We start from the raw sequence: 576,716 nt of genomic DNA on the forward strand, positions 1-576,716 counted from the left end.
TTTTTTGTGTCTCTATTTCCTTCAGTTCTGCTCTGATTTTAGTTATTTCTTGCCTTCTGCTAGCTTTTGAATGTGTTTGCTCTTGCTTTTCTAGTTCTTTTAATTGTGATGTTAGGGTGTCAATTTTGGATCTTTCCTGCTTTCTCTTGTGGGCATTTAGTGCTATAAATTTCCCTCTACACACTGCTTTGAATGTGTCCCAGAGATTCTGGTATGTTGTGTCTTTGTTCTCGTTGGTTTCAAAGAACATCTTTATTTCTGCCTTCATTTCGTTATGTACCCAGTAGTCATTCAGGAGCAGGTTGTTCAGTTTCCATGTAGTTGAGCGGCTTTGAGTGAGATTCTTAATCCTGAGTTCTAGTTTGATTGCACTGTGGTCTGAGAGATAGTTTGTTATAATTTCTGTTCTTTTACATTTGCTGAGGAGAGCTTTACTTCCAAGTATGTGGTCAATTTTGGAATAGGTGTGGTGTGGTGCTGAAAAAAATGTATATTCTGTTGATTTGGGGTGGAGAGTTCTGTAGATGTCTATTAGGTCCGCTTGGTGCAGAGATGAGTTCAATTCCTGGGTATCCTTGTTGACTTTCTGTCTCGTTGATCTGTCTAATGTTGACAGTGGGGTGTTAAAGTCTCCCATTATTAATGTGTGGGAGTCTAAGTCTCTTTGTAGGTCACTCAGGACTTGCTTTATGAATCTGGGTGCTCCTGTATTGGGTGCATATATATTTAGGATAGTTAGCTCTTCTTGTTGAATTGATCCCTTTACCATTATGTAATGGCCTTCTTTGTCTCTTTTGATCTTTGTTGGTTTAAAGTCTGTTTTATCAGAGACTAGGATTGCAACCCCTGCCTTTTTTTGTTTTCCATTTGCTTGGTAGATCTTCCTCCATCCTTTTATTTTGAGCCTATGTGTGTCTCTGCACGTGAGATGGGTTTCCTGAATACAGCACACTGATGGGTCTTGACTCTTTATCCAATTTGCCAGTTTGTGTCTTTTAATTGGAGAATTTAGTCCATTTACATTTAAAGTTAATATTGTTATGTGTGAATTTGATCCTGTCATTATGATGTTAGCTGGTGATTTTGCTCGTTAGTTGATGCAGTTTCTTCCTAGTCTCGATGGTCTTTACATTTTGGCATGATTTTGCAGCGGCTGGTACCGGTTGTTCCTTTCCATGTTTAGCGCTTCCTTCAGGAGCTCTTTTAGGGCAGGCCTGGTGGTGACAAAATCTCTCAGCATTTGCTTGTCTATAAAGTATTTTATTTCTCCTTCACTAATGAAGCTTAGTTTGGCTGGATATGAAATTCTGGGTTGAAAATTCTTTTCTTTAAGAATGTTGAATATTGGCCCCCACTCTCTTCTGGCTTGTAGGGTTTCTGCCGAGAGATCAGCTGTTAGTCTGATGGGTTTCCCTTTGAGGGTAACCCGACCTTTCTCTCTGGTTGCTCTTAACATTTTTTCCTTCATTTCAACTTTGGTGAATCTGACAATTATGTGTCTTGGAGTTGCTCTTCTCGAGGAGTATCTTTGTGGCGTTCCCTGTATTTCCTGAATCTGAACATGGGCCTGCCTTGCTAGATTGGGGAAGTTCTCCTGGATAATATCCTGCAGAGTGTTTTCCAACCTGGTTCCATTCTCCCCATCACTTTCAGGTACACCAATCAGACGTAGATTTGGTCTTTTCACATAGTCCCATATTTCTTGGAGGCTTTGCTCATTTCTTTTTATTCTTTTTTCTCTAAACTTCCCTTCTCGCTTCATTTCATTCATTTCATCTTCCATTGCTGATACCCTTTCTTCCAGTTGATCGCATCGGCTCCTGAGGCTTCTGCATTCTTCACGTAGTTCTCGAGCCTTGGTTTTCAGCTCCATCAGCTCCTTTAAGCACTTCTCTGTATTGGTTATTCTAGTTATACATTCTTCTAAATGTTTTTCAAAGTTTTCAACTTCTTTGCCTTTGGTTTGAATGTCCTCCCGTAGCTCAGAGTAATTTGATCGTCTGAAGCCTTCTTCTCTCAGCTCGTCAAAGTCATTCTCCATCCAGCTGTGTTCTGTTGCTGGTGAGGAACTGCGTTCCTTTGGAGGAGGAGAGGCGCTCTGTGTTTTTGAGTTTCCAGTTTTTCTGTTCTGTTTTTTCCCCATCTTTGTGGTTTTATCTACTTTTGGTCTTTGATGATGGTGATGTACAGATGGGTTTTCGGTGTGGATGTCCTTTCTGTTTGTTAGTTTTCCTTCTAACAGACAGGACCCTCAGCTGCAGGTCTGTTGGAATACCCTGCCGTGTGAGGTGTCAGTGTGCCCCTGCTGGGGGGTGCCTCCCAGTTAGGCTGCTCGGGGGTCAGGGGTCAGGGACCCACTTGAGGAGGCAGTCTGCCCGTTCTCAGATCTCCAGCTGCGTGCTGGGAGAACCACTGCTCTCTTCAAAGCTGTCAGACAGGGACACTTAAGTCTGCAGAGGTTACTGCTGTCTTTTTGTTTGTCTGTGCCCTGCCCCCAGAGGTGGAGCCTACAGAGGCAGGCAGGCCTCCTTGAGCTGTGGTGGGCTCCACCCAGTTCGAGCTTCCTGGCTGCTTTGTTTACCTAAGCAAGCCTGGGCAATGGCGGGCGCGCCTCCCCCAGCCTCGCTGCCGCCTTGCAGTTTGAACTCAGACTGCCGTGCTAGCAATCAGCGAGATTCCGTGGGCGTAGGACCCTCCGAGCCAGGTGTGGGATATAGTCTCGTGGTGCGCCGTTTTTTAAGCCGGTCTGAAAAGCGCAATATTCGGGTGGGAGTGACCTGATTTTCCAGGTGCGTCCGTCACCCCTTTCTTTGACTCGGAAAGGGAACTCCCTGACCCCTTGCGCTTCCCAGGTGAGGCAATGCCTCGCCCTGCTTCGGCTCATGCACGGTGCGCGCACCCACTGGCCTGCGCCCACTGTCTGGCACTCCCTAGTGAGAGGAACCCGGTACCTCAGATGGAAATGCAGAAATCACCCGTCTTCTGCGTCGCTCACGCTGGTAGCTGTAGACCGGAGCTGTTCCTATTCGGCCATCTTGGCTCCTCCTTTCGTCATGATTGTATTTTGAAATATGAGAGGGATATGAGATTTGGAATGGCCAGGGGCAAAATGATATAGTTTGGGTGTGTATTCCCACCAAAATCTCATATTGAAATGTAACCCTCAATGTTGGAGGTGGGCTTAGTGGGGAGGTGATTGAATCATGAGGGCAGGATTTCCATGAACTGTTTGGTATCATTTCCTTTGGTGCTATCCTCACAATAGTAAGTTTTCATGAGATCTGGTCGTTTAAAAGTGTGTAGGACTCCCTACCCCCAGCCCTCTCACTTACCATGTGATGTGCAAGCACCAGATTTCTTTTGCCTTGATTGTCAGCTGTCAGAGGCTTCCCCAGAAGCAGAAGGCAGTGCTATGCTTTCTGTACAGCCTGTAGAACCATGAGCCAATAAAAACTCTTTTCTTTATAAATTACCCAGTCTCAGATTATTTCTTTATAACAATGTGACAATGGCCTAATATATCCACCAAAAAACTATTAGAACTAATAAATTGAGTAAATTTGCAGAATACAAAATCAACATATACAAATCAGTAGGATTTCTATCTGCCAACAGTCAACAAACTAAAAAAGAATTCAAAAAAGTAATCCTATTTGCAATAGCCACAAACAAAATGTGTGAGAATTAACCAAAGAAATGAAAGTTATCAACAATTAAAACCAAAAAACACTGAAAAAAGAAAGAGGATACAAAAAATGGAAAGATATTTCCATGTTCACAGATTGGAAGAATCACTATTTTTAAAATGTCCATACAATCCAAAGCAATCTATAGATTTCATGCCATCCCTATCAAAATAACAATGACATTCCTCACAGAAATAGAAAAAAGAATTCTGAAATTTATGTGGAACCACGAAACACCATAATAGTTAAAGCTATGCTGAGTAAATAAATCAAAACTGGAGGAATCCCATTACCTGGCTTCAAATTATACTACTGAGCTATAGTAATTAAAACATCATGACACTAGCATAAAAACGGACATAAAGACACATGGAATGGAATAGAGAACCCAGAAACAAACCCATACACCTACAGTAAACTTTTCAACAAAAATGCCAAGAACATACAGTGAAAAATAAGACAGTTTCTTCAATAAATAGGGCTGGGAAAACTGGCAAGCCATAGGCAGAAGAATGAAACTAGAACCCTATTTTTTGCCACATTAAAAAAATGAAATTAAAATAGATTAAAGACTTAAACCTAAGAACTCAAACTATCAAAGTTTTACAAGAAAACATTGGGGAAACTCTCTAGGGCATTGGTTTGGGCAAACGTTTCTTAAATAATGCCCCATAAAAACAGACAACCAAAGCAAACATGGACAAATGGGATTACAGCAAGTCAGAAAGCTTTTTTTTTTTTTTTAAACAGTGAAGGAAACAATCAACAGAGTGAAGAGAAAACCCACAAAATGGGAGAAAATATTTGTAAATTACCCATCTGAAAAGGGATTAATAGCTACATGATAGGGTTAGGCTTTGTGTCCCCACTCACATCTCATATTGACCCCTCTGGTTGGCTGACCTCTTACTGGGGAGAGATTTATTGACTCAGGTGACCAAGCCATGGTGACCTTCACAGATCATAAAGCAGAGAAAGTGTTACTTTTGTTCCTGACCCTTCAGGGGAAAAAACAAGTTAAGGATGAGCTGTCACATTTACCACCTGAGGTATTGTCTCAAGTAAATCCCGAGGTTTGGGCCACACCGGCTCTGGGAAACACACTAAACACCTCCCCCATTCAAATCCAACTTCAGCCTAGTGCTCCTCACCATCAGAAAAGACAGTACACTTTAAGGCAAGAAGCATGAGGGGAAATTCAACCCCTTATTGCCAAATTCTTGCCATATGACTTATTAAGGCCATGAGAGTCTCCTTATAGTACTCCCATGTTACCAGATCAAAAGCCTAATGGCAAGTACAGATTTCTCAGAAATCTTAGAGCATTAATAAATGCAGTTGTTGTCTTCATACACCTCATTGTCCCCAATCCTTATCCAAGTCCCAGGGGGTGCTGAGTAACTGAGTAAACTGGTTTACGTTCTTAGATCTGAAAGATGCATTTTTCTGCATCTCAATGCATCCAGATTCACAATATGTTTGCCTTTGAATGGACTGATCCAGATACTCATTCAGCCTCAAAACTCACCTGGACAGTCCTCTCTGAAGGGTTCTGGGATAGCCCCCACTTATTTGAAAATGCTCTAGCTAAGGACTTAAGAAATCTACAGTTGTAAAGGGGCACAATTATTCAGTATGTAGATGACTTGGTCATTGCTAGCCCAACTAAAGAAGATTCGGATAATAATACTGTTAAATTGATAAATTTCCTGGGAACTAGCAGATATAGGGTATCGCATACAGGGCTCAGATTTTGACTCAAAGACTCAAATACTTGCAATCTCTCTTAACCTCTGGAACTGATCAACATCCCTAGAAAGAAAAAAAACTCTTTTAGTCATCCAAGAGTCCCAGTCCAACAAATGACTGTGGGCCTTTCTAGGGGATGGCTGGGTATTGCTGCTTCTGCACACGTAGCCAAGCCTTTATATGATACACTAAAAGGGAAAGATTTAGAGATTCTTGAATGTAATTAGAACTGCAAGCAAATCTTCAATACTCTCAAAGAGAAATTGGGCTCTGCTGCAGCCTTGGGAGTCTCCAAGTTGGATGAACCATTTTTTCCTTATGTGGCCAAAAAGCAAGGCATAGGCCTTGGGTAATCTTATCACAAAACTGGGGAACATTCCAAGGCCAGTAGCCTCCTTTTCTAAGCAGATAGACCAGGTGGCCTCAGAGTGGCCTGGATGTCTTAGAGCTGTTGCTGCCATAACTTTTCTAGTAGGCAAAGCTAATAAACTAACATTAGAATAGCCCCTAAAGGTTTTTGACCCCACACCAAGGGAAGGTGGTCCTAGAAGCTAAAGGGCACCAGTGGATAATAGGGGAACATTTATTAAAGTATCAGGCCTTATTGCTAGACACTCCAGACATAACCCTTAAAGTCTGCCAAACCATAAACCCAGCTACTTATCTGCCAGAGTCCATAGGTGCTCCCAGCCTTTCTGGCATACAGGTTGTATTAGTCTGTTCTCATGTTGCTAATAAAGACATACCTAAGGCTGGGTAATTTATAAAGGAAAGAGGTTTAATTGACTCACAGTTCCACATGGCTGGGGAGGCCTCGAAATCATGGCAGAAGGCAAATGGGGAGCAAAGTCACATCTCTTACATGGCAGCAGGCAAAAGAGCTTGCGTAGGGAAACTCCCCTTTATAAAACCATCAGCTGTAATCCCAGCACTCTGGGAGGCCGAGGTGGGTGGATCACCTGAAGTTAGGAGTTTGAGACCAGCCTGACCAACATGGTGAAACCCTGTCTCCACTAAAAATACAAAAATTAGCTAGGCATGGTGGTGGGCGTCTGTAATCCCAGCTACTCAGGAGGCTGAGACAGGAGAATTGCTTGAACCCAGGAGACAGAGATTGCACTGAGCTGAGATTGTACCACTGCACTCCAGCCTGGGCAATAGAGCAAGACTGTGTCTCAAAAACAAACAAACAAACAAATAAACAAAACAAACCATCAGATCTCATGAGGCTTATTCACTGTCACGAGGCCAGTATGGGAAAGACCCACCCCCTGATTCAATTACCTCCCACTGGGTCCCTCCCATGACACATGGTGATTACGGGAGCTACAACTGAACATAAGATTTGACTGGGGATACAGCCAAACCATGTCACAGGTTATGAAACAAATTTATTTTAGCAGGCCAGACTGAAGAGAGATGAGCCCCTTCCCCATCCCAAGGAAGAGGGGTTAACAAATGCAAGTTGTTTTATGCATCAGGAAAACAGGAGGGCTAGATATGCTATTATTAGTCAGCACAAGAGAAGGCACAAGCCTTGCTGGCCTCAACCTCAGCTCAAAAAGCTGAGTTAACTGAACTTACTACAGCCCTGCAGTTGGGAAGGGATTTAAAAGTTAACATTTACACCGATTCCAAGTGTGATATTTTAGCGTTTCATACTTATGCTGCAATTTGGAATGGGTAGGGACTCCTGACCACCAAGGGCTTTTCTAGACAACATCACTCAGGTTTTGAGTTTGTTAGAATGCTGCTTTGCTGCCAAAAAAAAAAAAAAGTGACTATAATTCATTGTAGAGGACATCAAAAGAGAGACTGACCATGTAAAAGGAAATGCCCTCACAGATGCGGCAGCCAAGGCCACCGCACTGAAAGGGGCAATGAAGCTGATGGGCATGCTGGTCAGCATACATAGAGCTGGGTGAGAATTCTCTGAAGAACTAAAATGGGCCAGGGATTGCAGTTTAGTCCAGGGCCCCTCTGGCTGGCAGACTGATGGTAATAAATTACTAATGCCAAGTACCAATCACAGGAAAATAATTCAGCTCTTTCATGATTCGTTTCATCCTAGAAGGATTCTTTATTTCAGTTAATGTCTCATTCGTTTACGGGGATAAATCTTTTCAAGACACTACAACAGATGACTCAGCCCTGTAAGCTCTGTGGCTGAAATAACCAAACAGCCAGCAATTTTTTACTCCTCCAGTTAAACCTGTCCAACATTAAGGAACCTATCCAGGTGAGGACTGGCAACTCTAATTTACTCAGAAGCCTTTCTGCAGGGGATTCAAATATTTGCTAATGCTCACTGATACCTTCGCTGGTTAGATCGAGGCATTCCCCACCCTATCTGAAAAAGTGTTTACCAGAAGAAATAATTCCTCAGTTTGGGTCATCTAAAAGCCTGAAAAGTGACAGTGGCCCATCTTTCACAGCAGACGTATCCCAACACCTATCCTCAGCTTTAGGAATCCAATATCACCTTCACTCTGCATGGAGGCCACAGTCCTCTGGAAAGGTGAAAGGGCTAATCAAACTCTAAAGAAGACTCTAGCTAAGTCAGAGGCCTGACTATCCCTGACACCCACAGCTTACTGAGGGTTTGAACTGCTCCAAAGGAAAACTTATAATTAAGTCCTGTTGAGTCATATGGGAGGCCTTTCCTAACCACAGATCTCCTAATAGATGAAAGGACTCATCAATTACGAAAATATGTCATCAATCTAGGACAGGTGCAAAGGCAATCTGTGAATATGGAAACAAGAGGCTTCCCCTCCCACAGGGGAGGAAAATTCAGTTTCAGCTCAGCTAGGGATTTAGTCTTACTAAAGACGTGGGAGGAAGTTCTCCAGCTGACCAGCTTTCCCCAACGTGGAAAGGACCACGGCAAGGTCACCTGACCTCTCCAACAAACATTACACGCCAAGGGATTCACAGGTGGGTACACCTGTGTGGAAGTAAAGCTGTTGCTTATTCTGGGAGCCCAATCCGAGGCTGGGGGAGGTGGGCGCGGGGCTATTTCAGCGTTGGTGGAGCGCGGGCCCTGTCATTGCGCGTCTGTCTGCTCCTCCTTCTCGCTTTTCTCCTGCCACCCTAGTCCCGCCTTGGCCATGAGGGAGATTGTGCTCACGCAGACGGGGCAGTGCGGGAACCGGATCGGCGCCAAGGTTGGCGGTGGGGGGGCCCTTGAGGGTCCAGCGCGGACCTGCCGGGTGGCCGGGGAAGATGCTGGCAGTGGCGGGGGCGGCGCCCCTGCATTGCCGCCCCTGGGCTCCCTGCCCCGGACCCGGTGGAGCTGGGAGCCTGGCCAGGCGGCCAGGGCGGACCCTCAGGGACCCGGTGGCCTGGGGGTGGGGGTGGAGGTGGGAGAGGGGCTGGGGCGCCTCCTGCTCTCTGTGCTGACTCAGTCCTGGCTTTTCTGGCCCCTCTTGTCTCTCGCAGTTCTGGGAGGTGATCTCTGATGAACATGCCATCGACTCCGCTGGCACCTACCGCGGGGACAGGGACCTGCTGCTGAAGCGTATCAACGTATACTACAATGAGGCCAGCGGTGAGACCCCCGTCCTTCCCCCACTGCCCTCCTGGGCACAGCGGCCCTCCCCTCGCTGATGCCCTTCCGCCCCGCTCAGGTAGCAGGTATGTGCCCCGCGCTGTGCTAACTGATCTGGAGCCGGGCACCCTGGACTCTGTGCGCTCCGGGCCCTTCGGCCAGATCTTCAGGCCGGAGAACTTCATCTTGGGTGAGTTGTGGGTAAAGACTGGGGTGCGGCTCCTTAGCCAGGTAGCTCAAAGTCAAGGAGTGCCCCAAGGTCATGGCTGTGGGAACTGTGGAGCCAGGGCCCCTCAACACCCTCTTATCCTCTGAGTCGCTCTATCTCCCTCTCCTCAACGGGCTTTGGGAGGAGGGCCCAGCTGTCTGCCAGAGGAGAGCAGCTGCTGATGTAATCTCCCTGCAGGGAGCTGAGTGGGAACAGTGGCTGCTGCTTTCCTTGGGAATGGGCAGGAGCCACCTGCAGCGAGGTCTGTTGTTAGGCTGTCTCAGGTTTGGCTCCTGCCTTAATTTCTCTTTCTTTTTTTTTTTTAAATTATACTTTAAGTTCTGGGGAACATGTGCAGGTTTGTTACACTGGAATGCATGTGCCATGGTGGTTTGCTGCACCCATAAACCTGTCATCTACATTAGGTATTTCTCCTAATGCTATCCCTCCCCCCTTCCCCCCACCCCCCACAGGCCCCAGTGTGTGATGTTCCCCTTCCTGTGTCCATGTGTTCTCATTGTTCAACTCCCGCTTATGAGTGAGAACATGCAGTGTTTGGTTTTCCGTTCTTGTGTTAGTTTGCTGAGAATGATGGTTTCCAGCTTCATCCATGTCCCTGCAAAGGACATGAACTCATCCTTTTTTATGGTTGCATAGTATTCCATGGTGTATATGTGCCACATTCTTTACCCAGTCTATCACTGATGGGCATTTGGGTTGGTTCCAAGTCTTTGCTATTGTGAACAGTGCCACAATAAACATGCGTGTGCATGTGTTTATATAGAATGACTTATAATCTTTGGGTATATACCCAGTAATGGGATTGCTGGGTCAAATAGTATTTTCTGGCTCTAGATCCTTGAGGAATCGCCACACTGTCGTTCACAATGGTTGGACTGATTTACACTCCCACCAACGGTGTAAAAGTGTTCCTATTTCTCCACATCCTCTCCAGCATCTGTAGTTTCCTGACTTTTTAATGATTGCCATTCTAGCTGGCGTGAGATGACAGCTCATTGTGGTTTTGATTTGCATTTCTCTGACCAGTGATGAGCACTTTTTCATGTTTGTTGGCTGCATAAATGTCTTGAAGTGTCTATTCATATCCTTTATCCACTTTTTGACAGGGTTGTTTTTTTCTTGTAAACTTAAGTTCTTTGTAGATTCTGGATATTAGCCCTTTGTCAGAAGGATAGATTGTAAAAACCTTCTCCCATTCTGTAGGTTGTCTGCTCACTCTGACAGTTTCTTCTGCTGTGCAGCAGCTCTTTAGTTTAATTAGATCCCATTTGTCAATTTTGGCTTTTGTTGCTATTGCTTTTGGTGTTTTACTGACTTAATTTCTAACGGGAGGCTGCTGTCCTGTAACTTTGGGGGAGGGGGTCCACCTGCTCCACCTGTAGGGTGAATGGTGCTTTCTTGGCCCTTTTTGCAATGTGGCAGTGACCACTGATGACCGCATACCTGGCCATTGAGTGACCGGCTATACTGTCTTACAGGTCAGAGTGGGGCCGGGAACAACTGGGCCAAGGGGTACTACACAGAAGGCACGGAGCTGATGGAGTCAGTGATGGACACTGTGAGGCGGGAAGCTGAGAGCTGTGACTGCCTGCAGGGTTTCCAGCTGGCCCACTCCCTGGGTGGGGGGACTGGGTCTGGGATGGGTACCCTTCTACTCAGTAAGATCCAGGAGGAATACCCAGACAGGATCATAAACACATTCAGCGTCCTGCCCTCGCTCAAGGTGTCAGATGCCGTGGTGGAGCCCTATAATGCCATCCTCTCAATCCACCAGCTCATAGAAAATGCACATGAGACCTTTTGTATTGATAACGAAGCACTGTACAATATTTGTCCCAGAACCCTACAACTGCCCAGACTCACCTATGGTGATTTGAATCACCTGGTATCTGCTACTATGAGTGGGGTCACCACGTGCCTGCACTTCCCAGGCGGTTGAATGCTGACCTGCGGAAGCTGGCCATGAACATGGTCCCATTTCCCTGGCTGCACTTCTTCATGCCTAGCTTTGCTCCACTGACCAGCCAGGGCAGCCGGCAGTACCAGGCCCTGACGGTGGCTGAGCTTATCCAGGAGGTGTTTGATGCTAAGAATATGATGGCTGCCTGTGACCCCGTCATGGCTGCTACCTAATGGTGGCTGCCATTTTCAGAGGTCACATGTCCATGAAGGAGGTGGATGAGCAGATGCTCAATCTTCAAAAGAACAGTAGCCACTTTGCTCATCGGCTCCCTCACAATGTAAAAACAGCCACGTGTGACATCCCATCCAAGGGGCTAGAAATGTCGGCCACTGGAATCAGTAATAACACGGCCATCCAGGAGCTGTTCAAGCGCACTATGGAGCAGTTCACAGCCATGTTCAGGCACAAGGCCTTTCTCCACTGGTACACGGGTGAGGGCATGGATGAGATGGAATTTACCGAGGCCGAGAGCAGCCTGAAAAATCTTATGGCAGAGTACCAGGATGCCACGGCCAAGGCGGAGGAGTTTGAGGAGTCTGCTGAGGAGGAGGTGGCCTAGAAGTTTCCTTTTCTGGGTAAAGGGGGGATGGAGTGTGGATTCTTTAGTGTGTTCTGATAGCCAAGTGTCACTACGCAATTTTTCTTTATGTCTTTACATCTCTTCCTGTTGCACTTCAAAGCATTTTCATAGTATGTGATTTTACCTGATAAAGCATCCTAACAGCATCTGGTTTCACCTCCTACTTCTGTCAGCTCTCTGGGTGCTGCCAGATGGGCATAGTGGTCCTGCAAGGCTGCAGCTGTCTTGGGCTTATCTCATGCCCAGGAACAAGCATTCCAGTGGCTCCAGAAGGGGTCAGCATGGGCTGTGGACATGGCAGGAAGGCTTCACATGAACTTGAGGCTGCCCTGGGCTTTGGGCAGCTACGTGGTGGGAAACCTGTTCCTGAAGGCAAGCCTTGGCTTATCCTGTGTACCGAACTTCCAGGGGACCAGCTGGCCCTCTGTTGCTGGGACTTTAAAAGTGGCCAGTGAGCCCAGTGGACAATGTCCTCAACGTCCCACCTCAGGGTAGGAATGTGGCCAGACAGCTGGCCCTGAACCAGCAATGAAGGGTGAGCAAGTAGGGCCCCAGCTACTCCTCACCATGATGGCCTGGGTGTGTCCGTGTGGCCTCATTCTCCTAATGAGGTGAGCATGGGGTATCTGGCAGGTACTAGTGGGCAGGAATCAAGCCCACTGTGTACTCACATGCACTGAACCCCATGTAGAAGGGGATTAAGCCCTGGGGGCCATAGATGCGGTTGCTGGGGCTGTGTGTTTGGGGCAGTCTCTCTCCAAAGGCACAGGTGGGTTTTCTGAGCAGGACCTGAGGAGACAGGCAGGTGCTCACAAGTGCTGCTTCCCTCAAATGGCAACCAGTGAGGAGAAAAATGCCCAAGTTGGAGGTTTGACCTGCCCCAGTCTTGGAGGGCTGATGCTCTCTGGAAAGGTGGCTAATGCACACTGTCTCTTGTCTCCCTGTCCTGCACTCCAAAATCTCAGGGCAAAAATAATCCAAGACTGTCAGGATGAGACTGGTGAGGGTGGCACCTTTGGGGATAGGCCCTTTAGCCCAGCAAAATCTCCCCAGGCTTCTCAAGGAGCCTGGACTTCACGGCCTGCTCTGGGGAAGCTGTCAAGTAAGAGATGTGTGTGAGCTGGGTGCTGGGCGCCATCAGGACAGTGCTCTTCACCTGCCTCTTGTAGAACTCGTCCATGGCCTCTGTGATATTCTCTTGGTAATTCCCCCCACCCCCGTCACACAAAGATGAAGCCAGCATAGCCTGGGGATGGGCAGATGTGTAGGTTCTACCCCAGGAACCCTGAGCGATTCCATCTGCCTCTGATGTGTCGGGGACAGGTGAGGCTCCTTGCTTTTTGTTCTCTGAATATTTGCAACGGCCTATTGCGCCAAATGGGAACAGGCAGGCAGGAGAGTGCCTCATCTTGAAGTAGCTCCTGGAAGCAGCTGGGAGGTGGGAGAGGTTCCCCCCCTACTCCCCCAACCTGTTCTCAGAGCAGGAAAAGGGGGCTCTGTGACAGCCCTCCTCAGTGGCTGTCACCCTCTGAGGGGTGTCCTTGCCCAGCCCAGGTGTGCACCCACCTGAGATGGCATTGCATGGATCCAGTTGGGAAGGTTCACCTGCAGTAACTATTGGAACCTTCCCATGCCTGGTGTCTCCACTCTCACATGGGGTCCGATGCTCCTTCCTCCAGTGGTACAGCTGGAGTGGCAGAGGGGCAAGTCACTGCTGCAGTTCCCACCTGGGTTTGAGTGGGGGTCACGCTTGGTATCCATGTATTTCCCAATTGCCTGGTTCCATCTGGAGGCTTCATGGACAGTAGTGGTGTTCTTCTAGGCCTCTTCATATGCCAGCTGCAGGCCGGGGCTTCCCAAGTTTCTGGAGTCCCCCTTCCAGCCTGGCAAGCATGGCGGGTAGTGGGGGAAGGACACTAAGCCTGCAGGCAGCAGAACCTGTCTGGGTATGTTCTATACCCCTGGTGGCCCCTGGTTGTTTACCACCTTGGGTGAGAGTCAGCTTAGGATCTCAACATTCTTGTAGGACTTCAGAACTGTATAGACACAGGCCCAGGAGGGAGCAGGGGCTGGGACTGGCAGCTAACGAGTATAGTGGGGGTCATAGGGCTCAGTTTGGTCTCAGCAGGGAATTCAGGGAGGCTTGGATTTGCTGAAGGCCTTAGACGAGCTTGGGTTTGGATATAGGAACAACATGGAGCAGGGGCCCTTCTGCATGCTGGAGTTTGAGTAGTTGTGCCCTAGTGTATCCATAGGTGTTCCCCACCTGGAGTGCAGCTATGGGTAGAAGCTGGCATAGCTGTGGAGGGAACAGGAGGAGGTGGCAGGACGAGTCTCTAGGGCAGCCCCAGCAGCCAGGCAGGGCTTCTGCAAGTGAGATGCAGATCCAGCCTGTTGGCCACTTAGCAGCTGCTTGGCTATCTGCAGATCACCTGACCTCTGCTCATCAGTACATGGGGGTTGCAGTAGCACTTACCTTCTGGGACTTCTGCAGCTTGAAGAGGCAGCACACACCATGTGCTGAGAATGCACCTGACTCAGGCAAGCTTCTCCAACAGCGCCACATCAGATTAACATCCAACCTGTATAGGACACCATCAAATCTCCCCATCCCTCATTCCAACTGTAAGAAAAGGGAGTCTCTGTCCTAGGGGAGCAAGCACAGGCATGTTTATCCAGTGGGCACATGGCCCAGGTTGGGGAAAGGTCCTTGGATACATGCTGGTTTCACCAGGAATCTGTGGGGTGGGTTTGGCCTGGACCCCAGGAGGCCAGTAGCCCCCTGCATGGCACAGGACTGGGAGGGCTGAGCGTTGAAGGGAGTCATTAATTGGCCTCATGGGAAGTGGTGCAGGTGGTGGGTGGTGGTTCATTCTTGCAGGGCCTGTGTGATCACCCAAGGAGTGCAAATTGCCTTTTTTAAAAAAAAAAAAAATGCCAAAATTGATATAAGCTCATCAGTTAAAAAGGTGAGTAATGCTGACAGTAGGCTTCACCTGCTCCTTCCCCAGAAGTAACTGGTGTTCAGAGGTGGATCTGGTTCCTTCCCAGCCTTTCCCCTTTGCATGTAGCTGTGTGCATGTACTTAGGTGTGTAGGCACACATTCCCTGGAGGGGTAACTTTTTTTATTTGGGAGGATAACTAGTGAGGCAGCCTGCCATTTGTTTATTTTGTCTTTGAAGTGTGGAGCCCTGTATGGAGTGGGCATCCGGTACTTCCTAGCTGGCCTTTGCCAGCTGTTTGGCTGCCCCAGTTTCTGCCCTTCACAGACATGGCGGCCACCTGGTGTGATATTCAGTGGCCTTGTTCGCAGCTAGTATGATATGAGTGGATCAGGTACCTTATAAAATTGAAAAGCACACAACATGCACAGTGAAAGGATAAACAACCCTGTGTGTACTGCTCTGCTAAAGTCCACAGCACATGACTGAGATGACAAACCTTTTTTTCACCTAACATTTGGGCTCTGAGAAAGGGCATTTATGTTTTACTTTTTTTTTTTTTTTTGAGATGGAGTCTCGCTTTGTTGCTCAGTCTGGAGTGCAGGGGTGCGATCTCGGCTCACTGCAACCTCCACCTCCCGGGTTCAAGCGATTCTCCTGCCTCAGCCTCCCGAGTAGCTGGGACTACAGGCGTGTGCCACCACGCCCGGCTAATTTTTTGTATTTTTAGTCAAGACGGGGTTTCACCGTGTTAGCCAGGATGGTCTCAATCTCCTGACCTCATGATCCACCCGCCTCAGCCTCCCAAAGTGCTGGGATTACAGGCATGAGTCACCGCGCCTGGCCTTACTTTTTATTTATAACAGAGTTAAAAGAAATACTACTATGCTTTCTATTCCATTATCCCCAACTCCTACTGCACCCCCTCTAGTTTACCTACCTCAGATAGAAACAAGAACTTGCCTGGTTAATGACAGCCTGGAATTATTTGAGCCAGGTCACTGTGTAAAGGTAATACTGATTCTGTCCTCTTGTGGATCACTTGCTCAGCTCAGATATTTCATAGCTCCCTGTATACAGGAGGATGTGTTACCCTCCTAGCCTGCTTTCTTGGTTTGATATGTGCCTGAGAGCATGTGACAGCACTTAAGGTCTAGGCTCATGGGCGGACTGTTCTGCCCACCCCCATTTCATCTCTCCAGGTCAGTCTGCACGCATGCCTTCCTCCATCTGGTTCCAGAGTAGGGGATGGGAGGTCTCACACTGACCTCAAGTTGATGTGATGTTTTCCACCTCTGCTTTCCCAGACAGCCCCTGCTGCGGGGCTTGTAAGGTGCCATGGAGATTTGTGAAGTCCATATTTTCTTATGTGGGTGTTTTATAAATTAGAGCCCTGGAGGGTGAATAAATGTTAGAGACTCCAAACCCCTAATATATAAACATCTAAGCCTGGCCCTTTTTTGGTGGTAGAATATACGTATCATAAAACTTACCATTTTAACCATGTTTAAATGTACAGTTCAGCGGCATCTAGTATATTCAGTGTTGTGCAACCATTCCCTTTATCCATATCTACAACTTCTTTATCCTAAACTGAAACACCATACCCATGATGAAGTCATTGAATAGAAGACTGATGCATTTGACTCCATAAAAATGAAAACTTTCTATGAGAGAAAAATGCCTCAAAGTCAAAAGTCAACAGACTGGAGAAATAGATTTGCAACATACATGACAGACAAAAAGCTAATTTGGGTAATATATGTATAATATATAAAAATAATATATAATATATAAATAATTATATAATATATATCATATATAATAAATATATAATATATTGGGTAATATATATGCTGGGTAATATATAATATATGTATTTTTATATTATATATTTATTGTATATTACCCAATATAATATATATGATATATATATAAAGTTATCCTAAATTATTAAAAGGCCAGAAACCAAATTGAAAAATGGACAAAGAATGTAAAGAAACAGTTCAAAGAAAAATGTAGATTTAAAAATATCTGCTATTTTTTTACTGTGGTAAAATATGTGTAACAGAAAATTTACCATTTTGACCATTTTGAGGTATACAATTCAGTGGCATTAAGTACAAATACATTGTTTTGCAACCATCACCACTATCCATTTCCAAACCTGTTTTATCCCAAAGTGAAACTGTATCCACGGAACGATAGCTCCCCGTTTCCCATCCCCCCATTCCCTGGCAACCACTATCCTACCTTTTGTGTCGGTGAATTTAACTGCTCTAGCTACGTCATAAAAATGGAAGCATATGGTATTTGCTCTTTTTGTGTCTGGCTTATTGTACTTAGCATAATCTTTTCAGGGTTTATCTGTGTTGTAGCATGTATTAGAATTTCTTTTCTTTTTAAGGCTGAATAATATATCATTGTGGTATTGACCATATTTGCTTATCCATTCATCTGTAGATGGACATTTGGGCTTTTTCTACCCTTTGGCTATTGTGAATGCTGCTATAAACATGGCTATCTGTGCAAATTCCCACTTTCAATTCTTTTGGGTATATACCCAGAAGTGGAATTACTGGATTGTATGCTGATTACCGTTCTCCACAGTGGCTGTGCCATCTTACTTTCCCACCAGCAGCGTGCAAGAGTTCTGACTTCTCCACATCCAGCATTTGCTGTTTTCTGGGTGTTTGTTGTTTGTTTTGGTTTGTTGTTGTTGGTTTTTTTGATGGTAGCTATACTTATATGTGTCAGCTGGTATTGCATTGTGGTTTGCATTTGCATTTTTCTCATGATTAGTGATTCTGAGCACCTTATCCTGGGCTTACTGGTCATGTGTATATCTTCTGTAAAGGAATGTGTATTTTAAAAGCTTTGCTTATGTTTAAATTTGATTATTTTGTTGTTGTTGCTGAGGTCTTTATATAGCCTGGATATTAATTATTTATCAGATATATAATGTGTGGATATTTTCTCCCCCTCTGTGAATTGTATTTTCAATCTATTGATTGTATCCTCAGATACTTAAAAGTTTTTAACTTTGAAGTTCTTTTTATGTATTTTTGTTGTTTGTCATTGTCTGTGCTTTCAGTCATATCCAAGAAATTATTGCCAGATTCTATGTTTTGAAATTTTTCCCTAAATTTTCTTCTAAGGGTTTTATAGTTTTAGCTCTTACAATTAGATGTTTGGTCCATTTTGAATAAAGTTTTTTATATGGTGTAAAGTAAGGCTCCAACTTCATTCTTTTCCATGTAAATATCTATTTTTTTTTCTAACACCATTTAAAAAATACTATCCTTCCCCCCGTGAATAGTGTTGACTCCCTTGTTGAAAATCATGAACATATTTTTTGGTTCGTGTTGCATTGGGCTTTATGTCTGTCTCTATGCTGGTATGATACTGTTTTGGGTACTAAAGCATTGCAGTGAGTTTGAAACCAGGAGGTCTTAGTCCTCTAACTGTTCATTGTAAAGATTGACTTGGCTACTTGGGTTTTTTTGAGATTTCATCTGTATTTTAGAATAGGTTTTTCTATTTTTGCAAATATTGGGATTTTATTGAATCCGTAGATGACTATAGATAACAATGGCATCTTGGCAAGGTTTTGTCTTCCAGTCCATAAACACACGATGTCTTTTCATTTATTTGTGTCATCTTTAATATCCTTCTGCAATGTTTATAGTTTTCGCTGTACAGGTTTTTCATTTCCTTGGTCAAGTTGGTTTCTAAGTATTTTATTCTTTTGATGCTGTCATAAATGATACAGTTGTCTTTATTTCTTCTTCAGATAGTTTATAGAAATAAAACTAATTTTTGTATATTGATTTTTGTATCCCGCAGCTTTGCTGAATTTTATTTATTGCATCTGACAGTTTATTTCAGAGAAACTGCAAGTTTTTTTTTTTTGTTTGTTTGTTTGTTTTTTTTTTGAGATGGAGTCTTGCCCTGTTACCCAGGCTGGAGAGCAATGGTGTGATCTTGGCTTACTGTAACCTCCACTTCCCGGGTTCAAATGATTCTCTTGCCTCAGCCTCCCAAGTAGCTAGGATTATAGGTGACCATGCACAGCTATTTTTTGTATTTTCAGTAGAGACGGAGTTTCATCATGTTGGCCAGGCTGGTCTCAAATTCCTGACCTCATGATCTGCCCCCCTCGGCCTCCCAAAGTGCTGGGGTTACTGGTGTGAGCCACCACACCTGGCCAAGATTTTTAATATATAAGATTATGTCATCTGCAAACAGATAATTTTACTTTTTAAAAAATTGGAATATCTTTTATTCTTTTACTTGCCTTATCTTTATAACTAACTAGAACCTTCAGTACTATGTTAAATAGAAGTGGTAAAAGCAGGCATCCTTGTTTAAGCTCTTAGGGTAAAAGCTTTCAGTCTTTCACCATAATGTTAGCTGTCTTTTTTTTTTTTTTAATATAACGTATTATGTTAAGGTGTTTTCTTTCTTTTTATAGTTTATTAAGTGTCTTTTATCATGAACGTGGGCTAAATTTTGATAAGTGCTTTTTCTTCTTTAAGATGATCACAGGTTTTTTTTCTTCTTTATGTGAATGTGGTATTACACTGATTTTCATGTGTTGGAGTGTACTTTTATTTCAGGAGTCAATTATACTCATTCATGGTGTATAATCCTTTTAATATACTGCCAAATTTGAATTGCTGGTATCTTGTTGAGGATTTTTGCATCAGCATTTGTAAGGGATGTTTGTTTGTAGTTTTCTTATGGTGTCTTCGTCTGGCTTGGTGTCAGAGTACTGGCTTCATAGAATAAGTTAGAAAATGTTACCCCCTCTTCAACGTTTTGAAGGCGTTTGAGGAAAACTGGTGTTAATTCTGCTTTAAACATCAGGAAGAATTCAACAGTGAAGCCATCTGGTCCAGAGCTTTTCTTAGTTGCTGGGTTTTTGATTACTGATGCAATCTTCTTGCTGACTCTCCTTGCTCAATAGGTTTATTCAGCTTTTCTGATTCAGTCTTAGTAGGTGTTTTGTTTCTAGGAATCTGTTCATTTTTATTTAGGTTATTCATTTTTTTTTTGGTTTACAGTTCCTTATGGTACTCTTACATCCCTTTTTTAACTCTGTAAATTTAGTAGTAATGTACCCATTTTATTTTCGAGTTAGTAGTTTGAGTATCCTCTTTTTTTGTCAATCTAGTTAAAGGTTTGTCAGTTTTGTTGATCTTTTTCAGAGAACAAATTCGGTTTTGTTTTTTTTTTCATACTGTTTTTCTATTGTCTTATTTCACTTATTTCCACTGCTATCTTTATCATTTTTTTCTTGTGCTAGGTTTTAGTTGTTCTCTCTTTTCCCCTCTGTTTTTAGTTCCTTAGGTGTAAAGTTAAGTTACTGATTTGGTAGCTTATTTTTTAATCATTTATAGCTATAAATTTTTCTTATAGTACTGCTTTTGATGTATTGCTTAACTTTTGGTACTTCATATTTTTAATTTGTCTCTAGATATTTTCTATTTTCTCTTGTGATTTCTTTGATCTATCCTTGAGTGTTTAATACCTGTATTTTTAGACCTAAAATGTGTAGCCTACAGAATTTTCCTGATTTGTTACAATTTCATTCGTTGTAAGTTTTTATTTCAGAATTAAATGAGTATATCAACATTTGTTATGTTCTCATAAACTTTGTAATACATGGAGATTCCTGGTCCACATACGTAAGCCTCTATATAAATATTATTTTGAAGCATTTAACCTTTTAATATTCCAAATGTCTAAATGAAATTGAGATTTGGGTTTTTGAGATGAAATCGTGGTAGGTGACTGAGAAATGCTTAAAAATTAGCCAAAACTTAAGTTAAATTTTACCTTCAAGATTCAACCTGAATGAGTCGCCCTGTTTTGCTGGTAATAAAAAATAAGTCTTTAATGTTATAAAAGCAAACTTCAGAGAATGTTCCCCCTACCCCGCAGTTGACATCTCAATTAAATGCTGTGCAAAATTTTTATGGCCTTCAGCACTTTTTACTTTAGAATTCCAACTTTTTCTAGTTAAAATTTTTCTAAACAGAATCCTGTGTATTCGAAAGACAAATGAGTTTTTAGTTGAAATGCTTAAGCAGCTTTGAAGAAGTTAAAGCTCTTGTGCTTATTTTTGCTTTAAATAGTTTCTTTAATATAACGACATTTCAAGAGTTGATTCAATGTTAAGTTCCTCTAAACTTTGGTTAAGAAGCAGAAAGCATTACATGAGATTCTTGACATATGCTTTCAAGGAATCTCTTTTAAAAGTGTTAAAGGTGGAACTATTTAATTTAACATAAAATTGAATCTTTATGTGTTTGCATAATTTGAAAACTTATGTCTTATAGCTTTTCAAATGCCCAAGTATGGTACATATTTTCCCTTAGTAATATGAGGGTAATAATTGTAGTCACCATGGGCTAACTACATGCCACACGTCATGCTAAATTTTTTATGCATATTTATCTTCTAATCTTCAGAATTGTCTAAGTTTGGCAGTTTTATTGTCTTCATTTTCATAACCATTCTTGATTCATTCTATAGTCTCATCATTTTTCTGTTCTTGATTCTTTATGTATGTTTATGTTTGTTCATGTGCTTTTATTTCTAATAATGTAATAAACATTTAGAAATTAGAAAACTGAGATTTTATAGTGGAATAAATTGTCCATGGGACACTCAGCTATAAGACGTGGAGCCAGGATTAAAACTGGCGTCTGTCTGATTCTAAAACCTGCGATGGTAACTACTATAATTGCAGTAAAACTTCCCTGATTGTTCTACATGAATTAACTTATCTGTCTCTTTCTCCTCTCACTCTTCTTTATGTTTTTTTTCTTAGTACTCATTACTACCTGGTGTGTGTGTGTAGTTTTTTTTATAGAGATGGGGTCTTGCTGTGATAATCATAATGTATATTTTTAATTTGCTGTCTCTCTTGCTCTTTTGTTCACTGTTCTCCTAAAACAATTCCAGGCATTTGTATGTGGTTTGTAGGTATTGGTTGATACTTAAATGAATGAATGTAATTAGTGTATTCTGTACACTATCAGGGCATATATTATTAAAGATGTGATAAATTTCATGTTTTCCTCTGTTTATATTGTTATTCCTATATTGCAGCAGTCCCCAATCTTCTTGGCATCAGGGACTGGTTTCATGGAAGACAACTTTTCCATGGACTGGGCAGGGGGATGGTTTCAAGATGATTCGAGTACATTACATTTATTGCATACTTTATTATTATTGTATTGTAATATATAATGAAATAATTATACAACTCACTATAATGTAGAATCAGTTGGAGCCCTGAGCTTGTTTTCCTGCAAGTAGACAGTTCCATCAGGGGGTAATGGGAGACAGTGACACCCAAAATGTGGTGTTTATGTCCAGTCTACTCCCTAATCTTGTTTTGGTTGCTGTCACTGCAAAAAACCCTGTTTCACAAAGACAGGAGGTTGGAAATGGAAGCAGGTGTTTCAGTGATACTATTGACAAGGAAATGTCAGTGCTCCTGTGGAGAACAGAAATGGCTTCACTGTCCTTAAGTTTTACATAACATTTGCTATTATTGGTCCTTCTCTGTGTTCTTTTTTTTTTTTTCCTGATATCTCTTCTCTCTTCTTCCTCCTCTTAAATGTTACATATAATCCTGTTCTTTTATTTCTAAATTTTTGAATGCTTTTCAATGCCTGCAGGTCTTTACTGATACCTCTACAATCATTTAACTCCAGTTCTATTTCAGTGGCTTAGCTGCCCATCTGGTATTTCCATTGGTTATTATACTTATCACAAAGTTCATAAATCTGAAATTCAGTGCTATAGATAATTTTCTTGCAGTAGTTTAAAAATATGTTCAAAAATTATTTGAAACCTCAAAAAGTATGAGGGATCTTCACAAAGTACATGGGAAATGCATATTTTTGCATGGATTTCAAAAATATTTTGCACTTGTACTAACTTGTTCTGAACAGGATCTAATTTGAGGAATTATAATAAGAAAACTAAAACACCAATTTGAAAAGAGGTCCCATTAGAAGAACATGAATTCTGCTAAAATTAAAGCTAGAATAAACATCAAATTTATGGCGATTTGGGGTGAAAGAATAGTAAAATCACTGATTCTTTGTGACAAGTTTATGAGGATAATGCCCCCCAACATTTGCAAGTTTACAAATGAGTAACTCATCTGAAGAAGGGATAATAAGATGTTGAAGATAAAGCCTGCAGTGGCAGACAATTCACATTAATTCACCAGAAAAAAAAATTAATCTTGTTCATGCCCTGCTTTAGGAATGACAACAGCATAAACAGCCAACACCATCGCCATCTCAATTGGTTAAATTTACACAATTTTGAAAAATTTTGCACTCAATAGATTCGAAAACTCTTGTTCCCAGATCAGCTGCAGACAAGAGCAGAGCTTTCAACTGAAATTTTACATAAGTGAAATCAAGATCCTGAAGCATTGCTTCAAATAATTTTAAGAGGAGGTCAAACACACCTGTTCCAGTGAAATCTTCGAGACAAAACATAGTCAAAGCAAAAAGTGACTGCTCTAGAACAAAGCTCATAGCAACAGTGTCTTAGGATGCTCAAGGCATTTTGCTTGTTGACTTTCTAGAGGGCCAAAAACAAAAACCCAATAACATATGCTATTATGAGAGTATTTTGAGAAAGTTAGCCAAAGCTTTAGAAGAAAAACTTCCAGGAAACTTCACCAGAGAATTCTTCTCCACCACAACAATGTTCCTCCTCATTTCTCTCATAAAAAAAAAAAAAAAAAAGACAATTTTGGCCGGGCGCGGTGGCTCACGCCTGTAATCCCAGCACTTTGGGAGGCTGAGGCGGGTGGATCGTGAGGTCAGGAGATTGAGACCATCCTGGCTAACATGGTGAAACCCCATCTTGACTAAAACTACAAAAAATTAGCTGGGTGTGGTGGCAGGTGCCTGTAGTCCCAGCTACTTGGGAGGCTGAGGCAGGAGAATCGCTTGAACGAGGGACGTGGTGGAGGTTGCAGTGAGCTGAGATGGTGCCACTGCACTCCAGCCTGGAAGAGTGAGATTCTGTCTCAAAAAAAAAAAAAAAAAAAAAAAAGTTTTGCCAGAGTTTCAATGGGAAATTATTAGGCATCCACCTTTTAGCCCCGATTTGGCTGCCACTAACTTCTTCTTTTTCTTTCCTGATTTTTAAAAAACTTGAAAGGGCACCCATTTTTCTTCAGCTAATAATGTAAAAAAGACCGTTTTGACATGGTTAAATTCCCAGGACCTTAGTTTTTGTGGGGTCGGTATTATTGCTTATAAAAGTGTCTTGAACTTGATGAAGCTTATGTTGAGAAATAAAGTTTCTATATTTTTGTGTTTTATTTTCATATTTCACAAACTTACTTAAGTCCTTTCATAGACCCTAATTCTCTTCTTTTTGAAGGCATATCCAGCTTAATCATCCTTTCTGGTGAATAGAATGTGTTGGAAATGACCATGTATGATTTGTGAGTCTCAGTCATAAAAGATTTTGCCACTTCTGCTTTGTTTTTTCCTAAGCCACTCATTCTGGAAGAAACCAGCAACTATTTGGTGAGAACAGTCAACACAGGCATATTCATAGTGCACTACAACCTTCAACCCCTGGGCTCAAGTGACCCTCCAGCCTCAGCCTCCTGAGTAGTTGGGACTACAGGCACATGCCACCATGTTTGGCTCCATGCTTCTTAACTTAGACCCATTCTACCAATGCTTCTAGTATCCTAACGTTTGCTGGATCACACTTAAGTGGCCTATGAGGATTCGCATTCTTGGTTTTCCTGAGCCTTATTTGAGTTGGACAGAAGCGAGAGGGAAGGGCACAAAAGACAGCAAAGAGACCAGAGAGTCTCTTTTTCTCTGCTCATGTCCCTAGTCCCCCTACACCCCAATTTCATAGGAAAGAAAGGGGAGCAGGGCATGAAAAGGGGAAAAAGCGACCAGGATGGGAAATAAGGCAGTGTTTATGGAGGTTGCTCTGCAGTGACCATCAGCCTCCTGAGGGGAGGAGGACAGGAGCTGTCGCCACATTTCAAGCACTTGGATTGTAGATTTCAGGTGACCGATGACACCAGGGATTCTGTCAGTGATATGGCCCTGAAGGTTGGGAGAAGGCCTGTCCACAGCCCTTGCTACAGGAGCTGAGACTAACAACATGCCTTTATGTATGTTTGTGAAAATGATGTTCAAAACCCAATCTGTCTCCCAGTGAAGATCATACTTTTAGTCAATCAATTGGAGGCCAATGGGAAGTGAGTAGCAATTATTTGGAAATAAATTATCTGCTGGAAAAGAGAGTAGTAAAACTGATCACAGAATGTGTGACTATCCGTTTGTGGATGTCACCAAGACACTATTTATGAATAATTGTAAAGGTCTTGGCAGGCTGAGGCGGGAGGATAGCTTGAGGCCAGAAGCTTAGGACTGTGGTGAGCTATGATTGCTCCACCGCACTCCAGCCTGGGTGACAGAGTGAGACCCCATCTCGAAAAAAAATTAAAGAATAATCATGAAGGAAATTTAAGACTATTGCCATGCCGTCACGGTGACTGTAGTGTGTGGTCTAAGGGAGGCCTGGTTGCACCACACAAGCGACACTGTGTCCTAAGACCTTTCAGGTGCACGACTGAGGCTGGACAAAGTTAAGCCTCTGATGAATCTCCTATGATGCCTTTGTTTCAGGTGAAGAAAGAGAGGTTCTGAGAGATTAATATACCCAAGGTCACACAGCTAATAAGTGGCAGAACTAATACTCAAATCTGTATTTCTCTAATACCCTAGTTCTAGAATAGCTTTCACTATCATGGGCACTTTATTTATTTATTTATTTATTTTTTATTTATTTTTTGAGACGGAGTCTTGCTCTCTCGCCCAGGCTGGAGTGCAGTGGCGCAACCTCAACTCACTGCAAACTCCGTCTCCCGGGTTCACACCATTCTCCTGCCTCATCCTCCTGAGTAGCTGGGACTACAGGCGCCCACCACCACGCCTGGCTAATTTGTTGTATTTTTAGTAGAGACGGGGTTTCACCGTGTTAGCCAGGATGGTTTCGATCTCCTGACCTCGTGATCTGCCAGCCTTGGCCTCCCAAAGTGCTGGGATTACAGGTATGAGCCACCGCAATGGGCATATTTATTTATTAATTTATTTCACAATATTTATTGAGCTTTGGGCAAGCAGGGTTAAGACAGTGCTGCTTTCCAAGACCCCCCAGTCTGCTGGGGCCCTAAAGCACACCACTCATGATGTTGTAGTGAGCCAGGTGGTAAAGGTTAGGACTGCGGACTCCAGACCCAGCAGGAAGAATGTGGAAGGCAGTCAAGGCAGAGAAGAGTATGTCTGGGACAAGTTCTAAAGACAGGTAGGCATTGGCCAGCAGCCACAGTGAAAGGGGACTTCAGCTGAGGAAACAGCATGGAAATTTATGAAAGGGAGAAAGATCCAGGGAAGAACAAGTAGCTATAGAGGCCAGGGGTGTGTGCAGTATGGGAGGCTTCTGGAGAAGGGACAGGATGAGTGGGAGAGGAGCTGAGACTGGATCTGAACTCCTGATGTGTCAGGCTAAGGAAATGAGAATTTATCCTGCCAAAAATTGGGGCAGCAAAATTTGTTTAGAGCTGTCAGTCTGTGGTCAAATGAGTATGTTGGGAAGAGCTCTTGAGTTGTCTTGGATGCAGGCAATATCGGAGGCAAGAAGATTGTTTCAGAAACCAGAAGAAAAGATAGGCATGAGAGGTGCTACACAAAAGCACTGGGGGTGTACAGGATGAATATATTTGGAAATAATTTAGAGGGAGCAGTAAAAATTACTTGTTGCCTAATGGGTGATGGGGAGACAATGGTAACTCACAGGTTTCTGGTGTGGGTGATTAGCGGGTTGGAAGGGTGGTCCCACCATTGTGAAAGTAGGAACAAAGTAGTGGATGGAAGAGGTAGTTAAGGGGCGGTCGAACTAATTTACACTCCCACCAACAACCAGAAAAGCTGTTCCTATTCTCCACATCCTTGTCAGCCTCTGTTTTCTCCTATTTTTAATGATCGCCATTCTAACTGGCGTGAGATGGTATCCCACTGTGGTTTTGATTTGCATTTCTCTAATGACCAGTGATGGTCCTGGCACATTTTCAATCTTTATACTCAACCCAGGCCTAGGGGTTTACACCACGGGATTTAGAGAGGATATTATGGGAAAGAAGAAACAACATGTTCTGTACTCACTTTTCAGAGGAGACCTTGCTTTAGGTCAACACTCTGAAGCAACATCTTTTTTTACTTTAGAAACGGAGTCTCACTATTGTTGCCTGGGCTGGAGGGCAGTGTCATCACAGGCATATTCATAGTGCACTACAACCTTCAACTCCTGTGCTCAAGTGACCCTCCAGCCTCAGCGTCCTGAGTAGCTGGGACGACAGGTGCATGCCACCGCATTTGCCTACGTCCTTCTTAATTTAGCGGTTACAAAGGGGGGATGGAGGAGGAGGATTCTCTCTACACACCTTGATTTGAACTGCCTCAAGTTCAGAAAAATAGCCTCGCTCAACTCTATAACCAAAGTCCTACCTGGAAAAAGGCAGTGGAAATAAAAGAGAAGCCCAATGAGCAAGACCTTGTAAGCATATTTATGCCAACATTCAAGAGCAGGAAACAACTCCAGCCAGTCAGTAGGGTGCTTGGATTCCTTGGCAGGCATGTTCCTATGTCCGCATGACTCCCTTGACTTGGATTTCCACACTTACCAAGCAAGCTTATGATTCTTCCAGAATTTCCAGGTAGCCTTCCCTATGAAGAGAGAATACACAGATGGGCTGACGTCGGAAGTCGAATTTCTCATTGTAAATGAGTTGGTAGTTTAGCTTATACATTAATAACTTGAGTTTGGTTATTCTGGGTGAATCTTCCTTAAGCCCAATCACTGCAAGGTGTCCCGAAAAATGGGATCCAAACCTTGGTGTCAACCCAGATATGGCAGCCAGCTGGTCTTTCTAGTCCCTAAATTCAACTGGTTTCAACAACATCCACTGAGGCTAAGCCAGGAGAACCAGGAAACTCTGCAGGCATCACATGCTGCGGTAGAAACTGCCTGTGTCTCCTCAGGAGGTTTCATCTGGAAGAGTGTGTGCAGTGGCACAGCTTTGTGGTTTCAAACCTCAGCTGATCAGGAATCTGTAAAATCCTGCAAGGATCGGTCCTAGTGCACGTAAATGGGTTAGCCAAAACCATATCATGGCTGAAAGGGCAGCTTCATGTGTGGACAATTCATATATAAAGGCATGTCCTTTCCATTTGCACATCAGAAAATGGCCATAAGAGCAACACGTTAACTTCATTCATTCATTCATTAACTGTTGATGATATGCCTAGTACGAGCCCCCCATTGTGTTCAGTGATGGGGACACAGCAAGCTATGACTGTCTCTGTCTCTGTGGGGCCTCTCCCCATGGAGACACCACCCCCTACTCAGGATGGAAGGGAAGACAAGGAGGGTGATGTTGTGAGATGGTTACTGATTCCTCTAAAGACTCTTAATCAGGATCTATAGTTTTTCCAGAAAGGGATTTTTCCGTGTAAGTTCTAGAAACCAAATGCTGACACTCAAGATTTACCTTCTGGAACCAAGAAACATCTCACTGCTCTGTATATTCGTTTTCAAAAATGTCAACTCAAGTTCATGTTTTCTAAGTGCAGTCATGTCCGTGTAAGTGCCACTGTGAAACTTCACAGCTCGGCTACGTTATCAGGCAGGAGAAGGGATAACTGCTGGAGTGAAAATAATATTCCAAACCTGCTGTCTATATTGGAGGCTGATTTTTTGACTTAGGACTTTTTATTGTTGACTCTTACAAAAGAATAAAAAGAGTGACCCAGGTATGGTCAGTGTTTTTATTTAAAAACAAGCATATTCCTAAAGTCTATATAGCAAGAGAAAATAAATAAATGAATAAATAAAAATAAGTATAGCTTGGTTGAAAGCTAGCTTATAACTAAATGAAAAACATGTGGCCTGAGATTTGGCTCAGTCATCCCTACATCCATTTGTTTCACACCTTCTGCAGCTTGGATGGTCCTCACCCATTTTCTTTTCCAAAACACTCATATTTCATTTCTTGCATCTTAGCCACCCATGTATTCTTTACAATTCTGAGGTGCTAAAAAATTTTTTCAGGCCAAGCACGGTGGCTCATGCCTATAATCCCAGCACTTTGGGAGGCCGAGGTCGGGGGGGATCACTTGAGGTCAGGAGTTCAAAATCAGCCTGGCCAATATGGTGAAACCCTGTCTCTACTAAAAATACAAAAATTAGCTGAGAGTGGTGGCAGGCATCTGTAATCCCAGCTACTCATCTATTGTTTCCTGACTTTTTAATAATTGCCATTCTGACTGTTGTGAGATGATATCTCATTGTGGTTTTGATTTGCATTTCTCTAATGACCAGTGATGATGAGCTTTTTTTCATATGCTTGTTGGCCACATGAATGTCTTCTTTTGAGAAGTGTTGGTTCATGTCCTTTGCCTACTTTTTAATGGTGGTGGTTGTTTTTTTTCTTGTAAATTTAAGTTCCTTAAAGATGCTAGATATTAGACCTTTGTCAGATGCCGAGTTTGCAAAAATTTTCTTCCATTTTGTAGGTTGTATGTTCACTCTGATGATAGTTTCTTTTGCTGTGCAGATGTTTTTAGCTTAATTAGATCCCGTTTATCAATTTTGGGTTTTGTTGCAATTGCTTTTGGCATTTTTGTCATGAAATCCTTGTGCATGCCTATGTCCTGAATGGTATTGCCTAGATTTGTCTTCTAGGGTTTTTATAGTTTTGGGTTTTATAGTTTTATGTAAGTCTTCAATCCATCTTGAGTTAATTTTTGTATTAAATAGATTCTTTTCATTGAGTACCAACCAGTGTATTCAAAAAACATGGGGGATTATATAATCATTTGAATGTTATAGTCCCTCAGAAGATTTGTTTTCTTCTTGTAGATGGCTAAGCCCATGTCATCTTTTATTGTTTGTCACCCAGGCTGGAGTGCAGTGGTGTGTTCATAGCTCACTGCAGCCTCAAACTCCTGGGCTCAAGCGACCCTCCTGCTCCAGCCTCCCAAGTAGCTAGGACTACAGGTGTGTGCCACCACACCTACCCAGCCAATTTTTTAATTTTTATTTTTGTAGAGATGGGGTCTCACTATGTTGACCAGGCTGGTCTCAAACTCCTGGCCTCAAGCAATGCTCCCACCTTTGCCTACCGAAGTGTGGGGATTACAAGCATGAGCTACTGCACCTGGCCTTACCCCACATCATCTTAATTCAACAGGAGGTACAGATGATTTGAAGCTTTCTGATGGGGCTTCTCTATTTCTTAGTCATCTGTACTTCTCATGTATTATCCTTCAGAGTCCCAACCCAAAGCCTCGGGTCTTATAGAGACCCATCTCCCCTAGTGGTCTGATTTCCAATATTGTATTTCCAACCCCTTGCATCTGTTGAAAGCTCTGCTTAGCATTTGTGCTTCTGGAATCAGTAGATAGCTCTAAGGAAAAGTGGCTGCATTTTTTTTTTTTTTTAGCTCGAGATGGAGTCTTGCTCTGTCGCCCAGGCTGGAGTGCAATGGTGCGATCTCAGCTCACTGCAACCTCTGCCTCCTGGGTTCAAGCAATTCTCCTGCCTCAGACTCCTGAGTAGCTGGGATTACAGGCATGTGCCACAACACCTGACTCAATTTTTTTGTATTTTTAGTAGAGATGGGGTTTCACCATGTTGGCGAGGCTCATCTTGAACTCCTGACTCCATGATCTGCCCACCTCAGCCTCCCAAAGTGCTGGGATTACAGGCATGAGCCATTGTGCCAGGCCCTTGGCTGCAAATTTTTGACTCACTTCTCAACCTCTCAATGCACATCTCTCTGATCTTGACCATGCAATTTTCCTCCCTACCTTGGTGTATCTCTGATGCATTCAAACAAATGTAGGGTTAAAACATTCACCCAGCTTTCCTAGTTGTTTTCAGCAAATTGATTGACATTACCTACTTCATCATTGTAGGAAGGGAAATATTAGTTAAATTTTTAACACAGCATTCCACATTTTTCTTTCCTTTTTCCCTAAACTCTGAGGTCCCTGAGAGGAGGGGCTGTCTTCTTCATCTTGATGTGCCCAGGACTCAGCACAGAACTTGAAATACAATATATGATTATTAAATATTTGTTAAATCAGTGCATTCTTTTTCTTTTCTTTTCTTTCTTTCTTTTTTTTTTTTTTTGAGACAGAGTCTCTCTCTGTCTCCCAGGCTGCAGTGCAATGGCATGATCTCGGCTCACTACAACCTCCTTCTCCTGGGTTCAAGCAATTCTCTTGCCTCAGCCTCCCAAGTAGCTGGGATTTACAGGTACCCTCCACCATGCCTGGCTAATTTTTTTGTATTTTTAATAGAGTCAGGGTTTTGCCATGTTGGCCAGGCTGGTCTCGAACTCCTGACCTCTGGTGATCCACCTGCCTAGGCCTCCCAAAGTGCTGGGATTACAGGTGTGAGCCAGTACACCCAGCCTCTCCTTGGGATTTCTGGTAAATAATGTAATTGTTTTTCACCCTTTCCAGAAACTGAAAACTGTCACTTGAGCATGGTAGTATGCCAAGGGCAGGGCAATGAGAGTTGTCCTCTCTGTGTGTAGTCAATTGGTTAATACACAGACCAACAAAAATTTTTTCCCTGAGGGGTATTTTATCACTGACATTGTTTAGAACTGCTGGTAGATGGTGATAGTAAGAAGTGGGTGACTTTTAGTGATTTTACTGTTTTTAAAATTCTCACCATAAAATGTGCTCCTATTGCCTGCAGTCTAGGATGGACTGCTCCCACTACCTAACACTTGATACACACAGCTCATGACAATGGAGGCAAGTGAGATGCTTTTGGGGGACAACCCAGCTGGGTTCATAAAGAAGTGTGTGCCCCTGTAGTGAGTGGGCCAACTGGTTTTGACACATTGCATTATTCCTGACTGTCCCATCCTCTACTGGGTCTCTGGGGAAACATTTATCTGCACTAAATTGCTTTAAACCACACTTCTACTGATGAGATTGGTTAGGACACGGTGGCAGGCAAATGCTAGAATATTATTTACTCAAACTGCATAGTCATGTTCGGGTTTGCTTTTCATACTAGATGCCCCTTGAGGACAGGGGCAGGTCTCATTCATTATTGTCTGTTCCAAAGCAACAACTCCAGGATTGCACAGAATTGGAGTTCAATCAATGTTACATTGAATGGTTCTCCCCTGTATGTCATTTCACACATAAAACAAACACAATATTTTTTGTTATATGTTTGATTCTTAAAACCAGCATGCATGAAAGTGAAAGATAAGTTTTTTAGAGAATATATGACATCTTGTTAAAAAGCCCTTCTGCTTCCAGGGATATAATTTTAAGATAAATTGGTAATAAAGATTCATGACCAGGAAACCTATATAGTAAAGAGAAATACCATACATTAAAAGATGAGTTTATGAAAGTCAAAGGCAAACTGAGGTTCCTTGTGTAGAAAGACTTTCAATAAATCTACAAAGCTCAGTTGAGAACATTCCTCTTTGGTTATGCTCTTATTTATCTGTTATTTTAGAGGTTGATAGGCACCGAAGCCCACCTATCTAGATACCTGGAACCCAGGGCCACCTTAAAGAAAGTTATCTGAACTTATATTGGTGACTATTTTTGTACTTGCTCAAGCAGTAAGTCAGCTGGTTGACATCTCAGTAAATTTTCAGAACTTGGCATTTTTTTTTTTTAATGCTACTAACAACAAAGCTTAGGGAACTGTTACATTTATTCATTCTTCTTCAGTGAGTCACTTTGATCTTATAATTCTTATATTCCTAATCATTCTTAAACATTTCTTACTTTTAGTCCTCATGAATTTGTCTTTACTCTAAATGAGAAGCACATTGATAAGTTTGTGTTTTTGAAATTAACTCTGTTAGTCATTAATACTATACACTAAATATGTTGGTTTCTCCACCATTCCAGAAATGCTGGTGGGACTGTATTTCTTAACATCAGGCTAGGTAAAATGATGTGACTAGCTCTGGCCATTGTGTTGTAAACAGAAGTGACATGTATTCCTTCCTGATCAGAGAATTTAATAGTTCATGTAAGACCCTCCAGCAATCTCTTTTCCCTCTGGCATGGTGACCAGCAACATTTGCTCTGTCAACCTGGGTCTTTAAATGGCCAAGATGAGCTGAGCACCCCTGCTGACCCATGATGAATATGTAGTGTGAACAACAACAAAAAAATCCTTTGTGGTTTTAAACCACTAAGATTTGGGGATTATTTATTACTATTTGTATCAGAATTCTACCATAGAAATAGAACCAGTGTACACACACACACACACACAGAGAAATTGATTTATTGAAAGAATTTGCTTACGTGATTGTGGGGGTTGCTAGGCAAGTCCAAAATCCATTGGCAGCTCACCAGGAAGGGTAAGCTGGAACTCAGGCAGGAGCTGATGCTGTAGTCCACAAGTGTAATTTCTTCTTCAGGGAAGCCTCAGTTCTGCTCTTAAGACCTTTTGAGGCCCACTTAAGATTATCGAGGAAAATCTTTCTTAGTGAAAAAATCTGATTATAGACTTTAATGACATCCACAGAAAGCCTTCACAGCAACACCTGGCTTAGTTCGTGTGTTATTGAGTAACGGGGAACAGTAGCCTAGTCAATTTGACACACACAATTGACCATCACACTATGGCATAACATAACTAGGCTCCCCAAATTGCACGATCATAGGAACAGTTCAGCAATATGTCACTGTCTGCAGACCTTAGACTCCTTAAATGTCCTAGCTCTTGCATCCTTTTTATATAAATAACTACAAACTAACTGGCTGAGTGACAAACTCCAAAATACAGAATTTTGTTTTCAACCCATATGCTAAATGGTAGCTTATGGCATTCTTTTTCAATGAGTGTCCACCATAGGCTAAATGTGAAACAAAATATCTAACACACCACCACCAAAGTAAATAAATAATCTTAAAAATCATCTAACTCTAGACCTTCTGATATTATTAATCTCTACTTAAATTGAGCTGGGAGCCATGCAGGATAAATGTGTCTTGATACTACCCCCACTTCCTCCATTTCCTCCTATGACATTTCAATAGACCCACCTTCCTCCATCAGACCTCCTAGGAGTGATTTCACTTGTGTCTTCTACACATTTCTGTAAACTGCCTATTTACACCAAATATTTAGCATACTATTAGCAACTTCTGCATTTGTTAAGTCGATCATTAGACTGTGTATTTTAAAACATTATCTAAATTTATAACATCTGTCTCTACTTAACTCTGTGTATTCTACACCTCATTTTCCTCATATAGAAAAATAGTGGGTCTGGGCTTCAAGAGTTCTAATTCCGCTCCCCAGCTCTAACAGTCTCTATGTCTATCATGTAGTCATTTCCTAACTTTCCATGCTCAATGTTTCAAACACACTTTATGAGTCTAACACATTTGATTACTATTGATTTGATATTTAACCCTTATGGCATGGATCCACATGCTTCACCATGGAGATCTCCGACATGAGTCTCTATCCGACCCAACAAGGTATACTACAGTGTTTTCTTTTTTTCTCCTCTTTTCCTTCCAAGCTACTTAAAAACGAGGATAGCTTTCACTTTATCGTGTTAGGCCCTTCCAGGTTTCAAAGAACAGACACACAGGTTACTTCAGTTAATGTGAGTTTATTTATGTCAATACATAAGAAAGGAAGAAAAAAAAAAAGCAACCCAGGAACTACAAAGTCCAGACTCATTGTTCAGGAGTCAAGTATTTCTCCAGTAAGCTAAGAGCAGAATGGTGAATCAACAAGACCTCAAATTGTCTTGACTGCAGAAGTAACTGCTGTCACTGTTCTCAGAGTCACCATTACGGTGACTGTGTCTATTCTGGCTGTGCTTCCTATTCATCATTTACTTTCTGGTGTTCAAACTCCCTAAAAGAGGGCCGTGATTGGTGGGGCCAGGTACCATCAAACAAGAATACCACTGCTAGGTACACTTTCATTCCTTAGGCCGCCCTCTGGCCTGAAAATGAGTCTCTTTGGGTCGGGTACTGAACCTTGGTACAATCAGCTGTGGCCAGTGTAGAGAGCTCACATGGCAGAAAACATGGTTTTGCTCCTGCAGGAGCTGTGGAGGTAGGGTCTCTCCAAGACACCAGGAAAACTATAGATCCACCTATGAAATATGAATGAGAGATAGCTTTATCACTGGAGACAAATTGGCCTTTGTTTCTCAATGACATTTTCCTACAGAGGATTTTCAAAGTGCTTTATCAGTACCATAACTTTGCTGAAAATATGGTGTTGCCTTCTTGTTATTACATTTTCTAGGATGTTGCCTTTAATAACTCACCCCTTTTAAAGAAGCAGCTAATCTTCACTTTTAACTATTAAGTGAAATTGTAGATTACGCTCTGATTTGAATGTTATTGGATCATATTTTCTGAGTTGTCTTTAAAGATCTTCATCCTCTATTTATATTGGAAAGTAACATATAATTTCAACGTTTTTAATCCTGGGAATTGAGGTCATATTTCCAAGATTGGTTGTGCATTTGTGTGGGAAAACTCTAAATTAGAAACCATCTGTGTTTGTCTTGCAAGGGGCTCAGAATGTCTCATCTGCTTTTCAGAATTTTCCGCCCATGGGGAATAGGAGAGTCCATAAGGGAATTAATAATTTTTTAATGTCTGAGCCAAAAGGAATGGGTTTGAGAGCCAGATATCCACTTCATAAAAAGAGATCTTTTCTCCTTACTAATTTATCTCTCATATAAAAATAAATCACAAATAATCTTCACCCTTACTATGATTTAATTGGACTCCTTGTACATGACTGTCATCGCACTGTTAGCCCATTTTTTTAAAAAAAAACACGAAATTGTAGCATTCAGAAACTGCCAATAAAATCAGAATACTATTGACTATTGCAGACTCAAAGTTCACTTTTAAGCCTTTGCTAACCTCTCCAATGATAGTTTTTTTTTTAAAAGTATGCCTCTCAGATTGATTCTCTTTATGAAAACAGCACCCACCTTATTACATGCTGTGCATATCCTTTCAGAGATAAGACTGCCTCAAATCCAAATTACTTTAGTAAATCAACAAAATTTTATCCTGTGTGGGTCTTGAGAAAGGAACCATATAAAGCACTCCAAATTGTTTGGCTCAAGTAGGTTTTCAGCTTCTCACCTTGAGTCTGGAGCCTCAGACCACTCGGCCGTCCTGACACTCTAGGCTGTCAACTTCTATGCCCAAATGGGAAGGGAATTTACACGTTGGGTGAGCTGGTTGAGATGGCTGTTAAAGTATGCTCTACAGCTCAATATGGGTTTGCTGAGCAGACACTAGGTTCTCTAGTGGGGTCTCTATGATTGTTTCTTTTTCTCACTAAAAATTAATGTACTCAGAATGAACATTTATTGGAAAGGTTTTTTTTTTTTTTTTTTTTTTTTTTTTAGAGAAAGAGATAGGTATAGTGTTTCAAAGATGCCTCCTTGTGTGAATATACAAAACAGTGGGCCCATTGGACCAGTCGCATCTACCTTCTTCATAATTTACCACAGTACAGCTTGGTTACTGATGAGAGACTGATTTGTTTCTGAGATCAGCTTGAGGAGAAAAAGAAATGCCTCATCTCACAGTATGAAAAAGCCATCTAATATTTACTTCTGAAAAAACTGAGCATCTGGTTATACGAAAGGTTTGATAATTTTAATGATTCCCCCAAATTCAACCCTTTATCAAACCCATTTATTTAGGGATCTTAAGGTTAATAATATAGATATGTCCAGGTACAAGTTTATCCTATTTACATAAAGGAACATTAAAAATTCAAGATACCTTTTGTAACAGAATTAGAAGTTTAGTAGTTGAACATAGCAAAAGAAAATGTGTAATAGTCTATTAAATGTAACTTTTTTTTTTCAAATTGCCAAAAGAAGCGTTAATGACCAGTGAAGTTTTAGAACCTTGTAAATACAAGACTGCTAATGGGTCAAAAATAAGAAAATTTCATTTTTACATCTTCAAGAAACTTCTGAGGAATACCCATTGAGTCACTGTATAAAGCAGCATCTTCATAATTCAGCCAAAGATGGGAATTCTCTCAAATGAGAAAGACAGGCTGCGAACTGGGGTTGATGTCAGGGCTATTCAAAAGCCTCCGTCCATTTAAGTCAATAAGGTGAAAATGGTAAGCAGCTATTTTGTTAACAACATATAAAAGGAAAATGAAAGATGCTAATCCAAATCAAATTGGAAAATTTTTTACCTTGGGCCAAATGGAAGTTATATTAATTTTGCCTTTAAAAGGTGTATAATAAAGCACACCAGTTCATTGGGAACAAGTACAGAAAGATAAAAGAATGAAACATTTGTCCACAATATATGGGGCTGTTCGTAAGGACTGAGTTTGAATAAACAATAACAAAGTATCTTTCATTATAGGAAGTGGCTGTTCTATGCAAGTAATGGCAGCGTTTTACATTCCTAAAGTTAAAAATAATGAAATGAATTTTGGACACAGAAACACACACCAGTGGTCATACGTGTGGAAAAAAAAAAAAGTTAATTGTAGGATAGAATTCCTGAGACAGATAGACCCTGGATCTGATCTTATCAAGAAATTCTTATGGTCTTTTCTCCCCCCTTGGAATTTAGTTCAATAAAAGTTCCTAAAAACAAACAGAATGAATCAGAGTCACTGAGTATAGCCACAGGCTGGTGGGAAATGAGCTTCTATCCATCCCAGGTTCATCGAGGCACTTAAACCATTAACTGCATTTCAAAAAAAATCCCCCACATTTTTCAAAGGGTGAGATCAACCAAAAATGTGATCAGACCCCTCTCACCAAGAACCATTCAGACATGAGACAAACAGTAGCACAGAGAGGGCCCGAATGGTGCCCAGAGTTACACAGGTGCAAAGTGTATCCGCAGACCTTTTGTTTCTTTGTCTGCTTTGACTTGTTAAAGACGCTGGTTTTCATTCTCTGTGCCACAGGACCTAGGAAGTCTGCAAAGCATCTCTTTACAGCATTCTTTTAAGTCAGTGGGGACATTTTCAGCATTCCTTGTTTCTATCAGGTTCAGGTACCTAAAGCTTGTTGTTTACAAAGCATGGATGTCATCTCACTCTTCCACTTCCTCTCCAATGGTTGGACAAGCAGAGATTCAATTATTTGATAGGCTAGTGGCCAGTGACAATGCAGTGGAGGCCCACAGTATTGATCTTTGATGGTGTGTGCAATGATTTGATTTGGCGGGGGGGTGGATAAAGGTGATGGGGCTTGGGAAGAGAACAGGCAGCATAAAAACTGTCACTGCTCAAATGGAAGTTTTCAACTGGTAGGCCCATCGGAAGGTCATTTGAATTCCACAGGAGAGAGAAGTGTTCTCATAGAATAAGTCATTGTTTAAAATCAACACTTGAGGATACATAAGGCACTAAGTTAGTGTTAGTGGTACTGAAATCCAAGATATAGTCTCTAATTGTGTTTGTTTTCCTTTTTGCCTCTTGGGAAATAAATCCAGGAATGTTAATGGGGAGTAGTCACCCTGCTCCTCATAATTTCTGGCATGGACATCCACCAGAGGGTGTCAAATTAACCTGTTTTTGTTTTGCATTCTTTCCCTCCTGGAAAGTAATTCCTGGGATATTTAGGGGTGGGGGGGAATGGAGGTTGATAGTTTGTTTAGCACAGAAACAAGTCTAAAAGAAAGGAAAGCCGTCTCTAGAGGGATAGCTAAAGCATCCAAATGAAAGAAAGTTCTGCAGAATGAAATGTTCTCTTGGGAGACATGAACCCATTTCTGACACTCTTGGTATGGGGGTCACTTTTCTGGCTGCCACAGAAGGACAGTGTGGCCCCATGGAGTCACCACCGCTGCCCAGACTCCCCTGATTAGGGGCTTGCTGTGTCTGGTAGGCATCTGCTGCTGCTGCTTGGCAGAAAAGCCTGGGATGCGGCTCCTGGTGATAGCATTTTGCCAGGCCTCAAAAGGAAATGGCAATGATGGTCATTCCGTAATGGATGACATTCTCTTCTCGTAGCACATACAGCAGATAGTGACAGTGAAGGGGCCCCATGACACCAAGCCTATGAGTGTCCCATGGCTGTGGATGAATACTTCAGGGGACAACTTGAGAACTAACAAATTTTAGTTTATTTGGTTTTTTTTTCTCCCTTTAGATGTCCTTTTTAAAACCAACTCAGGTCGCTTTTGTTTGTCTGAGTGTGAACTTGGTAGGTTTGTCTCCACTCCTATTCTGATTCCTTCTTTCCTTTCTGTATTTATTTATTTTTAGAGGCAGGATCTTGCTATGCTACCCAGGCTGGTCTCAAACTCTTGGCCTCAAGCAATCCTCCTGCCTTGGCCTTCCAAAGCGCTGGGATGACAGGCGTGAGCCACCGCACCCAGGCTGCTTTCTTTTTAAAATCATCACCAAAGCCACGTTTACTTTATTGGGATAACTGGCAGAGTTATAACTCCCAACTCAAATATGGATTGTGTATATGGTAAATATTTAGAGTCTTAGGGACTGGCTATTATTGATGAAGAATTTCAGTGAGAATCTCCCAATTAGTCATAAAACCATGCTACCCTTAAAAATACAGCTTCCTTCCAGCTCTCTTGATCAACTGGTTAAATATCTAGTGAAGCAATACTTGCAAATAACAAGAAGGGAAGTAATGTGATCACTCACTGGATAACCAACATAGCCATTCTATATTAAGTAAATCCATTGGATAAGATTCACAGGCTCCTCGATCACTCTTTTGGCATTTAGAAATCAAGTCTCCAGAAATGAAAAAGAATAACTGAGTGTTTCCTTGCTCTGAAAATACATGTATATTATGGTCCTGAAGAACCAGCTCTAGCACGACGTCTAGTTTTGTGTTGATGTTATTCATGCCAAAGCAGCCCAACGCAATGTTCTATTGAAATGTTGACAATCCAGATCTCCACCAGGGTTTCTGTGGGGCTGTGCTCTTTTCATCCACATTTGCAACAGGAAGCTGTGAATTTGTTTTCCTTTGTGGATTCTGGGGGAGGACCTGGTGTTGATTCCATCAAGATATGACAAAGTTTATTTCAAGAAAAAGATTATATATTATAATGCTTAGCATTTATATAGGTTCTTTTGATTTCAAAACAAGTTATAAATATTTCCTACCGTGACAACATCCTTGCGAGGTAGGTGAGTTATTACCGTCTACATTACCAAGAGAAGCCCGAGGCCAAGCAGTGAGGGGCTCCGCTTTGAGTCACAGAGTCGGGAACAACATTGGAACTGGACATCCCGGCCACCTGCTGTGGGCTCTGAAGAGGCCATGCCTCTCCCTAGTGTAGCAATGGTCTCCATTAATACAGGGGTATATATTGTATAGATATAAAACAACAACACACAATTACGTTATAGAACAATAATTCAATATTTCTGCTTCTTAGTAAAATATGTTAAGCACAGTATTTAAATTGCATTTCTCTGAAAAGCATTTGGTATATTAAATAGCAGAAGGTATATTAAATAGCTCTAGAAACGTTTGCTGGCATACTCTTAACAGCATAATGATTCTAAAGAAATTAAAATCCACTGACGCATAGAGATTTTTTCCTTTATAATACCATAAACTGAACAAAAATGTGAAAAACTACTTTATTCCCAAAATGCAGACTTGATAGCTTGCTGGATATTAGCAGGTGGCTACATAATTTTTCTGAGCTTGAGAGAAAGGATACATATTGCTGACTGTGATTTTTTTTAAATACCAATTCGGTAGGGGAAAAAAGGATTCAGTTGAAAGGTGAAAATGAAAGACTGCTATTTCCACTTAGTATCCATTCTGAAAAATTTGTATGTTTTCAAAAGATGTTATCATAGTTAGAAGTAATGTTGAGGTGAATACAGAAAATGCTATATAATAGGAACATTTTGTGAGAAGAGAAAATGATACCAAATAAAACTTATGGTATAAGAAGAAAATGAGCAAGACAGAAAAGGATATTTTTCAAGGGTGTTGAAGGCTGGCATGAGATGTAAGCTATTCATGCTTAGCTGACTGTGTAGGTCTTGGAGACGATTTACAAGAATAAACACTTGGTTTTATCAGTCTCTTCTCCAAGGCAAAATCCTCACCTTCCTCTCTAAATCAACAGTTCTCAGAATGGTGTTAAAGAGCCCACCTCATGCTAAGCTTCCTAACAACTGACCGGGTAGGTCAGCAGAAAAAGTTCTAAAACTAGAAAGGAGCAGGAATGAAAGTCTTAAAATTTGTATGCAAACGTAAAAACTAACTTCTACGCCAGAATGACATTCTCTGTCAGAGGTAACAAATACAAAAGTCTTAATTTTAGTGTACACGACGCTAAGATATTGTTAGATAGGTATTATGTGTTGTTCAGAGAATATTTTTTATAAGTGTGCTTTTTCCCTAAAAAAAGAGACATATTAAAGTGTTTTTTCTCTCCTCAAGTCCTTTATGTATAAATATGAAATACAGAGCTGTCCTGTCAGTTTCTTCATCATGTTATACGTTCCGGGGATCCTTTCCGCCTGTGTCGTCTGTGGCAGTTTTGTTGGAGAGGGGTTTGAGTTTGAACAGGCTTGAGCAGTTCGGCTGTTTGGTTGGCTGTAAGGTTTTGGCATACGGTGAATACCAGTCCCTTTCAAACACATCTTTAAGTTGCTTAATGATGCTTCTGTTGTTCCTCACATCTGCCTGGTTGATAACAAGGCCCGTGCCAGCATTCTGAGTGAAATCATTCCCTACCCAATCAAAATTTCCTGCAAACAAACAAAGAAATAATGTTGAGGAGTTAGAGTCCACTGGGAACATACCCAATATAATGAAATTCAGAGTGGATTCTATTAAAAATCATCAACATCCAGGAATAACAACGGAGAGGCTGAATTGTGTTGACAGCTCCGAAAAAAAAATCCAAGAAGCCTTACATATGGCATATTAATATTTGCATATTATTTTGGCATTTTCTTCAGCTTTGCTCCGGTGGAAACTCAAAACAAGGAATCTGCTGTTCTTTCTTGTAAATGTTATTTCTTATTGACATTCACAAGCCACACTAAATACAGCAACATTTAAAATATATAGGGATTCATTTAAAAATCCTGTGAGTAATTACTACCTTCTCAAAGAGACAACATCTAATCCATGTGAACAAATGAGGGATTCTAATTATAAGTCCCTGAAGCTTTCACATCAAAGAAAACGCTGAAGCCAGAGGAGACTCAGTTCCTAACAAACACTCGATTGGACTAGAAATCATTTCCCAGACCCAGGATCCGGCCCCTTGGCCCCAGGAAGTGGGGCAGGTGCTATGAGAACAGCCTCTCAAGTATGACTGCCCGTGTTATGTGGTGTATTCGTGTTTTTAGGGCTGCCATAGCAAAGTTCCACAAATTGGGTGGCTGAAACTACAGAAATGTATTGTCTCACGGTTCTGGAGACAAAATCCAGGTGTTGGGAGGGTTGATTCCTTCTGAGAACTGTGGGGAGGGATCTGTTCCAGACCTTTATCCGTGGCTTGTAGATGGACATTTTCTATTTTCTTTTTATTTATGCTTTTTGGTTCCTTTTTTTAATTTTTAAATAGAGATGGGGTCTTGCTGTGTTGCTCAGGCTGGTCTTGAACTCCTGGGTTCAAGCGATCCCCCCACCTCAGCCTCCCAATATGCTAGGATTACAGGCACGAGCCACTGTGCCCGACATCTCTATGACATTTTCTGTCTCTTCATATTGTCTTCCCTCTATGCATGTCTCTGTCCAAATTTCCCCCCTTTTACAAGGACACCGGTCATATTAGATTAGGGGCCACACTAATGATCTCATTTTAACTTGACGATTTCTCTAAAGATCCTGTCTCTCAATAGAGTTACATTCTGAGGTACTGGGGGTTAGGACTTCAACATATGAATTTTGGAGGGACACGATTCAGCTCATGCAAAGGAGTAAGCCTGGGATCTGCCCTAGAAGAGACTAATCATGTGTATGCCACTCCCATGTAGTCCATCTTCAAGGTGTGGGGGAAGCAGCAGCCTTGGAGAGCTAGAGTAATGCCATTTTCAGTTCAGCTCCATCTTGAGACTAACAAGGCATGTTCCTTGCCAGTCACAACCATGGTCATAGATGTTTACAGTTGAGAAAACAGCCTAAAGATACCCCAAAGGATACAGTCCTACAGCAGTGGAAAGTCCAGATGTCCCAATACCCATAACAGTATGTGCTTTCGGGATAGCTATAGTTATGCTTCGATGTACTTTCACACTAGAATGTCATTACACCAAGAATGTTTTCTTTAAATCGATAGAATAATAAATTTTGTCATGCTGTCAGCTCACTCACACATAGACACAGCTTAGCTTAGCTTTTACATAGATAAGACTCCTATATAAGAAAAACACACCACATCCCTCCACTTGCTTTCTGTGGACGCCCTACTCTGTAGCTGAGTAGCTTTATTCTTCTTTTTCTTTTCTTTTCTTTTTTTCTTTTTTTTTTTTTTTGAGATAGTCTTGCTCTGTCGCCCAGGCTGGAATGCGGTGGTACAATCTTGGCTCACTGCAACCTCTGCCTCCTGGGTTCAAGCAATTCTCTGCTTCAGCCTCCTGAGTAACTGGGATTACAGGAGCCCACCACAATGCCCCACTAATTTTTTGTATTTTTAGTAGAGACGGGGTTTCACCATTTTGGCCAGGCTGGTCTCGAACTCCTGACCTCAAGTGATCCACCCATCTCGGCCTCCTAAAGTGCTGGGATTACAAGCGTGAGCCACTGTGCCGGGCCTGATTTATTTATTTTTAGAGGCAGGATCTCTCTCTGTTGCCCAGGCTAGAGTGCAGGGACCTGACCATAGCTCATTGTAGCCTTGAACTCTTGAGCTCAAGCGATTCTCCCACCTCAGCCTCCTAAGTAGCTGTGAGTACAGGTGCAACCACCGGAACCAGCTTCTACTTGGTATTTATATACATTATTTATATGGTTGGTGGGACTTACTTCCACTTTACAGCTGAGGAGTGGGAGGCTCAAAGGGGTGAATAAATTTGCCTAATCACATGGTTAATCACTGGTGCACCCAGGTCTGCCAGACTGTATGATAAACCAGGAATTATTCTCATTAAAAAATATTTAGCCATGTCAAGGTGGACAAAATTATCTTCGAAATTACCACTAGGCCAGGTCTGATCTAAGCTCCCAGTTTTGTTATCTTCTTTGGGTAAGAGCTGATTCCACAAAGGGAACTGGCAGGCTTTAGGTGGAGATATTGGCCTTCCGTCCCCTCTGCAGCAACTCAGGTTTCGCTGCAGAAATCACTAAGACGCTGAGATCATCTGTCTCCCTGGGCACCCCTGGCCCAAGGGCCCGCAGTCATCTGTGGGAGAAGCTGCTGGAAGAAAGCACATCTGGGAGACAGCCAGTTTCTGTTCCTTTGCAGCTTTTGTATTTTGGTCTCTGCTCTGTATTCTGGAGCCCTCGAACATACCGAGTCCCTTTTCCATTTGGCACCCCTGAGAACATCAGAAGGTGGTTTCTTGTCTCTCATTTTACTCCTAAAGTTTATTCCTCAGAGCCTAAGAACACCAAGTCCCTAAACCAAATATCAGCAGAGAGAGGGACCTGCCCCCTTTTGCTTTATCCTTCTCCCCTCATCCCAACCCATCATCTGCCCCCTCAATAAACAGCACAACGGTACTATCAGTGGCTTCATGATAGACATAGCTTTGGACGAATTTATTTCTGATATAAATTAGTGAACTGTCTTCCAAGTGGTACATAATACTGTGTTGGTGTCGCTGCCCAGAGACCCCCGTGGCCAAGGTGGCGTTCCTGATCGTGTGCTCTTAGACACGTGACTATGTGCAGAGGCTGCAGTTCTGTGCAAATGCTCAGTGCCAGGTAAATACAGGACTGGATCTCTAAACGGGATTAGTAGCTCCCGTGGGTTGAGTGTTGCTCAGGTGTCCCCTGCCAGGCAGTATCTTCTATTCATTCCGTAAGCAAAAGGCTCCTGTGGTCTTGCATGCCTTTTAAGGGCTTTTGGATATGACACTAAACTCTCATCCCCACAGCTGTTGCCAGGCACTGTAACAAGGGCAGTCAATATATCATCTCATTACATTATTTCTTCAATCTTCACTGCCGTCCTCTGAGGTGGTAATACAAACGCCATCGTATTGATGAGGAAATGAAGGCACAGAAGGGTTAAGTAATTTGTCCAAAGCGGGAATAGAAAAATATCAGAGCTGAGGTTCAAAGCCAGGTCTGACCCCGGGGTCCACCCTTTACTTGTACTCCATGTTGCCTCTGATCCTAAAGGCATCCTTTGTGCTAAGAATTGTGTGCTTCACCCTGGACTACAATGTCGACCCCCGAGGTCAGGAGCATCATAGCCACATTGAGAATTCTGCTACGTGCATGTGCAGACCACTCTCTCTGAAGGAAATATACATGGAAATATGCTTCGGGGGCAGCCTGGGGTGGGGGGAAAATGATGGAGAGAGGTGACAAGATTTTGAAGACTTATTCTATGAAATATAGCTTTTTTTTTCCTTCAAATTCAATGGATTGAGCCAAGATCCAGCATCTTTACTGATGCTCAAAAGCTTTAATTAGGCTCATCTCAGGAATCATGGCTCTGGAAAGCTTTCCACAGGCCGATAAAGGAATTCCTGCACCTTTGTGATCATGCTCTTCTACCTTTCACTTCCTGACCGTCTGGCTTGACTTCAAAATCACATATATGCTTCAGTGTTTTTTTAATTGGGATGCAATTTCATCCAGCTTTTTTTTTTTGAGACTACCACTGCAGCTTCCAAAAATGCATGCTGAGGCCCCAGTTGCCAGGAGAACTGTAGTGTCACCCAGAGGGACATGATGATGAGGTTGCAAGAGAGCTCGCTGGGAAGGTGCATGGGCCTTCAGGGGACTTTTGAGTGCCTTCCATCCACCCGCTACCCCCTTGTCAGTCCTCCAATCCTTCAAACCATCTTCTAGACAAGTTTGCAGAGCTTGACTCAAATGTACCCTGGAGATTTCAAAATTAGAGAGATGACACTGTTTGGGGATTCTTCTGTAAGTCTTGTGAAAACTTAGTGGAGCAGTGATTCCATGCAAGGTCCACTGTGGATTTTTCTCAACTCTGCGTTCTCAGCAAGTATCTCAGTGATGACTTAGGAGATCAGAACATGCTGATAATTATTTAAATTATTGATGGATTTTTTTTTCTTCTAGGGTTGAGTATTTTTATACTAGAACTGTGCTTCAGTCTAGGGAATTAACATTTTGCTAAAATATTATGTGTAAAATTCACTCATTTAAAAATGTATTATAGAGGGAAGAAGAAAGGAGAGAGCCAGGAATCAATATTGCCTAAAGATATGGATAGATCGGAGACAGTGTTAGGAGCTCTTCATACACTATCTTGTTTAAGCCTCATAGCACCACTGAAGGGTGGGTGCTATTATCCCCAGTTTACAGATTAGAAAATAGAGGCTTACAGAGATTATGTGACTTTCTACCATTTTTCAGCTTGTAAGTGTCAGTGCTGGAATTCAAATATAGGTTTGTCTCACTCTAAAATATATATTTATTATTTTTTAATATTTTATTTTATCAAGAACAGAGTCTCGCTCTGTTGCCCAGGCTGGAGTGCAGTGGCAATCTCGGCTCACTGCAACCTCCACCTCCCAGGTTCAAGCGATCCTCCTGCCTCAGCCTCCTGTGTACCTGGGACTACAGGTGCCCGCCACCACGCCTGGCTAATATTTTGTATTTTTAGTAGAGACGGGGTTTCACATTGTTACCAGGATGGTCTCTATCTCCTGACCTTGTGATCCACCCACCTCAGCTTCCCAAAGCGCTGGAATTATAGGCGTGAGCCATCGCGTCCGGCATATTTATTTATTTAGAGATGGAGTCTTACTCTGTCTTCCCCAGGCTGGAGTGCACTGATGGGATCTTGGCTTACTGCAGCCTCTGTCTCCCGGGTTCAAGCGATTCTCCTGTCTCAGCCTCCTGAGTAGCTGGGAGGACAGGCATGTGCCACGATACCCAGCTAATTTTGTATTTTTAGTACAGACAAGGTTTCACCATGTTGGCCAGGCTGGTCTCCAACTCCTGACCTCAGGTGATCCACCTGCCTCAGACTCCCAAAGTGCTGGGATTATAGGTGTGAGCCACCACGCCCGGCCTAAAACATTTAATTCATCAAAAGTACATTTTTTAAAAATTCCTGGTTTCAGGTATTTATTTTTTTAATTTTAATTTTTAAGCCCTCATCTCCTTTTTAAAAAACATTCCCACAAAAGAACATTTAGATACAGGTACAAGTCACTGCTGAATTGACACACAACATCTTACTTTAAGTAAACTCCACATGTAAAATATCCAGATTTGAGTCCCTCAATCCTGTCGTGCCTAAAACCTGAACCATCCCTGGGTTCCCTGATGATTAAGCCAAAAGTTCCCATTTTTATTAAATGATTTTGGGGTTGTTTTTAATCACTTGCAGCTGATTTCATATTACTCTCCATAAGTTGGTGCACATGAGAAAAATCAAAATAATCACGTTTTGGGTCACTGAGAGTGACAACAGGAATGAAATAATATTCTCTCTTTTTTTTTCTTTTTTTTGAGACAGAGGACTCTCACTCTGTCACCCAGGCTGGAGTGCAGTGGCACCATCTCGGCTCACTGCAAGCTCCGCCTCCCGAGTTCATGCCATTCTCCTGCCTCAGCCTCCCAAGTAGCTGGGAATACAGGTGCCCGCCACCACACCCAGCTAATTCTTTGTATTTTTAGTAGAGATGGGGTTTCACCGTGTTAGCCAGGATGGTCTCAATCTCTTGACTTCGTGATCCGCCTGCCTTGGCCTCCCAAAGTGCTGGGATTACAGGCGTGAGCCACTGCACCCAGTCAATATTCTCATATTGGAGCACCACCAGAAGGTCAGAAGTATCGATCGATCGAAAGATCGATCTCTCTCTCTCTCTTTCCCTTTCTCTTTTTCTTTCCCTCTTGAGATGGAGTCTTGCTCTGCCACCCAGGCTGGAGTGCAATGGCGCAATCTTGGTTCACCGCAACCTCTGCCTCCTGGACTCAAGCGATTCCCCTGCCTCAGCCTCCCTAGTAGCTGGGATTACAGGCATATGCCACCGTACCCAGCTAATTTTTGTATTTTTAGTAGAGACGGGGTTTCACCATGTTGCCCAGGCTGGTCTTGAACTCCTGGCCTCAGGTGATCCACCTGCCTCAACCTCCCAAAGTGCTGGGATTACAAGGGTGAGCCACCATACCCAGCCTATTTAGTTTTTTGGTTGTTTGTTTGTTTTAAGTCTTTTTTGTTTTTTTTTTTTTTTAGTCTGCTAAACTGAAAATATTTTACTGTCTGGACTTTTATTTTTTATTTTTATTTTTATTATATTTTAAGTTTTAGGGTACATGTGCACAACGTGCAGGTTTGTTACATATGTATACATGTGCCATGTTGGTGTGCTGCACCCATTAACTCATCATTTAACATTAGGTATATCTCCTAACGCTATCCCTCCTCCTTCCCCCTCCCCCTCCCCACAACAGCCCCCGGTGTGTGATGTTCCCCTTCCTGTGTCTGTGTGTTCTCATTTTTCAATTCCCACCTATGAGTGAGAACATGCGGTGTTTGGTTTTTTGTCCTTGTGATAGTTTGCTGAGAATGATGGTTTCCAGCTTCATCCATGTCCCTACAAAGGACATGAACTCATCATTTTTTATGGCTGCATAGCATTCCACGGTGTATATGTGCCACATTTTCTTAATCCAGTCTATCATTGTTGGACATTTGGGTTGGTTCCAAGTCTTTGCTATTGTGAATAGTGCCACAATAAACATACGTGTGCATGTGTCTTTATAGAAGCATGATTTATAATCCTTTGGGTATATACCCAGTAATAGGATGGCTGGGTCAAATGGTATTTCTAGTTCTAGATCCTTGAGGAATCGCCACACTGAGTTCCACAATGGTTGAACTAGTTTACAGTCCCACCAACAGTGTAAAAGTGTTCCTATTTCTCCACATCCTCTCCAGCACCTGTTGTTTCCTGACTTTTTAATGATTGCCATTCTAACTGGGGTGAGATGGTATCTCATTGTGGTTTTGATTTGCATTTCTCTGATGGCCAGTGAGGATGAGCATTTTTTCATGTGTCTTTTGGCTGCATAAACGTCTTCTTTTGAGAAGTGTCTGTTCATATCCTTTGCCCACTTGTTGATGGGGTTGTTTTTTTCTCGTAAATTTGTTTGAGTTCTTTGTAGATTCTGGATATTAGCCCTTTGTCAGATGAGTAGATTGCAAAAATTTTCTCCCATTCTGTAGGTTGCCTATTCACTCTGATGGTAGTTTCTTTTGCTGTGCAGAAGCTCTTTAGTTAAATTAGATCCCATTTGTCAATTTTGGCATTTGTTGCCATTGCTTTTGGTGTTTTAGACATGAAGTCCTTGCCCATGCCTATGTCCTGAATGGTATTGCCTAGGTTTTCTTCTAGGGTTTTTGTGGTTTTAGGTCTAACATTTAAATCTTTAATCCATCTTGAATTGATTTTTGTATAAGGTGTAAGGAAGGGATCCAGTTTCAGCTTTCTACATATGGCTAGCCAGTTTTCCCAGCACCATTTATTAAATAGGGAATCCTTTCCCCATTTCTTGTTTTTGTCAGGTTTGTCAAAGATCCTCTTCTCAAGGAGTATCTTTGTGGCATTCTCTGTATTTCCTGAATTTGAATGTTGGCCTGCCTTGCTAGATTGGGGAAGTTCTCCTGGATAATATCCTGCAGAGTGTTTTCCAACTTGGTTCCATTCTCCCCGTCACTTTCAGGTACACCAATCAGACGTAGATTTGGTCTTTTCACATAGTCCTGTATTTCTTGGAGGCTTTGTTCGTTTCTTTTTATTCTTTTTTCTCTAAACTTCTCTTCTCGCTTCATTTCATTCATCTGATCTTCCATCACTGATACCCTTCTTCCAGTTGATCGAATCGGCTACTGAGGCTTGTGCATTCGTCACGTAGTTCTCATGCCGTGGTTTTCAGCTCCATCAGATCCTTTAAGGACTTCTCTGCATCGGTTATTGTAGTTAGCCATTCATCTAATCTTTTTTCAAGGTTTTTAACTCCTTTGCCATGGGTTCGAACTTCCTACTTTAGCTTGGAGTAGTTTGATCGTCTGAAGCCTTCTTCTCTCAACTCGTCAAAGTCATTCTCCATCCAGCTTTGTTCCATTGCTGGTGAGGAGCTGCGTTCCTTTGGAGGAGGAGAGGTGCTCTGATTTTTAGAATTTTCAGTTTTTCTGCTCTGTTTTTTCCCCATCTTCATGGTTTTATCTACGTTTGGTCTTTGATGATGGTGACGTACAGATGGGGTTTTGGTGTGGATGTCCTTTCTGTTTGTTAGTTTTCCTTCTGCCAGTCAGGACCCTGAGCTGCAAGTCTGTTGGAGTTTGCTGGAGGTCCACTCCAGACCCTGTTTGCCTGGGTATCAGCAGTGGAGGCTGCAGAACAGCAGATATTGGTGAACAGCAAAGGTTGCTGCCTGATCGTTCCTCTGGAAGTTTTGTCTCAGAGGAGTACCCCACCGTGTGAGGTGTCAGTCTGCCCCTACTGGGGGGTGCCTCCCAGTTAGGCTACTTGGGGGTCAGGGACCCACTTGAGGAGGCAGTCTGTCCATTCTCAGATCTCAGTCTGTGTGCTGGGAGAACCACCACTCTCTTCAAAGCTGTCAGACAGGGACATTTTTTTGGCCTATTTAGTTTTTTATTTTTATTTTTTTTGAGGAGGAGTCCCACCTTGTCACCCTGGCTGGAGTGCAGTGGCATGATCTCGGCTCACTGCAACCTCTGCATTCCAGATTCAAGCAATTCTCCCTGCCTTGGCCTCCCATGTAGCTGGGATTACAGACACCCACCACCATGTCCAGCAAATTTTTTTGGTATTTTTTAGTAACGACAGGTTTTCACCATGTTGGCCAAGCTGGTCTTGAACTCCTGACCTCAGGTGATCCACCTGCCTCAGCCTCCCAAAGTGGCTGGGATTACCGTGTGAACCACTGCACCCAGCCAGATATATATCTTTAAAATATTCCAATACTCTCTTCTAATGTGATATTGAAAATGGAAAAAGAATACGTTTACACTGAGTCTGGGAGTTAGTGACTACCCACACGGCCAGTGGCAGTGTCTGCAGGGGCGGGAGGCAGTGGGTGAGATGACTGGGGGCCCTGGATGCCAGACCCGGCTCCTTCCCCCTAACATCTGTATTTCTCCAAGTCTTAGGGTCCAAGTTTCCTCATTTCTAAACTGCAGATGATAAAAGCTGCCCTCCCTATTGGTGATGTTGCGAAGAGAAATGAATCAAGTGCTTTACAAAGTTAAAAGGGTACATTTTTTACTCACTGAATTTGAAAAAAAGAAATTGATACAGATTTTCTATTTCTATATTCCATGAACATGTTTCTTTCTGCCTTAAGACTGCTGCTTCATCTGTACAATGTAATCACTACACTGCTGTTTTTGGATTTATGTACCTTCTGATAGATCGTTTTAACTGCCTGTGATGGTACTAGTTAAAAGGTTATCATGGACTCATATATATCATGGAAAACTAGAATAGGTTTGATGTATTAATAATTACACCAGTGTAGAATGATTCCAGCCCTTGGGTCTCTGTTTAACCTTAATAATAAAAATAGCTAGCATTAATTGGGTATTATCTATGTGCTAGGTACTTTGCACATTTTGTCTCTTCTACACTTCACCCAATGAAGTAGTTACTATTATTAACCCCATCTTACAGATGAGAAAACTGAGGTTTGAAGAGCTCAAGTTAAATTGTACAGAGTGGGACATTTGGAAGATAGCAGGGATGGGATAATTGGCTGGGAATTGGGAGTTTCGGCACTGAACCACTCCACTGCCTGCCTTCCCATCACTCATGTCAGGCTGGCTTGTGGTGCTGTGGGCAGGGGGATGACACTGCTCTTTCCTGTGCCAGGACTCACCTTTGATGAGCCATTCTCATCCTTGCCTGTACAATGAGGCAAATGGACCAGAAAATTTCTGGAAAACATTTATGGAAAGGCATCTTCTATGTCTTCTAGTACATAAATCAGGCCATGGAAGAGATATTTGAATGATGAGCTCCCTGTCCTTACCGTCCTGTTTCCTCATCTCCATTTCCCCTCATTCACCAGCAGTGGTTCCCAAGGCCTTGCTTCCTCACCAGGGGATACCGTGGAGCACAGCTGGACTACCACTCCCTGGGTGACCCCCACCCAAGGAGCTTCACAGCCCTGACACCTACCAATATAAGCTGCTCCATCTGTCACCATGTACTTGTTGCGATTTAACCTAGGAAAGGTGTGATTCTTTTGTTCTTTTGTAGCACAAGCATTCTCTCTTTCCAGATCAAAAAATTTCTGTAAGAAAAAAAAAAAGGGGGCAGGTAAATAAGAGGAACGTTTCTGGTCTTGTCCAAGAGCACAAAAGAATGCATTATCCAAATGTCAACAATAGACCTCAAGTTGGGTTATGAAAGCCATAATCTTATTACCTCATATAGATGAAGCTATTTTTGTTCTCAAATCTAAATAGGCAACAAGAGAAAATTAGCGTGCTCAACTAGGTATATAATTAACACTTTTAAGCTACAAAATGAACACAAAATTCGTTTTCTTTTTTCAGCAGGATAAGGGCCAGAAGGTTGTTTAATTCTCATTGTCTTATTCATCGGGGTGCCAGCTTTGAAGCATGCCTCAGGGTGCTTTCTGCCAAGCATGGCAATGAACCGAATGAGTATTCTTACATGTTGCATACATTATGTCAATGACTAGCTGATTAAACTGGGGATTTGCCAAGGTCAAAAGAGACTTTGCCATAGGAACATAGGAACAAATACTTTTCTGTCTGAACACCTAAGTCTAGGAGCTCTTTTGATAGACAACTCAAAAAAAAAAAATCACAACTTCAAACCGTGAATTCTGAATTTCAACTTTTATTGACTCAAAAGGTGACATTCCAGTTCACCCAAGGCCAGGAATGGGGCAGCTGAAAGAAGGGGGATGACTGCAGGAATGGCCAGGCCATGCCTTAGGGGTCTGTGAAATTGGCTAAATTTTCAGATGAGGCTTAAACTGTGGCTAAGCTCATGGAACTCCATGACTCAGCTCACTGGAAGACACTAGTCAAAGGTGAAAATATCAGGTATCCCCTATATGGGAAAATGTTGAGTATTTTCAGAACTGCGTGGAACCTTGTGGAATGTCTTACAGCTATAGAATCGTGTATTTAAAGGAAAGAAGAGGCAGGGAGGAAAATGGCATGATACCTAGAAAAGGAGATGTCATTTACAGTTTTAAAACTGTAAGTGTTCACATTTGGTTTGAGGAAATAATGAGAGTTGGACTTCCCCCTCCCCTAGCGTGGTAGAACGGTGATAAACTAGATGATCAGTAAGATCCCTTCTAGCCACAAAAGTTCTATTTTGATTTTTTGTAAAACCCTTGAGGTCCACAGAGCAGAGATCAAAATCTACTACTTAAAAACTGTCTATTCCACAACACAGGTAAACACATTATCTGTGTGGCTCTCAGGGCCCTATCACCACGGTTATAGACAATGATACCTGGTTCACCCAGTGTCCTCAGTTCCTGTCTTCTGTAAAATCTGCATTGGTTTCTGGACTCTTCAGACTGACTTAATAACCTGTGAATGTTCTTAAGTCACAGTTTTATGTTCATGAGGTCACATGAATGTTGAGGGCATCACCATCAATAACAGCCAGAAGTCACCTCGCTTGGACATAATATCACAACACGTGGCCACACGTGTGACTGTTTCCTTTTGGGAAAGATATTATTGTAGAATCAAGATGGATTTCAAAAAGAATAAAATATACATCTTGAGTTAAGTCAAGGATAGAGTCACAGCTTGAGGCTTTAGTAAAAACCCATTTGCTCTAGAAAGTCAAAGACGGCCCTTAAGAGGGGAAACAGCTTTCTCTGGAAGACTAAAATGACAGCAGAAATGAGGTTTTATTCACTGGTATTATTCGACACCTAATACACTGTGGGTGACAGCAAAGACATTTCAAAAGGGGTTTATTAATTTGTTAAAAAAAACTAAAAAATCAGCTGACTGGGAGAATTCTGTGCTTCACAGTCTTTTCTCTTTTCATGAGTCCCTCATGGAGATAAGCCCACATCAGGGCTGGAGGTGGTTGGAGGTGGGGGTGCCCACTCCTTTAAGGACAGAGATTCCCTACCTAGTTCCCAGGCCATGTGCTTTGTCAGTGCTCCCAGGCTCCTGGAGACATGCTCTATGCAAGATTCCAATCCTCACTTTTCTTGTAAGAGTTTATCACCCATCTGTGTTCTAGACATTAGGGCCATAAGCTTCTTGCCCATCTAGGCTTGTATTGATGCTTAGAAGTGTATGGCCTCTGTTTTATAAAATGGCTATATGTGAACTACTAATGTTTAGTTTATTAAAAAAAAAGTGACCATCTATGATCAAAAACATCAAAAAGATGAAGCTGATTAAGTACTGTAAAGGTTGCAATGATGGATGCTACTTTCCTTGTAATTTTTTGTAATTCTTAAATGAGAGCAGTTGACATTTCACGCCCTAGAAGTTTTGACTGCAGGTGCCCTAGTGGCAGGTGTGCTGTGGGGGTCAAGAAACAGTGGGTGGACATGGACCCGTGACTTGGCCAGAGGAGAATTTGGAAAAGGAGATTGGAGCAAATGTACCATATGGTATACCAAAAGTCCCAGACTGTCCTCTCTGTTCCTGCTAGACCTCACGAATAACAGGGGCTCCTCTGAGTGCGAGTGTACTGACCTCCAGAGTGCATGACTTCACTGGGCAGCCTCTTCACCCATGGTCACCCTTCCCCAGCGCACACCTGCAGAAAATGGCTAACCACACCTTGGACTCAGGCACTGTCCTGGGTTCTGCCCTGTCCCCTCACTGGCTTGCAGAATCTTTCTTATTACTCTGCCTTTATTAGCTCCCTTCTTTGACTTCATTTGTTCATGCATGCACTCATTCAACATGTATGTTTTGAAAACTCCACCAAGCGTCATGTGAGCCATTGGTGAACTAGACACCTGTTCTTTTTCTCACTTCCTTTTTGCTGGAGCTCCGTATGCCACTGTAATTATCTGGAAAATGCTGTTTCGGAGCTGAATCAATCCCAAGAGTTCTCTTGTCTGTGAAAAGGTATTGAACACAATTAGACTCCATTCTCCTGTGTCTCTGACTTCCTAGGACTGCACCTGCTTCTCCTCTGATACTGGGCACCTGACTCCAAACCCAGGTTGGTGCCCTGATCCAACTCCTGGTTGTTTCATTTATTTGAAAATCTGGCCTGGAAAACAGATCTGTGGTAGTAATCACAGTCATGTTTTTATTTCCAATACTTACACTGATTTGTGACTACACAGATATGTGCATGATTTCCTCAGTTTACAAAAACCAGTTAAGTAGAGATCAGAATTTCTATTATCCATCAATGTTACCAGACTATTCGGGAGATTAAGATGAAAACACAGGTGAGAAGCATTGTTTTTGGAAATTTACAGTAAATTCTAAATTTTTATGTATTTAAATTGTTAATAATTTCATGAAAAATAAAATTTAAAATATCTTAATGGCATGAATGAGTTACAAACATTTTATCTGATTCTTTTTTTGATCCTCAGGGATATAATTCGGATGTGTAGCTTCTCATATCTTTGAGCAGATGCAGTATATGATGTTTTTGTTTTTGCTTCGAGACAGTCTTGTTCTGTCCCCAGGCTGGAGTGCAGTGGCAATCATAGGTCACTGCAGCCTTGAACTCCTAGGCTAAAGTGATCCTCTTGCCTCTACCTCCTGAGTCCTGAGTCCCTAGGACTACAGATATGCACCACCACACCTGGCTAGTTTTTGCTTTTTTTTTTTTTTTTTGTAGAAATAGGGTCTTGCCATGTTGTCCAGGCTGGTCTTGAACTCTTGGCCTCAAGTGATCCACTTGTCTTGGCCTCCCAAAGTGTTGGGATTACAAGTGTGAGCCACTGCACCTTGGTGTATGTGATGTTTCTTAATATAGATAAGAAAGATTAAAAAGGACTTTGTAACTGCAAGGATCTCTTCTACATGCAGACGCCATGGAGACATGTTTAAGAGCTCAGGTTCTGGAGTTCAAAAGACTTGGGTTTGAGTCTTGCCCCATTACTCACTAGTGTCCTTGAGAGAGGTTATTTAATGTATGCTTCAGTTCCCATGTCTATAAAATAGGGAAAGTACCTGTTTCACTGGGTAATTGTAAATATTATTATCTCTTAAGTTTTTTTGTAGAGATGGGGGTCTCCCTACTTTGCCCAGGCAGGTCTTGAACTTGTGGCCTCAGATGAACTTCCTGCCTTGGACTCCCAAAACACTGGGACTACAGGCATAAGCCACATGTCTGGCTGTGTGGTTATGAATATTATATAATCTATAGAAGGCATTTAATTCAGTGCCTGGATAACTGTATATACTCATGAATATTCATGAATCTAACACATTCCTTCACTTATTTAAAAAGTATTAAGTACTTACTAAGTTCAGGCAATGTGAAGTGGTTCTGTCATAACAGCAACACAACAAAAACTTAATAAACGATGTAGCATTGGTTTACTCAATGGACAGCAGGCAGCAAGTAAATTGGTATTGTAGGGTGGAGAGATGAAAACTCATGTTATACAGTGACAAACTATTTGGTAAAAACATAGCCAGCATTTATTTGGAAGGAATACCAAGTACCACTGAACCTTTGGCTTATAGGGCTTCGGCTATAGGGACTGGGGAAATGAATTGTTTGTACTGTGTGTTGGTTTTTTTTTTTTTCCTTCAGAGACAGGGTCTTGCTCTGTCTCCCGGGCTGGAATGCAGTGGTGCAATCTCGGCTCACTGCAACCTCTGCCTCCCAGGTTCAGGTAATGCTTGTGCCTCAGCCTCCCAAGTAGCTAGGATTACAGGTGTGCACCACCACGCCCAGCTAATTTTTGTATTTTTACTAGAGATGGGGTTTCACCATGTTGTCCAGACTGGTCTTGAACTCCTGGCCTCAAGTGATTCACCTGCCTTGGCCTCCCAAAGTGCTGGGATTATAGGCGTGAGCCACTGTGCCTGGCCTGTTAGTTGTGCTTTTAAAAAGCTTATTAGAGGAGATAAATAGGCTCAGGGAAGGAAGGGCTAGTTTATAAATGATATAAATGATATAGAGAACAGATCACCCAGAAATTTGGTATTTCACAGGGTTGAAAAAGCTGATTGTACCTAAAGCTCAATAATAGAAAATAAGTATGAAAAATCCTTTAAGTGGCCAGTTAAGACTGAGCCCTGTAGAAAAGATGAAATAATTGGTGTAATAATAATAGGTGTAATCTTCCCACCTGTGTCTGATGGTTTTGCATAAACTCTATCATTAGAGAGAGAGAAGTCTATGAACTAGAAAGCATAATTCATCAAGTTAGGGAATTATGTACAACAAGAAACTCTGGACATGGCTATGGATACATGGAAATAACTAGAAACAAGTACATCAGAACCTATTACATTTCTGAGAAACTTGCATTGCCCAAGAAACCAACCAGCTCATGCTAGGACCCCAAACTCCTTTAACTGTTCATGCCTTAAAACAACCTTGGGTCCTTGGTTTGAACCAGCAGGAGTATGAGGACTTCACAGTACCTGCCCAGAAGAGTTTTATAATTGCTGTGGACCAGGAACTGCCATGGGCCTCCAAGCCTTCCCTTTCTAATGGCAGTTTTCCTTGTGCGTATCCTGTTTCTGTACTCAGGGAGGGAGGTAACATTAACCTGATGTTAGGTATTTTTTGGTGTGTGGTGGGGAATTGTTACGGTTTTATTTTAGTTTTTACATTGACAAACTATGATGTACCGCTTTCAGGCTTGATGTCCAGAAATGCACATCACTGGAAGACTCTGTGCAGTGACTGCATGAAACTTTGCATTTTCTCCCTTGTGGGAGGTGAGAATGAGGGTTCTCTATGAGGCAAGATGAGTGAAATGGATCCCGTGTACCAGGAACTTCAGACCATGATGATTCACAAACCTGTTCCTTTGTCACCCTGGAAACACAGCTGACTTTCTGACCATGGTCATAAGCCTCCCTGGCCATTAGGCATGGCCATGTGAAAGCTATCCAGGCAGTGGAATGAAGGCTAAAGGGATGTTCCCTACCTCCAGTCCCAATCCAAAATGCCTCTCACACAGCCCTCCAATTTCGCTCTTCTCCTGTCTGGCCTTGGGATATTCAGGGTCAGGGCGATCTTGGAAGCCATGTGTCAAAGTTAATTGCGGAGCCCTTGATACCCTGGGTCCCTAAATGCTGCAAGGAATGCAGCTTCGTTACCTAGAAGAGAGCCTGCCACAGGCCAGATTCTGTTGAATGGCTGCATGGGGGTTGAGAAAAGCTGAGGCCTAAAGGATCAGTGGTTATGAGGTGGGTAAACATGGAGAAGAAGAGTGTTGTAGGCAGAGGGAATAGCTTGCACCAAGTCTGGGGTGGAGGAAGAGGGCGACGAGGACTGGAGTAGAGTCAAACATGACCTAGAGAATTAACACATTTCAGGTATTGCTAATTCCCAATCTTACCTCCCTCAAGGTCTCCAGAGGGGGATTAGTACGTGGCCCAAGGGACCTGGGGCAAGCATGGGGACCCAGACGACGAGGCATCTGGGCGGGGGGTCTGTGTGCTGCTGCATGCTCCAGTGCTCTGTTGGTCACAGTCTTAGAAATAGGAGCAGTAGGTGAATGGGGTCGTTCAAGGAAGATGGAGAGGGCCGGGTGCGGTGGCTCATGTTGGTAGTCCCAGCACTTTGGAAGGCCAAGGTGGGCAGATTGCTTGAGCCCAGGAGCTCAGGACCAGCCTGGGCAACATGGTGAAGCCCCATCTCTACAAAAAATGCAAAATTAGCTGAGCCTGGGAGTCAAGGCTGCAGTGAGCCGGGATTGTGCTACTGCACTCCAGCCTGGGTGACAGAGCAAAACCCTATCTCAAGAAAAAAAAGAAAAAAGAAAATGGAAAGGATGCAACAGAAAGTGAGAAGAGGGCTGGACGGAGGAGGCATCAGGAAACATGAGCTCTACTCTTTTTTTCGTATGTGATTGTTTTGAAAAAATTACTTAACGTGCTTTTTGAAGATTGCCGTCCTGGTTCTTACTGGAACTTTACACATAGGCGTATGCTTGCAGCTTTCACACACATGCAGAGGGCATTCACTTTTTATTTAATAACACAGTCAACGTAATACTTACAACTTTCAAACTGCAGTTGGCTATTTCAGTGCAAATCGCTTTAAGAGATGAAATAAAGTTAAACGTAAGGGGATCAGTTTCCTTCCAGAAGCTTAAAAGGAGTCGAACTCTAACGCTTCGTAAAACTAATGCTTCTCTTATTTTTGCATCCAAGTCTGGCCAGTAAGTCCTGCAGAAATCATATCCAAATAGAAAAAATAAACTAAGTTAGTTTGGGAAAAGAAATTTACTAGACAGCATAGAACATTGATATTACTCAGATCATTACTTTATCCTGTAATATATATAAGCAACCTCATCGGAGAGGCTGAAAAACATACAAGCATCTTAGCTTAGGCACCAAGAAATGATGATTTGCTGGGACCTGCCCCTGCCTAAAAGGAGGTTTCCTACCACCAGGTCCTTGGGCTGTGTGGGCTGGGGTGAGGACAGGCTGACTGCCTCCACAGGCCACCCTTACTACATCTCTGACGCTACCTGGGCCTCAGTCCACTAAGAACTGATTATCCAATCGAATTCCAGTTAGGAACCCTGAGCACCCCCTCAGTCCCCAAATGCCACTAAAACCTCTCTTTGGTGATTGTCCCCGAAATGAACTTACGCTCTGGTCATCTGAGCTTCCCCACACTTCCTTTTCCCGACTGTCTTACCGTGGTGTCTCCTTACCAAGCCTCCCATGTCTCCCCTGCCTTCCACGTTTTCTGCAGGGTCTTTGGAATCTTCCAACAGGCAAAGTTTCCCCAACAGGCTTGGCCTTTTCTCTGAATCCTTAAGCCTTTGCCTTAACTTGATCCTGATTTCTTCCCTGAGGCCACAGCTTCTCCTGGATTTCTGCGTGCATTTTCTACCATGACCTGGCCACTTGGCTTATGATGTGGGGCAGACTCCCACTCTGCCTCTGCCGGCCCCCAACACACACTGTCACTTCCAGCACTGTCATTTAATTCTTATGTTAAAACAAAAAGCTTTCCTGTCTTAAGGACCAAGCCTTAAATCACTCTCCCTCCCCTCGGCCCTGACATTTGTAGACCTTTTGTTTACTCATCAAACTCTTGCCCTAATTCTGGGCCAATTCAGTATTTGAACTAATGATACATTATTTGAAACTGTAGCCTGCCAGTGTCATGATCATTGCACCTCTAAAGGCCTCCTGTCCTTATTCCCCACTCTCTTAATTGCTTTTTCATCACATGCAGGCTGCAGATTCATGATGCCTTCAATCTGCCCGGTCCATCAGCTCCTCCTGTCTCCCTTGCCTGCCCAGCCTCATCTCAGTTCTGATCACTTGAAAGATACTTGCCTCTGTACCTTCCTCTTGCTCTTGGCAAAAATCTAGATCCTGGATCCACGCTACAGTTTTCTTTGTCTGGTTTTATACCCATGAAGCTGAGGACTACAGGAAAGATCATCTCAGCCTTGTGCTCAAAATTGGTTTCTCTGCCTCCAGTCATGTACTTCATCGATGACCACCGCAGTGATCCATCTAAAGCAGACCTGGTGATGCTACTTCTTGAATTAAAACAGTGGGGCCGGCACGGTGGCTCACACCTGTCATTCCAGCACTTTGGAAGGCCAAGGCGGTGGATCACTTGAGGTCGGGAGTTTGAGACCAGCCTGGCCAACATGGTGAAACCCCGTCTCTAATAAAAATACAAAAATTAGCTGGACATGGTGGCATGCACCTGTAATCCCAGCTACTCGGGAGGCTGAGGCAGGAGAATCACTTGAACCCAGGAGGTGGAGGTTGCAGTGAGCCAAGATTGTGCCACTGCACTCCAGCCTGGGTGACAGAGCAAGACTCCATCTCAAAACAAAACAAAAAAATGCCACCCCCCACAAAAATCCATAAAGTGGAAGCTCCACAAAGTCACAAGACTCCCCCAGTGGTCAGGATCTCTGGTTCCTGGCCCTTGCCCCCTCTCCAGTTAGATCTCTCACCACCTTACCTTGAGCTCTTTTTCTCTACATGTGAAACTTGGCTCATGCTGTCCCTTCCACTGGGAAAATTTTTCACCCTTTTCTGACAAATTCCTCATTATTTTTTTTCAAGAAATTTTTGTGGGGAAACTGAATATTTTGAATTATAAGTCAGTGAGCATCTCCTCCAATGGGCTTCTTCTAACCCTGAAGCTGTGCCGCGGGGCTCTTTCACCTAGTGTCTGTAATATTCTGCACTCAGGAGGCTGAGGCAGGAACGGTGATCATTGCACCTCTAAAGGTGATATTCATCATGATTAAAGCATGAACAGCATACCATCTCAACCTCCATCTAACAAGACAGGAAGGAGACTATTAGAACACAGAGGTGTGAGTGGTACAATGAATGTACCTGAGGCTGAGGCAGGAGAATCACATTATATTATTATATTATTATATATAATATAGATATTATATTACTATATTATATATTATTATTATTATATTATTATATTATCATAAAGGCCATTAGAGACCTTTAGAGGTGCAATGATCATGACACTGGCAGGCTACAGTTTCAAATAGTGTATCATTAGTTCCAATACTGAACTGGCCCAGAATTAGGGCAAGAGTTTGATGAGTGAACAAAAGGTCTACAAATGTCAGGGCCAAGGGGAGGAAGAGTGATTTAAGGCTTGGTCCTTAAGACAGGAAAGCTTTTTGTTTTAACATAAGAATTAAATGACATTAATTCTCATTAAATGTACCTCAGGTACATTCAAGTGATTCTCCTGCCTCAGCCTCAGGTGCATTCATTGTACCATTCACACCTCTGTGTTCTAATAGTCTCCTTCCTGTCCTGTTAGATGGAGGTTGAGATCATATGCTGTTCATGCTTTAATCACTGGTACACAGTGCTCAATAAATATTTGTTGACTGAAGCCAGGCGCGGTGGCTCATACCTGTAATCCTAGTACTTTGGGAGGCTGAGGTGGGTGGATCACCTAAGGTCAGGAGTTCGAGACCAGCCTGGCCAACATGGTGAAACCCCATCTCTACTAAAAATACAAAAATTAGCTCTGTGTGGTGGCATGTGCCTGCAGGCCCAGATACTCAGGAGGCTGAGGCAGGAGAATGACCTGAACCTGGGAGGCAGAGGTTGCAGTGAGCCGAGATCTTGCCATGGCACTCAGCCTGGGCGACAAGAGCAAAACTCTGTCTCACACACACACACACACACACCAATGGTTGAATGAATACATAAATAAAAAGCATTAACACTTCAAAGGCTAATCAGGCTACATTTTTATTATTCCTTTACACATTTACTAATTTCCTTGTGAAAGATATATTTTATGTGACTGAAGAAATAAATAATGAACAACCCCAAACTGAGACCTAAATAATTGACTTGCTTAAGAAAGAGAGCTTGATTGCTAAATCAGGAAGAAGTGAAATAGGGCTTCTGAATTTTTTTTTTTTTTTTTAAACGGAGTTTCACTCTTGTTGCCCAGGCTGGCGTGCAATGGCGTGATCTTGGCTCACTGCAACCTTGGCTGTCGAGGTTCAAGCGATTCTCCTGTCTCAGCCTCCCGAGTAGCTGGGATTATAGGTGTCTGCCACCATGCCCAGCTAATTTTTGTACTTTTAGTAGAGATGGGTTTTCACCATGTTGGCCAGGCTGGTGTTGAACTCCTGACCTCAGGTGATCGGCCCACCTCGGCCTCCCAAAGTGCTGGGATTACAGACGTGAGCCACCGTGCCTGGCCGGCTTCTGAATTTTTCCTGTAGGATTTATTTAGTCACAGATCATTGTTCCATTCCCTTCCTACTACCTTGAAAACTAGAAGTTATTTCTAACACTATTGCTAAATAATAGTGTCTGTTTTTTTTTACACGCTGTTAATCATTTCTGATTTGGGAGTGTATGATTTTTTTTCTCTTTCATCTGGATGTTTGGCAATGTATAGACTAAAAGTTAAGTCTGAAAGATTAATTCCATTAACATACTGAAATTTGATAGTATTTACCTATTTATTAAAGTTGAATTCACTCCTGAAAAGCTTTTCTGGGACTAGATAAAGATGAGTAACCAGTCTGAATTTATACAAGTAATTAATTTATCTGATTGAGAAGAATTTAATTATAATCTTGATGCTTGGACGACTACTTATGTCTCTTTGATGACCTTTCAATTTAGAAAGTTAAAAGCATTTACAGGTTTAAAATTTTAAAAATACAATAAAAGAAGTTTCATTTAATAGCTGAAATGGTAGATTATAACCAAAATGCAAAATTTCAAGTGAGTCTCTGATTCTTTAACATTCATTTTGTTTTCTCTAGATTTTAGATTTCTAAAATATTTTAGATCCTCCGTGCTAATTATTTACCTCTTGACCAGGAAGAATCTCAATTTTGTTCATAGAACTTCATGGAACAAAGGTTTTGTCAATCCTGAGAAATCATTATGCCATCCTAACATATAACTCCCTGAACTTGACCTTACTCTCCTTCTCAATAACAGGAAAATCAGGCAAAACCCCTATTACGTTTTGAAACGTTCCCAAAGTAGAGGTAAAATCTAAAACCAAATCTAAAACCAAGTGAACAACAAAGGGAGGAAAAATAAAAAGGAGGGATAGAAAAGGTGTGGAAGTGTGCGGTGAAAAAAATCCATGAATGTCCAAAGGATGCACTGTGTGTGTGTGTGTGTGTGTGTGTGTGTGTGTGTGTGTGTATGTATGTATATGTGTATATATATATATAGATGGAGTCTCACTCTGTTGCCCAGGCTGGAGTACAGTGGTGTGATCTTGGCTCACTGCAACCTCTACCTCCTGGGCTCAGGCGATTCTCCTGCCTCAGCCACCTGAGTAGCTGGGATTACAGGCGTGCGCCACCACACCCAGCTAATTTTTGTAAAGATGCACAATATTTTAAAATAAAAGTATTTCAATAATATGAATCTTGCAGCTAAAAGTGCTTTTCTACTAGCTGTTATAAGAAATGATCATTTTCTGGGGGAAGGACTCTTTTTGTAATCCTATGGTTATTTGCGTAAAGAAGCTACCTACTATGCATTATGTAGGGTTGGTGATGTAAGAATTATTCAAGCAATAAAGGGCACACTTAATCATTTAGCCTCAGTAAATGCTTATTTTGAAACTGTAATATTCCAAATTAAAAAGGCCTGGGGTTGCACTCCCCAAAATATGCACTTTGAAAACATTTCCTGGATCAAACTAATTATTCAAGCACCTCTGCATTCCCAGCACGAAAGCAAAAGTGGGAATACCTAAGCATGGCCACGCATTTATGCATGCAATGATTTCCCAAAGAGTTTGTCATAAATTCCATCCCTGAATTTATTCCGTGTTTGCATGCTTAAGCAATGATGAATTATTGAAAAGCACTGCATTTTTAAACTGTTCTCTTTTCACAGAGAGGGATGGATTGACTGAGAACATAGATATTTGAAGTTTCTTTCTCTCTCTCTCTTTTTTTTTTTTTTTTTTTTTTTGAGATGGATTCTTGCTCTGTCGCCCAGGCTGGAGTGCAGTGGCGTGATCTTGGCTCACTGCAAACTCCGCCTCCCAGGTTGATGCCATTCTCCCGCCTCAGCCTCCCGAGTAGCTGGGACTACAGGCACCCGCCACCACACCTGGCTAATTTTGTTTTTGTATTTTTAGTGGAGACGGGGTTTCACCATGTTAGCCAGGATGGTCTCGATCTCCTGACCTCGTGATCCGCCCGCCTCGGCCTCCCAAAGTGCTGGGATTACAGGCGTGAGCCACCGCACATGGCCTCTTTCTCCTTTACACTGAGAAGATATTATGAGAATTTGGCATTAAATGAAGACTGCTGTGAATATAAAACAACAATGCTTCCTTTAAGGAAAGTCTGGCAAGACTACTCTGTTTCAATATGCCCTTTTCAGGTATATACTTGTTAATAATTTTCAAATGATAATTTTTTTCATATAATATTTTATCTTTTATCCTTTCAAATAATTTTCAAGTTGAGAGCAACCTAATTTTCTTTTGAAAGTTACTCTCATTTCCATAATGTAAACTACTGAGGTACTTCTGTAGGGTGAGACCATGAGCCTTCAAAATGGACCCACTTTGGGAAAAGCTCCGTAATGAGTAAATTGCCAATGCATGTTAAACAGCAATGAATGGTGTGCTCTTCCTAAGGCAACCTGATGGCATCTCCATTTCCAGGCTGGCTTCTCCTGTGGTGCCCAGTTTAGTGCCTGGTCTTAGGGACTGGGTTCTAACCAGAGGCTGGGCATTCACTGACCTTTTGGTGCTTGTGCTGGAGATAGGCAGGTAGTCCATGACAGCGATGTACACATACTGCTTGGCATCATCTATCACACTGTAGATGGCATCTATGTCAAAACTTCTGTTTTTAGGGCAAAAGAGTTTTGGAGAATTCTGTGAAGACACAAAAGCCAAACTTTTAGCGTACTAATTTTTGGCAGCTGGGGATTTATTTATTTCCTTTGTTTCCACGGACCTTGGCTTGTAACTATATTTTTGCAAACCTAATTTCTGCTTCATCAAATTAGACAAAGATATTTTCAATCTTATCAAAGTTGAATAAAGATCAAAGTGTGGTAGGATGGGTCTCAAGTCTGTTTTGGAAAGAATTCTTTTATTATCTGACACATTTTGATTTTCAATTTTTATGTATTAAAAAATTTAATTGATACATAATTGTATATATTTATGGGGCACATAGTGATGTGATTCATATAATGTATAGTGATGAGATTATGGTAATTAGCATATCTATCATCTCAAACTTTATCATTTCTTTGTATTGGAAACATTCAATATCTTCCTTCTAACTATTTGAAACTATCTAATATATTATTGTTAAGTATAGTCATAGTTAACTACGGTCCTATAGAACAAGGGTCCCTATTCCCCAGGCCAGGGACCAGTACTGGGCTGCAGAGCAGGTGAATGACAGGCAAGCAAAGCTTCATCTGTATTTACAGCCGCTCCCCCTTGCTCGCGTCACCGCCTGAGCTCCGCCTCCTGTCAGACGAGTGGGGGCATTAGATTCTCATAGGGGCGTGAGCCCTACTGTGAACTGCGCATGTAAGGGATCTAGGTTGTGTGATCGCCTTATGAGATTGTAATGCCTGATGATCTGTCACTGTCTCCCATCAGCCCCAGATGAGACCATCTAGTTGCACAAAAAGAAGCTCAGGGCTGTCACTAATTCAACAATACAGTGAGTTGTATAGTTATTTCATTATATATTACAATGTAATAATAATAGAAATAAAGTGACAGCCACGGATGGTAGCCCAAGCCTGTAATCCCAGCGCTTTGGGAGGCTGAGGTGGCCGGATCACCTGAGGTCAGGAGTTCAAGATCAGCCTGGCCAACATGGTGAAACCCCGTCTCTACTAAAAATACAAAAAATTAGCCAGGCGTGGTGGTGTGCACCTGTAATCCCAGCTACTCGGGAGGCTGAGGCAGGAGAATCGCTTGAACCCGGGAGGCAGAGGTTGCAGTGAGCCGAGATTGCATCACTGCACTCCAGCCTGGGTGACAGAGCAAGATGCTGTCTGAAAAGAAAAAAGAAAAAAAAGAAAAAAGAAAGTGCACAATAAATGTGATGCCCTTCAATCATCCTGAAAGCATCCCTGCTGACCCTGGTCCATGGAAAAACTGTCTTCCATGAAACCAGTCCATGGTGCCAAAAAGGTTGAGGACCACTGCTATAGAACAATGGAACTTATTCTTCCTATCTTGCTGTTATTTTTATATCCACTAACAAATCTTTCCCCACCCCCTCTTTCCCCAGCCTCTAGTATCTTCTGTTTTACTTTTTACTTAGGAGAGAATTCTTGCTTTCAGTGTACACACTTCTTTTCGGAGGAGCACTCCACCTCCAACCTTACACAATTCTGTCATACATAGCTAATAATTTTCTCAGGTGTTACTACACACGCACACACACTGCACATAGCAAGCCATTTACTCCAGCATTTTCATTTCATCTGAAATGTGATGATGTGGGCATAAAAATGTTTCAAACTCAAAATCTAAAAAAAAAAAAATCTTGGAGTTTTTTTCTTTTCTCCAAAATCTTTCATTGAGTTAGGAGAAGTGTTGATTGTTGAGAAAAGGTCATCGATAACAGTGAAGGAATATCTGAGGGAGCTATTAAGATGCCGAAATTCAGCAGGAGAGCCAGAGAAGAAGGATGTTCTGAAAGATTTAAGCAAAATGAAAAAAAGAGGCAAATTCTGCTTGAGGCATTTTTCTCCTGTTGCTTGAGGTGGTTTTCATCTTATAAAAATATGGTGTTTGTAGATGGAGTTGCTGTAGAAAGGGAAAGATGTGTTTGGTTTTCTCATTATTTTTCCACTGGACAGGACTGAAAATAGTGTTTCCCACAGTTGCTGTTTTACTTTGACAAGCGATACGCTGTGACAAGTATCACATAAATAATGCCAGGGCATTATAATGGGACATAAATAATGCCAGGATGTTTAGGACCAAAAGGCTGAATAAACAGATTTTTGGAACTGCCTGGAATGAATGGTAGTATTGGGCGGTCAGAGTTCCTCCTCACCAATTATGTCTGGAACAACTCCCTACACTGCACAGTAGGAGTCCCCACCCCAGCTTAGAGGTTTGTGAGATGGAGCTGTTGGACTGGACGCCCACCTTAGAAGGGGCATAGGGGCATAGGGATAAGGAAGGAGCATGCTGAGGATCACACACCTTCCAGGTTTCCTCACACAGAAAGTCCTCTTGGCAGGTGATCATGAGCAAGATGAGTCGGTTTTTTAAAAAAGAATTTCAACTTTTATTTTAGACTCAGGGGGTACAGGTGCAGGTTTGTTACATGGATATATATTATGTGATGCTGAGGTTTGAGGCACAACTGATCCCGTCACCCAGGTAGTGAGAATAGTACTCAATAGTTTATCCACCCATGTCCCCTTCCTTCCCCACATGCGCTAGTGGTCCTCAGTGTTTAGTGTTGCCATCTCTATGTCCATGAGTAACCAATGTTTACCTCCCACTTATAAGTGAGAACATGGTATTTGGTTTTCTGTTCCTGCAGTGATTTCCTTAGAATAATGGCCCCTAGCTGCACCCACATTGCTGCAAAAGACATGATTTTATTCTCGTTTATGGTTGCATAGTATTCCATGGTGCATATGTACCATATTTTCTTTACAGGATGAGTTTTTGATCATTTATTTTTTTCTTTTGGAATGAGGATGAACTTCAAGTCTGTTTTTTAAAGGTAGTCCTACACTCCTCTGTCATCAGCACACAGATATACAGATACTCCATCTGTCACCAAGATAGAAAGCGTGTGCCTCTGCAGGGTTTCCTGGGTCTGTCCCTCCTCTTACTCTTGATCACTCAGTAAGTTTCCCTCACTTGGGCACTAGTGCTGCTTTCAGGGATGTTCTAACATCTTTCTAACTCATTGCCTTATCTCTGAGATGTTTAAAAACAAATATACATCACTCCCAGGATGAACTGACTCCTGGTTTCTCAGAATCCAGCTTGAACTAATTGGGAGGGGTGTATCCATGGTCCTGTGTCTCTGCCTCCTTCATTTGCCAACTCCCATCCTGTCTGTGACCCCAAATGCAAGTAATTACCAGTCCACGGCTGTGCCCTCATCATGTCTGACTCTGGGCATCTCTGCTCATGCCGGCTTCTCTGGCTCATGTGTCTTTATTTTTGTCTATCAAAGTCCTACTAATTCTGTTCTCTGAATTCCAGCTCAAATGTGATCTCCTCCATGAATTTTTTTTTTTTTTAGATGGAGTCTTGCTCTGTTGCCCAGGCTGGACTGCAGTGGTGCAATCTCAGCTCACTGCAACCTCCACCTCCCAGATTCAAGTGATTCTCCTGCCTCAGCCTCCTGAGTAGCTGGGATTATAGGTGCCCGCCACTACACCTGGCTAATTTTTGTATTTTAGTAGAGACGGGGTTTCACCATCTTGGCCAGGCTGGTCTTGAACACCTGACCTCATGATCCACCTGCCTCGGCCTCCCAAAGTGCTGGGATTACAGGTATGAGCTACCACGCCTGGCAATGAAGTTGTTTTTAAATCTCCAATCAAAGGTTGCTTTTCCCAACCCTGTACTCCCATACTATTTATTTCTTTTGCTTTTTTCTTTTTTTACCATCATAACCATTTTTAAGTGTACAGTTCAGTGGATTTTAGGGATTGTATGTTACTCATTTTCCTATGCCATTAAAAATATTCAAATTATTTAATTCCCTTAGCATGTTGGCTCTGCTTTAAAGGTTCTTTGGTTAATGTGGAGAAGCTGAAGATCTTTGCTCCAGATGGGTTCTCAGAAGCCTGACTCTGAAATGTGTCCAAATGCTCACATTTGTTTCAGTTAGGAACTCCCTGAATTTCACTGCTTTTTCCAAAACCAGATTTTGGTTTTGGGGAGGAACAAATGTAGGCAGAGTTATCTGTGGTCTCTTTACATTTGCTGTTATCTTACAAGTATAGACACTGTGGCCATAATTTAGAGGAAAGAGCATGGGCTTTGGTGATACAGGCCAGACTCCAGCACTTAGAACCTGGGGCATCTTGGTGTGTCCCTTACACTTTTTGAGCCTCTGTTTCCTAATGGGGTTAATGAAAATAACACACCTTTCATACTGGTTTGCCTTGAAGCTCAAATAAATGAATGGCCTGTTTGCTGGCTGGGTTCCATGCCCCTCTTCTGTGCGTGCTTTCATTCAATCAGCAAATATTCCTAGGCTCTGGTCTAGGAAGGGGACATACATCAGTGACCAAGACAAGATCCCTTCTTTGTGGAACTTCATTCTAGCGCATGTTACATGGCATTGCATTCATCTGTCTATGTGTTTAGCCACTTGCTTGTGAGCTGCCTGGTTGTGTATCTCTGGCATCTTGTGCCATGCACATATTATATGCTCAATACATACTTATGGAACGAATGTGAAAGTGCTTCATAAATGCATAAATGTTGGAGGTTTGTCTGTTGGAGTCTGTTGCTTCAATCTGGGTATTTCCAAACCTGTGTCAACAGATGTTTATAAGCACTGACCTGCCTTATTGCTTCCTGTGTTCCCACTGCCTGACACAATGGCAGGTGCTCCAGCTCCATGTGTTTATGAAGGAAATGCATAATTATTTGTATCAGTCCCCTTGCACCTGGGGGCTGAGTGGTACTTTGCTATGTGTTCTAGAGTCTTCTACCTTTAAAAATAGTGCCTGGATAGACTAGTGGCTGTAAAATGTCTGCCCAGAATAGAAATGAATAAACAATAACACAAAAGAATGAGCTGGCAGAGGAAGTTAACTAGTTCCAACTGTTTAATTAAAGAGAGGGCTAAGTTTCCCTCTCATCACTTCTGAATTAATTTTCCGAGCCTTGTGCTGTGTACTTCTTTGTTCCATAGTAAAGTAGAAGAAGAGGGAAAATACAGATCCTCTTCAATATTCCAGCTCTGTGGCAATCTTTTACCAGTCAAGAGCTCTTGAGGGACCTGACTTCTAGGTTAATCTGGGTTTGTCTCTTAGATCAGTAGGCACCATATGAATGTAATTTATTTTGCATACTCATTAAATAATCACCTTGTACAGACCTTAGCAGGTTTTTAATTATTTCATTAACAGTTTCATGGTTTTAAAAAAGTATATACTCTATTTGTAGAATATATATGTTCAAATATAATTAAATATGAAAAGACAACCCATGGAATGAAAGAAATAAAATATTGGAAAATCATATATTTAAACCAGACACCTGAACCCAGGAATTTTAGGCCAGCCCCAATAACATAGTAAGACCTTGTCTCTATAAAAAATCATATTTCTGTTTAAGGGACTTGTATACAGACTGTATAAAGAACTCTTACAACACAAATTTTTTAAATAACTTAATTTAAATGGGCAAAAGATTTCATATTTGATAGATATTTTGTGTCTCTTCTTTAAAGAAGAGATACAAATGGCCGATAAGCACGTTAGAAGATTTAAATCAAAACAAAAATAAGATTACATTTTATACCCTCTAGTAGAGCTAAAATAAGACAGAAAATAACAAGTGTTGCCGAGGATGTGGAGAAATAAAAACTCTCATATATTGCTGGTGGGATTGTAAAATGGTGCTGCCAATTTGGAAAACAGTTTGGTAGTTTCTCAAAATGTCCAACATAGAGTTACCACATTATCCAGTAAATCCACTCCTATGTATAAACTCGAATTAAAAACAGCTATTCACATAAAAACCTGTACATGAATATTTATAGCAGCACTATTTACAATAGCCAAGAAATAGTAGTAGTACAAATGCCCATCTGTTGACAGACGGGTAAACAAAGTGTGGAATATCCATACAATGGAATTATTTAACCATAAAAAGAATAAAGGCAGTATTGGTCCATGCTACAATATGGATAAACCTTGAAGGCATTATGTTAGGTGAAAGCAGCAATCACAAAAAACTACATAGTATATGATTCCATTTATATAAAATATCCAGAAAAAGGCAGATTCATAAAGAAAAAGTAGACTGCTGGTTGCCAGGGACTGAGAGAAGGGAAAATAGTGACGGCTAATCAGTATGGGGTTTTTTCTTTGTGGTGAAAAAAAGTTCTAAAATCAGATTGTAGAAATGGTTGCAAAACTGCGACTATACTCAACCCCACTAAATTGTATGCTTTATTTTTTATTTTTTATTTTTATTTTTTGTATTTTTAGTACAGACGGGGTTTCACCATGTTGGCAAGGTTGGTCTTGAGCTGCTGACCTCAAGTGATCAGCCAGCTTTGGCCTCTCAAAGTGCAGGGATTACAGGAGTGAGCCACCATGCCCAGCCTGAATTGTATACTTTAAAAGGGTAAATTTTATGGTGTGTAAATTACGTCTCTGTAAGGCTGTTAAACTAATTTACAATATACGCAGAAGGTTCTAAAGAGGAATGTGATGCAGGATTTTTCCATAGCAGCATCAAGTTCTATTTAATGTCAGCCCTCACTCACTAAATACATCTCCATATACATGGCTGACAGGTGACTTAACTGAACAATAAACAAGAAATGAAATCTGTCTAACATCTAGATCAATAAAAACAGACCTTGAACTAGTCTTTTATCTTGGAAAGCAATTGCTTAAGCTTAAAGGCTCCAAAAAGAAACCTACAAGACAGAAACAGCCAACTATTGTTCCCATCCTCCAATTTCAATGGGAAATGCAAGAAAATGAGAATTATCTGGCCCAAGTTACTAGAAATCACACAGTTAAATCTAAGTGCCTATTTGTGTTCCATGAAAAAACTGGAAATAATCCATATTTGTATCATAAGTTAAAATTTATATCTAACTATGCTAAGTTATCAATTATCTAAAATCTAACTTTGAGAATGGTTATTAAGGTCTTCAAATACTCTTTATGTATGTGTTCAACTTAGTCTTGAGACAATCAGCTTATAAAAATATACTATTTTAAGATACAACAAATATATTGAATTAAATTCATCTTGGCATTTGTCTGGCATATATTACTGAGAAAACTGTATGCATTCTGGAGCTTTCTATTAATATTACTACTAATAAAACCTATCCAACATTCATTGCTGCTTTTAGCTAGCACTAAGTGAAGTATTGGGAATACCAATGATGAAGAGGATATATTAATAGTAGGTGATCTTCAGAGTCTAATAAAATGGTGGGAAAGATGATTATAAATAAATAGTTATAAAAGTTATAATAGAAGGGAGTTCAAGGAACTCTGTCTGAATGATATCAATTCCAGTTGCAGGGTTTTCTGACTGTTTTTGTACCTGTAGGATTTTATACCTCTCCAGAAATGGTGTTCAATCAATATCTGTTGAATTGAAATTCAAAGGCAGGCTTGATATTATTAAAAAATAGAAAATAAAACAGGAAGTTAAAATAAGTAAATAAAAAAAGAAAGTAAACTAGAAATATCATTTGACCCAGCCGTCCCATTGCTGGGTATATACCCAAAGGATTATAAATCATGCTGCTATAAAGACACATGCACACATATGTTTATTGCGGCGCTATTCACAATAGCAAAGACTTGGAACCAACCCAAATGTCCATCAATGATAGACTGGATTAAGAAAATGTGACAGATATACACCACGGAATACTATGCAGCCATAAAAAAGGATGAGTTCACATCCTTTGTAGGGACATGGATGAAGCTGGAAACCATCATTCTCAGCAAACTATCGCAAGGACAGAAAACCAAACACCGCATGTTCTTACTCATAGGTGGGAACTGAACAATGAGAACACATGGACACAGGGAGGGGAACATCACACACCAGGGCCTGTCATGGGGTGGGGGGAGGGGGGAGGGATAGCATTAGGAGATACACCTAATGTAAATATGAGTTAGTGGGTGCAGCACACCAACATGGCACATGTATACATAGGTAACAAACCTGCACGTTGTGCACATGTATCCTAGAACTTAAAGTATAATTTAAACAAAAGAAAAGGTATTACACAGTTTAAAAAACTACCCAAAGAAATGTCTCACAGCTCTTTTTGTGGTGAACTCTTTAAGAAAAAGCCACTTATGAATTTGCCCTAGAAAATAACAAAGGTATCGAATTGTAGTAGATTTTACTAAAGGCCTGAGACCACTCTCTCTGGGAAATACATTAGCTTTAAAATCAACAAAAAACTGACTCTTTCCCTGTTTAAGGGTTAGTATGTAAATGTATGCAACAACCATATTCACTTATCTCCAAGGTTGAAACTGTAAATTCAAAATCCAGTGATTATTCAAAATTTGTTCATTAATTCATCTATTTTTTGCTATTTCCAATTTGTTTTTCTACTGGATCTGATCAAGCGATCCACGCTTGGCATGTAGTGTCACCCTGTGGCCCTCTGGATTAAAGGTTCCTTGGCAAATTTTCTATTGCTGCTCATCCACAAATTAGGAATACTCCTTGGCCTCCTGGTCTTATAGGGTCATCTTGAGATGAATTGAAAATGTCTATATAATTTATATTTATATTTATTCGTAAAATGCCCTATAATATGCTACTTGCTACTCCATTCTTGACCTCCTCCATACAAAAATGTTATTTTACCTCCAGCTGATGAACATCCTTCATAGTCTATTTTCTGCTCTTCACATTTATGTGAATTTGTTATTTAAGACAACTTGAACTTTGTGTTTTCTTTCTATTGTTACACTTCTAAATTTTCTGCTGGTGTTTTCCTTTGAACAGGCAAAAAGGATACAATTCACTTTATCTTCAACAAAATGCTGTTTAGTGACAAAAAAGTTGTTGGCATAAAAGCACCAATATCAACCAAGGTTGAAATAGCAATATTAAATTGGGAGCATTACTTAGAGAAGTTGATCTGAACATCAGGATAATTTCAGAAGCTTGCTTCAAATAAAAATTCTAAGATCTCATCTCAGATCCAGTGGATAAGATCCTGGGTGGGGACAGGGGACACTATAAATCTGCACTTTAAGCATACTTCGTAGCCAATTCTTAAGTACAGTAAGTCCTCACTTAATGACGCCGACAGGTTCTTGAATACTATGACTTTAAGCAAACTGATGTATGATGAAAACAATGGTACCATAGGCTAATTGATATAAAGGAGAGTTAAGTTGCTATGGCTTATTTCTGGTCCCAAAAACAGCATCAAACTTCTAAAGACCAAAACACTTTGAATATTAAACATTGAAACAAATGTGAGCTATACATACATTTAAGAAAGACTAATAAAAACAAGTAAAATAATTATTTACCCTCTTACTCCAGTTCAGGGTCACAGGTGGCCAGAGCCCCTCGCAGCCGGGACCCCTGTGGACAGGAGGACATCCCATCGCAGAGCACACTCACACACACATTCACACTCGCTTACACTGGGACCACTCACACACACATTCACACTCGCTCACACTGGGACCACACAGATCTGCCAGTTCATTCCACTTGCACAGCTCTGAGATGTGGGAGGAAACAGCAGTACCCGGCAAAAGCCAACACAGACAGGTGGAGAACGTGCAAACTCCACACACACGGTGGCCCCAGCCGAAAATCAATTGTTTTTTTTCTTATCAACATGATAATGAATGGGCATTGAACAAAACGATGTTATTGAAGGATCTACTGTACTACAGTTTGAGGACTAGGACTGTAGGCCCAGATATTTACATTGCCCCTTTCCAGTAACATCTCTGGATAGCTGTGGCATGTGCCTAGCTGGGTGGTGGACTGGGAAGGTGAGGGTGGGTGGAGGGTGTGGCTAATGGTTCTTAGCAGAGTCAGAGGCCCGAAGCTGTGCAAGGAGCACTGTCCTGTTGTGTGGGCCTCTTGCCTGCTTGCCCCAACCAGGTACAGCAGCTCTGCTTTTGTCTGATCTATACACTGAGATTCCCTCAGATTTGTCTCATCAAAGGGTTCTGATAAAAACAAGTCTGAAAAATCAATGTAGGGCATTGAAAACAGGCTAACAGGCTCTGGTGTCAGAAGAGCTGGGTGCTGGCTCCGCTCTTAGCATGTCCCATCGGATGGGCTTTTTGCTAGTAGGTAAGGTCGATACCTTCATTTGCAAAATGGACACAACCCCATACCTAGCTTACAGGGTGATTGAGGGAATCAAATCAGATAACTCAAGGTATCTGACACAAGGAATGATGATCAAGATTTATTATATTTGAGGGTATGATTGCGTGTAAGGGTGGACGCATTTTAACTCTTCACGTCATGGGATAGAACCACTGTAATTCATTTTTGCCCAATACAAGATCACACTTAAACATTCCAACTTAATAAAGAGCCTTTGGAGGAAGAAGGAGAAGGGGAGGAGAAAGGGAAAACAACTCACCGATACAAATGCTTGAGATTTGGTTTCATTCAACTGAAGTTGCAATTTCTTTTCATTGTCATAGACTCCATAGAGTCTTTTGGACCAGGTTTGAGGCACTCTGCTTTTGAATTTTAATGAACTATATAGAGCAAATATCCTTTGTAAATCTAGGACCAGGCAGCTGCAGTTGTAGAAGATGACACCGAGTTCTTTCATCTGTGAAATTAAAATTGAAAGCATCAATGCCATGTGTGTCTTTTGGTGTTATTTTCAGAGAAAAAAGGAATGCATAAGAATGAGGTAGTTGTGACATCTTTTTTCTTGCATTTGAAGTAAGTAGATATAGTTACATTATGGTACATAGAGGTGATATGTTATAAAAATGCTAAATATTTAAGTAAAATTTTGCTGGTTTTTTGTATTAGGTCTCTAATTTTCTTATAGTCATCTATAATTTCTTATATTCATCTATACTTTTCACATCAGCTCTTCAGATTTGTTTCCTTAACACTTTTTTTGTATGACTCATTCAATCAGGTGGCAAGAAAAAGGTCAATTTTACTTGCAACATAACCGAATGGCTGGAATCATGGATTCTGGCTGGAATCATGGATTCTGGAGTCAGACTGCCTGGATTGAGGTTCTGTTAATAGCTCCACAACTTTCTAGCTGTGTGACTTTGAACAACATACTTAATTTCTGGGCCTCAGCTTCTTCTTCCGTAAAATAGAGATAATAGTATTTATTTCATATGTTGCTATGATAATTGAAATGGTTAATACATATAAGAAGTGTCTATCACATGGTAATCACTAGCAGTATGTTAGTAATTATTATTCTTATTAACGTTACACAAGCCTTAAGAGTAATAGACCAATAGCATCTTAAAAGACCACAGAGATCATTTTGTCCACCTCTCTCAAGGCATGGATGAGGAAAGTAAAGCTCACACAAATAAGTAAAAATACTAGCCCCAAGTTAGAGATTTAGTCAGTGGTAAATTAAGAATTGAGTGCAGGTTTTCTGACCCCTAATCAAATACACTCAGGAACATAGCTATACTGGCTTCAGTTGAGTCCAGTATCCCTTTGCAAAAATTACAGATGATTTTTAATTTAGTCAATGAAACTATACAATGTGAAATTTTGGTCATTAAAGAACAGCACACAAAAATACATGCTTTCTATGACTTGAACACCCAGTGAGGGGTTATTAGGGAAACCTTGGCTCTCTAAAGACCCAGGGCCCATTGATAGTAAACTCCCTTTTTATCCCTTCCTTAAGCCCTTCCCCAAGACTCTTTACTCAGGATGATAGGAGAGGTCATCTACCATGTATGAACCTGTCTCTCTTTGCTCCCAGGACTCCCCAGTACAACATGGCCTGGAGATCTTTCCATGTTCCTCTGTACAGATCTGTCATCGATTTCCAGCTTCATGGTAACCACAGGATAGATGGACACAAGTTGTTTAACCCACTGATAGACTTCATTCCTATACTTTCCCTAATGCAAAAATAAAACAATGAGCATCCTGATATATCTTTGTGCGCCTTTAATATAGATTCCTAGAGTGAGATGTACAGACACATTAAGGACTATTAGCGGTTAAGTGAAAGGAGATAGAGCAGGTAGGGCATATCAGGCATGTGCAAAAGGACTGAGGCTAACCAAGGAGGTGAAAGATCTCTACAAAACACTGCTGAAAGAATAGATGACACAAACAAATGGGAACACATCCCATGCTCATGGATGGGTAGAATCAATATTGTGAAAATGACCATACTGCCAAAAGTAATCTACAAATTCAATGCAATTCCCATCAAAATACCACCATCATTCTTCACAGAACTAGGAAAAACAATTCTAAAATTCATATGGGACGAAAAAGCCTGCATAGGCCAAAGCAAGACTAAGCGAAAAGAACAAATCTGGAGGCATCACATTACCTGATTTCAAACTATACTATAAGGCCACAGTCACCACAACAGCATGTTACTGGTATAAAAATAGGCGCATAGCCCAATGGAACAGAATAGAGAACCCAGAAATAAGCCCAAATACTTACAGCCAACTGATCTATGACAATGCAAACAAAAACATAAAGTGGGGAAAGGACACGCTATTCAACAAATGGTGCTGGGATAATTGGCAAGACACTGTAGGAGAATGAAACTGGATCCTTATCTCTCACCTTCTACAAAAATCAACTCAAGGTGGGTCAAGGGCTTAACTCTAAGACCTGAAACCACAAAGATTCTAGAACATAACACTGGAAAAACCCTTCTAGACATTGGCTTAGGCAAGGATTTCATGAACAAGTACCCAAAAGCAAATGCAATAAAAACAAAAATAAATAGCCGGGACTTAATTAAACTAAAGAGCTTTTGCATGGCAAAAGGAACAGTCAGCAGAATAAACAGACAACTCACAGAGTGGGGGAAAATCTTCACAATCTATACATCTGACAATGGACTAATATCAAGAATCTACAATGAACTCAAATTAGCAAGAAAAAAACAACCCCATAAAAAAGTAGGCTAAGGACATGGGTAGACAATTCTCAAAAGAAGATATACAAATGGCCAACAAACATATGAAAGAGTGCTCAACATCACTAATGATCAGGGAAATGCAAACCAAAGCCACAATGTGATACCACCTTACTCCTGCAAGAATGGCTATAATCAAAAAATAAAAAAATAATAGATGTTGGCGTGGATGTGATGAACAGGGAACGCTTCTACACCGCTGGAGGGAATGTAAACTAGTACAACCACTATGGAAAACAGTGTGGAGATTCCTTAAAGAATTAAAAGTAGAACTACCATTGGATCCAGCAATCCCACTACTGGTATCTACCCAGAGGAAAAGAAATCATTATACGAAAAAATACTTGCACATCCATGTTTATAGCAGCACAGTCTGCAACTGCAAAAATGTGGAGCCAACCCAAATGCCCATCAATCAACGAGTGGATAAAGAAACTGTGATATATATGCATATGTTGGAATACTACTCAGCCATAAAAAGGAATGAATTAATGGCATTCACAGCAACCTGGATGGGATTGGGGGCCTATTATTCTAAGTGGAGTAACTCAGGAATGGAAAACCAAACATCATATGTTCTCACTCATATGTGGGAGCCAAACTATGAGGATGCAAAGGCATAAGAATGATATGACAGACTTTGGGGACTTGGGAGACATGGGGGAAGGGAAGGGGGTGAGGGATAAAAGGCTACAAATTGGGTTCAATGTACACTGCTTGGGTGATGAGCGCACCAAAATCTCACAAATCACCACTAAAGAACTTGTGTAATCAAATACCACCAGTTGCTCAAAGACTTATGGAATATAAATAAATATAACGAAATCAATGCTATTCAAGCCTAGTAGAGCCAGAGATAGGCCTCCACGAAAGCAGATATCAAGGGAATCATTTGACTTTTGAGTCCAAAAGGCAAATTCAGTGGCCATAGTTCACTTTTACTATGTTCAGGTCTCTCTGATTTCCTTTGGTTTCTCCATGTCAGACCCGTGGTGTTTTCAGGTCATTTGCTCACACGTGGCAAACACTAATGCTTGGAAAACTGCTCAAAGCTTGCATGAGAATATGCTATTTAAAGTCAGGCATGGGAGGATTGTTTGTTCAAAAACAGTCTGGGCAATATCGTGAGACCATGTCTTTACAAAAAAATAAAAAATGAGCTTGGTGTGGAGGCACAAATCTGTAATCCCAGCCACTTGGTCAGCTGAGGTGGGAGGATCCCTTGAGCCCAGGAGTTCAAGGCTGCAGTGAACAGTGATTGCCCTACTGCACTCTAGCCTGGGCAACAGAGCAAGATCCTGTCTCAAGGAAAGAAAGAAAAAAAAAAAACCATGCTATTTCCCTATCCACCTTGTTTCTCAGAAGTATTTGTCTGCTAATCTTCATGTGGATGTTTGCCCTCTCTACTGAGGCTGGGGCAGATGAAAGGCAAAGGCAGTGGCCGTGGATCAAAGCAGCTGCCCCTGCCACACTCCCTGCTGACTCTCTCCTGATGTGTAGAATGATATTAAATGAAGTAGTCACAGCACGTTCAGGCTGCTGTTGAAGACGAAAATCAAGCAAACAAAAACAACTATTGCAAGCTCCACCAATCTGAAGAAAGACAACTGCTCTTCAATATGATAGGATGTGATTATTCTGGATAACTATTATTTTGAAAACTGACACCCAGAAGGGTACCAGGATGCCAACTCTGATAGCTCCTCCCTGCCCAGGGAGCACAGAAACTAGAGAGAGACCAATATGGCCTAGTTAGGATGTAGCAAGTCACCTATGGAGCAGGCTCTGGAGACAGACTAGCTCCACCACGGGCAAGGCACTTCAGCTCTTCACTTCCTCCATCCGAAGATTGGTATATTTCATAAGATTGCTGTGAAGAATAAATGAAAAGGCACAGGCAAATATTAGCTCAGTGCCTGGCTCAAACCGCATTAGCTAATGGAAAATTGGGAAGAGGAACATAAAAACGCTTCTGTAACGGCACCATCATTCTGAGTGATGTTTGTCCCTTTAGGCAGGATCAGATGGAGGGAAGAATATTTATGAACATTCTCAGCATGTATCTACCCCAAGACTCTCCTTATGAACCATTTATCACCATCAAGATGCAACTGGGCACCGTCTCCCTGGGTACTGTCTAGATTTTCTCCGATTTTTAATAACTCTATTCTAAACAAAGATTTAGTGTTCCATTTCCCCTGTCGCATAAACTAAGCTGCTGATTGCTGTGAGGTTTTATTTGCAACCTCTGACATCATTCCATTCTGTGGCTACATTACAGCTTTAGGACCTGGAGTCAAGGCAAGAAGCCAAGCACTGCCCTCTAGAGATGTAAAGAGAATTACATTTCCTCTGAATATCTTCCTCTACCCTAGAATGACTCAAGCCTATTTCTAGTTTTACGTATTAGTTCAGGCTGCTGTCGATGATGGAAAAAAAACCAACCAAACAAAATGGAACAAAACTGGCTTTTGTTTTGCAGCTTTTTCGCCCACAGCAAGAAATTCAGGACAGATTTATGACAAATTTTAAAATGCTGGCAATGGGAAAAATAATATAGAGATCTGGGTTGCTGATGAATTTCTATGTCTAGATTATTAAAGGGAAAAGAAGCTGAAGGTCTGACTGATTTGCTGACAAATTCTTAATTTTTAAAAATGAACTTAAGGAGTACAAGGCTGTTTTGTCACGTGGATATTTTGCTCAGTGGTGAAGTGGGGACTTTTATTGTAACCATCATCACCTGGATAGTATACATTGTACTCATTAATTTCTCATCCTTCATCCCGCTCCTATGCTCTCACCCTTCTGAATCTCCAATGTCAATTATTCTACTCTCTATGTCCATGTGTACACACTATTTAGCTTCCACTTATAAGTGATAATGTGTGGTGCTTGATTTTGCATTTCTGAGTTGTTTCACTTAAGATAGTGGCCTCCAGTTCCATCCATGTTGCTATAAAAGACATGATTTCATTCTTTTTTGTGGCTAAATAGTATTCCATTGTGTATATATACCACATTTTCTTTATCCAATCATCTGTTGATGAACATCTTTTTTTTTTTTTTTGAGATGGAGTCTCACTCTGTCGCCCAGGCTGGAGTGCAATGGAGCGATCTTGGCTCACTGCAACCTCTGCCTCCCAGGTTCAAGTGATTCTCCTGCCTCAGCCTCCCAAGTAGCTGTGATTACAGGCTCCCGCCACCACATGTAGCTGATTTTTGTATTTTGAGTAGAGACAGGGTTTCACCACGTTGGCCAGGCTGGTCTCAAACTCCTGACCTCAGGTGATCCACCCGCCTTGGCCTCCCAAAGTGCTGGGATTACATGCATAAGCCACCGCACCAGGCCTGTTGATGAATACTTTGATTCCACATCTTTGCTACTGTGAATTGTGCTATGATAAACATACAAAGGCACCTTTCTTTTTGATATAATGACTTCTTTTGCTATGCGTAGATACACAGTAGTGGGATTGCTGGATCGAATGGTAATTCTATTTTTAGTTCTTCGAGAAATCTCCACACTGTTTCCATAGAGGTTGTATTAACTTACATTCCCACCAACAGTGTATAAGGATTCCCTTTTCTCCATACCCTCACAAACATCTATTATTTTTTTAATTTTAAATAGTTATCTGAGGACTTGCCAAGGATCAGCCCTCTGCCTGGCGATAGGTTGCTCAGCCCTGTCCAGCCTCTGTGGCCGACCACACGCCACAGAGCATCCTGATGGGCTGCTCTGACTTCCTAGTTCAATCACACAGTTGATTTATGCAGTCAAAATTAAGTTAAATGATTGACTGAATGGTTCAACCGTTTGAAGAAAATCATCCTGAAAAAGCTGGATATTTATAGCTAATTATTCTTTGGAAGAGATCGATTTCTTTTTTTTTACAAAGTGGGCATATTGTTAGTGATGAACCCATGGAGCTGAGAGAGGCTTAATTAAGGTCTCAACAACTGTAGTCCACTGTCAAGAAGCTGTTATCAGGATAGTCATTTTATTGAAAACTCAAGTTATGGCCGGGCGCGGTGACTCACGCCTGTAATCCCAGCACTTTGGGAGGCCGAGGTGGGCGGATCACTAGATCAAGAGATGGAGACCATCCTGGCCAACATGGTGAAACCTCATCTCTACTAAAAATACAAAAAAATTAGCTGGGCATGGTGGCTTGTGCCTGTAATCCCAGCTACTTGGGAGGCTGAGGCAGGAGAATTGCTTGAACCTGGGAGGCAGAGGTTGCAGTGAACCGAGATTGTGCCACTGCACTTCAGCCTGGCAACAGAGTGAGACTCTGTCTCAAAAAAAACAACAGCAAAAAAACTCAAGTTATGTCAGTGGTTCCGTTCTCTCTCTTGCACTATGACATTTTGAAGTACGGGGGACTTTGGTGGGAGGGTTTGGGTTTCATACAATCCAAGGAGATGTTAGTTGTCCCTGTGTGGTCGATTGATAACAAGAGAAGCAATGCTAATTAATTATAGTGCTCGCTGTGCTCCAGGTACTGTTCTCAAGGCTTCATATGTCTACATGCATTTAAACCTCACGACAACCCATTTCACAGTAAGAAAACCGAGGTACAAAGAGATTAAGGGTCTTCAAGAAAGCTGATACAAGAATACTCAAAAATGAGTTTAATGTTTCATCTTCAGGAAGGATTATTTGCCAAGTGAAGCACTGGCAAGACTAGGCATTCCCTGTGGGTGGGGGCCAGGTCCTACTTGCCATGTGCTTGTCCTCCTCTTTCTGCCTAGGTGTTTTGGGTTTCAAAATAAAAATAAGAATTAGGAGAAGCACGTAATTACACCAGAAAAGTATTTTTCTTTCTTTCCTTTTTTTTTTTTTTTTTGAGATGGAGTCTCATTCTGTCACCCAGGCTGGAGTGCAGTAGCGCAATCTCGGCTCACTGCAACCTCTGCCTCCTGGGTTCAAGCAATTCTCCTGCCTCAGCCTCCCGAGTAGCTGGTACAGGAGCACGCCACTATGCCTGGCTAATTTTTTATTTTTAGTAGAGATAGAGTTTCACCATCTTGGCCAGGATGGTCTTGAACTCATGACCTCAGGTGATCTGCCCACCTCAGCCTCCTAAAGTGCTGTGATTACAGGCATGAGCCACCACGCCCAGACTTTTATTTCTTATTTTGTCAAAATTAGTGAAAGGTGGTCATCAAAGAGAATGCAGTGATTGCGGGGGGGGGGGGGGGCGGAATCATTTTTAGCTAGGTCATGAGAGGCAGCATAAAGAGAGACAGAGTTTGGTGGGTTTTATTAGTGATGCGGAAACCAGCGCGGGTGTCTGATGGATGCTGTTGTCATCAGAATGGAGAGAGGAGAGACATTAGCACCGTTCTTTGCTGTAATTCAGAATAATTAATATGAGTTAGCTCAAGAAAGCTCAATTTATCATTTACAGATGCCCAGTTTGTTGTTTCCATGATTTTATAGAAATGTGAACAAGTATTTCTTTAATTTTCTTGACAAAGACAAAAGAACCTGCAACTGGGAGCAGCTCACATGCATCCAGTTAGCTGCTGATTTATATTCTGAGTTGCTGCAGGAAATTTAATTACTAGGAGCTCTAAGTTGATTTTGTTTCTGCCCTCAAGGTGAAATTTTTGTTACGGGGGATAGAAAATCAAGAATTGAATCTTGGGAGCTGAAAGCAGCCTCCTGCTCAGAAATGTGCTTACTCTCCCGCCCCTTCATTCCCACAGTGGGTGGTTTATACCACTTAACTTCTTGATGTCTTATTTTCCATGTCTACCACATGGGAATCATAATGCCTGCCAGAAGGAACATGACTAATTGAAGAGACAGGGGAGGATGTTAGAATCTTAGAGAACAGTTAGTTCAACTTTATTTCAAAATTAAGGATACTGATGAGGCAGCAGAATAGGGTCTGGAGGAAGGGAACCTAAGACTGATTTGAATCAAAAGGAAAACCCCACCACTCCACACCCAAGTAACAAAAGGATCAGAGGCTATTCCCTTTGCAGCCACCCCTCCCACTCCCCCCTCTCTTCCCACCCCCGCACACCGCCCACACCCCACACCTTTTCTCTGCATCACACAAGAGAAATGGAAAGTACCTCTGACTGGTCCCCTCCCGCAACCAATCACGCTGGTCAGGGGCCTAGTCTTCATTTGCATAGGGGTATAACTTTGTGACTTCACTTCAGCCTCTGATTGGTCACCCTCCCCAACCAATCAGACATTTGCATAGGGTATAATTTTGTAACTTCACTTTAGCCTCTGACTGGTCACAGGAGGCAACCAATCAGACTGGTTGTGGGCCACTATTTCATTTATGTAGGGTGTAAACATATAACCAATGGGAAACCTCTAGAGGGTATTTACACCCCAGAAAATTCTGTAACCAGCACTCTTGAGCTGCTTGCTTGAGCCTGCTCCCACTTTGTGGAGTATACTTTTGTTTCAATAAATCTGTCATTTTTCTTTCATTGCTTTGTTTGCGCATTTTGTCCAATTCTTTGTTCAAAACACCAAGAACCTGGACACCCTCCACTGGTAACACTGAGATGACAAAAGGGGAAGTGACTTGCAAGATCACAGAATAATGTCCCTTCATTCTTCCTTTCCTTCTTTCTTCCTTCCCTCCCTCCTTTCCTTTCTTCCTCCCTTTCACTGTAGTCAATGCTTCATCTTTTATAAGGATCTAAAAACTCTCTAAGGGACAATTATTCATTTGGCATCTTTGAATTCTAGCTAGAAGGAATTCACACAACAATTCTTGGCTTTATCTAGGCAAAGGAAAATCAACAGATAAAACCTTGAGTAGAGTAACTGGAGAATATTAATGGGAGGAATCTTAAAGGAATGGGGCCTGAGAGTGAAATGAGATGAAACAAATTGGAAATGCATATCAGTTATTTCTTGCAGTACTTTAATTTCATCATACTTTTTTAAGACAGTTGAAAATTATGCCAAAATGCCATCGTGGCTCCTCCTGACCTTCCTGCTTTCTGTCGTCTTAGCTTCTTAATGAGCAGTGAGGAAGTTGAGGTCATTCCAGTTTCAGTGGGTTGTATTTGATTCCCTTTTCAAATCCCTCGAAGAATCTATTCTTTTGACAAAACACTGGGCAAGACCTGAGTGACTGTATTTCCCTTTCAGGTTTGTAAAATAAACATCCCACCCCACTTAGGCAGAGGATATTAACAGAAATGTGCATATTAGCCATTAAGCTTGTTTTTATTTAGGAAGAGATGAAATAATAGGTAGAACAAATATTTCCTAATGGAAAATTTGCCTACAGCCATACTATGCTGAACATGCCTTATCTCTGAAGCTAAGCAGGGTCAGGCCTGGTTAGCCCTTGGATAGGAAGCTGACTGGGGAAGACTGGGTGATGTAGCCTTCAGTTTTTTTTTTTTTTTAATAAATAATTAGAAAAAGAAAATTTTTAAAAGTATAAATCTCAGGCTACTTTCCTTTACAGCCAAGTCATCAAATAATGGGAGGCATGGACAAGTGGATGGAATTTAGTGGGTTTCCATTTGTAGATTATAATTCATAAAACACATTTAGTCTTCAGAGTCTAGGAGAAACCCTGAAGTAGAGAAACGCTGTAAAAATGTTCAGAAAAGGGGGATCTTCCTCTTGCCCCAGAGAAATGTTTTTACTTCTGTGTGTTGCTTCTGATTCATTCCTTTGTGATTTAGAGCATTGCTCGCTGGACTTCTCCTCCTCAACAATGCCCTCCCTAGCAGCACTGCTTTTCCCACACATACGCCACAGCAGTGGGAGCAACAAGGGCAAGTCTAGCTTTTTGAAAGGAAACCTGACATCTAGATTCCCAGCACCATTGGTTCTCATAGCTTCCCTGTCTGTGAAGTTCCAGAAACATTGCAGAATGATGAAAGAAGACAGTGTTTCTCCTCTGGTCTGGACGACCACTGGGCTAGCCTGCAACCCTGAGTGCAATCGCTGCCCATCCAGAAAGTTTTATGTGTCTTAGTGGATAGAGCAAGGACTCAGGATTGATTTCCAGCTCTCCAGCCTTCTTGACTTTAGACAAGTCCCTTAATCTTTTGTGTTTGTAACTGACAAATTCCTTAGCATTTCTGTAAAGTGGGGTAGTAATGAAATGCATACGGTTGTTGGGATAATTAAATAATTTATTGTTTGTGTGTGTATACAGACATATGTATATATATGCATACGTACATATACAGACATTTATATCTGCACATAAATATATATATATGTATAATCAGCTTAGGACAATATCTGCTATGTAGAGTAACAGCATTTGCAATTATTAACAGCAGCAATATTATAACTGACCAGACATCAGGAGTTATGCTGAGGCACAAGAGCTGGAGTGCACACTTCTGCCATACCTTCTGCCACACCTACACTCTCCAGGAAAAGGGTCACGGACATGCAGTGACCTGCTGCACCCTGCATATGAAAATTACAAATGCACTTGCCATTCTCTGCTGCTGCCTGACTCAAACAGATTTCCCTTCCTTCTCTTTCTAATTTCAAGAGGAAACTTGCCCATCTACCTGTTTTCCATTTTTCAGCATTGGATGCTAGGAAAACAAATGCAGAGAGGCCTCATAGGATTATTGATGGAAAGATACTGGAGGTATAAAGTTATCTTCACTTGTAATAGGATGGGCCATTGGCATGAAAATAGTTAACAAGGCTGTCCCAAATACAATCCAGGGTCATGATTGAATCTCAGTTCATATTGTAACTTGGTCCTCCTTATCTCCATCATGACTTTGAGATCCACCCTCTCACTCTCCCAGGGTTTCTACTTTGCCCAGGGCTTTGGCCCAAAGATTAAGTACTTCTACCCTTTTGGAAGCATTAAAAAACATAACTTCCTCCTCCTTTCTACTTCTCACTGACTTACGCCTCCTGTGGCAGGAAGATTGACCTCCCTAGCGAGACGAAGGAATGAATTTAGCATGCAGAGCATTGGCTCTCCTTCTTTAGAGCAGCCTGTTTCCCTGAACTTGTTCCTCGGGGTGGGAGGGCGAGGGAGGAAAGAGCAGCCTGGTCTTTGACTGTTTTGTCCCTACCCTCCGTGGGGACATACACAACCTGCAGATTTGCAGCTGTGACTCCTTTAACTTTGGCAAGTTCATTTCTGAAAATAGAAGTAGGAGGCACAACTTTGACCACACATCTAACCTGCATTTTCCATTCTGGCTTCATGAGTAACTAACTGATAGTTTGTTCACCATGTCGCTCAACCTCATTCTCCTATGGCTGTTCCCATGAATTTGAATCAGGTGTGAACACTCCAAGGCACTTCCATTCTGCCTTCCATAAGCAAAACATTCAGTTAGAATTTTATAAAGGTGACATCGACCTTTGTGCTGTATCGTAATATACTCTTGACTTACACCTGTTGCTTGTAGACTGGTCGTATTTTTCATTTTAGTATTCACCATACCCTCCCCATAGTGCTTTGAATGGAGCAGCTGCTCAAGGTGTTCCAACGTCGTTTGAGAAATTGATATTCTAACCTCACAGTATGGGCATGAATATGGAAATACAACCGAGATGAACTGAATCCTTGTCTAATCCTTTTGTTAATTTCTAGAGCTAAACTCCCACAAAACACCCAAAGCACTACTCTGCTGAGGCTATGGTACCAGGTGTGTGTTTCTGTAGTGCATCTGACTCCTTTCAATACACATCCAACCAACCTCTCTTTCAAACTTCACGTGGGAATGCTTTAGAAAGTGTCAATATTCAAAAACAGGGTAAGATGTGAAATCTGGGAACCTTATGTAACAATTTCCCATTAAAGGGATCAATGTACTTGCAAAGTGATTGTCTCAAATCAATGTTTCAGTTAATGGAAGGAAGTCATCTTAAGTATCCGGGATGGGAGACAGTCCAATAGCTGCTTGGCAAATGGCTGGTTGAAGGCTATAAAATACAGAACATTTCACTGGGCTTGAACAGGGATAGGTGTGTGGGGCTGAGAAAACTTATGCAAGTAGTTTACTATTGTTTCCCCATGAATATAACCTGTGGAGTCCTAATGAGGAAAAAGAAGTCAGTCTGGCAGCAGCAGGGGAAAACAGAAAGAAAAAGGAGATAAGCTACAAATCTGCCTTTCTTCATGGTCCAGGACACATAGCCCTCCTGGGCAAATAACTCACAATCTTCCTATACCCAGCTATCATCAGACACTCAGCTGATTGGAAAATGCAAGTTAGCTCACTGTAACTTTGGCATTATCATTACTGTACGAAGCCCTCTCCAGCACACAGCACAAGTACCATCCTATAAAATCCCCAGTAACCCTTTATCTCTTTGCGCTCAGCTCTTCTCTTGCTGGCCTGCCCACTGCTTCCTTGCAACATACTTTCCTACTTTCTCTAATAAATCTGCCTTTCTTTACCTAAAACCGTCTTGGTAAATTCTTTTTTCCTCCCATGCTACTAGCTCCAGATAGTCGCTACCTGTGGCACAACCAATATTGTCTTAAAAAACAGCCACAATAATAACACGTTTTAGGGATATCCTATTTGGAACCAGATTGGCAATCTGATGGGGTGGAAATGTTTCCAGCAATCTTGTAGGGGGAAATGTGTTGAAGATTTTCCATTAGCCAGCCCAGTGTGGTTCGAACTTGCAAGATTCTTTGGGGAGAACCATCCTATAAAGTACAGCCAAGTGTACCATGAGCAGCAGGGCAATAGGATCCCATTGATCATAAACCTGGGCTGAGAGCATCTTCAAACATGCATCAAAGCCACAGAGACACTAAATACCAATGGCAGAGAAAGCTGCTCCTTAAGTATCACCTGATGGGAGAAATGAAAGTAATGCCACTGAATGTGGGGGAAAAAGAAAAGAAAAGGCCAGATGCTTTGTTTGCCCATTTGAAAATTCTCATTTGGATTGAAAATGAAAGTTTAATTATTCAGTTCTTTCCACATGCTTATGGGTTACTAAGACATGGCTGTCATCAATAATTTAAATGAATTAGATGTCTGAGGGTAGTTATAGCACAGAAAGCAGTCTGGTAACCAAACATTACCAGAACAATGTGTGCATACCACGTATAATTATCAAATGATAATTTTGCCAATCTTACAAGCAATGCAATTTTTATAAAAAGGTGACGACTGCTTAGTTCGTAGACTGGTATCCCAGATTTATAAATAATTTAATCCAATAATTAAATACTGAGCATCTCTCACATACAAGGCACTGTATTAAGAAGCAGGATAAACAATGAGCATGTCCTGATCCCTGAAATATATGGGTGTGCATGGGTGGTTGGGGGATGCAAGAGTGATGGCAGTTGGGAAAGGAGATTAAAAAAACAAGCATAAAATGAGTTATAAAACAAAGCAGAATCTGATAAGCAGCTTAGGGGAAATAGCACCAACATTCTGTAGGATTCAAGTAAGGGAAATATTGCATTAGATTAGAAGGGATTTTTTTTTTCAGAGTCACATTCTTTATTAGAAATCCCCTCGAAGAACACTGGAAGAAAATATATGATACAAAATAGTTTTTCAGGTAGAATACTATCCATCACTGACTATAGTAATTGCAAGAGATTTTATAAAGGTCCAATGCGGAAATAAAGCACATATTTTTCTGTAAACATATCAGCAACAGTTAACAAATATGATCCAGCATGCAAATTATAAAATGAAACTTCTCTCAACTGGTGGTCTGGAGAAAGGCCAATCTGCTCACGTGGGGCTACATCCCATATCCTCCAACAATTACTCCATTGCTGGAATTACCATCTTTTTCTTGGGGATGGTGCTGTATGAGCATCTCTGGGGAAAGAGTCTTTACACACACTGAAGGACCACACACCTGTGCCTCTTACTCCTACCTGCCAGGATTAAACCTCTCAGGGGCCACAACTGTGTAAGAACTAAATGGTTTGATATTATGAGCAAAGTTTGGTCTCCCTATCTCAAATTTCCTACTTTTTCTATTTTTCATGCTAATAAATTTAGGGTAGGCAGTCTTAGGACCTACTGTCAAATCTGACTCAAGCATGCTGTCACTTTTTGCAGACCTGAATGCTGGAGAGGGACACTGAAAATCTCATTGTTTGATTCATGTGACAACACTGCAAGGGTTTTCAGGTTTTCATGCTTATTATGGACACTTTCAAAACTTGTCAGTAACCCCAGGTCTGCCTGCAAATACTACTGTGTTATTTCACAAAGCAGATTTTTCTAAGGTGAAAATATGGTCTCAATTTCTGCTTTTGTTTTCAGTTAGGTTTTTTTTTTAATTTTTCTTTTTCAATTAGTAGCCTGCCATGAATTGCAACTTGTTTCATTCTTGAGAAATGCTTATATTGTTCCAATTCAGAAAATAAATTTCTCCTCTGCTTTTCCTCCTTCCTGGTCACTGCAAAAGATTCTTAGATGTGCATTTCACACCCCATGGCAGCGTCTTCAACTTGCTTTTCCAAGGGTTCAATGTAGCTCTCGAACTGCTTCCTGTGCTTAGCTGCAGCTTGTTCAATGGGCATCGGGGGTGATCTCAGTGGTCGAGGGAGACCCTATACTGGTGACACAGTAGCTCAGGATCCTTCTCACAGAACAGGGCCACATCTGACTTCCTGCACACGGGCTCCTCTCCCTGCAGTTTCCTTTTGCGCCTTGCAGTGGTGAGAAGCTGCTTAGCAATATCGGTCATGTGGCATAACTGGAAGTTCCTCTTGAGGTTCTTGTCAGGACAGTGCTGGAGGCAGACAGGACAGGGAGAGATGTCCTGTAATTCTTACCAGCATTGGTGGATGCAGGCACCTCAGATGTAGTGCCTGCAATCAGTGGTCATTGGGTGTCTCAGGTAGTCCAGACAGATGGAGCATCTGGCCTCTGCTTGCCGCTTGGCCAGGGATGCTACAGAGGCCATTGGCAGGGAAGATTTCTGTCTGAAGAGACTCTTCTGTAGGTGTGATTCTCCTGCAACTTAGGATCTTAGGATCTCTTGCAACTAGGAAAAGTGGAAGCTGATGACTCCTGGGTCTTTTCTCGCCTTCCTGGCAAGCAGTACCTAGAGGTACAGCCCCTACGTGTGCTTCTGCATTGCAGGAAAACAACCTATTCCATGGCCAGCATGATGCCATCTTGAAGTAAAACCACCATGAGGACCAATGTTTGACTCCTGCACACCAACGTGTTCGGCACAAGGTCTTTTGCAGCAAGATCTTCAAACAATGCCCATATCATAGATAATCCTACATAGATAACCCCTCATAAAGATGCTTATCTAACCTCCACAGTGGTTACAAGTTTTTGCAAGAAAGTCTGAGAGTTCCTGCTGCTTTCAGCTGAACATATTATATCCCAAAACCTTGCTATGTAAGGGATACTTTCTGAGGCTGGGCACTGTGGCTCATGCCTGTAATCCCAATACTTGGGGAGGCTGAGGCAGGTGGATCACTTGAGTCCAGGAGTTCGAGACCAGCCTGGGTTTAGTAGCCTTCTCTACTAAAAATACAAAAATTAGCCAGGCATGGTGGCATGTACTTGTAGTCTCAGCTACTCAGGTGGCAGAAATGGGAGGATCGCTTTAGCCCAGGGGGTTGAGGTTGCAGTGGGCCAGGATCACACCACCGCACTCCAGCTTGAGTAAAAGAGCAAGAACCTGTGTCCAAAAATGAATAAATAAATCAATAAAAGATATTTTCTGGAAGGTGGTGCAAGGACCCGCCACCATGGGGCCAACTGAGACATAGTTTCTGTTGCTACATCGTTAAATTTTTTTTTTTTCAGAGAAACTGGGTTTGTCAGCCTTTTTCTTTAGCCTCTCAGCCCCCTTGGCCTTAGAGGATGGGCTGCATAGACCTGATCACTGGGGAACATGCTTCCTTCCTGTTAGTTCCAGAGGGAGCCTCCAAGAGGAGCCACAGCTCACAGGTGATGGCATCTTTTCCTGTCATCTTCTTTTCCTGTATTTAATGATCCACCAGAATTGAAGGTCAGCTGTGGAGCCCTTGTGGTCAGGAGAGAAGCACAATTCCAAGTCCCTCTGTGGTTTCTGTGAACATTCCACTAAGGCCTTGGCTCTGTGCTGGGTGAGGAGCTGCCCTGTGTCTCTGAGGCTTGGGTAGTGCTATCAGCACTGCCCACCCTGAACAGCTGGCTCCTTCCTTTCTCACAGAGATGACTTGTCTTTGTAGATCCAGATCTGAAGACGCAACACAGCCTAAGTTCTCCTTTCACTGCTATGGTCAGAACCTGCTTGGTTTGGAATTACAATCCTGCAGGGAGTTTCCTTTCAAGGTCCCATTGGACAGACTCCAAATGCAACCACCCGCTGTAAAATGCCAGGCTCCCGATGACATTTTCCATCTTCCTCTCCGACTGCATCTTCTGTAAGGGGCATCCAAAATTTGACTCCTTGTCCCTGGTTCTCCACTCCTCCTACTTTTCCACTGAAACTCCTCTATCATTGATCTGATTTCTGACTCCATTGAATACTTTGAAAAGTCCGCGTCTTGTCTTTCTTAATCAGATAGATGGGTGCTTTGGGGACTGGTCTTGACCTCCTCCTCTTCCTCAGGCAGTTTTAATTCCTTCTATTCCCTAAAGAGGATATTTTCAGAATGTGTTTTTACGTCTGTTTTGTGAGTTTGCAAACTTATCCTGTAGTTCTCAGCCTCCACAGGCTCACATGAAGCAAGCAAGCTCTCAGTAGCAACATCTCTCCTTCCTCTGACCTCATTCTGGAAGTGGGGCCTCTGCAGAAATTTTGGAGAAGGGAAGGGGAAAGCTATGACTGAGCAATGCCAAGGCAGGTACAGGAGCAGCCTCCCCTAGAATGAATCAGAATTCTGCTTTTAAGGAGGACTAGATATGTAGTTTACAGAAATCCACCTGCTGCCTCTGACATTTTGTGAGTTCCTCAATAATCTTGCATCTCCACTTCCAGATTTGATCTTTCTTAGGTTCTTTATATTAATATATATAACATCTATTTCACATCCCATTCATTGACAGCTCATCCACTCATATATTCATTCAACAAAGTCACTGAGTGCTCACTGTCCTCAAGTCTGACCAGAAGCCTGGATCACAAGGACAGCAGCATATTCCTTGCCAGCTGGGATCTATGACACAGAGGGGAGAGAGAGGAACAGCAGAAAGGTTTTGGCCTCCTCTTCATGAAGACTTCATCTCCTCAGAGGACAGCTTAAGGCTTTTTCTTTTGTGGGGAGCATAAATGCCACCTGTACTCCAGAACTATCTGCTGTAAAAGGTTTTGAAAAGTAAAATGATATGTGCTGTATAAAAGAGAAAAGCCTTCTATGGTAGGATGGTTAAGAGGTGACTTCTCTGTTTGCCTTTCTAAAAGAAATCCTTCTTAATGGCTTTTTGATGAACCTTCTCAAATAGTCTACATAGATAAGAGCAGACATTTATCTGACTTACATGTGGCCTGTACAAAATATTCCCCTTTGTATATTTCCAAATGGGAGCAACGTACATATTCTACAACTGCCTATTTTTCCACTTAATTTTGTCCTATATCAGCACATATACTTTATATATTCTAAGATGTGTTGCCAATGCTAAGAAAAGGACTGAATGGGAAATCGTTAAATAGGATGGCTGTTTTCTAAGAACCTATAGCTATCCACTTCTTTACACTAATGTTTCCCTAGAAAGGATTTTTAACCTCTGGATCATGCGTGGAGTACAAATGCTGTAAGGTGTAGAGCTGTGTCTTTCTCTCTCTCTCTCTCTCTCTCTCTCTCTCTGTCTCTATCTCTCTGTCTCTCTGTCTGACAGAGTCCCTCTATGTTACCCAGGCAGGAGTGTACCTCTGCCTCCCATGTTCAAGCGATTCTCCTGCCTCAGCCTCTCAAGTAGCTGGAATTGCAGGCACCCACCACCATGTTGGCTGATTTTTAGTAGAGATGGGGTTTCACCATGTTGGCCAGGCTGCTCTTGAACTCCTGACCTCAAGTGATCTGCCTGCCTCGGCCTCCCAAAGTATTGGGATTACAGGCATGAGCCACCGTGCCTGGCCTCTTTTTTTTTTTTCTCTCTCTCTTTTTGAGACAGAGTCTCCCTTGGTTGCCCAGGCTGGAGTACAGTGGTGCCATCTCCGCTCACTGCAACCTCCATCTCCTAGGTTCAAGCGATTCTCCTGCCTCAGCCTCACAAGTAGCTGGAACTACAGGCACCTGCCACGACGCCAGCTATGTTTTTTTCTTTTTTTCTTTTTTCTTTTTTTGTATTTTTAGTAAAGGTGGGATTTCACCATACTGGCCAGGCTGGTCTTGAACTCCTGACCTCAAATGATCCACCTACCTCAGCATCTCAAAGTGCTGGGATTACAGAGATGAGCCACTGCACCCTGCTAGAGCTGTGTGTTTCTAAGGAGAGAGTCCATAGATAGGCTTTTGCCAAGTATTCTGTGATTAAAATAGCTAATAGTTTGATTGGTGAATGACTGGTGAATTAAGTGGATATGAAATCACCTCATGGAAGTGGTAAAATTTCAAACAAATCTTGAAGGATCTTAAAACCGTATTTATAGTTTCAACTGGCAGAGTCAGGAGGACATTCCCAGCAGAAAAACAGCATAAATAAAGGTCGGGAGGTGAGAAATATCAGAAATATAAACCCCGAGGAGGGAAAGTCCTGGTGAGTGGTCAGCTCCAGATGGCAAGGACTAGTACATTAAGGAGTGGGTGATTGTCCTTTATCTTAGGACTCAGAAATGTAGCTGCCTCAGGGACCAGAACAAACATACAATGTAAACACATGACTAGAGGGGGCTGATACTGAACCAGGAAGCATATGCCCCAAATGACGACATTCAAATTTTATATTTTATTTCTTTCCTTTTTTTTTTCCTTTTTTTTTGAGTCAGAGTCTTGATCTGTTGCCCAGGCTGGAATGCAGTGGCACGATCTTGGCTCACTACAACCTCCCCTGCCAGGTTCAAGCGATTCTCATGCCTCAGCCTCTCAAGTAGCGATTCTCATGCCTCAGCCTCTCAAGTAGCTGAGACTACAGGCTCCCGCCACCACGCCTGGCTAATTTTTATATTTTTAGTAGAGATGGAGTTTTGCCGTGTTGACCAGGCTGGTCTTGATTCCTGGCCTTAAGTGATCTGCCCACCTTGGCCTCCCAAAATGTTGGGATTACAGGTATGAGCCACCACACCCAGCCTCAAATTTTATTTTTTTAAAAAATATTATTAAACAAACCAAAATTTCTGCAGGCTGGGAGCCACCACACCCAGCCTCAAATTTTATTTTTTTTTTAAAATATTATTAAACAAACCAAAATTTCTGCAGGCTGGGTTGGCCCTCACACCATAAGTCAGCTTGGGGTATTAAGTGAAATAACATTACTCAATTTCTCTGAAGCTGAATTAGAAAGAAAAGAAACTAGAAGCAGAGTGTGGAAGAGATAATGAAGTCCCAAACCACAGACACACGAGGTAATTGTGGTAGCACCTGGGGAATGAATGGGTATGTGGGGATAGAGAATGAAAACAGGTTAGGTGCGTGGCTCATGCCTGTAATCCCAGCACTTTGGGAGGCTGAGGCGGGAGGATCACTTGAGGTCAGGGGTTTGAGACCAACCTGGCCAACATGGTGAAACCCCATCTCTTCTAAAAATACAAAAATTAGCTGGGTGTGGTGGCACGTGCCTGTGGTCCCAGCTATTCAGGAGGCTGAGGCAGGAGGATCACTTGAACCTGGGAGGCAGAGGTTGAAGTGAGCTGAGATTGCGCCACTGTACTCCAGCCTGGGTGACAGAGTGAAACCCTGTCTCAAAAATAAATAAATAAATAAAGAGAATGGAAAGAGACAAAGCTGACTCCTGGGTTTCTTAAGTGGGTGGCTTGAGTGAACAATGGACATAGAGAATCTGATGCAGCCATGGTGAGTTGTAGTACATTTGGGAACTCTAAACAGTGATATGAATATTAATGATAGTAGAAAGAGTAAACAAGAATTTGGGCTCTTACTGTTTTATAAGTTTTCTATGTATTAACTCACTGAGCCCTCAGAACAACTATGTTAGGTAGATATTAAAACTATTATTAGCCCACAGCTAACACATGGTGCAACTGAGGCCCAGAGCAGTTAACACCAAATGCTTAGTAAAGGATGGTACTAGAATGTGAACACAGAGCAGCTCCAGGATCCACACCCTCAGCCGCTATGCTCTGTATCCCCCTGGGTGGGTTGGTGACTCTGATCTAGGAGTTCAAGGCAGGGATCAGAGATGGTGACATAAACTTGAGAACCATCTCACAGAAATAAAGGCTGTCACTTCAAGAGTAGACAGTTTCCTCAGGAAGAATAGGTAGGCTCTTCAGGATGTTATTAGCACATTTGTCTATTAATATATGTCCCTCATTGAGGACAATGACCTTGTTTGTCTTACTGACTGCTGTATTTCCAGTACCTAGTATGTCGTGGATGTTTGATAAATATATGTTGAATAAGGGAATGAAATCCCAGGGAACACCATTATCTGAGGGAAGAACTCAGTATTTAAGAACCCACAACAAGAGACAAAGAAGAACTAATGAAAAGGATAGGAGATGAATGCAAAGATTCAGTGTCATAGATGATAAGAACTTTTTTTTAATTTTTAAAAATGGAGGACAATTTCAAGAAGACAGCAACATGGCCCATCCAACAGGAAGTCTCATAAAAGGAGCATTGAAAAGTCCACTTTTCTGTCTCGCCCTGTTGCCCAGGTTGGAGTACAGTGGCATGATCTTGTGTCACTGCAACCTCCGCCTCCTGGGTTTAAGTGATTCTCTTGCCTCAGCCTCCTGAGTAGCTGGGATTATAGGCGCACACCAGCACCACACCCAGCTAATTTTTGTATTTTTAGTAGAGACAGGGTTTTGCCACATTGGCCAGGCTGGTCTCGAACTCCTGGCCTCAAGTGATCCACTCGCCTTGGCCTCCCAAAGTGTTGGGATTACAGGCGTGAGCCACCACACCCTGTCATTTGCCAATTTACTTAAAAGTACATAGGAAAGTTTTCTGTGTTTCTAAGAGACTGTTCTTAAAGTTGAGCAGGGGTCAGAGATGGAAAGTGGGGAGTCCCAGAGGAATTCATCAATCAAGCTGATTGATCATGATGTTATCATTATCAGTGTTGCTTACCAAGCTCAAGAGTAAAGGTGAAGCCAAGAAGGGAAAGTGAGTTTTTAAAGACTTCTTATTTGTGTGTTGTTACCCTTTGCTCACAGTTCGCTTTCTTTTCTTCTTCCTGGCATTAAACATTTCTCTTCACTCAGTTTTTAGCAATTCAGTAGACTTCACTTCCTGATTCCAAATGACCTTTTTAATTTGTAAATTAATAAAAAGATAATACAACCAGTAAGTAGCCTATGCCTGAACATTTAGATGAAAAGGTAGTGTGATTTTTCTATTGTTGATACATTATATTAGTACAAATACAGATAATGTAATAGTGAATACATCAAAGTCTATTTACCTAAAAAAACCCTACCTTAATTTTTATAAGAGAGATGGCTTCAATTTCCCCTTCTCAAATAATTTTAGGTTTTTTTCACAGCATGCCATACACTTGAAGAAATTTTTATAGAATGCCACAATTTTATAAGCACTAACAGGAACACTTCAGATGCTTTTTCTAGAGTTATTTTTATGACTCAGAAAAACAAAGATTCTATATATTAAAAAGTTCTTATATTAAAATGACAGCAAGAGCTGTGGAAGAAACATGGAGTAATTTATAAGAGCAGCTCGTCGATATTCACTGAGGTTACTCAAGCTTAGTGCAAGAGAATGCTAAAAACCAGCCACCTTTTGTCCTGTTACTGGTTTCATTTTCTCCATGGGAATCACGGACTCACAGGAAGCCTTTTCTAAAATTCTGTGCTGGGTAATTCAGAACCAACAGAGGCTCTGCATTGCTAAACAGTTCATGTATTCAAAACTAATGTTTAGGTGAGTGACAGTTTTTAAATCCATTACCATTAGAAAACCACAGGTTTTAAGAAAATTTTATTTTCCATTTATATTGAGGTACAATTGACATATAGTAAATTTCACCCTTTTAAGCACACAGTTCTTAGAATTTTGAAATACAGTTATGTAACCACCACCACAATCAAGATACACAACAGTGCCATCGGCCCCTAAAATTCCCCCATGCCTCTTTTGTAACCATCCCCTCTTCAAACCGCAGCCCTTGGCAACCACTAATCTGTTTTTCTTCCTGTAGTTTGGCTTTCTTAAGAATGTCGTATAAACTGAGTCATGGAGTAGGTAGCCCTTGGTATCCTGCTTCTTTCAGCTAGCATAATGCATGTGAGATCCATTCATGCTGTTGTGCAAAACAGTAGTTTGTTTCTTTTTATTGCTGAGTAAGGATTTTATTGTATGGAATGTACCAGTTTGTTTATCCATTCTCCAGTTGAGAAACATTTGGGTAGTTTTTAGTTCCTGGTGATGACAGATAAAGCTGCTGCAAACATTCATGTGCATATTTTCGTGAGGATGTAGTTTTCATTTCACTTGAGTAAATGCAAAGCAGTGAGATTGCTGGGTCATACAGTAAGTATATGTTTAACTTCTTAAGAATTTGCCAAACTTTTCCAGTGTGTCTGCACCATTTCCATTTCCACCAGCAGGTATATGTGAGTTTAAGTTGCTTTGTATACTTGCTGGAACTTGGTATTTTAATTTTTTTATGTTTTGAATATTTTAGTTATTCTAATAGCTGTGCATTGGTGCCACATTGTGGTTTTAATTTGCATTTCTTTAATGACTAATTTTGTTGAAGGTATTTATATACTGACTTGCTGTCTATGTGGGATGTGTCTGTTCACATATTTGGCACAGTTTTATTGGACTGTCTCTTTTCCTATTAAATTTTGAGAGTTTCATTGAGTTGGAGAATCTTACATATTCTGGATACAAACCCTTGACTAGAGATGTGATTTACAAATATTGCTGCTCAACCTTTGGCTTTTATTTTCATTTTCTCAGCAATTTATTCCAACAAACAGTACTTAATTTTGATAAAATTCAATGTATCCATCCTTTCCCTTATAGATCATGTTTTGAAAATTTTAAGCTAAGAAATCTTTGCCTAAGCCATGATCACAAATATTTTTCTCTTTGTTTTCTTCTGGAAATTATATAGTTTTAGTACTTATATTTAAGTCTATGGTCCATTTTGAATCGATTTTTGCATAAAGTATGAATCTAGATCATTTTCTTGCATATGTATATCCAATTGTTCTAGTAACACTTGTTGAAAATTAATCGGCTTTGCACCTTTGTTAAAAATCAATTGGCCATATATGTGTTGGTCTATTTCTGGACTCTATTTGCTTTCATTGGTCCATATGCCTATTCTTTCTATAGTATGACACTGTCTAAACTTAGTATAGTAGGTCAGAAAATCAGGTAGTATGAGTCCTCTGCCTTTCTTCTTCTATTTCAAAATTGTTGTAGCTGTTCTAATTCTTTGCCCTTTCTAAATAAATGTTAGAATCCATTTGTCAATTTTTGTGAAAGTCCTGAGGGGATTTTAGTTGGAATTGCATTGAACCTATTGCTCAGTTTGAGGGTAAGTAACATTATAACAATATAGCATTTTCTAAATGACAAATACAATATAATATCTCCATTTTAAAGTCTTTTTAAAATTCATTTGATGAGTGCTTTGTAGTTCTTTACATACTTTGTAAGATTCATACCTAAATATTTCATAGTTTTGATATTATTGTAAATAATACTGTCTTTTAAATTTCTAATTGCTCATGCTATTGGTTGGGAACATTGATTTTTGTCTATAGAAACACTGTATATAGAAAACATAACATTTCTACATACAGAAACATTAATTTTTGTATACTGATCTTATATCATAAAACTGTTCTAAACATACTTAGTTTTAGTAACTTTTTAATAGATTCTTTGGGAATTTTTACATAATCATGTCATCTGCAAATAGAGAGAGTTTTATTTCATCCTTTCCAAGTCTATGCCTTTTATTTCTTTTTCTTGCCTTACTACACTAGCTATGACTTCCAGTACAATGTGCAATAGGATTAGTGAGAACGTTGTTGCTGACCTTAAGGGGAAAGCATTTAGTCTTTTTCTATTAAATATAATGCTAGCTGTAGGTTTTACGCAGACGCTCTTTATCAGGTCAACAAAGATTCCTTTTAACTCTAGTTTTCTGAGAATACCAGAAATGAATGTTGAATTTTGCCAGAGTCTTTATTTGAACTCAATGTGATAATTTTACGGGTTTGCTTCTTTAGTCTTTTGATACAGTATTTTACACTGATTGTTCAATACTGAACTAGCCTTGCATTCCTGAGATAAACTCTACTTGATCATTTTTTATACATTGTTGCATTTAATTTGCTAGTATGTTATTGAGAACTTCCCATCCATGTTTATGACAGATACTCATCTTTCTTATAATGTGTTTGTCTCATTTTGGTATTTGGGAAATGCTGGCATCATAAGATGAGTTGGAAAGTGTTTTACTTTTTTTTTTTAATATTCTGGAAGAGTTTGTGGAGAATTGTTACTGTTTCTTCCTTAAATATTTAGAATTCATCAGTGAAACCATCTGAACCTGGAGTATTTTTTAATAGGAAGTATTTACTACATATTCAGTTCCTTCAGAAGACTTAAGTTTTATACACATACACACACACACACACACACACACACAGATTTAGTAGTTGATGTCTTTGAAAAAATTTATCTGTTTCATCTAAATCATCAAAGTTATGGCCATAGAGTTATTCATGGTTTCTCCTCTTATTTTTATAATGTCCTTAGGGTCTGTAGTGATGTCCCTTCTTGTATTCCTGATATTTATGATTTGTGTCTTCTCTCCTTTTTCTTTGGTCAGTCTGGCTATATGTTTGTCAACAGTGTTAATTTGTTCAAGAACTAGATTTTTATTTTATTATTGAGACCTTCATCCTAACATAAGCATCTTGTGTTATAAACTTCTTTCAAGGCACTGCTTTAGTTGCAACCAAAATTTTTGATATGCTCTATTTTTATCTTCACTCAAATCAAAATATTCAATTTCCCTAAGATTTCCTCTTCACACAATCAATATATGGGATATTGTCCAGATTTTTTTATTGATTTCTAGTTTTTTATTCATATATTCACAGATTGTATTCATTATAAGTACTTACTTTTTATAATTTCAATTTTTGAAATGTATAACATTTTATGACCAACAATATTGGCTCTCTTGAGATATGTTCCATATGTGCTTAAATATAATATCTGTTGTACTGTTTTGGGATACAGTGTTCTATAAACATTGGTTAGGTCAAGTTGTTGACAGTGTTTTCAAGTTTTCTATATCCTTACTGATTTTCTCTCTACTTGCTATCAATTACTATAAACTGAATGGTGAAGTCTTCAGTTATAATTGTGGGTTTGTTTATTTCTCCTTATACTATTATTTGTTTTTGCTTTATATATTTTAAAGCTCTCTTTTTAGATGCATATACATTTAGGATTATTATGGATTCTTGGAGAAATGACCCTTTTATCATCATGTAATGTTGCTCTTTATTTCTGGTAATAGTCTAGTCACTTTTCTGAAGTCTATTTTGATACTGTTATAGCTATTCCAACTTTCTTTCGACAAGTGGTAGCATAATAAATTTTTAGAATCTTTTCATTTTTAGCCTATTTATATTTAAAGTGGCTTTTTTGTGGACCATGCATAGTTGGGCCTCGCTTTTTTATCCAATCTGTCAATCTTTTTCTTTTATGTATGTTTACACCAATTATGTTTAATGTATTAATGACATGATTAGATTAAAATGTACTATTTTGAGGACTCTCTTCCATTTTTCCTCATCTATTTGTTGTTTCTTTTTAAGGTTTTTCTCCCTTCATTTAGATTTAGTATATTGTTCATTATTCCATTTCTGTCTCTATCCTCAGCTCATTCTTTATGCATTATTTAAAATTTTTAGTGGTTTGAGTTGTTGCCCTAGACTTTACAATATAGATTTTTAATTAATCAGAGTCCCTTCAAATAATACATACCACTTTATATATAATATAAGGACCTCACAACAATATACTTTCAATTCCTCCCTCCCATCCTTGGTATTATTGTCATATTTTACTTTTATGTATTCTAAAACATACAATATATTGTTATGTTTTCCTATAGACATCGGTTATCTTTTATAACAATTAAAATAAAAATATTTACTTTCATTTATTCTGTTTCCAGTGCTCTTCATTTTAACATTCAAGCTTCTTTCTGTGATCATATTCTTTATGCCTAAGGAACTTCCTTTAACATCTTATGTAGTGCAGCTCTGTTGGTAATACAGTTTCTTAATTTTTCTTAGAGAAAATTTTTGTTTTCTCCCTCATAACTTTTTTTCTAATTTTGGAAGAGTTTTTCACCAATTATAAAATTTGGGGTGGACACGGAGTTTTTTCCCCCAGCACTCTAAAGATATCATTTCATTGTTTTCTGGTTTGCAGAGCATCCCAAAAGTAGGCTCCTCTAACTCTTGTCAATATTCCTATATGTAATATATTTTTTCAGTTTTCCTGTTTGTCTTTGGATCTTTGGTTTTCCGCAGTTTGAATATGCCTAGTATTTGTTTCCTTACTTGTTTGCTTTGTGTATTCTAATGCTTGATGGTTTCTGAGCTTCTTGGATCTATGGTTTGCTGTCCATCATTAATTTTTGGAACATTCTAGGCTATTCAGACATTTCTTCTCAGTTACATAAATTACTCAAGTACATAAATTTTAATCCTTTTTACATTGTCTTTCAGCTTTGAATTCTGTTCTTGTATTTTTTTCTTTTTCTTTTCAAATTAAATGTTTTATTTTGAGATAATTTTAGACTCACAGGAAGCTGTAAGAAACAGCACAGAGAGATTCCTTGTACTTTTTACCCAGTTTCTCCCAGTGGTAACAACTTGAAAATCTATAGTATAAAATCCACACCTAGAATATTGACATTCACACATTCAATATGTAGAACTTTTTTTTTTTTCAGTGCTGCAAAGGTACAAAAATTTATTATCATGCAGTTTGTGGTTCAAAAGTTCAAGACTCATCTCCCTGGGATAAAATCAAGGTGTCAGCAGAATGGAACTCATTTCTGGAGGCTCTAGGGGATAATCCGTTTTCTTGCCGTTTCTGGGTTCTAGAGGCTGCTCACCTTCCCTGTCGCATGGCCTCTTCCTCCATCTTCAAAGTCAGCAGTAGTGGGTTCAGTTCTCATGCTGCCATTTCTCTGGTCCTTTTTGTCTAATTCCCTCTCCCAGTTTTAAGAACCCCTGTGGTTCCATTGGACCCATCTGTATAATTAGGATAATGTCCCTATTTTTTTTCTTATTACACTTTAAGTTCTGGGATACATGTACAGAATGTGCAGTATTGTTACATAGGTATACATGTGCCATGGTGGTTTGGTGCACCCATCAACCTGACACCTACATTAGGTATTTCTCCTAATGCTATCCCTCCCCTAGCCCCCTACCCCCTAACAGGCCCCAGTGTGTGATGTTTCCCTCCTTGTGTCCATGTGTTCTCATTGTTCAACTCCAAGTTATGAGTGAGAACATGTGATGTTTGGTTTTCTGTTCTTGTGTTAGTTTGTTGAGAATGATGGTTTCCAGCTTCATCCATGTGCCTGCAAAGGACATGAACTCATCCTTTTTTTGTGGCTGCGTAGTATTCCATGGTGTATATGTGTCACATTTTCTTTAACCAGTCTATCACTGATGGACATTTGGGTTGGTTCCAAGTCTTTGTTATGGTGAATAGTGCCACAATAAACATACGTGTGCATGTGTCTTTATAGTGGAATGATTTATAATCCTTTGGGTATATATCCAGTAATGGGATTGCTGGGTTAAATGGTATTTCTTGTTCTAGATCCTTGAGGAATCGCCACACTGTCTTCCACAATGGTTGAACTAATTTACACTCCCACCAACAGTGTAAAAGTGTTCCTATTTCTCCACATCCTCTCCAGCATCTGTTGTTTCCTGACTTTTTAATGATTACCATTCTAACTGGTGTGAGATGGTATCTCATTGTGGTTTTGATTTGTATTTCTCTAATGACCAGTGATGATGAGCATTTATTCATATGTTTGTTGTCTGCATAGATGTATTCTTTTGAGAAGTGTCTGTTCATATCCTTTGTCTACTTTTTGATGGTTTTTTTTTCTTGTAAATTTGTGGAAATTCTTTGTAGATTCTGGATATTAGCCCTTTGTCAGATGGATAGATTGCAAAAATTTTCTCCCATTCTGTAGGCTGCCTGTTCACTCTGATGATAGTTTCTTTTGCTGTGCAGGAGCTCTTTAGTTTAATTAGATCCCATTTGTCAATTTTGGCTTTTGTTTCCATTGCTTTTGGTGTTTTAGACATGAAGTCTTTGCCCATGCCTATGTCCTGAATGGTATCGCCTAGGTTTTCTTCTAGGGTTTTTATGGTTTTAGGTCTTATGTTTAACTCTTTAATCCATCTGGAGTTAATATTTGTATAAGGTGTAAGGAAGGGGTCCAGTTTCAGTTTTCTACATATATGGCTAGCCAGTTTTCCCAGCACCATTTATTAAATAGGGAATCCTTTCCCCATTGCTTGTTTGTGTCAGGTTTGTCACAGATCAGAGGGTTGTAGATGTGTGGTATTATTTCTGAGGCCTCTGTTCTGTTCCATTGGTCTATATCTCTGTTTTGGTACCAGTACCATGCTGTTTTGGTTACTGTAGCCTTGTAGTATAGTTTGAAGTCAGGTAGCCTGATGCCTCCAGCTTTATTCTTTTTGCTTAGGGTTATCTTGGCTATGTGGGCTCTTTTTTGGTTCCATATGAAGTTTAAAGTAGTTTTTTCCAATTTGGTGAAGAAAGTCAAGATTGATGGGGATAGCATTGAATCTATAAATTACTTTGGGCAGTATGGCCATTTTCATGATATTGATTCTTCCTATCCATGAGCATGGGATGTTTTTCCATTTGTTTGTGTCCTCTCTTATTTCCTTGAGCAGTGGTTTGTAGTTCTCCTTGAAGAGGTCCTTTACATCCCTTGTAAGTTGTATTCCCAGGTATTTAATTCTCTTTGAAGCAATTGTGAATGGGAGTTCACTCATGATTTGGCTGTTTGTCTGTTATTGGTGTATAAGAATTCTTGTGATTTTTGCACATTAATTTTGTATCCTGAGACTTTGCAGAAGTTGCTTATCAGCTTAAGGAGATTTTGGGCTGAGAAGATGGGGTTTTCCAAAGATACAATCATGTCATCTGTAAACAGAGACAATTGGACTTCCTCTCTTCCTATTTGAATACCCTTATTTCTTTTCTTGCCTGATTGCCCTGGCCAGGACTTCCAATACTATGTTGAATAGGAGTGGTGAGTGAGGGCATTCTTGTATTATGCCAGTTTTCAAAGGGAATGCTTCCAGTTTTTGCCCATTCAGAATGATATTGGCTGTGGGTTTGTCATAAATAGCTCTTATTATTTTGAGATACTTTCCGTCAATACCCAGTTTATTAACAGTTTTTTAGCACGAAGGGGTGTTGAATTTTGTCAAAGGCTTTTTCTGCATCTATTGAGATAATCATGTGGTTTCTGTCATTGGTTCTGTTTATGTAATGGATTACATTTATTGATTTGTGTATGTTGAACCAGTCTTGCATCTCAGGGATGAAGCTCACTTGGTCATGGTGGATAAGCTTTTTGATGTGCTGCTGGATTCGGTTTGCCAGTATTCTATTGAGGATTTTCACCTCGATGTTCATCAGTAATATTGGCCTGAAATTTTCATTTTTTTGTTTTGTCTCTGTCAGGTTTTGGTATAAGGATGATACTGGCCTCATAAAATGAGTTACGGAGGATTCCCTCTTTTTCTACTGTTTGGAATAGTTTCAGAAGGAATGGTACCAGCTCCTCTTTTTACCTCTGGTAGAATTCACTTGTGAATCCATCTGGTCCTGGACATTTTTTGGTGGGTAGGCTATTAATTATTGCCTCAATTTCAGAACTTGTTATTGATCTATTCAGGGATTTGGCTTCTTCCTAGTTTAGACTTGGGAGGGTGTATGTGTCCAGCAATTTATCCATTTCTTCTAGATTTTCTACTTTATTATTTGCGTAGAGCTGTTTATAGTATTCTCTGATGGTAACTTATATTTCTTTGAGATCCGTGGTGATATCCCCTGTATAATTTTTTTTGTGTGTCTATTTGATTCTTCTCTTTTCTGCTTTATTAGTCTGGCTAGTAGTTTATCTATTTTGCTGATCTTTTCAAAAAAACCAGATCCTGGATTCATTGATTTATTTGAAGAGTTTTTCGTGTCTCTATCTCCTTCAGTTCTGCTTTGATCATAGTTATTTCTTGTCTTCTGCTAGCTTTTGAATTTGTTTGCTCTTGCTTCTCTAGTTCTTTTAATTGTGATGTTAGGGTGTCAATTTTAGATCTTTCCTGCTTTCTCTTGTGGGCATTTAGTGCTATAAATTTCCCTCTCCACACTGCTTTCAATTTGTCCCAGAGATTCTGGTACATTGTGTCTTTGTTCTCATTGGTTTCCAAGACCATCTTTATTTCTGCCTTCATTTCATTATTTACCCAGTAGTCACTCAGGAGCAGGTTATTCAGTTTCTATGTAATTGTGTGGTTTTGAGTAAGTTTCTTAATCCTGAGTCCTAATTTGATTGCAGTGTTGTCTGAGAGACTGTTTATTAGGATTTCCATTCTTTTGCATTTGCTGAGGAGTGTTTTCATTCCATTTATGTGGTCAATTTTAGAATAAGTGCGATGAGGTGCTGAGAAGCATGTATATTCTGTTGATTTGGGTGGAGAGTTCTGTAGATGTCTAATTAGGTCTGCTTGGTCCAGAGCTGAGTTCAAGTCCTGAATATCCTTGTTAATTTTCTGTCTCATTGATCTGTCTAATTTTGACAGTTGGATGTTAAAGTTTCCCACTATTATTGTGTGGGAGTCTAAGTCTCTTTGTAGGTTTCTAAGAACTTGCTTTATGCATCTGGGTGTTCCTGTATTGGGTGCATATACGTTTAGGACAGTTAGCTCTTCTTGTTGCATTGATCCCTTTACCATTATGTAATGCCCCTCTTTGTCTCTTTTGATCTTTGTTGGTTTAAAGTCTGTTTTATTAGAGATTAGGATTGCAACTCCTGCTCTTTTTTTGCTTTCCATTTACTTGGTAAATATTCCTCCATCCCTTTATTTTGAGCCTATGTGTGTCTTTGTATGTGAGATGGGTCTCCTGAATACAGCAGACTGATAGGTCTTGACTCTTTATCCAATTTGCCAGTCTGTGTCTTTTAATTGGGGCATTTAGCCCATTTACATTTAAAGTTAATATTGTTATGTGTGAATTTGATCCTGTCATTATGATGCTAGCTGGTTAGTTTGCCCATTAGTTGATGCAATGTCTTCATAGTGTCAATGGTCTTTACAATTTGGTATGTTTTTGCAGTGGCTGGTACTGGGTGTTCCTTTCCTTGTTTAGTGCTTCTTGCAGGAGCTCCTGTAAGGCAGGCCTGGTGGTGATAAAATCTCTCAGCATTTGCTTGTCTGTAAAGGATTTTATTTCTCCCTTGCTTATGAAGCTTAGTTTGGCTGGATATGAAATTCTGGGTTGAAAATTATTTTCTTTAAGAATGTAGAATATTAGCCCCTACTCTCTTCTGGCTTGTAGGGTTTCTGCAGAGAGATATGCTGTTAGTCTGATGGGCTTCCCTTTGTGGGTAACCCAACTTTTCTCTCTGGCTGCCCTTAACATTTTTTACTTCACTTCAACCTTGGTTGAATGTGACAATTATGTGTCTTGTGTTTGCTCTGCTTGAGGAGTATCTTTGTGGTGGTCTCTGCATTTCCTGAATTTGAATGTTGGCCTGTCTTGCTAGGCTGGGGAAGTTCTCCTGGATGATAACCTGAAGAGTGTTTTCCAACTTGGTTCCATTCTCCCCGTCACTTTCAGGCACACCAATCAAACGTAGATTTGGTCTTTTCACATAGTTCCATATTTCTTGGAGGCTTTGTTCATTCCCTTTCATTCTTTTTTCTGTAATATTGTCTTCTAGCTTTATTTCATTAAGTTGATCTTCAATCTCTGATATCTTTACTTCCAATTGATCAATTCGGCTATTGATACTGTGTATGCTTCACAAAGTTCTCGTGCTATGTTTTTCAGCTCCATCAGGTCATCTATGTTCTTCTCTAAACTGGATATTCTAGTTAGCAATTCGTCTAACCTTTTCTCAAGGTTCTTAGCTTCCTTGCATTGGGTTAGAACATGCTCCTTTAGCTCGGAGAAGTTTGTTATTACCCACCTTCTGAAGCCTACTTATGTCAGTTCATCAAGCTCATTCTCTGTCCAGTTTTGCTCCCTTGCTGTTTAGGAGTTGTGTTCCTTTGGAGGAGAAGAGGTGTTCTGGTTTTTGGAATTCTCAGCCTTTTTGGACTGGTTTCTTCCAAACTTGGTGGATTTATCTAACTTTGGTCTTTGATGTTGGTGACCTTTGGATGGGGTCTCTGAGTGGACATGCTATTCCTTTCTGTTGGTTAGTTTTACTTCTAACAGGCCCCTCTGCTGCAGGTCTGCTGGAGTTTGCTGGAGGTCCACTCCAGACCCTGTTTGCCTGGGTATCACCAGCAGAGGCTGCAGAACAGCAAAGATTGCTGCCTGTTCTTTCCTCTGGAAGCTTCGTCTCTAAAGGCCACCTGCCAGTTGGAGCTCTCCTGGATGAGGTGTCTGGGAGGTGTCTCCCAGTCAGGATACATGGCGGTCAGGGACCTACTTGAGGAGGCAGTCTGACCCTTAGCAAAGCTCCAACGCTGTGCTGGGGGATCTGCTGCTCTCTTCAGAGCTGTCAGGCAGGGATGTTTAAGTCTGCTGAAGCTGTGCCCACAGCTGTCCCTTCCCCCAGGTGCCCTGTCCCAGGGGAGTTTTATCTATAAGTTCCTGACTGGGACTGTTGCCTTTTTTTCAGAGATGCCCTTCCCAGAGGAGAAATCTGGCAGTCTGGCCACAGCGGCCTTCCTGAGCTCTGGTGGGCTCCGCCCAGTTCAAACTTCTGGACAGCTTTGTTTGTTTACACCATGAGGGTAAAACCACCTAATCAAGCCTCAGCAATGGCAGACGCCCCTTCCCCCACCAAGCTCAAGCATCCCAGGTGGATCTGAGCCTCCTGGTATGCTGGCAGTGAGAATTTCAAGGCATTAGATCTTAGTTTGCTGGGTTTTGTTGGTGTGGGACCCGCTGAACCAGACCACTTGGCTCCCTGGCTTCAGCCTCCTTTCCAGGGGAGTCAAGAGTTCTGTCTCGCTGGCCTCCCAGGCACCACTGGGGTATAGAAAAAAAGTCTCCTGCAGCTGGTTCAGTGTCTGCTGGAATGGCTACCCAGGTTTCTGCTTGAAACCCAGGGCCCTGGTGGGGTAGGCACCAGAGGGAATCTCCTGGTCTGCGGGTTGCGAAGACCATGCATGGGAAAACCACAGTATCTGGGCCAGAGTGCATGGTTCCTCAGGCTCAGTCCCCCACAGCTTACCTTCGGTAGGGGAGAAAATTCCCCAACCTCTTGCACTTCCCGGGTGAGGCAATGCCCCACCCTGCTTCAGCTCACCCTCCATGGGCTGCACCCACTGTCCAACCAATCCCAGTGAGATGAAACAGGTAACTCAGTTGGAAATGCAGAAATCACCCGCTTTCTGTGTCAATCTCACTGGGAGCTGCAGACTGCAGCTGTTCCTATTCAGCCGTCTTGCCATCAGTCTCCTATTTTTTCTTTGTCCTTTCAGTTTGAGTCATTTCTATTGACCTACCTTCAAGTTTTTTGATTCTTCCCTCAACTGTGCCCACTCTACTGACGAACCTATTGAGAGAAAATCTTTATTTTCTTTTCCATTTGTTGCATTTCCATTTAATCCTTTCTCATATGTTTTAAATCTCTACTAAAATTAAGCATCAGTTTTAGCATGTTATCCACCTCTGCTATTAAAATCTTTTAATATATTGTAGTTTAAGTTTCTTGGATGCTAGTTTCAATATCTGTTTCATATTTGAGTCTAGTTGTGCTAATTGCTTTGTGTTTTTCTTAATATATTGATACGCCCCATGACTTTAAGGAAAGATGGACATCTTGTATAAGACAGTATAGACGAACGCAAATTTTTTTATGCTTGATAATAAGAATATATTTCTTTCTTCTAGGTGTTGGATATAGAAAGGTAAAAGTCATCTAGTTAAGATTTCAGTTGGGTTTGGGATTTGTTGCTGCTGTGATTACCTTTAGTGAATCAAGGATTTCAAATAACCCTAGTGTTGACCTTGTGTTTAGGGTGAGACACGGTTTGCAAGGTGTGTGTTGTCAGTGTCTGCTCCACCCTCAGGTTAGGTCTCTCCTTTGCACTGCACCTCAATGGTGGTCTAGTAATGTGTTTGCTCCTTTTCTGGCAAGAAAATGCTATGAATTTGTTATAGAAAAATCTTTGTTTTTCTGATTAAGCTTTACTGTTAGGCAGCCACTGTGTTTATGGTTCTCCGAGGTGGGGTACGGTTCTCCGAGGTGGGGCTTTCTCCGTGATCCCGCCCCAGACCTCCACCCATAGGTCTGTAATCACTGGGTATATCTGTCCCTACCCTCCAGGGTTGGAGGGCTTTCCGTGTCCTTCCCCCAGCTTCAATGGGTTTCTACCAGTAGCTTAATGTCAACAGACTTTGTTCTTTCTCTAGTAGTTTACCGTGAAGAAAGCTCCAGGTAGGATTTCATGCCTTTTCTGCAGCAGCTGCTATTCTTCAACCCCAAGTTTATGCAATGGAGATGGCTTTTATAGAAATTTTGCCAATTATTTTTGTGACAACTTGGTGAGGTCCATGGAGAAAACTCTAAGATTGGGTGCTATTTCTCCTTGTGTCTATATTCCAGAGAGGCTGCATATTCTTTTGGTAGACAACACTTGCTTTTAGCAATTCATTAAAAATATTAGCTGAATTCTTTTTTTTTCCCTTTTATTTTTTTTTGAGATAGATAGGGTCTTGCTTTGTCACCCAGGCTGAAATGCAGTGACACAGTCATGGTTCACTGCAGCCTCAACCTCTTGGGCTCAAGCAATACTCTTGCCTCAGCCTCCCAAGTAGCCAGAACCACAGGCATGTGCCACCACATCTGGCTAATTAATTTTTGTCTATTTTCTTTTTAGAGAGAGGGGACTCATTATGTTGCCTAGGCTGGTCTCAAACTCCTGGGCTCAAGTGACTTTCCCACCTCAGCCTCTCAAAGCATTGGGATTCTAGGCAGATGGCCCACAGGCTTTTAGAATCAGAAGTTAATATTTAGAAATAACTATTTGAAATCTCTCATATTAAAGGAGAAGTCAAGACCTAGAGAGATCACACCCCTAACTCAACCATCACTGAGTTGTTCAACATAACATTCCTGAGATAACAGGTGCATGTTAGAAGGGCAGAAAATTGGAAACAAACTAAATGGCCCCTAGGATGTGGTTAAATAAATGACAATATGTCCATGTAAGTGAATATGTTATTGAGCCTTTCATGATTTTATAGATAACTTTATTGACACTGGAAAATGTGTATTTTGGCCGAGTGTGGTGGCTCTCGCCTGTAATCCCAGCACTTTGGGAGCCTGAGGCAGGTGGATCATGAGGTCAGGAGTTTGAGACCAGCCTGGCCAACATGGTGAAACACCACCTCTACTAAAAATACAAAAACTAGCCGGGTGTGGTTGCACACGCCTGTAGTCCCAGCTACTCTGGAGGCTGAGGCAGGAGAATTGCTTGAATCCGGGAGATGGAGGTTGCAGTGAGCTTTGATCGAGCCACTGCACTCCAGCCTGAGCAACAGAGTGAGAATCCATCTCAAAAAATAATAATTAAAAAAAGTTTATTTCATGACTAAAGTGTAAACAGGAGATTATAAGATACTAGATACAATATGATTGCTTTTTAAGACAAAAGTAAACAATGGCAGCATATGGGGACTTATATTATCTTTTTTTATCAGTATTTTTAAGTTGGTACAATAATATTTACTGCATTGTAAATCATAAAATATTTTAATAGATAATTTTGTGCATTCTAGGTATAATCTATTAGTCTGTTCTTACGCTGCTAATAAAGACATACCTGAGACTAGGTAATTTATAAAGAAAAAGGCATTTAATGGACTCATAGTTGCACATGGCTGGGGATTCCACACAATCATGGCACAAGGCAGAGGAGGAGAAAGGCATGTCTTACATGGCAGCAGGCAAGAGCATGTGCAGGGGAACTCCCCTTTATAAAACCATCAGATCTCGTGAGACTTATTCACTACCATGAGAACAGCATGGGAAAGACCCGCCCTCCCACGAATTATGGGAGCTACAATATGAGATTTGGGTGGGGACACAAACCATATCATCTATTTACAGCTATATAGAAGTATATGTACCTGTGGGAACAGAAAAAAAAAATAGTATTAAAGTGGTTGAATTTGCAATGTATGTTTCTCTTTAAGTTTCCTATATTATAAAAATTAACATAATGTTTTGAGGAAAATATTCATTGTGAATATTTAAGTTTTGTCCAGAGGTCCTGAGTTGGATATGTGAAGTGAGATGCTCGTGAACACTGCAGATAAATTGATGCACACACAGTCACAGCAGTTGATTCTGACTTAGGAACATTTCACTCTCCTTTCCTTTGCTCATTTTGGTGGTGAAGATCTCGTCCAGAAGTAATATACGTCAAGAAAGAAGAGATTATAAATGTCTAGCAGGGACTGTTAGAAATATATTTGGTGCCCTTGATGATTTCTCAATCAAGACAGGGAACACTGAGGTACAACCACATAGAGCATCGGAGCTGCTACGGTAAAGGGGAAGGAGAGATTCCTACTCTGGTTGATGACACTGGATCCTTGCAAGCTGGACATCTCGGAACAACAGACACAGCTGTTCAACCTCAGAGGTGGGGCAAACACTGTAATCCTCTGCATGTTTCAAAGGCTAGTTATTGCCTATTTGGTAGGCAACAAAATAAATATTTGGCATACGTTTTTTTAAAGTATAAAATGAATTGAGTCAAGAAGTTGACATTTATTCAATTAACAAGTTGGGGTTGGAAGCTAAATTCTCCTTTAAATCTTACACAAAATGAAACTTCCAATTAAAATGTCAAAAGATTGACATCACAGAACGAAAGAACCAGGAACACTGGAAGCAGGAACCTTTGTTGTTTTTATTCAATAGGAAGGAACATTTCTTTCTCCTCCAGATAAACTGGAAGCTCTTTGCTGAGCATTGTCACTGCTAAAGTGCTTTTTCATTGTTACACTCCATCAGTCGTTTCTCCTTGGCAGGGTACTAATTTATCAGTTGAAAAGCCACTAGGCAATGACTACAACCATTACAGGAAGCAGGTCAATATGATTATTGTCAGTCACTCTGTAACCGAGAAACCTAAAATGCAAAGAAAATTGTGTAGCCCAAATCCCCAGGAAGCCAGTGTCTGCATTTATTGCCTAGATTTAGCTATTTTATTTTCTCAGTCCTGCAGACAACCTTAATGTATTAAAAAAAATTGCCCAGGGTTGAGATCTTAGTGATTGTCTACGCAGAATGTTACTGTATGTGTGGTTGAGTATTTCTAACAAACATTGAGTTCTAGCTTCTGCTTCTCTTTCACGATCAAAGCCGTGATGCTAAAAAGCTACGAGAAGTTTTTCCCTGGCTCAGTTATAATTTTAAAAATTTTGCAAAATGGTTCTCTGCTAAATTAGAATAGACAGACAGCTCCAGCCATGCCAGAATCACAAAGCATGTGCATTATTCTTAGGTTAGAAATATTTGGGGTGGAGGGTAGATGGTAGCATGGCAGCAGAATATTCTCTAACCCACCAAGATGGCGAATGTAAAAAAGAATATTAGCAATAATCAATACCATTCTTCACAAAAATAGTAGGCAGAAATCCTGCAGCTTTCATACCCAGTTCATACTAATATCTACAGGTGTTTATTAGTTTGTTCTGGTTCTGAATGTTATAAACATCTCAGGACTAGGTAAAGAATCAATTCATGGAAATGTCTGTGAAGAAAAAGAGGGAAAATACTTCCCTCAAGTCTTTTATTTTCTTTTCTTTTCTTTCTTTTCTTGAGACGACGGAGTCTCACTCTGTCACCCAGGCTGGAGTGCAGTGGCGCGATCTCGGCTCACTGCAAGCTCCGCCTCCCGGGTTCATGCCATTCTCCTGCCTCAGCCTCCCGAGTAGCTGGGACTACAGGCGCCCGCCACCACGCCCGGCTAATTTTTTGTATTTTTAGCACAGACGGGGTTTCACTGTGTTAGCCAGGATGGTCTCCATCTCCTGACCTCGTGATCCAGCTGCCTCGGCCTCCCAAAGTGCTGGGATTACAGGCGTGAGCCACTGCACCCAGCTTCCCTCAAGTCTTAATTGCTGTCATTGAGAAGAGAGAAATCCTGTGTGGATTTTATTGTAATTGAATTAGAATTCAAAGAACAAGAGAGGGACGGAAGGAAAGAGAAAGAGGTGGAAAGGATGTTTAATCATCATGTCAGAAAATAAATTCTTTCTAATAAATGTGAAATAGGACAATGATGTCACTGCTGTCCATTCATTCTATCTCCCAGCATTTTCCCTGTCTTTTTGTGTCTCAAGAATTTGGGCTGGGTTGACTAGGAATTCTCTACCATTCAGCAAAGTAAGGAGAGAAAGAAAAAGGTGAAAGGAGATGGAAAAGGAAATGGAAAGGAAGAAAGGAGAAGAGAAGATGATCAAAGAGCAGGATGAGCAGGGAGAGACGGGTAACAAGGGTCAGTCTCTTCACTGGAGAAAGGAAACAGTATCCTTTATTTCTTTTGGGTCTCCTAAAGAGAGAGTTATAAAATGTGTGTGTGTGTATATATATACATTCCAGCAGATGTGAATAAGCCTCCAGCTGTCTATAAGTGATTTCATCCTTCAATTCCTTAATTTTGGCAAAGTTAGTTTGAGGCTTTTTAGGGAGTCAATTTTGAAGACCATGTATGTGCAAAGGATAAGTGACTATCTGTGAAAGTCATTATCGTTATTTTTAAAGAGGCATTTGGGTAAAGGAAGTCAAACTCCTAATACCCAGCCATTGGTCATGCATCTGAATGCAGAAAAAAAAAAAAGAAATTCATGCAGTTGCATGCAATTATGGAAAGTGCAGAAAAACCATCTGTTCTTGGAAATAAAATCTTCCTCAACCCCACTGGATGTCAGAAGCCCAAGTGAATGTGGGGGAAGTGACTGTTAAAACTAATTTTGTATGTGAAAAGTATCTATGCTTTATCCAAACGAAACTGTACACCCCTGGAAGGTTCTATTAAATTTTTCCAGTGAATTGACAAATATTAAAAAAAAAAAAATCTCCAGTATTGTTCTTGAAGCATGACCAGTCTCCAGATTCACTGACGGGCCATGTTAATCATCAGTACATGGACATGTTATTTGCAAATGGAATTCAGGTCAAGAGCAAGACACTATAAGCAAAAAAGGAAAGGTTTTGAAATGCAATAATGTTATTTATCTGTTTTAACATGTAGAAGCAGAGCAAGCATCCAGTGAGTGAACAAATCTGACAGATGCAATGGGTTGACAACAGGTGTGGACAGAAAGGCTCCTCCCACGTCTACATTACCCCAGGAGTCTTCACTTTCACAACCTTCATTACACTACTTTTGGGAAACACTGCCTAAGTTATCTCACTTGAGCCTCCAATTATGTCTACAACTTAGTATACAGTTGCTTAGCACTTCTATACTTGATTTGTATGTGATTAATTTCCAAGTATTTACATGTTACTTGTAAATCTCTGAAGGTGCTTTTCTTTTATGAGTTTCCTGCTGCTCTGCCTAAAATGCAAATTGTTCATAACCTTCCACCCTTCCACAGACCACATGACTGTTTTCCCACCTGCCAGTATCTACCTGGCTTTAACAGAAAATTGATTATCTTACAAAAGCTTTTCCCTAAGGTGGAATAAAAACTCCACAGGGGATGATATAGTGGGGGTGAGAGGTCTCTCTCAGATGAAATAGCTTCCCACCTCTCCCCTTTTCACTTACATTCCTTTCACAGAAGAAAATTGTTCTTTTCTGAGAGGGAGCAAGAACAGGGCTTGATATTTTACTTAAGAAAAAAAAAAACTCAAGTGATCAAGGTTTGAACTGTGGTTACCATTATGCAGCCATATTTCTAGAACAAGCTACTTTTACCATCTTGAGATTTCAATGACCTTTTGCAAGAAAGCATCTTCTCCAGTGCAAGTTATAACTTTTATTTATGGGAAATTTAAAAAAGACTGTTCACATCCTTAGTCTGATAACTTTCATTTATGGGAAATTTAAAAAAGACTGTTCACATCCTTAGTCTGATAAATAGGTTGTGTGTGGCTTTAAAGGGAAAAAAAAAAAAAAACCTGCCAGCAACCAGTGGGATGTAAAATATAGACTATGAAAAAAAGCATGTCTCAAACCTTCACAATGGTAAACACTTGGAAACCAATGAACAACCCTTAGATTCTATTCTGACTGATAGGTGTGATTAAGGAAAAGATAAAAGCTGATGCTATTCTAAAATACAGTAAATTCTTATAATTTTATGTTGCCTTGGCATCCATTTTAAATGTAGGTTTAACTTTCTCATACCAAAAGCAGGGCTCGGTCATCCTTGATGCAATTTCCAGTGCTATACCACACCCAAATGGCTCATGCTGGTGGCCAGAGATGATGAGAACTCAGAAGCATCTCTGCCACCTACCTGACTGGGTTCCTCGTTTTCCCAGTGTGTCCTTTAAATGGACCATTCAGGCATTTACCTGGGAACTTAAAGTGACACACACCCTATTCCCTTGTACAAACTACTAGCTGCCATGCATTCTCCATCTCTGCCTGACTGTTCAGTCCTTCCTTGCATAACCCAGGGACGAAGCGCTGCCCCGCACCACACCCTGACCCATTATGCTGTCCTTGCTCAGGATCCGTAAGTAAAAATCTTTGAACTTGCTTCCTGTTGTGGTGGTGTATTGAATTTGCACCATCTGAAGAACCAGGGGCTATCCCAGGCTGGGTTTTCCCTGGGACACTGGGGAGAACACAAGGCTGGGCTCCCAGTGCCAGAGCTATGGTCAGGCAGGCATAAACTGGACATGGGTCAGACAAGAGCCACAAGGGCATCTGCCAGCATAAACAAGCTCCCTATATGAGAGACCCTCCTGGTCACAGGTGGGACAACTGGGCATTAGGCTGTCCTCCAGCCAAAAGAAGCGTTCCATAAAAGGCATACAGCAAACATCCACGTTCAGCTCCCCTTCATTTCCTGTTTAGGACAGGGTGGCTAGCCACTCTGGTGCTGAAACCCCAAGTTAGCTGGGCCCTCTCAAAACAACACTTGCCTCTATTTACCCATGTTCATGCACATGTGTGCATGTACACACATACACCCTGATGGGAGCACTGCATACCTCCAGGCTTTTCTCTTTGGCACAGATGCATCATTCGACTCCGAAACCCGAAACAAATCCCAAGATTATTAAAAGTGAATATGTCAAGGAAGACACTGATTTTATTCAGCAAGTGATTTTTCCACCTCTTTAGTTACTGACTCATTATACTCTCCTCGCATATCACTAATAGTTATGGAACCTTTAATAACTGCCTGACAAAGTTCTAACTAATTCACATATGTGATATCTCCTACATTTTACTTGAAGTTACTGACCAAATAGATGCTGACTGATAACATAGTTTTTCAGGAAGGAAGTTAACTTAGGGAAAATGGAGAAATTCATCCTTCTTTAAAATTCACAGACTAGTGATATATTTTATGAGCCACTGTAGTTAGTGGTATGATATGCTTCAATGTCCATTGAATTGAGCTGTACATGTAATTCTGTTACTGATAAAATGAAAGTTCCAAAGAATGAAGCCTAATTTGCCTTTATAAATTAGATTTACCATTATTCCTACTATAAAGTCATAGTCACTTGCTTTCTGGTAGCCTTTTGAGAGTGAGAGACAATAATAATAGTAATAATAATAATAATAATAATAATAATAATAATAATAAATAGTAGCCATGTTGGCTAGTTGGCTATAACAGGGTCCTGGATGGACACAGTGACTGTGATAGCAGCATTCACAGTGACAACTATAATAACTAACTTATTAGTTTGTTCTCATGCTGCTAATAAAGACATATCCAAGACTGGGTCATTTATAAAGAAAAAGAAGTTTAATGGACTAACAGTTCCACATGGCTGGGGAGGCCTCACAATCATGGCAGGGAGTGAAGGAGGAGCAAACGCACATCTTACATGGCAGCAGCCAAGAGAGAGCATGTGCGGGGGAACTGCCCTTTATGAAACCGTCAGATCTCATGAGACTTATTCATTATCATGAGAACAGCATGGGAAAAACCCATCTCTGTGATTCAATTACCTCCCACCAGGTCCCTTCCATGACATGTGGGGATTATGGGAGCTACAATTCAAGATGAGATTTGGGTGGGGACACAGCCAAACCATATCACTAACATTTATGGAACCTTTAATAACTGCCTGATAAAGTTCTAACTATTTCACATACATGATATTGTTAAGTCCTCACAAAAACACTGAGTATCAGGCTTTCATCCCCATTTTACAGAAGAGGCAATAAGGCACAGAGAGGTACAGAAACTTATCCAAAATCACACATCCAGTAAATACATCCATAGATGTGGATTGCCTACGTGAAAACAATGTGTGTCGTGCATCACGGCAGATGTAAAAACAAAATAATTTGGCATATATTAGACACCCTTTTGTGCAGAGATTTAGGTGGGCAATTTGCTCATTCACATGTGTTTACATTGCTGCATATAAATGATGAATGTTTGCTGGAGGAGGAAGTGGTTCCTCACCAGAGTGCACAACAAAATATACTGAGCAAGTATTTTCAAAATGCACATGCTGAGGTGCCACTGCAAATCAATGGAACCAGAATCTCCAGCATTTACAAAAACAAACACCTAGTGAGAATGATGCATCTTGATTAGGAACAGCTGGTCTTTTAATAATCTTATAGATGTTTGTTTATCCATGTCATCATAATGGTTAACAATCGCCTTTAAAGAAAGCCTTTAATTGAACACAAATAATACATTAATTGGACTAACAAATCAAACATGTATGTCTTTATACTACCAGGGTAATATGAACGTGTCAACAATGAAATTGTTTTCATTTAATGAATACTTTTTTGATTATTTAGTCTGGTAACTGTCAGCATATCAAAGAAGATGTGAAAAGAAGCACTTTGAAGCTACAAGAACTCCACTGCAGCCTAGGCAGTGGTGAGATGACAAAAATGTTTGGCCAAAATAGTTTTGGCAATAAGAGCTTTTCTTAAGTCCAAGTTTATAGTAATAAGTAAGAATATATATAATAATTCCTTATTAAACAGCACAAATTTAAGATTACAGTAATTTGGGGTTACAGAATACATTTCCACTATTTATGAAGTAAGAGGCTCTTAAAGGTTTTGGGGCATTCATCTTTAACTCAGTTAAAGGTACCAATATATTTTGAGTACCACTGATGATATGCAAACCAAGCTTGTTGGGAATGAGTTATTGGCTCATTAAAACAACAATCCGCTGCAAAACATCTGTTTGACAATTGGATCTGAGGCTGCTTTGATGTGGTATATGAAGTATGCGTTTTAAAATAGTAAAATAGCAGTTGTTTAAAGGTATTCTGTATGTCACACTTCACTCATTCACACAGCTTATCCATGACAGTTTTTAATTAATGAAGTTTTTTTTTTTTTTTTTTTTACCACCCCCCATGATTCCATTACTGAATGTTCAGAATGAACTTCAGGACCTCTGCTACTTATAAAGACAAAGAAAAGGGAGAAGAGAGAAGGCCCTAATAAATTTATGCCCACAACATACGTAATTAAGAATTTCAAATGACTCCATGGGGCTGGGAGTGCTTTAATTCCCCCATAAACAATGTATATTAACACTGAAAGGTCTTTCTTAATACACATGAAGCCTACCTTTCTCAGGCAACCATTAGTATCCCCCAAAACATGAAAAAAGGGTATGGCTGGAAAGATGGTCAAATAGGAACAGCTCTAGTCTGCAGCTCCCAGCAAGATCAACAAAGAAGGCAGGTGATTTCTGCATTTCCAACTGAGGTACCAGGTTCATCTCACTGGGAATGGTTGGACAGTGAGTGCAGCCCATGGAGGGTGAGCCAAAGTAGGGTGGGGTGTCACCTCACCTGGGAAGTGCAAGGGGTCGGGGAATTTTCTCCCCTACCCAAGGGAAGCCATGAGGGACTGAATCTGAGGAACCATGCACTCCAGCCCTGACACTGCACTTTTCCCATGGTCTTCAAAACCCGTAGACCAGGAGATACCCTCCAGTGCCTACCCCACAAGGGCCCTGGGTTTCTGGGTGACCATTCATGCAGACACTGAACTAGCTGCAAGATTTTTTTTTCCATACCCCAGTGGTGCCTGGAATGCCAGCGAGACAGAACTATTCACCCCCCTGCAAAGGAGGCTGAAGCCAGGGAGCCAAGTGGTCTGGTTCAGTGGGTCCTAACCCCATGGAGCCCAGCAAACTAACATCCACTGGCTTGAAATTGTTGCTGCCAGCACAGCAGCAGTCTGAGATCAACCTGGGATACTCCAGCTTCGTTGTGGGAGGGGAGTCCACCATTGCTGAGGCTTGAGTAGGTGGTATTACCCTCACGGTGTAAACAAAGCAGCCAGGAAGTTCGAACTGGGTGGAGCCCACCGCAGCTCAGCTAGGCTGCTATGGCCAGACTGCCTTTCTAGATATCTCCTCTCTGGGAAGGGCATCTCTGAAAAAAAGGCAGCAGCCCCAGTCAGGGACTTATAGATAAAACCCTCATCTCTCTGGGACAGAGCACCAGGGGGAAGGGGTGGCTGTGGGCACAGCTTCAACAGACTTAAACGCCCCTGCCCAATGGCTCTGAAGAGAGCAACAGACCTCTCAGCACAGGTTTGAGCTTTGCTAAAGGTCAGGCTGCCTCTTCAAGTTAGTCCTTGACTCTCATGTATTCTGACTGGAAGACAACTCCCAGGTGGGGCCAACAGACACCTCATGCATTAGAGCTCCAACTGGCATCTGGCATGTGCCCCTCTGGGATGAAGATTCAAGAAAAAAGAACAGGCAGCAATCTTTGCTGTTCTGCAGCCTCCGCTAGTGATAACCTAGGCAAACAGGGTCTGGAGTGGACCGCTAACAAACTCCAGCAGACCCACAGCAGAGGGGCCTGTTAGAAGGAAAACTAACAAAAAGGAATAGCATATCCACTCAAAACCCCATCAGAAGATCACCACCAACAAAAACCAAAGGTAGATAAATCCATGAAGATGGGGAGAAACCAGTGCAAAAATACTAAGTATTCCAAATCCCAGAACACCTCTTCTCCAAAGGATCACAACTCCTCAACAGCAAGGGAACAAAATGGGATGGAGAATGAGTTTGATGAATTGACATAAGTAGGCTTCAGAAGGTGGGTAATAACAAACTCCTCTGAGCTAAAGGAGCATGTTCTAACCCAATGCAAGGAAGCTAAGAATCTTGAAAAAAGGTTAGACAAATTGGTAACTAGAATAACCAGTTTAGAGAAGAATGTAAATGACCCGATGGAGCTGAAAAACACAGCGTGAGAACTTCGTGAAGCATACATGAGTATTAGTAGCCAAATCGATCAAGGGGAATAAAGGATATGAGAGATTAAAGATCAACTTAATGAAATAAAGCGAGAAAAAAGAATGAAAAGGAATGAAAAAGGCCTGCAGGAAATCCAGGACTATGTGAAAAGACCAAATCTACACTTGATTGGTGTACCTGAAAGTGACAGGGAGAATGGAACCAAGCTGGAAAACTCTTTAGGATATTATCCAGGAGAACTTCCCAACCTAGCAAGACAGGCCAACATTCAAATTTAGGAAATACAGAGAACACCACAAAGATACTCCTCGAGCAGAGCAACCCCAAGACACATAATCGTCAGATACAACAGGGTTGAAATGAGGGAAAAAATGTTAAGGGCAGCCAGAGAGAAAGGTCATGTTATCCACAAAGGGAAGCTCATCAGACTAACAGTAGATCTCTCTGCAGAAAGCCTACAAGCCAGAAGAGAGTGGGGGCCAATATTCAACATTCTTAAAAGAATTTTAAACTCAGAATTTCATATCCAGCCAAACAGAGCTTCATAACTGAAGGAGAAATAAAATCCTTTACAGACAAGCAAATGCTGAGAGATTTTGTCACCACCAGGCCTGCCTTACAGGAGCTCTTGAAGGAAGCACTAAACATGGAAAGGAACACCTGGTACTAGCTGGGTGTTTTGCAAAAACATACCAAATTGTAAAGACCATCGACACTAGGAAGAAACTGCATCTACTAATGGGCAAAATAATCAGCTAGCATCACAATGACAGGATCAAATTCATGCATAACAATATTAACCTTAAATGTAAACAGGCTAAAGACCCCAATTAAAAGATACAGACTGGAAAACTGGACAAAGAGTCAAGACCCATCAGTGTGCTGTATTCAGGAGACCCATCTCACATGGAAAAAACCACATAGGCTCAAAATAAAGAGAGGGAGGAATATTTACCAAGCAAATGGAAAGAAAAAAAAAAAGAGCAGGAGTTGCAATCCTAATCTCTAATAAAACAGACTTTAAACCAACAAAGATCAAAAAAGACAAAGAAGGGCATTACATAGTGGTAAAGGGATCAGTGCAACAAGAAGAGCTTATCATCATAAATATATATGCACCCAATACAGGAGCACCTAGATTCATAAAGCAAGTTCTAAGAGACCTACAAAGAGACAAAGACTCCCACACAATAATAGTGGGAGACTTGAACACCCCACTGTCAATATTAGACCAATGAGACAGAAAATCAACGAAGATATTCAGGACTTTAACTCCAAGCGGACCTAATAGACATCTACAGAACTCTCCACCCCAAATCAACAGAACATACATGCTTTGCAGCACCTCATTGCACTTATTCTAAAATTGACCACGTAATTGAAGGAAAACACTCCTCAGCAAATGCAAAAGAATGGAAATCATAACAGTCTCTCAGACCACAGTGCAATCAAATTAGAACTCAGAATTAAGAAATTCACTCAAAACTGCACAACTACATGGAAACTGAACAACCTGCTCCTGAATGACTACTGGGTAAATAACGAAATGAAGGCAGAAATAAAGATGTTCTTTGAAACCAATGAGAACAAAGACACAATGTACCAGAATCTCTGGGACACACTGAAAGTGGTGTGTAGAGGGAAACTGATAGCACTAAATGCCCATAAGAGAAAGCAGGGAAGATCTAAAATCGACACCCTAACATCACAATTAAAAGAACTAGAGAAGCAAGAGCAAACAAATTCAAAAGCTAGCAGAAGACAAGAAATAACTAAGATCAGAGTAGAAGTGAAGGCGATAGAGACACAAAAAACCCTTCAAAAAAATCAATGAATCCAGGAGCTGGATTTTTGAAAAGATCAACAAAATAGATAGACTTCTAGCCAAACAAATAAACAAGAAAATAGAGAAGAATCAAATAGACACAAGAAAAATGATAAAGGGGATATTACCACAGATCCCACAGAAATACAAACTACCATCAGAGAATACAATAAACACCTCTACGCATATAGACCAGAAAATCTAGAAGAAATGGATAAATTCCTGGACACATACACCCTCCCAAGTCTAAACCAGGAAGAAGTCAAATCCCTGAATAGACCAGTAACAAGTTCTGAATTGAGGCACTAATTAACAGCCTATCAAACAAAAAAAAAAGTCCAGGACCAGAGGGATTCACAGCCAAATTCTACCAGAGGTACAAAGAGGAGCTGGTACCATTCCTTCTGAAATTATTCCAAACAAGACAGGGATGCCCTCTCTCACCACTCCTATTCAACATAGTGTTGGAAGTTCTGGCCAGGGCAATCAGGCAGGAGAAAGAAATAAAGGGTATTCAATTAGGAAAAGAGGAAGTCAAATTGTCCCTGTTTGCAGATGACATGATTGTATATCTAGAAAACCCCATCGTCTCAGCCCAAAATCTCCTTAAGCTGATAAGCAACTTCAGTAAAGTCTCAGGATACAAAATCAAGGTGCAAAAATCACAAGCATTCCTCTATACCAATAACAGACAGAGAGCCAAATCATGAGTAAACTCCCATTCACAATTGCTTCAAAGAGAATAAAATACCTAGGAATCCAACTTACAAGGGATGTGAAGGACCTCTTCAAGGAGAACTACAAACCACTGTTCAACGAAATAAAAGAGGATACAAACAAATGGAAGAACATTCCATGCTCATGGATAGGAAGAATCAATATCGTGAAAATGGCCATACTGCCCAAGGTAATTTATAGATTCAATGCCATCCCCATCAAGCTACCAATGACTTTCTTCACAGAATTGGAAAAAATTAAAGTTCATATGGAACCAAAAAAGAGCCTGCATTGCCAAGACAATCCTAAGCCAAAAGTACAAAGCTGGAGGCATCATGCTACCTGACTTCAAACTATACTACAAGACTACAGTAACCAAAAATCAGCATGGTACTGGTACCAAAACAGAGATATAGACCAATGGAATAGAACAGAGCCCTCAGAAATAATACCACACATCTACAACCATCTGATCTTTGACAAACCTGACAAAAACAAGAAATGGGGAAAGGATTCCCTATTTAATAAATGGTGCTGGGAAAACTGGCTAGCCATATGTAGAAAGCTGAAACTGGATCCCTTCCTTACACCTTTTACAAAAGTTAATTCAAGATGGATTAAAGACTTAAATGTTAGATCTAAAACCATAAAAACCCTAGAAGAAAACCTAGGTAATACCATTCGGGACATAGGCATGGGCAAGAACTTCATGTCTAAAACACCAAAAGCAATGGCAACAAAAGCCAAAATGGACAAATGGGATCTAATTAAACTAAAGAGCTTCTGCACAGCAAAAGAAACTACCATCAGAGTGAACAGGCAACCTACAGAATGGGAGAAAATTTTTGCAATCTACTCATCTGACAAAGGGCTAATATCCAGAATCTACAAAGAACTCAGACAAATTTACAAGAAAAAAACAAACAACCCCATCAAAAAGTGGGTGAAGGATATGAACAGACACTTCTCAAAAGAAGACATTTATGCAGCCAACAGACACATGAAAAAATGCTCATCATCACTGGCCATCAGAGAATTGCAAATCAAAACCACAATGGGATACCACCTCACACCAGTTAGAATGGCGATCATTAAAAAGTCAGGAAACAACAGGTGCTGGAGAGGATGTGGAGAAATAGGAACACTTTTACACTGTTGGTGGGACTGTAAACTAGTTCAACCATTGTGGAAGTCAGTGTGGCGATTCCTCAGGGATCTAGAACTAGAAATACCATTTGACCCAGCCATCCCATTACTGGGTATGTACCCAAAGGATTATAAATCATGCTACTATAAAGACACATGCGCATGTATGTTTACTGTGGCACCATTCACAATAGCAAAGACTTGGAACCAACCCAAATGTCCATCAATGATAGATTGGATTAAGAAAACATGGCACATATACACCATGGAATACTATGCAGCCATAAAAAATGATGAGTTCATGTCCTTTGTAGGGACATGGATGAAGCTGGAAACCATCATTCTCAGCAAACTATCACAAGGACAAAAAACCAAACACCGCATGTTCTCACTCATAGGTGGGAACTGAACAATGAGAACACCTGGACATAGGAAGGGGAACGTCACACACCGGGGCCGGTCATGAGGTGGGGGGAGGGATAGCATTAGGAGATATACCTAATGTAAATGATGAGTTATTGGGTGCAGCATACCAACATGGCACATGTATACATATGTAACAAACCTGCACGTTGTGCACATGTACCCTAGAACTTAAAGTATAATAATAAAAAAAAACTATTCCAAACAATAGAAAAAGAGGGAATCCTCCCTAACTCATTTTATGAGGCCAGCATCATCCTGATACCAAAACCAGGCAGAGACACAGCAAAAAAAGAAAATTTCAGGCCAATATCCCTGATGAACATGGATGTGAAAATCCTCAATAAAATACTGACAAACCAAATCCAGCAGCATATGAAAAAGCGTATCCACCACGATCAAGTTGGCTTTGTCCCTAGGATGCATGGCTGGTTCAACATATGCAAATCAATAAATGTAATCCATCACATAAACAGAACCAATGACAAAAATCACGATTATCTCAATAGATGCAGAAAAGGCCTTCAACAAAATTCAACACCCCTTCATACTAAAAACTCTCAACAGACTAGGTATCAATAGAATGTATCTCAAAATAATAAGAGCTATTTATGATAAACCCACATCAATATCATCTGGAATGGGCAAAAACTGGAAGCATTCCCTTTGAAAACCAGCATAAGACAAGGATGCCTTCTCTCACTACTCCTATTCAGTATAGTATTGGAAGTTCTGGCCAGGACAATCAGGCAAGAGAAAGAAATAAAGCGTATTCAAATAGGAAGAGAGGAAATCAAATTGTCTCTGTTTGCAGATGACATGATTGTATATTTAGAAAATACCACTGTCTCAGTGCAAAATCTCCTTAAGCTGATAAGCAACTTCAGCAAAGTCTCAGGATACAAAATCAATGTGCAAATATCACAGGCATTCCTATACACCAATAATAGACAAACAGAGAGCCAAATCATGAGTGAACTCCCATTTGCAATTGCTACTAATGGAATAGAACTTACCAAGGGGTGTAAAGGACCTCTTCAAGGAGAACTACAAACCACTGCTCAAGGAAATAAGAGAGGACACAAACAAATGGAAAAACATCCCATGCTCATGGATGGGAAGAATCAATATCATGAAAATGGCCATACTGCCCAAAGTAATTTATAGATTCAATGTTATCCCCATCAAGCTACCATTGACTTTCTTCATAGAATCAGAAAAAACTGCTTTAAAGTTCATATGGAACCAAAAAAGAGCCCGCATAGCCAAGACAATCCTAAATAAAAAGAATAAAGCTGGAGGCATCATGCTACCTGACTTCAAACTATACTACAAAGCTACAGTAACAAAAACAGCATGGTACTGGTACCAAAACAGACATATAGAACAATGGAACAGAACAGAGCCCTCAGAAATAACACCACACATCTACAACCACCTGATCTTTGACAAATCTGACCCAAAGAAGCAATGGGGAAAGGATTCCCTATTTAATAAATGGTGTTGGGGAAACTGGCTAGCCATATGCAGAAAACTGACGCTGTACCCCTTCCTTATAGTTTATACAAAAATTAACTCAAGATGGATTAAAGACTTAAATGTAAGATGGAAAACCATAAAAATCCTAGAAGAAAACCTAGGCAATACCATTCAGGACATAGGTATGGGCAAAGACTTCATGTCTAAAGCACCAAAAACAATGGAAACAAAGCCAAATTTGACAAATGGGACTTAATTACACTAAAGAGCTTCTGCACAGCAAAATAAACTATCATCAGTGAACAGGCAACCTACAGAATGAGAGAAAATTTTTGCAATCTATCCATCTGACAAAGGGCTAATATCCAGCATCTACAAAGAACTTAAACAAATTTACAAGAAGAAAAACCATCAGAAAGTGTCCAAAGGATATGAACAGACACCTCTCAAAATAAGGCATTTCTGCAGCCAACAAACATATGAAAAAAGTTTATCATCACTGGTCATCAAATAAATGCAAATCAAAACCACAATGAGATACCATCTCATACCAGTTAGTATGGGGATAATTTAAAAGTCAGGAAACAACAGATGCTGGAGAGGATGTGGACAAATAGGAAAGCTTGCACACTGTTGGTGGGAGTGTAAATTAGTTCAATCATTGTGGAAGACAGTGTGGCAATTCCTCAAGGATCTAGAACCAGAAATACCATTTAACCCAACAATCCCATTACTGGATATATACCCAAAGGATTATAAATCATTCTACTATAAAGACACATGTACACATATGTTTATTGCAGCACTGTTCACAGTAGCAACCCAAATGTCCATCAGTGATTGATAGACTGGATAAAGAAAATGTGGCACATATATACCATGGAATACTATGGAGCCATAAAAAATGATGAGTTCATGTTCTTTGCAGGCACATGGATGAAGCTGGAAACCACCATTCTCATCAAACTAACACAGGAACAGAAAACCAAACACCACATGTTCTCACTCATAAGTGAGAGTTGAACAATGAGAACAGACAGACACAGGGAGGGGAACAACACACACCGGGGCCTGTTGGGTGGTAGGGGGCTATGGGAGGGATAGCATTAGGAGAAATACCTAATGTAGGTGACGGGTTGATGGGTGCAGCAAACCACCATGGCACGTGTGTACCTATGTAACAAAACTGCACGTTTTGTACATGTACCCTAGAACTTATAAAAATAAAAAAAATTTGCACTGAAGAGCAAACAAAAACCACAACAATTCCAGGTAAATGCTTTTAAATTAGAGCAGGTCAACCTAATTGTTTTTTGCTTTTCAGACTGGCAACTCTTGAGAATCTCATAATTTTCCATAAAATCTATAAATAAGTATTCCTCTTTCAAAAGGAGTACAGGGCCCCCTCTGCTGGGATCCAGGAACAAGCTAGCAAGGCCTCCAGACAGGGGATTTCCACTGATCCTTTGTCACTACTGAGCCCAAAAGTGCACGGGCAGCAAGTTACCAAATCGCCTTCCACAAGGTCTACAAACCCATCTGGGACACATGGCAGGGACCAACACGGTGAGTCCGGTGCAAAGATTCAGGCTCTGACACTGGGGGCCCAGGCTGGATGCGAATTACTGGTCTTTTACCATTGGGCTGGTGCCCACTTCTTGAAATAGGTGAAATAAGTGCTAATCAACTGTCTGCATTTAGATAAAATGGCTTAATTGATAACAAATGTACACATTCCCTGAGCTATCCTTTGTGCTGACCAATGATTTCTAACAACCTACCAGGTTAAAGCTTATCCAGCATCTAGAACTATAATATCTTCACCCAGTCTCTATGTGCTGAAATGCTATTGTGATCGCCCATATATACACTTGCCATTTATATGTTCATTATAAACCTTTAGCTATTCCATCTTTCTGCATGTATTATTGGTGCTCTAACCTATCTTGTGTTCCAGCTTCTAGACTTCCCATGTTCCAAGTCCACTTCTGCCGGCAGAATAGAAACCTCGTCAGTTATCACAACTCAGTAAGTCCCAGCACAATGCACTTGCATTGCTCTCATCTATGGGGTCCCTCACTGTGTCCTGGAGAGAAATGAAGCTTTTATCATGAGAATTTTTCTTCACAAATCCATCATAAGGCTGTATTTTTCTTCCTAGGTGCTTTCCAATGACTACTCTGGTGCTGACTTTCCCAGGCTATTTTCAAAGCATAGGTTTTCAGGAAGACAAGATGGTGTTGTTGCAATGATTCTGTCGAGAGAGAAGGATGTTTGTATTATGCTGCCAGCTACAAATGCGTTAATTAACACTCAAATCACAATGTAGTCTCCACAGAATCCCAAGCTGCTGCCATGTTGCAGAATCTGTGTTATTATAGAATGAAACAAAAATGATGATTGACTTTAGAAAATAAGTACTACATTTCACCCTATCAAGAAGCCACTGATCCCTCCATATGTCTAGAAAGGACATAAACATGTTATATTTCAGGAAAATGGCTGGCTTTGTGTCTTTACATTCTACTCCAGTGCAAAGATACTTTGCTGTGGGACGGAAAACAATTTGAAGCTAATTATCAGAGTCCTCTTCAACACTGCAGTGTATCCAGAAATTACCCAGGGAACACGTAGACGGTTGCCAAGGGGGAGCTGAATATTCAGGGAACCCTGAAGAGAATATTTGAATTGTTATATCCAGTTGTTCATCTACTTGTTTTATGTAATTGCATGAGCAATCACTTGCAGGTGAGCCACTCATGCAGAGCAATGTGGGAGGTGATAGAGTGGCATGAGTGGGGCAATTACCTTCTCTCCTGGAGACTTTTATGGTGTAGATTTCTTGTGCCCCCAATCAAAACATTCCAAACCCTAGGGAAGCATCAGGACAGACCCTTAGCAAAATATCCCGTTATTTTCAACAAGGCAGTGAAATAATGAGGGCAAGGGGAGCAGACGGAGCATTCTGTTCTAGGGCAATCAAAGGAGGCCTTGTCTGCAGGGAATTTAAAAATAAATTCCAAAAGCTCTGTTGGTTTATCTGGTACCAGCAATTCTAAACAATGTCAGTGATTAAAGACTCTTTTGATAGGCAGAGGACTCGATTTCTTCCCACCCCTATTCTCTCAGTCCCTCACTGTCAGCCACTGCTGTGCTGCTGTGAAGATATTCAATGCTGTGTTACCCTTGTCTTCTTTGGATTTATCTGAGCCTGTGCTGCCCTGGGCTGTGGTTTCTAACCAGAGATCATTGTAGGTAGTATAGGTAGAATTGAGTGTGTATAGGCCAGGCACAGTGGCTCACGTCTGTAATCCCAGCATTTTGGGAGGCCGAGGCGGGCAGATCACTTGAGGTCAAAAGTTTGAGACCATCCTGGCCAGCAAGGTGAAACCCCATCTCTACTAAAAATACAAAAATTAGCCGGGCATGGTGGTGCATGGCAGTGGTCCCAGCTACTCGGGAGGCTGAGGTAGGAGAATTGCTTGAAGCCAGGAGGCGGAGGTTGCAGTGAGCTGAGATTTTGCCACTGCACTCCAGCCTAGGTGACAGAGTGAGACTCTGTCTCAAAACAAAACCAAAATTGAGTGTGTGTGTGTGTGTGTGTGTGTGTAGGGAGGACAGTTGATGGTTAACCTGTGAGCTATTTTCAGTGTTTCAAATATCATCACACTTTCAGTGCACACTCACTAAAATCTCGAGTGCTTTTGCTTTTAGTTTATTTAAACATAGCAGGGTAATGCTTATGCAGGGTAGTGAGTGGTACACACAGGCGTTGGGATCAGGCTGACCAAGGTGGGGTCCTGGCTGTGTCACCGACCAGATGTAAGCCCTGGGAAACTAGGGCACTCATTGTGAGATGTGGATATTCCTATATTTCAGCCTACCTTACAAAGAGCTAGAAGAGGGCTAGAGAAAATATGTGTAAAATATCAATATAGGGCTGAAGACACAGGAAATGCTCAATACATTGTAGCTTTTATTACATACTGACCAGAAATTATTATTGAAACTTATTTCAATAGTTGTATATATATGCATATATATCAATATATGTTTAATAATAGAATATCCTAGTAGGTTTCCATTTCCCTCCCTGTGGTATCAATGAAGAGAGGTGTGTTGAGTAATGATAGTGCCAAGCTATATTAGTTCCTTAAAAAATTGAATTAGAAAAAAAAATCAAAATATAAGGTCCATAGGGAAGATAACAATATTTTTGCTAGAGAAAGATGTTCTAAAATAGTGGTTCTCAAACTTGAATGTCCATAGGAATCACCTGGACGGCTTGTTAGAACTAAATTTCTGGCTCCAGAGTTTCTATTTAATAGGTCTGTGTTGGAACTCAAGGATTTGCCAGGTGGGGATGGGCGTGGTGGCTCATGCCTGTAATCCCAGCACTTTGGGAGACCAAGGCAGGAGGATCGCTTGAGCTCAGGAGTTTGAGATCAACCTGGGCAACATAGGGAGACCCTGTCTCTACAAATAATTTTGAAAAATTAACCAGGTGTTATGGTACATATCTATGTTCCCAGCTACTTGGGAAGCTGAGGCAGGAGGGTCACCTGAGCCCAGGAGGTCAAGGCTGCAGTGAGCTGAGATCATGCCACTGCACTCCAGCCTGGGTGACAGAGGAAGACTAGGTCTCAAAAAACAAACAAACAAACAAACAAACAAAAAAACACAAAAAACCCCACAAATTTCCCAGGTGGTAAAGCAGCTGCTGTCCCTGGTCTAAGGATCATGCTGAGAACCACTGTGCTAGAAGTCAGTGCTTCTAGACTTTAACATGCACACAAATCACCTGGGGTGATTTGAATTATTAAAATTTATCCTCTCATTCAATAGGTCGGAGGTAGGGCATGAGAATTCTGCATTTCTAACAAGCTCTCAAATGATGCCAATACTGCTGGTCTGCAGATCACACTTGCAGTAGCAAGGCGATGGGCCTGCTCTGTCTGATACAGTAGTGAAAAGCCACATGTAGCTATTGAACACTTAAAATGTGGCTAGACCCAATGGACAAATGTTTATATGTGTAAAATATACACTGGATTTAGGAGACTTAGTATCAATAATGTAAAATATATCGATAATTTTTAATATTGATGTGTTGGGTTAAATATTTTTTGGCTTTAAATTTTTTTTAACATGCAGAAGACTTAGCATAACATACATGGTCTCATTATATTTCTGTTGGATAGCACTGCTGTAGAGAACATTAAACATCCTCTGCCTCCTGAGCCCAACACTATTCTCGAAGCAGCTCCAATGAAGGGCTTTAAAGTACCACTGACTGCTTGTAAAAATGTCTCTTCAATGGTTTTTTTTTGTTTTGTTTTGTTTTGAGACAGAGTCTCACTCTGTCACCAGGCTGTAGTGCAGTGGCGAGATCTCGGCTCACTGCAACCACCTCCATCTCCCAGGTTCAAGTGATTTCTGGGACTCCAGGCACTCACCACCATGCCTAGCTAATTTTTGTATTTTTAGTAGAGATGGGGTTTCACCATGTTGGCCAGGACGGTCTCGATCTCTTGACCTCATGATCCACCTGCCCTGACCTCCCAAAGTGCTGGGAAAATACTTCTTTCATTAAATCAAAAATCTTCAGTGGTCCTTCACTGTAGAAAAGATAAACCTCAAACTTTTAAATTTAGCATCCCAGGCCACCCACAGTCTATACAATCTTCTTTGCCAATGTACATATAGTTGCTTCCCTAAAGACAGAGCTTGAAAGTATTTGCTGTTTGATTAATGATGATTCTGATCCATATTTTAAAGGGAGAACTCAGTTGGCCTTGCCTGACATCTGCCTCTCCTCTCACGCAGTTGTTCCCTGTAGATCTGGAAGCCCTGCAGCTCTGGGAGCTAGTGAATCCTCTCCCAGTGGCAAATAACTCACAACTGCTCTGTCATTCAGGTTAAACTCAACAAGTAAAACTTTCTGATACTTGGCCATGGGTATCCCTAAGACACCAAAGAAATTTTTTTTTAGTTTCTCCAGAGGCATTCGCCAAATTGGTGTGAGTTTTAAGTGGTTTTGAAAAAACTATTCTGAAATTATTTATACCTACCTCTATCTCTGTCTCTATCTGTATCATGTCCAGGGCTTATTCCCTACCTTTCCTTGCACCCCTTGATTACATGTCATCTTCACTTTGTGATGGTCTTTGTTCCCAAATTCCCAAATACAATCAAGGGCAAATAGAAAACCAGCTATAGCACTGGCAGGGCGCAGTGGCTCACGCTTGTAATTCCAGCACTTTGGGAGGCCGAGGCAGGTGGATCACTTGAGATCAGGAGTTCAAGATCAGCCTGGCCAACATGGCGAAAAACCATCTCTACTAAAAATACAAAAATTAGCCGGGCATGGTGGCACACGCCCGAAATCCCAGCTACTTGGGAGGCTGAGGCACAGGAATCTCTTGAACCCAGGAGACGGAGGTTGCAGTGAGGCAAGATCGCGCCACTGCACTCCAGCCTGGGCAACAGAGTGAGACTCTGTCTCAAAAAAATAAAACGAATAAATAAATAAAAATAAAAAAGCCAATCATAGTACCATCTAAAGAAAAGGAATGGTGGAGGTTTGAGTTCATGTTACTGTAACTTAGGTAAGAAACAACAGCAAAAGGAAAGTGGAATATTGATATAATTTCCACTAACTCCATCCCTAACTCAAGTATTCATTTCAAAACATCATTTGTAATCTCAACAAAGCTCTTACTCAAAATTATGAGCCTAGTAACATGTTATGTGTGTGTTTGGGTTATCTTAATCTTGCTTTATTAAAAGTATGATTTCTCCCACAGGCTTCTGAGGATGAGTTCAGACCCACCAGTTCTAGAGCAAATATATATCTTTTAAAATTTTAATAAGTATTGCTGGTGATAAATGGTAGCATGCTTTGCTTTACTATAGTTTGAGTATCTTATTAAGACATCATTCCTTGTTAAATATTTGTAATGTTATCCAATGACTGTCAAATATTATCAAGTGGGCTGTCTCTCAACTGGCCCTGTATAATCAAATCATCCCAGCCCCACATGGCTACCATAATGTATAATGCTTTATTTGTCAAATGCAATGAGAACCCACCGCCGGTCATGGTGCTTCCAAAAAGAGGAAATAAAGAGAGTAAGGGGAAAAGCAATTATTAGTACATCAGACTAGTTGGACTAGCTGAACTCGAAGGCAGAGGTTCTCAAATTTTCTTGGATCACAGTACCCTTCGTGTCTCAATTATTGTTTCATGACATCCCTAAGCCAAAACAAACACCTAGGCCGGGCGCGGTGGCTCACGCCTGTAATCCCAGCACTTTGGGAGGCCGAGGCAGGTGGATCATGAGGTCAGGAGATCCAGACCATCTTGGCTAACACGGTGAAACCCGTCTCTACTAAAAATACAAAAAATTAGGCAGGCGTGGTGGCGGGCCCCTGTAGTCCCAGCTACTGGGGAGGTCTGAGGCAGTAGAATGGCGTGAACCCGGGAGGCGGAGCTCGCAGTGAGCAGAGATCGCGCCACTGCACTCCAGCCTGGGCGACAGAGCGAGACTCCGTCTCAAAATAAATAAATAAATAAAAATAAATAAAAGAAACACCTAAGTTTGATTGTTTATGTAGTTAGGTCCAAATGACTTCATATTTATTTATATCCTAACAACTTTGTAGCTGTTTGAAAAAAGTTGTACGCATTAATTTTTCATTCCCACAGTTACGCACTAATGGGATGTGTGGACCTGTTCAGCACTGCACAGCTTTTCAAACCTTGGAATCGATTGCAAAGTGCTTCATTTCTTGTTCTACAAAGAGTTTTGCCTAACCCCTGCTTTCTGTTACAGCAAACACCAAAATCCTAGTTTCGCCATGAACACTGAAATTATGAACTACTTCAAAATAATAGCTTCCGTGGTGACCAGAGCAACAAATTTTACTAGGTTTGCCTTGAAGATTTGAAATATCCACAGCACCTACGTGAATTTGCTGTGGTGCCCCAGGCTCTACCTCACTGCACAGTTTGGAAACCACAGCTTTCAGTTGTCTTCTTTTTTTAAAATTATTTTTATTTTTTGAGATGGAGTCTTGCTCTGTCAACCAGGCTGGAGTGCAGTGGCGCGATCTCCACCTGCTGGGTTCAAGCAATTCTTGTGCCTCAGCCTTCCAAGTAGCTGGGGTTACAGGAGCCCACCGCAACGCCTGGTTAATTTTTGTATTTTTAGTAGAGACTGGGTTTTGCCCTGTCGGCCAGGCTAGTCTCGAACTCCTGTCCTCAAGTGATCCACCCACCTCAGCCTCCCAAAGTGCTGGGATTACAATGTGAGCTACCGTGCCCAGCCTCAGTTGTCTTCTGACTCTGAGAAGTTAAGATTCAACTGATTTTTAAACTTGAGGTTTGAAATTCCTTACTATCCACTTTTGGGACCCACTGCACTATCAGAGAAAAGCAAGAGTATCAGAAACACAGGTGACTGTGGATGGAAGAGCAGTAAGCAGTTGAAGTACTTTGCTGTTTTTCCCGTAGGGGAGGACAAATGGATTCCTGAGGTGCAGGGCAATCAACAGATGAGATCCAAGAGTCAGAACCCTGGAATGGACCACCAGAACTTTCCCATGGAGCCCCAGGACTTCTTCCCCCAATTCCTGCTGTTTCTCCTCCTCCCTGTAGCAGGCTTCTTAAAGCAGGTAGTTTGACCTGCTGAGCATCACATTGCATAAAACAATGCCGGAAGACTTGAGCAATGGTGACTTACCAAGACAGCTGGCTGCCTATGTTTATGGCATTTGGAATCCACCGGGAACACATACATTTGTCACAGTGTGTTCCCGAAATAAATGAGGCTGTCTCCCAACTGGCCCCATATAATCAACGCAGCCCAGCCCCACATAGCTACTCCAATGAATAATGCTTTGTTTGCCAAATGCAATGGGAACCTACCACAGGCCAGGGTGCTTCCAACAACAACAACAACAAGAAACTAAAGACAGTAAGGGAGAAAGAGTGGGTATAAGCACTTATCAATACATCAGACTGGAAACTCCTAGAATGGAATTATTAGATGCATGTATTATTTGGGAGCATTATGACCAGGAATATTAATAAAACTGTGAATAGTATGTATTCTTTTCATAATTTTGACTTAGGGAAGAGGGCAAAAAAATAACTGTAGCTAGTTTTAGACATCCATAAACAAAATTCTGTATTACTTTCAGGTAAGACAAGAGCAATGACAACACAGCACCACAAGCCTTGCCTGGGGTAGAGAGATATTATACAAGGGAAACTGTTTATTTGTTAGAGAATCATACTCATAATTCCCTTAAGAGTCTCTTAATTAATTCCCCTAATTAGAACTTTAATGGGTCTCCCTTTTCATTTTCTAACATCTTACACTGGCTACATCATTGAAATAGAATGAAAAGAATAAACCTCTCTGCTATTTTTTTTTAAGGTTGGCATTTTAAATTTGACATGAGAGTCTTTTACTATATTTTTTTTCTTGGACAGGATGAAAAAGCCTCACAGCTTGCGGTGTTGACAGTATTCTAGAAGACCCTACACCCCTGTGGCTTCTCGATGACTAATGTGGAGCCAGCATCTGTCAGCACAAACTCAGAGTGATTACCCAGAAATAGGTGCTTGGCAACAATCCCAATTCATTACCCATGTCCTAGCCCAGAGTGTGGAGGAAAAGTGATACCATCAATTTCTTGGCAATTATCCCATGACGGATCATTCAAGTATTTTAAATAAAATATCAATTCAATTTTAATATATTGGTTGCTCATATACTACAGGCTATAGGCACTATTCTGAATTCTGTAAGGAATGAAGAGAGATATATATATATATACTTTTTTTTTTCTTTTTTGAGATGGAGTCTCACTCTGTCACCCAGGCTGGAGTGCAGTGGTATAATCTCAGCTCACTGCAACCTCCACCTCCCGGGTTCAAGCGAACCTCCTGCCTCAGCCTCCCGAGTAGCTGGGATTGCAAGTGTCTGCCACCATGCCCAGTTAATTTTTGTACTTTTAGTAGAGATGGGGTTTCACCATGTTGGTCAGGCTGGTCTTGAACTCCTCACCTCAAGTGATCCACCCGCCTTGGCTTCCCCAAGTGCTGGGATTATAGGCATGAGCCACCATACCTGGCCTGGGCTGTAAGGAATATATTTTTTTTAAAGTTTCTTTAAAAAAAGGTATAGTCACTGGCCTTCCCAAAAAATGTTGAGAAATGAGAAACTATGCAGTTAAAACAAAGAGCAAAAGAGAGGTAAATGAGAGATACTGTATTTCAAGAATTTTCAAGAGAAAAAAAACAACTAGTGATTGACAAGCTATTAGTCTCTTCTATATTTTCTCATTCAATTTAATGTAATCTTCACAAAAGCCCCATAAGACAGTATAGTATAATCAACATTTTGCAGATGAAGAAACTAGGCTTTCAAAGATTATGCAGTTTAGTCATGGACGCAAAGGAATCTGAACTCATGGTTTTCTGATTCTAAAATCTATCCTATGTCCACATATACCTGAGGCAAATAAGCAAACAAACACCTCATCCACTTATTAAAATGAAGGCTTTAAGGAGGAGATAACATTCATCGTGAGATAGGTAGCTTCTTAAATTTTCAATTTTTCACTGATATAAAAGTAATACATGCATATTATCCTAGCATCAAAGGAGATTAAAATCAAATCTGAAATTAATCTTACAGGCATATCCACTATGGCAAACTCTGCCTATTGGTTGATCCAGCATCTGGCCACAACCCCTTCTCTCTAGCCAGAGACGGTCAGGTGGCAGCCAGTGAAATGTAAGAGAAGTGCCTAGGGGACCCCCATTCCTCAATAGAGTCAAAGTCTCAGCAGGAAAAATTGCTGTGTCTTCTCCCTCTTGTATCATTATCCTTCTCACTGCCTGCTACCTGGAACACAGATGAGAGACCTATGGGGTTTTCAGCCCCCTTTTGACCATGAGGCAACCAACATGAGGATAAAGGCAGAAAGACCCAGGGTCCTTGGTCGTTTCCTTGAGTCATCATAGCAGTCCTGAGCTGTTTACCCACTTCCTGTTGCATAAAACAACCAAACTGATATAATTAAGCCATTGTTCATTTTTGTTGTGTGCACTTGTGCATATTCATAACTGATATATGCACTATGAATATGCATATATTAATATACAAATATATAAATAAAAATCTATATGCAGATAGAATTTTGGAACTTGCATTTTTCATTAAATATTTCTGGAAGGCATATTTAATGCCTGCATCATGTTTCATTAAGTGCACGTAGAATAATTTTACCATTCTATTGTTAGATTCACAGGCTGTTCCCTTTTCTTTCCTTTTTAGCCATTATAAATAAATCTCCAGACATATGTCACTGTTTAAATCTCTGAGCACGTAATGGGTAGAAATGTCACCAGGCAGTATGAGAGGGGAAAGAATTCCATGTAAAGAGAGGAGTATGTGCAAAGACGTAAGAGATGAAATATGAATCTTGCCCAGAAAATAGGTAGAAATGTTATTTTGCTGGTGTACGGGGCCACAAAAGTTACAGTTAGAAATACAGATAGGAGTGAAACTGAGGAGAGCTTTGAATGTCACGCTGAAGAGTCACTAGAGGTTTCTGAGTGCTAGAGGGGTATGAGAAATTGAGGAACCTGAATGTGTGTGTGGAGTTCATGATTAACAAGGAGGGACTAGAAGCAGACAGACGTCATTAGGGGTGAATCAGTCCCAGAGTAGAGCACTGGGGGCACTCCCTAGGACACATATAAGTGGAAAGAGGACTAGAATTATGGGATGCAAAGTGAAGACTAAATATTCATCAGTTAGAAATCAACTGGATCACAGAGCGGCAAGAGGGAGGGCGGGAGAGAGAAGTTAAAGAGTTTTGAGATGAAGTGGCTGAAGAACAGAGTCAACTAACATCAATAGTAAATTAGGGAAGAAGCTATGAGGATAGGGGAAAGGGAGAAATTGCAGCCATGTTATTTTTAAGACAGAGATAAGGTTTCCCCATGAGTGTGCAGAAGGTAGAAGTTTGTGTCTGCAAATCAAATATCGAGTTGGGAAAGAACTTGGGCAAAGAGATAATGGATAAGACATCATTGGCACAGAGATAAGATTTGAAGTGGAGGCACTGGTGTGATGGTCCACATAAAATCGAAAGGAAAGAGAAGACTGTGACACAGAACCTAGAAAGCAGCTGCAGTTAGGAGGACTCCTGTACACTGTGGGCCACAGCTGGGTGGTCTCCGAGGATGACGAGTGATGGAAACCTGCAGAATGCAATCGCTTAAAGGCAACTATGGTTCACCGTGTAAATAGTATTTAGCTATTTTGAGAACTTGTTTGGAGTTTCTAGTAGGGGAGTGCAGCTACTCATACACCCTTGAATGAAGAACGGTCCTTCTCCGTTGCAGAAGGTTGTCCTCTTCAATTGAGTGTATATTAGCTATCTTGATATGGTGTTGCAGAAGTACTTCGTAATTCACACAGATTGAAGGTGCCAATTTCAATTATGAAAAGTTGCAAACTAACTACACTTTTGCGACTCTCAAGCACACAGACACACAGAAACTGGTTGTAGAGTATTTCCAAATAGACATCTTGGCTAGGGACCTAGAATTATATGCTTTAAACAAACAAACAAACAAAAAGAGATACTGGTTAGATTGTCATATGAAAAGAGAAGTGTCCTTTAAAATCAAAAGCATGAATTTGCAACAATAAAAAGAGAAGGGAGCATAACTGGTTTGACATAGTCTGTGGTAAGCAGGCAGCAAAGGACAGAGCATGTGGCTTTAGAATTTCAAGGCTCTGGGCCAGGTGTGGTGGCTCACGCCTGTAATCCCAGCACTTTGGGAGGCCAAGGCAGGTGAATCACAGGGTCAGGAGTTTGAGACCAGCCTGGCCAACATGGTGAAACCTCGTCTCTACTAAAAATACAAAAAATTAGCTGGGCGTAGTGGCGGGCACCTGTAATCCCAGTTATTGGGGAGGCTGAGGCAGGAGAATTGCTTGAACCCAGAAGGCAGAGGTTGCAGTGAGCTGAGATCATGCCACTGCACTCCAGCCTGGGTGACAGAGTGAGACTCCATCTCAAAAAAAAAAAAAAAAAAAAAAAGGATTTTAGAGCTCTGTCCACACTGGGCTGGGGTGTTCATCTGTCAGTCAGCAAGTATTTATTGAGAATCTTCCATGCGTCACTGTTCTAGACACATAGGGCCATACTATTGAACAAGAAAGAGAAAATCACTATCTTCAAGGAATTTAATTCTGGAAGAGAAAGACAAGCGATAAACAACTGCATCAGCTAACTTCAGGCACAGACACATGCTGAGAGGATAAAATTAGGTAATATGGCAGAGAGTGACTGGGTGGACAAGCTGGGGAGGTCAGTGCAGGCTGCTCTGAGGGGGCAGCACTGAGCACAGGCTAAATGATGGAACATATGGGAGAAGAACTATGCCAGCAGGAGGAATGGCCAATGCCAGGCCCCAAGAAGGGGGGCAAGCTTGGCATGTTCAAGGACCAGAAAGAAGGTCAGTGCCTCAGGAACACCATGAATGAGGGGGAATGTGGAAGAGGCTGAGGTCAAAGAGACAGCTCGGGAGCAGAGCTGCAGGAATGGAGTATATTGTGAAGATTCAATTGAAACTCAAATGTCACCCCTCTGCAGAGCTCTCCGTGGTCTCCCCAGGCAGCCTCGGCATCTCCTCCTTTACTTAGTGAAGGACCTTCACTAAGGTCCTTCACTCCCTCGGACCTTATCTGTATTTTCCTGACAGGACTCCTTTTTTTTTTTTTTTTTTTTTTTTTGAGACGGAGTCTCGCTCTGTCGCCCAGGCTGGAGTGCAGTGGCAGGATCTCTGCTCACCGCAAGCTCTGCCTCCTGGGTTCACGCCATTCTCCTATCTCAGCCTCCCAAGTAGCCGGGACTACAGGCACCTGCCACCACGCCCGGCTAATTTTTTTGTACTTTTAGTAGAGACGGGGTTTCACCATGTTAGCCAGGATGGTCTCGATCTCCTGACCGCGTGATCCGCCCACCTCGGCCTCCCAAAGTGCTGGGATTACAGGCGTGAGCCACCGCGCCCGGCCCATTGCAGGACTCCTTATGGACGAGGTGCTCCTCAGGGATGTGACTATCGTGTATTCTTCATGCTAGCACAAAGCAGAGTCCTCCGCATCACAAACACTCATTCAACATATGGGCCCTCGATGGAAACTTCCAGTTATCCATTTAAAAAATTAAGGCCAGGTGCAGTGGCTCACAGCTGTAACATCAGCACTTTGGGGGGCCGAGGTAGGGGGATCGCTTGAGCCCAGGAGTTGGAGATCAGGCTGGGCAACATGGCAAAACCTCATCTCTTAAAAAAATTAAAACAAACAAACAAAAAAAAAATAGAAAAATCCCATACAAGATGGCTATGTCTATTGTTACAGAATCCAGAGGAAGCTTTAGTCCAAGGAAGTTAAACGTCAATTGTGTTAGTAGCTTAGAAACAAGACAATCATGCACTGCTGGATTTTCAGAGGTTGATCAGAGGCAGCTCTGAGAAATGCTTTGGATCTGGTTTCACTTGTAATCTGTGATATGCCAGAGGAGATGAAAAGGGGACAAGTGACACAACCAATGGGGAAATACAGGGACAACACGTTGGTATAGAATGTACCAGCAATAATGAAATTAACACCCAAATGCAAGAGGAGGCTCCTTCTGAAAGGCTTTAATCAGTCATGGATCCCTGGAAAATCCCCAAGCCCAAATAAACTATGGAGTTTTTTTTTTTTTTTTTCCTTTGAGGATCTGTAAACATTCCACATACCTGCTTTTTTCAGTTAGGAGTAGGAAAACAAAATATAGTTTTAGAAACTACATTGTGTTATTTAGAAACTATAGTTTTGAGAAAGTTAAGAGAGTTTATTTAAAAGAAGGTATTTAAAAGAAGGAAAGAGGGCCAGGCACGGTGGCTCATGCCTATAATCCCAGCAGTTTAGAAGGCCATGGCAGGTGGATCACTTGAGGTCAGGAGTTTGAGACTAGCCTGGCCAACATGGTGAAACCCCATCTCTACTATAAACACAAAAGTTAGCCAGGTGTGGTGGTGCATGCCTGTAATCCCAGCTACTCGGGAGGCTGAGGCAGGAAAATCGCTTGAACCCAGGACGGGGAAGTTGCAGTGAGCCAAGACTGCGCCACTGCACTCCAGCCTGGGCAATGGAGCAAGAAGCTGTCTCGAGAAAAAAGAAAGAAAAACGAAGGAAAGAGGAAAAAACTCTGCAGAAAAAGGAACAAACCCAGATATGAGTAGAAGGAAAAGAAGTGAGAAAAGGTGGAAGGCAGATTAGGACAGATAGAATGCTAGACGTAAGAATGTAACCAAAATCAACAGACAGGAGAAAATGCAGACAGGACTTCAAGAAAGAAGAGGGAGAAAGAGTAACTGAGAGGGAAACAGAGGTACAGAGAGAATGAGGAGGGAAGGAGGGGGTACAGACTGGGGCGAAATAGGAGGGTGGTTGTGAGGTCTTGGGTGATAGAGCCAGTGGTGAAAGAAAGAAGAAAGAGTGAGACAGAAAAGAAAGACTCACTCTCTCCAGCACCTTCCCAGAAACAACTGACTGGCTTGGGCACTGCCAAACAGGCAGACAGCAGATGCGTAACCAGTATGGCTGTGCTAGGGTTAGGCAGCTGTCTACCTCCCTGAATAAGTCTCAGATTTATAAGCTAACAGAGGTCTCACCTCTGAGCTTCAAGCCTGTGTATATAACTGCCTAGTTGACGTTGCCTCTTAAATTTCTTGTAGGTATCCTTCTAATTAAAATATCTGACCATGTCCCCATCAGCCACTTGCCTCATTTGGGACACCACCAACCATCCTGCACGGCTGCCCATGTTTCTGTTTCTCCAGCCCAAGCATGCAGTTTCAGTAGGTCCTTCAGAGGCTGCCTGAAAGGTAGGTTGCAAACCCCTCCTCTTTTCTCACATCCACTTGTCACCATGCTGGCGAGAGTCTCCTTTCTGGTCACCCCTCATTCCCCTTCTTGTCCCCTTCTGCATATAGAGGCCAGAGTGACCTTACCTCTGTGCTTAGATATTTCTTAACTCTAATTTAAACCCTTCATTGCACTTCCAATAAAAGCTCCAAGAAGGATGGCTTCAGGGAGAAAAATAAAATAAATCCCTGCTGTGTCTTATCACAGCATGTTTGGGAAAAAAAACATTTTCCTCCAAAACACTTTTCCTCAAAAAAGTAGGAAAAGGTTCCTAAGAAACTAGACAAATGAGAAAGGATGGTAGTTTTAACTCTAGATCATGTAACACGGACAGAAGAGTTAGCGGAAGAGAAAACATGATTAGGTGGGTTTCCTGAAGTATTGAAGATGTTGAAGTTCTCGGGCAGGAAGAAGCGGGTGGGATGCAGACCACACAATTGCAAGGAGGTAAAATAATTTAGAAGAGGGAATGCTTGGGGTCTCTCTTCCTGCCCCTTCGGCCTACTGTATTGGTCTTAGTAACATTGGTGTTTTCTGGGGTAAGCCATGCTGGAAAAGCTCTCCGGGCCTTCTGCAAGCCACGTATTCTTCTTGGAATTCTCTCTCTGCCCCCACCCCAATACCCCTCTTCTCTCATAACTGAGCCTTGTCATGTTTAGGTCCCAGTACCACATCCTCAGAGAGATCTCCAACCACTGCAGTTGAAATTGATCCCTACCTCCTTTATCACAACACCCTGTTTATTCTATTCTATTTAGTCCATCTGTCACTGGACTTATTTTATTTCCTTGTTTTTCTTGTAGCCTGACTCTCCCTTAATACTGTAAGTTCACTCAAGGCAGGAGCTATATTTTATTATTGGTCTAGTTTGCTCTCCAATGTCTGGCATGCTATAGATAAAATGAGTAAGTCACTGAAGATAACGTAGAGAAAAGTAAAAATTTTTCACTGCTTCTCTTTTCTGGAAATTCTCATAAAATATCACATTGTTTAGGGAGAGACTGAGAATTCAGGGAGGATTTTCTTTGGCCGGGTTCTTGGAGTGGTGAGAGAAAAGGTGAAGATTTAGGGTGGCTTCAGAGAGTGCAATAAAGTCCCGTGGAGGAGGGTGGCCATGCACAGAGAGACTTCTCCACGGAGGGGTTCCCCTTGCCAAGGGCACACAGCTGGGGGCTGCTACTTCACAGTTTGACTACTTCTGGCATTGAGACAAAAGGAGGCATTTGTCTTGTTGTTCACTCCTTGTAGACCATGTTTGATCATCAGAACAACAGGTCATTATTCTCAGGGCCATTCATTAGGGTGTCATCTGTGTGAGGAATATCAGGTTCATTCTCCATAGACTGGAGCAGTTGCCTTGGTTTAGCCACATCTTAGCACATGTCCTTGGGCTGGCCATTCAGTGTTCCTGGATCTCAGCCCCAAATCTGTGACCCCAGGAGTCATAATGGCCCCTGTTTCCTTCAAGGGCTATGGGAGGATCAGATAAATTAATGCAAAAGTAAATGTTTTATAAACTAAGTGGAGACAATTGACAGGGATGATTATCCTTCCAAAGTCTTCACTGTCAGAATACATGCTGTAAAACTATTTCACCTACATTTTATCTTCCAAGGGGCTAACAAGCTGTGGAGCTACTTAGAAAAAACAAAATACATCTCTTGAATATTTAACCAAAAATAGCTCCTTGACCCATCCGCAGTGAGTTCTGGCCTTGGAGGTATAAGGCCACTGTCCCCATGGGCATTCTAGGTATGGCAGGAACAGGGGGAAACGCAAGCTCCCCTACCTGTCTGGTGTCACCAACCAAAAAGGTTGCCCTGGGAATGCCTCGTCCCAGACATCAGGCTTCTCATATTTCTGTTTTCTGATGGGATGGGCATCAGATACTCACAAGTTTTTAGGTATCTATTGCCATTATTTTGCTAGGGCCTATAAGTATGTGTGTTCTAGGGAATACCTCTACATTGCTGGTGGGAATGTAAACTAGTACAACCACTATGGAAAACAGTGTGGAGATTCCTTAAAGAACTAAAAGTAGAACTGCCATTTGATCCAGCAACTGCACTGCTGGGTATCTACCCAGAGGAAAAGAAGTCACTGTACGAAAAAGATACTCACACATACATGTTTACAGCAGCACCATTCACAATTGCAAAATCGTGGAACCAACCCTTCAATGCCCATCAATCAACAAGTGGATAAACTGTGAGCTATCTCTATATCTATCTATCTATCTATCTATCTATCTATCTATCTATGTATCTATCTATGTATCTATCTATCTATCTATCTATCTATCTATCTATCTATCTATCTATCTACCTATCTATGATAGAATACTACTCAGCCATAAAAAAGAATGAATTAATGCCATTCACAGCAAACTGGATGGGACTGGAGATTATTATTCTAAGTGAAGTAACTCAGGAATGGAAAACCAAACATCAGGCATTCTCACTCATAAGTGGGAGCCAAACTATGAGGATGCAAAGGCATAACAATGACAATAGAATTTGGGGACTCAGGAGGAAAGGGAGGGAAGCGGGTAAGGGATAAGAGACTACAAATTGGGTTCAGTGTATACTGCTCGGGAGATGGGTGCAGCAAAATCTCACGAATCATCACTAAAGAATTTACTCATGTAACCAAACACCACCTGTTCCCCAAAAACCTATGGAAATTAAAAATAAAAATAAAAAACAGAGATAACAAGGAAAAAAAGTATCTGTGTTCTAGAACTTGGATCAACAATGGAAGGGTTGGAGGCAGATTTGGGATCAATGTTGAGAAAGACTTTTCTAACAAAAAGAGAAACTCAGCAATATGCTTTTTAGGCAGAAGCGAGCCGCCGTCACCTAAATGTCCTGCAGGGGCTGGCCGTGGTACAGGACACTGTCCTGGAGAGTTCCGCATCTGGAGCGCTTTTGCTGCTGTCCTTTACCACCTCTGAGAAGTCTATGTGGGGTTTCTTGTCTCAGAGGGTAAAGAGAGCAGAGCTCCCCAAAATGCATCTCTTTCCCTCAGAAAATGTCCCAAGACCTTACCTACCTGCTCTTTTGTTTCTTCTACTTTGATGCTTATATTTTAACTGATGAAACATTCTTCTCTTTAACAATCTCGCTGTTTCTCTTAGGGCTAGATGTAAATGCCAAGTGACACAGAGAGCCTGACAATACTGACTAAAAATAACTTGAAAATAAAAACACTTAAGGCTGCCTTAAACATGGCATTTTCCATCTGTTTTGGATGCAGTGTCTGGCAGGCAATTTCAGAGTGAGAGCAGGATCAAAGGCCAGCTCCTCGGCCACTGCCATGGCTGTGTGTCTCTCTACATTTCAGGGAGGCTTGCATCTGGGGACCTCTACCCCATAGGGCAGTAACAGGAATTCAGGAAAATCTGCCTTCATCTCTCTCTCCAAGAAAAATGCCTCTGAGATCATGAATGTGAAATAAAGGGAGGAAGAGTTATCATCTTGTAAATCCTACCCTTTGTTCAAGGATTTAAGTTTAGAAATGGATAAATAAGGATTCAAAGGTAAGAGTTAACTCATGTAAACTCAAAGATGATTGAAATCCAAGTGACCGAGGTGAGGGGCTGAAGAGAAGAGGGGTCATGAACATTTGTCTTATGTAAGGGGGATGGACGGAAATAAATTAAATGAGAACCAGGCAGGCTTTGAGGTGGAGAATAAGATACTATAGGTTGTGAAAATGATCTGAACTATTTTTGTCGATATTGGTTTGGTTTGGGGTGAGGATTGGTAAAAGGCAAAAATGTTACCTAGACAGATGCAAGTGAATTAAAATGAATTTGACTTTCATATTTAAAAACAACAGCTAGAAGGTAAATAAAACCTTTGAATTTTCATTAACAAAACTGAAAATGTAGTGTCTGTGTTTACACATGGTGAAAGTATGCAGGAATTCCTGTGGAATCTTGCCCTCACGCGCTGTCGGTACATTATGGTGGGTCGGGAGTAGTGCCCTGTGGGGAAGGTGGAATCATCCCAACTCCATTTTACAACCGATACCCTGCAGGTGCAGGCTCGGATCGGCATTACTGTGGCACTTACTATTTAGGGGCTCAAGACATCAGAAAGGTATTTGATGATGGGCCCTCTATCTACATGATCAGGCCCTAAATATTTCTCATTGCAAGTATAGTTCTATCATGGTGTCTTACACACACACACAAAATGTATATACACACATATATAAATGCATACACATGTACATATACATGTACACACACATATATACTAAATGCTTCTGCTATTCACAATATATTGATTACAATTAAGTGACTCTTCAAATATAGCTATATTTAAATATATGTGCACACTGTACACTAACAAAGAAATACATTTAAGCAATGTGATGCCTCTAGAATAGAAATAGGAAGCCCTCCTTTGCCCTAACTCTGCTCCCTCTTCCACAGGTGATCACTGTGAACACACTGTGTTTGGTGTGTATCTTTCCAGACTCTTTTCCACCCACATCTGTATACACGCACATCTGTGTGCTCCTACATATTTGGGGACTTTCTTTGTTTACAGAAATGGGATGATGTATACCCCTTCAAGTATTATTATTATTTTTTAGAGACAGGGACTCACACTTTTCCCAGGCTGGACTCGAACTCCTGGGCTCAAGTGACCCTCCCACCTCAGCCTCCTGAGTAAATGCCCCCTCTCAAGTAGGAGGCATGCGGGCTGATGCTCACCCCTTGACTCAGTCTTGGGCTTCTTTCAGAGGATACGGGACAACGAGGAACCCAGGCCGAGGCCAGGTAATGAGCCAGCCTGGGGCAGCTCAGCCAGCCCAGGAGGGACCCTGCCTTCCTCCCCTTCCTTACTGCCACTGGACTTAGTTCAAGAACTCACCCTCACCCTGACCTATTTCTGCAGGACTTCCTAAATGGTTCCCTTATTCCAGTCTCAGCCTTTTCCAATCCATTTCCTGACAGCTGTCTCCTTTCTGACTAAAACCTTTCAAAGGTTTTCCATGAACTTGAAGGCTAAGTCCATGCTTCTCTGCATGACACCCAAGCCCCACAATGTCTCTGTCTTCTGTCTCCACTCATAGTTGGCATTGTATGTTCCAGCCACACAGGTGACTGACTGCCTTTTCTCTGAACCACAAACCACTTCACCTCTGTGCAAAGGAAAACCTTTCTCCCCTTTCTCCAACCAGTTCCTCTCCATGAATCCTTCCAGCTTCAGCTCAGATATCACCTCCTCTAAGAGACCACTTGTGACTTTCCCCTGATCTGAATTAATTGCACACTTTTTTTTTTTTTTTTTCTGAGACGGAGCCTTGCTCTGTCCCCCAGGCTGGAATGCAATGATGCGATCTCAGCTCACTGCAACCTCCGCCTCTCGGGTTCAAGCAATTCTCCCGCCTCAGCCTCCCAAGTATCTGGGATTACAGGTACCTGCCATTATGCCCGGCTAATTTTTGTATTTTTGCAAAGACGGGGTTTCGCCATGTTGGCCAGGCTGGTCTCGAACTCCTGACCTCATGTGATCTGCCCACCTCGGTCTCCCAAAGTGCTGGGATTACAGGTAATTACACACTTATTAAATTGTATTCTATATATACTCTTTACCTGCTTATGTTCTTAGTATAATGTGAGCTCTTGAAGGAAAACACCCTCGGCCTCACTGTAGCCCTACTGCTGCCAGTGGAGCCTGGTACAGAGCAGAGACTAAACAAATCCTTGCTGAATGAATGAATGAATGAATGAATGAATGAATAAATGAACCAATGGAAATAATAGGGAAATGATACTTGTAGCAGGGAAATGACACTAGTTTGCGGCAGGCCAAGTGTATTTTAGAGATGTTCCCTGCGGAAATCTCTTGGCAGATAAAGATTATAAGTGTTTGACTTCTGAGAATAACATCAGGATCATTTTATAAGAAGGCAGAGTCTAGTCTTTAAATTTGGAAGTAAAAATAAGCAATTTACATCAGTAGTGTGTGTTAAATGGCACGAAATGCTTTTGCAGCTTTCAAAGTCCTGAAACTCTTGCAGAACCAGAGACAACGTGACTTCTGCGGTAGAAGCAACTCCCCAGTGACCAGTCCTTCCAACTGAAATTGTTTTTTTTTATTTGCTATAAAAACTGCTGATCAGAGTAAAAACTTTAGCTCTTTGGGTTTGTGTATTAAATTAGAACAAAACAAAAAATATTCTGCTTTCTAATTAGAGAGAGAGGGACTCTCCCCAGACCTGTGCTAACAAGACTGCCACTAGTCACAGGTCACTACTGAGTCCTTGAAATGTTGGCATGTCTAAACTGAGATGTGCTGTGGGTGTCAAGTTACCACTGGATTCTGAAAAGTCCTTAGCAAAAAAAAAAAAAAAAAAAAAAAGTAAAATATCTCATTATTATTATTATTTTGAGATGGAGTTTCACTCGTTGCCCAGGCTGGAGTGCAGTGGCGCAGTCTCAGCTCACCGCAACCTCCACCTCCCGGGTTCAAGCGATTCTCCTGCCACAGCCTCCTGAGTAGCTGGGATTACAGGCATGTGCCACCACGCCCAGCTAATTTTGTATTTTTAGTACAGACGGGGTTTCTCCATGTTGGTCAGGCTGGTCTCGGACTCCCGATCTCAGGTGATCTGCCCGCCTCAGCTTCCCAAAGTGTTGGGATTATAGGCATGAGCCACTGTGCCCTGCCTCATTATTGTTTTGTATTGATGATATGTTAAAATGGTATTCAGGATATACTAAATTACAGAAAATATTGTGAAAATTAATTTTCCCTGTTTCTTTTTGCAATTTTATGTGGCGGTTGGAAAATTTTAGATTATATATGTGGCTCACATTCATGGCCTGGGCATATTCCTATCAGACAGCACTGCTTTATTTTTTTAAATGTTATTATTTTTAAAATTTGTATATATTTATGGGGTTTTTGAGACAGAATCTTGCTCTGTCACCTAGGCTGGAGTGCAGTGGCGCAATCTTGGCTCACTGCAATCTCTGCCTCCCAGGTTCAAGTGATTCTTCTGCCTCAGCCTCTTGAGTAGCTGGGATTACAGGCGCCCGCCACCACGCCCAGCTAATTTTTGTATTTTTAGAAGAGATGGTGTTTCACAATGTTGGCCAGGCTGTTCTTGAACTCCTGGCCTCAAGTGATCTGCCTGCCTCGGCCTCCCAAAGGTCTGGGATTACAGGGGTGAGCCATGGTGCCCAGCCAGTACAAGTACAATTTTGCTACACTGATTTATTGCACTGTGGTGAAATCACGGCCTTCAGTGTATCCACTGAAGGAACATGCAATGTACCCACCAAACAACTACCCACTATCCACCTCCCACCCCTCGAAGTCCCCACTGTCCATCATTCCACACTCCGCCTCCATGTGTACACATTATTTGCCTCCCACTTATGAGTGAGAACATGCGGTGTTTGTCTATCTGTGTCTGAGTTGTTTCACTTAAGATAATGGCTTCTGGCTCCATCCATGTTGCTGCAAAAGACATGATTTCATTCTTTTTTTTCACAGATGAATAGTATTTCATCACGTATAAATACACCACATTTTCTTTATCCAGTCCTTCACTGATGGACACTTAAGCAGATTCCATATTCTGGCTATTATGAATACTGCTTGAGTGCTGCCTTAGAGATGCAAATTGCCCAGAGCTAAGAGTTTACTGCTCTGCAGAGGAAACCTTTAGGCCGTTTTGATGAACCATTCTCTAAAATGTTTAAGCACATTTCTTTTGTCCTGAATTGGAAGCAGTGAGTAAATGGACTTTTCCTTTTTCCTAAAGGGAAAGCCATAGTCATGCTGAAGGCCGGGGGCCTCTGGAGCTTGCTGCGAGGCACGAGGGGCTGGCTTATACTTGTTGGTACAGGAATACCTGAATTCCAAAATGCCTGCGTTGATTTCAATGGTCAGTGTGTTTATTCCTGCCTTGTGGACAGCTCTCACTTGTCTGGGCATGTTTTTCTCTCTGACTTGTGACTTCTTATCAGCCATGAGCTTGGAAATTAATTCAACCTGTGGTGAGTCTAAGACTAAAAAGATCTTCAATAAGGCCCTAGGAGTCTGCTCCGATGAGTAAAAGGCAGTAGCTTTGAGACGTCTTGGATGTGCTAGGTCTTTCTGCATACTTTTTGGTTCTTGGTTGAATTCCAGTTAAAGAAGGCTCTCAGCTATGGAAGCTCTAGATTTCTGGGGTACTGCTGTATATGTGGGATGTTACTATACATCTGTATCACTGATTCAGCCAATTATTAAGTACGAGAAACAGTGTGGCACAGGCAAAAAAAAAAAATGTGTTGCATAAACCCGAAGTTTGAGTACAAGTCCTAACTGTGGTGTTAACTGATGGAATAATTCCAGGACATTCTTCAATTAGCCTCTTGGAGACAGTCTCCTGATCTGTGAAATGAGGCTTCTGAAGCCTGTCCTGCATCTCACGCAGGGGTGCAAGTGAAGATTAAATGAATCAGGCTTCATGGAAAATTTCTAAAAAATACAAAGCTCTTACTAAAAATTATGAGTTTATTAACATGTTATGCGTGTGTTTGGTTATCTTAATCTTGCTTTATTATGAAATATGATTTCTCCCACAGGCTTCTGAGGATGAATTCAGAGCCACCAGTTCTAGAACAAATGTATCTAACACCTCAGGCAATTCAGAAGTGGATGAGTATTTTCAGGCAGTTCTTGCAGTCCAAATGTGGTACATTTAACTTTGACTAAACAACATAGAAATAATTTAGCAGTTGGTGGGTGGGGGTTAAGAAGGCCATGTTAAAACGGGGCAAGCAATGGGGCTAAATTTCCATATACAGTTTGCGGAGGGAATTAAAGCTCCAGAAGAGGTTTTTAAAAATATGACAGAATTGGTGTTGGTGAATTCAACAATAAAGGACTGAAGTGACAGCTAATTACAATAATAGATGCTTGAGCTGCAACACTTGACATATGCAGAATGATTTATGGGCATAAAAGTAATATTCCTGCAAGTCATTGTAAGACATACATTCCAATTTTTTCCAATTAAAAATATGAAAGCCAAGAAGTAACAAAAACAGGGCAATAAAATCAGCTAAGTGAATCTTTGTTAATATAGTTGTTAAAATAAATGCATTTCCTAGGTCTGATGGAGACTCAGAGGGATCCAGTGAAACATTTTATTTATTTGTGTATCATTTATTTATTTATTTAGATGGGGTCTCACTCTGTCACCCAGGCTAGAGTGCCATGGTGCCATCAAAACCCACTGCGGCCTTAAACTTCCGGGTTCAAGTGATCCTCTTACCTCAGCCTCCTGAATAGCAGTGAAACATTTTTAATAATAAAAATTTAATAATTTTTAATAATTTTAATAACAAAATCTGTATATGTATGCAACAAGTTTTGCCAATTAGAATTTTACCTCAATATTATTTTGAAAACTTCCATGGTTTAAAGTGGTATTTTGTTACATTATTTTCATAAGTAGTAAATTCTCCACCATTTTGAAGACAATGTCAGAAATGGTACCAAATTGATGGAGGCCAGATTTTGTGGGAGCTCACTGGTCTATCACTATGCCCAACATAAAAAGTGTGTGTGTGGCCAGGCGCAGTGGCTCACGCCTGTAATCCCAGCACTTTGGGAGGCCAAGGCAGGTGGATCATTTGATGTCAGGAGTTCAAGACCAGCCTGGCCAACATGGTGAAACCCCATCTCTACTAAAAATACAAAAATTAGCCAGGCATGTAGCACACACCTGTAATCCCAGGTACTCAGGAGGCTGAGGCAGGAGAATCACTCGAACCCAGCAGGTGGAGGTTCAGTGAGCTGAGATGGTGCCATTGCACTCCAGCCTGGGTGACAGAGTAAGACTCTGTATCCAAAAAACAAAAACAAAAACAAAACAAACAAACAAACAAAAAATATGGTGTGTGGCCAGGTCCTTGGGTGTGTGGTCCCTAAGTGGGGAAGTAGAGGGGTCCTCATTCCTCCCTGACATGTGCTGAGGGTTACTAATAATAATAATCATGGTGATGATGATGTTAGCTCACATTTATTGAGCTTACAATGTGTAAGCTTTGATGAAGAAACCACAGCTACTTTAACTCTTGCCATCTTTCCTGCCCTCAAACATACAGCCTTGTCATGCCAGACCACTTTCAGCCCTAAAACTGTTCCTCCACTGAATCCCTGGGAAGGGACCATCCAGCCCATGCCTGTGACAGGGAGCTAACTCGAGAGAGGCTGGATGGCTGTCCATCACTGGACAGCTTTAGGGTCAGAAAATTCTTGCTTACACTGATGTAAATCCTTTCTCCTGTAATTTCCATTATTTGATTCCAGTTTTATGATACATCTTTAAGATTTATATGGCTACTGAACACACTCTACTTTGTGCATTCATGCATTCATTTAATAAAAATTTTTAAAGCATCTAGTAAATGTGAGGCACTGAATTAGCTGTGGGGATTTCATGTAATTAACCCGCAGTCAGGTGACACCCTATCCTGGCTCTTAATACAGGCCTCCGACACCAAGCAGAGATTCTGAAACCAGCCTGTGGGGATGCAGGCGGGGATGCCAGGTGTGAGAGGGGGTCTTTGTTTACCCGAGAGACCGAATATACAAATGGAAAATTAGCTGGATCGTATATAAAAACAGAACTTTGACCCACAACTTGCAGCAACTAGCTCAGAAAGCCAACCAACTATCTGCAGCAATGATTCCAGAAAGCCAAACAACCACCCTTACAGCAACTGGTCCCAAATGAGCAGGACTTGATTAACGATGGCCAGCTTGCTTCATCTTTGCCTACCCGCCCCCGCCACCTATGACCCGCTTCCAATTTAGGACTAATTAGAGAAAGCCAAATATGCTCCCATAACCAATCACATAGGATTCCTCACTTCTGGTTAGCCCACCTACGGCTTCCCCATCCCACAGCCTCCAATGAGGGCGCACCTGAAACCTTCCTTCCCTTTTTTCCGCCATGAAGCTTTCCCATTCCTGTCCCTGCCTGTGAGTCTCTGCCAAACTCAAGCAACAGCAGCTGACTGCCTTGCTAGAGCAAGCTCTGGATATATAGCTGATGTAATCTGGGTGTTTGTTCCCTCCAGATCTCATGTTGAAATGTAATCCCCAGTGTTGGAGGAGGGGCCTCGTGGGAGGTGTTAGGGTCCTGGAGGTGGATCCCTCATGAGCGGCTTAGCACTATCCCCTCGGTGAAGACTGAGTTTTCAGTTCATGCGAGATCTGATTGTTTAAAAGAGTGCAGCACTTCCTCCACCTTGCTCCCTCTCTTGCCACTGATGTGCCTGCTTCCCCTTCACCTTCTGCCTGGATTGTAAGCTCCCTGAGAACCTCACCAGAAGCAGATGCCAGCACCACGCTTCCTATACAGCCTGCCAAAATGTGAGCCAATTAAACCTCTTTTCTTTATAAATTACCCAGTCTTGGGTCCTTTAAAGCAACGCACAAATTAACTAACACAATTGCCTTTACTTATTCTCCCGTAAGTGGTCTTCATTTATTTTCACACTTCCATTCAGTTTCTTTTTGCAATCATAGGTCTGTTTAACTCATGAAATCTCTTTAAGTCTTCTTTCTAAAATACAAAGTCTTAGGCCGGTTGCGGTGGCTCACGCCTGTAATCCCAGCACTTTGGGAGGCTGAGGCAGGTGGGTCATGAGGTCAGGAGATCAAGGACATCCTGGCCAACATGGTGAAACCCCATCTCTACTAAAAATACAGAAAAAAAAAAAAAACTTAGGTGTGGTGGCGGGCGCCTGTAGTCCCAGCTACTCAGGAGGCTGAGGCAGGTGAATGGCGTGAACCCAGGAGGCGAAGCTTGCAGTGAGCTGAGATCATGCCACTGCACTCCAGTCTGGGCGACAGAGCGAGACTCTTGTCTCAAAAAAAAAAAAAAATTTTAGGCACTATCTTCCAGATTTATTCCATTTATACATTTAGTCAATTGCCTTCCAGGTATTACCATTGATAATAACCTTGAGCAGCAAGGTTTAGATGTAGAATAAAGCTCTATAGCATTCAAGACCTTCCTTCAAGGGATACGGCCACTAGTCCATGCCCCTTGACCGGGACAGTAACCAAGGCGTTGCTGCCCACCTTGCTGTACTGCTGACCAGGTCATATGTTTGTGGACAAACTTAGGGAGATTTATGAAATCTTTGCCATGGACAATAAATAAGCAGTAGTGCCTCTGGCATTCCCCTGATCTAGTGACCTAAACAACTCACTAAGAAAGGAAGAAGGTTTCCTAGTCATCAACTCAAATGGCTATAATTTACTGAGCAGTAACCATGCTGCAGTGATGGCACTAGGTCTGTTTTAGCCTCCCATTTGGCCCCCCTAACAATTGCAGGGGGTCGGTATTATTAGCTCAGTTGTAGAGATGAGCGAATGGAATTTAGGGATGTGAAATAACTTGCCCTGGGTCATATAACGATTAAGGAGTAGGGAAAAAATCAATTTCGGTTCTATCTGACTGCAACCACTATGTTATACTGCCAAACAAAGAGCTTAGTAACAGCCAAAAAAAAGAATAAGGCTGGCAAAACAGCAAATCTAGATTTAGCTTCTGTTTTCAGATGTATAGTGCGTATGTTACTGAAAGCCAAAGTCCACAATGGGCAGGCTGCTTATTAAGTATCATATTTGAATTTGGGGGGCTTTAAGAGGAACTTTAATGGAATGGACTGTATCTATGAAAAAAGCTGTGACCGGGATAGAGATTTTGAGACATGTCATATAAGCAAGTCTCAGACTATCATGCCATTTAGAACATATTCAGGAAGCAGGGGTTGGAGGGACAAATCCAGGAAAACTTCAGAAGTAAATAAGTTTCACTTGGGAATGACCTCCTGATGAAAACCTCATGTTAGGAAACACAAATAGGAGAGGTTAAGTGATGCTCTTATTTCTTCAAGTAATTATATAATTTGAGACTGCCACAGACAATAAAATGGTTTTGGGAGAGTAAAAAAGAGGATTTTCTATTTATGCTTCTTTTGAATAACACTTGCCAAATTGTCCCTTTAAAAATTGTAGAAAATACGCATGATTTTGTTATTCAAAATGCAGTCTGCTAATCCATATATTTTGTAAAAGATAAGAGACTTCCACCCCTCATTTGTTTTAAGATGCACATGCAAACAAAAATGACCTTTCTAAACAGCCCAGGTAACCTTCTATATCAACACAGAGAGAATTAATCATTTGTTTTCCCTCATTTCATGTTTCCTAAGGAATATTAATTATTCTCTGTTGTATTTGAAGTTGAATTGCTTTTTACTTTGCTCCATTTTCATTTTGGTTCTGGTATCCAGTTACCTGCATTACCAATGAAATACTTTCCTAGGAGGTAAAACATATCTTTCAAAACTCGTAAATCCTGAGAAAAATATCAGCTCAGTACCAGCACTGAGCAGGGATGGCAGATGGACTATACAACAGTGACCTCCTCCTGCCCACTGCCACATACACTGGGTCTTTGAAACTTCCTCAGTCCTTTGTTCTTTTAATTGAAAGAAAAAGGGACAAGAGGAGAAAATCAAAGGTGCTTTAAGCACTAGCACCCTTTCTCCTTGTTAATGTCAGGCTATGACCTCAACTGCAGGAAGACCTGAAAGAAATGACTGGGCTTGGCGAGGCAGAGGGAGTGTGACTCTCATCGGCGTCCCATGAAATAGTTATTGTCAGAAATAGCAGCTATGATGAAATCAGTAGCTTTAGGTTCAGCAAAGAACTATCACTACTCAAGTGCTTGAGCTATTAGATTAAAAGTATCCATATCAGTCAATCTCTTTGCTGTTTCTCCAGCTGTCCACTGAACCTCAGAACTACCCCTTCTTCCTGACATCCTTTGTTTCTGTTGACAATATGGCTCTTCTCTCAGTTGGCCCAGCACCAGAGGCGGAAAGTGCTGCCGCCTACTCCCTCTGGCTGAGTTCTTACAGCCCATCAGTCACTATGATGCAGCTCTTGCCAGGTCTTTTCCATGTCATGTTACTTCCAGATCTCATAGTCATCATCTGTATTAGTCAGGGTTCTCCAGAGAAGCAGAACCAACAGGATATGAATACATATGTACAGTGGATCCTTGAACGATGTGAGGGTTAGAGGCACTGATCCTTATACAGTCAAAAATCTGTGTATAGCTTTGGGATCCCCAGAAACTTAACTACTAATAGCCTACTGTTGACCAGAATAGTCAATTAACACATATTTTGCATGTACTGTGTATTAGATATTTCTCTAGCTTATAATAAAGTAAGCTAGAGAAAAGAGAATGGTATTAAGAAAATCATAAGGGAAAATATATTTACTATTCATTAAGTGGAAGTGGATCATCATAAAGATCTTCATCCTCATTGTCTTCACATTGAATAAGCTCAGGAGGAGGAGGAAGAGGATGGGTTGGCATTCCTGCCTCAGGAATGGCAGAGGTAGAAGAGGTGGAGGAAGGAGAAGCAGGCATATTCAGTGTAATTTTTATTGAAAAAAAGTGCATATAAGCAGATCCATGCAGAGAAAGAGAGATTTATGAGATTTATCTTAAGGAATTGGCACATATGATTGTGGGGGCTGTAAGTTCAAAATCTGCAGGGCAGAGCAGGCAGGGTGGAAACTAAGGCAGGGTTTCTATATGTTGCAGTCTTGAGGAGAATTCCTTCTTCTTTGGGAAACCCCACTCTTGTTTGGGAAACTCCACTTCAATTGATTGGATGAAGCCTACACACAATATGGAGCAGAGCCTACTTTACTCAAAACCTACTGATGTCAATGTGAATCACATCTAGAAAATACCTCCCCAACAACATCTAGACTCATGATTGACCAAACAACTGGGCACCGGAGCCCAGCCAAGTTGACTCATTAAATTAACCTTCACACCCTCATAATTCAGCCCTGCCACTCCCTCCTTAATCATGGCCATCAGCCCGCTCCCCGCTTTCCCCACTGCTCACCTGGGCACTTTCTCTAGCTTTGTTCCAGTGCTGTCAGGTCCTGGCTCTGATTACAGGTCTTCGGTAGTTCCCCCTTGGCCTGTAGGTCTGACTCCACATCCTACCCTGGGCATCTGCATTGGTCCCAAGCTTATTCTTGCCTTTTCCAGTTCTATGTTCTAAGGCTTTACAACTGGGATGCTTTGCTCCTGCAAGAAGCTGCTCACAGATCTTCCAACACCCCATGCTTCTTTCTGACTCTGTATCTTTGTTCACTCTGTTCCTTCTACTTAGAATACTTTTCTTTTTTTCCCACTCTATTCAACATAACTTATTTGAGATTCATCCATCAACACCTTGTCTTTTTTCATTGGTAAGTAGTTTGCAATTGTATGGACATGCCACAATTTCTTCATCCATCTTTTATGGAAATCGATGTTTTATATATATTTATATATATTTATATTTATATATATTTATATATATTTATATTTATATATATTTATATATATTTATATTTATATATTTATATATATTTATATATTTATATATATTTATATATTTATATATTTATATATATTTATATATTTATATATATTTATATATTTATATATATTTATATATTTATATATATTTATATATTTATATATATTTATTTATATATATTTATATATATTTTTATATATATATTTATACACACACACACACACACACACACACACACACATACATATATGTATTTGAGACAGAGTCTTGCTCTGTCACCCAGGCTGGTGTGCAGTGGTGTAATCATGGCTTCCTGAAGCCTTGACCTCCTGGGCTCAAGAGATCCTCCTGCCTCAACTTCTCAAGTAGCTAAGATTATAGGCACACACCACCACACCCAGCTAATAAGCAGGATCTCTTTCTTTCTTCAGCATGCCTGCACAGGTGAGCTCACCCCGCTCACTCATCATTTAAGGTGCAGCTCAAATTCCATCTTCTCTCTGTGACCCTCACTTGTTGGTCTGCAGAGATTTTCCTCCTCCCAAGTCCCAGAATACTTATAGCTGACACCACTCATTTAGCACCAGGGCTGGCTTCACATTAGCATACACAGGCTCTGAGAAATTCCATGACGAAGAAACCCATTTAAATTAAACCCATAGGGTCTCTGTCTTAGGCAGTGCAGCCTCCCTTTCTCAGGTAATGACCATAACGATCTCACTGAAACAGCATTTCATAACACACACCTTGGAAAATACTATGCTGGTTATTCTCTGATATAATTTCTAGTTCCGAGATTAGATGCATCAGTGATTCCAGATAACAAGCAGATCTTGGGCTGGCTGGTCAGTTTGTTCTCCCTGTCCAAGTTACAGGAGAAGGTCTGGGGAGGTTGCTAAGCTACAGGGTCACTATCTGACTTGATCACCAGCATCATACCACCCCTGTGCTCCTGTACCCCAAGAGATGGCCTGTTTTCATCTAACCCTATCAACCTGTGCCCCAAGAGATGGCCTGTTTTCATAGAAACCTTTTAATTCTTTCACAATAAAGACAGACCAAGATTAAAATACACACTGATGAAGTTTAAATAGGGCTATTCCTGTTTGTTCTAATTATGCTAAAATGCACAATTTGAACAACAGTCCTCCCCAGAGATGCCAGATTCTTGTGACCAATAAACCTATTGAACCCACCTTCAACTTCAGGCTAATAGTTCATTTAAGAGGATTCGTTTGAAAAGTATAAATGTGACTTTTTCTAAAAACATGGTTTTCACATTTTCCTTCCTGGCTTCTCCTATTTCAGCATCCCGCCTCCAGAGCCCTGTGGGTTGAAGACCGCTGTGCTCTTTTCTTTCGGCTTCACACGCTGGTTAGTCTTCTGTTTGCTTTGTCAGCACGGTACTTTTCATTTCCTTCGTGGTGTTTTTAGGAGCTCCTGAATTTCACAGACAAATCCAGACCCCTGTGTGGAAAGCCTGCGGTGGTGTTCTCCGTCTTCCCACAGGACTCCCTGCAGCCAGGAATTCTAGGGGAGCACCTGACGCGAGGTGAGGAACATACAGGCATACCTTGTGTTCGTGCACTGTGCCTTATTGCATTTTTTACAAATTGAAGATCTGTGGCAACTCTGCCTCAAACAAGTCTATTGGCTCCATTAGTCCAACAGCATGTGCTCACTTCATGTTTCCATGCCACATTTTGGTAATTCTCACAATATTTCAAACATTTTCATTAGTACTATATCTGTTATGGTGATCTGTGATCAGTTATCTTTGATGTTACTATGGCAACAGCACAACCTGCACCCGTCTAAGTTGGAGAACTTAATCCATAAATGTTGCATGTGTTCTGACTGCTCTGTAGACCAGCTGTTCCCCTGTCTCTCTCTCCTTGGGCCGCCTATTTCCTAAGACAACAACATTGAAATCAGGACAGTTGATAAACCTACCATTGGTCTCTAAGTTTCAAGTTAAAGGAAGAGTGGTACATCTCTCAGTTTTGTGGGTTGTTTGTTGTTCATCTTTGAGATGGAGTCTCACTCTGTCGCCCAGGCTGGACTGCAGTGGTGCAATCTTGGCTCACTGCAACCTCTGCCTCCCAGGTTCAAGCAAGTCTCCTGCCTCAATCTCCTGAGTAGCTGGGATTACAGGCACCCAACACTACATCCAGCTAATTTTTGTATTTTTAGTAGAGATGGGGTTTTACCATGTTGGACAGGCTGGTCTTGAACTCCTGACCTCAGGTGATCTGCCCGCCTCGGCCTCCCAAAGTCCTGGGATTACTGGCATGAGCTACCATGCCCCACTGCATCTCTCAGTTTAAATCAAAAGCTCTTAATGATGAACCTCAGTGAGAAAGGCATGTAGAAAGCCAAGATAAGCCAAACAGTTTGCCAAGTTGTGAATACAAAGGAAAAGTTCTTGAAGAAAATTAAAAGTGCCACTCCAGTGAATACACAAATGTTAAGAAAGCAAAACAGCCTTCTTGCTGACATGAGAAAGTTTGAGCGGTCTAGATAGATCTAACCACTGTCAGGCCTCTGAGCCCAAGCCAAGCCATCGCATCCCCTGTGACTTGCAGGTATACGCCCAGATGGCCTGAAGTAACTGAAGAATCACAAAAGAAGTGAAAATGTCCTGCCCCGCCTTAACTGATGACATTCCACCACAAAGGAAGTGTCAATGGCTGGTCCTTGCCTTAACTGATGACATTCCACCGCAAAAGAAGTGAAAATGGCCGGTCCTTGCCTTAACTGATGACATTACACCACAAAAGAAGTGAAAATGGCCGGTCCTTGCCTTAAGTGATGGCATTACCTTGTGAAAGTCCTTTTCCTGGCTCATTCTGGCTCAAAATCACCCCCACTGAGCACCTTGTGACCCCCACTCCTGCCCGCCAGGGAACAATCCCCCTTTGACTGTAATTTTCCTTTACCTACCCAAATCTTATAAAATGGCCCCACCCCTATCTCCCTTTGCTGACTCTCTTTTTGGACTCAGCCTGCCTGCATCCAGGTGATTAAAAGCTTTTATTGCTCACACAAAGCCTGTTTGGTGGTCTTTTCATACGGATGTGCGTGAAAACCACAATATTCCTGTAAGCCAAAGTCTAACTCAGAGCGAGGCCCTTACCCTCTTATACTCTGTGAAGGCTGAGAGAGGTGAAAAAGTTGCAAAAGAGACATTGGAAGCTAGCTGAGGTTGGTTCATGAAGTTTAAGGTACGAAACCGTTCTGTAACATAGAAGTGCCAGGTGAAGCAGAAAGTGATGATAGAGAAGCTGCAGTAGTTATCCAGGAGACCTAGCTGGGATCATCGATGAAGCTGGATACACTAAACAACAGATTTTCAATGTAGACAAAACAACCTTCTATTAGAAGAAGATGCCATCTAGGACTTTTGTGGGAGTTCAGTCAGGCTCGTGGGAAAAATTTTAAGATGAAGTTATAGGATATACACACAAACCTTCTTGGAAGGCCGGAAGGTTTTGCAAAAGTTTCAGGATAGGGTTATGGCTAAAAGCAGCCTAATCCTTACCTTGAGTTAGTAGCTTGGGACGCAGATACAAAGGAATGTAAAGTATTTTATCTAAATAGCTTGTTTACTCATGTGGTCCTAAGACCAACCTTTGATCATTTGTGGGCAGGATGGCCCTCTCCAGGGTGGGGGCAGCCAGGTTAATTACCCACAGTGGTTGACTCAAAGCCTTTGTCAATTAAATCTGTACTAACTAAATACAAGCATTGCCAGCTTGGAGGAGCTGCAAAACTCTCTTCGGCTGCTGGTGCCGGCCGCCCCCTGGCCTGCTCTTTCACTGAGTATCAGTGTCTGAGTACCTGTCTCATCCGTCATGCAGCTGAGGTCTGTAGGACAGACCCCCACAAGTGGCGCCCTGCATGAGGAACGCTACAAAAGGATCACGATGGACCCCCCGAAAATGAAGGTGAAAAAGGAACTGCACAGTCAGTAAGTCATTGGTGCCTGCTCAGGATTTCCAAGTTCACAGGGGATTATTCAGGCTAGGGTTTCATCACAGGACAACAGTTATCAGCTTAACAGAAACAGTATATAGAAGTATTGAAACAGCTGCTTAAAGCTAGTGGAGCCTATGTTTGGCAGGCTCAATTAAGGGACCTAATGCAAACTGTTGTATCCCAAAACCCATGGTTCCCTGAAGAAGGCATGCTAGACGTAAAGCTCTGGAACAAGTGGGGAGAAATCTTAAACATTGCATGCAAGGGCAAGGTCCCAGTATCATCTTTAATGCTATGGGCCTTAGTTAGGGCAGCCCTGGCTCCATTATACACAGAAGAGCCTAAAAAGGAGAAGGAGGAAGAACCATCACCTGCTTTACCACCTCCTCTTCCCTCAGCCCCGATATCACCAGGCCAAAATAAAAAAGGGGAAACGGAGGTTTTGCCTAAGCCCCCTCCTCCAGTAGATAGGAAAAAGGACAGGGGATATGCTACAGCGAAGAGACCCTGTCTTAAGCAAGCAGCATTAAAAGGGGAGCTCTTTGCCTGCCCAGTAATGCAAGATCAACAAGGCAATCAGATGTATAAACCCATTTCTTTTAACGCTTATTTAAAAATACGAAAAAACATTAAAGACCAGAGCTGCGCGACCATGCGAGCGGTGGGCAGAAGGAAAGGCTCAGCAGCAGGGAGGCTTGCAGACCTGGAGCCAACAGATGCTCCCAGGAACTCGACCTGCATAGTAGCAACGCAATGAGGAGCCAGGCCCAGCATGCAGAAGCTAGCCTGCTGGGGATGGGCAGGAGGCACATGCAGGAAGGTTTGTGCAGCAGGCAGCAGCCGCCAGGCAGCGGGGTGGAGGAAGGAGCAGTACAGAAAGAAGCAGCACAGACAAAGCACAGCGCCTAAGCAGGTGCAAAGTGGCTGCCGCCCTGGGGCCTGCCTGCTCAGCTCTCCAGCTCTCCGGCCTGTGGCAAAATTTTGTGTGCTCCTTATGTACAAGCGACATCCCAGATTGTAATTCTATGCTAAGATTTGAGTAAAATTTAAAAATTTAAAAAACCTCTTTCTGATAATGGCCACCGTTATCTCTCTCCTACCCCTGACGTGGCTCTTTCAAGATCTGATTTGGGTAGAACAGTTGCCTTTGAAGGGAGAGAAATTACAGAAAGCCCATGAATTAGATAAAGAGCAATTAAAAGCTGGACATGTAGAACCATCAAATAGTCCTTGGAATTCGCCCATTTTTGTCATTCCCAAAAAGTCTGGTAAATGGAGACTTTTGCATGACTTACATGCTATTAATGCCAATTTGCAACCTATGAAACCCCTTCAGCAGGGGCTCCCTTCCCCCGTGGTGATTCCTCACAATTGGCCTATAATTGTTATTGACTTAAAAGACTGTTTTTATATGATTCCCCTAGCAGAACAGGACAGAAAAAAATTTGCGTTTACAATAATGAAAGGCCAGCTTGTCGATTTCATTGGAAAGTGCTTCCTCAAGGAATGCTAAACAGTCCTACCATGTGTCAGTATCATGTAAATCAAGCTTTGCTCCCCAGTAGAAAAGAATTTCCTGATTGTAAGGTTATTCATTTTATGGATGATATTTTACTAGCAGCCCCAACAGAACTAATGCTTTTAAATCGACATACCTCTGTCATAAAGAATACAGCTAAAAGGTTTAATTATTGCACCTGAAAAAGCACAAATGTCCTCTCTTTGGAAATATCTTGGGTACATACTAACGTCCCGGTCAGTAAGACCTCAAAAGGTTAAATACTAGCAACTTACACACTTTAAATATTATCAGAAATTACCAGGCATATCAACTGGCTCTGCCCCACTTTAGGCATTCCGACTTATAAGCTGCAAAACCTGTTGTCTATCTTAAAGGGCAATACAGTCCTGGATTCTCCCAGAGAGTTAACCCCCGCAGCAAAAAGGGAAATTGAGAAAATAGAACAAGCCACCTCTCAGAGGCAACTAGATTGCACAGACACCCATTATTCCATCCAGTTATTTATTTTTCCCACCAAACACTCCCCTGGAGGGTTAGTAGGACAGATGACCCCCCAGCACTGTGCTTTCTAGAATGGGTTTTTTTTTTTTGCTCACATACCGGGACTAAAACACTCTCTCCCTATATCCAGTTACTTAGTAAAGTCATCCATTCAGGTTGCAGACAATGTTGTCAGTTGCTAGGTTATGATCCTGATATTTTCAGGATTCCTTTAAGTAAAAAGCAATTCAAAGCAGTATTGCCAGCATCTATTGATCTGCAAATAGCTCTCTCTGATTATACAGGACAAATAGCGCATGTCCTTCCTGCTGATAAACTCCTTCATTTCTTATCTCGTACTCCTGGGATCTTGCCTACAAAAATAGTTCACTCTCCCATACCTAATGCTTTAACACTGTTTACTGATGGTTCAGGTAAATTTGGAAAAGCAGCAGTTTGGTGGAGACCACATAATTCCATCACTCTATCTGGGCTTACTAGCACTCAGAGAACTGAGAATGGGGCACTGATACTGGCTGTGGAGAATTTTTCCACTTAGCCCATCAATATAGTTAGTGATTCTGCTTACTCTGTTGATTTATTTCAGAACCTTGAGAGAGCCCTAATTAAGTCCACTCTGGAGCCCACCCTGTGTGCTCTTTTTCTTCAACTTCAGCAATTGCTAGATCAACGTACACATCCTGTTTTTATTACACACAGTCAAGCCCACAGCTCACTGCCTGGCCCATTGGCTTATGGCAATAATCAAGCAGACCTTCAGGTTATGATATCACTGCTTGACTAAGCCATGCAATTGCATCAATTTTTCCACCAACACTGGAGAAACTTATCTAAACAATTTCAACTTACCCAGAGACTGGCTAAACAAATTATCCTACAATGCCCAGATTGCCAGCTCACAGGCACGTCCCCTCCTTCAACAGGTGTTAACCCTAGAGGATTAGAACCTAATTAGTTATGGCAAACAGATGTTACATCCCTGAATTTGGAAAACTAAGATGTGTACATTTAGCCATTGATACCAACACTCATCTAATTAGTGCACATGCTCTTCCTTGAGAGTCCACTCGATATGTCATTAAACACCTTTTTTTTTTTTTTTTTTTTTTTGAGATGGAGTCTTGCTCTGTTGCCCGGGCTGGAGTGCAGTGGCGAGACCCTGGCTCACCACAAGCTCTGCCTCCCGGGTTCACGCCATTCTCCTGACTCAGCCTCCAGAGTAGCTGGGACTACTTGTGCCTGCCACCGTGCCTGGCCAATTTTTTTTTTTTTTTTTTGTATTTTTAGTAGAGACGGGGTTTCACCGTGTTAACCAGAATGGTCTTGATCTCCTGACCTTGTGATCTGCCCACCTCAGCCTCCCAAAGTGCTGGGATTACAGGTGTGAGCCACCGTGCCCAGCCTATACATCTTCTTTTAACTTTTGCATTTATATGATGGCCCACAAAAATTAAAACTGATAATGGTTCAGCTTATGCCAATTCACAATTCCAACAATTTTGTCACATGTGGAATATCCAACATTCCACAGGCATCCCGTATAACCCCCAAGGACAAGCCATAGTAAAACATGCCCGTTCAACTCTTAAAAATATGCTCAAAAAACAAAAAGGGGGGAATATGGGTAAAGACCCGGCAACACTATTGGCACAAACCTTATTTACCCTTAATTTTTAAAATTTAGATGACACATTTCGATCAGCTGTAGATATGCACTTTGCTAAAACCTCTCAAGACATAAAACCTGCAGTTTTATGGAAAGATGTGAACAGTAATGTATGGTGTGGTCCAAATGAATTATTAACATGGGGAAGAAGGTATGCTTCCACACCCCCTCGGGTCCTCTTTGGATTCTAGCACAACGCATCAAACCATAGCATGGCATGGCTAGGACCTAACCCGGTACCAGAAATGAAGAAAATAACCCTACAGGACCCACAGCCCCAGACAATGCACCTTCCTTGGACAACACAGGCCCTGGACAGAATGCTGAAGAAGACAAGTCAGAAGACTGAGCGAATCCTGCTCTGGACACAGACACCATTCACTCCAGATAATTGTTCCTTACTATGTTTTATTAATCTTTTTAAATTCTCTCACTTTACCTGCTACCTGTACCTGCTACACTCTATTAAGCTTATCTTCTAAATCTGCCTTTTTTCAGATTTATCTGAAAATCTGCCCTGTTATCTGGGCAGACACTCCCTTCCCCGCTTCTAACAACATGACTGCTTGGCTGGAAGGGGTTAACATACCCCCAGCGGGGTTCCTTAGTAACAGCACACATCAAACTGAAGTGCCAAGTAATGCTGCAGGTCACTCCTTGATTGGAAAAGAATGTTGCTAATTATACTCATGATTGTCTTATGTTATTTGCTAATTCTAGGATGCAAAGTCAGAATAACAGCAATGACCGCCTTGCCCGACAGACCTGTTGCTGCACACAGCTGTATGCTTCAGTCAACAGAACCCAATGCAAAAAACAGAAAAGGGGGAGATGTGGGAGTTCAGTCAGGCTGGTGGGAAAAATTTTAAGATGAAGTTATAGAATAGAGACACAAACCTTGGAAGGCTGGAAGGTTTTGCAAAAGTTTCAGGATAGGGTTATGGCTAAAAGCAGCCTAATCCTTAACTTGAGTTAATAGCTTGGGGCACAGATACAAAGGAATGTAGATTATTTTATCTAAATGGCTTGTTTACTCATGTGGTCCTAAGACCAACCTTTGATCAACCTCAGGTGCATAATTGCTCTCTACTTGGGAAATCAGCAATGTCAATTACCCTCTAGTGTTGTTTACTCAAGACCTTTGTCATTTAATCTATACTGAATAAATGCAAGCTTCGCTGACTGTTCAGGGCCACGACTCTTTACAGCACCTTCTTTACAGCACCTTCCTCGGTGTCTGTGAGTGGCCTGGACCCTCAGCCAAACTGACAGGCAAAATATCTATGTCAGCGTATGTCTCTCATCCATCACTGAGTTAGGGTCTGTGGGTCAGACCCCCACACACTTTCATAGCTAGAAAGGAGATAATTCAATGCTTAGCTTCAAAGTTTCATAGGACATGCTGACTCTGTTAGGTGCTGATGAGGCTGGTGATTTTAAGTTGAAGCCAATACACATCTACCATCATAAAAATTGTGGGACCCTTAAGAATTATGCTAAATCAACTCTGCCTGTGCTCTATAAATGGAACAAAGCTGGGATGATAGTACTGCTGAATACAGCATGGCTTACTGAATATTTTAAGCCTGCTGTTGAGACCTACTGCTCAGAAAGAAAGATTCCTTTCAAAATATTACTGCTCATTGACAATGTACCTGGTCACCCAATAGCTCTGACGAAGATGGGCAAGGAGATGAATGTTGTCTACATGTCTGATAACACAACATTCATTCTGCAGCCCAGGGATCAAGGAGTAATTTCTACTTTCAAGTCTTTTGGAAGGCTATATAGCTACCATAGACAGTTATTCCTCTGATAGATCTGGGCAAATTAAATTGAAAATCTTCTGGGAAGGCTTCACCATTCTAGGTACCATTAAGAACATTTGTTGGCCAGGCACGGTGGCTCACACTTGTAATCCCAGCACTTTGGGAGGCCGAAGTGGGTGAATCACCAAAAGTCAGGAGTTTGAGACCAGCCTGGACAACATGGTGAAACCCCATCTCTACTAAAAAATACAAAAATTAGCTGGGCGTGGTGGTACATGCCTGTAATCCCAGCTACTTGGGAGGCTGAGGCAGGAGAATCACTTGAACCTGGGAGGTGGAGGTTGCAGTGAGCTGCCACTGCACTCTAGCCTGGGCGACAAGAGCAGAACTCCAAAACTCCATCTCAAAAAAAGAACATTTGGGATTTACGGGAGAAGGTCAACATATCAACATTAACGGGAGTTTGGAAGGAGTAGATTCTAACCCTCATGGATGACTCTGAGGGGTTTAAGACTTCAGTGCAGGAAGTCACTGCAGATGTGATGGAAATAACAAGAGAACTAGAATTAGAAGGGGAGCCTAAAGATGTGGCTGAATTGCTGCAATCTCAGGATAAAACTTGAATGTATGAGGAGTTGCTTCTTATGAATGAGCAAGGGAAAGTGGTTGAGATGAAATCTATTCCTAGTGAATATGCTGTGAACATTGTTGAAATAAAAAGGATTTAGAATATTACATAAACTTAGTTGATAAAGCAGTGGAAGGGATTGAGAGGACTGACTCCAATTTTGAAAGAAGTTTTATTGTGGATAAAATGCTTTTAAACAGCACCACATGCTACAGAGACATCTTTCATGAAAGGAAGTCAATTGATGTGGCCAACTCCATTGCTGTCTTATTTTAAGAGATTGCTATAGCCACCCTAGCCTTTAGCAATCACCACCCTGATCAGTAAGCAGCCATCAACATTGAGGCAAAACCCTCCACCAGCAAAAATCTTACATCTGCATCTGAAGGCTCAGATGATTGTTATTTTCTAGCAATAAAGTATTCTTAAATTAAGGTATGCACATTTGTTTTTACATAGTGCTACTGCACACTTAGACTACAGTATAGTGTAAAGGTAACTTTTATATGCACTGGGAATCCAAAAAAATTGTGTGACTTGCTTTATTGCAGTGGTCTGGAACTAAAGATGAAATATCTTTGCTGTATGTCTATAGAAGCAAACACATACTGACTTCCTAGTTTTCCTAGTTCAATCCAGAGATTAGTGAGTTTGCAGAGCTCAAGTATTGAGCAAGAGTAGTTGGCATCCTATGACCACCATATCATTATGGATTTGCAATTGGAAAGATTCCAGTGAGTAAAAAGTTTCTTGATTAATTGCATTGTTAGATTTTGTTAAAGAAAAGGGTGACAGAGAAAATCTGTAACTTAGCACCCCAGAAAGATAAAGAAAATAATTTTTTCCTAAATGTATTTATTTTAAAAGATTAGTGAAATAAGAGTGAGGTGTTTAGAGCTATATGGCTTGGGTTTGAGTTCCAGCTTTGCCACTTCCTGAAAAGTGTCCTTGGGTAAGTTACTTACCTATGTCTCAGCTTCTTCCTTTGCAAGATAAAATTATAAGAGGAGTATTTCCAAGAAAGAATTACTGTGAAAATGGAATGAGGTTATACTCTTTACATGCGTAGAAAAATGCCCAGCATAGAGAAAGCCTCAATTCATTGAAACTGTTATTGTTGTTAATTATTTCTTCCACTTACCATAAATGTAAGGTAATGATTGATAACAATAATCATTGATTTCACTGGACAACTTCACAAACTATAAAGCTGATAACATAGGTTTAACTCTTGGAAAATGTATAATTCTTCTTGTAATTGTTAGCCTCAACTTTGGTAAATTAAAATCTGTTCTAATGCATAGGTCCTGCTAAGCAATGCTTTATGTCACACTGAGGTAGACCAAGAAAAATTCCACATAGTTGAGCATAATAGAAAGGAACACTAATTTAAGATAGATGATTAAGTATAATAGCGTGATCCCAAATTTTGAGAGCTGTGGGGAAATAATGGGCCGGGGAGGAGACAATATCTGTGTGTAGGTGTGGAGAGGAAGAGGAGGGGAGTATGCTGGAGTGTTGATTTAAAAAGATGTTCTGAGAAGGTTGGCTAGTCTTCCTAAGCATCCAATGACTAGGAACCTCCTGTCGCTGGATGACTAATGGAAAGATGGTGATTTTGTAATCCTCTGTGGATTGCCTCTGACACAAATAAATGCATAAAAATCCTAAGTGTGTGAAAATGTATTTTCAACATATTTGAAGTTAATCATTTGTTAAGAGAAAGATAACATCTTCATCTTGAGATTAAAGAAATAACCCAAATGATTACTATCCTAAGACATATTACTCTCTACTGAATTTTTGTGTTTCCCCCTGTCTCATAGATGATGTAATATCATCCTGAAAATATAGGTCTGGGTGATGTCAATTACATAGCAACCTGCTCTCAGGAATCTGGGAGCAGCCTATGAATTACAAAAGCATTGAAGCAATAACAGTTTTTACTTTTTTTTGTAAGATGATCCTGACAAGCAAAGGTTTATCCTTTCACATAAAAGGAAGATGAGCCTCTTAAAACTACAGTTAAGAATAATAAATGCTGTAGGTTTTAGGATCCTTATCTGCAGTAGCGTGCTTTATGAAGGTGGTCGCTTTGAGGGTGACAGAACATTGAGTTTACATAACGTAGAAAGCTTACCTGTCCCAGGGATTGCCAGTCCAAACCGGCACTGCCGATATACACGTGCTGTTTGTCCACGATCCAGAAGGAGGACTGCAGCCGGCCCTTGTTGTAAGCGGTCATGTTCATGTACGTCACCTCGGCTCCTAGGAGTTCAAGGACAGTCTGGTCAGCCTCTGCGTCAAGGCCCTGCCTGGGCTGTCAGTCACCTACCAGTGGAAATATTCATGGTTCACCATTTGTCCCAATTGACATTTAGGAAAGCTAAATATTTATGTTAGTTTGGTGGAGAGAAGGTCCCCAAGGTATTATTTTGTTCCCTAAAACAAAGAAAACTAAAAGAAAAGAAAAGAAAAGAAAAGAAAAAGCCAGGGGAAATGCCTTTTCCTATGCATATGGCAGAGGAGGTTTTGCATATAGTGACAAGACCACGGCTTCTCAACTCAGATCTGTACTGAAATCCCGGCTGCACCACTTACCATCTGGACGGTGAGATAGGTACACCATATGCAGTTTTCTTTTCTGAGTAATTTTAATACAGTTTGCAATCAATATAAGGGTCAGTCTTGTTCAGTATCACAGCTCTCCTCAATAAGACGTTGGCCTCATTATGCTTTCTATACATTTTTCATCCTGTGAACCTTTCACTTGCTTTTACTTCTTCATTCCTTCCCTTTATTATTTAATCTGGGTTTGGTCTCTTCTTCATCTTTATCTGATAGTATTTTTTTTAATTTATATTTTATTTTATTTTATTTTATTTTATTTTATTTTATTTTATTTTTGAGACAGAGTCTCACTCTGTTGTCCAGGCTAGAGTACAGTGGTGTAATCTCAGCTCACAGCAACCTCCACCTCCCAGGTTTAAGTGATTCCCTTGCCTCAGCCTCCTGAGTAGCTGGGATTACAGGCATGTGCCACTATGCCCGGCTAATTTTTGTACTTTTAGTAGAGAGGGGTTTTTACTATGTTGGCCAGGCTGGTCTCGAATTCCTGACCTCAAGTGATCCACTCGCCTCGGCCTTCCAAAGTGCTGAGCTTACAGGTATCTGACAGTTCTTAATTTAAGCAATGATTATTCAAGCTTTACTGAAATGCAACCTTGAATGGTTAACTAAATCACTCAGACTATTGTTAATGCCAAAAATATATTTGAAGAGCTGAATGTGACCAATTGTTTTAGGCTTCATGTGGTAGGATCCAGTGTCAAGCCTTTATGCATTACTGCTTCAAATGCATTTACAAACCTCTCAAAAGGAGCATACAGTCCATTCAATGCAAGGGTATTTAAATAAATTTCTGCTAAAGGTCTATTCCCTTTAAAATAACAGACCTATATGCATATATTTAATGAACTAAGCTATTGTGTCTTCAGGTATTTATTATTAACGAAGACGATGTATTCCAGGGGCACACTTCATTGTCAGAGTCTTCATTACCACAGGCACACATAAGACTGTATGCAGAAGGATACATTTCAGCATATCAGAAAGGAAGGAGAGTAATTTACACTATGAACTTAATGCTTAACTCTTAGGAAAATGTAAACAATGCATCTAGCTTCCTTGTGGCAGGAGGATGAAAAGAGATGTTATGAGGTTGGGAGAGAATCTCTGAGGGGAAGACAGCACCCAGGCAGATTTTCTCTGAGGGTAGAGCAGTTTCTTTGTCTTCCAAGTGGCGGGCACATGTTTCTCTGCCTCCAGCCATCCTGGAATAGTAACATCCAAAAAAGAGTTGCAGATCCCAGAGGAGGAACTTGGGTATGGCAGAATCTGAATATCTAAAATGGGTAGTTACCCTGGCAGGTATGGAGAGACCCAAATCTGCATGGAGGTGTGGCCGGCCCCACAGACACAGCAGACAGTGTTCCTCAGTAGATAAACAGAGCATTTGTCCTTAGATACGGGATTAGTTCCCTAGGTCTGCTATAACAAAGTACCCTAATCTGGATGACTTAAAACAGCAGAAACTTATCCTCCGTTCTGGAGGTTAGAAGTCCAAAACCAAGGTGTCAGCAGGGCCAAACTTCCTCTGGGACATGCAGGGAAGCATCCTTCCTTGCCTCTTCTGGTGGTGCCCATTCATCTCTGAGGTTTCTCGGCTTGTAACTGCAGCACTCTCATCTCTGCCTCTGTTGTCCCATGGCATCTTCTCCCTACACCTCTATTTTCTCTTCTTATCAGGACACTACTCAAGTTGGATGAAGGTCCCGCCCCCCACTACAGTATGATCTTAACTAATTACATCTGTAAAATCCCCATTTTCAAGTAAGGTCACAGTCTGCAGTTCTGGGGATTACATCTTCTACATATCTTTCTGGGGGATGCAATTCAACCCATAACAGAGACCCAGGTCACTTTACCTGGCCATGCTTTCCAATAGCAATCAACTGGTCAGCACTGAGGGAAGCACCTTCTCTTGTCTCTGGGAGGAACAGAATGAAGGTGACCGTGGTGCTGGCCTCAGATTCCACGTCAGCATGCACCTTGTCAAGCCTTCCCCTGCTCTCTTATTCTGCCTAGAAACTCCTCGAACCCTCTGTGACACTGACTGGCCCTCATCTCCTGGCGTGGGACACTGTGTCTGAAACTCGGCCCCGTGGCCAGTTGCCATTTGCATCAGACTGTTTATGAGTTCTTGGAGTCCTCATCTGTTGTCACACAGGTCCCCTGCAGCCCCAGCCCCAAGGCAGCACTGAGTCAATCTGAAGAGTCCACTGGGGACGACCTCTTTGTACCTCTCCATCCCACACCCCATCTACACTGCTCTAAAAGTACCATGTTATTTTGCAATTTAGCTTAGAAAGTTTGACTTCAGAGATGATGGTCGTGTGTAACCCTCCAGCCAGAGCCTCTGCAGCTACTTAATGATGCCTAAAATTATTTTACAAAGGAAAAGTATCATTCCTTTGACAAAGCTTTACTGAATATCTAATATATACCAGATGCTGTGCTATGTAAAATTAGGGATAAAAGACCTCAAGTGACTGATTCAAATTCAGGCATACTAAAATACTGTCTTAGTCCATTTGGGCTGCTATCACAAAACACCATACACAACAGAAATGTATCCCTCAGAGTTCTGGAGGCTGTGAAGTCCAAGATCAAGGCATTGGCAGATTCGGTGTCTAGTGAAGGTCGACTTTCTGGTTCACAGAGGGTGCCTCCTCACTGTGTCCTCATGTGGTGGAAAACATGAGGATCTCTCTCTGACTTCTTCTTCTAAGGGGACTAATCCCATTCATGAGGGTTTTGCTGCTTTCCTAACCCAGTCACTGCCAAATCTCTCACCTCCTAATACCATCACCCTGGGGGTTAGGATTTCAACACATAAATTTGGGGGTACACAAACATTTGGAGCACAGTAGTGTCATCTTTAAAATGATCAGGATCTGCTCCAGTCCTGCTGCTCAGACAGAAGGGGCACCAAAGAGCTGAGAGATCAGAAAGTGGAGTCCTTACTGCTGTATCAGGGAACCCCAAGTGAAGGCCGGAGAGCAGGAAAGATAGTAAATGGCTTCACAGTCTGCCCAGGGCCCCAGCAGAGCTGTGTGTAGAGATCAAGCAATATGTAATGCTAGTAATTCCCATTTATTGAATACCTGTGTGCCCAGTGCCAAGATAGCTATGTTACAACAGTCTTACATGGCATGCTTCATTTTCTCTATTTTAGGACACGATAAATTCCTGTATGTGGTATAAGAAAATCCACTGAAAATATTTATGATACATCTGAAAAAATATATATTTTTGTATATGGTTCATGGACTATCACTTCCCCATTGCAAATTACCTGTTTTTCTATCTAAATATTGATGCTCCATCTATCTCTGAAGACATATGCTTTTATCTTTATTAATAGCTGTAGATATATATAAATAGAGAGAGAGAGAGAGAGAGAGAGAGAGAGAGTCATGTCTAACATGTCCCTCAGTTTATTCAATATTTTACTTAAGAGAATTTATATTTATGTGCACTTTTAGAATATATCTGTTTGTTGGTTATAGAAATAATTTTCATCCTATTGGGTCTTTATGTAATACGTATTAGGAAGCGATGGTTAAAATATAATGCTGTCTGACTACAAAACATATTTAATGATTAAAAAGTATATAATATGTCACTTACTGCATTTATGTGCATAACCTAAATTTGAGTTTATTTCATATTGTTGTGTTAGAATTGCAATTAGCAAAGACATGCAATACAGGCCTCAACATTTAGATAAAAGGGCAGAGTAATTTTTCATGCATTACACTTATGCAAATACAGACAATATATAATAAATAAATCAAATTCTTTCCATTTACATTAAAAATTTGACAAATTTTTATAGAAGAGATGACTTTAATTTCTACTTCTAAAATAATTTTAGGCCTTTTTTTTACAATGTCACATATTTTTTAAAAATATATAGAATGCCACAATTTTATGAGCACTAACAGAAACACTTCAGATTTTTTTTCTATAGTTATTTTTATGACCCAGAAAACAGGGATCCTATATATTAAAGAGTTATTATGTTAAAATGACAGCAAGAGCTATGCATAAGAAACATGGAGTAATTTATGAGAGCCGCTCGTCAATATTCACGGGGGTTATTCAAGCTTAGTATCCACATGCAAAAGAATGCTGAAAACCAGCCCCTTTGTCCTGTTACTGGTTTCCTTTTCTCCATGGGAATCAGCAGCTCACAGGAAGCCTTTTCTAAAATTCTGTGCTAGACTATTCAGAGCCAACAAAGGCTTCACATTACCAAATAGTTAATATGTTCAAAACTAATATGTAGGTTAGTGACAGTTTTTAAATCCAATTACCATTAGAAAACCACAGGTTTTAAGAAAATTATTTTCCATTTATATTAAGGTACAATTTACTTGTAGTAAAATTCACCCTTTTGAGCATATAAGGGTTTTGAAAGAGAGTCGTGTGACCATCACCGCAATCAGAATGCAAAACAGTGTCATCGTCCCCAGGCTTCTTTTGCAGTATCTTCCTCTTCAAACCCCAGCCCTTGGCAACTACGCAGCAGGATTTTTTGCGTGTGTGCCTATAGTTTTCCTTTTGTAAGAATGTCATACAAATTGAGTCATAGAGTATGCAGCCCTCTGAATCCTGCCTCTCACTTAGCATAATGCACGTGAGACCCATTCATGCTGTCATGTGGAACAGTGGTTTCTCTTTGCTGTTGAGTGATGTTCCATGGTATGGAATGCATCACAAATAGCGCATGTGAGACCCATTCATGCTATTGTGTAGAACAGTGGTTTGTTTCCCTTTGCTGCTCAGTGATATTTCATGGTATGGAATGCACCACACATAACGCATGTAAGACCCATGCATGCTGTCGTGTGGAACAGTGGTTTGTTTCTCTTTGCTGTTGAGTGATATTTCATGGTATGGAATGCACCACACATAACGCACGTGAGACCCATTCATGCTGTTATGTGGAACAGTGGTTTCCCTTTGCTGTTGAGTGATATTTCATGGTATGGAATGCACCACACATAACGCATGTGAGACCCATTCATGCTGTCATGTGGAACAGTGGTTTCTCTTTGCTGTTGAGTGATATTTCATGGTATGGAATGCACCACACATAACGCATGTGAGACCCATTCATGCTGTCATGTGGAACAGTGGTTTCTCCTTGCTGTTGAGTGATATTTCATGGTATGGAATGCACCACACATAACGCACGTGAGACACATTCGTGCTGTAGTGTGGAACAGTGGTTTGTTTCTCTTTGCTGTTAAGTGATATTTCATTGTATGGAAGGCACCACAGTTTGCTTATCCATTCTCCAGTTGAGAAACATTTGGGTAGTTTCCACTTACTGGTGATGACAAATAAAGCTGCCGCAAACACTCATGCATACATTTTTGCAAGAATGTAGTTTTCATTTCACTTGGGTAAATACCTAGGAGTGAGACTGCTGAGTCATATGGTAAATATATGTTTAACTTTATAAGAAACTGCCAAACTGTTTACCCAAAGCGTCTGTACCAGTTTGCATTCCCACCAGCAATATCTGTTAGTCTAAGTCATTCTGTATCCTTGCCAGAACCTGGTACTACATTTATATAAAGTTTTTCCTTTAAATATTATAGACTTCTGAGATCAGAAAATATCTTTAAATCTGGCTTCATTTAATTAAATATATTTTTAAGACAGCTTTGAAAGTATATTAAGTATGATTAACCATTTTTTGCTTTTATAGATTTCTTTTCTAACAGGAAAAAAAATATGTGTCAGTTTCTCTGTGTGCAGCCCCTGACCCATTGCCCAGAGATCTCCGGATGTCAACCGAGAGATGCATACATCACAATGTGACGCGTCAGGACCATGGCCTAGTGGCTGCGCACAGCTGCTGGTGATGAGTCCAGATCTCTGCAGATCCTCCTACTTTCGGCCCCGCAGTCTACTTGTTTAACTGATGATTCATAGGCATTATTAGTAACTCAAAATAATCTTTTTTGATGCCAAAACCAAAAAGTGATAAATCAAGAGTATATCCTTTCTATTGTTGCTTTATAAAATACTTTCATGCTATCCAGGCAGTCCTAATTAAATCTTAAACAACAAACAAGGCTAAGGTTCAGAACTAGAAATGTTAAGCTACAAATATGCTAACTGATGATGTGAAAATCAGGTCCCAGTTGGTCGTACTAATCAAGATAAAGTGATGCGGCTAACCTCCAGGTTTTACCCGCTTCTTGGGAAGTCAAATGTTAAAAATCAGGAAACTCCAAATTACTCATTATAACTCCTTTGAGCTTTAACAGAGACGCTTCATTGAAATTTAATAGAGAATGTCCCTGGTTTTGGAGGGGTTCTGTTTCTTTACTAAACTGTTCTTAGGATAGTAACCAAAATATCGTACTTTATTTTGTGCTTACGTATTTCAATGGAAATAATTCTGTGTTAAAATTTAAGAGAGAAAATGAAAATATTAACTAAAAGGTTATTAAAATTTTTTTAAAGAAAAAAGTATAATGCCATGATGAATTGAAAATTAATGTTACTACTTTGAAGAATCAAGTTGATTGTATGTACACACATTTTAAAAGGAGTATATTCTTGAGAGCCTTCCTCTACCAAGACTTTCTAGCATTAAACTTGTTTATCATAGATCTGTTCCAAATCCCATGTGGTAGAGTTAGTAACTATCTCATCTATAGATTATTCTTTTTGAGGACACTAATGTTTGCTTTATAGTCAGATTTCAGAGTCCCTCACCATTTTGATTTTTATTTTTTTTTAAGAGATGGTCTCCCTATATTGCTCAGGCTGGCCTTGAACTCCTGGGTTAAAGCGATCCTCCAGCCATAGCCTCATAAGTAGCTGGGACTATAGGCATAAGCACCACACCTGGCCTCAACACTGCTCTGTTTGTTTGTTTTGTTTTGGAGACAGAGTGTCTCGCTCTGTCACCCAGGCTGGGGTGCAGTGGTGCGATCTTGGCTCATTGCAACCTCTGCCTCATGAGTTCAAGCAATTCTCATGCCTCAGCCTCCCAAGTAGCTGGGACTACAGGCACACACCGCCACATCCTGCTAATTTTTATATTTTAGTAGAGATGGGGTTTCACTGTGTTGCTCAGGCTGGTCTCGAACTCCTGAGTTCAGGCAATCTGCCTGCCTCGGCCTCCCAAAGTGTTGGGATTACAGGCATAAGCCACCGTGCCCAGCCCTCTTCACTGTTCTTTATGTGTGGATGATATTACATGGGTAGGGCTAAATGTCACCACCAATTTCCTACAGTACAGATCTGTGGGGACCATCCTTTGATGTGCGTCTGTTACATGCTTTTTAGGACATGACTGTGTTTGTGATTCTACTCCTTTATGATCAACTTAAAAATTCCCAGACTCATATTTTGATTAGAAACAATTCACAGATAATATCAGATACTTGTTGAGTAGGAGTAGTTAATGCATCATCCCAGGATACCCATTCCCATGTAAAATTGCTAAAGAATTATTTATTATCACTTCCGTTCCGAATCTTCTCCAGAAGCTTATTGTTATCTCTAGGTTAAACACTAGTTTCTAGGTTAAAACTAGTTTCATAACTAGTGTTATCAAAATGGAATATTAGATTCTGAAGAGGTTTAACAATGGCGTGTTCACATTTACACATTACACTTGCACACGAGGAAGATGGGAGGAAATGAGCAACTTTAAGGAGACAACTAGTTGAAGAATTTAATTCCAGTGAAGATAAGGAAAGTTTAATTCTACCTACTCTTGAATTGATATAAACTAGATCTATCTTCCATATATCTAGCAGTTCTCTGTCTCCCTCGTAAAGAGGAAACAAAATCTTCACAGGGTATTTGTGAGTTGATGTTATGTGCAGCGTATACATGCATCATTTCTTCCCTGACGACACGTCCTTTTAATAGTACCCGAGGCACCCGCAGGACACAGAATGGGAAAGCCTAGGTCCCATGTGAAAACATGTAGTCTCTATTTGGTCACAGCTGATTGGACCAAATGTGGGCACTAACCTAAGCTGAGCCATCCAAATTTCTTCTTTTGGGAATTCAAAATTGAGCCACAAAGTAAGTTACTTAAAAGCAGCTGTGTTGGGAAGTCATACACATACAGAGGTTGGCATGACTGTCCAAGTCCACATAATAGAAAGATAAGAGAAGTCAAGCTTCAGAGAATGAGGGAGGGAGGGAAGGAGGGAGAGGGAGAGAGAGGAAGGTAGGGAGGGAGGGAAGGAAGGAGAGAGAGAGAGGAAGAGGAGAGGAAGAGGAAGAGGAGCACCAGGAGAGAGCAAACCATAGTGAAAAAGACACTGTCCTCGTCCTCGCAACAGAGAGAAATGATGAATGAGAAAATGGCGGGGGAGTCCACCACTGTCCCACTCAAACCAGTTTCATGACTTTCTGTGAGTTCCTCTAAATCTTTGGCATAAATTACTTGTCATTTAAGCTTGTTTCAGAAGGATTTTCCTTCTTTCCTAAGCTATTCTTACGGTATTAACCAGATAATGTTGTACTTTATTTTCTGCATACATAATTTTTGAAGTCCCTCAACTTTTATATGTGTGCTTTTAATATTAGACTAAAATTGTTTAGTTGTGGCCTAAAAACTCAAGCAATTTTTAGCAAAGAGCCTGTTGCACAGGTTGCATGAGTAAATGACTCAAAGGCTGAAGATTCAAAATAAACATCCTGTCAAAATACTCATCAAAATGGCACAAAAGAAAACATGCTAGTACACTGTGGTTAAAAAATGGAAAATAAAGTTCCACATTCCCCATGAATCCCCATGATGAAATCAAACAGAATTTATCTCCAAGTTCATTTCCAGTAAGCCTCGTTTTAAACGCATATTACCAGCAGCTTTAATATGTTTGATGATAAAACACGTATACCTTCAAGAGAATGTATGTAACTTATAAGTAGATTATAAAGCATAATAAAATGGATACTTGTGAATCTTCCACCCTAAAAACTAGAACCTCACCAAAATGTACTACTATTAAAGCTGTGTTTCTCCATACAGATACATATATGCATATCCTGTTGAAATTGAGTTGGATCTATAGATCAATTTGGGAAGAATTGACATATGTATGTGGCATATATATTCATTTATTTGTTGATCTTCTCTAAGCATTTTGTTATTGTTTGTATGACTTTTGACATTATCATGAATGGAACAGCTTTTTTATTTTTATTTTCATTTGTTTGCTGCGAGTGAAGAGAAATATAATTGACTTTTGTTTAGGAGTCTCATACACTGTAACTTTCCTAAGCCCGCTATTACTTCTTGTATTTGCTTTCTAGATTCCTTGGGATTCTTTTTTTCCTAGAATATCATTGCCTCTACAAACTGAAGCAATTTTATTTCTTCTATTCCAAAATGTATTTGTTTTCCTTGCCCTATGTCACTGGTAAGACCTCTAAAAAAATATTGATAAAAAAAAAAAAAAGCTGTGTTTCTCAATTAGGGTCCATTCAGTTCCCCAAGCTACCCACTGCCCCATCCCCAGGGGATGTGCAGCAATGCCTGGAGACATTTCTGCTTGTCGCAACTGTCAGGGGGATGCTATTAGTATTTAGTCGGTAGAGGCCAGAGATGCTGCTAAACATCCTGCATTGCACAGGATAGCCCCCAAACAGCAAAGAATTATTCAGCTCACAATGTTGACAGCTTCAAGGGTGAGAAGCCCTGCATTAAAGCTGCGTGTTTATGCCTAATCCCATATGTCTACCACTTTCCTGTAATGCAACCACTATTTTAATTCAGTATTTAACATTATCTTATTTCTAAAATATAATTTATCCCATACATATGCATCCCTAATAGCATTATAAAATTAATCACTAGCTTTTGAAAAGAATGCTAATGAGCCTCAAGCATATATCAAAGGGAAACATAACACTATGAATAATTATAGATTTCTGGAAAGGTTTTCACCTATTTCCTGAAAGCAAGGTTTGCAGCAGAAATTTATCTTATCCATCAATCTCTTCTTCTGAAAATATTAATTTGTGTGAACAATGAAAAAAATCATAGTTCGCCTGTTCTTGGGGGCTTTAATTCTTATTAACCAGTACAGTTCAATCAATTTAATTACCAACATTTTAGAATTCATTGGCTAGAAGACTAACGGGGAAACATGAAAGGGTGAAAATCTTCTGTCATGACACATCGTTGCTTTCAAATAATTCAGTAAATGAGAGTAAGGGAACTTTTAAGATAATCAATTATGTATTCCAGCTGTAAAAATAAAAAGAATCTTAGCACAATGCATTTTTAATTTTAACATATCTATTCAAATACTGTGAAAACTATGTTGTAGAATCTCTCACAGGTTGCTTTGATGCTTCATTTTTAGTCTACAGGTTTGGACCTACAAGGGTGGTTTCTAAGAGTTGTCTCTTCCCTGTCATATATTTGTCTTATGACTAGGATATTCTGCTTCTTGGGAAATACTGTGCTTTGATTATATATAACCTTCTAGTCCAACAGTTAAGCTATCTATAGGAATGTTTGCTTTCAGAAACAATTAGGCTTAAAAATAAAGACTGTGCTCAAAAATAATAAACTTACTTAAAAATAACATTTACTTGAGTAATATTGCCTCAATTATGCATAAAATTTAAACATTCTACACTTAAAACGGATCAGCAAGAACACTGTCTACAGTGGCTCATTAGTTCTATTAAAAAATAATAAGGTCTAGGAGGTTGGTAGCTGCCGGGGCACGTGCTACGGCTTCCTCCCTCTTCCTCCTCCCTCTTCCTCCTCCCTGTTGAGGTCACACAGCTATCTGTATGGCCACGAAGGAGGACAGTGGGGAATGATGAGTACTTCCGAGGCATCCGTTTTGGTGCCAGTGCTCACGGAGAGAAGGCAGCCTCTTAGAGCCCAGCACAGTTGCAGTGCCAGGGAGGATGGAGATCCAGTAGCTTTGGAGGAGCTTTGCTTTCTTGGAAAAGCCAACATCGTTCTCTTTACCTTACCATTTGCTGTCCAATAATGCCAGAAGATTCCACAGCCCAATCTGCTGTGATTCTGAGATGACAAACCTACTCATATTGTTACATGACACCTCATCTAATACATCAACAGCTTAGAGGAGGCTCACCAACTAGAGAAAACATATGGCTACCATTGAGTTAGGTAAAATGGAAGAGACAAGAATTCTTCGGGACATTTACAAAGATGTTTCGAGAGAATAATCTAAGGATAAGGCAATGAGCTTAGAAATTTTTAAAAATCCAAAACAATAATTCAATAGAGGAGATCTAATATAGGATTGGCAGCACTGAATGCTGAAATAATAACCTGGATGTTTAAAAGGAATAATTTACTTATAAGACAGAGTGAACACAAAGAAATTGAAATGACTAAAAAACTAATGCAAGAAGGATGTATCCTATCCAGGGGCAGTAATATCTCAAAGTCTCAGAGGGAGTAAAAGGGATCTCTTTTAAAATAAGGAAAAAAAAAAAAAGAAAGAAAAAGAAAAAAAGATGACCAATGTAAGCAAAAATGACGAGACAGCTTAACTAAGATATTCAAAATCTAATTGCGGTAGTTCTAGAAATACTCAAAATCAGAGGAGAAGAAATTATAAATAATAGTAAAATTCCCAAGGACTGAAAGACCTACGTTTTAAAATTTTAAAGCCCACCAATCCCTGGCAAAAGTTTAAAAAGGCCCACACACATATCATAATATAATTTCAGAATATTGGAAATGAAAAGAGATTTTAAACACTTTCAGAGAGGAAATGAACAAATAAAAATAACATACGAAGATTAACTTGAATTACACCAGATATTTTAATAGTAACAGAAAACTGGAAAATAGTCTGAAGAAAAAAATTTGTATATCTAGCAAATACTGAAGATAAAAGTATTTTGCTTTCTCATTGAAAGTACAAATTCTTCCAGAAAATGGTCAAATTTTTAAACAGTATTCACAAATAAGGGAGAGTATATATTTATGTAATTTGGGGGGATATGTACCTTATTTAGGAAAGTATTAATTTAGAACATAAAATATGTGCTGCATTTTTTTTTTCTCTTTGAGTATATATAATTGAAGGAAAAAAATCATCAAGTCTTAGTACTTTAAAAGGCTTATTCATAAGCCAGGTGTGGTGCTCAGATGGGCAGATCACTTGAGGTCAGGAGTTCGAGACTAGCCTGGCCAACATGATGAAACCCCATCTCTACTAGAAATACAAAAATGAGATGGGCAAGGTGGTGGGTGCCTGCAATCCCAGCTATCCAGGAAGCTGAGGTAGGAGACTTACTTGAACCCAAGAGGCGGAGGCTGCAGTGAGCTAAGATCATGCCACTGCACTCCAGCCTGCATGACAGAGTGAGACTCCATCTAAAATAAAATAAACTAAGAAATAAAAGGTTTGGCTGGGTGCGGTGGCTCACACCTGTAATCCCAGCACTTTGAGAGGTCCAGACAGGTGGATCACCTGAGGTCAGAAGTTCGAGACCAGCCTGGCCAATATGGCAAAACCCCGTCTCTACAAAAAATAAAAAATTAGCCAGGCGTGGTGGCAGGAGCCTGTAATCCCAGCTACTTGGGAGGCTGAGGCAGAAGAATCGCTTGAACCCGGGAGGCCAAGGTTGCAGTGAGCTGAGATTGTGCCACTGCACTCCAGTCTGGGTGACAGAGCAAGATTCTGACTCAAATGAATGAATGAATGAATGAATGAATGAATGAATGAAATAAAAGGCTTATTCATGTTAATTTGAGCTTGGTCACTGAAAGAAAATTAGGTCATTCTTTGGTCAGGTATCTGTGACAGGTATAAGGGACTGAGTCTCAGGGGAAGGGAATGACTTGCCTGTTGCCCACAGCTACCAAGTAAGGTGAGACCCAGGGTTTTAAGTTCAAATTCAGGATTCTCCTGGCCTCTGGCTCAGAATCACACAACAATCTGAATGACTCTGATGCCCTAGAGAGATGTTCCTCTTACAAGTGGGAACGCTTAAAATAAATCACTATTAGAAGAGACTGATTTCTAATGAGTCCCCTATTCAATATTGTTCCTTAAGAAAGGCTAAAGGAAGAGAGAGAGAGAGGAGTTGGAGGTAGTGAGGGCGGCAGGGAGGGAGGGAGGGCTGGCGGCAGGCATGCAGGCAGAAAAGAAGCAAGCAAGGAAGCAAGCAAGCTAGCTAAGTGGTCCTTCAGAGGTTTGGCTTTGTTCATTATCTCCAGCAAGTAGCATAGTGCTGGCCATGTTTTTGGGTCCAATACACATGAAAAATAAGACTGACTAAGTGAATGAGTGAATGAATCAATGTTTGCAAACAGCCCCCCTCTAGCTGTGTGTGTCCCTCTCTGTCTCCTCCTACACTCTCTGTCTCGGAATAACTGAGTGAAAGAAATCAGTCGTGGCCTCCAACAAAGTCAGACTAAATGTACTGGGGCGGAAAAGGAGCCAGCATTGTGAAGGAAATATGCTAGAAGAACAATCCTTTCTACATGGGAGATGTGGTTAAATTAAACTGTAAAGATGGTTCCATTCCAAGCCAAATTAATAACAAAAGGAAAAATTAGGCAGCAAGACAGGACTAACATGACTTAAACAAAACTCCCAAATGTTAACGCATTTGTTCCTTCCTTTGAGAACCAATAGTTTCAATATTTATTCTTCTTCCAGAAAAAAAAATTACAATGTGTCTTCCATTCCAAATGAGATACAAATTCATTTCTTTACTTCTCAAGTTATCACAGAACTCAAAGGAGGTGAAGGAGGGAGGGTTTCTTTGTAACCCTCTCTGAAGGCTCTGAAGAAAAATCCAGCCAACCGTGCATTGAATGCCTCTAAGACTTCTAAGTTCTCCTTAGCACTGCTCCAGTCTTAAGGAGCCCCACATCTTATGAACTTAATGGCCATCAGATCTCAACACTCTTGCCAAACCCCTGCTGCAGGACAAAGACAGTGGCATTGAACTTTTTTTTCAGAAAAAGAAATGGGTAAGAGTTAAACCATATATGAGACCAGGACAAGGTGAAGAGGCAATGCCAGGTGTCAGCAGGAATCATGGAGCTGGTGGAACAGTAGAGTGAACTCCAGGGACTGGGGAGGCAGACGATGGAGCAGAAAATGGGGACCTAGGGAGAGGGTTTGGGTGGTCCAACTTAACACCTGGAGATGCCACCTGCTGGGAATTTATTGACCCACTTCGGTTTTCTTGCTTCTTGGTGGTACAAGAGTGGCACGTGCTCACCTCCCTGGACGTGTGGGCACCAGACATGCTCTGATCTTTCCTCTGGTTTCTTCCTTTCTCAGTCCCTGATTCTGCCAATAAGCCTAACTGGGGATGGGATGGGAAGGCAGAGTGCAGTAGGAGGGAGGGAGGTGAGAGAAAGGCTCTGAAGAAAAGTCCTGTGGATGGCATCTCTAGTTAGTTCCTGGTGTAGACTTGAGGGCCCTGACATCCGACTTCCTAGTTCGAATGTTGCTTATGCCACTTAGCAGCTAAGTGTCCCTGTACAAACCTGTGCCTTGGTTTTCTTCTCTATAAAATGGGGATGAAATAAGAGAGGAAGTATGTTATAGAGTTTCGTGAGCTCTAAATGAGTTAATAGATTGAAGCACCTGCGTGACAAAAGTGCTCTGAAACGTGGATCTCTGTGCAGTTCCCTTTTGTAACCGCTCATCACAAGAGTCATTTCTTATTTAGCATTTGTCTTCCTTGCTAGGTTATAAGCCTCATGAGGGTAATAACAGGGTTCTGATTTGGCCACATCCAGAGGCATTCAACAGATATCTGCTGAATGAATGAATGAACCACCTTTAGATCACCTTTAGTATTCCCTTCATAAGTCACCAAGAAATAACACAATTCATTTAATAGGCCTGTGGCCATTCAATTAGGTGATAGAACTAGGGATGAATGTTCAACTTTTAAAATTAAATTCTTCCTGATTAACGTCGGTTCACTGTACCCAGCAGAAAGCTCAGTGTATATCCTAAAAAGGTCCCTAAGTCTTCATTCAGTCTGAGAAACTCAGAAATTTCAAATGGGAAATGCTCCTGGGCCATGGAAAGGAAGGGAATGGTAAGAAGAATATGAGAGTATCAGGATTTGGGGGAGAAGGAGGGAAAGCATGTGTCTGTATGTTATAAAGGAGAGTGGAGACACTTTAGAAGAATCAGGTTCTCTAATTAACAAGAGAAGAAGCTTCAGGCAATGATCACATCGCAAGCTGGAGTAGGAACCTGCTGTGCTCCTTGCCGTTCTTGAAGCTGTTGGTGTCCAACTTCCTTTCAAGGAAGGGCTATGCTGGCCCAGAGATCCTCATCACACACCTCACAGAGAGGCATGTTGTTAACAGAAGGCTTTGCCTGGAACATTATTTTAGTGTAGTTCTCGTGTCTTCCAGTGCAGAGAGTGGGGAAAAGTCCTTCAGAAAAAGCCTCCTGCATCCCTGTTAATTCATTTGCCTGGAAGAAAGTATTAAATCAAGCTTCGATTTTCTGTAATCATGACTTTCAGTGGCACATTTCTCAAGCACATGCACAAGTGACTGTGATATTAGGTGCCACGGTCTGAACATGTGATTCGTGAAGGGGGCAGAGCCTTCTTGGATAGGATTAGCACTCTTACAGAAGAGGCCCCAGAGAGACCCCCAATTCCTTCCACCACACAAGGACACAGTGAGAAGATGGCTGTCTATGAACAAGGAAGTGGGTCTTCACCAGACATGGAATCTGCCAGCACCTTGACCCTGGACTTTCCAGCCTCCTGAACTGTGAGATATATATTTCTATTGCTTATAAGCTATCCAGTCTATGGTATTTTGCTATAGCAGCCTGAACAGACTGACAGTGGGTTAAAAGAAATGCTTCCAAGGGCTCCCAATCTAATGCAAGAACTCCCAGAAACTATGACCTATCCTGAAAAACAGACAGAATTTTATGTCTATTTTCACAAGTTTTTCATTTAGCCTAAAGTTTTACATAGCTTTTTTTATATCAAGCTCTGTCTAGTGTCTAGCGAGTCAAGAATATAAGCAATTTCTCCCATCTCCAGAATGAATTACTTTTGCTTTTGAAAAAAATAATAAAAACAACAAAAAAAAACTCACAAGCATCATAATTAGAAGCCAATAAAATTTAAATACTATTAAGAGATTTAAAGGGAGGTTTGCACCATGGGAAATCTTTTATTCTACAACAAAACAGAATTTCTGAATAGAGTTTTCATAAACTGTTTTATCACAAAGATACAATACCCTGGGGGAAAATCACCTGCTTCTAAAAATATGGGTTCACCATTTGTAGGGAGAGGAAGAAAGCCTGGCTAAGCTAACCCATACATGTGTTCCAGTAGCCATTCCTTTTTCAACTTCAGAATTCCTCCATTTCTAAACCTCTCCTTAGAAAAATGTAATCACTGTTTGAACTATCTTCCAGGTTGAAGCCTGCCAAGGAAGAATTGGGCTCACAACTGATTGAAATTAGAACTTGACAGCTTTAATTCCCCAATTAAAAATAAAAAAGAATCCAGGATACTGAAAAATTGTTCTTTTCACACAGACAAGCAATGTGTCAGTGACTGTCTTCCCACCATTAACCATGGAACAGAAAGCATGTGTGATTGTGTTTTATGAGACTGCAGCTCAGGGGAATTCTCTTAAATTTCTTTCTCCCTTTTTTTTTCTTTAAAAATCACCAAAGGAAAAAACAAACAGCTTTGGTAGATAAGTTACCAAATTCCATGATTCTCTATAAATATCAGAGCTGGTATCATGTGTCATTCACTCTGCAGAGATTGTGTAAGATTAACATGAGTTAATATTTTATATGAAAGGAAGATGACCTTATAAAATGAGTTAAGAAAAAAAAAACACTTTGTGCAGTTGGTAGAGGAAAGAATAAGGCTTCAGGTGCCAGTTCTCAACGTCTTGCATCTCAGCTCCAAATCTGTCCTTCAATACCTGCTTTGTGATAAGGGAGGGGTTTCCTTTCAGCTTTTCTCCTGCACAGACAGCATGAGGTAGAGCTTTCTTAGTAGGGGTGCTAGAGGGACAGTGCAGGAGCAAGGGGGCTCTCCTGCTGTTTTCAACTGGTGCATGGTGGGCCACTGGTGTGGGTGTGAAGAGATCTGGTGATGCTCAGTAACAGCCACGTGCCTAAAAGATATAGTCCCTCAGTGCCCTTGCAGCCCTGGCCTGGGCTGGTGGTAACATTCTTATGGCTTTCTCCACATGGATGCCATGTAGGCCAGACCCCCTATTCCCTCTGCTTCCTTGCATGCCTGGCCACCTGCTATGGCTCACCTGTGCCTTACTTGCATCCTAGAGGCAGGATTGCCAGATTTATTAAAACAAAACAAGATTCTCGTTAAATTTGAATTTCAGATAAATAACCATAATTCCTTAACATAAGTATATCCCATAAAACATTTGGGCCACACTTAGACTATAGGCAGACCAGCCAACTTTGGAATCCAGAGGGCTGCAATCACACATTCTCCGATGTGTCTGAACCCTACCTAGCTTTGCATACACCCCTCATCCCTCCTGTAACATAAATACTTTTCTTAACAGTTTTGAACCAGAGATAAGTAATTCTTTATATTACATTTCCCTTAGTTTAAGTTACTATGTGGTTTCTGTCTTCTGATTGGACACAGACTGATATACTTCATATTCAGAAAGAAACAGAGAAGAGGGTGGTGAAGAACTTTGTGAGGTAATTTGCAAGTGAGAAAATACTAGGCATGTCCAGGTATGCTTTTAAAAGCAATTCTGATCAAGACAATGCAGAGTCCTGAAAACAATAAAACACCTAATGCCAGAAGCCATCTGAATTTAGGGTTTCGGGATCTGTGGCATGAAACACCTGCTACCCTCTTCCTGCACTTCATGGATACTCTGCATCCATTGCCCCGTCAGCCCAGCTGCCCTATTGTTGGCTGCAGGAGCATCTTGCAGATAGACTGGGGGCTGATGATGCCCCTTGCTAGCAGGCGGTCTAGCAGTCCTCCTTAGAGAGTGACAAACACACCTATAAGGTGCAATGGAGAGTCATTCAAGACATGCTACTATTGAGCTGAGGAGTTTCCACGGTCTAAGTAAAAGAATGAGAAGCTTTGAAAAAAGAGATGAACTTTGCAGGGAAACTTAATTACTGGAAGTATTTTGTGTGTAAGAAACTAACATCTGAGGAATTCTCTTTGAGAGTTCTCTGGGGGAAATGAAACTTTGTGAAGTCATAGAACGCTTATACTAAAAAAATCAATTTCTGAGACATGAGCAAGTGTAGAAGTTCAATGATATGGCTATTTGAGGTTATGGGGCCATCTGAGTGAGCAGAGCCTTTGGATGACTCTGGGGCCTAGCAGGGACCTCAGGGAGAGTGGTGGGAGCCATAGCAGGCTTTCGTTAAAGCTCACAGAAGGATTGTGAAGGTTCTGCCCTGGTATCCTCTGTCTGGGTACTTAACTCACTGGAAGGCTTGTAGCATATCCCAGTTCAAGTGGGATACCTGGAGCTGCCTCAGGCCAGAGATCTGTTTGCCTAATCTGTTTGGGTTCTATATTATGTCATGAAGTAAAAGGTGATCATTCAAAATTTATAACATTTTGAGGAACAACAATCTCATCTTTCTTTGTACTGTAGTCACTCAGGGGTCTTGCATTTCTCCCGTTGGGTTATAAACTAGAAAATTGGAACTTGTATTTTATTCATTTGAAATCCCCCATTGTCTGGCACATGCTGTAGAATCTCTGTGCTCCTCAGAGAAACAATAGGAGTGGGCACAGTATCACATCTTTGTCCCATAGTCTCTGCATGTGCTCAGGAAGAAACACAGTCCTTGTTGGTGGAATGAATGATTGGAAGCCTATAATTCTAAAAAGAGAAAGCTTATGTTGTATTGACTTGTACTTGGTTCACTTTTTGAGTTACCTTGCATAATTCAATTGTTTTAAAGCCCGTTAACACTAAGTGCTTTATTTTATAACCATCGGAATTATCAAAGACAGCTGAGGAGGTCTTTGAAGATCTTTCCTTTATGTGTGTGGCTGAGGAAATGTATTGTATTTACTTATATGTACTCTGATTAACATGATTACACAAGACCAAATACAAGTGTGTAAAGAAGTCCTTCTTCCTGTCTCTCTTAGAATCTAGATCTACCAACAAGCAGCGGGAGGTGCCTGACTGCACAGCAGGTTCTGATGAAATGGAGGGTTTTTAAAACCAGACAGTCTGCACATCCACCGCTTAACCAACTTGTCCCCTCGGGCAAGTCGTTTAATCTCTCAGAGCCCCACGTAAAAAAGGAAACAATAATAGAACAGTTTTTTTAAAGCTGCTGAGAAAATTAAAAGAGGTAATCATGGGCATCTAATACTCAATAAATATTTGTTATTACTATTATTACTATTTGTGTCAGAGTTGGGGAATTGAAAACTGTACTTGGGCAAATTTGTTTAACGAAGGGCTGCCAAAAGTTAGCTGCATGCAGCTTCTCCTGGTGTTTTGTTCGTGGCTACAGAAAGGGATGCAGAAAAGAAAATTTTTTTCTGAGTGGCCCTTAGATTTTCTACCAGGAACAAACATCTACTTCACTGTTCTTAACTGTCAACCTCTTCAAGACCTCCCGAGTTGGCTGTCAAGACTTTATTTTACACTGCACATGGCAAGTGGCCAGCACTCTTACATCTATAGAAATGTTTCTTCCCTAACTCACAGGTCTTTCCATGGCCTCCACTGGCTTGGCAGCTCCATTTACTCCCCAGACACGCATTACCTTGGAATATCGATCTTCTCTTGGCATAGAGTCAGCCTCCAAATCCCATTGCTTCATCCTGCTCAGTGTCACTACTGTTTGATTTAATTATCCATCTCCACTGCTCTCCCCCAACATTCTTTTCCTTTAATATGGTTAATGATTTATAGTATTTAGTTCCTTCAACAGCTGTGCTTGAAAGACACAGTCTGGGCAGTTAATGACCTGTGAATTATTTAATAGCGAATGTAATGACCTCAGAATTGAATTGATGCTTTATTAGTAATTTTGATGGTCTTCTTTCTAGGTTTGGTGAGGTGGGCCTGAGGGAGTTTTTTTCCCTTTGAAGATACATGGTTCTGCAAAAATTGAAGGTAAATATGTAAGAAACATCAGGGAGTTTTAGGCCAAAGGCAGAGAAAGTGAAAATTTTCAGGCTTAAGGACAGCGGGAAAATGTAGTGCAAAAAAAACAAAAAATATTTTCAAGGTGAGGGTGGAGGCAGCAGGACGTACAGAGCTGGTTGATGGAGACAAGGATGTGGAGAATTCAGGGATGAAAAATAGTCGTATGTGACAAAGGAAGAAAATCAGTTAATATGGCTCTACCCTCTTTCTTCATCCTGTATGTTGACTCTTTCTTCCTGGAGCACCTCATGGACTCTATAAAGTTCTAGCTCAGCTTAATAAAAGAACATGAATCATTCTGGGAAGAGAACTGGGTGGCTGTAAAAGGTGTAACTACAACAAGGTAAATGCTGGGCAGAACAGAAATTTAGATAAACATGATTGGCAGAGATATTATTTTAATAATTAATTTGCGTTGGCCTCATTAAAAAAGGAAATAGCGTTTGAGGAACACTACGTTAGACGAGCCAAGAATCAGAGAGGAGACTCACAAAATGTAAAATTGTACTAAACCGTTCTACAGAAAGGTATGGGTTTTCTTCTGAAGTTGTTGGTCAGACCCACAAGCACTGCCTGTAGTACTGATATGATGTCAGGAAAGCTCCCCATGAAAACATCACCCGCTAGACAAAGATTGTGTAGGGTAGAAAACCCTGAGGTTACATGAGTTTTTATCATATTGAAAAAGCCCTGCTGATTATCTTTTCATGGTCCCAGAAGTTATGAGATCTTAAAAAGCCCCCTAATTTCTATTCAATTCAAATACCTAAAAATTAAGGAGCCCTAGCAAAACCTCTGAACACTATGTTCTTTTCTTATACCAACTGTCATTTCCAACTGACAATCCTTTTCAAATCTCATTAAAGGGAAGCTTATTAGCTAACTTCCTAGACTCGACAGCATGGTTAGTAGTTCTGGGTAGTGCTGAAAAATGACAAATAAGGTGGTATGCCAAAATCTGCCACTGTGTTGACCATGGTAAGCAAACTGTGTGGAATCAAACTTTCTGAGAAAAATAATTCAGAGGCCTGGAAACTTCTACAGGCCACTTGGTTATAAATGTGCGCAGGTTGGTGAGGTACAGGCTTCTCCATCTGCACTGTGGAGAAGCCAGCCCACTAATTTATTCATATGTATATTCCTATAGGCCACAAAATTTACTTATTTCTATTTGCCTCTAGGACCTCTACCAGCATTAAAAATATTGAAGAAGGCTTTGAAGAAGAAAGAACTTGCTTTACTTACTATATATATATATATATATATATATATATATATATATATATACTTACTGTATATATATATACGCTTATATATATATACTACTTATATATATGCTTACTTAAATATATACTATATATACTTACTATATATATATATATATATAGACACACACACACACACACACACACACACACACATATGGTTGATGGAGAGAAGGATGTGGAGAATTGACAAAATGATCATTAAAAAATCCAAATCAGATCAAGTCATTTCCGTCAGTACCTCAACAGCGTCTGGCACATTGTAAGAATGCAATAAACATTTGTTAAAAGAGTGAACGAGTTAGTTGATGAATGAGTAACTTGCGCGAGGTCCTAGAGCTAGAATTGTAATCTGAGTCTGTCTCATTTCATCATGATATACACCTGCGCCTGCAATCCAGGGGCAGTGCCCTGGATTCTCCAGCCTGTCCCCCTATTTTCCAGCCTGTCTTGCTGAGAGCAAACAGCCACGCTTTACCAAATTTCAAAATATGTATCATAAAATGGCTTCACTGTACACATAGTAAAGCCATAAACAGATTTCTTAGGCATTTTTAAATGTAATTTAAAGGTTGCTAAGCAGAAGAGGGTGGATGTTTTTGTCATTTTTCTAAGGTTTTGCTAAAGATCCAATAACATTGGCTAAAATCACACGCATGGGGCACTCTGTCAAGAATTAACACAACAGGTATCTTTCACCACCCATTAATCACGGATCGTAGACACATAATTCCACTTTTCTGTGTCTCAGTTTTCTGATCTGTGAAGTGAAAATAATAGCATCTTCCTTTCTGGGATGCCTGAGGGTTAAATAAGAATATAGGTAAAGCACATAGAATAACACCTATTAGTTGGAACTATCACTAACTATAATCATATTGCACATATACCAAAGATCTGTGGGGTTTTTTGGTGAGTGTTTTAGAAAGTGAAAGAACTTTTGGTAAATCATATTATTATCCTCTAATTTGGAAATGTTATAGCAAGTTGACAGTTGAATGTGTATTCCACCTCCCGGTGATTACAGGCAGGTTTTTATTACTAGAGAGTCTGTGCCTCACCTCTCTCTCCTTAGCCTCTGAAAAACTCATTCCCCATATCTTTCCTTCCAGTAAGGAATCGACATAAATGTGACAAAATGGCTTCTCAGGCAATTTCATCTGAGGAACTAAACAGAGTCCTAAAACAGTAAAAATAAGGAAAGGAGGCATCTGGGGCTGCCAAACAGACAGCTTGCTGTGCCACAAATGGGGGATTGGCACACACTTAACACATATGCCAGGGCCTGCTGTGTCTTACGCGAGCGTAAAGGCTGAGCTGACGAGGGGAGGAGGGGTAGGTTTGAGTGGAAAAAGGCAGTTTAAAGAGAGTCCGGCCAAACTGGTTTCTGAAGAAGAGATCTAGAGTGTGTACAACTCCTTCTTGGAACTCAGAGGTGAATATGACATTCTCAGTTTCTTCTGAAGAACAAATTAAATGAGGAGGGTTATAATTGCAGCTATGGAGACATAGGGTATATCCTGGGAAGAGCTTAGAACTGAACCAGAGGGCAAAGAAAGATCTGTACATAATTCAGGAAGAGATATTTACTACCAGAGGAGACCATTCTCAGCTTAGGAGAGATGGAATCCCATCTTGCCTGGAAACTCAAGCCAGGAAATATTTATTGAGCACTGGTAGTTCTATGTACATGGCAGGAATTCAATTCAGTCAACACAGTGCCTTCTAGTTTAGGGCCCTTTGGAAGGGACAATAGAAGAGGAACAAGGAGTTTGGGAAACTCTTCCTAGGCCAGATCCTGTCCAACTTGGCTCTACTATAGACAGAAGCCTCTCTGCTGCCCATGAAATCAAAAGTGAAAGCTCTCAGGGCTCCTCTCTCTGTGTGAGGCATCTCTAGCTAGCAGAGTGATTTAACACTATTCTGCTGAAAATTCAGTAGAGCTTCTGCTTTTTAATTGGAAACACGGTAATATCAGGTCTTTTCACATTCCATGTACTTTTTAGATTGTAAAACTAATATATAAGTTCCTCAAAAACACGGTAGTTTTGAATAGCAGCTGGTATTCCCATTTCTGGATCAAAATGATTTAGAAGGCATAAGAGCAATTTTTCTCTGTTCCTGAAAGCTCCCAAATTGTCTGGACCTTTTTCAAGTCTCATAACAAATTCAGAATAAATATGCCTTCCATTTAATGACATATATGCACGTATTACCTGATAGAGTGTGTTGGCCTATGGTTGGGCAGGGAATATCTTGGGATACAGAAAATATTCACAAAAGTCATTCTTTGTGATAGCATGGGAAATCAGAGGATTCATTTCATTTGCCTCCACCTAACCTGCAGTTAAATACGATGATGTATTCTTGCAGAGGAGCCTCACCGGCAGGCACATAAGCTGCTCCAAAGTACTCATGATGAGGAAGAGGTGATCCAGGAAGACTTGGTCCCTGTTCATGGGACAAATAGGAGATACACATGGGGACAAAGAGGAGACAACACAAAGTAGTATCTAATTGAGTAATAGATACGTAAGGCCGATTAGATACTGAAAGGAATTTATCCTTGGGAAAACCTCAGTGGGTACTTGAGCTGAGAAAAACAGATTCACATTCACTTGGCCAAGTATTGGCTTTAAATGAGTGGATACAAATACGTCTCCTGCAGAGGCATGGGTTTAGAAACAATGGAGAGGATGGATATGTGTAACCAGGGTGTCATTTCCAACGGCTACTAGGAAGTAAGGTGTTGGAAGAGAGTGTTGCTTCCTTACGGAGAATGCACTGCAAAAAATTCAGCAGAGCTCACCATTGTTCTGAGATTTCAGGGGTCAAGACCTCAACTTCTCATGATGCCTTCATAGGTGGTCAACAACTGTCTGTTGAATGTGTATAAACTTCTGAATCATGAGCAGACTTGGACAAAGCTATCTTTTTCTAAGCAAGACTCAGTAACAACCAATCAGAAAATAAAGTTCTACCTAAGTTTCCAAATTAGAATAAGATGGATGCCAAACTCAGAAACTCAAATAGAACTCAGAGACCTAATTAGCCACTTATGACTTCCGAAATGTTATTGAGTTATTTTACAATCTTAAACTAAATCATTTAAAACTCCACTCAGCTTATGAGTAAGTTTTGTCAATACTGATTATGCTGGGAGCCTCAGGCATGTGCCAAGTACATTACCATGCTGTTGTTTTTCCAGTATTATATAAAACCTTCAAGTTTTTCAGACTTGAACCACTGTAATACTGACTTCTGTGGGTTAGGAAAAGAAAAAAAAGGAGCCTTTTAGAGAAGGTTAATTTAAAAGATAAGCACAATTTACATGTAAGGAAACATCAAACCAGAGTAAAGGTGCTACTCTTTCAATAATGCCTTCCCAAACTGAAGCATGAACAATCTTGACTGAGGCATAATTATAGGAAATTTGCTTAAGGGAACACAGAAGCATAGACTTCATTTTCAAAAGCTGGCATTTGCCTTCTCATCAGCTTTGCTTCGTGCATAATTAGATTCATTCATCAGCCTCTTTGTTCACTGTAACAGCCTCAAATCAAGCGCTTGCCTGTTCAGCACAGCGTGTGGGGATGCAGCGGCGTAGGCTCCTTGGAGAAAGCAGAAGTTTGGCTTCAGGAGGAAGCACAGACCCATTCTCAAGCCTGTCAGAGTGAGTTAGGTCCTATCTCTGCACACCTCCTCCTCAAAACTACATGAAAGATTTAGTATCCATTGGTAGTTTTGAGTCATTCACATTCAACATTCATAAGTTGGCATTTTCAGCTGAGAAGCCCTTTAGGATATAAATGAGGAAATTTCCCTGGGAGAATCGGGGGTGGGAATGGGAATTTGTTCTTTAGGCTGCATATTCCAAGCACAGATTTGCTGAGCAAGAAAGACTGTTCTGGTGTTAGTGGGGCCCAGTACTGTGGCTTCTCACCAGGTAGACCCACCACTGGTTTGCATCTTAAGGCAGCACTTACAAAGTGAACTCACAGCCCCCCTTCTTCCTTCCTTCACAGCATTTCCCTCCTTATACCATACGCCCAAGTTTCTTTGAAAAATGTTTTAAAGTACCTATCACGTGCCAGGTACTATGTTAAATACTTTATTATCTCATTAATCTTCAGAATAACCCTAGGCAGTAGCTACTATTATTAGTCCATTGTAGAAATCAGGAGACTGAAGTTTCAAGAGGTTAAATAACTCACAGAAATGTAATTCCAGTGCTTTGGGAGACTGAGTCAGGAGGATCACTTGGGGCCAGGAGTTCAAGACCAGCCTGGCAACACAGTGAGACCCCCATCTCTACCAAAAAAAATACTTAGCCAAGCATGATGGCATGTGCCTGCAGTCCCAGCTACTCAGGAGGCTAAGGCAGGAGGATCTGTTGAACCCAGGAATTCACGGCTGCAGTGGGCTAGGACTGTATAACTGCACTGCAGCCCGGGCAACAGAGCCAGACCCTGTCTCCAATAAATAAATAAATAACTCACAGAGGTCACACAAGTGACAAAGCCAAGTACATATTCCCACTCCAGAATCTGAGTTTTCAGCCCCCACCCTATACTTGCATAGAAAAGACAACACACACACACACACACACACACACACACACACACACAAAAGCAAAATCAGCTATAATCTCATCACTCAAAGGTAACCCTTATTAACACTTTACAGATGTTTTCACATGTGTAAAACTAGATTATCTTTGAATAAAAATGAAATAACACAATAGCTTCTGTTTTGTAGACTACTGCTTTTCACTTAGCAACATAATCTAAAGATTTTCCCCTTGTTGGTGGTGTTCACAGGAAAAAATCAAACTCGGTAAAGTATTTTACAGAGGTTTATTCTGAGCCAATCTGAGTGACCATAGCCTGGGGAACACAGTCTCAAGACGTCCTGAGAAAGCGTGCTTGCAGTGGTCAGGTTACGCTTTGGTTTTATACATTTTAGGGAGACAGGAATTGTGGTGAAATCACAGATCAATACATGGAAGGCATACATTGGCTCAGTGTGAAAAAGTGAGACCCTTGAAGTGGAAGCTTATGAGTCATAGGTGGGTTTTAGGGATTCTTTTTTTTTTTTTTTTTTTTTTTTTTTGAGACGGAGTTTCGCTCTGTCGCCCAGGCTGGAGTGCAGTGGCGCGATCTCGACTCACTGCAAGCTCCGCCTCCCGGGTTCACGCCATTCTCCTGCCTCAGCCTCCCGTGTAGCTGGGACTACAGGCGCCCGCCACCATGCCCGGCTAATTTTTGTATTTTTAGTAGAGACGGGGTTTCACTGTGTTAGCCAGGATGGTCTCCATCTCCTGACCTCGTGATCCGCCCGCCTCGGCCTCCCAGAGTGCTGGGATTACAGGCGTGAGCCACCGCGCCCGGCCTTAGGGATTCTTTAGTTGGCAATTGGTTGAAAGAGTTAAGCTTTGTGTGAAACCTTGACGTCAGTAGAAAGAAATGCTTAAGAGAAGGGAGTCTGCTGTCATGTGAGGCTGTACCAGAGTCAGGTTGGACAGTAAGTCACATTATACTGGGTCATTACAAAAAACCCATTTAATGAGATTTTATGGTTCACAGGGTGTGACTTAACCCTTGCCTTGCATGGCCTTAGGTCTTGTTTATAATTCTGTATCTTATGGTCACAAAGAGTCTATTTTGTCAGTCTTATGATCTCTATTTTAACCTTAATGCTGGTCACTTGTGCCTAACTTCTAGGAGGACATGAGTTGTGTCTGACCTCCGTTCTCATCACAGCCAATAACTCAGTTTTTCAGGTTTTTTGGGGGTCCCCTTGGCTAAGAGGGGCTCCGTTCAGCAGGCTGGGGGGCTTGGGATTTTACTTCTAGTTTACAGTGGCTATTCTCCTTCAATGTGATTTTTGGATGATTGGTATTCCAACATGTGGATGATCCACTGTTTAATTCTAAAAACCGTGCTGCAGTGTACGTCTTTGTACATAATCTTTGTGAACCTAACTCTGAGCAGCTGCTGTGGCAACCTGAAGGCAATAGGCCTGCAGAATAAAGGACTGGCTGAAGCAGAATCTCTTCCCAACTGAGTCTTGTCTTCACTGAGGCCATGACCATCCAATGGCACAAATCACACCGTGACTCGTAGCACCTCTGGTCTTGCTGCTTTTTATCAAGTTGGTATAACTATGATTAAAGCTTTTGTTGAACTACTGTTATCTTTTGTTCCTCATGGTTATATGGTTATTATGCAGTTATTTTATATTTTGTTATATAGTTACTTTGCACTGAAGAAAGCAAAGTTCTTTTATCTGAGGAAGGCAAGTCCTTTTAAATTATCAGGCTGGGGAAGGCATGAAAACGAGACAGCAATCATGTTGTAACTCCCCACTTTAAGCTATGTATTCATCTCTTGAAACCGCTTACTATTGCCATAAACAGCTGTACATTAACCTAATAATGTCACACTGGACACTATAACCCACATCCTATAGCTTAAAAACATACAGCCAATCATGTGTATATCTATGTAACAAACCTGCATGTTCTGCACATGTATCCCAGAATTTAAAGTATATTTAAAAAAAAAGAAAATGACATTTAAAATACCACACCAAAAAAAAAAAGAATAGCCAATCACTGATCAATGTTATTTCTGCAAACCAAAGAGAATTCCTGACAAACAACTTTGTATCAGCCTAGTCTGTCACCCTTTTTGCCTTTAAAAGCCTGTTTGTAACAAAGGCTGAAGGGAGCTCATATCCAAGGTTAGTTAAGTCTTCTGGGCAGCTGCCCTCACTTTGGCTCAAGTAAACTCTTCAAATTATATTTTGTGCATCAGCCTCTTCCTTTTAGGTTGGTAGCATGTACTCTTTCCTCAAGAGGAACCATAATTTATCAGTTTCCTTAATAAGCCTACAAAATTGTGTATCTCCACACTCCCTCTGCTACAGTTTGAAGATGTTCCCTCCAAAATTCAGGTGTTAAAACTAAATGGCCAGCCGGGCTTGGTGGGTCATGACTGTAATCCCAGTACTTTAGGAGGCCAAGGCGGGCGGATCACCTAAGGTCAGGAGTTTGAGACCAGCCTGGCCAACATGGTGAAACCTCACCTCTAATAAAAATACAAAAATTAGCCGGGTGTGGTGGTGCAGGCCTGTAATCCCAGCTACTCGGGAGGCAGAGGTCGCAGTGGGCCAAGATGGCACCACTGAACCCCAGCTTGGGCAACAGAGTGAGACTCTGTCTCAAAACAAAACTAAACATAACTAAATGGCCAATGTGATAGTATTGTTGGCCCCACTGTTGGTGGGGCCTTTAAGAGGTATTTAAACCATTGGGCTCCTCCCTTTTGAATTGTATTAAATGGCCTTATAAAGGGACTTCACAGACAGGACTGGTCCTCTTTTGCCCTTCCACCTTCTGCCATGAAATGGTACAGCAAGAAGGTCCTCACCAGATGCCAGCACCTTGATCTTGTACATCCTAGCCTTCAGAATTGTGAGAAATAAATTTCTGTTCTTTATAAATTATCCAGTCTCAAATAAGTTTCTGTTCTTTATAAACTACCCAGTCTCAGATATTCTGTTATAGCAACACAAAATGGACGAAAACACCTTCAAATCATCTTTCAAAGAAAGTTAAAAGGGAGGGAGCAAAAAACAACCAGGGGGTAGTGAAACATTAATACCCTTGACTTTTTCTTGAGAAGGAAATCACTTAATACCTCTGCCCAAGTTTGGGTTAATTAGCCATATGGATGAGTGAAGAACTTAGAACACCTCAGCAAACTGCACATATTCTCCTAAGTATGATCCATACTCCATCATCTAACTGGGCAAATGACCAGAAAAAATAATGTAGAAAAAAACATTCAAAATGTTCTTATTTCTGATCTCCATTGGAGCTTATTAAAGGAACAGAAACATTAACCAAAGTAGTCTGAATTATATCAACCTTTCAAATGCCATTTTCAATGTCACTTTCAAGTGCTATTTTCTATTAGGAGACAGATACTATCTAAATTTCCATGAAAATTAGCATTGATATACCATTCTATGCTTTCAAAATGCTCGTACCATCAATTACTAATTAGCATAACATTTCAGAACCATCCTAAGCTTTAATTATAAAGAAATTCCTTTCTAGCATGGTTCCCTTCATATGAAGAAAGTTATTCCTTCACCACCTTCTAGGTCCCAACCATGTCAGAACAAAGTTGTTAAACCCTTCTAAATCTCCTGATTTTAAATTCAGTCACTTGCCACATTGCTTAGTCTCTCCCAGAGAAAAACGGTATACTCAGTGTTATAAAAATCAAGGCTCAACCTGAAATCTGGGAAATTTGAAGTGTACTCTATGTAGTGCTTTATACACCCAAAGCTTGCACTGTTTATTCAACTAACATTTATTTATTGCCTACACACATGTCAGTCAAGTCTCCATCTTGCCCTCATTAAGGTTAAAGTCTAGAGGTAGAAACACGCATTACAGTGCAGGGATGCTCAGAGAGAGGGAAGCCCTGGAAGGTGAAGGGGAATGGGGAAGGGCAGACGGCTCAGCTTGGAGGGAGGTGGGAGAGGCCTCCTGGGGAAACCTTGATGAGAACTTTGGAATGTCTCTGCTGCCATTTGAGTTCCATATTATTTTTTTTAACCAATTCTATTTCTAGACCAGTGCTATTATTTACTTAATTACACTTAAATTTAAATCGATACATTCTTAGCTTTGCTCCAAGTATTACTAATCATAAAATAATGTGTTTGATGTACTAGTTATGTACTACTTTATCCTAATACATAATAAAATAATACATTCAAATAAAACATTCAGCAAGCCGCCAAAAAATTGGTAAAGCAAGGAAGGGACAGGAAGAATTTACTGACTTTTAGGAGCCTCATTCAGTGTGGAGAATAGAACATAGTTAACATTGGAGTCAGGAAAAACTGTTAGGATGTCATTTGCAGTCATTCCAGAGAAATGATAAAGGCCTAAGTTAGAGTAGTAGAGGGAGGGAGGGAAAAGGAGAACTATTTCCAGAAATGTTAAGACTGCACATGTAGAAGTGCAGACTGATTTGATTTTGAAGGTTGGAGGAGGAGAAGGAAATCAAGGTTAGCTCTAGGTTTCTTTGCGGGGCAAATAAAAAAATAGTCAGGTCATTTACTGAGATAAAACTTAATGGAAGAAGAACATGGAGGGCCAGGTGGGGGTGGTGCATCCATTTCATTTTGGATACATTGATTTTGAGGTATTCCGTGAATATCCAAGAGGAAATGTGAAGTTTGCAGTTGAATATTTGTGCCTGGAACTTAGGAAAAACAATGTGTGGGCCATCTGCATATCGGTGATGAATGAAGCCACAGAAGCAGAAGCAATCAATGCAGCAAGAGTAAATAAAGTGAAGAGAAGGGAAGAGGAAGAGAAAGAAGAGAAGAAGCCAATGTTTAAGGGAATGATAGTGTATTCAAAATTGGCAAAAGAGACTGAGAAAGCGTGGCCAGAGACAGAAGGGAAATACAGAGTGAAACCAAGGGACTAGACAGTTCCAAGGAAAAGAAAAAAGCAGTACATAGTGTTCAAAGCTGAAGAAAGGTCATGTGATACAAGGTCTAAGATATTCCCACCGAGTTCCATACCTGGAAGTCCTCCGGGACTTTGACAAGGTAGTTTCAGTGGAGTCAGGGCAGAGCCGGGCTGCCGCAGTTGGAGGACTGCACAGGGGTAGGACCAGTGGTGCATAAACCTGAACATGGAGAAAAGGGCAGGCATTGGGTGGGGAACACCTGCCAGAGGGGATCTAGGATGGATAGTGCCAAGTTCTTTTTCCTTTCCCCTCATTGACTTGAGTGTGTTTATACATTAAGGGGAGAGAGCCATTTAAAAGGCAAAGGGTAAATGTAAAGGTAAGAGAGAAAAAAACTTGACTGAAATTCCTGAAAAAGTGGGACCAGATGTCTCAGGTGGAAGAGTTAGCCTTGGAAGAGAATCAGAGATAACCTCCTGAGGTTGAAGGAAAGGAGATGGAGATGCATGTAGATATGGAAAATGTACTGGGATAGAGCACTGTGATGGGAGAGTCCCAGGCTGATAGCCTCTAGTTTTGTTTGTTTGTTATGTTCAGTAAGTAAGAGACATGATCTTATGGAGAGGAAAGATGTTGGTTAGGAGACATAGAGTGTGAGTATAGCTGTGAGTATTTGGAATACCTTTTCCTGTGTATGACGTAGGAGGAAGTTAGTTGAATTACCAAGCATGAGAAAGGGATGGAAGGAAATGAGCTAAAAAAATAGATAAAATATAGTATGGGAAGAAGGTGGGCACAAAAATAATAGGCCATGGCCAAGGTTCATGCTGAACAGCCTGCTAGGAAGAACAGAAATAGAGCTTGGCATCTTAACTCACACCAGTTCTCGTGACATTGATTTAAAAAGCAGGTGCAATTGGGATGTCCACGGAGTCACAGAAGTAAGGGATCTTACTCACTCATGAGGATAATGAATATTCTCTGTCTGGCTACTCCAGGCAAGGCAGGAACTGCTCTGTCAGAAGACAATATGTCTCTAGCCAGTCATGGTGGCCCACACCTGTAATCCCAGCACTTGGGGAGGCCAAGGTGGGAGGATGGCTTGAGCCCAGGAGTTCGAGACCAGCCTGGGCAACATAACAAGACTATCTCTACAACAAAGAAAAAAAAAGTCTCTAGTACCCTTCAGAACATACACGTGGATGTGTGAACATAGATGTGGAGACGAGGGCTTCTGAAAGCCCTTATGATTCTGGGGATCCCATGATCAGTATTTTTAGCAACTAGCTTTTCTGTTTGGGACTGAAAAAAATAGAAAAGCTACTGGCTAAAAATGCTGACCGTGGGATCCCTCGGAATTATAAGGACTTTCTGAAAGACTGCCATTTATTCATTTATTTATATCTTTATTCCTCTTCAGTGCCTTTTTTTTTTTTTTTTTTGAGATGGACTCTCACTCTGTCACTCAGGCTGGAGTGCAGTGGTGTGATCTCAGCTCACTGCAACTTCCGCCTCCTGAGTTCAAACAGTTCTCCTGCCTCAGCCTCCCGAGTAGCTGGGATTACAGGTGCACACCACCAAGCCCGGCTAATTTTTGTATTTTTAGTAGAGACACGGTTTTACCATGTTGCTCAGGCTGGTCTCAAACTCCTGACCTCATGATCCGCTTGCCTTGGCCTCCCAAAGTGCTGGGATTACAGGCGTGAGCCACCGTGTATGGCCCTTTTTTTTTTTTTTTTTTTTTTGAGGCAGGGTCTCACTCTATCGCCTGGCTGGAGTACAGTGGTGGATCATAGCTCACCGATCACAGCTCACTGCAGGGTGGAACTCCTGAGCTCAAATGATCCTCCCACCTCAGCCTCCCAAAGTGCTGGCATTACAAGTGTGAATCACCACACCCAGCCTCTCTTCACTTTTTTTTTTTTTTTTTTTTTTTTTAAGACGGAGTCTCGCTCTGTCGCCCAGGCTGGAGTGCAGTGGCGCGATCTTGGCTCACTGCAAGCTCTGCCCCCTGGGGTTCACGCCATTCTCCTGCCTCAGCCTCCCAAGTAGCTGAGACTACAGGTGCCTGCCACCACGCCCGGCTAATTTTTTGTATTTTTAGTAGAGACGGGGTTTCACTGTGTTAGCCAGGATGGTCTCGATCTCCTGACCTCGTGATCTGCCCGCCTCGGTCTCCCAAAGTGCTGGGATTACAGGCGTGAGCCACCGCGCCCGGCCGCTTCACCTCTTAAAGAACATCCTCCCCAAATTCTAGCATCCCTAGAATAGAAATACATAAAGCCACAACCAGATGAAACAGATAAAATTCTGCTTTTCTCCTGTCACAAGGTTGAATATGCATATAATTTCCTTGAAAATGTTATTCCTGCTGAGGTTCTTATGTATTAGGGATAAAAATAAAACCTGTAGCACAAGATTCTATGTTTTAGAGCAAATGTTTAGATTTTATGTGTTTAGATGGGTACGACTATATTATATGTATCAGATGAACCCTTGTGAAAGTTTAAACACATTGAATTGCAGACTTAACTTGGGCAGCTCTTAGAACAGAGACGGAAAACACAGATGGGGAGTCACTGGTGTCACCAGCTGAACAATTCCAATACAAACTGAAGCCAGCAAGAGTTAGTGCACAACCATACAGGCAAACAAACCAGCTGCATTCCCAAAGACGATCTGTAATGTATGATTAAAACCGGGGCTTTTCTTTCATCAGAAAATCACAGATCTAGGTTTGTAATTTAGAAGCAAAAATAAATCCAGTCTGGTCTAGTGGCACTGACAGGTCAAACACAAATAGTACACACTTGGGTAAATTAAGGCAACAGCTATAGTGGATGTCATTTACTAACAGTTCGTTATGAGGTAGGCACCTGCACCAGACACTTTTTATATATTATCTAATTTAATTCTCATAGCTCTCAGGGAGGTTATTATTATCCTCATTTAACTGAAAAAAAAAAAAAAAAAGAAAGAAAGGAAAAAAAGGAAAGGCTGGGCGTGGTGGCTCACGCCTGTAATCCCAGCACTTTGGGAGGCTGAGGCAGGCGGATCACCTGAGATCAGGAGTTCAACACCAGCCTGGCCAACATGGCGAAACCCCATCTCTACCAAAAATACAAAAATTAGCCAGGCATTGTGGTGGGCACCTGTAATCCCAGCTACTCAGGAGGCTGAGGCAGAAGAATCGCTTGAAACTGGGAGGTGGAGGTTGCAGTGAGCCAATATCACACCATTGCCCTCCAGCCTGGGCAACAAGAGTGAAATTCGTCTCAAACAACCACCACCACCACCACCACCACTGAGGCTCAGAGAAAGTGCCGGCCTATGGTTACACCACACAGTAATGACAAGTTTAGAATTTCAGCACAAGGTCGGGGCCACAAAAGTACCTGTTCCTAGTTATTATGCTAATTACGCTGCTAATTATCACTAAAAAGCATAATGTGGCCAAACGAGCATAGGATGAAAAGTTTCTGCCTTGCTGCCAAATATTTTGGTGTGCTATGAAGAAAGGTGGAAGACAGAATCCCTTGCAATACACTTTGACGGCAGCGTATAGGACAAAGGCAGCAGCCTTCAGGCAATCAAGCATGAGCCTCTCAAGTGGCATTCGCTTTGAGAAGGTGTGAAATGAAAGCACATATTGGAAAAGCATGCCGGGGTGACCGTTGGGGCACCCTGACTTCCATCTGGGCCATTACCAGAGCAGACCCAATACAAAGCAGCTTCATAAGTCCCCTGTCCAGAGGATTCCACATTCATGATAACCATGAGGACTGTCCTTCACTTGAAATGTTCAGCCTCCTTAACGATGGCAACCTTTCAGACAGTGGAAATGAAAGGTAGAATAATATAAAGTTTACTCTAGGGAAACTACCAAATTATACTTATAAGGCTTACATTAAATTAGCACACACAGGCATACATACTTGTAGAGTTAGATTTTGGAATAATTATAAAGCAGTAAAACCTAAGTAAAAAAAGCCTCAATAAGCTATCCTCCACTGATTTGGAGTAAGCTGTTCAAAAATCACCTTGTAAAATGCAGAGTTGGAAACTAGGGCAGCTTGCATTAACTTAAAAAATTACGCATGCTCTAAATGACGAGTTAATGGGTGCAGCACACCAACATGGCATGTGTATACATATGTAAATAACCTGCACGTTGTGCACATGTACCCTAAAACTTAAAGTATAATAAAAAAAATTACACATGCTTCTATGCTCAGATTTAGGAATATATTTTCCCTTTCAAAGATTTTGTTAAGCCTAATCCATGAATGTGAAAATAAAAATATGGATTATCAATGATGAATGAGTACAGCTTTCTTAAATTTAAATAAGCAATGGCAAAGATCACATTTAGAATTCAACAGAAAGAATTCAGCAGCTCCCTGTCCTTTTTAAAATAATGTAGCTAAAAGAACACCAGAACTCAACGATTTAAAAATACAGTGTTATTAACAAGAGTGACAGAGATTTAGTCTTATTTCAATTAAGATTTTGACTTTAATGAATAAAATTTAGTCACGAGTAAAGGCCAATTAAACGTCTACCAATTGTTCAATGCTTTGTGGGATCGTAACCCAAATGACCTAAAGATGCCCAGCCAGGGCTTATTAGGTCCCTGTGGCTATTGGTTATTCACTAATATGGGTAAGGCTCTGTCTAATTGGCTCACTTACTTGCTATATAGTGCTAATGAGGGAAAGTTGGGGTCACTTTTAAACTGGGTGTCTGAGACAGTCACTCAGCAAATGTATGACTTGAGTCACAAGGGGAGCAGATGAGTGGATGCAGAGGGCTGAGCACTGTCACTGTGACCAAGAGTTCACCCCAAGAGCATGCTTTGTATTGCCTTTATAAACAAAAAGTAACAGAAAGGAAACAATATGGATAAAAAGATAGGGAAATCTAGAAATTTAATTTTAAAATCTCATGGGGAGAAAAATCTGAAGATCTATTTCTCTATCTGATTTGAATGTCCCTCAAGAATCATTCGTTTAAACGTAATTCCCACTGTGGCAGTATTAAGTGGTGGGGTCTTTGGAAAGTGACTGAGTCACGAATGTATTGGTGTCTTGTAGCGGGGGTTGAAAGGAACAAACTTAGATTCTTTTGTGCCCTTCTGTCTTATCCGCCACGTGAGGACACAGCGTTTGTTCCCTCTGGGGGATGCAGTAACAAGGCGCCATCTTGGAAGCACAGAGCAGCTCTCAGCAGACACTGAACCTGCTGGTGCCTTGATCTTAAACTTCCAGACCCCAGAACTGTGAAAAAATAAGTGGCTGTTCTTTATAAATTGCCCAGTCTCAGTTATTACAGCAGCACAAATGAACTAAGACTATCATCTATCTATCTATCTATCTATCTATCTATCTATCTATCTATCTATCTATTAATATCTATCTTTCTATGTATCTGTCATCTATTTCTTTCTTTCTGTGTATCTGCCATCTATCTTCCTATCTTCTTTCTTTTCTCTCCCTCTTCTTTCTCTTTCTTTTTTCATCTATCTATCTATCTATCTATCTAATCTATCTCTACCTACTGTCTTCTATCTATATCTATCTACCTACCTACCTACCTTCTTTCTATCATCTATCTATCTATCATCTATCTATATCTACCTACCTACCTTCTATCTATCTATCTATCTATCTATCTATCTATCTATCTATCTATCATTTATCTATATCTTTCTATCTGTCATCTAACTATCTACCTACCTATCTACCTACCTTCTATCTATGTATCTACTATCTATATGAAGAATCCCAAAAAGGAAAGAAAATTCTTGACACATGAATGCTCTGGCAAAACAAAACAAAACCTTGTAAAAAAAAGTTTTGTTATCAGCTCCTTAAAGTTATCACAAAACATATATAGGTGGCACAGACTAAGCTCTATGTTTAATCACTTATAGGTCTGTGTGCAGGAGAGAAGGGAGGGGGAAGAAAATACATGTTTGATTCCAACAGACTGAAAGCTTGCAACACCAGCTGAGCAGGACTGTGTTAACACCCCAAGCCCACAGTGTGCTGGACCATCAGGAGAAAGAGGCACAGCCTGGAGGTCCCCAAGCTCTAGGATGAATTTCTTTCTGTGGTTGTGTAATTGGGCTGATCACTGGCAATAAGGAGCGATCTACCGTACAACATGGTGATAACAGTTAATAACAACGTACAAGATTATATTCTTGAAAATTGCTAAGGAAGTAGATTTCAAGTGCTCTCACCACAAAAAATAAGTATATGAAATAATGCATTTGTTAATTAGCTCAATGTACCCATCCCACAATGTATACAGATTTCAAAACATGTTGCACATGATAAATATATGTGACTTACTTTTCAGATAAAATCAATTTAAAAGATTTATTTTTTTTTTAAAGACCAAACAGCACCTAGTGACAGAGTTTAGCCCATAAGTGAAACTGGTTGTTTGTACGGTCACTCTCTCTTAGCAGATAATGTCAGTGGGAACAAACGCCTGGGCCTTTTCATGCCTGTCACGTTTACCACTGCGTGTTTGCTATCCCTCTTCTTTTTAGAACCAAGCTCTCATGATTAGCCCCTCTTTTTTCACTTGGGTTGCGATTCATCACGCTGCATAGCTAGGAATATGATTTCTGATATCTTTCTTGTCTATCCCAGGAGACTGTCTCTTCTCCAGTGTATTTCAGGTTTCTGGTTTCATTGTATTGTTTTCCTATAGAAATTGCATATAAAAACCGATTTGAATAACTTCCTTCCTGTTTCAGGTAATAGAGCAGTTTTTGCTTATATTTTTGGATAGGCACACTTCCTATCACTGAATGCTCTAGCCATCAAGGGGGTCTGTAAAGACCCCCACATTTCTTAAAAACCAGCACAGCCTGAATTCTCCGAATTTCCATCCACTGAGTATGGTCACTGCACTATAAAGAAGCCCTGTTGCAAGAGGTTTAGTTTAGAATCTACCTCTCTCAGTGTGGTATGAGGAATGGTCATTTTAACTTAATTAACTTATTAAAGTTTAAAGTTTCTAAGTTGAATTTTCTAGTTTATTACTAAATATTTTAAAATAACACTTATTACTCTAAGTCATTGATTCTGAAACATTTAGTCTTCACATTTTAACATCTCTGACATTGCAATGCATCTTACGATTGCTACAGACCAAGTGACAAGTTGTGACAAAGTTGTCACTGCATTATTCCTGGTGGCATGACAGAGCTCTTAAAGTTTCCCAATATTCAGTCAACAAACCATTTAAGGACCCTTTGAGGAAAGAATACAAGATCTGGTTATTGTCTGAATATCTTGCTTTGACATATTCTGGTAAGCTTCAAAAACAAGCTTCTGATTAGAGACAACAGTAATGCATTCTGTTTCTTAAAGCTACATAGCACCGTTGACACTCTTGGTGGTACAGAGACAATGCTGGGTGGAAAGCATGGGCATCAACCACTGTTGCAAAAAGTGATTCAGAAACATTGGACTCTGTGTAGATGTTTTAGGAATTTCTTGATCACTTGATTTCACTTATTGCTTGGTTTTCTCTACCAAACTCTGAACTCTTTGAAGTTAGGGGAAGGCTCATGTCTTAGTCATCTTCCTCTCTTTAAAGCCCAAGTTGTTGGCACATGACAGATAGTCAAGAAGCAATTGTTGGATTAAATATTAATGAACAATGGAGAAAAAGTAGATGGTAAGATCAACCAGGGTAAAGAGATGAAGGTGAAAGGGAAAATACTATGTGTAAGGCTTAAAAATGGACTTGGTCAGGCATGGTGGCACATGCCTCTAGTCCCAGCTACTGGGGAGGCTGAGGTGGGAGCACCACTTGATCCCAGGAGTTCAAAGCTGCAGTGAGCTATTATAGTGCCAGTGTACTACAGCCTGGGTGATGGAGCAAGACATCACCCCTCTCTCTCTCTCTCTCTCAAAAAAAATAAATTAATTTTAAAAAGGATGAAAAAGAGCTTGTAAATTGACAAGGGAAACACATAAGGGTATTTCAGGCACAGGGAAAACAATATTTTGAGAAACACAGCCCTGAAAAAGTAGGTTGTATTTGGGAAATCACAATTAGCTTTCAGATACTTCAAAACTCAATTATAGTAAATAATAAGAATGAGACTGAAACGAGATATTTCAGATCCTAAATGGTTTCAAATGCCTTATTATTATTTTATTTTATTTTTTAAAGAAAATGTGAACTTAACTTCTAGGTCACTGATTCTAAATCTTCTATGACACTTATTTCACTCATCATTTTATCATCCAACCATGAACAAATAAAAGCCTGCTTTTTTTTTTCAAAAGGAAATTGATATTTTCTGACTTTATTTTATTTTTAATTGTTGCTAGGCTACAGAGGCATTAAATATTGTAGTCATATTATAGAAAGTACAATGAATTGTTATGGTTTTGGTGGACAAATAATTCTTAATTTTCAATTTAATTGCAACAGTAACTATAACATACAAGAATTAAAAGTACAGTGGTATCCTTGAGGGATATTTTGCTTAGGACTAGAATATACAACCAGAGATAAAAATTGTGTTAGTAATATAAAAATTCAATAATATGACTGGGCTATTACTAGATTTGGTGAGAAGTAGGATATCAAAGGCATTTGCTGGGAGGCATGAGCAGAGAAAACGGGACTTAAGAGAATTGTTGGCCAGGTGGGGTGGCTCACGCCTGTACTCCCAACACTTTGGGAAGCCAAAGTGGGCAGATCATGAGGTCAGGAGTTCGAGACCAGCCTGGTCAATATGGTGAAACTCCATCTCTACTAAAAATACAAAAATTAGCCAGGGCTGGTGTCATGCACCTATAATCCCAGCTACTTGGGAGGCTGAGGCAGAAGAATCACTTGAATCCGGGAGGCAGAGCTTGCAGTGAGCCGAGATGGCACCATTGCACTCCAGCCTGGGTGACAGAGTGAGACTCCGTCTCAAAAAAAAAAAAAAAGAATTGTCACGATTACTCCCTGTAAGCCAAGTGGTGGCAGCAAGTGGCACATCCCTCAGGAATACGGATTTGAAGAAAGCAGAGGATTTCAATGACAATCTCACATCTCATTTAGCTTGTTTGTGAAGTCTACCGATTAAGATCATGTATCAGACAATGAGAAGCTATTTCACTTACACTCCACTTTCAGCTTTTAGACTTATAAGGGTTGACAAAATGCAAAAACAAAAATGAAAAGCTGTATGAAAGCAATGGAAAGCCTTGATATTTATAAAACAAATTTATTTAAATAAATTTTTGTAAAGTAACTTTCTAAAAATACCAAATGACTGAAATCATACCAAGTATATTCTATGAACATACATAATGAAAATAACAAAGGATAAATAGAACAATCTCCAAACGTTTGAAAATTAAGGATTACATTTCTAAATAGGCCACAGTACAGAGTAGACTGCAGTAGAAATCAGAAAACTTTCTGGACAGAAAACTAATTTAGAAATTTATGTCATATTAAAAATAGATGCAGCTAAAGCAGTAGTAAGAGGAAATATTGTAGCTTTGCTATAGGCATGAAGTAAAAGATTCAATATTGTCCATGTCAATTTTCACCAAGTTTATCTACAGAGTCAGTGTAATTCTAATACAATTTCAGTAGTTTTATGATAAGACGGTTCTAAAATTTGTTTCAAAACCTGAAGGTCCAAGAATAACTAAGGCAGTTCTAAAAGTGAAAAACAAAGATGAAAGTTCCACCATCTGTAACACATATTATAAAGGCAAGGTAAACAGTATGGCATTGGTCCTGGGATAAACAAGTAGACTGAGAAAATACGGTAAAGAATTCAAAGACAGAACTAAAATACAGTCACCTAATTTTTAACAATGATGCCTCGAACATGCAGTGAAGAAACTTTTTTAAACGAACGACCCTCCGTAAGTATAAAAATGAACCTTTACTGCTACTTCATACCATAAGCAGAAATAAAGTCCAAACTTAACACAGACTTAAATCTGAACAGCAAAATAATATAGTATCTAGAACACAACAAACAAGAAAATCTCCATGACCTTGTGATGATAAATAGTTTGTATACAGGATGCAGTAAGCATCAACAATAAGGGAGTAATTAATAAATCAGATTTCATTAAAACTAAGAATTTCCATTTATGTAAACACATCCTTGGAAGAGTGAAAAGATAAGCCTCAAATGGATGAAGATATATGAAATACATATATCCAACAAAGGATTCAAATCTAGCCTAATAATCAATAGGAATGGGCCAATTAAAACAACAATAACACTGGGCAAAATACTTGCAGAGGCACCTTCTCCAAGAGAATATGGAAATGGTCAATAAGCATATGAGAAGATGCTCAATATAATTTGCCATCAGAGAAATGAATATTAAAGATACAACATGATACGTATCCACCGGAATGGCTAAAATAAAACAAGGTGCCAAATTTTGCAAGGATGTGGAGCAAACAGAACATTAACATAGTGTTTGTGAGAGTGTGAATTAGTACAACCACTTAGAAAACTGACTGGCCGTATCTATCGAAATCGAACACATATATAGCCTATTATGTCAGCAATCCCAATCCTAAGTTCATACTGAACAGAAATGTATATGTGTAGGCATCTGAAAGACATGTACAAGAATGCTCATAGCAGCATTATATGTAATAACCCAAACTAGGAAAAACCCAAACATCTATCAGTAGAACAGATCCACTGTATTATATTCATAAAATGGAATACTATACAACAATGTAAAATAAACCACTGCTGTATCCAACATGTATTGGTCTTATAAACATAAAACTCAGCCAAAGAATCCAGATATAGAATTCTGTGATTCTATTTATATAAAGCTCAAAGAAAGATAAAGGTAATCTATGGTAGAGGTCGAAATAGTGGTTCCCTCTGCGGAGGGCACTGACTGCAAGAGGGACTGAGAAGGCTTTCTGAGATGTCTGCAACGTTCTACATCTTGACCCGTGACGGTTTTATGTGGATGTGTTTACTTTGTGAAATTCATTGAGCTATATATTTAATACTTGTGCCTTTTATTGCATGCATGATATTCCTCAGGCATCCTCACACCTGCATGCAATTTGGGGGAACACGTAAGGTGATAATAACCATGTGGTGGAAGATCTCTTTGGTAGCTGTGTGGAAGATCAGATGGTGAAAGAGGAAAGGTGACAAAGGCTTAAGCAAAGTATTAAGAGACCTGAAATAAGGCAGGTATGTGAGGAGGAAATGTGGTATCTAGAAGAAAGACGGGGGGATAGAGTCTATAGACCATGGCTCATTAGATGTGGCGTACGAGAGCGTGGAGTTGAGTTTCTAACATGAGTGACTGAGCACATGGAAATTCAGGTATAGGGACAGATGCTGTGTTGGTGCAGGGAGGGAAAGAAAGCATGTGAGCTGAGTCAACATGTTGCATTTGAGATGTTTATATGAGGGATACAGGTGGAGATGGTTAGGAAGTGAAATTAAGAAAACTGATTAATAAAACCCATTTTGAATTTACAGGGACCCTTGTGTAAAATTAAATCCCTCCCTGGGTGCAAGGACTTCATGAGGGCTAGGTTTCAAAAGCACCTCACCTCCAAGCCACAGTTTGAGACCTTGGAGAGATGGTTTATCTTTCTGACTTCTGAGTCAAGGAGAGAGGCAAAGCATGGGGAGCAAAAGGAACAGGAATGACCTGCACACCACCCGTCAGAAGGGCCTTGGCCAGCTGTCTCACTTCTCCAGCCTGCCTGGCCTTTTTCTGGGCCTCCTTACACCTGCACTAAATCTTTGTCATTTACTGGGAAGCCCTACTTTTATTCTTTTTCACAATATATTTGATTAGTTTCTATATTCAGTAACTCTTGCAGCTGAAATTGCTCATGGCTTATTTTATATTTACCTATTTTTTTCGTGGGATATTTCTGGAAAAAACTTTCTAGAATTTTGCTAAAAGACTAGAATCCCTCCCCTGCAAAAAGATAACCCTTAAGCAAGATATTCAATCACAGATTTAAAATAGTCTCATAAAAATTATTTCTAAAATGCACTGTGATCATTTAATATATGTCTACCAAAGGATGAGAGTAGAGAAATACAATAACTGTATTCTAAAGACTTATACATGTTCTACATACAGTATACACATCATGTGCATCCCTAAGAGCCAGAGAGGCCTACCATCACTACCTAGAAAATAGCTATGAGAAATTAGGGTCCTGTTCATTGCTTTACTCCTATGAAGGAAAATCATTTGTTTTCGTGTTTTGATAAGAAGTCTTATTATATTTCAACAGAATCTAAGTTGTAGTAGTATCTACATATGCTTGGAAATTCAAACACTTCTTTTTCTGTGAGATGCAATTACTATAATGAAATTTTAACATATAGTTCACAATAGAAATGTAAACCAGGCCTTTATTCGTGCATTTGTCAATCACTATTTGCTGTTTACAGTAGCAAATATTCAGCAACTCCAAAGAAAATCTGTTAGGCTTCCTAATATCCCCAAGCTTTAACTTTTGGTTGAGTTTACAAGCTTTAGCATGGGCTATGGCAAGAAAGAGAGCTGTGGATGTCTCGGGCTCCCTCCTTCTCTTCCTAACACATCAGCTTTTTATCCTGCCAGGATAATCAAACCCAAAGAGATGCTAGGAAACTCCATAAGGAAAATCATCTGCAAATACAGGACCCTCGGTTAACCAAAAGTAATCAATTCCTCAGAAAAAAAAAAAGTGTTCTCTAACAAATTATCAGATAGTGAGAACCCAATTTTACATTTTTAAAAAATAGGAAAAGTAAGAATACATTTCTAAGCCACGTTGATTGTATCTGTCAATCCACTGAACTGGGCACTTACAAGTTTTTCAAAGACATTCTGCTGCACCCAAGTAGCACAGCACAGCTTTTCAAACATACGATTATCTCATGTTTTATTTTCCTGTGCATAGAAAACATGTGCATGGTGGTAGGTACATGTGCATGGCCAAGCTTACGTCTTCTATGTGGTAATGACTTTCAATATGCTTTATCACTTCCAATTTTTCTTCTTCAGGAGGAAGGGCCGCTGGGGCTCACTTATTTGATTCCTGTTCTGTTCCATTCTTAGAAGGAATTGCCACTTAAAAATGTGGGGAAGACGACAAGCAAAAAAGGCACAGTATGTTTAAACAGCACAAACATGAGCTGTAACGCCATCAGGTGGAACATGAATGACTCACTGAGGTCAGTGCCCTGTCCTCTTCTAGGGACGTCCGGCAGCTTGAACATTTTCACTGGCTCAAACACGCCTTTTCCTTTTAGAGGCTTACAGTTTGGATAATAAATTCCAGGGAACAATTTTTACAAAACAGTAAAAACTATTTGGATGTGAGAGCTCAATTCGGTTGACATTATAGCAAAATAAAAAAAAGTTATTTTGGAATTATCTTCAGTCTTCATGAGATTGTGAGAAAAACTGCAAAGTGGCTATATAAATGGTGTTCTCCTGTGGAATTGTCTTTAAACTCATGAATCAGGCAATGTTTCATAGACTCCAGGACCTGACTATATTATTTTTTAAATATATAGCGTGAAAAGGATTTTCATTTGGCAGGCAAGTGAAAAGTAGAGATCCAGTGTCTATTCTGACGCGAAGTGGTTCTTCTCTGTAATCACACCGTTGAAGTGTTCAGAAAGGGTAAGATTCTTCTTTCCAGTTAATCATCATTTATTGACCAGTAGATTATTTTGCTTACACTAATATGCAACTGTTTTTTTAAATCCCAATATATTAATTAGTTCCTCCACTCAAAAACTTTAATCGAGTTATTTTTCAAAGATGTAAATGTACTATGTACTAAGTGAAATGTACTAACCATAAAGAAATTATATATTATTTTAAGTGAAATTAAAGGTATCTTAACAGAACACCCAGCGGTAGAATAGCATATCAACCTTGGTCTTACCCTTTAATTTCAAGGCTTCTAATACCTTTGAATCAGCTGTTACATCACTCACTAGCTTGATTTCAATATTTTGCGAAGTCAGCTGGAGCAACTTTTCAAAAAGACGTTGACCCTGGAAAAAATATTCAGAGACAAAGAAAGTCAGAAAACCTAAATGTTTACCAATTTAGACAGGTAAAAATAAACTCATTAAAATTAATCTATTCGTTCAAATGTTAAAAAGTCAAGCATTTCAACAACTGGTATTCAGATTTATGAAATTCTTTCAAAAGAGTTTATATCAATAGAGTAGTAGCATGAACACAGATTGCACTTTTTGGGGGGTATTGTGCAATTGAACAATTATTGCAATAAGAATTCCAATGCTACAATGCAAATCTACCCTTTTCTGCTTTTTGAATCTGTTATCTACACATGAAGAGGCAGCAAAGAAGATTAAGCAGTTGTGTTTTGGCCCAAAGAGACCTGGATTCCAGCTGGTTTTCCAATTTAAAAGCTGTTTCTTAATCTCACTAATCTCCAGTTTCTTCCTCTGCAAAATGCAGATAATATTTATATTTACTTCAAAAGGTTTTTGTGAGATTAAAGAAGTTAATAGTAAGCATTCTTTAAGAATTAGCTGTTAAGAGGGAAATTATGGTTACTAATCAGTGATTTACCTGAATTCATGTTGTTTAAATGTATTTTAATGAATTCAACTAATGTTCTGCCTAAAAATAAGTGAAATAAAAAACAAAATCAAAAATAAAAGTTTTTCAGCCAGGCATGGTGGTTCATGCCTCTAATCCCAGAACTTTGGGAGGCTGAGGCAGGTGGATCACTTGAGGCCAAGAGTCTGAGACCAGTCCAGCCTGGCCAACCTGGTGAAACTCTGTTTCTACTAAAAATAGAAAAATTAGCTGGGCATGGTGGTGCGCACTTTTATTCCCAGCTACTCAGGAGGCTGAGGCAGGAGAATTGCTTGAACCTGGGAGGCAGAGGTTACAGTGAACCAAGGTTGCACCAGAGCACTCCAGCCTGGGCGACAGAACAAGAATCCATCTCAACAAACAAATAAATAAAAGTTTTATCTATGGGAGTTTCAAAAGCATATAATTTTTAGAGTAAGTTTTAATCTCAGGCAGACTGAATAACAGTAGGTCCACAGTCATTGCATTATCTCAGGTCATCAGATTGCACCATTATCCTATTTATCATCCTTTGTATGTTTTAATAGACTCCCGTCTGTCTCCTTATCATAAAAGGAAAATGGTCTTCTTGTATTGATTTTTTAGATTTTTTGCTGTTGGTTCACAAACTCAAATGCCTTCAGGAGCTAAACAGAGAATAAGGCTTTGGTCTTAATGGCCCCACAGTGGCAAGGTCTTATCTTGCTCTGGTAAGAATGGACTGTGGATAATGATATGGAATGGGTTTGGTGACTTGGGAAGAGAGAATGGTAGAAATGTGGAGGCAGAGAGGTGATTCCTGCAATTCAGCCTTAGAAAAGAGAGAAGCTGGCCGGGTGCGTAGCCTCACACCTGTAATCCCAGCACTTTGGGGGACTGAGGCGGGCACAACACCTGAGGTCAGGAGTTTGAAACCAGCCTGGTCAACATGGGGAAACCCAGTCTCTACTAAAAATACAAAAATCAGCTGGGCATGGTGGTGGGTGCCTGTAATCCCAGCTACCCTGGAGGCTGAGGCAGGAGAATCACTGGAACCTGGGAGGTGGAGGTTACAGTGAGCTGAGATCACGCCACTGAACTCCAGCCTGGGCGACAGAGTGAGACTCCATCAAAAAATAAATAAATAAAAAAACAAAAAAAAAAGAGAGAGAAAAGAGAGAAAGGAAAGGAAATGGAAAGGGAAAAGGAAAAGGAAAGGGAAAGGGAAAGGGAGAAACTGAAGATCAAGACCCTGAAGCTTTAGGGTGTTAGGAGAAAGAAGCTGCCAGTGCTGAGGTCACAGCTGACAGCAGCAGGAGTATCTGGCACATCCAGCTGTGCTCTAGCCTGGAGCTGGCTGGCATAGCCATTGCTCCATAATCCCTGGGTGTTGGACAACAGAGTGGAAGTTGCACCATTGCACCTGTGCCATGCATGGAGGCTTCCTTTTAGTTTAAACAAGCGTAGAAATAAAAGTTGCTCAAAGTGGAGCTCATTGAAAGTGATTAAATTTCTCTGTACTCCAAAAGCCTGGAGGAAGCCTCACCACAAACCAGGTATTCTGGTATGGTATGTTGAGTGCATCAGACAGTTATTAACTCCTTATTTAAAAAAGAGGCAGAGGCCGAGCTTATCCTTGTAATCCCAGTGCTTTGGGAGGCCAAGGTGGAAGAATCACTTGACCCCAGGAGTTCGAGACCAGCCTGGGCAATATCAGGAGACCCTGTCTCTACAAAAAGTTAAAAAAAAAAAAAAAAGCCAGGCATGATGGTGCACGCCTGTAGTCCCTGCTACTCAGGAGGATGAGGTTGTGCTTGAGCCTGGGAGTCTAAGGATGCAGTGAGCCATGATTGTGCCACTGCACACCAGCCTGGGCAACACAGCTAGACCCCATCTCCAAAAATTAAAAAAAAAAAAAAAGAGGCAGGAGGGGAGAGGGAGGGTGAGAGAAAGAGACAGAGGCAACCAGAGAGACAGAGAAGGACAGGAAAGAAAAAAATGTGCTGATTTGCAGATTTTAGTGCCTTTGTAAATTTTAAATTTACTGTGTAGAGGTAGGAGCTTGGATGGTGAGAGGCTCAGGTACAGGATGTGAGGGAGAATCCACGTCAAGGGGCTTTATGGTTCTTCCACAGACAGAATTGACACCAATAATACCTCCTTTTCAGCTTTGGCACTCCTCCAAGGAGTCCATTCTACTCTTACTCCATTGAAGGTTTGGTGATGTGTGCATGGCCCAGATTTCCCGAACCTAAACTCGTGGTCATCTCACGTTCACGTAAGTTGTTTGTATTTTTCCCTTTCACACAAACAAACACTTCGTGTGTTCCGTAAGGCCCCATGGTCAGTGGGCCAGTATTTTTTGGCAAATTCATTTATTTTTTTAGTTAACAGAATATATTTGGCACCGATGAAACATTCAAGAGACCATCTAACTTATCTGTATTTCTGGCTCTGTGACTTAAATTGATTTCCACTGTGTTATTTTTGTGGGACTTAAAGACAACCAGAACTCTCACACATGAATGAAAATAGAAATTCCAAAATCTACAGATACTGGCAGACTGTCATTAAATAAAGCTTATTTTTACTTTTAGTATGTGCTGATTACTTACACCAAGGAATCCCACAATTTTTAATTATAGTGCTCACTGTAACGATCTTGGGCTTGGGTAGAGTTTCCATACTTAGGCTTGAGGTAGAATTTCTATTAAATCGTCTTCAGTGTGTTATCTCCCCATATGATAATTTTTGTTAAGACATTCAAAATGTAATCATTTCCAAAGGTATTAAACCCTACTCTGTGCAGAGATCTGCAGTAAGGCCTCCTAATGCTTTCTGAGTTACATTCACTCATTTTTTTTAATTTTAACTTTTGAGATGGAGTCTCGATCTGTCGCCCAGACTGGGGTGCAGTGATGTGATCTCGGCTCACTGCAACCTCTGCCTCCTGGGTTCAAGTGATTCTCCTGCCTCAGCTTCCCATGTAGCTGGCACTACAGGCACCTGCCACCATGATCGACTAATTTTTGTATTTTTAGTAGAGATAGGGTTTCACCATGTTGGCCAGGCTGGTCTTGAACTCCTAACTTGAGGTGATCCACCTCCCTCGGCCTCCCAAAGTTCTGGGATTATAGGCATGAGCCACTGTGCCCGACCTCACTCATCATTTTTTTAATAAGAAATAACAAAAGCCCCTTGGCTTTTAAACATCACCAATATAAAATCTTGCCCTTTCTAGTAAAGAACATTAGCCAACATTTCAGACTTAGATAAATTATCTCAAAGACTATCAGTGTCTCAGGAACGCTGACCTACTTTAGACCAATTTGTAAATGAAGTCTGTAAAAACCTCATGATGTACAGTAGAGTCGTATGCAGGAAGCTGTACCCCCAAAATAGAGATCCAGCTCAGCCCCTTTGTGACTTTGAAGAGGATGCTTAATGTAGGAGACCCTTCAATCCTGTAGGGGAGGAAATAAACCTGTTTCTCTACCCTCCTAGGTTCAATGGCTGGGCCCAGGAATCAAACTGATGAAAAACTATCAAGAGAGAACCAACAACATTTTAATTATGTACACACAAAGTTTTAATTACATGCATACAAGGGAATCCAGCAAAGAAACAAGACTCAAGGAGGTTGCCGGATGATTAAGGTTTATATACTATCTTTGGCTAAGCAAAGGAAAATGAGTTTGGGGCTTCCAGGTGGGGAAGGCAAGTTATAAGAAGGTGAGGAGAAGTATGGTAAGTAAGGTTTGTCCTGTTATACAGGTAAGAGCCTTTCAGGTGATGACAGCTGTCTCCAGGAGTCGCTCTCTTCCTGGTACGGAGCCATCATTTTTACGCAATTAGAGAAAGGTTAAAAAAAAACTCTTCCTGCACTGCCGGTTCTCAATTCCCCATAGGTCAAAATAATCCATATGCCAAAGGGGTCTATTTTGAGGTGGCATCTTCTGGTACCTTTCAATTCCAAAAGACTGGTGGGTCATAAATACTGCTTACTTCTGTTGACCCAAAACAACTGGGAGACAGGATGAAATGCCCAAACACAATGTGAAGGAAATAAGCAAAAACACCAAACAGAAACCCAAAGTCATGTTAGAGAAACTTAATTCTGAGGCTTATGTAGACTCTAGTGCTGGCTTTCAAGCTTGTTTTAGCAGTTGAACTCTTAGTGCAAATAAAAAGGTAAGCGAAACCTCTCCAATCCCTTCCTTTCCTCCCATACAGAATCCGCGGGGCTCCACAGAACACAGATGGAAAAACCACTGAATTTTACTCCACATCATAATGAGAACCTTCAGGATACTGAGATTTCCTACAAACTGAGAAGGCCGTAGCTGGAAGACCACTTAGATCAATAATCAGCCAATCTCTTCATCTTACAAACGAGGACACAGAGGTACAAGAAACTGAGTGACATGCTGATGACCACATGGCTTGCTAGTGGCAGTCAGGCCTAGAACATACATCTCTCTTCCTGATGCAACACAGTTCTCCCTGAATGATCATTTTGTTATGTTAAAGTCGGAAAAGGAAGGGGTATTCTTAAAGAAAGTTACTCCCCAGTCTCTCCCACTCTTTCCATTCCCAGCTACGGTCTAATAGACTCTCCCAAGCCAAGCAGTGCTGGGGCTGAGGGACACTCAATTACCAGCAGACTCAGGTTCTGGGGAGTCCAGAGGCCTGCAGAATAATTCTTAGCCCTATATGAGTGTTCCAGAGTTGCCTGTTCTTCAAAAGGTGGTGCAGGAGCCAAGGCCACCTCCCTAAACCCAAGGCTGGGTATATGAGGGGAGAGGCCTCCTTTGGTTGCCCCAGTGGGGAACTAGTAAACCATCCAATGCTATATCTCCAGTCTTTACCTTCCTTCACCTGAAGGATGGAAGCCACTAATAATCTGATAAAGTTAAATATCAACACATTTAAAGAGAACCAATTACAAGAAGGAAGATGCTTAACACAATGGGGACCTGGTGATACAGGCGATACAGGCTCCTGGAGAAGATGGAAGTTAGAACTAAAACACAATATGTGCACTGAAGGATGGCCAAGTGTGTCTGGTACTAATACTCGATGATTTTAGAACTAACTTAGAAGAGTAATTAAAGAACCATATGGCCATTGTTGAAGCCTGGATTAGTGGCCTGAATATCAAATGCAAGAAATATCTCAAAGTACACATGTGCATGTACACACACACACACACACACACAGAGAGAGAGAGAGAGAGAGAGAGAGAGAGAGAGAGAGAGAGAAACATAAGGGGAATCAGGGGAAAAGGCTGATATATAAATAGAGGAGATACAGCATGTGGCTCATAGGCATACAAAAAAGATTAGGTTTGCAAATAATACCAAAATAAAAAAAAAATGATCCAAGTTGAGGGAAGAACTAAATCTACAAGGTGAAAAGGTACCTGAAGGTGAAGGCAAATTTGAAAAAAACTTAGAGCTATATTCTGTAAAATTACTTAACATCGAGGAGAAAGAACAACCTCTCACCAAAACAATAGTTACCCATCAAGGAAAATGAATCAGATAGACTGGCAGAGATCTAACCAGCTGCAAGTACATGGTTGTATAGCCTATGGAAGACAAAGACTGAGGCCCAAGAATCCTTTACACACTCAAGAATGTTACCTGCCAGGGTGAAAGAAATATTTGCAGATATAAACAGACTTAGAGACTATCTTGCCTACTTAACCCATATGGGGAACATATTCATATTTAAAGAAAAACTGTAACCAAACAGTAAATAACACTGAACACCATCAAAGAAGATGAGGGGAGAAGAAATAAGTGAGGAACAATACGATATGTACATGTGTTTCATGCACTCAATGTGGGTTTTTGAAATGGAAGTCACACATTACAGGGGAAGGTCTACTGAGAATCAATTACACGCATTCTCAATGGGAGCGATATTGCCCCAAAGGGACTGAAATAGTGTTACTCTTTCGATGACTAACACACAGATATACATAGAACACATATGCAGTATATCTGTGATATTATAATATCATGGGAGGCAGTATTAAGAAAAAAATATATTAGAAGGCTCCTCAGGAAGATAATAATAAAAAACAGGTTGAGAAATGCTGATCTACAATCAACAGGATAAACAATCTCAGTAAAAGTTATACGAAAAATGGAGGTGAGCTTTAAGGTATTAGATGGGAAAAAGTGGGTCATTTTTATGAAATGACACAATTTATGGTGCTTTGAGAGCTGTAAACTGAGATGTACCAAAGAGCATGGCAACTAAATATATAAAGCAAAAATTAATAGAAATGCAATTAATACACTATCACAATGTAATACTTCAAAATATATTTCTCAAAATTGGGCAGATCTAATAGAAAACAAATGAGACTATATAAAAATTATATATTATCAATAAACTTGATTATATGTATACTTTTATATACTTCTCACTCTATATATCAAATCCCCTTAAAACAATTTTCGTTTGTGGAACATTTACAAAAATCTGTCTTGTAACTGCCATTAAGAAGCCTGAACAAAAGTTATAATGAGATATTCTATAGGCTTCATTCTCAGCTCACAATCTAAGGAAGTTAGCAACAAATCATTTACATGTTTTGTGAGTATAAAACAAATCTTATCTATTTGGAAATTTAAAACTCACTCTTAGATTGTCCTTATACCAAAGAAGAAAAGTAAATGTATGCCTTCTCTAGAAAGCTATGAATAGGTGGGTACCTCATAGCAAAACCATGAAAGGAGGCAATATCTGGTGTGGAAGGGAAATTTATAACCATAAATACCTTCAGTATTATTTTTAAAATACTATAAAATCATATTCATCATATTAACATGGTAGAGGCATAAGAATGTATAAATATAGAAGGGAACTTAATAGATAATCCAGAAATGGTATGCACAAGATTTTTTGTTTGTTTTTTTTTCTTTTTTAATTTTTAAGTTCTGGGATACATGTGCAGAACGTGCAGGTTTGTTACATAGGTATACATGTGCCATGGTGGTTTGCTGCACCTGTCAACCCATCATCTGGGTTTTAAGGCCGGCATGCATTAGGTATTTGTCCTAATGCTCTCCCTCCCCTTGCCCCCCATCCCCCAACAGGCCCTGGCATGTGATGTTCCCCTCCCTGTGTCCATGTGTTCTCATTGTTTGAATCCCACTTATGAATGAAAACATGTGGTGTTTTGTTTTCTGTTCCTGTGTTAGTTTGCTGAGAATGATGGCTTCTAGCTTCATCCATGTCCCTGCAAAGGACATGAACTCATTCTTTTTTATGGCTGCATAGTATTCCATGGTGTATATGTGCCATATTTTCTTTATCCAGTCTATCATTGATGGGCATTTGGGTTGGTTCCAAGTCTTTGCTATTGTAAATAGAGGCACAATATTTTTATCAATAAAAAGACGCTATTTTAATTCAGTTCGAAACAGTTAAAAAGGTTTAATCCGGCACATATGAAGGGACCTCTATATTATATTACAAATAAAAATGTGTTTCCAGTCAGAATTAGTACACACTAATACTTTCAAAAAAATCCAGGCAATGATGTGCACTGTCTTGGAATGGGGGAACCTTAATCAGGCTGTTAGCAGGCTAAAAAATGGCTCCCCAAAGATAGTGCATCTGAATCTCTGGAGCCTGTCAATGTTACCTTATTTGGAAATAGGGTCTTTGCAGACATTATTAAATTAAGGATCTTATGATGGGGGATTATCCTGGATTATCTGAGGATAATCCTAAATACAATCACAAGTGTACTTATAAGAGATGGGCAAAAGGGGATTTGACACAACTAGAGGAGAAGACACTGTGAAGATGGAGCAGGAAGAGAATGGAAGATGCTGGCCTTGAAGGCTGGAAGGTGCAGCAGCAAGCCAAGGAATGCCAGAAGCCACCAGGAGCTGGGAGAGCCGAGGAATGCTGGCAGGCTCTGGAGCCACTGGAGGGAGCATCACCCTCTGACACCTTGGTTTTGATCCGGGGAAACTGATTTCGGGCTTCCTACCTCCAGGTCTGTAAGAAAATAAATTTCTGTTTCTTAAACCAAAAAGTCCATGGCAATTTGTTACAGTAGCCACAGGAAATGAATATACAAGCCAGCTATATAAAAGTAATAAAAGAGAATACAGACATATAGAATTATAACATATTTAAATAAATTATACTGCAAAAGATACTACAAAGTTAATAAGAAAATCTGGAATAAATATTTGCTACACAAATGAGAGATGAAGGGATAATAGCTGTACTCTACAAAATGTGTTAAAAATTGGCTAGGTGCAGTGCTTACGCCTATAATCCCAGTGCTTTGGAAGGCCATGTGGGGGCGGAGGATCACTTGAGGCCAAGAGTTTGAGACCAGCCTGGACAACATAGTGAGGGTCTGTTTCTATCAAACAAAAATAATAAAAGTCCTAAAGCCCAGTAAAATGCAGGCAAAGTATGAGAACAGTCAATGACTAAGAAAAGCAAGCCTTGGCCAGGCGTGGTGGCTCACGCCTGTAATCCCAGCATTTTGGGAGGCCGAGGCGGGTGGATCACAAGGTCAGGAGATCGAGACCATCCTGGCTAACACGGTGAAACCCCATCTCTACTAAAAATACAAAAAATTAGCCAGGTGTGGTGGCGGGCGCCTGTAGTCCCAGCTACTCAGGAGGCTGAGGTAGGAGAATGGCGTGAACCCGGGAAGCGGGGGTTGCAGTGAGCTGAGATCGCGCCACTGCACTCCAGCCTGGGGGACAGAGCAAGACTCAGTCTCCAAAAAAAAAAGAAAAGCAAGCCTCTATGGCCAACAGACATAGGGAGATGCTTTTTGTAATCAAGGAAGCTCAAAGCAGCACAATAAAGAGACCTTTCTTTGTACTCAAAGAGACTGAAAAACATTTAAGAGTGTCAACACTTCCTCTCGTCAGAGATTTGGAGATTTGGGGAAATGATACTCTGACATATCGGCTTTCTTCCACCCAGGAATCCTACACCTAGAAATCTATCCCAGAGAAACATAAGCGCCCAATTGCAGAAGAGTTTATCTTGGATATACCATTATCCTACTTACACACATATATATATGTGTGTGTATACGTGCATATAAAGTTTAAGTGAAAATTAAAAAGGAAATATAACTGATTGAACATATTAAACATTTGATGCTATAGTCTTAAGAAAATAAGATTTAGGATTTAAGTCAAAGTGTTCTTTTGAAGCAATATACTAGCATTGATTTTTTTTTTAATTTATGACCTAAGAGGAAAGATCATATGATATATGAATATATATTCATATTCATATAGATATGAATCCCCTTTGGGCTTAATTCATTAGTTTAATCAATTAGTTAAATTTGCTATAAGATTGATATTTATTTACTTATATTACTTATATTTATTTACTTACTTATATCTTACTGAATTTTTAGTTTGTAGGATATACAAAGTTTGCCACAGATATAAGTATGAAGGTTATTTCCTTGTATATTTGTCAGTGTTAGCCTTTATTCTCAAATGACCTTGGATAAAGAGAAGTGACTTTTAGGCCAATTCATTCAAAGCATTTATTTACTGGTTGCTTCCTATGTGTCAGCGACCTGAAAGTACTAGTGATATTCAAGGAGAATATGTAGATGACAGATAAGCAAATACAGCCCAATATTCCAAATTCCAGGATGGAGGAAGACAGAGCAAGGGAAAAGCATAGCATGGCATCAATAATCCAGCATAAGGCCTCAGGGAAAGTTCCCCAAAGAAAGGTAGGGAAGAAAGAATGTTCCAGGTGGAGCCTATGGCAGAATCCAGAAAGCAGGCAGGAGACAGGAGAGATAAATGGGGTCACATGATGAAGGGCCTTGTAAGACGCATTGAAGAGTTTGGATCTCATCTGGAAGACAATGTGGACCCTCTGAAGCATTTAACCCAGTGAAGGACACAATCACGTTTTTGTTCTAAGAAAAGAACTCGGACTGCAAATTGGGGAATGATAGTTACAGGGGAGAACTGGAGACTGAAAGAGCAATGAGGTTGGTGAAATAGGGAAGTATCAATTGCAATGAAAAAAAACTGGAAAGAGCTGGGTGTGCTGGCTCATGCCTGTAATCACAACCACTTGGTCAGGCCAGGCAGGAGGATCACTTGAGGCTTGGAGCTGGAGACCAGCCTGAGCAATATAACCAGACACATTTCTAAAAATATTTAAAAACATCAGCTGGGCATGGTGGCACAGACCTATAGTTCTAGCTACTTGAGAGGCTGAGGCAGGATTGCTTGAACCCAGGAGGATAAAGCTGAAGGTGAGCTTATGATTGTGCCACTGCTGCCCAGCCTGGGCAACAAAGCAAGACCTTTTTCATATATTCATATATATATGAATATTTAAATATGTATTAATATTTACAATTATATATAAATTATATATACATATTGTATACATTTGTATATATACACAAATTATATATATATGAATATATATGAATATTTATAAATTGGAAAGAATCCAGGTATTGTTTATGAGATAACACAGTGATGAACCTGCTGATTAGGCTTGGAGCTTAAGAGAGAGAGGGGAATTGGAGTGGTGGCCAGAATATGCAAATAGTTCTAAGGATGTGCCAGGAGAAATATGGAATTCCTTATCCCAAACCCAGAAGATAGCGGCCGCTTCATCTCTTCACAGATGTCCCAATGGATCAATCAGAGCTTTAGGAGTTCAGTGCCACAGACCCAGCACCTTGATTGACAGTACTCATTTTTTGGCAATGAGCCACAAGGAATATCTGCTTGAAACCAGTGGAGAGTATCTGGCGTGGAGGCATGCAGGCTGCCTGTCCATTCATCATAACAGGCTCCACCTCATTAGAGGATTTAATGAGTCTGAACAGTTCATCATCAAGGCCTTGCTTAATGATGGTTATCTCAATGATGCACCCTGTGGGCATAAACATAGCCATCCCTGTCAGGGACAGATGAAGAGAGATGAATATGCTCATCATGCCAATCACGGGCCAGGAAATAGCAAGAGATTAATATCAGAAGCAGGAGGCTGGTAACCAGGCTCTCGGCGGCTGGAATCCTACAGTAGCTGAAAATTACCTGTGGGGTTGCTCGAGCGTCCACTCTGGCTGCAGAGGGGACAGACAACATTATCTTGGTACTGCCTTTCAGCAGTGTCTGGAAGAGCACAGCATCCACAGCCTGGCATCATTCCTTTGCTCCAGGGGAAAGAGGGGAGACCAAGGCAAGAAAGGAACACCAGAATGTGCCAAATATCCCCAATGCTTCCACAATCACTTATTCCAGGTGGGAAGAGGACCCCACGCAGAATGGACAGAGAATTCCTTCAAAACCTCACTGCAGTGAGATTCCAGCATCCTCAGGGAAAAGCCATGAGAACTTGCCACATGCTCCCTAAATATTCCATGGTCTTAACAAAGCAGCTCAGATACCCTATCCTTACATTTTGAGAATTGATCTTGAGCAAATGGACAGTAAGAAAAAAACGCACAGATATTTACTGCAGCAGCTCATTCAGAAAAAGGGGGAAAAGATAAATGCTTAAATGTCCAATAGAGGGAAATAGTTATATTAACTTAACCTGGTAAGTCTAATACATTGTATGTTATGCAGCCAATTAAAATATGTTTACCAGTGTTTCTAATAAAATGGAAAGATGCTTACGTTGTAATGTTAAGTTCAAAATTAAGATACAATTCTTTAGGCTGGGCACAGTGGCTCACACCTGTAATCCCAGCACTTTGGGAGGCCGACGCGGAAGGATCACTTAAGGCCGGGAGTTTGAGACCAGCCTGGCCAACACGGTGAAACCTCATCTCTACTGAAAATACAAAAATTAGCCAGGCGTGGTGGTGCACACCTGTACTCTCAGCTACTTGGCAGGCTGAAGCAGGAGAACTGCTTGCACCCGGGAGATGGAGGTTGCAGTGAGCTGAGATCACGCCACTGCACTCCAGCCTGGGTGACAGAGTGAGACCCTGTCTCAAAAACAAACAAACAAACAAAACATATAATTCTTTTTATATAATATGAGCCTATGTATACAAATTATGCATGAAATATCAAACTGTCAAAAACTTTTTTTGTTGGCGGCCATTTGGAGGATTTGGTTTCTCTCTCATTTCTCCATAGTTTCCAAATTTTTGATCGTGAGAGGTTCTTACTAATGACAAAGGAAAAAATCTGACCTATTCGAGTGAAAGTACCAAAAAAAATGGTCATAGAAAAATAGGAAAAACACAAATGAAGATACAGAGAAAAAATAAACCAGCATACAAGCAAGCAAACTCAGATAAGACAATCTTAAAGAAAGTAATTAATACGAACAATTAGAAGGCATATCTTAGGTTCATGATTTATTCATGGCCATATGATTGGATTTAAAAGGAATCATAGAGGTTAAACTCTTACTAATGATAATGCTTATGAGTTTATATTAGAATAATGATTTCCCATAGAAATATGTTGGAAAGCAAGCAAGAACATAATCAGGATTACTCAACAGATGGGGAAATGGCAGCATGAAGCAGCAGCAGGAACATACCAAGAAAAAACAGGACCAAAATCCACCGTGTGAGCTCTGCTGCACAGTTCAAAAGCAGAGGTAATCCTGCATGAGCCAATTTGCTGAGAGCACCCCTCAGTGTTGTTCTACTATGCTGTATCGTTATAAATGGTTTTATGTTTGTCTGTCTCCCTCACCACACTTTGAGCTCTATGGAGGTAGCGACCCTTGCTTATTTGATTTTCTATCCCCAGCAAATAGCACAGCACCTTGATAAATGTTTGTTCAATAAAGGCACATTTAACATCATTTTGTTGCCACATTTAAAATGGGAGGATGCTAATTAACAAATAAGCATTTGCTGAGTGTTGATTCTGTGGAGCAGGGAATAGATGTTACTTTGAAATAAAGGGGCACTCTTTCCGTGAGGTTATGCTGTCTTTATGCTGACACTGTACCAGGAGTTCTACTGATATCATATGCAGCCTGGAGATGAAAAGGCTGAAGGTAATCTACTGTTTCAAACCAAAAAGCAATCACTGAGCTCCATTTTGTTACTGGTGGTACGCTGGACAATAACACCAGCAGGATAAATACGATGTGGGTCCTAGAGTCCAGGGCTATGTGGAATATCCAAGTACAAGCTGCTACTCATTTACATCACTACTGAGGGAACAATTGCAATCACAGGATTAATTTGAAACACACAAAGTTAGGTTGACAAACTGGGGTAGGGACCAACCTGGCCCGATCTTGGAACCTATGAAAGTTGAACAATGTTTATTAGACCGGGATGGTTTAAAACAGTGATTCTCAATCCTGGGTGCCCAGTAAAATCCCCTCATCGTTTTTAGAAGTATTGAAGCCTGGGCCCCTCTCCAAATATTGTGACCTAACTAGTCTAGGATGGGCTTGGGCATAAGCGTATTTTAAAATCTCCCCAGGTGACTCTGACTGGCAGCCACAGTTGAAAACCACCATATTGGGAGAGAAAAGTGGGAGTCTACCTGAAAAATATGTGTATTTTTCTGTCTCTCATTTTTTTTTTTCGAGACCGAGTCTTGCTGTGTCACCAGGCTGTAGAGCAGTGGCACAATCTCAGCTCACTGCAACCTCTGCCTCCCGGGTTCAAGCGATTCCCCCGCCTCAGCCTCCTAAGTACCTGGGACTACAGGCGCCTGCCACCACACCCAGCTAATTTTTTGTATTTTAGTAGAAATGGGGTTTAACCATGTTGGCCAGGATGGTCTTGACCTACTGACCTCGTGATCCACCCGCCTCAGCCTCCCAAAGTGCTGGGATTACAGGCGTTGGCCACCACGCCCGGCATCTCCTTTCTTCACCTAAACCCTAGAGAGCAATTTGAATTGTATTCTGTGTAGAATTTTCTATCTTAACTTCTTTTCATATAAGTTGAAATCTTGACAGACAGCTGAATATTATTCTTTTTGTAAGATTACATAGAGAGTCGTGTCCACTAAATTTGAAAGTAAATGTCCTGCATCAAAACAACAAAAATGAAAACCACAGCTATCTTTTAAAAGCTCCATTCTTTATTGTTTTACAAATATTATCTAATTGAATTCACCAAGCAATCAAATGAGATAGGATTATTAAAATACCCATTTTATAGAGGGGTATAAATTTATAAATCAGAATTAATTTTAATTAATAGATGGGAACACTGAAGATCAGATGAGTTGTGACATTTGTTCAATGTGACCACAACTACTAAACTATTAGTCAATCAAATGTATAAATGACAAAGCCTATGATCTTTCCCCTGTAGTACATGGATCTGGAATAACACTGCGAATTTGCCTTTTCTATAAAACCAAGCGCTGAGAACTAAATATAAACAAAATACACAATTCTCACCTGAGCCAAATAACAACAGAGAATTTGTATGTATCCTAATTATGCTTTCATTAATTTATACGTGTTTTATTTTTCCCTATGTCCTCATTAAAAATAGACAAACTAGACGGTAGGAAGTTTGCATAATATAGTAGAAATATGTATAAGCCCTCAGGATCTACAACAAAACAAAAATGAAATGTGTGTTTTTATGTTGCATCAGAATATCCTGCTTTCCCTGACTGCTTTACCCAACCTGCCACTTACAATAGGCTCAAAGAATTTCAATTATTTAAAGGATCTAGTCTCCACCAACTATGCCAATCTTTTTCCAGGCAAAATGAAAACTAGGAAATGCTATGATGTTATTTTCTTGGGTTAAAAAAAATTGTTAAGAAATTTTAATTAAATATTCCATGTTCAGGCCACACGAGTATTAGATAGTTTTATCAGACTTTTACATGGGAGTGACGTTGTCAAAAACAGGATTCTTCTGGGTTTCAGGCATAGCCCTGTGTTACAAAGTAGATGCTGACTGTTTGCATGATAAATGAATAAAGAGTCTCCTTCAGAAGACTTGAGGGAATGGAGACTTGCCTAGGATTGTAGGGATGGGCAAGAAAGGACAAGTAGGCTTAGAGAGCCAGGGAAGATGGAGAATGGAAAAGATGACGGAGCCTGGGAACAAGAGATGCTGGAGGCAGGGGGCCATAGAGGACTCCACCAGGCTGCGGGCTTCCTTAGGACAGATAAGAGGCATTATGGGCCAAAACGTGCAGTGGTTTTAATAGAAAATGTTAATAATATCATTTACAAATGAATCGTAAGGATGGCTATGAAACAAACATGGCAAGGAAACGTTTTATAAGTTTGATGAAACAAAAGCCCTTGTCTGTTGGTCAAACTGCATTGATCGCATCAGTTAGGAAGAATATTGCAGAAAAGGAATGAGTGGGCTACCAGGTAGCGCCTGGAGACCTGAGTCACACATGGATACAGCTGCCTGAATCACAATGGCAGGGTCACATGAATGTTGCCAGGTCATATGGGTCTTCAATATAGAACAAAACGTCAATCAACAAAAATTAGGAGGGACTGTAGGTTCAAGAAGACCACATAATTTACTGTGTTTTCAAAATTCAAGATGTTATTTGTCCAGAGGGAGATATACACACACACACGTGCAAATATAGACTGTGGTTATATTTTCCATTAAATGATAGTGTTCTAAGATCAAATATTTCACAATCTTACCAGATAACTTTGCTAGATAGTGTTTGGTCATAAATTTCAGGACAAATGGAGAGGTAAAAAAAGGTATTCTTAAGCTTGTAGAATTCTTGAGAATGGGGCTGCTTTGGATGGTGAGGGGGTGAACAGTCCTTCTAGATGTTTTCCAAAGCTGAAGTGCCCCCTGCTTCTCCAAAGATAGAGCAGCTGCTTCTCAACGGGTGTGTCAACCAATAACTGCTTGAGTAGATGAGTGAGAGTAAGACTGTGGGTGTGTGCGCGCACACACACTTGAAGATTTATAATTAATAAATCAAATGAAAGTAAGAATTCCACATACAATGATAATTTGCCTAATACTTCTTATCTACCCAGAGTCTCACGTTTGCAGAAACTCTAATCCCCTTCTAATTGTACACAGTAACCATCCCAATTTCTAGCACAGTGTGAGAGCCATAATAAGAACTTGCTAACAGAATAAACTTGAACCAGAGGTACAGTGTGTACACAAATCAGTGAATGTGAATAACAATATTCACGATCATAACAAACCCTTATATAGGCACTAAAATGGTCAAACACTGTTCTATCCTCTTCACAGGTATTAACTGATTTAATCTGCACAACCACCTATGAGGCAGGTTCTGTTATCGCCCTGATTTTGCTATTGAGGAAACTGAGGCATACAGAGTTCATCCTCTTGCCCGAGGTTGCACAGCTAATAAGTAGGTCAAAAAACAAAACAAAACAAAAACCTCAGCTCCACTCCTGGCTCATTTCTGCAGTCTTGCTAAGATCTGCTAACCACTGTGTAGAGGTAGGATCCAGGCTCGTACTTCCCAAAAACAACCTCTTGGATCACCGAGCTCTTATGCTTGCTATTTCATAAATACTGTTTGATTTTAAAAAATCATAATTTCTCGAAATCAAACAATTCTGATGTATCATCAGTTGGCAATCACAGCTCACTGGTAGACCAGTATCTAATTGATTTCACATAAATACATCTCCTTAAGATTCCATTGTTGCAGCTCATTAATTATTTTATAGGTTCCTCACAGTGAATTCATAGAGTGTGAGATTTTTTTTTTTAACCCAGTGAATTAGGTAGCTCTACTAATGAGCCTCTGTCAGTTATATTTCCTGACTGTTTCTGAACAGGCTTGATTTCATAAATTCCCATCATTTTGTCTCATAAATTAGCAATCAAGATGTCCCAGGAATTTCAACATTTTAGGGTGGCAACTCATCATCCAGACAGAAACAAAAACCTTTTGCCCGACCATGTATTTTCATAAAATTCTAACATACAGTTATCATGAAACTCTAGACCTCAGCAGCCCTTAGCAGGCTGTGATACGGAGTAAGGGCACCGTCCAGTTTCCTTTAGCACAGAAGGAAACAAACACAAACAGATTAACACCAGGAAAGAGACAAGAAAAACAAAGTGGGTTTTTCAGGGTGGAAACCCAAACAGCAACCTTTTGGAGGTACAGATTAAAAACACATTTTAAATCAACATGTCTGTTTCCATGCAAATGAAAAATAAAAAAGCACATATTCATCATTCCTGTTAGTAACAACCATCACACTCACTCTTACAAAATTGCTACTCTTCCAGAGACCAGATCAATAAAATGTGTGCAAAATAAAAAAGCACATATTCATCATTCCTGTTAGTAGCAACCATCACACTCACTCTAACAAAATTGCTACTCTTCCAGAGACCAGACCAATAAAATGTGTGCGTCTGCTGCTGAGCTGTTCTGCCTACCACTGGCTACGTGGTTTCTTGGTATATTTTCTTATTGCTACATTATAAAAGACATCTGGGCTGCTTTTTGGTTATGGGCTGCTCTTTATGTATGTGCCATCTAAGGTTCCATTTAGGACTTTTCTGGCTCTGTTGGTTTAAAATTAAATGTCACATTTGACTATTGTCCCCCAACTAAAAAAATATTATCTTTAAAAAAATTAATGAAAAAGAAGCTGTGAACCTGACACATTTTTTTATCACACGTATCTGTGAAGGATAGTGTTTGGCACCAGAATATTTTAAAGAAAATTTAAATTTGTTCACTTGAGTAATCAGGGTGTGAACTATTTTTTCCTAGCATATTTTTGCACGCAATAAACCAATGAGAGACTATCTGCCAATATTTATAGGGTCTTGGTAAAGATAAAAGGGCACACACAAGTCCAAAGACTGCCTGCCCAAAGTTTGAAAGGTTTGGATAGTCTTGAATTTCCTTTTCCATTTGAAAGATAAAATCAGGTAAAAATTTAAATCAAAGTAGCTTTCAGTTAGTGCCTTTTTATAGGCAGTGAAGTTTTAGGGTAAAACTTGGTGATTTTTATCTGCAAAGAACAGGATATAGGGGTCCTTGAACTGCACCCAAAAAGAAGGAGTTGGCAGCAAGTACCTGTTTCCTTTCTCCATTCTTCATCACTTCACAATTATTCCCCTACCTGCCCAGTGAGAGGGGGAAAGGAGGGGAATAGACTCTAAAAATAATCTTTTTCTTTTTCCTTTTTTTTTTTTTTTTTTTTTTTTTTTTTTTATAGATACACAGAGTCTCACTCTGTCCCCCAGGCTGGAGTGCAGTGGCTCAATCTCAGCTCACTGCAGCCTCCGCCTCCCGGGTTCCAGCAATTGTTCTGTTTCAGCCTCCTGGGTAGCTGGGATTACAGGCATGTGCCACCACGCCCAGCTAATTTTGCATTTTTAGTACAGACGGGGTTTCACCATGTTTGCCAGGCTGGTTTCAAACTCCTGATCTCAGGTGATCTGCCCGCCTCGGCCTCCCAAAGTGCTGGTATTACAGGCCACCACGCCCAACTCTCTAAAATTAATCTTTAAGTGCCCAAGAAATGCGGTCTTCAGATAAGTTCCCCCAGACCTTTTAATGCTAACCTGTTGTGCATACCGCTCTAGGGGTTGAGAGAGGGGAATCGGGGCAAGGTGAGAGGGAGCCACTCAGGCAACAAAACACCCTAAATTCTGCATGCTTGCTCTTTAAGACCATAGTCCATGCCTGGCTTTTGGCCAGTGGAGACCAAAGGCTTGAGATTCTGCAGAAACAGTCACTTGGCCACCAACAAACTAGAAAAACTAGAAGAAGAGGAGAGAAATTCCACTACCTTGTTGAAGTGAGAACCCTCCGAACATCATTGCTTCCCCACAGGACATGGCCAGGGACAGACAGGTATGGCGAGAACTGCAAGATCAGCCTCACAGCACCTTTAATCCATTTAATTCCCAAAGCAGATAAAGCCCCTCTATCCTTCATGTTTGCAAAGGCAGATCTCCCCCTTGTAAAGAGGCAAAGCAAAATTAGGCTCAAAACTACAGAAAACCAGCTGGTTTTACATTGTACAGAAGTCTGTTGCTATTAGGGAGATGAGAGGCAGCTAAGAGGTGTCTCTTCGGCAGGAGCAGTATGACTCTACCAGAAGACATTATTCTAAACTAGGTCTCTTCCTAAAAGCTTGCCTGTGAGTTCAACGATAGTTAGGTCATAGGCAGTAAGTTGAAAAATTCCATTTGTTGGCAGCAGGCCAGTTGTTAGAGAGTGACTTGAACTAAGCTTCTAAGTGTTATCATCTTTCTACATCAATAACATCTAGCATCTACCTTTCTACATCAATAACATCTACCTAAAGTCATATGGGAGACCGTGGTGGGTGGATGACTTGAGGTCAGTTCAAGACCAGCCTGGCTAACATGGTGAAACCCCATCCCTACTAAAAATACAAAAATTAGCTTGGTGTGGTGGCAGGTGCCTGCAATCCCAGCTACTCAGGAGGCTGTGGCAGGAGAATCGCTTGAACCCGGGAAGTAGAGGTTGCAGTGAGCCAAGATCACACCACCACACTTTAGCCTCGGCAACAGAGCAAAACTCTGTCTCAAAAAAATTAATAAGTAAATAAATAAAGCCATGTGGGATTGGGTCATGGTGGAGGCTAGCCTCTACTCCTATCATTCAAGGCTGGAAGAAGAGTAGGAAATTTCCTTTGAAGCCTTGAGAAAGGGCCATCTGTATTATGCAATGGCAGAGTGCTTGCAATAGTACCACCTGCTATAAAATAGAACATGGAAAATACAACTAATGAACTTGTGAAGCTGGCTGAAATTCTTCAGGCAGATTACAAGTTTTTGAAGTACTTCTATAGTAACTATAGAAGTAAACTACAGTTTACAATAATCTATTCTCCATTTCAAAATAAGTAGAAGGGGGCCAGGCACAGTGGCTCACACCTATAATCCCAACACTTTGGGAGGCCAAGGCGGGTGGATCACTTGAGGTCAGGAATTCGAGACCAGCCTGGCCAGCATGGTGAAACCTCCTCTCTACTAAAAATATGAAAACTTAGCTGAGCATGGTGGTGTGAACCTGTAATCCCAGCTACTCGGGAGGCTGAGACAGGAGAATTGCTTGAACCCAGGAGGTGGAGGTTGCAGAGAGCCGAGGTCGCACCACTACACTCCAACCTGGGCAACACAGCGAGTCTCTGTCTCCAAAAATAAAATAAAATAAAATAAAAATATAAGTAGAAGGGAAGAATTTAAATGGCTCTGGCCTAAAGAAAAGACAAATTTTTGGCTTGCATGTTTCCAAATCAAGAGAAGCCCACATGAGAATCCTCACTCAGATCCAGACCTGATGCAAATAAAGAGACTCTGGATTTTGAGCTGAAGGAGTGAGGGATGTGCCATCTCAAAATATGTCAGGTTGGTATATTGGTGATTATTTCAAGTGGAAAACACGGGGAAAATTGTAGTTCAGTAAGGGATCGCTGACCTGTCTCTTCCTGTGGGCAGCAAACCATAAAGATTCTTCTGAGAAGCACATCCTCCCTGTACCAGGGTGAGAAAATAGCCCTTATCACCAGAGACGGGAAACTGGGGGCTGCCATGGACCTGAATAAACACACTTAATGAAGTGATCCTATCTCCCACTGGTTTTATACCCCTTCTATATCTCCTAGTGACTCCCCTAGAAATTGACTGCCCCCACACACATCCCCTTTGTCCTGTCATTTCTCCTCAAATTTATCATTCTTTGTCTAAAAAGTATAAAAACATCTTACTTTGGCCACTTCTTTGGACTTCGCTCTCTTGTGAAGATCCACATGTACGAGTAAAACTAATAAAATCTGTAGACTTTTCTCCTGCTAATCTGCCTGGTGTCAATTTCTAGATCTAGCCAAAGAGCCCACGTAAGAGCAAAAGGGGTATTGGAGGTGATCTCTGGCTTCCTTCCAGAGCCCTTGATGTAGTAGAATTCCCACTTTGAGGAATAAGGTGAATGTGTTTTGCATGTAAAAGAGAGATATGAATTGCTATGGCCAGAGAATGGGCTGTGGTATGTTATTTCCAAAGATGGCCACCAATAATCCTCATTCCTGTACTTGGATGTTGCTCCTCCCTTCCTGGACTTGAGACGTGCTTCTACCAGTGGAATAGATTGGGAGCAACATGCTAGGATTCCAGAGCTCTTTGCCTTCTGAGGATCCAACCACCATGTAAAGAGCTCAAGATGATTTACTGAATCATGACAGAACATGCAGAGAGACTCAGCCATCCCAGACGTTCCAGTCACCCCAGCTGAGATACCAGATATGTGAGGAAAGCCATCCAGGATTCTCCATCCCCAGGCAACCCACCCCAGCCAATACCATATGGATCAGAGATAAGTCCTCTCTGCCCAACCCTGCCCAGAATCATGAACAAATAGATACTATTTCTTTAAACCACTATATTTTAGGAGACATTATGGAATAATAAATCCTGAAACACTTACTTAAACTTTAGTAGAGATGGAAAAGTGTAGAACACAGTTAGTAAACTCATTCCATTCTTCTTTAGTTACGGCCTTCGTGTTTTTTGTTTTTTGTTTTTATTTTCCAGTAACTTTTGACTTTAAAATAGTATAATTGAATAGATTCAATAGCTTTCAAAGTACCAATGAGATCATGATTATAAGCTTAATACCACTACATTTTGCATAAAAGGAGACAAAACTTATTTTGCCCTTGACTTACATATGATATTTAAGTGTAGGCCAATGGCTATATATTTAGATAGGGTAGCTTAATGTAAACTATCATGGTTGTACCAATATAAAGAAAAACACTAAAATCACCAGCACCATTTTCTTACACCCAGAGCATTTTATTCAGAAATTGTTTAGATCATTAAGTCAGTTTTCTAAAGGTAGTTCTCCGAGCCTTATTTTTGAAAAGAGATAAGCATATTTCTTTTTCCCATTCATCCAAATACGACAGTCGAGAAAAACAACTATCCTGGGAAATTTCACTCTATTAAAAAAATGTGGCTGTGGGTGAATTATAACTTGAAAGGTGAATTATAACACAAATTAACCAAATAAATGCCTCAGCGAGCAGTTACAGAATTAGAACTGTAAACACGCTAGTTGGGCGAAGCAGAATTCTGGACCATGCCATTGACAGAGATTATCATGTAAATAGCACGCCCTGAAGTTGTACAACACAGCAATTCTGTATAAAGAGCCGACTGTAGGCAAAGATGAAACATAATTTTGTCCTTGCAAACCTGGCATTCTAGTAGGAGCTGAGTGACATATGATTAACAACGACACATCTACATAAATGTAATAATGTACATGTACTCTGGGTGTGTGTAGACTAAAATAAATGAGCTTGAGTTTGAGGAGTGGAGGAGCAGAATACTAAGGAGTGGAAAATGCACATAAGTAAAATCATCACACACACAGAGGATGTAGCTTACCTGACATGCTGATGGATGAGTGTGGTTGAGATCCCAATGGGAAGACACTATGTCAACAGACTTTTTGGCCATGTTGAGTAAATTCATCCAGCCTTGGAAAAGTGATAAGTGAAATGGTGCATTTTCTGAATAGTTAAGGCCTTCAGGAATATTTTCCACCAGGGCAATTCTTAGAAAAGATTTTGAAAAACAAACAAACAAAATCTAGTCAAATTTGAAGCCACAGATCTTTATATATGCATACAGCAGACATCTAAAAAATATTCTTTACTCATTCTGAATGCATTCTCTCCTCATAATTTACATATTTTTTCCACAAAAGTCTTCTTACATTTAACCTCTACTAACCTACTGTGTTCTGAGAGTTTATGCTCTATTTTTCCATAGTTAGCACTCACATTTCAGAAAATAACAGAGTATGTCTCTAATGTCCAGTTTCAATCTAGCCTGGAAAAAAAATTGTGAGCTTCCTACACAAGTACCTTCTTCTAGTAATATATTCCTTTATTTTTCCCTGGAAGCAATTCAATTCCTATATAAGATACTACTTTGCAAGCTATTTGAGACTATAAATTGAGTTTTGCCTATCTCCAGTTTCTAAAACAATGTGGGGCATACATTGGAACTCAATAAATGCAGTAATTATTGCTGAGCATCTACTGATGCTTCCTAGCCTATGGTGTAAAGTGACACTGAGAAGAAAATTATAAAACCTGCTTGTTGCAGGGCTTTACTAATATTAGAGCTAAGAAAAGGATAAAATTATAGTATTAATCAAGCCCTAAATAAACTGCAATTGGCAATATTCTAATAAGTTTGTTTTCTCTTTTTATACTTTTTATTATATTGACAATATATCTGTTGTATTGTCATACCTTTCCTTGGCTGCCTTTTTTTCACTTCTGAATTAGGTGACAGATAACTTCTGAACAAAGGAATGAGCTATTTTTTCCAGCTTTATTAAGCTTTATTTATTAATGTATATTCTCCCGCAATTCTTTTTTTGAGATGGAGTCTCGCTCTGTTGCCCAGGCTGGAGTGCAGTGGTGCGATCTTGGCTCACTGCATCCTCCGCCTCCCAGGTTCAAGCAGTTCTCCTGCCTCAGCCTCCCAAGTAGCTGAGATTACAGACACCTGCCACCATGCCTGGCTAACTTTTTTTTGTGTTTTTCATAGAGATGGGGTTTCACCATGTTGGACAGGCTGGTCTCGAACTCCTGACCTCTCATGATCCCCCCCTGCCTTGGCCTCCCAAAGTGCTAGGATTATAGGCATGAGCCACTGCACCCAGCCTCCTGCAATTCTTGATGGAAAACCTCAAGTCCTTATGAAAATACCTGTTAGGTGCTTCCAGAACACCGATTTGCATTGCTGTATGCACAGAGCCAGAGATATAATTAGGGCTCACAAAATACTTACAGAATAAATTTCAGCTTTCAACAAAGAATTCAGCACTTCTCAATAAAATACTTAATTGTTACTCTTACTGAGACATGTTGCATTTAGCCAGCTTTTGAAACAAAAACAATACTGCTAGTAAAATGTTCTGTATTTGATCAACCCAAAATATTATAACCAGAATGGGCTCTGGGTATGTGGCTCAGATAAATTTGCAGTTTTGGAGTCCAATCAGCCTATCATCACCCAAAAATTTATTTAAAATTTGTTGAGCCTTTATAAGCACAGGGCAGGCAAATCACTATGTGCAACACAGAAATGACTACCACAAATCTCCCTAGCCCTCAGAAACAGAATTTAGTGGAAAAGCCTATCTCATATGTACTGACTCAAATAGGAGGTAGACTCTAATAAATGGTGAAGCAAGGGTAAGAAGCTTAATCAGAGGGAAAACACATCACTTAAAGAATCACTGGAACATGCGCAGGAAGGAAAAATTCTGATTGGGGACATCTAGGAGGAAGCTGGGCTTGAAATTCGTCTTCAAAGATGAAAATTTTTTATGAGTGAGTTGGAAGAGAAAGATATTCTAGGAGGAGTTTGTAAAACATAGCATGTCTGTATATTTGTGAGTTAGTGAGCCAAGGGGAGCGTGAAGTAGGAAAGTTACGGTAGGAGCTTGTGATGGTGGAGAAAGCTGGCAGCATTTGTAGGGACCACAGTGCAGAGGCTGTGATCAAGGGAGAAGAGTTTGGACTTAATTTTGTCGCATTTGGGAGCAACCAAGTGTGTTTTAGGGAGCTAAGTCTGACAGCACACCTGTACGCCACTGGCATGGAGAAACGGGAAATAGAAGATAAGTCAGTAGAGAGTAAAGCGCTGCAATAGACCAGGGGAAAAAAAGAAGCTTGAATTTGGTCAGTGAGAATGAAAAGAAGCATGCAGTGGACATTTTCAAGGTCAAATCTTAAAAGTATGAGGGGCAGGTAAAGCAGAAACAATGAGGACACAGATTTTCTTGCAAAACCAACATATTGTCTCTTAATTGGGCTGTATAACCCCCTCCAGTGGTCTCCTCACATGGGTTCCTGCCCTTCTCCAAATCATTTTCCCTACTAGTGTTGGATTAATCTTTTAAAAATGTGAATCTGGACACTCTGCCTGCTGCCTAATGAAACTTCCTATGGACCTCCCCACTGTCTTTAGGATGATGCCCTTGACCCGCCCCCACATGATTGACAAGTGTTTACCAGCCTGGCCTGCCTCTCTGCAGCTTCACTGGATTCAAATGCCCTTTGTGAATTCCATACCACAGCCATATTTGTCATCTTTACTTCCTTCCCCACTATTCTTTCTGACTTTTGCATTTCACATGCATTGTCCTAATCCCAATTCCTACACTGGTTATTGAGCCATCTCCCAGTTAACCTTTAAAGTTCCAATCAAAACTTCACTTCTCCTGATTGGCTTCCTTATACCCCCAAACTAGGCTAGATCCCCTTAATATCAACTTCTGCAGTGACCTGCTCCTCCTCTTTCATCCTACACCTCACTCCTGAAATTACTTGATTAAGGCCTTCCTTGATGGATTATAGGATGTGTGAGGGCAGGATGTTTTGTTGGTCCGGAATTGTATGCCCAGTGCCTAACGTAACTATATACTATAGTATAATTGTGCACAGTGAGTGTCCAAAGAATGCATATTGGGTGTCGTTAAAATCTCAGCTGGGAGGTGGGGAGCTGGGATCCATTCAAACTGACAACGGGCCAGGTGCGGTGGCTCACACCTGTAATCCCAGCACTTTGGGAGGCCGAGGCGGGCGGATCATGAGGTCAGGAAATTGAGACCATCTTGGCTAACACGGTGAAACCCCGTCTCTACTAAAAATACAAAAAATTAGCCAGGCGTGGTGGTGGGCGCCTGTAGTCCCAGCTACTCGGGAGGCTGAGGCAGGAGAATGGCATGAACCCTGGGAGGTGGAGCTTGCAGTGAACCGAGATTGTACCACTGCACTCCAGCCTGGGTGACAGAGCGAGACTCTGTCTCAAAAACAAACAAACAAACAAAACAAAACCTGACAAAGAACAGGGGAAAGAATGTAAATTGGGGATTGGGAGAGTATCAAAGAAGAAAAGACCATGAGAAAACCAGTCCAAAGCCTAAAGTGAGGGAAATGCCTACTGACGGTTGAGTGAAACAGATGACAGGGTTCAGAAGAGAGACCTTTAGAGAAGCAGGAAGATGAGAGGGGTCCAGGAGAAGCAGCGTTCAGGAAGCCAAGGGGAGAGAGAGTTACAAGATGGAAAGGGGATTATTTGATGTACCTCGAGGCCTTCGAAGGCAATAGACAGAGGTTGAAGTTGGATATCTTAATTCTATCCACATTTAAAGCCCAATTATCTATGTTAATAGAAGCTAGACATAGCGCGGATAAATAATCCCAGATACTCAGTAGTTTCTGCCTCCCCTACAACCGATGGATATATTTAAAAAAACAATCCAATAAACAAACAAAAACATCCCTCCAACAAAACAATGCCAAAACACAACAGCTGCCACCAAATAAAGAACTAGCTAGTTTTAATTTTGCTTTGATATGATATAAAAGGTATATGGAGAAAGACAAGAGGAGACACAGGAAGCCCAGATAAACCAAACATATGAGGGGAGGAATATAGTATAATTGTACAATTACAGATGGCTCCATAACATCGCCTTCTTCGTACTGTCCCTATGGCTTCTCTTGGGCATACAAGTAAGTCACGATTCCCAATCTTTTTTGGAAATCCTTAGACCAGGTGTTCTTAAACTTGGATCTATGGGTAGAATTCAGGGGGATCTATGCACATGAATTCTACATCTTTATTTTCCCTAGTCACTAACTAAAATGTAAATTTCCCTTCAGTTATGAACATAGGCAACAAACCATAAGAACATTAATGAAACCTGCAATTTTGTCTCCACTAAAAATTTTCCTCCTGTGGTATGGTTATAGACAACATTTCCAAGTCCTTCTCACTACTTTGAAAGTGTGGTAGTGACCGGATCTTGTCATTTTGTGAATATGTACTGCAGGATACACATGAGCTTATTATAAATGTATTTCTAAAAATATTCTGCTCACTTTAACACTTTCAGTTTCCTTTGCAATCCTCTGTATTTTAAATCATGAATTTAAAAACATGATTCAGGGAATAATGCATAGGTTTCATCGACTGTCAAAGGGGTCCATGGCTAAAAAAGGGGTAAGAAGCCCTCATCAGATGGATAATGTTAACATCTCTTCCCTTTTCTTTGATTACAAACACATTCTTATAAGATTTTATTTTCCTTAGTGATTGACGCTTTAGAAGTGGGTAAGATGATCAAGAGAGATTTCTTTAAAAAAGAGAATAGAGTCAAAGCCAAATGTGGAAAACATCTAATCAATCCTGGTTGGTAGAGAAAGTGAAGCAAGAGAAGATGACAAAGAAGAAAGTACTGGAGATATTGGAGGAGGAGGAGAGTGAAATTCCCTGGGAGCCAAGGAAGACCGAGTTTATGACAGTAGTCTTCCTTACCCTTTCTACAGTTTCTACAGTTTCACTTTCTACAGTTTCAGTTACAGTCCAGCAAGGTCTGAAAATATTACATTCAATATGTTATTTTGGAGCGAGAGACCACGTTCACATAACTTTTATTATAGTATACTGTTATAAGCATTCTGTTTTATTGTTGTTAGTTTCTTACTGTACCTATTTTATAGATTAAACATTGTCACAGGTAGATATGAATAGGAAAAAATATAGTACCTTGTAGAGTTCCATAGTATCCAATGCTTCCCACGCCCACTGGGGGTCTTAGAACACATCCTCTGAGGATAAGTAGGGACTACTGTATTACCGTTATTTGGTTTTTACTAAATATCAATATAAACTATGAATTTATAGTAAAATAAAAATAGAGGCAGCACTCAAGGTCTGGAGACTACACTTTGTGCAGGTAATGAATTCCAGGGAAAAGCTTGGAAATAATGATCCTATTTACCTGCTCACTCTCCTCCTCTTTCTTTACCCAGACATGTTGATTGCTCCTTCTGGGACGCATGGCTGTTTCTTATGCTAGAAAAGGTCTCTAAAAACCAGCTTTGAAATGACTTATTTCTGTGACCTATAGTTTTATTTCTTTTAAAAACCAACAGCTGGCTACTCTCCAGAGGCCTGATCTAATTAGCATAGAAGCAGAACTCATTTACATGCCATCACAGCCCTGAGTATACTCATACTTCTCAAGGTAAGAAAGAAGTAGGCAGATCTCATTGAAATTCACCTTTGGGCAAATCCCTGGAATACCTATTTGCCATCCACAAGAGAACTCTACCTAGAGGCTGTATAGCACTATTTCTGACACCTGATAACTAGGGGAAAACTGGATATATAGGAATGCAATACAACAAAAATATTTTTATACTTCTTTTCTTGATAGTTTAAGGTAAACTGTGAGTCCAGGGAGCTTAGGTGGAATAAATACAAGAAAAAGCTTTTTACATTGTTAATAGAATTTTAAATAGAATTCGAACTGTTCTTATTAATAGCATGTATTTATTCTCCAAACTTAATGTGATCATCCAAATTTCACTTTCCATCCAGGAACAATATTGTACCTTCTCAAAGAACTATTTGTAGTTTCCCTTTAATAAGCTACTAAAAAATGAAGTCCATGTATTTGGCAGCTTTAAGTGCTGTGTGTGTATGTGTTTTGGTAAACAGAAGAATCTTTATAAAATATGATACCTTCATACTTGATTTTGGCATTATTGTAGAGAACAGTTTAAAAGGGTTTGTAATAAAGTAGACAAAACACAGCTCTGCCAGTTATGAGCTGTGTGACCTTCAACAAATTACTAACCTCTTTCAATCTGTTCCCACTTCTGAGCAGAAAAAAGGTTATTACAAAGATTAGAGGAGGGAATCTCAGTGACACGCTGTGCTCATTGCCTGCTTCCTAGTAAATGCTAAATGAAAGACATTTTTTAAAGTAACTTAGTCTGAAGACTTATAATTGAAAAAAATGTCTCCAAGTTTTCAAACTCATAAAGCACAGTTACTAAAATGCTTCTACATATACTGGCTAAAAGGAGCCTTAGAAACTGGTGCCTACACGACATTTTCAAAGTGACTGTGAGCTTTCTTTTGTTGCCTAATGCACTGGATCAGTTATCAGGACCTGACCTTAAAAAGGTGCATGGCAGTCAATGCACCGACATTCATTCTTTAGATCTTGATTTTCTGGTCACATTAATGAAGGGGAACAGATGATCTCGGCTCATCAATACAGTCAGGTTCACACTCAAAGTCAAGTGATGGGGTTTTTTTACCCTTACTGTGGTCATATGGCTAAAATTTTAATTATAGATTCAGGGGTACACACGCAGGTTTCTTGCATGGGTATACCTCATAATGCTGGGGTTCGGGCTTCTAGTGATCTCATCACCCAAACAGCGAACATACTACCCAACAGGTAGTTTATCAATCCGTCCCCCTCTTCTCCTCTCCTCCCTTTTGGGGTCTCCAGTGTCTATTATTTCCATCCGTATGTCCTTGCCTTGGATACCCATTGTTTAGCTCTCACGTGTAAGTGAGAACATGCAGTATTCAATTTTCTGTTTCTGAGTTATTTCACCTAGGATAATGGCCTCCAGCTGTATCCACATTGGTGCAAAGGACATGATTTCACTCTTTTTTATGGCTTTGTAGTATTGCATGGTGTATACATACCACATTTTCTTTATCCAGTGTACCACTGATAGATACTTAGGTTGATTCCATGACTTTGCTATTGTGAATAGTGGTGAGATAAACATACAAGTGCAAGTGTCCGTTTGATAAAATAACTTTTTCCCTTTGGGTAGATACCCAGTGATGGAATTGCTGGGTCAAATAGTAATTCTATTTTTAGTTTGCTGAGAAATTTCCATGCTGTTTTCTGTAGGGGTTGAACTACTCTACATTCCCACCAACAGCGTGTAAGCATTTCCTTTTCTCTACATCCATGCCAACTTCTGCTATTTTTTGACTTTTTAATAATAGCCATTCTGACTGGTGTGAAATGGTATCGCATTGTGGTTTTAGTTTGCGTTTCTCTGATAATTAGAAATGTATATTTTTATAAAATATGATACTTTCATACTTGATTTTGGCATTATGTAGAGAACAATTCAAAACGAAAGGGTTTGAACTAATGTAGACAAAACACAGCTCTGCCAGTTATGAGCTGTGTGACCTTCAACAGATTACTAACCTCTTTCAATCTGTTCCCGCTTCTGAGCAGAAAAAAGGTTATTACAAAGATTAACGGAGGGAATCTCAGTGACATGCTGTGCTCAATGCCTGCTTCATAGTAAACCCATGTTTACCATGATGTTGGGCATTTTTCTTATGTTGGTTGCTGATATGTCTCCTTTTGAAAAGTGTCTGTTCACGTACTTTGACCACTTTTTTCTTGTTGGTTTAAGTTCCTTATAAATTCTGGATATTAGTCCTTTGTCAAGGCATAATTTGCAAATATTTTCTCCCATTCTGTAGATTTCCTGTTTATGCTGCTGATTGTTTCTTTTGCTGGACAAAAGCTCTTTAGTTTAATTAATTGCCATTAGTCTATTTTTGGTTTTGTTACATTTGCTTTTGAGATCATATGGCTACAATTAAAAGCATAGGATCAACAAGACAAAGGCTAACCTTCCCAAAGAGATACTGGAATTTCTGACTTAGAAGGTGACTCGCTACCTATGTGGCAGATTCACTGACCACCTCTAGACATGGAAATAGTTGATACAGACCTAGGGACCTTGCTTTATTTCAGCTGAGATGTATATTTCACTTTTTCCCCAAGACTTTGGATCAGAGTGAATTTACTTGTGAAAAATAGCAGAAAGAATACCAGCAAGAGCTGGCTGGCTAACAGTATGCTGATTATTTTTTTTTTAGAGATGGGGTCTTGCTATGTTGTTCAGGCTGAAGTGCAGTAGCTATTCACAGGCATGATCATAGCACACTGCAGCCTCAAATTTCTTGGCTCAAGTGACCTTCCTGCCTTACAGCCTCCTGAGTAGCTGGGACTACAGGTGTACGCCACTAGGCCCAGCTAATTATTTATTTATTTACTGTTGTAGAGATGAAATCTCACTATGTTGCCCAGGCTAGTCTTGTGCACCTGGCATCAAGCAATCCTTCCAAAGTGCTGGGATTACAGGCACACACTACTCTGCTCTGACCATTCTATTATTTGTTAGTTGGCATTCTTCCACAAAGAAAAACTTCCCCCTGGCTGGGCATGGTGGCTCATGCCTGTAATCTCAGCACTTTGGGAGGCCAAGGCAAGCAGATCATGAGGTCAAGAGATCGAGACCATCCTGGCCAACATGGTGAAAACCCATCTCTACTAAAAATACAAAAATTAGCTGGGCATGGTGGCATGTGCCTGTAGTCCCAGCTATTCAGGAGGCTGAGGCAGGAAAATTGCTTGAACTCTGAAGGCCGAGGTTGCAGTGAGCCAAGAGCGTGACACTGCACTCCAGCCCGGGTGACAGAGTGAGACTCCTTCTCAAAAAAAAAAAAAAAAAAAAAAAGGAAAGCTTCCCCCCTTTTCCTATCACCCTTCAAGACTTTTTTTTTTTTTTTTTTTTTAAGGCAGGGTCTTGCTCTGTCATCCAGGCTAGAGAACAGAGTGATCAGTGGCTCACTGCAGCCTTGAACTCCTGGGTTCAAGTGATCCTTCTGCCTTAGTACCCCTGAGTAGCTGGGAGTACAGGCATGCACCATCACATCCAGCTAACCATCACTTTTATATTAAAAAATGTTTAATTAGTATGGATTCATGTTTCTTTTTTTTTTTTTTTTTTTTTTTTTTTTTGAGATGGAGTCTCGCTCTGTCGCCCAGGCCGGACTGCGGACTGCAGTGGCGCAATCTCGGCTCACTGCAAGCTCCGCCTCCCGGGTTCACGCCATTCTCCTGCCTCAGCCTCCCGAGTAGCTGGGACTACAGGCGCCCGCCACCGCGCCCGGCTAATTTTTTGTATTTTTAGTAGAGACGGGGTTTCACCTTGTTAGCCAGGATGGTCTCGATCTCCTGACCTCATGATCCACCCGCCTCGGCCTCCCAAAGTGCTGGGATTACAGGCGTGAGCCACCGCGCCCGGCCCGGATTCATGTTTCTTAATTCAAAGTTTTATAACCGATTACTGTCATCATTCATTATTCAAATTGTTGCATATATTGCCAATGGGAGCCCCTGTAAGTTGTATTCTGTGTCCTTTTGATGTATTTCTTTCCATTTTTAATACTTTATTTTTTGTCACCAGATGTTTCCTTTTTATTAGCTTTTAAATTGATTGTCAAAGACAATTAGCTGCAGAGGACATGATAGTGAGTTTGAGTTGGTGGTAGCAGATTGCTGTTTCTATAATTCTAGATGATTCAGGCAGATGAACGCCTCATTATTTCCAGGTCTATAATTGTATATGTGAAGAACAACTATGGTTTGTTTTCGGAGCGAGACAGTATGGCAGTGGAGGAAGTATAATGGTAGCTATTATTTGTTGCTTACAGTTTTAAAAGTACTTCTGCAGATATTATTACATAGCATCGTCAACAACAACCCTGCAAGATAGGGAGGATCTTAGTTTGAGAGATGAAGAGAGCAGGGCTCCCAGCGGCCAGGGGTCATCTAGCTAGAGAGAATGCCACTGAGCTGGGATTTTAATTCAGGTTTTTGTCTGAGCTTGTGTGTTTGACAAAGCTAGATTTGGCCTTTGTCTTATCTTAGAGGGTATGCTACAAGCACACTTTGGGTCGACAGAGGAACTAAGCAGAGTGATTTTGAAAGCAGAGGCTACTGTCTTAGAGGGGAAGATCAGCTTGGACTGAGATGCTTATCCTGTCTGGAGAAGGGGGGAAGGTGCAAGTGGCAGCTCTCTTACCTTATTCTAGCAAGGAGCCCCCTCCTTATTCTATAAGCCACTCTGCCAATCTTACTGACCAGGAAAACTGTGGTGACAGAAGGGCACACTTTTAACTGGCTTAATATTTCTAACTACTGACCCAGAAAGGAACAATCAGAAAGAAACTTGAGGAGGATGAAGACAAAAGAGGAAAACGGTGGAACGTAATGCACCTACCTGTTGATATTTCACTAATATAAGATGTGGCAAAGGAGCAGGGACCTCATTAATAGAAAGATCTTGACACTGTCCCCAAAGAGCTAACACAGTAGAAAGACAGGTGATTGGAAAAAAAAAAAAGTGGTTACAACTTATAAGGCAGTTACTACCCTCCAACAGCTAGCAAAATGTAATTATATTATTACCTCTATTACATTAAAAAATTTTTTTTAATATTTTAATTTTTTAAATTTTTGTAGGTAGATAGGAGTATCCATTTATGTGGTATATGAGATGTATTGATACAGGCATGCGATGTGAAATGAGCACATCATGGAGAATGGAGCATCCATGCCCTCAAGCATTTATCCTTTGAGTTACAAATAATGCAGTTACACTCTTTAAGTAATTATAAAATATACAATTAAGCTATTATTAACTATAGTCACCCTGTTGTGCTATCAAATAGATCTTATTCATTCTATTTTTTGTAGCCATTATACTCCTATTACTTCCAATGAGCATTTATTGAGGATAAGAAACTGAGACACAAGGAACTTAAGTAACTTGCCCAGGGGCACACAGCTAGTGAGTGATGAAGCCCAGATTTAAGCCCAGCAATATGACTGTAGAGTGTATCGTCTTAATCACAACACTCCATTGCCTCTTCCAAGTTTCAAAACAAAATATCCAGGCAGAGGGACCAAATTCTGGGTGTTTTTCCCCCCAAGTCATGAATGTCCTGGGGCATGAGGTCCATGACAGTGAATTCCAGATTCGCTAGCAGAGTTGCTTTCTGTTAGGACGTATTCTCTCACTGCCAGGTTATGTTTGATTGTTTTTGTTTTTTACAAAAGACATAATCATTACTTCAACTGTATTCTCTGCATTAAAATTCAGGACATAATCTGTCTGATGATTTTGGGGTCATGTATTTATACCCTGTAAATTGATATTTATGGAATGCCAAATCCATGATGAGCTCTCCAAGTGCTGAAAGGCACCCAGGCAAAACCCCTGTTTTCATGGGGCTTATTTGCCCTGGGGGAGGAAACAACGAATACATAAGTAAACACACAGATAAAAAGATGGCAGGTGTGAGAAGTAAGTAGGATGAAATGACAGACATTAAGGAAAAGGTTGCTTCTTTAGAATGCCAGCCAGGAAAGCCCCTGCTGAAGCTGTAACATTGAGATGAGATGCAAAGAATTTGTGAGCAGAGTGCTCAGAACAGAAAGGAACATCAACCAAGAAGATATCAGCCAGGCATAGTGGCTCACTCCTATAATCCCAGCACTTTGGGAGGCCAAGGCGGGTGGATCACCTGAGGTCAGGAGTTTGAAACCAGCCTGGTCAACATGGTGAAACCCTGTCTCTACTGAAAATACAAAAAAAAAATTAGCTGGGCATGGTTGCGGGCACCAGTAATCCCAGCTACTTAGGAGGCTGAGACAGAAGAATCATTTGAACCTGGGAGGCAGAGGTTACAGTGAGCCGAGATCATACCATTGCACTCCAGCCTGGGGTGGGGTGGCGGGAGAGGAGGAGGAGGAAGAAGAAAGAAAGAAAGAAAGAAAGAAAGAAGAAGAAATCAAGGCAGAAATGAGGTTGGAGTGTTGGAAGAACATCAGGGAGGCCAATGTGGTTAAATCTAGGGAGTGAGGTGGGGCAGAGTTGGGGGGACGGCAAAGGGGTTGGTGAAGAGTTAAATTACACAGGGCTATTGGACACGGTGTGAGGTTGTGGTTTATACTGTGTGATGAAAAGACACAGTGGATTGGACAGGGGTGGAACATGATCTGATTTACCCTCCACGAGGATGACCCCTGATGTTTGTCAGAAATGGGTTGCAGCGGGACAAGGGTTGCAGCGGGAGAACAATTAGAAGACCGCTGCGATAGCATGGAGCCTCGGCGAAGGGCGGTGGCAGCTTGAACCACCGTGTGAATGCTGGGGATGGGGAAAAGTGGAGAGATATGGAATACATTTTTAAGGTAAGGCAGATAGAAATATGGGCACCCTTGAGGGAAATTCATCTGCCCCATTCCTAATGCCGTCTTCCAGGTTCAAGGATGCTTGTGTGATGTCACGCGAGCTTGCCTTTCATCTTTCTCCAAACCTTTACTCACACTGCCCTAGGAGGAGGAATGAATGAGCTGATTGTGAGACTGAGGAAGAGTTATCAGCTTGGTCCCTTGCTTCTTCTTGGGAGACCTATCCCACCCTCAACACCCATGCCTCAAGTCTTGCCTGGACAAGCCCCTTCATGTCCAGATGTGCCCTAGTCTAGCACTGGCTGTGCCTGGGTGATAAGCCTACCTAGTTCTGGGGTTCAGTGAGGAAGATGTTTGGATCTCACATTAAGCTACATCTTCCAATTTAGCCTTTGTCATTAAGGCGATCATTTGGCCTGCATCTGCTACTCCTTGTCAGAATTGTCAATCTGTTCAGGAAGAAGGATGGCTTTGAAGGGGAGCAGAATATGCCACCTGAAAATATGCCACTTTGGCAAAAGGATTATTTTGAGCTGAAGGCAATAGAGAAGAAAACACAGGGAAATATCTCTGTCTCCCCCATTTGCCTAAAAGCAGGACATGAGTTTACAAAAGTGTCTTCCTCCCCTCTCTACCAGGAAGGACAATGTTCAACACCAGAGACAACTTTAGACCCTTATCAGCCTGGAGACCAACCCCAGAGGAATCTACATAACAACCTTAATTAACTAGCGTTTATCTGTCATTAGTTTCTTATATAGTCACGCATTTTGGTTAACGGATCACATATATGATGATGGTCCCATAAGACTGCAACAGTTGTAACACTGTGTTTTTACAGACCCTTCCGTAGGTTTATTTTTATTTTTTAAAACATTATTATTATTATTATTATTATTATTAGAGACAGAATCTTGGCTCTTGCCACCCAGGCTGGAGTGCAATGGTGAGATCTTGGCTCACTGCAACCTCCACCTCCCGGGTTCAAGCAACTCACCTGCTTCAGCCTCCCGAGTAGCTGGGATTACTAGGGCCTGCCACCACACCCGGCTAATTATTTTTGTATTTGTAGTAGAGACAGGGTTTCACCATGCTGGCCAGGCTGGTCTCAAACTCTTGACCTCAGGTGATCCGCCCACCTTGGTCTCCCAAAGTGCTGGGATTACAGGCGTAAGCCACTGCACCCAGCCAACAGTACCTTCCCTAGGTTTAGATACATTTGGGTACACAAATACTTACCATTGTGTTAAAATTGCCTGTAGTATTCAGGACAGTAACATGCTGTGCAGGTTCGTAGCCCAGGAGCAACAGTCTCTATCATATAGCCTAGGTGTGTAGTAGGCTATGCTAATGATGCATTTGTCAGAACAGATACCCATTATTAAGTGATGTATGACTGCATTTGCGTTCCCATGATTGGTTGCCTCTACAGACTCTAGGTCTTTTTCCTTTGTCTCGTCACCTCTCCAAAAATGTATTGTTATTTACTGAAGATGCTATGTAAGCCAGAGTTAGAAGTCACCTTTTTGAGAATTGCTCATTCTCAGCTGGGCATGGTGGCTCACACCTGTAATCCAAGCATTTTTGGAGGCTGAGGCAAGAGGACTGCTTGAGGCCAGGAGAGTAAGACCAGCCTGGTCAACACAGCAAGACCTGTCTCTACCAAAAAACTTTAAACATTAGCCAGGTATGGTAGCATGTGCCTGTAGTCCTAACTACTCAGGAGGCTGAGGCAGGAGGATTGCTTGAACCCAGGAATTTGAGGTTACAGTGAACTATGATCGTGCCACTGCACTCTAGCCTGGGCAACAGAGCAAGACTCTGCCTGTAAAAAATTTTTTTAAATTAAACTTCAAAAATGAGAGAGATTTGCTCATTCTCTGGGTATCTCCCAAATACATATGAAATGTACATGTAAGCTTCTGTTTGTTTTTTCTTCTTCTTAATCTGCCTTTTGGAGCAGGTGATCTCAGCCCAGAATTTAGAAGGGTAAAGGGAAATTTTTACCCCCTTACACTATTTATTAAGCCATCTCAGAGACCCCAAAAGTAGAGTCTGGACATGGGTTGGGATTCTTATATATGAAATTCTCCTGGATATTTTGATGGAGTAGGGGACCGAATATCAGAATCTGTGATGAACTCAGCGCCTTAGACCGCTCGGCCATCCTGACACACCAGAATCTGTGATGAACAATTGCAATGGACAACATAAGTTTCAGAAAATGATCATGAGGGAGGCATTGTTCATTAGCTCAAGAATTCCAGTTCTCTTCCTGAGTTGATAGAAAAGTTATAGCCAAAATAGCAAATACATGCTGACTCTCCTGACTCACACGCCCAATGCTGGCAATGATAGTCAATCACACTGTTCTTTCCTGAGCCTGCCCTTGGCCTCGCCGTCTCTCTCAGCCCATTGCTTCAAGCAGCTACTAACAATTGAGACTGCCCACAAGATGAAATTGAAGTTACAACTTGGAGGCAAACTAGGAAATGGAGCTCATTACATTTTCTAATTAAGCCAGACTTATCTAGAGAATCATTTTTATTTCAACCCACATTAAAAGTATTTCTAAAATGTATAAATGCTATTTTCTAAAACTGAAATTATGACATCCGAGTTTGCCTTAGGGCCTCCGAACTGTACTTGGTAGAAGACACAGGAGGTTGGTCCATCTGTAGGTTCAGGATTTATCCTTGGATTTATTTATTTTAAAATAAATGCTTGACTCAAGCACATTTTTGGATTCAAGTTGCCTCTTCAAATTAAAGCACAGTGACATTCTTAGGAACTGAGGACTTATCATCAATTATTGCTAGTATTTGTTTCCAAACGAAGAGCCAGGAAAAAGATAGTAGAGCAGACTCAAGTCCTTGACACCAGATCTTACCCAGTAACTACAAAGCAATTAAACTCTGCTCTATCATTGTTCAAGGATGATGTCAAGTGCTTTTCCACGAGAGGGCGATTATATGTGATTTTTCCCTTTCCTCTAGTGTCTTGAATCTCAGTAATTTTCATAAGTTGAGGCTGCATTAATAAATCCCATTATTTGCAAATTCTTTTTTGCCCACCATGGGCTCTGTCAAATTGACATGTACCCCACCGACACCAGCTAAATGAGAAGCTGACTGATGGCTACTTTCAAGTCTGATGCTTATCTGGGGTAAATTTTCTGTGCCTCAATAAGACTCCTCAAAACCTTGCAAGAAACCAGATCTGGGAAAGATTCCTCAAAGGAATAGCATAACTTCTTGCTTAGAAAAGTTGTATACCATTAAAGCTGCCATTACCTCCAGAACCAAAAAATGATGTTCAAAAGCATAAGTGTCAACTATGTGGCCCAGCTGGGTGCAAGGACTGTAAATCATAAGTTTTCTCGTGAGTGCACATAACGGGCCCTCTTCACTGCAGATTGGCCACACAGCACAGAAGACAATTTTGGCTGCTATATTTCAAGTCCACCAAGGGCGATCAGCATCATCTGGCCAAATATGTGCTGTTTCCAGAGGTTTAAAATAGTTTTTCTAAATGTATCTTTTCACAGTCTGAATATGGCTTAAGTTTCTTCCGAGTTGACACATTGAAGGGGATGAGACAATTCTGTAATGAGTGAAACTTGCTAGATAATGATATAAGTTCTGCAAGTTGATTCACTTTCAGACCCCCAAAAGTAGCACGTAAGCCTATGCAGGAATATTTCCCTAATGCAATAAATTAGTTTCTATAAGAAACATTCTATGTACACAGAATTTTAATTAACAAATCTAAATTTGAATATGTCAAAGTTTTAAAATCCGGTATTTTTTCATTTTATTATTTTCTTGATATAAAACTTCAGGAAAAACTTCAAATGGTTTTGGCAGAACAGATTTCTTCATTGAATGTTTCTATAAAACAAATAACAGTTTTTGGTAATGAAAATAATTGTGAGCTGGATTGGTGGCTCATACCTGTTATCCCATCATGTTGGGAGGCAGAAGTGGGCAGATCGCTTGTGCCCAGCAGTTCAAGACCAGCCTGGGCAACATGGTGAAACCCTGTCTCTACAAAAAATACAAAAACATTAGCTGGGCATGGTGGAGCATACCTGTAGTCCCAGCTACCCCGGAGGCAGAGGTAGGAGGATCATTTGAACTCGGGAGGCAGAGGTTGCAGTGAGCTGGGATCACACAACTATACCCCAGCCTAGGCAACAGAGGGAGACCCTTTCTCAAAAAATAAAATAAAATAATTGTGACTTAAATCTATTCACGCACTTTTAAGATTCCAGCAAACTTCTTCATATTTTTAGAAATCATTACATGCATAGGTTAAGAAACTTCAAAAAGTACAGATGATCCCCAGTGTAAAGTAATCCCACTCCTGATTGCTGTGTGTTCCAGCGTCCTGCCCCAGGGTCACCAACTGGTACCAGATGCTATTTTCTGCAACTGTAGTTATTGTTATTTCCTGTACACACATTCCTTTGTAGCTAATCTATTTTCTATTTAAATATTTCCTGTACACACATTCCTTAACTTTCTATGTTTGAATCTCTCAAAACATGCAGGATAATTTACTAAGATACATATTTCCTTCATTTCTTCATCTGAAAGAAGACAGGACCTCAAGACAGTTTTCATCCAGGGCTAAAAGCGGAGACTGTGCACAAGCCACTTCCATTTCTTATTTTTTTTTCTTTTTTGAGACGGAGTCTTGCTCTGTCACCCAGGCTGGAGTGCAGTGCAGTGCTCATGGCTCACTGCAACCTCCATCTCCATGGTTCAAGCGATTCTTCTGCCTCAGCCTCCTGTAGCCTACTTGGACTACAGGTGCGTGCCACCATGCCCAGCTAATATTTGTATTTTTAGTAGAGATATGGTTTCACCATGTTGGCCAGGATGGTCTCGATCTCTTGATCTCATGACCCGCCCGCCTCGGCCTTCCAAAGTGCACTTCCATTTCTATATAGTATTTTGTCTTCCCAAATCCTGAGCTGTTGAAGAGATGACACAGGGTGTCTGGAGAGGAATGCCTTGGAGATGCACCAAGGTAGAGAGGAGAAGGTCCTCACAACTGGAAAGGGGGGGAAGTCCATGGGTCTTGCAAGGACCAAAGGACCCGCCACCTGGACCCAGGCAGACTCTCAGAGGTCAAATGTTGTGTGTACCCACAAAGGCTGGACTCTAGGCCCTGGGGCTCCAGCTTTGCCAGTCCCCAAAACTGAAGGGACATGAGGCTGTGCTGATGGGTTCTACTGACAACTAGCTGGGACAAACACATATAACCAGAGGGGTCCTCAGCTGCTGGGAAAGACTCCAGGATCTTGTACAACCTTGGTCAGTCAGGGCTGAGACTGAATTCCTGCCAGTCATCAGCTTGGCAGGTAGTAAAGATTTGGAATGGAGTATCTTTTAAATCTGAGTTGCTGGGCTGAGATTCACACCCACCACACACACATAGTACTTGATCTTCTTAGGATGGGTCATATGGTTACTGTGATCCTGAACCTCCCCTTCCATGCTCCAGCCTACTAAGCTTATGATCAAGGAATTCCCTGTGGATTACACGGATATCCCTTGACTGAAAACGGCTCATGCTGGCAGGGATGAGAGATCAAGTTGTGAAACTGTTCTGGAAGCAAGAAATGGTGGTCTCTAACCAGTGATATATATATTTTTAACATAATCTAAGCTTGTCTGCCTGCACAAAGAAGCATTTGCTAAGATAAAAAGGAAAGAACATACAAAATTAAAATTTGCCATTTATCCAGAAATGAACCAACTCGCCCACCATGTAACAAACAGAAAACTGCACTCATATTACCAAGGAATGCTACACTGAGAAAGAGAATAAGAATTTATTAAAACACACACACACACACACACACACACACACACACACACACACACACACACACCCCACTTACGCAAACAAACTCTTTGTAGGTACAGGTGCTAAAAACAGAAAACCCATATAAAGCTAAACCCATTCCATGAAACACATATGATATCACATATTTATCATTAATTTTTGATAGTGAAATTATACTAAGCTTCCTGGAGAAGGAATCAAGGAGTTAGTTAAGAGATGTGTGTTAGGCTAAGTCGCCATCTGCTCTTGTCTCATTATCAATTTGTAGGGCAAAGTTTTTTTCAATGGTCTATTCCTTGCTGGTGAGAGATTTGAAAAGTCACTGGAAAGGAAACCTCTGTCTGCTAACTGTGCTTGTGGTCTGGACACAGAATATTAAGTTGGATTCTCCTGTATTTTAATAGCATGCAGTGCCATGAGGAGCTGAACAACTTCCAGATTATATAACTGATGGGTACCTGTCAAAAGGATGCTGCTGCTCAACTTAGAAAAAGGTGAAATCAAGGGATGGTCAAAATCATGAACACTAGAAACTATTCCTAGAAAAATGCACATAAATACTCATATAGTCACGCATTTCAAAATAGCAAAACGATGATGACGGTGATGATGATGGTGATGATGATGATGATGATGATGATGATAGTAATCGCTGCCACTTATTGAGAGGCCCATAAGCCAAGTACTTTGCAGACATGATGACACTACCTTGGGACACAAATCTTAGCATTCTCGTTTTTAAGATGAAGACAATGAGGTTTGGGCAACTGTGTCACGTATTGGGCCCAGAGTCACAAGTTAGTAGCAGAACCAGTTTTTAAATCTTGTCTGTCTGCCACTAAAGTCTGGCGTGCTCAAACATCCCCCCTTGGAAGCTTCTCTCACACTGTGTGTATGTGACTGTATCAGGACAACAGTTCAAAACCAGCCCTGGTATGGACTAGGAGGTAAGGATGACTGAATGCTAATAGAAATAAACATTTGCGAGTCAGGCTTCTCCTTTGTTCTCCTTTTGCTATCTAATAAAACGTATTGATTGTCACCACCAATAATTGTCTACACTCCATTAATACATGGATGGATTTCTATCCCTGAAAGGACCACATTAAGTCACCAAATCTAGCTTCAATTTTCACCAGGAGCTGTTATCAATCCTTCAAAAGTGTTCAAGGCTCCAGGGGATATAATTTCTCTACTTGACGTGTCAATGGATTCTGACATATTTTAAAACTAATGAATTCTATTATACAATATAACAGTTACTAGGTATTATAGACACAAGAAAAATGAACATCCAAGTGTTTTCTATGAAGTTTCTTATAAATATGTAAATATTTTAAATAATGAGCAATAAACTTTTCATTCATATTCACATTATAATTAACTTTTTAATTTAAGTAGCATCCTAGAAGCTATAAATTCAGGCTTCTGATTCACTTCCAATCACCTTCTAATTTATATTTGCTCTCATTACAACTAGTCTATGAAAAACTTCAATCTTGCAATTCTCTAATCTTGGAAGTTTAAAAATTCATAAGATATAATTAGAATCTGCGTGGGAGACATTAGGGTTTAGTAAAAGGAATGATGAACTAGGAGTCTCAGGAACTTGAAACCAGGCCGAAGTCTGTCTGCTACTCAAATTATTTCTTTGAAAATAACTTTACTCATCTGTAAAATGATGAGAGTGCAAGAGATACTTTTAAAGGTACCTTCCAGAGTTAAGATGATGAATCATATCTTTTAAAACTCATAAAATTATTTAAACATATTAAAATTATTACAAATCTAGTTGTATGTACAGAAGTGAGTGTGCATATGCATATATACATATACTATATATATCAGAAATAATTTGCTCATAGAATGAAACCACAGTTAAATGTGAATGATATGATTTCAGTTTAAAATACATGAAATGAAAAAAAAATTAAATTCGAAACCTCTGAACATTTTCAGACTATTACTACTGGGAGTCACAAAATTAGTCCTTTTTAAGAATTTAACAACTTTTTAACAGTCTTTAATCTTTATCCTAAAGGGAAACAGTAATAGCCTAATCACTCAAGTGTGGGAAAAATAAAAGAATCACTCTCATTCTCGCTTGCTTAACCCTGACCACAACTCTCAAGCTTGAACATGCCATGTATCCTCTTCTGCACTCGTTATTTTGGGATTTGGAGGAGTGTGTGGGAGGGGAGGATGGAAGGAGGAGCGGGGACGTAAGGGGGAGAAAGTGGAGCGGGGAAAAAGATGAGAAGATGGCCTAAGGCAAGAATAAGAGAGGAAGAAACTTATGAGAAATCAAGGAAACAGTGGCACTTCCGTGAGAGGGGAAGATCATATTTAACAAGTGGAACCTTGAATGGAGGGAAAGAATACATTCAGGAAGAAGAGGCCATAGAAAGCATGTAGAGCAGGGGTGCCCAAGGGAGAGAACACAGTCATGGCTTCTTAGTTTCTGTGTTTGGTCTGGTTGGGCCAGTAAAGCCCCTTCCTCATCCCGCTTTTCTGCTTACTACTAGAGACAGAAATTAAAAACCATGGCCTTGGGCTGATAAAACCCAACAAAACAGAACAACAACAACAACAACAAAATAAGGAGGGTTGGGCAATCTTGATGTAGACTAAGTTTTCTTTTCTTTTTTTTTTTTTTTTTAAGATGGAGTCTCACTCTGTTGCCCAAGCTGGAGTGCAATGGCACTAAACCTCTGCCTCCTGGGTTCAAGCAATTCTCCCACCTCAGCCTCCCGAGTAGCTGGGATTACAGGTGCATGCCATCACGCCCAGCTAATTTTTGTATTTTTAGTAGAGATCGGGTTTCACCATGTTGGCCAGGCTGGTCTCCAGCTTCTGACCTCAGGTGATCCGCCCACCTCGGCCTCCCAAAGTGCTGGGATTACAGGCATGAGCCACTGCACTTGGCCTATTTTTTTTATAATTCAAACTTTGTTACAGGAAATACTTCTCCTTCCAATTCTCTCCTGTCCATGATTCCCTAATTGGAATTCAATCAGTCATTTCTAAGGTTGAAGATGGAAATTTCCAAGGCTTTTATAATTGCTCAATATAGATATTTTGAGCAAGCTCCTGCCTGACGGGAATAAATAATTTATTGAGTTTTTTTATTCTTAGAGTATGGAAAAATATTTTACCTGGAGAAAGTCAAAAAGAACACCTTGTCACAAGAAAAGGCAAAATGTACCATTTAAAGTTTAAATCAGGATAACAGCTCACTCAACAGTGGGTTTTCAGTCTTCACACTTAAATGCCAAAGCTTACTTGGTTGCAGGATCAACAGGACCAATTTTTCTTTTTTCCAGCAAAAAGTCATCCTCACCAGGGGCTCCATACCAAAAGCATCCTTGCACAGCTGGGGCATAAAGTCAGCAGCAGCAATTGTACAAGATGCTGTCAAGACTTAGAGGGTGCATTGCAGGAAGTGTCTCATTCTGGTCTCATGTTCCCTAAACACACACGCTGAGAGCAGACAGTCTATCATCTTGGGTCCTGTCTCACTCCTCTTCTACTGGCTGTGTACAGACCGCCTGTGACTCCTATCTCTTGGATAGGAGACTCCTGGATATCTTCCCAGAAAGACCAGTGGGATTCTTTTATTTCTTTTCTAGCATACTTAATAAAACCAAGTCTCTCTGAACTTAGTGGGTAGTAACAGTCCCTTAAAAAAGTTGTCACTCCTGTTCTCAGGCTCCCCTATAACACAAATAATCATGATTGAGTTTGGGGGAGGTCCTTTTAAAAATATTTATGTATACACATGGTCACACCACTTAGTTTTCTTGCACCAAGATAAGGAGAGGAAGATGGAAAGCATCTTATAGGTTGGTGCAAAAGTAATCATGGGTTTTGCCATTAAAAGTAATAACAAAAATCACAATTACTTTTGCTCCAACCTGATAATATCAAATGAAGAGTAACCTGCTGAGAAAATAACAGAATTAAGGAAATAACTAAAAATCTGTGCTCCAAGTATGGCCAGGTATATCTCTAGTGGATGGGGCTGGAGGAGATTATGAGATTAGTTACTTTAATCCCTAGTTAAATAGGGAAGAAACCAAGGCAAAGAGAGAGCTCATTGCTTTTCAAGGTAGCAAGGTAGCAGAGTCTGGTTTTAACTCAGGCTTCCAAAATCATATCCCAGTAATCTTTATTTACTGAAGTGATCCAGAATCTTTTATGTGAAACTCATAGGGCCACGTGTGTTTATTTTTTAATTTTTACTTCTTCCAGTGGCCAGTTACTAGAGCATATTTATTTATAACATATATACTATAAACAAAAAAACCCTCAACAGCCTATGAGACAACACACTGTCATTAAACACAATCATACCCTTACAATGAAACATGAATATCCACACTAAGCAGGATAAACAAAAACGCCAAGTAACCAATTATTAGTTTAGGTAAGAATTTTGCTACCACAAATGACTAAAAAAAAGTTTTTTTGGTGTTCAGTTTTCTGAATTTTCAGAATTGCAGATAATGGGTTGTGGTCATATATGGCTATACTTTTATGAGAAGAAAAAGAAAAAATCCTCAAGCATTTTCAAGGAGTGCATCCATTGTGTAATGGTTAAGAGCAGTTCAAACATCTGCAGGTTTTATTAAAGACATTTCTGATTCAGGAGGTCAAGGTGAAGCCTGAGAATTTTTACTTCCACTTCTGACCAGTTCCCAGGTGATGCTGATGCTGTAGGCCCAGGGACCACACTTTGAGAACCACTGGTTAAGAGAATGAGCTTTGCACTAATGGGCCTGGGTTCAAGTCCACCTTTTCTTAGTTGTTTGGTTTCAGGCAAATTACACAATTTCTGCTGGGAAATACATGATAATGTTATTGAGGATCCTTTGTACGTGGCAGGCTACTTTACTGCTTTCAAGATTCTCTCTTTGTCATTGGCTTTTGACAGTCTAACTTGGTGTGGGTCTTTGAGGTTTATCTCAGATTTCTTTGAGCTTCTTGCATTTGTACATTTATGTCTTTCCTCAAATTGGGGGTATTTTCTGTCATTGTTTCTTCAAATAATCTCTCTGGACTCTTTCTCTCTTCTTCTGGAACTCTCATAATGCATATGTAGGTCCACTTGATGGGATCCTGCAAGTTCCTTAGGCTCTGTTCATTTTTTTGTTATTCTCTTTTCTTTTTATTCCTCAGACTCATCAATGATTTTAAATGACCTTTTTCAAATTCACAGATTCTTTCTTCTGTCTATTCAAGACTGCTGTTGCATCTCTGGTGAATTTTTGAAATCACTTATTGTGTTCTTCTGTCCAGAATTTCTATTTGACTTTTATAATTTCTACTTTTTTTATATTCTCATTTTACTCATACATTCTTTTCTTGATTTCCTTTAGCTCTTTAAGTGTATTTAAGAGAGTGGTTTTAAAGTCTTTGTCTAGTAAGTCTGATGGTTGTGTTTCTTCAAGCTTTTGAAGATTTATTTTGTTCCTTTGAACAGGCCAGATTTTTTTTTTTAATTTTAATGTCTTGCGATCTTTTGTTGAAAATTGGGCATTTGAAAAAAATAGCCACCTCTCCCAGTCTTTGAAGACTGACTCTAAGCAGAGGAAGACCTTCACTAATAGGCCCTCTGTGAAGGCCTTTTCTAGCCACGTATCTTCCTTGGACCTGTGTGCACGCTTTTTTCTGATTCCCTCATATACACAGCTGGTTAATGTCTCAATTTCTCTAATAGTCTCGCCTTTGCTTCTTCTTGGGGTCTCACCTGTTCTATTGTATTGCTCAAAGATCTCTTGCCCCAGATATCTGTGGGTCTATAAAACCCTTGTGATTTTCACAAGCCATGCCTGCTTCTTCTCCTATCTTCCTCTAGCCTGAAATCCAAACTGTGCCACTTTTAGCTGTCTGAGCTCCTAGTTAAGCAACGCAGAGGTCAATCTCCCAGGCTTCTGTCATACAGGGTAGAACATTGCAAATATGGTCTAAATCTCTCCAATTTGCAGAAGGAAATTGGGCAGCAGGCCATCACATCCCCCAGACTGCCATGCTGCCTTGGGGCAGGGTGGGGCAAGGGTGAGTAAAAATGCAATAAAATTTCCTGCCATGTTTAATGTGGATTTTTCTTAGTTGGGTATTTGCTTCGTTCTTATAAATTTTTGACTGATTCCCAGAGCTTCTATAAAATTGTTTAATCAGTCTCTTATTTAACATTTCCTTGGGAAAACAAGGACCTAAAACTTCCTAGTCTGCCATCTTCCTGATGTCCTCATCACATATCTTCTTAAGCTTCTTCCTTATCGTACCCACTACACAGGGTTTTCCAGATGATTAAATGAGACAATGTACATAAAGGATTTAGCACAGACTTTGCATGTAGGAAAATCTCAATAAACTTTGGCCACTATCATAAAAATAGTACAATTGCAGAGTATAAATTTAGTTCCTTATCTTTCTTATCTCCGTCAGGAGTCTTCAATGCATGTGGCACAATGCTGCCTTAATTATGCTTTAATCACAAACTTTTCCTTCCCCAACACACCCACAAATATCAGTTGCCTAATCTATGCTATGCCCATCTTCCTCTGCAGTGCTATTGTGTATCTCTCATCCATAAAGGGTATATGTTACTTAACATATGAGATAGATCTTTTGCTGTCATGTTTTGTTTTCCTAAGTCATGCTTGTTCACAACTTTTAAGAGCAGTTTCTGTTCTCATTACCTATCTAAGGTCTAATGAAGTTTTTATTCTAGTGGCATTATGAGAAAGTTACACATAAGACTTAAGTCTTACCTTTAATATAGGCCTGTCCAGGCTTAATGTGAATATACTCATGCTTGATAAAATAATAGAGGAGTAAAGGCACCTTTTTCTCTCTTTGAAGCTATCTCCTACTTCTCAAATAACCCATGTCCATTGTGTGCCTCCTTCATTTCCCACATTTTGGTCAAATGCTGAGCCTAGTTCTACCTTTTCCAACAAAAAATCTTCCTTTACTTTTTGCCTATCTTCCATTTTGATGAACAAATACAATGCCTTTTTTGTTTGTTTGTTTCTGTTTTTATAGAGAATGTGCTTCATTGATCTTGCACTAGGGAACACGCTGCTAAGTCAATGAGCTGCAGTGCTGGGTGCAACAGCATCAGCCATTGCAGGGTTTTCAAGGTGAATATCACCTTGAGATAACAGAACTTGGCAGCAAGAGATGACAGTGAAGGTCATAGTAGAGCAGTTATCTGAGCCAGACATCAAAGGCGTTTTTCCTAGACTTAGTGGTCACTTTAGTGGTCACCTGAGAAGCAACTAGCAAGAGAATCCAGGAACATTAGTCTCGTGGTCAAGGTTATTGGTATTGCTGAAAGAAATTTCCCAACCTCGAGAAGGTTGGCTGATCACTCAACCAGATCCTTACCAGTGGCTAAGCCTTGGTGAATCCATCACCTCAAGGTCAAGTTTTCAGACGTGATGATGGCTCAGAAACCTGATTTGATCAGCATGCTGAAATTGGGATGTGAAACTGCATTAATCAAGCTTAAAGAGATACAAGCCAGATGGCTTTGCATTAATCTACCACAGCCAAGAATGCACAAGTAGGTCTGGCCAGCATCTATCCTCACTGTTGACAAGCTGCTTGAAACCTCAGTGATCCAACATCTTGTGTAAGAATGGAGTCAGCACAAAGGGAAGATCATTGGTCTTCAGAAGTGTTTCTGATCTAAGGTAGCTTGAATCACCTCACCTATTACAGGAACAAACTTGCCCAAGTGTCCTCTAGTTCCCTCCAGGAAAACTCCTTCTCTCCGAACTAGGGCTTGCCTTTGTGCCTCTATGTGTTTCCATGGCAGACTAACTCTCTTCCTATCCCTTCTTTCTCTTTTCTTCTTTTCCCTCCAAATAAGATACCATTTCCCATTTCAAATTCTAATCATGGAATAGCTCTGCTTTTCTGAAAGTATACCCATATCACCTTGACTGGAGTATTGGGTGCCTCTAAAGTATTCAGGTATATATTTAAAGATGGATCTCCTGACTCTCTCCCACAGATGGCTCCTGATTTTAATTGTTTTACTAATTTAACTCTGATCACAAGCTTTTTTTTTTTCTAAGTTGGAGTGGAGGCTTTGTTAGCCCCTATTGTATGCCAACTGATAGAAAGCTGCATTTTTACATAGAATCATTTTAAAAATCTAACAGTGAATTGTCACTGCAGCCTAAAATGCTTCCTAATTTCTGTAAATGAAATACAACACATAGAAGAGCTGTGCATTTTCCTTATTGTGTTCCCACACCATTTGGCCAAGCAGTTACTCACTTGAGGATTTCCGTATTCTAACACACAGCCAGACTTGCCCCACTGCTGTGGATGACTAAAAACTCCTGGGATGGTGTTTTTCTCTGGCTCTGTCAGATGTTTAGCCTCTGCAGTGGGGAATTTATGCTGTCATGGCTTTTAACAGAGAAAACAAACACTATAAGGTAGGCACCAAAACTTAACTAATTAATCAACACCAGATGATTCAAATAAAAATAAAAACCTACTGGAAATTAAGACACTTTAAATTCCTTTTGGAAATACATGGAGTCTAAATCAATAAACAATACCGGAAAGGACATTTGCCTAAATATGCAAGAAATTATAAATTTCTTGGTAGATATATTTAGTGTGTCAACAAACATTTATTGAGTACCTACAATGATTTAAAAATTATGCTAGACGTTCGGGAAATACAGAAGAAAAATGCCCTTCTACCCTTCAGGCTTACTCACTTACCTTGCCTGGGGAAGAGTCTTCAACATCCTCGGCAGCTCTAGGATTCAATATTTATATTATTGAATTGAAATAATAATGCAGTTCCAGTGGGTATTGAGATCCTCAAGTCCTCAACGGCAGTTGCCTTGACAACTTACTGGAGGATAACTTTTTTTTTTAAGAAAAGGGATCTTGCTACATTGTCTAGACTGCATTTGGACTTCTGAGCTCAAGCAGTCCTCCCAGGTAGCTGGGACTACAGGCATATGCCACCATGCCCCACTCCTTTAATTTTTTGATGCTCTCTGCTGCATTCTGGTTGGGTTATGATGGCATAAAGCACAAGATTTGAATCAGAGATCTGCTTTAAGACTCCACTTACCTCGGGAAAATTAGTTTGATAAGACAGCCTCAGTTCTTTGTATATAGGAATTCAACATACACTTAATAGGGTTGAAGTGAAAAGTATAACCAGTGGCTTGGGTCCTGAAGTCAAATGGGCCTGGGCTTGAATCCTCGGTCAGTCATTCTCTACCATGGTGACCTTGCGTAAGTTACTTAAGTCCTCTATACCTGTTTCCTCGTGTGGAAAAAGGAGGGGAAATTGTATTCCACAGGATTTATGTAAGGAGTAAATGCCACAATAAATGTAAAGTGCTTAACACAGTGCTTAGCACATGGTGATTATGTAATAAATGCCAGTTGTCATTAGTATTTGAGCATTAAATGATTTACTGTATTTTAAGCACAAAGCACGCATAAAATGAGTGCCCATTTTGGGGGCAGCAAATTTTGAGACGCCATTTTGTACCCAATAGAGCTTATAACAGAAACCTCAACAGTGGAGGGGCTCCTTCAGGAAACAGTGTGCTCTGTTACTGGAGCACATTCTCTCCTGGCAGAGGGCCCTCCACTATTGCAGGCACCTTCATGGCTTTCGGTTGAGGCTGGAAGAACAGGTCTCCTGAACTGGGGAGATGGTTATACGAGATATTTTTGAAACCTCTCTTCAACTTTTTCTCATTTTATGCCTTGTAATCATCTCTGGTTAGATGAATAATTAGATAATAATTCTATATTAACATTGAGGTGATATATAAACTTTATTAATTATTGAATAATTTTAGATTATTTAACATTTAATAATTTTAAGTTCAAGGTTACAAGTGCAGGTTTGCTACATAGGTAAACTTGTGTCATGGGGATTTATAGTGAAGACTATTTCATCACCCAGGTATTAAGCCTACTACCCATTAGTTATTTTTTCTGCTCCTCTCCCTCCTCCCACCCTCCACTCTCAAGCAGAACCCAGTGTCTGTTGCTCCCCTCTTCGTGTCCCTGTGTTCTCATCATTTAGCTCCTACTTATAAGTGAGAACATGCGGTATTTTGTTTTCTGTTCCTGTGTTAGTTTGCTAAGGATAATGGCCTCCAGCTCCCTCTATGACCCTGTAAAAGACATGATCTCATTCTTTTTATGGCTGTATAGTATTCCATGGTGTATATGCACATTTTCTTTATCCAGTCTACTTTTTTTTTTTTTTCTTGAGACAGAGTCTTGCTCTTTCACCCAGTCTGGAGTGCAATGATGCAATCTTGGCTCACTGCAACCTCTGCCTCCTGGGTTCAAGTAATTCTCCTGCCTCAGCCTCCCAAGTAGCTGTAATCCCAATTACAGGCGCCCACCACCATGCTCGGCTAATTTTTTGTATCTTTAGTAGAGACATGGTTTCGCCATGTTGTCTAGACTGGTCTCGAACTCCTGACATCAGGTGATCCACCTGCCTCAGCTTCCCAAAGTGCTGGGATTAGAGGCATGAGCCACTGCGCCTGGCCTCCACTATTGATGAACATTTAGGTTGATTCTATGTCTTTGCTGTTGTGAATGAACACACATATGCATAACATTTAATAATTTTAAATTATCTAACACATTCACTTCATTTTTTTATAAAAGAACCTATAATTGGGAAATATTCAAGAATTTGTAAACACTTTTTCTCTAGAAAAATATAAGTCTCTTCCCTTTCCTACATCCCTAACGGTTATAAAGAGAAGTTCAAATTGAGGCAAGTTATCTCATCTCAGAATGAATGGTGATTTTTTTTTAAAACTCTATGTCCTATTACTTGTTCAATCTCTTGAAGCAAGAATCATGTTCTTTGTTAGTTCTGCTTCTGGTGGTAATATTATGAACTAGGTCAGAAGGTAGTTAAAAAAGAAATAGGTTCATAGCTAAGAATCTCATTTCAAAGGAAAAAAAAAAAACCTGGCCATGTTCCATGTTCAAAATAAACTCTATTCTCTATTCCAGGGCATTCATGAGATTTCTGAGAAAAATGCCAGAGAAATGTTCCACAGAGAGGAAGAAGGGTTGAGAGCCTGTCAGCCTGACCAGGATGCCAGCCCTTTCAATGGGGGATCAGTGACAAGTCACTTTCCCTCTGCTCCTCAATGCCTCTGAATGCTACTGTTCATGGGACTGCAGTTCTGGGAACTTAGTACTGGGTACCTAGTCAAGGAGGCATAAAAAAGCTTTGCTTATATCGGTGCCTTTATCTGAGCTTGAAAGGGGAGAAGAGGTTTGGAATAGGAACATTGGAATATTTTTTAAAAGTGGCTCGCCTAAGAAGACAAACAAAAAGGGAGTAATAATGGCATTGTGTAGGACAAAATGACGTGCCCTGGGGCTGTGAAGGAGAGTGTGAGTGTAGAAGAAAGGGCGGTGCTCAGACAGGCTGGGATTAAGACACTTCTTTGCCCAGGATAAAAAGAGGACCAGAGGTGGGATGGCCTGCAGAGGGCATGTTCTTCTACAGAGCCAGCACCCTGAGTCCCGCCGTGTTCCTCCTGCGGGAGGGGAGGCCAGATTTGCTATTTTTCCGACTCCTCTGCTGTCACACCTGCCAAACGCTGCCAGTGGGCACTACCAGAACCTGGACACTCTTGGGCCAGCTGCCAGACAAGTGTGCTGACGGGAGAGAGAAGGAGAGCTCTGTGACCAGCAAGCCTCGACACTTCGTTAGGCCAACTGGTTTCTTAGTTTGCATCTTGGTTCCTGGAACCATCTCGTACCTTGTGAATCCCGACGTGGGATGTGGGATGCCTGCCAAAGGGAAATGTCAAGTGTGCTGGTCAAGAAAAAGGATTTTATAACTTTTTGGGGCTTTTGATTTTTTAATTTTTTTTTTTTTAATATGGGGTCTCTCACTATGTTGCCCAGGCCGTCCTTAACTCCTAGGCTCAAGTGATCCTCCTGCCTTGACGTCCCAAAGTGCTGGGATTACGGGCATGAGCCACTTCATCTAGGCTATAACTTTTTTAAATTGTGGGAATGTTGCTTTTACTTCAAAAAGGGGGAACAAGAAGAGAAAAGGGAAGAAAGGGATGGAGAAAAGTAATACTTTATTTTAGCACAGAGGTAGGAGAGGCTAAATCATGAAATTACACCTAGTGTTGGGATGTTCTGGGGAAAGGGGTGGAGGCAAGTGACTCTGTCTTGCTGATTTCAGTCTCCCCTGATGTCACTGAGGGACTTGGACTATGAGCAGAATTGGGGCAGGAGGGGCTCCAGAGAAGCCCTCCTCGAACATGGGGGCTTCCAGCCTAACTTACAGTTCCCAGGGTTGTTTGTGGTTGTTTTTAAATATCATGGACCAGCAAAATTAAAGAAAAATAACCTGAAGACAATACTGAATCACCCACTTTTTATTTTGCCAGGGAGAGAATCCCAGAGCTTCAATTATAACATTATCAACACAGTATCATTTTAACATCTCTCACCTTCATTGAAAAAACACACAACTGCATGATAAAAAGAGTCTAAGAAAGTTCAGCTGACCTCCAGACTGATTATTTGGAAAGATTATATATAGTCCCTATAAATAAATACTGATACTTACAAATACACATCCATAAGTGTATATGTGTGCATACAAATGATTGTGTGTGTATATACTATGAAAGGAAAATAAATCTTGGGACCCCAAACTCTCTAAGGCAAAGGGGAAAGTTAAGCTGGGAACTGGGTCATGCAAATCTGCCCCCCAGTTTTGTTCCTAAATAAGACAGCTACAGAGATGAAAGGGTATATACCTCCCTCACAATTTTCCCACAAGGGAATTCCTGGTTGGCCCCACAATCTTTACCCTAAAGCAGTTCTGGTGAATTTTACCCTGACCGTGTAAATTCATCGTTAATCTTCTCAGGTATGGGACAAAGGACAGAACTGAAAAGTCATCTCTCCACTCACCCGAGACAAATGCCTATCTTACTGCCTCCTCTACCCTCTGTTAATTTTAGGTTATGTAATAATGCAGATTCACTGAGGACAAGTTGAATGCGTATGTGACTATTCCTCTACCCCCTCTCACATGTAAAATGTAGATTCAGAGAATGCTGATCCAAGACTAAAAAGGATGCAACCTCTTGCCACTTTTATCTACCACCCTTTAAAAAGATTTTTCTTCTTTCTCTTTCCCCCAATACCTGCTTTTTTCCCTTTAAATATTGAGGTCCTCAGATTCTCTTTGGAAAAAAGCACAGACCACAGATTTTTCCTATGATTTTGTGTTCTTTTGTCCTAGGCATGTCCTTAACCTTGGCAAATAAACCTCTTAAAATAATTGTGACTTGCCACGGTCATCTTTGATTTACAACACACATACACTGAGATGTATGAATAGGTTTAAAATATAAATACAAAAAAATTAACATCCATTTATTGACGGTATTATATTGCAGGTGATTTTTTAGAAGTGGGTCAATTAGGGGTTTATGTTGAACAGTGCAACATGAAGTATAGCTCAAATATCTACTTGTAGACATTTTTCTGACCACATTTTAAATATAAGCTTATGCATAAGCCTCCTGATGAAAATGGAAGCACTATGGTTAGCTGATGCCATGAAAGTGGTGGAGGCAGCCCGGCAGAGCTAGCTACATCTTCAGGAAAGGGGGTGCTGAAGGACACACTCTGCTTTCAGAGCCCTGCGGGGCTGCATCTGAAGAGTGGTTGCCCAGAGCAAGCAACTGAGAAGGCTGCTGCACACAGCAAAGCTTGGTCATGAGCCAGCTCTGCTTCTGGACCTGGAGTTTATGAACCAGTCACCAATAGAGCTGGAATGAGAAGATTGAGAAGTGTTGCAGAAAGTTCCAAGGTCTTCTGAGCCTTTGAGACATGATAATATGAAGAGGCAGAAGCCAACGTATCATAAGAAAAAAATAAATATACTTAGCATCAACCTCGGTGACCAGTGGGAGTTCTCCTCCCTGGCATCCATTAGAATCACCTGGGGAGCTCAAAATCTAATAGCAGGTCCCACTCCCACAGGTTGGGATTTAATTGATTTGGGGTGGGGCCTGGGTAGCAATATTTTCTTTAAAGCTCTCCAAGTGATTCTAACATGCAGCTAACTTGAAAACCACTACTTCAAAGACAGAAAAGGATGCAGGAAAAATTCCCTCTCATCAGAGGTTCTGAAACTGATTCCCAAATTCTCAAAATTCCCTCTCATCGGAGATCTGCTAACTATTTGCAGTAGGACAAAACATTCTACTATCAACCGAAAGAAATAAAAATATTTTACCCCAAAGTGTATTTCTTTGACATAGTTTGAGACTGCTTGCTCAGAGACCCAGCAAACAGAAGTAACTCTGCAAAGCTGTCTTTTGTGGGGGACTTGACACCTACAGAAAATCTAAATTGATGCAGCCAGGCCTCCCCTTGACCCATTCTAAAAAAAAAATAATGGAGAGTTTGACACCTTTAAAGGTTTAAGAAGAAAAAAAGCATTTACCATCTATTCTTTCTTTCTTTCTCTCTCTCTCTCTTTTTTTTTTTTGGATGGAGTTTCACTCTTGTTGCCCAGGCTGGAGTACAATGGCATGATCTCGGCTCACTGCAACTTCCACCTCCCAGGTTCATGTGGTTCTCCTGCCTCAGCCTCCCAAGTAGCTGGGATTACAGGCACCTGCAACCATGCCCAGTTAATTTTTGTATATTTTAGTAGAGACGGTGTTTCACCATGTTGGCCAGGCTGGTCCTGAATTCCTGTCCTCAGGTGATCCACCCACCTTGGCCTCCCAAAGTGCTGGGATTACAGGTGTCAGCCACCACGCCCGGCCCCATCTATTCTTTTTGATAGCTGCTACCTTTGCCAGCCAGGCCTCCTCTTCTCTCCCTCCCATAACCTGTTCTGCCATCATTACCTGTTTTTGAACCCCCATTTTTTCTGTACATCAAGATGATATATAAGCTTCTACACTCTCCTGGTGGTTGGGGTAATCACTCTGTGATTCTCCCTTGTGTGCACGTTTATAAATGTTTACTCCTTTTCTCCAATTAATCAACCTTTTGTGACTTGACTTTTAAATAATCCTTTAGAGGGTGAAGGGAAAGTTCTCTTCACCCCTACGCAGTTGTGTAGGGATTCTCTTTTTTAACTGAAAACCTCACCATAGTTAAGAGGCAAAAAGAAACCCTGCTCATCAAAACACCAATGAGATGGTACAACGTAAAGTAGCATTATGAAAGCCACAGGCATTAACACAACAAATGTCAACATTACAAAAATTCCACAGACCATCTAGAAGCCACGAGCCCTTGGTTACCTTGGGAAGTGTCTGCATGTGTGATGGGTGGGGTTGGCGTGAAAGCTGGCTGAAGGCAGAGCCGGGGCTTCACAGCTTTGGAGCGTTGACTCCGCACCAGGCACTAGGCATACCATACATTCTTGGTATAAATGATCTCATCTAATGTACGTTTGTTCACTCTGCCTTGGCTGCACAGTCCTCCTGTTACTCATCAAATATGCCAGCCATGTCACCACTCTTCTTCCACCTGGAACCCTCTTCCCCAGATATCTACCTTTTTCAAGTCTTTGTCCAAAATCCACAGACTCTGTCAGGGCTGTCTGAATACCCGATTTAAAGATGCCCACAGTTGCTCTCTCTTCCTATTGGTTTCTTTGTGCTTGTGCTACACTTTCTTCTTTTCACAGCTTTTATCACTTTATAGCATCTGTCTTTTTATCAGCTATATATCTATGTGATATGGTTTGGTTCTGTGTCCCCACCCAAATCTCATCTTGAATTGTAATCCCCACTTGTCAGAGGTCTGGTGGGAGGTGACTGGATCATGGGGGTGGATTTCCCCTTGCTGTTCCCATGATAGTGAGTGAGTTCTCACAAGATCTGATAGTTTAAAAGTGTTATTTATATCCACTTCCTACTTCACTCTTTCTCTCCTGCTGCCATGTAAGACATGCCTTGCTTCCCCTTTGCCTTTTGCCACAAGTGTAAGTTTCCTGAGGTCTCCCCAGCCATGCAGAACTGTGAGTCAATTAAACTTCTTTTCTTTATAAACTACCCAGTCTCAGGTAGTTCTTTATAGCAGTGGACTAATACATATGTATATATATGTGTGTATGTATGTATCTATTTATCTACCTATCTATATTACTGTTTATTATCTGTCTTCCCCATTAGACTCTGAGCTCCACAAGGGCAGACAGTCTCTCTCTCCCACTAGACAATGTCTAACCATGCCTGGCATTTAGTCAATAAATATTTGTTGAATGAACAAAAATATGTACTAAGACTACAATAAATTATTATTGTTATAATTATTTAACATAAATCTTCACGAAAAAAGAAATGCTTTATTCTTTAATTAAAAGAAAACAAAACAGATAAAGGAAGAAACTGAAAATAGAGACAAGGGGAAAAAAAAGAAAACTCCAGGCGGCCGTTGCTGATATTTGTATCATAAAATTATGAGCTTTGTGATTAATGGAAATATAAAAGTCACATGTGTGGCTCGTAAAACTGAGGCTGGGTGATTTATATCCTCAGTTATTTTCATTACCCTCCCTTTAGGTAACTGTTTTTTTTGTAGTTTCCAAAGTTGACACCTGATAGTCACTTTCCTCAATTTATCAATAGGAATCTGACATCCCAAAGGCTAATGTCTTGATTTTAAAACAGAAATCCCTTCCAAGAATTGCTCCCAAAATACATGCAGGTTGTTCCACTGCCTTGAAGAGTGAATACGCCTCTCTAATATTTATCAGGAGTTATTCTGAAAATAAAGGGAATACAACAAATCACTCCAGTCCCTTTTGCTGACAATGCCTGCAGCCTTTCTCCAGTTCCCGAGCTGCATAGGAACTGCTGCCCCCATTCAGAATTCTGCACACAAGCCTGTAATCTCTAAAACTCTTACTCAGCAGGAAAGCACATTTAAACATTTTATTTTTGCTCCCAGTGTAATAATAGAAAAAAATTTTATATTTTTACAAGATTTTCACTCTTCTAGTACTAAAATGTTTAAATGGACTCTGCATAGAGGATCAGAGGTTTCCCAGATGGTCAGAAGATGATTATGGCAGGCAAGGAAGAAGCAGAAAAGTCATACATGACTTGATAAAACAAGAAATAAAGTTACCAAACGTAGTGTGTTCAAGGCAGGAGACTGTGAAATCATTATATTTTCAAAAAAGAGAGAGTAAGTACATCCCTGTAGAGTCAGATCTTTGCAGTTAAGCATCAAAATCTTTATCTTCACCAGATGCATAAAATGGAAAATACAATTTTGACACAGAGAGAAGGAAACACAACCAATTTCAGTTTTACTCTCCCCTTCACAACAAAGCAATTTGTTGTAAATGCATTTAAAGAGGCACCCTTCACCACTACTTTCAGGCAAATGACAGCCGGTTAAAATGTAAAAAGAGCTTTCAGTCCAAATCCAAAATAAGGAATAAATCCAGATAATGTCACCTCATGTGAGTAAAAAGCAAGATGATTTCTTTAGAATGAACAAAGGCAGTACAGAATTTCCATTAAAAAACGAATTTGCACGCTAAGCAAAAGTGATTTCAATTACTTTTTGCTAAAAACAAAGTAAGTTTGTAAAGTGCATACTTTGCGTGAAATCACCTTTGCAAAAATTGTGACAGCGAAAGAAATATGACCTAACCGACTCTATCTTGCTTCCAATCTCCAAGCTGCCCTGTTCTTTCCTGGGTGTAGGTTGAACTAAGTTTGGAAGAAATTTAGTTTATAGTTTAACTTTGAAGTAAACATGATAATAGCCCCTCCCTAAAACAAACCTCCTCTTTGCTTGAGGACCACACCTCCCTTTTAAAACTAACAAATCATCCACAAGATTAAGAATTATGGCTCAGGAGTCAGGCAGCCAGAGGCCAAAAGATTCCTAACATCTCCAATTGCTCCCATAGATAATATTACTACTATAAAACCTAAGATTGATGTTTGAGTATTTTTTAGAGTCTGCATTCTGATGGACCAGCTGGCCCCACCCAGACCAGTTAACTGGCTGATCAGGTCTTGTGGCCACCACCCAGGAACTGACTCAGCCCAAGAGGACAGCTTCAACTCCCTGTGATTTCATCCTTGACCCAAACCAATCATCATTCCCCATTCCCTAGGCTCCTGCCTGCCTAAATATCTTTCAACAACCGTAGCCTCTGAATTTTAGAGAAGCTGATTTGAGTAATAGCAAAACTCTGGTCTCCTGTTTAGCCAACTCTATGTGTATTAAACTCTTTCTCTATGGCAATTCCCGCGTCTCAATAAATTGGCTCTATCTGGGTAGGAGGCGAGAAGAACCCACGGGGTGGTTACCAGTGCTGTGAAATGTGTACTGAGCATAAGGCTAGAAAACATCCTACACCTCCAGAAAGTGGTCCTATGTCATCCATAAAAGTAAGCACGAACTCTAATTTATTATTTTCCAATCTTACTACATTCTAAAATAACTATTTATACACCAATGTGCTGTAACTGTAAAGCAGGGATCTAAATGATGGTGACTGGGCTGACTCCATAGGTAAGGGTGTTAAGCCTGCATGGCGAGATATATATATATATAGGGAGAGAGAGGGAGAGAGAGAGAGTGGGGGTTGTGGGGGGAGAGCGAGAGAAAGGGGTGGGGGGGAGAGAGAGATTGGGAGAGAGGGACAGAGAGAGTAGGGGGGAGAGAAGGTGGAGAGAAGAGAGAGAGAGAGAGTCAGAGAGAGTCAGTCTTGCTCTGTCGCCAGGCTGGAGTGCAGTGGCGCGATCTCGGCTCACTTCAACCTCCGCCTGCTGGGTTCAAGTTGTTGTTTTTTTTTAAATTGAATTTGAACCCTTTCATGCTGGCAAGCATGGACTCTGGTCCTCTACAAATTCTAGCCCTTGCTACAGTTTACACATTTCCCAATGCCTGGACCTCGAGGGCTTTTTTTACCTGGAGTAATGAGAATAGGCAGAAGACATCCACAGACCTACACCTTCCCTGCCATCCCAAAGCTCTCAGAACTTATGGGAAGCTCTTCTTAAATTACTTCAAAAGCCAGTTATAAGTCAGAAATTCTTATTTTATTATAGTCACATAGCATTTATTTTTCTTTTTATTATTCTTAGAGTTGGGGTCTCACTCTGTCACCCAGCCTGTAGTGCAGTGGTGCCATATTACCTCACTGTAACCTCAAACTGCTGGGCGTAAGTGATCTACACATCTCAGCCTCCCGAGTAGTTGGGACTACAGGCATGTGTCACCACATCTGGCTAATTTTTAGAGACAGGGTCTCATTATGTTGTCCAGGCTGGTCTTGAATTCCTGGCCTCAAATGATCCTCCCCCCTCCCTCCCAAAGTGCTGTGATACAGGTGTGAACCCATGTGCCCGGCCTCACATTGTTCTGATCAGAAATAAAATTACTCAGGTTGTTCATGCCCCACTTTTTCAAAAGCATTTGCTGGGAAGGGCTTTGACTGGTTTCTGAAAGTCACAAGTATCTGCTAAGTATATGCATACTAAAGATAAAGGTACTGCGGCTGCTAAGTATATGCATACTAAAGATAAAGGTACTGCGGCTCAAAGTTGTTCTTCCTTTAGGTGAAAACACGGGGTCATGCTACAGTCATAAGAGTCAGGGACTGGATTCCTGGTCCCTGTTTGTACGTGGATAAGTTAACTGACTTCTTTAGTCTAATCAAAATGAGAGAAGATATCATTTATTTAAAGATCCTGACATATACTCCTTCAGATAAGCCTTAAATCCTCCCCCATCCCTCCTTCTGGCTTAGGAAAACCTACAACTAAAAACTACAGCCCAATCTCTGCTTGAAACTTTGCACTGCTGAAAAAAGATCTTGATATTTTCCTTATATTCTCTTTTGGTTATTAGCTTTTTCTTTCCATCTTTTATATAAGTTTTTTTGTGTGTGTGTTTTGTTTTTGAGACAGGGTCTCACTCTGTCACCCAGGCTAGAGTGCAGTGGCATGATCACAGCTCACTGTAGCCTTGACCTCCCTAGCTCAAGTGATCCTCCCACCTCAACCTCCCAAGTAGCTAGGACCACAGGTGTATGTTACCACATCTGCCTTTTTTTTTTTCCGAGACAGAGTCTCATTCTGTTGCCCAGGCTGGAGTGCAGTGGTGCAATCTCGGCTCACTGCAACCTCCGCCTCCCAGATTCAAGCGATTCTCCTGCCTCAGCCTCCTGAGTAGCTGGGACTATAGGTGCACACCAGCATGCCTGGCTAATTTTTTGTATTTTTAGTGGAGATGGGGTTTCACCGTGTTAGCCAGGATGGTCTCGATCTCCTGACCTCGTGATCCACCTGCCTCAGCCTCCCAAAGTGCTGGGATTACAAGCGTGAGCCACCACGCCTGGCGCTAATTTTTTTTTTTAATTGTTTGTAGAAACGGGGTCTCACTATGTTGCCCAGGCTGGTCTTGAACAGCTAGGCTCAAGAGAGCCTCCCACCTTAGCTTCCCAAAGTGCTGGGCTTGCAGGCATGAGCCACTGCACCAGCCTCATCTTTTATATGAGTTTATTTTTTAAATATATATGACTGCATAGCTCATTTGGTGGATTCCTTCAGTAAATGAGTAAATAGAATAATATTTTGACAATATAGAGTTCTTTACTGACTGCTATTTCAAACTTAAAATATAGTGAGCTGCAATTCCTTGTATTAGCCCTAGAACAGAACAATGTGCTGAACAGCTCCTCATTATTTGTTAACAGTTTTAAATGAAGCTAATTCCAAATAATAAAACTCAAGATAGAGAATTTCAAATATGCTGACTCCTTGAAAATGTTATAACAGAGCTGCATATTTCAAATTTACTAGGAGGCAAAAAGGCCATCCTAAAAAAACAGACTGATGAGTTGTAGTTTGTGGTCTAATTGTCATCATCTGCCATATGAAGTTCAGTGCACTTGGAATTTTAACTTTCAAAATGTAAATTATTTTATCCTGAAATGTTCTTACTCCAGAGAAGAATAACCATCTTGATATTAAAAACTCTATCAAGAACCAGGCACAGTGGCTTATGCCTGTAATCCCAACCCTTTGGGAGGTTTAAGCAAAGGATTGTTTCAGCCCAGGAGTTCAAGACCAGCCTGGGCAACATAGCAAGACCTTGCCTCTCTAGTTAGAAGAAAAAAAAAATTAGCTGGGTGTGGTGGCATGCATTGGCTGAGGTGGGAAGACTGCTTAAGCCCAGGAGGTCAAGGCTGCAGGAAGTCATGGTTGCACCACCGCACTCCAGCCTGGGTGACAGAGGAGACCCTGCTGCTAAAAACAAAACAAAACAAAAGCAAAAAAAACTTTAACAAGGAATAAAGATGTAACTAAATAGTCAATCATTAACAACTAGAAAGAAAACTATTAGGAGTGGGTGTTGGTTTTTGTACTAAGAACCATCCTTGTGATTCTCCACAGGACACAACCATTTCTAGATTATCAAGATGAACATATATATATATACACACACATATATATTATATATATGTATGTATGTTCTACATATATATGTTCTACATATATGTGTTTTACATACGTGTGTTCTACATGTGTGTTCTACATATGTGTTCTACATGTGTTCACACGTGTTCTACATAGTTGTGTGTTCTACACGTTTTCTATATATGTGTGTTCTACATACATGTGTTGTACATGTGTGTTCTACATATGTGTATTCTACATATTTATGTGTTCTACATATGTATGTGTTCTACATATTTATGTGTTCTATAAATATAAATGTTCTACATATATAGAGAACAGTTATATAGTTATATATATGTGGCCATCCTTAAAACACAGTGATGAGTTGTAGTTTGCATAGTACATTTGATGTATATATAAAAAATAGTTCTCGAGAACAAGAGATGCTTGGAAGTATTCTTCTCACTCAAAGAGTAGTAAAGAACTACTTTCTGCCTCTGAGGTTTTATTAGGCATTTCAGGTAAGAATACAAAGCCAAAGATACCAATATTTCTCCAGAATCAACCTGCCACCCAACCAGCTACCATGGCCAAAGAGCCCATCATTGGCAAGACAGAATTTCTGCGTTAGAGCAACTTTCTGTCTCACTTGATTTTACTATGGCATTTGACAGTCTCTTTTCAGGGTGTTTCTCAAATAAAGCCCTCTCCTGGTTTTCTTCCTACTCCTATTTCTTTTCAATTTTCTTCAATCATTTTTTTTCCTGCAAATTTTTTGTTTTATTTATTTATTATTTTTTTGAGACAGAGTCTCGCTCTGTCACCCAGGGTGGAGTGCAGTGGTGTGATCTTGGCTCACTGCAACCTCTGCCTCCCAAGTTCAAGTGATTCTCTCGTGCCTCAGCCTTCCGAATAGCTGGGATTACAGGTGGCTGCCACCACACCTGGCTAATTTTTATATTTTTAGTAGAGACGGGTTTCACCATGTTGCGCAGGCTGCTCTTGAACTCCTGATGTCAGGTGATCTACCCGACTCAGCCTCCCAAAGTGCTGGGATTATACGCATGAGCCACTGTGCTCAGCCTTTTTCATAAAACAATTTAAAATTTTGGTGTTTATGTGAAGGTGAGTCCTGAAGCCTCCTCTTATCCTCCACCTCATCCATTCCTGGGGGGCTATGTTCTTTTCAGCTACCACTTGCCAGCCCACTCTGTATCACCACCTCAGGCTTTTTTCTGAGGTCCTTGTCCACTATGCAGTACCAGCTTCTGGTCATCTCCACTCAGGTGATCCACGGGACACTACCATATTCAAAATAGAACTGCATTCTCCATCTACACTTTGATATAACCAGTCATCTGAATTAAAACTTTAAGAATCATTTAGGTCATTGGATATCCCCTTTTGTATATCTTGACTGTCTGCCTTAGGAGAAGGGGAGTTAATTCTTACTGGTTCCTAATCCATATCATCGGGGGAGTTTCTTGAGTCCTCTACACCTTATGCACAGAGTTTGAGTAAGTTCTCTAGGTGATTGCAATGTGCTCCCAAACTTGGTACATTAGATGCTTTATGTATGCTATCTCGACTAATCCCTACTGAAACCCTATGAAGCAGGTACTCTTAAACCCATTTACAGAAGGGAAAACCCAGCTTCACAAGTGTTGAGTATCTTAGCTAAGATCAACCGGCTACTAAGGGACTCACAGAGATTCAATGTTTATGAGTTTCCTGCCACTAACTCTCCATTCTCTTACCTAGTGGCTCCCACAGTTTAAACTGCATAAGTTGTAAGACAGTTTTTTTAAAATGTGGATTTCTGAGGCAAACCCATTGAAATTATGATCCTCTTGAATTAGATTGAAACCTAAGCACATGCACTTTAATAAGCACCCAGGGGATTCTCCAACAGGCATCCAGGTATACTCTTCAGAGAAAAAAAAATGGTTCCTTCATCAGCCATATTATTATTAACTTTTTCCATGAAGTACAAATAGAACTGTGTCCATATTCTTGTTGTTTAATGGCTCCCAGTTAGTTTCAAAATAATTCCTAAGCCTGGTGTGTGTGACCTTCACATGGTGGTCACAATCTTGTTTGTGTCTCCTATCCCTCCTTCCCTTCCATTCTGTGACAACATTGAGCCTTTTCACATCAGCAAATCTTGGCATATGCTGTGGCCCTTACTTGGAAGCCTGGAATTGTTTGAATCCAGTTGCCTGCTCTGTCATCCCCTAGAGTCAGCAGCTCCTTCCTGTGACTCCCTAGCACAAGGGACATCCCTCACTGTAGCATTTTTATGCCGAAGGGCTGTTGTTTCTTAACTCACTGATCTCTCACACATTCTTGATGGTAGAAACTGATCATCATTCCTCTTTGTATCTCTAGCATTAGCACAGTCTTCACACAAAGTAGACCTTTATTAAATATTGACAGATTGAAAAAATAGAAATCCCACCCATTGAACATTGACAGACGTTTAAAAAAAGCTAAAGACCTAAACATTCTGTGGCTATACATGAGCATTTTTCATACATGTTAATAAAATACATCATCACCTATCTCAATCTTTTGGCATTTCATAGACATACTTTTAGAGGAAAAAGGGATTTTGGAGGTCATCTTAGATGATCTCATAGTTTTACAGATGGGGAAATATAAACAAAGAAAAATTAAGTGGCTTTCTCAATTTTCCTCAGCAAATTGAGTGGAGATTTGAAAGCTTCTCCTCCCCTGGTCCAGTTTCCCCTTCTTACCCCAAACCACTTCCTTCTTCTTTTTCATCCTTTAACCTGGTTTAATATTTTTTTGAACACTCACTCGGTGTGGGGTACTACTGGGTCAGATATGCTATTTCCACACTGCATTTGTTCAATATTACTGACTCAGCACTTGAGCACATGACATACACTGGCACTGTGCCAGCTGCCAGAAATGCAAATATGAATGAGCCACAGTTCCTGACACAAACAAGCTTGCGTTCTAGAAGAGACGACAGTTTAGCGTGCAGCGATTAAGACATGGTGTCTCAAGTTTTGCATTACCAGCCTAACCAAATGGGCACCCCTGGACAGCAGCAAAAGACCTTGCCCTCCATTACATCTTTAGGATTAAACATGGAATAAGAAACTTGACAGTAATGTATACAAAGGACAAATGTCACTGCTGCCTTCTTCACCAAAGTTGTAATAGGGAGAAAAGGGTCAATCAGAAAAAGAATAACAAAGCACACCTCTGAGAAGCCTTGTCTTAACTCATCTCTCATGGAAATGCCAAAAAATAATTGCCCTCTGGAAGGGACCTTCTAACATCCCTTGATTCCCAAGACAGAATGAAAACTGAGGCCTCTGAAAACATAATTGCTAATGCCTGAACCTGGAAAGAGACACGGCAGATACAAAGCAACATAATCAACGTTTAATATTACATTTCCAGGCTAGATTGATTCACACATAAATTGAGTGTGTCTTATATTGTTCAAAATACCCCCCAATTCAACTTTCATTAATCTCGGACCAAAGTCCGAACTCAATACTCATTCATCTAGAAATATTTTGAGAGATCCATGACATTTGATGTTAATACTTCTAGAATCCTAGAGTGCCCTGTGCATAATATTCTTAATAGATTAAAACTAGGGCGGCAAAGTCCCTCACTTAGCAATGCCTTTTATTATTATACTTCATGTCCTGGGATACATGTGCAGAACGTGCAGGTTTGTTACATAGGTATACACGTGCCATGGTGGTTTGCCGCACCCATCAACCCGTCATCTACACTAGGTATTTCTCCTAATGATATCCCTCCCCTAGCCTCCCACCCCCTGACAGACCCCAGTGTGTGATGTTCCCCTCCCTGTGTCCATGTGTTCTCATTGTTCAACTCCCACTTATGAGTGAGAACATGTGGTGTTTGGTTTTCTGTTCATGTATTAGTTTGCTGAGAACGATAGTTTCCAGCTTCATCCATGTCCCTGCAAAGGACATGAACTCATCCCTTTTTATGGCTGCATAGTATTTCATGGTGTATATGTGCCACATTTTCTTTATCCAGTCTATCACTGATGGGCATGTGGGTTGGTTCCGAGTCTTTGCTATGGTGAACAGTGCTGCAATAAACATACATGGGCATGTGTCTTCATAGAATGATTTATAATGCTTTGGGTATATACCCAGTAATGGAATTGCTGGGTCAAATGATATTTCTGGTTCTAGATCCTTGAGGAATTGCCACACTGTCTTCCATAATGGTTGAACTAATTTACACTCCCACCAACAGTGTAAAAGCGTTCCTATTTCTCCGCATCCTCTCCAGCATCTGTTGTTTTCCTGACTTTTTAATGCTCACCATTCTATCTGGCGTGAGATAGTGTCTCATTGCGGTTTTGATTTGCATTTCTCTAATGACCAGTGCAATGCCTTTCAAAACATAACAATACAAAAGGAAAGACAACCAAACTCACAAAGAGCTTTTACATCAAGTGGCTCAGCTCAATATTATGGACTGAGCTAAAGTCTGAAGTGTTTCTAGTCCACATTTCTAATGGGAATTTTCAATGACTTTGTGATACTAATTGTGTAAAATAAGACTCTTACAAAAACTGCTTACATTACTGGAAAAACTAATACTTGACGTTCACTCGTAGATACCAAGTACTATATCAGAGGTCAGCTCTGGGCAGTGTGGTAACACCCAGGACAGGTACCTCACAGGGAACAAGGTGAACGGAGCACATCTCCTGCAGGAGGGGTTGCCTCAGGTGAAACCCAAGAGAGAGAGACAAGGAAGAAGGCTGTGCCCAGCGGAGAAAGCAATAGACATGAAGGCATGGAGGCTGGGAGAGCTTGGTGCTTTTAGGGCCCAGGAAAACATATGGAATGACCACAGCTGAGCGTGGAAGTTGCTAAAAGAGGGGTTGTCAAAAGATGGAGCTGTTCAGGCAGCAGGGGACTTGACTGTCAGGAGTAGCAGAACTTTGCACATAAGAAAGCAGAGGATCCTGCAGGATCTCAGAGTTAACCCCTATTTAATGTACAGAAACAATCTCCCAACCCAAGGCTTCAGATGAATTTGGGCTATAAGAAAATGCAGTGCAAGGATTTACATCTTAAAGGCTTGCAAAATTCAGAAACATATTTTTTTTCTTTTTTTGAGGAGTGAAATCAGTGGAGAAGTTTCAACAGTCAGCAATGCATTCGCTGGAAAGGTCTCTGTCTTCTGGGCAACGCCTCTGGTGGGTCCTTAGGGAACCACTTTGAGACCTCAGGACCACGGTCTCCCAGAGGATGAGGGCAGGAGTGTACCAGGGACTGGTTACGGGAAAGTTTCTTTTTCTAAAAACAACATTTTAAAAGGTACCATTTTTACCATTTTTAAGTGTAAGGTTCAATGGTAATAAACCCATTTATATCCTTTTCCCTACTTTGTCCACTCTCTCCTTCCTGGCCTCTAGTAACCACCAATCTACTGCATATCCTCATGAGATCCACAATTTTAGTTCCCACATATGAGTGAGAACATACGATATTTGTCTCCCTGTGGTTGGCTTATTTAACATAATGACCTCCAGTTCCATCCATGTTGCAGGAAATTACAGGATTTCATTCTTTTTATGGCTGAATAATATTCCATTGCATATATATATATACCACATTTACTTTATTTACCCATCCATTGATGAGAACTTAGGTTGATTGCATATCTTCGCTACTGTGAATAGTGCTGCAATACACATGGGCATGCAGATAACTCTTTGATATATTGATTCCCTTTCTTTTCGACATATACCCAGTAGTGGAATTGCTGAATCAGATGGTAGAGAACTATATGTTTTTAGTTTCCTGAGGAACTTCCATACTGTTCTCCATAGTGACTGTACTAATCTACACTCCCACCAACAGAATATGAGGAAAAAGTTTCAAGGTGGGGAAATCCAGAGAGAAGCCCAGTGTTACCACCTGGGATACAGTATTGTATGGGCAAGCTTTGTGAGGGGCTACAGTGATTCATAATCAACCTGTCTTCCTGGGGCTCATTTCTGGGATGTAAGATACTTCATCTACTCTCATAAAACCTGAATCTACACCCAGTATACATTTCCATCACATCCCAGCAGGTTCAGGAAATAAAGGTGGGTATGCATCAACAACTGAAGTTTAATGATTGAAGATGCTCATATTATAAGGACAAAATAAAAGAAAAACACTGAGACAGAGACTGATAGCAAGATGTGTGCTACAGGAAACGCCGTGATATGAGCTTCCCTGGGCCATGGAGGCATGCAGCGTGTTGGACAACGTAGCAGACATCGTGGCATCCCTCTGCCCTTTGGTAGGCAGCCCTCATCGCAGCAGCCCTGACTTGGCCCTGGGAGCATAAAAATCAGGTCAGCCCATCAAAGCTGGATTTAAACAGAAAGGAATCAGAATATGCCACCCCAAAATATGCCACTTTGGCATACAGACTATTTTGAGATGAAAAAAACCTTCTTGGAACCTCCCTTATCTGACTAAGAGCAGAAACTTCTGAGAAACGAGGACTGCCATGAATCCTTTTTCCCAGGGGACTTTCATGGCCATGAACAGTACAGAAAGTTGGCAGCAAGATGGGGCCGTAGAAACAAACTTTACTAAATCACCCTTATCTTCCATTAGTTCCTCACATTTATTTTTCCACAATTTACTTCCTCTAGAAGCTCAAAACTCTTTTTCTTTGTCTTGTTATTTCTCCGCAAATTTGCATCCCTATTTCTTCTATGTATGCAAAGGACATGACCTGCCCTTTTGTAAAATTAGTGTCCAAGTGTTTGGGTCTGACCACCTCTCTACAGTTTTTATTTTATTTCTGTGAGACCCCATCCACATGCATATGAAATAAACCTTTTTCTCCTGTTATCCTATTTTTTTGTCAGTTCAATATTCAGGGCTGCTGCCACTGAAACCAAGAGGTCAAGGAAAGAGTTTTTCCTTCCTAATGGAACTCAGCTTGACCCCTTACTAGGGTAGATTATTTAATAATGTTTAAACTTATTTCATCTGTAAAATTAGTATCACAATATCTGCCTTAGTATAAGAATCAATAACACTGGATCCTTTTAGTGGCTGGTATATTATAGATACACAATAAGTGATAGCTGTCATAACACCAAATAATATCCAAAAACTGGTCATCTGTCATGAACCACAGTCCACACCATTTGGAGATGTAGTTCTAGATCCTTTTGTAGTAAGAACGGACTACCAAGATCTGCCTGGAGACTAAATAATGTGAAAATCAAGTCAAAATACGATAGTTGACTCTAACTTCAGTTACTAGTAAATAGCATCACTGAGAATTGCGTGGTAAAAATAAGAAAGCATCTGCATAGATGCTACATCTAGCCAAATGATTGAATATCTCAGACTGCAATATTTCTAAAAGAGTGCTCAGAATAAAGTACTTCATTTATAATAAGGGACAGCCCTGATTCATCTTATAGAGTAAATGTTACAATTATTGAAGCAAAGAGCTCACAGTGAAAGCTCACCTTATATATGCACAAATAATCAATTTTCAATGTTCTATGAAGGTAAAACATTAATAACTGCCTATGAAAATTTCCCACAAATTGATATTTCTAATATGATGAAAAAGAAAGGCTCCAAAATCTAATTATATCTCTCTGATAAATTAGATGTGCTCTGTGAGTGATGTTATTTATTTTGTTACTAATACAATAATTATTTGGATTACTGTATTGGTCTCATATGCTGATGTTTTACTGAATCCTCTATCAAACCATATTTCTCCTATGTATGCAGAGGACACGAATAGGCACGCCACAGGTGAAGAAGTAAACATGTCTCAAAAACATGTGAAAAGATTTTCAACACTCCTCAGAATTTTTAAAAATACATTTTTTTCTTTTATCAGACTGGCAAAGATAAAGAATTTGATAATTTGTGATGTTGACAATCGTGGGGGAAAACAAATAATCATAACATTAATGATACAGACTCTTTGGAATCCAACTTGTACTATCTGTCTATCCACAATTAAACCACATCTACCCTTTCACCTAGCAATTCCATTTCTAGGAATTTAAAGATATTCTACTACCTAGGCTAAACGTGTTCCAGGATCGATAAAGATCTCCATTGTGGCACTGGTCATTACGCTAACAACAAAATCCCCAAGGAACCTAAATGTCTTTCAAATCAACAAAGGACTAGTTGAATTATTTATATCATATTCATACAATGAGTGCCATGCAGCCATGGATCTATCTGTCTTAATACGTAAAGGCGTGGAAAAAAATCGTTCATGGTACATCATGTCTATATGCTCCCATCTGTGAGAAAAAAGGGACTGATACATAAACATGCACAATACAAATATCCACATATAAAATCATATTTCTGGGAAGATATATAAGAAAGTGTTAGCAGTGTTTGCATCTGGGCAAGGGGACACAGGGCCTGCATTTCATTGTAAAACTGAATTGTTGACATTATTATCATCTGTATATATTAGTTTTTCTATTGCATACATAGTTACTTGTTTTAAAAGGCAAGGATGTAATGAAATAACTTGGAAATATGGATGTAATAAAACAAGCAAAGTTAAATGAGGTAAATCTAAGATGATGAGTTTTGTAGATTAACCTGGAAGGCAGGGATCTCTGACCTATACGTTTCTCTGTTTTGGTCAAACAAGTTACACACTATCATCCATTTATTTTTTTATAAAACTCTGTAGAATATGTACTAGTATGATCACCATCATTCTACGCTCAAATCAAGGCTGCTTAAATGACCAAGTTTGCACAGTAGGTAGACGAGCTGAGATGCAAATCAGGTCTCCTGGATGTAGAGCCTGAGTGAGCTCTTGGGCATGTCTCACACACTTCACCTTGACCTCTGCTGCCCAGCGAGGGCCAGGCCACTGAAGCTTCTCAATGGCTTGTGATGGCTCTGAGAATTGCAAGGTAAATATAAGAAAGCATCTGCATAATACTTTCTATTTTCTCTTCTATTTTCATAGAAGTATAAACCTCATGAGGCAGTAGATTGTATTTTAAAGATGACATTTCTCACATTGGATGCTATTGGCCTTTGAGAGTGTGGCTCAAAAAATAGGCAAATCGGCCAGGTGTGATGGCTCACACCTGTAATCCCAGCACTTTGGGAGGTCAAGGCGGATGGATCATCTGAGGTCAGGAGTTTGAGACCAGCCTGGCCAACGTGGTGAAACCCCGTCTCTACTAAAAATACAAAAATTAGCTGGGTATGGTGGTGGGTGCCTGTAATCCCAGATACTCAGTAGGCTGAGGCCGAAGAATTGCTTGAACCTGGGAGGCAGAGGTTGCAGTGAGCCAAGACCATGCCATTGCACTCCAGCCAGGGCAACGAGAGCAAAACACCGTCTCAAATAAATAAATAAGCAAGCAAATCATATAATACCTCACTTTGTAAAGCACTTTGCAGTCTTCTACACATGAATTATCTTATTTCTGTCTCACAGCAGCATGGAAGAAAACTTCTCATCAGTTTATAAATGGGAGTACGGAGGCTGAGTTTAGATGACTTCCTCAGCTTGAAGGGACAACAGGAAACCTATCCTAGGTCATCTGAACTTACCTAAGTTTCATGTTGCAAACATATCGCTGCATCCAGGGTGAGTAATATCTGAAAACTGCTTTGGATTTGTCGTTCACGTTGGTTTGCAGAATCTTTTATTGCTTGCTACCATGGCTTTTAGACTCACAGTTCAAAGTTTCCCCTCTGAAGCATAAACCCATTCTGAAATGCTGCATTCCAACCTTGCAACCTGTTCTAAATGTCTAAATTCTATGGTTTTGGAAGCTGAGGTCCTATGAGTTCTTTAACAGATTTTTCTGTTGAAAATTTTTTGTCAGTATAGTCTTTGTGACCATGGCAATTACTTTAACTGGAAGTTCTGATTAGGAAAATTTCTAATTACAGGTCTATAACCAAAATATAAGAATACCCATCAGACACATCAACTCCAGTTTTCTCTTTATTTTTCTTCCCACTCCACTCCCTCCATCAATGTTCCTATTGCCTCAGGTTCAGGTTGGGCTCTTAGCTGTTACTATGAGAATGATTACACATAGGGCCTCTTCCTGACAAGGCAGCTGAAACAGGTTGTCTGTGGAAAACACAGCTATACTTTCTGTTTTCAACACTACTCATGATTATCAGATATGATTGTGCCCATAAGGGTTCAATGAACTTTTTGAAAAATACATATCACATTCAAATTATCTCTTTGGAGAACAAACCTGGTGGCAGGAAATGTCAACATCATTAATCATATATTAAGTTTCATTAAAATCAAAACTTTGAAATAATTAGCTTCTGCTGCTTCTCAGAGTGGTAATTATAGACCATCAGGGAGTGTCACACACTTTCGGATTTCCTCCTTTAAATATTAAATGCTAAAGATGAAACATTATTTTTAACATAATTTTTTAAACTTTAGCTGTGGAATGTAAACAATACTTTCTGGATATGGGGCTAATCAAATCCCATAGTTCAGGAAATCTGAATCTTACTGGATTCAATGGTGAAATGAAAATACTAATACATGCCATCTTATAGGAGAGTAGAGTTCAGAAGCATAAAAATATCTGTATTTAAATGTGTTTGGAGACTTCTCTTTTCCTTCACTTAAAATCAAGCTATCTCCCATTTCCAGTTATTATTAACAGTTTATTCAATGCTAGTTAGAAAAAAAGTATAGCATCAGACTATTCTATTTATTTTAACAACTCCCTTGCAAGTTTCTTTTTCTAACTCATTTCTACATGATAGTCTTTACATATATAATGTATAAACTATTGTATCTTCTCTCATAATTCTCGGTTTGATCTAAGGCATATTCTACTATGGAGGAATAATAAAGTAATGTAATAATACATATTATCTCAATGAACACTATTCTTTAATTTATACTTGTATTTTCATGGAAACTATCACCCACTTAAAAAAAGGTATCCGCTCAGCCAGGTGTGAGAGACAGCATGGGGCACAGAGAGAGACAGATAGATGTGTTCCTTGTTCTCAGGGAACTTTTGATCTATTCAGGGAAACAAACAAACAAACAAACAGAAATGCTGATAATGCCAATAAAAGACCAAAGTTCCCATTACAGGAATGGACTTTTATTTGGAGAAAGGGGGCAAAAAAGTGAAGAATCAAAGAGGGATGAGTTTCTTCAGCTCAGGACTCAGAGAATGCAGATGACCTTTGAAGGCATAGAGGCTCAAAAGGGAAAGTGACATGTAGTGTTCATTTCTCTTCATTACAAAGTTTTCCCACTCCTCTGCCAGCCCTTGAGTCTCTGCCAAAATGCAAGTGATGGTGGCTGAGTCTCTTGCTATACAAGCTCAGAATAAATAGCCTTTGCTTTTCTCATGGGGTTGGCCTTCATTTATTTCCACTGGATTCAGTGTGTTGACAGAGGGGCTAGTTTTAGAAAAGGAAAGGAACATCTCTTCCTCTGAGATAAAAATCGAAGGAGGGAAGGACGAATGAAGTCACTTGGGGGATTCTGAGTTGGAAAGAAAGCTGAAGGAGTTACATCAGGTGGACGCCATCTTCTCAACCAAAGCAATCTCTAAACAGAGGCCCAGGGAAGGGAAGGGGAGGGAAGTGGAAGGGATTTACAACTGGAAAAGAGAGGGAGCCAGTAAGAAATGGATCAAATGACTCACTTATGTTTAACATCATTAATTAAACATAAATGCTTCTCTCTCCTCTTAGAGCTTAGAAAATTCCAGAAGAAATAGATACTGGCACTGATAAAAGGGAAAATACTTCAGAATATTATATAGGCGATAGGCTCACTATCAGCTCAAATGGGGAAACTAGGAGAGGACATAAAATAAAAGGCTCTAGAGACAGTTTTTGTCTTTATTCTACTTTTCATCGCTATTTTTCATTTAGTGCCCTGGAAATCCATTTGTAGTATCAAGGGCTCTAGGCTTTTACATTCTTCAGAGTTCCTCTGGGTTAGGAAGAATAAGTTAGACTACCTTCTTTTTCTTTTTTTAGGCAGTCAGAAGAGTGCTCAGATATCAAATAAGGAGCCAAAACCAAATGGGATCTTCCAAATTTGGGAGCAACACTGTAATTTAAAAACATAGTTGGGTTTGTCAATACAAAGCAAAATAGATCAAAGTTAATGTAGATAAGGGGAAAATTTATAGTTTAAGAAAAGGGTGAAAAATGATAATAAGCTCTTCCCCATTTTGGAGCAAAGTAAGATGAAAGTAAAAAAAAAAACAAAACTGCAAACACCTGCAATAAACTTCTGCCCCTTAATAAGAAGAATAATAGTGGATATTTATTGAAAATTTATTATATGACAGATGCTATTGTATCAAAGGTACTCACATTAACATATTTAGTCTTTACAGAAGCCTTTCACACAAGACCCAATACTTGTCTGCAATATACAGATGAAAAGAAAACAAGGCACAGTAAAATCAAGAAACTTCCCCAAGATTGCAAAGCTCCTAAGTATAGCCAGATTCAAACCCAGGTAATCTGGCCCTATAGTCCACATGCTTATGTCTGGAATACGAAGAAATGAAGGGAGAGGAAGAGGGAAGGAGGGAGGGAGAAGTACTATTCATTCAGTGCTGAACAATTCTTTAGTACCATACAATTGTTCATTACTGCAGCTTAAGAACGTTTCCTGCGGTATCATTGTGTCTATCAACAATACCCTTGGACGACAATATAAGGACACCCATAGAACTTAGATTCTGGTCTTTAATAGAAGTCTTCATGAAAAGGAACCAGGGCTCATTTGAAAGTAGACAATACCATGTCTCAAAGCTAGCTAATTTAAAATAGCACTAGAAAAGCTTGCTGTTGCCAAAAAGCAAGGCTGCTCTTAGAGATACCTGCAATAGTGTCAAAAAGTACAAAAGGTGGCTCTCACTGGCCAAGTAGTGACAATTTGGGCATTAAAAGGGAAAACAATGATTAAAGTCCACTGGAGCAAGCTGAGTCTGTTAAGACCACTCTAAGGTCATGATACTAAACAGGAAAGTGACAAAATACTAGGAGGTAATTGTCAACACATAAAGTGGTCTCTCAATAGTGTCTTCTAGGAATGTCATATATTGATGAACCAAATTTTGTGTGTACTATGCTGAAGCGGCAGCTGAGTTATTGATATAAATCTAGATGTCTGTAGATATTTTTTAAGCAATGATAGGTCAGAGGAAGAGATTCAGCAAATAAAGTATGTGAAAAATATAAAGTAGTCAGCTTTTTAATAGAGAAACTTGAAAATTTAGAAAGGATGTATAAAAAGTCTGTGTGAAGGGGTGGTATATTACAAAGTGAATTTGGCCCTTGCTATACTTTCTGTGACCAGACTTTGGTGATCTAGGACACTCCTTATTGGAGAACTGCTGTGGAAACTTATACATTGGTTACCCAGCCTATAATATTACATGGGACCCCTTTTGTACAGACCCAAATCTATTCAATTTAGGATGAAAGAAAATTTCTGGATTCAGGAATAATGGGGATTAGATAGGTTAGAGATAGAGACTGAGACATAGAGATACAGATAGATAGACTGAGTTGTTCCGTTTCCTTCATACTTCAGACTAAGTGAGCAAACTAAAATGAATGTGAAGATATGTGGGCAAGAGTGAGCCAGCCTAGACCGGTAGCCACCCAGGCACGGGGGCTGATTCAGGAAGATGAGAGGCAAGTGTGAGGAGGTCTTGAACAGAGGCTGCCATAACTACCTAGATAAAATAGGTGACACATGCTTATCAATATGATTATATGGCAATGTTAGCCCACCCAAGACAGTATGTTTACTCAGCTTGCTTAACGATACTTTGCAGAAATTAATTTCCATATTGTCATGAGGATTGGGCCTGAAGTCAGGGAGGAGAAGGATGCTGACTGGTTCTGTGTGTATTTATCAGGGAGGAATAGCAACAAAAGTCCCTCTTCTAGTGAGTGTCTAATAGTGTCTCTAATAAGTGGTGGAGTAGCAACTGAAAATGACTGACGTAGGATAGCTCTGTGTGGGCGGAAGGGAAGATGGAAGTAGCTATATATACAAAATGAAGACCTCTCCTCTGAAAGGGTGGGTGTTCATGTGAGAGCAGGTGTTCTGCAATTGAGCAGCACCTGGAGCTCAGCTCCAATGTCTCTGCTGGTCCCTGAGGACATGATGTGTGGGAAACTTCACCGTGTGTGGCTACCTCTCACAAGAATGAGGTACGAGGATGATCAGGGGCACTAGCGAATTGCAAAATAGCCAAGTCACAGGATGCATGCAACCTAAACTAGCAGTTTGAACTTTCCTTACCTGTCAGTGATGTCCCAGGCCTACTGACATGTAGGTTACTAGCAGAAAGTAGAAAATGTCTTTCACCCCCTCAGGTAACCAAAGTGACGTGGAGATTTAAAGTTATAAGGACCAAATAAATCATTTAAAACATATTGGGAAATGGTGGAAGTGCCCAGAAATCCAATACAAAGAGACAAAAAAAAAAAGGTCATTTACTGGCAAAGATCTTATTTTTGGGGCATTACAACTGAGGCTCATTAAAAGACATTTGGAAAATAAGTTTAGAGCCTTTGATATTTTGTAGATTTGTGAGGGAAATTATGATAAAATTATCCACTATCAGTACAGTAATCTAGCAGCAAAATAATACAAAGGGGGGAAGAAATAAAACAAGACAAAAAATCATAAGGATTTTTTTATAGGAGACATACTTTTTTAGAGAGGCATATGAAAGTTGGAAAAACATTGAGTGGGCAGAATGAATCAGAATGGGAATCTTATTAGAGGATAGAGAGGCTAGTTAGCAGAAATAAGATGAATTAAAGTACTATATTTAAGAAAGAGTACACCAGATGAAGAGGTCTTGGGGAGAGACTGTCAAAACTGTGATGAGATGCTGACAGACTGTAAATGTTGATATTCTTTCAACTTTCAGAAGTGAGGAGCGCTACACACACAGAGGGAGTTTAACGATAAAGTAATAAGATCTCAGCAAAGGTTGAACTGCGTAAGCAGCACTTTATGATAGTGACAACACACGGAGAAAAGCAGAAAGATAACACATTGGACTTCAGAACAAAGTAATTGGAAACTGAGCATCATGGGGTAGAGTTAGCGCCACTTTCAGGTAAAGTCTGGGAAGAAGTCCAGGGAGGTTAGCTCCAGGAAAGGGATGAAGTCATGAGAGGAAGGACTGGAATTTTCTAGAGAAACATTTAAGTTGAGACTGGCATGCTCGAGCTTCTGCAGACCAGTGGATTTTCCTACTGGTCTGTGTCAGCACCAGTATATTCAATGGTGCTTCTCCAAAAAGCCCTCACCTCTTTTACCAGGGACATGACTGCCTGGAGGAATGTAGAACTGAACAACAGTGGGACCCACTCTCCTGCAGACTTATGAGGGCCTGGACCAATGGCTGAGGCTGCCCTGAGGACAAGGATGGGTAAAACCAGGAGTCAACCAGTTTAAGAATTGGCTGCCAGATCGAGGCAAAAAAAAAAATTCAAAAAAAAAAAAATTCAAGTGAGACTTCAAGATGCTGCAGGAAGCATGGTGGTATGCTAGTCATGATCTGGCAAATAGATGGGAGGAAAATTAAGACAGAAGGGGTTGATAGAGGAGGAGGTTCAGGGAGGTAAGAGACTGAATAAACAAATGGACAATGGCCAAATCATATATGAAGGCTGTACAATCTGTAGCCTCCTGCCCAGGAAACTAACCCCTTATCTGCAATAACCAGCCCAGGAAGACAGTCTGCTGTAAGTTAGACTTGTAGGAAATCAGATTGCTATCTCTAGTAACAATCCAGGAAGCTAAACAATAATTTCTATAACAATCGGCCCCAAATGGCCGGGACTTGATTAATGACCAACAGCTTCCTTAATTTTTGTTGCTATTTCCAATTCAGGATCAACCAGAAAAAGTCAAATATGACCCTCTAACCAATTACATAGGATGTCACTTCTCGTTATCGCACCTACAGCCTACCGAAGCCAATAGCCTCTAATCAGAGCACACCTAGAGCCTTCTTTCTTCCACTGTGAAGCTTTCCCATTTCTCTGTCTGCCTTTGAGTCTCTGCAAAACACAGTTGATGGTGGGTGACTCCCTTGTGGCAGCAAGCTCTAACTAAATAGCCTCTGCTCTCATGTGATTGGTCTTTGTATATTTCCATAGAACCAAAGACTAAAATCATGATAGATTCGAGATAAGTGAAGACGTGGGAGGAAAAGGAAGTAGGTTGTGAATAGAGAAGAGGAATTTCTAGACTCTTTGGAGGAACAAGGAGATAATTAACATTTGCATATTATTTATTATGAGTTTCCTGATGCTTTGGCATGGGTTTATACAATTTACTGAATCCTCATAAACTTTGTGACACAGATTTTTTTAATCTATGATTTTTAAGGAAAACGAAATTAAAAGAGCTTTCATAACCCATTAAGGGTGAAGAGGTGTCCCACACCGAATTTATTCATTTCACTATGTCAGGCCACTCTCCCAGACCCTCTCTGACATCCCCATTTTATTAGTCCGTTTTGACACTGCTGACAAAGACATACCTGAAACTGGGAACAAAAAAGGGTATAATTGGACTTACAGTTCCACAGGGCTGAGGAGGCCTCAGAATCGTGGCGGGAGATGAAACGCTCTTCTTACATGGCAGTGGCAAGAGAAAATGAGAGAGAAGCAAAAACAGAAACTCCTGATAAACCCATCAGATCTCGTGAGACTTATTCCCTATCACGAGAATAGCACTGGAAAGATGGCCCCCATGATTCAATTACCTCCTCCTGGGTCCTTCCCACAACACGTGGGAATTCCGGGAGATACAATACAAGTTGAGATTTGAATGGGGCACAGCCAAACCATATCACCCACTGCAGTTGTGACCATGGTAAATTGCCACAATCGTCTCATGACTCTACTGTAACTCCTTGTGCAGTCTCTTGGTGCTCTGCCGATAGGGGATGAATGAAATAATTCAATTCATATCTTCCCCAAGCTTACAGTTAGTAAGTAGTAGAATGTAGATTTAAATTCAGATCTTCCTAATTTCAAAGTCCGTGGTTGTTAACTGCGTTAGGCTAGCTTGGAAATGGAGTTGCTTGCTGGCAGGTAGGTGTGAGGGTGAAGTGGATATTAAATGTATTGATTTGAAGTGCTTAAAAAATGGCAAGGCTAGAGTATTGGGAAGTAAATTCTTAAGTTGCTAAAAACATTGGCAAGGGATGAGATGGATGGGTGGAGGTCTGTTAGCCAGGCACAAAAGGCTCACTCCCCAGGAAATGATTGAGGAACTCCAGAAACGTTGCATCCACCTGGAGTACCCTCTGTTGGCAGAATATGACTTTCAGAAGGATTCTGTCAACCTTGATATCAACACTGACCTAAAGCCCACAGGTGTCCTCAGACCCTATCAGGAGAAGAGCTTGTGGAAGATCAAATCAAATTCAAATGAGAATAATCCAGAAAAGGTGGTGAAACAACAGGTTGGAAACTGGATTAGGGTATAAGGAAATGCAGCAACCCTACCTCCTCATCCTGTGCATTGGAGAGAAGGGCAAAAGCAGAAACTTCCTGGGGGTGAAGTTAGGGGAAGCAAGATACCAGTTCCAGGACAGACACACAAGAAGTGTATGTTGTAATGTCTGAGAATGCAGAACAGAAACACAGGGCACAGGGCAAGAAGCTGCAGAGGAAAGACCTAGAGGTGATGTATGTTTCAGAAAAGATCTCCCCCCCCCCCATATATACAACCATATATCATATTTATATCACATATATATGATATATGTTATCTAGTAACCAGGGTAGTGAGTCCAACCACCCAAAGGAAAGGAGAATGCCTAGTAGCTAGAATAATATTTTCCAGATGGTGGGAGAAGTAGAATTAAGTCATTAGAATTTAGTTACTGATAGAAGAAATAGCCAGACCCTAATTCCAGTTGCATGAATTAAAAATAAAAATTAAAGCAAATTTTAGCTTCCTCCAAGTGAAAAAAAAATGACCTTTTGTTGTTGAAAATGACCAATACCTGATAATGTGCACTGAAATGAGCAGGTATTTTGTCTTAAGGAAACTGCTACGGTTTGACCTCTATGAAATTGCCTTCTAGGTGTTCGAGTTTGCATTTAAAATACACAGCACTCTTCACTTTAAGGTGAGGAGAGAGAGAAGCAGTGTGTTCTCACTCTGTAAATATGAGTCATGGGCCCCTTGTCTATGTATATTTGACAAGTAACAGCATTAGCAAAAGATGACAGTAATCTACTGTTCTTCCATTGCTTTCATTACAGTAATCACAAAACAATTTTTCATCCAAATCCAGTCTGAGAAGTAAATATATTTATGAAATACCTTTTTTTATTTCCAGCTTTTAAGTTCAGGGGTACAAGTGCAGGATGTGCAGGTTTGTTACATAGGGAAATGTGGGTGATGGTGGTTTGCTGCAGAGATCATCCCATCACCCAAGTAAATATTAAGCCCAGCATCCATCAGCTATTCTTCCTGATGCTCTCCGTCCTCCCACCCCTGACTCTCCAACAGGCCCTAGGGTGTGTTGTTCCCCACCATGTGTCCATGTGTTCTCATCATTTAGCTCCCACTTATAAGTCAGAACATGCAGTATTTGGTTTTCTGCTCCTGCATTAGCTTGCTAAGGATAATGGCTTTCAATTCCATTCATGTCCCTGCAAAGGACGTGATCTTGTTCCTTTTTATGGCTACATAATATTATGGAATACCTTTCTAACATGAAGGAAGAAAATCTAAAATGTGTTTTGATTTCTTTCTTTTATGCTTTGCTCTGTATGTAATACCTGTTGCCTGGTAACTAGACTATAAGGTACCATGGGTTAAACATAAATGCCAATTGTCTTTTCAGAACATTTCCTGCAACAGAACATTCAACCTCAAAGCAAAATATCCAGGATAAAACTCACATACACATTACCAGGTTGTTGTTTATTTTAAGCTAGGAAAGTTGGGGGGTGGTCTTAGGCTAATGCTTTCCACTGGGAAATATAACAATTTAAATTTATTATAAGCTCTAATTCATAATTACTGTTGTAATTTAGTGGCCTCACTTCAGCTTTGCAGCAATACATATATAAAAATAGACCTCTTATCTATCTGCCTGCTTTTGGTACTTTTCTTCACCCTCCCCGAACCTGAAAAAATGGTAGCAGCTCAAAGAAGAGTTTGATGAGGAGATTTCTGGGGTTGAGACTACACTGTGATGTCTCTGCCAGTCAGCAAGGCCCCCAGGAAATGCTACTTAATGTAACTGAAGAGACATAATGCATACATAAACCTGTAAAGCTATTGTAGTTTCTAGATTAAAAACAAACTGTGTGCTAAACTGGGACAGGTCGAGGAGCCCTGTGTCTTCTCATCGACACACTTACTTCTTCAATCCCTAACGTTAAGTTGGAATTTTCCCTGAGACGTGTATTTTTTAACTTACATTTGATGGAACAACTAGCACAGCGTTCTTTGTCCATTGGGGCACTCCTTTTTACAGGCTCATCATGAACACCCAAAACAAACCTCATATACAGTGGTCTCCAGAAATGCTGACTGTTAGAAAAATTTTTTTGTTCCCACCAGCCTGTAGAGAATATGACCAGATTGTAAAGTGAATTCAATCATTACTCATTACTTGCCCTAAAAGTAAGAGTACTAGTGGACAGACTCACACCTCAGCTTAAGCTAAGGGGAGCCTGGATGACTACGTGTGTTTATGTATTCTCTTCTCCATTGTTCAAGGCCCTCTTTGGATTTCTTGCCCGCCCCCTAAAAGAGAATTTTTGTTTGTTACCTCTTACCGACATTTATTTTGGCAATTTTTTTCTGAGAGTCCATCCTCATCCTCTCCCATGATGTCCACGGCTGAAAAGATCAGTGCAACCAGAATGGCAAAGCAGCACACCAGGGCAAAGATCACGATGCACTTCTGCTGGGACTGAAAGAGGAAACAAAGACAAAGAAAAGTAAGTGGTGCTGCTTTCTCTTGGGAAACTCAAGAAGTGACAACTTCTCAACATTCCATGAAAAATGGGTGGGGATACGATTATCACTGCCTAGAAGGGAAATCTATTCTCTAGTGAACATGCCAAAGATCTTTATGCTTATTTCTCAACACAGCCTTCAAACCCCACTCTAAGTGATAGACCCTGTTAAATAATTCAAGTGTAGTATCCAGGCTTCTGAATGAGTTTGCTCTTCTTCTTCTTCCTACTCAAAAGCAGTCCAGAAAAGATCACTAGATATCTATTGTTTCAAATTAAAAATGAAACACATATGCTAGCATCATGCTGTCAATAAAAACAGTCAGACTCTGTAAAACATTTGAAGATATTTATTCTAAGTCAAATGTGAGTGACCAATGGCCCATGACAGAACCCTCAGGAGATCCTGAGACCATGTGCCCAAGGTGGTTGGGCCATAACTTGGTTTTATACATTTTAGGGAGACATAAAACATCAATCAATAGGCCGGGCGCGGTGGCTCATGCCTGTAATCCTAGCACTTTGGGAGGCCAAGGCGGGCAGATCATGAGGTCAGGAGATCAAGACCGTCCTGGCTAACACGGTGAAACCCTGTCTCTACTAAAAATACAAAAAATTAGCTGGGCGTGGTGGCAGGCGCCTGTAATCCCAGCTACTCTGGAGGCTGAGGCAGGAGAATGGCTTGAACCTGGGAGGCGGAGCTTGCAGTGAGCCAAGATCGCACCACTGCACTCCAGCCTGGGTGACAGAGCGAGACTCCATCTCAAACAAACAAACAAACAAAAAACATCAGTCAATACATGTAAAATGTACATTTGTTCAGTCCTGAAAGGCAGGACAGCTGGAAGTGGGGGCTTCCAGGTCATAGGTGGAGTCAAAGATTTTCTGATTGGCAATTGGTTGAAAGAGTTATTATCAAAAGCAAGGAATGTCTGAGTTACTATAAGGGGTTGTAGAGACCAAGGATTTATCACGCAGATGACGCTTCTAGGTAGCGGGCTTCAGAGAGAATAGATTGTAAATGTTTCTTATCAGACTTAGAGTCTGTTCTATCAGCAATTCCAAAAGGGAGGAGGGCACAAATTAGGCAAGTCCAGCTCCCACTTCTCATCATGGCCTGAACTAGTTTTTCAGGTTACCTTCGGAATATGCCTAGCTGAGAAGAGGATTCCATTTAGATGGATGGGTTGTTTCGAATTTTATTTTTGGTTTACAACGTGTTATTTAACTGACATTGTTCATTTTAAAATCTGAACATAAACATAACTCTTGATATGATTTTCACTTAGAAATACCAGCTGAATGTCCAGGTGGTCAAAGTCACTCACATACATATCATTAGGCCCCAGTATGATAATCTGAGCCATCTCTCTCTCTAGGGGCTCATGGCTAAAAGTGGCAGAAGACAGGGCCATGATAACTGGGAAGGAGCTGTGACCACTGTGACAAATCATTTTGACTGCTACAGTCTGAATATTTGTGTACACCCAAAATTCACATGTTGAAACCTTAACCTCCAAGGTGATGATATTAGTAGATGGGGACTTTTGGGAGCTGATTAGGTCACGAAGACAGAGTTTTGCCCTCATGAATGAGTCTCAGAGATGGGCATGGTGACATGCACCTATAGTCCCAGCTAGTAAGGAGGCTGGGGTTGGAAGACTGCTTGATTCCAGGGTTTTGAGGCTGCAGTGCACTATGACTGTGCCTGTGAATAGCCACTACACTCCAGTGTGGGCATCATAGTGAGACTTTGTCTCTAAAAGAAAAAAAAAGGCCTTAAAGAGCTCCCTTGCCCCTTCTATCATGTGGGAATACAGCAAGATGGCACCATAGATGAAAAAGGAAATGGGCCCTCACCAGATGCCAAATCTACCAGCATCTTGATCTTGGATTTCCCAGCCTCCAAAACTGTGAGAAATAAGTTTCTGTTGTATATAAGCTACCGAGTTTATGATATTTTGTTATGGTAGCCCAAAAAGACCAAGATAAATTAGATAAATTCTGGATGGAGAAAGGAGGAAAAGCAATTTTAAAAGTCTATGTACAGCTTTTAAGGGTTATTTACAGAGGTGAAAGGGTCATCTTTGGTCAGGCAGCCAGGCATACATCACTCTGTTAGTGATAAATATATGTATACACACGTACACACACACACACACACACACACACACACACACACACACACAGTTCAGAGCCTTTCTGAAACCAGCTGACTTTGCATCCTCTTACCACCCGGCTTCACTTTATCACCAAAGCCACATGATTTCCTAAGAATCCAAGGAAACTCCCAAACTCAGAGTCCAGGTCATCGAGAGGTATCCTTAAATGACAGATTGTAGTTAGAAAGAGATGTAGTCAAGTCAAAGGAATGAATGGTGTTTCTGTGACCAGGCACTGTCAGCCCACACGAGTGCTTCATTTTTGTTTCAAATCCTCCTTCAGGCCTCATCTCCTATTGCAACCTCAATCCAAGTCCACTCCTGCCTGTCATTATATTTTCTTACTCCTCCCTCAAACATGAAGTGATGAAAGCCAAAGAAAGATACAGCCATTATTCTTTTACCCTAGACCCTGCTTATCTGTAAGACATGGATTCTGTTTTATTCTTTTTTTTTTTTTTTCCTTTTGAGACAGAGTTTCAATCTTGTTGCCCAGGCTGGAGTGCAATGGCGTGATCACCGCTCACCGCAACCTCTACCTCCCAGGCTCAAGCCTCAGCCTGCCTCAGCCTCCTGAGTAGCTGAGATTACAGGCATTGCACCACTACAACCAGCTAATTTTATATTTTTAGTAGAGATGGGGTTTCTCCATGTTGGTCAGGCTAGTCTCTAACTCCTGACTTCAGGTGATCCACCCACCTCAGTCTCCCAAAGTGCCGGGATTACAGGCATGAGCAACCGCGCCCGGCCCTGTTTTATTCTTTCTATCCTTATTCTTTCTATCCTCAAGCAAACAGCACAACCCTAACAAATAGAAGGTGTTCAAGAAATAATTATTGTATAAATAGTGAATGAACAAAATGAAAATTACAATGGCATATAATATGGTTTGACTGTGTCCCCACCCAAATCTCATCTTGAATTGTAGTTCACATAATCCCCATGTGTCATGGAAGGGACGAGGCAGGAGGTAATTGAATCATGGGGGTCGGTTTTTCCCATGCGGTTCTCATGATAGTGAGTAAGTCTCACAAGATCTGATGGTTTTATGAAGGGCAGTCCCCCTGCACACACTCTCTTGCCTGCCCCCATGTAAGATGTGCCTTTGCTCCTCCTTCACTTTCCACCATGATTGTCCTCAGTCATGTGGAACTGTGAGTCCATAAAACCTCTCTTTCCTTTATAAATTACCCAGTCTCGGGTATGTCTTTATTAGCAGCATGAGAACAGACTAATACAGCATCCTTCTGAGAATGCAGAGACACAAAAAATGTTTCTCTCAAAACTCATTTGTGACCTTTCTGAAAACTGGCTTGATTACATATTTTGGTGATTATAAATTTTGTATTTTATCCTTTTTTACTTTCTGCTGGTGCTACAGGCAAATTCATGGGCCACATTTAGCAACTATATAAAACTTGCAGAATAGATTGTGTATTCGTCTTGCCATTTTATTTTTCATTCATCCCTTATTCCTCACTAATTTTTTTAAAAGTTTATATTTTGACAAATTATAGTTTTATAAGGTACAAAGTGATTTTTTACAATATCGGTAGAATCATAAGTTATAAAACTGTCCATCACCTTAAATATTTGACATTTTCATGATGAGAACATTGGAGCTATACTCTCTTAATGATACAATGTACAGTACTCAATTATTATCTATATTCACTATGCTATGCAACAGATCTCAAAAAAGAAGCAGACTTATTCCTCCAATCTTAGGCTTTGTACCCTTTGATTATCATCTCCTCATCCCCTCTACCCACCAGCCTCTGGTAACCACCATTCTACTCTCTACTTCTATAACTGCAATTGTTTTATATTCCACATATAAGTGAGAACATGTGGTAATCTGCCTTTCTGTGTTTGGCTTATCACTTAGCATATGTTCTCCAATTCTATCCATGTTGGTACAAATTACAAACTTTCTTTTTTCAGGCTGAATACTATTTCGTTGTACATACATTCCATATTTTCAAAACTCCATTCATCTGTTGATGGGCACTTAGGTTAATCCCACAGCTTGGCTATTATGAAGAGTGGTGCAATAAACATGGGTGTGCAGACATCTTTTCAACATACCGATTTAAAATCTTTGGGTAAATACCCAAAGGTAGGACTGCTAGATCATATGGCAAATCTATTTTTAGTTTTTTGAGGAATCTCCATACAGTTTTCTATAATGGCTACACTAATTTACATTTCTTCCAACAGTGCATAAGTTCCCTTTTCTCCAGACCTTGCCAATGCTGGTCTTTTGTCCTTTTGATGATAGCCACTCTAACAGGTGTAAAGTAATATCTTGTTGTGGTTTTAATTGGCATCTCCCTAATGGTTAGTGATACTGAACATTTTTTATGTATCTGTTACCCATTTGTATGTCTTTAAAGAAATATCTGCGAAAGCCCTTTACTTATTTCTTAATCAGATTACTAGTTTTTCTTCCCATAGAGTTGAGTTTCTTGTATAGTTTGGATATTAGTTTTCTATCAGGTATATGGTTTGCAAGTATTTTCTCCTAATCCCTAGGTTGTGTCTTCACTCTGCTAATTCCTTTGTTTTAAATAAGCTTTTTATTTGAATGTAATCCCATGTGTTTATTTTTGCCTTTGTTGCCTGTGCTTTCGAGGTGAAATGTAAAAATGTTATCATCCAGGCCAATGTCATGTAGCTCTTCCCCTGTTTTAGTAGTTTCACGCTTTCAGGTTTTATGTTTCTTTAACCCATTTTGAGTTGATTTTTGTATACAGTGTGTATACAGTGTATTTCTTTTGCATATGAATATCCAGTTTTCCCAATACCATTTATTGAAGACAGTGCTCTTTTTCCATTGTATATTCTTAGCACCTTTGTCAAAAATCAATTGACCACAGATGTGTGGTTTAATTTCTGTGCTCTCTCTTCTGTTCCATTGGTCAATGTGTCTACTTTTTTGCCAGTACTATGTTGCTTTAATTACTACTGTTTTGTAGTACAGTACAGATTGAAATCAGGTAGTGTGATGCCTCTGGCTTTGCTCCTTTTGCTAATGATTGCCTTGGCCATTAAGAGTTTTTTATGGTTCCATATGAATTTTAGGACTGTGTTCTCTATATCTTTGAAAAATGACATTGGGATTTTGATAAGAATTGCAATAAATCTGTAAATTTCTTTGCATAGTGTAATTCTTACAATATCTATTCAGGTCCTTTGCATATTTCTTAATCAGATTGTTTTCTTTCTATAGAGTTGAGTTCCTTAGGTATTTTGAATACTAATTCTCTATCAGATACATGGCTTGCAATATTAATTATTCCAGCCAGAATTATTTCCATATATTTGTGTCTTCAATTTTTTTCATTAATGTTTTATACTTTTTGGTGTAAAAGTCTTTCACCTCCTTGATTAAATTTATTCCTATTTTATTTTTTATAACTATTATAAATGGGATTATTCTCTCGATTTCTTTTCCAAAGTTTGTTGTTAGTGAAAAGAAATCCTAATTTTTCCATGTTGATTTCATATCCTGTAACTTCACTAAATTTGTTGATAAACTCTAACAGTTTTTTTTTTTGGTGGATTCTTTAGAGTTTCTTATATGTAAGATTGAGGTAAGAGACCAGGAAGACTTACTTCCTGGTCACAAAACAAGATCTGGTCCAGACAGGATAAAGTGAAGAAACTGGCAGGAACCAGCAGATGATGATGAAAGTGATCCCTAGCTGCCCTCCTTGCTCATAGGCATAAGACACTCCCCACCAGCACCATGACAGTTTACACATGCCATGACAATGACCCAGAAGTTACCACCCACTTTGCCAACAACCTGGAAGTTATGGCCTTTTTCCTAGAGAGTTCTAAATAATCCACCCTGAATTTGCATTGATCCACCCCTTAATTTTCCTATAATTGAAAGCAGATTTATCTGAGTATAAATAAAGTTGCCAAGATCCCTTGTGATGCCAACCCTGGGCACGTGGCCAATAAGTCAGCCGTGCTCTTCAAGGAGAAGTACCATTTAATATGATTGCTGTCTACCACCACTGGCTTGCTGTTGAATTATTTCCTGGGTGAAGCCAAAACCCTCCTGGACTAAGCCCCAATCTGGGGTCTTCTGTCCTACAAGATCATGTCATCAGCAAACAACAGTTTCACTTCTTCCTTTTCTATTTGGATGCCTTTTATTTCTTTCTCTTAACTTACTCTTCTTTCAAGGACGTCCAATACTATGTTGAATAGAAGTGATGAGAATGGGCATCCTTGTCTTATACTGGATCTAGATGAAAGGGCTCTAATTTTTCACCATTGAGTATAATGTTATCTGTGAGATTATATATGGCCTTTATTATGAAGTACATTTCTCCTATATACAATTTGAGTGTTTTTTTTTTTACCATGAAAGGATGTTAAATTTTGTGAAGTGTTTCTTTCTGCATCTAATGTGATGATCATATGACTTATTTTTTCTGTCAATGTGGTGTATCACATTTAATAATTTGTCAATGTGGATATATCCTTGCATCCCAGGGATAGATCCCATTTGATCATGGTAAATGATCCTTTTCATGTGTTGTTGAATTTTATTTGTGAGTATTTTGTTGAGGATATTTGCATCTATATTTATCAAGGATATTGGCCTGTAGTTTTCTTTACTTGTGATGTCCTTGTCTGGCTTTAGTATAGGGGTAATGCTGACTTTGTAAAAAGACTTTGGAAGTATTCTTTCCTCTGTGATTTTTTTAGAAAAGTCAGTGGGGAATTGGTAATAGTTCTTTAAATGTTTGGCAGCATTCAGCAGCGAAGCCAACAGGCCTTGGGCTTTTCTTGATGAGAGACTTTTCATTACTGGTTCAATCTCCTCACTTGTTATTCATCTGCTCAGATTTTGTATTTCTTTGTCATTCAGTCTTGATAGGTTGTATGTGTCTAGAAATTTATTTATTCTAGGTCATCCAATTTGTTGGCATATAATAGTTCATAATAGTTTCTTATGATTGTGTTTCTGTAGTTATCAGTTGTAATGTCTCCACTTTTATTTTTGATTTTATTTGAGTCTTTTCTTCTTAGTCCAGCTAAAGGTTTGTCAAATTTGTTTAATTTTTCAAATAACCACTCTTAGTTTTATAGTTTTATTGATTTTTTAAATCATTTTTCTGGTTTCTATTTCATTTATTTCTGTGATAATTCTTATTTATTTTCTTTTGCTAACATTGGGCTTAGTTTGTTCTTTTTATGTTTTCTTAAGGTGTAACATTATTTATTTGAAATATTTTTTCTTTTTGATATAGGCACTTATTGCTACAGACTCACCCCTCAGAACTTCTCTTGCTGCATTCCTAAATTTTGGTATGTTGTGTTTCCATTTTCATTTGTCTCAAGACATTTTTTAATTTCCCTTTTATTCACTGATCAACTGGCTATTCAGGAGCATGTTTAATTTCATTGAGTTTTCTGAAAGTCTTACTGTTACAGATTTTTAGTCTTAACCCATTGTGATCAGAAAAAAATACCAGATATGATTTCAATCTTCTTAAATTTGCTTAGACTTGCCTTGTGACCTAATATATGGTTTATTCTGGAAAATGTTCTGTGTGCTCTTGACAAGAATGTGTATTTGGTTGTTGTTGGTTTGGTATGTTTTGTACATGTCTGCCAGGTCCAGTTAGTCTGAAATGTTGCTCAAGTCCACTGTTTTCTTATTGATTTTATGTCTATCCAATATTGAAAGTGATTATTAAATCCTCTACTTACATTGTATTGAAATATACCTTTCCCTTCAGATACTTTAATATTTCCTTTATAGATTCAGGTGCTACACTGTTAGGTGCATATATAATTGTTATATCCTATTGATAAATTGACCCCTTTATCATTATATAATGCCCTTCTTTGTCTTTTTAAAATACTTTTTGACTTAAAGTCTATTTTCTCTAATGTAGCTATCACTACCCCTGTTCTCATTTGGTTTCCTTTTGTGTGGAATATCTTTTTCCATCCTTTAATGTTCAATCTCTGTGTTCTTTGAAAAGTGAAGTGTGTAGGCAGTATGTACTTGGGTCTCATTTTTTTAGTTCATTCATCACTCTATGTCTTTTGATTAGAGAATTTAATCTCTTTTCATTCAAGGTTACTGTTGCATAAAGATTTACTATTGCCATTTTGTTGTTTTCTGGTTGTTTTGTAGTTACTTTCTTTCTTTCTTCCTGTCTTGTTGTTTTCCTTTATAGTTTGCTATGGTGTATGGTTTCCTTAGTGGTATGTTTTGAATGTTTTTTCACTTTTTGGTTACCATGAGACTTTCCTAGAATATCTTACACTTATAACAGTCTACTTCAAACTGATAACAGCTTAACTTTGATTACATGTAACAATTCTGCACTTTTACTCCCCTCTTCCAAATTTTATGCTTTTGATGTCCAAATTAACATTTTATAATATATATCTCCTGACAATTTATTTTAGCTATAGTTGTTATTAATAATTCCATCCTTTAACCATTACACTAGGGATAAAATTATGTTACATACCATGATTACAGTCCTAGGGTATTCTGAATATTGCTATTTATTATGTATACCATTAGGTTTTGTGCTTTTCTAAATGTTATGTTACTAGTTAGAAGCATTTTTTTTTTTAGCTTAAAGAATTTCTTTTAGTAATTCCTGTAAGAGAGACCTAATAATGATGAATTTTCTTAGCTTTTATTTGCCTGGGAAAGCTTTTATTTCTCTCATTTCTGAAAGCTTTGGTGGTTAGAGCATTCTTGGTTGGCAGGGTTGTTTTTTGTTTTTTTTTCATTCAGCACTTTGAAAATACTATCCCACTGGCCTAGAGAGTTTCTGCTGAGAAGTCTACCGATGATTGTATTGAGACTTCTTTGTAGGTAATATATTGCTTGTCTCTTGCTGCTCTCAGAAATTTTTTGTTTTTGATTTTTGATAGTTTGATTATTATATGTCTTGGTGAACTCCTTTTTGGGTTGAACTTAGTTGATGACCTCTACATTTTCTGTACCTAGCTGTTGGTTTCTTTCCTCAATTAATGACATTTTTTCTTTTTTTTTTTTTGAGACGGAATTTTGCTCTTGTTGCCCAGGCTGGAGTGCAATGGCATTATCTTGGCTCACTGCAACCTCCGCCTCCCAGGTTCAAGCGATTCTTCTGCCTCAGCCTCCCGAGTAGCTGGGATTACAGGTGCCCGCCACCACACCTGGCTAATTTTTTGTATTTGTAGTAGGGACAGGGTTTCACCATGTTGGCCAGGCTGGTCTCAAACTCCTAACCTCAGGTGATTCATCTGCCTTGGTCTCCCAAAGTGCTGGGATTACAGACATGAGCCACTGTGCCTGGCCATTAATGACTTTTTGATCCAATATTTCTTTCAATATGTTTTCTGGCCCTTTTACTGTGTCTTCTCCTTGTGAAATGTGTATTATGCACAGGTTAGGCCTCAGTGGTGTCCCATAATTCCCACGGTCATACTTTATTCTTTTTCTTTTTTTCCTTTTGCTCCTTTGATTGGGAAATTTCATAAGTACTGTCTTCGAGTTCATTCATTCTTTCTTCAGTTTGATCAAGCAGACTGTTGAAGTCTTTATTGCATTTTTCAGTTCAAGCATTGTATTCTTCATCTCTAGGATTTCTATTTGGGTATTTTTTAATTGTTTCTATTTCTTTGTCAAACTTCTCATATTGTTCATGTAATGTTTTACACATTTTATTTAATTTTTATCTGTATGTTTTTGAAGTTCACTTAACTTTGTTAAGAGGATTATTCTAAATTTTTTTGTCATTTCATAAATTTCCCTTTCTTTAGTGTCCATTGTTGGAGTTTTGTTAGTTTCTTTTGGAGGTGTCATGATTTCTCAAATCTGTGTAATCTTTGTGTTCCTGCATTGCTGTTTATGCATTTTCAGAGAAAGCCACCTTTTCTGGCATTTATAAGAGTTCTTTGGCAGAGATAGACCTTCACTAGTTAGTCTATGCTATAATTCTGAATGGGCCAGCTGGTAATGAATCTGGGCAGGCAGAGCTTGCATTCAGGTTCTCTAGATGTCTGGGTCACTGCCTTTTCTCTGAATTTGGGTGGAACAGCTGGCTATGCTCTGCTATCCAGCAAGACCACCAGCTAAGCCCTGCTATGAGGCTGAGCTTCTGTGTGGGCACCAAAGTCACTTCTGATCTGGCTGGGCTACAGAGTATATTCTCCAGCTGGAATATACTGCTATCTGGACTCATCAGTTGGACAAAGTTGCAGAAGGGACCCTAAAGTTAATTGGATTGTGATGAATGGACCAAACGCTATACTCAGTATATTATATTCCTGATTGTGGCAAAACTAATACCTGCTTATTGTCAAAATTTGCTGCAGTGATTGTCTTTCTCACTATGTAGGGTCTAGGGGATAGGCTTTGGGGCTGTGTGAAACATTAAGCTTCAGTTTATGGCAGATCTAGTGTCTACTTGTTGTGGAAATTCACCACCAGTGGGTAGGGAAAGGGTTTTCTCATTCCCTGAGGAGCTCCCAGGGGTAGGGTCAAAAGCTAGACATGGAGGCTGGCTATCGAGGGATTCAAGCCTAGTAGTCCTTCCCACCTCTTCTGGGAGTGACCAGCTTGACTTTGCAGGTGACCTATGCTATTACCTGATATCTCTGATCACGGTACTGCTGGCAGGTACACTGAGCTTTCATCAAGATCTACCCACTGGTCTCCGTGGGTTTTACCCTCCTTGCTTTGTTTCGTTGTGACCCCAGGTGATCTGGCTGTGCCATATCCTCCTGTTTCCTGTTTCCTGTGAGGTGGGAGTGAAGTAGGCTTCCTGGGAAGTGTCAGAGAAGTTAGATGTCTACCTCCTCACCTCTCTTTTTTGACTGTAGAAACCATGAGCCCTGGGGAATCCTGTGTGGTGCTGTGGCAACTTGAGGAAGAGGGAAGGATGACATGGTCAAAGCAAGACTGTTTCTTTCAGCTTTCAATGGGGAATTTTATTTAGTTCCATGGAAATGAAGAAAAGCATTGACTCAGGCTTATTCCTACACTGTGGAGTTTCAATAACATATTTTTGTCTGTGGATAGTTGCTAGTTAATCTTTCTGTTGGAGGGAGTGAAGACTGGGGCCAATTCGCTGTTGTCACTCCACTAATTTTACTTTCAAGAAACACCACAGTGAACTGTTTGTGGGCTCAGGCTGCAAAATAAGGTTGCTTGGATTCTGCCATTTATTGGATGTATGCTCTTAGCAAGTTATTTAGCCATGTGCTTCAGGTTCCTTGTCTGTAAAATGGGGATTTATTAATAACTCTTTCATAGGGTTATTATTAATAATTAAGTTAAATGACATACTATATGTAAAGTACTTAAAGCAATACATAGAAGATAGATAGCAGTAAATGAGTCTTTGCTATTGTTAGTATATTGTTGCATTTTTAACACCTGTATTTACATGCCTCATATATTTTGGAGAAACAAGGTAAATATATAAACATTCAACAAAAACTAAGTTATGTGTAACAGAGAGGCAGAGAGAAATAGGGAGAAATAAGACAGAAAGAGAGAAGGCAAATGTTAGATGGAAATTTTCTAGAATAAAATTTTTGAGAAATTGTTCTAGCTCAGTCTCATAACTCAAAATCGTAAAGCAATATTTCCCAAATTTAAGCATGGATCAAAATCACTTGTAAAAACATACATTGCTGGGCCCCAAGTATGTACTTGTAACAAGTTTTCAAGAGATGTTGCTGCTGCTGATCCCTGGGCCACACTTTTGAACCGGGGCCCTAAAGTATCATCTAAAATAAATCCTACTTAGTACATGTTCATCCATCAAATTTACCTGCCTTTAGTAGTTCATTTGTGAACATTAAAAGGATCATGATAAATACACCCTAATGAAAAAAAACATAAATTTTGTAATTTATTTTCTTTGTGGTGGCTTAAAAAATAATTTTAAATAATATCTTTAAATTTTGAAAATGTTTTCTACTGGATATCAGTTTTTATTTATTTTAATGATATTCATTGTTTCTATAATCAGAAAATGTTTGCTTTTAACTGTGTTGAAAAAAGCCCTCATAATGAAGAAAGAAAACCACTCATAATCCTACTGAGACCTAACTGCCATTTATATTTCATTCTTGTTCTTTCCTATATTCCATCTGCCTATCTAACAACGATAAAATTGTATCATGCTGTAATTAAGGTTTATATTCTGCTTTTTGCACTCAATGGTATGTTAGTGTCCTTAAATGTTCTTTCATAGCATAGTTCTAAATTTTTGCATAATATTCTAATACGTGGTCATATCATCATCTCCTTTAACCAAAAAAACTTTCAAGAAGCCACTCATTTTACAATGGAAAAAAGTGATTAAACTTTTTTCATTTTATCCAGTTTCCTTAGACATTATAAATGGAAACAAACAAACAAAAAGCTTTCAGCAAGGTTTAAAGTAATGTAATAATATTCACATTAATCTAGTCCAGAAGATACTCTAACCAGGAAAATATAATTAGTTACCTCAATAATAATTCTGAATAGAGCAGCTTGAAAATACCATACCAGGTACATAGTGGGCATTCAATGAATGAATCCTAACAAAGACAATATCAATCATTTGTTTCTCTTTATTCTGAATGCTGTAATAAATAACAATAAATAAGTAAGAACTCTAGCTATTTTGTATGCTCTTGGAAGTACTTTCATAACTCTCATAAATTTATTTTAACTTCTATTAGTTTAATTTTATATTATTAAATTCCATTAAAAGAAGCAGTTTAGCTAGTTATTTCCATTTTCATTTACCCAAGAAGAAAAATTCAGACTCTGATATTCATTTTTAAATATCTCCTTGGAACAATGTACTATAACAATATAAGGTCATGCCACTACTTTCCTTAGCCTCATTTAATTTCCACCTCATCAAAAGTGAAAGCTTACGTTCAAATGATAGAATAAGAGCCACATAAATAATATCAAACTTCAGGGAACCAAGAGACATTAATTTTCAAATCCTTAACAGGTATAATTCCAGAAATCAATTCCAACTACACTTTTCTGTTTTTATTGAATTTAATCAAGGGAAGCAAGTTTTAAGGAGAATCCATAAACAAGTTTATCATCTAAACTTCACAAGACAAAACAAAATTTAAAATGCTATTACATAGCATCAGCATCAGCCAATCTGTACTTTCACAGCAGTTTACATGCATATGAAAAGAATTGCTTTCTTGGTCAAGAAATAAATATTAAAACATGTTAACATTCAAAATATTTGAATGTCATATCCTTAACAAACATGTTTTAACTCAAATACAGAAATAGAGATATATTATCTCTAACTAGAGAAAGTATTACACTTGAAATTTTCAAGCTAAGCTTTTATATCATTGAACGAGCTCTTAAAAGGAATTTGCACCTAGGCTGGGTGTGGTGGCTCATGCCTGTAGTCCTAGCACTTTGGGAGGCCGAGGTGGGAGGATTGCTTGAGGCCAAGAATTCAAGACTACCCTGGCCAACATACTGAGACCTCATCTCATTTTTTTTTTTTTTTGGTATAAAAAAATTTTAAAGAGGAAAAAAATGGAATTTACCTTTAGGAAACTATGACCCTAGAGGTAAAAAAGATAAATGTACAAAAATTATCCAAAAATTAAAATTATTCATATTATTTTTCATTTATTTACCATGACAATTTTTTTAAAACAAAATCATGGTCAAGTCTTAAAAAGAACACTTTTTATGTGTACAGTTCTTAAAATCTACAAAGCTGAAAGTTCTAATACAATTATTCCCTATATGAAAAATATGCAAACTGGGACTCAAAGACATTTGGCCATTAAGCTGTCCAAGGTGAACCAAACAGTAGGAGACAGTCTGGGTATTTAATTTAGGTCTAGAAATCCAAAATCTGTCTGTTTTATAGATGCAGACTTTTCCCTTTTTCATTTTCTTTTTGATTTCTTCATTTTCTACTTAATTTTCACTATAGTTATTGTTATTATTACCAGCTTTTGTTAATTTCCATGGTGGTCTATTAGTGTAGAAACTAAGGTTGAACACTGCCTTCATCTGTGGAGATATGGTATTCCTGGCCCTATAGGCCTTTCCTATGATTCTAGATGTGCTGTTATCTTGAGCTCCTAGTGATGTTCCCAAAGGAAGCACGTCACCCAGTAGACCCAGAGTAATCTCATCTGGTGACTTATCAAATTTCTGGATAATGACTACACTCTGGAATCATATCAGAAACTCTAGACTACAAATGGCTTAGGGGCATTTCTCTAAAATCCTTATAATAGACTTATCACTTCACTTCCTACATATATTTCCATGTTCCTTAGGGCTCTATCTTAGGATTTTCTCTTCTCACTCTGTACCCCTTTCCTGAGGGACTTTAATTTACTCCCAAGGCACCCCTCGCTGTACATATTGGTAACCTGCAAATGTACATCACCAGCCCAGAGCATCCTGCTGAGGACCAGACCCACACTGAGTGAGCTTCCTTGCCATGGCACAGAAAAGCAGGACCTCGAAAGAGTCCACCACAATCCCTAAGTTGAGGAGAAAGACTCGGGATTTTAGAAAGGCTAGAGTTGGCAGGGCAGAAAACCAGAGAGAGAAAAATCCTCATAGAGAAGCGGTGAAGATCTTCAGGTCTCCTTGAGTCTTCAGCTGAGTGCTGATTGGCACACAGCTGTAAGGAGCTACCTGTCACCTGGGGCACACCTGCCTGGAAGGAGCAGATGGAATAATCGCCAACCCACACACAAGGCCAGAAAGAGTTGGCGTTCCACTCAGAGTGGACACATATCTTGTAACACATGAGAAATAGAGTAATTAGAAAGGTACTGTCTGGAAAATAAAACAGAAAACAATTAGCCCTAGACTCATGGCTGCTTTGGTCTCTCCTTAAGGAAAAAAATTAAAAAATCATAAAAAGCTAGCATTAAATTTGGGCACAGTAGCCTGCGAACAGCCACTGCACTCCAGCCTGGGCAACATGGTGAGACCCTGTCTCTTTAAAAAAAAAAAAAAAAAGCCTCAAAAAACCCAAATTGTTCACCAGTAAGTAGTAACTATACCTCATAACAAAAGGAAAGAATATTTTTTAAAATATGATAATATCCAGCACAGAATAAAATCAAATTCACAACCTCTGGCATCTAGTAATATCTACCAGACATGCCAAGAAACAGGAAACTATGATCCACACTGAGAAAAATAATTAAGCAATTGAAGTCAACTCAGAAATGACATAGATTAGTAGGCACAGATATTAAAACAAATACTGTAACTATACTGTAACTATATTCTATATGTTTGAGAAGCTAAGTATGCTACAGAGAGATTTTAAAGGATATAAAAAAAGACACACATCTAAATTCTAGAAATAATACATACACTGAATGGGATTAACAGCAGATTAGACACAACATGCGAAAAGATTAATGAACTCCAGGAAAAGACAAATAAAAAACAGTAGACTGAACAGAATATCAGTGACAACACAAAAAATCTAATATATATGTCCTTGCAGTCTCTGAAGGAGAGGAAGAGACAGAAAAAATATTTGAAAAATATAATGGCCAAAAGTATCAAAATTTGAGACAGATGTAATAGAGTAATTTTACAATGGTAAAGGGGTAAATTCATCAAGAGGACAGAACAGAACTAAACTTTTATGCACTTAATGACCTAATGAGAGCTTCAAAAAACATAAAGCAAAAGCTAACAGAACTTGAAGAGAAATTCTAACGTCTTCAGTTATTTAGTGACTTTGAAACCCCTTTCTCATTAGTGGATAGAACAAGTAAATAACATATCAATATGTACATAGAGGAACTAAAAAATACTATCAACCAGCTTCACTGAACTCACATTTATGGAGCACTCCACTAAATAAATAGAATTCCTTTATTTAAGAGCACATAGACCATTTACCAAAATGGATCTATTCTAGGCTTTAAAACAAGTCTCAATCAAGTTAAAAGAATTTTAGAAAGCCAGGAGCAGTGGCTCACATCTGTAATCCCAGCACTTTGGGAGGCCGGGGTGGGCGGATCACTTGAGGCCAGGGGTTCGAGACCAGCCTGGCCAACATGGTGAAGCCCCATCTCTATTAAAAATACAAAATTAGCTGAGTGTGGTGGCATGCACCTGTAATCCCAACCACTTGGGAGGTTGAGGCATGAGAATCGTTTAAACCCAGGAGGCGGAGGTTGCAGTGAGCCAAGATCTTGCCACTGCACTCCAGCCTGGTTGATAGAGCAAGACTCTGTCTCAATAAAGAAAAGAAAGGAAAAAGAAAAGAAGAGAAGAGAAGAGAAGGGCTTTAAGTGATAAATGTATACTTTAAAAATGTAAAAAGGAAAAAGAACAAATTAAACTCAAGTAGACAAGGGAATAGAAATAATAAAGAGCAGAATTCAATAAAAGAGAAAACAGAAAACAAAACCATGCCCACAAAAATCAGTGAATCAGAATTCTGATTCTTTGAAGATGTCGATAAAAATGGATCAACTTTTAGCAATACAGATAAGGAAAAAAAAAAAAGAGAAGATACAAATTCCAAATATCTCTATGAGAAACAGGACATCACAGCAGATCCTACACAAAATAAAAAATAATAAAATAATAAGGGGATGTTATGAACAAATTCACGATAAGAAATTTATCAGTGCAGATAAAATGAACAAATTTTTGTAAGATAAAAGTTACTGAAGCTCCTTTTCCAATTACCATGGCATGAGGAGCCATGAGCAGTAAAGTCTCTCAGGACACCCTGTATGAGGTGGTGCAGGAAGGCCCTGCATGGGGACGAGTGCAAGTGCCCCAAGTTTTTGGAGACTGGAGTTGCAGATAAGTTTGATGAACTATGACCTCCAGGACAAATGCTTCTCGGGCACCATCAGGCTTAAGTCCACTCCCCGCTCTAAGTTCTGTGTGTGTCCTGGAGAAACAGCAGCACTGTAATGAGGCCAAGGCTGTGGATATCCCACACATGGACATCGAGGTGCTGAAAAAATTCAACCAGAATAAGAAACTGGTCAAGAAGCTGGCCAAGAAGTAGGATGCTCTTTTGGCATCAGAGTCTCTGATCAAGCAGATCCCGTAAGTCCTCGCCCAGGCCTACATAAGGCTGGCACGTTCCCTTCCCTGCTGATACACAATGAAAATGAAGTGGATGAGGTGAAGTCCACAATCAAGTTCCAGATGACGAAGGTGCTGTGTCTGGCTGTGACTGTTGGCCATGTAAATGTTACAGACAATAAACTTGTGTATAACATTCACCTGACTGTCAACTTCCTGGTGTCATTACTCAAGAAAAATTGGCAGAATGTCTAGGCTTTATATATCAAGCGCACCATGGGCAAGCCCCCAGTGCCTGTATTAAGACACATTCGAATAAATTCTACCGCCACCAGCCAAAAAAGAAAAATTACTAAAGCTCATTCAAAAAAGATAGATAACCCAAATACCCTTATATCAATTAAAGTAAATGAATTTTTAGTTAAAAACCTTCCCACAGTAAAAACTCCAGGTTTAGGTGGCATCATTAGTGAGTTCTGTCAAACATTTGAGAAATAAATAATGCCAATTCTATTCAAGATATCCCACCATATAAAAATGAAAAAAGCTTCCCAATTCATTCTATGAGGTCAGCATTATATTGATACAAGAAGCAGACAAAGACTTAAATATATTTTTTGTCCTACTGTTTTATGATACACTACTGAAGAAACCATGCCTCTACATTCATTTATTTAGCAAATATGTATTTAATGTCTTCTCTGTGCAAAGAGGAATATGGGGTCTGCAAAGATCATGACCTCAACAGGGAAGATAATTTTTCAATTTCCTCTTCAAATTATTCATAAAAATTGCAAAAGGTCTCTGTCTACCTCAGCTTGCCTTTAAGTGAGAGATCTATCATCAGTTACACAGTTTTCTTATTTTCCCATGCCTAACTAAAGTGATCTCAATGGCACTAAAGGATGTTTTTGTTTTAGGAAATTCTCATTATTTTTACTGGACCAGTAATGAAAATGATTTCTGCAGCAACCTAGATGATTCATTCCTTTTCAAGGAGTTGTATTTAGATTGGTGCAAAAGTGATTGCAGGTTTTGCCATTAAAAATAATGGCAACAAATTACCATTACCATTTACTATTAATAAATTACCATTTGTAATTGGTAATTTATTGCCATTACCTTTAGTGGCAAAACCCACGCTTGCTTTTCTGGTAATAAATTCAGCGTTGGATATGCACTAGTTCATTTTCTCCCTTTAGTCTCTTTCACTAAATTGAGCTCCTTGAGTTCTAGGATCTTGCCTAGATCCATAATGCCTGGCAGACATGTTCAATAAATATTTGTCAAATGAGTGATGAATAAGTGAATAAATTAAAAAAAAGCAAAGGCTAATAAATCAATAATTTTTGTGTTTTACAACCCTGGTTATTTTTATTTTTTTACTACTTATAAACTTCCATTGATTCCCATAACAGAAACATATTGATTTGCAAAATTAGACATGCAAAATGTAAAACACTCTGAGCCCATATTAGCATACAAAATATAATATGTGGTACAGAGGGCATCTTTTTTAAAATAGCAAGACCGAGAATGGAAATTAAGTTTGAATGAAAATGTTAACTGAGCACAGAGCCCTACTCTACTCCCCATCTTATAAAAAAATTCTTATAAATGAAGAACAGGTACAGTAATATCATAATAATTTTATAATGAATGTTGACAACTAAAAGGAGTACCACCTATGGACAAGAAATTTTAAAGATTTAGTGGAAATTAGATTGACCAAGGAGATAAGAGTCCTCAGACACACATAGAAAAATTCAAACTGCTATAATGTAAGTAGAGCTCTAAGTCTAGAGGCAACAGAGAGACAGAAATGGAAAGAGCTCTGGAATGACTGGCACAATGATGAGCTGGGAAACTGTATATGGAGCTGATGGGCCAGTCATCCCTTTCCTCCTACCCTGTCCTTCTGCCCTCTCTGTTGAGCAGCACAAAACAGACATGTTTTAACTCACAAATACAAATGAATAGGGCAATTTCCTCAGAGAGTGAGAACTCCCAGAAGGGCACTACTAGCACATGAATGCCTCACATCTCAGCAGCATACTCAGTCTCTCCTATGAAACCTGGAGACGAACCCCTATGCACAACCCTCATCCAGAGACATGCAAATAGGAATACGCAAACATAGAGGTGGGCAGGTAACTAAACATCTCCAAAAATTTGAGAAAAGCCAAAATCACGAAAGAGGTACTGAACCCAGCAGTAAAAACAAACTCTGGAGAAAATAAAGCCAACAGAGGACACAGGTGAACCCTTGAAAATAAGAGTCAAGTTCTCAGGAGAATGAGAGAAGTTGCCCCAGTGAAACATCAGAAGAGATTATTATGAAAAGGTCACCAGTTAGAGATCTTAGGAATTATAAACCTCAGTGGATGGACTGAATATCAAATGGATACAACTTGAAAGTAAATTTATGTTCTTGATTGAATCAAAGGAATTTTTCCAGAATGCAAGGTAAAAAGTACAAAGTCCTGTTAAAATAATTGGAAGGCCATTAGACTGAGGCAATTCCACTGCCTGCATCAGCAAACTGAAACTCAACTCATTGTAAACAGTAAACAACAACAACAACAACAACAAAACACTTAAGCTTATTCAGTCAGAAATGGCCAACCTCTAACAAGGGACTTTTGCTGGAATGATTCAACTAAACCTACTGCTCCACTGTAAACAACCAAATATTTTCTTTGCCTTGCTCCCGTATTCACCCTATAAAAGCCTTCTCCTTCATTCCCCTTCATCAGAGCCCTGAACCACCTGCATTCTGGAACTGCCCAATTCGTGAACCAATAAAGCAGCCTCATTGTCTGGGGTGATATTCAACGTTCACTGTCTCATAGCCATGGAGATCAAAGACCTGGACACAAAGAGTAAGGTTAGGAGCAAAAATTTAATAGGCAAAAGAAAGAAAATAGCTCTCTGCTACAGAGAGGGGTCCCAGAAAAATGAGTTGCCAATCTGCAGTGAAATGCAGGGTTTTTATAGATGAGCTAGTAAAGAGGTGGTGTCTGATCTACATAGGGCATGAAAAACCAGTTAGGACCAGGTGTGGCATCTGCATAGGGCATGAATCTCTGACAGTCTCCACCCCAGTCTTTTATTATGCAGGTGGGTTCTCTGCCTGAGCTTCTCCATGTTGCCCATTTCTTACTGTACATGTGCTAACAACAAAGGGAAGGTGGAGCCCCATGGTGAACATGCCTGGCCGCCAGGTAGGACTTTTCCATTGGTGTAGCTGCAGGCTTTCTCCCGTGCAAGCTTCCAGCTTCCTTATTTGTGTTTGCAGCTCCATCTTTCAGGATGCCCTTTGTTAGAAGAGAATTAATTTCTTGGGTTGCTTTTTGTTAGAAAGGAAGTTCTGCCGAGGACTCTTTTGCCCTCACTATCTGCCTAAAATAATTTCTTTCTATCTCCTGTGTCACCACCGTTTGCTCAAATAAACTCTTTCATATTTAATGTGCCTCAGTTTCTCTTTCAATAGTCCTAACAAATATGGGTATAAAGGATAAAACTCAAGACAACCAGAGAATCAGTCCAGAAAAGCCAGCATCCATCAGATCAAAGTTCCTCAATGAAAGAACATTGAGAATGTAGGACTGTCAATATTCAAAGAAATATAGAAAGGAAAACTTTAATAGTGAAAAATATATGTCTTCCAAGCAAGTACATCTTTTTTGCATGAGTTTGGAAACAATTCAAAATATTGAGAACTGTAATGGGTGGAGGTTGGGGAAATAGGCATTGGGTTAAAAATGCAAACTGGCAGAGCTTGCTTACATGGCAATTTGGCAGTTTTTATCAGAATTTTAAATGTACATATTTTGACTCAGAAATTCTACTTCCAATATTTAATTTTACAGAAGTGTTTACATATGTGCATAAAGATATAACAACAAGGATGGTCACTGCAGCATTATTTGTGAAAAAAATGGGAAAAATAATCAATAGAGGATTCCTACAATACAGTGATTCTATGGAATATTGTGAAGCCACTAAAATGTGCGTATGCTTATAAATAAACAAAGATTCAATGGAATCACATAAAACTATTGACAGTGGTCATCTATCAGGAAGAGAGAGGTTTTGTGAGGTCAGAGGAGTTGTCATGTAAAAGATGTTCGTGGTTTGCTCTGCATTTTTCTGTATAATCTGGATATTTTACATTAGCCCTGAATCTCAACTGTCTCTTATAGCAATGAGAAAGAGAGCTGTCTATTCTTGGACTATACCATCTCAAGGCAAGTTATTTATCCATAGTTCAATTTTCCTAAGACACAGCTGAGCACTAACCACCACCACCCCGGGTGGTCTGCATTTACTTAAAGTTCTTCCAATTACTAAGCAGAGGTAGATACTATCCCAAGTTTCACAAATTACAGGGGACAACTAGAGAATGACAGAACTGCCGAACACAGAGAATACCCAGAGATCATCTACTTCAACCCTCCATTTTATGTTTTTCTGGATAAGAAAACTTCTGGGAGTAGAACACTGGTGACTCAGTTGTGTATTAGTTTCTTTGCCAATGATTGGTGAACTGACACACCAACAAACAAAAAGAGCCATTAAGTTTGCAAAAGACAGATGGCACAGAAGAGGCACTCTCGGTCTGCAGTGATAGTCTGTGACTTGAAGTCAAGCACACCCAGGGCTAGGGTGGAAGAGACCCTTGGGAAGTAAATGAACTTATTTAGTTCCTTGCTTTCTACATGCAGCCACTGGTGGCATGAGGCAAGAGAAGAAAAATGTGTTTCATCCCATTTAAAATACTCTGTGGGCATCTAACACTTGTTATGATGCACTGCGCTTATAATACTGACAATTCAGAAATGTGGCCTCACTCTTAAGAGAGTCTCTGCCCTTAAGGACCTTACGGGTGAGGGGTGAGGGGAAAGAGAGATGCAGAGAGAGAGAGATGCAGACAGAATAGATGTGCCATTCTAATAGTACAGAGGGCTGAGCCAGGGGCCAGGGGAGGGGGCATTAATGGCTGTGTTTGTGACCCATTTCACAGAAGAGTTCCACTTGAGTAGACCAGTTCTGGTGTCTCCCACCCTTCCTTCCATGCACACCTCATTCCTGCAGTAGAGAATTAGGGATTCCCTCTGTACTCACTATAAAGTGAAATAAGCTATTTTGAATGTTAGTGAATGCACAAGAACACACTGTCAATGTCAATAGGAAGAGTCAATACTTAACAGCTAAAAATTACGCTTTCATGTTCTCTATCCCCCTCCCCTATATTATAGATAAAAGTGAAAAAAATGACAAAATGCCAACTGGTCTTTGATAAGGTGAGGGCTATTTTGGCCATCTGTATTCTGCACTCTGTTTTTAACAAGTTGAAAAGGCTTTGACTCTTGCAATATATCAAAATAAGTCCAAGTTCTTTCAACTTTCTGTGATAGGAGATTTATTCTGAAGTCTGTCAGTTATGATTGTTTTATGTTTCTTTTTCTAAATTACCTGTTTTCTGTTCACTGCAAAGGTTGGTATTTCATCCAGTTAAGGGGCAAAAACACTGCTGACAAAACCCAACAATCTTTATTTTGAGCTCATTAAAAAGCAAAGACAAAGTTAGGATTGACTTCGGGTGTAACTGGCAAGTAATGAAGAAGCAAAATTTATCTTTAGTAGCACTAGTGTTCAGTTTCTCCTTATTTTAGAAGGAACACACACACGCACACACTTTTATAAGAGTGCACTGAGAGAGGCTTAGAGTTAGGGTGAGAGAGAACCTTTAAACCATCTAATCTAACTTTGCCGTCAGTACAGACACCTGAGCTTCTGCACTCCTGACTGATGAGATCTTCCTTCTCTGCTTGGGTGCTACAAGCTACCAAAAGCTCACTACTTAACAAGACAGCACTAATTTTTAGGAAGTTCCTATTAACATGGGAAGACATGTGATGAACAGAAGCGTACTGAATCATCAAAACACCTTTCCCTATCACCTCTGCCCTAACTCCTTTCTCCATCCCTTATCCCCCTCCTTCTTTCAATCTCTCTCTCTCTCTGGACCTCCTTTATTTATCCCTTCACCACTTTCCAAACCCACCATTGCTCTTGTTTTCTTTCAAATCTCCCAATGCTCCCTGACACCCAAACCTCCTCTTGATTCAATGCCCAATCCAGGGCAGAGCTTGCATGGGGCTTTCCCTGCAGAAGAAATGATCCCTCTTCTCTGATTACAAGGGGGCTACAGAAATACAAATGATGACATCCTGAGGCAATAGATAATGAAATGCAATCTTATAATATAGAGTGACCTCAGTGGTAGAAGGAAGAGAGGAAGAAAAACATTTTAGTTTTTTGCCTGCTTTTTTTAAAAGTTTTTTTTTTTAATTATACTTTAAGTTCTGGGGTACATGTGCAGAACGTGCAGGTTTGCTACATAGGTATATATGTGTCATGCTGCTTTGCTGCACTCATCAACCCGTCATCTATATTAAGTATTTCTCCTAATGCTATCCCTCCTACCACCCTCCCCACACCCCCGCCCTGACAGGCCCTGGTGTGTGATGTTCCCCTCCCTGTGTCCGTGTGTTCTCATTGAAGATGTAGAGGACCTTACATCACTGAAGGAATAAAAATGTAGCCTGCAGCTCCTGTATATTCCTAAATTTCCCTTCTCTTCATCATTATTATTTTTTAAATTTATCTGTTTTTTCAAAGACTCAGGTAAAAGCCCATCATAAGCCATGCCCATAGCACAGCTATTTCCACACACCAGCAGGATGATCTCTAAAAGCCCTGCTTTGTGGAGCCAGGTAGAGTGTAAGAATGTCTCATGGATAGGAAGAATCAATATCGTGAAAATGGCCATACTGCCCAAGGTAATTTACAGATTCAATGCCATCCCCATCAAGCTACCAATGACTTTCTTCACAGAATTGGAAAAAATTACTTTAAAGTTCATATGGAACCAAAAAAGAGCCCGCATTGCCAAGTCAATCCTAAGCCAAAAGAACAAAGCTGGAGGCATCACGCTACCTGACTTCAAACTATACTACAAGATTACAGTAACCAAAACAGCATGGCACTGGTACCAAAACAGAGATATAGACCAATCAAACAGAACAGAGCCCTCAGAAATATTACCACACATGTACAACCATCTGATCTTTGACAAACCTGACAAAAACAAGAAATGGGGAAAGGATTCCCGATTTAATAAATGGTGCTGGGAAAACTGGCTAGCCATATGTAGAAAGCTGAAACTGGATCCCTTCCTTACACCTTATACAAAAATTAATTCAAGATGGATTAAAGACTTAAATGTCAGACCTAAAACCATAAAAACCCTAGAAGAAAACCTAGGCAATACCATTCAGGACATAGGCATGGGCAAGGACTTCATGTCTAAAACACCAAAAGCAACGGCAACAAAAGCCAGAATTGACAAATGGGATCTAATTAAACTAAAGAGCTTCTGCACAGCAAAAGAAACTACCATCAGAGTGAACAGGCAAACTACAGAATGGGAGAAAATTTTTGCAATCTACTCATCGGACAAAGGGCTAATATCCATAATCTACAAAGAACTCAAACAAATTTACAAGAAAAAAACAACAACCCCATCAAAAAGTGGGCGAAGGACAGTTTTTGATGAACAGACACTTCTCAAAGAAGACATTTATGCAGCCAACAGACACGTGAAAAAATGCTCATCATCACTGGCTATCAGAGAAACGCAAATCAAAACCACAATGAGATACCATCTCATACCAGTTAGAATGGCGATCATTAAAAAGTCAGGAAACAACAGGTGCTGGAGAGGATGTGGAGAAACAGGAACACTTTTACACTGTTGGTAGGACTGTAAACTAGTTCAACCATTGTGGAAGACAGTGTGGCGATTCCTCAAGGATCTAGAACTAGAAATACCATTTGACCCAGCAATCCCATTACTGGGTATATACCCAAAGGATTTTAAATCATGCTGCTATAAAGACACATGCTCACGTATGTTTATTGTGGCGCTATTCACAATAGCAGAGACCTGGAACCAACCGAAATGTCCATCAATGATAGACTGGATTAAGAAAACGTGGCACATATACACCATGGAATACTATGCAGCCATAAAAAAGGATGAGTTCGTGTCCTTTGTAGGGACATGGATGAAACTGGAAATCATCATTCTCAGCAAACTATCGCAAGGACAGAAAACCAAACACCGCACGTTCTCACTCATAGGTGGGAATTGAACAATGAGAACACTTGGACACAAGAAGGGGAACATCACACACCAGGGCCTGTTGTGCAGTGGGGGGAGGTGAGAGGGATAGCATTAGGAGATATATATATATAATATAGGAGATATAATGTAAATGACGAGTTAATGTGTGCAGCACACCAACATGGCACATGTATACGTATGTAACAAACCTGCATGTTGTGCACATGTACCCTAGAACTTAAAGTATAATAAAAACAAAAAAAAAGAATGTCGGAACAAAGCACCACATTGAGCCACAAAGTTTTCTCTGGTCGCTGTTCATACAGCCATCACTATCTACAAGGAGAGTGCAGGTTTACTACGGTCACAAGGTGAAAGAAAGGTCTGTGGAGTTGCTGTCAGGCTGTGCATACATCTTCCTCTCTTTCAGTCATTGATAGCAATTGCATGTCAATTCTTTGTGCTCCTGTACCACGACATATTTATTATGCCCTCAAAAGCAACACAAACCACCTGAACTCCTAAAACACAGAATAAGTTATTAGAAGATCACAGAACCAGGAAAAGGAAAACGGTAGGCATGGTTTACATATGCGTTCTTCCTCTTTCCTGGGAGAAATGCTTTTTCAGTTCCTCCATTGATCGGAGAGGCTGACATTTTCCTTCATCACCAAGGTTTTCTTGTGGCTCAGAAAACAATATCTCTAAATGAAGCCCTCAGAGAAGCAAACATTTTTCTTTGACCTTCACCTGCTCGCCTATCTCTCAATACCATTCTCCCCCAGGGCTTGTCACAGAAACCAGAACACTAAAGAAACCAGAACCTAAAGCCAGCCATGAAACCTAAAAATATTACTATAACGTTCCCCTTTGCCTTTCTGTGTAAAAACTGGCCATAAAGAAATTATGTGGGTGTTAAGACCCCTTTCCAGAGACAGCCCTGCCCCACACCCAGAAGGAAGAAACGTTACACAGAGAGGCCAAGAAGAATCTAGACAGACAAGCCTTGCTGGGTTTCCTCTCTCCATCTATTAGCATTAGATCTTACCCTTTTTGTCTAATTATATTTCTACACACTGTTCATACTTTGTTAAACTTAAGCCCAAAAATGGACAATTTACAGCATATCCTTGAGTCTTCATTCTGAGGGGCTCCCGTGTTGATGCAATAAATTTGTATGTCTTTCTCTAATTAATCTGCCTTTTGTGAGTTGATTTTTTTCAGCAAAGCTTCAGGGGTCAAGGGCCTTGGCCCCTACAGTTTTACACACAGGGACAGCAATCACCAGCACCTATTTCCCTGTGGCTTTACAGTTTACAATGCCATTTTGCACACCTGGCTGTCATTCCCTGCTCTCATCTATCCTAACCCTCTCTCTTTGGTCAATATCCCCGAGCTGCGTAACCATCCAGCCTGTCCCTACCAAGCACGTCCTAGCCTCTCCCTCAGAGTCTGCAGGTAGTGGCAACAGGCTAGAGGTTTGTGTACGGCTGCATCTGGAGGGAATGGTGCTATTCTGGCAGCTATACCTTGGATGCCACTGTGCAGTCAGTCAGCCGTGCCGTCTGCCTCATTTTAAAGTCCCCCCATTCTTCTCAGGCAAACCCAAAGAGCTGTGCTATCCAGTTTTCTTTAGAAAGGTCTGAGCAGCCCTGCTGGCTCTGCAAGGGCATCAAATTGGGATTTCATAACTGCTTGCCTCCCAGAGGAGACTTTAATTTTTTTTACAAGGGCCAAATGTCCCACGTTTATCTACAAATGAAATGTGTTTCATGCAGTTATGATGGATGGAGTGCATAACACCTGACAGCAGCAAGACCTTTCGAGGAACCGAACGTTGACTACAGTATATCATGCAAGTATCTATATATACACAAAAGAATTCCTTTACTTAAAAAAATAAGTACAAAACATGTTGAGGGATAAATACAAGATATAAAATGCAAAAGAAAACACAAAACAAAACCAAAAAATAGAACTCTCTCAGAGAACTATAAACGGAAGGGCCAGAAGAGTATCTCTGTTGCATTTTAATAAAGCAGAACTACCAACATTAAATATACTTCTTGAAATGGCTGAACTAAACCCGGGTGGCTCAGTGCTTAAGGTAACGGCCAATTGCAATACACAGGCGGCTGCATTGATAAGTCGGTGGTTGAAGTTGCACATCCCAACTCTAAGTACCAGAACATTTGGCAGCAGCACCCAGAACAGGAAACGCCAACTCTTTTGACAGCAAAGGGTTAAGTCAACTGATTTTTTTCTGTCAAGAGCCAGAGAAATACTTGATATTCTTAGTTGTGTTTCTGTAATATTTAATAAATTACATGACAAAAACCTGATTATATAAATCTATTGGTCTAACTACGTATTTGCAACTTTTATAGTAGTCCAGCCCTTTCGTTACTTTCCCTCCTTGTGCTCTTAAAGCCAGCCTTGCAGGTCTGCTGAGAAAACAAGTCCCATTTTTTTCTTTAGAATAGCCTTCCCCATTCCTCAAAATGGAACTGAGGAAATCAGCCTTCCTTATTAGATTCCTGGCTTCAGTTTTTATCCACGGCTGGGAAACGAGCAACCTGCAAGACTGCTTTAAACACCCTTCGGCGTGGCCTGAAGACAAAGGCACGCCCACACTGGAGTGCAGTTGTCTCAAATGTGAACTCACTTCCTGAGGGCAGGCACATCGAGGAAGTGCTGAGACACTTAAAAGTTCCTAGTGTTTTTGAGACCCACAATTACTTACTATTTATGTAGTGAATTCTAACAATTAAAAACACTAAAAAAGGCATTATTTTAGCCTGTAATTAGTTAACCCATTCAAAATCCAAACATACAAAATGGTTTATTTGAATTCAGGAACTGCCCTTGTTACTAAGAACTCTGTTTTAAAGAAACAGTACAAAAAGAAAAATTCTAACCCAAAACAACTCAAATGGTTTTCCACTAAATACTGATACAAACATGTAACAAAGAGTATAAAAAGTTGTTCATTTAAATATATACAAACTCTTTTAAACGCAAATACTGTTTTAATACTTATCGAGGATATATACGACGAGGTGAAGGAAGGTACGTTGAAAGAGAATATATTGCAACAGCCTAGACAGTACTGTTAATTCTATTATCCCACTGCAAACTTTTTGTAACAAAAATGTCTTTTTTATTCCAATGTGGACAGGGATTTTCCTCATGGATCATCTGTGGCTATTTCTCGGCTGAGCTCATCCTTTTGGATTTGATGAAGGCCATGCCGTGTATCCGCATGTGAGTATTTGAGGCAGCTTCAGTTTCAAAAGTTTTTGCGCACACTTTGCACTTTCTGTCTGACACGGTGCCATCAGGGGAGTCATCCTCGTGGCTGGGTTTGTTCTCCTGTTGGTTATCTTCCCCAGCCCCATTTTGCTTGGACACTGGCTGAGGTTCCTTTAACTTGTGTACGATGAAGAGGTGTCTGGAGAGAGAGACGTGAGACGTGTAGCAGAGGCCACACTCCCGGCACTGGTAGGAAGAACCATCCGATTTGTGCTGAGGGACGTGTTCGTGGAACTGCAGCAGGTTTTCAGTGGTGAAGCCACACACGGCACACTTGTGAACCTTAAAATCATTGATTTTCAGCTTTTTCAGTGGTTGAGTGATTGCTCCTCAGGGAGACCTGAACTCCAAAACTGGTTCTTCTAACTTCCGCTTGGGACTGGGGACCTTGGTGTCTTCTTTTGTTTCCTCCTCACTGGTGGCATCTGTCATTTCTTTAATTCTTTAATAGTAAACACAGCTTCTTCCAACAAAAGCCTCTGAGGTTGGACGCCATGCCACTCAGTCTAAGCAATACGATTTCATACTCTAGATAGAGACATGACCCTGGTCCCAGTACAACCTCACATAGGAAGGTTGATATCCCAAACATGTACAGCTCATGGGGGAAAAAAGCAGGTAAATAAATAAATAAATAAAACAAACAACAAAAAATACAAACAACTCAATTTAAAAATGAGCAAAGGAGTTCAATGGACATTTCTCCAAAGAAAATACACAAATGATTAATAAGCACATGAAAAGATGTTCAACATCACTATAGAAAAATGCAAATCAAAACCACAATTAGATACTTCACACTATTAGGACAGCCAGTATACAAAAAACGGAAAATAACAAATATTAGTAAGGAGGTGGAGAAATCGGAACCCTATACATTGTTGGTGGGAATGTAAAATGTTGCAACCACTGTGAAAGATAGTGTGGTGGTTTCTCAGAAAAATTTAAGATAAGATCACCTTATGATCCAGTAATTCCACTTTTAGGTATACATCAAAAAGAATGGAAAGCAGGGACTCAAACAGAGAAATGTACAACAATGTTCATAGCAGCATTATTTGCAACAGCCAAAATGTAGAAACAACTCAAATTAGGAGATGAATGGATCGACAAAATGTGATAAGCACATAGGACAAAATATTATTCTGCCTTAAAAGAGAAGGAAATTCTAACACATGCCACAACGAGTGAACCTTGAAAACATTACGCTAAGTGAAATAATCCTGACACAAAAGGATAATGTATGATTTCCACTTACACGAGGTACTTAGTGTAGCCAAATTCAAAGAGAAAAAAGTAGAACAGTGATTACCAGGGGCTAGGGAAAAAGGAGGAATGGGGAGCAATTGCTTAATGGGTATAGAATTTCAGGTCTGCAAGATGAAAAGAGTTCTGTGGATGGATGGTGGCAATGACAGCACAACAACGTGAATGTACTTAATACTACTGAACTGTACACTTAAAATGGTTAAAATGGTAAATTTTATGTTATACATATTTTACCACAATAAAAAACAATTAAAAAAACCATCCAGGCATGGTGGCTTGCACCTGTAATCCCAGCACTTTGGTAGGCTGAGGCAGGTCAATCACTTGAGGCCAAGTGTTCAAGATCAGCCTGGCCAGCACGACAAAACCCTGTCTCTACAAAAAATACAAAAATTAGCTGGGTGTGTTGGTGCATGCCTGTAATCCCAGCTACTCAGGAGACTGAGACATGAGAATCACTTGAACCTGGGAGGTGGAGGTTGCAGTGAGCAGAGATCACACCACTGCACTCCAATCTGGGTGACAGAGTGAGACTCTCAAAAATAAAAATAAAACAATAAAAAATACGTTAAAAAAAAGAGAGAGAAGAAAAAAGGAAAACAACCAACAACTGGAAGGTTTGAACTTTATCAGCTTTTCCTTCCTACTTAGGTCTCTCCCTAAATAATCCAAAGCCTTTCTCTGAGCCCCTGGTTCCCTCTCCTCTCATTCCTAGTCTTTCACACTTCAGAACTTTTCCACCACATTCCAATAGGCAAAACTTACCATTTTAGATGGTACTTCTGCTTCTCCTGCCTAGGAAGCAACTAGCTTAATATATCTGTCCAGCAGTGGCAGACATGGAGTAACGAGGCTTCCACTCAACTTAAATGTAACAGGGAGTTTGCCATTCTGTCTATGGTGTTTACTGAGGCCACCCACATTCAGAGACTTGCGTACCCAGGTAAAATCTATGTTCTTAGTTATAATCTACTGAGCTACCCTTCAGATGGCTCACATGCTAGAGCACACCAGGACCTTGGTTGTCCACTCCTTACCCTCTTGGCCTATTCTTCTCTGCACGTACCTGGTTTCACCCTGCCTAATGTCAAAGGTTTGTGCAAATAAAGCCATGTGTATAAATTTGGGAATGGGGGCACCACCAGCCATTGCTAACATATCAGATCTAAGGAAGAAGGGAAAAACTGTGTTCCAAGAAACATAAAATGTGCAAATCTTCACATGAACCTTGAGCACAATAGCATCCAGGAAAAGTTTTATGGGCATACAATCGACAGTAGTTACAGCAGAGCCCTCTTCATTGCTTTTTGTTTACTACTTTAAAAAAAAAAACTTTGAGTTTTACGCTGTCTTAGATCAAACAGAAACACATGCAGTTTCCATTTTTTGCAGTGGCTATTTCTTTTTCTGACAGGTTGACCTCTTTTATCAGTTATATTACTTCCCCTAAGTTCAGGGAGAGTATACGTCCCAATCCACTTTTTACTGTCCTCCCAATATATTTATGCAAAAAGTTATGTTCAGAGGCTGAGACACTTTACTTATTGCTCCAAGCATCTGCTTTTATTCTATGACCCAGTTTACCTTTTACAGCCCCAGCTTTTCTTCAGTTCTCAACAAAACCCACACAAATGGATCCACACTAACATATTAATGGGTATTAATAAGATTATACAACATACTTCATTTATTATCTGTGGCTATTGCTTCTTGGCCTTTAGCCTAAGAACAAGTGTATTATCTGTGATTTTCATGAGGACACTTTAGAATACCAGGGCATTTGGGGGTTCTATGGCAAACCAATGGGATGACATTTCTAGGCAAACTATGAAAGAGAGCTAACATTTAGGGAAATTCTTCACTTTTCATAATATGGTGACAGTAAAATTATAATATGAAGGTTAGACAACACACGAGACAACTACAAAATTTCTCACTTACAATGGGAAGCTCCTGGGAGTAACAATGTGCTCTTTTCTGCCTTTGGAGTATTTCAGTGGAAAGGTTATTCCTTTCAACAACACCGCATAGCTATTGTGTTACTTTATGGCACGACAAGGTGTTCCAGGCACACCTCATACTATCACTGCTGCAACCCTAGAAACAGTCTTCCCTCTAAGGATTCCTGTGTTTTCTGTAATGGAAAATATTATTTAGAAACCAAGATGGAAGTACTAAGAATGCTCAATGTTATTTGGGGTGTTGCTTCTCCCAAACCCTCTCAAAGCACAAAGCTAGGAAATAAACGCACATATCATGCATTTATTTTGACATTTATCTATCTATGTATATTAATAACCATGAGTTCCAGACAACCTACAAAATGGAAGAAAATTTTTGTAATCTATCCATTTGACAAAGGGCTAATATCCAGAGTCTATAAGAAACTTAAATTTGCAAGAAAGAAGAGAAAAAAAAACAACTCCATTAAAAAGTGGGCAAAGGGCATGAACAGACACTTCTCAAAAGAAGACATTCATGTGGCCAAATATGAAAATAAGCTCAACATCACTGATCATTAGAGAAATGCAAATCAAAACCACAATGAGATGTCATCTCATGTTAGTCAGAATGGCGATTATTAAAAAGTCAAGAAACAACAGATGCTGGTGAGGTTGCATGGAAAAAGGAACACTTTTACACTGTTGATGGGAATATAAATTAGTTCAACCATTGCGGAAGACAGTGTGACAATTCCTCAAAGATCTAGAACCAGAAATACCATTTGACCCAGCAATCCCATTACTGGGTATATACTCAAAGGAATATAAATCATTCTATTATAAAGACACATGCATGCATATGTTCACTGCAGCACTATTCACAATAGCAAAGACATGGAATCAATCCAAATGCCCATCAATGATAGACTGGATAAAGAAAATGTTGCACATATGCCCCATGGAATATTATGCAGTCATAAAAAGGAACAAGATCATGTCCTTTGGAGGGATATGAATGGAGCTGGAGGCCATTATCCTTGGCAAACTAACTCAGGAAAAGAAAACCAAACACCGCATGTTCTCACTTATAAGTGGGAGCTGAACGATACATGGACACAGGGAGGGAAACAACACACACTAGGGCCTATAGGTGGTTGGGGGTGAGGGAGGGGGAAGGAGGCAGGAATAGCTAAAGAATGCTGAGCTTAATACCTAGGTGATGGTTGATCTGTACAGCAAGCCATCACAGGGCACACATTTACCCATGTAACAAACCTGCACATCCTGGACATGTACCCTGGAACTTAAAATAAAAGTTGAAGAACTTTAAAACCATGGGTTCCCACCATCTCAAATTCCAGTTCACATCCAAAGTTCATTTTTCACTTCTCCTTTTTATTTTTGTAAAAATTCTCTTCACTGATAGTAAGAAACCTGGCTCCCAGTATATTTAATATTTGTATATATTTGTTCAATTCCCCTATATATAATCAATCTTCCAACCTGCTAGACTATTGCCTCCCTCAAACAGCTTCCCCACTTAACTCCAAACCCACGGGTGCCTCCAACAAGTGTTAGGGGAGGAAAATAGGAAGGGTGCTTAAACTTTTCAGATCTATTGCTCTGGCTGTTGGCAGAGAATAGACTTGAGAAGGACGAGAGTAGAATCCAGAAGAACAGCTAGGAGTCCACCTATTCACCAGTTCAGAAAAGAGACAAACGACTTAAGAGATAAAAGTAAGTGACAGAATCCAAAATTTGTCTTGGAGTTAGAACTGGAGAGGTAGCCGACGCATTGGCTGTTTGGGGTGGGTGAGAGGGAAAGGAGAAACAGTGGGTGATTCCCGGGGTTTGACTCAGGCAACTGATAGCGGAGACTTTGACAGCAAAAAAAAAAACAAAACAAAAAACTGAACATAGAAGAGGTTTGGAATGAGGTGAAAGTTATCGAGGGTTGTATTTTGGAAGTTTTATATGAGATTCCTGTTAATATCCAATGGGCCATGCCAAGTAAGTAGGTGAAGATTGACATCATTGGCTGCATTGAACATGGCATTTGATATTGTGGGACTAAAAGAGATCATCAAGGGAAAGAATGGAGATACACATGAAAAGTGAGCTTGAGGCCAAGCCCTACAGCACTGTGTCAGAGAGTGGTAGGTCAGAGGAGGATGTGCCAAGAACAGAAAGACAGGAGAGACTGTGAGGTGGGAATGTAATTAGGTGACAGTGGTGGCCTGGAAGCTAAGAAAATACAGTGTTTCAAGCAGGAGGGAACATTTAACTCTGCCCCAAGTTGCTAAGCTGTCAAATCAAGAAAGAGAAGTGCCTAACAGGCTTGGCTTCAAGGAGATTGTAGAAAGAGCTTGATAAAAGCATTTTTACTGGTGTGGTAAGGAAGGTTGGAGAAGCACTGAACAATGAATGGAAAATGTCTTTCTGGCAACGGTAGGGAGAACTAATTATCAGGAGAAACCTTCCTGATTGAAAACATATAAAACAGTTAAGACATTTATTACATTAGTATTTTATATTAAAAATAGGTATAAAGCACCCTCAGGAAAATGAGAGCTTTAATTATATATGTTTCATCAAAATAAATATTGATGGTTATTAATTATATCCAAAAAGGTTTTACATCTCTTCTGTTAAATGTCTTCAAGGACTGATATGTCTTTAGCAAAATATTTGCAGGTGTAAAAATCATTTCTCTTAGATTTAAAGTGATAGCTTTCAGGACAGAATTAGCTTCTTCCTTGAATTTTGATTTGTGGTAGAAACAAATGTCAGCTGTCTAACAAATGTAGATCTACTACATCATTCTCCTGCACTTTCCCTTTCTCTCATGCTTAGCAGCTGCTGGAATGGAATCAGCGATTCTATCTCAGTTCTGAGAGTCCCACGTTTTTTATCTTGAATTTTTTTCATCTCTCATTAGTAATTACTTCTCATTTTTTAAAATTTATTTTTGCTTTTATAATTATTTTTAACTGACACAATCAATGTACATTTTTATGGGAAACAGTGTGATATTTTGACACACGTATACAAAGTGTAACGATGACATCTCAAATTGTTTCCTTTATTAATTCAATTTATTTTTAACTTTCAAGACTTTAGTATATTTAAGAAGTTTGTCTATGTCCTCATTTTTATATCAAAACCCCTTTTCTCTTTTTCCTTGTTTTTCATTTACTTTTTTTCCTTCTTTTCCTTTTTCTAGGGGGAGTGGCAGCTTCTGCTTGGACCATGCTTTATTTTTATAAATATCTTTCTCCCTCATTTTCTGTTAAATTTTTTCTTTTCTTTGCAGTAGCAGAAGCTTCTGCCTAAGCTTTTGTCTAATTTTATCTTTAAATGAAAGCTGGCTGTGTCAGTTTTTATAAATACAAAATCTGCAGACTACTTTCCCCTTAGTCCTAGCATTTTGGGCATCCTTAGAAGGGCAAAATCTCACCAAGACTAGAAAAATCAAGATTCTTTAATTTGAAGACGAGGCTGCATTCAGGCTTTGCATAATCTTAAGCATATGACACAAAAATCTTTCGCCTTTCAAACACAGCTCTGGACTGGCAGGACTTTGGAAAAGACCCACTGCATTTTCCTGAGGTTTCTTCCATGTACTGTTTTTGTTTGCTTGTTTGTTAAAATACAAGGAAACTGGTGTATGTACTTCTGGAAGGTAAAAATCCAAGCACTTGGCTTCCACTGTCACCTCAGGCTGCCTGACACAGAGTCCCAACACAAGAGCACTTGCATTGCTAGAGGAATCCGCTGCAAAATCCCGCTGACTTCGGCAACGGCTGAGCCACTGCATCTGGGGACTTTAAGATTCCACTTTGCAATTTGCAGAATTTGTGTTTGTGTTTCTTGTTATCTTTATAATCTTCTCAGGATCACCAGAGTCTTTCCACAATATTCCAACCAGTTCCAATGACTGATTGATAACCAGATGATTTTCCTGGCTCTGAGTTAGAAGAAAACGCACCATTAAATTACATTCTCTTCTGTACATACTGGGTAACAAAGGTGAAAGAAACTACAGGTGGCTGGGAGTTTCCATGTGTTGCTGGCTACAGCCACTTCCCCTCACAGGGATCCAGACTGGATCCCAGCTTTTCCACTTCCTGAGTTCTGAGGGGCTGGTGAAAGATGTATTCTCTCTGCTTTGGCAAAAATTTTAGAATGGTATTCATAGTCACATCAAATTTCGTGTCCAAAAATTTCTGCTTCATCCAACACCAGAACATTAAAGAATTGTATCCACTGGCTAAATCCAATTCCTTGGTCTTCCTTTGGGATATGCCTTCCAAGTGAATTAACATTGCCACAATGACGCTTCGTCTTATTCATTTACACTTCAGCATGGTCTCCAGGATTTCTGCCTTGGATACAAACAATCTACGCAAACTGTAGCAAGCGTTTTGTGAAATGTGATACGATCTCATTTGTTTGGATAGCCAGTTCTCTTGGTGTGATTGGGTTACCACCTATTTCTCCTTAACATCATTTTTCTTCTTAAAAGAATCTCCAGGATGAAAATAAAAAATTTGAATTACCTTTTGATGAAGCAGTACTCTCTCTCTGGAAATCTACCTTGAAGATATACCTTCACTAAAAGAAACAACACATGCAAAAAATTGTTCATATGGGATTCTTGCTAGTAGTAATATCTTGGGAAATAAATATTCATCAGTAGGACACATGGCGAATTCTGAGTCGGAGGAAGGAAAAGTACCAGGTGAGCCTGAGATATTCTTTTGTGCCAAAAAGCAAGGAAGCTATCAACAACCACTGGAACATGTCAAAAGGATCCAAGAATCAGTTTAAAATCACCAACCAAATTCGGGACACTTTGAGTAGCAAAAGGAATACTTAATGACTATAAGTCACTATAAACAGTAAATAAATTAAAAATCTGTAAGTCCAGTGATAATCAAAAAACAAAGGGAAGAAAAGAAAAATGAAAATTTTCATTACTGAGTATCATTATTACACCAATTCCTTATTCTAAAATGTTGGGGAAAAGCTGAGTGTTGGGAGGGAAACTGAGGCAGGGCTTGCATAATGTCCTCTGGAATGTGTCTAGACTTGCTGGCTCCTTGCTTCTAGCCCTCCTAGGCTCCTAGATCGATTGTATTACCATTATCTCAAGTACATGTGCCTCATAAATGCTAAACTCACAGCTATGGATCATGCACCTGCCCTTTCCACCTCCACATTCTCACCACCTGTTTCTTTGTTGGATTACCAATAAATAGCATGGGCTCCCAGAGCTTGGGGCCTTCGCAGCCTCCATGATTGCGATGGCTCCCTAGTCCCACTTCCCTCTCTCAAACTGTCTTTTTCTCAATCCTTTGACTCCGCCGGACTTTGTCACCCCCACGACCTGGTGTTGGGTCTGATCACCCCAACACTAAAAATCAAAAATTAAAGGGAAAGAAGTAAGCATTTACCCTAACTTTTCAGGAGAAATTGTGCTTTATTCTGAGATGATGAGGGAAAGCTTTTTAAAATAAATGTAGAAGAAATGCTAGAATCAGAAAATGATGGTCAACGAGGTATTTGCATGGTGCCAAATACTACTGTATTAGTTTGCCAAAGCTGCTGTAGTGAAATGCCATACACTGAGTGTATTTCAAAGCTGCTGTAGTGAAATGCCATACACTGAGTGTATTTCTGAAGTAACAAATGTAGTGTCTCCTGGTTCTGGAATGCAGAAGTTCAGGGACCAAGGCATTGACCAGGTTGCTTCCTCCTGAGAGCTGAGGGAGGGATCCATTCCAGGACCCTCTCCTTGGCTTGTAGGTAGCCACCTTCTCCCTGTGTCTCTTCACATCATCTTCCCCCTACATGTGTCTGTCTCTGTGTCCAAGTTTCCCTATTTTATAAGAACACTAGTCATATTGGATTAGGGCTCACCCTAACCACTTTATTTTAACTTTATCTCTGCAAAGATCCTATTTCCAAATAAGGTCTCATTCTGAGGTACTTGGGGGTAGAACTTCAACATATCTTTTTGACAGGGGACACAACTCGACCCAAAATAATTACCTTAGAGGTGACTTGCTCATATCAAAGGAAAACAGGATACATTTGCAATATAAATATTTGGTGATCACAAGCTTAATTAAGTGATCCGTGTGAGCATCAGTAACAGTGGGACAACCTGACGTCATGTACCTCCTGATGTGACGCACTGAGAAGTACACAGCATCACCTACCCAGTCTGCTGGGCACACAGCAAACCTGAACCCAGTCCAGTCTGCAGGCCTTCTTTCAGTTTACAGGAAGGAGAAACAAGGCAAATGTGTCCCAAGCATCACAAAGTCATATTCAGACAAATTCAGAATACAAAGCACTCAACAACACATCTGAGCTGCAGAAGTCAACACCATAAAAATAAGTGTATCAGAACTTCTCTAGAACAGGCTAAAAAAACAGATCAATAAGTAACAATACATGGCTCTTGACTGTACTCTGGTTAGGGAAAAAAGGGGCTTTATAATAGAATTTCGAGACAATTGAGATTTGAATATAGACTGAATATTAGGGAAGTAGTGGGACTATGTGCTTCCTGATGTACAGGTATTATACAATGTTTTGTAGACATTGTCCCTATTTTTAGGGGAAGTAGAGGAAGCATCATGTTGTCTGCAAAATATTTTCAAATGGGTTTTGTTAAATCAATTTGTCATCACTGGAAGAGACTGTTACACCAACCCTTTACTCTGAAAATTCATGATCAAAGGGAAAAGGGGGAAATTATACTCACAGTAGATTTGGCAAATCTTAACAACTGTTGAATTTAAATGGGGAATATATGAGTAATCATTTTACTTCTTTTGAAAAATTTCACAATAAAAAGTTCGAAGAAAAAGATCTAATTAAATAGATACTCCTGTTCATGGATAAAAGAACTTAATTTCATTCTCACCAAAGTGTCCCATCTATTAGATACACTGAAAATCCCAGCAGGGTTGTGTGTGTGTCACTTGATAAGCTAATTCTAAATTGTACATGTATTTCAAAAGGGCCAGAAAATAGTCAAGATCCTCCTGAAGGAGATTAATAATGTGAGATTTTCCCTGCCATATATCAAGACTCCTAACAAGGCTAAAGTGATTCTGACAATGTGGTCTTACTGCAGGGATAGAAAAATATGCCAATGGAACAGAACTGAGAATCTGGAAGCATAGAAGCACAGAATTTAGGACAGTGATGACATCCAGGGCGGAGGGTAGGGTGGAAGAGGGATAAGATTGGAGGGATACCTACAAGGGTTTCAAATGTTCTAGAAATGCTCTATTTCTTTGGCTGGTGATATGTATATAAGGGTTCAGTTTATTATTCTTTAAAGAATACATATATATTTTGTATTTTATCTATTTTATATAAAATTTTATCTATTTTATATAAAATTTTATCTATTTTATATAAAATTTTATCTATTTTATATAAAATTTTATCTATTTTATATAAAATTTTATCTATTTTATATATGATATATATCAAAATAAATATGGACTTAAGTGACAACGAAAGCTGTTTACAGGAATTAGAAGGTAGCAATAAAAAGTATGGACAACTCTTTAAGGAAACGTTCATTATAAAGGAAAACTAAGCATTAAGACTGTAGTTGACAGAGACTGAAAAGGTAAGGTTTGGTCTTGTTTGCTAGGTTGTTTGTTTACTGCCACAAAAGATCCCACAGAAAGGGAAATATTGATAATGCAGGAGAAAAAGGCGATGATCATAAAAGCCACGGCACAGACACAGGGGTTGCCTTGGATTAGATCAGAGACATTTTCAGAGGGACAACAGAAACTATTGTCACAGAGGTAGAAAGCATTTCAGATTTAACGTTGGAAACAAAAACTCTCTGGGTTGTCGTCTTCTCCTTCTTCAATGAAGTATTAGACAAAACCATTAACCTAGACGATAGTGTGATTGCAGAAGGGGATGTGAGGTTTAAGAGAAGAAGGAATGAAGAGGCCTTTTGCAGGGAGTAGGAAAGTCAATGCTTTAGGAAAATGTAGGAGGATGGCTGTGCCGTGATGAGCACCTATGTGAAATGTGTGGTCCTGAATTTACAGTGAAATGGGTCAGCACAGCTCTGACATTTTCCCCTAGCTACTTTCACCTCAGAAGACGCTTCAGTCATTTCCATTAGGTAACTACCTAAGGACTCAGTCAAGGACGCAAACATAAGCACAGACCATGGAAGGCAAGTGGGGCAAAGTAGGAACAGAAGACTGAAGGGAGTGGTGGATATTTTTTAAAAGTAGTGGATGGAATTCCACATAATGGGCTAAGAATTACTGAGGCGGCATAGTAGGGGAAATATACACAGAATGTTCGGTACGCAGGTGATGCTGTTCTTGCTAATAATACAACCTAAGATGTAACCAACCATGTGAATGGCTGACTGAGACGGTAAGGAGGAAATGACTACTAAAAAATCATTGAGATTGGGAGGCCGTGGTGGGTGGATCACGAGGTCAGGAGTTCAAGACCAGCCTGGCCAGGATGGTGAAACCCCGTTTCTACTAAAAAATACAAAAATTAACTGGGCGTGGTGGCGGGGGCCTGTAATCCCAGCTACTCAGGAGCCTGAGGCAGAGAATTGCTTGAACCCGGGAGGTGGAGGTTGCAGTGAGCTGAGATTGCACCATTGCACTCCAGGCTGGTGACAGAATGAGACTCTGTCTCAAAAAATAAAATAAAACAAAATAAAAATAGTTAAATCAAATTATATAACCAAGATTGCGCCACTGCACTCCAGGCTGGTGACAGAGTGAGACTCCATCTCAAAAAAAAAAAAAAAATCATTGAGAAACTAGGGTATTAAATGAAGACTTGAAATTGATGTCGAGGTCACCAGGCATAATAACACGAGTCTGGAAGTAAGAAATTCTGTGAAACTGCAAGCCACTTTTCAACTGTGATTTGTAACTCATGTCCTAACTTTGTAAGTAAATACTTTTCCTAAGTGTAAAAATATAATTATTTATAAATCTTAAATGCTAGCCCCCTGGTATACATGTTACCTTGTGACTCATTTTCTAACTAATAAAGAGCATTTGTAATTTAATACGCATCTTAGAATTACCCATACTCTGAAAAGGTTTTCGTTATCCAAAAAAACAGTTTGCATAAGTTGGGCCATCAATGTAATAAGTATATATCTCTCTTCCAAAGGACTCTGTTTAGATAATATTTATTAAGCTCCCATATTAACACATGGTGTCTAATAAAATCCCAAAAGAGTAATGAATACCTCACTGTGCTGGGGAAAAAAATAAAACTCTCAAATACTCTGAGGGGGGGAAAATCTGTTTAAGGTTTTCAGAGCTGTATCCAAGCAGCAGACGGAGAAATAAATATGCCACTTAGAATTCCTATACCCTTCCTTGGGCAATATAAAATGATATAAGAAAGGCCAAACTGGCTTGAAAAATATTCATCCACTCCAGCAGCCTCTCTACAGTGACCAGACTTAGGATTCATGAGGGATTAATAAACAGTGGGCCCCTAATATATTTAAGCATTCTCTTAATAGCCACAAGGAGTCAGCAAGCATGGATTTATGTAGAACCCACTAAACCTAAATATAGGCTACCATTCTTTTTTATGAGCTAAAGAGGCCATATAATCTCACCCGTAATACAAGTTTGGTGTTCTGCAGGAAATTCTTAGACTCCACTATTTACTATTGCCAGAGTGTACAAAATGTATCAAATACTCTGCTAGGAATAATGATACAAATAATAATAATAATTATTATTATTATTATTGAGATGAAGTCTCACTTTGTCTCCCAGGCTGGAGTGCAGTGGCGCCATCTCACTTTGTCTCCCAGGCTGGAGTGCAGTGGCGCCATCTCAGCTCACTGCAGTCTCTGCCTCTTGGGTTCAAGTGATTCTCCTGCCTCAGCCTCCTGAGTAGCTGGGATTACAGGCACCCCACTACCATACCTGGCTAATTTTTATATTTTTAGCAGAGACAGGGTTTCACCTTGTTGGCCAGGTTGGTCTCGAAGATACAAATTATTAAAGCTCCTTCTTAGGGTAACCTGTCCAGATAAGGAGAGATTCTGGTCAACTGAAGCAGAGAGAAACAAGGAGAAATACTAAAAACATATTTGTTCCCTTGTTCTATGCTTGACTTTCTTTTTTAACTCTCACACAGTTCTTAGATTCAACCTTTACATCTTTATTCTGGTGGCAAATAAAAGGATATAATGTTAAAACATTCCATGAGCAAAACCCCGAAAAGTACCATTTCTTTGATGCCGAAGTCAAAGTGACCTTGGTGTAATTGTTTATTCTAATTACAGAAAGGTTGAAAATAATAGAGATGATGTGTGCACAGCTGAGGGCTAAAGCAACAGAATAAAAATATCTGATTCCATGTTAGTACTGTCACAGTAAAAACATAAAGTTCCTGTATTTTAATATGTGGTTTGGCATGAAATCAGTCCCTGATCAGACCCACTGAAACTATGCTTGACTTAGCCTGCAGGAAGACTATGTTCTTCCTAACAAGAGACAATCTCAATTCTTCATGTTAAGGACCTGAGAAATGACAGAAGGAACATGATTAAGACCTAAAATGACAAGCAAAGGATGAAATTCAAGTTTTTATGGTAGTCAAAGTTGTGACTCTGGGCCAAGTGCGGTGGCTCACACCTGTAATCCCAGCACTTTGGGAGGCTGAGGCAGGCGGATCACGAGGTCAGGAGATGGAGACCATCTGGCTAACATGGTGAAACCCTGTCTCTACTAAAAAAAAATACAAAAAATTAGCCAGGTGTGGTGGCGGGTATCTGCAGTCCTAGCTACTCGGGAGGCTGAGGCAGGAGAATGGCGTGAACCCGGGAGGCGGAGCTTGCAGTGAGCCGAGATTGCACCACTGCACTCCAGCCTGGGTGAGAGAGCGAGACTCCGTCTCAAAAAAAAGAAAAAGTTGTGGCTCCTGTTGTAGTATTTCTGTCTGTAGTATCTGTGTCAAAAGCTATGGAGGAGGGTCTGGGGCAATGGAGTTTTCTGCAGTTTAGTATGGGAGTTCATTACAATACAGTGATCATTATTTCAGTATCACTATAATGCGGTAAAGTAACATAAATAGGAAAAAAAGAACAAATGGAAAATTTTTTCCTAAAAACCCTGATTTTAAAAAATAAGGATATTTTAAACACACAAAAGGTGAGAGAAAGACAAAAGGCAAGTATTGTTTAGACAGAGAATTTCCTTTAGTTTATAGGAGGAGAGGGAGACATCAGGAAGTTAATTGTAGAAAGGTTCGCATTCTTTTAATCTCGCAGAAGTGAAGGTATAGTCAATATCAAAAACCCATTTGACCAAAGAAAAGTTTCCACAGGGTTTCCGAGTACCCATTCTGTATTTGATTGTCCTAGAAATAGAATATCCACCTTATGGAAAGGAAAGTTTAATGCAAAGAAAGCAAATAGTAATCAGATGCCAGGGCACACATGACATACTCAGCTCTGTCTTGGGCAATGTTTTGGGGAGCAGTTAGGGAGGAACATGTCTGGCTGTCAAACAGCAATGCCATGCACAGGAATACTAAAACATACAAAAGGCAGAGATTTCTCAAAGAACTTAAAACAGAACCACCATTTGACTCAGCAATCCCATTACTGGTTATATACACAAAGAAAAGTAAATTGTTCTGCCAAAAAGATACATACACTCATGTTCATTGCAGCACCATTCACAATAGCAAAGGCATGGAATCAATATAGGTGCCCATCAACAGTGGATTGGATAAAGAAAATACAGTACATATAGAACATGGAATACTATGCAGCCATGAAAAAGAACAAAGTCATGCCCTTTGTAGAAACATGGAAGCAGCTGGAAGCCATTATCCTAAATGAATTAGCAAAGGAACAACCAACCAAATACTGCATGTTCTCACCTACAGGTGGGAGCTAAGAACTGGGTACATATGGATATAAAGATGGCAACAACAGATGCTGGTGACTACTAGAAAGAGGAGGGAGAGAGAGGGCAAGAGTTGAAAAACTACTTATGGAGTACTACGTTCACTACCTGGGGGATGGGATCATTCATACCATAAACCTCAGTGTTACTCTATACTCCCTGGTCACCAACCTGCACATGTTCACCCTGAATCTAAAATAAAAGTTAAAATTATGGGGTGAAAAGGCGAATGTAAGCTTTCAAGTGTGTGACAGCTTCCTGATGGTGCCGACTGTGGCTTCTCCTGCTGACCTGGGTTAGAAGCAGCATTGAGCCAAAGCTCTGTCTGCAGTGAGAATCCGGTTTCCCATCTTGTCCATGGCAGCACTGCTCCTCAGAGGAAAAACCTGTCTGGATGGGACAAGGCTGATGGGCTGGCCCCTCTCTCAGTGCCTCATGGGTTTAGAGCACTCAGAGGAGCCTGCTACTTCAATGGCTCTCCTGACCTGCCCATCTCCTCACAGGGCCAGAAGCCTTCAGTGGGTGGGAGGGTAGGAAGGCAGGGATGAAATAAGCAGTCACCTTGGGAGTTTTGGTAATTAGGAATTCTGTCCAGAAAGTTTGAAAACAGGAGCATTTGGTACATTTTGCTTCCATTATCTCCACTCGATTAGAGGATTATAATGAAGAAATTAAACACATGTACAAAGTAAGCAATAAAAGTATTTTTAGGCAGGGCCGCAGTGGCTCACGCCTGTATTCTCAGCACTTTGGGAGGCCGAGGCGGGTGGATTACCTGAAGTCAGGAGTTCGAGACCAGCCTGGCCAACATGGTGAAACCCCGTCTCTACTAAAAATGCAAAAATTAGCTGGGTGTGGGGATGCGTGCCTGTAATCCCAGCTACTCAGGAGGCTGAGGCAGGAGAATCACTTGAACCCAGAAGGCGGAGGTTGCAGTGAGCTGAGATCACGCCACTGAACTCCAGCCTGGATAAGACGACGACTCCGTCTCAAAAAAATATATATATATATATGAGTATATATATGTGTATATATATGAGTATATATATGTGTATATATATGAGTATATATATGTGTATATATATGAGTATATATATGTGTATATATATGAGTATATATATGTGTATATATATGAGTATATATATGTGTATATATATGAGTATATATATGTGTATATATATGAGTATATATATGTGTATATATATGAGTATATATATGTGTATATATATGAGTATATATATGTGTATATATATGAGTATATATATGTGTATATATGAGTATATATATGTGTATATATGAGTATATATATATGTGTATATATGTGAGTATATATATGTGTATATATATGAGTATATATGTGTATATATATGAGTATACATATGTGTATATATATGAGCATATATGTGTATATATATGAGTATATATATGTGTATATATATGAGTATATATGTGTATATATATGAGTATATATGTGTATATATATGAGTATATATGTGTGTATATATGAGTATATATGTGTGTATATATGAGTATATATGTGTGTATATGAGTATATAAGTATTTTTAGGCAGGGCCGCAGTGGCTCACGCCTGTATTCTCAGCACTTTGGGAGGCCGAGGCGGGTGGATTACCTGAAGTCAGGAGTTCGAGACCAGCCTGGCCAACATGGTGAAACCCCGTCTCTACTAAAAATGCAAAAATTAGCTGGGTGTGGGGGTGCGTGCCTGTAATCCCAGCTACTCAGGAGGCTGAGGCAGGAGAATCACTTGAACCCGGAAGGCGGAGGTTGCAGTGAGCTGAGATCACGCCACTGAACTCCAGCCTGGATAAGACGACGACTCCATCTCAAAAAAAAACATATATATATATGAGTATATATATGTATATATGTGTATATATATGAGTATATATATGTGTATATATATGAGTATATATATGTGTATATATATGAGTATATATATGTGTATATATGAGTATATATGAGTATATATATGTGTATATGAGTATATATATGTGTATATATATGAGTATATATATGTGTATATATATGAGTATGAGTATATATATGTGTATATATATGAGTATATATATGAGTATATATGTGTGTATATATGAGTATATATGTGTGTATATATGAGTATATATGTGTGTATATATGAGTATATATGTGTGTATATATGAGTATATATGTGTGTATATATGAGTATATATGTGTGTATATGAGTATATATGTGTGTATATGAGTATATATGTGAACATATATATGTGTATATATGTGAACATATATATGTGTATATATGTGAACATATATATGTGTATATATGTGAACATATATATGTGTATATATGTGAACATATATATGTGTATATATGTGAACATATATATGTGTATATATGTGAACATATATATGTGTATATATGTGAACATATATATGTGTATATATGTGAACATATATATGTGTATATATGTGAACATATATGTGTATATATGTGAACATATATGTGTATATATGTGAACATATATGTGTATATATGTGAACATATATGTGTATATATGTGAATATATATGTGTATATATGTGAATATATATGTGTATATATGTGAATATATATACATATATGTGAATATATATACATATGTGAATATATATGTATATATGAATATATATGAATATATGTATATATATGATTATATATGAATATATATGTATATATGTATACATTATATGAATATATATGATTATATATGAATATATATGATTATATATGAATATATATGAATATATATGTATATATGAATATATATGAATATATATGTATATATGAATGTATATGTATATATGAATATATATGTATATATATGAATATATATGTATATATATGAATATATATGTATGTATATGAATATATATGTATGTATATGTATATATTTTAAATAGAGCTATTCCTAAAATTTTTAAAAATGTACTAAAATGTGTTTACATTTATAGAAATCAAAATTCATTTTTAAAGTTTTACTTCATAGGCAGCAAGTAGCTTTCATGATGTGCAACTTGACACTTAGGTACTACGCCTTCCTTATTCCCTTCCCCTACGAGGAACTTGTTTGTTTTCTACCTGTTCTTTCCTGCTTGAAAAACAGATCCCATTGCTTCTTGCCTGAGTACCTGCTAACTACAGTTTGGCTATAGACAACAGGGAGATTTATATTTAACTTCATCATAATGAATAGCTACTTTCTATTTTTCTAGGGAATCATTAGAGAATTAAGAAACAAGATGAAGGAGATAAGCCCAAGAATCAACAAAGATATGGACAAACAGAAACTTGACCACAAGCAAATCATTTGTACTAACTATTGGAGATATTGCAAGGTTTAGAGGGCTTGGAAAGAAAGGGAGAGGCAGTATTGAAACTCCAGAGTGACAGATGAGATAGATGACCACGGCTAATGGAAACATAGAACATAAAGAGATGCAACCTGGAACCACAGATAAAGCAGATTAAATATATTCACACAGTAAGCAAGGGGGACTGACTGAGTGAAGAAGGGGCTACTGGCTGGGTGCAGTGGCTCACGCCTGTAATCCCAGCACTCTGGGAGGCCAAGGCAGGTGAATCATGAGGTCAGGAGTTCAAGACCAGCTTGGCCAAGATGGTGAAGCCCCGTCTCTACTAAAAATACAAAAATGAGCCAAGCATGATGGCAGGTGCCTGTAATCCCACCTACTTGGGAGGCTGGGGCAGGAGAACCGCTTGAACCCCATAGGCAGAGGTTGCAGTGAGGCGAGATTGCGCCATTGCACTCCAGCCTGGGTAATAAGAATGAGACTCCATCTCAAAAAAAAAAGTATCAAATATTGGCAGTTTCATATGATGCAACCTAACAGTTCCTTATGACTGGAGACAAAGGTGTCTGGGATGAAATAGCAGAGAGTGAGTTGAGAGTGATGGGCAGGACCAGATGTGGATGAGCCTCTTCTACACTATTCATATTTTGAGCCCAATAATCTTTGTTCTGGGGACTATCCTGTGCATTGTAGGATGCTGAGCAGCATCTCTGGCTAGAAAGACCTATTAAATAACTAGAGAGCCAACTATTTTTAATGGGTGAGAAAAAATTGTTGGACACTGGATGGTCAATAATGGAAATGTCTACAAAGAATAATGTTTATAAAAGAAATGCCCTCCTGACCCCACTTTGCCCTCCAGCTACCATCTCATTTCTTTCCTTCCCTTCACAGTAACTATTTCAAAACATTTTTCTGCATTCCCTGTCTCCAGTTCCCACTACTCCATGGAAGGAGTGTCAAGGGTGTCAAGGTTATGAACAACCTCTGTGTGCTGCTAACTCAGCTCCCAATCCTCACCTTACTTGACCTATCAGTGGCATCACTTCTCACACTTTGAAAATTTGTCTTTAGTTGGAAGCCAGCATGCTATTTTCTTTCTTTCTTTTCTTTTCTTTTTTTTTTTTTTTTTTGAGACGGAGTCTCACTCTGTCACCAGGCTGGAGTGCAGTGGCGTAATCTTGGCTCACTGCAACCTCCACCTCCACCACCTGGGTTCAAGCGATTCTCCTGCCTCAGCCTCTCCTAGTTGCTGGGACTACAGATGTGTGCCACCAAGCCCAGCTAATTTTTGTATTTTTAGCAGAGATGGGGTTTCACCATATTGGCCAGGATGGTCTCGATATCTTGACCTTGTGATCCGCCCGCCTCAGCCTCCCAAAGTGCTGGGATTACAGGCGTGAGCTACCACCCCTGGTTCTATTTTCTTTCTTACTCTCTGGCCCCTCTTTTTCAGTCTCCTTTGTTAGTTTCTATTCTCTTTTATATAGCTACATGTTGAGTGTCCCAAGAATCAGCCTTTGGACCTCTTCTTTTTCCTAGATCTACCAATCGTCTCACCTAATATCATTATTTTAAATACCACTAAACCCTGACAATTTTGACATTTTTATCTCTACATAGACCTCGTTGGACCCTTCCTCTGAAACTCTAGACTTACATAGCCAAATGGGTATCTACTAGACACCTCGAACTTTACATGACTCTTCCTCCCATAGGCTTCTTGGTTGATGGCAACTCCATCCTTCTGCTGCTTGAATTATCCTTGACTTCTGTTTTTTTTCTTTGTTTTTTTTTTCCTCATATTTTCTGGTCAAGTCCTAACTGCTCTAACTTCAAAATACACTCAGTATTTAACCATTTTTTATTATCTCCACTGCTATTAACTTAGTCCTAATCACCATTATTAGAGAAAAAATGTGAAGCAGCAAGCCGTAGAACCTGTTGATAGATTAAAAAAACTAAGAACAGCAATCTCCATAAGGCTCAACGCATGCAAAACATCGAGGATATGTTCTCTGTTTCAATAGGGATAAGAGAAAAACAGATCCTGCTAATAGGTAGGACCAAGGCTTAGGAGGTAGAATGTCTTTCTACAGCAATGTACTCCCTCACTCCCTACCTAGTTACTTTAAGACTATTCTATATCTCTATTACATTCTAATATCATCTCCTGTGGGAATTCTTCCTGGAGCTTCTTAGCACGTCTTTTTCTTCTTCTTCTTCTTTTTTTTTTTTTTGGTAGCCTCAACATCTCTCAGAGTTCCTAGAACACAGCAGGAATGTATATGAATATTTACACTAAAAAGGGAGAAACACATTGGAAAGTATAAGCCAGTGCTTCTGATACTCACTTCAAATCACTCTAGAGGCTTGACAATGGCTTGACAAGTTACATTAGAAACATGAAAGAAAAAAGTCCCAGTCACAGATATAGTTAAACTTGAACACCTTTCCTGAGAAACATTTCGAAGTGTCTTTTCCAAACTAGGGCTTTCCTATTAATTGCAGAAAGCAAAGATAGATTAAAAGGAAATAGCAATAAATAAGGCCACATAAAGAAAGTCCAAATAAGATGTGAGGGGAGGTCAGAAAGATCAGCTGAGAACTTACTATGTGTTTATATCCTAAGTGTATTGAGGTCCCAGCAATACAGCACTTGTGAGTACAACCTAGACATACAGATTATCATATGCAGGCCAAGGGAAGAACATTAACATTCTGTTCCACAGACTCAGTAGAGCTCACATATACCAAACTCGTAAGGTTGAATCGTCTCGCTGTTCAATCAAAAATCTTGAAGTGTTTCATAACAGAAGCAAGTTTTATCTGCTGAAAATACAGACATCTTATTGAAAACAACTCCATTATGATCACTCAGCCTATGGCAAGTAAAAAATGTGCTTTATCCTCTTCCACAAAACCTTCATAACCACCTCCAGCATAGGCTGACGTCTTTCTCCACAATTCTCTTTACACAATTTGGCTATTGTTTGTGCAAACTCTTGTATTGTAATCATAGATACCACGGTTTAGTGGAAAAAAACAGACTTGGGAGTTTTGACTTTAAGGTTTAAATTCTTGTTATATTAGCTTTGCGACCTTGAACTTAGTCACTTAACTCTATTGATCTTACCAGTACAACGAGGAGAATAATACCTAACTCTCAAAATTGCCGTCAGAAGAAAATATGCAAAAGCCTTTTGCGAACTTCCAGCGTTGCAAAAATGCTAGTTATTAAAACGTCAGACTTGAGAGATCTCCAAATTTTTGTAGACATGGCATGTCACAGAAAGATCGGGTGAAAGGCACTGAAATTTCTATACAGTCATAGGATATAATTTTAAGGATTGAAGTTGTCCAAAATTCTAACAGGAGAGCTAGGGACATAGTGAGCCCCCTCTCTAACAGGGATCAATCCAAGGAAGATGACACCATTGGGGGAAGCTGTAAAAAGGGCCACATGAGTTGAACAAGAAGTGAAGTGACCGCACCCTAAGGCTCCTTCCAGTCTTAAGTTTCTGTGTGCATTTTCTTTTCTCACGTAGCTAACCCTTCGCTCAATAATTAATGTGCAAGATGAAAAAACAAGACTGTGCACACTATTTATTTGCATTCCTCACATGCTCAGTCCTGTATTCTACACATAGTAGGGGCTCAATACACATTGGTTGATTGATTGGGAAAAGCTGTAATAAGTGTCACTGTACCAGAGGTTTTCTCAGCGTGAGTAGAGAGAATTTATATAAAAACAAATAACGAAATCTCATGCATTCAACATAAACATGATCAAATCCAATTTATGCTTGAAAAAGATGTTGGCACTCACTTTTCTATGTCTTGGGAATGCTTCCAAGTAAATGCATTCTGGACAAAAGCACATGACATAATGAAGAAAATGCCGGATATGTAAAATTAAGCAAGCGTATTCATTCTTTCCTAGGAGTAGCTGCAGTGTTTCTAGAGAATAAAGTCATATTTTGTCTCAAAACACATTTTGATCCTTATAAAACAAAGAATTCTTCTTGATTAGGTTTAACAGTTGCCTTTGGGCCTTGGGAGGGAGAGAAACAGAGGCTAAGCATTAAAAAAAAAAGAATTGATTATATCGGGGGTCCCCAATCCCCGGGCTGCAAACTATTATGGTACCAATGGCCTATTAGGAACTGAGCCCCACAGTAGGAGGTGAGTGACGGCCAGCCAGCATCACCTCCTGAGCTCCGCCTCCTGTCAGAGCAGCAGCAGCATTACATTACCACGGGAGCGCAAACCCTACTGTGAACTGTGTAGGCGAGGGATCTAGGCTGCGTGCTCCTTATGAGATTCTAGGCCTGGCGTGGTGGCTCACGCCTGTAATCCCAGCACTTTGGGAGGCTGAGGATGGTGGATCACTTGAGGTCAGGAGTTCAAGACCAGCCTGACCAACATGGAGAAACCCAGTCTCTACTAAAAATACAAAATCAGCCGGGCTTGGTGGCAGGCGCCTGTAATCTCAGCTACTTGGCAGCGTGAGGCAGGAGAACCACTTAAACCCAGGAGGCAGAGGTTGCAGTGAGCTGAGATGGTGCCATTGCACTCCAGCCTGAGCGACAAGAGTACAAGAGTGAAACTCTCTCTCTCAAAAGAAAAGAAAAAAAAAAAAGAATCTAACTGATCTGAAGTGGAACAGTTTCATCCCCAAACCATCCCCTTCCCACCCACCCCCACCCCCAGTTTTGTGGAAAAATTGTTTTTCATGAAACCAGTCCCTGGTGCAAAAAAGGCTGGGAATTGCTGGATTATGTGGTTTGTTTAATATATAGTGAATATCCCACTATTCAGGCTTAAGGAAGGACAAAAATGAAGAAACTCATGGTACCTCCTCTGATGAAAAGCAAACTTTTCAAAAGGCCTCAATTATGCAAAGAGTAAATGCATAGTCTCTGATCTCAGGGACCCCACACTCTAGATAAGGAGATTAAAATTCAGTTATTGATCAAGTACCTACTATATACCAAGTCTATTTTGTATTTATACACAAAAGCCTCTTGCCATCCCATACATTGAAAGCTATTATCATTACTATTTTCCAGATAAGGAGCTTGAAGCTTAGGGAGGGAGTGGCCCAGCACGGACCTAAATCCAAGGTTCTCTGATTCCAAGTCCCGGGATCTTTTCCCACCACCCGCCTGCTTTTCCAGCCCCCAAGAACCTCCTGCCAATTATATGCCCATGTGCATAAGCTTTCTCTGCACATGGGACAAAAAATGGACATAGGCAAAGCATGAGCCTTGAGAGAAGACACATTATGGAACAGGAAGAATTCCTGGAGTGAGTAAAAGCCACAGAGTACAAATAGAATGAAAGAACCAGTCCTGTAGCTTTAAGTATCACCCACATGCCAATAATGGCTAAATTTTTATTTCTGGCCCTGGCCCCTCCTCTGAGCCCTGGACTGTTCTAACTGCCCACTGAACATCACCACTCCAGGGTCTAATAAGCATCGCAAACACATGGGCAAAGCACCATCCTTGAGACTTCCCCAAATTCTGTTCTTCCTCCCATTGTCCCCATCCCAGTTAATGGTGCCAGCATTCCTCCTGCCAGAGCCCCAAGCCTAGGCATGATCTTCGATTCTTCTCTGTCTCTTCTACTCACATCAATTCCATTATTGGTCCCCATCAGCAGTACCTCCAAAACGTATTCCAAAAGTGCTCCACCCCTCTCCACTCCTTGCACTGGCAGGCTCAGCCAAGCCCACCCCTCATTCTTAATCAGATAGTTGCAACAGCCTTCTGTGTCCACTCTCACCACCTGCAGCGTATTGCCCACCCAGAAGCCCGAGTGGTCTTCTGTAACAAGAAACAGGATCATGTGGACCCCTCCCCTTCCTTCACAGACTTCCCATCATACTTGGGATTAAACACAGAATCCTTCCTGTGGCCTGTGAGGGCCGCCGGGACCCCACCTCTGCTGACTCTCCAAGCCCACATCCTGTAATGTTTTCCCACCTCAGCATTCTTCAGCCACATGAGAGATGTGATGTGATGTGACCTCACCTAGACATTAGGTGGTGTGCTCAGGCCCCACACTTTTCTTCTATCTGGAGTTCTGTCCTTTCAGACCCTCACACTTCACTGTTCTGATCTCTGCTCAAATGTCACCTCCTCGGAGAAGCTACCCTTGACAGTCCTGTCTAAAATGAAGATGTCCCTGCACTCTCTGCCCCTGGTCTGTTCCATAGCTGTTATTGGTTTCAATGCTTGCATTGTCCTATCCACTCCATCCTCCTGCTGGTAGAGGCCTTGAGGACAGGGACCCTGCTTGTCCTGTTCATCTGTGCATTTCCGATAACTAGAGTGTCTTCTGGCACATAGGGCTATTCAGTAAACATTTGTTGAATGAATGAATGAGGTTGGAGTCATGTTCTAAGGTCAAAGGAAAGGAACATATTTGCTTTCCACATAGAATATTCTCCCACCCCGGCTTCCGCCTGCACCATGCTTCTGTTCTTCCAAGGCCTTAGCACTCTCCCCTGCTATCAGTGTTGCTGAGAAAATGACTAAGAGATTTCAAGCCCATTCATGCCGAGAGAATGATATGGAATACATTTCAGGCACAAGGTTAGTCAATTATGTTTGTGACAGGATAACTGTAAGATGTAATTTAGATAAACTAGAGAATAAATGGAACAAATAAGATTATTCACAGTTTTATCACTTCCACCAGAAAAAATAGAACAAGTAAGACACTTTTTATTTTTTTGCATGAATCTTTACCACATTGACCTTCACTGCATTAATGAGAAGTTTTCCAAAGAGGTATTTTTATGATTTCTTGTGCATTATAAAAACATGGAAAAATAAAGAGTTATAAGGAAAATGATTATAGATGTCAAGGTAGCTCTATCTCCATAACACTAAAGGAAATAATTTAAAATAAGGGTAATTAAATGAACTATATGGTTGCCTACCTTATACAATATTTACTAATTCATCAGAAGCTTAATAGGGTTAGCTTATTATTCAGCTGGCTATAGAGAAATGCAGGATTTTGTTGGTACTATTCTATAAAATGAATTTAATGTGTCTATGAAAGCTACACCTTCATTTGCTATGCTCACATAATTTTTCTCTACAACCAGTATTTTGTTTTCTAATGTCCAAATGCATTTTTCCTTCTAACATGAAGGTGCTCAAAGGAAGTTTATCTTAAAAGTGAAAAACAGCACTGCATATGGTAAGCAGTGAATAGAAGACTGGAAAACATGAAAGTGAATATAATTCCTATGTATAAACTAAAAAGCTTATAATAATTGGCAAATAGATATAGAATCCTTTAAGAACCAAAAACAGTGCTAGAAGCTAGAAGTAATTTACTGCAGCAATAAATCACACAGTGACAACTAAAAACAACAGGAGAAAAAAATTAAAGTCTCTATTTTCCCAGCATTTCTATTGCAGAACCTTGGAAACCTCCTTCCATCCTACCTACTCAATCAAACCTTTTAGCGCCAGCCTGAGAAACAGAAAACATGTGGAGGTTAGTTTTTCTTTCGGAAAGATGCTTAATCATCCCTTTCGGTGAGGCGGTGCCTTTGGCATGGTTCCGTACTGGACATTACCAGGTCAGATGGTCACTTGCCAGGGGTGCAGAAGGTCCTCTGCAGCACACTCTAGGGCTGTCTCACCTGCTCTACAGCTCTGGTTTTGGCTGTGTTTATTGAGGCCAGGTCTGCATGAACTTTGACTTCCTCTCTGTTGACAGCATCTCCCCAGGTGTCTTTTGCTTTCTCCCCAGAGAACCTTCCCTGCAAGCACACAGGCGCAAGCCAGAATTGGGGGGTCATCAATACCTACAGGGGCAGCTCTCCATCTAAGGAGACAGGCGGCAGTGGCTTCAAGCTTCTCCCCATCAGTTCTTGGATAGGCTTTTTTTTTTTTTTTTTAAGATATCTCGCTCCGTCATCCAGGCTGGAGTGCAATGGCACGATCTTGGCTCACTGCAACCTCCACCTCCCAGGTTCAAGCAATTCTCCTGCCTCAGCCTCCCCAGTAGCTGGGATTACAGGCATCCATCACCAGGCCTGGGTAATTTTTTGTATTTTTTTTTTAGAGACAGAGTTTCACCATGTTGGCCAGGCTGGTCTCGAACCCTTGACCTCAAGTGATCCGCCCGCCTTGGCCTGGATAGGCTATTTTGAGAGGCCTCCCACATGTCTGGAAGCTCCTGGGTGTGAATGAGCCCCATCTGGTCACAGTGGGACCCTCAGTAACATTCAATGGAAGGGCTTTTCCTCCTTTTCTGCCTCTTCTCAATCCCTTCCTCAGTGTGAGTTTGAACTAGATGAACTCTGAGGTTCCTTCCAATTCTATGTATTATAAAAATAATACACAAACCACATTCCAGAGGTGGAATCTAGCATCCCCCACCTCACTTGGCTTCGGAAAAAATTCCAGAAGTGGAGTAGTTGGTCAATCCTATTTCTGGACTGCCTGTAAATAGCAGGCCTTATGCCAGTGCTGGAGATAGAGCTGTGGGCAACAGAAACCGGTCCCTGCCCACATGGAGCTCACTGTCTAGAGAGGAGAGGGACAGGAAACCAATGTTTATAAAGAGGTCAAAATTTAACACATGCCGAGTACCTCACGAAGTAGCAGATGCTATGAAAGAATAAAACAGGGGGACCTAAACTATTTCTGGGGTGTGGAGAGAGGTCATGGAAGGTTTTCCTGATGAAGCTATTTTTAAGACCTTAAGAAAAAGGGTAGATGAAGAAAGATGGGAAGCACTTACCAGGTGGGAGGATTAACCCATGAGATAACCTGAGATGAGAAAGAGCATGGCACATCCAAGGTACTAGGAACATCAATCATTTTCAGTTCTCATCAAATGCACAGAATCTGTCAGACATTAACTACGAGCGTTTCTAGCTGGCTTCCATGTAGTGACAGTTGTTCACACTACGCCAGACAGGAGGTAGGGAGGGGTGGGGGATCAAGTTGGCATTTCTGATCATCCTCATCAACTCTTCCAAACGTGACTTCTCCATCCTCATAGACAGTTTCCTTAGTTGCTCATGGCACCGCTTTATCCACATTTGTCCTAACCCTTGCCAGCCCTCACTCTAGTTACTCTCACACACACTTTGTTTTAACATCATTTTGGAATCTTTCCTTTTACTCACCTGACTCCACATACACTCACACACACACTCTCCCATAATTCAGTTTCCAAACCCCTAATATCTATGACTCCCACCCTTCTTCCATCAGACCTTTATCTGATTATTGCAATTGCTCTATGTGGATCCATGCCTCTTATCTGTTCCCTGCTAATTTTTTTTTTTTTTTTTTTTTTGAGATGTAGTCTCACTCTGTCAACCAGGCTGGAATGCAGTGGCGTGATCTTGGCTCACTGCAACCTCCACCTCCCGGGTTCAAGCAATTCTCCTGCCTCAGCCTCCTGAGTAACTGGGATTACAGGTGTGCACCACCACACCTGGCTAAATGTTTGTATTTTAAATAGAGATGGAGTTTCACCAAGTTGACCAGGCTGGTCTTGAACTCCTGACCTCCAGTGATTCACCTGCCTTGGCCTCCCAAAGTGAATGAGCCACCTCGCCTGGCCCTCTGCTAATCCATTTGCTACCAGAGCAAATCTGATATTCTCCCATGAACAGCCTCCATGCTTTCCCGTGGTTTTCAAGGTTGTATTCAAATCCCTTATGTTAGTGATTCCCAGCTAGGACGATTTTCCCACCCCTCCCTCCAGGGACATTTGGCAATGTCTGAGGCATTTCTGGTCATTAACAACTGTCGGAGGTAGCGGCTAGCATTCAGTGGGTAGAGGCCAGGGATGCTGCTCATCATCCTACAATGCACAGGATAGCACCCAGGACAAAGCTCATTTGGCTCAAAATGTGAATAGTGTAGAAGCGGCTCTTCCACATCTGGTCCTGCCCATCACTTTCAGCTCACTCTCTGCTATTTCATCCCAGACACCTTTTTCTCCAGTCATGAGGAACTGTTACGTTGCACCATATGAAACTGCCAATATTTGATACTTTTTTTTTTTTTTTGAGATGGAGTTTCACTCTTATTGCCCAGGCTGGAGTGCAATGGCACAATCTCGCCTCACTGCAACCTCTGCCTATAAGGTTCAAGCAATTCTCCTGCCTCAGCCTCCCAAGTAGCTGGGATTAGAGGCACCCACTACCACACCTTGCTAATTTTTGTATTTTTAGTAGAGACAGGGTTTCTCCATGTTGGTCAAGCTGGGCTCAAACTCCTGACCTCAGGTGATCTGCCCACCTCAGCCTCCCAAAGTGCTGGGATTACAGGTGTGAGCCACTGAGCCTGGCCCTATATGATACTTTTGACCTAAAAAAAAATCTAGCAATTTTACAGTTTCACATGATTGAGCAAAATGGCTGTAGTTTCTCAGCTGCAATTGTGTTTCTCTGTCCAAAATGCACTCTTCTCTCACTGCTTTCTTTTATTCATCTCCCAAAACCCAGGTAAAGCCTCACATTCCAAACAGCCCTACCATGAGTTGCAAGAATGACATACAAACCTGTCCTCTGCTCCCACAGCATCCTTTCCCTATGCATCACACCCTCCCAGGGACAGCTGCTACTCAGGTCTGAACAGTAAGTGACTCAATGCCAGGTGTCATGTCTCCATTTTCTCTGTCTACCCAGGGTTTGTCACAGAGCCTGGCCGCTGGAGGCTGCTGCATAAATTACTATGCAAGGAATGAGAAAATGAACAAACTCCCCTATTTCAATCCCCGGTTGCTTCCATGTCTCCACTAAGAGAGCTAACAGCAGTAAGGCATTTAGTGAGGCACTCAGAAATGTCTACCAATATAACTATGCCCAAGAAAACAATCAACACTTCTCAAAGGCTAATGAAAAATTTACTTCCTATATACAACCAGCAATTCTGTGGATCCCTAAAGGTTGATCCGTCACTAGGCATGTGTTAAATAGAATAAACCAACCATCTGTGGTCCAGGTTTCTTACTGACTACCAAGGAAGCTTTTGATAAACAAGCTAGGAAAACCTGGAAAAGTTGCAGAGAAACCAGCTCTGACATTAGTTCTGAGAGAAATGCTCAGTTTCATCAAGATTTTAGACAAACACTAACTTCCTCCAGAATAGTGTTTAAAACTATTTCTGAATTGAGAACTTGATGCAATTTAAAATTAAGATGTATTTTATAACATTTAACCATGAATATTGAACTAGGATTAGAAAAATACTCAGAAGGTCGTCCTGGTTAGCTATCAAATAAAAGAGCCTTCAATTAGCCATTAGTAGACTATAAGAGGACTTTCAAATTGGAACAGGCATTTAACAGAGGTATGAATTGTTAGGTTTTTGGTTCTGTAGGGGTAAGAGGGGAAATTGCCTACTTTTTGTTTCTGCAATGACTTTAAAGTTTCTCAAGGAATATATTGATATGGTTTGGCTGTGTCCCCATCCAAATCTGATCTTGAATTTTATGTAGCTCTTATAATTCCCATGTCTTGTGGGAGGGACCTGGTAGGAGGTAATTGAACCCTGGGGGCGGGTCTTTCTCATGATAGTGAGTAAGTCTCATGAGATCTGATGGTTTTATAAAGGGGAGTTTCCCTGCACAAGCTTTTTTTACCTGCCACCATGTAAGACGTGACTTTGCTCCTCCTTCATTTTCCGTCACGATGGTGAGGCCTCCCCTCAGTTCACCACGTGGAACTGTGAGTCCATTAAACCTCTTTCCTTTATAAATTACCCAGTCTTGGGTATGTCTTTATTAGCAGTGTAAGAATGGACTAATACATATATCAATACATCCTTCTTTTTAAACACAGCACTGAAGTATAATCTATTATAGTCTATACAAAAATTCCTCCTATCCCTCTGACTATGCTCCAGAGGTAATCATGACTAACAGTCTGCCATACTTCTGTAGAGATCTCCATGCATTTTTATACACACATATACACAAATACATAGTTTTTTTGTTGTGGTTGTTTTGTTTTTTTTTTTTTTTTTTGAGACGGAGTTTTGCTCTGTCACCCAGTTTTGCTCTGTCACCCAGACTGGAGTGCAGTGGGGCAATCTCAGCTCACTGCAACCTCTGCCTATGGGGCTCAAGCGATTCTCCTGCTCAGCCTCCTGAGTAGCTGGGATTATAGGTGCGTGCCACCACACCTGGCTAATTTTTGTATTTTTAGTAGAGATGGAGTTTCACCATGGTGGTCAGGATGGTCTCAAACTCCTGACCTCATGATCCACCCACCTCAGTCTCCCAAAGTGCTGGGATTACAGGTGTGAGCCACTGAGCCCAGCCAAATATACAGATTTTAAAGACAAAAGGGAAGCAAAGAATACATATTTTTGCTGCTTGCTTTCTTACTTAATAAGTCTTTGAGATTCTTCTACATCACTGCACGTAGCTATTAATATTTTTTATTTTTTTAATAGCTGAAAGCTACTTCAAAGTAAATGGGTCTTCATAATTTCTTTTCATGATCAAAACACTTAAAAATAAAATAAACTTTCTCCAGTGACTAACTTATCCTATGAATGTATTTAAAAGCATACATTGTGTGGAAGCTAGAAATCCTGCTGTTTTTACTAGAGGAGGAATAATGTGCCTTGATGAAGGATTATTTAGTGGACTTGTCCTTGGACAGGTTCCAGAGAAGGTGGAATGAAAGACAGAGTAAGTTCTGCAGTCAACAAGATTTTCCTGGCAGAGAAAGGTGTTAATAATTATGGAGACTAGTTAGAAAAACAATGGTGTTCCTGTTGATATGGTTTGGAGGTTTGTCCCCTCCAAATCTCAGGTTGAAATGTGATTCCTGATGGTGGAAGTAGGGCCTGGTGGGAGATGTTTGCATCATGGAACTGATCTCTCATGAATGGTTTAGCACCATCCTGTTGGTGATGAGTGAGTTCTCTGAGTTTGTGCAACATCTGGTTATTTGAAAGTGTGTGGCACCTCCCCTCATTGCTCTCTCGTTCCTGCTCTTGCCATGTGACACACCTGCTCCTTCTTCACATTCCTCCATGACTGTAAGCTTCCTGAGGCCTCACCAGAAGCCAAGCAGACATTGATGTCATGCATCAGGTACAGCCTGCAGAACTGTGAGCCAAATAAACCTCTTCTCTTTATAGATTACCCAGTCTCAGGTATTCCTTTATAGCAATGCAAAAATGGCCTAACACACCAGTGCTTTGAAAATTTTAGAAAAAGCGGCCAGGCACAGTGGCTCACACCTGTAATCCCAGCACTTTAGGAGGCCGAGATGGGCAGATCACAAGGTCAGGAGTTCGAGACCAGCCTGGCCAACATGGTGAAACCCTGTCTCTACTAAAAATACAAAAGTTAGCTAGGCTTTGTGGCAGGTGCCTGTAATCCCAGCTACTCGGGAGGCTGAGGCAGGAGAATCACTTGAACCCAGGAGGCGAAGGTGGCAGTGAGCCAAGATCATGCCACTGCACTCCAGTCTGTGTGAAAGAGCAAGACTCCTCTCAAAAAAAAAAGAAAAGAAAAGAAAAGAAAAGAAAAACAAGAAGCACCTTTCAGTCTAAGCTTATATGGAGGGAAATTCCATCCATGAGCTCTAGACCCAACTTTGTCATGACTAGCTTATTGGCCTTGGGTCAGACACAACCTTCCTGTTTCTTCATCTTTTAAAATTTATCTTAGCAGTTCTCTACATAGCAAGTACAATAAATACTTTGAAGGAATATAAATCCTCATAAAAATTTAAACTTGGGCAGGAAATTGAACTAGATGATTCTTGAAGCCCATTTAAGAAGATGGCAAACTCCAACAGTAAGCATGGAGGAAGAAATTTCTTTCTCACATTCTCATTTATCACATAAGCGGAAAATTGTCCATGTTGCCTTATTGGTGCAAGCAGAAGCTGAAAGCATCCAGCAGACAGGCAAGGCTGAAATACAGAGGCACTTTCAGAACACATGGCTAAGTACTGAACTGAGGTGCTTTGTGTGTATGGTTTTAAGGAGCGGAGAGTTTAATAGGCAAGAAAGAAGGAAGAAGCTCCCCCATACAGAGAGGGAAGGACAGGGGGCTCCAAACCCCAGAGAGGAAACCAGCCAGTTATATGAGGAGGCTGGAGAAGGCAGTGGCTGATTTGCACTGGGCTCAGGGGATTGGTTTGACCAGGCATGTCATTTATGTAGCCCATGAAAAAATTGCCCCTCCCAACCTAGCCTTTTAATATGTAAAGGAAGGCCGCCATGATGTTCTACACACCTGGGGATATGTGGGGGCGCCATGTTGCCAGGCACATGTGAAGGCAAAGGCAAGAAGACACGGGAATCGCCATGTTTGGGTGGACCCAGTTTCTAATGGCCCACACTTGTGTATCAAAGGTTGCCGGCCGGCTAGAGCTGGGGCTTTCCTGCTAGACAAGAAACATTTCTGGAGCCGCTTTAAAAGAAACGAAAACTTCCCAAGGACCCCTTTTCCCCTCTAGCTGCCTAAAATAATGTCTTAATAACTCCTATAATATTCCTCCCTGTGGAGAGGTCACCCTAACTGCTGTTAGGGGGTTTTGGGCGACGACTATTTCTGGCTACTTCTTGCTGAAAAGGGGTATCAAATGGGGAACAGCAGCTAGGGCTCCTCCTGCGGTCAATTTAAGGATCCTCGGAAGAATAGCATGTCCATGCATGTGAACTGAGGTACTTAATGGAGGAATGAGCAGCTAAGCACATCCAAGATACTATGAGAACTGTCCCAAACTCAGCACTCAAAGGAACCTGTGGCTACCTACACAGTTATACCTGGACAGACACCTGTAAAAAACCCACTGGCTTTCCAGAGTATATTTCCTGTAATATAATGCCATTTTTTTTTTCCAATCTCTAGAGATACTGCTTTGAACTTACTCCTTCATATTTAAAAGGAGAAAAGAAACAATTAGTTGACATGCTGGAAGAAAAGGAGTTAAGATACCTACTGTTGAGAGTTTTAAAAATTGTTATTTCAAAATGCTATTTTCTATTTTTTTTTTCACCCAGGAACTAAAGAGAGTCTAATAAATCCCACTGAACATTCATCAGCAAATCATAAAAACCTGATCCAGATGCCTGTGATGCTGGAGGTATTTAGCTTAGGTATTTTGCGTTCCATTATTGGAACACTGAGCATGTGGGAGTTATTTATATCCTACTGCTCAAGGTCATCGCCAAGCAGGTGACCTCAGGCATAAATTTCAACCTCAGGCATAAATGGGTTAAGGTCCTCTTTGATGCTCAGATTCTGTGATCCTGCAGTGTAGGTCTTAGGTGATCAAGCACTACCCACAGACAGAGAATGGAAGTCAACTGATCAGAATTAGAGTGTTGGACAGAATTTCATTCTGTGCCCAATGCTGATTTTTACCAATAATCGAAAAAAAAAAGAAAAAAGTATTTTTAAAAGACCATTTGGGGATACAAATTTCTCCAAGATGGAAATTAGGCCAGCATTTTGGAAGACAAAATGATGATCTAAGATGACTTTGATAAGAGAAATAAATCACGATTAACAGAAAGAATCATAAAATTATAGGTTCTTCAAGTAGAAGGACCCCTTGAGGGTCACACCTTCCAACTCTAATTGATATATGAGCTCACTCTCTCTCTACAAATCCCTGAGAAGGATTGCCCAACCTGTGGTTTTGTTTTTTTGTTTTGTTTTGTTTTTGTGAGACAGAGTCTCGCTCTATCGCCCAGGCTGGAGTGCAGTGGCACGATCTCGGCTCACTGCAAGCTCCGCCTCCCGGGTTCACGCCATTCTCCTGCCTCAGCCTCCCGAGTAGCTGGGACTACAGGCGCCCGCCACCACGCCCGGCTAATTTTTTGTATTTTTAGTAGAGGCGGGGTTTCACCGTGTTAGCCAGGGTGGTCTCGATCTCCTGACCTCGTGATCCACCTGCCTCAGCCTCCCAAAATGCTGGGATTACAGGCATGAGCCACCACACCTGGCCTGTTGTTTTAACTTTCAGCATTGTGCTTTAATGAGAGTCTGAATTTTAGCCCCTAATATGGGGCATAAATTCTGTATAATACATTTTAGGAATTTTATAGGATGATTTTGACCATTTGCAATGTTTTAATTGAAATTTTTTTGAGATAATTGTATTCACATGCAGTTGTAAGAAATAAGAGACGTTTCCCTATAAACTCTGCCAAGTTTCTCCCATTGGCAACGTCTTGCAAAATTATAATATTGACAACCAAAATGAATGACTGAGGCAAGTGCCCCAATCAATTAAGGTTTATTGAGCCAGCTTGAGGGTGGGCCCAAGAAAAATGCAAGTCACAGATGCACCTGTGGGTGTTTTGCCAAAGAGGTTCTTGGGAGGTTTAGTACTTATAATTTTCCTTTAAAAAAGAAAAAAAAAGGAGAGAGGGAGCTGTGAGACCAATGGGTACATACTGTGAGACTTTAGTTAGTGCTCAGTAAATCTACATTTTACCCACAATCAGGTGAGCATTTGAAGAAAAAGGGAAGAGAGGAAGCAGATGTCTCAGGGAGGGGTGAAGGAATGACTCATCTCATCCTGTCTTTATTCTCTACTTGGGAAGATAAGCTAGTAATGCTCACTATGAAGTCTTGAAAGATCTGATTCCTGTTTAGCCCTTAGGGAAGAAAGCCTTGTGGTGGTTAGTAAGGGAGGGGGCATAATGAGGTGTGTCCCACCTCCCATCCCATCATGGCCATGAACTCAGCTTCCAGGGTTTGGGGTCCCCTTGGTCAAGAAGGTGTCCATTCAGTTGGGGGCTTAGAATTTTATTTTTATTTCTCAGTATGTTACAACCAGGATACTGACATTGATACAATCCATCAATCATATTCAGATTTTCTTGGTGTAAGAAAAAGTAGCACAGGGACAAGCAGTCCTGGGGTGTGTGTTTATTATAATTTTATCACCTTGGTTGATTCACGTATTCACCACCACAGTCAAGAAACTGGACAGTTCTTAATTTTGTCATTTCAAAACTATGTATATGAAATCGTACAGTACGTAACCTTTGGGGATTCGCTTTTTTCTCTCAGCATCATTCCCTGATATTTTTGTAGGTTGTTATTTGTATCAAGGGTGTTTCTCTTTTTGCAGAGTAGGATGACTCCATGGTATGGATGTGCCACAATTTATGTAGCCATTCACCTGTTCTGAGCTGATTCCAGTTTTTGGCTATTGTAAATGTAAAAGGTGCTATTATCATTTGTGCAGATTTTCATGCGAATACAAGTCTTCATTTCTCTGGGAGGAGTGCCTAAGCATGTAATTGCTAGGTCATGTGGTAACCCTGTGTTTAGTTTTATAAGAAATTACGAAACCACTTTCTGGAGGGGCTGCACTGTCTTACGTTCCCTCCACCAATGCATGGGTGGTTTGGTTTCTCTGCATCCTGTCCAGCACTTGGTGTTCTAGTTTTTATTTTGGCCATTCTGGTGGGTGTGTAGTGATTTCTCACTGGGGTTTCTGAACTGTCGTTTTGGAAACCTCCAGTGATATGAGCCTCACAAGTTCCCGAGGGCGCCTTCCGCTTACTCTGCAGGAAGTTGTGATCTGTCCCTCTGTGATGTTTCTGCTCTGCCTCCAGTTCTGCTTTCTGGAGCTCCATGCTGACACTCTGACCAGCCTTTTCCTCTCTATCTTGAAAATGCTCTTTCTTTTTGAGGTTGGCATTCTCAGTTATTTCAATTATTTCTCCAAAATCATATTTTTCTAACCCTTTGTCGTCATGATCTCTCTTTTTTTTTTTTCTACCCAGCAACTTGTATTTCTTGAGGTCCTATTACATATGATAGACTATCCTAGGCTTAGGGATATATGGACAAATGAAATTAAGTTCCATCTCACAAGATGTTCACAGACTAGCAGGGGGACAAACTGCTCTCTATACTGTACAATATAGTAAATGTTATATATAGAGATATATACCAAGAACAATGAATATTATGGCTGTTTTTCATTGAGACCAATCTTGTCATTCACAGAGATTTGTTCCCACTCACAAACGACTTCCAGTCAAGTGAAGGATAAATGCATCTACATATAAGTTTAATACAATGTGAGTGCATGGGGCAGGGCTGGAGTTGTGCAGTTGATGTGCAGACAGCATCAGGGTAGGAAAAGCTTCATGGAGGAAGTGATACCTCTGGATGGAAAGGTAGGAAGAGGCAGGCATCCCAGGCTGAGTGACTAGCTGAGCGCACCAGCAGAGGTTTGAAGCAATCTGAAGCAGTTTGGAGCCTTGGATGACCAATAAGTGGTATAGGATTGCTAAAGGCTAATTTATGAGGGACAAAGGGCAGAGAATAAGTTAGGAGAAGGAGTAGGGAGAGCTCCTCAGACTTGTTAAGGAACCAAGATTTTTGTCCTGCAGATAACAGGGGATTAAACACAAGACAGGTCAGCTTACTATTTTAAAAACTCCCTTTGGTAGCTGTGAAGTAGGCAAATCTGAGAGAGGCAAGGTTGCAAGCAGAAGTGTCAAGTGAAACGCTATTAAAATGGTCTAGCTGAGATGTGCTTAAGGTGGAAACTAAAGAACTGGAAATAGGAACGCATGAGAAGGCTTTGAGAAATAATTAGGAGACAAATTGGGATTATGTGCTGATTAAGTATGAGAAATAAAGGGAGTTAAGACTGACAATAAAATAAAATCTGTGAAACGCAAAAGGATTGAGTGTTTAATTGTTTACAGGCTGCAGAGATAGAAAAAATATTTTAGAGAGAAAATTAAAATTTGAGATTATTAAATCTCAAAGGCAATTTGACTCTGACCTTTACTCCTATGAAAAAGAGTCTGATTAAGGATTCCTTCACTTTACCCAGAGGAAATGGCTCTATGGAAACATAAATAATACAGGTCAAATACATGAATAATTTTCAAGTCAATAAGCATTAGAAAGGACAACTCAATTACAAATGCAAATTTAAGATACAATAAAGGCTGTATCTCAGATCAGTTGAGGGAAAGGAAAGATTAGAGACTAAGTAGCACTGGGATAGCAGGAAAGCTACATGGGAAAAACATAGTCATTTTCCTTAGTGAATACATCAGGATAAATTTCAAACACATCAAAGACTCGGATGTAAATAAATTAACCATACAAAAACTAAAAGAAAATGTGTGTGAATCACTTTATAACGTGGGAGAATTTTCTCACTGTGACTCAAAATCCAGAAGAAATAAAAAAACATAGATGAATTTAATTACATAGAAATAAGACTAAAAAGCTATTGTTGGCAAAAGGCATCCTAAGCAAGGAAAAAAGACAAATGACAAATTGAGGAAAATCTTTGCTACTTGTATCACAGATGAAGGGGTTGGTAAAATAGAAAAGGAAAAAGACCAATCACGCTATAGAAAAATGCACTGAAGAAAATGCAGTTTCCAAGCAAATAAATGCAAATCTCTTCACCACATGAAAAAAGGATTCAATTTCATTCCCATATGAGAAAAATCAAACTAGAAATACATTGAGGTACAGTTTTTTCACCCATAACATTTGCAAAAATCCAAAAGTTTAGCGACACACTGTTGTTGAGGCTGAGGGAAATAGTCGTTGCAATGTAGACTGGAGGTAGGAACCCAAAATGGCACAATTCCTGCAGAGGAGAATTTGGTAGCATCTAACAAATCTATGTATGCGTTTAGCCTCTCACTCAGTAACCCCTCTTCTATAAAAATTGATGCCCAAGAGTCACTGGTTAGAAAGATATATCTGAAAAGAATGAACTGCAGGACTCTGTGAAACAGCAAAAGCCTAGAAACAACCCATCAGCAGAGGAGAGTAGACTCAATTACGGAACATTCATAGAGAGGATGTACCTACCCCTTAATCAAAATAATTCACCATGCATTCATTGGCCTCCCCATTCCATCAAACATCAGTCAACAATTGCAAAAAGCTAACAAAAAACAACAGAAGAATAAGCCATAAAGATTTTTTTTTTTTTTTTTTTGAGACAGAGTCTTGCTCTGTCGCCCAGGCTGGAGTGCAGTGGCGAGATCTCGGTTCACTGCAAGCTCCACCTCCCGGGTTCACACCATTCTCCTGCCTCAGCCTCCTGAGTAGCTGGGACTACAGGCACCCGCCACCACGCCCGGCCAAATTTTTTGTATTTTTAGTAGAGACGGGGTTTCACCATGTTAGCCAGGATGGTCTTGATCTCCTGACCTCGTGATCTGCCTCGGCTTCCCAAAGTGCTGGGATTACAGGCATGAGCCACTGCGCTGGGCCAAGATTTTTTTAAGTGGTTACCTAAGGAAAGTTCTAGAATGAAATGGTCAAGAATGGAAGCTAGACTTCTGTGAAAGTATCTTGTTTAGTGGATTTGACTTATTTACATTAATTATAAAGCAAAATTATTTTTGTAAAAAGCAACACCTAAAAATTTAACATAAACCAAAACAAATTAACCTAAATGTGTATGTACTTGTATTATTACACTCAGAAGAACTGATGTTAAAATGATGTGTTGAAACTCTTAAACTTTCAGTAACTGTATTGTTGGTGGCAGTATTGGCTACTGTTTTCTAAGATCAGTTCAGGTGTCTTGGTGGGGTTGAGCAAAAAAAAATTATGTAATATTCTAAATATATAATTTTCATTGTTGTTGAGGACTAGGATTCTCAGTATGGGAAAAAGAAAATAGAAGATAATCAGAAAAGCTATAAAGGAAATTAGGTTGGCCATACATTGATAAATTTGGAAGCTACATTATGGATTCATGAAGGTTGTATTATACTCTTCTACATACTTTTATGTTTGAAATTTTCTATGTCAAATGTTAAAAAAGAAAAGGAAAGGATTACCACTAGTGTAGGAAGTATAATTTCCTACAGGTGTCTTAAGAGAAGGATTCAGTATGTTACATGACACAGAATATGCAAATATAACCCTTCCAGAAGAAGCCTAGGATCTCTTAGTTTTATGAATCTATAATCAGTAGTTTTGGAGCTGCAAGAATTCAACAAATTCAGTTAGTAACATGAAATTTAAAGGATGGCAAAATAAATATAATTACCCTATTTGAAGTCGTTACCTCACCTTCTGCTAAAAAAGAGCAACTTCTTGACTTCCTGGCCATTGGTCGACAGCCCTGGAAACATTTTCAGCTAAATTAAACTCATTAAAAACCAAAACAAATAAAATCTTGTTTCTTTGGATGAAAGCAAAAATTCCTATTTGTGAACAAAGGCATTGATTCAATAGATTCCCCTGGTAACTTCCTTGGTGAACAGTTTGCTCTTGATGCCAAAAAGTCAGCCTCATAAATATGTGCCAACTCTGATGCCAATGCAGCATTCACATACATTCTTTCATCCATTCAGTAAACATTTATTGGAGCCCCTGTTGTACACAGACAATGTTTATACAGCAGTGATCACAACAAATATTTCTGCACCCTTCTTGTGAAAGATGGAAAGGGTAGTTAAAAAAAATCTATAAAATATATAATATTTCAGATGGCTGTAAGTGTAGCCCAAAAGAGTTATAATTTTAAAGGATGGCCAGGGAAAGTTCACCAAGAGGTAGCCCATGTGTAAAAACCTGCAAGTAATGATCTGAAGCAGGTGAGGAAGTTAGCTATGGGGTTAATCTGGGGGAAGAAGATTCCAGGCAGACGGAAGAACAAGCTATAAAGAGGTAGGAGGTGGGACTAAACTCAGGGGGCAAGACTCAACTGCAGAGGCAGGGCTTGGACACTGGACCAAATTGAGGACTAGTTAAAACAGGGATAGGGTGGAAGCATCTTTCCATAAAACACCCGCCAGTGTTCCATGTCAGTTTACCATTGCCATGGCAACACCCTGAAGTTACCACCCTTTTCCATGGCAACAATCTCACAACCCAGAAATTACCACCCTTGTTCTAGAAATTTCTGCATAATCTCCCCTTAGTTTGCATGTAATTAAAAGTGGATATAAATATGGCTGCAGAACTGCCTCTGAGCTGCTACACTAAGCACACTGTGTGTGGGGTAGCCCTGCTCCACAAGGAGCAGTACCTATGCTGTTGCTGTTCACTGGTGCTTCAGTAAAAGTTGCTCTCTAACATTACCAGCATGCCCTTGAATTCCTTCCTGGATGAGGTCAAGAGCCCTCCAGGGCTAAGCCCCCGTTATGGGGCTTGCTTCCCTGCATCAATAGGTCCTGCTGTGGGAATGTTCTTGGCATTTTTGTGGAAGAAAGAGGCCAGTACGGGGGATGGTGGTATGGGATAGAGCAAGGAGGGAGGTGATATGGGATAGAGCAAGGGAGTGGCAGGGAAGGATCACCAAGGCAGTAAGAGGCTCCTGCAGGACCTTGTAGGCCATTGCAAGCTTTACCCCAAGTGAAATGGAAAACCAAATGCTAAAGGAAGAACCACCAGCTAAGAGTGAGTGATGTCATGTAGTTATCACTCTAAAGGACACTTAGGCTGCTGTGTTGAGAATAACCTGGAAAGACAAGGGCAGAACCAGAAAGCTTTTGCCACAATCCAGGGGAGAAACATAATGTAGTTTAAACTAGGATGTTGCATTAGAAGAGGTGAAAAATGGCCAGATTCTGAATATATTTTGGAAATAGATCCTATAGTATTTATTTACAGACTTGGATCTGAAATCTGAGAGGACAAACAGAGTCAAGAAAAACCCTAAGGTTTTTAGCCTGAGCAACTGGAAGGATAGACTTCCCATTAATGAGAAGAGAATTATTGCAGGAGAACCTAATTTTAGAGGGGAAGGTCAGGAGTTTTGATCTGGTTGTGTTAGGCTTGAGATGCCCATTGGACATACAAAGTAAGCATCAAACGAATAGACAATTGGATGTGTGTCTGAAGCTCAGGGGCAAGGTCTAAGCTAAAGGTAATAAATGTTGGAGTTGTCAGTGTGTACATGGTATTTACAGGGAGGTGTTTGGGTGGGATCATCAAAAGAAGTGCCCCAGGTCACTTCAATAGTCAGACATCAGCACTACGAGGTAAAATCAGCAAAGGAGACCACAGCAAAGTCAGGAGAATGGGGAGTCTTGGAAACTCCGCAAAAAAAAGTGCTTCTGGGAAGAGGGGCTGACCTAGTGTATCAGTTCAAATGCTGCTGGTAGATTAAGTGAAGTGGCAACTGAGAACGTGTGGGCTTTCTTGCACTCAATTTATTCACACAATTTCATCACCGAATTGAGCATGATACTCTTAAATGTCCACACCACATCATACCCCATAGTGTGCTCCTTCCAGCAACACTTCTGCTGTTTCTGAAATTATGGACACGTGTTCTTGACTAAGGGTCCAGAGAATAGGTTTCCTTCATCCTAGAGTCATGTGGCAATGCCAGCACCAAATGGAATAGTAATCTCCAAATAAAAAAGATTCACTGTGATCTACGTATTATCTAAGAACCAATATTTTAGTTCCCTGGCTGGAGCTAGGAGCAGTTCCTTGTTCTTCTAAATAAGTGGGACTTCACACAGAGACATTGGGTCAAGTAGCATGAATAATGCTTAGAAAAGCTTTAATGCTACCTCCTGTGATCCTCCTAAGACACAGGCAGGAAAAAAAAATGATGATCTGTAACCAAAGAGGGTGGTTAGACCCTCACGCCTCCAGGCGGGTGTGGCTCATGCTCAGTGTGGAGATGAGATGGGCGCCTGGGTGGCGTGTTCTTACAGCCTGCGTGACGTTTCTCATGCCATCAGGGAAGGCAGACACTTCCCTCAGTGGGTGGCAGAGGACACAAAAGTCATGGCAAAGACTCGTCGCATGACTTGTAGTTTCAAGCTGTTCCATGAATACAGCCATCTTATAGTGCAAGCTGAGTGCAGTCCTGATTTTTGTTTTTTTTTTTTTTTTTTTGGCGGGGGGAGACAGAGTCTCGCACTGTTGCCCAGGCTGGAGTGCAATGGTGCGATCTCAGCTCATGGCAACCTCCACCTCCCGGGTTCACACAATTCTCCTGCCTCAGCCTCCTGAGTAGCTGGGACTACAGGCGCACACCACTACACCCGGCTAAATTTTTTGCATTTTTTTTTTTTTTTTTTTTTTAGTAGAAACAGGGTTTCACTATGTTGGTCAGATTGGTCTCAAACTCCTGATCTCATGATCTGCCCGCCTCGGCCTCCCGAAGTGCTGGGATTACAGGCGTGAGCCACCATGCCCGGCCATCCTGAATTTTATTGCCAGCAAGGAGAAGTAAAGGTCTAGGGCTACCCAAGAATGAAGTAGTTCACCAGCCTTTTAAAAATAGATTGAAAAGTCAACCACATTCTTATGTTTCAAACACAGCTTTGGTGCCACAACTCACACCACTGTATGAGACTTGAATTCTATCAGCCAGCTTTTAATCCAAGGCTGCTAGCTTCCAACTACTTTAAGGGATGTTCTGATGATAAAAGTCAGTCCCAGTAAAAACAGGTATTTGATTAGGGAGCTTGAGACCCAGAAATAAGACTATACCAGGAACTCTCACAAAATTCTTCGATAAACTTGTTACCTCCAGGGCTCCTGATTCTTGCTGTAGAAGGAGCACTTCTATCTCAATTGCAAATAATACCATCTCCTATGGAGCACTTACAATGAGCCAGGCACCATTCCAAATGGTTTATGTACATGATCTTATTAATACTCAGAAAGCTTTTATGAGGTGGATACAGCATATGCATAAGAAAACTGAGATTTAAAAAGATTAAGTTACTTGCCCAAGCTCTCACAATGACTAAGCCCAGAATGAAGGTCAGAACCTAGGTACTAGAACTCTAGAGCCCTCGCCCTCAATCAACATGTTCCATCTCCTGCTGGGAATGGTTTCTGGTAGGCAAAGTCAGCACTTCATTCTTACAGCCCCAAACTCTACTACCAGGGTCAACAACTCCGTTACACAGTTTCCTACTCCTATGTTATTCCTTAATTCTTTCTTTAGATACTAAAAACATCCTTAAGCATCATTATCTTAATAGTAGTTAAGTTTACTTCTGAACCCACTTCTTATGATGCAGCTGAATGGCAACTTTAATGCCTTTTATCATTTCCTCTCTTGCATGGATATAACTAAGGATTGCAAGGATATATACACTTGCATGCCTCCAACTTCCCTATCTTTCTACTTCTGCTTTTCTGGGTCCATGATTTACCCCAAACTCATATTACATATACACCTGCCAGTCAATGCCATCAAAACTTTCCTACTGGCATGAATGCAGTGGTATGTAGCTCAAAGGTTCGAGAAATTCCTTTTACATAGACCATCAGAACTCTGAAAGTTCTTAGCATTCTAGTCCTTTATCTTCAAAAAATGCATGTCCATTTTGCAATTTATTCATAGTTATTTTAGTATTTTAAAAAGTGGTTGGCCGGGCGCAGTGGTTCACGCCTGTAATCCCTTTGGGATTTTGGAAGGCCGAGCCAGGCGGATCACGAGGTCAAGAGATCGAGTCCATCCTGACCAACATGGTGAAACCCCGTCTCTACTAAAAATACAAAAATTAGCCGGGCGTGGTGGCACGCGCCTGTAGTCCCAGCTACTCGGGAGGCTGAAGCAGGAGAATCACTTGAACCCTGGAGGTGAAGGTTGCAGTGATCCGAGATCACGCCACTGCACTCTAGCCTGGGGACAGTGAGACTCCACCTCAAAAAAAAAAAAAAAAAAAAAAAGGATGGTTTCAGTTACTTAATTTTAAGAAGAATGAGAATAAAGACCACATCTTTTTGTTCTTTGCTGTATCATTCATGCCTAAGCATTTTCTAAAGATTTATTAAATAAATCATTGACATTCCAGGCTGTAGGTTGGATTTGGGTCTGTTACCAGCATCGTATTGTTCTAGGACCAAGGCTGAAAGAGCAGCTTCTGTCAGGATACAGCCTTCTTAGGGTAGAAAGCACTGGAGCAGAGAAGGTCAATCTGAACCTTGTAATCACAACAAACACTTCTATTCAGAAGTTGGATACAGCACATACTACTGATGTTCCATTTCCCAAAGCAAATCATACGACCAAGCCTGACCAGGAGATACGGGATTTCATAGGGTAGGGATTGAAGAAATGTGAATAGTCATACAGTCCCTGGAATCCTATATCAACGAAAGTTGGGAGGTCTTCACGAAGCTTCCATGGGAAGTTTTTAGATGGCAGTGGTCTGGAGGAGAGTTTCAGACATTAAGTCCTAGTTACTACAAATTTAGTGTTACACAACTGCAAGTTTCCTTAAAGATTATATGTACTTCTGTTGTGGATGATGTTGTTTTCAGTAAATTTAAATATATTAAAGGAGCTCAACTTTAAAGAAAGAAAAATCTGATGAAATGGAGAATCCTTGTGAAATGCAAATATCCTTCTCTGAAATGAGTGTTTAACAGTATGTGTCCAGAGGATACCATGTTTTCCTAAAGCAGGGCATGCGCCATCTTGATTTTAAAAGCAAAATAAAATTCAAATGAAGAAAAGAGAAGGAGCGTGACTGATTAAGAAATTATCAGACATATTCTAATTTAGGCTGATTCCAGAAGGTCTTCATTTTTTCAATCTGCTTCCTAAGTATTTTTATGAGTAAGCCTGTCCCTTCTTGCTAGAGACACTTAGTTTTCATTCAAGCACTGGTTTCATCCCAGATAAATGAAAAGCAGTAAATATATATATATACTGCCCCTGACATATTTACCATGAGGAGGGAGGGCAGGAGGAGAAGGGAACGAGAACATCTGTTCCAAAGCAAACTGCCAGATTCATGGCAAAGAGTGTTTGGCTGGTGTACCCCATCTATCAGAAAGCTGCCTCCCGCACCAGGGTCAGCATTCCATTTCATCTTCTTGGGATGGGGAGAGAAAATGTAGCTCAGGACTTTACACAGATAATTTGAAAAATGTTTTTAGAAAAAGTGGATAATGCATAGCCAACTATAATAAATTTCCTAGTAATGGCAAGATTTTCAAAGTGTTCTTCAAATACATATAACTTATGTGACCTACATACTAGCTTCTAGATTGCAACTGTAATACTTTGCTAGGTAATCATGGAATTGATTTAGGAAAAATGGAGTTGAATTTTTCCACAAGTTACATTACACTCTGGGAAATGATTTTGCAAGGACAGATAACAACAGAATCTGGACACCTGGCGTCCACAAAACGGGACTGAGAACACAGTCTTTGGGGCGCAATGTTAGCTACAGAAAATCTAGACGTGAAAAATGACCTGTTTCTGCCTACCTGTACTTAGCATTATGAGCAAAAAGCAGCAAAAGCTGAAGTTCCTGCCCACATTGAGGTAACAATCTAGGCAGGCAGATAAACCGTATTTCTCTCTTTTTTTTTTTTTTTTTTTTGAGATAAGGTCTCACTCTGTTCCCCAGGCTTGGGTGCAGTGGCACAATCACAGCCCACTGCAGTCTCCACCTCCTGGGCTCAAGTGATCCTCCCACCTCAGCCTCCCTAGTAGCTAGGATTATAGGTGCATGCCACCATACTTGGCTATTTTTTTTAAATTTTTAGTAGCGACAAAGTCTCACTATGTTGCCCAGGCTGGTCTTAAACTCCTGGGCTCAAGCAATCCTCCTGCCTCGACCTCCCAAAATGCTGAGATTACAGGTGAGAGCCACTGCATCCAGCTTTAAAGCATATTTCAAAACAAGTAGTAACCAAAGGTATCTGCGAAAGGCTAAAATTTATAGCCACAAATCAAAACTAAGAAAGTACAAAAATAAGGAATGGCTATGCACAGCAGACAATAAATGTAAATGCATCAGGAAAATAGGACATAAAAGAGGTGTTCTAGAGAGAAAAGCCTTGTACTGAGCTTGAAGCTGAGATGGGGTACATGGATAAAAGTGGGGTGCAGTGGAAGGGCAGGAAGTGTCATATCTGAAAGGATAGAATACTGTGGCGAAATACGTGAGTTATTAGAAGCATGCTATGTCACTTATACTCAGACACTGGTGACCTGGTAACCCTGCGTAAATCATTTACGCTATTTGGTCTTCGGTTTCTTCATCTATAAAATGGGAATAGCCAGGCACAGTGAAGCGCTGAGGTAGGAGGATCACTCAAGCCCAGGAACTCAAGACCAGCCTGGGCAACATATTGAGACCCCGTCTTTATTTAAAAAAATGAGAATAAACAAACCCATCAGCCATCTCACCAGAAGATGCTATCAATAGCACCCTGTATGGGAATCCCCTTATCAGAATTGACATTCCCATTATTTCTGGGAATGCTAGGCTCCACGAGAAGGTCATGGTCATATTCACTGCTCCCCCTCCACTGCCTATCAGAATGCCCAGCACATAACAAGGGTTCAATGAATATGGGTTAAATGAAGCCAGAAAAAGGCACTCTAACACACAGGGGCAATGGTTTATTTTCATACTGCCATCATTGTCTGATACAATCTTACTCATGCAAGTATAGTTTACCTATTCCTTCCTCAGATGAAACTGATGCCAACAAACTCCTCACAACGTTTCTTCATATGTAAAAAGCAGAGAAGAAATAATCAATAATAACAGTGATAACACTGCTGAGCACCCGTGGCTGGACTCTGCTCAGTGTTTGCATTATTGCTGCTCATGAGAGTGAAGATAAGTGTTTGTAATCCCTTCTCTACAGCTAATGCCTTCCCTTACTCCCTCTTATTGTCCATTTATTTTACAATCCCTCTCAATCTGGCTCCTGCCCCACCCCACTATGCTCTACTGATAATGTTACTATGTCTCTTCTAAACACTAAATCTAATGGCTCTGATTAGCCATCAGTTTGCCTGAGGTCCCATAACACAGTTCTCCTCTCACATTTTTTTCTGACTAAACTGAGCTGATGCAATGACTTCTAAAACCTGACTGATATTCAGATGATCCAAGTCCTTTATCTGCCCTTATTACACAGGAAATTTCAAAATACGCCCAGATTTTTTCTCTGGCCACCTGAAATTTCATATGTGTAAAACTGAGTTTATAATCCCACCTTCTCCTTTTCCCAAACTTATTCCAAATTTCCTTGCTCCCTCATAGAAAAAAAAAAAATCAGCGTGATTTTGTCACCCTAATACTTCAAATCCACTGAGATATCAAGTTTTATCCATATCACCTGAGAAGTATCTCCCAAATTGGGTTTCCTCTCTGGGGTCCACTGTCATGGCCTTCGTTTAGAAACTAATTGCTCACTGCTTTTCGAAAGCTGGAGAATAAGCTTGTTGCTTCAGGATGTTTGTACAGCAGCTCACAGACAGCTCCTTTCTATTCCCACTTCCAGGAATAAAAACCTCAAAGAGCAAAATGTTTCCCAGTATTTTAAAAATACAATCATGTGTTGCTGACCGGGCGTGGTGGCTCACACCTGTAATCCCAGCACTTTGGGAGGTCAAGACGGGTAGATCACCTGAGGTCAGGAGTTCAAGACCAGCCTGGCCAAGATGGTGAAACCTCGTCTGTACTAAAAATACAACAATTAGCTGGGTGTGGTTGTGCACGCCTGCAATCCTAGCTACTAGGGAGGCTGAGGTAGGAGAATCACTTGAACCCAGGAGGCAGAGGTTGCAGTGAGCTGAGATGGTGCCATTGCACTCCAGCCTGGGAGGCAGAGCAAGACTCTGTCTCCAAAAAAAATACAATCATGTGTTGTTGCTTAATGATGGAGATACGTTCTGTGAAATGTGTCACTAGGTGATTTTGTCCTTACATGAACATCGTGGAGTGCACTTGCGCAAACCTAGATGGCACAGCCTACTACACTCCCAGGATATATGGTAGAGCCTATTGCTCTTCAGCCACAAACCTGTGTAGCATGTAACTGTCCTGAATACCGTAGGGAATTATAACACAATGGTAAGGATTTGTGTATCTAAACAAAGAAATAGTACAGTTAAAAATACAGCATAAACAATTAAAATGGTATACCTGTAGAGGGCGCATACAATAAATGGAGCTTGCAGGACCGGAAGTTGCTCTGGGTGAGTCAGTGAGTGAGAGTGAGTGAATGTGAAGGCCTAGGATATTACTGTATACTACTATAGACTTTATAAATACTATATGCTTAGGCTACACTACATTTGTGTTTAAACATTTTTCTTTCTTCAATAATAAATTAACCTTAGCTTACTGTAACTTTTTTTTTTTTTTTTTTTTTGAGACAGAGTCTCGCTCTGTCACCCAGGCTGGAGTGCAGTGGCGCAATCTCAGCTCACTCTAAGTTCCACCTCCCGGGTTCACACCATTCTCCTGCCTCAGCCTCCTGAGTAGCTGGGACTACAGGTGCCCGCCACCACACCTGACTAATTTTTTTGTATTTTTAGTAGAGATGGGGTTTCATCCTGTTGGACAGGATGGTCTCGATCTCCTGACCTTGTGATCGGCCCACATTGGCCTCCCAAAGTGCTGGGATTACAGGCATGAGCCACTGCACCCGGCCAGCTTACTGTAACTTTTTTAGTCTATAAACTTTCTAATTTTTTAACTTTGACTCTTGTATTAACACTTAGCTTAAAATACAAACACATTGTACTGTTGTACAAAAATATTTTCCTTCTTTGTATCCTATTCTTTTTTCTATATTTTAAATTTTTAACATTTTAAACGTTTTTGTTAAAAACTGAGACACAAACATTGGCCTAGGCCCACACGGGGTCAGGATCATCAATGTCACTGTCTTCCACCTCCACATCTTATCCCACTGGAAGGTAGTCAGGAGCAATAACACGCACAGAGCTGTCAACTGATATAACAATGACTTCTTCTGAAATACCTCCTGGAGGACCTGCCTGAGACCGTTTCCAGTTAAAAAAAAAAAAAAAAAAAAAAGTTAACAAACAGGAGTACACCCGAACATAGCAATAAAAAGTATACAGTAAATACATAAAGCAGCAACATCACCATTTCCTGTCATTATCAAGTATTATGCCCTGCATGTCAGGGCATGGGCCATGCTTTTGTAAGACTGGTAGTACAGTAGGTGATACACCTGTATCACCACAAACACATGAGTAATGCATTGCACCACCACATTACAACTATAATATCACTAGGCGATTAGAGTTTTTCAGCCCACTACGATCTTACGGGACTGATATCATACATGTGCTCTGTCACTGACCCAAACATTGTTATGTGGGGTATGACTGTAAGTATATATGTGAGGCAAATCTCCTCAGCTTAAAACAGGAAATGCAATATAAGCAATAATTAAGAAGTACATTTTTATAGCTTACACAAATCTATTCTTAGATCATTGGGGCAGAGACTAATTGTTGACCAAATCTATTTCTTTTTCTTGGGAACATTGTTAGGCTGCATTTCCCAGCCTTCTGGGTAGTTATATGCCAGAGTTCCAGCCAATGGCATGTGAGCAGAAGTGATGTGCGCCACCACCAGGCCTAGCCAGTAAGAACTTTTCCATGCCCAACCCACCATGCTTTTTACCCATCCACAGATTGGCTTGCTGAAGGTAGTAAGCACCTTGGAAGCAACACATTGAAGGACACAAAGCCAAAGATGGAAGGAGCCTAAGTTCCTGAATCACCACTTAGAGAAAAGCCACTTTCCAATCAAGAAAACTCATCTCAAACTTTATCTGAGCAAGAAATAAACGTCTATTTTATAAACTCACTGATATTTTGAGTTTTATATGTCACAACAGCTAGAATTACCTTGATCAACACATAATTAGGAATTAGAATTGTTATTATCAGTATATTATGTCATTCATTTGGGGGATCAAAAGTCTCAAGGATACTGTAGAAAGTTTCTAGAGTAACTCCAGAAGATATCAACAGTAATATTTTACTAATAACAAAATTATTAATATAACCAAATAATATTGTCACCTTGGTGCATTTCTTTATATTTTCATCAGGAGTTGCATCATGTCTTCCAACCTATCTACATTATTGTGTGTCAGATATATTAACAAGCATCAAGTCTTGTAAAGGTTTGTTCTACCATGATTCAATTTAATATCATGTTAAATCTAGGAACAGTGAAAAGCACAATGGTGGCAGATGGGAACGTGAAAAGCTTTCTAGTTCATCTTAATACTTTTGAATCAGCAGGTCTTAAACTCTTGGAAATTTTACAAAGCAGAAACTCCGCCATCCCATATGGAAAGCTAATTGCTTTCCTTTTTAACGTATTTATTCTTAGACCAGTCTGTGCATCATCTGGAGCAGACTGATGATTAGCTGACAAAATTGTTTTATCTTGCCTACTGGCACCAACAGACAGCAGAGAGCCTTTGAAAGATGACTTTAACTGCCACTGCACACCAGAAACGGATGTGTGCTTGCAAAGACAGCTGTCTTTTTCCCCATTCTTTTCCCCCATTTTAATAGTCAGATATGATTAACAGAATTTCTTCAATGTTCTTGATAAATAGTGTTTCTCTGGTCTACATAGCAAAAATATGAGCTGTAGAGATGGTAGGACCAGGGAGGTTAAAAAAATTGTAACCAGACTGAAACAGAGCTGATTCCCTTATGAGCTTAAGAGCTAAAATGGTGGAAGTTTCACCCTAGAGAATTTCCAGAAACTTCCAAATACACTCCTGTGTTATTTTTTCTATCCACTTATTGTCTTCATTTTAAGCAAGCACACTGAATTCTAACAGACTGTTAGGGAAAAGTAGGTATGCTGAAACCTCCTCCAAGAAACAACTATTTTAGACTCTTTGATACAGTGAGCGTTTAAAATAAATGAAAATACACTTCACTGAAATCTGGTGGATGAGAGAAACAAAAGCCAAAATCACTTCCTATTTTGCCTTCAACTGCCTTGGCTTATAATCCAATTGTAGAGTCTCACAGTTTTGTTCTATATGAGGAAATATTTATCCTCTGGCTAGAAAAAGAGCTCAACCACCCTTCCAATATTTATTCTAAAACAGAAATTGTTTTACTAGGTACAGAGTTACCAGTGAACAGTGGTTGAAAAAAGGGATGGGAGCTTCAGCCCTGCTGTAGAAACTCCTTAAACTGGCTAACCAGACAAGTCTCCTGTCTTTGCAAAATGTCAGGTTATCTTTCAAATTCACGAGCATAATGCATGACCTCAATTAGCTCAGCTCCCAGCTGCAGGTTATCTATTCATCAAATGTCACAGTTAACCTAAGCAGCTGCTTCCATAACCCAAAGCTTCCTACCCTATATTTTTTTCAGTACTTTGTAATCTCATATTGTAATTCTATACCAAAGAAGAAGAAGAAAAAAAAACCTTGTAGAACCAACCCTTAATTGTACTGATTTTATGGTTAGAAGAAACAGCACAGGAGATAAAGGAACAAGAAGGGAAGAAATCACGATGATAAAAATTTACTCTAGTGAAACAAATGGAAAAATATTTAAGCATGACAAAGAAATCACAAAATTGTTCCTTTAGTTAGGGTCAGCAGTCATTGCCCTCGGTGATGAATGTTGAGGCTTCCAGGCAAAGGTTCTCAGCTCTGTCTCAGGCACAGACCGTCCATCTCCTCTAAAGATGGATGTGGCCCTGTCAGGCTGGATGACATTTCACAGTCCCTTCAAGCCTCATGATGCCATGGTTCTGTGAACAGCGAGCTACAGTTCAAAGTTGAATGACCACGAAAAAGTCATCTGATGAGAAATCGGAATGCCACGAATAATATTGAAATGAAAAGGAAAGCTTGATCTTGAAAAAGTTCCAATAACCCTCAAAGCCAAACAGAATTTCCCTGGATGTTGGTCCAACTTTAACATCTGCCAAAGAGCAATTTAACTTCAGTTTGGCAAAACACTTGTGCATTTAACTCAGGAGCAAGAATGCAAGCTTACCGGGAATAATTTAAACCACAAGAAAGCAAATTAGCAACCTAAGTTTAATTGTGGGGACTGTAATTAACAATAGAAATAATCTTTTTAAAATTTTTTTTAATTTTTAATACTTTTTTTAGAGACAAGGTCCTGCCATGTTGCAAAGGCTGGTCTCGAACTCCAGGCCTTAAGTGATTCTCCTGCCTCAGCCTCCCAAAGTGCTGGGATTACAGGCATGAGCCACAACACCCGGGCTTGGAAATGCTCTTTATGCATTTATCAACATGGCTGCAGCTATCCATAACAACCCAGGAAATCTGCATGAAATATTTTAATTGGCTTTCTGACTGATTACCATTTTTACTTCTTATCATGAGTACATTCCCAGTGGCATCTAAATCATTGCTTCCTTTCTGTATTCAAGACTAATCACTCCTTCTGTGGGTTTAAATCACCATGAGAATCTGGCCATAAAGTAAAAGGAGAAACCTGAATTTATGGATTATAACGTTCATTGACTCTACTCCTCCTTCAAGCAAATAAAATTTATAGATGCAATAAGAAACGAAAATATCTATGATACAAATGTAATTTTCTTCCTAGGGAAAACTCAGAATTCATTTTTAGGTCATTTTTTTGTAGCCAACTCATGCCCCAACACAGACATACAAAATTATTCTACTGTCTAGCTTGACCACAGAAAGCATTAGCCATGCATCAGGCCAAGCTGCATAGACATTTTTTAGTGGCCTCTTTGCCACCTTAGGCTCCACAAGTCTTTAAGGGGCCAGGAATCCCAAAACACCACTAGAATTCCATGTAATTTCCTCAAGCTCCTGCATGGATGTCGGGCCTAGCACATAGCATCTCAGTGTCTCAGTCTGTTTGGGTTGTCATAACAAAGTACCATAGACTGACTGGCTTAAACAACAGAAATTTATTTCTCATAGTTCTGGAGGCTGGGAAGTTCAAGATCAGGGAGCTGACTGGTCTGGTTCCTCAGTGAGGGCCCACTTCTGGGCTTGCAAAGGGCCACCTTCTCAGTAAGTCCTCAGTGAATCCATGGCAGAGAGAAAAAGAGCTCTGGTCTCTCTTCCTCCTCTTGTAAGAGCACTAATCCCATCTTGGGGGCCCCACCCTCATGACATCATCTAAAGCTAATTACCTCTCAAAGGACACACCTCCAAAGAGCATCACACCAAGCTTAGGGTTTCAGTATATATATTCTTGGTGGACACACACATTCCATCCATAACACCCAGAAATGAGCATGAATAGCTCATGTGCTTGCCATCCACCCCTTACTCCTACTCCTAGTGGTGGGCTGGTTTCCCTATGTTGGCTATCTGTCCCTTCCAACAATGAAGTCCCTGTCCTAAACTGCCCAGGACCCAAAGCCCTCCCTTCTACCTGCTGGTTCTCCTCCTCTGACTGCAGCCCAACCCTCAATTGGGAGCAGACATCACTCACAGGCACATGTCTAACTTGCTAGCTCACAGCTTTGAGTTTAATGGTAGGCTCCTCATCATTGAGCTCTATGCAAGCATCAGGGCTAGATGAAGTCTGAACATGTCTGGATGCACAAGCACCATGCCCCACGCCTGTCCTGCAGCGCCTCCTGAGTGAGCATCTCGAGTTCTGTCAACGTTTAGTTTTCATCACCTGTCTGCTTTGGGAGGCAGGAAGTATTCCTGAACCCAGCATCTCCTCTGGCCTTGTCTTCCCTGAAGCTGACCACACGCCTCATGTCCAAGCCTCAGGTGAAAAATCGTGGTGAAATACACATAACATAAAATATACCATTTTAACTGTTTCTAAGTGTACAATTTAGTGTCATTAAGAACATTCACGCTGTTGCGTAACCATCACTCCCACCCAGAACTCATTTTGTCATGCAAAACTGGAACTCTGCATGCATTGAACAATAATTCTCCATTTCCCCCTTTCTTCAAAGAAACAGTTTTGGTGTAAAAGTTGCTGCATAAAATAAGCCTGGGTCAACCCAGAGGCTTTAAAGAACACAGATATCTGTTAAGGTGCTTGGTCAACATGATCTCTTTTAAAGGATAAAAAAGGCCACCATGGATAATCTTTTCTAGCGACTGAGGATAAGAGATGAATCGGTTCCACATGATAGATTTAATTACTATCATCCACATCATTCTGCCTAAGCTCTTCCTATTTCACTCTCGCTTGCCTCTCAAACGATAAAATATGTGGTGCATGTGACGCTTGCTCTTGGTACACCATGATCCTGCTATATTTCTCATCCACAGCTTATTTACACATCTTCTTTTAACTACTTTAAGGGGAAACAAATACAACAGGAAGAGCAATAACATTTTTCAACTCTGTCACCTGCCAGATTTAATTGTGTAAACAAGGTAATAGAAATTTAAGTCACATATATGTGAATAGTCAAGCATCTGGTTATTTTGGAGAGAACCACTGTCCCTTCATCTGTGTTAACTCTGACTCCAAAAGCTCTAGAAAACCAGATGTCCTAAGTACTCTGTTTTTACTCTGTGCCAGAGAAAATTAGGCCACTAAGTCATAACTGTGTAAGAAGATTATAAAGTTAGAGAAGGTCTCTGCACTGTTGTTCACTTAAGTATCCTAATCCTACCGTAAGAGGTAAGTCAATGACAGTCACAGGAATCCTACAAGGGAATCTGAGAAGCCACCTGTTCTGCTCACCCACAAGCTAAAGTGACATCATCCAGCATCACCAGCCACAGGAAAGGGGGCACAACGGTAGTGGAAGTCAGGGGCGGTGGTTCATGGAATGATGAAAGTGATAAAACTACATGTTCTAATTAGTGCTGCATTGTGACTGATAAAGTTTTACTGGGCACCCATTTACTGTGTATAATGAACTATGGGCAATTACAGTACTTATTTTTACAGCATATTTTTGTTTTCTTTTACACTTTTCACCAAGACTCCAGAAACTACTGGGTAGGATAGGAAGAAGGACACGGAATAGCATCAATAGGAAATTCGGACACTACCAAGGATAAAATATTAGAAGGAAGCTATTCATTCCTATTGGAAATCAAAGGAGAAAACGAGCTTAGACAAGGCTACAGGCGAGGCTGCCAACGTAGGGGACACTCCTTGTGAAGTCTAATGGACCACACTGTAATATGGGAGGGGCCTTCATTCACACCTCTGTGTGGTCTCTGTCCCTGCTCAATGCTCATAAATGGAAGGTGTGTCTTTAGAAATCTGTCGTCTAAAGCTGGGGCTTAAAGCCACTGACAGATTTCTGAGACCTTTATCCACAAGACACACGGGTTTAAGTACAACCACACAGGAGCAAATGAAATTCTCCTCTTTATCCAAGACAAGCCCTGGAAGACTCCCCTGGCATAAAGCCTAGGAGGCTGTAGAGTGTTGGAGGTCACATGGGTAGGCACCATCGCCACCCTCTTGGGCATTTTTGTCCATTTTTCCCAATTAGATTTGTGATGTGGGAAGGCCAAATGGAAAACCACAGGGGAAAAGCTACAGGAAGAAAAACAAAAAGAAAAAAAAAGCCAAAGAGACAAAAGGCAGACTTTCACAGGAAAATGTGGCCATTTAAAATGAGACCAAGAGATACAGAGATGGAATTTTTCGGATTTAAAATCACCCTCAGAATCCTGCCAGCTTGACATGGTGCCTCTCTCGTTCCCATGTCAAAGTTTCTGTGGCAGATGGCAAGGAGCACAATGACCCAAAAATGTCAACCCTGTTTTCTTATAATAAAGAGAAGCTATTGAAAATACACAAAACCGTAGAGGGGAAAAAAAGCAAAAAGGAACTGTCTGAGAGCCTGTATTCTGCAGGAATGGGGCAATACATTCTGGTCCCCTGAAGTTCTGATTCTTTCATAAACATAGCTTATGTTCAACAAGGCTCAATAGAGGGTTTTCAAGTAAAATTTTCTTAAAATTGTTCAGTTGGTTTGTTTTGGGGGAAGATGTTCCATGCACATTGCAAAAACCACACAAGTATTAAATATATAGTGAAAAGTAGGTGTCTCTGTCTCACCCTTGAAAGAATTCTCCTCTCAGGACAGCCATTCCTGCCAGGCTTTTGTACAATCCTGGGAACTCATTTAATCTTAGGATAGAGAAATAGACATGTTTGTGCTGGCTCCCTTTTTATGCAAATACAGCAATCTAAACATATTGTTTCGCACCTTATTTTTTCCACTTAATATATTGAGGATATTGTTCTGTAGTTATTCATCTATTTATTCATTCATTCAATAAATATTTATCGAATACCCACTATGAGCAACGCATTGACCCAGACATTTGGCACAGCAGTGAACAAACTAATGTCTTTGTTCTGGAGAAGCTAATGCTTAGTAGAGGGGATCACAGGACAAATCAGGGTCCAATAAATATGTACTATGTCCGATGGTAATATGTATTATTCTAAAAACTTAAAGCAGGGTATGGGGAGGGGGAAGCTTGCTTTATGTGAGGACGTTTCAGTAGTGGCCTCAAGACAAGATCATGCAGCTATCAGAGGGGAATCGCCCAGACAGAAGGAAGAGCACATGCAGAGGTCCTGAGACCAGCGTGTGATTGTCACTACTGAGGAGCAGGAGGTCACCATGACTGCCATGGAGTAAGTAAGGGAGACTGACAGAAAATGAGGTCAGAGAATGAGGAGGAAGGCAGATTACATACGCTCTTGTAGCCTCTGGTCCAACATTTGGCTTTTACTCTGAGTAAGATGGAAAGCTGCTAGTAAGTCAAGAGTGGAGGAGGGATCTACAAGATATACCTTTCAGAAGACTGATCATTCTGACCGCTATGCTAAGAAGCTGCAGGCAGCAAGGCTGGAAACAAGGAGACCCATCAGGACACAGTTACCATAGTGTAGGCAGAAGGTGATGCTGGCATGGACCAGCGTCGGTAGAAATGGTGGATGGCGGTCAGTTTCTGGATACCTCATGAATGTTGGGCTGCCAAGAATTGCTGATGGACTGCATGTCAGGAGTGGAAGAGAAGAGCCGAGAAGACTTTGCTTTCTAGCCTGAGCTACTGAAAAGAGAGAGTTGTTATTTACTGAAATGGGAAAAGCAAGCCTGGGACAGGAGAGGTGATCAAGACATTGTTTTAGACAAGGTGGGTTTGATATGCCTAGCAGAGTTCCAACTGGAAATGCCAAGGAGGCTATAGATACAGGAGTCAGGAAGCAATGAAGATGCTGGGGAGGGGGATACCTATGTAGGAGCTGTCATCGTATAGATGGTGTTCTGAGACATGAATTCATTGTCATATGTTATCTATGGTCTATTGAGACATCCCTTGTTTTATTTTATTTATTTATTTATTTTTTGAGATGGAGTCTCACTGTGTCACCCAGGCTAGAGTGTAGTGGTGCAATCTCGGCTCACTGCAAGCTCCGCCTCCCAGCTTCACGTCATTCTCCTGCCTCAGCCTCCCAAGTAGCTGGGACTACAGGCACCCGCCACCACACCCAGCTAATTTTTTGTATGTTTAGTAGAGACGGGGTTTCACCATTTTAGCCAGGATGGTCTTGATCTCCTGACCTCGTGATCTGCCCACCTTGGCCTTCCAATTTAATTTTACTTATTAAAGTTCAGGGTACATGTGAAGATGTGCAGGTTTGTTACATAGGTAAACATTTACCATGGTGGTTTGCAGCATCTATCAACCCATCACCTAAGTATTAAGCCCGTATGCATTAGCTATTTTTCCTGATGCTCTCCCCTCCTCACTCCCCAGCCCTTGTTTTTTTTTTAAACAGCTGCACAGTAAGCTGTTCATATTAAATTGAAATGAAGATAACTGCTTTGACAAAAAGTCTGAACACACAGTACAGTTAGTCAATCCAAAGTATTCATGGATTTCCTATTTGCGAATTCACCTACTTGCCAAAATTTTTTGTTACCCTAAAATTGATACTCACAAGGGCTTTGATGGTCATTTGCAATCATGTGCAGAGTGGTGAAAAATCTGAGTCCCTAGTGCATGCGCTCCCAGTTGAGGTCAAACAAGGTGACACTCTGCTCTCTCGTTTCAGCTTGGCTGCCATAATCTTTTTGTGATCTATTAGAATGCTAAAACCACAAGGCCTTAGCATCTGTGTGTTTTTTGTTGGTAATTATACTGTTTAAAATGCCCCCCAGGTGTAGCATTGAAGTGTGTATAGTGTTCCTAAATGCCAGGAGGCTGTGATGTGCCTTATGGAGAAAACATGTGTTTTAGATAAGCTTTGTTCAGGCCTAAGTTATAGCACTGTTGGCTGTGAGTTCAGTGTTAATGAATCAACAATACATATCAAATAAAGTGTCTTTAAACAGAAACACACATAAAACAAGGTTATGTATTGACCAGCTGAAAAAAATGTTGTGACCAGAGGCTTGGAGAAGCCTAGCCTTGTATTTCCTAAAAGAGCAATGGGTGAGCATCCACTAATTCAGTGATCATAGTGACTTTATGGAATGTAACTGCTAGAGGTAATGAGAATGTACTTACTTTTAGTTCTTTTCTACCTTTGACATGGGAAGCATAAGATTAAAATTACTTTAGATAAATCATCTACCACTACTCTATGCCTTCAAGTAGAACCTCACAGAAACCAACCCAGAAAGGTAAGCCTCTGACTTATAAAAAGTAGTAGAGAAAGAAAAAAACTCCATTCACAAGTGCAATGACCTGCACACAGTGGATCCTCAAAAAATATCCGACAACTTTCAAAACCCATTAGAGTATCCAATAGCCTTCCCTATCAGAAAAGTATTCTTGTGTCTTACCCAAATCCCCAGTGCAAATGAAACCCCACCCCCTCTTTCTGTTCACGGTAGTAATGGAAACTTGTTGGTCACCAGCTTCTGGTGTAACAATCCTTCAGACACTCAAATGCATATTAAATCACTCTATGCTTCTCCATTTCCAAAGTAAAATAATCCCATTTACTTTAACATTTCTTTCGTAGGTCTTATTTTTCATCCTCTAATCATCTAAATGGCATTCATTCCACTTGGAAAGGCAATCACATCATTCTTTTTGCCCTGTTAAAAAATCCATTCAGAATTGCAATTTTCATCTCCTTGCCTCCAGAGTCCACATGCCTGTCATAAATGTTTAACTGGTAGGGTCATTTTATATCAAGATCTCCGTGAGCAACTGTTTTAATATGTAATTGTTCTTAGAATTCACCTTTTAAAAAAAAATTTATCTTTACAACACAACTATGTTAATTATTAAAGACAATAGCTCAAATCCACAGACCCAGACAGCTTTTTATCCAAAGGACACAGACAAAAAAGTACAACTGAAGACAATCAGCCTATACATATAAGCTAATTATAAAGAGATTTGATGTTTATCGAGCTAAGTTTTTAGAATACACTCACCTTAAGGGGTTAAGGATTTGGATACAAGCTCATGTGCCATTTGCTTTAAGTTCTAGTTGGCAATGTGTCTTGTCACTGCCTTAGTGTGTAACTTATGAAAAACAAAAATCTTACAGTTTAGACCATCAAGAGGTTGCACCACGTTCTACCCACTACCACGTAAGCAAATATTTCTATTACATTTAATATTTATTCTAAGACATTTTCTAAAAGTTAGTCTAGAAATTTAAAAGAACAAAAAGAAGCCTCTTGGAATTATGGATTTGGATTATGAGGCTAAACCATCAGACAACGTATGGTTAGACAAAGCAAGGGAGAATGGGGTATCAGGGCACCAAACCAGGAGTCCTGAAAGTTGAACCCCTTTGTCAGAGGTTTATATGTGATCTCGATTAGTCACTTCACCTTCTGGGACCTAAGTATCCTCAGGAAGGGGAGGTACAAGATGATCTGTAAGAACTCTACTGTTTCAAAATTCTGTGCTTAAAAATAGCACAATTAGCTGGCACTGGAGGGATACCAGTGATGGCACAAATCACACACATTTAAATCGAAAGTAACTGAGGTGGATCGGTATTATATTGGCATGTCCCACACATGCCTCTCTTTAGGGCCTACAAAGTGACCAACAGACTTTATGACAATGGCACCGACCGCCTGCCAAAGAAGTGATGCCCTGCGGTTCACTCATTCTCATCCTTTACCCTCCTAGCTCTGGTCTGTAAGAATTTAGTTTACAGGCTGGGCATGGTGGCTCACACCTGTAATCCCAGCACTTTGGGAAGCCGAGATGGGCGGATCACCTGAGGTCAGGAGTTCAAGACCAGCCTGGCCAACATGGAAAAACCCTGTCTCTACTAAAAACACAAAAATTAGCCAGGTGTGGTGGTGTGCGCCTGTAATCCCAGCTACTAGGGTGGCTGAGGTAGGAGAATCACTTGAACCTGGGAGGCAGAGTTGCAGATTCAGCCACTGTACTCCAGCCTGGGCAACACAGCAAGTTTACGTCTCAAAAAAAAAAAATTTAGTTTACAAACAGCTAATAAGTACTTACTATGTGTCAGCTTCATCAATATCCTAAGTGTTTCATAAATATTAACTCATTTAATTCTCATGTCACCCTTTGAACTAGCTATGATTATAAACAAACTGAGGCACACAGAAGTTAAGAAACGGGCCCAAGATCACATCACACAAAGTGCTTGGCAGAGCCAAGTGCATGCTGTCATCACTGTGCTACTGTATAAGATCCGGAGTTGTTAAGCAACAAATGGTGCTATCGTAGAGAAGTATTACCTCTTCCTTTCATTTTAAAAATTTGCACTTGTTTCTACCCTTCCCATTTTTTACCTTTATGGGAGTCTAAGTTATCATTTATTCCATTGGTTGCAAAATAGTGAAGAGGGTTGCAAGAGTTTTGGGGCATTCGTAGATATCCTTGATTATGGTGCCTGATACTAACAAGTAACTTTTTAAAAGTCCCTAAACTCTCCTCTGGATGCACAAGGTATATGAGGTCCACTGGGGGTAATCTGTAGTCAGGGATGGCGTGACAGCATGTATGGTTGCTTGCACATTAGAAAAAAAAATTTTTTTTTTTTTTTTTGAGATGGAGTCTCTCTCTGTTGCCCTGGCTGGAGTGCAGCGGTGCAATCTTGGCTCACTGCAACCTCTGCCTCCCGGGTTCAAGCAATTCTCCTGCCTCAGTCTCCCAAATAGCTGGGACTACAGGCCTGAGCTGCCATGCCTGGCTAATTTTTTTTCTTTTTTTTTTTTTTTTTTTTTTGAGATGGAGTTTCACTCTTGTCACCCAGGTTGGAGTGTAATGGTGCAATCTTGGCTCACTGCAACCTCTGCCTCCTGGGTTCAAGCGACTCTCCTACCTCAGCCTCCTGAGTACTCAGATTACCGGCACGCATCACCACGCCCAGCTAATTTTTGTATTTTTAGTAGAGACGGGGGTTTCTCCATGTTGGCCAGGTTGGTCTCGAACTCCTGACCTCGTCCCTCCCAAAGTGTTGGGATTACAGGCGTGAGCCACCGCACCCGGCCTTTTGGAATTTTTAACCATTTGCAGAAGTAGTATTTTGGAACAGGTTTAGAAGGGGAGTCAGGGTGCTGTCCTAGGTTTCTGCAATTTTCCTGTATCCTCCTTTAATTGATAATTAGTTTCCTACTTTCAGAGTTTAACCAACAATCCCTGTTTAGGAGTCAAAACCTATGCTTTATTCAAAGCCTAGTTCACAGCCAGCTGCCCCTTCCCCAGCTTGTTACTCTTATCACCCTGTTAATTCCTTTCATTGCACTTATCTCAATATGTATATTTCTGTTTTCTTTACATGCTTATTGTTTAGTTCCCTCATGTTTGTTTACATGTTTATTTTTAGTTCCTGGATTGCCACTGTATCCCCACCACCTGGCATAGCGCTTAAGAGCTACCAGGGACTTGACAAAATTAAGGTACCTCACTCACTGCTTAACAAATAGATCAAAATGTAGAATGGCTCAAAGACAAGCAAAGTTTGTTTCTTGTTCACGTAGAGTCCAAGTCAATTGCATGTGGGGAAGGAGCCGGGGAAGGGGGCTTTGTTCAACAAGGTCATTCGGAGACCGAGGCTGATGGTTATCTTTGCCATCTTCAACTCATGGCTTCCAAGTAACCTTGGCCATTCAGGGTTTCCCATTCATCCAGCAGAATGGGAAAAAGGCATGGAGGCACGTTCATAGGAAGTTTTTATGGGTAGGCCTGGAAGGAGCCCACATCACTTCTGCCTACATGTAGTTGGCCTGATCTCAGGCACTAGCGGGAAAATGAAGATTAGCCATGTGTCCAGGAAAAAGAGAAGGGCATAGAATCTGGTGAGCAGCTAGCGGTCCATAAATATCTACTGGAGAATAAATGTGAGGGAAGCCAGAGAGGAAGAAAGAAAGGGGTTTACCATCAAGTTGAGAGATGATGACTTTCTGCAGAAATGGCTGCTCTATCTGGCCATCCAATTTTCCGTGAAGCACACTACGGACTGCAGGTATAAACGAATGCATTTGTCTCATCTTCCTCTGGATTGAAAACTCCATGAACTCAGGAGCTTTTTGTTAAACTCCAGTTTCCCAGAATAAGGGTCACACCTGCAATAAGTGCTAAATAAATGTGTGAGAAGGAAACGAAACAAAACAAAACTCTCCTGATCCACAAGTATTAAGAGAAAGAGAAACAGGGACAGTATAAGCCACAAGCAGTGGAAAGTTCTCCACTGGCCAAGGTTCAGTTTGGGAAACTCCAAATTACAGTTAGGTACTAAATACCTCCTGGGTGCTGAGCCCAGTGTTGGGTGTTCTTGTATATATTTCAATCCTTTAAATATCACCATACATAATAATTGGAAACACTTAACACATAGAATAGGGGATAAATGGAGCTCCTGTCCTAAGATATTGGCAGGCAGAAGGAGTTACAGGATATAGCTTAATCTGAGATAAACTAGACAATTACTTGAAACAATCCTTAATAAAAGGAATTTTAGTTTTTTTCAGATAGATATTTCTATTCATCCATTTTTAGGCAGTAGCATGATTTCGAGTCACCCCGGTGGAAGGGAATAAGGTTTGGTTTCGCCAAGCATGTAGGAGCTTGAAAGTTGGTTGCTGGTCACAGGAATTAATTGGGACCAGCCGACAATGTTGTTCTGAGTTGTGGGGTTGGAATGACCCCTTAGAATGCTGGGTGGTGCAGGCTACACCCCACCTAAGTGTAGTTCCTAAATCATCAGTGCTTGATGCAGAATAATTAAAGACTGAGCATGATTCACATGAGTCTGACTGTATTGAAAACTGATCGGGTATAGATTATAATCCATTTATCAACATCTAATGCAGTTAACCAATTATGAGGGCCAAGCGGACCATATGAAGAGCAAAATTGTATAGAGTGTCCTTGCCCTGCAAAGGGCCCAGCCCCAGAATCACAGAGATTTTAGCTAAAAGGGATCTGAGATACAAGACACCTGCTACCTTGAGAGACTCATCCACAGACTTCTCTTCCTCCTCTTCCAGCCTTCTTAACTCACAGACTAAACACAATCCACATGCTGAGCACAGAACACTATGTTTTTTCTGAAACCACTCATTGCTCCCTCTCCCTCACTCCGCCTCCTCCTACTGCTCTGTCCATTACTTTCCTTCACACTTCTAAAATCAGGTCATTCACCCCCTTGACACTGTATGGATGAAATACAAAGAGAACTGGATTGGGTGATTGCTTAAATTTGCATGTACAAAGATGCCCATTCAGCATTATTATAAATAGTAATTTGGAAGGAAAATTGGAAAAGCATCCATGTCCATTATAATGATGAGTTACATTTATGTGAGTTGTATTTATTGGTATGGAACAATAGCTATAATAAATTAAGTTGAAAAAATCAGGACTAGGCAGAATGTATAATATTCACTGTTTGTTTCAACAAATATGTAATGTGCCATGCATGGTGCTAGCCATCAAGAGTATAATAGGATGCTAGTATAAATGATAACATAATTTAAAATAGTAGTAAGTGCTATGAAGCAAAATGCAGGATACTATGAGTATATAATTGATGAAAGATTTAACCTACTGCCATTAGTAAAAATGCTGTGTATGGTATGTTTTTAGTAGGTGTGTGTGGTGTTGTGTGTGTGTATGAAAAAGGCTAGATTATAAATATCTCTATATAAAACCAACAGTTATTAGCCCTAAATTATTTCACTTTTCTTTTCACCATGTTATGAATCTTCCGAAATTACCATGTGTTTCTTTAGTAGTCATAAAAAAACTTTAAAAAAAAATTAATTTGGCTTACTAAGCTTATCTTAGTTTCCTCAGTTATAAGTCAGATTTAGAGTTATCAGCCCTTTTTCATCTTCCCTTAAGATGAAATAAGAATTTATATTTCCTGACTTTAGAGTGCATAAGGATATATATTACTTTTGCACATTTTAAAGTAACAGTAATAGAAAGCTTTGGGGAAAAGGAGTCAGACAGACACCCCTCTTCCCGAGGAACACAGTGGGCCATCCTAGGCAGGGGAGCCACCGAGCCCACCTTCTGCGAGAGCCCAAGAGGTCTCACCATTGTACTTGGCAACTCTTCAAAATGGATCCTCTGCCAAAGTTGAAGCATCAGTTATATCTCAATGTGGAAGACCCAGAAAGGCTATTACGTTATTTCTGATTAAACTTATTCCTTACAAAGATAAACAGAAAGTTAACTGACATATTTTTAATCTTTGCTATTGATAATTTATCTCTGCTATTTGCAGCTGTTTCCAGTACATTGAGTAGCTCAGCTGTAAGCTTCTGTATAAAGCAAAGAGTGAAGCATTCTCTCTGCCACCTCTCGCTGACAACTTAAGAGCACCTCTCATGGGAGCACAGAACTCTTCCCCACAAAGGGCACAAAGTGTCTAGGGCATGGACTCGGTTGCCCAGTGATTTAAAAAATACCTTGGCCGATGCCCATCATGAGACATTCCAAAGGCATGTCCAAAGACATTCTAAAGTACCAGAGTTCCTTAAAAAATGCTTATATGTTTTTTTGTAAACTTCACATACTCATTGTCATGAAAAACTCTATTTAAATAAGAATAAAAACAACTGAGAAGTTCTAAAACATCTCTCAAATTCCGCCACTGCTAGTAGTGTGGTGAGCATGTGCCTCAAGATTTCCATCTACGTGCAGCATCCAGGTATTACGTCCACTTTATCCATGGCGGCACTGTTACATAAATGGGATTATTCGCTTCTTTTTTAAAACAAAAAATAAAGAAGGGTATTTAAAGCTTAAAAATAAGCAGATCTTGATTAGGAATTCTAAATCAGGATCATGAGACGCCACATGATGGCTTGGGGAACCAGTGATGTTTTATTCTTTGAGCGGGGTGCTAATTACAAGATTGTGTTCATTTTGCAAAAATGTGAGCTGTACATCTATGATTTGTGCACTTTTTCAGTTTTTATGTTATCTTAAAGTTTTTTAACTTAAAAACCCGATTAAGTAAATCGACACTCCATACAAAGAAGAGACGCAGGGAAAGGAAACACTTATAATCCTAAACTAGTAAAGTCAATTTGTATGCAGTATTTAATTTTCAGTATCTTAAGAAATTAATCCGTTATTTGTTCATGCACTTTCACACAAATTTGAGAGGCAGTTCTTCTAAGTCCTAGATTGGATAAACGGGTATTCCTTATCCATCAGTGATTTTAAACTTAAGTCGTAAACACAGTTCTGCAAGGAATCTCCATGCCGAATCAACAAAAACTGGGGAAGTCCTAGGTGTAGCAACATTGCAATATAGCCTGCCCTTGCTATGACAGAACATGTAAGCTAACAAGCTATACATTCTATGAACTTATTAAATCAGCCAAAGTGTCCATCAGAAATATTAAATCCTATGGACAAGGCTGAAGTTAGTTAAAAAGTGAGATTTAAGTATATACAGATGTGATTCCCCCCTTTTCCCTATCAGGTATTTTATCTATCTCTTAAGACACTTTTATATATTAAATATATTTTATATTTTGTTTTTACTATTGAAAACAAAATAAGCACAGTGGTAAAATAAAAGAGGAAATTAATCAAGCACTTTTGCAACACAAGCTATAAATCCAAACATGGCAAATTTCAGAATGCAAACAACAAATTTCTCCAAATAGATATGCTCTCCTTATATCTATGTGTAATACAGGGAGGGCCACATCAAGGAAGGTGAACTGGTTGGTGGGTCTTAGGGAGTCTGGGCACTTCATAGAGCCAGTAAGCAGATGCCCAGAGCTGAGTCCTTAGGTGTCCAGGATGTGAACTGGGAAGATTATCCACCTACTCCTTGGATGGCTAAATCCAAGGAGTAAGATGGGAAGTTAGAGATGAAGTACAAAGGCAAAAAGTAATGAATGAGGAGTGTTGAAACAAGTAAATGGAAAGGAAGGAAGAGTGAACGTAAACTGTATCATAGCTTAACCTGAAGCACCTAAGAAAGTTTTGCTATTATTCTTGAGTCCACATTTATAGGAGGGCATTTAAAGTTGCAGTCAAGGCTATCAACATGAACCACACCACTTCTTTTGTAATCCTATGAGCATCTCTCCAGAGACTTCCTCCATCTCAAACCTATTTAATTTCTAGGCAATGCAGCTAATTAGCTTATTTATCCTAGGACTTCCATTTATTGCATTGATTTTACCATCAACATCAGACTTAATAGGCCACCACATCAATGGTATTTTCTCTAGCATCCCATGTATGGTGGCTTCTGTGTCTTCTCACCTAATGGGACCTGTGCAGCATCCATCATGAATCATCAGTATCCAGGAGGCTCAACAATAGGATAAAAATTTGAACAGAACTCATATTTGCTTATTTTAAGCTTTGCACTTCCTGTAGCCCATCAAGAGTAATTCCTTCCTATAAGACCACAGCAAAATGAATGAGATTACTCATCTTCATTATATTGTTGGTATGTGTAATTCATAATTTCTAATGCTCTTGACACCATCTTCAAGGAGAAACTCAAAGCCAACCAACACATTCAATTTCCCAAAAACTTGTCACCACAATACTTCTTTTTCCAATAAATAGCATCTTAGATCCACCCTATTAATAAAATCACTCATACCTTTATTCTATGTGCTTTAGTTTTCAAGTACCGGAGAAGAGGGAGGTATTTTGTATGCACTCATTCTCCTCCACATATTTCTATTCATTTGATCAATGTGGTTACAGGTTATCAATGATCAAGAAAATGGCACTGTAGCCATTAGTAATTTCTAACTATATCTAATTTGTCCTCACTCATTACCTTCAAGCTTCTGAAACCTGTGGACATAGGAATATAGGTGCATGTAACCTCCTCTGATCCTCTAGATCCATCTTCTCCTCAGGAACATAATCAAAAGCCTACTTTATACAAATAATATATATATTATATATTTATATAAAATATAAATATTTAATTATACTATACATAATATAAATATTTATATTATATAAATATTATATTATATAATAAAATAATATATATATTATTTGTATAAAGTAGGCTATATATATAATATATATTTCTCCTAGGACACACCACATTGTCACTCACTTCTAAACACCTCATTGGACTTTGGGAACAGGCCATAGGACTCATCTCATACAGTTATTGACATGTGATATATATTAAAGAGATGAGACCTATAGCCTGTTACTCAAAGTCCAATAGATAACATAAGTCACATATAGCTATGTGTTATATGCTCTACTATATAGACCCTCAGCTTTTCTCTTAAGTTATGCCTTTATTCATTCAACACCATATAAAACCTACTATGTGAAAGGCACTGCTGTGGTGTGAATATTTGTTTCTCCCACCTCCCAAACTCATTTGTTGAACCCTAATCCCCAGTGTGATAGTATTAGAAGGTAGGGCATGTGGAAGGTGATGAGGTCTTGAAGGCTCCGCCATCACTAATCAGATTAGTGCCCTTATAAAAGAGACACCAGAGAGCTATCGAGCTCATTCTACTGTGTGAACACACAGCGAGAAGGCATCATCTATTAAGCAGAGAGTTGGCCCTCACCAGACACCAAATCTGCTAAAACCCTGATCTTGGATTTCCCAGTCTCTATAAGGAATTAATTTCTGTTGTTTGTTTGTTTGCTTTTTGAGACAGAGTCTTGCTCTGTCCTCCAGGCTGGAGTGCAGTGGTACAATCTCAGTTCACTGCAACCTCTGCCTCCTGGGTTCAAGTGATTCTCCTGCCTCAGCCTCCCGAGTAGCTGTGATTACAGGTGCCCACCACCACACTGAGCTAATTTTTGTATTTTTATTAGAGACGGGGTTTCACCATGTTGGCCAGGCTGGTCTCAAACTCCTGACCTCAGGCCATCCACCCGCCTCGGCCTCCCAAAGTGCTGAGATTACAGGCATGAGCCACCGCGCCTGGCAAATTTCTGTTGCTTTTCTGTTATCCAGTCTGATGTATTTTGTTAGAGCAGCCTGAACAGACTAAGACAGGTGGCATGCCAGGTAATGTAAGAATTACAGTGAGGGGGTTTTATTCACTTCTTTTTTTTTTTTTTTTCAAGCTGCTTGCTTCAAATGCCAGGGTCATTTGCTTTACTCTTCCACATTTCACCTCCAATCAGTGGCCAGGGCAGGTGGATTTTCTTTCACATCATCTCCTGCTTTATTTTCCATTTTCTCTCTACCATTCTAATTTAAATCCATATCATCTTTTACCTAGATAATTTTTAAAGCTTCCTTCTAATTTTTCTCCTTGTCATGGTCTCCTAATTAAACATTCTATTTTACACAAATATATTAATGTAATCTTCACGATGACCCAATGGAGGTAACAATCATTATTCCCATTTTCCAGAGAAGAAAGCTAAGAATTAAAAAGGTTTTAAAATTACTGTCCAAAATCACACAATGAGTGTAACATAGAAATTTAACTCCCTCCCTGACTTCACCACTATGCAATCTATGCATATAACAAAATTATACTTATACCTCATACATTTATACCAATACAAATTAATAAAATAATAAAAATAAAATAAAATAATAATAAAATTAAGAAAAATAAAGAACCTGGATGTGGTGACTCATGCCTGTAATCCCAGCACTTTGGGAGGCTGAGACAGGCAGATCACTTGAGGCCAGGAGTTCGAGGCCAATCTGACCAACATGGTAAAACCCTGTCTCTACTGAAAAATACAAAAATCAGCTGGGTGTGGTGGTGCATGCCTGCAGTCCCGGCTACTCAGGAGGCTGAGACATGAGAATCACTTGAACCTTAGACGTGGAGGTTGCAGTGAGCTGAGATCGCGCCACTGCACTTCAGCCTGGGTGGCCTGAGTGACGGAATGAGATTCTATCTAAAAAGAAAAAAGAAATTTAACTCCCTGTCTGAGCAACTTTATATCCTCTTTCCACACATTGGACCGTCTCCCAGTTAGACACAGCTGTTTAAGGGAAATTGGTCAGAGTAGGAACATAAGGTGTTCGTGAGCAAATGACAAAGCAACTAAAACAGGTGACATCGGGAAGGAAGAACAGGAAAAGAGAAATGTCAAAGGTGAGTTGAAATTTCGAGGCTGGGGCACTGAAAGTTTCTGTAACTTGTTGTCAGGCACCCATCTAGCGCCTGCTCTCTTCCTCTCTACTTTGAAAGGCTATATGAGGAGGTGGTTTCAGGAATGAGGGCCCTAGAGCCAGTAGCCATTTATTCCCACCCTGGCATTACCCCTCACTAGCTGTGTGCCCTTCAGAAAGCACAGAACTCTGTGTGCCTTTCCTCAATGCAACAGGGGTAGTCATTTTAAAATATGTATTTAAAAGCAAGAATGGGGATTACTAAAGGGTTTAAAACACTCAGCACATAGCACATTATGTCCTCGCTATTTGTAAAATATTGAGAACTTCTACACATTTTCCTCACTTTGAAATAACTTAAAAGTCGTCTGCAATTTGTAATATGAACTTAATTATTTGCATTTCCTTTAAATTTGTAAATAAAATTTAAAAAGTAATCAGAGGCCAGAGCCCAAGCTGGGCTGGCTTATTTGGTATAACATCTAGCAAGTTCTGACACGCTCCTGACTCTAATGAGGTCAAGGAGAGTGTTTTAAACAGTGAGTGTCTTTGATCCTGGGTAAGAAAACTGATCACATTTGCAATGATGAGAAACATGATTGGTTTCCTTTTCATCATGGAAAGGATTTAATGAAAATCCAATCTATAGATTCACTCCTCTTCCGGTCAGTGGTCTCTTACTCACTAAAATGAAAGGTGAAATATGGTTGCCTAGGCAAAAGCTAGGTGGTCCCTGTTAAATTATTGCCATTTTAGTGTCTGTCATTAAGAAGAGCTCACTTAGAACAAAGCTTTTATTTTAATGTAAAACTGGGTACTTTTTCCCCAACCTTTTAAACAGTACTTAATGAAAATAACCAGAGGATGGCCTGAATGTAAACAGCTTGCAGTCACTCTTAGTTCCCATCGCACCCTTCCACAACTCCAAAGGAAAGTTCACTCTCTTCGGAGGTCTGTACACTTTCATCAGATTGTACTTCAATGATCTCAGCCCCTGACCTGCTCCTCATTTCTCCCTGAATACTGTAAGAGAATATCACTATGCGTATGTTTATGCCCATGCTCAAAGTATGCTGGCGCGAGAGGGACTCTGCATTTCAGCCCGGTCCTTTATAATCCTTAAAGGAATGTTCTCAGGCTAATGAAGGGAAGAAAGGAATGATTCTGCCTCAAGCATTCAGGCAAAACATTCCGAAGCACTCAGAGTCCCATTTAATCCTCATGCTAGATATGTGCATTATTTATTTATTTATTTATTTATTTTTACCCATCCTGACTAAGGAGAAACAGTTTATTTTGACTTCTCAACAGTTAAGAACTGCTCAAATGGATGAGATGATAAAAGGTACCAGGTGTCACCTAAAGAGGGAAAAATCTGACCTTTGTCTTGGCAGTGATTTCTCTGGTCTGTGTCCCTATGAATGAATGATCTAGGGATGGTGCATGAAGGCAGGGAATGAGATGAATGATTCTCATAGATCTGGTTTCCAATTTCCCTCTTTCTGAGTTGCTGGAAAGGCAAACTCACTTCTAAAAATTCCCAACCCTCCCTTCATCACCAGTCTCTTCATTCATCTGGATTATAAACAGAAAAATCATTTCCCACACATCAGCTGTGCAGTCAAATAAGTATATTTCAGGCATTCTCTCTCAACAGTAATAGGCTTTATCTTCTTCTCAATGATATGTAATCCTATTTATTATCAATGTCCTTTGTCCATTAATCCTTTCGAGAAAATGTTTAGTGGCCCCATTGTTGCAAGCCAGTTCTTCCCCCCATCTCCCGTGTTTTCCTCCTTGTATCATGGGTGATTGGGAGGAGACACTTGGAAAAGACATCCAGAGAGCAGAGGCCAAGAGATAAACATGTTGTAACTTCCACAGTGAATTCTAAAACCTCATCTAAAGACCTCACGTTTACGTTAAGGATCACCTCATCCTGGCAATGTTTGCTTTACTGGATTGAATCAAACTTCCTCCAAAGTCAGATCGTTCTTTCTTTGAAAACTTGGGCTCCTGTTGTTACTGCCTATGATAGTTTCAAAAGAAAAAAAAAATCACGTGGAAGTTTGCTCTAGTAATGCTTAATGCCTCCAGTAAACAGTGAAGCTCACAGAACGGTGACAATTCAAAGCAAGCTGCTTAAGGATGAATGGATTTTTACCGCCACACAAACATATCGAGAAAACAGACAACTATTTCTTTGAAGAATCTCATGGAAATTACAGTTACTTTCAGAGGAAAGAGCACACTTCAGAGAATGCATTAATCGGGGTTTACATCTGAGGTCACCGTAGGACTGTCCTTCCCTGGCAGAGCCCAGCGAAGTCCTTATAAATTACAAAGCACCATTACCTCTGACATGAAAGGAATCATTTTTCAAAAAATCAGTGCTCTGGTGAAAAGAGTGTTCCTGCCCTTCTCATAAAAAAAGGACAGTGCCTCAGAGCTCAAGTGACTGTTCAGTCTCATGCTACCAACAGCCATTTTCACCAGCAGAGGCTAAGAATTCTTTCCCAGGTAACACACTAGGTCTGTAGAAAACTCCAGAGTTTCTTACCATTGCGACCAATCTTCCTTCCCTCCCTGCGGAGTCCAGCAGCCAGGAGCTGTCGCTGATGTGCTGCTTCCCACAGCCTCTGGAGCCTTCAGAGGCAGAGAATGTTTCATGTGGCACAAACGTATCACCACCGATTACATTTCAGTCCCTCAATTGCTGGCCTCAATGCTTTGGAAATCAGCCAAACTGAGCACGAAGAGAGAAAGGGCTGCAGCTTGCAATTTCAGAATTTCCCCTAGAATGTGCTCTTAAAAACATAGGCCCCTCATTTAGCATTTAAGCAAGCACTGGGGACTGCTATGTTTAATTATGTTTCTCCCTCTTTTCCTTTTAATCTGAGAGGAGTTGTGTTCCTTGTGGAATGAAATGATAGCAAGATCTCAAGCTGACCCAGGGGAGGCAGGCACCGTGCTGGTGTCCACACACCTCCAACCTGAGCAGAAACGGCTGCAATTCCAATCAGAGTAAAGGAGAATCCTGCCTAGACAAAGACGAGCGAAGAGGGGCAATGCTGACGAGCACTCCATGGTTACAGCAGCTCGGTCATCGGTGGGTGTTTGCTAAGTCCAGACTAAATCCTGTGGCGTAGCGCTGTCAAATCTGAACAGGTGGAAAGAAAAGTTCTTTACTCATCAAGGCAGTGTAAGGTGCACAGCTTTAGCTTGAAGAGTATAATCAAAGTTCTTCAAATGCAGGGACCATGGCTTCTCAGATGCTTTAAATCTAGCCTGTGCTGCTCACTTATATGAAACCACGGGGCTCTTTGCTTTTCCTGCACTTTGGCCACGTTTTATCGTTTAAAAATTTATCTCAGAAGAATTCAATCACACAGCTGGCACACAGCAGCAGCTGAACCTCATCCAAAGCTCAGACAGGACTCTTTAGAATAATAGTACACATAAGCAAAAACATCTGTTGATTGCCAAATTGTTTACTTGCCTTTCCTTCGCCACCTGTAAATTGCAGGAGGGCAGGTGCCATGCTTCTTTTGTTCAAATCTGCATCCTCCAGGCAGCATCTATTCCACTCTAGAATATTTACTAGCTGAGTTAATACATTGATTTCCCATTACTGTTGGAAATGTTGGCAAAGTCCCACAAATTGGTAGAATTCCTTTTGCTTGGAGCCTGATTTGTTCCAGGCTTGGGTTGGGTTCCTTTTTTTACTGCTTTTCCTCTCATCAAAAAGGAAAAATTCACATCTTCTTGTATGGTTAGGCCTAGAAAGGGCTGGAATAACCTCCAGCAAAGCTAAATACTTGTTCTAGAGCAAATTCATCCCCAGGAATATAATTTGTGCTGATGGCCTAGGGTTCTGATTTCTTAGAAGAGTCCATGGCATTTATCAGGCTCGATGGCATCAAGGAGTAGCTGTGAATCAACAGAGTCCCAGAAAAACACACACATTTTCACACCCTCTGGAAAAAGTCTTTTAGGATAGAGAAGCCAATATGGCAGGCAAATTAGGTGCCCACATGAGAGACATCTGGCCAAGATGTAGCTCAATGCTTGCATTGAGTAGGTTCTAGACACCCCTTTAAGGGGTTACATGAATTCAGTAAGTGAATACTCTGAAACTCTGGAGTGTTTAACACCTGTCCCCAAGCTGGAATAAGCCAACATTGCCTAACGTGGATTCTCAGTTCATCATCCCATCCTGAGGTCCTTTCTCTAGAAACACTCAGCCACATCGTTTTGACTCTACCTTGGGCCATGCCCACTTATCCTTCTCCTCTCATGGGAAGAGGCGGCAACATCTACTGCAGTGTGACCAGGAAAAAAAGCATTGTCTGCTTTTTTCCATTAGCCTTATATCTGTGCACAAGAAATCCCCTACCGCAGCATCAATGAAGCGTCTCCCTTTCTTCTACCTGTTCTGCAAGGTGCAGCGTTATTCTTTCCTCCTTCAGAAAGAGTTCCCTGACATCCTCAACTTACAGCAATTTATCTTCTCTATGACTGTCACTCAACACTGTCCTAAGCATTTAACATTGAATCATACATTGTCTTCAGACACTTCTTGGATGCCACTGGTTATTTTATTGTTTATTTTTAGGTATCTTACCATCTAGCCAGATTGTAAACATGTTATTCCTGTATCAAATTCTTTTTTTTTTTTTTTTTTTGAGAGGAGTGTTGCTTTGTTGCCCAGGCTGGAGTGCAATGACACGATCATGGCTCAGTGCAACTTCCGCCACCCAGGGTCGAGTGATTCTCCTGTCTCAGCCTCCCAAGCAGCTGGGATTACAGGTGCACGCTGCCATGCCTGGCTAATTTTTTGTATTTTCGTAGAGACAGGGCTTCACCGTGTTGCCCAGGCTGGTCTCGAACTCCTGAGCTCAGGTGATCCACCTGCCTCAGCCTCCCATCGTGCTAGGATTACAGGCTTGAGCCACCGCGCCCAGTCTAAAATTCTTGAATGGCAACCTACTGGCTGTAAGGTAAAACCGAGACTACTCTCCATGGTATTTAAGGTCCTTCATGAAAGACCTCCTTAAAGTTTCCTCTCCCACCATGCTCCTGCTAGTACCTTATACTTCAGTCACAAAGAACTCCTTGCAGTATCCTCAAGTCACCGTGCTCACCAATACCTCCAGGCCTTTGCACACAAGACACTCCATTCCAGGGATGGTTTTTATTGTTGTCCCCACGGGGGCTTCGGCTCAGTCCTCAATGTCTGCGCCATCTCCCTTGACCCTCCCAACAGGGCTGAATGGCAAGCTGAAGGCTAGAAGTACATTAATCACGGGGGCGCACCATCCTTATGTCTGTGTCAGGGCCCTGCACAAATCTAAGCAGATGTAGAATCAGTGCTTTTTCGGCAATGAAAAATGTTCATACAGTGTACTGGCATTTTGGACTTTTTTTTTTCAAATAAGTTAACCTAGTGGAAACAACAAGGGACTAGGAGGAAGGATTTCTGAATAATCATCTGCCTGTTGAGTCAACCAGGATTCTAGTGATATGAAAAATTGTTTGGCACTTTTATTATCAAAATTGTTACACTTTTCAGCTTGATCTTGTCAGAACACACTGAATTACAATCACCTCACTGATACCTGGCCTCACAAACCATCAGCAAGAAAGTTAGGAAGTTCTGGAGAGTGAGAAGCAGGAAAAAACTTGGACTTTTCTATAAAATAGTAGTTCGTATACCTTCATTAAAAAACGTGGACATCCAGGCTGGGCACGATGACTCACGCCTATAATCCTAGCACTTTAGGAAGCTGAGGCGGGTGGATCGCTTGAGCCCAGGAGTTCCAGACCAGCCTAGGCAACACGGTGAAACTCCATCTCTACAAAAAATAAAAAAATTAGCTTTGTGTAATGGCGTGTGTCTGCAGTCCCAGTTACTCAGGAGGCTGAGATGGGCAGATGGCTTGAGCCCAGGAGGCAGAGGTTGCACTGAGCTGAGATTGCGCCACTGCACACCAGCCTGGGTGGCCGAACCAGACCCTGCCCCCCACCCCTGATGTGGACATCCGGAAAGCCAGTCCTTTCCTCTGCACCCCCTAGGTCCTATCTTCCCACACACCCCTAACAACTAAAAATCCAGGTACAACAGTGAAAAGTCTGAGACCAAGCAGGTAAAATGCTCAGCGGAAGGCTATTCCCACTCTTCTGAACATGGAAAGGTGAAAGGAAAAAGACAAAGGAAAAAGAAATCCCTTTACAAATTTCACGATTGTCAGAATGTTTGTGGCCCCCTCCACATTCGTATGTTGAAACCTAATCCCCAGCTCGATGGTGTTAGGAGGTGGTGTTTTTAGAAGGTGACAAGATCAAGAGAGAGGAGCCCTCATGAACGGGATTAGTACTTTTATCAAACATGACTAAGGGAGATTGCTTGCCCTTCCCCCAGGTGAGGACACAGGGAGAAGGCACCATCTAGGAACCAGGAAGCAGGTCCTCCAGGCATCAAATCTGCCAGTGACTTGATCTGGGACTTTCCAGCCTCCAGAATCGGGAGAAATAAGTTTCTTTGTTTGTAAGCTACCTAGTTTATGGTCATTTTGTTATAGCAGCCTAAATAGGCTAAGACAAAATGCATATAAGTAATACCTATTTCATTTAGTGTTTTCTTATGAGCAAATGCATTTTATCTTTTTAATGAAATTTTTATTGTACCCTTAGAAGATCTTTGAAATGTTTTTGAGAAGCCCAACAAGACATCATTACCTCCCTACACAGTGTATTCATTATTTGCCTGTTCAAAATTTTCAAATGCTCATCCTGCATTCACGAAAAGTGTACCTGCCATTCCAAAAAGGTAGTCCCTAGAGATTGGAAGCTCCCTATGGCCACTGCGACACCCACTCCCTACTATCACAATGTAGGGCTCCCCTTTAGGATAGAATTTAGAGAAAATGCAGAGACATAGGCTCCTACTTATCCCATAGCTGCAGAATGACACCTGTCCACCCCTCTCTCATAAAAGAAACAAGAAAAGTGTTGTGAACTGCTTATCTTTCTTTGTCTCTCCCAACACCAGTTTTAACCCCTAGTCCTATCTTCCTGTACTACCTATGTATTTTTGCCTGGCCATTGGATATGTTTAGCCTCACCCACTCCTTCTCAGCCTCACAGTTGCAGCTAATTCAGGCAGCAGGGCTAGGAGAGCTCAACGTGCGCTGGTGATTAGAGACCCTTTAAAAGAGTCACATGGACAAGATGATACTTTCAAATTTAACTTCAGGCTGGCTGCGGTGGCTCATGCCTGTAATCTCAGCACTTTGGGAGGCCAAGGTGGGCAGATCACTTGAGGTCAGGAGTTTGAGACCAGCCTGGTCAGCATGGTGAGACCCCTGTCTCTACTAAAAGTACAAAAATATTCGCCAGGTGTGGTGGCGGTCACCTGTAATCCCAGCTACTCGAGAAGCTGAGGCAGGAGAATCGCTTGAACCTGGGAGGCAGAGGCTGCAGTGAGCCGAGATCATGCATTGCACTCTAGCCTGGGCAACACAGCAAGACTCCGTGTCAAAAAAAAAAAAAAGGCAAATTTAATCTCAAGCAAACCCACTCAGTCTAACAGTCATAAAGCATGTAGGGATGGCTTTCAGCTTCTAATACTGTTTCAAAGGTTTCTGTTTCAATAGACTTAAATTGATGTTGGCAGAGGAAAAAAAAAGAAAAAAATGAGGTCAAGGCACTGAGAAAAAGAAACCATCACTTTCTAAAACCACCCAAGATTGCTAAGCATTTGCATATATGAAAAGAGACACAGGGGAAAACATATTTCATCTGTAAAATGTTTACATTAATTTCTATTAAGGTATTATGAACTACGAAATCATAAAAGAGTTTCTAACGCTGAAAAGTGGCTGTAATAGAAAGGAAATTAAGGAGAGAGTGGTAAAATGTGAGTGCCCTTAAGTAGGGTAGCAGCCATTGTAGATCAGAGTGTGTTCCAGGGTCTAACATATCTAACAGAAAGCTTGAAGTTTGTTTCCCAGACAAGCCTGAATTACAGAGAGAGCTGACCGGATGCCCTGAATCTTTGCAGATCGTCACAGTTTACCCTTTCCGGTTCTATCCCTGGGACCATCTATTTCTTTTCTTCAGCTGTCAGGAATTATGTATGTGCCTGTTCTTCTTTTTTACCACAGGAGGGAGCCCCAGCACAATCAGGGTATAGTTCTCCAGCTTTTTCTCCAAGTGGAGAAATGACTTTTTAATCACCTGTTAAAAATACGGGCGTAAATGCCTCCCAGCAGAAACGAATGTGATCAATCAGTTGTTCAAAATAAGCTTCAGAAGCTGCCCTCCAACTCAAACTGCTCAAGTTTTTCACATACATCTATGTGTGCATGGAGTGTGACTGTTATGTTTATTCTCTTTTACCTATTTTAATGCCAGAATTTGCAAATCATTTGAAAGGCTTTATTTAGATGAAGATAATCCAGATGCAAATTCTAAGCATTAAGATACTTGATTTTTTAACTAATGACTTTCATCACATGGAGCTCACTGGATTGATTTATACCTGAATTAAAAGCAACCTGTAATTTATCTTCTACGCCCCAATTTTTTTGACATAAAGGACCGTCCCAAGTAAGAAGTCTTCTGAGGCAGGTTGCCAAAGAGATTTAGTGATGGTGAAACAAGCAGCTTAATGAAGTGAAATCTCCTTATTAACCTTTGACCAAAGTCACACCTGTACCCATTCCTTGTTTCAGGTCTTACACACCTTAAAGGCAGCAGCCAGGTTCAGTTCTAATTTGCCTCTGAAGAATTCAGTGCAAGCCTGTTTAGAAAAGTGATTATCCTTCAATTTGTAGGCAATGAAGTAGGCGCTTATATGGACTCCCAGAAGGCATCAATCAGACATAGCACTTGTCCCAGAAGGGAGCTTCATGCCCAAATCAATACAGGAGCTCACTTTATATGGCATTTCTACAAGGCTGTGTAAGGTGTCTTAAAGTCAAATGCAGCTACAGCCATGAGGGAGAAAAGAGATCTGATCAACAGAAGTGTCCCAAAGATGGTCCTTGAACCGCAGTTATGTAAAGTTCCACTCTGTCCAGGCAGGTGTGCTACACCAGTTGTGGTGCGGGATAGAGCCGGGGTGGGGACAGAAGGGCCAGCTCCCCCCATGCCACTGTGCCCCAGGGCAGAGACCTAGGAGTCCAGGAATTCTAAATTTGAACCTGTCCTTCCAGGACATTACAAAGAAATACTTCACAGGTAGAAGGATGGGAACATATTTTATTTAAGAGTGTGTCAGCTTGATTTATAAGCTTCATATATTTAGGTACATGGAATTTTCTCCTGACCCCAACCAAGGTTGGAGTGGATCTGTTCCCTCCCCTCCTTACTCCGCCTTGCAATCAAAAGCATGCATTAGTTTGGTTCCATTCAGTGACTCTGAGCTGGGTTTCTGAGGGGATGAGAATGGTAGAGACCTTCAGATAAGGCTTGCTAGCCACTGGCTACAGGTGACGATTTACAAAGTTTTAATTAATTCAGATTAAATAAAATTTAAGATCCAGTTCCTTAGTCACACTAGCCACATCTCGAATGCTCAAGAGTCCCATGTGGCTGGTGGCGACTGGACTGAAAGGCACACATTTAGAACATGCCCATCATTGCAGAACTTTCTACTGGACAGTGCTGCCCTAAAGAACTCTAAAAAGAAAATAAAATCTGTTTAGATTTAAAGTGACTGAAACACCTGCAGGCTGAGTGCGCAAGTCAGCAAGCAAGTTTGCATATTTAGAATTACTGTGTGAGCTGTCCATGATTGATATTAGGCATTATAAAAGGTATCATTTGTTTGGTGATGGTCTATATCAGAGACTGCAAACTGGCCACCTGAGGGATGAATATTGGCTTCTGCTGTGTTGTGAACAAAAGGTGGGGAGGACTTCATTAAAATCTAGTTTTCTGATTTCTTTTGAAACATCAGAAGATCTGGCCCCTGTGAGACTGCATTTCCACGCTGGAACACAGACCTGGAGTCCAGAAGCAGCTTTCTTTTCAGAAGGAGTGAGTGCTCTTCAGGTTACCAAAATCCCCGCCCGACACTGCGTCCGTAACACTATTTCCTAATTCCTTCCATATGCGCAGTTGAATGGGAAAACAAGAATGTCTCTAGCTTTGCAAAAAGGAAAATCTCTATGATAAAACATGACAAAAGCTGCCGAGAACACTCTCGCTTATTCTGTTTCTCTAAATAAATTCCATCATCCACTTATCCAGGGGGTCTCTGGGCTCCCTGTCAAACCGGAGAAGCCACGTCTCATGTTAAAAAACATATGTTTTCATGTTTTGTGGTGATGGGAATTCCTAGTGAACTCGAAACAGACAATGGTCCAGCCTATTGTAGTAAAGCTTTTAAAAATTTGCTTGATCAGTGGCATATTAAACATATTACTGGTATTCCTTAGAGCCCACAAGCCCAAGCTATTGTAGAAAGAAGTAAGAGAACTTCAAAATTACAATTACTTAAACAAAAAGAGGGGGATAAGGAGTTGTCTACCCCTCACATACAACTAAACTGGCATTGCTCACGTTAAATTTTCTTAATATTCCTAAATCTAGTTCTGTTACTGCTGCCGAAAAACATTTCTTTGGTAACCATCCTACAGTAAACCGAGGAAGAGAAGTATGGTGGAAAGATCTAATATATGGTCAAAAGTTTCTATTTTAACGTGGGGAAGAGGTTATGCTTGTGTTTCCCCAGGTGAACGTCAATCTCCTGTTTGGATTCCTGCTAGACACCTAAAATTGTGTCCTGAAAATGCATGCAACAACAAGACAGAGAAATTTGCTGAAAAAGCACCACAGCAAGAAACAACTAACACACCCAATCATCAAAAAGAAGAAAATGACCACGCTAACTCCTTTACAACAGACAATCCAGTCAGACATCCTGAACAACTTGTCTCCAGCGATCCAGGTCCGGCTCAACCTCTGCCTCCTCCTGGTTACACTGATCCTTCTACCCTCTGTCACTCCACAGACTGTTAAAAACTATACATATTGGGCCTATATTCCTTTTCCTCCTCTTATTCAAGCCATGACAGGGATGGACGCTCCTATCGAGGTCTATGTTAATGACAGTATTTGGATGCCTGGTTCTGTAGATGATCGTTGTCCTGACCAACCTTCAGAAGAAGGAACCCCTTTCAATATCACTTTAGGTTTTAGGTATCGACCTTTGTGCCTGGGACCCACTAATGGATGTCTCTCATTAGATATTCAAACTTGGGCTGTCACACTACTGTCTGGTCACTCTGTCCCTCCTTTAGGACACATGGTATCGGGGCTCTCATTAAAACCTCTGAGGCAAATCAAAACAGGAATCACTGATTATATTCACACATTCCAATATAAGCCTTTAGGACCTGCATGTCCTCTCAACTTGTCTTCAAATGCTGACAAATTAATATGGAAAGATTGTGTTAGCTCAGAAGGAACTGTGTTATTTAATTCTTCTCACTACACCATTGTTGATTTGGCTCCCAAAGGTCATATTACTAATGATTGCTCTCAAGGTCACAAAGATTGCCAACATTTTCTCTATAATATTACTTATCAAAAAAGTAGTGACAACCCTCCCCTATTATATTGTACATTTAACTCCTTTTTTCCTCTTAAGTGGAAAGGGGCAGGGGTTGCCCCTCCAAAGCCAAGGCTCATTGTTCCCCACTTAGGACCTGAACATTCAGAATTATGGAGATTAACAATAGCTATGACTGGTATGAGAGTTTGGGCTGGAGAAAGTGTTATAAGTAAATCCACCTTGTCACCTCAAAATATGTATACTATCTATATGGAGTCCAACAAAACTATACCACTTAAAAGTTGTGTTAAACCACCATATATGTTATTAGTAGGAAAGATGCATATTAGTTCAAAAACTAACATAATTACCTGTGTTAATTGTTACTTGTATACTTGTATTGACTCATCCTTTAATCAATATCATAGTATTTTAATAGTCAGAGCCAGAGACGGTATTTGGCTCCCCGTAGCCTTACACAGGCCTTGGGAATCTTTCCCTTCTATCCATGTTATTAACAATATTCTACAGAAAATTCTTAAAACGAGTAAATGATTTATTTTTACATTAATTGCAATAATAATGGGCTTCATTGCTATTACTGCGACTGCTGCTACTGCTGGAGTTGCATTACATCAGTCTATTCAAACTGTTCATTTTGTGGATAAATGGCAAAAAAATTCTACTCGGATGTGGAATTCTCAGTCAAGTATTGATCAAAAATTGACTAATCAAATTAATGATCTAAGACAAACTGTTACATGGATGGGAGATAGAATCATGAGTTTAGAACATAGATTACAAATGCAATGTGATTGGAATACTTCTAATTTTTGTATAACTCCGTTTCAATATAATAAGTCTGTTCACAATTGGGAATCAGTAAAACGCCATTTACAAGGAAGTGAAGATAATTTAAGTTTAGACATAAGCAAGCTAAAAGAACAGATTTTTGAGGCCTCTCAAGCACACTTACCTGCTTTACCCGATGCTGAAGTTTTAGACGGTATCTCTGAGGGGTTATCTAATCTTAACCCCATTCAATGGGTAAAATCTTTGGGAGGATCCACTATCGTTAATTTTGTTCTGTGTATAATTTGTGCTACTGGTTTATTGTTCATGTGTAAAATTGGAAAAAATATTCTTCAATCCAATTGTGATCAGCGCCAAGCTATGATTGCTATGGTTCATTTAAATCAGAGAAAAGGGGGAGACGTAGGGAGACCCCCTGAAACTATTGCTATGGAATAAAAGATGAAATGCTTCTGATTATTGTAAATACAAAATTGCACGCAGGATTGTGTAAAGACAATTCCAGGTTGGACTGCCAGAACGAGCCAACAGCGCGTGATGTGCTTCCCCCTACAGAGAGCCTATGAGTGGAAGTGCAGTCAGGGAGGTTTCACATCACCAAGATTCCTATCCCAGAAAAGCAGATGTTCATAGCTCTGGGAATGGAATGTGACTCTTGTGGAAAGCCTATAAAGGGATGCATGGGGGGCGCCTGTCCATATGGATAAGATAGGGCTATAAACGCCCTCATCTTGCCGCGGCTCTTCTAGGTCTCTTTAGGGTTAAAGCATACTCCCTTCCGAGAATTTCTGGTCTAACCAGTTGTCTAGCTTCATGTCCTGTTTCCCTGGATTGTTTGTAACCAGCTTTTGTTGCAATTGTTACTGCTGATTAATATCTTGCTAATCATAGGTTATGGAAAGACTGTGTTTCTGTTCTAAGGCTCTGTTAGAAATTACTGACACACACACTATATTGTAAATTCTTATCTCTGTATACTGTACTTCTACATAAAATGTTATGTTAAAGAATTACTTCATCCCCATGTGACCATCTCACCTCATAATCAAATGACCCTAAATCCCTCACTAACCTACCCCCGCCCTCACTAAACTTAATCATAGATGCTGGTATATCCAGTGCATTGTTGGCACCACGGGACCAGAGGTGGTGACCCCCCTGGACCCAGCTCTCACTATCTTGTGTGTGTCTATTATTTCTCAACCTGCCGATCCACCTAGGAACAAAGAGAGAGCCCCGTTGCATTGCGGGCTGCTGGCCAGATCCCGCAATAGGATTAGTGAATTACAAAATCAGAAGGTCAAACTTCATAATTTCTTATAGTCCCATGTTCAACACTCTAGGCTTTCAAACTTGATTTGAGAATGAAAGGAGGAAGGAAGAAGATAATAAAGACATCATACTCTTCCTCTCTATCTACTGCCTTCTGCTCCTCCCTATACAGACACACAAACAACACATACATACATACACACACATACACACACATCCCCAAGTGTAATGGGGCTGTGAAAAGGTCTAGTTACACATAAGAATGAGCACACTTCTGAATAAAATTTTCAGTAATATTTGGGAATATAGTGCCAAAATATCCCAATCATGCACAAGTCTCTTCATTTAAAAATCTAGTCTTATGTCCATGAATTATACTCATTTAAATTTAAGCTCCATTAAAAAAAAAAAGCAGAGGCCAGGCACGGTGGCTCATGTTTGTAATCCCAGAACTTTGTGAGGCCAAGGTGAGTGGATCACCTGAGGTCAGGAGTTCCAGACCAGCCTGGGCAAGGTGGTGAAACCCCATCTCTACTAAAAATACAAAAACTTAGCCAGATGTGGTGGCATGCACCTGTAGTCCCAGGTACTCAAGAGGCTGAGGCAGGAGAATCACTTGAACCCAGGAGGCAGAGGTTGCAGTGAGCCAAGATCGCGCCAGTGCACTCCAGCCTGGGTGACAGAGGGAGACTGTCTCAAAAAAGAGCAGGGACTTTATCTGTCCTGTTCAATATCAGCACATAGCCAGTACTCAGTTCTCAATAAGTAGTTTGTTGAATAGAATAGAACCCTGACAGGGAACATCCCATTTTCTTAGAAATTCTAAGTCTCTGCCATATCCCCCTTGATCTCAACCTGGCATAGTGATATTTTATATTGATTTATTCAACACACAGTTGAAGGCCTTTTATGTGCTGGGACTCTGTTGGAGGTGTATTATAGTATGCCGTAGCTGGTTCTCTAAGTCACAGGTCATATGTTCAGGAAGGGATTGCAATCATGTTAATAATTTGATTTCAAATACCACATTGCCTTTTATTTTTAAAAAGTCACATACATACAATAAATAATTTGTCCATTAATATATATTTCTCAACCTGTCCTACTCCTCTTTATTCTAATGGAAAATCAATAGAGTGATTTATCTTCCTTCGGGTATATACCCACTAATGGGATTGCTGGGTTGAATGGTAGCTCTGTTTTAAGCTCTTTGAGAAATCGCCAGGCTGCTTCCCACGGTGGCTGAACTAACTTATATTCCAACCAACAGTGTATAAGCATTCCCTTTCTCCCCAGCCTTGCCAGCATCTGTTGTTTTTTGACTTCTTAGTAATAGTCATTCTGACTGGTGTGAGATGGTATCTGGTTGTGGTTTTGATTTGCATTTCTCTGATGATTAGAGACGCTAAGCATTTTTCCATGTTTGTCTTTTGAGAAGTGTCAGTTCATGTCCTTTGCCCATTTTTAGTGGGTTTATTTGTTTTTTGCTTATTGATTTATTTAAGTTCTCAACAGATTCTGGATTTTGGGCCTTTGTTAAATGCATAGTTTACAAATATCTTCTCCTATCATACAGAGCTGTATGTTTGCTCTGTTGACAGTTTCTTTTACTGTGCAGAAACTCTTTCATTTAATTAGGTCCCACTTGTCCATTTTTGTTTTTGTTGCAATTGCTTTTGAGGGCTTTGCCAAAAATTCTTTGCCAAGACTAATGCATGTGTTGACCAAAAAGACACATGCGCTCATATGTTCCTCACAGCACTATTCACAATAGCAAAGACATGAAATCAATGTAAATGCCCATCAATGGTAGACTGGATACAGAAAATGTGGCACATATACACCATGGAATACTATGCAACCATAAAAAAGAATAAAATCATGTCCTTTGCAGGGACATGGATGCAGTTAGAAGCCATAATCCTAGAGGAATTAACACAGGAACAGAAAACCACTTCTAAGTGGGAGCTAAACACTGAGCACACCTCAACATAAAACATGGGAACAAGAGCCACTGGGGACTGCTAGAGTGGGGAGGGAGGAACGGGCGTGGGTTGAAAAACTACTTATGCTCACCGCCTGGGTGACGGGATCCATACTCCAAACCTCAGCATCCCATGTAAAAAATCTGCACATGGACCCCCCTGTATCTAAAATAAAAGTTGAAATAAAAAAAAAAAGAAAAAAGGAAGAAAAATGACTCTCCCCTGGAGCCATTGCCTGGACTGTAACCCTCTCCAGGGGAGGCTGTGTTTTCTCCCTTAGACCTTGTGCCACCAGATGAGGAGGTCTGCATAGATAACCTCACTGTTCCTCACTGCCACTTTGAGACCATTCATTCTCCCTTTCTTCTCCCAAAAGAAGTTCCTGTTGTCATCAGACTAGATCATCCAATACTCCTCAGTGGCACCATTATCCACTGATTCCTGAGTCAATTCCTTTTTTCTCACTGTCACTGTCTCCAACATTACTTGTGCCTTAATTCTAAAAATGTCACCATATATGTAGATGATCTTTCCAACACACTGGTGCTTCATTTCCTTAAACCATCACTTTCAATACCCTTCTCCTCCACGCTGCCTCCACTACTCACTTCCGTGTCATTATCACTAGCTGCGAACGCTCTGTAATGTCAATCTCATGCCTCCCACTCTTCCCACGAGCTCATATCTTTTCCTCGCACTGTCTGTGGTACTGTAACTTCAACCAGTTTTCGGCCCCATTAGGATTGGCAATCCATTGATCACAGTGCCATGTCACTACAGCACATGATATTGTCTCTTTCCTCTTTATCCAGATTAAAATCAAACCCAGTCAGTAGAGACACTCGCTTGTCCATGCTCTCTATGCCCATCCCCTTCTGCTTTGTTGCACTTGCTTGTCATCCAGCCTTCAATGCCTCCAACTCTGTACTCCTGAACTGGTGCAGCCCAGCAAGACTAGGGAAAAACAAACTCCAAATTCATGCTGCATCGCAAGCGGACTCCTAATGTTCCCAAGCAGTCGTGCTTCTTATCTCTACTCCATTCATTCATCCAGTCTCCCAAAGGGTTATTTCACACTCCTTGACCTCTCCCCAAACTTCCAACGCCTTCTCTCTCATTCTTACCCTCAGCTTAAGGTCTTCCTCTTACTTCACATCCACAGACCACACTGCCTTCTCTTCACACTTTCCAGCATCTGAGTAAGTATCTAGGACCTGCCTTCCCATCTATGACCAAGAATGAACTGGCCACACTCCCATCTCAAGGCAGTGCCTCTACTTATACCCGTATCCCATCCTCGTGTACACTCAGGACATCTCTTTGGCAATTATACCCTCTTCTATGAAAAAAAAATCAATTTTCTTACTCTACGCTGGATCACACTCATTAGCATACAGAATACTATTATTTTTCCCATATTAAAAAAAAAGAAACAAAAAAGGCCTTCCATTCTCCCCATATTCTCCACCAGCCATTGTCCCATTTCTTCCCTTCCCTGTGTGACGATATCTGGAAAGCATTATCATTCAGTTATACCGAGTACCTCCATTCCCCACCTCTCCACTGACATTGCTCACATTAAGGTTGCCCATGGCCTCCACGCTGCCAAGTCCAAACCCCAATTCTCGATTTTAATCTTACTTAATCTTTCGGAGCACTTCACGTAGTCATTCATTCCTCCTCCTTGACACAATTTTCTCACTTGCCCTTTCAGTACATGCAACTCTCTTGTTTTTCTGTCCACTTCACATGTCCCTTCTTTTTGACCCAACCTCTTAATTTTGGAGTACCTTTGAGCCCTTTATTGTCCCCTAGTCCCAAGGATTTCAATGGCAAGTAAGTGCCAGTGGCTCCTATATTATATTTCAGCCCAAATCTATTTATCTTTCCAATGTCTACTCAACAGTGCTACCTGGATGTTTAGGAGGCATCTCACCCTGCCCAAACTCAACGCTGATCATCCCATTCTTCCCTATTTAGCACATAGCTTTCCTTACCTCAGTTACGGCAATTCTATTTTTGTAGGCCAAAAGCTTTGTAATCAAACTTGCAAGGGTGGCTCTAATAAAAATTTAAAACCATAATAGAAAATAACAAAAGGTGGTGAGGAAACCCTCATTCTCTCATTCTGGTGAGACTATAAAATAGTACAGCCACTGTGGAAACAGTTTGGAAGTTCCTCAAAAGGTTAAACACAGAAATACCAAGTAATCCAGCAATTCCAACTCTAGGTATATACCCCAAAGAACTGAAAACAAGGATTGAAACAAACATACATTTTCATCATCATACCATCACCATGGTCAGCAGTGGAAACAGCCCAAATGTCCATCGATGAATGAATAGAGAAGCACAACATGGTGTCTATCCATACAGTGAAATAGCACTCCACCCTAAAGAGGAGTGAAGTGCTGACACATGCTACATGATAGACTTTGAAGACATTATGCTAAGTGACAGAAGCCAGACACGAAAGGTCACATATTGTGTGATTCCCTTTACATACAATGTCTAGAATATGTAAATCTACAGAAGTAGAAATTATCTTTGTGGTTGCCAGAGGCTTGGAAAAGGAAAAAATGGCAGGTGACTCTTTCTGGGTATGAGTTTCCTTATGGGGTGACAAAAATGTTTTAGAACTAAATAGAAGTGATCACATCATCGCGAACATACCAAATGCCACTGAATTGTACATTGAAATGGCTCATTTTAGGCTACATGAATTTCACCTCAATTAAGGAAAGAGAATCTTCCTTGACTCCTTTCTTTCACTGATACTCCAAATTTAATCTCTCAGGAAATCACTCGGACTCTACACTCAAAATACATAAATATATCCAGAAGCCGAACCTTTCTCACCTGCACACTATTACCAGTCTGATCCAGCCCAACATGATCTTTCTTTTGGATTATTACATGGACTCCTAATTGGTCTCCTTTATTATACTCTTATCACCTTATAACCTATAGTAGATTCTCAAACACAACGTGCAATCAGATCATGTCACTTGTCTACTTGAAACTCTGCAATGGCTTCCCATTTATTTCAGGGCAAGAGCTAAAGTTTTAACAATGGCCCAGGAGGCTCTGCATGATCTTGTTTCCTGGGCTCTGCTGCTAATCTCTCCCCTCTTCCATTTATTCTACTTTTATTCTCACACTTGTTCCCTCCAGTGCAGCCACACTGGCCTCTCTGCTGTTCTTCACAAATGCCAGGCACGGCCGGGCACAGTGGCCTACGCCTGTAATCCCAGCACTTTGGGAGGCTGAGGCGGGTGGATCATGAGGTCAGGAGTTCAAGACTGGCCTGGCCAAGATGGCGAAACCCCATCTCTACTAAAAATACAAAAAAAATTAGCCAGGCATGGTGGCGGATGCCTGTAATCCCAGCTACTCGGGAGGCTGAGGCAGAGAATTGCTTGAACCTGGGAGGCGGAGGTTGCAGTGAGCCGAGATCGTGCCACTGCACTCTAGCCTAGGCAACAGAGCAAGACTCTGGCTCATGGAGGGAAAGAAAACAGAAATGCCAGGCACATCCTTACCCAGTCTCAGATGCTCTTCCTCTGGAAAACCACTTGGCTAATTCCTTTACCTCCTTCAAGGCTTTGCTCAGATCACATCTTGTCAAAGAGTCTTATCCTGGCCACTTCATTTTATGCTGAATACTGCCCACCTCCCACATACAATTCTGATTCCCCCATCCTACTCTAATTTTACTTTTTTCTCTGTAGCACTTTTCTAATATAACATATAATTGCAAAATAGTATTATGTGTCTTCCCTTGTTAGGCTGTAAGCTTCATGAAGGGAAGTATTTTTGTTTGTTTTGTTGCCTGATGTATCCTAGGTGTGTAGCGCTGGCATACAGGAGATATTCAGTAATATTTACTGAATAGAACTGTAGAAAAACGGACCATCAAGATACTCAACAGATTAATAATAGTGACTGCTAGTGAGAAATTAGTACGGGCATGCAATTAGGGACAGGTTCAAAAGAGACTTTATCTAATGGGTAAAGAAAATGTGGTATATATACACAAAGGAATGCTATTCAGCCTTAAAAAAGAAGGAAATTCTTGTCATTTGCAACAACATGGATGAACCTGTACGACATTAAGCTAAGTGAAAGAAGCCAGGCACAAAAAGACAAACGCTGCATGCTCTTACTTATAAAAAGTGGAGCTCGGCTGGGCGCGGCGGCTCACACCTGTAATCCCAGCACTTTGATAGGCCAAGGCGGGCAGATGACTTGAGTTAAGGAGTTCGAGACCAGCCTGGCCAACATGGTGAAACCCTGTCTCTATTAAAATCACAAAAATTAGCCCGACACAATGGCATGCACCTGCACTTCCAGTTACTGGGGAGGCTGAGGCAGGAGAATCGCTTGAACCCAGGAGGCGGAAGTTGCAGTGAGCTGAGATTGCGCCACTGCACTCCAGCCTGCGGTACAGAGTGAGACTCCATCTCAAAAAAAAAAAAAAGTGGAACTTATAGAAATAGAATAGAGCGCTGGTTACCAGGGCTGAGTGGGGAGGGTTGGGAAATAGGAAGATGTAGTTCAAAGGCTAACAAGTTTCAGTTAGGAGGAATAAGTTTTCAAGATCTATTGCACAGCATAGTGACTATAGTTAACAATAATATATTTCAAAATTGTGAGAATAATCTATTTTAAATGTCCTCACCATAAAAAAGGTAAGTCTGTGAAGTGACGGATATGTTAAGTAGCTTAATTTAATCATCCCACAATGTAAATACGTATGTCAAAACATCACATTGTAACAATTCTCACTTGTTAATTATAATAAAATTTAATAAATAAATTATTTTTACTAAAAGAAACTTTGTCTTTCTCTGCAATGTTTTGTTTCTTTTTAGTTAAAAATGGTAATGTATATTCAGTGTTACCAAATGTTAACACTTGTCAATTCTGGATATCTTGAAGGTAGTGGTTATAGTAGTCTGTGCACTTTTGTACTGCTTAAATTTCTCAACATTTTAAGTACAAGCAAGAAAAGAAAGGCTTTGTGGTTTTTATAGCAAAGAGTCCCTTTGCTCCTCCAAAAAGAATAAAAGTAGTCTTCTTAGAATTCCTGTAGCAATCTCGTTTCTTGACCAAATATAGCAATTTGGCAATTACCTCATCCCCTCCCTTATCACTAGAAAATGGAGCTAGCAGAGTTATGAATACAGAAATATGATCTTCTTCATTAACTTGACCTCTCAACACTGTGCAATGATGGGAAAATCCAAGTTAAACAGAACCGGCGTTCCTAAGACACAATCATTGAAGTTACCATGAGGGCCCACCAGGTGGTGTGTGTGCATGGGAGTCCTTACTACTGAACGATGGTTCCCAAGCATCCCTGAGAAGCACCATCCCAAAATGGCCTTTGTTAGAGAGTTTATAAGCTGTTTCAGTCTATCTGTGACTTAGGTACTCATGAGTGAGTTCAGAGCTCTGAAGAAAGCCCCTTCCACTGTGCCCCCAGTAGAACCGCCCCCCAAAGCAATATCTCTATGTCACAGAGCCCTACAATCTCTTGGCAGAATTAAAATTGTATTTATTTTGGAAAATAAAACTGTGTGTACACTCATTTCCTTCTCAAACATTTCACAGCAAAACAAAAGTTGGAGTGCCAAGAGTTATAAAATTAGAGAGGAAATGAAAATCTGTTATTTTCATAACAAGGTCTTTTAACATAGCCAAAGTATTTTGAGTTCCAAAACAACTCACATCCCCAAATGGTAGTTTTCATAGTGATTTATTGACTTTAAGCATTTGTGATGGGCTGTAACCTAATTTTGAACAGAGCCATTTTTAAGTTATGCTGGAAGCTGCTGGATAATCTTTCCAATATGATGGTTAGATCAACACCTAATATACAGACAAACTGTATGTAATAGCCTCATAATATGCCAGCCAGATACGTAAATTATCCTTATTTTTTTCATTGCAAAGTGAGATAAGCTTGTAGTAAATAAATTCAAGTAATTTGGGGGCAAAGTAAAATAGAATAGCCTTTCTTTACTTTTCACTGACATTTCACTCCTCAAATTAATTAAATAACTTACTTCTTAAATTACTGTGGACAGTGTTGTGCCTATATCTGCAGACCTTTACAAACATGATTTTAATTTTTATTATACTAATTGAGATTTTACCATACACATTGTTCTGAAACATTCTACTCTTTACTTAACAGTTTTTATGATGGACTATTCTGGGTCAATATCAGCATATGTAAATACATACACACACACACATACACACACACGCACACACACACACATACACACACATATATATATACTTTTTCCCATCAATTTCTTTGATGACAATGGTATTTCACAAAATAATAATAGCAATAACAACCACAGCAAACACTTCCATAATTCTTACTATGCATCATGCTCCACGTGGTTTACACATTTTAACTCAACCATGACTCACAACAACCCTATAAGATAGGTACTATTTCTTATCCCCTTTACTGATGAAAAAACTGAGACATGAGAAGAAAAATAACTTCCTCAAGAGCATACAGCTAGTGAGCAGTGAAGCCGTGATTCAGACTCAGGCAGTCTGGTTCCAAAGTCCACAGTCGTAACTGCCACACTAGACTGATTAGCTGCAAACTGCTTAAGAGTCCCCCTGGAAATGGACATCTGGATTGCCTCTTTGTTTACTACTTTAAACAATGCCACAATAAATATCCTAAAAATATATGCATCAGCGTATCTTGAAAGTGCATTTCTACAAGTGGGATTGCTTGTATAGATGTTTAAAGAGTTAGTAGGTATGCCAAATTGATCTCCAGAGAAGCTGTGCCTACATTCTCCCAAATGGGGATGCTTTCCTGCCCTACGCTGACCATAGATGTTACCAATCATTTTTCTTTTTTGATAAGCTGATAGACATAAAACAGAATCGTGATGTTTCTCTAATCTGTATGGCCATAATAATGTGTGAGTTCAGCAACATTTCAAGTATTTATTGTCCACTTGTATTTATTGGTCTCTGGATTCTGAATTTCACCTTCTCACATTTTGGTCCATTATTCTATTGAGTTGTCTTTTCTCATGTATTTGTAAAAGCTTTGTTTTCGATAGGGTCTTGCTCTGTGGCCCAGGCTGGGGTGCAGTGGTGTGGTCATAACTCACTGTAACCTTGAACTCCTAGACTCAAGTTATCCTCCCTCCTCAGCCTCCTGAGTAGCTGGGACTACAGACACAAGCCACTATGCCCAGCTAATTTTTAAAAAATTTTTAGACATGGGGTCTTGCTGTGTTGCCCAGGTGTAGAAGCTCTTTGCACCACACATCTTGCTGTCCAGGGAACATGCACGAACCCCTGCCAGCATCCCCATCCAGCACTTAGAACTATGGCTGCACAATCAGAACAGACTGCTGTGTAGGTCCAGAGAAGAAGAGCTGAAAACAGGACTCATAACGTCACAGTTGCTTCCCCAAAGCAAAATCACCAGCATAGTATACAGATAACAAAGCTTATCTGAGGCTATAGCCCACAATCCGCCCATGTAAAATCATTTCCCTTCATGATAAATACTGTATCGATCCAGCTTGATGCACCAGGAAAAGCAAACCAGATGGGTGCCAAGAAAATTGGGAGGGGCTGCCGGGTGCGGTGGCTCATGCCTGTAATCCCGGCACTCTGGGAGACGGAGGCGGGCGGATCACGAGGTCAGGAGATCGAGACCATCCTGGCTAACACAGTTAAACCCCGTCTCTACTAAAAATACAAAAAAAATTAGCCGGGCGTGGTGCGGGCGCCTGTACTCCCAGCTACTCGGGAGGCTGAGGCAGGAGAATGGCGTGAACCCCGGAGGCGGAGCTTGCAGTGAGCCGAGATCGCACCACTGCACTCCAGCTTGGGCGACAGAGCGACACTCGGTCTCAAAGAAAAAAAAAAAAGAAAGAAAGAAAGAAAGAAAGAAAAAAAAGAAAGAAAGAAAATTGGGAAAGGCTGTAGAATCCTACTGGCCTGGGTTTGGATTGTGGGGCCATCACTTATTTAACCGGGTGGATTTAGGCAAGATAGTTCATTTTTCCCACCTCTAAGCCTTCGTAGAACAAGAATCATAAAACCAACCATGCAATGTTACAAGAATTAAGAAAAATGTAATCAGCTACTAGAGTCTAGCCACATAATAGGTGTTCAATTATTAATACTGAATAATACTTCCTATTATTACTATTAACACTACAAATATCAATACTCGTGGTGATGAAGGAGAGGCAAATGTAATTGATATACTGGCTCTGCCAGCTTCGGTATGGATAAAACTAGATGGCATTCTTCTACTTTTCAAATTAAAACTCATGTCTACCTTCATTTACCCAACGAGTAAAAACTTATCTTCCTTTCCTGCCCCTGTCTTCTTTCTGTGTCCAGGAATCTCAGCTGTGCTCAGAAGCCCAGCTCCGCTTGCTTGTATCCTGCAGCGCTAATGCGGGACTCAGGCGCTCCCCTTTGAGGTTAGTGGGCTCCTCAAACACCAGTCCTTGTCCAAGACAATGTGGCCAGGTCTCTGGCACGAAAAACACTGTAGATCCCCTTCCAGGCCACAGTGGTTCTTTGAGCAGTGAGAGAGTCCAAGCACCAACATGACATAGGACTAAACTTATCAAGGGCTCCCTGGTGGAGCTGGCCTGGGCTGTCTGCCTTTCACCTCCTTAGACTCCTTCCCAGGGGGGCTATGTCAGAGCATCTGCCACCTCCCTGTTCCAGCTGCACCTACCCTTTACACCTCTCGGTTCCTGTCCTAAACCTGCAAATTCCTCCATCTCTGCCCCAGCCCCAAACCTTGTTCTGTTGCAGACTGCAAGAAATAATTTTGGAAAAAAAATCAGTGCTGGTTACTCTAGGATGTCCTTTTCTCCTTCCATTTTACAAGAGACCTTCCTCAGATTTAGGCTACTCCTGAGGAGCCAATCCCATTGCAGCTGCCTATGAGGCAGCAGGAAGTGAAGGTCTTGGAAGCCCATAACTGACTCACTTTGGTGCTTAGGAAGTTAATTCCTGAGCGAAATGGGTTTAAAATATATCATCCACCTTGCTAGACCCTCAAGGTTTAGTTGTTCTTCTATATCTAGTACTGTAAATACTAGATATCCATGTTTTATTTTATTTTCTTAACCTCCAAATACCTTGAGATTTTATGAGAAAAGAGAAAAAAGGACATATAAAAAGAGAAAAGGGACAGAGGAGAATTTAAAGAAGTACCGTAAATACTAGATATCCATACACAATACACAATGACAACACTGGCTGGATTCCTAAAACAGAGTTTTAGATGAACTATGACTATTTTGGTGAGAGTATTTCCTACAACAAAATGTGTTCTGAACTTTGAAGCCAATCAAGTTTGTTACATAATGAGCTGGAGAAGAACCAAGATTATGATTTTTCTTCATGTTCCTACTGTTAGCTATCCCAGTTTATGGAGTATTTGAAAGCAATTTGCTTTAATTAAGTCAGTGAAGTGATAGAAACTTGCTGAAAACATTGACTAAGCTGCTTCCACAGACCATCCTTTTTTAAATTAAGGGACTCTGGGAGACCACCCTGTTCGATTTCAATAACCCACAAGATTATGTATTTCACTTGGTGTTGCAAAAATATCTAAGCACATTGAACTTAAAACTGTGGAAAAAGAAAGCACTGCTGATTTGTTCATGGAAGGGCAGGTGTTTGCATTTAAATTGGACTTGTTCACAGAGCAGAAAATGGAGTCTGCACTCATTTCCCACCACGGAGCTACTTGGGGCTCAGTGGAATCATTGATTTTGAGAAACTGAAGATGCATGGGCTTGATAACCTCACAATTTCTAAAGATATTCTCAGATGGTTGATGAATAAGGAGCACACTTTGTTTGCTTCGATGCCTTTGAACATGTCTGAATGACCAGGCATCTGATTCAGTGTCAAGGTGCGCCGATAGAGCAGAAGGCAAACCCTGCTGATCATTCTTATGAGTTTGCAGATGAAACCTAGAATGATCCTACAATGTCTGTCTCTGCAGCCAAATTCTGGGCAAGGACTGCTTACATATTGCTGTGTAAAAGTATATTCTTGTTCACAAGGCTGTTGGAATTAAAATGCAGTACTGCTTTCAGCTGTGTAAACCTGGAGTCAAAGTATAATGTTCTCTACTTGATATTCTCAATTATGAACTGGTGTAGTCTGTTAAATGCAGCAGTCGCTTTGGCTTGAACGAAATTTATCAGTAATTTTACTTGATCAAATGACTAAAGTTGTAACTATTTTTGACAAAAAATAAAGTTAAATAGACTCTATATTTTAAAATCTAAAATATTTTCTTTTTCTTGGTTAACAGTCTCTACTTTATCAAATCCGTGTGTTCCATCTATGAATTTCAGATTATGGAGCCCATCAAATGAACAATTTACAAGTATCCAAGGTGTGACCGCTTCTTAAATGGTAAAATCATTTGAGTCTTAAAGATTATTTTTAAGAAGAAATTAGGAGTAAAAAGAGAATATTTTATTTTATTTTCTTAATCTCCAAATACCTTGAGATTTCAAGAGAAAAGAGAAAAAAGGACACATAAAAACAGAAAAGAGACAGAAGAAAATATAAAGAAGAATGTTCAAGTATGATCTGAAATGTAAGTCTAAAATAGCATGTTAACATTCAGCAGTACAATGATGCTTAATCAGAGCCCCCAAAGGATAATTCAATTAGCAATACATCACGGTGCTGCTGGAGTTCCCAAACCTAGATTTAAAGAGTAAGACATACTTCTTGTGGATTAAAAATAACCAAAAATGGTAGAGGAATTTAAAAGAAGTAGATACAAACAGAATTGGGAAGACAAAAGAAACTGGAGTCTGGGCTCTGTTTCAATATAAATTTGAAGTATGTCCTTGAGTAAATCAAGAGCACTCCATTTTGGTTCAATTTCCAAATGGAAAAGACACTTACTCCCTTGTACAGGGCCAGCGTGAAGATTAATGAGACAATACACAGTAAGTAGAAAGAATATAAAAGTAGATCGATGTTACACAGGCTAGTTGTAATCTAATGCTATTAGAAAAAAATGGTTTGTATGTCCAGTATTACTAAACATGAGTATAGGTATGCTCTATAACATGGCATGAGGCCTATTGAAAAAGATCAAGGTAAAAATCATATAAAAGTTTTTCTCTCCAAAGGCAAAATAATCTTGCAGAGTGTATACACGAAGGACTGTTACTAAAAGCCATAGATTAGCTCTAGTAATTAGTAGGATACCAGCAAGAATGTCTGTCATCTTCCTGGGAGCATCCAGGGAAGAAAATAGAAGGTTGCTTGTGTGCATTAAAAGAATTTACTGGGCTAATATGAGCTAGCATTGTAGCAAAGTGGGTGCTGAGAAATACCCCCACAAAATAGTAAGAACTTGAAAAAAACAATTATAGACAATAATGAGTACCACTGAGTTTTTTTAAAAATGAGTTTCAACTGTTCAATGGGAACATTCCATTACCCGAGACAATAGTTTTGTGGAGTGCAATTGCCTGTAAATCTGTTGAGTTTCAAATACAAATAAGCCCAGCACCAAATGGACTGTTAACCCACGTGATAATAGCTTTATTATATAGGCATTACAAAATTAATTCCAAGGAAACACTTTTTCCAGAATTAGCATCTCCAAGAAGTTAAGTCTGAGCTGAGAAATCAGTGAGAGACATTAGGCAAAAGTAACTGCGGTGTTTGCCATTACTTGCAATGGCAAAACCGCAATTACTTTTGCAACAACCTAATATAAGCCTCAATCTCTCCTTCAAGTGCCACTGGCCATCCTACCGGGATTCCCACAGACCCATAACGTCAGCATGTGTAACAGAATTCATCATCACCCCTAAAGCTGCTCCTCTTCTGTCTTCTATGTTCAGCTGGTGGTACCAGGACCTAAGACAGAAACTGGGATTACTTCCCCTCACTATCCCATATTCAATCAGCTGCCAAGTCCCTTCAAAATTACGTCCAAAATATTCTTCAATTATGTCCCTTTCTTCTCAATTCCCACTGCCAGGGTTTTAATTGAGCTGCTCATTATCCCTTATTTAAGATATTGCAATAGAGCCTAAACTGGTCTCCCTGTCATTTTCCTACATCCATCTCCATGTAGTCACAAAAGCTGTCTTCCAAATACAGAACTGATTAGGTTATTCCTTTGCTTAAAACCCTCTAGTAAAAGCATGGCCTACATCCTGACCTGGCTCCTCCCTTTCTCTGCAGTATCATCACTTCTGCTACCCCTCATCTTTCATTTATATCCATAAATACTGTTATTCTCAAAATACATCACATAGGCGCCCCTGCATCCATCACACAGGTTCCTAATTGTCTTTCAACACCCACACCTGAAATCACCTTCTCTGCAAACTCTTCTCTGCCTGCTCCGTATTGATTGCACTTTCTCTGTGCTACCCCTGTAGTTGGCTCACAGTTCTGTTGCTGCATTTAACAATGCATTATAAATATGTATTTATATGTATATTGTCCATAATTTATGAGCTTAGAGGGCAGAGCTGTTTCTTAGTTATTCATGCATCTCTCATGTCCAGCATAGTGCCTGGCAAAACCAGTAGTCAAGAAATAAATGCTGCATTGAAAGGCTTGAGCCTCTAAGCAAGCAGAGGCCAGCTATCTATCTCCCCTTGGTGTCAAATAAGAGAGAGACTCATCTTTAAGCCCAAGTAACATAGAGATGCATGTGCGTGTAGGCACACACACGTGCGCACGCACACACACCCACAGAGGGGAAAAGGAAGAGCAAGAAAACAAGGTGAAACCCCGTCTCTACTAAAAATACAAAAAATTAGCTGGGCGCGGTGGCGGGCGCCTGTAGTCCCAGCTACTCGGGAGGCTGAGGCAGGAGAATGGCGTGAACCCGGGAAGCGGAGCTTGCAGTGAGCCGAGATTGCGCCACTGCACTCCAGCCTGGGCGACAGAGCGAGACTCCGTCTCAAAAAAAAAAAAAAAAAAAGAAAACAATAAAAGAAAGGCTCCACCTTGTGGGGAATGAAGTCTCTACCAACAACTTTTCACATAAAACCTGTGACTGAAATTACCTATCCTTCTTGTCTAAGATATCCCGCCCAAAACAGTTCACAGGAGCATCTTTAGCAGAGAAAAAACAGAACAGCGAGGAGACTCTAAACATACTGTCATGTGCCCTGGGCTCAACTGTGCTCCCCCAGACCCCCACCAAACCCCTGTGTTGACATCCCAACCCCAGTATCTCAGAATGCCACTGTGTTTATAGGTGAGGTCTTTAAAGAGATAATTAAGTTATAATGAGGAAATTAGGGTGGGGCCCTAATCCCATATGACTGGTGTCCTTATGAGAAGAGGAAGAGAGTCTAGAAGAGTGTGTGCTCAGAGGCACCCCCATGAGAAGAGGCACGGGGAGGGTGGCCACCTGCCAGCCATGGAGACAAGCCTGGAGCAGACCCTTCCCTCTCAGCCTCACAGGAAATCAACCCTGCTGCCACCTCAGTCTTGGACTCCCAGCCTCCAGAACTGTAGGAAACTAAATTTATCTTGTTTAAGCCACCCAGTTGGTGGTATTTTGCTACGCCCTAGCAAACTAATGCACATAAAACGCCTCCATATGGGCCAGGCAAAGGTGGCTCACGCCTGTAATCCCAGTACTTTGGGAGGCCAAGGCGAGCGGATCACCTGAGGTCAGGAGTTCGAGACCAGCCTGACCAACATGGTGAAACCCCGTCTCTACTAAAAATACAAAAATTAGCCAGACATGGTGGTGCATGCCTGTAATCCCAGCTACTCAGGAGGCTGAAACAGGAGAATCACTTGGACCTGGGAGGCAGAGGCTGCAGTGAGCCGAGATTGCACCATTGCACTCCAGCCTGGGCGATGAGAGTGAAACTCCGTCTCAAAAAAAAAAGAAAAAAGAAAAAAGAAAACCCCCCCAAATGGAGCGTTTAGTAAGTAAAAGAAAACACCTGGGGCTGCCAGGTGGCAAGGAAATCACAAACTTTTTTCTAGGATTATTGAATTCCAGCTTAGAATAAGTAAAAACTGGTATCAGGATTAATTGACCTTAAAGATACCTTCTAGTCCTGATAATGCTATGATCATTACAAGAGATCATTACATCCTCTTAAAAGGATGTTTAATTACAGACAGCACTAAGATCTACATTTAAGAGCTCAAAACACTTCCATAAATGGGCTAGGATTTTAGGTGACACTTCATCTAAAATTCATAGGATGGTATAGATCAAGGCCAGACCAAAACTGGAATTCAGATACTTCTGTTACCCTTTCTGTTCTTCTCCCACCCCAGGTTTATTTTTTTTCATTGATTGATGTGCACACTGAAGGACTTCCTGGGAAAATAATTCACACTTGTCCACTACTGCAGTTCACACATACACAGGGAGGCATGAAGACTTGGCGTGGTGTGTGTGGGAAGAGCCACAGAAGAAATAATATAAGTGACAAATGAACAACTCCTGAGAAAGACATTCTACTAATAGTAAGGGCTGGCCAGACATGGTGGCTCACGCCTATAATCCCAATACTTTGGGAGGCCGAGGTGGGTGGATCACTTGAGGTCAGGAGTTTGAGACCTGCCTGGCCAGCGTGGTGAAACCGCATCTCTTCTAAAAATGCAAAAATTAGCCAGGCGTGGTGGTGTGCCCCTGTAATCCCAGCTACTGGGGAGGCTGAGGCAGGAGAATTGCTTGAACCTGGGAGGTAGAGGTTGCGGTGAGCTGAGATCACGTCATTGCCCTCCAGCCTGGGTGACAAGAGCGAGACTCTAACTCAAAAAAGAAAAAAAAAATAGTAAGGGCCAAAGAGTGAAGGGAAATGCTGTCCTGGCCACTGCATGGTGTTGTTAGCTGAGTTTTAAGAACACGATACTCCTCACTGATCATATTCATGTCACAGAAACAGCAGGATAGGTGCAAGATCAGTAAAGCTGTCTTTCTATATTCTGCACAACTTTTGGGCCTAGCAACATGTTATTGAACCACTCTACAGCAGAGGAATAATTTCCCGATAACTTTGGGGAAGCACATTATGCGCCAATGTTGGTAGTGCACTGAGCTATACCCGCAGTTGAGGCGCAGGGGAGAGAATGGCATCCTGGAGGGGAACAGTAGCAGCTCAAATGCAAGGGGCTTGGCAGCGGAGGCAGAGATCAGGCAGCAGAGTGTTAAGGACAGTCCAGACTGAGCAACAGTGTGAACCCAGCATTAACTGGTGGTGCAGAGGATGGCAGGTGGACAGGTGAGCCAAGGATCAGGGCATCAGGTTCAGTATAAGCAAAGAGTGGTGCTGGAGCAAGCAGTGTCCCAGGTGGAACATTTAAGATTAGCCTGGAGCAAAGAAATGGCAGCGGTCTGAATTCAACCTTGGAACAATCTGTTCCAGGAGCATAAGAGCTGGACCCTGAGTGCAGAGTTCTGTTAAAAGATGTGTTGAATTTTGAAATGTGGTCTGAGCTCCCTCTGTTACATGGGTGGACGGTATCAACCTCTGGATACTAAGCTTTAAATGTAAAGGTGTCCTTATTGTCTCTACAGCCAGTGAAGTACAGGAACACTGACAATGTGAAAGCTCTCCTTCAGAATATGTTCTTTAAAGCACATTTCAAAGCACATACTTATAAAATAGCCCTTGTAGAATGCCATTAAATCTGGGCACACTGCCAAATGGAACATGACAGGAAATAGTGGGTCTGGAGATATTCAAGGCTAGCCGGAGTCTTTCCACTAATCACCATCAATGGGCTCTCGAAAAGGCTCTGACCAACCCCTAAATCCAGGTTCCCAGAGGAAAGCTCTGTCCTAGGAAGGCCTTTGGAAGCTCACTGTGTTCTGCTCTTACTTGGAGAGCAGCATGCAGCACTGGAGCCTAGAAATTCCAAAGACCTCTGGGTGGCTGCCTTGGTTCAGAGAATCCAGAGGAGCAGGTAGAAAAGGCACAGGAATAGGAGAGAGGTGACTGAGACCCTGGTCCTGTCACTGCGAGGGACTAGCTGCTTGGCCTGACTTCCTACCTCTCTGTATTTGTTTCTTCTATCTTATAGCAGAACTGATATACAACTTTCTGACCTCCCAGGAATGTGAAGATCGTAAGTGTGTCTTGAAAAGGTTCAAGCTTACAAACATAAAAGGCATCATCTGTGTAGGTCAATCACTTCGCAAGGAGCACCAAGTCCCATTTGTTCATGGGAAATTTACTGAGTTTCTTTGATATTCCCTGGACTGCTAGGCATCGGGCAGATGTAAAGAGTTGTAATTCATTGTTCTCCTCCTCGAGAAACCCACAAAAATCCTATAATACAGTGAGAGAATTACTATTCCAAAAGTAAGTAAAAAGTATCAGAAACACAAAGAGAGCACATAAGAAGGTTTGCTACAGCAATATTCAAACTCATGAAAACAACCTAATAGTCTGATAATAAAGAATTGAATAGATTACAAAATATTCACATGATAGAATACTAGTTATTAAATGGAAGTTTTTATGAAGTTTTTTGACGATATGAAGACATTTTAATGATATTGTTTAATGGAAATGAAGTATACAAAGTAGGATTTGGTGGAATAAGCTGTGCTAAAATTGATCTCATGAAATTCTGTCTTCTGGCTCTGATGAATTACTGTACCAGATTTGTCCTCCTGTTGTAAACAGTTAGGAATCTGGACAAACTATCTAAAATTTATTTTCAGACAATGGACCATGGGCAGCACAGGAAATGAGGTAAGGAATGCAATAGGCACAAAACTGACTAGGTATAGAGAGGTAAACTTTCCTGATGTGCAGATAACATGATAGACTCTGAAGAAAACTCTAAGGAATCTACTTTAAAAAACAGCTACTATTAAGTAAATTTAGCAAGGTCATGAAATATAAGATCAATATACAAAAATGAATTGTATTTCCATATACAAGCAATGAAAAATTGGCAAATGCAATTAAAAGTAGAACTTACAGGACCGTTGAAACATACATGATTTAGGATAATCTAATAAGACCTATTCTCTATAAACTGAAAAACCACTGCTGAAAGAAATTTTAAGATACCTAAATAAGCAGAGAAATATAGTAGGTCCGTAAAGACATACTATATGGAGAGCAGATATTGTTAAGATTTTAATTCTCCCAATATTGATGTATAGATTTAATGTTATCCTAATAAAAATCCCAAGAGACTTTTGGTAGAAATTAACATGCTGATGCTAAAATATATATAAAATGAAAATGACCTAGAATAGCCAAAATAACTTTGAGGATGAGGACCATAGATAGAAAGCTTACATAATCTGGGCCAGGCACAGTGGTTTACGCCTGTAATCCCAGCACTTTGGGAGGCTGAGGTGGGTGGATCACAAGGTCAGGAGATCGAGACTAACCTGGCCCACATGGTGAAACCCCGTCTCTACTAAAAATACAAAAAAAAAAAAAATTCACCAGGCATGTTGGTGTGCGCCTGTAGTCCCAGCTACTTGGGAGGCTGAGGCATGGGAATCACTTGAACCTGGAAGGCACAGATTGCAGTAAGTCGAGATCGTGCCACTGCACTCCAGCCTGGTAACAGAGCAAGACTCTGTCTCAGAAAAAAAAAAAACAAAAAAAAAGGAAAAAAGAAAGCTTACATAATTTGACTTCAAGACATACTTTCAAACTGCAGTAATTAAGATAATGTGGTACTGGCATAAGGATGGCATATAGATTAACTGGACAGAGTAGTGAATCCAGGAATAGATCAATACAACTATGGCCAATTGACTTTTTATAATAATGCCAAGAAAATCCAATTGGTGTAGGGGTAGCCCTTTCAAAAAATGGTGCTAGAATAAATGGATAGCAACATGAAGAAAAGAAATAAACTTTAAACCCTATCTCACATCACATACAAGAATTAAAATGAATTACAGACTTCAATCGAAGAGCTAAAATTCTGAAACCTCTAGAAGAAAACATTGAAGGAGCAACTTTGGGGTAGGCAAAAGTTTCTTAAAGAGGATATAAACAACAATAACCATTAAAAAAAAGAAATGATAAATCAGATGTCATCAAAATGGAAAACTTGTGCTCTGCAAAAGACACCATTAAAAATAAATACGCAAACTACAGAGCTGGAGAAAATATTTGCAATATATATAGCTGACAAGAGTTTTATATCTAAATGTAGAAAGATCTCTTAATATTAATAATAAGACCAAGTAACCCATTAAAATTCATGCAAAAGATCTGAACAGGCACTTCACAAAAGTAGATATGTGAATGATCAATAACCATATAAAAAGATGCTCAACTTCATTAGTCATTAGGCAAATGCAAATTAAAAACCACAATGAGCTGCAACTACACACATACTAAAATATCCAAAATTAATGAAGGCTCTACATAGCATGTGTTGGCGAGGATGTGCAGAAAATAGAACTCTTCTCCATTAATACTGGGGAGTGTAAAATCGTACAACCAATTTAAAAAATAGTCTGGTAGGGTTTTTTTAATTTTAATAAATAAAAATACACTTAGTACTTTTTTTAGAATGGCTTAGTACCCAGTGATTCTAATCCTAGATTTTTAACCTATGAGAAATTAAAACATATGGCCAAATAAAGACTTCTGGGGGTTGGAGCCAAGATGGCCGAATAGGAACTGCTCCAGTGTACAGCTCCCAGCCTGAGCGATGCAGAAGACGAATGATTTCTGCATTTCCAACTGAGGTACCAGGTTCATCTCACTGGGGATTGTCAGAGAGTGGGTGCAGGACAGTGGGTGCAGCGCACCAAACTTGAGCCAAAGCAGGGCGAGGCATCACCTCACCCGGGAAGTGCAAGGGGTCAGGGAATTCCCTTTCCTAGCCAAGGAAAGGGGTGACAGACCGCACCTGGAAAATCAGGTCACTCCCACCTTAATACTGCACTTTTCCAACGGTCTTAGCAAACGGCACACCAGGAGATTGTATCCCGTGCCTGGCTCAGAGGGTCCTACACCCATGGAGCCTCGCTCATTGCTAGCACAGCAGTCTGAGATCAAACTGCAAGGCAGCAGTGAGGCTGGGGGAGGGGCGCCTGCCATTGCTGAGGCTTGAGTAGGTAAACAAAGCAGCTGGGAAGCTCGAACTGGGTGGAGCCCACCACAGCTCAAGGAGGCCTGCCTGCCTCTGTAGACTGCACCTCTGGGGGCAGGGCATAGCCAAACAAAAGGCAGCAGAAACGTCTGCAGACTTAAATGTCCCTGTTTGACAGCTTTGAAGACAGTAGTGGTTCTCCCAGCACAGAGCTTGAGATCTGAGAACAGACAGACTGCCTCCTCAAGTGGGTCCCTGACCCCTGAGTAGCCTAACTGAGAGGCACCCCCTAGTAGGGGCAGACTGACACCTCACACGGCCAGGTACTCCTCTCAGACAAAACTTCCAGAGGAACGATCAGGCAGCAACATTTGCTGTTCACCAGTATCCACTGTTCTGCAGCCTCCACTGCTGATACTCAGGAAAACAGGGTCTGGAGTGGACCTCCAGCAAACACCAACTGACTTGCAGCTGAGGGTCCTGATTGTTAGAAGGAAAACTAACAAACAGAAAGGACATCCACAACAAAACCCCATCTGTATGTCACCATCATCAAAGACCAAAGGTAGATAAAACCACAAAGATGGGGAAAAACAGAGCAGAAAAACTGAAAATTCTAAAAATCAGAGCGCCTCTCCTCCTCCAAAGGAATGCAACTCCTCACCAGCAACAGAACAAAGCTGGACGGAGAATGACTTTGACAAGTTGAGAGAAGAAGGCTTCAGACAATCAAACTATTCCAACCTAAAGGAGCAAGTTCGAACCCATGGCAAAGAAGTTAAAAACCTTGAAAAAAGATTAGATGAATGGCTAACTACAATAACCAATGCAGAGAAGTCCTTAAAGGACCTGATGGAGCTGAAAACCACGGCACAAGAACTATGTGACGAATGCACAAGCCTCAGTAGCTGATTTGATCAACTGGAAGAAAGGGTATCAGTGATGGAAGATCAAATGAATGAAATGAAGTGAGAAGAGAAGTTTAGAGAAAAAAGAATAAAAAGAAACAAACAAAGCCTCCAAGAAATATGGGACTATGTGAAAAGACCAAATCTATGTCTGATTGGTGTACCTGAAAGTAATGGGGAGAATGGAACCAAGTTGGAAAACACTCTACAGGATATTATCCAGGAGAACTTCCCCAACCTAGCAAGGCAGGCCAACATTCAAATTCAGGAAATACAGAGAATGCCACAAAGATACTCCTTGAGAAGAGCAACTCCAAGACACATAATTGTCAGATTCACCAAAGTTGAAATGAAGGAAAAAATGTTAAGGGCAGCCAGAGAGAAAGGTCGTGTTACCCACAAAGGGAAGCCCATCACACTAATAGCTGATCTCTCGGCAGAAACTCTACAAGCCAGAAGAGAGTGGGGGCCAATATTCAACATTCTTACAGAAAATAATTTTCAACCCAGAATTTCATATCCAGCCAAACTAAGCTTCATAAGTGAAGGAGAAATAAAATACTTTACAGACAAGCAAATGCTGAGAAATTTTGTCACCACCAGGCCTGCCCTACAAGAGCTCCTGAAGGAAGCACTAAACATGGAAAGGAACAGCCGGTACCAGCCACTGCAAAAACATGCCAAATTGTAAAGACCATCAAGGCTAGGAAGAAACTGCATCAACTAACGAGCAAAACAACCAGCTAACATCCTAATGATAGGATCAAATTCACACATAACAATATTAACCTTAAATGTAAATGGGCTAAATGCTCCAATTAAAAGACACAGACTGGCAAATTGGATAAAGAGTCAAGACCCATCAGTGTGCTGTATTCAGGAAACCCATCTCACATGCAGAGACACACATAGGCTCAAAATAAAGGGATGGAGGAAGATCTACGAAGCAAATGGAAAACAAAAAAAGGCAGGGGTTTCATTCCAAGTCTCTGATAAAACAGACTTTAAATCAGCAAAGATCAAAAGAGACAAAGAAGGCCATTACATAGTGGTAAAGGGATCAATTCAACAAGAAGAGCTAACTATCCTAAATATATATGCACCCAATACAGGAGCACCCACATTCATAAAGCAAGTCCTTAGAGACCTACAAAGAGACTTAGACTCCCACACAGTAATAATGGGAGACTTTAACACCCCACTGTCAACATTAGACAGATCAACGAGACTGAAAGTTAACAAGAATATCCAGGAATTGAACTCAGCTCTGCACCAAGCAGACCTAATAGACATCTACAGAACTCTCCACCCCAAATCAAGAGAATATACATTCTTTTCAGCACCACACCACACCTATTCCAAAATTGACCACATAGGTGGAAGTAAAGCACTCCTTAGCAAATGTAAAAGAACAGAAATTACAACAAACTGTCTCTCAGACCACAGTGCAATCAAACTAGAACTCAGGATTAAGAAACTCACTCAAAACCACTCAACTACATGGAAACTGGACAACCTGCTCCTGAATGAATACTGGGTACATAACGAAATGAAGGCAGAAATAAAGATGTTCTTTGAAACCAATGAGAACAAAGACACAACATACCAGAATCTCTGGGACACATTCAAAGCCATGTGTAGAGGGAAATTTATAGCACTAAATGCCCTCAAGAGAAAGCAGGAAAGATCCAAAATTGACACCCTAACATCACAATTAAAAGAACTACAGAAGCAAGAGCAAACACATTCAAAAGCTAGCAGAAGGCAAGAAATAACTAAGATCAGAGCAGAACTAAAGAAGATAGAGACACAAAAAACCCTTCAAAAAATCAATGAATCCAGGAGCTGGGTTTTTGAAAGATCAACAAAATTGATAGACCACTAGCAAGACTAATAAAGAAGAAAAGACAGAAGAATCAAATAGATGCAATAAAAAATGATAAAGGGGATATCACCACCAATCCCACAGAAATACAAACTACCATCAGAGAATACTATAAACACCTCTATGCAAATAAACTAGAAAATCTAGAAGAAATGGATAAATTCCTCGACACGTACACCCTCCCAAGACTAAACCAGGAAGAAGTTGAATCCCTGAATAGACCAATAACAGGCTCTGAAATTGAGGCAATAATTAATAGCCTACCAACCAAAAAAAGTCCAGGACCAGACAGATTCACAGCTGAATTCTACCAGAGGTACAAGGAGGAGCTGGTACCATTCCTTCTAAAACTATTCCAATCAATAGAAAAAGAGGAAATCCTCCCTAACTCATTTTATGAGGCTAGCATCATCCTGATACCAAAGCCTGGCAGAGACACAGCAAAAAAAGAGAATTTTAGACCAATATCCCTGATGAACATCGATGCAAAAATCCTCAATAAAATACTGGCAAACCGAATCCAACAGCACACCAAAAAGCTTATCCACCATGATCAAGTGGGCTTCATCCCTGGGATGCAAGGCTGGTTTAACATGCACAAATCAGTAAATGTAATCCAGCATATAAACAGAACCAAAGACAAAAACCACATGATTATCTCAATAGATGCAGAAAAGGCCTTTGACAAAATTCAACAGCCCTTCATGCTAAAAACTCTCAATAAATTAGGTATTGATGGGATGTATCTCAAAATAATAAGAGCTATTTATGACAAACCCACAGCCAATATCATACTGAATGGGCAAAAACTGGAAGCATTCCCTTTGAAAACTGGCACAAGACAGGGATGCCCTCTCTCACCACTCCTATTCAACATAGTGTTGGAAGTTCTGGCCAGGAAATAAGGCAGGAGAAAGAAATAAAGGGTATTCAATTAGGAAAAAAGGAAGTCAAATTGTCCCTGTTTGCAGATGACATGATTGCCGATGACTTCTAGAAAACCCCATCGTCTCAGCCCAAAATCTCCTTAAGCTGATAAGCAACTTCAGCAAAATCTCAGGATACAAAATCAATGTGCAAAAATCACAAGCATTCTTACACACCAATAACAGACAAACAGAGACCCAAATCATGAGTGAACTCTCATCCACAATTTCTTCAAAGAGAATAACATACCTAGGAATCCAATTTACAAGGGATGTGAAGGACCTCTTCAAGGAGAACTACAAACCACTGAACAATGAAATAAAAGAGGATACAAACAAATGGAAGAACATTCCATGCTCATGGGCAAGAAGAATCAATATCGTGAAAATGGCCATACTGCCCAAGGTAATTTATAGATTCAATGCCATCCCCATCAAGCTACCAATGACTTTCTGCACAGAATTGGAAAAAATTACTTTAAAGTTCATATGGAACCAAAAAAGAGCTCGCATTGCCAAGTCAATCCTAAGCCAAAAGAACAAAGCTGGAGGCATCATGCTACCTGACTTCAAACTATACTACAAGGCTACAGTAAGCAAAACAGCATGGTCCTGGTACCAAAACAGAGATATAGACCAATAGAACAGAACAGAGACCTCAGAAATAATGACACATATCTACAACTATCTGATCTTTGACAAACCTGACAAAAACAAGAAATGGGGAAAGGATTCCCTATTTAATAAATGGTGCTGGGAAAACTGGCTAGCCATATGTAGAAAGCTGAAACTGGATCCCTTCCTTACACCTTATACAAAAATTAATTCAAGATGGATTAAAGACTTAAATGTTAGACCTAAAACCATAAAAACCCTAGAAGAAAACCTAGGCAATACCATTCAGGACATAGGCATGGGCAAGGACTTCATGTCGAAAACACCAAAAGCAATGGCAACAAAAGACAAAATTGACAAATGGGATCTAATTAAACTAAAGAGCTTCTGCACAGCAAAAGAAACTACCATCAGAGTGAACAGGAAACCTACAGAATGGGAGAAAATGTTTGCAATCTACTCATCTGACAAAGGGCTAATATCCAGAATCTACAAGAACTCAAACAAATTTACAAGAAAAAAACAACCCCATCAAAAAGTGGGCGAAGGATATGAACAGACACTTCTCAAAAGAAGACATTTATGCAGCCAAAAGACACATGAAAAAATGCTCATCATCACTGGCCATCAGAGAAATGCAAATCAAAACCACAATGAGATACCATCTCACACCAGTTAGAATGGTGATAAATAAAAACTCAGGAAACAACAGGTGCTGGAGAGGATGTGGAGAAATAGGAACACTTTTACACTGTTGCTGAGACTGTAAACTAGTTCAACCATTGTGGAAGTCAGTGTGGCGATTCCTCAGGGATCTAGAACTAGAAATACCATTTGACCCAGCCATCCCATTACTGGGTATATACCCAAAGGATTACAAATCATGCTGCTATAAAGACACATGCACACGTATGTTTATTGTGGCACTATTCACAATAGCAAAGACTTGGAACCAACCCAAATGTCCAACAATGATAGACTGGATTAAGAAAATGTGGCACATATACACCATGGAATACTATGCAGCCATAAAAAAGGATGAGTTCATGTCCTTTGTAGGGACATGGATGAAGCTGGAAACCATCATTCTCAGCAAACTATCACAAGGACAGAAAACCAAACACTGCATGTTCTCACTCATAGGTGGGAATTGAACAATAAGAACACATGGACACCGGAAGGGGAACATCACACCCCGGGGTCTGTTGTGGGGTGGCAGCAGGGGGGAGGGATAGCATTAGGAGATATACTTAATGTTAAATGACGAGTTAATGGGTGCAGCACACCAACATGGCACATGTATACATATGTAACAAACCTGCACGTTGTGCACATGTACCCTAAAACTTAAAGTATATATATAAAAAAAAGTGACCAAAGAAAAAAAAGAAAATGTGGCACATGAATACCAGAATATACTATTTGGTAGTACTTCTCAGCAGTAAAAAGTAATAGACTCCACATGCAAATAAAACTACCAAAAAACAAATATAAAGGAGGAATTTCAACATAGATCTTACACCTTTCACAAAAGTTAACTCAAAGTGGATCATAGATATAGAAACAAAACACAGAACTATAAAACTCCTAGAAAATAATACAGGAGCAAATCTAGGTGACCTTGGGTTTGGTGATGACTTTTTAGATACAATATCAAAGGCACAATCCACAAAAGAAGTAATTGATAACTTAGACTTTACTAAAGTTAAACATCTCTGTTTTGTTAAAGATACTATCAAGAGAATGAAAAGACAAGCCACAAACTGGGAAAATAATCTTTGCAAAATACACAACTGATGGACTGGTATCTAAAATACACTAAGAACTCCTAAAACTCAATGATAACAACCAACCAAATTTTAAAATGAGCAAAAGATCTGAACAGATACCTCACTAAAGAAGGTATACAGATGGCATAAAAGCACATTAGAAGATTTTCAACATTGTATTTCTTTAGAGAATTAATTTATAATTCTCTATGTATTTATGTATATTGTATGTATATCATTTTGTAGGTTGTTTTTATGTGTATAATTTATATGTATATATTGTATGTACATGTATGTATATCATTTTTGTATATTCATCTTATATTTCATGACCTTGCTAAATTTACTTAATAGTAGCTGTTTTTTAAAACATGTATGTATGTAGGTGTGCAGTGAGATACCACTACATACCTATTAGAAAGGCGGAGATCCAAAACACTGACAATATCAATGCTCACAAAGATGTGGAGCAACAGGAACTCTCATTAATTGCTAGTGGGAATGCAAAATGGTACAGCCACTTTGAAAAACAGTTTGGCAGTTTCTTATGAAACTGAACATTCTATTAACATATCATCTAGCAATTGCACCCCTAGGTATTTACCCAAATGAGCTGAAAACTTATATCCACACAAAAATGTGCATACTGATGTTAACAGCAGCTTTATTTATAATTGCCCAAACTTGGAAGCAATCAAGATGTCCTTCAAGGGATTAATGGATAAATAAACTGGTATAGGTATACAATAGAATATTATTCAGCACTAAAAGGAAATAAGCTATCATGCTTATGGAGACATGAGGTATCATGACATGGAGACACCTTAAATGCATATTGCTAAGTGAAAGAATCCAATCTGAAAAGGGTAGCCTTTTAAATACTAAGTGATTCCAATGACATTCTGGAAAAGGCAAAACTATGGATACAGTAAAAATACTGATCATTAGTGGCCAAGGGCTCAGGGGAGGAAGGGATGAACAGGTGAAACTATTGTGATGGCAGTGAAACTATTGTGTAGGATATTATGACGGTGGATATATGCCATTACATATTTGCCAAAACCCATGAAATGTACAACACAATCAGCGAACCTTAATGTAAACTATGGACTTTAGTTAACCATACTGTATCAATATTGGCTCTTCAATTACAACATTAGTGTAACACACTAATGCAAGATATTAATGATAAGGGAAGCTGTCAGGGAAGGGATGAGGGAGTATTTGGGAACTTTCTGTACTTTCTGTTCAATTTTTCTGTAAACATAAAACTCGTCTAAAAGTAAAGACTCTTTTTTAAAATTATAGTACTGATGATTAAAACTTGAAAATGAATTCTAGTAATAGTAGCAACAAGAATGTGAAATCAAGCAAATATTTGAGGAAGTAAATCTCTGTAAGAAACCAAAGGAATGAACTATTGACATCTGCACCAATATGGATCTATTTCAAAAATATGATAATGAGTGAAAGAAGCCAGACACAAATGAGTACATGCTCTGTGATCCTATTTATTCAAAGCCCTAGTATAGGCAAAACTCATCTCCAGTGACAGAAACCAGATCAGTGGCAGAGAGCTGGGAAAGGGTTTTTTTCAGAGGAGCATGAGTGAGTCCATCATCCGTCCCTTTTTGGGGTGATGGAGGCATTATATATCTTGATTGAGATGTTGGTAATATGAATTATGACATTTTTCAAAATTCATCTAACTGTGCATTTTATTGAATGTAAGTCACACCTCGATACATTTGATTAAAAAAAAAAACAGAGAAAAAACAGAGATGCTGCAACCAGAGAGAGAGAGAAAAAGGGAAGGAGAGACAGAGGAAGGACAGGAAGGAGGGAGGAAGGGAGAGAGAAGAGGAAGAGGCAGCGAAAGAGGATGAGCTATATTGTAATAAAACATTAGCAAAAATAATTACTTCAGGAAATGGATTTGCAGGTGATTTTTATTTTCTTCTGAAGACTTTTCTACATTTCCATTTTAACACTGAATGTGTATTCCTTTTGTAAGAAAAATGTTACATTAAAAAACAATAAGCATACCATTATAAAAAGAAAGGAAGGGAAAGGGAGGGACATGGGTGAGGAATCCTCGTTCATTGTGGCAGTTTAGCCAGAAAGTATTCAGGGCAGTTGGTATTTGTGTTGGCTCTTACAGAATCAACAGAATTTCAAAGGATTTCACCAAGCCTCGACAAAAGGAGAGATCATTTCCCGCAGAAGGAACAACTGCAGAAGAGCATGTGGAGGATGCACTGGTAATACATAGAAATGAGCTTTCTTGAGATAGGAGATTGAAATTGTAAGATTGAAAGGATGAAGCTTCTTTGTCACCAGATTCTTGACTGAAGCAGAGAGAAAGGTTCCATTCACATCAGGCATTAGAGGAGCCATTCGAACTTTTAAGAGATCCACTAAAATGGGAATGGCAGTCCCGTCTGTGCAAGAGCACCATCTGAAGCTTCCTCTCCACACAGGAACTGTGATATCCATGAGTTCTGATGCCTCAATGCCCATCATCAAAGAATGATGCTAATAACCCTTAGTGAGAACCATGGCTCCAGAAGCAGTCTCTGTTAGGTTTGGGTCTTACTGGTGATTTTCCACCATCTGTTACCAGAAGTTCGTTTCTTACCACACGGCTTTTATGTAGTCATTTGTAATAAACCCAGAAATTCAAAAATCAGCAAGCTGTTTCATGGCTCTTTGGAGACCACTGTTTTGCAAAAGTGTTCTAAAATAAACCAAATACCATTTTTTAATTGTATTGTAATTATGTGTGCACATACAAATTTTCTTTCAGTCTTTCTCTTAAATATAAACTTTCAAAACTATACCTCGAACACAGGATTACTAATTTTTGGCCCTCTTCGGTTTTGTTCAGTTACACATTTTCTTAATAACATATATTTTTAATTCTCTTCACTGAATGTCTAGGTTCCTCATTTGCTGCATCAAAACGTTCATTTATTATATAAACTTGATTTCTAAAACACTGAATATTGGGGCTACATGGCAATGCCTCGGTTCTCAGCAACCTTTGTGTAGAACCCACATCTGCATTACAGAATTCCTCAATGTTCATCTCTTTTTTAATCTTGAGGATTTCAATATCTCTTTAATACTGTGTAGAGAAAACCTACCGCTACGTCATACCCTAATGCTTCTCAGACTGTGATGCTCCCTGAAGCCTTGGCAACAGTAGACCCTGGGGTTCCGAAAATTTGGAGGAGCGCCTTAGGTTTTGCATTCCTAATAAAATCCGTGGTGATGCTCCTTCCTGCTTCCTCTTTGTAAAGCACATTTTGAATAACAAGGCTTAGCAGGAGCTTCTTGCACACCAGGCTTTGATGTTTCCCCCCACATATACCTTTGGGACATGACAGTCTCCTCCTTTCAGACACATTTTATTCCCTTGATCTTCACTAAGTTATTCTTCAGGCTCAACTGATCTAAATTATATTTCTAATTCCCACTGCTAATCTTGTATTCTTAGAATTTCTTGGCATCTTCTCCAGCTTTAATATTCGTTCATTTTCATATTCTGAGTTCAGTATACTTACCTACAGCAACTTCTTTCTCTGTCTTAGACCTTTCGAGTCCACATTCACTAATCTCTTTCAAGTTGAGTATTTTCCTGAGTTGTTGATCATAATTCTAGAAGAGAACATTGAAAAAACTTCCTCTTTTCCATATTACTTATATATAGATAGACATTTAGATACAGAGATATGTATAATAGATACATGAAGAAACGTGTGCATGTGCGCACACACACACATAAACACACAATTACATAGATGCCTTAGAAAACACCACTGTCAACCCTTTACAAGGCAAACACAGTGGATATAGTCCAGCTACACTGAACTCAAAATTCAATTCCATAAGACAGTAGAAAAACAAAAAATAGTAAACACGTATATTATATCTAAATACTTTAAATATTTAAATCATATCATGAATTGGGTTCTGCTCCACAAAGAAAATTTTCCAGATATCCCATTGTTTTCTTGTGCTCTCAACCTTCTCTAGTCTCATTTGTCAGTTTTATGTTGCCTCATTCTTTCTCCTGAAACTCAGTCTTCAGATTTTCTATGTCCTCATTCTGTGGCACTGTGTTCTCCATTTTGATAATTTACTTCAGGCCATCCTTAGATGCTCTAATACTTCCCTTGATATTAATAGGATTTTGTCTCCATGAAACTGTTGGAGTAACTTTCCACACATATTCTTAACATTTGGCTCATTTATCCCTTCCTTCTTCACCTCCATTCTTATAATGCTGCAATTATCAAAATTTTATAGACCTTGGAGCTCAAGAATGCTAGACATTTATCACAGGCTTGAAATTCACAATCCATCTCTTTGGCTAGTCACAATCTTTTTTATCTGTATGAATGACATATCAAGTGCAACACATCTATTTATTTCTTATTTTCCTCATAGTCTACTAATTTTTAGTATAGCAAACAGTCTCTTATGAGGGTGTCTACTGTCAATGAACACAGCCAAGAGTTCTATGAATGCTCCTATGCTCCTCTGCTGTTCACCTCTCCTCCCCAGCCACCAGTGTGAAAGAACAGATAAAAATAGTGTACACGGTGGCCAGGCACGTGGCTCACACCTGTAATCCCAGCACCTTGGGAGGTCGAGGCACGTGGATCACCTGAGGTCAGGAGTTCGAGACCTGCCTGGCCAACATAGTGAAACCCTGTCTCTACTAAAAAAAAAACAAATACTAAAAATTAGCTGGGCATGGTGGTGGGTGCCTGTAATCCCAGCTACTCAGGAGATTGAGGCAGGACAATCGCTTGAGCCCGGGAGGCAGAGGTTTCAGTAAGCCGAGATCACACCATTGCACTCCAGTATGGATAACAAGAGCAAAACTCCGTCTCAAAAAAAAAAAAAAGAAAAGAGATAGAATACAACATCATATACTGTTACTATGGTATTGCAAACTATAACAATGCCATGTATCTGAAAAATTTGCAAAGCAACCTACATGGTTTACTATGTGTCTTAGTCCAGGCTGCGATAACAGACTACCCTAGACTAAGTGGCTTAAGCAAAATATATTTATGTCTCACAGTTCTGGAGGCTGGGAAGTCCAAGAACAAGGCACCAATAGATCCAGTGCCTGAGGAAGACACACATCCTGGTTTGCAGACATCTGTTGTCTCCGTGTATTCTCATGCAGCTGAGAGAGAAAATCACCCCTCTTATGTTTCTTCTTATAAGTGCATTAATCCTATTCATGAGAGTGCCACCCTCATGACCTAATCACCTCCCAAAGGCTCTACTTCCTAAAACCATCACATGGGAGGTAGGATTTCAATATATGAATTTGGGAGGGGGAACCACAAACATTCAGTCCATAACACTATGTTTTGAATACACTGCAAAAGAAAAAAGCAAGAAACCAACCTGACCTATATCCATTTCTGCTAAGGCTCACTAGAAAAGAAATATTTTAATTCTTACTCTAATAGTTTAGGATATCTCACAAAACCATAAAAGTTGGCAATTTTCATATATTCTATTCAGAATGTCTTACTTGCCAATTACCCTTCCTGTCATACACATAGGGACCTTGGTCACACACCACAGTATTCCCAAAATGAGAGGAAAGGGCAACCTGTGGACTTGACTATTAAAAAGAAAAAACTGGGAAACCCCACAAGATGAAGGGGTTGGCCCACAAGCTGGGAGGCCACGCAGCGAATGTCTGAAGCCTTCATGCTGAAGCCTCGACATGCAGGGGTCAGAACAGGAGGAGAGAGGCGAGCACCGGGTTATGCTTCTGGACAGCGTCCATCCAAAGGGTCAGAGGGAAATTTTCATGTTGCAGAAGAGGAGGGCCAGAACAAATGAGACACCTTTGGCAGGGAGGACTGGTAGAAGCCAGGGACAAGCAGTCAGTTTCGCCAGCCCCCTGCCCTCGCCGCCACCTCCAAAGCTGGAGGCTGCCACATGGCCACCGAGGATAGCTGGAGAGAGGACGGGCTTGTCTAGAAAGCAGCCCCAGGGAGCTGCCAGGATGGGCCCTGTGGGACTCAGAACTCACTACTCTCACCCACACACATGCCCTCTGGGGCCTCCAGCAGAGGATAGTTACAGACCATCCATGTTCAGCATCCCCTGGTGCCGGGAAGGCTCCATGGGGTCAGTCCCACAAGCAGTGCTCCAGCAGAGAGGAACCCATAACATGAAGGACTGGAAATAATATGCACAACCGCTTTCTTTTTAGTATTCCTGACTGCAAAAATCCCTTCTCATAGCTAAGCTCTGTCGAAAAGGAATTAAGCAATGAGTTCTAACCTAAAATATCGCTCTTGAGAGTGAGCTCAGGTAGCTCAGAAAACTTCCTTTTTATCTTTCACCATCTCTAATAATTGCATTTATTTGCCTTTGCATTGGTATGCTTCATGTTTCCCTTCCCTCCACTCCCCTCCCCTGCCCTCCCTTCCCCTCTCCTCCCCTCTCCTCCCCTCTCCTCCCCTCTCCTCCCCTCTCCTCTCTCGATTCTAAGTTTTGGTGTCCTTCCTGACTTTTCTTCCTTCCTAATTCTAACTCGGGCCAAATGGCACTCACATCCCCTTTTCCCAGGCTATGCAAGATGCTGTCCTACCGCAGGCCCTATAGAACGCCTGTTCTGTACACCAGGCACACTTAGGCATGTGGCAGCCCCCATTTAAATGCTCCACAGAGCTACGTGAACTGCCTGCCACATGCAGGTCTGCAGCAGCCTCCCTCTGCTTTTGGATAAAGGCTTTAAGCTGATGGTTTATCCCAGTTTCTGCAGACATGGTTTTCCCATCACTTCTGCCATCCCATCCCCTCTTCCTGCTCTAAGTCTGTCCCTACGGCCTGGATCACTGACTCTCACTGTGTACCTCCTGGAGCACACATCTCCCCGCCTCTAGCCAACATATCTACCTCTGCACCAGGCTTTACAGAGCAGAACCGGCTGGTGTTTGCGGTTGCTTGCTGGATACTACCTCAAACCCCAGCCAAGGTTTATTTTATGTTCCAAAATGACCACAAACTGTCCCAAACTCACATCTGACTCTTTCATCCAGAGAGTCTCAATAACTGAAAAAGAACTTCACCCTATTATCACCAATCCTTTCTTTATGAGGGCTCTTCCATAATAATCTTGATATAACTCATGGTCTATATTTTTCATTCTGCAAAACTTTAGTGGGCTATTTGAAAATTGGCTGACACAACCCCCAATTTTTTTTTCTTTTCTGTTTTTTTTTTTTTGCTGTTTTGTCCTGTGTCAGTTTTCTGTCCCTTACTAATGTCCTGCAGTTGGTCCCTAAGTCCTCCCTTGAAAGTGGGAGCCTGTATGGTTATCTAAGTGACCACATTCCTGAGAAGCAGCAGGAAATAGTGCTATTACTCTATCTTAGGTATAAAATGACTATTCTCACAAGCACACCACTTAACCAAGTCAAGCAGACAGTTCTGCCTCAACTGAAACCCATACTTAGCAGAAGATGACATAAACTAGATTTTGCTTCTTGCCTTCAGAAGCACAAACCAAATGCCTTCATTGTCTAATTGACAAAGTCCTCTCCAATCTCCCCCAACCAGTGCCCAGCTGGGAACCATGTGGATGCTCAAAAAATGCTTGTTCACCAGTTTCCAGCACCCAAGGGCCCCATGGGAAGGACTTAGCTAGACGGACACCACTTCTTCCAGCAGGAGGTCCATTGATTTTTGTTTGTTTGTTTGTTTTCCAAACAGAGAATAAGAAAAGTTTTAGAAGAATTGGATTCCAAACAAGTTCATGAATGAAAAAGCAGTGAAGACACGAGCTGTAAGCAGTATCCCAGGGAGAAACACAAGCAAAGACGTAGCAACCCTTCTAAAATTAGCAAGGAAATAATATGTTCAATGTTACTGAGATGTTATTTCTATTTTAGAACGTCTTTACCATAATTTTCTTACAGACATATTAGTGTTCAAGGAAAATTGGTGAACAAATAAGTGGGTGAAGAATAAAAATGGAAAAAAATAGAATGTTAACAAGGAGAGAAGAGATCTAGGGAACAGAATGTGATTAGTTTGATTTCTAATCTCTAACAATCACTGGTTAAAAATCAATACCACCTCATCTAGAGTTAGGCTGCTTGTGGCACAGAGAACACTGATTTAAAGTAACAATGTTTGCATTCTTCATTCAAATATTAGAGACTACCATCATCTATCATCAGACCCCCTAGGGAAACATCATATGTTATTATAAAAAGCAGATGAAATAATAACAAGAGGTCCTAACCTTCCACATGTTGTCGTGTTTCATGTTTAATTATATAACCATAACACCCCCATTACTTTTGGCATCAAATTGGTGTAATGTAAATAAGAAATTATTACCAGAACTTAAATTCAAATGTTCCCTTTTGCTTTAGCAATTATCATTGGCAAGGAAAGTGTATTTGTTCTTTAGTGCCTCTGTTGTACAACCAGGGACATTCCTAGACCAAAATAATATCTGAGAACACTGGATTACGTTCCAACCAGAAAATGTTTGCAATGGGGGAAAAAAATCAGAGAACTAAAATAAGCTTAATTCTCTTTTAAACTGTGTAAGGGAGATAAAGCCAAGAAGAAAGGGAAAAAAAACCTGTCTTGCTTGAATTTTTGCTCTCCTAAGATGGAAGGCAACTTTGAAGAAAATAATACTCCACACAATTACTCTTGAAAAAGTCAGTTTCAACTTCAGTAGGCACAGATTGACATCCCTTTCAATAATTTTATAAAATGGAGGTTTTTGCTATTTAATGTCATATAAGGTAATGATTTAATAGCTTCTACCACAGCCTTATCAAACATCACTTGATTATGTTCCCACTGGCAGTTTTTTAAAAAGCATTTCTGGATAGATTCACTTTCTTTGCACTTCATTAGACTTTGCGAGATTGTTTCTATCAGAGGACTAAGTGAAACCACAGTTTAAAAGTTACCAATATTGTCATTTATAATTCTCTTTCATTTTTTTTCATATACACAACACACACATCAGAATATGTATACAATTGGTGTCTTTAGGGATATCTAAAGAAGCTCAGAACTCTAGAACAGTCCTTAAAGGATTGTGGCATAGATTTCTAAGTGTCCCCTAATATCTGCCCTCACAAAACACCCCTGAATGTTAGCTCATCCCTTGGCTTTCCAGAAGCAGGATTATATGTGTCAGCCTCCCTTGCAGCTAGCTGCAGTATGTGACTAAGTTTTAGCCAGCAGGATGGACAGGAATGTGATAGTGCAACTTCTAGGATGTGTTCTAAAGGGGAGGGCAGATGTTCCTTCTTGCCCTTCCTCCATCCTCTGGCTGAGAAAGTGGGCTGGACTCTGTGGAAGAGAAACACACACTCCAGAAGCCCAAGCAGACAGTTGGAAGGGGTCCCAGGAGACCGGAGACCTCATACAAATCCAGGAGCTGCCTACGTCTTAACTTTCATGTAAGGGAGATACGAAGTTCTATCTTCATAAGCCACTGCTTTGGGAGCTCTGTTACATGCAGCCAAAACTACATCTACTGCATAAAGATGTCACAGATTAGGAGCCTGAGCTGGGACTAAAACCCAGACCTACTAATACCACAACATTCAGAGTTCTTTCAATGACACCAGATAACCTTACCAAATGTTGTTGCCATATTTTTAAAAACTATTAATGATGTCTTATTATTTTACTATAGTCCAATCAGACATCATTCTTTCTTACTTATATTTATGTTAATAAAGGAAAAAATGACCTCTCAGATGCAATGCACCTGCCCAAAAAGATCTTTCTCTTCCTCTAAATTTTCTATATGTATGGGCCACATCCTTTGTGTGTGTGTATGGAGGCAGGTGGGGACAGAAAGACTCCAGAGGCAATAAAATGTGGACTGAGCCATCCATTGGAACAGGCCTGGGTTTGAATACCAGGTCTCCACATATGGCTGTTTAACTTCGCTAAACCTCTGTTTTCTAAGCATGAAAAAGAGAGCTTCATCCTTCCCTCACACTGTTGCTGCAGAAATTAAATGAGATAACATATTTGAAGAACCTAGTGTTATACCTGGAACATAAAAACTGCTCGACAAATACAGCTCTGCTTTCTATCGGGTCTTTATGTGTCTCTTCATTCAAGAATCATTTATAATGTCCTCACATATTATGAGTCAGGCACTATGCCAAGCACTGCGGAAGGAAGGAAGTAAGTCAACAGGGTGGCTGCCCTCATGGGGCTTTGCCATAGATGGCAAACGAATAAAGCAGGAGCAGAGGGAAGGTAGTTTGAAAGAATCAGGTTTTCTTTTTATTTCTTCAATTTATTTTATTTATTTAATTTTTTTTGAGATGGAGTCTCGCTCTGTCACCCAGGCTGGAGTGCAATGATGCGATCTCAGCTCACTGCAACCTCCACCTCCCGGGTTTAAGCAATTGTCCTGCCTCAGCCTTCTGAGTAGCTGGGATTACAGGTGTGTGCCACCATGCCAGGCTAATTTTTATATTTTTAGTAGAGACAGGGTTTCACCATGTTGATCAGGCTAGCCTCGAACTCCTGACCTCGTGATCCGCCCACCTTGGCCTCCCGAAGTGCTGGGATTACAGGCGTGAGCCACCGCACCTGGCCTCTTCAATTTATTTTTATGAGACCTTGCATGCTGATTGTAGAACTTTTTAGAAAATATAGATAAGCAAAAGTAGAAAATAAAAATTATTCCTCATCCCATTACTCAGCACCAACCAGTATTAATATTTTGGAGTATCTCCTTCTTCTCATTCTCTCCCTGTGAGATGTAGTCCTCTATTATAAACATACAGGTTATAGAAAATGTACAAAATACATTAAACATCTTTTTTTAAACTCCTTTTCTTAATTGAAATTTATGAGAAAAACATTGTTATGTTGTTACTATTTCAACTGCTATGTTTATTCCCTTGCCTGGATGTGCCAGAATTTATTCAACAGTCCCTATGTTTGAAAATTTATGTTTTCTATTAAAACTAACACTGCTGTAATGTCACCCTCTTACAGAGGCTTTCCCTAATGTTCCTAACTAAAATGGCTCCCACTCCCCACAATTGTTCACTGCTTCATTTTTCTTCGTTGAACTTATCATTTTAAAGTCTGCCACATGTGGATCAGTTTAGTGCCTATTCACCTCCAAGGCAAGGAACTCCACCTAGCCTTGAAGAGATGTTAGTAAATATTTGTCTAATAAATAAGTTAAAGAATAGATGTTGGAATGAACATTCTCAAAGAAAATTTTTATGCATATATAACCACTTTCTTAAAACAAATTCATTACAGAAAATACTTCTGGGTTGAAGGGTATTAATAGTGTTAATATTAATTGTGTTCATATTAACCATGTTAATGTTTTGATGTATGCTACCAAATTAGTGGACAAAAACGTTTTTACAATTTACTCTCCCCAAAAGAGGAAGGATTCGTTTCTTTGCATCCTCACCAGTATTTGACAGTATTATTTTTAAAATGATAAAAGAAGTTTTACTATTCCTTTAATTTTCATCTATTTGACAGTTAATAAAATAAGCCACTTTCACATTTTCATTGCTCATTAATATCTTAGAGAAGATGATTAAGGGAAAAGTTTGGACATAGTTACTTCTTTTCTCAGGCTTTATATGTGGCAAGTAGGTTCCATGGAGAAATAAAAATTGGCAGAAAGAATAATAATTGCAGCCAAGAATTTAGCTAAGTAGATTTACTGTTATAAAGAATTTGGAAGTGAAATCTACCAATAATAGTTATGCTAATAATGTATCTTAGCCTTTCTCTATCTATATCTTCATATTTATCTACCTCTATCTATCATATATCTGTATCTACATCTCTATTGATATGATTATGTCCGTGGCCTTTGCTTTCTGCCACTTTACTCCCCTTTTTCTTTTAAGATCTCCCTTTCTTACTTCGCATTTTGTCTTGTTTTTTCACTTTTTGTTTGTTTTAGTGTAAGTGTAATTGGCAATAAGATGGGCTACACAGGGGATGAACTACGAAGGCTTATGATCTCTTTTTAAGGAAGTGTTCCAGTTACCCATAGCTGTCGAACAAACCACCCCAAAACTTGGTGGCATAAAGCAAACTATTTTGTTGTGCTCATGGATTGTGCAGGCAGGAATTTGGCAGGGCCCAGGAGGGATGGCTTATATTTGCTTAAACATGTCTATTTCCTCCACTTGGGAAGACTTAAGTTGCTGGGAGTGACTGGAATAGCTAACTACAGGAATCATCTACAGGCCTTTTCACTCACATGTCCAGAACCTTGGCTGGAATGACCAAACGGGGGCTCAACTGGGATGGCTGACCACAGTGCTTACCTGGGGCCTCTCAATATAGCTTGGACTTCCTTGCAGCCTGGCGGACACAGGGTCGTCATACTTATAGTGTGGCTCAGAACTCCAAGAATAATGGTTCAGATGCCGCACAGTCTTTTATGATCAAGCCTTGGATGTCACATAGTGTAGCTTTTGTCATAGTACATTGGTCAAAGCAGTCATAGGGCCAGCCAGTTTCAAGGGATGGGGATCAAGAATCTGTGGCCATGTTTAAAAACCACTGTGCTAAAAAAACAAACTCATGCATCTTGGGACACTTCTAGGTGCATACCAGCTTTTGGAAAATACAGTTTATTTGGTTACACATTTGGTTATTACAGTTTATTTAGAAAACACAGTTTATTTGGTTAAACCGCTTAAACATGTATTTCTGATAATCAACTGTCCAACACTGTTCTATGCACAGTATCCGTAGACAAGAATAAATGACCATCCCTGCTAGCAAGACATTTGCTAGGATACGGAAAATAATTTGCTAAGATACAGACAAGTACCTGAAACAATGGGAGTGCAATTAAGTGCCGAACTGTGATAACTGATCAAAGATGCAACAGAAATTCATAAAAGCAAGAAAGATGTGACGGTTGGTACAGTTGCAGTCAGTAACTAAGGCACTACAGCAGGGCTTTGATGTGTGGGTGGGACTTGGAATCAAACTCCTGCCGTGAGCAGGTTGGGGAAGGGAAGAAGAGAAGAAGGAGCAAAGGTACAGAGCCCAGGAGCCTAAAACATCCAAAATTGAGGGAGACAGGATGTAGTCCGTAATAAGGTGGACTATGAAAAGAAAGGATGGTCTGCTAGCAAGACTCCATTCAGGAGAGGACCACTGTAGAATGTTGATCAAGGAAGCTATGCTTAGGAATAACTAAATGTCGGGGCTTCACAGGTGACATAGAGGGAAGATGAAAGGTTAGGGACAGCAACTAGAAGCCATATCCACATACCACCTAGAGTAGTATCATTTAACGTTTTTCTTTAAGTCAACTCATTTTTTTTAACTTAAGTACCTTTTCATAAAAAGGAAAATAAATTTTGTGTCAGTCCTCTACATGGAACATTAGTATGAGTAGGTATGTCACCCACCTCTCTCTCTGTCTGTCTGTCTCTCTGAAGTTAATGGTAGACAGTAGACAGTTGTTAAAGACTCACTAGCACTGAACTGAGCTTTCCCATTCATTAAATAGGCAGGATTACTAGAGAACTGAAGCAGGAATCCCTTCCTCATTAAAGAATCCAAAATTATGCCATAGCATGTCTGTACCTCCTAAATTCTCTCTCATCACCAGTGCTTTAAGAAATCCCAGACCAACAAATCTGAGCAGAAAGCGAAGCAGCTGGACTGGAGCATGTCTGAGTACAGGACACACTTCTCCTCTGTAATAATGAAAATTACAGAAATATAATAAATCATAATCATTCATATTATTAATCCACTAACTCTCGTATGACCTTCACCCTCCTCCTTCCTTAGCTTTGCCAGATTTGTAGTTCTGTCCACTTTGGGGCAGGCATCTGCCTGTTTCATTGACATGAGCACTGTAAATTCTCAATGATCAATGCTCATAAAGAAACGGAATGAAAACTAAACCTATTTACATTTGTTTTGGAACCAAGCACCTCTCATTGGAATTCATAGACATAAAAGACTCAGGAATAAAGCATGGAAAAATCCAAAGAGAATGTTTTGTAAGCTTTACAATGCATTCTATGGCTGGAAAAAAATAGATTTAAAAGACATACTTTCCTAATTCTTATTTGTTCAATCTAAAATTAAGATATATTAATATTCCATTATATATATATATATATATACACTACATCATGCTGTACCTTAAATATAAATAATAACATTTATTTTTTGATGATATATTAACTTGGGGTATATTCTGTCTGTGTATATTTTCATATAAGTTAATATCTGTTAATTGGCTGAACAAATGACTTGACTTAATAACATATATTGACTTGTATGAAAATATCATTCAAGGAGAGGGACAGAACAGAAACCTGAGAATAGCTGGAGATGCTAAGACACAGTTTCTTGTTAATCTTATCTACTCTTAGGACTGCAGCGACCACCTACATACTAAGGATTCCCAAGTCTATGTCTGCAACCCAACCCAGCTGTCCTCCTGAATTTCAGACACACATCTAACTCTTGTTAGACCTCTCCACTGCAATGTCTCTCAAGAACCTCAAACTTAACATATTTAAAACATAAGTCATCACCGTGCCCCTCAAACTCTGTGCTTGCCCCTAGATTTACAATGTCGATGGCCACCGTCTAGGAGCTTACCCAAGAGGAAACTGAGTGATCCAGCCTTAGTCCTCTTGATCACTTCCCATATCTAATTAGTAGCCAAGCACGCATACTGCCCTTTAAAGGAATTCATGTAACACTTGTTTTTAGTAGACTCTTGTTTATTCAGAATAGTAACAGGAGAGAATTATATAATCACCTATCTATTCTGATTAACAGTTACCAAGAGTGCTAATTTTCACATAATTACAGTATAACAAAACATGCAACACTGTTAAATAAAAGATACCTTTTCTTGCATTTTTTCAAATCATTTAACAAAAGTCTCAGGGAAATTACAACTAATCAATTACATAATATTTACATGTTTATGGGTGCTTACGCAAGTGCATGGGCATGTATGTGTGTATGTGCGTGTGTGTGTGTATGTGCGTGTGTGTGTGTGTGCGTATCTCCTGACTTCTGCAAATAAATTTAAGATGGAGAAGATAGAAAGAAGTTGTAAAACAGAGTCCTGTGGGGCCGGGTGCAGTGGCTCACGCCTGTAATCCCAGCACTTTGGGAGGCTGAGGTGGGCGGATCACCTGAGGTCAGGAGTTTGAGACCAGCCTGGCCAACATGACAAAACCCTGTCTCTACTAAAAATACAAAAATTAGCCTGGCGTGGTGGCACACACCTGTGATCCCATATACTTGGGAGGCTGAGGCAGGAGAATCACTTAAACCCAGGAGGCAGAGGTTGCAGTGAGCCAAGATCATGCCACTACACTCCAGCCTGGCAACAGAGCAAGACTCCGTCTCAAAAACAAAAACAAAACAGAGTCCTGCGGAGGTCTGATTTCCCACCCAATAACCACTCCATATCTAATATGGTTTGGATCTGTGTCCTGACTAAATCTCATAGAAATGTCACCCCAGTGTTGGAGGTGGGGCCTGGTGGGAGGTGTCAGGATCACGGGCACAGATCCTTCATGAATGGCTCAGTGCCATCCCACTGGTGATGAGTGAGATCACGCGAGATCTGGTTGTTTAAAAGGATGTGGCCCCTCCCATTCACTCTAGCTGCTGCTCCTGCCAGGCGTCGTCCTGCTTCTGCTTTGCCTTCCACCATGAGTAAAAGCTCCCTGAGGCCTCCTCAGAAGCCGAGCAGATGCCAGTGCCATGTTTGTACAGCTTGCAGAACCATGAGCCAATTAAAACTCTTTTCTTTGTAAATGACCAAATCTCATTTATTTCTTTATAGCAATGCAAAAATGATCTAACAACACCCCTCCACTTCCTTGAAGCACAGGGCTTCCAATTTTGATAAGTTATAAGCAGACCTGTGCTTCAAGGAAGTCCAGATGCCCTCCACCTCACAATGGGAAGTCTTCCGTTTCCCTTGCCAGCAACTGGTTTAGGAATAGCCGTATGGAACTCTTTGGCCAATGATGGTGAGTGCAATGGGAAAGAGGCCTTAAGAAGCATTTCACTGCTCTTAAAAAGGGACATAAGGTCAAGTGCTCTCTTTTGGCCTTTGAATTTTTTTTTTAAATGAGGATATGATGTCGGGAGCCGTTGATGGCATTTTAACACCTGAAACAGACTCTAGAGCCTGCTGATGCGGAGCAGAAAGGTGGGAAGAACCCTGACGATGCTGTTAAGCTGCTGAATTAACAACTCTTCACATTTTTTATGTGGGATAAAAGATTGCTTTACTATTTAAGACATTCTGCCTTGGGTATTCTCTTAGTTAATGCTGAACTTATCACAAGTGACACAGACTAACCAAATATGGGTGTCTTCTAGTTTGTATTTTGTTTTGTTGTTATATTACAAAACACATGCCTGTCATTTCTTCTCTCATAAAAAAAAATGTACCTACCAGAAATAATTTTATCTATTTTAGCTCTTTGGGATATAGAATAAACGAAGTTCGATGCACCAATGAAGGGAGGGGAGGAAGGTCCAACTGACTGAAACAAAAAGTTCAAAGGAACCCAAAATGTGTTGTTTTCATCATTCTGGTCCTTAGAGTTTTGTCAAAAGCAGCTAGCTGATGTGTCTTCAAATGATTCAGTCCTGGGGCTTTCTTAAGTAAAAAATAGACTAATATGAGCATCAACTACTATCATTCAAGGCCCCATTAGACTACAACATGCATGAGATTTCAACCTCTAGGGCTCTGCAATCCATAGGGCCCACTTAGGAGTCATCATCCTTGAATAAAGCCAAGAAGGTTACTCAATTCATTTTCATACTAAACAAATTGAATCTTTAATCACAGGGCAATTATCAGCAAGCTGTTCTTTTGCAATTACTGCCTCCATCCATGAAAGCATTTTTTAACTGTGATATCTAAAAATAAATTCTAAAGTCTCCCCCAGAAGAAACTTATAGCTTACATTTACTTTGTAGCATATATTTTATTTGTCTCCACTTCAGCAACTTGTTTCTCTAAAAAATCCATTTTGAATATTTAGGGAAAAGGTGTTTTCTGCCTCGGTGAAACATGATTTTCCCAAATATTTTTTTTTAAAAAAACTAATTTTTCTTATTATTCTGAATTTCCAAAATTTTCTTGCACATCATAACTCTGCTGAAATGCTGAGTAATTTATATGATTTAAAACTGGGGGCTGAGTGCAGTGGCTCACACCTGCAATTCCAGTACTTTGGGAGGCCAGGGCAGGAGGATTGCTTGAGCCCAGGAATTTGAGACCAGCCTGGACAACACAATGATACTCCATCTCTAAAAAGATTAGCATAAATTAGCCAGGCATCATGGCATGTGCCTGTAGTCCTAGCTACTCAGGAGGCTGAGGTGGGAGGATCACTTGAGCCCAGGACGTGGAGGCTGCACTGAGCAGTGACCATGCCACTCCACTCCAGCCTCAGTGACAAAGTGAGACACTGTCTCAAAAAATTTTTTAAAAATAAAATTTGGAACATTAACAATAATATGAAATTATACTGGTGGTTTGAAGCTGTTCCCCCTAAAAAACTGTCAAGTGAATCACCACTTTTTATTCTGTTTTAAAGAGGACACAGCAATGAGGAAATGGGTTTATTTGTAACAGGAAGGTTTAATTAGACCCCAAGAGTAGATTTCTGAACAAGGATGAGTTTCCCTTTTCTTATTAAATATTGACAAATTGTAATTGTACATATTTATGGAGTGTACCCCCATGTTTATTGCAGCATTATTCACAATAGCCAAGTTCTGGAATCAACCTAAGTGTCCATCAACTGATGAACAGATGAAGAAAATAAGGATGCATTTCTCAGGGAGGCTGTGATGGGCACATTTTCTTCATGTGATTATGATTTTATTGTATTCCACAGACATCATGGCAAGGTTCTGCAACGTCATCTCATGGGAGTTTAAGGTTCCATGTGATGGACCAGAGAAAGGGAGACCTACCCTCTGAGCTGTGCGTTAAAAATAGCATCATTGGTCCTCAGGATGAAAGACAACGGCAGACCTCAAGTTGCCCGAGGAGCTCAGAGGTGAGGGGCATGGGTATTCTCACTGCAGTTATACTGCAATCATGTCCACATCCACAGACCAACCAGCCTGCTGGGGAATCATTACCTCCTTCACCCACTGCCACCTGCACCTCTAAGCAGAATTATGGTGTAATAAAAGCAGTGCAAGCACAAGTGTAGGAGTTGAAAATGAAAAGTATTAAAGAGACTTGAATAAAAACCAGTAAGTGAAAAACAAATATATAGCACTTGCTGCAGACTGTATAAAAGCTCCCATTTTTGTCTTAAAAACTTATGAGAAATGGTGTTACCAGTCATATAAAAGTACTAAGAGTTCTGATACATGTTAGACCCATTTGCCAAACAACCAGTAAGTGACAGGCATCTACATAGAGAATTTTAACACTGGGGGAACCTCGAGAGGTTCAACGCTTCCTTTGGCAAGTTAGTAATGATGGTTACTCCTTGCTGCATGGATGATGAACCAATTGAAAATAAGAGGGAAGGTATATACATCTTAGTGATCTATATCTAGGAAATTAAACTTAAGTTACATATTATCTGTTCTCTAGTTGGAGGCGCCTGGGTGTAAGGACAATTGGGCTGTGATACTCTCACTTTACTAAGGCATCCACGTTTGCTATTTAGTTCAAGGAAGAAGATGAACTTCCCAGACAGAGATATGAGCAGCTCAGGATTGAGCCCAGGCCGACTCTGTTGAAACTATACATACTAGAGAAGGGTTAAGGACTGCAGCGTGAGGAATAATGAGCTTCCTAGGAAAAAAAATGCATTCATGCATTCTAAATGGAAGAATAGGAAATCAGGATGTAACCCAGGCACTGGTAGAGAGGGGCAACAGTGAGAAAGACACATTTCTTCTCTCTCAATTCCACCATAAAGCTTTGCCTCCATAAAGGAATAGGCCCTAGGAAAAGAAAAGGGGCCCAGGAACAGTAAAGCTCATCTCCACAGAAAAACCTCAAGTCGCTGGAAACATAAGCAGAGCTACTTTGAAACCAAGAGGTCAGTGTGGAGCGAAATACTGGACGGGAAAAGATTCTTCCCAGTCCAGTAAAGTGGCGTAGTGCACTGGCATGGTTCAGCTTCCAAGCGGATGTGCGGGAGCTCAGGCAATGCCAGCCTCTGCACCAGTCCCAGATTCAGCATCTGCAAGTGACTATGAGAGCAATAGGACAGCAACGCGGTACTAACGGTGATCACAGCGGGAGCCACCACCACCGTCCTCAGTAGCAGCACGTGTCATGCCAAGGGTGAGAGGTGGCCCAGGCGGCAGGAAGTGGTATCCTTGGCAAGAGTACCATTTCCCAGTTATATAAGGGTCTATCTCTGGACTTTATCCAGTCAGGTAAGCTACTTAGAAGAGTAATCTTTAGCAAAACTAATGCCTAGAAATTCTTTTGATCCCTGATCACCACAAATTTTAAAACACACACATGAAAAAAATGTTTCTGATTAAGAAAAGCTGTAAAAACAGCAGGCCTTTGGCATTTGGGGATTTAATGTATTTGGTCTAAATTTTTTACCAGCAACCCTGAAATTCAATCTCATATGGTACTTCATAAACTTTTGAGACACAAATCTGAACCATGGATGTTGTGCAGAAGTGACTGAGGCCAGGAGGTCATTCAAGCCTCTACATTTCAATAGAGCTTTGCTGAAACCCCCAATTCTTCTTAGGAAGGTGCTGCACTGGAAAGGACCTTCCTTGTTATAATGATGGTCCTTTTACTATAGCAATAGTGACAGTGAATAAAATGTTAAATTATCCATGTGGTTAACTATACCTTATTGGTGACTGCCCTGAGCTATAGAATTAAATGTTAATGAATGGATAAATCAATCGACCAAATATCCTACTCAAACTGGACAGCTAATCTTGAAATTACAGCTGGCAAAGATTGTATTAAGTTTATTTCTTCTTCGAACAGGTCCATTGGCTAAAACAACACAGTTCCAAATGCAACTAGAAATCTACTCTGTTCATATCGGGAAGGAAATGTTTTCCTAGATAAATAGCCCAAATAACAGCTCAACAATTTATCTTAAAGCCCATTTATCTTGCTGTGTTTTAGTGTGGAAATAAGCAAGCCTGAGATTCAGAATAGGTGCGAGGCTAGATACTGGCCTACTTACTTTAGTGGTAATTACATTTAATAAATGGTTGTAGGACTTATTATTCTCTCTCCACGGATGATATTAAGTTTGCCTTTTAAGTCGTTTTCTCAGTAAAGACTTTTTTAATCTGTTTTTTTTTTTTCCAATGCCGACCAGCAATTCTATTCAAATAGCTTTTCACCAGTAGCAGGTTTCTAAGCTAAAGAAATGTGTGTTTGGCTGGGCACAGTGGCTCATGCCTGTAATCCCAGCACTTTGGGAGGCCAAGGTGGGCGGATCACCTGAGGTCAGGAGTTCAAGACCAGCCTGGCCAACATGGTGAAACCCTGTCTCCACTAAAAATACAAAAAAAAAAAAAATTAGCTGGGCATGGTGGTGGGCACCTGTAATCCCAGCTACTTGAGAGGCTGAGGCAGGAGAATCGCTTGAACTCGGGAGGTAGAGGCTGCAGTGAGCTGAGATCGTGCCATTGCACTCCAGCCTGGGCAACAGGGGTGAAACTCCGTCTCAAAAAAAAAAAAATTTTGTTAGGTGACCAGATGGAAATGACCAACTATATCATTTCCAACTCCTAATCAGAAGCCCAAAGACTCTTTCAGGGTTGCCATATTGAGGAGCTCTTCACCACGCTCTGTACTTCCGACAAGCACATCCTCCCATTCTTAAAAACAGGAAAGAAATAAAAGAGTACACTAAGGTCAGTACATTCACCATTCCCAGTAGCTCATCTCTGTCTGCAAATCTTTTTGCCTGAATATGTTTTCCTCAACGCTCACATTTTGCCTGGACATATCAACTTCTTTCCTTCATCTCGATACCAATCCTGTGACGGTTATTCTAAACCCAATACAAAAGTCAAGTAAAGTGAGATATCCAAATAGAAAAAAAAAGTAGCCTAATAAAATAATAAGACAACTATCTAAAAGCCATAGAGGGCCAGGCATAGTGGCTTACACCTGTAATCCCAGAACTTTGGGAGGCCAAGGCAGGTGGATCACTTGAGATCAGGAGCTCAAAGTCAGCCTGGCCAACGTGGGAAAACCCCATCTCTACTAAAAACACAAAAATTAGCCAGGCATGGTGGTGCATGCCTGTAATCTTAGCTACTCAGGGGGCTGAGGCAGGAGAATCACTTGAACCCAGGAGGTGGAGTTTGCAGTCAGCCAAGATCATGTCACTGCACTCCAGCCTGGGTGACAGAGCAAGACTCCGTCTCAAAATAAATAAATAGGCTGGGAGTGGTGGCTCACTTCTGTAATCCTAGCACTTTGGGAGGCTGAGGCAGACAGATTGCCTGAGCTCGAGAGTTTGAGACCAGCCTGGGCAACAAGGTGAAACCCCATCTCTACTAAAATACAAAAGAAATTAGCCGGGCGTGATGGCATGCACCTGTAGTCCCAGCTACTCGGGAGGCTGAGGCAGGAGAATTGCTTGAACCCAGGAGGTGGAGGTTTCAGTGAGCTGAGATTGCACCACTGCACTCCAGTCTGGGTGACAGAGCAAGACTCCATTTTAATAAATAAATAAATGCCATAGAGGGTAAATGCCTGCCTCCTTTGAACTCCTCCTTGTACACTGCTCATTATTGATGTTTTGTCAATATAAATGCTAGTTATCAGCGGGGATATTCCATCTGTTCCATGCGGCCCCTGCCTTTCTTTCTTCCTCCTTTACACTTAGAGGACATGAGGCCTTCTAATTCATCTTGTTTTTTGTTAAAGAAAATGGGCAGAGAGATAGTAAAGCTCTCCTTTTCATAAACCACCTTCAACAAAGCTCTGGGGATTGTTGTCTTCTTATTACCTCATTTTGTAACATTCCCTAGAGTGAAGAAAAGCCACAACGATGATGATAATTAATTTCATTTTTTGGCTTATAGGATACACTTATGAATAAGCCACCAATACGCCAACACTCTTGGTGTGACCAGGAAGTCAGGAGGATGAGAAGACAGGAATTACTCGGCGGCTTATTGGGAGCAGCACCACGAGCAGGCTGATCAGTGTGGAGAAAAAGCATCTTGAAATGAGAGCTAGGGACTCCAGAGATAAATGTACATTCTTCACACTTTCACACTCCTGAAACGCCCCACCCAAAGTTAGCATCAGCCTTGGAGCACTGGATTTTTGAAGCATTTCAATGCCTATCCCACCATACTTCCTTCTCTTCTTATCCATCTTTTCTTCGTTCTCATTGGAGATGTTTTATTAGTATGAATGAATGGGCTGGTGTTGGAAAGTTCCAAGTCAGTTTTTGAAGGAGATTTGAATCTCAGATAATAGTGTCTTGGCTCATGATGGCTGACTATAGAAGACCCCTTTCCCGCACGCAGGCCAAATATTCTAAGCACATACACACACACACACAAAAAAAGGTCGGAAAATAATGCCAAATGGGGAACCACGGAATACGAATGGAATTATGACTGCCAAGTGCAGAACATGATTCTCCAACAACAGACCACTCATGCTGGAAAGAAAAGAATAACAATATCTGTATGTACAAAGAAAGTGTCTGTACACACATGCATGCACACACATACACACACACTATATTAGGATACTACATAAAGTCACTGTACCACTTAGCTTGCTCTGTCATTTGCTTAGTAGAAGACGTCTCTCCATCATCTGAATGAGAGTTTACAGGCCAGGGTTATAATTAAGGATATTTCAAGAGTTTTATAAAAAGTTCAAATGGGCCCGGTGCGGTGGCTCACGCCTGTAATCCCAGCACTTTGGGAGGCCGAGGCGGGTGGATCATGAGGTCAGGAGATCGAGACCATTCTGGATAACACGGTGAAACCCCGTCTCTACTAAAAATACAAGAAAATAGCTGGGCGGGGTGGCAGGCGCCTGTAGTCCCAGCTACTCAGGAGGCCGAGGCAGGAGAATGGCATGACCCCGGGAGGCAGAGTTTGCAGTGAGCCGAGATCGCGCCACTGCACTCCAGCCTGGGTGACAGAGCGAGACTCTGTCTCAAAAAAAAAAAAAGTTCAAATGAAGATGTTTCATCTTTACAAAAACATCTGTATTGAGATTTTACCAGATATATTAAATGACTATGTATTTCTGTTATTGGAGCCTTTTAAGAGTGGACCTTGTGGGGGCTGAAAATGTAATATCATTTGTAATATACTTATGAGAAAATATCTTTAAGATGTTAGGAAGGGGCAGAACATGAGGTAAACCTGGACTATTCTGTAGTACCACAGCATAAGGAAGTTCCCCCAAATAAAAGGATGTGGACATGTCCAAGCGACACAGGGGCTCACCTAAAGGAGCTTCTCATGACCAAAGCAGGAACAACTTAAAGAATCATAAAAGTACCATCGAACTGGATTTTACCCACAACATAAGATAAATATCCCAGGGGTCTACGGATATAAATAAAGGTTTGAATAAATAAGATATTGAGGGAAAATAGACTAATCTTCCTTACAAAAAATTACAAAGAATAAATGCAATCACTCCCTAGCCCAGGAGTTGCTGAATGTGGGGATGTGGGACTTCATGTCTAGCTTCAAAAAATTAGAGTGTAGAGAGGGAAAAATAGTAACTTTATAGTGAGAAACACGGCGAACACTACTTTCACCAAACAATAAAGATGAGCATCATCGATCATGTCATGTAAATAGCATGTATGCCATGATATGATGTGACAAGAAGTGCACTTGACCTCTGTGGTACTCCATCCTAAAGCCCATAATCCCAGTCTAATGATGAAAAAAAAAAATCAGACATGCACAAAATGAGGGACATTCTATAAAAGACCTGATCTGTATGCCTTTAAACCGTCAAGGTGGTGAAAAATAAGGAAAGCTTGAGAAACTGTCATGGACAAGAGGTGACCAGGGACACACAGCAACTAAATGCAATGTGGTATCTTGGATGAGATCCTGGAACAGAAAAGGGACATTAATTTAAAAACTAGTGAAATTCAAATAAAGTGTGGAGTTGAGGTGTTAACACATTAGGGGAAATGAAAATCAGGAAAAAGGTGTATAGGAGATGCTTGTACTATGTTTGCAAATTTCCTGTAGATCTAAAGGTATTCCAAATTAAAGTTTTTTTAATAGAAAGATACATTGGGAATCTCATAGGCAGACTCTTAGCAATGTGTGCACATGTCACGGACATATCGTGGGTTGAAGTGATAGGATTTCAGGGAATGGAAAACTTAGGAATCAGTTGAGTCAGAAAGTCAGAGTAGAAGATTCTTAATAATCAAGGCTGGCCGGCCTTTAAGAGTATTTTGGTGGGTTTGGTTGGGTGCGGTGGTTCACGCCTGTAATCCCAGCACTTTGGGAGGCCAAGGAGGGCAGATCACGAGGTCAGGAGATCGAGACCATCCTGGCTAACACGGTGAAACCTCGTCTCTACTAAAAATACAAAAAAAAAAAAAAATTAGCCAGGCATGGTGGCGGGTGCCTCTAGTCCCAGCTACTGGGGAGGCTGAGGCAGGAGAATGGCATGAACCTGAGAGGCAGAGCTTGCAGTGAGCCAAGATCGTGCCACTGCACTCCAGCCCGGGTGACAGAGACTCCATCTCAAAAAAAAAAAAAAAAAATAGTATTTTGGTGGGTTTGACACATTCCCTGCTGCAGAGTGTCTTACCGTCTCTGATCAAGTGCACTCAGCCACAGCAGGGCAGAAGCTAAATAATGAGCTAGCAGATTCAGGCAAGGCAACAAGCTAGAACAATGTACTCAGGAAAAATTTAAAAAGTTAATGTTCTCCTCCAGACTAATGAAAATGGAGACATATGGAAGTTGAAACTCCCAAAACAGTCTACCATAAACAATAACACTGGATATTGACATAGATCACTAAAGTGACTCCATTTCCCAAGTCTCAGGAGAAAATCAATGAAATCTCAACCTGTGGGATGGTTCAGATGCAGCCTTGTATATTACCTTCTTCATCTGACAATTACAACTGTGTGAATGCCTAATCAGTAGTTTCTCATGCAAACCTGAGGTTTCTTTCCACTGAATTCTTTTTTATTTTTTCTTTTTTTTTTTTGGAGACAGGGTCTCACTCTGTTGCCCAGGCTGGAGTGTGGTGGCACAATCATGGCTAATTGCAGTCTCGTCCTCCTGAGTTCAAGTAATCCTCCCACCTTAGCCTCCTGAGTAGCTGGGACTACAGGCATATAGACACGTGCTACCACGCCTGGCTAATTTTTTAATTTTTTGTAGAGACAGGATCTCACTATGTTTTCCAGCCTGGTCTCAAACTCCTAATCTCAAGCGATCCTCCCAGTCCAGCCTCCCAAAGTGCTGGGATTACAGGCCTGAGTCACCTGCACTCAGCCTCCAGTGAATTTTTGTCGCATATGACATCTGTAGCATTCATCTGGCAGGTAGCATATGCCGTCTTATTCTTTCACTCAAGGGTCTAAGCCCTGTCTCACTCAACACACATTCATTCATTCGTTCACTTGCTGTTTCAATAGTCAAGTTTATCAATATTAGGCATCTACTAGGCACTGTGCTTGGCATTAACAGTACCTTCTTATAAGACACCATTGCTGCCCTCAAAAACTTTCCATTGAGGGCAGAGATAGACAGCCAATTAAAACAAAACAGTATTGTTAAGGGTTATAATATGCTGTCCATGGTGTTATGGGACCACAGAGGAGGGACACCCAACCAGGTTTTAGGTTTAGAAATGATGACATGTAAATTGAGTCTTGAAAGACAACCAGATCATAAGTAACCCGAGGCCAAAGGCCCACTCATATATGCTGAATCTTCCGAAGTCTGAAGCTCAACTCCCTGTAGGCAGTAGGTATTGGAATGTTTGTTAATTATAATCACACAAAGATGGATAATATGAATCAAGACCATAACAATGGTGTGGGTCCAAGATACAAAGAGCAGAATTCCAACTCTCAAGTAGTCTTTGGAATTTTCCCTGTTCATTCTTGTGTCCATCATGCCAATCACAACTTCTGGCACATCCGTGGCACTCAATAAACGTTTCCTGAATGAATGAGCTTGCTCAGACTCACCAGATCCAATTCAACAGGAAGTCCCATGAGCTCTTATTTTACAATACTTCTTGCATCGGTGCCTCATTAGTTTTCTACTTCCATCACCTCTTTTTACTTCCCTTTTCACAATTCCTATATGGACCACTAAAAAAGATGCTACACTGGTCTCCCCAATTCTAGGCTCTCATTCCTCAACACTGCATGCCACCACATTTTCTGAAACCTGGGCTTTTCAAATAAAGTATCTATTCAAATATCTCCCCTTTGCTTACAGAATAAAGCCCAGTATCTTCCAAGTCCTCAAGCCCATTAATCTACCATTGTGGGTGTTTTTACACCCAATTCTTCCTAAATAAACTCTGTCCCCAGATATACTTGTTAAGTCACTGCTCTCCCAAACAGTTTTTGGCTGTCCAGATTCTGCTCAAAAGTCTTAATTCAGACCAGTCCTACAACTGGCAGCTCTTCCTCCAGGTCCTTACCAGTACGAACCATCACCAAGAGTGAGGCCTTCCTTGATATCCTTCTCTGGACAAGGCATGATTTAAGGTCTCTGAAGCAAGAAGGTCACAATTCACTAAACAATTGCTCCTGGAAGGAACTCCAGAAAAAGATAACTACTGGGTACTGGGCTTAAGACCTGGTGATGAAATATGATACAACAAATCCCCGTGACATGTGTTTACCCATGTAACAAACCTTCACATGTACCCGCCCAAGACCTAAAATAAAAGTTGAAAAAAGTCAAAAAGAAAAAAAAAAGAATGTTTTATCTTCCCTCCTGTTGAATAAAATATAGATGTTCTACTAAAAAAGAGAATTTATTAAAGAGTGAGTAGTTTAGTGGGAAAGGCAAATAAAGCTCTAACTAGATACAGTGTCTTATGTGCAATGGGATAACAGGGAAGGTTGTCTAAAGCAGATGGGGAGGTGAGGAGAGGGAAGGACCCAGGAAGCCATACAGGGAGAGGTGACAAGCAGCAGTCACCCACATGAAGACAACAGTGACAGAGAACATCAAGGACAAAGACCTCCATGGGTTAGAGAGGACAGGAGAAGCATAGAGTCTGAGGAGGTATAGCTGGAGAGAAGCAGTAAGCAAGGCTAAGGGCACTGTACGCATTTTATTTATTTTTTGTAAACTATCATGGAAATCTACATAAAGATGCAAATCTTCTGTGTATAGCTCTGTAAATGTTTACTTCGTAACCAACACCTAAAAATAGAGATAGAACAGTATTAGCTCCCCAGAAGCCTCCTTCGTGCCCATTTTACCCTCAGAAGTAATCGCTAATTCTGAGTCCTAGTTCCATGCTTCAGCTTTGCCTTTGTGTGTGCGTGTGTGTGTGTGTGTGTGTGAGAGAGAGAGAGTGTGTGTATCACTACTGTTGCCCAGGCTGGAGTGCAATGGCACAATCTTGGCTCACTGCAACCTCCACCTCCCAGATACAAGCAATTCTCCTGTCTCAGCCTCCCAACTAGCTCGGATTACAGGCATGTGCCACCACACTCAGCTAATTTTTTTGTATTTAGTAGAGATGAGGTTTCACCATGTTGGTCAGGCTGGTCTCAAACTGCTGACCTCAGGTGATCCACCTACCTCGGCCTCCCAAAGTGCTGGGATTACAGGCGTGTGCCACCACGCCTGGCCAGCTTTGCCTGTTTCTTGACATAAATGGAATCATACTGTCTATGTCTGTCTTCTTTCGTTCATTATTATGCCTGAAAGAGTCATTCACATTATTGCATGCAGATGCAATAGATATATATAAAATCTCTTTTCAATGCTCAATGTATTACACTGTATGGATAGACTACAATACATTGTCCATTCAACTATAGTTGGATATTAGGGATGCATCCTACTGTGAACAACTAAAATAATGCTTCGGTAAGCATTTGTGTATATGTCTTTCATTAACCTGAGCACACATTTATTTGATATATACATAGAATTTAAATTTTATAGGTCAAAATATCAAAAGATGTGTTTAATGTAGTAGATACTGCAAAAACAGTTTTCCAAAGCAGCTATGAATGAAGTCCTACCAGAAGTTATGAGAGCTACAGATGCTCCCCATTTTCATCAATACTTTGGTCACTGTCAATTATTTTATTTTAATTTCAGCCATTCTTGTGTTTGAATAATGGTGTATAATTTTGTTTGAATTTTGTACTTCCTTGATAACTAATGACATCAAGCACCTTTTCATGCATTTACTGCCCATTTGATTATCCTCTTTTGTGAAGTTCCTGTTCAAGTGTCTTCCTCACTTTTCTGTTGGGCTGTCTACATTTTTCTTATTGATTTGTAGGTGCTCTTTACATATCCTGGATTAAAACTCTTTGTCAGAGTGTGTGCTAAAAATATATTCTTCTAAAGTTAAATTATATATATATATATATATATATATATATACATATTCTTCTACTTTGTGACTTGTCTCTCATGCTATTAATCAAATATTTTATACACAAAAGCACTTACTTCTAATATAGTCCAGTTTACTAATCTAATAAATTGGGATTATTAAAACTGCTTCAAAATTTTTCCTTAGTCAAGTTGATGAAGAATTTTTTTATTACATTTGTTCTAGAAGCCTCATTTCACTTTCCAATTTAGGTTTACAACTCATATTAAACTGATTCATATTAAAACACAAATGAATACGTATTTTAATGTGGATATGCAACTGACCCAGCACCCTTTTTTGAAAAGATTATCTCTTTCCCACTGCATTACAGAGTCACTTTTGTCATAAATCAAGTATCTATCTGCACAGGTCTGTTTCTGCACTGTCTAGTTTGTCAGTTGATCCATTTGTTTATCCTTGCACCAATACCACACTGCTTTAATTAATCTAGCTTTAGAATAAGTTTAGATGCCTGGAAGCAGGCTTTGTTCTTCTTTTTAAAGATTGTCTTGGCTATTGTTGGCCCTTTGCATTGCCATATAAATTTTAGAATCATTTTTCAATACACACACACACAAACTTGTTGACATTTTAATTGGAAATGGATCTACTCTATAGGTCAATTTAGGGGAGAATTAAAAAGAAGTCTTACCAGCTTTTATTAAATTTATTCCTAAGTATTTGACATATTTATGTTCATGTAAATAGTAATGTTTTTAAGTGTTAGACTGGAATTTCTAATAACTAAATTTTGCCTATTGGCTTTGAATCCAGTGGTCCTGATAAATCCAGTGACAGTATTAATTCATTAAGTATATCTGTAGTTTATTTTGTATTTTCAAATGTACACAATCATACTGTCTGCTAGTAGTGATAATGTCGTTACACATTTTCAATTCTTATATTTTCATTTCTTTTTCTTGCTTTATTGTATTGTCTACTACTTCCGTACAATGCCAACTAAAAGCGATGACCATGGACATCTCTGTCTCACTCACAATCTGCACAGATAATTTTTCAATAGTTCGCCATTAACTGTGATTCTTTTTAAAGAAATGGTTTATCGGAATAGTAATGATTGCTTTTATTTCTTGTCAGTTGAGAATGTTGTCATGCATGGGTACACAATTTCATCAAATCCTTTTTCTTCCTCTGTTGAGATAATTGTATGGTCTTACTCTTTTATCCTATTAATATGATAAAATATAGTAATTGATTTTCAAATTTCATATCAACTTTGCATTACTGGAATAAAATGAATTTTGTTATGATACATTATCATTATGTATGACAGTATCCATTGCTTATTTTTTTTAAGTATACTTTATCATCTAAACAACCTGTCCCTTGAAGGCAGTATTCTTACACTATTAATAGTTTGCATTTTTCTATTTAATCATAACACTGCCATTATATTGTAACTCTGTTTATACAACTTTAAACATCTTCAGGGAAGGGACCCTGCACTGGTCTTTGTATTTAATAACATTGTTAATAACACAGTATATGTCAAATAAGTGCTTGTTGAATTAAAGACCTCACAGCTTCCTAACACAGTATCTTTCACATGAAAGACACTCAGTAAATATCTGGTGACTGATGAGTTTGCCAATTGGTATTTTTTTTTTATGTCAATGAGTCCCATCCTCTCAAATTAACTCCTCATGTTATTGCTGGATCAGACCTAACAACATACTGGCAGGAGCACAGTAATAGCTCAAGTCAGTGAAACACAAGGCTCTTTGCCTACTCTGGAGGATAAAGAAATATATTTATCACCCAACGGTCATGACATCCAGTCCCATGATGCCCAGGCAGGTAGTTCAACTTGGGCCGACTTCAACTGGCAGGCACAGTCAGACTTTCCAATGCAGATAAGGCTACCTGGGAAAGTTTGCCTCATTCTTCACTTAACTCTTTCATAAGGGCTAGATTTGTGATTTTAGAAACTGGGCTCTTTTTCTTTCCGAGTAAAATTTAAACATGCTTTTTTGGTTAAAAGGGCTATCTCTTAACAGCCACAGTTTGACCTTTCAACTGCACCTCAACATTTACGTTGTACCCTAAACTTTTAGCACATAGTCTGTGCAGGAATGGATCTTAAGCAATTGGGTAATTTTAATGTCCTCAATATATACAGTTTAAGCAACATTTCTGGTGTGAGATCGTGCCACAGACTCCACGTCTGTCTAACTATGCCATCTATCAGTCAATTCAGTAAGAGAACATAACTTATTACAACTACTGCCATGTCCCAGAATTCAAAGGACTCATCAGATTTATTTGGAGAAGAACTAAGAACTAAAAACTGTTACTTAAGTTTAAACCTGAGATAGTTATAGAAGTCTATAGAGAGAAGTAAAAACTTTTAGAGAAACTAGCCAGAAATTGGCATGTAGCTATTATATGGAAGAAGAGATGAAAAAGAAAACTTGTATTCAATCATCCAGAGCTTCTCAAATTAAATATATTAAATATGATATGTCCCTATGATTATGTTAAAATAAGTCAAGCCACACCCAAGAGAGTTCATAGAAACCAAAAATTCTTCAAAAGACACTGCAATGTCAACCTGCAGTGAGAGAAGTCCGTTAGTGGGTAGATATATGTCGACTGTAGTGGTGACAAGGACAGTGATGGACATGCCCTGAGATCCACTGGAAGACACTCATGAGACATCTACACTTTCATGTCTTGACTGATGAGTTGGAGGCGGCAGAGAATCCTGCCTCCAACTATAGCTTGTCTGTGTTGTTTATCTAAAACCGCAGGAAATGATCCCAGTAAATGTTAATGTTCTTAAGCATTTGCCAGACTCTTTGTTTGTTTGTTGGATTTTTAAGGGAACATTTTAAAGATTCATTCCCTTAGGTTGAACTCTGTCTTCTGGCGCTTAACGGATCCACCCTGTGGGGTACAGTATTTTCATGGATCTGCTCCGTGGGACAAAAATGACATTACATAATATGAGCCTAGACCGCTGTGACCAAGTGTGCTCCAATCCATTTATCCTTTGCTCCTCATGTAAACAATTTATTCCAGGAGGCAAGTGTGCACTTGGCATTTATTTACTATTCACTGGTAACATAAACTCTGTTTAAGTAGGTGCAAATTCACACTTAGAGGAGACAATCTTTTTTTAAGTGTGAGGCACTTACTAAATAAATCAAGATACTACGGCTCACTACAGGTGAGAACATTAAGGATTCTGCTTTTATGATTTACCAAATCTGTCTTCTGCTTTCTCTTTCAAATTTAAATGGGCTTTCTGAGACATCCTGCCGATAAATGAAATGTTGCTTGACTTAATTCCACCAGCACAAGCTGGGAAGAGAAGCAGAGGTTGGAGAGAGGACAAAGAGTTTGTCTCTGCTAGCAGGACCAGCTGAGAGAGTGAGAACCAGAAAAGTCAGCCTCAGAATGGCCAGCCACAGAGCAAGCAAGGGCCCCACTAGCCAAGAAGAGTCAGGCCCCCAGATGATGGATGGGAAGCCAGGCAAACAGACAGCATAACAGGCCCAAGACAGTGAGCCAGCCTTGCCGACCAAAGGACCACTCACTTAGCGTCCAGGATCATCATACAGGCTGATCTCAAATTTGAAATCTGGAAGCTCTTTGGGCAGAGTGAGAGGACTCAGCCCTAGAGCCAGGCAGCACATGAGAAGTCATATACCTACAGTTACTGTGTATTGAGCATTTAATACAGGCCAAACACTGCACTAAGTGCTTTGTATGCTGCAGCAGTCTTGTGAGAGCTGGTCACAGATGTTCCCTTCCTTCTGGGTCTTAGCTGGATCCCCTTGTGCTACTCTGGAAGTGAGCCTTGACCATGAACCTTTCTTTGGCCAATACACATGAGTCATATGAATGGATGATTTCTGGGCGGAAGCATTGAAAGCCTAAATCATTACATGATTTTCCAACTGCTCTTTAGCTGCTTTGGCAGCCACAAAAACAATATCAGAATGGAGCTTCCATTGGGCAAGGCAACCAAGATGAGGATGGTCCCCAGCCAATAGGCACAGGTGAGATATGTGAGGTGGAAAGTATACTTTCGTGGTGTCCGAGTCTCTGACATTTGGAGAATGTTCGTTCCTGCACTACAGACATGGATTGTCTTGTTTCATCATGGCAAACCAGCGACTTCTCTAAGGGGGAACACAGTTGTGCATCTTGGTAACTGTGAGCCCTTTGCCCACAGAATTAATAAGAAATGATATCGAAGTCTGAACCCAGATCCCTCTTACCAGAGCTCCTACTCTTAACCACACTTTGACAGGAGCTAATTGAATAAGTAGGAGAGAAAATAAGGCATCTCCATCTTCATAAATAGCACCAGGAAACCTCCGTACAGTGCAGCTGGCATAAAACCAGGCAACAAAGTAGAGTGGGCTTTGCATCTCTTCCCCTTTAAAAAAGAAAAATGTTCAAAAAAGCATACAGCACCAAAGGATGCCAGCCTAACGCCATGTTATCCTCTGGGATAGTCACATCTTATTAAATGGTTACCTCCAAAGCAACCCAGCCCTAGGGAGGCTGCAAGAGCAGGGGTGGATTAGAGGGTTTGGAAGTAGTCCCTTGCTCCTCTTGCTTTGCTGGACCAGAATCCTTCACTTTTACATTAGACCTAAAGTAAATACAGGATCCTACAGAGAACAGAACTTCCACTGTTTCCCAAGCCTAATGCCTTCCAAAGCTCTGGACATTATGAAGCAGAACAGGAAACAAAAGATTTTAACAACCAAGAGCATTATTTGTAACTAATAATACAACATTCTGTGTATGGCCAGCAATTTTACTTTTTCCTGAAATTTCACAGTGGAATTCAAAGTCCAGAATTCTTGTTACAAAACACGACTTCCTCGCAGCTTCTTATTCATTATTTTAGTATGGAATGATTCTCTATAAACATTTATTTCTTAGTAAGTGTTCATCTTAAGTGTCGACCATCCAGTGACAGGAACCATATTTAAAGATTGATTCCAATCCTCAACTAATTCAGGTCATTTTTTTCTTGTCCAACCTGAGAATTGGCCCAGCAGCCTTTAAATCAGAAAAGAAGAAATAAATTATTCTCACTTTTAGCAAAGTGGGTGGAAATCCATTCTTTGGTTGTCTGCTTTATCTCACATGATTGACTTTCAGATTAATCTATCCCTCTGAAGTCTGGACAGAGCCCACACACTGCCACATTTCATTTCAGGGGAATTCTGTTATTATGATGACCAAATATGTGTGTCATTTGAAGTCATAACTTATTTATTTCCTTAATACTTAGATTGGCTTTTAAAGCACCAGCAAAATAACTGAGTAGGCTGTTTTCAGGCATATGATCTCCATCATAATTATTAATTTATTTTTTCAACATCATAAAAAAGTGGCCATCCATTTGATTAGACAGACCAGAAGGGTGTTTTTAAACTACCATATATCACCTTTGAATTTCACATGACACACTCATCCTAATCCCTGCAACATATGAATCAGAAGGTACCATATATGTTCAGAATGTTGTTTACAATGAAGTCAACATTAGATTTTCATGCTTTCTGTAGCAATGATACCAGGTTACATTTGTTATAGGTTTTTGACATCTCAAACATTAATTTCTATTAGAAATTACCATCAAACTACCTGAAATATTATAGTGCATTCAACATGACGTATATTATAAACAACTAGCTCTTGAATTCAAAAAAAATTTATATTGTATACTAATTTAATTTTTCATAGCACTTTCTTTAATATTAATTCATTAAAAATGTTCGTGATGTTTCAAAGGAGCAAGAGAATACCACCAATAAATTTATTTAAAGCCCCATTTCTAATTGAAAGGGTGTGTAGAGAAAAACATCAGAATAGATATATGCATCTCTCATTAAATGTAGTTGAAAAAGTAAAACAAATGCTACACTGATTTAAATATCAAATGAGGAGAATGATTTTTTTAAAAATGTATGCAATGCTCTCTTTTGGAGTATCTGAGTGAAGAAGAAAGCATAGATGCTCACACGCTTTCAAATAACCACATCTTCCTTTCCCTGGTCTCCAATCCTCAGAGGAGGCTGAGCATCCCATACTCATGCAGAAAGGTGAGACTGCTGTGGCACACATGGTATGACTTGATACTTTCAATGAAAATCTAAAAGTGAGAAAGCATTTAAGTATAATGCGTGCACCGCTCATGACTCAAGACATAGTCATAGAAGGCTGCACCACTGATTTTCAGTAAGAGAATAAAGGAAATAGACCAGCTAAAAGCACAAACTGCAAAAGAACATACATTCAGAGTGAAACTAAAACGAAGATACGTTCTATCACCCTCCCAAGGCTAGACTGTTATCCCTGATACTAAAATCAGCCACATCATTGGTTGATTACATGCTCTTTGCATGTAATGCATAAAGATGCTGTTTGCCCCCTTTAAACTAATAACACCACCAGCCCCTTCACTAATTCTGGAGAGGGCATGTTTAATGGATACGTTGCCTTTCAAACAACTTGCCATCCTAGAAACCTTCAGCGACTTCCATAGTCTTAAGGATATGAGGCATCCCTTTGACATTAGCAAATGGCTCTCTACACATAAAATAGTGCTGTTATCCAACTCAAAGCTTCATATTAGAGCTTTCAGTGACTTCATCAGGCCCTCAGAAAGCAGGCACAGACCTTCCTTTCAGATTATTATAATAGAGAAATGCCCCTTCTTCGCGTGTTTCCTCCTGGGAAGAAGCCTGTTGGTGCTGCAGAGCCCAGGAGGAGTGCTTTGGGGGGCAGATGGGAAGCAGGTCGGTGCAGCAGTTGGAAATGCGTGAGTTCCAGGAGTTCTTGGTCTTATCTTTTTTATCATTGTTGGCGTCCTGACCCAAATACAAGGAAACCTCCACATTCCATTAGCAGACTCAATTTGGATTCTGCAGCTCTGCAGGGAGAAATAGCATCTTCTCCTTAGCTAGTTGTGCTGCACTCTTGAGATAATTCTCTTAGTTTAATTTTAACATTTGGTTTAAGAAGATGCTGATGGATCAAATTTGAAACTGTGGATCCACTAAACGCCTTTTTAGAAGGTTTTTTTTTTTTCTTTCAAAATAGCAAGCCTTAGGAGCTCAACTCCAGAGCCAATTCACTTCGCGTGAAGTCGGCACTCCTTGGGAGTAGAGGTCCCCTCTCACCGGCTCCCACCCTCCAGAGGGGAGGATTTCTGGGGAGCCCGACGATCCGCTCGCTTTTAGCCTTTCTCCTTGCAACGCGCAAATCTCTCCCTAGTTGGGCTCAAGTAGAGAGGATCACCAACTGCTCATCCCAGCGGACACTCTGCAAAAAACTCTAATGGCTTGTGCGCGGGTCCACGCTGGTCGCTAGCGGCGCCAACTTTACTCATTCGTTAATTTGCTAGTTTTTGGACTGAGTAAAACAGCCCCCAAAGACGCGGGCAAACGCCGCTCTAAAGCCCACTACCATGCAACGCCAGGTTGCTCGGAGCCACGCTGGTGGCACTTCCCCTTCGTGCTCACTCTGCACAGGCACCTCCAGAACCCCGTGCAAATGAACCCTACCGGGAGACGCAGGTGGGCAGGTCGGGTCGGCAGGGACCAAGAGCCTGAAAGGGAACCTGCCCTCCCCTCCCCGCAGCCCGGTCATTAAGGCAAGAAACTGCAGGCAGAGAAGCCCCCGAATCCGACCTAGGACGTCGGCGCCTGCCAGGATCCCCTCGCCTGCCCCCCGCGCCCCGCGCGCGCTCATGCCACCACCACGGGGAGGGTGCATGCGGCAGGTGCCTGGCCGAGGCCCCCGGGAGCGAGTCGCCCTTACGTGCTCCAGCTTGTCTTTCCTCCGAAGCCAGACGCTGGCGCTGTAGTCCTGCTGCTTGACGCTGCTGTAGAAGTTCGCGCCCACTCGGGTCAGGCTTGGGGAGGGCTCCTTGGGGCGGCTTTTGAGCCTCATCTGCTCGAAGCCCTCATGGGGGGAGGCCGAGAGCCACTCGTGCTGCCGGATCTCCATCCTGACATGACCGGGCGGCCGCCGGCGAGCAGCGGACTCGGGACGGGCGCGCGGGGAGCCGGGCGCGGAGGGCGAGCGGGAGGCCCAGCGGGAGCCGGAGGTGGAGCTGGAGACTGAGCTGGAGGAGCTGGAGGAGCGAGCGGGCGCGGGGAGCGCGGGGTGCTGAGCGCCAGCTGGGAGCGCGGCCGGGCGGGAGGGGGCGATCGCGGGAGGCGCGGGGCGGAAGGAGGGAGGGCGAGGTGCGGGCGGGGGCGGGGGCGGGGGCGGAGGGGGACGGACGGGGAGAAGGGGGACGAGAGGGGACAGGGAGGGAAAGGAACCTGCTCCGGGGAGACAGAAGTGCCCGGTGCGGCGGCGACGTCGCCCGGCGGCTGCGGTCCCGAGCGGGCGCTCCGCTCGCCGGCTCCTTGCGGCACCTACTGGGACCCGGGCCGGCTCCCGGGGCGGCGGCGGCGGCGGGGGTGGGGTGCGGTGGGAGGGGCCGCGGCTGGCCCAGCCAGCCCGCGCCTGCAGGTTGGTGCAGTGAGGAGCCGCCGCCGCCCCTCCCGCCGCGCCCAGGCCCGGGCGGCCGCGCTCCCGCTCCGCACCCGCCTTTCCCGAGCAGGCTACACCTCTCCCTGGCGCATCTTTACTGGAAAGCCGGCAGGCGAGGGGAGAAGTGAGCGCCGTCTCCGCGCCTCCTCGGTCCTGCTGGCTGAGCGCGGGGATGGCTCCGGAGGGAGACACTCAGGAAACCACCTCCGCCCTTCCCCCATCTCTATCCAGCGGCGCCCCCTCACCCTGCCCCCGGCTCGCTTGGGCTGCGCCTTCCCCCATTCTGAAAGTTCACTAACTTCCCACCCCAAGGGACTTAGAGCAGAGGGTGCCCAGCATTCCCCCCTGAAAATAGCCGAGAGACATGTGTTTTCTGGAGCCGTACACGCTACTTTCATCCGATGGTGTGGCGATGCAAATACGCCCGGGGGCAGTAGCCCCTCGGGCAGGCACGCGGGACCGGTTGCTCCCCAGCCCTCGGTGTCCACCTAGAACCGGGCTCCCCGGGCCGCACCCATTCCGATCCTGGGAGGGTGATCCAGGGCTCCTCTGCAACGCTCCGCTTGTGCGGTGACTGTTCCTTAGGTGGACGTGGCCCAACTGCTGTGCATTTGTTTCTTTTCTCTGTTTCTAGGCCCCTAGGGTCCAGGCTTTTCCTTCGGGGCCCAGCCAAGCGTGATGATTATTAGGAATAGGGTGGCTTGTTCGCGATTAAATCTTCAATCTCTTCATCTTTTGCTATCTTTGGAGTCAACCTCTCGAAACATTTTTTGGTTTTATCTAAATGCTAAACAGCTGGTGTTCAGGGTGTCTCGTGTCTGGTTAAAAGCTTGGGAAGTGTATGGAAGCTGGAGAGGTATACAGGGGATTTTAGAGGGTGTTGCCAAGGGTAAACTGAAGGCTCTCTAGCCCTCGGCAGAACTGCCCTACTTGAATGACGGTTTCAAAGACATTCTGGCTGGGATTTCACAAACTTTTAGGAGGACAGGGATTGTGTTTCATATCTTTTCAAAGTCTCCATTTAAAAAAATGGTATAGTAAAAATAGTAGTTGAAATAAAATCCTGTGCACATTCAATATGGGGATGAAACAACTAAACACAAATACACACATTTTGGTTGTGCTAGGTTGGTTTTCTTAGGAGCTGAACTATATTGTGCAATAGATGCCCCGACCTGTGGGCTATCTCTAAGTCTCATGTTATCCTGCAAGATAAATGTTATTAACCCTCCTTTCCAGTGAGGAAAGTGAAGCAGAAGCAGAAATTACACTTCAAAACAAGGATATGAACCAGATTGAAAAGCTGTGAAGGCCAGGCGGAGTGGCTCAGGTTTGTAATCTCAGCCCCTTGGGAGGAGGAGGCAGGAGGATCACTTGATCCCAGGAGTTCCAGACCAGCCTGGGCCTACACTAAAAATAAAATAAATTAGCCAGGCGTGGTGGTGCTCATCTGTGGTTTCAGCTACCTGGGAGGCTGAGGCGGGAGGATCGCTGAAGCCTGGGAAGAGGAGGCAACAGTGAGCCGATATCGCACTGCACCCTGGGCGACAGGGCAAGACCCTGTCGGAGGTGAGGCTGTGAAAACTATACATTCCATTGTATAGCATCTCTGATAATTTTGTTTGTTTGTTTTGTTTTGTTTTTGAGATGGAGTCTCGCTCTGTCACCAGGCTGGAGTGCAGTGGCGCCATCTCGGCTCGCTGCAACCTCCGCCTCCCGGGTTCAAGCGATTCTCCTGCTTCAACCTCCCGAGTAACTGGGACTACAGGTGCACGTCACCACGCCCAGCTAATTTTTGTACTTTTAGTGGAGACGGGGTTTCACCACGTTGGCCAGGCTGGTCTCTCAAGTGATCCGCCAGCCTCGGCGTCCCAAAGTGCTGGGATTACAGGCACGATCTGATTTTTTTATTATTACACTTTGCCCTACTATTCACTGTCCCCCAGTTTTTACTATTAAAGTTTAGCCTCCATAGCTTATGCTTTCTTTAAAGTATAACCACACAATTTAAATGACGACAAACAATTATACAGTCTTTTATAATATTGTTAACAGAAAGATGTTATTGCCCTTCTGCAAAGAATACCTCTGCCTTTTGCTGTATGAGATTAGGTATTTGATATAGCCAAACCTTGACAAGTGATAGATATCCAATTCAGAGTAATAATGAACTGTTCTACCATAGAAGAATTTAAACAAATGGTTTCCATATTGTGCCAGATTCTCAAAGTAAATAGATTTTTTTTAAACTATACCTTTATAGGACTATACATAGTGACTGCAGTAGTTGCTACTATCTCCTTCTTTTTTTTTTTTTTTTTTTTTTTTTTTTTTTTTTGAGATGGAGTCTTGCTCTCTCACCCAGGCTGGAGTGCGGTGGTTCCATCTCGGCTCACTGCAATCCCCACCTCCCAGGTTCAAGCAATTCTCATGCCTCAGCCTCCCAAGTTGCTGGAATTATAGGCATGCACTATCACACCCGGCTAATTTTTGTTATTTATTTTTAGTAAAGGCAGGGTTTCACCATGTAGCCCAGGCTGGTCTCAAACTCCTGACCTCAAGTGACCTGCCCGCCTCGGCCTCCCAAAGTATTGGGATTACAGGCGTGAGCCACCGCGCCCGGCCAATCTCTATTTTTTGAAGAAGGTACACTGGTGGCATAAATATGACAGCATACTACTGAATTGAGCATTATAATTAATTCATAGATCACATTTGTTATGATCAAAAATACTAGTCAAAATATAAATTTTTACAGTTTCATACTTACTTGGTATGCAGTGCCAGACTCAATGAACCCAACAAGTTCAAATAAACCTGGGCGCAGACTTATTCATAATTATTTTTCTATCTTGGATTCTTGTCCAAGTTAATCGTTTATGCCAGTAATATGGAACTTGCTTGTTGACCTTCAAAAGAATATTTCATATAAAATTGAACCCAACTGAAACTGTTGTAGGGAAGAAAAATAGTGTTTCTGAAGATGGCCAGGTATAATATGAGAATTTTGCACCAAAAATATTACTGAAATGTATAATTACTGAATTTCTACATTAACTTCCACAGCACTTTTTCCAGCACATTTTCATAGCCATTACATTTTCTGAATGCAACACAGGTGTTATGGACCATCCATCCTACTAGCCCATTCGCTTCTTGGGAGCTGGAGCCACTCCTGATTCTTTACCGTGCTGTTAGTGCCTTACATATAATAAGCTTCCAATAAACTATGGTGAATAAATGACTGAATGGGTGCTAACACTTGGCAACATGTTTTTGCTTCTTTATTTTGAAAAACACTGGATTTGACATTACAATATTTAGATTTTAGTACTAGATCCTTTAATTACTAAATTGTGACTTTCATGGTTTTCATTGTATTTCCATAGCCTTCAAGTTCATCCAGTAAATGGGGAATAATCATTGCTACCTCAAGTGATTGCTACAGGGATGACACATGAGAAATTTCTGTATAAACTATAGAGTCCAATGTTACTGTTCTTAGAACTTTCAGGCCCAGAAATATTCTTTATGTCATTCTAATAAGTTATCATTTTCATTAGCAGCTATATCAATTAATCCTGATTGCTTATAATTAATTATAGAAACTGCACTCAGCTACAAATTTGAATTCTATTGAATTCAAACCTAAACTTAACAGATGTCATTGACCAGGAATTGTTAATATTGTCTGAATTAGGCACTTTGCATTGTCATAAAATTTAAGACCAAAAGTATCAAGAAGTGGGAGTATTTTATTAAAACTTTCATAGTAATGATAATACCTTACATTTCCACAATAGTTACATCTGTAGCACATATCACATTTACTCCTTGGAAAAATATCTGAAAGTAGTCTTGGTACTTGCTATCAGTTCCATCTTTCGAAAGGAGGAAACCAAAGCTCATGGAGGTTAAATGACCTGCCCAAAGCCATGTAAGTCAGAGAGTCTGGTCAAAAAGCCAGGTTCATTGACTCTCAATAAAGGATTTCTTTTTTCACCATGTCCGATAAAAAAATCTCAAATATATACTTCTTAGCAATTATAAGTTGTATTTTTCACAGGTGTAGTGTTGCCAAGTATTACTACATTTTGTCAAAGGTTTACTACTGAAGAATAAAACATGTTAATACTTAGACCTTCCCTAACAGCATGCTTTATGTCCTCCTCAATTACCCTTATACTATACAAGACCACATAAAATCATTGACCCAAGAATGGCTCTATTCTTTGTTGTCAAGAAATAGATTCAACAGCTAAAAACAACATGACTTTCCTAACCACATATGTTAATTATAGGATTATTTCTGTAGAAACAATTGAATAATTTAATACCAGTAGAACAAAATTAAAGTAGTCCCAGATTGAAAATGTTTTCTGAAGAATACATAAGCATTAATATGAGAAGGGTCTTTTATGTTACAGTATTTTCTTTAGCCTCGTAGTTATTATTGATTAGTTATAAAATGACAATGAAGGTTTTTTAAATGTTACATATTTAATAAAGTGAACTTATCTATGTACAAACTTACTTTAGACTAAAGATTCTCATTGTTTGACCACCTACTCCAGTCACTGTGTGGGCTGGTCCTCAGAGGCATTATATCACTTTTTTCTCACAAAATCCTGCAAAGTAAACAGAGCCATCCCTATGTTACAGATGAGGAAACAAAGACCCAGAAAGAGTGACCTGCCCAAGAGACACAAGGACCAAGGGGCAACACTATGGCAGAAACTCAGGGTGGCTCAACTCTAAATGCCTTTACACAACACCAAACTGTATGGTCTTGCTTGGGTACATCTCTGCTGGGCTGAGAGCCCCCACAGTGACCTGGAGAGAACTGGGGAGGAGAGGGAGAGGTCAACTAGCCCCCAGAGCGAGATCCTGGTAGAGTGGGTTTATACTGTGAGGTCGAGGGTCCCAATTTACTTACACAAGGAGAACCAAATCAGATGGCACTGGGATCTTCCTTCCTTCCTTCCTTCCTTCCTTCCTTCCTTCCTTCCTTCCTTCTTCTTCTCTCCCTCCCTCCTTCCTTCCTTCCTCTCTCTCTTTCTCCTTTCTTTCTTTTTGAGACAGAGTTTCACTCCTGTTACCCAGGTTGGAGTGCAATGGCACAAACTCGGCGCACCACAACCTCCACCTCCTGGGTTCAGGCGATTCTCCTGCCTCAGCCTCCTGAGTAACTGAGATTACAGGTGCCCAGAGTAACTGAGATTACAGGTGCCCACCACCACACCCAGCTAATTTTTGTATTTTTAGTAGAGATGGGGTTTCACCATATTGGCTGGACTGGTCTCGAACTCCCGACCTCAGGCGATCCACCTGCCTTGGCCTCCCAGAGTGCTGGGATTACAGGCGTGAGCCACCATGCCTGGCCGGCACTGGGATATTTCTGAGAGTTAGAAACCCTGGTTGTCGTGTTGGCTCAGTTGACAATCAACCAGCTGTGGGGACTCAACCAAGATGCTTTACCTAATTGAATCTGTCAAGATGCTATGGTTTGGTCACAAGGTTTGGCCTTGCAGTAGAGCCTTGGACAGATCCATCACATCAACACAGAAAATTAGAAAATGGCTGTCCTAAGAATAAATAAGTAGAAAATAGGATAGTTGAAATAATCTAGCGTGACTAAAAGCTTCTGGTAGGCAACAAAAAAGTCTGAATTCTCCTGACTCAGTGTAGATGGATTAGGTTAATCAGACAGTTGCCTAAGTTGGCACTTCATTTGGCCTTTGTGCTCACAGCCATGGAATTGAGAACACTTCAAAATCACCCAGAATTCTAAATTCCACTTTGATTATCTGAGGTGATCTTTTATGTATCAATCATGGTACCCAGCATAAAGTATGTGCAACTCAACAGTAAAAAAGGAAATATATGAAGATAATATAAGCCACACTGTAATTCTTAATCATGCTTACATTTTTGAAACTGAAACCTAACCTTAAGTCAAGTGATAGGAGAATGATGTGTATTTACTACATTTGGACACCCAGGTAAAACAGACTTTGACTGTAATAGTGGTCATGCTTTTCTTTTATGTTCTTTTGAAAGAATCCATTGTTGGTATTTTTGTACAGTACGTGCCATAAAACTATGTAACACCTCTGACATCACCATTTGTTCACTTGTACTAAAGAGGAATGCAGTGACTCCTTAGATCTTCAACATACCTGACAGTGGGAGTCATTTTTCTACAGCAAATCACTTAAATCTAAGCCAGTGTGCACCATCTCAACCTTTGTTCAAGCTACTGATAGCTTCTGTACACTATACAGTATCTTTTGAAGGCAGAATGTGACATATTCATTTCCTAGCAATGAAATTCAGAAAGCTCAGAGTTAATTTTTATGCTTGGTGGCTAGAACTTTCTTTGATTTTAGGTTTTGTAGGCCAGTGATCCCCTCCTCCCTCCTGATTCAGTGGTTCTAGTTCTTATCCTAGTCTTAATGATGTTATATTTCTGGTCTTTGTTTTTACTTTAAGCCACTCCAATGGCTGAGTTTTAAATGTAGGCAGAGTATAAATAATAGAGGAAGAATTAGTTAACCTGTCATGAACCAAGATTGCCTGACAACATGTCAACCTGATAGATTGGTTTCAAGTTATAAAAACTATTAAATTGATATACAGAGTTGGAAGAGGCACATTAAATATCTTTCATTTCCCTCTTTTAACACTTCTCCTCCAATTATGCTCAGACCACTCCTATTTTTTCCAAAATCATTCATCTTGGCAGTTGATTAGTGCTAGGCCATGGAGACACAAGATAAATAAAACAAAACAAGATGAAAAATTATTTCAGTTTGATCTTGGAGAAGCAGACAAGTGTAGTTGTAACATAGCTACAGGTGCAGGGGAACCTGGGCTGAAGGGTGAGCTGGGGAGAAGATACTGGAGAAAATTACCCAAATGGGAATAAGCTTCTAAAAAGAAAACATGGCTACACATTTCGATGATCTTAGCAAAAGGACAAAGTTTGGTTTTGCTAAATGGAAACTCAAAATTTCAACTTGACAAATATTGAGTTTCTGGTGTATATTTAAGATTTTATAAGTGCCGTGGGGATTCAAAATTCTGAGAAATCATAAATGCTGAGAAAGAGGAATTTACAATTCTATAAATAGACAAACTCTAATGAGACCAGGAGTAGCATAAGATTATGATCAAATGTTAGGATTAATGGTGCAGAAAAGAACGCTAAATCAATAGTTCCCTATCGAGACAGCATTTTATGCTGTTGAAAAACACACATTCCCAGAATTTGAGATATGCAAGCTGGTTTGGGAAGGCAGGTCAAAGTGGTTGGGAAAAGTCACTAAGCAGGAAGTTGGCTCTCAGAGTTGCTTAACAGAATTAAACATAAAATACAAAGTCTTTCTTTAGAAAACAGATACTAATTTACTTGATGCAACTAAGGTATCACTATGGAACAAGATACATACTCAGGGCGTCTTTCCCAAAACTGACCAGTTGGGCCTGATATTCACTTAGATGTAGGGTTATAATTTAGTAATATTCGCAGCTTCAGAATGATACATTGAACTCTGCAGGCTTTAATCTCTTTATTATGAAGGGGCATGTGAGGAATATGCTATATTTAACACTATAGTAAAAGGGCCATGCCATTTCTCTCCCTTTTAATTCTGTTAGCCAATTGACCAATTATTTATTTGACTACTATAGATACATAAGTAAAATTCTAATATAATAAATCATAAGTATACTTAGGATTTTTCCCAAAGATTGTGCAACTTGAATTTTAGTGACACAAAGAAATTGAATTATACTAAACTAGTTGCTAGATCTATGGTTAGCTGAACATGTGTACCTCCTACAATTTTGACACAAGAGTGTCAAAGTCAATGTATGTACCAGGCGGGAAAGGCAACCAAAAGTTTTAGGCTCTCCAAGAAGAAAGCTCCTTGACTTATACTCATCAGAGATCACTGAGTTCACCCCAAGTCATGGATAGGGGAGACTATAAATTCCAGCTGAGAAATCAGTGAAACGAGGACAGGAGAAACCAATGGAGGAGGAACAAGTGACAACTAGAAAACCTGGCCAAGGAGTCCTTTAGCATGTAGGAGAGACAGGAAGACTCGCATATCGCTAAACCAATAACAGATAGGAAAGAAAGGGAGGATAGAACACAAATCAACAAAATTTTCAGACCTCAGCCTGGTCAGGTATCAGCAGCCAAGTAAGAATCTGCTAGGCAATTGCAAGAGAAAAGCTGGTTTTGCTGAGAAGTGGGTCCAATAAATTGAATACAAGTTGCCATAAAACAGTTTTTTAAAAAAGATATGATTGCAACAAGCCGATTGAAGTTGCAAAGAATCATTGCCTTCATTTACAATTTTATCATGAGAAATAAAATGGTATGAGATTTATATAAGCTCTCTTTATGATTTACTCTCTTGCACTCGTCCATGAGAAGAGATAGAGCCTGGCCTGAGATATCACTGTCTGCACATTTCCTGTTCCAGGAGAGTCATGCATGGGCAGAAACCATAGAAGCTACTCAAGAGGAGAGCAAGTCTGAATGTTTTCTCCATGCCAGGTGCTGTGCTCAAAGCTTTGCATACAATCTCATTTAATCCTCACAGCAATCTACTACCATCTCCATTTCATAGTTTAGAAACTGTGGCTTCAAGAGGTGAAGTGAACTGCTCAAGGTCACATAAGGGTAAGTGACAGAATTTGGACTCAAACCCAGGACAGATTTCAAAACCCAGATTCTTATAATGTATGCTACTGTAATAAGTTCATTAAAGGAATGAATGGAAAGCAGTTGTGCACACGATCTCCATTAAACTCACATTAACCTCTTCTTTCCTCCTCATGAAAGATCTGACCTGTCTCGTAGTTCATTTTGGACAGCCTTTAATTTTAAATGGCCCAGTCTAAGAATCACATGCAGTTGAAAGATCCTTCCTCCCCCTGGGAGGTCTGTTTTCGACTTAGGAACCTGCAGTGGAAGAGGGAGGTGCTCCGTCTCCTCCACCATCTGCTGACTGCAGCTTGTGGCCCCTGCAGACCAGGTGCAGGATGAGGAGTGTTGCAGCTTGCAGTGTTGTAGGAAGCAGACGCTGAGATGGAGATAGATGTGCAAGGAGTGCTTTGGGGATCCACATGCGGGGAAGGGATGGGACTAAGGGAGAATCTGAGCAATCTGACTAAAGCTTCATTCAGATGTCCCCACAGAGAGCTCTGGAGCTACGGTGGGCCTTCAGAGTTGCCCTGCATGAGAGGCTGGGGATTCATTTGTTTTCTACGTGAATCAGTCATTGAATGGGCTTCTCGCTTCAGCTGTGACATTGGGCAAGGCAAATTTCTTCAGCTGAGGCAACCCCCATAGAAAGGTAAAGGCTGAGGGCCATCTTCCTGAAGCACTCCTAAAACCTGGGGGAAATGAGTCTTTCTTTCCTGAAAAGAAGTATCTGTTGTATACCACAGCATTCGCCATGGGGATTAAGGGTAAGAGAGAAGAAAAATCTTCCTTGACCAGATGGTAGTCTGGCCCCAATGCTCTTTGAGTATAGCAGATAACAAAGGCTGATTTTTAACTCCCATGGGGTACTTTGGAGGTTCTTCAGAGATCTCCCCAGCAGGCTGACTGCTCATCACTTCCTCTCAGCACCCCTCCTCAGATCCGTCCCTCTAATGGGTCACTTCACCCTCCAACCAGGACCCTTGGGGAAGATCCCTACAAGATGATCAATACCAGAAACCCTCTACTGTGAGCACTTGTAGCCCTTAAGATCAGATACCTTTGTCCCTCAGACTCTGGATGTGCAGACCTTTCCAGTATAGTCCTGATGTTTTGTTCTTCAAGAGGAAGACACCATCTTTCCAACTCTAGACTTCCCCAGAAATACATTAGCTCCCAGATTCTGTGCCCTCCCCCAAACTTCCAGGATCAGCAGTCATGTTTCCAAACTGGTTTTTTTGAAGACCTCTCACAGGGTGTGAGATAATTGAAGAAAACAACCCTTCCCCTGATAATTCCTCACCGCCTGGTCTCCTTAACCTCTCAGTGAATTCTCTGCCTTTTCTGATCTAGTTTAGAAGTAGGTTATGGGCTAATACTGGAAGAACTGATTTTGAAATAGGTTGTTATGAGTGTGGTTTAGCAACTCAGGCATACTCAGCATCTGTGGAATTACCCTCTAACAATGTCTTTGTTGGCTTTCTGAGACTTTACAGCAGGCTTTAACATGCAATCTTCTTTTTTTTTTTTTTTTTTTTTTTGAGACAGAATCTTACTCTGTTGCCCAGGCTGGAGTGCAGTGGCACAATCTCAGTTCACTGCAACCTCTGCCTCCCAGGTTCAAGGAATTCTCCTGCCTCAGTCCCCCCTGGTAGCTGGGATTACAGGCTCACACTATCACGCCTGGCTAATTTTTGTATTTTCAGTAGAGACGGGGTTTCACCATGTTGGCCAGGCTGGTCTCAAACTCCTGACCTCAAGTGATCCACCCGCCTGGGCCTCCCAAAGTGCTGGGATTACAGGTGTGAGGACAACATTCAGTCTTATTAAACTTCCTCTCAAACATATTTGCCCACACTGGTCTGAAAACTCTGTGTGGTTCTAATGTAAGCAATGCTTAATGGTTGCCCACAGCATAGCAGATTCCTCTCCACTTTAGAGATTTATCAAAGTGAGGAAAGAAAAAAGAAAATAAGGGACAGAGAGAGGAAGGGAGGAAAAGAAGGAAGAAAGAAGGGAAGAAAGGGAGAGAGGGAGGGAAGAAGATGTTAAGCAGGGAAAAATTTATTCCCAACAGGTAAATTTTCTTCCAAGCACTATTCCTGCCAAGACTAATGTTATATGCCATGACCAACAGGATCTTGCCAAAATAGTGACCGATAGGACATGACCCAAATGCCCCAGACTGAAAATATTCCCTCTCTACCATGCTATCACTTATTTGATTTAGATGGACCCCAGCTATCAAAGACTGTCCCAAATTGCTTGCTTGCTGAAATCACAGGTCTGACAGAAGTTTCTGCAAACATCACACTTCAGCTAACAACTGGCCTTGAGTATTGACTTTGGGAATGAATCCCTATCTAATCTTTATTTAATTTAATTTATCCCAAATGGTTTCATATTTTTACAACTCAGTAACTCAATGCAGGAAAAAAAAGTGTCAGTGTCTGTTTTTCTAACAAACCATATCCAAATATTCTAATAGTGATTTTTTTTTCAGCTTGACAAAAATGAGGAGCTCAGCCTTTGAACAGTATAAACATGTGTTGTCATGCATGCTTTTTGCATAAGTCCTGCTCTGTTCTCCTCCAGTGTATCCTCTTGGAATGTACCTGGTCATGTTCTCATTTTTCTTTTGAATCCACTAAGGAATGCTTTTGTTTTCTGGCCAGGAATTGCTGGAAGATGGCAGACACAGCCATGCAAGCATTTCTGGTGGTGCAGCAAAAACAGCCCACGTCATGTACTCTGTCATAAAGTGAGCAGGGTTTGCATAGGACAAATACCACATAGTCCCAAGTGTTGACTGTATCTACCTTCTCATCTCTTAAAAAATACACATATACACACATATGTGAGTGTGTTTTCATCCCCTTGTTGTATTTTAAAGATGAAACCATAAGCAGTCTCCCTGGACAGAGATATTTATGTGTTCTTTTCATCTGATGATTTGTCTCCAATCATTTGGGCCCTGCCTTCATGTACACATTTTGGGAACAGCTGAGATCTGTCCTGTACTTTTCCCGGCTGTGATAGCCAATTTTCACGAGGTTACACAGGCCATACAAGGGCAGTATAATCAACACCATAACCCTGTACAGAGACATAAATCTTAAAATACACTAGCAAGAGTATCAATCCAACTGGCAAGGGTGAAAATGGCTTTGAATACCAAGTGCCTATTACTATCACCAAGGAGGATCTGTATGTTTTTGTAGTCTCCACTCAATTCTAATACTTTCTCTGGGGCTTAGCAGAGAATCAGTTCAATTCTCACTGTGAATCAGTGTGTCAGGAACACATAAGACATCACCCTCAGCCTTCTGCCATAAGCAGGTGTAAAGTCAACAAGGATATCTGGCAACATCTTTTCTATATTAGAAAAGAAAAGCCCTTACCTGAAGTACAAAGCATATCATATTATAATTATTGTCAGAAATAGTATGGATGACATTCATGGAAATAGTACTTTATATTTTAAAATGGCTTTTACCTATTAGTCACCATGCACAATTGGATAGCCCAATCAGATATGTTAGAAACTCCCCTCCTCTAAAATAGTAGTTATTGGGCAAAGTATGTAGAGGCAACTGGCTCCACCATATGCCCCTGAACAAAATGTCTTGACTGTCCACTAATCCCACCCAACTGAGAGTTTTGAATAATCCAAGCCTAAACTGGGAAACCCAGTCTCAGTCCTATTGTGACTTTTCCCTCACTGGTCAGGAGGAAGTATTCATTCCCTTGATTGAAAGCTTCCTTTTTGTTACTTCAGCCTTGGTTACAAAAGCACAGATATTTGTATTGATCCATTCATTTCCTTGGCTCATCAGGAAACAACAAATGACAAGGTAACATGCACAACCAGCCTGGGCTAACACCTTGGTAGAGTTGAGAACAATTAGGTGGTTTGCAATAGCCAAATATCTCCAGTTCTCAAGAAGTAAAGCCAAAGAGCAAATATAGCCGAAAGCACTAATCACACTCAAGTAATAACCCCCATCGAGAAGTCACAAAAAAGCAGAGCCTATCTCCTCCTACTCCTCCAGCACAAAGGAGACCCAGAGGAAATCTCTGTCTGTGGTAGCCCAAAGATAGGTCCAGGTAGCAAAGCTGAAACACCTTATTTTTGGGCATCCTTTTATTAATTTACTCAGGAAGCACTTTTTTTTTTCACCAAGCAGCTACCCTGCAAGGTCCCAAGAATTGCATCAATGCTTTAAGTCACTGGAAATTATTGCCAAATAAAGTTGGGGAATTCTCTCTCCTGGTTCTATTTTTTTTTTTTTTTAGACCAAGTCTCACTCTGTCATCCAGGCTGGAGGGCAGTGGTGCAAACTCAGCTCACTGCAACCTTCGCCTCCCAGGTTCAAGGGATCTCCTGCCTTAGCCTCCTAAGTAGCTGGGACTACAGGCATGCACCACCACACCCAGCGAATTTTTTTTTTTTTTTTTTTTTTTTTTTTTTTTTTTAGTAGAGACGGGGTTTTGCCATGTTGGCCAGGCTGGTCTGGAATTCCTGACCTCAGGTGATCCACCTGCCTCAGCTTCCCAAAGTGCTGGGATTACAGGTGTGAGCCACTGCAGCTAGCCTCCCCTGGCTCTATCTTAAAATACTCCCCCTCCTATTACATTTCTTTAAAGTATGAACTGACTAGGAAGAGAAAGAAAAGTGAGTATCACCTTTTGTGCTTTTTGAATAGAAAAAACACACAAGAAGAGCACAAAAAAACACCCATGGGCTGCAATAAAACGATCTAAACCAAGAGTGTACTCTAGAATAAGATGGGAAAGTGGCAATTATATGTCTATGCTTACAGGATCAGGAGATGCAGGATTACAAACTTTGCTGCCAAAGAGTGTGACCATTAATTGAAGAACATAAAGACATCACTATCTTACAAAGACACTGAGTTGCTTACAAAGTCTGCCACCGCCTTGTTGCCCTGCCAGACACCTCATTCCTCTGCCTGTGCCACCGCCTCATTTCTCTCAGGAGATGGAAGGGCACTGGCGGAATGTTATCCTTCTTTACCTCTCTTACTGCACCTCTTGCGGCCTTAACACTAAGAAAGGAGAGAAAACAATCATCATGGTGAGAGCTGATATCCTCCAACAGAAAGGGAAGTGAAAGTTCCCAGCCGGCAGGGATGGAAGAGAGTGCAGTATGTCTATTTCAAATAGCTGCAAGAGAGTGCAGTACGTCTATTTCAAATAGCTGCATACATCATGACTTAGTGTGGAGATAAGCTACTGTTGTATATCCTATTCTCTATAGAACATAAAACATGCAGGGGAAGGAGGAAGAGATAAAAAGGTGAGAAGAGCAGTCGCAATTTCATGATTGGTATCAGATGATGTTTTACATTATGTTAAGTTGACTGAAGGGAGTGATAGATTCTGCTTCCACTTCCTAGAAATAACTCAAGGGATGAAGATGGCTGTTTGAAAGAAAAAGGCAACAAAGACTATATGCCTGGAACAAGCTTATCACTTAAAGATATTCAGTCTCTCGGAGTAGCTCTTTCTTAGATGTGTATGTGTCTCTCTCTCTCTCTCTCTCTTTCTCTCTCCCCCTCACCACCATCCTCTCTCTCTCTCTCTCTGTCTCTCTCTCCTTTTTGATATTATTAGAACAATATAGGAATCTGAGGATTTTAAATCTCAAGACTTTCATTGTCTCCTTCAAGTCCCAAAGCTTAGAATACTTTTCGAAGATCTTTCTTTTCACTGATAAATCATTTCTTTGTATTTGCCTCTGCCTGTCTTCTTGTTCCTATTTGCAGACCTTCAGGTTGGCAATTTGAACTCCATGGGCAGGCTCTCCAGAGAAAAGGAGATGAAATTATTTTAAGAGAGTCAACAAAAATCCTTTGGTAAAAATACTTCAAAAGGGATTCCCTTTTGAAGGGATTATATTGCTTATATCCTGGAGTCCTCGTGGGGATACAAATGACACCTAAGAAATTACAATCATTTACCAAAAGAGCTGCACAAACATCTAATTTTGTGACTTATCAGGAAAGCACAGAGCAATGTGTGAATATAGACAGTGTGAAGTCAGCTTTAAGTGGTAGCATTTATTTTTAGAGTTAATCACAGTGTTATGGTCCACTTGGACAGGACATACATATCAAAAATTTAATACTATGATCATATCATAGTAAGTAATTCATTTATCTTAGTTTGAATGTAATAGTTTGCCAAGTCAGGACTCAATCATGAGAAATATTAGAGTTCCAACTCTAGGGATGTTTTCCTTGTAGAATCTTATTATTTATTTATTTATTTATTTATTTATTTATTTATTTATTTTTGAGACAGAGTTTCACTCTTGTCACCCAGGCTGGAGTGCAATGGCATGATCTCAGCTCACTGCGACCTCCATTTCCTGGGTTTAAGCGATTTCTCCTGCCTCAGCCTTCCAAGTAGCTGGGACTACAGGCAAGTGCCGCCACCACACCTGGCTAATTTTTGTATTTTTAGTAGAAACGGGGTTTCACCACGTTGGCCAGGCTGGTCTGGAACCCCTGACCTCAGGTGATCTGCCCGCCTCGGCCTTCCAAAGTGCTGGGATTACAGGCCTGAGCAACTGCACCTGGCCTTCTTTGTAGAATCTTATTCACTTAGTTTCGTAGACCGTGTAGGCAGTGTTGTGCTGGAGCCAGCTGTGCACATGTCTTCCCAATGCCACATTCAGTGACTACAGGTTGGAAACTTGAAATCAGCAATGATGAGATTATTTACACCATGGAAATCAGCAAATACTACAAATCAGGGCTTCCCTCCATCACCCTCAGAGTTGGCTGTTAATGATACACCAGTCACTACTACATAGGGGAAAAGAAAGAAGAGATAAATGTGGCTCATTTTCCTACTTCATTACAATGCAGCAATCCTATTTCATCAAAACATTAGTTCATGTTTTGCATAGATGTGGGTAGAAACCAGCATGTTGTTGATCTGGCTAAAAGATTTGCTGCTTATGCAAATGAACAAGAGAACAGATACTCTCTGGGCTACTATGCTGTTGATAAGAATATTAAATGGCCATAGCATCTACCTTGCCTATCGCTATGCAGGGGAATCAGTAAAAGAGAGGAGACAGTGTAACTATTGCAAGCAGTGCCACCTTGACTTCCTGAGAGCCAACACTTGGCACCACATGCTCGGGTTCCCATCGCTGTGTGTGCAGGAGATGCCATTTCTCAAGACCCTGTATCACCGCACATTAATGGCACACTATTTGCACCTTGGTTTTTAATCTCTTCCATTTTCTTTGAAAATAAACTCAGAGGCTCATAGATGCCACCTCTCTCCTATTAGCATACATCACATCAACAATCTCTAGCAATGCTCCAATCTCTTAGCTCTTTTACATGAAAACACGTAGGCATTTGGAAACCAGAGAGACAAAAGATCAGCGTCTTGGAATGGAATTGGCAAAATGGACAAAGCAGAATTCACCAGTGCTTTTAAGAGTGATCTGTAAACAGAAGAAACTACAACTGTATTTGGCTTCTAAGAGATGGAAAAATAGCCCAGGAAGGGAGAGACTAGAAAGGTTGAGGGCAGGTGATGGTTTAGAGGCCACAGGGAGATGAGCAATTATGATTTATTTGACCTGGACACAGCTATCAGCAAAGGAAAACCTGATATCACACATGCACTTTGTCTGAAACTCAACAAGCCAGCCACTCTCCTCCCTAGAAGTCCCACTGGAAACAACTACAAGCAGTGTGTCTTCACAGATGGCTCCCAAAGCACACCTCTGGCTCAGTTACTGTTAGTCATTTTAGTGAGTAGTTTGGGATTTGCTTTATGTGCATGAACAAAAGAGGTTTTTTTTTTTAATTTTTTTTCAGTTTTGCAAAAGCTAAACCTTGAAATTCAAGGACAGTGAAATAGCTCTCATCTATTCTCTTTCTTTATATAAAACCTGCATCCCTCCATTTTTTCTCATTTGCCTACTCATGTGTGATCCTCAGCATATGCCATCTTGTGTAGATTCAAACACACATCCTGTCTTGTGTGTGTGTGTGTGTGTGTGATGGGGTATGCTCTGTCATATTCATTTTATACTTGATGGCATAGGGTCTCACTAGCACAGCATCTTGTTGCGTGCTCATAAGCAGTGCTAATTTAATCTTATTTTTACATTTTTGTGAAACTTTTTCCATCTATTATTAATTAGATAAATATATTAGGCATGTAGAATTAGGGTCTGCATTCATTTATTATATGAATTCAATAAAATTATTATCCTACAGGTCCTATGATGGGGAACTTGTAGGGTTTTTTGTTTGTTTGTTTGTTTGTTGTGGTGGGTTTTTTTATTTTATTATTATTATTATTTTTTTTTGAGATAAGGTTTCACTCTTGTTGCCCAGGCTGGAGTGCAATGGTGTGATCTTGGCTTGCCACAACCTCCACCTCCCGGGTTCAAGCAATTCTCTTGCCTCAGCCTCCCGAGTAGCTGGGATTACAGGCATGCGCCACCACGCCCGGCTAATTTTGTATTTTTAGTAGAGACGGGGTTTCACCATGTTGGTCAGGCTGGTCTCGAACCCCCGACCTCAGGTGATCCACCCGCCTTGGCCTCCCAAAGTGCTGGGATTGCAGGCATGAGCCACCACACCCGGCCTGGAACTTGTAGTTTTTAAAGAAGGCCTTACTATTTCTTATAGCCATTATATGGCTTATTAATATCATAAACTCCTGACACTCTGCTTGGCATATAGTTGATTCTCAGTAAATGTTCATCTCTTTTCATTCCTCTGATGACCTCAGGTTGTACAGTTAAGTTTGTTCTCTCATTTCCAATGTTCTCTATTGCATGTGTCTGCGGGCAGGGTAGGCAGAAGATCAGAAGATACTGTACACACATGCGCCCCTTGCCCACATACACCACCCTTTCCCCACCTCTTGTTCATGACCATGGAGAGCTCCAGCACAAGGGCAGTATAGTATGAAGGTTAGATGATGGGCTCTGGAGTTAAACAGATCTTATTTGAATCCTGGCTCTCTTGCTAGTTTGTCTTGCTTTCAACAGGTTATCTGTCTGAGCCTCAGTTCCCTCATTGGTAAAATGAGGATGCCTCAGGAGGGTGGTGGCAAGGATTAACATAACCAGGCATGGTGGCACATGCCTGTAATCCCAACCACTCAGGAGGTTGAGGCAGGAGGATCTCTTAAGCCCAGATGTTTTGGGCTGTAGTGAGCTATGATGGTGCCATCATACTATAGGCTGGGCAACAGAGTGAGACCCCCATCTTTAAAAAAAGTTTTAAAATTTTGTTTTTTTAAAAAAGTTCTCATAGCTGATATAGGTAAAAGCCTTGGCACTTCATTACAAATGGTCATTGTTATTCAAACTATTTTTAGAAGTTTTCCTGTGTAGCCAGCTCACTGAGGATGGCCCATTTCACTGTCCCCTCACCTTGGTACTCCAGAGAGAAATAGAGAATGAGTTGGACAATGAGGTTAAGGGTCAAGTAGAAAATCTAGGGCATTCTAAATTTGAACTCAAAATCTTTTTTGTGTTCGTGTTCCATGCCCCTTTCCTGGTTCCCAGAGGCCCCTCTGCCTTGAAATTTATTTTCTCCTCTTATATCCAATGAACTCCCCTCCTGCAATCCCCGATACACATACCTCAGGTTACCCCACCCAGTTCTGTTCTATCTCCACCCTTCTATGGGATTTAAAAAACCTCTGCTATCTTTGCAGAAAAACTCTATTTTTATCTACCTCTGACACCCTCAAATCTGTATCTGTCATACAACCTTCTCAGCTAAGGTTGGATATCTAAAAGCTCCTGGGCCACCCTGGGGGATAGATGGATCTGCAGAGATAAACTATAGGTCTCCACTTCTTGCAAACTTTAACGGGCAACTATAACTCATTATCTGTCTCCCTTAGAAATTCTATTAATGAATAGGAGGTGCAGGGAGACAGTCTTCAGCTCAATATAAGAAATTTCTACATTTATAGATTGATTTGGGGGTGGGGATTATAGTTCCCCAACAATGAAAACATTTAAGCACAGGCTGAGAGACCACTACTATACAGATTTACATATTGGGAAGAAGAATCAATGAGATGACAAACCCAAATACAATGATTCTATTAAAATTTCATGTTATTTTGACATCATGATTATTGCAATATTTTAAAATTCAAAATTTTAGACAGGGTCAGGTGCAGTGGCTCACTGTAATCCCACCACTTTGGGAGGCCGAGGCAGATGGATCACTTGAGGTCAGGAGTTCAAGACCAGCCTGGCCAACATGGTGAAACCCCATCTCTATTAAAAATACAAAAATTAGCCAGGTGTGGTGGCAGGCACCTGTAATTGCTTGAGCTTGGGAGGCAGAGGTTGCAGTGAGCTGAGATTGTGCCACTGCACTCCAGCTTGGGTGACAGAGTGAGACTTCATCTCAAAAAAAAAAAATTATACGAAAGTGAGATTGTCTGTCTGACACACAACACACACCATCCAGACTTGGCATTCCTTTTGCAGTTTGAATAAGGGCGCAATGGCAAGACTTCAGTTGCATCAAGACCTTCCAATTTTATTTTCAAAAAGAGCACTGCAGAACAATCAGGGCAAACTCAGAGATTAACTGCAGTTCTTCATTTAGTTAATCCTCTTTATCATGAGAAAGCAGTTCTGCCACTTCCCTTGGAGATTGAACAGGGACATTTGTTAATAAAAATCTACTTTGCATGTTCCTGTTGCATAAATCCATTACTGAAGGCCAACTTGATTTGAATGACAGGAACCTGCCCACGTTGTGAATGGATTCAATAAACTGGAACACTCTTACCTTGGAGAAAATAGAAATCCCAATGTTGAGTGCATATTTGGAATCAGTCTAGTCTCCTGGGAAGAGCATACTTTATTACTATGTCTTCAGTTTAAAACTCATCGTTCATTTGACACGCGAATCTTTATTCCCAGGATTTCTTCAGTCTTCTACAATTTCCATGCAAAATATGATTCAGCAGCACTCATTGAATGCTTGCTAGATACAAGTCACTGTAGTAAGCCTTAAGGGGGAAGAGAAAAATCAGAAATAGAAAGCTGAGTAAGACATGGTTCCTGCCTTAAGGAATTTAAAATCCACTGGAGGAGGAAGTAATGGCTAATACTGTCAGTTATATTATTATTTTCCGGATTTAACATAGCTTACTCAAGGGTTGTAAATATATATATATATATATATATATATATATATATAGAGAGAGAGAGAGAGAGAGAGAGAGAGAGAGAGAGAAGAGAAAAAAATCTTAAGAAAGGAGGCTGGAAGAAATGATTGCAAATGCCAGTGGTCATTATGCTAGGGCACTCCAATTCAGAGAGGTTCATTTTTTTTTTTTACATTTTCTTCAATAAGATTATAATTCTTTAATAATACATAAAAATACATTTCAATTTTAAAATTATTCTAGAGTACTTTTTGCTCTCCACTAAATTTGCTGTTGTGTCTTTAGGAATTTGCCTTGAAGGACAAGGAAATATAAAATTAAAATCAACATCAATATGAATAGAATTTACAAAAATAATAGGCTTCCATATGGTGGTATAGGTACCTACATACAAACATGCAGACATATATACATCAGTGTATATATGGATGCATACAAAACACATATAGATGTCACACACATACGCACATGCATACATATGTACATACACATATTCATTGCCCACTCTAGACTGTTCACAAAATGATCATGGGTGTTTTGGTTTTCTGTTCTTTGGGCCTTTTACTATTCTAATGTTTGGAAAGACAGAAAGTGACCAACTATCCCAGCCCATGTTTAATAATACTGGCAGCTGTGGTGGAGAGTAAAGAATACTTGACTGGTGAGCCCCAGCTCTGGGTTCAGATACCGACTCCACCGTTCATTACTTCTCCCTCTCCATGGGTGTATGGAAGCTTCTCAGTGCCTTTCCTGAATAGTCTCTGGGGGGATGGAGGGATCTGTTGCTGATACCAGTCAAGGCCAGTCAGTTGCCTAGATTAAGGGCGAAAAAGGGCTGGGTGAGGTGGCTCACGCCTGTAATCCTAGCACTTTGGGAAGCCGAGGCAGGTGGATTGCCTGAGCTCATGAGTTCAACACCAGCCTGGGCAACATGGTGAAACCCTGTCTCTACTAAAAAAAAAAAACAAAAAAAATTAGACATGCATGGTGGCGGGCGACTGTAGTCCCAGCTACTTGGGAGGCTGAGACAGGAGAATTGCTTGAATGGGGGGGCGGGTGGAGCTTGCAGTGAGCTGAGATCGCGCCACTGCACTCCAGCCTTGGTGACAGAGCAAGACTCTGTCTCAAAAAAAAAAAAAAAAAAAAAAAAAAAACAAATGAAAAAGAAAAAATTGAGAAGTACTTTGGCCTCTCTTGACCTCAGAGAAAGTCTTTGAAAATCTAGTCCATCCCCCTAGCCCCTTGTAGATAACACCCTGAGACCCACATATTACAACTGCAAACACTGCGTTTGTTCTCATCATCTGAACCTCCATTGCCCACCAATGAAGGGTGTTTCCATGGCACAGTTACACCAAACATTGGGTGCGAACAAATAATAGCCACTAAAAATAGCTATTTTTCAAGGATCCATTATGGGTGTAGTCCTTACTGCCATCATTTTATTTACTACTGACGAGAATCCTCCCAGTTAGCTATTATTTTATTTTGCAGATGTAGAAACTGAGGTTCAGACAGCTAGTTAAAAAGTGCAATAATCAGTGTATCTATCTGGCATTGTGCTGCATGCCAGAAGAATCAAGGGCAGACTGACCCATGGATAAAAAATGACGCCAGAATTGGCTAGTTTTAGGGCTCAAGGAGGGCTCTGCTGAAGTTTGATCTGCTTTTCCCTTTGCCAAAAGACCTTTACATCAAAGCAAGGAGATAAATCTACTCTTGCAGCAGCTCTAGCCACAATGAATTGGTACAAAGAGAGGAGGAAGAGAGGCTGAGAGGAAGGGGACACCCTTGCAAACTTTTAGCCTTTTAACCAGAATCAAAACTTCAGTCACTGGATACAGATCTTTGCATAAATTTAGTAAAGTTCATTCTGTGAGCCATATCCAACCACATCCTTATTTGCTCTAGTGACCGCACACCCAAGTCTTCTGGCTTCAGTACATCCTAATCCTTCTCTTCCATGTGCACGAGAACCTACTGAGACCAAAGTTGCTATGAATGTCAAAACATTAGCTGGTATAAAATCACTTTGAAAATTTAAGATAGAAGATGGCATAGGATAATGAAATTTGAGGAATTAAAAACAATGCGAGGAGGTCCATATCATTCTTGGATTATGAAGTGGTAGGGCTCATCATCTGTCCCCTCAGGGTTAAGCAAGGCTGCAATATGTACAGAGACAAACGCTGCATGGGAAGCTCTGTGGGAAGCCACAGAAACCTTGTAGTGAACCAACCCTAACTTCTCCCAAACCCCAAACACTCCACCACCACCACCAACACCACGCCAAGGTGGTGAGTGAAGGCTGCATTGCCAAGCTCTGACTAATCATGATAAGATAATGGGTTGGACTTCTGTGCCTAATCCCCTTTGTTCTCATTCCATGAACATTTAGTCCCCAAAAGTGCAACGGTCACCTATTCCAGATGATTTCATTACCATTTAAGTCATACTATAGTGTGTTCAGGGTCCCTGTTCCTATTGACCAAATCTTTAAAGTACTCAAGCTGACTCAGCACCTGCAGGGAATAAAATTTCTGGAATATGATGCATTGGAGATGTAAGGGACTGAGAATGAAAACCACATCCCAGTGCTATAAAGATGGTAGATGGCTTACATTATATGGAGTATCTCTAGCTTTGTTTCTTTTAAAATGAATGTGTTAGCCTATAAATTAAAATGACCAAAGGAAGAGACTTTTTTCTCTCTTATCTTTTCACCCTGTCTTGAGTATATTGGTGGGAATAATAAGATTAGTCAGGTCCTAAATGTCATGGTGAAAGATTTACGACCTCATCCAACATTCTGATTATTCTCTATCCCACAAACTGAAGAGAGCCTGTGCCTCGTTATCTATCCAGTGGATGACAGGAAGACATAAATAAACGTTTTATTTCCATTCTTGTCAATGTAATATTGGTAAATGTAAGTTTCACCCTGAACCAGGGAGTTAATAGTTAATACCTATGTTGTAATTTGTAGAGGTAATCATAGTAGCAAAGAGTATGAAAATGCTTATCTTTGAAATTTAATGTTTAGTAAGAAATGAACTATTTTTTAGTCCAAAAGTTATATTTGGACTACAATTCTTTTTTTAACTTGGAAAGTGTGTGATACATACAGGACTATACTTTTTAAAAGTTGGCCAGGCGTGGTGGCTCGCACCTATAATCCCAGCACTTTGGGAGGCCAAGGTGGGTGGATCCCTTGAGGCCAGGAGTTGGAGAGCAGCCTGGCCAACATAGTGAAATCCCATCTCTATTAAAAATACAAAAAATAAGGCCGGGCACAGTGGCTCACGCCTGTAATCCTAGCACTTTGGGAGGCTGAGGCAGGAAGATCTCTCGAGCCCAGGAGTTCAAGAACAGCCTGGACCTCATGAGGAAACCCCATCTCAATGCACAAAAAAATACAAAAATTAGCCGGGCGTGGTGGCGCATGCCTGTAGTCCCAGCTATTTGGGGGGCTGAGGCAGGAGGATTGCTTGAACCTGGGAGGTGAAGGCTGCAGTGAGTCAAGATCACACCACTGCATTGCAGCTTGGGTGACACAGTGAGAGTCTGTCTCATAAATACAAAAATAAATAAATAAATAAAAATACAAAAAATTAGCTGGGCATGGTGGCATGCACCTGTAGTCACAGATGTTTGGGAGCCTGAAGCCCAAGAATCACTTGAACCCGGGAGGCAGAGGTTGCTGTGAGCTGAGATCGCACCACTTCACTCCAGCCTGGGCGACAGAGTGAGACTGTCTTGAAAAAAAAAAATCAAGTATACAGAGACAGGGAATAAAACAGTGGTTATCAGGGATGGGCAAGTGGGTGAGGAGATGGAGAGATGTGGGTCAGAGGATACATATCAGCATATATGTAAAATGAACAAATCTAGAGAATTAATGCACAACATAAGAACTACAGGCAACAAAAGTGTATTGTATTTGGTATCCGTGCTCAGTGAGTAGATTTTAGCTGCTCTTGCAACAAAAAACAAACACACAAAAATGGATAACTGAGATGATGGATATGTTAATTTGCTTCACTATAGTAACCATTTTACTATCTATATGTATCTTATAACCTAATGTTGTAAAACTTAAATATATACAATAACATTTTGTAATGCATATGTATATTTAAAAAATAAAAAATAAGGCAAATACCCATGTAACCACCACCCTGTGACAAAAGAACATTGCCCACTTGTATTCCCCAGCCAGACTGTATCAGCTTCTTTCCCCACCCAAGGCAATCATTTCCCTGCTTTACTCTATAGTTTTATCTCCTATCTATGTATCCTTAGAAATATTGCTTAGTCTTACTGATTTATGAGCTTTGTATAAATGGAATCATGCTGTATTTTCCTGTAACTTGCTTATTTCTCCATTATGTTTGTGAAATTCATCCACGCTCATGTGCCTTGCTGCAGTCTCTTCATTTTCATGGTAATAATATTTTGTTGTATGACTGTATTTCAATTTTTTACTCAACCCACTGTGTTAGACTTTAGCTTCTTTTCAGTTTGTAGCTACTTAATATAGCAAAAGAAAGCATGGAAACATAAAGCCAGAAAGTAGTGAAATTGGTTCCCCAAGTGCTAAGTGGGAAGTAGTTGCAGATGAAAGAAAAAAAATTCTGTGCACATGTTTAAACACATGTTTTGCTTTTGAACCATGTTAATATGTTACATATTCAAAAAATAAAAAAATTAACAGGAAATAAAAATAATTTTTAAAAACTAAAATTTCATGTCAATAGAAACAAATGAACCTATGAATTTGTAATACTCAGAAGAAAACAATTATCTCAAATCACATTTAAACCAGTATTCTGACTATATATCCACCATGGTATACAGTCATGCATTACTTAACAATGAGGATACGCTATAAGACATGCATCGCTACTCTATTCTGTCATTGTGCAAACATCATGGAGTGAATTTACACAAACCTAGGTGGTGTAACCTACTACACACCTAGGCTATACAGTATAGCCTGTTACTCCAGGGCTACAAAGCTGTGCATCATGTGACTGTACTGAATGCTGTAGGCAATTGCCACACAGTGGTATTTGTGTATCTCAGCATATCTAAACATAGAAAAGGTACAGTAAAGATACACTATTCTAATTTTTTTTGTTTTGTTTTTTGGAGATGGAGTCTCACTGTGTTGCCCAGGCTGGAGTGCAGTGGCTCAATCTCGGCTCACTGCAACCTCCACCTCCCAGGTTCAAGCAGTTCTCCTGCCTCAGCCTCCCCAGTAGCTGGGACTACAGGCACACGCCGCCAAGCCCAGCTAATTTTTTGTATGTTAGTAGAGACGGGGTTTCACCATGTTGCCCAGGCTGGTCTTGAACTCCTGAGCTCAGGCAATCTGCCCGCCTCAGCCTCCCAAAGTGCTAGGATTACAGGCATGAGCGACCATGCCTGGCCGCACTATTATAAGCTTATGGAACTACTGTGGCAGAGGCAGTCCATCCTGGACCAAAATGTCATTATACAGCCCATGATTGTATTTCAAGTACAAAAAAGTCTACAATGAAATATTGATTGGTGTTTAGTTGAGTGGCATTGCACTGAATTTATAATCGAGTGGATCTGACTTCAAAATATTGTCTTCCTACATAAAACCACAGCATGTTTATTTATGACGTTCAATGAAGTGTTATAATTTTATCTTTATGAGAAGCACATATTTTGTTAGATTTATCCATGGCTATTTCACACTTTTGATGTTACTGTAAATGGTATCTTTTCTCTTTCATTTTCTATTTATTCCTGGCATATAGAAATGTAATGCATTTTCGTATATTGATTATGTACCAACAAAGTTGCTGAATTTTCTTATTAAATAATTTATTTGCAGATTATCTAGGATTCCCTGTTCATAATCATATCATTTCTGATTTTTATACCTTGTACTTTTCTTTTTCCTCAACTGCACTGACTAGAACCCCCAGTACAGCATTGAATGCGACTAAATGATAGTGGGCATTCTTGTCTGGTTCCTGATCTCTATGGGAATGCAATCAGTGTTTCACCATTAAATATAATGCTTTCCATTACACTGTGTATTTGTTTTAGGTTCCTTTTATCGCATTAAAAAATTTCCCTCTTTTTTTTTTTTTTTGAGATGATGTCTCACTCTTGTCGCCCAGGCTGGAGTGCAGTGGTGCAATCTCAGCTCACTGCAACCTCTGCCTCCCAGGTTCAAGCAATCTCCTGCCTCAGCCTCCTGAGTAGCTGGGATTACAGGCGCCCACCACCACGGCCGGCTAATTTTTGCATTTTTAGTAGAGACAGGGTTTCACCATGTTGGCCAGGCTGGTCTTGAACTCCTGACCTCAGGAGATCTGCCCACTTCGGCCTCCCAAAGTGTTGGGATTACAGGTGTGAGCCACCGCACCTGGCCTCCCTCTGTTTATAATTTTTAAGAGCACTTGAAATCATGAATAGATATTGAATATTCTCTAGTAATCATTCTGCATCTATTGATGCTCATTTCTTTTTTTTAGATAATGTGCTAGATTGTTTATTATAGTTAATAAACCTTACATTTCTGTAAGTCAAATGTTACTGCATTATACGTATACAATGTTTTTTATACATTGCTGGATTTTGTGTACTCATTTATTATAGTGATTTATTTCATCTCTCTTCAGAGTTAGATTGGTCTTTAATTTCCATTTCCCATATTTGTTCAAGTATGGTTTTGGTATTGAGATGGGATCAACCTTGTTAAATGAGTTGAGGAATGTTTTTCTCTTTTTCTATTCTCTGGAAGAGATTTTGCACAGTTGGAATTACTACCTTTTAAAATGTAGACCTCACTGGGAAAAGCATGTGATGGCAGACATTTTTTAGTGGGAATTTTTTTTATTGTTTTGTTTTAGAGACTGAGTCTTGCTCTGTTGCCCAGGCTGGAGTGCAGTGGTGTGATCATAGCTCACTGCATAGCTAATGGTAGCCTTGAATTTCTGGGTTCAAGCTATCCTCTTGCTCCAGCCTCCCAAGTAGCTGGGATTACAGGTACATGACACCATGCCCAGCTAACTTTTTTGTTTTTCTGTTTTGTAGAGATGGGGTCTTGCTAAGTTGCCCAGGCTTGTCTTGAACTCCTGGCCTTAAGCGATCCTCCTGCCTTGGCATCCCAAAGTGCTGAGATTACCAGCATGAGCCACTGTGCCTGGCCTGGAAGATTTTTTTCTTTTTTTTTTTTACTATTAATTCAATGTCACTAAAGTTTACAAAACCATTTTTTTTTATTTTTATGTCACTTTTGGTCGCATATTTTTCTAAGATCTATACATTTCATTTAAATATGTTGGCACACACTCTTTTTATATATCATTTATATAAATCATAATATCCTTTTCCGTATTTTTAATGACTGCAACGTCTATAATTAATTATGCACTCCCTTTCACATCTAATACTGTATGTATAATTGTGAATTCTCTCTTTTATTCTTGACTAGAGTTATCATGGGCTGTTTCAAAGACTCATTTTTTAGCTTTGTTGTATTCATCAATTTTAAATTTAATTTTATCATATTACTTTCTGGATTTATGTTTATTATTTTGTTCTTTATATTGTATTTTATTTTGCCACTCTAAGTCCTAATGGATGTTTATCACATTACTTTTCATTCTCTGATTTGTATTACGAGTGTTCAAGATCATACTTTTTTTCATCCTGCTTTAGCTGCATCCTATACAAATTTATAACAGCATTTTCATTGCTTACTTTTAAATATAGTCTGATTTGTATTAATATTTATTTTACCAAAGTATTATTTCTGGGCGTGCTTTTAAATTGTCAAAATATGAGGATGTTACTTTTGCAAATGATTACTGATTTGTTTTCATTGTAATAAGATATTGGGAGGGACTTAACTGATTTCAGTCCTTTGAAATTTAAGACATTAAATTTAAGGTCCAATATATATATGGCTGATTTTTTAAAATATTCTATGTGTGTTTAGAAAGAATATATATTCAGCAATGTGGGGTACAATACGGATATATGTATATTAGTTCCAGCTTCTGAATGTGTTATTTAAATATTCTATATGCTTGCTGACTTTTGGTCCGCTCGTTTTATAAATTACTGATAGTAATGTGTTAAAAAATCTCCACTCTGATAGTGGATTTTCATATTTCTTCTTGTAGCTTTATTTATATTCTGCTATATACATTTTCAGGTCATATTATTAGTAAATACAATTTAAAATTATTATTTTACCCTGGTGATCTTTACTGAAAATGATCCTTTTTTGCCTTCAGATTTTTTTCCCCTTAAAGTTCTATTTTATCTTTTACCAAAATGTTAAGACTTGGGGATACAGATGTGGATCCTTGTGGAATTTACAGTCTGTCACATAAGGTGCCAAATATTAGGTCACTCAGTCCTCTTTGCAGTAAATATAGAAATCTTCCCCCTCAAAGAATAGAAAGAACTGAACAAAAATTAGTTACTCACATACTGATTTTTTACAACTATCTTTTTTTTTCTTTACACTCTTATGTCTGAGGTCCACAGGGAATTTCTCTACATTCCTAATGTTCAAATAGGTTTGTATTAAACAAGTTTTATTTTTTATTTAGTCTGCCAAACAACCTCTTCCTCTAAGAACTGCTCCTGCTTACACTAATGTGGCCACTGCAGTTGCTGTTGCTTTTCTTCCAAATGACTCTGCCATATGGAAGAATTGTTTTGATCAGTCATGGTCACTGGACCCTGGCATGTTCAGTCAATCAGGGTCTTTTACCTGGAACAGAAAGAAAAAAGCCAGTTTTCATAAAGTACCTGGGTTACAAGATGTAAAACTAGAATCTGATGGTGGCTGTTGCCCCATGGGTTCCTGAGAATTAGAAGAAGTCAGAATATGGAAAGAAAAAAAGAATGAAGGAGACAAACACGAAGGCAGAGAGAAAGGAGACAGAGAGCCGGTTTTATCCTCTGCTTCCTGAGGTCCACTCACTTTTGTCTTCGTAGGCCCTTTAACATTATTTTGTTCCATCTGCTTCCATAGCTGATATGCTTCTGTCACTCGAAACTTGTGGTACTTGTTAATGCTGTTCACCATGGAGTCCAGCTTCCTACCTGTTGGCCACATGAAAGGATTGCACATGCTGCTGTAGCCCCTTTTTGGTTGAGTGGCAGCATGTGACTGGCCCTAGACAACGTGTTGCAGTGAGTTACTAAGGTTGCAGGTGTCACTTCCAGAACAGAGCATTTTGTTGCCATCTCAAGGCCACCTAGAGCTCTCTCCCTCCACCATGCACAGGGACATCATTGGCAATGGTGGCTGCTCTCAGTCTGACTCCCAACAGGAGGAGATGATAGCAGACTCAAGAGAGGTGAGTAACATGAACAAGAACTAAACCCTTATTGCAATAAGCCACTGTGATTTTGAAGTAGTTTGCTAGTGTAGCATAAACTAACTTACTGTGATGGACATACAACCAAAACAGCTTTAACGAATAAAGCCAGCTAACAACTGAAATAAAGACATTAGTCTGAGGCCATTTGCAGCCCTATTTGAAAGCTTGAGACTGGCCTACGTGTCAGGATAAGATTGTGTGTTTCTGCCAATAACCATGAGGAACTCATGTTTGCAAAAATTTTGGCTTCATCTTAAATAAATAAAATCATACCTTTTAGAGAAAGAAATCATACCTTCTAAATGTGGTTTAAACATTTTTTAAATTTGGCTCCAGTTTGTCATAACAATGAGACAACGAAGTCTGCAAGAATAGATGAAATTGAATAGCTTAGCCAGCAAATCTCTGTGTCAGGGAAAGAAGATCTGTGGATGTGGCATTGTGATGTAATAAAAAACAAATATTTGGTCTTTGTTCCTGGTTCCTGACATAGAGCTCCTAAAACCCTTCCGGAGTGATGAGTATCTTCCACATGCTAATGAGTCGACTATAGCTGGGGCCCCTAGGTAGCGTCGTGATGGGAGCTGGTGGCCAGAAACACCGAGGTGTGATTAGAGGGTTGGAACTTTTAGCCCCACTCCTGACCTGTGGAGAGGGAAGAGGAGCTACAGATTGAGTTAGTCACCAATAAGCAATGACTTAGTCAGTCTTGCTATGTGATGAAACCTCCATAGAAACCTCTAAACTACAGGGTTCAGTGACTTCTGGGTTGGTGAATACACTGAGGTACTGGGAAGGTGCTGTGCCCCAAAGGGCGCAGAAGCTCCATGTCCCACCCCCACACCTTGCCCTATGCATCTCTTCCATTTGGATGTTGCTCCGTTGTATCCTTTCTAACAAACAGGTAATAGTGTCAGAAATGTTGTGGGTAGCAGCAGCTCAGATGACCACAAGCCCTCAGACCTTAGCAATTTCCCCACATCCTGGCTACTGGCTCTGAATTCCCAGGATGCATTATGAGTGGAATCCCGCTTATAATATAAAGGTGCCCACATGCGCACCTTTTCTTTGGTAGGAAGAAAAGAAATACAGATGAGGTGTGACATTGTGGGCACACCAATAATTAGAAGCAGGGAAGATTGGAAGGAATGTGCACACACACACACATACACACACACGGAAGAAGCCATGCAGATAAACTATGCAGACACACATTTTATTATTTGTGAGAATCTATCAAAACTTCTGGGACCTCAGATTCACAAAATCCATAGACTTATGTAATACTGGAGGTATTGGCTTGGACAAAAAAAAAAAAAAATAGAAGCCTAGAGAAGAGAGGATGGCAGTTTGAACTAGGGTGATACCAGGGAAGTTGGTGCTAGAGTTCTGGCTATAATTTGAAGATAGATCCACAGGACTTGCTAATGGGTTGCATGCAAATTGTTAGAGAAAGAAGAGTTTAAATAAATTCAGGGATTTTGGCCTGAGCAACTGAGTGGAGGTGGCACATCTTAATTCACACAGCTCATCTGTGACATAGTCAGAGACAGTAGGATAGAACCCATGTCTCTTGACTGCCATGTTTGTAGTCTTGCTGCTTCAGCCTGGAGGGAATAGAAAGGGAACTAATAGCAGTGTTTATGTATCAGAAACTTTTTGTACATATTTTCACGAGATTTCTTATGTTTATTTTTATCTGCATAGCATTTTCTAGATAATGATGGCATGATTTCATTCTATTTTCTTTCTTTTTTTTTTTTTTTTTTTTTTTTTTTTTTTTTTTTTTTTTTTTGAGATGGAGTTTCATTCTTGTTGCCCAGGCTGGAGTGCAATGGCATGATCTCAGCTCACCACAGCCTTCGCCTCCCAGGTTCAAGCAATTCTCCTGCCTCAGCCTCCTGAGTAGCTGGGATTACAGGCATGTGCCACCACGCCCGGCTAATTTTTTTGTATTTTTAGTAGAAATGGGGTTTCACCATGTTGGCAGGCTGTTCTCAAACTCCCGACCTCAGGTGATCTGCCCGCCTTGGCCTCCCAAAGTGCTGGGATTACAGGTGTGAGCCACCACGCCCAGCCTATTTTAATTTCTAATATGTGTCCCCAGCTACAAATTACTCCTAGGCTTATTTCTATAACAGAACTTACACAGGTATCAGAATAGTCTGTGGCTATTATGCTATCAATGATAGCATCTGCTGACAAGATTTTGTGCCACTCCTGAGACCTATGTGGCTTGAAACAGGGAAGTAAAGGATAAAAAGGTGCCAAGAAAGCAGAGCTCTAATGTCAAAGACTAAATCAGAGGGGTGACAAGGCAGGGACAAGGGGAAGGAAGACAACAGGGTGTTATTCATAGCCAGGTTTGGTATGACTCATGTCCCTGCCTCAGATTCTAGTCATTAGCTTCTAGGAAAGGATAATCAGTAAGAATTATATGAGACATATCTCTGCCAATTGATGCTTTTCCATCTCAAAGTTTCATAGCATTTAGTGGAAATTCAAGGCTTTTGATCTGAGCAACTGAAAGAAGAAAGTTGCCATTTAGTCTTCGGGGGAGAATGTAGAAAAAGCAGATTTTGGAGGGAAAAACTAGTAGTTTAATTTTGAATATATTACATTTAAGATGCACATGAAGTTGTATTAATGGCCAAAACTGGAATTACTTTCACACGAACCTGATATATTAGAGAGTAAAATGAAGGAGGGAATTGGATATAGAAATCTGGAGTTCAAGAACAAATACGGGTTCAAAACAGAGATCAAAGAGTCATCCATATAAAAGTGCGATTTCAAGCCAGGAAGCTGGATGAGATCACCGAGGGAGTGGACATAAATAGAAAAGAGGTGTGACACTGGGGGCACACCATAATTAGAAGCAGGGAATATTGAGATGTACACACACACACACACACACACACACACACACACGGAAGAAGCCATGCAGATAAGAGGAGAATTAGTAGAGAGTGATGTTTCAGGAGCCAGGTGAAAAGAGTGTTTAAGGAAGGGGTATGTGGTCAACTATATCATATGGCCAAACAGATAAAATAATATGAGGACTATGAATTGACCATTGGGTTTGGCAACATGAAGATCATTGTTGGCCTTGACAAAAGATGTTTCAGCAAACTACTCCAAATGAAAGAAAGCTTAATTAGAGTGTGTTTAAGAAAAGAAAGAAACAAAGAAGAGTTTCCAGTTTCAGGTAGAAGAACATGAAAGACCTTTGTTCCCATGGTAACAAAAAGAAAAACATGAAAAAATAATAATCATATTTTCCTATGGGCCTAGCAAAGAGCTTTTGAGACAAGAAAGCCTTGACGAATTGAATTCCAAAGAGAAGCTGACATTCAAAGAAAGTCAGAGAGCCTGGTGGCTTTCATACTTGGTCTGGACAAATAGAAGAGCAGTTCTATCACAAAGGGAGACGCTTGGCAGAGCAAGAAAAAGTCAGTCAAACCTTAGATTGCAGAGTAGGCTGGTGGGACAGATTGGAATATGGAGGAGACTAAAAATACAAAACAGAAACGCTGGGCGTGGTAGCACTCACCTGTGGTCCTGGCTACTGAGGCAAGAGGATCTCTTGAGCCCAGGTTTTCAACGTTACACTGAGCTATTTCTGTGCCACTGCATTCTAGCCTGGGCAACAGAGTGCTGCCTCACCTCTAAAAATAAAATAATAATCCTTAAAGAAAAAAAAAATAGTTGCCTAACTTTTCAATCCCTAGCTTCATTCCCCAATTGCACCATAAATTTTTCAGGGAAAGCATCAGTGCAGGAGGCCCTGCAGAGCAGAGAGGAGTCATGTGGTGCCGGGCATTCTCCTGCCATTTAGATTCCAGAACCTTGTTGGGGCCGAATCCAAAGGTGAATTAAAGATGTCTGAAGTTGTCGCTCAATCCTCTCAAAGCAACTCTAGGAGGAATCTTAAATGGCCAGCCTTCAACTTAAATCTCAGAAAGAAGAAAGGTCCAGAATTCACTAGGAAATAAACAAACAAAATGAAAAACAAAGAACTAGATGGTAGAGTTAAACCTCACCGTATCAGCAGAACATTAACTGTGAATAAACTAAATAATATAATTAAAAGGTAGCATTTGTTGGAATGGATTGAAGAAAAGTAAGTCCCAACTACATGCTGTTTACAGAAGATTCACTTTATATTTAAAAACACAGGCACCTAAAAATAAAAGGATGTGAAAAGATATATCTTAAAATATCTAATCATAAGAAAGTTGTTGGTTGTCATCATATTAATACCAGATAGGCAGTAATACCAGAGGCAAAGAAAGGTATTTCATAATAATGAAAATGTCAATTTATCAGGAGACATAATAATATGAAATATGTCCCTGAGAACAGAGCTTCAAATTACAGGCCAAAATTGACATAACTGAAAATAGACAAAACCAGAATTACAGTGGGAGATTTTAACATTTATCTCTCAAAATAAGCAGGAAAAAGGAGGAGATAAACATGGGAACAACAAAATGACAACAAAAAACCAGCAAAGATATAGCAGATTTGAACACTACCACTGACAAATGTTAACCAATTGATATTTATAAAATATATGCAACAGCAGCAGAATACACTTCATTTTCAAGTGCACATGGAATGTTCACCAATTGAGACCATATTCTGGATATTAAAACAGATGTCAGTAAATTTCAAATGACTGAAATCTTTGAAAGTATGTACTCAGGCTGGGCACGGTAGTTCACGCCTGTAATCCCAGCACTTTGGGAGGCCGAGGCAGGCAGATCACCTGAGATCAGGAGTTCGAGACCAGCCTGACCAAAATGGAGAAATCCTGTCTCTACTAAAAATACAAAATTTAGCCGGGTGTGGTGGCACTCGCCTGTAATCCCAGCTACTTGGGGGTCTGAGGCAGGAGAATTGCTTGAACCCGGGAGGTGGAGGCTGCAGTGAGCCAAGATCGTGCCATTGCACTCCAGCCTGGGCAAAAAGAGTGAAACTCCGTCTAAAAAAAAAAAAAAAAAAAGTTATGTACTCAGACCGAAAGAGAATTACATTAGAAACCAATAACCAAAAGACATCTGGGAAACCTTTAAATATCTGGAAATTAAGAACACACTTCTAAATTATTGATGGGTCAAAGAAGAAATAAGGGAATTAGGAACTTTTTTTTTTTTTTTTTTTGAGACAGAGTTTTGCTCTGTCACCCAGGCTAGAGTGCAGTGGTGCGACCTCGGCTCACTGCAAGCTCCGCCTCCCGGGTTCACGCCATTCTCTTGCCTCAGGCTCCCTCCCGAGTAGCTGGGACTACAGGCACCTGCCACCATGCCAGGCTAATTTTTGTATTTTCAGTAGAGACGGGGTTTCACCGTGTTAGCCAGGATGGTCTCGATCCTGACCTCGTGATCCGCCCGCTTCGGCCTTCCAAAGTGCTGGGATTACAGGCGTGAGCCACCGCGCCCGGCCAGAATTAGGAACTATTTTAAAATGAATGATAATAAAACTAAACATTAAATTTTGTGAGATGAAGCTAAAGCAGTTCTTAGAAACTTAGAACTATAAATGTTTATCTCAAGAAAGAAGAAGGATTCAAAATCAATGATCTAAGCTTTCATGTTAAGAAGCTAAAAAGAAACCACAAATTTAACTCCAAGTAGAAGGAAAGAAATAATGAAATATGAGTGGAAATCAGTGAAACAGAAAACAGATAAGCAACAGAGGAAAACAAGAAATGCTGGCAGTTGTTTCTTTGAAAAGATTAATGACTGATCAAGAAAAAGTATGTATGCATAAATATCAGGATAAATGATCAATATCAAGAATGAGAGGAGACATCACTATAGACCCCGTGAGCATTGCTCCCAGTCTTACAGCAAGAATACCTGGACAAACTACATAATCACATTTTTTGAGCCCATCAGAGAGCTGTGCTAACAGTAAAGTAGCCTGAAATCTCAGAACAAGGGAGTCCCCTGTCTTCTTGGAGACAAGGAGTGAGCTGGCTTATCTGTGTAGGAGGAAGAGCCAGGGGAACCATGCAACTGAATAAGAAGCTAACATTTTAAACAAATGGCTAAAGAGGAAGTGTGGGCTGGCATAAGAGTATGGAACCCTTGGAGTCACAGATGTAAAAAGAGTTCCCACCCATTCCCAGGTTTGTCTCCTCTGGTGCCCATGAAAAAGCTTGGAACAGAAGCTTCCTAAACAATCTAAACAGATTGTTTAGATGTTATCAAAACAATCCTCAAAGGGGTGAAAATAGTTGGAGGACTTTATCAGATTCCAAATTTACACTAAGACTAATCAAGAGTGTGTCACTGACATTAGGTTTGCCAAATAGATCCTTAGAACAAAATGAAGAATCCAAGAAAGACTGATTCTTTTTCTGGCAAAGCCAACAAAGCAATCCAGTGGTGAAAGGAAAATCTTTTTAATACATTGTGCTGGAATAATTGTCTATGCATATGAGGGAAAAACGAACCTTGACCCCTACCTCATATTACATACAATCCCTCTCATTTTTAGCTGGATTATAGACCCGAATATGAAAGCTAAAACTACATAGCCTCTAGAAAAAAAAAAAACCAGAATATCTTTACAATACATGGGAAAGTAAATATTTCTAAGCGATAAAAATCACTAACTATAGAAGAAAAATGTTTGATAAATTGCTGTATATTAAAATGTAAAACGTATGCTCATCAAAAGGCACCATTAAGCAAATAAGTACTGAAACTAGAGTCAGGGAGAAATACTTGCAAGACATATCTGGCAAAGGACTTAAATTCAGGGTGTGTGTGTGTGTGTGTAAAAGAATCTCTTATATGATATTCTAACATGTTCCCCAGGATTCCAGCCCCCAGGTGTATATGCCCTTCTATGGGCATATATGAGTGTGGTAGACCCAAGGGGAGGAAATTATACATGTGAATATGATGCATGCCACTCCTGTGGTTATGTTACAGTACATGGCAAAATGAAAGGATTTTGCAGATTTAATTAAAGCCAAAAATCAGCTGACTTTAATCAAAAGGAAGATTGCCTTGAGTGGTAAGCTTCTTAAAAGAGATTCAAAACAGGAGAGATCCTCTCTCTCCTCCTGGCCTTGAAGATGCAAGCTGTCATGTCATAACTATCTGTACAGAGGGCTGGCCTCTGGGAGCTGAGGTTCTCAGTCCTACAACCACAAGGAACTGAATTCTGCCAGCAGCCTGAATGAACTTGGAAGAGGACACTGAGCTCCAGATACAAAACCAGTCCCTGCCATCACCTTGATTGCAGCCTTGTGGCACTCTGAGCCGAGAACCCAGCTCAGCCATCATGCTCAGGCTCCAGATGCACAGAAACTATGAGATAATAAATGCACCTTGTGGGCCAGGCACAGTGGCTCATGCCTGTAACCCCAGCACTCTGGGAGGCAGAGGTAGGCGGATCACTTGAGGCCAGGAGTTCAAGGCCATCCTGGCCAACATGGTGAAACCCCATTTCTATGAAAAATACAAAAATTAGTCGGGCGTGGTGGCATGTGCCTGTAGTTCTAGCTACTTGGGAGTCTGGGGCAGGAGAATCACATGAACCTTGGAGGTGGAGGTTGCAGTGAGCTGAGATCATGCTACTGTACTCCAGCCTTGGGCGACAGAGTGAGACTGTCTCAAAAAAATAAAAATTAATGCACCTTGTTTAAACTGCTAAGACCTTGGTAATGTGTCATACATCAATGGAAACCTAATATAACTTATAATTCAATAAGACAAACAACTTGATATTTTTTAATCAGCAAAAGATTTAAAGATATTTCACAAAGGAAACATACAAATGGCCAGTAAGCCCATGAGAAGATGCTCAATATCTTTAGACATCAGGTATATGCAGATTGATACAATAATTAGATATTATTTCATGCCCACACAACACAAAATTTGTTAAAAAACAAACAAAGGATATTAATTGCGAATGTATGTATTTCTGATGGGCATGTAAAATGGTATGACCACTTTGGAAAATGAGTTGGCAGTTTCCTTTTAATTTTTTTTATCTTCTAAAATAGAGATGGGGGTCTCGCTATGTTGACCAGGCTTCTCCTGAACCCTGGCCTCAAACAGTCCTCCCACCTCTGCCTCCCAAAGTGCTGGGATTACAGGTGTGAGCCACCACACCCAGCTGGCAGTTTCTGATAGAGTTAAACATACCTCTGATTAGACAATTCCACTCCTAAATATATTTATCGTGGAGAAATGAAAAACATATATGTCCACAAAAAGATCTATACACAAATGTTCATAGAAGCTTTATTCACAACAGTGAAAAACTGGAAAGAAACCAAAATGTCCATCAATAGCAGAATGGATTTTAATAATCATTAATGAGAAAATACTTGGCAATAAAACTGTTACATACTACGGATGCATGAGCAATGTGGATGAATCTCAAACACACTGTGTTGGACAAAGAAGCCAGACACAACAGAACCCATACTGTGTAATTTCTCATGTATAAAATTCAATAATAGGTGGAACAAATCTACGATGATGGAAATCAGAACCTCAATTGCCTCTAGTGGAGAAGAAATTAAATGGAGAGGAACATAAGAAAATTTTTGGAGGATGATGAAAATGTTCTGTATACTGCCTGGACTATATTGCTAGATACATTAGACAAAACATTTGTCTTTATGTTAAATGCCTTTTAAAAATATTTAAGAAGGAAGCATTAGGCAATAAGGAATTAGAGTCAATGAGTATCAATTGTTGAAGTGTCATGGAGAAAGAAAGTGAGGAAGCAGCTAGAACATGACAGGGGGCCTAGTGAGGATTGTTTAAAGCTTCCATATGTAGCAGCGTATTTGTATGCTGATACAGTGCCCAGGTACAGAGGAGAAAATCAATGGTGCAGAAGAAAGAGAGAAGATTAGTTGGAATGACGTACTTGAAAAGGTGAGAAAGAAGGGATCTAGCGCCCAGATGGAAGGGCTGGTTTTAGACAGAAACACAATTCACCCAAAGTAACAGGAGAGGAGGCAGGGATTATAGTACAGATGCTGGCTTGACATGAGAGACAGTGAGTGGGGCCTGGGGTGCTGGTTTTGGAGTCCATCGTCCATCGTTCCTACAATCAACACTTACTAGATGGAAAAAATAACTCCTGCTTTCTTCACAAGATTGTACTGAGGATTTAATGAGACTAAATGTATGAAACGAGGGAGCCTAAAAAATAAATCTTGCCACAAACACCGTAATTAATATAAAGAGTTGGTGATTGTTAATATTGAGTGTCAACTTGATTAGATTGAGGGATGCAAAGTCTTATTCCTGGGTGTGTCTGTGAGAGTGTTGCCAAAGATTAACATTTGAGTCAGTGAACTGGGAGAGGTAGGCCCACCCTCAATCTGGATGAGCACCATCTAATCAGCTGCAGTGCATCTAGAATACAGCAGGCAGAGGAACACGGAAGGACTAGGCTGGCTGAGTCTTCTGGCCTCCATCTTTCTACCATGCTGGATGCTTCCTGCCCTCAAACATCAGAGTCCAAGTTCTTCAGCTTTTGGACTCTTGGACTTACACCAGTGGTTTACCAGGGACTCTCAGGCCTTTGGCCACAGACTGAAGGTGCACTGTCAGCTTCCCTACTTTTGAAGTTCTGGGACTCAGACTGGCTCCTCAGCTTGCAGATGGCCAATTGTGGGACTTCACCTTGTGATCATGTGAGTCAACACTCCTTAATAAACTCCCTTTCATGTATACATCTATCCTGTTAGTTCTGTCCCTCTAGAGAACCTGGACTAATACAGAGACTTCCCCTGGAGTGGATTGGACTGGCTTATGAAGTTATGGGCTCTGCATCTTGACCTGTTTATGGACAGGGGATCCCTCTGGTGTGCCAGAGGTTGGAATAGGCAACCTCTAAGATTCCTCGTGGCACAAAGTGAACAAGAGCAAGGCCCAAATGGTAAAAGACTGAGAAGGTTGTGGGGCCACTATCCTTCCTGTGAGGCATCAATTCAGGTAGTCCTGTATGTTAAGATTTCAGAGTGTGTGTAGTCATGGAATGAGCCAGGCTTTGGAGTCACTCATTCAGGGTTAGAATCATGGTTCTGTCATTTACAACACGTGTGACTTTGAAGGAAATTTTGTTTCCTCAATAATAGCATAAATAAATAACATATGTGCATATATAAATGAATATATAAGATAAATAGACCTCCTAGCATTGTAGTAGGGTTTAGATGGTGTAATGTTTACCAAACCTCTAGATTACAGTATGCTCATGGAGATGTCAGCCCAGTTCCTTTCAGTGGCTATGATGGCAAGTTAATTTTTCTAAAAGGAGAGGATGTGGTAGCACCTGAGGGAAGAGGAGCTGATATTGAGGCAAAGGAAAGATTAGCAACTCTCAACACTCCCTTTTCACTCAGATTCAGTTCCTTGTGATAAACTGTACAAACACAGCTGATTGTTCAGCAAAATTTCAACACTAATGGACAAATAATCATGAGCATTTATAATCTCCATCCTCAGATGATCTTCCCCATCCACAGCCACACACATCCAGAAATTGAACTCCACTGAAGCTGTTGAAAGACATAGCTTAAAACTAACTTGTCAAAAATGTGCTCCTCTACCTGAGGAGGAAACAAATTCTGAATATGACCTTGGTTATAAATATCTTGCAACAATTTTTATTTCTAAAAAGCAGCTATATAAATATGTGTCTGAAAATAAGTTTAACCTTCCTGGGTAAGGAAAAAAGAGAGAAGGAAAATTAACCAACATACAAATTTAAGTAGATATATTAAGTGTGAGTTGAGGAAAGTGTAGGTAAATAGGAGAAATGTATTATCTATAATTCTGTTACTAAGCCAGGTTCCTATTGGCTGTAGCACTGCACTTAGCCAGGGGTCTGCACATATTTCCTGCAAAGGGCCAGATAGTAAATATTTTAGGTTTTGTGAAAATAAAACCCGGGGTACAACTGCTCAACTGTGCTTTGTACCATGAAAGCAGCTATAGATAATACAGAAGGAATGGGTAGGACTATGTTCCAATAAAACTTGATTTACAAAGACAAGTGGCAAGCCATTGTTTGCCAACCCATGGTCTAAGCTTCATGGATAGATACCAAGGTCAAGAATTGTTTCTGCAATGTGAAACTCAGCAGATAGATGAAAAAGGTGAGGGAAAACAGCGTTTATTAAGAGCTGGTTATGTACCTGGAACTTTCATATCCACAATCTCCCCGAACTGACATAACTATTCTAAAAATGGTTATATATGACCTCTGACTTCCACCAATGAGGAAATCAGTCAAACCACTTCTTCAAAGCACTTTGATGTTAGTGGCAGTGGCTTTTAAATACGAATCACTTTCTAAAGCCTATGTTATTTCCATCAGTCTAAAATGGAGAAATCCACATGCACAATTTTTAAAAGTTAGAATGGTAACGATACAACAAAGAAAATAAAAAATGGGAATAACTCAAATCCCTAATGACAATGGTATTTATGATATTGGCTTGGAAAAAGAATCACAGGAAGCAGGGTTGCTCAGTTGGCTGGGCAACAGTTAACAAAGTAACCCACTAAAGAATACTGTATACAAATACCTCCCGGCAGAGCCACCATTGATTTGTGCCAATGGAAGGTAAGGATGGACAATTCTGGACAAGTCAATAGGTCCAGAGGCCCAGAAGATGGCCTGTGTTTCCACCTTCCCTCACAGACACCTCTGCTTAGTCAAGAACAACATATTCTTGTGTTCAAGATCCTGGTGCTTGCTTTCCACCTCCTGCTCCCTCTATGAAAAGAAGCCACTCTCCACTACCAGCCACGTTTAATTCATGTTTTCAGTGGCCACCAGCTACCTTTCATGACATCTTCCTCCTCTGAGACAACCCTGTGGAATTTAGGTGCCAGCTCTCTAAGTCACTGCCCCCAGCAGGATCAGAATTGACAAACTGATCAGTCAGTTACGAATTTGATTCATGCCCAAATTTCCTCTAAGGTCTATGTGGTACCTCAGCAGGTACCATTATTTTAAGTTATATTTGTCAAATTGTAGATCTTTACAACCACCTAACGAATATATGTCACTCTACTTAGAATGGTAAATTCACAATGCCAACTACCTTCAGACTTTCGAGGAAATGAATGGGAGGGTTAGGGAGAGGATGGATTAAAAACAAATCGCTCTTGACATCCTTGAGCCCAGTTTCTCCAGAGAAGCATAGGTTAAGGAATGGGAGCTGAACAGCCAGAGCTCTAGGATCTGGAGATGTCGGGGAGACAATGCAACATCTTCCAGAGCTTGAAATTGACACCTGATTTAGCCCAGCTCTAACAAAGGCCCCTCTCTCCGAGTTCATCCATGCAAAGTGAGGACCTGTACCAACATAAATCATCGCTTCCAGGCTTCACATTTTCTGATGCTGCCTAAGGAGAGGATGGGCCACAATCCTTGATGTTGCTTTGCCCCAGAACTCCCACTGGCATGTGGAAGATATTTTAGCATGCTGGCAGAGTGGTGCAGACAAGATGACACCTTCCTTTATTGCTTGTCCCTCAACTTCCCTTCATGCTTTGACACAAGGATGTCCTGGCTGGAACTTTCCTTCAGGTTTGGAGGTCTCAGCTAGGAAGTGGGGTTGGTACAAGAAGAACACAGCACAGGGCAGGGAACAACAAAAAATCCAGACACTGCACTTGGGGAAATTTCCTTAGACATCCCCATCCCCTCTGGGAATTTCTCTCTGGCTAGCCTTTCTCCTCAGTCCTTGACCAGGTGCTGGGCTGCTGGCCCCTCTCCCTCTTTTAACCCTCCTCATATTCCTCTCTCTTAGAGCATTACTGGATTTACCAGAGCCATTCTCAGTGGTCCTGAATCTGTCTGTAAGTATTTAGAGCCAGGCATCCATAACTGACCCCATATACATGAGCCTACCACCAACTCCTGTCCACTAAGTAAAGGTCAAAGCTGGAATAAAACTGTCAGTCATCACATACAATCCCCATAGTGTAATACGAAGTATAATTATGGTTAATGAAGGATTAGTCTAACCTCGAGTCACCTGCCCCTCATAAAAATGGAAGCCTAATGAGTTCAGACTTCAATTCATGATGAAGTACTCTTACATATGATAAATGGAATGTCTAGTAAGAGAAAATATCTATAATGAAGGGTGAGGGTGGAGAAATGTTCTCTAAAATAATTGGTTTGACCCCACTGTGGTTCCAAACAGTTGGGAATATACCCATAGACTTCATGGTAGGAAGCAATTTGTCAAGATTGAAGTTCACTACTTAGAATGATTAATGTATGACCCACTTAGAGGATGAAAATCTTCCTCCGGTTCTTGACTTTATTTGTACTTCTAATCAAGTGTCCCACATCAGGGAGTGTTACCAGGATTAGGCAATAAAGAGTTCTTAGTTCTATGATGTTCAGAGTAAGTGACCTTGATTTCTATATCTAAGAAAAAGAAATCTCTTTTTGGTACCAAATGTAATCTAGGTTTCCAGGACCTTAATTACCAGATTCAAACAACTGGTACACCCTCTACACTACCAACATTGTGGTGTCTGAGAGCATAACTCGGATTTTACCACAAGGAGTGATATTGTTCGTGAGCAGGAAGGCATAAGGATATTAAGGGCTCCAGGATAGTGATATATGCAAAGTTTTCCCAAGATTTATGGCACTCACTACATTCCACAAGACTAAGGATCACTTGTCTATAAATCTGGTGAAGAAATTTCCTTCTCTGTTGACAAATACATCCCTCGAGGAATGGGCCACAGGAAAGCAATGGTAGCACCCATCAATTGTCCTGCCAATCTTGGCATCTGGGGCCCCAGAAATAATTAATTCCACCTTGAGAGAACATAGCATAAATAAAGGCTAAACTTAATCAAAATGTGACTGGAGTTTCAATCAGGGCACACAGGGCTTGACAAGGGGGATGTAAATATTATTGTAAGTCACATCAAACCTGTCAGCAAATTAGATCAGAGTCCAGAGAAATGGACCTCTATCAGAGAAGCCGAAACTCAGGGAGGACCCCTGAGGTAGACAAAGCTCAGAATGGTCAGTCTACCCTCAACTTTGCCAAGACTTTTCAGTGAGAAAAAGTAAAAATCAAACTTTTGATTGTGTGGAACTAGTTTTTTTTACATTCTTTACAAATATGCTATAAACTTTCAAGAGATCTTTGAGGTCCCAAGCCCATCATACCCCAAGAGAGAAATAGTAGACATTATAAATCTATATAACAATATCCAATTTGAGAGCAGAGACTACAGTGTCTCATTCGCCCTTGAAGCTCAGTCACCCACCCACCATTCCTGCCCACCACACACACACACAGGACCTGCTTAATGCATGATTGTGAAATAAATGAACTGGTTCAAGGTCTTCATAAATCATGGAAAGTCTCCTCAAACATAGAACATTTTGTCAGGTTCTAAAGACGAGCTATCAGTTCATTAGAAAAGCGTACCACTGGAGCGGATGAAAAGTAACGAGTTTGAGAGTTAAATCTCCTGGTTAAAATAAGGATAAGCACAGCTAACAAATGTGGGGACACAGACACACTACAGTCTTAACAACCAGATTGTTTCCATTCTCAACATGAGACTGGGATGATTTTGCTACTTCTTTTCCTGCTCTTAGGTGTGGCGGCCAGGAAAAAGTACCTCACAGTCCCGCATTGACCAAGCTAGGGTTTGCTCTTTGAGATCTACCTGGAAGCCACGCCCCCATCGCTGCTCCCAGCCAATGGCTGCGTGCGCCAGGAACAGTTGCTCAGAAGAAGGAACAGGCTTCTCCGGAGACTGCCTTTGGTTTGACTACTTCCGGAAGCCTTTGCGGAACTTCCTTGCCACATTAGGCTACTTACTGACACCAACCCTTTCTGCATTCTCTTTCTTTCATTTGGGATCAGACTGCTATCACTGTTCAGACAATTCTCCCAACTTCTCTGTCTCCTTTTATCCTTCCCCACAGAAATTGCCCCTAATAAAATCCATGCATGTTTAATTCCATTTTGGCATCTGGACTCACATGTCAGGATGCAGAGATTTTTGGGATAGGGCAGCCAGCATAGCATATGAGCCTTTTTTTTTTTTTTAAGACGGATTTTCAATCTTGTTGAACAGGCTGGAGTGCAATGGCGTCATCTTGGTTCACTGCAATTTCCCCCTCCTGGGTTCAAGCTATTCTCCTGCCTCAGCCTCCCCAGAAGCTGGGATTACAGGCATGCACCACCATGCCTGGCTAATTTTGTATTTTTAGTACAGACGGGGTTTCTTCATGTTGGTCAGGCTGGTCTCAAACTCCCAACCTCAAATGATCTGCCAGCCTTGGCCTCCCAAAGTGCTGGGATTACAGGTGTGAGCCACCATGCCTGGATGGTCATGAGCCTTTACTCTGACTCAGATAAAATTAAGAGAGCACATACCCAGCCTTCCACACACCCTGCTATTCTTACAGAAATACCAGTTGCTCTTACATAAAGGAAGATTTACCTTTTAGGTAAAGGCAGTAACAACACAATAATTACAATATAATAATCTGTGTAAACATAAGGCAGAAATTAATAAAATGTCCTTAAAGGATAAGCTCTGAGCACTTTCCCAAGAGGGAAAACATTTTACATTTTAAAAGGTGATTGATAATTAGAAAGTAGTATTCGTTGCACTCTCTGTGTCACTATGCTAAATCATGAAATAACTCAAAACTATCTCACTTAATCTTCCCATCTCCTAAGACTTACTATTATCATTTCAGGGTGATAGATGAAGAGACTGAAATGCAGACAGGTCAAGTGATTTGCCCATGGTCATACCAGCCTGTAACTTTGGATTCAGGGATACTGACTTCAGAAGTTGTACTCTGAACTACTGCACTGTACAGACTCCTGTTTTGTGGTTATCTGTGTCAAGCCTGGTAAAGGAGCAAATGAATCACTCTCCAATTCCAATCTTGGCTTGCTCATTCAGTTCCAATTTCCTGACTGGCACTGGCCATTAATGGCTTAAGTTCTGCCTCTCATGACTTATTTGAATTGTTAAACCTGGAAATAACAAATTCCAGGGAGATTCTGCTTCCAGGAGTACAGATGATTCTCAAGCAGTGCCTTCCTGCTGCATAACAGCTAAGCGTGTTTGGGTGTGGAGAGAGGGCACTTTTTAATACATTTCTGGGCTTGGAGGATGTGAAGAAACACTCCAAGTGCCACCTCCCAAATAAAAACAAATCAGAGTGGTGCGGAGTGGACCTTCATTTACAACCTGAACAACTTTGGGATCAATTCATGAAAAAAAAATGGGTGTTACAGATGCTGATGTCTGGAGAAAGAACATTCAGCAGAAGATATTGCTAGGACAGAGGCCCTGAGGGGGAGCATGGCTTTGCCTGTCCATCCTGTATTCTCAACATAGCAGCTGGGAGCCTGTTAAAATATGCCTGTCTTCTCTGTTCACAATCCCCTAGGGACTGTGCATCTCATTCACAATTAAATCCAAAGTCCCTTCTGTGACCTATAAGACCAGACCTTATTTGCTCCCCACAGCCCTCTATTCCCCCACTCCACCTCCCGCCCTGTCTTCGTCTGCTTTGCGTTGCTATAAAGGAATACCAGAGGCTGGGTAATTTGTAAAGAAAAGAGGTTTACTTAGCTCACAGTTCTGCAGGCTTACAAAAAGCATGGCACCCCAGCATCTGCTCAGCTTCTGGTGAGGGCCTCAGGCTGCTTCCACTCATGGAGGAATCCAAGGGGAGCCAACTGTGCAGAGATCACATGGTGAGAGAGGAAGCAAGAAGGGAGAAGGGGAGTTGCCAGGCTCTTTTCAACAGCCAGCTCTCCTGAGAACTAATAGAGTGAGAACCCATTCACCCCAAGGGAGGGCATTAATCTATTCATGACAGATACACCCCCCATGACCCAAACACCTTCCACTAGGTGCCACCTCCCAACAATGCTACCCTGGAGAAGAACTTTCAGCATGAGATTTGGTGGGGGCAAAAAAACCCATATCCAAACCATAGCACCCTCTGTCATTAGCCATAGCTGCTCAGGAAAGCTTGTTCTCGTGTTCTTAGCTTGAGTGTTGGAGTGGATCCTGAAGGTGCTGCAGCTGGAGGCTGGAGGCTACAGGCTGATCACAATCCTCTTTGGCAGTTTCTCTGTTGCAGAGGCCTGAGAGGCCCACTCCTATGGCCGCCAGAATAAGCCAGACTGAATTAACCAAAACTCAGATTGACAGCCGATATTTTTCAATCTATTTTTTTCCAAGCAGCATCATAATACTGTCTTAATGAACTTTCATAAATTCAATTTGAGAAAGTTTTTTTAATTATAAAATATAAATTATTGAGTATTTTTCAGAAATTAATTTCCATCTTTCTCTCATATTCATATTAACTAGCCTCAGGGTAATATTATGTTGACTAATAGAGGTCATTAGGAAAACAAATTAAGGGGGAAATATAATCTTTTATATTTACCCACATGTTTATGAATTCCAGCACTCTTCATTTCTTCCAAAACACTTGAGTTTTTATTTGGAACCATTTCTATTAAATCTGAGGAATTTTAGCATTTCTTTAATCTTAAAATGTTTCATTTCACCTAGGTTTTTAAAAAAATGATAGACTTGAATTTTTAGAGCAGTTTTAGGGCTTAAAGAATAAATGAGCACAAAGTACAGGGGTTCCCATAAATTATCTTCCCTCTCCTTTGTTTTTCCTCTTATTAACATCTCACATTATTTCAGTATACTTATTACAGTTGATAAGCCAATATTGTTAGCTGAACTCCATGGTTTACATTGGGGTTCACTCTTGGGACTGTGCTTTCTATGGGTTTAGACAAATACACAATGTCACATATCCACCAGTAGTGCATGCAGAAGAGTCTCAGTGCCCTAAAAAAATTCACTGGGTTCTACATATTTTTTTCTCTCTCCATTCCCCTGAGTCCCTGGCAACTGCCGATCTTTTTAATATTCTGATAGCTTTGCTTTTTCCAGAATGTTATGCAGTTGGAATCATGCAGTGTCATGGTTAATTGTGTGTGTCAACTTGACTGGGCCACAGGGTGCCCAGATATTTGGTTGAACATTATTCTGGGTACATTTGAGAGTGTTTCTGGATGAGATTAGTGAGTAAAGCAGATTTTCCTCCCTGGGGATGGTGGGCCTCATCAATCTGTTGAAGGCCTGAATGGTGCAAAAGAGCTGAGTAAGAGAGAATTGGCTGATTCGAGGACAGTCTGGTTGACTGTCCTCAAGCTAGGACATCGTTCTTTTCTTGCCTTCAGATTCAGACTTGGACTTACATCATCAGCTTTGCTGGTTCTCAGGCCTTTGAACTTGGACTCAGGCTGGAACTATACCATTGGCTCTTCAGGGTCTCCAGCTTGCCAATGGCAGATCTTGAACTTCTCAGTCTCTATAATCATGTAAGCCAAATCTTTGTAATTAATCATTGTGCGCACGTGTGTGCACACACACACACACACAGCCTATTGGTTCTGCCTCTCTGTAGAACCTTAATATATAGACTATGGGATTTTTTTCAGACTGGCTTCTTTCACCTAGCAATATGCATTTAGGTTTCCTTCATGTCTGTTGGTGATTCTATAGGTCATTTATTTGTGTCATTAAATAATATTCTATTGTATGGATGTGTGACCATTTATTCATTCACTTGTTGAACGATCTCTTAGTTGCTCCCATGTTTTGGCAATTATGAATAGAGCTGTTACAAATATTTGTGTGCAGGTATTTGTGTAGATATAAGTTTGCACTTCATTTGTATAAATACCAAAGGGCATGATTGCTGAATCATATGATGAAAGTATGTTTAGATTTGTCAGAAACCACCAAACTGTCTTCCAAAGTTACTACATCATTTTGCATTTCCACCAGCAATGATCACAATTTTTGAAAGATATTTTTTGGCTATCGAATTCTGGGTTGACAGTCTTTTTTCTTTGGCCCTAAAGATGTCATTCTTCTGTCTTCTGCCTCCATTGTTTCTGATCACACGTCAGCAGTCATTCACACTGTTGTTCCTTGGGCTCATTTCAAGACTTTCTCTATATCTTTATTTTTCAGCAGCTTGACCACCATGCACCTAGTTGTGGGTTTCTTTTTATTTAACCTGCTTAAATTTCTCCTGCAATTTAATAACTAGATAAGAATGTTTTAAAATCATCAAGTCATTTTTTTTTGGTACGTGAGTTTATATAAAGCATCTAGAACCATGCTTGTTATATAGTACCAGCTATTAGTATTAAAGACATGTTTTCAAATTACCTGTGAAAAATATGCAAAAATAGTCACTTCATTTACATATTTTATACTATTATTAGATAACAGTTTTTACTGTATTATATATCTATATAATTACTACATAGATAACATGTTTATTATATATTAGCTGTATTATAATTAAATGTTGTATATATTATATTATTATAATTATTATAAAGTTGATCCTTGAGCAATTCAGTGGTTGGGGCACTGACTCCGTATGCAATAGAAAATACGCATATCACTTTTGACTTCTTCAAAAACATAACTACTGATAGCCTACTGTTGATCAGAAGCCTTACTGATAACATAAACAGTCAATTAACCCATAGTTTGTATGTTAGATGTATACTCTTACTATACTGTACTCTTACTATAAAGTAAGCTACGGAAAAAAAATTAAGAAAGTTATGAGAAAGATAAAATATAATTACTATTTATTAAGCGGGAATGGATCATCAAAAGGTCTTCATTCTCATCGTCCTCACATTGAGTAGGCTGGGGAGGAGAAAAAGGGGGTTAGTCTTGCTATCTCAGAGGAGGCAGAGAGGGAAGAAAATCCTCATCTCGGTGGACTCATGCATCGTTCCTCCTAATAAAGCTAAGGTAAACTATATGTAAGCATTACCTATAATTATTCTGAATTCCAAATTAAATGAATCCAAACTAACATGGATTTTTCTGTACACGAGTTCTCCAAAGAGAAATGCAAATATTACAGTTTAGCAAAGACTTTAAACTAACAACCTTGAAAGAGGAGACAAGTGGAAAAGGGTTAAAGGCAAAATTGTTTCTGCCCCAGGAGGAATCTGCTCACACTCTTTGAAGCAGAAAATACAGTGACTTTGCTGTGAGTTGTAAAACACTTTAAAGTTAGGTCATGAGAAGCACTGTGAAGAAAAAGTGTGTTTGTTTTGTTTCTTAGAGATGTGGTTTTCCTGGTGGCTTCTCCTAGAACAGTATTCTTTTCTCCAAAATAATGGTTTATTCCAAAAGAATAATAAATAATCTATATGTGGTACAAAGAATTCTTAACACACATTATCTTATTTAATCCTCACAAATGTCAACAGGATTACCATCTCTGTTTTATTTGTAGACTCAGGAAGACTAAGTAAATTTTCTAAGTTCAGCACACCCAGTTAAGAGCAGACCCAGACATTGAAACTGTATCTTTCAATGTGAAGTCAAAATACTTCCACACTCCACCATATTGCCATTGCAAATAGCAACTAATAAATAGCTCCCTGCATCATGAAGTGAACCCACAGTAACTAAAACACAGTCATGGGAATTTACTGGGTTGAGCTTTTGCCAAAGCCTGAAGCACCACAAGGAATTCTAGAGACATAGCAGAGAGTTACAGGTTTAGAGAAAACAGCAGGAGCACCTAACAGGAGAGAAAGCACAGTTTTGCAGACCCACAGCAAGAAGAAAGTGGCCAGGAGAGAATGTAATGTGGACCACAGAATGCAGAAAGAGTGGAGAGGAGAAATTTCAGGAGAAATGACACTCCAGGGGCTGAAGAGTGATGCAAAAGATAAAAGAATAATCACACAATAGCTAATGGTATGACAACATCAACAAATAAACATTTAGCCTGCATCTATAATACGCACTTCATATGTGTTACCTCCCAATACACTATGAAGTCAGTATCGACATTGACCCTATGTCCAGAACAGAAAACTAGACACGGAGGGATCATTCTTCCTAATAAAGCTAAGGTAAACTATATATTTTTTGGCTATCGAATTCTGGGTTGACAATCTTTTTTCTTTGGCCCTAAAGATGTCATTCTTCTGACTTCTGCCTCCATTGTTTCTGATCACAGGTCAGCAGTCATTCACATTGTTGTTCCTTGGGCTCATTTCAAGACATTCTCTAGCTTGTAATCACACAGATCACACAGCTTGTAAGAGATGATGCAGTATTTAGAGCAGGTCTGGCTGAGTCCAGAATCCACTCTTCCAGCGACTCTGAGAACTTGGAATAGTGTGTAACAGCATCCTGGGAGTAGGATAGCTGGGCATGGAGCAAATCACAGAGCAAGGCTGTACATTCATGACTGGGAACAAGAAGAAAGCAAATGAGACCAAAGAGGCAGGAGAGCAAGAAACCAGGGACACATAAACAGCATTGATAAGCTGATCTCTTCATTCCTGACAAAAGCTATTAGCAGAAGCAGATGTTAAAAAAAAAGAAAAAGTAATTTCAAGTCTGGAATGACTGAAACATCTTCAGTAGAGATATTGCTAACTTTGCCCAGAGTATGACTCTCTCCAATAATATCATTTTAATTTAGATTTGCAGTGAAACAATCCTATCAGATATTATCGAAAGCAGTAATGGTATTTAGCAGTTGTACATTCCTTTTACAGTTTTCAAAGAGGCTTCGCACACATAATACATTTGGTTCTCAGAAATTCTGTGATGATGTTATTGATGCTTCAAGTTTTTTGATAAGTAAATAATAATCATCCTAATTAGGCATAAGAGTGTGGGGGAAAGAGGCATTAGACTGACTGAGATTCACATCATGGGCAGAGCCTGACATTATTAGTTTATGACATTGGGTGAGTTAATACATTTTCTGAACCTCAATTTCCTATGTGCAAAGTAGGGATTATAATTTCTAGCTTGGAATGTTTTCGGTTGAAGTCAAGTAAAATCACAAGAATATATATATATAGTACCCAACCATGTCTGAAAAAAATGGCCATTCAATAAGTAGCAGATCATGTTTTAGTCAGGATTCTCAACTTCAAGTGATGAAATTCTGACCAAAACTATTTATTTAATATCTTAGAGATACAAATGGATATCAAATAACCAAACTGTAAGAACAGCAGGGATACAGTTGAGCCTTAAGAACTATAAGCAGCAATATGAAAATAGCCAAGATGCCTCTATTTCTTTTCTCCCAGTTTTTCTCTGGATATCATTTTCATTCTTTTTTTATTACAAAATGTATTGCTTCACATAGTGGCAAATAAGGCATCTAATGGCTACCAAGTTCTATACCTCTGCCACTGAGTAGGACTAGAATTTAGTTCTCTAGGGTCCTGATCTGGAGTCAAGTCCTCCACTCCCACCCACACATCAGTAGCCAGAGGGCAGACAGGATGGGAAAACATGGCAGCTCCACATAACCACATGGATGGAGGGTGGCAGTATGAGGGTACAAGTGCCCTGGAGAAAGTGGTGGTAGGAATGTGATCTCATATACATCCACTAAATAATTGCAGCGTCCCAAGGTCATAAACCTAGTGCTAGAGGTGGAACTTAAATTCAGATCTGACTCCAAGTCAACTTTCTCTACTACATCAGTGCTAAAAATCTGTTGTAAGCTACCAGTCATCTGGCCACTGGATGAGATGCAGACAGGAACAGCCTCCCTCAGTGTGGCTCCCTGGATGCCCCACTTCCTGACGAGAAGGAGGAAGTAGAGTTGCCTGACTGATGATTGCAGAGGCTCTAAGTTGCATTAAAACAGTGACATCCAGAGTCATTGTTAAGACAAGCATCTTCTGGGATCTAGTCTGCTGTAATAGCCTAATCAAGTCATGGCTTAGGAGGCAGTGTGCAGAGGGGGACAGAAGGCTGGGGGCATTGATGGCTCAAGAACAGGTACCAAGTGCTCATCCCACTGAGTGGTGCTGTTCTGCTCCAAGACCCATGTTCTCTATTAGGTACTGCTATGGTTTGAATGTCTTCTTTAAAAGTTCATGTGAAACTTGGTTCCCACTCTAACAGTGTGGAGAGGTGGGGCCATTGGGGGGTGATTGTGTCATACAGGCTCCACCCTCATGGACGGATTGTGGGAGTAGCTTTGTTGTTGTAAAAGTGAGCTCTCTCTCGCATGCACTAATTTCCCCTTCCACCCATCCTCCATGAGAAGACTCTTGACACATGCTGGTGCCATTGCTCTTGGATTTCCCAGCCTCCAGAACTGTGAGTCAAATAAACTTCTTTTCTTTATAAATTACCCAGTCTGTGGTATTCTGCTATAGCTACAGAAAATGGACTAAGACAGGTGATATCTTAATGTTTCCCTTTCTCCTTCAGGGTTGAAACACTGATATATTTTAGGGTCAGGACTCCTTTTCATAATTGCTGCTGTCTTTGAAATTTTTGATGAAACTCACAAAAAGGCAAGAACCAATTTGGCTTGCCATAATTTTGGAGGTTTTATATTTGGGCAACCAAAGAACCATGACTGGGATAAGCAAAACTGGGCCCTAAATTTGTCTCAAAGGTTTAACCCAAGCTTTTGGCCAAGGACCCCAAACTTACTATTCCACAATCCTATTTGGATCCCATTCTCAACACACTGTAGTAAAACCCATATACCTGAGAGGGAATGAAGGGAGAATTAAGAGGAGAGATGACTTGTTGCTGCAACCCTCAATCTTTGTTTTAGGAAATGTTAGAATGCCAGATTCATGGTCTTTGGGCTGCTATAACAGAATACCACAGACTGGATGGCTTAAACAAAAACCATTTATTTCTCATAATTCTAGGGGCTGGGAAGTCCAAGATCAAAGCTCCAACATATCTGGTGTCTGGTGAGAGCCCTCATCCTGGTTTGAAAATGGCCATCTTTTTCTCATATCCTTACATGGTGGAAAGGAGAGAGAGTAAGCAAGCTCTCATGTCTCCTCTTATAAGGGGAATTAATCCCACCTTGAAGGCTCCAACTTCATGTCCTAATTACCTTCCAAAGACCCCACCTTTTAATACCATCACACTGGGAGTTAAAATATTAATATATGAATTTGAGGTGGACAGAAACATTTAGTCCATAACACCGGGCTCCTGGTAGCTCTGCCCATAAACTAAAGGATTCAGGTTTAATTCAGCCATCTGGTCCAGCAATACAAAGTGCAAATAATACTATTTATCAACCACAGAGAGGGAAGAGCATGCTGAGGAGTTATATTCAGGCTGTTTCTGAGTAACTCATAATAGATAAGAATTCATAATTCAGAGAGTTGTAACACTGCTAAATCTCACAACATCTTTAACTCCACATCTTTAGAGCCTTATGAAGAGCCCAGAATGGTGCCTCATTCCAACATAACAGATTAAACTAATTTTACCTGGATACAAACGTTGCGGTGAAATCTCATCATGCTTTGTACTTAACCTCATACTCTTCTGGGAGATACTAAAACAATCATTAAATAAAAGCTCAAGTTTGTAGTAATATTTCAGTTTTAAAAAGTATAAGTGTCACAATGGGCCTTAAATGACCAAATGAAATCTTTATATTTTGCCAAGAGTTCAATAAATGACGTCTCTACTGCATGAAAACAGTGGTGGTAGGTATTTGATGCTAAGTTGATTGCTTGATGTATGAATATGCATAGATTAAGGATGCTTTCTCTTGAAGTTGGGTACATGGAGTGTATATCATGAGCTACAATGGCACAGCTTTTTGAACAATCTTAATTTGACTTAAGATATATGATACCAATTAGCTAGACTATTAAATTCATCTTTACATCATATTTTGGAATTTCGAAGTTCATATGTTTTGTGTGCTCAAAGGGAAGAGAAGTAGAACTTTAACAACATAAGTTTCATTGAGATAACTGACTGATCTTGAATATTAACTCTTGATTTGTATTAGCATTGTGATTTTTCACTTTTGGAATTTACTGAATTTCCCTATTAGACATTGGCCATTCCTGTGGCACTGTGCATTGGGCACATGATGCCACGGGAATGCCTAGTTCTGTGCACAGTTCTTCCCTAAGAAGCTACGTGCTGCAAAGCGTATCCTGTGATGCAATGCAGGCATTCTGCCTTATCATCCACATCATACATCCCCATAACCTGAATTTCTAAAAGAAACAAGCAAACAAGTTGGTGCCCTGGCCTTGTTCTGCCAGGAAACACAAGTAAACATTTCTACTGAAAATACTGTTCTGTGGTCTTTGACTATTTCAGAGCCTTTTGGAAACAGTTGGAAACTGTGAGAGAAATTGAGCTGGGGCTGTAGCTCCACATTTGGGCACATTCAATGCCCATAAAAAGTCACATCTGTGGTGTATTGTGCCCACAGCATACACCATGGGCTCCTAAAGGAAGTCAACTCTGCTTTACATTCCTGGCTCTAACCTTTCGGTAATGTGAGTTTGAGCAAAAGTCTCTTGCTTGTATACAGGGAACAGGTATTGCTGTGGGTTCTATGGAATCCACTTCACAGACTTTGTCTGAGAATTAAATAAAGTACAATGTACCTGAAGTGCTGGAACAGGCTAGACATAGTGAGTCCTTGATAAAAGGTGAGCATTCCTGTCCTTTAAGAGAAGTCAAGGACTGGCTGGCTTGTGGTTTTGGTCATGGCTAATAATCAACTGAAGAGATACTCTTTGAGAACCTACTGTGTACAAGCTTTGTGCCTCATGTTTCTCTCCTGAATCCTGCCCAAGGGGAAAAAATAGACATTAAAAGGACTCTCCACATCTCAGGAAGCCACGTGGAGAATGTAAGACAACCAGTGTCTTGTTAAGTAGTGAAATATGTTTTTCCTTGTTTAGAAAGCCTGGGAGTGAATTCTACCTGGGTGGTTTCTTATTGTGTTCAGGGGACCATTTTCTTCAAGGAAGTGTGTTGATGAATCAGCATTTGCCAATTCCCTTTATGCTCAGCTCTTGGGAATTCAAGAAACAGATTTCTTCTGGGAAATCTCCAGTGTAATGCTCAGAATTCCTTAAACAAACAAATAGTGGCTGGGAGAGTAGTGTCTTATTTATTTATTCATTTAATCTATCTCATCCTTGAAAATAAGTACAAAAATTTATCAGCCTATATTTCACTTACCTGTTTCAGTCAATTTACCCTTTGGTCCCAGGAGTTTCCAAGAATCAAAGTATGCAGCACAAGCATCAATACATTTGGCATACATCACTACTCAACTTCAGCAAAGGAAAAATGTCCTTTGCAATAAGACAGCTGTATTCCTATTACATGTACTAAATATTCTTAAGAAAATTGGGAGACTATGTTTGCATGTGTCGGTTTCACTTTTGGTAGTGCATCTGTAGAACTGGCCCCTATAAATACAAAATAGAGTTTCCTAAAGAAAAAATGGCATTTAGAACAATACACATTATCTTGGTGTCGGTTATAATGAGAAACGTGTAAACGTCTTTACTCCAGTGAATTTCAGTAAATGAAAACTCATGCTTCCATCTGTACTATTCCACGACTCAGCTCAGAAAATAGAAGTCATTCGAAGTAGAAAGAGATTAAATATAGGGAGGAGGTCCTGACAACAGTGTTGGAAAGGCTGAAGGAGCTGATTCCATCTGGGCCTTCAGGGATCTTACAGAACAAGACACAACTGTTTCACTAGAGATGCTGCTACCTCAGTGGACACCCCTGGAGCCGTACTGGCAGCAAAAGGCTCCTGATGCCTCAGTTACTTCTCAACAACTAGGTAGATGGAGAACAGACACCTAAATCTAATCCACGGACCAGGGAGCTGGATCATGAAATTGTTGCTGCCTCCACAATTCCTTGACACCCAAGATACCAGAGAATTGACACAGGGATACCGCTACAGGGAAACTTTCCACTTTCTTGGCCTCACATACCATCAGAAAGGGCCAGTAATTGCAAAAGATGGCCCCACCTCAATCCTACCTTCTGCATCTCATGAACGCATCTAATTGTAAGACTAATTTGCATGTAAAGCCCTTGTTATAGGGGAGTCTGGAAAGTGAAATTTTTAGCTCTTTCTCTAACTAGTATGAGTGTGGTACGGAGGTAGATTGAGTTCATTCAGAATTTCCAGCACCCCATTTACTCCTGTAGCATGTGGCTCTTAGTTAGCTCTTCCCCCATTTCACTGTTCACCTATCTCTGCCATAGCACTAATATTCTGATGTGCTTATTTATGTCTTTCTAGAATTGCATGCACAGTCCTTGAAATAGTTACTTCTATTTCTAATACCTGGTACACAGCACAGACCAACCAAAGGTCTGTGAAATGTACAAATAAATGAATGCATTGTCTTCGCTAGTCTTAGGCTTCAAAGGCAGGGGCTGTGTCTTATCCACTTTGGTTTAACCAGATCCCAGCACGAGATCTGGCCTATATTGAAGAAGAAAGTGATTAAAATGAATATAAATTGTATGCTTTATGATTATCATATCCAATTGGAATACCATTCTAACTCCTTTATATAAAGTTTCCATTTCTTTGAGCAGATTCCACTTTAAAAATCTTACGTTATATTACTCCTACCACTTGCTCACTTGTAATTAGTGCTTACTATATTGCAAGCCCACTGCAAAGAGCTTTCCATGTATTTATTTATCTTCATCCTGGGAGGTAGGACCATTATTGACTATAGTCCCTTATATACAATTATCTGAAAACCAAATATACAGTTTAATGAAATATAAACACCTGTGTAACCACAGCCAAGATCAAGAAATAGAACGTCGTCAGCACCACAGAAGCATCCTTATCCACCCACTCCTGATTCCTAATAACATTTTTCCCCTCTGAATATAATTATTACCACAATATCAATAGTTGTCACTTTATTGCTTTTCTTCAAACTTTTATCTTTTTAGTTTGCATTCCTAAAAACTATAGTTCAGCTTTAAATAATTTTGAGCTTCATATAAATGGAATCATACCACAGAAATCCTTTTTTGTGTTTAGCTGTTTTTATTGTTTTGTTGTTGTTCAATATTATGCTTAGGAGATTTATCCATGTTGCTGGGTGTGGCTCCAGTGGGTTTGTTTTATTGCATATAGTATTCCGTTATATTAACAATTAAAAAATATTTACTCATCCTACTCTTAAATGACATTTGGATGGTTTCTGTTTGAGCATGTTATAAATAATGCTTCTAAGAAGATTCTTGGCTGGGCGCAGTGGCTCACATCTGTAATCCTAGCACTTTGGGAGGCCGAGGCAGGAGGATCACCTGAGGTCAGGAGTTCAAGACCAGCCTGGCCAACATGATGAAACCCCGTCTCTACTAACAATACAAAAATTCGCCGGGCATGGTGGTGGGGGCCTGTAATCCCAGCTACTTGACAGGCTTAGGCAGGAGAATCGCTTGAACCTAGAAGGCAGAGGTTGCAGTGAGCTGAGATCTCACCATTGCATTTCAGCTTAGACAACAAGAGGGAAACTCCATCTCAAAGAAAAAAACAAACAAAAAAAGAAGATTCTTTTGTATACTTTTCCTGAACCCCTTGCCAGGCTGGTAAATGTTTAACAACTGATTCTCCAGAGAGAAATCCCTGGTTGTTGCATCTGCCTATTTCTGTGGTACAAATTCCACCATATAGCTTATTTTGAGCTACCAATGCAAAGTCACTGAATGTGAAGTTGGGAAGAGATGTGCACAGACAGCAATCCCAAGCTGGCGCAAGCTACTTCCAGCACACCACTGCCTGGAGCATATGCACATTTATTTCTGTTTGGTGCATACCTAGAAGTGGATTGACTCATCAAATGTATATTCAACTGGGACATGTCATATTATTTCCAAAGTGATTGTGCCCAGTTGCCTTACTTCCAGCAGTGTGAACAGTGCCAATTGCTCCACATCTTTACAAACAGTGTGCCATTTTTAGTCAGTCTCTTTGTTAGCATATCTGGTATCTCACAGTGATTTTAATTCCTGTTTCCCTGGTAGGAGTGAGATTGACATCTTATACGGTTGCTAGCCATTTGAGTATCTTCTTTTCTAAAGTTCGTATTCAAATCTTTTGTCTAGTTTTCTAATGGGATGTCTGACTTTTCTTATTGATTTCTAGTCCTTTGTGTTAACAATACTAGCCCCTTGGTTGGGTAAGCGGGCTGCAAATATTTCTTACGTTCAGGGGGCTTACCTTTTATCTCTCTTGATGACTTTTTATTAATGGAAATGCTTGATTTTAATGTATTCAATTAAGTGTTTTTCCTTTATGATTAGTACTTTAAAATTAGCTTATTATGAGATTCTAAAGATATGCTCATCTATTATTCTCTAAAATTTTTATTGTCTTGCTTTTCACATTTAGATCTGGAATTGAATTTTAGGGTGAAGTAGAGGTCTATATAAACATTTTATTGTTCTGGCACCATTTATTAAGGGGATTTATTTTCTCCCAACTGCTCTCTGATGCCACATTTGTCCTAAATCAAGTGTCAATATACTATAAGTGAACTTGTCCTTGAGCTTTCTACTCTGTTCTGTTATTTTATTTGCCTATCTCTACAACAATAGCGATTGGCCAACTTAGTTGCTATCTGATAGGACAATTCTCTCATACTGTTGTTCTTCATGTGTGTTTTGACTATTCTTCGCTCCGTATTTAACACTACACTTTCAAACTGACTGACCAAGATATAACAAGAAACTTATTGGGTAGTAATTGGGATTTTGTTGAATTTATAGATCAGTTGTGGATAACTGACATCTTTAAAATACTCAGTCTTTAATTCAGGAAGATGATCCATCTCTTGCTGTATTCAGATCATTTTAAATTTCCCTTAAAAATGTTTGTAGTTTTCTACATCAAAGTCTCTCCCAACTTTTTTGAAATTTATTCTTAGGCATATATTTTTGATATTACTAAAAATAGTATTTTTTAGTGTAAATTTTGGAATTGTTGATGGTACTAATATAATTAAATTTTTCATATTAACCATAAATCTACAAATCTTGTTAAACTTGCCCATCTAATAATTGATCAGTTTCTATTTTTTCTATGTAAACAATCATATCATTTGTGAATAATATCTGTAGTTAGTGAAACTTGAGGTTAAGGGCATAGTTCTCCAGACTGCCAAGTCTGCCCAAGACACCAAGTGCAAGTTCAGAGATTTTTCAAAACCAACCTCAGGTTTGAAAGTTGCTAGAAAGACTCTCAGAACTCACTGAAAGCTATGATACTGACAGTTATGGCTGTTAAGGGAAAGGATAAAAATTATAACCATCCAAAGGAAGAGACAGAGAAGGCAGGGTGTGAGAAGGTGTGGAGCTTCTGGCTGTCTTCCCCCTTTGGGTTCTCACATGGATGGCATTACCTCCTTCTGACCATATGTGACGATGTGCACAGAGTGCTGCCAACCAGGGAATCTAACCTGAGCTTCTGTGACCAGAAGTTATACTGGGGCTTCATTGCACAGGCGTGATCAATGGAATCATTGTCCATGTGGCTGAACTCAATCTCTAGCCACGTCTCCACAGAGGATAGGCTGATATGAATCATCTCATTAGTATATAAACTATAAAGTGAGGTCTGAGGGGCCCATCACAAATAACAAGGACATCCTTACCATTCAGGAAATTCCAAGTATTTAGAGGTTACCTACCTACCAGGAGGCGGGGCAAAGGCCAGACCTCTCTTTGGAAGACAAATTCCTTACTATACAATAATTTTTTTCTTTCTTCCCAACTTTATTCATATCTCTTTTACTCGATACATTGCACTGGACATGAACTTCAGTATATTGTAGAACAGTAGTGCTAATGGTGGGTACTAGTGTTTTGTTCCTGATATCAATGGGAATGTTTTCAACATTACCAATAAGGTTAATGTTTGGGATAAGTTTTTTGTAGATACACTTTATCAAATTAGGAGACAGTTTTTATATTCCTCCACTCCCCCTCCCTAACATGTGCAGGCACTTGGGGTCATTAGCAATCCAGAATTACTGTAGTCCAATTTTGGAGCTGAAATCATTCATGTCTGGGCTCCAGCCCATGGAAGTGAGGCAGGAAAATAGGGTCTGGAGGCCAGAAAATAGGCCGATTTACACTTCAGCTATAACAGGAAATATCCTCTCCATAGGGCATATGCCATAAATGACTTTGTAACTTTACTTCATCCTCTCCATTTACATAGGGTTACATACCCCATGTATGTACATACTCCATTTACATAGGGCTACATACCCCATTTACATAGGGCTCCATTTACATAGGGCTACATCCTCTCCATACATAGGGCTACATTCCACTGGTTACATACCAGAAGTAACCAATGGAATCATAGGGGGTAAACTCTCAAAAATTCTGTAATGGGGCCATGGAGCCCCTATGCTCAGGCCCGCTTCCACACTGTGGAGTGTACTTTCATTTTCAATAATACCCTTTATTATTGCTTCCTTTCTTTGTTTGTGTGTTACATCCAATTCTTTGTTCAGTATGCCAAGAACCTGGACGCCCTCCTCCACCGTTAACATACTTTGGCGAGCCAGCCAGGAGGAAGAGGTAAGCCCAAAGTTTGGGATTTATTCTTTTTTCTCCTTTTCCTTTCTGCTCCATACAGGGGAGTCTCTCTCTCTTTTTCTTTCCAACCCGGGACCCTTGGTGGGCGGCGCCTAAACATGGAAGCAACTGCTGGTTTCTGGCAGTGGCCAGTGAAACTAAGGGGGTTCCCTGTGGAGGAGCCTGACCACCACCGCCTGGTTTGCTTAAGGAACCTGGGTATTTTTCATGTTTTTTTTCCCCTCTCTTTTCAGTCTTTGAGCAGCTGTTTGCTAATAGCTCCTTGGAAATTGAGGGCAATTGGCTGGGATTACTCCCTGGTCCTACCTGAAGGGCTAGGAATGAACAGGAATAATTGTCCTGCCCTGAAGGGAGAAGGACTTTTTAAAAATCTTTTCTGGGGGTGGCCCCTGATCCCTATGTGAGGCACAGCTTAGAGCAAACTCACACATGTTTCAGGGGACTTAAACCTTCTTTTCTTATGCTAAATTCTTCCTTTATCATACTCAATTGGCTAAGGACAAAAAAGCCCACCAGGCATCCGCTTCACATTATAGTTCATGGTTATTTTTATAAAGCTCACAGTATTTTCTGGAGGGAAAAACCTGCATGTGGTGCCCACCTAAGGCCAGAGACATCAGGAACTCTAAGATTGGACCCCACAGGAGGACATTCCACGGGTTCTGCGAACCGCAACCACTCCAAAGAAGATGCTCTTGGCAGAGGTTCTGAAGTGTAGTATTAAGCCCTCCTTAGAATCATCTCTCACAGTTGCAATGCTGTTTGGCATTTGGCCCCAACATTGTTTGGAATCTGGAGTTCACTGTTGAATGGGAAAGTAGAATAGTGTTGCATGTATCCAGGCTTTTGTGCTGCAGTTCTAAGCAGGGGGCCTGGTTAACATGTGATGACCTCCTTTGGTATGGTTTGGCCCCAGTGTTCTTTGGAGTCTGGGGAGGTTTGGCCTTTAAAAAGCGAACTGCAGAGATTGCTGGCAAGATGGCCAAATAGGAAGAGCTCCCATCTGCAGCTCCCAGCGAGAGCGACGCAGAAGGTGGGTGATTTCTGCATTTCCAACTGAGGTACCTAGTTCATCTCACTGGGACTGGTTGGACAGTGGGTGCAGCCCATGGAGGGCAAGCCGAAGCAGGGAGGGGTGTTGCGCCACCCAGGAAGCTCAAGGGGTCAGGGAATCCCCTCCCCTAGCCAAGGGAAGCCGTGAGGGACTGTGCCGTGAAGAGCCATGCACTCCGGCCCGGATACTGTGCTTTTCCCATGGTCTTCACAACCCGCAGACCAGGAGATTCCCTCGGGTGCCTACACCACCAGGGCCCTGGGTTTCAAGCACAAAACTGGGCAGCCAGTTGGGCAGACACGGAGCTAGCTGCAGAAGTTTTTTTTTTTTTTTTCATACCCCAGTGGCGCCTGGAACACCAGCGAGACAGAACCGTTCACTCGCCTGGAAAGGCGGCTGAAGCCAGGGAGCCTAGTGGTCTGGCTCCGTGGGTACCACCACCACAGAGCCCAGCAAGGTAAGATCCACTGGCTTGAAATTCTCGCTGCCAGCACAGCAGTCCGAGGTCGAACTGGGATGCTCGAGCTTGGGTGAGGGGAGGGACATCTGCCATTACTGAGGCTTGAGTAGGTGGTTTTACCCTCACAGTGTAAACAAAGCTGCCAGGAAGTTCGAACTGGGTGGAGCCCACCACAGCTCAGCCAAGCCTCTGTGGCCAGACTGCCTCTCTAGATGCCTCGTCTCTGGGTAGCGCATCTCTGAAAAAATGGCAGCAGTCCCAGTTAGGGGCTTATGGATAATACCCCCATCTCCCTGGGACAGAGCACATAGAGGAAAGGATGTCTGTGGGTGCAGCTTCAACAGACTTAAATGTCCCTGCCAGATGGCTCTGAAGAAGCAGTGGATCTCCCAGCACAGCGCTCGAGCTCTGCTAAGGGTCAGACTGCCTCCTCAAGTGGGTACCTGACCCCCATGTCTCCTGACTGGGAGACACCTCCCAGTAGGGGCTGACAGACACCTCATACAGGAGAGCTCTGGCTGGCATCTGGCATGTGCCCCTCTGGGACGAAGCTTCCAGAGGAAGGAACAGGCGGCAATCTTTGCTGTTCTGCAGCCTCTGCTGGTGATACCCAGGCAAACAGGGTCTGGAGTGGACCTCCAGCAAACTCCAGCAGACCTGCAGCAGAGGGGCTTGACTGTTAGAAGGAAAACTAACAAACAGAAAGGAATAGCATCAACATCAACAAAAAGGACATCCACTCAGAGGCCCCATCTGGAGGTCACCAACATAGACCAAGGGTAGATAAATCCACGAAGATAGGGAGAATCCAGCGCAAAAAGGCTGAAAATTCCAAAAACCAGAATGCCTCTTCTCCTACAAAGGATCATAACTCCTTGCCAGCAAGGGAACAAAACTGGATGGAGAATGAGTTTGATCAAGTGAAAGAAATAGGCTTCAGAAGGTCGGTAATAACAAACTCCCCCGAGCTAAAGGAGCATGTTCTAACCCAATGCAAGGAAGCAAAAAACCTTGAAAAAAGGTTATATGAATTGCTAACTAGAACAACTAGCTTAGAGAAGAAAATAAATGACCTGATGGAGCTGAAAAACATAGCACGAGAACTTTGAGAAGCACAAACAAGTATTAATAGCTGAATCAATCAAGTGGAAGAAAGGATATCAGAGATTCAAAATCAACTTAATGTAATAAAGCATGAAGACAAGATTAGAGAAAAAAGAATGAAAAGGAATGAACAAAGCCTCCAAGAAAATAGGACTATGTGAAAAGACCTAATCTACATTTGATTGGTGTACCTGAAAGTGACGGGGAGAATGGAACCAAGTTGGAAAACACTCTTCAGGGTATTGTCCAGGAGAACTTCCCCAACCTAGCAAGACAGGCCAACATTCAAATTCAGGAAATACACAGAACACCACAAAGATACTCCTCAAGGAGAGCAATCACAAGACACATAATCACCAGATTCATCAAGGTTGAAATGAAGGAAAAAGTGTTAAGCACAGCCAGAGAGAAAGGCTGGGTTACCCACAAAGGGAAGCCCATCAGACTAAAAGAGGATCTCTCTACAGAAACCCTATAAGCCAGAAGAGAGTGGGGGCCAATAGTCAACATTCTTAAAGAAAAGAATTTTCAACCCAGAATTTCACATCCAGCCAAACTAAGCTTCATAGGTGAAGGAGAAATAAAATCCTTTACAGACAAGCAAATGCTGACAGACTTTGTCACCACCAGGCCTTCCTTACAAGAGCCCCTGAAGGAAGCACTAGACATGGAAAGAAACACCTGGTACCAGCCACTGCAAAAACATGCCAAACTGTAAAGACCATCGACACTATGAAGAAATTGCATCAACTAACGGGCAAAATAACCAGCTAACATCATAATGACAGGATCACATTCACACATAAAAATAATAACCTTAATTGTAAATAGGCTAAATGCCCCAATTAAAAGACACAGACTGACAAATTGGATAAAGAGTCAAGACCCATCGGTGTGCTGTATTCAGGAGACCCATCTCACATGCAAAGAAACACATAGGCTCAAAACAAGGGGATGGAGGAATATTCACCAAGAATGGAAAAAAATAAAAAGCAGGGGTTGCAAACCTAGTCTCTGATAAAACAGACTTTAAACCAACAAAGATCAAAAGAGACAAAGATGGTCATTACATAATGGTAAAGGGATCAATGCAACAAGAAGAGCTATCTTAAATATATATGCACCCGATACAGCAGCACCAAGATACATAAAGCAAGTTCTTAGAGACCTAAAAAGAGACTTACACTCCCACACAATAATAGTGGACACTTTAATACCCCATTGTGAATATTAGATCAACAAGATAGAAAAACAATAAAGATAACTCAGATCCGGATCAAGCAGACATAATAGACATCTACAGAACTCTCCACCCCAAATCAATAGAATATACATTCTTCTCAGCACCACATTGCACTTATTATAAAATTGACCACATAATTAGAAGTAAAATACTTCTCAGCAAATGCAAAAGAACAGAAATCATAAGAAACAGTATCTCAGACCACAGTGCAATCAAACTAGAATTCAGGATTAAGAAACCTGCTCAAAACCGCTCAACTACATGGAAACTGAACAACCTGCTTCTGAATGACTACTGGGTAAATAACAAAGTTAAGGCAGAAATAAAGATGTTCTTTGAAACCAGTGAGAACAAAGACACAACTTACCAGAATCTCTGGGACACATTTAAAGCAATGTTTAGAGGGAAATTTATAGCACTAAATGCCCACAAGAGAAACCAGGAAAGATCTAAAATCAACATCCTGACATCACAATTAAAAGAACAAGAGAGGCAAGAGCAAACAAATTCAAAAGCTAGCAGAAGACAAGAAACAACTAAGATCAGAGCAGAACTAAAGGAGATAGAGACGTGAAAAAACCCTTCAAAAAAAAAAATCAATGAATCCAGGAGGCGATTTTTTTAAACGATCAACAAAATAGACTGCTAGCCAGACTAGTAAAGAACGAAAGAAGAAGCAAATAGACACAATAAAAAATGATAAAGGGGATATCACCACCGATCCCACAGAAATACAAACTACTATCAGAGAATACTGTAAACACCTCTACGCAAATAAACTAGAAAATCTAGAAGAAATGGATAAATTCCTGGACACATACATCCTCCCAAGTCTAAACCAGGAAGAAGTCAGGTCCTTGAATAGACCAATAAAAAGTTCTGAAATTGAGGCAGTAATTAATAGCCTACCAACCAAAAAAAGTCCAGGACCAGATGGATTCACAGCCAAATTCTACCAGAGGTACAAAGAGTAGCTGGTACAATTCCTTCTGAAACTATTCCAAACAATAGAAAAAGAGGGAATCCTCCCTAACTCATTTTATGAGGCCAGCATCATCCTGATACCAAAACCTGGCAGAGACACGACAGAAAACGAAAATTTCAGGCCAATATCCCTGACAAACATGTATAGGAAAATCCTCAATAAAATACTAGCAAACTGAATCTAGCAGCCCATCAAAAAGCTTATCCAACATGATCAAGTCAGCTTCATCCCTTGGATGCAAGGCTGGTTCAACATACACAAATCAATAAATATAATCCATCACTTAAACAGAACCAATGACAAGAACCACATGATTATCTCAATAGATGCAGAAAAGGCCTTTGACAAAATTCAACACCCCTTCATGCTAAAAACTCTCAATAAACTAGGTATCGATGGAACGTATCTCAAAATAATAAGAGCTATTTATGACAAACCCACAGCCACTATCATACTGAATGGGCAAAAACTGGAAGCATTACCTTTGAAAACTGGCACAAGACAAGGATGCCCTCTCTCACCACTCCTGTTCAACATAGTATTGGAAGTTCTGGCCAAGGCAATCAGGCAAGAGAAAGAAATAAAGGGTATTTAAATAGGAAAAGAGGAAGTCAAATTGTCTCTGTTCGCAGATGACATGATTGTATATTTAGAAAACCTTATCATGTCAGCCCAAAATCTCCTTAAGCTGATAAGCAACTTCAGCAAAGTCTCAGGATACAAAATTAACGTACAAAAATCACAATCATTCCTATACACCAATAACAAACAGAGCCAAATCATGAGTGAACTCCCATTCACAATTGCTACAAACAGAATAAAATACCTAGGAATACAACTTACAAGGGATGTGAAGGACCTCTTCAAGGAGAACTACAAACAACTCCTCAAGGAAATAAGAGAGGACACAAATAAAAGGAAAAACATTCCATGCTCATGGATAGAAAGAACATTGTGAAAATGGCCATACTGCCTAAAGTAATTTATAGATTCAATGCTATCCCCGTTGAGATAACTTTGACTTTCTTCACAGAATTAGAGAAAACTACTTTAAATTTCATATGGAACCAAAAAAGAGACTGCATAGCCAAGACAATCCTAAGCAAAAAGAACAAAGCTGGAGGTATCATGCCACCTGACTTCAAACTATACTACAAGGCTACAATAACGAAAACAGCATGGTACTTGTACCAAAACAGATATATAGAACAATGGAACAGAACAGAGGCCTCAGAAATAACACCACACATCTACAACCATCTGATCTTTGACAAACATGACAAAAACAAACAAGCAATGGGGAAAGGATTCCCTATTTAATAAATGGTGTTGGGAAAACTAGCTAGCCATATGCAGAAAACTGAAACTGGACCCTTTCCTTACACCTTATACAAAAATTAACTCAAAATGTATTAAAGACTTAAATGTAAGACCAAAAACCATAAAAACCCTAGAAGACAACCTAGGCAATACCATTCAGGACATAGGCATTGGCAAAGGCTTCACAACTAATACACCAAAAGCAAGGGCAACAAAAGCCAAAATTGACAAATGAGATCCAATTAAACTAAAGAGCTTCTGCACAGCAAAAGAAACTATCATCAGAGTTAACAGGCAACCTACAGAATGGGAGAAAATTTTTGCCATCTATCCATCTGACAAAGGGCTAATATCCAGAATCTAGAAAGAACTTAAATTTACAAGAAAAAAAGCAAACTCTATCAAAATGTGGGCAAAGGATATGAACAGACACTTCTCAAAAGAAGACATTTATGCAGCCAACAAACATGAAAAAATGCTCATCACTGGTCGTTAGAGAAATGCAAATCAAAATCACAATGAGATACCATCTCACGCCAGTTAGAGTGGTGATCATTAAAAAGTCAGGAAACAACAGATGCTGGAGAGCATGTGGAGAAATAAGAATGTTTTTACACTCTTGGTGGGAGTTTAAATTAGTTCATCCATTGTGGAAGACAGTGTGATTATTCCTCAAGGATCTGGAACCAGAAATATCATTTGACCCAGCAATATACCATTACTGGGTATATACCCAAAGGATTATAAATCATTGTACTATAAAGACACATGCACATGTATGTTTATTGCGGCACTATTCACAATAGCAAAGACTTGGAACCAACCCAAATGCCCATCAATGATAGACTGGATAAAGAAAATGTGGCACATATACACCATGGAATACTATGCAGTCACAAAAAAGGATGAGTTCATGTCCTTTGCAGGGACATGGATAAAGCTGGAAACCATCATTCTCAGCAAACTAACACAAGAACAGAAAACCAAACACTGCATATTCTCATTCATAAGTGGGAGTTATACAATGAGAACACGTGGACACAGAGAGGGGAACATCACATGCTGGGGCCTGTTCGGTGGGGCGGGGTGGGGGGTGTGGGGGGCTAGGGGAGAGATAGCATTAGGAGAAATACCTAATGTAGATGAGGGGTTGATGAGCACAGCAAACCACCATGGCACGTGTATACCTATGTAACAAACCTGCATGTTCTGCACATCTACCCCAGAACTTAAAGTATAATAATAATAATAAATTAAAAAACAAATAAATAAAAAGCAAGCTGCAGGCAGGGTGTGGTGGGTGGTGGCTGATGCCTGTAATCCCAGCACTTTTGGAGGCTGAGGTGGGCAGATCACTTGAGGTCAGGAGTTTGAGACCAGACTGACCAACATGGTGAAACCTTGTCTTCACTAAAAAATCAAAAATTAGCCAGGCATGGTGGCATCCACCTGTAATCCCAGCTACTGGGGAGGCTGAGGCAGGAGAATCACTTGAACCTGGGAGGTGGAGGTTGCAGTGAACCAAGATCACACCACTGCACTCCATTCTGGGCAATAGAGTGAGACTCCATCTCAAAAAAAAAAAGATAATAAAATAAAATACAAACTGCCAATGGAGACTGCTTTCCCAAAATTTTGGTTCACAGCCTTCATTGGATTATCTTTTAGGACAAAGTAAAACTGGCAACTTTGTATTGCTATCTCATGGCTAAGGTTCCAAGCTATTGGATCATCATCTATGTGTATGTATACATGTCTAGATATTTACATGTACACTTATTGTTATATGTTGTGTTTACCAAAATTGGCTTATAAGTAAGATACTGTTCATACATTAAATAAGTCTAAGTAATTTTCAAGTTCACGTGACTTAAAGTATTACTTTACTAAACAAGCTAGCTTTAAAATTATTGGCAGAATAAAAATAGAAAGGCCTTCAGAATTGTCAGCATACATTTTGTCGGAATTTTATGTTTGTCTTTGCTAGATATTTTTAAATATCAGTGTTAATTCAAGCTGGGAGCTGCTTGGGGGGAGCCTGCCTCCCATTCTATTCAAAGGCTCACTGAGATAAGTGCATATCTGATTGCTTTCTTTGGAAAGGCTAATCAGAAACTCAAAAGAATGCAACCCTTTGTCTCCCACCTGTAATCTGAAAGCCCCCAAGTCCCCTCCTGCCTTTCCGGATCAAACCAGTGTTTATTTTACATATGTTGATTGATGTCTCATGTCTCCCTTGTTAAAAGTAAAAAATTAAGTACAGTGAATGGGATATATGTTTTAGGTAAGCTTTTTGTGTAAATTAAAATCTTAAAGTTATTTTTAATGCTCATTTAATATCTGGGTCATTTCAAGAAAGGGTTGTGATATGGGGAAATACGTTTCTAAAATTGTGGAATTGTTCTTATCCATAAATGCCTATACCTAATAGTTCAGGATTTCCTGCTTCTCAGGGTTTCACTAAAGTTTTAGATTACTAAGGATAAAATTCTAGTTCACATGTAATTCTGTATACAAAACGTGCCAGACAGAGTTATGTTTTTAGTGGTAAAAAGAATAATTTTGTCTAATTCAGAATTTATCTAAAAGTTAGTTGAAATTACAGATTTGAAAAGGTGTAGATTTGAACAGTGTAGTCAGGAATCATTCAGTAGGAGAGAAAGATGTGGAAAAAGTTTAAATAATAAAATATTCTTTAAAACCTGATAGAGAATGGGAGACATTTGGCTAACTAACATTTTCATAGTTAAAGCTCTTAGTCTTGATTGAAGAAAAATAATAGGCAGTTTGACAATTCTTTTTTTAATATAGTTAAGCATGAAGCTGGATTTGGTGTAAAGCCAAATTTCACATACATGTTTGCATTACCTCACACTATGTTTATTGTTTGCATAGAATGTATAATGATATTGATGAACTTAAGGATATTGAATTGTGTATCAGGAATAAAATATTCATTATGTGGGTTTTTGGGGGGCCCTGGGTAACACTGTAGCCTCCAGGGTAAATTGAGTAGGAAAATTTAGGGTTGGTTTTCTGTTTATTTGTTTTTGCTTCTAGTTTTCATTTGTTTGCTGTTTATTCTCCTCTGGCTTTACTTGTGTATCCATATATATAAAACCATGTTTGTTTGTTTGTTTTTGTTTTTTGTTTGTTTGTTTTTTTAGTTCCCAGTGGAAGGCTTTTGTTTAGTTCTATGTTCCTACGCATTTCTAGCAAGTTATTATTCGTTCCATTTATCTGGAATTCCTAAGCTACCTTTGTCAGGCCACAGGAATTAATGGAGCACACCAGCTTTTTATCCTTATAAACTAACGTTTTAGATTTTAGGCTTCCTAATACTCTAAGGGTGTTGAGTATACTTTCGTAAATAGAATTTGAATCATATTGCTCCTCTCTGCCTAACTTGTCCAACATTTGTAAATTATTTGTGAATATTCTTAATTCATGGCAATGTGTTTATTTGCATACAATCAAGCAGGGTCACCAGGGCTGCTCAAGGAGAACCCAGAAACCTGGCATGCCAGCAAAGGGTAAGAATTTCTTACCAGTCAGTCCCTGGCCTCTTCCTCTCTGTGCAAACTGATTATATATAAAGTAAAAGTCACTGTATATCTCCTCTGTAAAGTTTTAAATTAATTGGTTTAATAATAAGAACTTAAATATTTTGTCAGAAAAGTGAAAAATGTAATGCCTTTTATTTAGTTCATGTGACTTGAGTAATCTTCGGGAAATAAAGACAATTTTCAAGATTATTGGTAAAATACAAATGTCTTCAAAATGTAAAAATGTGGTCTAAATTATGTTCAAATATTAGGTTTGCTAAAAGCTTTAAGGTCATAAATTTTGAAAATTCTTTAACTTGTCTGCTTTCCAGCTAGGTAAGGCTTGGGGACATTTGGAGTTGGCCATGCCTCTAATTATGCTGGAAATAGTCAAACCTTATCAGAACATAACTTACCAGGTTTTACATTAAAGTTAAAATTGCTAAGAGTCGCCATTGTAACATGCAATTAAGACTACTAGAAACAGTTTTACATGCAAGGTGTGTAAAAACAGTAGAATGTGGGGTTTTTGTTGTTGTTGTTAAAGGTTATAAAAGATTTTTGCTTCTTTAGAAAATTTCTGAGTCATCATTTTGGCAAAATAAATAATTTATGGTAATCTGGAATTCCAAAAGCAAACTTAGGTTTCAAAATTATCTTTCCTCATGCCTGACTTTTTGGATGGATAAGAGGGCCCCTGAAAACATCCAGAAAGGAGGTAAACAGGATTATTTGATATGTTTAGGTACATGGGATTGCCAAAATGATGTTCACTCTTCTTTAGGTTATATTTTTGTGAATAATACTGATATGTATTCCAAAATTGTATGGAATTTCTAAAATTCTAATGTCTGAGTATATACTACCAATCACAATTATAGTTATTCTGTTAAATTATTGTAAATCACAGAAATAACCAAATTTCCTTGCATAAAGCTACTAACCCAGGTAAAACAAAAAAATTAATTAAATATCAATAAAATACTTTTCATGTTAAACCAGCTAATACTGAAATTGTTTAAAATAGTTTAAATTTTAAATTGTTTAAAATTGTTTAAAACATTTTATAAAGAGATTTCATTCAATTGTTATCTTCAATTCACGTGTTCTGGTTGTATTAAAAGCTTTCCCATGCAAGAAGGCTGATGTTATAACAGTAGATTGTTATGGGAACTCAGGGACCCCGAATGGAGGGACCGGCTGGAGCCACGGCAGAGGAACATAAGTTGTGAAGATTCCATTTTAATATGGACATTTGTCAGTTGCCAAATAATGCTTTTTTAATTTCTTATGCCTGTCTTTACTTTAATCTCTTAATCCTGTTATCTTCGTAACCTGAGGATGTACGTCACCTCAGGACCACTGTGAAAATTGTGTTAACTGTACAAATTGATTGTAAAACATGTGTTTGAACAATATGAAATCAGTGCACCTTGAAAAAGAACAGAATAACAGCAAATTTTAGGGAACAAGGGAAGACAATCATAAGGTCTGATTGCCTGCGAGGTTGGGCAAAAAGAGCCAAATTTTTCTTCTTGCAGAGGGCCTATAAATGGACATGCCAGTAGGAGAGATATCGCTAAATTCTTTTCCAAGCAAGGAATATTAATATTAATACCCTGGGAAAGGAACACATTCCTGGGGGGAGGTCTATAAACAGCTGCTCTGGGTTTGTCTGTCTCATGCGGTTGAGATAAGGACTGAGATATGCCCTGGTCTCCTGCAGTACCCTCAGGCTTATTAGGGTGGGGAAAAACTCCACCCTGGTAAATTTGTGGTCAGACCTGTTCCCTGTTCTCGAACCTGTTTTCTGTTAAGATGTTTATAAAGACAGTATGTGCACAGCTGAACATAGACCCTTATCAGTAGTTCTGTTTTGCCTTTTGTCCGGTTCCCTCAGAAGCATGTGATCTTTGTTCTGCTTTTTGCCCCCTTGAAGCATGTGATCTTTGTACCTACTCCCTGTTTTACAACCCCTCCCCTTTTGAAACCCTCAATAAAAACTTGCTGGTCTGAGACTCAGGTGGGCATCACGGTCCTACCAATATGTGATGTCACCCCTGGTGGCCCAGCTGTAAAATTCCTCTCTTTGTACTCTTTCTCTTTATTTCTCAGCTGGCCGACACTTACGGAAAATAGAACTTACATTGAAATATTGGGGGCAGGTTCCCCTGATAGTAGATTATTATGCTACAGTGTATTTTCACCAGGTAAAAAAAGCTTTTTATGGTTTGGATCTTCTGAGAACACTGGAGAAAGACCATTCTTGCCATCCACACTACAACACAACTTCAGGACTTTGAGCTTTGGGTCCGCGGTCTCAAAACTGAGAAGGGTCCCCCCACACATTTGGAACTGTGCACCCATTGGAACCCTTGAGGTAAAGCTAACCAGGGAAATTTATCCCAAGAAGAAGATGGCTTCTTGAAGTGAACAGCTTTTCCCAAGTTCACAGGTTAAGACTTCTACTATCATGAAACTCTTATCTTTGAATATTCTTTTTCTTGCTTATGCCTCTATGAACAATAGAAGGGAGTCTGTAACATGCACTTATGAGATATACTTTTGTTTGTGAAGGAGTTTGCAGCCAGCCTTATACATGGATAACCTTATACTTTGATAGATAAAAGATGAAGGCCCAATGTAGGTAAGAAACTTTAATGGTATGTGCGTTGCCTCATAATCAGTCAAAAACAAAACATTGGTTCACTCCTCTTAACCCACATCATGGGTTAAAGAGAACAGTGCTAGCAGGTGTTCACTATTCTAAAAGGGCATCATTTGTTAGGTCCTTTCTCACGATTTAAAAAAAAGCAATGATTAGAAATCATGAGGGATACATGTATCATGAGGGATACTCAATAGCAAATTCTACTGTAAAGGCTATAGTTACACAATAGACTTTAAATTCTCTTGTGAAAGTTATGCTAAATAATAGAATTGGCTTAACAGTGAAGTATCTGTGCAGCTGCTGGCACTTGTGACCTGCGGGGGAGGAGTGGATGGGGGGAGAATACATCAAATGAAGATTATAGAAATTCAGTGGTAGGGGACTGATGAAGAAACTGCTTAGTCAAATGAGTAAACTCTTTATCTAGCTCATTCTTTGCTCTATTTGATTTTTGGAGGTTTGGTTTATGGGGACCTTGGGTAAGGAGGGTACTCCAAACTCTTGGTATTATCCTTCCAATAGGTATAATAGTTGTCTTCCTGGTGTGCTGTATTCTCTCAATTTTAAATGCTTTCATGCAGCCATTTCTAGAATGTCATATGTTCTCTCTTCAACTGACATAACAAGAACTGGAAGAAATGTGCAATCATGAGGACACTGTAACCTATAAGTGATGTGCTGAGACCAGAAGCCCAAAATGATGGTAACTGAGAGTGGCACAAAGGCCCTAAGTTTTGGTCATGCTCTCACCTAAGTGAGCCAAAAAGAGGGAATTTTTTAAACAAAATTCTAGGAGGCCATTGTTTTGGACTGAACTCATGCACCAGGCCCCAGCAAACCAAACCGAAATGGAGTCCCTCGTGCTAAGACTTTAAGGAAACACATAGATTCTAGAACAGACCAGGTTTTGTTTTGTTTTTTCTCCTGCAAATCTCTATAACAAACATTTCTAACAGCATAGGTAGCCACCCCTTGAAGTTCTCATTAAATCTTTTAACCAAATTCATTTTCTCCTGCCTAGAGACCATCAAGCTTCAGATAATCATGCAACAAAAGACCCATCCGGTTCCGGGTGAAGACAACACCCCCACCCCCTGCCCCCGCTGCCAGCCATCAAGAAGCTACCCTGACTTCACTAGATAGAGCAGGGCTAGTTCTGTGATCCCCAATAGGTAGGGACCACGCCCCAAGCCAGCATGAAGCAATTACAGAAAAAAAGCATGGGTCCCTCTGCCTCCCAGGAAGATTTATGGGGATCACATCTCTCAGTGGGGAGATGAGGCAGGAAAATAGGGCCTAGAGGCAGGGAACATAAGGCCAATTCATACTTCAGCTATAACAGGAAATATACTCTCCATAGAGCCCATGCCATAATTGTCTTTGTAACTTTACTTCATCCTCTCCATAGGGCATACCCGAAGGAACCAGTGGAACCCTTTAGGGAGTAAACTCCCATTTTGAGCTCCTATGTTCAGGCCACTCCCACACTGTGGAGTGTACTTTCATTTTCAATAAAATCTTTCATTTCTTCCTTGCTTTGTTTGTGCGTTTTGTTCAAGATGCCGAGAACCTGGACACCCTCCACCATTAACAGAAGGGTTAGTTTACTTGTAATCCAGGTAGTTTGTCTAAATTACCCAGTTTGTTATTACCAGAAGAGAAAATGCTAGAGTGATCTTTTAAAATCATAGTATGATCATGTCATTTCTCAGTTTAAATCTTTTCAGTGCTTCTTAGAATAAAATCTAAATTATGTTTATGGTTCAAATCCCTGTGTGATCTGGCCTCTAACTTCTTCAACCTCATTTACTTTATTCTAGTTTTTCCTGATGAAAGGAGCTTTTTGTTTCCAGAGCAAGCCAAACTTTCACCTCCCTCTACCTCAAATACTTATCCCTGGATCATTCCATGGCTTCTTCTAACTCATCTTATAGTTCTCATGAAAGATGACTTCCTTGGAAAGGTTAAGGAAAGACCTGTCCTAACTAAACTAGCTTGTCCAACTCCAGCTTATTGTACTTTACTTCCTTGATAACACTTACCAAAATCTTTAATTACTTGGTTATTTTTCTTATTTTTATCTATTTAATGTACACTTTGAGAACTGGGGCTGTTTCTCTAGTAGCCAGCATGATGCCTCACACAACACAAAGAAGTTACTCAATAAACAGAGGTACCATGAATGAAGGTTGTATAAGTGCTGACAATATATGTTTGAAATAGAATTAATGATGATTTTTGTCATCCCTATGGTAGCACCAGTAGTAGCAGTGGCTGTGGCAGTTAAAAATAGTAACATGGCAGTGAAAAGCAGTCAGTCATACTGACTGTGCTTGAATTGTACTCTGTCACCTGCTACTGTGTGACTTTGGACAAGTTAACTTTTCTGTGACTCAGTTTCCTCATCCTTTGACAAGTGATAATCAAGTCTTCATCCTTTATCCAAATCCTGGGCTGAATATGTTTGGAAAGTCAGAATTTTTTTTCTATTTTAGAAAAGTAAAGTGATATATACCATACATTCTATAGCAATGCTAGCGGTGTCAAGGGCAGCTCCCATAATCAAATACATAAATATGTTTGCAATGAGACGTATACATATTAACCCTAAGTGGAATAACTAGACTATAAAGAGGCTTATGTCAGTTTGGCTGAGACTTTACTATGTAAACTTTAAAACCTGGATTTTCAGAGCTAATCCTTGAGAACTCAAATGCATGTAGCAACATAGAATTTTAGAAGTGGGAATAATTCTAATGACCATTTTTATAACTTCTCCAATTGTAATGACAAAAAGAAAGCTAAGACCTAGAGGTGTCAAACCATCCTCCCAAGGTTATATTGCTGGTTCCTAGCAGTGTTGGAGACTGACTTTCAGTTTAGTGTCCTTTCTGCTGCACTATGACTTAAAAAAATCAGAAGATCATTTTATTTCAGAGTTGAAAACAAGCACTAACCAATCTTTCTTGGGGTATCTTCCTGTCTTTAAATTGTTACATGTGAACTGACATTCCCATGATCAGTGAGTAATTTTTTTGATCATACAAATGTATGAACTTCTTAGTACATGGTGATCACGAGGAGAGGAAATGATGTTGCATCAAAGGTACCTACAACAGAGTGAAGACGACATATACAAAAAAAGATGAGCAACAAACGAGAGTCAGCATGTGATGCTTTTGAATGGGTACTAAATACTACAATATTATTTTGTATTGTAGAAAACATTATAAGCTCCTAGGGAAGTTAGAGTTGGTATGTATAGGATTATCTTTTTTTTTTTTTTTTTTTTTTTTTTAAGACAGAGTCTCTCTCTGTTGTCCAGGCTGCAGTGCAGTGGTGTGATCTCGGCTCACTGCAACTTCCGCCTTCCAGGTACAGGCAATTCTCCTGTCTCAGCCTCCCGAGTAGCTGGGACTACAGGCGCCTGCCACCACACCTGGCTAATTTTTGTATTTTTAGTAGAGACAGGGTTTCACTTGGTCAGGCTAGTCTCGAACTCCTGACCTCGTGATCTGCCCGCCTCGGCCTCCCAAAGTGCTGGGATTGCAGGCGTGAGCCACTGCGCCTGGCCTGGTATATAGGATTATCTTTAGGGTTCTATGGATACTTCCTCTTTCAAAATGAGGAAAGAGCTTTCAGATGTGTTAATCCTTATCTCATATAACAAATCATCTTCTGATACATGTGACAATTGACTGACATTTATTTTAGCTGTTGAGAATTGAGTCTTTAGTAGCATATCAAACACTAGTTCATCTTTATTCCATAAAAATACTAACATTGCCAGTAGAGAAAGTTAGTGTGTGATTTTGTAAAGATAAGGGCACTTGTTAATTTACTTTAAAAAGTTTCAGAGCCCACAATGCTGCAGGCGAACATTTTAAAGTTAAACCTGAAGTAGTATTTAATGGCACAGAGGTGGGATGGTAGCCTCTTAAGTAGTAGGGGCAGAGTCATGGAATGATTGAAACACAAATGCCACAGAGATTGCCAAAATGTTATTCTCTTGGATCCTTTACAGGCGGAAAATTCTCTGAAGGCAGAGTACCACAGACGTAGAGATGGGAAGTGTCTGCAGCAGCTGTTCACGGGAAGCTGTCGGCAAAAAGAAGGGCAGCGGAGTCATAGAATGACGCTGCAATTAGAAATGAAAAGTGGATGCAAATTTGTCTGAGGGACACATTTTTCCTCTTGAAATAATTCAAGTGACTTGCCAAAGGCCTCTGGAAATGGATGATGTGCATATTTGCTGGCATGGAAGGCTAGTTTCTTAAAACATAAAGTTTCTCATTTTTGTAAGTGTAATGAAGACATATTTTCAGTTTCCCTAATGAGCTATAGGAATAAGAAACTGTGGAAAGGGAGCCTCACCATTTTACAAGCAATTTGGTGCATGCTATACACCTAATCTAAGTTTAATTTCTTTCTTTTCTTGATAGAATTCTATTTTGTTATTACAAGAAAAAAGCCATAAAACATAAGTGGAATGCACATTTTGGTGTACCTTCCAGGTTTTCCTATGCATGTGTTTGTGATTTTTAAATAATAAATGTTTAAAATACTAAGCAAAGAGTTTTGAGGCTTCTTTTCCATTCAGAATTACGTGGACCCCCTTCCATGTCTGTACATTTTTTGCATAATGGCTGAAAAAATAATAGAGCGTTTTCTAGAACCAGCCATGTGCTGAGAACTTGACATTCTCTTTTTAAAATTTAATCTTCCAGTAACCTTATAACATTGGTATTATTATTCTCACTTTATAGCTGAAGAAATCAAAGTCTAGCTTAAGTAATATGTCCAAGTACAGTTACACAGGAAGAAGGGGAAACAGAATTTAAATCCAGGCACTCTACGAGTTTATACCGCGAATCGTATTACTCAGTTTTTCTTTTGTATGTACAACCCACAATACGGTATATCTAAAAGTTTCACACTTTTCATGAAACATAAATTGTTTCATGTTTCCTTCTTCTCTTCTTTCCCTCTTTCCTTCCCTCCCTTTCCTTCTTCTTTCCTTTCTGTTACAAACAGGTCTTTGATGAGCATCTGTTTAGCAAAATCTTGATTCATGGTCCCAAAGATTAAATGGCTGGGCATAGCAAGTGCTCACCAAATTCTGAACCTTTGCAGTTTAGCAGGCTCATGTGACAAGTTCTGGTCAGTGGGCTATGAGCAGACAGGACCTATGTCACTTGTGGATGAGACAGGGAAGACTGGCTGGGTTCCCCATGAGCTCCCTTCCTGCCTGGTGAGTCTTGAGTGTTGAGAGGGCGGCATCACAAAGCATGAAGTTCCCATCAGTGTGAGCCCCTACATGGCTAAATGGCTCCTCATTTCACTTGAATCTGTACCTTGAATGACAAAGCAAAAGCCTCTTCATGTGAAGTCACTGGGCTATTAGGTTTAAACTGTCACCACAGGTAATGGTTATTTAGGGGTGTTACACAATACCTAGCAAAAAATTATATGCATTCATCCTCTGACTCAGTGTTCCATTTCCAGGAATCTTCCCCAGTCGGAAGAAAGGAAGGAAAGGAAGGGAGAAAACAAATAATGCTTCCACAGGACTATCAACTGCAGAGGAAATGGTTTCTGAATATTTGTTAACAAATACACACTAAGGACATTACTTCATCCTTTTACTTTTTAGGCATCATTCTTTCCTCTACTCGAAAAGTGAAAATAACATCTATTGACTTTAGAGTTATGTTCTGGAAATACTGGTGTATTTACCTTGTCTTTTTGCTCACTCATGCATATTTGCATGCATCTTCCGGATTCAGAGAGTGATGGAAGCAGTTTCCTATGTTTACACATTGATGTCTGGGTGGCAGCAAGGCTAGGGGCATAAGAAGCAGATAGTATCCTGAGTTATCTGTGGGAAAAGCAGGTTTTTTTTTCCTTAGGAATCAAGTTACCGTCCTTTTGAGGACACAAGAGGTTGCAGAAGACTGTGGGTTTTGGCTTTTAATACAAAGTAAGATCCTTTTAGTTTTTATATACACAGCCTATAATACCTTAATTTCCTCAAGGGGTTTGGCTTCATTTGCATTTTACACAGTGCAATTTTGCAAGATCCCCTTTCCTTTCTCCCTTTGGGTAAATAGGCAGGGCGAGTGCATTTCTTGCCAACCTTCTGAAAGATAAAGTGCTTTTTATGTTTTCTCCCAAGGTCTCATTAAGTGGAGCATCTGAGGAAATGAGAACCTATGATGATGCCACCCTCAAACACACGACTGCCTCTGTGAGCATTTTTCAGTGAACTGCATCTTTCAGAATGACACTCCCACCTCAGCGCCCACGTCTTGGCCTTGTACAGCGTTCAGAAGGCGACCTGTGGCCGGCACACAGCATTGGAGAAGTCGCCGGTGTGATGAGAATGCCCAATGTGCCCCAAGCAGCCGTCTGTGGCAGAAGCCAGCCCTCACAAATCAAAACACCACTCTGTCGTGCACGGTGACGTGGAAAGTTTTTGAAGAGGGAATCTCTGCCCTACGCAGTTAGCGGCTGGGGCTTGACCACAATGCATAATGAGCGGGCAGCGGCTGAGCTGCAGATGATGCCTGCTGCTCTGGAGTCCACGCTACTGTCCCTCTTTTCCCGGGTAAAGCTGGAAGCTGAACTGGGAACCCCGGGGCAATCATCAAGATGCAGAATGTGAACGATAATGCTGCAACCGCAACGCACTCGTCATAAATATGCACCACACCATAAAGATATAGAAATGGGGGTGGATGGAAGAGGGGAAACTGTCACCCTGGAAATGGCTGCAGAAGGAGCCAGCTGCAGAGAATGAGGCAAGGAAGATTCCTAAGGAGAAGCTTCACTGGTGGAGGAGCCTTGGATCTTTTAATTGCATTTCATTACAGTGGAGATAAGAGTGTTGGGAAATGCTGTGTCTTTTTGCCCCTGCCATATTTCTGGCCATGCTAGTGATTCGCACATAGCGGAGGAAGCCACAGAGTTAGTGTTGGTTGACCTGTTGGGTCCTGGGGCCATTCCGAGTTTTGAAGCTCAACAGATGGGAGCATGACCCATGGAGGTAAGGCAAGTAGAAATGAGGAATTAGTAATGAGCACCATTTTGAATATGTCATCCTTAAACTTGTAGTGAGACATTCCAATGGAGAGGTATGTCAAAGGTATGAAATTAAAGAGTAGGGCTGAAAGTTCCAACCCTCTCTCTACTCATGGCTTCATCTTTCTGGTGGTAGCTCCCAGCCTGGAGCTACCTAGGGGCTCCTGCCAGGAGTCATCTTATCAGCATACAAAAGAAATTCTTATCACTCTAGAGATTCTGTGCCACCGGGAACAATATACAGTCAGGCACCAGACTCAATATACAGTTGTGCACCACGGAGGGGGTGCCTTCTGAGAAAAGGCCATTTCCTCACTGTGCAAACATCACAGTGAACTTATACAAACCTAGATGGTAGAGCCTCCTACACACGTAGGCTAGATGGTATATCATATTGCTCCTAGGCTACACTCATGTCACCTTACTGAATACTATAGGCAACTGTAACACATGGTAAGCATTGTGTATCTAAACATAGAAAAGTTACCATACAAATATAATATAAAAGATTTTTAACAAGGTACACCACATAGGGCACTTACCATGAACGGAGCTTGCAGGACGGGAAGTGGCTCTAGATGAGTCAGTGAGTGAGTAGTGAGTGAATGTGAAGACCTAGGATGTCTGAGATGTTACACTACAGTACTGTCGACTTTATCAACACTGTACACTTAGGCTACACTCAATTCATGTAAACTCTTCTTTAATAGTAAATTAATCTTTGCTTACTGTAACTTTTCAAATTTATGCATGTTTTAATGTTTTTAACTTTGACTTTTTGTAATAAAACAGCTTAAAACATAAACACAATGTACAGGTATATACAAATATTTTTTATATTCTTTTCTATAACTTTTTTCTATTTTTAGATTTTTTTAAAAAAAATTATGTTAAAAACTAAGACATAAACACACATACTGCCCTAGGCCTACACAGGGTCAGGACCATCAATATCATTATCTTCCACCTACACATCTTGTCCCACTGCAAGGTCTTCAGGTGGCAATAACACTCATGGAGGTCCATTTTTATATATAGGAATACACTCTAAAATAATGATAGAAAGTATGGCACAAAGAGTCTTCAAAACGTTCATGGAAAGTGTGTATTATAAAAAAAATTATGAATGGATTTCAAGTATTTTACAAATAAACTACTAACTTGTTATAACATGTCTGAACAGGACCTAGTTTGAAAAGAGCCCTTATCAGGGCGACATGAATTTTGCTAAAATTAAAGTGAGAACAAATATCAAATTTATGGTAAAGCTTGGATGGAAGAGTGATAAAATCATTGATGCTTTATGCAAAGTTTGTGAGGACAATGCCCCAGAGAAATCATCCATTTACAAATGGATAACTTGTTTTAAGATGGGATGAGATGATGTGGAAGATGAGCCTTGCAGTGGCAGACCATCCATATCAATTTTTGACCAAAAAAAATCATCTTGTTCATGTCCTCATTGAAGAGGACTGATGACTAACAGCAGAACAATAACCAACACGATAGATATCTCAACTTGTTCATCTTACAGAATGACTGAAAAATTACAGTTAAGCAAATTTTTCACTCCCTGAGTGCCAAAACTACTGCATCCAGATTAGCTGCAGACAAGAGCAGGGCTTTCAATGGAAATTTTAAACAAGTGGGATCAAGATCCTGAAGCATTTCTTCAAACAGTTGTAGCAGGAGATGAAACACATCTTTACCAGTACAATCCTGAGACAAGGCACAGTCAAAGCAATAGCTACCAAGAGGTGGAAGTGGTGCAGTCACAGCAAAAGCAAACCACTCAAGAGCAAAGGTCACAGCAACAGTTTCTTGGGATGCTCAAGGTATTTTGCTTGTTGACTTTCTGGAGGGCCACAGAACAGTAACATCCACTTATTATTAATGTTTTCCGAAAGTTAGCCAAAACTTTAGCAGAAAAATGTCTGGGAAAACGTCACCAGAGTCCTTCACCATGACAATGCTCTTGCTCATTCCTGTCATCAAACAAGGTCATTTTGTGAGAGTTTCAATAGTAAATCATTAGGCATTCACCTCACAGTATGTATATATGTATTTATTTATTTATTTATTTATTTATTGAGATGGAGTCTCACTCTGTCACCCAGGCTGGAGTTCAGTGATACAACCTCAGCTCACTGCAACCTCTCCCTCCTGAGTTCAAGTGATTTTTCTGCCTCAGCCTCTCAAGTAGCTGGGATTACAGGCATGTGCAACCATGCCTGGCTAGTTTTTGTATTTTCAGTAGAGACGAGGTTTCACCATGTTGGCCAGGCTGGTCTCGAACTCCCAACCTTAAGGGATACGCCTACCTCGGCCTCCCAAAGTGCTGGGATTACAGGCATGAGACACCATGCCCAGCTTCCACCTCACCATCTTGATTTGGCTCTTTCTGACTTCTTTGTGTTTCCTAATCTTAAAAAGTATTTAAAGGGCATCCATTGTTTCTTTACTTAATAGTATAAAAGAGACTGCATTGACAGGCTTAAATTCCCAGGACCCTCAGTTCTTTATGGCTGGACTAAATGGCCAGTATTATTGCTTACAAAAGTGTCTTTACCTTGATGGAGTTTATGTTAAAAAATAAAGTTCATAGTTTTTAGTTTTATATTTTAATTCTATTTTTCCACAAACTTTCTGAAGTATCCTGTATTAGTCCATTCTCATGCTGCTGTGAAAAATTACCTGAGACTGGGTAATTTATAAAGGAAAGAGGTTTAATTGAGTCACAGTTCCACATTGCTGGGGAGGCCTCAGGAAACTTACAATCATGACAGAAGGCAAAGAAGAAGCAGGCACCTTCTTCACAGGGCAGCGGGATGGAGTGAGTGCAAGCAGGGGAAATGCCAGATGCTTATAAAACCATCAGATCTCATGAGAACTCACTCAGTATCAGGAGAACAGCATGGGGGAAACCACCACCATGATCCAGTTACCTCCACCTGGTCTTACCCATGACACCTGGGGATTATAGAGATTACAATTCAAGGTGAGATTTGAATGGAGACACAGGGCCAAACCATATCATACCCCTTAGTAAATACTAGGCTACAGGAATTTTTCAACTCCATGATAATTTTATGGGACCCCTTTCACATAGGCAGTCCATTGTTAAATGTTATATGGTACATGACTATATGTATATATCTTAATTATACCACACAAGGTTACAAGTCTTCTACAAGCACATTGTTCAGAAGGGCTTTTCTTTGGTTTCACCCTAAAAATCTTGTCTCCCAGTGTTTGTCAGTGTTCTAGACTTGGTCCTAGTCAGATAGACTTTCATCTATGACACTCACACACACTAAAGGATACAAACTAGACCAGCCACATATTAATTTGCAAAAGAACATTTTCCTTTTCTGTCATTGGGATGCTCATGTCTTCCATCCTGGGGCCATCTTCTAGTATCAGAATACCTGGAAAACCAAAATAGCAATGAAAAGACTTCTTTGTGGGCATGAAGTTGGAGCTAATGAAATAGGCTGAAGGGATATTCTACCTGGCTTTGGTGAGACCCAGAGAATCACCTATGCTCCGTAACAGTGCTATTCTCTCAGTGATAGAAAAAAAATGGTGTATCTAGGGTTTATTGTCTCTCTTGCTAGATGTTACTAAGTAAACACAGCTGGCATCGAGCATTTGAACTCTATTCTTCTATGCTAAATGCCCATACCTTCTGTTCATAGGCTATTTCTTCAAACAGGGTAATTTATCATAGGTGTTTCTGATTAAGAAATGGTAATCTTATTTCATCCTACTCAGAGTTCTGAGTGCTTCTAAACTCTTAAAATACATGTTTAAACACCGTTTCTTGGAATTCTCCTTCTGCTGCCTAACCATATTCTATTTCCTTTATTTATGGGTTTTACAGGTTTAACTCATAATAATGCATGCACCTCAAAGTTAACAATAATAGCCATGGTTTATGGAGGGTCCTCCATGTACCTGTATTTCAGTTAGGCTCTTTCAGCTGCAAGTAACAGAGACCCACACACATTAACTCAAGAAAGGAAGCAGGTGGGGAGGAGAAAAACATATTATAGAAAAGGATGGGAGAGCTGCATGGGAAACCAAGAACAGAAACCAAAGTCTAACCCAGCATCATGAAGAGGCTGCACTAGAGAAGTCAGTAGCAAAATTCTGTGGATCTTCTCTCAATTATTGCACCATTAAAGAAACACAAATGCTTTCAAATATTTGCTCTATTCTCTTCTTGCCGGTGTCCTTGACTTCTATTTTGTATATCTTTTCTCATGATCGTAGCTTTTGCCTATTTACAATTGAAATTTGTGATGCACCCTCTTGGTCAGGATTGTATTTCATTATTTTTCTCACTTTTGTGTTTCCATTGCCTACAGTTAATTCTCTTGTTTTCCCAATGCTCATTTCCAAAAGTAAGTACAGATGCTTCTTGACTTATGATGAGGTTAGATCCCAATGAGCTCACTGTAACCTGAAAAAATCATAAGTCAAACATGCATTTAATACACCTAACCTACCAAACATCATAGCTTAGCCAAGTCTACCTTAAATGTGCTTAGAACACTTACCTGAGCCTACAGTTGGGCAGAATCATCTAACACAAAGTCTATTTTATCATGAGGCACTGAGTAGATCATGTAATGTCTTAAATACTTTACTGAAAGTGAAAGACAGAATGATGTATGGGTACTCAAAGTATGGCTTCCATTGAATGTGTATGGATTTTGCACCACCGTAAAGTCAAAAAATTTTGTCGAACCATTACAAATCAGGGACCATCTGTATTTGATTAGCCCAACTCATCTTTTTCAGGGATGTTTCTTTTTACACCAAATTAATTCATGGTTACCTTGAGTCAGATGCGTGCTTACAATCCAATGAGCCACGGCTGATGAGGACATTGCTGTAATGTGTATATATAACGTGGCTGCTTAAGATCCATTCATCTATAGGGACAGTGAGAAGAACCATTTTCCTCAGCAAGGCAGGAACCATGATTGGACAATTTATCTAAGTATCTTGCTAAATTGCACACATTAGCACACTTAATTCTCCCAAGAAATGTGGTGCAGATATTATTATCCCCAATTTGTGGAAAAAGAAATCTAACCTTAATAAGATTTAGCTCCAAATCATGCAGTTTTTAAGTGGCAGATAAATTTACCTCAATAGAGATTGTTAAGCTTTAAGTGTCCCCACAGCCCATCGTTTAATAGCCCGGGATTTTTGGAGGTAGAGATCTTATCTGAAAAACTAGGGACAAGGTGTTCCTGTGGCCGTTGAGCACACACTAGGAACACATGCTGTACATTCTGTCACAATAGTTAACATTTTCTAACATTTTTAATGTACCAGGCACTGTTCCCAATGTTGAAAATGAATTCTCTCCTTGAACCTTCATTACAACCCTATGAAATAGGTGCAATTATTGTCCTCTCTTCATAGGTAAAAACTAAGGTACAAAAGGAAACAGAGGTTCAGTCAAAGAAAGTGACCTTGTTAACGTTAGTGACCTGCAACTCGAATCCAGGTTGACTAAATTCAAACCCTATATACCTGTTAGAGGCAATAGTCACTGAGGAGGACATCTCAAAGTCTGCCCCCCTTTTCCACTGAAGGTGGGATAGTAGCAACATTTTTCTGATTCAGGAAGGGAAATCTGTACTGCACATTAGGGATAACTTTGTGACCATAAAACTTGGGCTAAATAGAATCTCCAAAGAAATTTGAAAATCTCCTTTCCTATTCATATTCTCCCCCACCTTTTCTCTTTATATCCAAAAATCCCTCCTTGCCTTTAAAGAGGTTGCCAATTTCTTTTCTGAATGGATTTTAATGGACTTGCCTATCTCTCAGGTTCTGCTTCTGAAATCATAAGAAAATTCTGCTTCCCGGGGGAGAAAAATGTCAATCAGAAGTCAGGAACAGAACGTGACTTGCACTAGAGTGACCAGGGCTGCCAAAAAACAGAACTGTGACTGCTGATAGTTACCCCTGCGGGTCTGCAGCAACCTCCATTCTTGCCTCCTCAGAAGAAAGAATTTGACTGAGGGGCAGAAGGAGATTCTGAGGCAAGTTTTAGAGCAGGAGGGAAAGTTTATCGAAAAGCTTTTGAGCGGGAAGGAAAGGGAAGAAAGGAAGGAAAGCACACTTATAAGAGGGCCAAGCAGGCGATTTGAGAGACCAAGCCTGCAACTTGACCTCTTAACTTGGGGGTTTTGTACATTGGCATACTTCCAGGATCTTGCGTCACTCTTCCCCACTCTTGAGATCTCATTGAGAAGCTGCTGATCATTTTCAGGTGTTTTCTATCTATTAGGAGCCTGCCTTTCCCTGTTGCCAGCTGTGACCAATTATTACTTTAGAGAAACACTTAACAACCGCCTGACCGTCACCTGATGGTCGCCCAACATTTCTGATGTGTTTGGGAGAAGCCCCCTCCTGCCCTGCTCATAGACTAGCCACCTACTGTAACAGAACTCCCATTAGACTCTGGGGAAAGGGATTCCCACTTTACATTCCCCAAGGTTAGTAGTGCTCACCTAATGTCATCTGAATCAGAAATGACAGGCAGTCAATTCTGTCTTTATTGATCGTTAACAGGGTGGTTGGAAATGAAGTATTTGAAAGAAAAAAAAACAAATGACCAGAATTCTGGAACAGAGACATTTCATTGCAGAAATGCAGCAGATAATGGAGAAAGGTTATCCTGTCCCAGATAGGAAAAAGGGGAAGAGTGTGCTGAGCATCTCTCTGTCCTCTGGCTGCCCAGCTCTTTGCTGCACCCCTGACTCAGCTCGTGTTACTGTCTGCAGTTGTGCTTGGTGGTGGGCAGTGTACATGTCTGAAGGCCAGTATCCAGGTGCCTAGGACACAGCAAATACTCAATAAATGTTTTCTGAATTCTTAGTGTCATCCTTTGTTATGTAGGTGGCAAAATCGAGATGCAGAGAACAGTCTTACCCATAGCTAATCAAAGAGTCGAGGGAGTCCCGAAGTCTCCCTGTGGAAATCCTCTCTCTCACTTGCCAGCTTCAGGGGCCTCATGTAGGTTTACTCTTTTCCTGGAGGAGCCAAGTTCTAAGACATCCGAATTTGCTGGACTCCATCCTGGGGGTCTGTCCTCTGACTCCCTCCCTTTCCTGGTTCTTAGGAAGATCCTGCCTTCCAGCCTAATCTATACATGACTGCACTTGGACTGCCAGAGGCACAAGCCCATGTCTTCTAGGCTTCTGTTTAGCCCCTGCCTTTGAGGAAAACCTACCCCAAAACTATGAGGAAAAACATTGCTGGCTGAGTGACACAGCTGCAAGGACCCACGTCCTTTAAAAGCTTAGAGACCCCCAACCCTCTCTCATTTATCCAAAGAATAAGGGGGCACTGTGAGACAACCTAAGGGTTGATACCTGTTCAAGGCTGTCTGGCCAAGTGTAGCCCCGAAGTACCACAGTAAACCATGAGCAATGTGGGAACAACTTCCCTGGTTTCCTTTTCCCACTTCCTGCATTTCATTGTGGGCATCTGGTGATGAGGAGGTAATGACTTCTTGGGCATTAATTGTCTTGTTTTTCTTACAGATCTGAATATGGCCTGGGGCTGGATAGAAGGAATGAAATTAAGCCAGCTGTTGTTCCATTTTTTTCTTTTTGTCTTTTATTTTCTTTCTCTTTTCTTTTTTTCTTTTTTTTTTTTTTTTTTTTTTTTTTGGCTGATTTTAGATCTGCCTCAGGCTTCATCTTTTACTTCTTTTCCCCATTCCCCTTTCACAATCTTACAATCTTTCCTGTCCTTAAAATGCAGTGGGGCAGATGCCAAGGAGAAGGTAGTTGGCTTAGACTCGGCAGAGTTTTAGAGAGTCCATGTTTCTAGTAGGTAGAGTGATGAGGGAGTTTATCTAATCTAATAAGCTCATTTTGCAAGAAGCTGCAGTTCAGGGAATTGAAACGATCTGCCCAAGATCGTGGAGAGAATGGGTGGAGGAGAAGAAAATAAATCCATTGTCTTATTTTCAATCAGGCCCTCACAGCTATGGTACAATTGGTGGGGGAAGGAAAATGAATAGTAAATTTAACAGTATTATGACTATTTCAAGATCTACCACAGAGTTGCAGACATGCAGAGCTTAATAATACTTTGCTTGCATAAAGACAATATCCCTCATTTCCTGCTAGAGAGAAAAAAAAAAGACAATATCCCTTGTGCATCTGGAGTTTTAGCAAAAATGGAAGTTTATTTGCCATAATTTTTTTGCATTTCACTTCTTAGTATCTTAAAGAGCAGAACACAGCAGGATTCATTTTCTTGCATGGTAAGAAGCTTTCATACACAGAATTAATTGGTCAGCATTTTGCTACTGAGGCTTCACAGCATGATTGTTTCCATTTTATAGCTTCTGATACCTTGGGTTCCATAATGATGGTAATAAATGCTCCCCATGACTTTGCAGAGTTATCTGCATAGCCCCATAGCTGTACTCTGAGAAAGGAGTTTCATTGCCATAAATTCAAGGAATGGACAGTTGAGCAGTAAAACCAAGTCTCAAACCATAAATGGTGTCATCCAGTGTCATCTAGTGAGGTTAAGTTAGTAGACATATGGGAGGAATAAAGCTTTAGGAAGTTGTGTTAACTTTGATCTATTATGTAGGCATTTTATTCCCTGGTACTTGACTATTCTGTCTACTACTATATATAGGCAAAGGTGTTTTCACTTCTAGGCTTTCTAGTTTTTTAGATTAAGAAAAATTTATTAGAAATTAAATATTAAAACAAAAAATAAATGGTTTGATTTTTTTGCCATATTCTAAAGTGGGCTCCTGCCCTAGGAGAGTTGCTCTGAAGCAATAGTTTTCACACGGTGTACCACTCAGGCTCAGGCTGTTTGGATGGGCCTCGGATAGGAGTTAGTAGGGGAAAGGGGCTTGAGAGGAGTGGAAGGGGCAGGGCTTCAGGGCTCCAACCTGTGCCTCAGTCAGAGAAGATAGAGCTGTTGTTCCCTCCCTTCTTTCCTTCCTTCTTCCCTCCCTTCCTTCCTTTTTCTTTTTTTTTAATGGGGGCTGATTTGTTTGTGCAACAGGGTCTTGCTCTGTCGCCCAGGCTGGAAGGTAGAGGTGTGATTACAGCTGACTGCAGCCTCAAATTTCTGGGCTCAAGTGATCTTCCAGCCTCAGTCTCCCTCCAGAGTAGCTGGAACTACAGACACATGCCACAGCCCCCAGCTATTTTTGTGTGTGTGTGAAAATGGGGTCTTGCCATGTTGCTCAGGCTGGTCTCAAACTCAGAGGCTCAAGTGATCTTCTCACCTTGGCCTCCCAAAGTGCTGGGATTACAGGCAGGAGCCACCATGCCTGGCCTTTTCTTCCCCTTTTTCCCTCCTGTTTTAGTGCAGCCTGCTTTATCAAACTGTCATAGACTGGATGGCTTATAAACCACAAAAATTTGTTTCTCACGGTTCTAGGGGCTGGAAGTCTGAGATTAGGGTGCCATTATAATCAGATTCTGGTGAGGACCCTCTTCCAGGTAGCTGACTGCTGACTTCTCATTGACAGCAGAGGAAAGAGAGAAAGCTTCCCCATGACATTTATAAAGCACTAACCACATTCACAAGGCTCCACCCTCATGACCTCATCTAACTGCAATCACCTCCCAAAGGGCTGACATAATATAATACCATCACATTGGGGAGTAGGGTTTCAACGTACGAATTTTGTGGGGACACAGACATACAAACATTCAACCCATTGTACTTTCCTTCCTTCTTCCTTCCCTCACTTCCTTCTTTCCCTCCCTCCTTCCTACTTTCCTTCCTTCCTTTGCTCCATTTTTCTAAATTTCTGACTAAGACAGCCTAAACCAACAAAGATCAAAAGAGACAAACAAGGCCATTACATAATGGTAAAGGGATCAATTCAACAAGAAGAGCTAACTATCCTAAATATATATGCACCCAATACAGGGGCACCCACATTCATAAAGCAAGTCCTTAGAGACCTGCAAAGAGACTTAGACTCCCAGACAATAATAATGGGAGACTTTAACACCCCACTGTCAACATTAGACAGATCAACGAGACAGAAAGTTAACAAGGATATCCAGGAATTGAACTCAGCTCTGCACCAAGCGGGCCTAATAGACATCTACAGAACTTTCCACCCCAAATCAACAGAATATACATTTTTCTCAGCACCACATTGCCCTTATTCCAAAATTGACCACGTAGTTGGAAGTAAAGCACTCCTCAGCAAATGTAAAAGAACAGAAATTATAACAAACTGTCTCTGAGACCACAGTGCAATCAAACTAGAACATAGGATTAAGAAACTCACTCAAAACCACACAGCTACCTGGAAACTAAACAACCTGCTCCTGAATGACTACTGGGTACATAACAAAATGAAGGCAGAAATAAAGATGTTCTTTAAAACCAATGAGAACAAAGACACAACATACCAGAATCTCTGGGACACATTTAAAGCAGTGTGTACAGGGAAATTTATAGCACTAAATGCCCTCAAGAGAAAGGAAGAAAGATCTAAAATCGACACCCTAACATCACAATTAAAAGAACTAGAGAAGCAACAGCAAACACATTCAAAAGCTAGCAGAAGGCAAGAAATAACTAAGATCAGAGCAGAACTAAAGGAGATAGAGACACAAAAAAACCCTTCAAAAAATCAATGAATCCAGGAGCTGGTTTTTTGAAAAGATCAACAAAATTGATAAACCGCTAGCAAGACTAATAAAGAAGAAAAGAGAGAAGAATCAAATAGATGCAATGAAACATGATTAAGGGGTATCACCACCGATCCCACAGAAATACAAACTACCATCAGAGAATACTATAAACACCTCTATGCAAATAAACTAGAAAATCTAGAAGAAATGGATAAATTCCTCCACACGTACACCCTCCCAAGACTAAACCAGGAAGAAGTTGAATCCCTGAATAGACCAATAACAGGCTCTGAAATTGAGGCAATAATTAATAGCCTACCAACCAAAAAAGTCCAGGACCAGACAGATTCACAGCCGAATTCTACCAGAGGTACAAGGAGGAGCTGGTACCATTCCTCCTAAAACTATTTCAATCAATAGAAAAAGAGGGAATCATCTGTAACTCATTTTATGAGGCCAGCATCATCCTGATGCCAAAGCCGGGCAGAGACACAACAAAAAAAGAGAATTTTAGACCAATATCCCTGATGAACATCAATGCAAAAATCCTCAATAAAATACTGGCAAACCGAATCCAACAGCACACCAAAAAGCTTATCTACCATGATCAAGTGGGCTTCATCCCTGGGATGCAAGGCTAGTTTAACATGCACAAATCAATAAATGTAATCCAGCATATAAACAGAACCAAAGACAAAAACCACATGTTTATCTCAGTAGATGCAGAAAAGGCCTTTGACAAAATTCAACACCCCTTCATGCTAAAAACTCTCAATAAATTCGGTATTGATGAGATGTATCTCAAAATAATAAGAGCTATTTATGACAAACCCACAGCCAATATCATACTGAATGGGCAAAAACTGGAAGCATTCCCTTTGAAAACTGGCACAAGACAGGGATGCCCTCTCTCACCACTCCTATTCAACATAGTGTTGGAAGTTCTGGCCAGGGCAATCGGGCAGGAGAAGGAAATAAAGGGTATTCAATCAGGAAAAGAGGAAGTCAAATTGTCCCTGTTTGCAGATGACATGATTGTATATTTAGAAAACCCCATCGTCTCAGCCCCAAATCTCCCTAAGCTGATAAGCAACTTCAGCAAAGTCTCAGGATATAAAATCGATGTGCAAATATCACAAGCATTCTTATACACCAATAACAGACTAACAGAGAGCCAAATCATGAGTGAACTCCCATTCACAATTGCTACAAACTGAATAAAATACTAGGAATCCAACTTACAAGGGAGGTGAAAGACCTCTTCAAGGAGAACTACAAACCACTGCTCAACGAACTAAAAGAGGATACAAACAAATGGAAGAACATTCCATGCTCATGGATAGGAAGAATCAATCTCGTGAAAATGGCCATACTGCCCAAGGTAATTTATAGATTCAATGCCATCCCCATCAAGCTACCAATGACTTTCTGCACAGAATTGGAAAAAACTACTTTAAAGTTCATATGGAACCAAAAAAGAGCCCGCATTGCCAAGACAATCCTAAGCCAAAAGAACAAAGCTGGAGGCATCACACTACCTGACTTCAAACTATACTACAAGACTACAGTAACCAAAACAGCATGGTACTAATACCAAAACAGAGATATAGACCAATGGAACAGAACAGAGCCCTCGGAAATAATACCACACATCTACAACCATCTGATCTTTGACAAACCTGACAAAAACAAGAAATGGGGAAAGGATTCCCTATTTAATAAATGGTGCTGGGAAAACTGACTAGTCATATGTAGAAAGCTGAAACTGGATCCCTTCCTTACACCTTATACAAAAATTAATTCGAGATGGATTAAAGACTTAAATGTTTGACCTAAAACCATAAAAACCCTAGAAGAAAACCTAGGCAATACCATTCAGGACATAGGCATGGACAAGGACTTCATGTCTAAAACACCAAAAGCAATGGCAACAAAAGACAAAATTGACAAATGGGATCTAATTAAACTAAAGAGCTTCTGCACAGCAAGAGAAACTACCATCAGAGTGAACAGGCAACCTACAGAATGGGAGAAAATTTTTGCCATCTATCCATCTGACAAAGGGCTAATATCCAGAATCTACAAAGAACGCAAACAAATTTACAAGAAAAAAACAACCCCATCAAAAAGTGGGCGAAGGATATGAACAGACACTTCTCAAAAGAAGACATTTATGCAACCAACAAACACATGAAAAAATGCTCTTCATCACTGGCCATCAGAGAAATGCAAATCAAAACCACAATGAGATACCATCTCACACCAGTTAGAATGGCGATCATTAAAAAGTCAGGAAACAACAGGTGCTGGAGAGGATGTGGAGAAATAGGAACACTTTTACACTGTTGGTGGGACTGTAAACGAGTTCAACCATTGTGGAAGACAGTGTGGCAATTCCTCAAGGATCTAGAAACAGAAATACCATTTGACCCAGCCATCCCATTACTGGGTATATACCCAAAGGATTATAAATCGTGCCACTATAAAGACACATGCACACGTATGTTTATTGTAAATGTAAATGACAAGTTAATGGGTACAGCACACCAACATGGCACATGTTTATATGTAACAAACCTGTATGTTGTGCACATGTACCCTAGAACTTAAAGCATAATAAAAAAGAAGTTTCATTAAAAAAATAAAATCTAAATACAGTTCAGAGACTATATTTAGGGAGATTATATATTAAGTATTTTTAAATCATTTTAATTGAAATAGAATTCACAAACAATAAGACACATTATTTTAAATGTCCAGTCCAATGAGCTTTGACAAATATATACAATTGTGTAACCACCATCTCAGTCAAGATGTAGAACATTTTCAATCCCCAAAAGTTTCCTCATGACCAACGCTCCTTCCGGAGCCCAAGCCCCAGGCAACCACAGCTCTGCTTTCTGTCACGATAATCTGGCCTTTGCTAGAATGCCATAAAAAGTGGAAGACAGTGTGGAGATTCCTCAAGGATCTAGAACCAGAAATACCATTTGACCCAGCAATCCCATTACTCGGTATATACCCAAAGGATTATAAATCATTCTACTATAAAGACACATGTGCATGTATGTTTATTGCAGCGCTATTTACAATAGCAAAGACTTGGAACCAACCCAAATGCCCATCAGTGATAGACTGGATAAAGAAAATGTGGCACATATACACCATGGAATATTATGCAGCCATAAATAAGAATGAATTCATGTCCTTTGCAGAGACACGGACAAAGCTGGAAACCATCATTCTCAGCAAGGTAACACAGTAACAGAAAACCAAACACCAAATGTTCTCACTCATACGTGAGAGTTGAACACATGGACACAGGGAGGGGAACATCACACACCGGGCCTGTCAGTGGGTTGGGGGCAAGGGGAGGGAGAACATTAGGACAAATACCTAATGCACGTGGGGCTTAAAACCTAGATGACGGGGTGATAGATGCAGCAAACCACCATGGCACATGTATACCTGTGTAACAAACCTGCACCTTCTGCACATGTATCCCATAAATTAAAGTAAAATTTAAAATGTATATAATATATAAATAAAAACCTAACAGTTTAGTCATGTAAAAAAAAAGAGAGAAAATATCAAAAAAAATGGGAGCAAACAATCTTCTCTTTGCTGGTGTGTTTGGTGTCTTTCACTTAACATAACATGCTTTTGAGATTCATTCATGTAGTTGGGTGTATTCATCATTTACTGTGATTGCTGAATAGTGTTCCACTGCATGGGCATACCACAATGGACTTACTAATCCCTTTTTCTGTGAACGGGTAGTTAGGTTCTTTCCCATTTTTTAATCTATTATGAATAAAGATGCTCTGAATACTCTCATGCATACCTTTGTGTGAATATATGTTTTCATTTCTTTTGGGTAAGTAGCTAGGAGTAGAATTGCTAGGTCAAATGGTGGGTACATATTTACTTTTAAAGAAACTCTCTGTGTCCCAAAGTAGCTGTTTATATATCTCATTGTGGTTTTAATTTGCATTTTCTTCTTGATTAATGGTGCTGAGCATCTCTTCATGTGCCTTTTTTTTTTTTTCTGGAAAGTCTCTATTGAGATATTGTGCCCATTTTAATTGGATTATTCAAATTATTATTATTGACCTATAAGGGTTGTCAGGTATATGCATTGAGAATATTTTCACCCTTCTGGAGCCTGTCTTTTCATTTTCTTAACAATGTTTTTTGAAGAGGAAGAGTTTTTAAATTTACGAAGTTCAATACATCTTTTTTTTTGTTTTTTGTTTTTTTTGAGACGGAGTCTCGCTCTGTCGCCCAGGCTGGAGTGCAGTGGCACCATCTCAGCTCACTGCAACCTCCGCCTCCCGGGTTCACGTCATTCTCCTGCCTCAGCCTCCCAAGTAGCTGTGACTACAGGCACCCACCACCACGCCTGGCTAATTTTTTGTATTTTTAGTAGAGACAGGGTTTCACCGTGTTAGCCAGGATGGTCTCAATCTCCTGACCTCGTGATCCGCCCGCCTCGGCCTCCCAAAGTGCTGGGATTACAGGCGTGAGCCACTGCACCTGGCCTGTTTTTTTTTTTTTCTTTTATGGTACAGAATTTTTGTGACCTCTCTTGGAAAACTTTACCTAACCTAAAGTAACAAAGATTTCATGTTTTCCCTTGTTTCCTGATAGATGTTTTATAGTGTTAGCTTAAACAAGTAGGTCTGCAATCTGTTTAATTTTTCTATTTGGTATGATAAAAGGGTTGAGGTTCTCTCTCATATTTCCTGAAATATGTATAATCCATTTTTCCAGCACTGTTGTTTGAAATCCATTCCCAATTGAATTACTTTGAGAGCTTTGTCTGAAATCAATTGACTTTATACATGAGAGTCTTTTTCTTGGTCTTCTAATCTGATCCACTGGTCTGTATATCTGTTCTTAAAGAAGTGAAGACAGTTTTGAGCATCACCTGAGCACTGGGAGGGGCTGACTTTGGCTGTAGAAGAGTCAAGCTGATGCTTGAAAGCCACCATTGCCATTGCTGAGCCTCCCTCCACATTGTCCATGAGGAGGAGCTACTTTTTTTCCCTCCAGGAAAGAGCCTTTCATCAATGGAGGTTTTTGCATGGCAGATGCCCCCCGACAGGCCCTGAGACGTGACTGAGCCTCATCCAAACTGCCCTGCTGTTTGCTTCCCTTTCGATGGCCCAGGATACGTTGTCAGTCACCCCCCAAAAGAGCACAGTGTCCTGCAGGAGGTGCCATTTGGAAAGGACAGCCCCCTATTCACTCTCCTCTCCAGATTAAACAGCCCCAGTTTCTTCAATGATGCTTATAGGAGAGAAAAGTACAAAGTACTTCAAGTGAATTACTCATTTAATCCTGAGAACAATTCCAAGATTTAAGAAATGAAAAAACATATATATGCATATATTCATATGTGAAACTATGCATACATATGCATGTATATTTTACATGTATATGTGTTTTATTTCTCTAACCATTTTAGCAAATTGCCTCTAATATGTTTCTATTGATATATTCCTTTTTAGTGGGATATTAAAACTTTTATTATGTTTTTGTACCTTAATGTCTATCACAGTGTCTTAAATGTCATAATAATATAGTGTTGCTGTCAATGATGATAATGATGATGACGATGGTGGTGATGATGATGGTAATGATGACAGTGAAGAAGCCACAGTAGGCCCATCAATTCCTAAGGCATGTACTTCCCAGTTTTAACCCTTTTAACATGTACCACTAATGAACGTTGATTGCAGTCATCTCTGCAATTATGTCATAACTCTTTAGAACAATCCTAAACAGTAGACAGAGATACTGTGGAAAGACTTCTTGCCATCTATACACAAAGTAAAAGCTTGGCTAGAGACTTTCCACATTTGATTCTTCCCATTGCTGTCTGTCCACAGTGTCCACTGTTTTATTCCAAAGGGAAGATGAAGGTTTTGCCTTGAGGAGCAGATTAACTTCAATGGATCGTTAAATTATGCCTTTATTTGGTGGCTATGTTCTCCACCACCCTCAACCACCACCCCTACCTTTACACACACAGAGCTGTATTACAGACTTCCCATGGATGGAAGGATGGTGACCATATCTAGCACCCCCACCCACCTCCCAGCCACTTATTTTGAGATTGTGCACAGATCCTGCAGCAAAACACAACTCCATGTTAACTAGTTAGATAGATTCGGAAAAGCATTTTCCCCACACTCCTTTTTAACTTGCTGCTAACTGAGTACAGAGTGAGCCAGCATGCATTCTTACAAGCTCTTTATCACTTTACATTAAAATTTGCAGAACTCTGATCAATATTACTTCACAGGTTGAAAGGTAGTACACGCCACAATCTATCTAAATATGGGAAGCTATTGCTTTGGTCCAGCTAACTCCAGAGTAAATAAGTTTACCCACTGCAGATGACATTAAATAGTAAATACATGATTTGAGTGTGTTCTTTTCCAGGTTGTATGTGAATGTGTGTGTGTGTGTGTGTGTGTGTGTGTGTGTGTGTGTGGTTGGTTGTTTTGTTTCCAAGGTATATCCCAAGCAATTCCAACACCATATCTAATAAACCAAGCTAGGCTACAGTTTCAAGGTAAAATAAATATTATATTTAAGTCTTCCTATTTCCCACTTCTTGGTGTTTGGTTTTATGCAACCTCGTGGGGCAACAGTTTTCAGGTAGAATAGACTCTAGGCAAAAACTGTGAAGCAGGCTAAATGTCTATAAATTTCCTTCACAGCCCTGTTCTCGCCATCAAAGCTTCTGCATCTGGCTACCCTCTGTTGCTTTACAGTCATAGCCTGCTATTATAGTGCTCTATTGGGCTTATTTATTTAATATGGCCCCAGGCTGGAGAGAGAATCTTGACTTTCCTGCCCCTGGTGCTTCAAATCTTCTCCTAGGGACCTGCTACATTACCGGCTAATTAATTTGATAAAGCAAATGGAACAGAGGTAATCATGGCTGAGATGATCTAAATTAACCTTCTCAGGTAATTTTGTGCATTTTTGTAAGATACTTGTTGCTTTTAGAAGTGGGAATCGTGCACTTCCAAAATGTGACTCTGGATGGGGAAGAGTGAATTTTTTTCAGGGAAATCTCACATTCCTCAAATCACACCAAGTGGATGTTCTCATGGCAGTCGGGTAAAAGATATCTCAAAGGAGGTCAGCACCTTAATTTTATTCCAAGACCACAGACCAGAGTCTTGAATTAAGCTGTCCTTTTGACAAATGTACTTTGTTCATCACAAGAAGGAGGAATGATAGAGGTGGATGAAGAGGTGCAAATCTATCACCACTGAGAGAAAACAAAATTGAAGCACACACTCAGCTGTAAACAAGTTAGTGGCATGCACTTCATGTATAAGCATGCCTCTTCACTTAGTATTCGCAGGAAAGGAGGGAAAATGAGAAATATGTCAAAACTTTGGTTCTGGGAAACACGTCAAAATAAGCAATGTTGAAAATAAAAGTCTCATTGTGCTTGCTTTGCCTAGGCGATTTCCTAAAGAGCACCATTTGCACAGGGAATGTGTTACAGCACAATGCAGATGTTCAGACCCTGGGGCCTTCTTCAGGGCACTGGGAAGCAAACCAAAGGGCTCTGTTTGGAGAAAAAAGAACTTTCCTGTCAAGAAAATGAAGAAAAGCCACAGAATTAAGATGAAAAGGAAGATAATTAAGAAGTAACTTTTTTCGTTCCCCACAAATCTAGTTCAAGCCACTTACCTAAAACACTACTGGGACTGCCAAAATATTTATACTTTATGTTTTATTTTACCAGCTTAGAAAAACTTGTGCAATTTTCAGATATTTTGTCTCAGTTGTTCAGCAACAATCACCCTAATCTGACAGAGAAGCAGGTCCACCTGCATTTATATTCTCCCCTTAGACATGGGAAATAGGAATATTGACCCAGGTATAACACATTTGAGGCCTACAATGTGCAGGATGCTGGGCTTTATCTTGGGAATCAGAGGCTGTGAGTGGACGAGAAATATGAAGAAGACAGTTCTTACTTTGGGGGAGGGAGAACATAAACAAAGAGTTCTAACGCAATGAGGTGAGTGTCACGATAAAGATAAGTAGGATACGAATGGAAGTATGGAGAGGAACAGGGAGTCTCTGCAGGAAAGTGTGCAAGCTGGGTGATTCAGTGAGCAACGAGGCTTGAAGTGCAGTCTCCAGAGAACCATTATGTAATAGCCCAACCTCCTTTTATTCAACTTAAATCAATTTCATTTGGAACATTGAGAGGGAGGCTGAAGCAAATTGGCAAGATATAACCAGCACTTGCCTATTGGTTAACTGGGGAAGAGTTGACTACATTATTTTAGTTATACTGCCTATTTTTTAGAATAGGATAAACATAGATAAAGGAAGCAGAATAATTTCTAAGTCTCCTTTTTCAGGACTAGTGTTTCCAAATGGGTAGCCCTGGGATCATGCTGTTCTTGAACGTCTGACACACAGGTGAAATAAGTGAATGCTAGAATTAATGAATGGAAGTTACAAAAAAAAAAACAAAATTAAAAAAAAAAAACAGCAGGTCTTTATCCCAATATGAGAGAGAAATATTCACACACTGGGTTCTCTGGGCTGGAATGGATGGACTCTCCAGAAAGTGAGTATCCCTTTGTTAGCTATGCCCAAGCATGTGAAAGAAAATTTCCTCTGGTGGATGGGAGTTTGAACTTGATGGTCTTTAAGACCCGTCCAACTCTAAGTTCTATAAACAAGTCTCCCTTTTGAGTTTCTGACTTAGCCTGGGTTCCATAGAAAACAAAGCTTGAAACAAAATTGATTTACTAAGGCTTTATTGGAAGATATGTTTTCAGGGAAGCTAGAGCAAGGGAAAGAAGGATGTAATAAAAGAAGAAAAAGCAAATGCCAGCTGGTCACAACATTACAAGAAACTCGGCTGGGGCGTGAGCAGGTGGAATGTCTTCCAGACAGGCAGGGCAGAAATCCCCGGCCTCACAGAACACCGTCTGATGCAGAACAAAAGGAGGAATGATTTATCTGCTGAGTTTTTCCCATCTCCTGTTTCTTACTGGTCAAAGTTTGTTCAGAGGAACTTTGATCCTCCTGCACTTCTAGGTGGTGTTGCCTTGAGCTTCAAGGTAGTTGCTAAAAAAGCTAGATGCTGTACTTTGCAGTGTGGGTCTGGATGTGCATCTAGAAGGCGTTAAGGTAACCATACTCTGTCTGCTCAAGCAAGGTCATGAGAGACGGAGACCTCGCCCTTCCTGGCCCTCATCCCTATGGGAAGCTGAAAAAGTCTGAGGTGATAGGAGGCTGAGCCAGGTGGCAGCAACCAGGGCTCTCCCTGGAGCAAGCAGTAAAGCCCCAGGGCCAGTGAAGCTGAGCAAATGAGCTAGGTCCAAGAGAATATCCTGGCCTCCTATTTCCAACGTGAACTCTCTCCTGAGTTAGAGCCTTTTTTTTTTTTTTTTTTTT

The 576,716-nt window shown here is 40.5% G+C and overlaps 1 protein-coding gene, 3 long non-coding RNA genes and 6 pseudogenes across 19 annotated transcripts, besides 12 other annotated features; 3 read left to right on the plus strand and 7 right to left on the minus strand.

Moving 5' to 3' along the window:
* Positions 8,486 to 11,907, plus strand: TUBB8P6 (tubulin beta 8 class VIII pseudogene 6; annotated as a pseudogene).
* Positions 8,803 to 9,543: an enhancer, noted in NCBI's record as "H3K27ac-H3K4me1 hESC enhancer chr1:242220644-242221384 (GRCh37/hg19 assembly coordinates)". NCBI's record gives its function as "activates a minimal SCP1, AML or CMV promoter by ChIP-STARR-seq in naive H9 embryonic stem cells {active_cell/tissue: H9 hESC(naive)}" and the evidence as "EXISTENCE:reporter gene assay evidence [ECO:0000049][PMID:30033119]".
* Positions 11,680 to 12,181: an enhancer, noted in NCBI's record as "H3K4me1 hESC enhancer chr1:242223521-242224022 (GRCh37/hg19 assembly coordinates)". NCBI's record gives its function as "activates a minimal SCP1, AML or CMV promoter by ChIP-STARR-seq in primed H9 embryonic stem cells {active_cell/tissue: H9 hESC(primed)}" and the evidence as "EXISTENCE:reporter gene assay evidence [ECO:0000049][PMID:30033119]".
* On the minus strand, positions 34,447 to 482,007 carry PLD5 (phospholipase D family member 5). 14 transcript variants are annotated; one of them, XM_011544115.3, is made up of 12 exons: positions 481,750 to 482,007; positions 480,806 to 480,899; positions 479,042 to 479,180; positions 299,567 to 299,703; positions 239,823 to 239,991; positions 216,798 to 216,909; positions 171,449 to 171,576; positions 75,929 to 76,126; positions 65,351 to 65,487; positions 59,132 to 59,300; positions 52,129 to 52,243; positions 34,447 to 41,571 (listed from the first exon to the last, which is right to left on the minus strand). In XM_011544115.3, the coding sequence occupies exons 4-12, from the start codon at positions 299,617 to 299,619 to the stop codon at positions 41,315 to 41,317; spliced, it is 1,338 nt and encodes a 445-aa protein (XP_011542417.1). In that variant the 5' UTR covers positions 299,620 to 299,703; positions 479,042 to 479,180; positions 480,806 to 480,899; positions 481,750 to 482,007; the 3' UTR covers positions 34,447 to 41,314. The 14 variants fall into 14 exon arrangements, with proteins under 14 accessions (XP_011542417.1, XP_011542418.1, NP_001307201.1 ...); XM_011544116.3 differs by lacking the exon at positions 481,750 to 482,007 and adding an exon at positions 481,208 to 481,293; NM_001320272.2 differs by lacking the exons at positions 479,042 to 479,180; positions 480,806 to 480,899; positions 481,750 to 482,007 and adding exons at positions 475,549 to 475,864; positions 476,058 to 476,158 and having other exon boundaries at positions 299,560 to 299,703.
* Positions 90,055 to 91,343, minus strand: LOC100420420 (tripartite motif containing 39 pseudogene; annotated as a pseudogene).
* On the minus strand, positions 140,108 to 140,250 carry RN7SKP12 (RN7SK pseudogene 12; annotated as a pseudogene).
* Positions 161,364 to 161,897: an enhancer, noted in NCBI's record as "NANOG-H3K27ac-H3K4me1 hESC enhancer chr1:242373205-242373738 (GRCh37/hg19 assembly coordinates)". NCBI's record gives its function as "activates a minimal SCP1, AML or CMV promoter by ChIP-STARR-seq in naive H9 embryonic stem cells {active_cell/tissue: H9 hESC(naive)}" and the evidence as "EXISTENCE:reporter gene assay evidence [ECO:0000049][PMID:30033119]".
* Positions 161,898 to 162,431: an enhancer, noted in NCBI's record as "NANOG-H3K27ac-H3K4me1 hESC enhancer chr1:242373739-242374272 (GRCh37/hg19 assembly coordinates)". NCBI's record gives its function as "activates a minimal SCP1, AML or CMV promoter by ChIP-STARR-seq in naive and primed H9 embryonic stem cells {active_cell/tissue: H9 hESC(naive and primed)}" and the evidence as "EXISTENCE:reporter gene assay evidence [ECO:0000049][PMID:30033119]".
* Positions 162,432 to 162,966: an enhancer, noted in NCBI's record as "OCT4-NANOG-H3K27ac-H3K4me1 hESC enhancer chr1:242374273-242374807 (GRCh37/hg19 assembly coordinates)". NCBI's record gives its function as "activates a minimal SCP1, AML or CMV promoter by ChIP-STARR-seq in naive H9 embryonic stem cells {active_cell/tissue: H9 hESC(naive)}" and the evidence as "EXISTENCE:reporter gene assay evidence [ECO:0000049][PMID:30033119]".
* Positions 176,583 to 176,662: an enhancer, noted in NCBI's record as "active region_2830". NCBI's record gives its function as "activates an Ori minimal core promoter by ATAC-STARR-seq in GM12878 lymphoblastoid cells {active_cell/tissue: GM12878}" and the evidence as "EXISTENCE:reporter gene assay evidence [ECO:0000049][PMID:35858748]".
* LOC105373235 (uncharacterized) lies at positions 218,087 to 221,031 on the plus strand. The gene is made up of 3 exons (XR_949330.4): positions 218,087 to 218,175; positions 219,613 to 219,722; positions 220,949 to 221,031. It is a non-coding gene; the product is annotated as an uncharacterized LOC105373235 (long non-coding RNA).
* Positions 221,696 to 222,197: an enhancer, noted in NCBI's record as "NANOG hESC enhancer chr1:242433537-242434038 (GRCh37/hg19 assembly coordinates)". NCBI's record gives its function as "activates a minimal SCP1, AML or CMV promoter by ChIP-STARR-seq in naive and primed H9 embryonic stem cells {active_cell/tissue: H9 hESC(naive and primed)}" and the evidence as "EXISTENCE:reporter gene assay evidence [ECO:0000049][PMID:30033119]".
* On the plus strand, positions 316,621 to 317,309 carry RPL10AP5 (ribosomal protein L10a pseudogene 5; annotated as a pseudogene).
* LOC100419801 (zinc finger protein 532 pseudogene) lies at positions 328,186 to 328,928 on the minus strand (annotated as a pseudogene).
* Positions 329,981 to 330,160: a silencer, noted in NCBI's record as "fragment chr1:242541822-242542001 (GRCh37/hg19 assembly coordinates)". NCBI's record gives its function as "represses an EF-1alpha promoter that drives an FKBP-Casp9 reporter gene in an ReSE screen in phorbol 12-myristate 13-acetate-treated (for megakaryocytic differentiation) K562 erythroleukemia cells {active_cell/tissue: K562(+PMA)}" and the evidence as "EXISTENCE:reporter gene assay evidence [ECO:0000049][PMID:32094911]".
* On the minus strand, positions 334,806 to 336,257 carry LOC100421344 (DEAD-box helicase 55 pseudogene; annotated as a pseudogene).
* Positions 399,943 to 401,142: an enhancer, noted in NCBI's record as "BRD4-independent group 4 enhancer chr1:242611784-242612983 (GRCh37/hg19 assembly coordinates)". NCBI's record gives its function as "activates an origin of replication core promoter dependent on BRD2, P300/CBP, MED14 and CDK7 cofactors, and independent of BRD4, by STARR-seq in HCT116 cells {active_cell/tissue: HCT116}" and the evidence as "EXISTENCE:reporter gene assay evidence [ECO:0000049][PMID:35650434]".
* Positions 441,014 to 454,273, minus strand: LOC105373234 (uncharacterized). 2 transcript variants are annotated; one of them, XR_949328.2, is made up of 3 exons: positions 451,442 to 454,273; positions 442,649 to 442,742; positions 441,014 to 441,819 (listed from the first exon to the last, which is right to left on the minus strand). It is a non-coding gene; the product is annotated as an uncharacterized LOC105373234 (long non-coding RNA). The 2 variants fall into 2 exon arrangements; XR_949329.2 differs by lacking the exon at positions 451,442 to 454,273 and adding an exon at positions 444,176 to 445,482.
* Positions 482,008 to 504,818: 22,811 nt separating the features above from the next.
* Positions 504,819 to 506,454, minus strand: LOC107985466 (uncharacterized). Of its 2 annotated transcripts, none has more exons than XR_001737832.3 (3): positions 505,883 to 506,454; positions 505,185 to 505,306; positions 504,819 to 504,971 (listed from the first exon to the last, which is right to left on the minus strand). It is a non-coding gene; the product is annotated as an uncharacterized LOC107985466 (long non-coding RNA). The 2 variants fall into 2 exon arrangements; XR_001737833.1 differs by having other exon boundaries at positions 505,185 to 505,379; positions 505,883 to 505,967.
* Positions 536,546 to 537,215: an enhancer, noted in NCBI's record as "NANOG-H3K27ac hESC enhancer chr1:242748387-242749056 (GRCh37/hg19 assembly coordinates)". NCBI's record gives its function as "activates a minimal SCP1, AML or CMV promoter by ChIP-STARR-seq in naive H9 embryonic stem cells {active_cell/tissue: H9 hESC(naive)}" and the evidence as "EXISTENCE:reporter gene assay evidence [ECO:0000049][PMID:30033119]".
* Positions 537,216 to 537,885: an enhancer, noted in NCBI's record as "OCT4-NANOG-H3K27ac-H3K4me1 hESC enhancer chr1:242749057-242749726 (GRCh37/hg19 assembly coordinates)". NCBI's record gives its function as "activates a minimal SCP1, AML or CMV promoter by ChIP-STARR-seq in primed H9 embryonic stem cells {active_cell/tissue: H9 hESC(primed)}" and the evidence as "EXISTENCE:reporter gene assay evidence [ECO:0000049][PMID:30033119]".
* Positions 545,126 to 545,692: an enhancer, noted in NCBI's record as "OCT4-NANOG hESC enhancer chr1:242756967-242757533 (GRCh37/hg19 assembly coordinates)". NCBI's record gives its function as "activates a minimal SCP1, AML or CMV promoter by ChIP-STARR-seq in primed H9 embryonic stem cells {active_cell/tissue: H9 hESC(primed)}" and the evidence as "EXISTENCE:reporter gene assay evidence [ECO:0000049][PMID:30033119]".

The sequence above is a fragment of the Homo sapiens genome, chromosome 1 (assembly GCF_000001405.40).
Source record: "Homo sapiens chromosome 1, GRCh38.p14 Primary Assembly".
Lineage (NCBI taxonomy): Eukaryota > Metazoa > Chordata > Mammalia > Primates > Hominidae > Homo > Homo sapiens.

What these genes read in the sequence shown, in the direction of transcription:
- PLD5 (NM_001372062.1), bottom strand. Translation starts at nt 475,737, where the DNA reads ATGGAGATCCGGCAGCACGAGTGGCTCTCGGCCTCCCCCCATGAGGGC. An exon ending in CTCATCCATCAGCATGTCAG is followed by an intron (nt 216,910 to 239,822) that starts GTAAGCTACATC and finishes TATTTTTTCCAG; the next exon opens with GGTCAACGTCTTTTTGAAAA. An exon ending in AGATGGAGCAGCTTATATTG is followed by an intron (nt 41,572 to 52,128) that starts GTAGGTGTCAGG and finishes GTTTGTTTGCAG; the next exon opens with GAAATTTTGATTGGGTAGGG.